Raw genomic sequence first — 445,293 nt, forward strand, 5'->3', positions numbered from 1 at the left:
CCTTTTTCCAAAACTGGAACTCAGGGCGGCCCTATCTTGCGTCCCCACCAATTGCGCTTGCGAGGGTGTTGGGGCTGAGAGAAGGGCCTCTCTTGAGGATCTCAATGCCCGGGCAGGCTCATATGGGGAGATACAGTCTGACAAATAGCCTGGACCTGGGCCGTATAGAGCTTTATAGGTCAAAACCAGCACTTTGAATTGTGAGCGGAAACAAACTGGCAGCCAGTGGAGCTGTCGTAACAAGGGGGTTGTATGGTCCCTGTAACCAGCTCCAGTTAGCACTCTGGCTGCAGCTCTTTGCACCAGTTTAAGTTTCCAAACAGTCTTCAAAGGCAGCCCCACATAGAGCACGTTACAGTAATCTAAACGGGATGTAACTAAGGCATGCATCACTGTAGTCAAATCAGGCGTCTCCAGTAACGGATGCAGCTGGCGCACCAGTCTTAACTGGGCAAAAGCACTCCTGGCCACTGCAGAGACCTGGGCCTCCAAGTTCAAAGCTGAGTCCAGGAGCACACCCAAACTGCGAACCTGTGTCTTCAGGGGGAGTGTAACCCCATCCAGCACAGGCTGAATCCCTATTCCCTGATTTGCCTTTCGACTAACCAGGAGTACCTCTGTCTTGTCTGGATTTAATTTCAATTTGTTCACCCTCATCCAGTCCATCACTGATGCCAGGCACCGGTTCAGGACCAGGACAGCTTCCTTGGCTTAAGGTGGAAAGGAGAAATAGAGTTGGGTGTCATCCGCATACTGATGACGCCGAACCCCAAACCCCCGGACAACCTCACCCAGCGGTTTCATGTAGATGTTAAATAACATGGGGGACAAAACTGAGCCCTGAGGGACCCCATATGTCAATGGCCAAGGAGTCGAACAGGAATCCCCCAGCACCACCTTCTGGGTTCGTCCCTCCAGGAAGGAGCCGAGCCACCGCGACACAGTACCCTCAAGTCCCATCCCAGCAAGGCGGCCCAGAAGGATACCGTGGTCGATGGTATCGAAAGCCGCTGAGTGGTCCAGTAGAACCAACAGGGACACACTCCCCCTGTCCAGCTCTCTGTGTAGGTCATCCACCAAGGCGACCAAAGCCGTCTCTGTCCCGTAGCCGGGCCTGAAACCAGACTGAAATGGGTCAAGATAATCCGTTTCATCCAAGAATCTCTGGAGCTGGGCAGCCACCACACGCTCTATTACCTTACCCAGAAATGGAATGTGTGTATGTATGTATATATATATATATATGTATATAAATGTAATTGTGATTAACCAAACAGGTTTTTATTATATTAACAAAACGTTTCGGCTTCCGCCTTCATCAGCTGCCAACATACAAATGCTGTTGCCAAGGTGGCAGTTACAGAGCTTTGAGGATGGAATGCTCAGAGGGGCTTCATTTGCAGAAGCTAAGTAGTGGTGGTACTGTCCTCCAGGTTCAGGCCATGCGCTGCCAATGTGTCCAGAGTAAATCCAAAATTCTCCATTTAGTCAATGCTGCTGGATCTGTTGGCATCTCTATAGCTGTAATGGAAAAGTCCAACAGGCTGTGACCCTCGATGTTAAAATGTTTTGCAACTGGTTGCTCCACTTTTTTTGTCAAGATTGCCGACTTGTGGTTCCTGAAGCGCGTGCGTAGGTCAGTTGTGGTCTTTCCTACATATTGGATATGGCATCCTGGTCTTTTGCAGTCGATGATGTAAACTATATTGCAGGACCTGCAGGTGATGTTCTGTTTGATGTAATATGTCCTGCCTGTCCTAGTGCTTGTAAAAGTGGCTGTCTCCCTGAGGTACACACAGGTGATACAGCGTTTGGAGTGTGGTAGCTCTCCCTGATTGCTCGGTGATAGTTAGGAGATGCTGGATGGAAATCTACCACAAACGGAATCCGTTGCTCTCTGCTCTTTGACACCTCAGTATGATGGAGGAGGTTTTCTCTGGACAGAATGGAGGCTCAGTGGATGTTGCAATCGATAATATGTGGAGGATATCCTCTCAGAAGAAGGTATTCTTTAAGTTCACTGATCCTTCTCTGGTATTTATCTTCAGTGTTGCAAATAAGTTTGATTCTCAGAGCTAAGCTATACACAATGTTCTTCTTTATATGCCTAGGATGGCAGGATTTCCAGTTTAAATAGGTGTGGGCATCAGTGGGTTTGCTGTAGAGATCAGTGGCTATTTTGTTGTTTTCAATGGTGAGAAGGACATCCAGAAAAGGTATGTGCGGGTTGTCATTTGTGCTATTAAATGTAAACTTAATAGAGGGATGGATAGAGTTGATGTAATTTTTAAATTGTTCCAAACTCTCTTTACCATTCGTCCAGACCATAAAGATGTCGTCAGTGTATCACCACCATATAAGTGGTTTGTTGGTGGCCTTTTTGAGGATCTCCTGTTCAAGTTTACCCATAAAGAGATTCGCATATGATGGAGCCATGCGAGTCCCCATAGCTGTGCCTTGTAGTTGCAGGTAGTGTTCTCCATTGAATGTAAAGTTGTTACAAGTCAGGACTAGCGTAGCTAAAGTTGTGAGAACCTCTGTTGGAGGATTGTTCAAGATAAGATCCTCCGTGGCGCAGAGAGGTACGCGGTGGTAACGCAGCCGAAGCTCTGCTCATGGCCGGAGTTCGATTCCAATGGAAGGAGGAAGTCGAATCTCCGGTAAAAGGGGTCAAGGTCCACTCAGCCTTCCATCCATCCGTGGTTGGTAAAATGAGTACCCGGCGTATGCTGGGGGGTAAAGAAAGACCGGGGAAGGAACTGGCAAACCCACCCCACATATACGGTCTGCCTAGTAAACGTCTCAAGACGTCACCCTAAGAGTTGGAAACGACACGCACTATAAGTGCAGGGACACCTTTACCTTTGTGTGTGTGTGTGTGTGTGTGTGTGGGTGGGTGGGTGGGTGGGTGGATGGATGGATGGATTCCATTTCTGACTATATGTCTTCTTTCACTTCAGAGTTGTTTTTCTTTCTTTTTTGCAGTACAGTAATACCTCAGTTAACGAAGTACATGGGTTCCTGGACATTACTACTTTAACAGAAACTTTGGTACCAGAGGCAGGAATAACATGGAAAGAATAGGGATAGGTTCCTACACCACAAAAAAGCATTTCAGCAAATTTTTTATTCAAAACTAACAATACACATGTCTGAAATGAAACAACCAGTTCAGGTAAGCCTTGAATACAGACCACTTGAAAGCTTCTTCCAAAATACATCCAGAGACGCCTGCCTTGTCTTTTTTCTTTTATCATGTTGTATCTTGCTGTAGCAGTCTAAAGCTTTGAACACCGTTCTGTCCGTACACTCAGGCAGGCAAGCAAGGGGCAGCTGCCGCCACCACCACCCTGGTGCCTGCCCCACCTGGCAAGGAGTGCCATTCCAGCCACATGTGAGGGAGTTTCCTGCAGCAGCTGCTATCCAGTAGACGAGCCACATTCTGAGTGTCAGAGTGTGCATTCCCTCACACACCCTCACCCCAAAAAGACTTTGTTAAAAGGATCTTCTTTCCTGAAGGATTTGTTAACTGAGGTATTACTGTAATTAGTGGTGAGTAACCACTCATCTTGTAGCTATTCAGCATGCTATAGGCCATTTACCATTGGTTGTATGCTCTTATTTGGCTCTGATGGTGTCTAAAGGTTCTAGTGATACATAAGTTATATTTGGTTGCTTATTTACAAATGTTGAAAATAATCCTGTTTTCTTCCCTATCGATAGTGAATATCAATGTAATATAAACAGCTGACATCACATCATTTTCTTTGGTTTATATTCTCCCTCTTTTTAAGTATGAAAGGCTTAAAGCACTAAGACTAAGTACAAAAACTAGAGGTCAAAAGCCAATTACATTTCCATGTGTGCAGACCTCCATTCAGACTCAGTGACTGTACTTTAGTCTAGAGCTAACAGACAAGCAGTAGGAATTAAATCCGGCAATTCCAGTTCAAATGGGTCCATATCCACATTGATATGGGTCCATATTGATGGTGTTCATTGATGGTTTCTTATTTAGGTCATTTCTGCAGTTTCCCATTTTATCTTATTTTGTAAGGGGAGGGATGATTTAACCACTGTTTGTGGCTGTGTGAAGGTGCAGTTTTCCAGAGTGGGAGTCAGTTTTTGATGAGAATGTTTGAAAAATGCATTTAGGGTTGGTACTAAATTGGTACTCTTACTTCAGCCACCAAAGGCTTTGATTTGACAGTGAAGGCAGTAAGAGGAGAGCCACATTTCCAGCCAATCAGGGTGGAAATAAGGGGGTGCAGTTGTATTGAATCAATCTAGGGATCTCTGCTGTTGCAGGGGTAAGAAGCAGGTGATACTTCCATTATTCTGTAAAATTTGTTGAGATTCTAAAATGTCCTTCATAATTGAGTTGCCATTTAAAATACTTTTTATGTTATTGAATATTCTGTATTGCTTTCCTGGAAAGTTCAAATCCATTTCAGTTAAAAAAAAATTGATTTCGTACCAACAATATAAAACAACTCAGCATCCTAGAAAACAATATTGCCAGTCCAAAGTGAGATATGCCCTACACCTTTTCCAGAAAACCATTAAAGAGAACGTTTCTCACCAGTTCAGGAAGGAGGCTCCACAAATTCAGGGCAGTTATAGGAAAAGGCCAATTTCTGGCTGCCACCATGTAAACCTGCTCCAAAGTTGGCATGGACAGCTCACTAGTTCTCAACTGACTAGTGGGGGAGTGACAGTCCTCTATGGCAGGCCCATCCCATTTAAACATTTTGCCAAAAAGATAAATTATTTTTAAGAACGTATCAGCAATTTTCAGAGCAGCATTGGCCAATTAGTAAGGTTCATAATAATCCAAAACTCAGAGCAGGAAAGAAAAAAAACCACTTTGCAGAAAAGCTGCTATTGTATGCATGATGTCGATGCAGCAGGTATTTAAATACAGAGATGAAGGGAAATTGGGGCTCTTGCGTAGCTGAAGAAAAGTTTCTGTGTTTTGGTTTGGGGCTTTTTGTTTGTGTTGGGTTTTTCCGCTTTTGCCCTTCTTAATAGCTTTGTTTCTGCCAATATTCTGGCAACATCTAGACAAGTTTTGTGATGATTGTCATGAATTACCATGAATGAGGCTGAGATACCAGAAAAAGGTGCAGTGAATTCCATGCTCCCTTGGGGCTTCTGGGCGTGTGTCTCTTGAAACCTGTTCACCATGCCATATGGCATGTTGCCTTTGACACTAAGGGGAATGAATGCAGAGTAAACCGAAAAATTCAAAAACATGGCTTGTGCCTAAGCAAGTCCCTGGGAACAGGAAAAGTATCTTCCGCTGGATCTCAACGTCAATATTTTGTGCGCTGTGTTAAATTTTATAATCTCAGTCAATTACTTTTTTTTAGTGGGGGGGAATGTTCAATTCTTCACAAATAGCATAAAAAATCACTGTTACTCAGCGTTAATGAACAACTTGTTGCATAGCATGCTTCATATTCAAGTACAAAGGGGCCATCTGTTCAGTAGCTGTATGAATTAGTATCTGCTTTTGAGTCACTCACTTAGAACTTGCTTTTGTGTGTCAGGAAGATATGCAAAAGCATCTTCACAAGGTTTTCTGCTGTATTTAAAACCAGAAATTCAGATTCAGAACTTTAAGATTCACCAGTTGTTGATGAAAAACAGATAAGACCTTTTGAGAGTTCATACTTCCCACCTCTCTCCTGAAGTCGTTCCCAAACTTTTCCCCCACAAACCACTTGAAAATTGCTGTGGGTCTTGGCAGACCACTCTGATTTTTATGCCGTCGAAATTGTAATGTGCTATACTAGATGCTGTATGATTGTAATTGTATTTTCATTCCTTCTTTTATTTCTTACATATTGTATTTCATTGCGTTACTATTTGAATTCATAGAATTCCATAGAAATTGTAATGCAATCAAATACAATATAATAAATAAAAGAAGCAATACAAATGCAATTAAAACTCAATATCAATGTTTAATGCAATGGTTGTGCCGTCTGTCATCTTCAGTCACAAATCCCCAGGTCACCTGATCTGTGGACCACAATTTGGGAACCCTTATGCTCTCTAAGGCTTTTCAAGAACTTTACAGCATTCTGTGGCATCTGCTCATAAAATCTACTGTCTGGTTCATCTTGGTTTGTCTTTTGACTTCTCTAAGGGTCATGCCAATTGTTCCCAAATAGCGGCTGATCTTTTCTAGGGCTAGATTTAATTACCTTCATTCTGCCGTACTAGATGCCCATTTGAGGGATATTCCATATAATGCACAGCTCTGCCCCTGCAGGGATGGAGCAATAGAGACATTTTTCTGTTTTTGTATTTACTGTGTTTTATTTTTGTACGCAACTTTTACAGAGGTAAGTGAAATAGATTATTTACTCCCATCCTGTCTAACCACCCAGGAACGACTTTTGAATGGTATTTGGCCTACTTATCGGCCGATACAAAAAAAGTAATAAGAGAAGCAGTTGCTAGATTTCTCCTTTCTGCTACAAAGATTTGTAAAGGGATTTTGTTAAATTAATCGTATCTTTGTTTGTTCTTGTGCTTAGTTTATATAAGTAAACTAATACTTTGTTTTTATTGGGTTTGTGACTGTATATTGTATTCTTCACTCACCTCAGTAACTTTGGTATAGATGTTTTACCCCACACACACTCATTTCATTACACATGCTTATTTTTTCCCAGATGGTGATTTGGTCCTTTTAAAAAGTTGTTAGGGTTGCCTTTGACCCTTTATGTTAGGGTGGGTGAAGACATATATACAGTGGCATGCAAGCTGTCTGCGGAGTGTATGTCATAGGCTCTATGTCATTGCAAACTTGCACTTGGGTTGGGATGTGCTAGGGTTCAAATTATCTGAAGAACTATTTAATGAACTAGGGCTACTACAGAAGCAAATATGAAGAGTTCACCATGTACCTAGGGTTTATCGGCGTGCATCGTGTTCTAGCCTGCTGTTCGCTTTAGACTTCAATAATATCAGTGTTTTAGGAACTATGTCACATCTGAATTTGGGGAGGCACATCTTGAAATGAAACTTCTTATTATAGAAGGAGTTCACAGCTGTATATCATTTTGCAATGAGCATCCTTAGAGATATATAGAATGAGGGAGAGACCAATTTTATCTTTCTGAGCTGTTTTATAATTCATTGTACTATCCAAGTCTACAGGCAATGAAAGTCTACCATTTTCTTACAGCTGTTGTAGACTATGACCTTAAATGCTTAATCAATTAACATTGTTAGGCATAAAACCATTTTATTATGGATATTAATTGAGTTGTTATAGCTGATGCATAATTTAACGATATAGTTGGCAAGCTGCATTTTGCTAAGCTATGGCTGTTCTACAGACTAACCTCAAACGTAATATTATAATTCTTTGTACTTTTTTGCTAGATGCCATTAGGTCAAAATGAGTGTTGTATTAAACAGCCTGATACATTCTCTTCTAAAGCCAGTTAATATGCTGGGTTGTTTATTTTGGCCAGACTTGAAAGCAATGCATATAGTGGCCCACTATGGCATGAGAGCATTTCAGCTCCCCCCTTCCAGCAGCAGCATCTGCATTTCTTCCTCAAAGGTCAGAGAGCCCTCTGAAGCAACGTATAGGAAATTGCCTTATATTGAGTTACAGTGGCGTCACTAGGGTTGGTGTCACCTGGTGCGGTAACTCATGGTGTCACCCCCATGGACCTCCTCCCGTACCAGACCATACAGAATCCTTAGTAATGTTTTTTGTACTAATGTTACTCATAAATCGTAATTCCCGTATATTACTGAATGTAATGGCAATAGTAGTGACATAAACAACTAGCAAATACACATATGACAAGATTTTTAACCATATAACTAATTTCAGGGCTTGAAAACTAATATTTCTGCTTCCAGTTTCTTCTCTTTGGTACATGGCAACATCCCATTAATTTGGGGATGCTATGATGTACAAATAAAATACAGCAATTCAGGTGCACATATTCATACTCAGAAATACAAGAAAAATGGGAGGGGGGTCACTTTTTATACAGAGTTACATTGCATCTTGCCCTCTGTAAAACAGTGATATCCTTACTGTGCTCCACTGTTATGGTATTTCATCATAATTTTCCATACAGCATACTACTGGGAGACAGTAGGGGGGGAAACAACAGTTGACTTTATCACAGTCACAAAATGAGGAATGGTTCACACATGTGCCCATCCTTAGATTTATGTTCTACAAAGCCTTGAAGCACTAGAGGTAGAAAAACTTTGGCCCTCCAGATGATGTTGGACTCCATCTTGCATCTTTCCCAGCCTATATAGCAAATGGTCAGGAGGGATGGCAGTTGTAGCCCAACAGTATCCGGAGGGCCACAAGTTCCCCATCCTGCACTATAGGCTAGAGTCAATCATACTAAATAGGAGACTAGGCCCTCCATCAATTATGGGGCAAATCCATAAGAATAATGCATTTTGAGCCATTCCACATGGCAGCAACAGAGGAAGAAATAGGAAGCAGGGCCTACTCCGTTGGCTCTTCTGAAAGACCAGCTCCAAGGAGCCAGTATTTTTCCATATGCGTTGTGTCTTTTAGGTTGTAAGCCTGAGGGTAGGAACTGTCATGTTTGTTATTATCTTATGTAAGCCATTCTGGAAACCTTTTCAGCTGAAGAGTGGGGTTAAAAAAATTGGCATAAATAAATAAAATGTATATATAGTTCTTCTACATGCTTCATATATATTATCTCAGTGAACTTTACACATAGATCAAGATTGGGGGCTAAATTTGGCTCACAGGAATTCCAGGTGCCCCTTTAGTTGCCAATACAGAGAAATGAAGCATGGGCTTACAACAGTCGAATCCAAGATCAATCCTCTCTAGAATCAAGAAAGGATGCATTGGTGAGGAAGAGCTCTGTTGAACTAAAAGCTCACACCCTTCTGATCCCAAGAAGAAGCCCATTTATCCCAGTTTTCTAATTTGGCACTCCTTGTTGAGGATCTCCCCATCAATAATGGATGTGACCCCCCTCCCTTTTTCTCCCCCAGGAAAGGATCAGAAGCAGCTGTAGGAAGGATGCTGTTAAGCCAGGCTCTTTTGTCTCCCCTTTGAAAAGGGAGGAGTAATCATTAGGGGCAGACACAGAGCCCCCCCCGCTCCCTCCTTCCGTCCCACTGGCTGCGTCTTTGGGTGGCTCTCAGGTCACCTTGTCAATCACAGCTGCCCAGGAGCCGCAGGGTTGTGCCACGCTCTCACAGCCACCCAACAGGTTGGAAAGTCATTAATTACTTACTCGACCATGCAGGTTTGCGCTCTTGCCGTGCTAAGGTAAGGGGGCAGGCGGCTAACGCGGGGACCGCGGGAAGCATTAGCCATCGCCGGCTTTTAGCACCAACACGCTCTCGCAATTTCTGTGCCCTCCCTCTTGGGATTCCCTAACAGTGGTTTTGCAGTCTGCTTTGGCTTGCGTTGCCAGCTCACTCCCCGCAAATGCATCCTGCCCCACTTCCTGGTGCCTAGGGGTGGCTATGGGTGTCACCCCCTCTGCTGGTGTCACCCAGTGCAGTCTGCACCCCCCGCACCCCCCCAGTGATACCGCTGTTGAGTTAAGCCAGAGGTTTCCAGACCTCTGGAAGGTTGGTGGGCTCTCCAGTGCTGGAGGCATTCAAGAGGCAGCTGTACAGCCACCTGTCAGGTATGCTTTACGTTGCAGGAAGGGCTTGAACTTGATGGCCTTTTAGGCCCCTTCCAACTCTGCAGTTCAGTAATTTTCAAGTGGTCCATTGGGGGGAAAGGTCTAGGAACAAATGAGTTAGGCAGTTAGCTGGCAGTGTCTCTCTAGGGCAGCCTTTCCCAACCAGTGTGCCTCCAGATGTTGTTGGACCACAACTCCCATCAGCCTCAGCCAGCATTGCCAATGGTCAAGAAAGATGGGAATTGTAGTCCAGCACACCGGTTGGGAAAGGCTGCTCTAGGGTTTCAGACAATAATCTTTTCCAGCCCTACCTGGAGATGCCAGGGATTGAACTTGAGACCTTTTGCATGCCAAGCATGTGCTGTACCACTGAACCCTCCTCCAGGTCTCCCCTCAGAGGGAGAGGACCTTTGCAGTTGTGGCTCCCTATTTGTGGAACACTGTCCCCTGTGAGGTCCACTTGGCAACTTTTGCTGACATCTTGAAGGTGGCAAGTAAAGACTTTGCCTTTCTTCCCAGGCTTTTGATGGGCTGAGATGCTGCTGTTTTACTATTTGTGTGCTGCCAACACTTCCTGTGGTTATTATGGGGTGACTGTGGTATATGTGTGTGTCAGCTAGCATTTGTGCCTAAATAAATATATTTTAAGGTGACTAGCATCCCAGAAGTTCCTGTTGGCAATAAAAAGTGAAAGGGTAACGTTCCCTTTGTGAAGATAAAGTACATAAAATAGGGAAACACAAGCTTGAGATGTTCAAAGTTTCATGTCTCCCTGCACAATCTAATGTAGTGACTATGATATCATTCCATCTTTTATATGTACAGACAGGCTGATATGGGGGGAATTTCAAACGCAGATGTACATTTTAACATTTTTTCTTTAAAGTAAAAAAAGCTGTCAGTTACTGCAGCACACGGTCAGATCTAAAATTTCTCTCCCCTCCCTCCTGCCCCCACTCCCATATAGGAGGACTTCCGAACTAAAGTTGAAGATTACATTAAACGCTATGCAAGATGATGAAGGGAGATGTCAGGACCATGGATTGCATATGCAATGTTGACTTGACAATTTGGTAAAACAACAAAAAACCTGGAATGTACTTGTCCTGTGTCCATGTTGTTCTGAAGAAGAAAGCAAGCTTCATAATAGTCCATGTGAAACAGAGAGTTTGCCATCAGTACAACAAGAAAACTGTGTACGTTGGTTGGGGGGGAGTTGTTTGCTTAATTCTTAACAATGTTTTCTTTTCTGAAATTGTACTGTATATCAGAATTGAGATATGCTTGAGACATAAAAGAATTACTATTAAGATTATTTACACTTTTTACAGCAAGACTAGTAAAAATTAATGGTATGTTTACTGGAACACTTAAAAATTGGCAATAAAATTGGTCTCCAAAAGACACTTAAGACACAGCAATGTTTGCCTTTGCTGGAACTGAAAAAAGAAACATGTCCTGCACTGAGCAAAGGAAACCACATAAAGGCAGTTTATACCTACTGTTGAAGTTCTTATATTTAATTTAAAGAAATTTTAATTGCTGCTTTCTCTTCCTGTTTCACCTACAGTGTTTTTGGTTTGCATTTATTGTGCAATGCACTTACTGAAACCAAGGCTGATTCTATAGCCTACTTATAAATGCAGTATATTACTTTTAAAAACCCAACATCTTACATGGAGGTGCAATGAAAGGGAAAGTTTTTTTTAAAAAAATATCTTTTTAACTTTTAGATTTTGCTGTGGAGAGTTGATATTTCAGACTGTTACTTTATTACATAACATGAAGTTCAAAATAATAACTTGGGAGAACTTACCCAAACCTCTAGCACCTAATCCATGAGAGCAACTTAATGCATGTTGCAATCTCATAACACCCTTCGAAGCCAGCGCTTTTGGGATAAAGATACGGTTTGTGAAGAGTGATTCTGAAGCCTCCTTAGCTAGCTAGCTCTATATCAAAGAATGTATATATCAGACTGCAGCATCCCTTCTGGGCGGGAGTGTGCATCCACCTCAGGAACTAGTTCAAAGCAAACGCCATGCACAATGTGTGTTTTATTATTTACCCTACTTCCTGATATATGTTGATCACAACTGATGCCCAATATTGATACTGTCACTGGCCTGGGCCTCAATAGAAAAAGAGTGCCATAGTCATCAAACAATTTTATTTAGGGTTCATAACAGCAAAACTGAAATTTGTTTTGGGTTACTACCAAAGCCAGAAAAGAATAAATGTTTGCGTAGTTACCATATTTGTGCATAACATTTGCTGCCTCGACAATTACCTCTGCCATATGAAATAATCCATTTAATTCATCAGGCACTTGTGATTTGCAGTTAGTGTAACATTTTCAACTTTGATAATGAAAGCACTGAAATTGCACCGTGGTATTGATGGAGTTCATCAGTATATAACCAATTGGCTCTGTAACAGGTGCAATCTGGCCAAAGTTGTAGGTCCCACTGATTTGAATGGGAAAGGTTTAAACATATTATTAACTTTGCTATTGCAGGCAGTCATACTTAAAAGTGCTTAACTTTTGGCTGGATTGTACCTAGCATGTCACAAAGGTTTGTTGCAAAACATATAATGTTCCTTAAACTTGCAAGATACTGAAAACACAGATGACCTCCAGATACTGATTTGGTTTGCAGAGTTGAGCCTCTGAGAAATTATTATTCACAAATGTTCCTCTAAGCATATTACATACTTTTATTGCAAAGTATGAAGGATATTCACCTCTGTAATCAGTTACATGAACATAGCTGGAAGGACCATTTCCCCTATTAAAAATGTATAACATGGAAATACATTTCTTTTGTTCGAATTAAAGTTGTTCATAGTTTTGCCATCTGTTTATTTGTCCAATAATTGACCATCAGATCATGTATCTGGGAGGAGGTTTTCACCTGTTTATAAAAAACTGTAGAAGATATCCTACTATCGGTACACAATAATTCATATACTTTGATAATGGGTTGGTGCCAGATACCAGTTTTGTGGGAAAAGACTAAAACAAAAACTCCCAAGTCCTGTGGCAGAACCCATTGGATACAGCCAGTGCTTTTACTAGCTTTATAATGCTAGTCCCTTGGAGCTTACCTACCATGCCCTACCCAGCACAGTCTCTTAAGGGCTTCTTCCCACATTACAGTGTGCAGTGTGGGAGCTACTTCCAGTGCTACAAAGGATCTGTTAGAAGCACCAGGCCAAATGGGAAGAGCCACAGTGTGGACTCCTCCCCTTTGACCTGGAGTTTCTGACACTACCTCTGGGATATGGAAAGAAGATGCTCTGCAGCAGTTCCCAAACTGCAAACGTAATGTGGAACAGGCCACTAAGCTTGAAACAAATGCTGTTTTTTTTTTTAAGTAAGCTATTGCACTCACAATGCAGAGCACTAGTTAAAAGATGGTGTGAGCAGAGCTCTGAGTCTTGACACATAGCTTCCTGACTCTTAAAGGGAAAGTTGGGGACAGTTGAGCAAAGGGTAAAGATAAAACATGGTGTTTTATCAATGAAGTTGCCCAGTTCATGCAAGGATTTCAGTTTACACCAAGAAACTTCCCCTCCCTTTCACCATCTGCTTCACAGTGCTGGGGAAAACCCCAGAACAGATTGGGGCAGGCACGTGGGGGAAGGAGAGGGACGTAAAATTCTGTTACACAAGTGGAGGTCCTTGCACGAACATTGTGACTTTATTAGATAAAACTCATGGTTTGTGGGGTGTTTTGGTCAAAATAAACTCTGGTCCTTCATGAGATTTTTAGTTTGCATTTGTATTTAGCCTTGTTAAAGTCATGTGTCGATATGTCACTAGGAGCTGATCAGCTACACAGTGCATATTGTTAATAAAAGTGTGCAAAGTGAAGCCCGGTATCATTAAAGAAAGGAATGAAACTGGATAAGTAGTTATGGGGAGAAAGCAAAAAAAATAAGGGAGAGAACTTGTTTAAGGAATTTCAGATTTTTTTTAATGTATGCAATATTTTCCAGAGAGGAGTGAAATATTTTAAGGTAATGTTTTAAAATAATACTCTTCAGCTGAATTACACTGCTGAATTCCTAGATCCAAAATGCAATAATAGAATTGCTACTGCATTTGTCTGGGCTGCTAAAGAAAAGTCACTTTGGAGTTGATGTTTGAAAACATACTTTCAAAATGTGTAGAATTTAGATCATATTTTGGTATTTAGGCCAAACCAGGAATCTGCCACATGTGTTTGTGCTGAAACATGGTGGCAATACTTTTGTACAACACAGCATCCAATTCCTTTTCCTTTTTAGACTTCTAAATCTTCTGCATCATGAAATAAATTGATAATTTGAAAATACATACATACAGTCAAGGAATGTACTAAAATATGAAAACAAGGCTTTCAATTAATGCAAACCTTTCATTGTTTGAAGTCTATGAAGCTCAAAGTGAAAATTTGGAACCAAAATCAGATTCTGATTAGAAAAATTTTAATGTTTGCATTTTCAACGATATGTTATTTGTGAAGATTGAGCAGGATAAGATAAACACTGGTTCCCTAATTTTTGCACCTGTTACTATAGACTATTAGACTGCTGTTGTGCATGTTTACCCAGAAGCAAATCCCATGGAGCTCCAGGGGACCCCCAGTACAAAGGATTGCTGCCTTACTGTGCTTAACAATGATTTACTATCATAAAGTATGTTGTCATTCTTTAATTATATCATTTTCCGGGCTTTTTCTCCAAAAATATGAGTTTATGCATGATAATGCTGAGGTCTGCATATTGTTTCTAAGCTCAGATAATAAAACCTTCATTTATTTACTGCAGTGTTGCTTGTTTCAATGTTCAGTGTTTTTCTTCTGTTTTCTCCTTCCCCAAACAAAAACCTCAAATACTTAAATGCCTAATGGTACAGCAGCTTGCAGTTCCATTTATAATCCTTCATATATTTGTAATTAAGTGTTCGAATAAAACCAAGGCATTTATAATTTGGAAATTCCATAATATGTCAAACAGTGCAATTTTATGTACCAAGTTATGCACGATACACTTCATGTTCTTACAGTACTGAAATAAGTTTAGGTTCAATAGGAAAGTAATAGATGTGCACTGCATATACAGTACCGTATATTCCGGCGTATAAAACGACTTTTTAACCCAGGAAAATCTTCACAAAAGTTGGGGGTCGTCTTATACGCCGTGTGTCGTCTTATACGCCGGAATATAGTACCCGTATTTCTCCTGCTTGCAGCCTGGCCCGGCGTCCCCTCCCCTGAGGGGAATCCCCATTGCTCCTCTGTCCCCGCCATCTCCTGCGCGGCCTCCTCCGCCGCAAAATGGCGGCCGGGGTGGGGAGCAGCAGCAGCCTCCCCGCGTCCTTCTCCTCCGTGGCGGCCTCGCCTGCGAGGCCTCCCGCCGCTGCTGCTGCTCCTCCGCCCGCGGCTGCTCAGGTGAGCGACGGGGCCGCGGCGGCGGCGGCTGCTCCTCCTCGGGCGGCCAACGGCGGGCCGCTTTCGCTGCTCTCACCGCCGCAGGCCGCACCGGCGCCTCCGCTGACGCACAACCACCGGGCGGTGGCAGCAGCAGCCTCCCCGCGTCCTCCGTGGCGGCCTCGCCTGCGCCGCCTCCCGCCGCTGCTGCTGCTCCTCCGCCCGCGGCTGCTCAGGCGAGCGACGGGGCTGCGGCGGCGGCGGCTGCTCCTCCTTGGGCGGCCAACGGCGGGCCGCTTTTGCTGGTCTCGCCGCCGCAGGCCGCGCCGGCACCTCCGCTGATGCACAACCACCGGGCGGCGGCAGCAGCAGCAGCAGCAGGAGGCGGCGGAGGCGGGAACCCGCTGCCGACAGCTGCCCCTGCGGCCTCCTCCTCGGTGCCCTCTGCCGCCACCGCCGCCTCTGGCCTGCTGGCACCGCGGGAGCCGGCCTACAACTGGCAGGCAACGAAGCCGACGGTGCAGGAGCGCTTCGCCTTCCTCTTCAAGAACGAGGTGCTCAGCGACATCCACTTCTTGGTGGGCAAAGGTCGGTGCGGGCTATGGGGCGAGGGGGCACTGGCCACGCAGGGAAGAAAGGGGAGAGGGACGCTGGCTTTTTAAACGGGGATCAGGGTCTTTCTTGTGGCTGGGGGTGAGTTGCTATGGGGGCAAGCGGGTTGAAGAGTTGTGGCTGTGGTTGGGGGGCTGTTATTCCGGCGTATAAGATGACTTTTTAACCCAGGAAAATATTCTCAAAAGTTGGGGGTCGTCTTATACGCCCAGTCGTCTTATACGCCAGAATATACGGTACTTAGATTTTTCTCAAAATGTCTGGATGGTTTCCAAGGTGTGAGGAAAATACGGTTTACTGTGGCTTCAAAATTCCCAGAAACATTATATATCCAAAAAGGGAAATTTGTGTTTGCTTTGAAGCAGAAATCACTATTGTGCACATAGGGAATTTTTGTTTTGTTTAATTTAAACAATTTTTGTTCTGTGCTATTTCGAAGGTAGGGATGAAGAAGCAGAACAGTTACTCTTCTGTTCTCAGTATAGTGTGGGTGGAATGGAAGTTTAATACTTTCTTTCACCTGTGCTTCTCTTAGGTCTTTCTATTGCTGTTTGGAAATTTCTTTTCATAGCAAAGTTTCATGTTTCCCTCACTTATCCAGCTGAAATGTTATTTTGTTATCATCCCTCTTAGGACAACACTTTGGAAAGAAGTGTTAATTTAATCTAGCGCTTAATGCTGTAACCCTGTACACACTTACCTGGGAGTAAGTCCATTTTGAAATCAGTAAGGCTTACTTTTTAGTAAACATACATAGGATTATGCTGTAAGAGAATTTTCACAGCTGATGTAATCTGTTGGGTCAAAGCCAAAGTAATATTGAATAGTAAGAATTGATACTGCTTTTACCATGACTTGCAGAGAACAAATCAATCAGAAATCTGAAGAAAAAAACCTTTATTTTAAAGTAAAGAGTGGCATTTCTTTTTAAAGAAAAGATGCATTGTTCAGTCTTGTGCTGGTAGCAAAACTGTTTATTTCTAAGTTTCCTGTTTTCTAGACATAAAACATTGTATGGTCTAGTGCAGGTGTGTAATACTGGTTCCCTACAGTCCCAGTTTTTCATGTCTGGAATCAACCTTGGGAAAGCATCCCTCCTCGTTCACCACCATCCTCCTTCTCTGGCACAAATTCCTCCCACCCCTTGTCACCCTGAATGATAATTTTGCTTTACACTTTTGCACCCATACTAACCAGAGTTAACCAGTAGTGGCGTGCATTAGCTCTGTTTATACCTGGAATTGCAAGGAAGGTTCAGGGAATGTTTTTACATTTCCACGTCTGATTGTGCTGTTAAGAAGGTTATTTCTGAGAAACAAATAAAAAGCTGACTGGGGAAACACCCAGATTTTAAAGACGGAAAGGGTGGAAAGGTGGTGGTTTTTTTTGGCAAGCAGGTTAAAATACCTTTTAATTATAGTCAATTATTTTTGGAGGACACTCTAATCACAGTGATTTTGGGGAGAGATTTAAAACTTCCATGTGGGTCAGTGCCTTCCCTCTATGCAAGCTATAGAGAGAGCTTCATTGCGTCTCCAATGTTCGGGGGGGAAGACCACCCCCCACCAATGACCCTTAGGATAATAGGATCCTTCCTGGGAAGTGTGTGAGAGAGACTTTCCCCACTCCAGTTTTTCTAAGTAATTTATGCCATTTTTCTCCACCGCTTTCCTTTACACAAGTCAATGAAGAGATGTCTGTATCCCCCCACAAATCCGTTGGGGGGGGACAGAGGCACACATCTTTGACCTGTGGAATACAGCTCCTTGGGGGGGGGGATGAGATTTTCCCCATCCTATCTTTCCTGGGGATCAATTTTTTCCCAACACCCCCTCCCTTGTGCTTTCTATTGTACCCTCCTGAAAATGAAAAAGCCTGGTCTTGTGAGGAACCACTGCAGCAATCATTCTGAAATTTGTCGCACTTCATTCCTTTGAAGAGGTGGCCATGTCTCCAAATCAATGAAATGATGTTAATGAGTCTGTGAAAAGGGGGGGGAAGTTATAGCTGTGTTTAGATTCACATTACAGTAAATGTACAGCTTTGTTCTTAATGGATCAAATTCAGTCCCAAATAATGAACCAAATTCAAAAGACACAGAGAAGCTTTGAGGTTTCCAAAGCTTCGGCTAAAAGCCACATCTTGTGGCCAGTGCATGCCCCTGCTAACCGTGCCCCTATCTGAATGTAATTTGGAGTAGCTATGCAAAACAGTTCACTGAGACATTTTGTCTTACCCTGAACAGAGAAAAGCATTAATATGTGGCTGTAAACAAACGGTGACTTGGTCCAAGACCACAAAGGCTGAAAACACAAATACAAGGGAAATAATGGGGCATAAATTGATGACCAACATCTTGATAGTTATTAAGGAATTAAGATGGGGAGATCTGGTTTCAAAGAAGAGGAAATTACAAGGAAGATGCTCCTGAAGTCCTCCTGTAAAGAGTAAGATGCACTTATAAAAGCTGTGCCAAAGGGAGATGCAATCAACCAACACACAGAAACAGCAATATGTGTCTTGGAACAGTTTCATATCCTGTGGAGCTGATTCATCATCTGTAAATAGCCAAGTACAGCTTTAGAGCTATAATTCCTTCAAATAGTGTACTAATAAATTGCATGTACAACCTGATCCTATGCATGTTTGCTCAAAAGTAAATATCCACTCCATTCGATGGGCTTTCTCTAAAGTTTGTGTGAATAGCATCAAAGCCTTAATCTGTTTTAGTGCTTGTGAATCCTCATGGTATGTAATGTGCAGGTAGCATAAAATATCAATTATTATAATCTATATCAACCTGTACAATTTGAAACCAATAAAATTAACTTATAATTATGGTTACAATTGGAACTTACAAAAATGTAAATTTACAGTAGACTCCATAGAGGAAAACCACACACTTACTAGTCCCTAGCTGTGCAATGCACCTAAATATACAAACCTCTTGTGTTCTATAGACTTGGAGGGCAGAGGAATTCTGAAGTGAAGTTCTTTTCACCCACTGGCTATAGCACAGATAAAGACTGAAAAATATTTATTTGTTTATTTATTTATTTATTACATTTCTATACCGCCCCATAGCCGAAGCTCTCTGGGCGGTTTACAGCAAGTAAAAACATTAAAAACAAATATATAAATTTTAAAACACAAAAAAACAATTTAAAAACACAATTTAAGGACAGATTACGCATATTAAAGATGCATACATGCAGATTTGCACAGTCCACATCACTGAATTTGGGAAGGGGTGTATTTGTTGGAGGGGTGCAAAACAAATTTCTGTTCTGCCCTTCCACACCAAGATTGTCCTTCCAGGCAGCTTACAATTCATTTTGAACAATACAAAAGGAAATTCCATTAAAACAGTATAAGCAAGCAGTTTTAGCCTAGCACTGAAAAGATAATATTGCTGACATCAGACAAATATACCTCAAAAGGAAGCTGCACAATCAGGGTACCACCGCTGAAGAGTCTGATATACATGTATTGTTTAAGTTGCAAATTCATATCCTGCCTTTCATACAAAGTAATTACAAAGTAATAAGCAATAAAACGTAAAGCTACCAGAACCACAATAGAATAGTAATCAAAACAACAAAATAAGATTTTGGGGTGCTTCCAAACTCTTGCTATTTTGGGGTGGGATTCAATCAGTTAGTGGCAAATTCTGTTTCAGTAGTTAAAACTTTATTGGGACATTTTGTGCAACAAACTCACCCAACAAACTGGACTTTTTGCAGTAAGGAAAGTGACAGAAAAATCTGGAAAGTGTGGGATAACACTTGCTTTAAACACATGAGGAAAGGTACAAGTCTTTGCCTGGTGCTGAGGAGGCATCAAAGTTGGCAACAGGCAACTCACAACCAAGAAGACGTTCTCCTTAATCTTATCCTGTGGTGGGGCCATCTGATGAAGGGCCTCCTATGCCAATCTTTGTGCATGGGCAGGTTCATATGTTCTCTGTCAGGGATTCTGAGCTCTGTCTTATCTCTCAAGTCACAAGGCCAAGAGGCTTCAAGGGCACTTCCAGACGACCTGTTTACTGAACATTCATCCTGATTTGTTTGCAGGGAGGCGAGATTATAGTTGCATCAATGCAAGTGTTATCCCACATTTTCCAGTGCATTTTCCTATCACTTTCCTTACTGCCAAAATTTTATTTTAATTTTTATTTTGGGGAAGCGGGTCTGCTGTGCAAGATCTCCAAATCATCCACAACTGTACAACCTGAACCTGCAGCTATGTGATCAAATCCCACCTGAAAATAGACACAGTATGGAAGTGCTTGAATTATTACAGGGAGCAAAAACAGTTTGAATTACCAAACAACCATCATTATGTTATGACTGTTATGACCTTGTTGCATGACAGTAATACTATTTCTGAAACAGTAATTACTCTGTGGTTCTTAAACAAAGACCTTAACTAGTTAAGGTAGTCACAGTTCAGTGCATTGTGTCCCTTTTGAATCACATGACCATAATGTTGAAAGCCTATTAAAACCTGGGTGTTTCTATTTTTTTTAAAAAGCACAATGTAAGTGGCCAAACGTGGTCTGTGCAAGCCATACAGGCCTCCAGTTTGTCTGTCATCTATGTGAACCCCTTCTGAACATTGGAATGTTTGCCTGCACTGCTTCCACACCCGGTGTTTACTGTGGAACAGCTCTGCATTGTTCACTCTCCCCCCATTGTGTATCATCATTATTACCCTTACAAAAGTGTTATGTTTACTTACCATCCGACATTCTTTTTTTATATACCAAAAGAAGTGCTATATTCCAAAATACAGATATCATAGGTTATTGACAGATTTCTGATTTACAAAAATTGGAACTAAACACCATCACATTTCCTCAAAACAAGATTCCATTCTTGGAAATAATACATGCTGGGTTGTATCCAACTCCTGTCATTCAATGAACCTAAGTTAGTCAAGTCCATGGATTTCAATGGGTCTATTGTGAGTATGACTTACTTTAGGGGGCTCTTTTCAACTAAGTCATGCTCAGCGTAATCTATTGAAATCAATGAATTTAACTAACTAAAATTATTTTTCTGTCTAGTTTGTGGATTGATTTAAAGTTGAGATTTTGTTTTGTATGCTTGTGATTGATTCAAACACATTTTTGTTCCATCTGTATGTTGCACTGTTACCTATTCATTACCAACATACACGTTTAATTTAAGATGGTGTTTCTCATCTATAACATAGTCCCTGTTCTCTTCATCTTGTTACCAGGAGCCTTTAAAAATTCTGAATGGAGATTAGATAAGTCCTGTATTTCTTTGTGGTTTTATTTGCATTTTTACCTTGATACTCAAAAACTTTACAAAAATATTCCTGGGAATTTTCTGCCTTTGAGCATACATTATAGGGCTCCTAAAAGCAGTTTCTCTGCCCATCACACACTATCTATTTTCTCCAATTTTTAACATTCTCATGCTTCTGTATTTTAATTTGTAATTCAAAACTAAATCATTTTACAGCTTCCATTAATGAGCTTATCTTCTCATCTTTTTTATCTTTCTAATTTTCCAACATTTCCTTACTTTGTTTCAATTTTTCTTCTAAGATTATTTTCTATAGCCTTTTCTTTCAATCCTAACCTTTCCTCAAATATTTTCAGCATTGGAAAATATAGCTCTTACTCCTCCCACTGACAAATCCTGGGAGACAGAAGCTGTACTATTTCCCTCTTCCTTATCTTTTTCTTCCTGTTTGTTTGGCCCATAACAGGAAATTTTGCCTGCTGAAGGACTTGAGTCGATACACTACAATCAAACCAATGGGTGATATCCAATTGTGTCATACTTAGATTCAGACTAACAGCAAGATCAATTCAAAGACAAATTCAGTTTGAGAGAAAGAGAATTAATTCAAGCTCTGTTGTACTAATTTCACTTAATTGACAACTAAGCTCAGTTCAGTAGGCTCAAAGTGATGTGGAGCTCCTCTAAGTCAACCTGTTAATGAGCATTCATCCTGATTTGCTTGCACAAAGCTTATGTACAGGCTAAGCTATGTCTGATCTTTATTGGGCATTTGTTCTGACACCTTTCTGAGAAGGCTATATGACAATGAGCATTCATTATGATCTGCTTATGTGGTAGTTATATGTCTTCCCATTAAAACATTTGTTCATCCCACATTTTTCAGTGCATTTCCCCTCACTTTCTTAACTGCAAATAGTATGGGGTGTTTTTTGTTTAAAAGTGGATTTATGGCGCTAGGACAGACTGCTTTAGTCTACTTTAATTGTGCAAAACTACAATTTTAACATGTGCTTTAATCACTCCCACAAAAAACTGATAGTCTAGAAGCAACCAAAGTCCGAATCAAAGAGCAGCCTCCTGGTGATTTTGGTTTACCCCTTTCTGCACCTTTTCTAGTTCCAATTTAGATGGGTCCAGAACTGCACACATTCTTTCAAGTGAGGCTGCACCATAGATTTGCAGAAGAGTATTATGATACTGGCAGTTTTATTTTCAGTCCCTTTTCTAATAATTCCTAGCACGGAATGTATTCTTTCACAACTGTTGCACCCTGGATCAATATTTTGATTGAGCTATCTATCAGGATCCCAAGATTTTTTACCTTGTTAGCCACTCTCAGTTCAGATTCCCATCAGTGTATATGTGGATTTTTTTTGGCCACAACGTGCATTACTTTATACTTATATTGAATCATATTTGCAAATTGTTGCCCAATTTGGAGAGATCAGCCCTCCTGAGCTTTTGTCATCCTAAATAATTTGGTATCCAATCACTGCTTGCCCCTAACTCCAGATCATTACTGATGATCTGGGGTTTACCAACTTTAAAAGTGCTAGTCCCAATACAAATCCTTCAGGGACCCCAATTATTACTTCCCTTCATTTTGAGAACAAATTATTCCCACCTACTGCTCCAAATTCTTAAAGTTCTGAAGCCCTAGAGTTTCATCTTTTGTCTCCTGTTGGATTCAGTTCTTCCAACTCTCTTCCTGAAAAGCATGAGTTCAGGCATGGCTATCCATGCATGCTACATCTTCTAAAATGAAAACGCACAAAGAATTCAACCTCTCAGCAATGTTTCTCCTGTAGCATATCTTGACTTCCACTCACTTTCATGCCTTTGTCATGTAATAGTCCAACCAGCTCCCTGGCTGCTTCTGCTGTATTTTTTTAATTGATGGTTGGTCTTTGTGTTTCAGCAGTATGTTTCTCACGTTATTATTTCTTTTGCTGTTTTGCCAAATTACATTTGTTTTGCTAGAGTTTGCATTCCTCTTTGTTCACCTCATTTGAGCAAGACATTTTCTGAAGGAAACCTCCTTCTCTTGTATAGCTTCCTAGAATCTCTCCAAAAAGATCTCTCCAAACTGAGTGAATGGGCGGAAAAATGGCAAATGCAATTCAATATAAACAAGTGTAAAATTATGCATATTGGAGCAAAAAATCTTAATTTCACATATACGCTCATGGGGTCTGAACTGGCGGTGACCGACCAGGAGAGAGACCTCGGGGTTGTAGTGGACAGCACAATGAAAATGTCGACCCAGTGTGCGGCAGCTGTGAAAAAGGCAAATTCCATGCTAGCGATAATTAGGAAAGGTATTGAAAATAAAACAGCCGATATCATAATGCCGTTGTATAAATCTATGGTGCGGCCGCATTTGGAATACTGTGTACAGTTCTGGTCGCCTCATCTCAAAAAGGATATTATAGAGTTGGAAAAGGTTCAGAAGAGGGCAACCAGAAGGATCAAGGGGATGGAGCGACTCCCTTACGAGGAAAGGTTGCAGCATTTGGGGCTTTTTAGTTTAGAGAAAAGGCGGGTCAGAGGAGACATGATAGAAGTGTATAAAATTATGCATGGCATTGAGAAAGTGGATAGAGAAAAGTTCTTCTCCCTCTCTCATAATACTAGAACTCGTGGACATTCAAAGAAGCTGAATGTTGGAAGATTCAGGACAGACAAAAGGAAGTACTTCTTTACTCAGCACATAGTTAAACTATGGAATTTGCTCCCACAAGATGCAGTAATGGCCACCAGCTTGGACGGCTTTAAAAGAAGATTAGACAAATTCATGGAGGACAGGGCTATCAATGGCTACTAGCCATGATGGCTGTGCTCTGCCACCCTAGTCAGAGGCAGCATGCTTCTGAAAACCAGTTGCCGGAAGCCTCAGGAGGGGAGAGTGTTCTTGCACTCGGGTCCTGCTTGTGGGCTTCCCCCAGGCACCTGGTTGGCCACTGTGAGAACAGGATGCTGGACTAGATGGGCCACTGGCCTGATCCAGCAGGCTCTTCTTATGTTCTTTTTTTTTTTACAATAATTTTTATTCAAATTTTCATAAAACATACAAAACAAAATCATAAAACATTCAAAGACAAAAAACAAAACAAAACAAAAATAATTGAACAAAAAAAATAAAATGTTGACTTCCCATTTGTCACAGATCAAATCAGTTATAGGTCTACAATATATAACAATCCTGTCTCTTAAATCATATTATAAAATCACTTTCCTCCAGTAGTTATCTTAATTAATCATCAAATCTCATAAACATTACTTTATTCTTTCCACAAAAAGTCAAAGAGAGGTTTCAATTCTTTAAGAAATATATCTATCCATTTTTCTCCAAATAAACATGTCGATTAATCCATCTCGTTAATAATTATAATAATCTTATTGTCATAACCATAGTCCAAATAAACATTTCGATTAATCCATCTCATCAAAATCTGTTAGGTTCAATAATTTCAATAGCCATTATTCCATTATCCCTATTAGTTCCATCTTCCATCTCCAATAGTCCTGTTAAGTCCAGTAATTTCAGTGCCCAATCTTCCATTATCAGTATTCCATAATAATCTTGCTGTCGTAGCCATAGTCATATAATAAGAGTCTGATGGGAATTTCCTCTATCCCAAATATTTTCTTGCCATCCATTCTGAATAAGTTGCTGAAATACTGTTGTAAAGTCATATCTCTGTTCTTCTTTTTTACAAAATGCACTGGCTCATCTCTTGAGAGTTTTTCCATTGTCACATGGCTGCAGTTAATTCCATAGATTTTCTCTTTATCAAACTCCATCACGTCATTCCAGTCCAAAAGATTATCCAAGCCATTGATAACTTTATCTCTAATATCTTCATTAATTTCTTCAGAGATAACGTTAAATTCCAAACAGTAGATTTTATTTCTAAAATCTTAATTTTAGATCTTTTTCCAATTCCACATTTGTTCCAATCTCCAGGGCTTGTATCTTCCCTTTATTTTTTCTTTTCTCATCTCTGATCTCATTCTCCTCTCTCACAGGATCCCCTATTTCTTTAAGCTCCTGCGTCATTTTGCTCAGTTCAATTTTCAGCTCCTTACTACCCTGTCGCAGGGTTTGTTTCATTATCTCAATCTCATCCATTATTTTCTGAAACATAGTTACTTCCAGATTCTCAGCCACTTTCTTGATTGCCATTTTTAAAACCACGAAAACAAAGCAAAACAAAAATAAAGAAGAACCACTTCTTATTTCAGCAACAATTGGGTTAATATTCCAGGCTTGATGACATCACAGTATAAACAGAGCAGCCTGCCTTATCTCTCTATGTTCAAGAATGCAAAACAAATTTAGTTCCCAGCATCAAAACAGTTAGTGGCGTCGTAAAGAAGCAGATTCGTCAAAATAAAATAGACCAAAAAGAGAATAGTCCCAGACAATATAATATTCCTCGGAATAGAATTCAGGAATAGAAATCCCTCTTCTGTTTATATCTTTAGAATGCACTTCCAGGACAGCTTTTTGCGACAGAAACAGAGATAAGCTGTTAATTTCGTGAATAACAGAGAAGAGTTATAGCTCACCCAGAAGTTGTCCAAAGCCGATCAATCTGACAAATCTCCTTTTGCTGCAACAATTTAAACCAAGTAAAAAAATAATAGAAAGAAGGGTGCTTGCCTGTTAGTCCGTTCTCTCTTTAAAGAAAAGATAAACGTATCGCTTAAACAGATAGAGCTTGTTCGGAAGTCCGTCCGGCATTGTTGGCTGGACCTTATCTCATAAATTAATGAAATCCAGTCCTCCCAACAAAAACAGGCTTTTGAGGTTGATCTCTACGTTTCTCCCTGCCCGGGAGAAATTTCATCAGTCAAAAAAAAATGTTCTGACTGATTTATATCTGGATAAGCTTCTTTTGAGGCGGGAGCCCGTCCCAAAAGCAGGCACAAGCGAAGTCACCCTTCCCGGAAGTCCAGGCTCTTCTTATGTTCTTATGTTAATTTGTTCAGTTACTATATTGGCATCATTTCCTAGACTGTGTACACTACAGGTTTATGGGCTGGGCAGAGCAATCCTCAACCTGCTTATTCAAAAGTAAATCCCACTGAGTTCAGTGGGATTTGCTCCCCAGTAAGTATATATAGGATTGCAACCAAAATAAATCTTAGTTTGGGGAGAGATTTGATCCTCTTGACTCTGCCTTTCAACTTTTTATTGATTATTATCCTCATTTTTGAGCAGTTTTCTGAAGTTAAAAAAACCCACTCTCCATAGCAATTTGCTGCTGCAACTTAAGCAGGGCTAGATCATCTGGGTCACCTCTGTGATATCTTAAAATGCCTGGCAGATTCTCATGGACCTCACATCCATTGTGCAAGTCGAGAGAACTTCATACAATTATATTCTTTCATGGTTCTAGGTTCCAATGATTCCAATGGTTAGCCAAGAGAGTTTTCTCATATCTGTCAGTTCTGAGTAAACTGTGAAAGTATCTGGAGGAATTAGGAATTATCACAGAGGCCATTCCCAAACTACAGAGTTAGTTGCAGGCTTATGATATATAGCCAGATGAAAAACATATGGACACAATCCAGCCAAAGTTAAGTACATTTAAGTGCTATTGTTTTTCAGTGTGAGCGATTCAAGCACATACTTCACTTGCTCATTGAAAACTCCTGAAATGTGCTTACGTTTTTCTTCCCCAAGACAATTAGATTTCATATGTGCATTCCTTCAATTTAAAGAGTGGCAACTTCAGATGATGTTAATTTTTGTGCCTTGAAACTAATATTTAAAACAACCAAACAATATTGGGAGAAATTCTGATAGACATTCTAATTGGAAAGGGGGATTTTTTGGACAGGACTGTCAAAACAGCAGAACCAGGAGTACCTTCTCACCCACCCAAACAACCTTACCCATCATAAATCACAAGTACACTTGTTGGTGGGAGGGGGGCTTACCCATTAATCTGAATGGCACAATGTAGTTTCATCCATCTCTTGTCAACTGTATGCTGTTCAGATAATGTTATTCTGTTATGAAAAAAATCAAAACTTAAATAAATCACTAATTCAAAAATGAAGTTGAAATGCTGTAATTCTAAACACACATACTATAGATTTTGTCCAACTAACTTGGGCCCAGCTTGTAAAGAAACATCCTCAGCTCACAAGGTAAGTTACTGAGCTTCATTTTTTTCAGTGCAAGAATTTAATATCTAGCCATTAACTTGTAAAACCCTTTCTTTCTTTAAATATGATAGATGGCATTACCTTCCGACTTGTACTGTCATATTAGTCTTTGCTTGATGTTCAATTTTAGGTGTTTTCTAAAAAAACCACAACCCCACCATCTCACCTCAGGATGGAATAACTCCAGTCTGTTTTGTCTTGGTCATGTAAGCCTAGGTCAGTGTGAGATTCTAACCTATACAACCTAAACTTGCAACCTCTAACAGGAAAGATTTGATTGAGCCTCTTGTTATTCAAGAGATGTTTTGCACACCACAGGATTACAGTGGACACAGTGTTGTATATGCCTAGTTTTCTACCAGAGTTTTTTTCACTTGCCTTTCAGAGTTTCTGCACTCACAAGCAGTGGTGTACCAAGGAAAAAGCGGTGGGAGCGGTCCGCCCCGGGTGCAGGCGATACGGGGGTGCAAGAAAAAAGGGATTGCCCAGAGAATGACTGGGCGGGGGGAGCCGGGATAAGAACCCTCAGAAGAGCCACCAGGGAGCTGTGAAAAAGTCCCCCCGGCCGGGAGAGAGAGCCCCACCAGCTCCCACTAAGACTGGACCACCGGCTGCCACCTCCGCCTCCTCGGTGGCAGCAGGGCTTCCTCCACGCTGGCTTCCACTGCGCTTGGGAGGGGTGGGGTGGGGAGAGGAGACCCCGATGTCCTTCAGAGCGCCATAGGGTAATTAAGTGTGGCGGGGGAGGGGGTTGCGGAGAGCAAGAGCGATTGTAAGCGGAGGAGGAGGGAGCAGAGCAGGCGGGAGGGGGATAGAAGAGGTTTTCTGTCACACACCTGTGACAAAGCTCGTGGGGGCAAACTTATTGTGGGGGGAAGAGAGAGAAAGACTTTTCTTCCCCAGAGGAAAGGCAGGCACTGGAAGGAGGCAGGTACCCTCCCCATAAAAAAGGGGCTTTTGCCTTTGGGGGGTAGAGGTGGGGGGCTTCCCTCCCCCCAAAACTCCCTTGCAAGAGGTTTGCTGCTATATATCCACTTTCTCCATGCACCAGGCATCATTTTATACACGTCTTTCATGTCACCTCTAGTCCAGCATCCTGTTCTCATAGTGGAAAACCAGATGTGCATTATGGGAAGCCCACAAGCTGGACCTGAGTACAAGAGCACGCTCCCCTCCCAGCAACAGGTATTCAGAAGCATGCTGCCTCTGACCCTGGAAGCAGAGCATAGCCACCGTGACTAGTAGCCAGTTATAGCCTTATGATCCTCCATCAATTTGTCTAATCCTTTGTTGAAGCCATCCAAGTTGGTGGCCATCACTGCCTCCAGTGGGAATGAGTTCCACAGTTTATATACGTGCTGCATGATGAAGTACTTTCTTCTGTCTGTCCTGAATCTTCCAACATGCAGCTTCATTAGCGTTATGCAAGAGGGAGAACCACCTTTCTGTATCAACATGGAGAGGAATGTTCATCATAATAAAATTTAGGGCCACCCAACAAGGTGGAATGTAAGAAGATTTAGGACAGACAAAAGGTAGAACTTTTTCACATGGCATGTAACTCATTTACGATCGCTGCCGTGGTTGCTTTTAAATGGTTTTTTTAAATGTGATGTCACTTATGTGTTTTTATTCCCGCATTCATTGTATTATAATATATTTATTGTTTTGTGATTCCAAATTGTGGTAAGCTGCTCTGAGAGGTTCTTCATGGGTGGGCTAGACCTTTTCATAAGGATTAAATAATTCATGTAGCCTGCTTCCCAAGATGTGATGAGGACTACTAGCTCAAATGGCTTTAAAAAAGAGTCAGGCAATGCCTTGAGGAGGGCGGCTGGTGGCTCCAGTGTCAGTGGGGCACTGGAATCCGCTCCAAGTTTTAATCCAGACTTTTGAGGAGCTGTCCCAGGTACTGAAACCAAGGCCCAAAATAGGTTCAGTGCCTTGGCCAGCTCCTTGAAAGTTCAGATGAAAAGCTAGAGGGGATTCCACTGCCCCACGGACATGGAGCCACCACTGGGGGAGGGAGGAGGTGCCTGCCAGTCATAAAGGCTTTATGGAACCTCCAGTTTTAGAGGTAGTCTACCACTAAATATCAGCTGCAGCAATGGGGAGGGGGGTGTTGCCTTCCTGCCCTCGTTGTGGGTCTTCTCGCTTTCCAGCATGGAAGACAGAATGCCAGACTTTGGTCAGCCAGTTCTGGTCAGACTCCAAAGAGCAGAGGGGAAAGGCAAATGGTTCTCCGCAGAACACCGCCTAAAGAAATCCATCATGTTTTGGGCAGCCAGTTTTTTGTATTAATCCATTACTTTTTTCCTTTTTTGTACTGTAATATTTTATTTATTTATTTATTTATTTTACTGGCATGATTATATATACGAAGCGCAATAAAAGAAAATTTTCACTTTCTGTGTTTCTTTTCTGGCCATTATTATTCGTTTCATTTCATGATTATTACTGAAAATAATTTTGTCGTATAGAGGAGGGGGGTGTTAAAAAAATGATCTGCTCTGGGTGTCAAATACGCTAGGTACGCCACTGCCTCTTACATAAATGCATCTAAAATCCAGACTGTGGATTCAAAATAACTGTTCATATTGGTAATATATTATACAGCCACGAGAGTGGCTGTATACTATAGTCAGCGGGGATTTTTCACATTCCGCAATGTTAAATGGAAAATATCCCCCCATGCCATTCTGAGGCTTCCCATAAGCTCATTTCAAAACAAAACCTTACAAAACTTATAGTTCTGAACTCAGAAATGCTTGCTTAACAACCCTGTCAATTTTCATGGCGATACACAAAACAGTCAGAGAGAATCGAGAGTTCAAAGTCTAAAAAGAGAGAAAAAACCTCAGAGCCCTTTTGGACTTTTTTCTGCGAGTTCTCATAATCTGTTGAAATTCATTAAAAATCAGCCATGTTCACAGAGCACCTGTAATCCTAATACTGACCTTGCCACATACTCTGACCTTCATCTACTGCAGTTTAAAAGTTAAAAAAAATGCCTTGTTGATTTTTAATTAATTTAAGAAATTTTGGCTGGAAGCCTATTATAACACAGGGCATGCTCAGTAAGGACCAACTGTCAGTGTTCTAAAAGCCTCACAGCTGCTGGGCTTGGCTAATAAGAGGGCCACACCCACAGCAGATTTGAATTCACTTGAGACAGTCATGGCTTCCCTCAAAGAATCCTGGGAAGTGTAGTTTGTGAAGGGTGCTGAGAGGAGACTCCTATTCCCCTGAGAGAATGGTTAACAGTCAGCCACTCTGATTAAAGGTCTGTGAGAGAAACAGGGCGTCTCCTAGCAACTCTCAGCACCCTTCACTAACTACACTTCCCAGGATTCTTTGAGAGAAGCCATCATTGGCTTTGAGCCATGGCTTTGAGAGAAGCCATGATAAATTGTTTCAAATTGTTTTTAAAAGATGTGTTTTTAAATTTGTATATTTGTTTTTAATGTTTTTAGTTATTGTAAACCACCCAGAGAGCTTCGGCTATGGGGCCGTATATAAATACAGTAAATAAATAGATAAATAAATAATGAGTGTCCAAAGTGTAATAGAGGCCTGGTGTGGATGTGGCGAGGGACAGCTTTGTTTTAAATTTGGGTGGGAGGTAGGGTTGCCAGGTTCAGGGCCTGAGACTGATCCTGTATCTTTAGGAGAAGAGAGTCAGCCAAGTGCAGGTGTTCTTGCAACATTGTAATGGGAAAAACCACAAGGTGGAATTCTCCCTTCCCCCAGCACAACTTTGAAAGATACAGAAGACATCTTGGTTGCCAGGCCCAGCCTGGTCAGTTTTACCTATCCTAATCATGATTGCATAGGAGTATATCCGATTTAACTCAATAATCATACAAATGATCAGACCTGCCTTTTCCCTCCTTCCCCTTTCCTCTCCCTTTCTCCTCCCCTCTTCCTTCTTCCACCTTCCTTGCCCACTCCAGCCCTCCGTCCCTCCCCCCCAGTCAGTTTTACCTATCCTAAGCATGATTGCACGGGAGTAAATCCCACTGAACTCAATAAACATGCAAATGACCACATCTGTCCTTCTCCTCCCCTCCCCCTCCTGCCTGCTCCCATCCCAGTCCTCCCCTCTGCCTTTCCACCCCTTCCACCTCCCCCTCCTCCCTTCCCCATCCCGTGTGGTCAGTTTCACCTATCCTAAGCATGATTGGCATGTGTGTGTGTGTAAATCCCACTTAACTCAATAAGCATTCAAATGATCAATCCATTCTCAGCAAACTTGCACAGGATCCCATTTCTTACCTTCCGGATTAAAAAGCAGGGAAATTCACAAATAGGCAAAAAACTTTGCGGTTTAAGAATGTACCTATAGCCCACAGATATTTCTACCAAACTTTAAAAGGCAGGGAAATTGGGCAGCTATAGTGAATGCACCAGGGGAGCAGGAGACCTGAACTGAGATATTGTACTGCCCTACAAAGTTGTAAAAAAGCAAACACCATTTGGGTTGGTATTTCACAGTCCAATCCACTTGCTGTGTAGCTTGGAAGAATTTGGTAACATGTGCCTCTGAGCATATGGTGAGTGGTGGCAACACCTGTAATCAGCCCAAATAATAGAAAGAAGATATGTTCTGTGCTGATCTTGTTTTAGCCAGGAGGAAGCAACATTATTAAGACAGTTGATATAGTTCAGATGGTCACTTTAAATATGTCTGATTTACTTTGCAATTTTAGTGACGTTTTCTATAGGAAATCATTTTCTTTTGCTTTTGTTTCTATGAATATGTGAAGTACAGCAACACTTTGCAAAATTTATACTAAAAAAACTCCAAAAAATATTGTGGAATAATGGCACTGACTTCTGCAAAATAGTCTCCAGTGGACCTCTGAAGTGTCTCAATTTGCACAAGATAAAACAGTGGGAGGTGAAATATATTCTAGCAAAACTCTAGGTGTGCTCTATGTTTTTAATTGATCGTGAACACCTTGCCTTAAATAAAGTGGTTTAAACATAGCAGGCTGAAAACATGCATCCTCTTTTTTCCAACAACTAGAGTCATTGCTAAAGTAGCAGCATATTGTAATCAGTCTGATTTTACATTAAACTGCAGTTTCAGGTCCAACTGTTAATGCACCCAAAATAGAAATAGACCATAACCTCCAGTTTGAAACAAAAAAGGCTATCTTCACCATCATATGACATTGACCAATAAAAAGGCTTTGAAATTAATAAAAATAAATTTGACACAGATTTCTAGGATGAATAATGAGGGAAATAAAATTTTCTAGTTTAGATTCTCTGTAGAAACATTAGTAACACAGGAAAGAAACAAAGTAAGAAGAACACCAAGAAACATACAGAAATATAATTCTCTATCTTTGGAGATGGCAGGTGTTGCCACCACTCACCATATGCTCAGAGGCACATGTTACCAAATTCTTCCAAGCTACACAGCAAGTGGATTGGACTGTGAAAGACCAACCCAAATGGTGTTTGCATTTTGACAACTTTGTAGGGCAGTCCAATATCTCAGAGAGGAGTTCAGGTCTCCTGCTTCCCTGGTGCATTCACTATAGCTGCCCAATTTCCCTGCTTTTTAAAGTTTGGTAGAAATATCTGTGGGCTATAGGAATGTTCTTAAACCACAAGGTTTTTTGCCTATTAGTGAATATACATAAGCAGCAGTTCTTGCCAATAGACTGCGGGCAGGCAGGGGTGGGAATGTAGGGGGTTCAATCTACATAGAATGTACTGGGCCCAGGAAATCCTGTTGGCACCTGTGGGTGTAAAAGAAGCCAAGATTACTGGGAGCAAGTCACTTTGGCACTTTGCAAATACTAGCTTCAGAGCAGGGATTTCTCTCAGAACTGTAGCAGGCAAGGGAAGGCTAAATTCCTTTTCCATGCCTGATCTGATCCCTTCCATTATTACACAAGCACCCAGCTGATGCAATTTGCCTTTTTTTAAACAACTGTAGGTTAGATGCAAAGATACATCAAATCCTATGTATTTTCATTCAGAAATCTCACTGGGTGGTGTATTAAGGCTTATTCCTTAGCATATATAGGATTGCAGCCTTAAAGTCCTCTCTCAGGGTACCTGTGGCATGAAAATAAATCTATTTTAAGGTATGATTCCATGTAAGTCTCTCTTAAATTATTTAAACAAATCATAAGTAGGATAATGAAAAGGACACTTTTCATGAGGTGTCTGGCAGATAGGCATCAGTCTTCTGTTATGCTAATTTTCACATTAACATTCCAACTCCCCTGCATTCATAACATTCCATTCTTTGTCACTAGAATTTAAAAGGTTCCATAAATAGAAGGTTCTGCAGTAAAATTTCTATTGCCTGCACTTTTTATCAGAATTTAATAACTGTTGTCCAGCTCTTCAGCTAGATAGGCTGTTTCAGTATGTCCTCTGTCTTTGTCTTTCTGTCTTTCTGCAACAACGTATAGGACGCCTACATAATTTGCAGGTACCTTACTTGGTACTGGTTTCACAATTACTCCCGCCACTATTGCTTTATAGCTGGAATCCTATGCACAGGTACATGAGAGTAAGCCTTACTGGCCATCAAGGGACTCTCTTATGAGTAAACACACAGAATTGCACCCAGAAAACATGCCAATTAAAGACTCCTGCTCCAAATAAACGGGAGGCGATGTAGTACACATGCTTACTCTGCCTAAGGTCCCATGTGCAATCTCCAGTCAGAGGTAATTCAGGCAACAAGGCTAGGAAAGACCTCTGCTCAAGACTTTGGAAAGATGCTGCCAGGCAGCTTAGACAATATCGGAGTAGATCAGGGGAGGCTCACCAGCATGACCCATGGTCAAGGATGGGTGGTGGGAGTTGGAGTTCAACAGCATCTGGAGGGAGACAGGTTCCCCACCCCTTTGCTACATGGTTTATTCAGCTCATGATATCCTTGACACCCTGTTGCAGGAGACTGCAAGGGAGACGCTATCTTTCATTATCAAGCGATGGGACTCCGCTTGCTTTTCCTCTTATAGATGTATTGGAGTTTGTGCCCCATGCTCATCTCTGCATTGCTTTTCAAGTATATAGAACAGGTATACGGCCCTGCTGGACAGTTTAGTTCAAACCACAGTGTGTGAAATTCAGCTTTCCTACTTCCTTTGCTCCCCACACCCAATCTTCAAAGCTTCGTACATTAAGAATGTAGAAAGCTGTGAGTCAGATCTTTGGTCCACGTAGCTTGCTGTTTTTCAAACTTTGGTCCCCAGATGCTGTTGAACTACAACTCCCATCATCCTAAGGCAGCATGGTTAATGGTCAGGGATGATGGGAGTTATAGTCCATCAACAGCTGGGGACCCAAAGTTGAAGAACACTGATCTAGACTAGCATTGTCAACACTGACAGGCAGTGGCTCGCCAGGATTTCTGACCACAGTCTATTCCAGCCCTACCTGGAGATGCCGGGATTGGCCCTGGGACCTTTTGCATGTGAAGCATGTGCTGTACCGCTGCCCAACCTTCCCTGTCCAACCCTTTGCTACTACATATCTCAAGATTTTCCTATTTTAGTATGACTTACGTGCGATTTGGTCTAGCCCCATTGTCTCTTTGGTTCCTCATTTTGTGACCTCCATGGGCCTGGTTTTCCTCCACCTTTCCACCCTTCCACACAAGAGTAGGACATTCTAAACAAGGAGGAAAAAAGAAGCACAAATCAGTTGAACATTCTTTTCCTGGACTTGTGTACAACATGTGGAGGCAAAACCTCTGCTTGCCTGCACTTCTGGAGCCAAAGCATCCACTCTTTCAGCCAGCCACCCTTTTGAGAGACATTAGCACCAGCTGGGATATGTCCCAGGAGGATGTAACTAAAAGAGAAATTAAATCTGCCCATGGCCTGGATGTTTTACTGCTGAAAGTTTCATTTTCAGCTTTTATTATTTAAAACATTTGTATTGTGCTCCAAGCAGTTCACACATTATAAAAACATAGATTACGAAAATTTCAAAAGTGTAAATATCTGAAGGTCAAGAAATATAGGGCTTTAGAATTCAGAATTCAGACATGAATTTAATTGTAAGAAAACACCCCAGCCTGCTGTTTCAAGTAACAGTATGGTGCAGAAGCATCATTGACAAATTCCGTTTGCAAGTATGTTCCACAGTCTGCCAAACTTAGTCTTTATTTTTCACCAAAGCTATTTGGTCACAAATGTCTTGCTGAGAGATTCAACCTGAGCAACCAATGTTTTTGTAGCAGCGGCTCAACCAATGGCTATGTGGAACCAGTAGTCTAACATCTGATTTGCACCAGGGTGATGGAAAAGTTCCTGTCCCAATGGAACACAGAAAATTAAGATGGGGCAGAAGGTATAGCTGAGCTTCCTTTACCAACATGCACTTTTTGTTGTAAAAATTAGACACTCTAACCACCACCCCATCATTTCTAGTTTGTCCCACCTTTTTAATTGCACAGTTTGCCAATATTTAGTTTCTGAGTGACAGCTGAAAGTCTGTTCTCAAGATAAAATACTGTTACAGAAATGGCTTTGGAGTCTGTGACTGAGCAAGCTCGTGACCTTGACAGAGCAGCTCTTGTGGGCTCTTGATGTTCAGCAACTGACCAGCACATTCAGTCATGCCGCTGAGCCAAGAGACCTTGTTATGCCTATGGCCACAGGAATCAGCAGGATTTCTAAAATTAAACAGTGTATCAGTCTCTGGCTAGGCAGCAAACCGTGAGCAGCAAAACCCAGGCACTGCAAAACATTGCACTAAATCTTACTAACGTTCAGGTAGGATCTTTATTTATCTGCCCACAATCCTGCTCATTATGGCATTGACTAGCTTTACATAAAGAAATCCTTCAGTGGCTTTGGATACCAGCATTGCTCTCCATCACATAGAATCAGTGAGATACTCTAAGCTATTGCAGTATTGCATAAGCTTCATAAGGCAGCTAGCTGCAGACTTTGTTGTAAATAACATTGCCCAAGCGTTGCTTGATGAAATGGTGTTACTTTACCCACCACCCCACCCACACCCCACCCAGGCCCCACAGCATTGGTCACTGCTGATGAGAGCAGGGGATGTGTGCCATGACATCAGGACATGGTAAGTTTCCTGAGATATAATTAAAATGTTCAGCAAATTCCATGCATGCTCAATGTAATGTATGGTTTCAACTTAAACTGTATATATAGACAGTAAGGGTTAAACGTTGTGCACCATGTCTACCCAAATCTATTATGTACTCCATTCCTAAACAATGTGCCCAAAATGTGCCTTGTACTACATGAGGCTGATTACTATCCAGTTGGTTGATCTGATGGTGCAGGTTTAAAGTACCTCAGTGAGGAGATAAACCTGTGTTGGAGTGAACTACTTCAGGCTGCAGACTAAAGGGGGCTGACATAACTGAATGCTCCTCCATAGCATTAAAAAAGATCCCTGCACATAGAAATCTAGGGTGTTCAAGCACAACTAGACATGATGCTGGGATATCCGTGGTTAGATCGAATGCTATTTTTAAAAGTTTGATAACAGCTGTGGGGGGAAGAGAATGTGATTACAACTTTGGCATTGAGAAAGGGAGTTTATCCCCCTTGAAATCTTCTTTCCTCAAAGTTGCTGTTTGCCTCATGGCAACTGGGTAGATTGAAATTAGGAATTCAAACAAGGCCCAGTCTATACGTGCAACAAAATGAGATAGAAATGTGGTGATGAATGTTTGAAGTGGTAGTAAGGACTTTAGCAGCACAGGGAGTGAGGTTGGCTAGAATCTTTCTCCCTGATGTGCTAGCTGTTTGCTTGCACAGGAAGAATGGGGGAACATTCAAAGAATGGCAGTATCTACCTGCAGTCTGAGGTGATACCATCCATGCTACCACCTCTGGATTCTGCCATCTCACTCTGCTGCATGGGAAGATAAGGACGTCAAAATTCACCAGATAGTGATCTGACCATGACACGGGGGTAAAAGAAATAGACCCCAACTTCAGAACACTTCCTACCGCTCCCAGGACAAATACAAGGTCGAGAGCATGACTGGCTACATGGGTGGGCTCAGTGTTATTAAGGTACAGTTCCCAGGAAGCCATGGTTTCCAGGAAATCCCGAGGGGCTCCAATGAGAGTGGCCTCAGCGTGCACGTTGAAATCCCCCAGTACTAAAAGCTCTGGGGTCAATGCTCGTACATCCGAGACCACCTCGAGCACCTCGGCCAGGGAGTCTGCCGTGCAGCGGGGCGGGCGGTACACGAGCAAGATCCCCAAACTGCCCTTCGGGCCCAACCTCCAGTACATGCAATCAACAACCTTGGTCCTTGGGAGCGGAGGCCTGGTGAAAATCAAGGACTCCCGGTAGATGACTGCCACTCCCCCTCCCCGCTTACCTACCCTCGGTTGCTGTGCATAATAGAAACCTGGCGGACACATGGCCTTAAGGATGGGAGCTGAGGCCTCGTCCAGCCAGGTCTCCGTGATACACACCAGGTCTGCGCACTCATCCAATATCATGTCATGGATGATAGATGTTTTTTGTGTCACAGACCTGGCATTACACATCAGCAATCGAAGGTCGGTAGGAATCCTGCTTCCCCCAGTTAACTTCTGGTTTGGGGCAGACCTGGAACATGGGATGGGTATTACGCATCTATCCCGTGTTCCTCTAAATTGACATGGTCTGCCCCTAGCATCAATCCGGCACCTGCCGCCCAAACTTGGTATAGCTTGGCCCCCCTCCTTCTCTGTTCCATCCCTCCTTGGTTTACACATGCCCCTATCCCTATTTGCCTGCTGGATAGGCCTATCTTAAACAATAAAACAAATAAAAATAAAAACCCACCCCTTACACCCCGGGGGCTGCCAGTCACTTCTTGAAAACAATATACAACCAACATACATACAACAACATATATATAGAACAAACATACAACACATAATATACGACATACAACATACAATACACAACTTACACCCTACATACAACATACACTTAATTGTAATCACACTATACAATTCAACCTGCTAAGCCAACATCGTCCAACACTATGTAAGTAGATGAAACCTTCCTTCTTCTCACCAAACGCCGCCAGGCAGATGATAATGATGGTAAGGGCAAAAGCCCCAGTTTGAAGCGCAAACCGCGGCGGCGGCCCCGGCCACACCCCACAACCACAGATCAGGCACAGAGCAGGGACAGCCACAGTAGCCACAGCCACAGCAACGGAGAGAGAAGCAGGCCGTCCAACGGCCAGCCGCACCCCCCGCAATCCAGCCGCAGCAACAACAAGAGCCCCCAACACGTCCCGGCCAGACCAGCCGCAGCAGGGGAAGGAAAGCCCGCAGAAACGGCAGCGCAGAACACAACGACGGCAACAGCAGAAGCGGCGACAACGACAACGAAGGACCCAGCCTAGCAGCGACAGGGACGACCAAAGACGACGCCAGCGCGCGACAGCAGACAGGGCCTCCAGACAAGCCCGGACCCACACACGCCGCGGCAGAAGACCCGGCCGCCCCAGAAACAAGCGGCAAGACGCAGGCTGAAACAGGAACACAGCACAACGCAGCAGAGTCCACAGCAGAAGGTAAGGCCTCGTCCCCGGCGTCGATTTCTCCGTCTCCGTCTCCCAGCCTCCTAATTCCGTCCACGGTCCGCCGCTCCTGTAGCTCCCAGTCCACCGTCAACCGGGCAAAAAGAGTGGGTGGTATCAAAAACATTCGCTCACTCACCCATCACTCAATCACTTGTCCATGCACTCCCTAAAAACCCTGCAAGTTGGTTTAATTTAGCAGGAATTAAGATGTCAAAAAGGTGTTAAAATAAATGGTCAGCAGGAGCATCCAACATTATTATTATTATTATTATTATTATTATTATTATTATTATCTTTATTTATACCCCGCCATTTTTCCAAAACTGGAACTCATGGCGGCTTCCAGATAAAAAATACATATAATTAAAAACATACAGAGTCTACATTAAAATAAGATTAAATTATTTCCAATATTAAAACCATACACACATATAGCTAAAAAAGTTCAAACTAGTTTAAAAATGTTATAATAGACATTAGTAATGCAGCACCCTTCACGCCCTATCGTTAGCCTTCAATTCCAAAGGCTTGTTGGAATAGGAAGGTCTTTGCTTGTCGGCGGAAGGACTGCAAAGAGGGGGTCATTCTTCCCTCCCTAGGAAGGGAATTCCAAAGCCTAGGGGCAGCCACCGAGAAGGCCCTCTAACGCGTCCCCATCAGTCGTACTTGAGAAGATGTGGGTATTGAGAGAAGGGCCTCTCCTGAGGATCTCAGGGCCCGGGCAGGCTCATACAAGGAGATACGGTCTGATAAATAGCCTGGACCTAAGCCGTATAGGGCTTTATAGGTCATCACCAGCACTTTGAATTGTGTCCGGAAACAGACTGGCAACCAGTGGAGCTTTTTTAACAGGGGGGCAGTATGGTCCCTGTAACCAGCCCCAGTTAACATTCTGGCTGCAGCACGTTGTACCAACTGAAGTTTCCAAACAGTCTTCAGAGGCAGCCCCACGTAGAGCGCGTTACAGTAATCTAAACAGGATGTAACTAAGGCATGTGTCACCGTGGCCAGATCAGACAGCTCAAGGAACGGGCGCAGTTGGCGCACTAATCTTAATTGTGCAAAAGCACTCCTGGCCACTGCAGAAACCTGGGACTCCAAATTTAACGCTGAGTCCAGGAGCACACCCAAACTGCGAACCTGTGTCTTCAGGGGGAGTGTAACCCCATCCAGCACAGGCTGTATCCCTACTCCCTGATTCGCCTTACGACTGACCAGCAGCACCTCTGTCTTGTCTGGATTAAGCTTCAATTTGTTCACCCTCATCCAGTCCACCACTGACGCCAGACACTGGTTTAAAACCGAGACAGCTTCCTTGGAATTAGGTGGAAAGGAGACATAGAGTTGGGTGTCATCAGCATACTGATGGCACCGAACCCCAAACCCCCGGACAACCTCTCCCAGCGGTTTCATGTAGATGTTAAATAGCATAGGGGATAAAACTGAGCCCTGAGGGACCCCACAGGCCAAGGGGTTGAACAGGAATCCCCCAGCACCACCTTCTGGGTTCGTCCCTCCAGGAAGGAATGGAGCCACTGCAAAACAGTGCCCCCAAGTCCCATCCCAGCAAGGCGGCCCAGAAGAATACCATGGTCAATGGTATCAAAAGCCGCTGAGAGGTCCAGCAGAACCAACAGGGATACACTCCCCCTGTCCAGTTCTCTGCGTAGGTCATCCACCAAGGTGACCAAAGCCGTCTCCGTCCCATAACCAGGCCTGAAACCAGATTGAAATGGATCCAGATAATCTGTTTCATCCAAGAATCCCTGGAGCTGGGAGGCCACCACACGCTCTATTACTTTACCCAAAAATGGAATATTGGACACTGGCCGGTAATGATCCATTATGGAGGGGTCCAGGGAGGGCTTTTTTAACAAAGGCCTTACAACTGCCTCCTTTAGGCAACCTGGAACTCTGCCTTGATGTAAGGAGGCATTAACCACTCCCCCCCCACCCACTCAGCCAGTCCCTCTCTGGCACTTTTTATAAGCCAGGAAGGGCAAGGGTCTAGCAGACATGTGGTGGCTCTCACCTCTCCAAGGATCTTGTCCACATCCTCGGGCTGTACAAATTGAAAAGAATCCATCTTTATTGGACAGACAGGAGCCAAAGTTACATCCCCTGAGACTGTATCAATTATAGCGTCTAAGTCGGAACGAATCTGAGCGACTTTATCTGCAAAGTGCTGTGCAAACTCTTGACAGCGGGCTGTTGAGTGATCTATATTACCCTCTCGGGGGCCAGAATATAAAAGACCCCTGACCACTCGAAACAGCTCCACTGGGCGGCTCCCCACAGATGCAATGGTTGCAGAAAAGAATGGTTTCTTTGCTGCCCGCACTGCCATGGAGTAGGCCTTCAAGGAGGCTCTAGCCCATGTTCGGTCAGACTCGCTCCGAGTCTTCCGCCAACGTCGCTCTAGTCTCCGTCTCATTCGTTTCATCACCGCCATCTCCTTGGTAAACCAAGGGGCTGGTTTGGCTCCACTTCATGAGAGGGGACGCTCAGGAGCGATCATGTCCACCGACCTGGCCATTTCCCCATTCCAGAGGTCAACCAGAACTTCGACAGAATCGCCTGCCAAGGTGGCAGGAAAATCCCCAAGAGCCATCAGGATACCATCCGGATCCATCAGCCTCCTGGGGCGGACCATCCTAATCGGCCCCCCACCCCTGCAGAGGTTCCGAGTCCCAGTGAGTCTAAACCCCACTAGGTAGTGATCTGTCCATGACAAAGGAACTACAGAAAGTTCCTCCACACCAAGATCACCATCATCCCCCTCCACACAGAAAATAAGGTCCAGGGTGTGGCCAGCAACATGAGTGGGGCCAGATACTACTTGGGACAGACCCATGGTTGTCATGGAGGCCATGAAGTCCTGAGCCACTCCCGACAGGGCGGCTTCGGCATGGATGTTGAAGTCCCCCAGCACCACAAGCCGAGGGGACTCCAACATCAGCCCCAAGACCACCCCGGCTAGCTCAGGAAGGGAGACTGTTGAGCAGTGGGGTGGGCGGTACACCGACAGAATCCCTAATCTGTCCCGACCACCCAACTTCAAATACACACACTCACACCCTGGGCACTGTGGGGTAGGGCACCTGGTCAGGGAGATAGTATCCCGATAGACCACTGCGACTCCACCTCCCCGCCCCCCAGGTCTTGCCTGCTGCTGCACAGAGAAACCTGGTGGGCAAAGCTGAGAGAGATTAACCCCCCCAGCTTCATCCAACCAGGTCTCAGTAATACAAGCCAGGTCGGCATGCTCATCCAGGATCAAGTCCTGAATGGCCGTTGTTTTACCATTCACCGACCTGGCATTCACAAGCAACAATTTCAGCCCGGGGGGAATGTCACCACGGCTATCCAGGCTATTTAAACAGGGAGACAGTTTGGGGGCAACCAGCACTCTGTTGCATACCCCTCTCCCCTGATAACATAACTGCCTCCCTACTCCGTATCTCCCTCTGCCCTCTACAACACTAATGGTAGCCCCCTGGATCCCCCTCCCTCCCCTCTTGTAGTGAAGACACATCCTACCGCTATAAGACAGACAAAAGCGTTGTTCTTGAGCAAACACACTACTAGCAAGCCAGTATAAACACGTAGAAAACTGCTGGAGTGAGTCACCAAAACTGCTGAGTCAGGGCCTAGCTCTTAATCCTGAGTCAGGCCTTAGTCGTAGTCCTACAAGAGCCGGAATCCCAGAGGCGAGGCCGGGGACCAAGGCAGCCGAAGTCCAAGACAGACAGAGTCCAAAGTCTCACTCTTGGTAGGCTTCCTCTTTTATGGTGATGGCTGATGTTATTAATATTGTTATTATTACTGTAGTTATTAGATACTCCCATGTGACTGGCTTTTGATACTTGGATTCCAATTGTATCTGTGGGCTCATCCACATGGTGATTTAGTGTGTGTGTGGCGCTACTTGCATCCCTTTGTAATTCACATGGGTCACATGACGTTGCAGGCAAGCAGAAGCCTTAACACAGTTTTTCCCTTTAAATCCTTTGCTGAAGCAGAGCCAGCATGGCTTCTGCAAGGGAAAGTCCTGTCTCAGTAACCTATTAGAATTCTTTGAGAGTGTCAACAAGAATATTGATAGAGGTGATCCAGTGGACATAGTGTACTTAGACTTTCAAAAAGCGTTTGACAAGGTACCTCACCAAAGGCTTCTGAGGAAGCTTAGCAGTCATGGAATAAGAGGAGAGGTCCTCTTGTGGATAAGGAATTGGTTAAGAAGCAGAAAGCAGAGAGTAGGAATAAACGGACAGTTCTCCCAATGGAGGGCTGTAGAAAGTGGAGTCCCTCAAGGATCGGTATTGGGACCTGTACTTTTCAACTTGTTCATTAATGACCTAGAATTAGGAGTGAGCAGTGAAGTGGCCAAGTTTGCTGACGACACTAAATTGTTCAGGGTTGTTAAAACAAAAAGGGATTGCGAAGAACTCCAAAAAGACCTCTCCAAACTGAGTGAATGGGCGGGAAAATGGCCAATGCAATTCAATATAAACAAGTGTAAACTTATGCATATTGGAGCAAAAAATCTTAATTTCGCATATACGCTCATGGGGTCTGAACTGGCGGTGACCGACCAGGAGAGAGACCTCGGGGTTGTAGTGGACAGCACGATGAAAATGTCGACCCAGTGTGCAGCAGCTGTGAAAAAGGCAAATTCCATGCTAGCGATAATTAGGAAAGGTATTGAAAATAAAACAGCCAATATCATAATGCCGTTGTATAAATCTATGGTGCGGCCACATTTGGAATACTGTGTACAGTTATGGTCGCCTCATCTCAAAAAGGATATTATAGAGTTGGAAAAGGTTCAGAAGAGGGCAACCAGAATGATCAAGGGGATGGAGCAACTCCCTTACGAGGAAAGGTTGCAGCATTTGGGGCTTTTTAGTTTAGAGAAAAGACGGGTCAGAGGAGACATGATAGAAGTGTATAAAATTATGCATGGCATTGAGAAAGTGGATAGAGAAAAGTTCTTCTCCCTCTCTCATAATACTAGAACTCGTGGACATTCAAAGAAGCTGAATGTTGGAAGATTCAGGACAGACAAAAGGAAGTACTTCTTTACTCAGCGCATAGTTAAACTATGGAATTTGCTCCCACAAGATGCAGTAATGTCCACCAGCTTGGACGGCTTTAAAAGAAGATTAGACAAATTCATGGAGGACAGGGCTATCAATGGCTACTAGCCATGATGGCTGTGCTCTGCCACCCTAGTCAGAGGCAGCATGCTTCTGAAAACCAGTTGCCAGAAGCCTCAGGAGGGGAGAGTGTTCTTGCACTCGGGTCCTGCTTGCGGGCTTCCCCCAGGCACCTGGTTGGCCACTGTGAGAACAGGATGCTGGACTAGATGGGCCACTGGCCTGATCCAGCAGGCTCTTCTTATGTTCTTATGTTATGTTGCATGTTAACCCAATCCAATTATAATGTGAAAAGGAAAGGAAAAACCCTCTCAGCTGTGCTGCGCTCCTCCTTGTAGGTGCTTTGCTTCAATTTTTTTTTTAGTGGATGGGCTCTCTTATGCCCATTGCCCTCTCCCTTTATCTCTGCTGCCCACAAAAGCTGCAGCAGCTGCTGCCTACTTTGCCTTTCACTCACCCCCCCCCCACCTTTCACTCAGGCTTGGACAATGAAGAAGGAGAGTCTAGTCAGTTTTATATTTTCTTGTCAATTTCGCACCGAGGGACTCTCCCAGCTTCAGCCTTGAACCAGAGGGAGTAAACATGTAGAATTAGAGGGCAGGGCCACAAGGAAACAGCAACACTAATCCTTCCCAGAGCAGCACCTACTTGTGTGAATGGAAAACAGCGGATTGAAAGCTACCATTGAGCAAGAAGTGTGAACCTTGAAAATCTGTTACGACTGTAAAGCAGCATCTTTAGTATGAAGTTACGCTCCCATGTGGATAAGCCCTCAGAGCTGCAATGGCCAGGATTAAGCCTCGAGCACCACAGACCCAATGAACATTGTGCTCCCCAGCTACTATTTGCTCAGGAGGGAAGCAATTTTGGGGGAAGGTGTGTTCATTGGGATCATGGTAGGGAGCGAAAGGATTACATTTTCAATCTTCCATTGAACACCCCTCCCCTCAAACAGCTGCCGTTTAAAATTACAAAAAGAAAGATGAAAGCAACTTCAGATTACTTTGACCTTTAGCCATAGATTCACTGTGTAACTCTATGGATATTTAGAGTATTAATAAAATAAACTCTACACACTGATTCTCTCTCTTCCGGGCAGTTCTATGTGCTTTTTAAATGCGTTATTCTTGTAGCTTTTGAACCTATTAACTTGACAACCTTTTTTTAATGATATCATTATGAAAACTGCCATAGCCAGTTGTCCAGGAGGGGAGGGAGAGGGATGGCAGTCCTAAATCTGACCTGGAATAAAATCACAAATGCAATTGTCATGCTTTTTTGAAGCCAGAGGCATTTGTCTTGCTCCAGCGTGAAGGCTGAAATCATAACCTTCCTTATCGTTCCAGCAGAAGCCAACTCTATTTGTATACGGATGGATGTCCAGCCAGGGACGGAAGTATTCTAAGAACAGCACTTGAACACCAAGTGAAAGATGTCAGCAGTTTAGCCCAGGAAAAAATAGCTACAGTAAATAGAGCAACAGCATGGTATCTGGAGAGTATCTTAGGAAGCAGTCCTAGGCAGTGAAATATGGTCATATTTCTTCCAGACAGGCTTTTACAGTGTGGATTGCTAGCCATTAAGTATGAGCTCCTCATCATTTACTACCAGCACGAAGAGGAAATCTATTCTGTTTCCAGGGGAGAAGTTCTGTGGTTCAGAGTAGTAGTATTTGTTTTCAAATACCTGAGAGTCATTTAAACCAGTCATCTCCTCATATATCGGTTATCAGTCAATCTCAAGCCTCTTCCATCTTGCATTAAATTTCTGAATTAAATTATGAAGGTCTGTGCTCTCTTTCATTTTCCCAGATCTTTGTGTGTTTTCAGTGCTTTATGCCAAACATTCCTAGAGAGAAGAAGCGAATGCTTAGTTACCCATTTCTTTCATTCCCTACAGAGAGAATGGTAACTGTGCTTACGTACCACAGATTAATGGACTCATAAGAACACAGGAAAAAAACATAAGAGCCCTGCTGGATCAGGCCAATGGTCCATCTAGTCCAGCATCCTGGTCTCACAGTGGCCAACCAGATGCCCATGGGAAGCCCATAAGCAGGACCCGAGTGCAAGAGCTACTGGCAATTGGTTTTCAAAAGCATGCTGCCTCTGACTATGGTGACAGAGCACAGCCATCATGGCTGGTAGCCAGTGATAGCCTTACCTGCCATGAATTTGTCTAATCTTCTTTTAAAGCCATCCAAGTTGGTGGCCATCACTGCCTCTTGTGGGAGTAATTCCACAGTTTAACTAAGCTCTGGGTGAAGAAGTACTTTCTTTTGTCTGCCCTGAATCTTCCAACATTCAGCTTCATTGGATGTCCATGAGTTCTAGTGTTATGAGAGAGGGAGAAAAACTTTTCACTATCTACTTTCTCCATGCCATGCATTGTTTTATACACATCTATCATGTCACCTCTTATTCACCTTTACTCTAAACTAAAAGGCCCCAAATGCTGCAACCTTTCTTCATAGGGGAGTTGCTCCATCCCCTTGATAATTTTGGTTGCCCTTTTATGAACCTTTTCCAGCTCTACAATTTCTCTTTTGAGGTAAGGCATCCAGAACAGTACACAGTATTCCAAGTGTGGTCGTACTATAATGTAAAATTATATAGAGGCATTATGATATTGGTAGTCGTATATTCAATTTCTTTCCTAATGATCCCTAGCATGGACTTTGCCTTTTTCACAGCTGCCATACACTGGGCCGACATCTTCATGGAGCTATCTGCTATGACCCCAAGGCCTCGTTCCTGATCAGTCACCACCTGTTCAGACCAACAGATAAATCCTATGTGTAATGCACCGATCTGATATGCAGTACTACCATAAAATGAAAACTCTTCCTTTGACACATTAAGGCAGCAACACTATGTTTGTTTATGCATACACCTGTATACTCTTAGTTAATTGAATTTATATCCTACCCACCCATTGTACCTTTTTCATTGTACCTTTTTGTAAATTAATTGTAAGCTGCTTTGTGAACCAATCTAAGATAAACATACGTATATATTAAATTTTTATTTATTCAACAAAACTTATATACCACTTAATTGTAAAACAAAACCTCTAAACAGTTTACAAAAAATCCTTTAAATTATAAATAAAACCAGTTCAAAACAATAATTAAAACATTTTAAAACAATTTAAACAGTAACGAACTAAAAATATTAACACACATCAACATCCGTGTGTCTGGATAGGTTTACCTAAACAGAAATGTTTCAAGCAGGTGGCAAAAACGATACAACAAAGACACCTATCTGATGTCAATAGGCAGGGAGTTCCACAGCGTAGGTGCTGCCACACTAAAAGAACTATTTCGTACATGTGAGGAATGAGTATTATGTGGCATTTGTGACAGTGTCAGTTCTGCAGATTGAAGGAGTCAAGTGGGCACATATGGGGAAAGGTAGTCCTGTAAGCAAATAAGCAAATAGTTGGAATAAACAGTGCTAAGCCAAACGGATCAATGATCTGCCTCTATATAAGGCAATTTCATACATCCACAAAATTACCATAAAGGCTAAGTGTGTGTGTGTGTGCATGCGTGTGCATGTATTTAGTGCACCTTGGTCCTGAGCCAGTTGACTACACACGAAATATTGGTTCCTTCTAAACCACTAGCCAGGTCATTAAGATTCCCTAGGAGCAATCTGAACATGAGAGTGCTGTTCCCAGCCAGAAACTGCATAAACAGTTTTAAGGTTGTTGCTCTTTTCCTAGTTTTGTTAATGGGGGGGGGGGGCGACAACACAATGTGTCCCCTCTGCTAATTAGCTATACAGCTTCTGAAGTGTTCCTAAATGTCATCTAGGCTTGTCATAAAACTAAATGCTTAATTAAAAAGGGTCTAAATGTCAGAAGCTGTTAACAGAGAATTATTTCATCAAGCAGGACTGCAATATATTGAGCCAAACCAGTGGCCCATCTAGCCCTGAAAGAACAAGGGAAGAACATAAGAAGAGGCTTGCTGGATCAGGCCCATCTAGTCCAGCATCTTGTTTCTCAGTGGCCAACCAGATGCCTACAGGACTCTCCCCCCACTTGTGCTCCCAACCAACCAATAGTCAAAGGCTTCTGAAGCGGAACAGCACTGAGTCTTCCTGGATATTGTTCTGAGGTACCTAGTTTTAGCTATATTTTATGCCACTTTGATCGTATGTATTTCCAAAAGAGAAATAGTAATAAATGGAAATAAGATGGGACAAGAACTGGAAGGCGAAATCTGCAAAACTGAAAACCAGTCAGTTTTCATAAGTGAAAGTGAGTAAAGCATGGCATGATGAGTCTTCCCATACATTAGTGGCTCATTGAAGGGTTGAGAAGAATAATCTCAGAAAGGTCACAAAATGGAGGAGGCACTGTGGAAGGATCGTGTCACTAACAGCATCACAGGCACTAACAAATAGGTGCCAAATACATTTGTGGCTAATCACAGGAGGTCAATCAGGTTACTCCAGTTGCAAATGACAGGCTATGGGAGGGGGAAACATTTCATTTTCCTGGGATAAACACTGCAATTTGTGTGCTATGAAAATGTGCTGTGCTCCTGATAGGTACATATTCAATGCACAGGAAACTGTCTGGATAATTTGCAAGCAATAAGTAACAACTGCAAGTGATTACACTCCTAAAAATAGAAAATCTTGAAAGGTGTTCCCAGTGCCGCTTGCAAAAATAACCTCACAGCAAAACTCCTTGATTCATCTTCATGCAGAACCTTTCTCACCAACTGAGAAATTTTTCAGCTGAAAAAAAGGTTTTGTTTTGTTTTCAGAGCATCAGGATCTAATTTGTGACCCACAATTTGGCAGCTAAACGTTATTAATCAAGACCTGACATAAAATGAATGAACTGTGACCATCCAATTATCTAGAGAGAATAGCTCATTGCATGGGAAGGGAATGTCTGAGCTACGAAGAGAAGGTGGAGGGAGTTTTATTTTGGGAAAGAAAAGTAATTAAATGTCCCCCTTTTATATATTTGCTTATGGGAGAGGGATTTGGATTACCCTCAAGAAAGAACTTTGGGAATACAGAGCTCTGGGTTGTATTTAACTAAGTCCTACTCAGAGTAGACCCATTGTAATTAATTAACTTAAGTTAGTCACAGCTGTTAACTTCATTGGGTCTACTCTGAGTAGGACTAGCATTGACTACCACCCACTCTTCTCTAGATTGGTACCACCACCATCCTTTCTGGTAATTCTTTCTTGACTCCCTTGGAGAAATGAGCTCGGCCCCAAATGTTTAACCTTAACGTTCCAGGAGGTGTTATGGTCAAGAACAAACTGTTAGTACTTGAGAGCCTACTTGCTTCTTTCAAGAGGTGCCAGACTGGCACGGAAACACCCAGGGCAAAGCATTTTGTTCACTGCTGCTTTCTTCCTCTTGATGGTAGATTGCAAAATTAGGTGGCCTTTAAATCTTTTCCAGTCCTGTGTAGCTATGATTTCATGAACTGATCAGGTCTTTTGAAAACAAAAGCTGAGACTTAGGAAGTGCTGCCCGAGGGATGAGGATACCTATGGCCACTTCAGGTATTGTTGGACTCCAGCTCCCCTCATCCTGTGACCATTGGCCACGCTGCCTGGAGCTGATGGGAGCTGGCGTCATCCAACAACATCTATAGGGCCCACAGGCTCCCCATCCCTTTACACAACTACCAAATTCTGCATCAAAACATATTCAAAGTACTGAAGACAACAAACCAACTATCTATACTAGAGCACACATTTGGTTTGGGAATGGTTAAGTATTTTTGAAATGCAGATATTAAATATATCTTCTCTTCTCCAATACACAGGTGACAAAAGAGACAGGACATATATTTACTACATGTTTATTTCCTTTGGTGACACAGACACTCTTACTCTCCATCCCAATTAAGAGAAAACCACTGCAAGCTGTTTAAAAAATGGTCCACATTCTCAGTGGGATTTCTTCCACTCCACCCCATTCTCTCAGGTGATCATTCTTTCCTAGTGGCTCTTTTCTATACATAGTAGATAGGAAAGGCAGCACCACCATTTTTACATTAAAGTCTCTAGCTCGATATGTTAAGTGGGATGCATCCTATCCCTTCAAGAAGGGATTAAAATTTCTCTAGCAGTAAAACAGCTCTTTTACCAGGAGAATACCAGGACCAAAGGAGAACTATTAGAGCAGGGGTAGGGAATTTCAAAATTTCTGCCTGGCAGATGGCATTTCACCTCTCCAGCTGTGTTCCTGGAAGAGACTGTCCCTGGGAACATCTGCCTCAGGAACATGGCTGGTACCGAAGAGGGCAGTTTGTTTCTTTGCACACTTTTGCATTATCAGAGTAGAGGCTATGAAATCAGTCTGGAAATTCTGAGTATGTGATCTAGAATGGAGGCAAAACATTTGGGTTTCTTGCCTTGCTAATTACCCCAAAGCTCCTCTTCTGCCATTTTGTCTCACCTCCATCTAAAGGACCACGGCCATACAGATGTCTCGTGTAAAGAATTACCTGTGAGAACCAGGGGCTTTCTGCCTTATGCCTAGTGACACAATCGCTAACACCCATCTCTTAGCAGCAGTTATAATCTGTTCGCTCTTGGCAACAGCAAGCCAAAATAGTGTTGACTTTAACAGATCTTTAGCTTGATGATTGGCTTTATTGATCTGCTACAAGCCAATAAGTTAGCAATGCAATCACCTTTATCAGGAATAATTAAAAGTTCAAGTCTTACTCTTAACTGTATCCAGGCAATGAAACAAATTGCTCCAATTTCCCAGTGTTCACTCAGCTAGCATTAAACCAGAATAAAAAATTCATTTGTCACTGATGTTGACTTTCCCACATGTATGGAAACCATTTAGAAAATAACTTGGTGACCATGAACTATTATTTTGGCAGCAAGAAAACTGACATGGCGCTGATAGTGTGGCAATAGTTTAGGGTACATTTGCTGCACAGAATACAAAGAGTTCCTTATATATGCTAATATTGAGTGACATGAGTGTTTGATCTGGGCAACATCCTTCTCTTTGGAAATTTGATCTGGTAAATCTACCACACCCTTTTGAAACTGTCTTCAGTTAGGTGTACCTACAAGGCATTCTATGGTTGTCTTCAAATCTAGGAAATCCCTTGAGCCTTTTGTAACATATGGCTGGAGCTCAACCTGGGGAAGGCCTTTATGTTGCTCTCCAGCTTTGTCTCACCCCACCCCACCCCCTACTTTGGAGGTGGTTAAAATAGACTCCAAGTCCTTCTCCAAAAGGTAAAGGGGAATGTTGCATCAGACCAGGATATTACCCTCCTCCAGATGATGAGATGGTCTGGTGTTCGGATGATAAAATGAGTAGCAGGATTATTTGTAGCTGCTTTGCTACAGTTTGTGAATTGCAGGTAGGAAGAGATTGAGTATGATGTTTTAATTTCAGATAAGAGATTTATAATTTTATTTAAGAGCTACGATTTCCAGAGTGGTTTAACAATCAATCCCTCTTTCCAGGGAACTCCGAGAGGGGAATTGGGATCTTCTCTCACCACCCTTAACAAGCTACAGTTCATAGGATTCTATGGGGAAGCCAAGGCTGTTTGAAATGGAATAATACTTCTTCAAATGTAAGATGTAGACGGGGCCTCGATTCTGTGGTGGTCAAGAACAATGACCATCTAGACACGACAGGGGCAGCCACATAGCATTATAGAATAGTAAAGTGAAGTGTGGGATATAAAGCAATGTTAAGTAAATTGACTTTGGTGCTATAAGTATTTCACAATAGCAGCCTTTCTGAGTCTTGAGTGCACGTTTTTCATACTCATACAGAACATGACAATTGGCAACCCTTCGCAGCTCTTAGATGTTGGAATGTATGAGGTTCAACTCCAACTTGTGGGTTGAGGCTGCATGGGGTTAAAAAGGGTAGCTAGAGAGGAGACCTCTTGGTTGCTAGACTATAGCTGTCCTTTGATCTCCTGCTGTCTCTTCCTTCCTGCTAGACTGATATGCAGAGGATGTTGATCCCAGTTCCTTCCCTCCTTCCCAGTCTTCTTCTTTCTCGAGAGGGGAGCAGACATCTTTCCTTTGTCTCTCCCTCTCCACCAGCATGAGAGCCAGTACTGGGGTCAGTGCTCGTTGCTTCAACTTAGCTAGTTAGCTGGATATAGGACTCTTTCCTTTTTTTCCTCCACCAACAAAAGAGTTAATATTCCAGGCCTGTTATTATAGTCCAGCCAGCACAATTCTTATCTACGTCCAGGAATGCAAAACAATTCTGGTTCACAACACCAAGCAATAAGTAACATACACGAACAGCAGATTCATCCAAAAAGAAGTAATCCAAGGAAAAAAAATAGTCCCAAATATATTTCCATCAAATAATCAAGTTGCCTGTCATCCGTTTTAATCTTTATAAATCCAGATTCAGGCCAGCTTTTTGTCATAAAAAATATATATAAGTTGTTTACATTTTCTTTCTTCCTTAATTTTATTTAAAAGAGAAAAAGTATGACTCACCCAGGTTTCTCAATTGCTGATTCGTAAACAAATCCCTTTTATTGTAGTAATTTAAGCCAAATGATAAGATTTAGACAGAAGGAGGCTCGCTGGTTATAGAACGTTTTTAAGAAGAAGAAAAAAGTCTCACTTTTTTTCAGTACAGCTTGTTGGAAGTCCTGACTTCGTCTTCAGCCGATCGGTATGCCTTCTTATCTCAGGGAATTCCTGATCAATTCCAGCCGCTGACAGCTCAACGAAGTCCTGTGGATAATCTGTTCGGTTCACCTTTGCCTTGGAGAACATTTAAGCCAGTCAAAGTTTCCTCTTGACTGGTTTTTAAACTGAAAAAAGCTTCCTCTGAGACATAGATCTCTCAGAGACAGCCACCAGCTGAGCACTCACTTCCGGGAAGCCCAGGATCGATATAGGACTCTTTCCTATCAAACATGTATTTCCAGAATAAAGTAGTTATTTCTTATTTTAAAGCTTAAAGTCTCTGACTAATTTGCAGGGAAGGTAGAATCTTAGCAAAGATTCAAACACACACACACAAGCTCGCTCAATACTCTCTGTTCCGCTACGCAACTCTGCAGGGTCCTACAGGACATTGGGCCCAGCCTCCTATATTAGATGCATCATCAGGATGTAGTTTACGTTGCTGTGTTTCCACTGTGTGCTCCCTACCTCGTTTCAGAAGTGTTTCTGTTCTGTTTTTGCTTCATGCCCTAGTGTACTGAAACAATTATTATTGCCTTGAGATTGTTTTTAAAAAAACTTGTTCCTAAAAAAGAAAGGCCATAGCCCAGGAGCTCAGCATTAGCCTTGCATGCAGAAGGTCTCAGGTGCAATCTGTGACATTTCCAAGTAGGACTGGGAGAGACTCCCTGCCTGAAACTCTAGAGAGTCACTGCCAGTCAGTGTACACAATACAGAGCGAGACAGACCAATGGTCTGACTCGAAATAAGGCAACTTCCTATATTTCTATTTTCCTAACAAAGCCACTAGCCTTCTGACTGGCACTGTAAACACATCAAGCTAAATAATTGCTGATCCCTCCCTCCCAAGAGGCACATGTTTAGATGTGGCCATATAAAGCTTTGAGTCCCTTCTTGCCAATAGCATCAGCTCAAAACATCTGTTTACTGAGCTCTGTAAGCCATCAACCTCCTTAACCTCACCAAAGGCCCAGTTAAAATTGGGTAAATCCAAGCAGCAGCAACAGCGACTATGTTTTAAACAGCATTGTTAGGCATGCATCATTCTGACTTCACCAAGGAGACAGACAACGAGGTCAGAGTGATGCATGTTTAACAGTGCTGATTTTGAGATAAAGCTTCCACCATCACCTGCTTGGATCTGTCCATTTGGTGAGGTTAGAGAGATTGGTGGCTTTACAGAGCTCCATTTTTTGAAGATATTTAATCTGTTCACTTGCTTATATTTCAATTAGCTAAATAGGTTTATAGTTAGATTAGTTACTCATATTTACAATTACATTTCTTCATTATTTAAGTTGTTAAAAGTTAATATTGTAGGTAAGGTATGTTACATTTAACTCCGTTAGTTCAATAGGTTGGCAACTCCGTTTACCAGGTAGAACACTGCGTAGCATTATATTTTGTAGCATCTTTGTGTGGAAATGCATCTTTGAAAGATATTTGTGGAGCCTCTCAAGCTTGTAATAAGCCAACTGCCTGATGGACCTGGCCAAGCTTCCCTTCAGATCAATGGAAAGAAGAATTAGGAAAGTAACTTGGTCTTTACAAAGCAAGTACCCTTCTGTGAATTTTGATGGTAAGTATTCTAAAATGCTAATGAGCGGTCCGAGACTCAGTATATTGGGCCCATGACTTCCAAAAATTAATATATGCCTGCAAAGACCTTCCTTTCCTTAACAGGGAAGGGGAGTTACCTTCACTCAAACTGGTTTATCGGGGGGGGGGGTTCCCCAGCATGCTGCAAGATTTGGTCACTAGAAAGAGGTTCTGCATCCCCTCCACATGCTCAATGCTTTCCTCTTTTCAATTTTGTGTGACAGGCGCTTGTCCCCAGGACACAGGAGCAGGAGAGACGTGAGACATGGAACCCTGAGTAGCCAGAGGTTTGGCATCCTCCTGCTTTAGGGATCTGAGGATGGGGATTCTCTGAAATCCAGACAGTCGAGGTGAAGGAGGATTCTGCATTTTGAGCTGAGCAGAGATTTTGGATCAGGCCAGGATCAGTGCAGAGGTGGCTCTGACCTCCTGCCCAATATAATAGGCGGTGCAGGTGAACGGATCATCTGGGATTATGCTGATCATACTGAGGGCATCTGATGAAGTTGAACAGTGTGAGATTCAAGAGCCCCAATCAGGGAAACCAGCCGCCTGTTGTCTCTGGAGATGATGGAGTTGTGAGTCCTGAAAAGCTGCTCCTTGATGCAAGCACAGCAGTAAGGCGGCTCATGGAGGGGAAGACAAGACTAGTCCAGCCAGATCTTCCCCATCTCATTCTTTGGAGCCAAGAAAATCCCAGTCATTTAGAAGCAGCAGCCGCTGTTTCTGTCACGTTTTTTCTTGTATTTAGTTATGGTATTTTATTTCTTCTACAAATAGTGATAGCATAAATGAGCAGATTAATAAAATTAATAAAAAATATCCAGTTTCTATCTTGTTTTTTTGTGGTTTCTTCACAGGTCATATATCATTTATGATTTTTGCCTGGGTATCACACCTTTATCAGGCCCTGCAATCCTATGCTCTCTGAAAGGGTATCCCGGGGCCATAGCAAGGATCCACTCTCCCTTTCCATGGTTGGTCTGACTCTGTATAAAGCAGCTTTCTATATTTCTGTGTTCCTGATACAGCCACTAGCCTGCTGACTGACACTATAAAGTGGAAACATATTTAAATATATAGTGCCTTGCAAAATATTCAGACTCCTGACCAATGTTCTCATATTATTGAATTACAAATGGTACATTGTAATTTTGTTCTGTATGCTCTTTTATTTTGAAACACTGAAACTCAAAATCAATTATTGTAAGGTGACACTGGTTTTATGTTGGGAAATGTTTCTAAGAAACAAAAAAATGAAACATATTCGTCGCAGACGTATTCACACACACCCTTAATATTTGGTAGGGCCACCTTTCGCTGCAATAACAGCTTTAGGACTTTTGGGGTAGGTATGTGCCAGCTTTGCACTTTCTACTCATGATAGTTCCCTCCTGGTTCAAACATAGTATAGTATGCCTCTGAATTATCAGCAGGAGAGGGCTACTGCCCTCATGTCCTGCTTTGTGAGCTTCCTGAGGATATCTGGTTGGCCACTGTGGTAAACAGAATTCTGGACCAGGTAGGCCTTTGGTACAATGCAGCTGTTGAACTCTACTTGGGTTCTTATGTGTGCTTTTAATCTTTTCATGTCTAATGGTCATCTTTATGCCTCATCAGGAGCCTCTGTCCAGCTCCCAATACCAGAGCTTGGAAGTAATTCATTACAAATTTATTTCTTTTTTGAGTAACGAGTGGGTAATTTCATTACATTTTGCTTGTAACAGAACAAGTGGTCATTTCATTACTTTGCAGCTGCAACTGTTACTTTTGGACATTTCTTGGGGGGAGCAGGGGAAGTCTTCTGCTCCTGTGATTGGTGGATGAAAGACATTTGCCTCACACTGGGCTTCTGCGCAGCATTGCTCTTCCCTCGTGCTCTGTGTTAGGAGACCACGTGGGAGAAGGTGGAGAGCCAGACGGTCGTGGAGCGGAGAGAGAGAATAAGAAATTTCTTCAAAAATGGATGGTGGTGGTGAAGAAAGGAGGGGAGGGAGAAAGCCAGAGGGCAAGGATGAAAGAGGAGAAAGGCATCAGCAGAATGGAGATGAAGAGCTGTGGAGGTGAGTGATGATGATGATTGTGTGTGTGAATTAGGGTTACCAGTCCTTTCTGGCTTTCAGGGGTGAACTCCGGATGGTGGATCTCTGCTCGCTTGCCATCCCACCCTCCCCCTACCCGCTCAGTCACTCACTCACCCTACCGCCTCCCCACCCCCGCTCTCTTGCTCCCCACTCTGTCACTCCCACACTCACCCTATCGCCTCTACCCCTACTTGCTTGCATCCCAGCCTGCTTGCTTGGCACCCTGCACTTGCTCAGTCCCTCACTTGCCCTACCACCCCCACCCCCGCTCTCTCACCCCACCTTCTTGCTCTCCTCCTGCTCGCTCACTCCCTCATTCACCCTATCAACCCCCACCTGCTTGCTCATCCCCACTTGCTCACTCTGTCACTTGCTCTCTTGCCCTGCACCCCTGCTTTCTTGCCCTCACCTGCTTGCTCACCCCAGTTTGCTCACTCCCTCACTAGCCCTACCACTCCCCCCACTTGCCCCCCTGCCTGCTCGCTCACCCCCGCTTGCTCACTCCCTCACTCACCTTACTGCTTCCCCTGCTCTCACCCCCGCCTACTCACTCGCCCTCTGCTTGCTCACTTCCTCACTCCCCCCACACTCCTGCTCTCTCACCCCCCTGCCTGCTCGCTCGCCCCCCTCCCTCCCACACATAGACACAAAGTGGTACAGAAGCAAGGAACCTTCAAAAGCAAGCAATAAGAAACATTTTTCAAATGAAGGTTGAGAACGCTAGAGGCCTATTAGCTCAGATGTTACTGGTATTTTCTTAACTATTCTGTTAGGGCCAAACTGCATGTCAATCACAGGGATCACCCTGGAGTGAACAATGTTTCTTTTAAAAATAGCCAGTGTGAGGATCTCATCTAGATTAGGACCCTGGCATTGGGGTAGGGGAGCTTAGGCCTTTGCAACCTGATCCAGACTGGGCATCACAAACATTATTTAATTTTCATTGCCAGCTGAAAACCTTCTTCTTCCTCCAGGCCTTTGGTGGAGGTTTATATGTTAAGTCACCTGACTTATTGTAGTAAGCAGATTAAGCAGCTGTAGAGTTTGTTGGGTTTTCATATGATTTAATGTTTTATGGAGTGATTTTATTGTGTACCAGTTTCCAGGTCTTCCTTTATCACACAAATGTTTGAAACAGAGCTAAGTTTTTTAACATAATGGAACTGACATTTATATGCTCCTGCACCTCAGAATAAGCATTGGTCTGCCCACAGTTTATTTTTTGTAATTGTCATCTGAATCATCAGGCTTTAATGAGCACTGTGGGAAAAGACCAGGTTTAATTGTTGAGAATTTTGTGTGTGTGTGTGTGCGTGTGTGTGTGAGAGAGAGCGAGAGAGAGAGATTGACCAGGGCCCTCACAACATGAAACATGTACGATGTGGAAGCTGGAGATGAGATCATCTCCCATGAGAGGAGAGAAATAATGAGTTTGCATCTAGATTGAAACCTTACCCCCCTTCCTTAAATTCTGCACCTCAAGGTAAAACATATTCTGGGCTTATACACCAGTTTGATAGGCTAGAGTTGAGTTGAGATATGTGCCTTTTATAATTCTTTGTCTGTGTTGTGGCTGTACAACTTTTTCATATTAACTGAGAGTAAGCTTAAACTTGTTCCCCCATGGAATTCAAGTTTCAAATTGCCTGTTTGGTTTCCTGTTTTAAAAGGATGTTACACTTGCAACTGCAAACTGGGCAGCCAAAGACTCAGACTCAGGTGAGTAAGTCGATGTCCATTTATCAGGTCACCAGAGTCACCTGAGCACAAAGAAAGGTTTTGGTGCCAGGAGATCTATGATCAGATCTCTCACGGCTTTCAAAAAAGTTAAAAACAGTGCCATGAGAATCTCTTTCAGATTATTGCCACAGCAATTTCCCCGATCTAGCCCCTCCCCTGAGCTGCTATTGGCCTCACTGGATAAAATATACATATAAACAATGGTTAACATCCTACCCACTTACAAGTGGCTGCATTTAGCCTTGTTTAAAAATGCATGATAGAGCCAGGCACAGATTGCCCATCATCCCATTTTATAACCATGTATTAAGAACTCTTCCCCTTAAGAATTTATGTTTATGTTTCACTCCTTCCTCCCATTCCTTTATGCTCATGTGCCATTTCTTTTTAGGCTGTGAAACGTGGCAGGGACCATCTTCAAACTGATTTTTCTAAGCCATGCTGAGAGCCTTGTTGGCTAATGGGTGGTGCCTGAATGTCTTACATACATAAATAATTTTAAAAATAAATAAATCCCAGTAGCATTCCAACACATAGAGTGCAAACTGTGGCAGAGGTCCTACCCATCCCTGGAGAGCAGTGTCTGCTATTAAAAAGAAGGCTAACAAGAGTAATATTTCTCATGGTCATTCTAATGCAGTTGCTTTGCTTTTATAATGTTGGCAAGCAAACTTTCAGCTTGATTCAATTATTTCCAGGGTGAACTGGTATGAACCTATCTATGCCTTAATACCAATTTCATTTGTGAGCTGCATTTCCATAGGTATTTAGTGTGTGGATTAGTATGGCATGTGAATTACATAGATTCTCAATTAATCTGAGAATAAAATTGACCTGCGCTTGTAAGGTACAACAGTACTGAGTGGTGTATAGAGTCAACTTACTTCTTATTTGCATTTTTTATAGATTGTTATAGATTTCAGAGCTTGGAAAAGTTACTTTTTTGAACTACAAGTCCCATCAGCCCAATCCAGTGGCCATGCTGGCTGGGGCTGATGGGAGTTGTAGTTCAAAAAAGTAACTTTTCCAAGCTCTGATTCTAATCATATTGTTTTGAGAAAAAAAGCTGTCAAGGAGACTAAATAATTGCTTTTCAGGGCTGCCAATGGACGGGGGTGGGGAGCCTCCTGGGTTGCTTTTGTGCTTTTAATAGCACAGAGATAAGCAGGATCATATCCAACCCTGTTGTTAAACACACAGGAAATTTCCCCCCTTCATAACTTTGCCCCACTATGGAAGTTCTAGTGCATGTTCCCACATTAATCAAATCTGTTTTAATGCCAAATCACATCATGGATACACAGTAGGGGCATTTCCCTTGATACTTGCAATGCTGAGTATATGGTCAACTGCCAGCACAACAACCACCACATAAGCCGGTTCTTGTCTTGCAAGTTACCCTGGCTGAGTCAATGCATCACATTTGCCAAGGAAATTCAGATTTGATCATTTATGGGTAGCAGCGAAAACAGCTTTGCTTTTAACGCTAGATTGTCTTGCCGATTAACAGCATAGAATATAATCAAACTGTCAACAAAATAGCACACAGTAGCCTATTTTCAGCTAAGCTTCTTTCAATGTCCCCCCCTCCTCAAATGTGCTTTAATGCCTCGTTCAGGTGTAGATGGCAGCTGTAAATTAAAATGCCCATCATGCTAGAAAAATGGACTTTTAATCAATAACAGAGGAACTTCTCAACTGGGAGTTCAAAGCCTGGGAGATGCAACTGTCAAAACCAGAATTCTGTTCCAGTGTGCAAGCTTCTTTTTATGAGAACACACACAGAACACACACACACACACACACACAGAGAGAGAGAGAGAGAGAGAGACTGATACCTTTAGTATACTTTTAAAAGCAGCTGCATCTAAAACAGGGTTCCAGGGCCTTTTCAGAGTTTCCAGGGGAATAAATAAATTATGAGGTTGAAGAGACAGAATCAAGGAGGCAAGCTATTTTCTGATTGGGCTGGTAAGAGATTCTGTCATTTGCTCATCTCCCTGTCCGTCAGGTTCCTCCCCTATGGTGTCAGCCGCAGGCAGACTTTTTACGTGACCTACCTATGTGTCAGTAGGCCCTTGATATATCAGGATCCACTCACTGATGTATCACTACATGAGTGTTTGCAGGGATTTTTCCAGGTGGGAGGTGAGCAAGGTAAAACACTGAAAGGGGGGGAGGAGCAGGTTCGTTTCTCACAAAAAACAAACTGCCTATGCATTTTGCCTCTTATCTCAAGTTCTACAAATGCCAGAAAAACAACTCCTTTAAAAAGAATAAAAAGCTGTAAACTGGATTACAGTTCATCCAAAGGAGGGGCTGCCCTACTCCACACCATAGATGCCCATATGCTAGTACTACGTCCTTAGTTCCCAGGCTGTGTTCCCTCCCTATGCCTTCTCAGGGATGGGAACCTGTGGCCCTCTAGATCAGCCTTTTTCAACCAGTGTGCCTCCAGATGTTGTTGGACCACAACTCCCATCCAGAGCTTGGAAAAGTTACTTTTTAAAACTACAGCTCCCATAAGCCCCAGCCAGCATTGCCAATGGCCAGGATAGATGGGAGTTGTGGTCCAACAACATCTGGAGGCACACTGGTTGGGAAAGGCTGCTCTAGATGTTATTGGACTCCAACTCCTATCAGTCCCAGCTAGCACACCCAATGGTCACATGCTTTCTCTGCTGCAGCCACTATTTTGGCAGCAGCGCCACTCACTACCCTCCACCAGGCCCCCAGACACACTTCAGTGATAAATAGGGGGGGAGCGCTTTTGAATAAAAATGAAGTTTGGCTCCCATTTGGGGTGGCCACACATCATCTTAAGTTACCCCAAATGCAACACCCTACCCAGGCTTTAGATTTATAAATTCATAGCTCTATGGACTGAGTCACATTCAAAAATGGCTCCAACCACTGGTGACCTAGCAGGGAGGGCAATGAATAGTGGGTGGCCCAGCTGTGTTGGGCTGATGAGTGGCCTTTCTAAGTCACTGGGGGCCCATCAGGCCTGAAGATGTGCTGCTGAGTTCCCTACATTGGTGCTGAAACATTCATCTAGGGACTACTGAGCAGCAGAAGAACCTGGCATCATCTGCAGTGAGTGGTCTCTGGCTTTCCTAACCTCTGCAGATTCAGAGTGCTCTCTGCTTCAGGGGGAAGAAATCTCCATTTCTCAAGACATGATGGCTTGCTTCCTCTGCCAGACATGACTGCGCTAAGGTTCTCACTAGGTTGTCTACATTTTATATGTTTATTTCTTGTGGGAAAACCTGTGTAACACTGCAAAAGATACAGAAGACTGAAAAAGGATTACAGCCTTTTATATGTACTGGCATATTGGCGTTTCAGGCTGTAGTCCTAGGCACACTTGAACTCTATGGGACTTACTTCCAAGCAGAGATGGAATGATCTGTCAATTTTGGTTCCCTCAGTTTCTAATTTTTCTAATCTTAAATTCGGTTCTCCACATTCCTGCAGCAACTTTCGATTTTTAAAAAATCCTCATGAAAATTCTTCAGCATTTTAGTGCAAATTTCTCCTAAGCACGTTTTTGTATGCAGTTTTGACTAATATACAGTTTTGCAATGAATTTATCCTAATATAACACATTTTTGTATGTTATTTTCACCAATATATTCATTTTGTGCACGCTTTCCCCTAATATTTGCATTTTTATAAACATTCCTTGGTTGGGGAACTTCATCGCAAAATTCGGATAAGTGTGAATTTCAAAGAATGGCTGTGTTTCAGTTCTCATATTATTTGGAAAATGTGAATTTGATAGATTCAGTTTTAAAAGTGAACTGAATCAAATTCCTCCCCCCTCCCTACTTCCAAGCGAACACAAAGAGGGTTGTTCTTCCTCCGAACCATTGTGTGAAGGGACGTAACTCTGGGCTCCTGCTGGAAGGGCGGGATAGCAATCAATCAATCAAAACTCAATATATCTGTGCCTAGGTGAAGTTAATATGTGCTCCCTTCCCTTCAAAGATGGCAACTGCAATACTAGAGTACTGCAGTTTGGTTCTTCTCTTCTGTATCTGGACTGTACAACATTTTGAAAGTCATACTGTTTGAATCCGTACGAAGTGATGGTGTGGTGGGAATTCAGGCAGTACCTCCCTCCCGCCTCTTCTCACAGTCAGAGGGGTCTCCTTATAGAGAATTCTTCCAAAATCAATCAGCTGTTAGTGGGGTTTTCCCCCAACCAATATTAGATTGCAAAGTGACCAATAATTTCTTGACTAATTAACGGCAGGAGTTCAGAAACATTCAAATCCAAACTTCTCAAAGTTCTAAGGTATATTTTAATTTCTATAGAGTAGTACTTCACAGAATATACTATGCAGCTGATTACTGGCAAAATATATAAATAATAATTTGCTAGAGCTCCCCCCCCCTCTAAATCAGTAAACAAAATGTGGTGTATGCCTCCACGAGCTGTTTTGTGATTTGTGGAGTGATCTGTCAATTTTGGTTCCCTCAGTTTCTCATTTTTCTGATCTTAAATTCAGTTCTCTACATTTCTGCAGCAATCTGTGGTTTTTTTTTTAAATCCTCCTGAAAATCTGTTAACATTTTAGTGCTAATTTCGCCTAATAAATACATTTTTGTATGCAGTTTTGACTAACGCGCACATTTTGTGCAAGCAATTTTTTCATATATAATGCATTTTATATGCTACTTTCACTAATATATTTGTAATGACACTTTCCCTAACATATCTATTTTTGTAAACATTGCTTGGTTGGAGAAGTGCAAATTTCAAAGGATGGCTGTGCTTTGTTCTCATATTGTTTCAGAAAGTGCAAATTTGATAAATTTGGCTTTAAATGCAAACTGAATCAAGTTTCTCCCCCATCCCTATCTATAAGTATCCTACAGTATCCTAATTAGTACCCCATCTTTATCCAGAGCTTGGAAAAGTTACTTTTTTGAACTACAACTCCCATCAGCCCAATCCAGTGGACATGCTAGCTGGGGCTGATGGGAGCTGTAGTTTAAAAAATGTAACTTTTCCAGGCTCTGTCTTTATCCCCAAAATGTGAAAGTTCATACTTCATTCATGCTGCCCTAGCCTTCATATTATGTAACAGTTGTATGTATGCTTGTTTGGGCAAATATCCTGCAAGTTTGTCATTCTGGCCACTGCTCTGCTGCTGTCCTAGTCTTGATACCTTTTCTTCCTTTTAAACATTTCCACCTTTGTAAAGCAAAAAGCAACTGTTCTGATATTACACGGCCCCAGTCACCTCTCAATCCCAGAGATGGAGGTGCTCCTCCTATTTGCTCTCCACGTGAGGGTGTCCACATGAGTAGGCAGGCTCCTAAGGGTGCACAGTTGCCTATGTGGTTCCCACCCTGCAAATTACCTCACCCAAAGAACAGCCCACAATCTCAAAGGAAGTATATATAGATAGGCGTTGAGAGAAACCCAGATAACCCAAAGGAAAAAGAAAGGAGGTACTGGTGCAGACATGCCCTTAACATGCCAAATCATGGATACAAGAAAGGATTTGGCGACTGAGGGAAGTGGTTTAGTCCTTGGTGCGCTTTCTTGGCTTTAGCAAAATGCTTGTTATTTAGAGAATGTGGATAGTTATAACGTTTTTCTCTGGGTGAAATACTTTCTCTTTTTTGTGTGTCTGTATTTCCACAGAAGGAGTAGCAAAACTGTTCCTCAGTGCAGCTTGCTTGGTGTCCAATTTCAATCCTTTATCAGGGTTCCCTGACTCTGAGGGCTGGAGACTTTGGGTTCTGAAGAACTTTAGACAATGCCTTCACTGCGTTTGCTCCGCCACACGACCAGTGCCGTCATGAGTAGCGTGATAAAAATGGGTACCACAATGAATGGGCACAAAATGGTGTTAGGAGGGTCTCTCAAAGACCTTCCTGACACAGGGCAGTTTTTGAAGTAGTGCTTGTGAATCGCTATGAAGAACTCGTCCACAAGTTGGTTTGGCCAGTAACAATCCAGTTTCGCAGCAATCAGGAAGGTACAATTGGTAAGCTCCCCATACCAGCTGAAAAAGAGAAAAGGACACTTGTTAGAAGAAGTTTGCCATTAAGGGTCATTTCACAATTTACATAGAGGCAAAGCTGGAATTGCCACCAAGTGTACATCAACAGAGTTGCAGCCAATCACAGCTTCCTGATGAGTATACTTGTATGATGCATAAATTGTGCTTGTCAATTAAAATACTGTAGTCGTGCACCTAAAAATGTGACATGTTAAGTGGCCCTAAGAGTAAATCAGCAACAAAACCTGTGGGACCAAATATTGGTGCTGAACATTCAGAACTGGGACTGGGAGACTGGGCGAAGGGATCAAGGCAGTGGTAAATGCGTCCTTAGAAGAGGGTGCAATGCCATTAGCCCTCAAGGAGGCAGTAATAAAGCCCATCTTAAAAAAGTCCTCCTTGGATCCCCAAGAATTGAACAACTTCCGTCCAGTTTCTAATCTACCATTCTTGGGCAAGGTGATTGAGCGAGTGGTGGCCAAACAGTTACAGACACACTTGGATGAAGCAGATTATTTAGATCCTTTCCAATTGGGCTTCGGGACTGGACACGGAACTGAAACAGCCTTGGTCGCTCTGGTGGATGATATGAGGAGGGCATTGGATAGGGGAGAACATACATTCCTTGTCCTCCTCGATCTCTCAGCGGCTTTCGATACCGTCGACCAGGGTATCCTTTTAAACCGCCTGGAGGGATTGGGAATAGGGGGCACTGTTTTACAGTGGTTCCGTTCCTATCTCTCCGGCAGGTGTCAACGGGTAGCATTGGGGGAGGAGGTTTCAGACCCTTGGCCTCTCAATTGTGGTGTGCCACAGGGTTCTATCCTCTCCCCCATGCTATTCAACATCTATATGAAACCGCTGGGAGCTATCATCAGGAGTTTTGGGCTGCAGTGTCACCAATATGCGGATGACACTCAGCTCTATCTCTCATTTAAGTCCTCACCAGAGGCGGCTGTGAATACCTTGTCCAAATGCTTGGAGTCCATAAGTGGATGGATGGGACAGAACAGGCTGAAGCTGAACCCGGACAAGACCGAGGTATTGCTTGTGGGTGATAAGAGAAGGTTGGGAGACTTAGACTTGGTACTTAATGGGGTGAGATTACCCCTGAAAGACCAGGTCCGTAGCCTAGGGGTCATTCTTGACTCCCAGCTGTCCATGGAGGCTCAGGTTTCGGCAGTGAGCTGGGCAGCTTGGTATCAATTACATCTGATACAGAGGCTGCGACCCTACCTTCCTGTACATCTGCTCCCACAAGTGATACATGCCCTGGTCTCCTCTCGCTTAGACTACTGTAATGCGCTCTATGTGGGGTTACCCTTGAAAACGGTCCGGAAATTGCAGCTGGTACAAAATGCGGCGGCACGCTTGATAAAGCACAGCCGTCGCCGGGATCATATCACCCCAGTGTTGATCGATCTACACTGGCTACCAGTTGTTTAACCGGGCCCAATTCAAGGTGTTGGTATTGACCTTTAAAACCCTATACAGTTTTGGCCCAGTTTATCTGAAGGACCGCCTCCAGTATCACCAATCATGCCGCCTAACGAGATCAGCCTCGCAAGACCTTCTCTCGGTCTCACCGGTGAAAACAGCTAGGCTGGTGCGGACCAGAGAGAGGGCATTTTCGATCATGGCCCCCACCCTCTGGAACTCGCTTCCTTTTGACCTCCGTCATGCCCCCTCCCTGATGAGTTTTCGCCGAGCCTTAAAGACCTGGCTATTCAGGCAGGCCTGTCAGATTTCTGAGGGGGATTAGTTTTAATAGTATTTATTGAAGATGGTTTTAGTTGAATTGATGCTGATGTTGTGTTTTGTTGATTATGTATTATTTTATACTGTACTGAATTGTTGTATTGTATTGTTGTACGTCGCCCAGAGTGTCCGTTTACTCGGACAGATGGGCGACTAATAAATAAAATTTTATTTTATTTATTATTACTAGCTTTGTCTGGTACGTCAGCTATAGCCGTATTTGGATAAGGATAACTTGGCCACTGTAGTCCATGCACTGGTAACCTTGAGACTTGATTACTGCAATGTGCTCTATATGGGGCTGCCCTTGGGCCTGGTCCAGAAGCTCTAGATCAGCCTTGTCCAACCTTTGGGCCACAGATGTTGCTGGACTGCAACTCCCATCAGCCCCAGCCAGCATGGCCAATGGTCAGGAATTATGGGAACTGTAGTCCAGCAACATCTGTGGCCCAAAGGTTGGACAAGGCTGATCTAGATGGTACAGAGTATAATCGTTAGATTGCTAAAACATCTGCACAGGTTGTGCATATCCTATCAGGCCAGGTTCAAGGCTTTTGTGTTGATATACAAAGCCCTGGACAACTTGGTCCAGGATACTTTAAAGACTGCTTGAGCCCTTACACCCCAGTACAATTACTGAGATAATCTGAAGGAACACTATTAGTTGTTCCCTGTGCTACAGAGGCCCAAATGGCCTCTACCAGTAGTCAGGCATTTAGTGTTGCTGGTCCCATGCTGTGGCACATTCTTCTGTGAGAGATTCAGCAGGCATCTTCGCTTTTGACTTTAAGACATCTCTTAAAGACTTTAATCCCAGCAGGCATATGCAGCTGTTCAAAATGGCGTTCCCGCCTTGTGTGGGGGCATGTTTGCCGCCACCCCATTGTTGAGAAGGCTCAGGAAGGTTCCCGAAGGTTTTTAATTGGTCAGGTGGGGTAATTTGACCAATTAGGTGAGGGATTGAGCAGCTATAAATAGTCTGCTCCTCCCTAAAAACTTGCCTTTTTTGCCTTGCGGCACCCACCGTCCCTCCCTTGTCAGTATGGGCTCTGCTAGTCGCCAAATGGGGCTGAGTAGGAATTTTTTTTTTTTGAGATCCTGATTTCAGAATCTCTTTGGTTTTGCCTACTCCATACTGCTTGGTTGATTCAATTGGCTTGCCTTGGGGGGGTTGTGGTGATTCCAGTTTGGCTGGCATGGAATTCGGGCAGGTGAGGTAATTGGGGTAAAAATTGAGGCGGCTGAGGCATTCTGGTAAAGGACACTCCCTAGGGAACCATCAGGGCATTATGTCTGGCATGGATCTGGGGAGTGTCCACGTGGGACTGGCTTGCGCATCATGGTGAACGCCTGTACAGCGGGGCCAGGATGTGGAGGTTGGAACCACATACCTGACTCCAATAGCAAGGAGGGATGAGTTTTCCCACATCCTTGACTGGGGAGTTACAGTCCGATGTGACTGACTTGCCTTCTGATTTGGAGGGTCTATACCCTCACAGATAGGTTGAGCCTCACCTGCCCGAAGTATTTGATATACAATTAATTGGATTATTTGAATCTGATTGATTATGTGTTATATTTTAATAAATATAACATTACTCCATATATGCGTCATGAGTCTTCTTTGGTGTGGTGGCAAAAACTCTTGAGTAGCCAGTCATTTTAATGGTTGTTTTGTATTGCTTTTAAATATTTTTTATGTTGCTGTACACTGCCCTGATGTTTTGCGAGAGGACAGTATACCAATAAAGAAATAACCACCAGAATAATTTGTCTTTAGTATTTCTAAAAGGTCATAATGAGTAAACACAACTGGGATAATTTTTATCTGAAAGACAAAAGCCCTGTTCAATGACCTGCATGGGGATGGGGATCATGATCACAGCAGCAAGTTCCAGCTCTCCATATGCCCAGTGTCTCTGTGTTGATCATGTGTGCATAGGTTCCAACAGCATGATCTGTATGCCAGAAAATTGCAATGTACAGACTATGCCCATTGGGATCTATGCGCACAATCCCCTATGCAGATATTATGATCCATATGTGGACATCAAACACATGGGGGGCACGGCTAGTCATTGCATTAGTGATTCATTCTCCATGCATTCATTAAGCATATACACAGCGCTAGGAAAGCAATATAAAATAGTGGTTGAAAAGTTAATTAAGGTTTGTTTTACCTGAGAATGAATGACCAATGCCACAACATAATTATTTTTTACACCCAGAAGTGACTGATATTTACAATATGCAGTGATCTTGGAGTGATCCAACATCAAGAGCATGTGGTTAACATATCCTAGTATTCTTGCATAAATAAATAATAGGAGTATTGGAGTTGGCAGCCCCCCCCCCCATCAACCAGCAATGGTGTCCTTGATCATGTAAACAAGCTCACAGTAGCGGCAAAAGCAAGGGAAAAAGCAGAGGCTACTGTGCCAGCCATACAGTATGAAAGAGTTGAAAAGTGTCCAGGGACTCAATTTACATAGTAATTAAAGCAAATCAAGGGTAGTCAGCAGCAAGAAACATTGGCAACAGGAGCACTCATTGAAATATCCCACAATGAGAAGCATCCATTACAGATCATGCAGAATTCAGGAGAAAGGAGTGAGCCATTATACATGTACAAAATGCAGAAGGAAGGGTAAGTCATTCACACACCCTCTTCATCTCTTTTACTTACTGTTCAGCACAGGCCACAATTGCAGAACACACACACACCATGGAGCCCAAGGAAGAAACAAGACCAAGCAGAACTTTAAGACTTTGAGGAGAGTAACAGGCAAAGGATCCAATTCTGAGTCCAATTCCACATGCTAAAGCCTCCTTTAACTTCGCATAGTAATGCAGCCCAAAACACCAAAAGGCAGAAGAGGAATTCTCAGAAGCGGAAGTCTTTTAAAAAAAAATAACATTGGCACAGCACATTCCCATTTTTAATGTGCTTCAGAAGCATGAATTTGTTAAAACTCTTACAGCAGCTCCGTAAGCTAGGTGAGCATTATTGTCCCCATTTTAAGGATGGGAAGTCTGAGGCTAAGACAGAATGATTTGTCTACGGACATCTGACTGAGTTCAGGGCAGAAGTGAGATTTCTAATTTGAAATTGTAACTCAATCTCTTAGTCACTTTGCTACACCAGTCTTGCCAATATAATATCTCTCTATTGTTTCCATAGTTTATGAACGGCAACTAGGGCTATCAACCAGTTAGAGGTCATTGTTTGTTTTTAAATTTAAAATTGTCTCACCTCTGTTTTTTAAACAATGAATTGTTAGCTACATTTTAAATAAGGATACTTATTGCAGAGTAGGATTCCTTTGGAGAATTCTGGGAAGAAAGGGTAAAATTCTCTTAAGCATAAAATAAACTTACCATTTCATAAACAAAAGCTATTGCTTACAGGAAAGCCAGCTTTAATATTTTCTTGACCAAGTTTGGGAACAAAACGGTTTTCTGGGTCAGTGGTTCGCAAACTTGTTTTTCCATGGAGCACTTAACAATTGTTGAGGGTTTTGGGAGATCACTACGAATACTTAATGTAATGGATGTGCCATCTCCTGTCTTCAACCACAGATTCACAGACAAACTATGGACCACCTGAATGAAGCTCATGGGCCACAGTTTGGGAAATCCCGTCCTAGGTGAAATAACCAGTGCCGACTGGTAATAAAAGGAAAGGGACTTTCCCACTCTGACCTTCAGTAGTGTAGTGGTAAATTCAGAAGTGCAGGGTCCCTTCATAATAGTTACAGGCACGTCCCCTCACAGCCACACACACCTTCTTCTAGGACAATCTGGCCAGGCTTGAATACTGCTTTCTGCTTCTCTATCACTATCACCACCTGGCTATCCTTTCTCACTGTCAAAGATATTGCGTGAATTACTGAGTTACTGATCTCCTGCTGGTACCAAACTACTTGGTTATATAGATAGGATGATATCACCAGGAGTCACTGTCTCTTCTTCTGTGATTACAGACTTCTCACTCTCCACAACTTGGCTTTTTGAAGGAGGAACTAATAGGAACTCCTTTCTTTCTGATTGGTTCCAGTCAGCAGGAAGCAACAAGGACGCAGGTTAGAAGACTCTTCTCATGCTGATTGGCGCATAGGACGCTGGAGACACAGGGACCCTGCTGGAACCTGGCTCCCAAAAGAGTTATGGGTGTAAGACCCCCTGAGCCCCTGGACGACTACACTCCTGCTTACCTTTCAGTGCCAGGAGGTAGCAGCAAATGTGAGGAATGCCACAGCTAGCAGCATGCACGTACACAGCTGCTGAGAGGATAGGCTACTGGTGTCAACAGAAGTGATTTTCTATCCTGGAACCATGTGCTGCCATGGTGCTGACTGTGGTGTCCCCTCACATCCCTAAAGAAATTCCCTCCTCCCTCTAATGCTGCACACAGAAGCCATTGTTGGTTCCAGCTAATGAACCAACTCAGCAGTGCTGCTGATAGCAACACTTCACAGTTGCTTCTTAAAGCATGTCAGTTTTGCTCTCTCCAGACATAAAAGATGAATTCACACTGATTTTACCTGGTGTCCTTAATGGTTCAAAGGAAAACTACCGAAGTTTCACCCTGATAAGCAAGCCATGTGCAAAGCCATTTGCAATAAACTTGTCTATCCTATTGTCTTTCCTGGAATGTGTAATGAAACCATCAGATCATGGAACACACTCTTTGGCATGTATCTTACAACAATTGTCCCCAATCTAGTGCCCTCCAGATGTTTTGGACTGCAACTCCCATCACTCCCAGCTATCATAGCTAATGGTCTGCAGGGTTGGCCAAATAATGAGGTGGAATTAAACAATTGTCTCAGGTGACAGGTATGGGGGTGGTAAATTCTCTCTCTCTCTCTCTCTCTCTCTCTCTCACACACACACACACACACACACACACACACACACTCATGCACACACACACTCCAGCCCCCACTTGCCTCATTATAACCTTGGGCAGCTGGTCTGGCCGGCCAGCCAGCCACCAGGTAAGCCAAAACCCTTCACACACCCCTCCACCTGAGCCACCGTTCTGATTTTCTGCAGCAGCTAGAAATTGGCATTTTAAACCTTGAATTGAAAACACTCTTTCTAACTACTGCGGCAAACCACACTAGTTGCGCACCTTGCCCAGAAGGTCTCACTCTGAAGGAGCCCCTTGACCATTTCACAGAGCGAGGCGAGGCAGGGAGGAGACGGAGGGAGCAGCAGAGAAACTGGCCATGCTGGAGACATTAAAAAATACATTTTAAAAATGTAAGGGGATGGAGGGCAGCGGCAGAGAAGAGGATGGTGCCAGCAGCAGCACTGGCATTATGAAGAAGAGGTGGGCAGTGCCAAGGGGAGGAGGTGCCAACTGCATCAGACAACACAATCCCTTGTGCCATCCTGACGGTCAGGGATGATGCAGGTCACCAGCTTGGGGATGGCTGTCCTACCTCACAGTAGAACAGTGGTCTCAGATCACTGAGTAAAGTAATACTACACCCAATCTCTGGTCCCTGCTCATGTGGGCTCTCAGTTAAAGTGCTCCATTAATGTGTAATCTTCCCACCTGAAAAAAAGTATAGGTCTGGCTTTACTCCAGCTGCTGAAGGCACACACAGCGATTGACACACTGATGAATGCATGCCTATGAGTCTGAGGGCTATGATAAATTCTGTGTTTTCTGTTGCCTGGTAACCACTTTCTTTCCTTTGTTAGCCCTGGTGCTTAATGGCTGACATATGCAGAGTGTGGCTACAATAAAATGAACTGGGAAATATCTTAAACTGGAAGCGGCCTTTCATACAAAGAATCTTCAAATTATCTTCCTGCATGTTATTAGTCACTGGAGATAATGAGGTTGTGGTTAAAGCACGCTATGCTTAGATCAGCAGCTGAGGCCTGCATTTATGGCTCCTCTTTGTTGCAGTTAGAACAAGACAGACACGGAGCAGGACTTTTAGGGATTTGGCATCCTCCTATGGATACTCAACTGCCCCAGAAAGTCTGCCAGGCTCCATCTCCGTACTCTTTGCACGACACTGGCCTCCCCCACAACCTGGTGCTCTCCAGATGTTTCGGACTACAGCTTCCATTAGCCCCAGCATCATATGGCCGTGCTGGCTGGGGTGGGCAGAGGTTGTGGTCCAAAACAAGTGGAGGGTACCAGGCACTAAATCATTTTTATTCAGAGACTTTTTTAAAAAAGCATAGTTGAATGGATGACTGCAGCTTGATTTCAAACAGGTGCTTTGTGGAGGCTGGGACAACTGTTAACTATTCTTTCATTTTTAGCATACATGGTTTATTTATTTATTTATTTATTTATTAAATTTATATCCCACCCTTCCTCCCAGTAGGAGCCCAGGTTGGCAAACAAAAACATTAAAAACACTCTAAAACATCATAAAAATAGACTTTAAAATATATTAAAACAAAAATACTTTTAAAAACATAATAAAACAAAACACCTTGAAAAGCATCTTTTAAAAAAGCTTTTTAAATCCTTTTTTATTGTTTGACGCTTCAGTAATTTTACAGAGGGGCATGCCTGAATGTGTTTTCCAGGCAGCCCTAAATAATTCCTGGCGGAACAATAAAGACATACAAACCATCGCAGTCATAATAACACTGACCCAATACACTACAATTTTCTTATTTTATATTACATATCATGCCCCTTATTGCGGAACATCATGGCAGACCATCATGGTGATGCCGTGAATCTATTCCCTGATTTACTTCAGCATAACTCAGCTTCCCTAGGGAACTCAAAAAATGAGCATCTGCAGTGGACACAGGCAATCTTATGTACTATTCCTAAATCAATAAAAATCAAGTTATTTAAACAATTAACACAAAATTTACCCTCCTTATAAAATGCTATACTGAGTTGTAAATTTAACATGTTTTAGTAATCAGATTCGAACCATTGTTAAGAAATATTTGAAGAATTTTAAGTGACAAATTTGATTTAAATCAAGGGTTTCTGTTGGTGATTTAAATCATTCCACTCTGCTTAATTTTAAGGAATCCACAGACTTATGAAGAAAAACAGAAACTATTTTTGGAGGTTGCTCTTATCTGTAAGAGTTAAAACTATGTTCTTTGGAATATTTAATATCAATTCACTAATAGGAAAAAATCTTGTGGTTTAAGAACATTCCTATAGCCCACAGATATTTCTATCAAACTTTAAAAAGCAGGGAAATTGGGCAGCTATAGTGAATGCACCAGGGGAGCAGGAGATCTGACCTCCTGTCTGAGATATTGGACCGCCTTACAAATTTGTCAAAATGCAAACACAATTTGGGTTGGTCTTTCACAGTCCAATCCACTTCCTGTGTAGCTTGGAAGAATTTGGTAACATGTGCCTCTGAGCATATGGTGAGTGGTGGCAACACCTGCCATCTCCAAAGATGGAGAATTATATTTTTGTATGTTTCTTGGTGTTCTTCTTACTTTGCTTCTTTCCTGTTACTAATGTTTCTACAGAGAATCTAATCTAGAAAATTTTATTTCCCTCATTATTCATCCTAGAAATCTGTGTCAAATTTATTTTTATTAATTTCAAAGCTTTTTTATTGGTCAGTGTCATATGATGGTGAAGACAGCCTTTTTTGTTTCAAATTGGAGGTTATGGTCTATTTCTATTTTGGGTGCATTAACAGTTGAATCTGAAACTGCAGTTTGATGTAAAATCAGACTGACCACAATATGTTGCTACTTCAGCAATGACTCTAGCTGTTGGAAAAAAGAGGATGCATGTTTTCAGCCTGCTCAGTTTAAACCACTTCATTTAAGGCAAGGTGGGCATGGTCAATTAAAAACATAAAGCTCACCTAGAGTTTTGCTAGAATATATTTCACCTCCCACTGTTTTATCTTGTGCAAACTGAGACACTCCTGATGTCCACTGGAAACTATTCTGCAGAAGTCAGTGCCATTATTCCACAATTATTTTTGGAGATTTTTAGTATAAATTTTGCAAAGTGTTGCTGTACTTACATATTCACAGAAATAGAAACAAAAGAAAACGATTTCCTATAGGAAACTTCACTAAAATTGCAAAGTAAATCAGATATATTTAAAGTGACCATCTGAACTATATCAGCTGTGTTAAAAATGTTGCTTCCTTCCTGCTAAAACAAGATCAGCACAGCACATGCCTTGTTTCTGTTATTTGAGCTTATTGCAGGTGTTGCCGCCACTCACCATATGATCAGAGGCACATGTTACCAAATTTTTCCAAGCTACACAGGAAGTGGATTGGACTGTGAAAGACCAACCCAAATTGTGTTTGCATTTTGACAAATTTGTAGGGCAGTAGGGACAATATCTCAAAGAGGAGGTCAGGTCTCCTGCTCCCCTGGTGCATTCACTATAGCTGCCCAATTTCCCAGCTTTTTAAAGTTTGATAGAAATATCTGTGGGCTATAGGTATGTTCTTAAACTGCAAGATTTTTTGCCTATTAGTGAATTTTGCTGAACTTACAAGATCTGAACAGGGTGGTTCATGACAGATGCTCTTGGAGGTCGCTGATTCATAGGGTCACCATAAGTCATAGTCGACTTGGAGGCACATAACAACAAGTGAATTTCACTGCCTTTTAATCAGGGAGGTAAGAAATGGGATCCTGTGCATGTTTGCTGAGGATGGATTGATCATTTGAATGCTTATTGAGTTCAGTGGAATTTACTCCCCTGCAATCATGCTTAGAATAGGTGAAACTGACCACAGGGGATGGGGAGGAGAGGAGGAGGAGGGAGGGGAGGAAGGGCAGAGGGCAGGAGGGGGATAGGAGCAGGCAGGAGGGGAGGGGAGAAGGACAGGTTTGATCATTTGCATATTTATTGAGTTCAGTGCAATCATGCTTAGGATAGGTAAAACTGATTGGGGGGGACGGAGGGAGGGAGTGGGCAGGGGAGGAGAAAGAAGGAAGAGGGGAGTGGGAGAATGGAAAAGGCAGGTCTGATCATTTGCGCACTTACTGAGTTTAATGGGATTTACTCCTATACAATCATGGTTAGGATAGGTAAAACTGACCATGGGGAAGGTGGAGGTGGAGGTGGGAGGGGAAGGAGCAGATTGGAGAGGGACAAAGGAAGGGGAAGGGCAGGATCGATCATTTGGATGCTTATAGAGTTCAATGCTATTTACTCCTGTGCAATCATGCTTACGATAGATAAAACTGACCATGGGGAGGAGGAAGGGGAGGGGGAAGGGGAAGGAGGGGATTGGAAAGGGAGGGGGAGGGAAGAGGGGCAAAGGAAGGGGGAGGGAAGGGGCGGGAGGGAAGGGGCAAGAGGGAGGGGATAGGAGGGAGGAAAAGGGAGTGTGGGATTGATCATTTGAATACTTTTTGAGTTCAATGGGATCTATTTCTGTGCAATCATGTTTGAAAATGGAAATGGACTGCCTTCAAGTCGATCCCAACTTATGGCAACCCTATGAATAGGGTTTTCATGGTAAACGGTTTTACCATTGCCTTCCTCTGAGGCTGAGAGGCAGTGACTGGCCCAAGGTAATTCAGTGGCAATTCAAACCCTGGTCTCCCAGGTTGTAGTCCAACACTGACCCAGGGGAGGGGCAGGGAAGGGAGGAGGGAGGGGAGGGGAGGAGATTGGGTGGGTCGGCACTGGGCAGAAGGGAAGCCCCTTTCCTTTCCAAAAGGAATACATTGTGAACAGTATCATTGTTTTTCAGTTTCCCCCATCTTTTTATTGTACAGCAGGCACGTGTAGCCTCCCACCCAAATTTAAACCAAAGCTGTCCCTGGCCACATCCACATCAGGCCTTTATTTCACTTTGGACAGTCATGGCTTCTCTCAAAGAATTCTGGGAAGTGTAGTTACTGAAGGGTGCTGAGAGTTGCTAGAAGACGTCCCGTTCCCCTCACAGACCTTCAGTCAGAGTGGCTCACTGTTAAACCACTCTGGGCACTGGAGCTCTGTCAGGGGAATAGGAGTCTCCTCTCAGCACAAACTACACTTCCCAGGGTTCTTTGGGGGAAGCCATGACTGTCTCAAGTGAACTCAAAGTCTGTTGTGGGTGTGGCCCCCTGATTAGCCAAGCCCAACAGCTGTGAGTCTGGCTTTTAGAATACTGACAGTTGGTTCTTACTGAGCATGCCCAGCCTTATCATTCAGTTCAATGCATAATTTCTTAAATTAATTAAAAATCAGCCAGGGATTTTCTTAACTTTTAAACTGCAGAAGTTGAAGGTCAGAGTATGGGGCAAGGTCAGTAATAGGATTACAGGTACTCTGTGAACATGGCTGATTTTTAATGAATTTCAACAGATTATGAGAACTCTGACAGAAAGAAGTCCAAAAGGGCTCTTGGGGTTTTCTCTCTCTCTCTTTAGACTTTGAACTCTCTATTCTCTCTGACTCTTTTGTGTATCGCCATGAAAATTTAGAGGGTTGTTAAGCAAACATTTCTGAGTTCATGACTATACGTTTTGTAAGGTTATATTTTGAAATGAGCTTATGGGAAGCATCAGAATGGCATGGGGGTATTTTCAATTTAACATTGCGGAATGTGATAAATCCACGCTGGCTATAGTATACCGCCAGTCTCGTCACTGTATAATTTTAAATAATTGGCACTGCCGCTATTAAAAATAGAAGCCCTTTTTATTTATGAAGGTTGCTCCTATATGTAAGAGTTAAAACTATGTTCTTTGGAATATTTAATATCAACTTTAAATAATTGGCACTGCCACTATAGAAGTCCTTTAGCACAATCTGCAGTCATTAAGAGTATTTGGTGGTGCTGAGCAAGCCTTGATGAATGACTGCAGTCGCTAATGCTGTTATTCAGTACCAGCTTAATCAACTGTGAGTTAGAAATAAGAACAGATTTTTGTAGAAGGCTTCATGCACCCCCAAGTTGGTGAGGCTTATCAACGTGCAACTGAGCCTTTAGTGTCAATGATTCAGCCCTGTGGAATGCTCTTCCCACAGAGATTCAGCAGGTATATTCTATATTGACCTTTAAAGTTTGCTGAAAACTTTTGCCACCAAACTTATATTGTATATATAATTGCTGTATTTTATGTATGCATTTTATGAAACTGCAGGATATAAGTATTTTTATAAATAAATGCAGAAACATAATATGAATATTATTGAAGCACTATCTTGAAGACTGAGCTTTCTTTTTGGGGTGTTTTTGTGACTGTATTATTAAGAAAAATACAACGCACCAATTTAAACACATATTCTATATCTATAACCATACATATCTTTATCTTTGCCTATCCTCCCCGACCTACTGGAGCCCTCTGTGCCATATCCAATATTGTTCAAGACGGTCCTCAGTCCTCAGGAGCAGCTTTTCAGGGGATACAAGAGGCAGCACCAGTTTGGGAAGATTGTCAGAAATTGAGTGTCTTGCCTTGAGCAAGTGGATCCACTTTCTACTAGTGCAAAGCCACTCCTGGATACAAGCCATACATTTTAAAAACAAAGGGGTCAGGTGCCAATTATAAATTGCAATATATAATAACTTGCTCTGATATATTGATCAAGGTATTCACATTGCTTTTCTACAGCTAAAATCATTAATGTTGCAAAATCAGATCAGCTAAATCCTTTTTCTATATAAATTCAAGTCCTGAGTTTGTTGTCTAGCTTCAGTAACAATTCCTAGAATCTCCTGCCAAAATTAGATTATGTTTCTGTCTGTTCCTAAATAATTCCATACTTTCAGATAAGAGGTGTTAACTCTATTTCTTATTTTGAGATATTGAAATAGATGTGGCCTTCCCCTTCCCCTATTAGATCAATTACTTCTTGATAAGATCTTTTACCTGTTATCACAATTCCCCAAGAGTATATTCTCAGAGACATGGAAAGAAAAAGCAACAGAATTTAGCAGATAGCTGTGTTTGGGCAAGTTCTAGGTCATACAGCAGCTAGGAAAGAATCAACATGTCCCCAGTTTTTAACTCAGAGTAATGTTTTTCTCTACTCAAAATACTGGCACAGCTTTCTGAAGCAACTCCTATTGAAGCTGTGATAATCAGAGCATTCCTTTCTCAAAGCCCTATCTGCCTCTGTGGGCAAGAACAGTAGGCAGTTGGTACAAACAGAAAAAAGGAACTCCTCTGGGAGCTTCCTAGCATTTATATTTCAACAATTATTCCAAAATATATACTACATACATATCCTGCCCTAGGGATATTGCTATAGTTCTGATGGAGGAGTGAGGCAGTTGTAGGCCCAGTGCTTAATCTCTTGCCATCTTAATCCCTTCCACTATTGGACAATGGCAATGGCCGTTTCCCGGGTGTGAACAATCCCCTGCCTCTTCCAACACCACTTAAGTCCCTTTCCAATACGGTCCCCTTGCATTCCTACCAAAATAAAACATCCAAGTCTTGGTTTCTGCTAGCCAAAGACTACCACCGCCGCCACCACCACCACTACCACCTTATTCCATATCCTTCCTCTCTTGATTACAAATATTGACAAACTCCACTCTCTCCATATACTTTGACCTACATTGCTAATTTAAATGGAATTGGGAAGAGACTGAGTCTAAAGCATGCAGTAGCCACCACTGATAGAGCAGATTGATTCCCAGCTCTGAAATTAGTAAGAGATCATAACTGACTGAGAGGTGGCAGGAGCAGTAGGGTGTGGTGGGGGTTCCAGTATTTCTTCAATAAAACCAGAGTGCAAATCCAAAAAATATCTTCTGTGTGAATCACGGTCTGTGTACACACAATTGTTAGGAAGTAGTTTAAGTGTGATTTGTCTTTCTGGCTGTGTTAATCTCCAACTACACATATGAAATCTCTCTAGCACATGTGTTACAAAGGGTTTCCTGAAGCTATCATGTAACACACAGAAAAACAATATAAATGTTATTAACCTGTCAGGCATATAAGTCATTCCAAAAATTGGCTGGCTGGCACCTCAGTGTATTACAAATGTAAGTTTTCTGCATTAGCATTTGAACTGACTTTGCTTGTCATCAGATTAATCTATTTTACATTGTGTGAAAGTTTAAAAACCTAAGCCTGATCTATCTGAGGTTTAATTACTTTATCATTGGGTTGCTTTGTGTTATGACAGTTAACAGCTCCATTGGAACAATGCATTGTAATGACTGTGAACTGGACAAAACAGACCTCAGTAGACTGTCCCCTAAGGAGACCTGCTTTGGTGGGGCCTTGGTGTCACAGTCCTGACTCTGCTGTGATGTCACAGAAGATCTTGTGAGCCTTGGCTAGATATCTTAACAGATAATGAAGAATTCTTTGATTCCCAATTCTGAGACTGGCAGACAATTTATGCCACAGAGTCTTGAATGACACCTTGCATGTACAGATCCATTGGGTGGTCTCAGAGCTCTTTACCTTGCTTATTGAAAAAGAAGTCCTCAGGGTTTTTTTTTAAAATACAGGATTCTTAGCTTTGGTTTTTGGCAATTCTAACATTTAAGATGTTTCCGTAGAAAAGAAATTTATATTTTAATGCCACTAAATTTGACTTGCTTTCTGACTCACATGCAAAGAGTTATACAGACCTTTAAAATAACCCTTGAGCAAGACATAAATTAAGACGCTTCTTAAAATGAAACTATTCTAGTGATTTATTCAAGCTACTTGAACTTTACTCTTGTGGTTTGTTAATGTCACTGCAACCTAAAAATAAGGCTTCATCAGTCATTGTAGGGGTTGGCTATGCACTTTATTCTTCCTGTATATTTATTCTCTGTTGACAGCTGAAAGGTTTAATGTGATTTCAAAATACGTAGTAAAAAAAAAGTTACCAATCTGAAAAGGTAAAAACAAAAAAGGCCACTGACTTCTGCAGGAGCCACAGAACTTAGTGCTGTATTAAAATAAATTCCTCACTGTTGGGTTACTTTTCCTCTAGGTAGAAGAAACCTATTTAGACTGCCTTACAAGTCGACAAAACTAAAAAGCCGACGTTTTCAAGAAACAGGTGGTGAGGTGCTTACTTTGCACCTCAGTCAGAACTAATTGTCACCTTCAATCAACTCAGACCAGAAGTTCCAGAGAGTGATCAGCTCCTAATGAAAACTTTCAGAAAAGCATCACCTTCCTGTTGCAATGGTCACAGCAGTTCCTTTGGTCTTGCACAACAAAAATCCACTTGCAGCTCAATGCTATCCATATACTCAGAAGTAAATCCTACTAAGTTCTCACTCCCTAGTATACTTATTTAGGATTCCAGCCTTAAATTCATCCAACTCCCAGGTTATAAAAATTGAACAACTGGTCTCATTCCTATTTCATTGTTATTGATTAAACTACTTTGATGCTTAAATCCAAATTTACAATAATTGTAAATCAACATTATCTCTCAGCCACTTGCCTTTCAAAATTGGAGGTCAAAAATACTAATAAAGCCCCTCTTCCGTGTTGTAGTGGTTAAAGTGTTGTACTATGACCTGGGAGACTAGGGTTCGAATCCCCACACATAATGGACTGCCTTCAAGTTGATCCCGACGTATGGCTACCCTATGAATAGGGTTTTCATGGTAAACGGTATTCGGAGGGGGTTTACCATTGCCTCCCTCTGAGGCTAGTCCTCCCCAGCTGGCCAGGGCCTGCTCAGCTTGCCACAGCTGCACAAGCCAGCCCCTTCCTTGTCCGCAACTGCCACCTGGGGGCAACTGGGCTCCTTGGGACTATACAGCTTGCCCACGGCTGCACAGGTGGCAGGGCATGTAACTCCTGAGCCATTCGCTGTGGGGGTGATCTTCAGCTGGCCCTTGACATCCAGGAGACACAAGTGGGGATTTGAACTCACAGACTCTGGACTCCCAGCTAGGCTCTTCTCCCCACTTTGCCATGAAGCTCACTGGGTGACCTTGGGCCAGTCACTGCCTCTCAGCTTCAGAGGAAGGCAATGGAAAACCCCCTCTGAATACCGCTTACCATGAAAACCCTGTTCATAGGGTCGCCTTAAGTCGGAATCGACTTGGAAGGTAGTCCATTTCCATTCCCCCCCAAAACCAATTAGTAACAAAACATAATCCTTTAATGATACTTTACATTTGTAAAACATCTTGAAAATACTGAATTTGAGTCAAAGTTCTTGATGTATGTAGCACAAGAGTAGCACACAGGGATGCTAACAATCTTTTAAACCATTAAGAGGGAGCTTATTTGTTTATTTTAAATTATACCCCATCTTTTAATATTTCTACTCTCAGGACAGCATATTTTAACACAGACATGTTAAAATAGCTAAAACAATAAAAGCAACAGAGCAAACAGAATAAAAACAATTTGGATTATATTTGTCAAAGCCTAGGAAAGTAGAAAGATCTTCACCTAGTGCCCCAAAGACCTAAGAGTAAGCAGCACATGAAGAAAGTCTCCCTGGGGAGAATGTTCTAAAGATGGAGCACCACAGATGAAAAGGCCCTCTTTTTGGTTGCCACTCGGTTGACCCTGGCAGACAGAGGCAGTCGCAGAAGATGATCTCAGAATACAACCAGGCTCACATGGGAGATACAGACAGTCTCAAAATCAGATATACAGGAAACTACACACACACACACCCCGCTGAGAAGGCCCCAGCAACTTACAGAGCAATCCAAATCATGGGGGGCTGGTGGAGGAGGAGCTGGTGGAAAGCTCTACGGCATCCACTCCCTGTTCGAGAGCTGAGGGGCCAACTAAACGCTGGGTCAGTTGGGAGCTGCGCATGAGGGCTGGAAAAGCAGAAGGCAGCTTCTGTGAATACCCCTACCAGGAAGTTATTAATTTTTTTATTTATTAGATTTATTAGTCGCCCATCTGGTGAGTAAGCGCTCCCCATTGACCAACATGGAAATAATTTTGCTCCGCTGGCCTATTTGGCGGCAGAAATCTTATCTGAATTAGGACCCATGGAAGTACTTCAAACACAAGGAGGATGCTATAGAAATCCCCCCTGCCTCCTTCTCCACCACACCCCATTTTCAGGCCTTCTGCCTGTTTTTGCTGGCTCTCTGTCCACCGGGCTGGGATTCTCCAGTGGACCCTGGGCTGAGCTGACAGGGTCCCAGTGGTGCCATGGCTCAGCCGGGATGAGGGGCTTCTGCTCGCGGCGCCAGTGGCACTGGGAGCCTACTGGCTCAGCAGGCTTCCACCACATCCAACTCCCCCCAGCCCAATGCAAATACAAGTTGGATTGTGCCCGTATGCATCACTTTTGGTAATGCATATGCGGCCAACCTAAAGAGAACCCTTCGTATGTTGTAGAATTGCAGAGGAACAAATGTTGGTACTACAGCCATTCCCATTCACTATTTTTCTGGAGTTCATAAAATTCTGTTTTGTTATGACAAGAGCTCTTTACAAGTTAAGCACTACACTTTTATATTTCTGTTTTTTGAGGGATTTGCCCTAAAAGATACATTTTCCACAACAGTGTTATTTCTATGAATACAAGTTAGAAAGAAACCAAATGGCAGGCCGAAGCTTTTTGACACTCTTAAAAGTAGGAAATGCAGACCTGCCTGAGTGTTCCTCCTTAGGGAAATCACTTCAGAATAAAACTTGGCAGAGAATAATATATCCTACAGAACAAAGATTTTCATGCACACCGCTGCATTGTGCTACGGATATATTAAAAAGGGAACAGAGGCAACTAAATACTCCAACCTTCCCCACAGACCAAGATAATGAAACGCTCAAAGCAAGCCACAAATAAAATACTTTTATGAAGGGAGCTTATTATGGTGCAGAGAAGAAACTGCTTCAGAAACTGTTTCAAGGAATCCTAACAATGTTTTATGACTCCAGTCAGTCTACATCTTCACATTAAATAGAGAATCCATAAAAGCTGTAATATTATACTTAGATCTTATTGTGTTACTCTTCTGACAAATGCTACAAATAGCCAAGAACATCTGATTGAACTTGTGTAGGTAAAGAAACACCAACTATTATGAGTACCCTTCAAGTAGGACAACTTTTGGATCCATGCATTCAGCATTTCACACAAGTGAAAACACAGGGTTCCAGGAGGACTCTGAAGACCTAGATGGGATTATGGGGGAAAACAGGATTGCTGTGTCTTTGTACTGCCTTCAAGTCGATTCTGACTTATGGCAACCCTATGAATAGGGTTTTCATGGTAAGCGGTATGCAGAGGTGGTTTACCATTGCCTTCCTCTGTTAAAAGTATATCAGAAAATTAAGACAGAAGTGCTTGGGATATATATATATTAAAAAAAAACAACCTATGCCAGATATGTATTTCAGACTCATCTTGCTCTGAGAGTTTCCAGAAAAAGGTTGTAATGGAAGGATGGGCTGACCAGTCATGTGGTTCTTACTATTTTTAAAAATCAGAATCTCCATTATCACCCAGTGGGTGCTAAATGTGCAAATTAAGAGTGGTTATCAGGATCTCACGACAGACGTATTAGAATAAATTATCCTGAATGTGCACTTTTGCCGAAAAACTGTGTTTGCTGGATCAGATCTTTGCAAGAATCCCAACAAGCAGCAGATACAGGGAGTTTCACAAAAACTGGCCAGTACGGGCCAATGCATTATTTATCTAGTTCATAGATTTATATCCCGCCTCTTCAAAATTGTAAAGTGTAATAATAGATTAAAAAGTGTAATAATAGATTAAAAACAAAACTTCACAAAAGCAAAAACAGAGGAGTAGACAAAAAACACAGTTACAATCCCATTTAAACTAAAATAACAGAAGTATTACAGTTACAACCACTAGGTGAATAGAAAGTTTTACCTGAGTCATCAATGATGGCACTAGGTAAACCAGCCTACAGTGGGCATTCCATAGACAAGGTGCCATCACAGAAAAGACCCTTCCTTGTTTGCCACCCACCTAGCCTTAGCAAGCAGAGAAACCTGGAGAAGGACCCTCTCCAGATCATAGAATAGTAGGAAGGGGCTTATAAAGCCATCAAGTCCAACCCTGTGTTCAATGCAGGAATCCAACAGGTGGCTTTCCAGCTGCCTCTTTTAACATCTGCAGTGTTGGAGAGCCTACCACTGCCCTAGGCAATTGGTTCCATTGTCGTACGGCTCTAACAGTTAGGAAGTTTTTACTGATGTTCAGCCAAAATCTGGTTTCCTGTAACTTGAGCCCATTATTCCATCTCCTGCACTCTGCGTAATCTTATCCAGATAAGGTAGGCTTGCAGATGGTCCTTGAGATCAATAGCCTGGTCCCAAGCAATAAAGCTTTAAAGGTTATCACCAGTATCTTGAACTGCTCACAAAAACACACAAAGAGCTAGCGGAGCTTTTCAACAGTGGCAAGTTGGAATCCATGCCAGTCAACAGCTTAGGTACTGAATTTTGAACCGGTCAAAGTTTGCAAAGCTAACTGTGGCCAGGCAACCTTTGTCCAGATAGAGGTCACAGCTTAAGTTTCTGTTCAGACTTCTTGAACAGGACCACTTTAGGGCTTGTTCACACAATTGAGGCTGCTTCTCACACACAAAAATTGTGCTTTAAAAGTGTTAACTAAAGAGAAACAATTCAGAGAAGCTTTTGACTAAAGTATAACAATAAAATTGTAATTTGTGTTCTTGCAATTTCTTAACACAGAATTATTATTATTATTATTATTATTATTATTTATTAGACTTATATACCGCCCGACTAGCAATAGCTCTCTGGGCGGTGAACACAAAGAATACAATAAAATACACAATATAATACAATAAAAACATATAAAATAAGAACAATCTAAAATCAATACAACAAATATGAAAATCAGGTTAATTTAAATTAAAATGCTTTGGAAAAGAGGAAGGTTTTAACCTGGCGCCGAAAGGATATCAGTGTCGGCGCCAGGCACCAGGCGCACCTCCTCGGGGAGACTGTTCCAGAATTGCTGTAACACCTGCACTTATCTGTGGGAGTTTGGGTGTCACCAATACTTCGTGTTATCCCTTGGCTGTGATGGTACTAGAGGAAGTGTGATAAAATGGGGGGAGTTACAAAAAATAGACATGCTCTGAAAAATACACACAGAATTAGTATGCATATCATTGAACTACATTGTTACAGAGTATTTGGAACTGTACTTTACTGCACTTTTGAAAGACAACTCTAGAAATAATCATCTTGATAGCTGTCACCTGGGGCTTTGTTAATTACTCCTATTGTGGAATCACTTCAGAAGCGTTCACCTTTTACAGGCAGAAGAACTGCTCTGGGTCTTGTAATGGAAACAAGTGTCAACGACTGTTCCTGTTGCACACCATCTTTGGCAAAAGCCAAAGCGACAGAACGTTCCAGTCTAAAGTAACATAATGGGTGTAGAACATCTGTGTATAATTTCAACTAACTCTGACAAATTGGTTTAGGTTAGGAGCAATTAAATAGACATTGACAGGCATGACTCAAGGAACAGCAGGCCCAGTTAACATTGCAATCTCTTGTTATGTAGGCAGCATGATCTCTTTGGAGATGTTCTGATGCCATTCTCCTTGCCTTTGTTTAGTACTGTTTCTTTTGCTTAATCTAGAAAAATCTGCTATAATCAGCATGTGCTCAACATAAGAAACAGAACAGCTGTGTGCTTTATCTTCCCAGTGGTTTGTATAAAAGAATGTAACGCAGTGTCATTAACAGGACTCTGATTTGGGGTGAGGCCGGATGAAGAACTTGGGACTGCTATAGCCATTTGTCCTTAATCTGAGGCAGAGCTGCTTATCCTCAGAACATCGTTTTAATGCCAGAGCGTAGTCCTGCAAAAGAATTACAAGCTGATTGCCTGTCAGGCCCAGCATGTGACTCAGGAACCAGACCAACGGCTGTAGTTAATTCGTGTTTTATTAGGGTAATGTCCAAACAAAGACTGCGTTTTCTCATGAAGCAATACAGGGATACAGGTCCTGCGGCATTGGGAGAAAGTTGACAGAGCAAGGGACTTCTTCCCGCCTGTTCTTTAAGAAGAGGCCAAACGGGCGCGCAATCTTTCGCTCCTCCTTAACTGCCCCTCAGGTACTGCCCGCCTTCCCCCCCTTCTCTCCTGTCTTTTCAGCTGTCTGCGTGTGCGCGGTGAGGGGGGAAGCATCACCCCCTCCTCTTCTGAAGTTTCCGATTCCAGGATGGGGGATAGGGGAGGAGCTGATGGTAAACTGCCTCCCCGCTTTTCGGCTGTGAGCAGCCCTCCCTCTTCCCCCTCTTGCTCTGAGCCTGAAAGAGGGGGAGGCGTGAGAATGTCCAGGGAGGGCTCAGGCTCCCCGTTGCTAAGTGACCTTATCACTGGCAGTTCCTCTGTTTCGTCTTCGCTCCAAAGGGGGGAAGTTCCTCCCCCTTCCCTCTGCCATCCATCCGAATACTCTTCTCCCAACTCTCCGGGATCCAGCTCCCCGGGATTGGGACCCCAGCTCTGCCTTCCGACACCATCCCCCCTCCCAGGCTGTGCCCCCCTCCCCTTGTCTGGCTTGGGACGGTGGGGAAAACGTTGATGGAAAAGTTTTACCAATTCTGGAGCATGCACATCAGCTGCATCTTCCCATGATCTGTCAGCCACCCCATAGCCTTTCCAGTGAATCAAGTACTGCAGCTTGTGGCGTCTGATCCTGGAATCTAAGATCTCCTCAACTTCAAACTCAAGCTGCTCATTTACCAGGAGTGGAGCTCCGGGAGGTTCCTCCGGCCGTAACTCACTGGGAGGGGCGGCTTTCGTTAAGAGGGATCGATGGAACACAGGATGTATTTTAAACATGTCAGGCAGCTTCAGTCGGTACGCCACAGGATTGATTTGAGTTTCTATTTCGAAAGGACCCACCCTCTTGTCTTGTAATTTTCTACATTTGCCCGGCATCTGGAGGAAGCGGGTGGACAGCCATACCTGGTCTCCCGGTTGAAGGGGGGGGGCCTCCTTCCTGTGCAGGTCAGCAACTCGCTTGTACTCCGTTTTGGCTTCGTTTAACTGCTGTTTCAGTGTCTGTTGCGCCGCTTGCAATTCCTTAAGGAAGTTCTCAGCTGCCGGTACCAGCATTCCTTCTGAGCTGCTTGGAAAGACTTTAGGATGGAATCCATAATTAGCGAAGAATGGGGTTTGTTGAGTGCTGGAGTGCAGAGAATTGTTGTAGGCGAACTCTGCAAAATGCAAATATGATACCCAGTCAGTCTGTTGATAGGACACATAACTTCGTAAATATCTTTCCAAAACGGCGTTCAAGCGTTCCGTCTGCCCATCTGTCTGGGGGTGATGGGCGGAGGAGAGTTTTAATTCCGTCTGCAACTGTTTCCACATTGCTCTCCAAAATTTGGCTGTGAACTGAGTTCCTCGGTCTGAGACTACGCTGTTTGGCAATCCATGCAGCCGGTAGACTTCTTTTATGAATAACTTGGCCGTTTCTTTAGCCTCTAAGGCCCCTGCACAAGGAAGAAAGTGTGCCATTTTGGTAAGTAGATCCACCACTACTAAGATGGCTGTCATTCCTTGGGACTTGGGTAGATCAGTTATAAAATCCATGGAGAGGTCCTTCCAGGGTTCGTGTGGGACAGGCAACGGTTGTAACAGTCCTGCTGGTGTCCCTGTTTGTGTTTTTGTCCGCAGACAGACAGAGCAGGACTTTACATAACTCTCAATATCCCGACGCATTTTAGGCCACCAGAAGTCCTTGGCCACGTTCTGAATGGTCTTGTAAATCCCAAAGTGTCCCGCTGTGATGGAATCATGACACTGGCGTAGGATTCTGAGCCTTAATTCCCCTTCTGGCACATATCTGGCGGTTTTGAACCATAACATTTCTCCAGTGAAAGGTTACTTCTGAGTCTTGACCTTGTCCCGTCTCCTGCTGAAATTTTAGCATGTCTGCATCTTCTTGTTGTGCCTTTTTGAGTTCCTCTTCCCATGAAGGCTGGCATACTCCCAACGTTAATTTCTCTGGCGGGATTACGTACTGAGGCTGGTCCTCGGATTCACTTTCTTTGTATTGTGGCTGTCTGGATAAGGCATCCGCTCTCTGGTTTTTGGCTTGGGCATGGTAAGTAATCTGGAAGTTAAACCTAGTGAAGACCTGGGACCATTTTATCTGTCTCTGGTTCAGCTTTCTGGCGGTTTGGAGGCTTTCAAGATTCTTGTGGTCGGAGCGCACTTCAATTCGATGAGAAGTCCCCTCTAGGTATTGTCTCCAGTTTTCAAAAGAGTCCTTGATGGCCAGCAGCTCCTTCTCCCAAACTGTGTAGTTCTTCTCTGCAGGCTTTAACTTCCGAGAGAAGTACGCACAGGGGTGCAGCTCCTTCCCTTCTTGGTCTAATTGTAGCAGGACCCCCCCCGATGGCAAAATCTGAAGCATCTGCTTCCACTACGAAAGGGCGGTTCGGATCAGCAAAGCGCAGAATGGGCTCAGTAGCAAACCTTCTCTTCAGCTCCTCAAAGGCCTCGGTGGCGTTCTCTGTCCATTGAAACTTCTTCCCCCTTAAACAGTCAGTCAGAGGAGCTGTTAATTTGGAAAACCCTGGAATGAACTTTCTGTAATAATTGGCAAACCCCAAAAACCGTTGTACATCCTTTTTGGTGACAGGTTGGCCCCAGTCCAATATGCAGCTTACTTTCCCTGGGTCCATCTCCACGCCTTCCGCTGAGATTCAATATCCAAGGAAGTCTAGAGACTTCAGGTCAAATCCACATTTCTCTAATTTAGCATACAGGTGATTTTCTCTCAGTCTCTTCAACACCGTCTTCACATGCTGGTCGTGGTCTTCCTGGTTCTTTGAGAACACCAGGATATCATCTAAGTAACAGATTACATACGTGTCCAACAAGTCTCTAAACACGTCGTTCATGAATTTTTGAAAAATTCCTGGACTTCCACAAAGCCCAAACAGCATGACCAGGTATTCATACTGTCCGTAAGCGGACAAGAATCCTGTTTTCCATTCATCTCCCTCCTTCATTCTGATCAGATTGTACGCTCCTCTCAAATCCAACTTCGTGAAGATTTTTGCAGAGCGCAGTCGGTCCAGCAACTCTGAGATCAGGGGCAGCGGGTAGCTGTTGGGGATGGTGATCTGGTTCAATGCGCGATAGTCGTTACAGGGTCTGAGTTCCCCCCCTTCTTTTTCACAAACAATAGTGGCGCTCCAGCAGGGGATTGTGAGGGGCGTATGAATCCTTGCCTCAGGTTTTTATCCAGGAATTCCTTCAGGGCCTCCCTCTCATTCTCTGTGAGAGAGTAGATTCTCCCTGATGGGATGCTGGCTCCTGGCACTAGATCAATCGCACAGTCGTAAGGGCGGTGGGGGGGTAAAGTCTCTGCCTCTTTTTCATCAAACACATCTTTGAATTCTTCATACTTTGGCGGCAGGGTCACTTGCTCGATCTCTTGCACTGCCCCCGCTAAGGTGTTCTTGATTCCTTCAGGTTGACAGTTCTCCTGGCAATACTGTGAGGTGAACCACACCACCGCCTCCTTCCAACTTATTTTGGGTTCATGCTTTGCTAGCCAGGGCATTCCCAGAATCACCTCAAAGTTCAAGAGATCTGACACGTATAGCGAAATGAACTCTTCGTGCCCAGGGATTTGAAGTTTCACTTCCTCCGTGGCTTGTGTCACCCCTCCTGACTTCAGGGGTCTCCCATCGATAGTCTCCACAGCTAGGGGAGCGTCCAGTTTCCACCAGGAAATTCCATGACGCTTGACTAACTTTGCATCAATAAAATTTGTGGAGGCTCCACTGTCAATTAAGGCAGTGGAATTAAACACCACTCCTCTGGAAGTTGTAATCCGAATAGGCAAGACCAACACCCCCTTTGAGGGAGGTTGGATCGTTGGGGGGCCTTTATACAATGCTGCCCCCAGTCCACCGGCCTGCACGTGGACTGGGTGTTCTAGTTTCCCGACAGCTCGGCTTTCCCCCCTTTCAGTCCACAGTCTCTGGCCACATGGCCCAGCTTTGAACAATAAAAGCATAAATGTTCCCGGCGTCGTCTTTCCTTTTCTTCTTCCGACAGTCTTGGCCTAGCCCCTCCCTGTCCCTCAGTTGCATTACCTGCCATCCCTGTAGTGGGAAGGGTCTTGTTGCGGGATGCCGAGGCTGAGTATCTCGGGACCTCCTGCTTCCTTTCCAGGGACCTTCCTTCCATCCGGTGATCTATCTGTAGGCATAGCCGGATGAGCCCTGGTAGGTCAGCGGGGGGGGGGGAGGTCCTGGCCAACTCATCCAGGATTTCAGCATTTAATCCACTCCGGTACATAAACATCAGGGCGGCGTCATTGTAACCAGTTTCCTGGGACAGAATTTTAAAAGCATTAGTGTACTCGGAAACAGTCCCTTTAGCTTGCTTCAGAGCGCCTAGTTGCCGCGCTACTGTTTCAGCCCTTTGCGGGTCTTGAAACATCTCGGTCATCTCCTGTATAAATCCTCTGTACCTTCCTAAGACAGTATCCTTTCTCACGAGATACGGAGTCACCCATTTTGCAGCTTCTCCCTCCAGGAGGCTAATCACGAAAGCTACTTTAGCCCCATCGTCTGGAAATTCCGTGTGCCTGACATCCAGATATAACTCACATTGAGCCACGAAGGTTGCCAACTGATCACTTTGTCCCGCGTATTTTGGGGGCAATCCAATGGGAACCTTTACTACGGCAGCTGAAGGGGCTGTTCGCATCTGGTCTATCGTGGCCTTCAAGGTTTGATTATCCGTCTTCAGCGCCTTGACTGCTGCTAGCAGGGCTTGAACATCCGTCTGCAAATCAGCTACCTTAGTCCTCAGGAGTTCCACTTCTTCCGTCTCAGAAGTGGGGTTCGTCCCCCCCACTGCTCCCTTTGACATCTTGTCCCAGTCAAGTGAAGAGAGCGTTGAGGGTGATTTAGGTAGCTCTGTCAAGCTGTCAGGCCCAGGATGTCACTCAGGAACCAGACCAACGATTGTAGTTAATTCGTGTTTTATTAGGGTAATGTCCAAACAAAGACTGCGTTTTCTCATGAAGCAATACAGGGATACAGGTCCTGCGGCATTGGGAGAAAGTTGACGGAGCAAGGGACTTCTTCCTGCCTGTTCTTTAAGAAGGGGCCAAACGGGCACGCAATCTTTCGCTCCTCCTTAACTGCCCCTCAGGTACTGCCCGCCTTCCCCCCCTTCTCTCCTGTCTTTTCAGCTGTCTGCGTGTGCGCGGTGAGGGGGGAAGCATCACCCCCTCCTCTTCTGAAGTTTCCAATTCCAGGATGGGGGATAGGGGAGGAGCTGATGGTAAACTACCTCCCCGCTTTTCGGCTGTGAGCAGCCCTCCCTCTTTCCCCTCTTGCTCTGAGCCTGAAAGAGGGGGAGGCGTGAGAATGTCCAGGGAGGGCTCAGGCTCCCCGTTGCTAAGCGACCTTATCACTGGCAGTTCCTCTGTTTCGTCTTCGCTCCAAAGGGGGGAAGTTCCTCCCCCTTCCCTCTGCCATCCATCCGAATACTCTTCTCCCAACTCTCTGGGATCCAGCTCCCCGGGATTGGGACCCCAGCTCTGCCTTCCGACATTGCCTAAACAACAAAGAGCATCTGGCTTGTCACTATTGGATATAAGATACTACACTAGCACTGAAATTACATTAAACAAACAGATCTTTGATGTGATCTTGCAAGGCAGTTTTTATTTCCCTTATCACTGAATGCAAGTTCAGAGAAAGAACCAGGACAGGGTCACTGGCAAAGGAAGGTGTTGGAGTGTAGATGTTTCACCACCTGAGCACTAGATGCTCCAGGCAGATCAATTTCAGAGCCTTTCATCTCCTGCTACACATGTTTCAAAATGTTGTTTCTCAAGCAGCCATGTGGGCTCTAGCAGGATTACATGGTGCCAATATATAAGCACTAGTTCCAAAATACTCTTTAGCCAGAGTCAACCCTTTTCTGTTTATCTCTCTCACTCTAGCAAAAAGCTCTTCACATTTGTTCTACTGAGACATGATACTTTGATGAAAAGACGATTTATGAGCAGATGCATTTCAGATTGAATGTCATCTTCTGTGCGCGCACACATACACACACCTGTTTTCACCCAAAATACCTTCAGAAATCATCTGCACCAAGCAATTGTCTCTATTTAAGGAAAACAATCTTATTCTAAGTTTTAAGTCTGATATTTTTATTCAGCTGCCATTTCCTCCCATAATGAATGTGCAGTTTGTCTCAAGCCAGTTTCCACATGTTAAAGTGCAATATTAAACACACTTATCTGGGAATATTTATTTCTGAGTAGACATCTATAGGATTGTGCTGTAACTCTGTAACCCTAAAACACTTACTAGATTCTAGTAAATAGAGAGAGTAAACCCCACTTCAGACAAGAGCAACTTCTAACATACACACCATTCCTTTAAAGCATATCCCCCTCATAAGAATTCTGGGAACTGTAGTTTACCCCTCACACAGCAACAATTCCCAGTACCCATAACAAATCCAGTTCCTAGGATTTGGGAGGCAGGGGATGTGCTTTGAAGGTATAGTGTGTACATGGAAAATTATGTGGAACTCCCTCCTAGCTGAGGGTGGGCAGGCCTCTTCCCTGTTGAATTTCAAGTGCTTGATGAAGACACCATCATCATCATCACCACCACCACTATTATTATTATTATTAGTAGTAGTAGTAGTAATAGTATTGCAGGCATTTTCAGTACGTTTTTCTGATATTATGGTTAATTTTAACCAATGTTATTGTTTGTATCTCTTTTGTAACCACATTGTACACCACTTAGAACTACAGTGTTAAATGATGGAATAAATAAAATTAACAGACATCTGTAAGACTGCAGGATGTCCTAGCTCTAGGAGAAAGGGTTTGGGTGCCATGTCCCTTGGAGACAAGAGGCCAGTGTTGCTGACTCAGCACCAGATTTCCTCTTTAGGAAAGAACAAACACCTGGTCAGTCCTAAAATCAAAGATTTCAGATATTATAAGAAAAGCTTCCTAGGTTTTATGCATACATTTTTACATCAGAGGAAGACAATGCACATTTCCCTGTATTTCTAATAACAGCTTTTATACTGGTTTGGAACTCATGACTCAGTTTTTAGGTAACCTATTAAAATTACATAGGCAGAAAACAAGCAATCAGCTCAAGAAACAAAGGTTAGTAAATATTAGTACTCTTGACAAGTTAGCATACTCTCAACCAAGAAATACACACATCACACATACCATAACCCTATCTGGGCATCCAGTTTTTACATGCAATGAAAATTGCGTGTGTAAGAGAGGGAGGGCATATTGCATTTTCAGCCCTCCACAATTTGGACGGCAAACATCTGAAGCAAAAAACCTCTTGTTATCCTGGAGATTCCCCACAGGATTTAGAACCCTGCAGAATCAAAATTCTAAATCTTGTGGGGAGTCCCCACTTTGTAAGTTCTCCCACCAAGACAAGGAGAGTTGAAAGGCAGGAGAAAGGATTGTAGGACTTGGCAGTGCATCCCATTCTCCCATGCACAATTTTCACCATGGGTAAAAAATCCTGAAAGGGGCTCAAAGTCACAGGATGACTTCCTAGCCAACTATGGCCCTTTCCAAACTAGGGCTCTTTATTGCTGTTGGAATATTGCTCTTCTGCAAATCCACTTTGGCAGGAAATGGCAACAATGGACTCACCCTGTACTTAATATAACCTTATATTTCCCATAACAATCCCACAATGTCTGACCCCATTGGCAAGATCCTGAATAAGCTTATTTAGAAATGTCCCATTTGATTCTATGGGACTTATTTCCTAGAATAGGAATGGTGCAGTCTTCCATCAGCAAATGTCTCCTCTTTCGGCATATCTTAAAGTGGCCTTTGCTTCTTTTTATTACTAGCCCTTTAATTAATAGTTTCTTGAATTTGTTCTCTTCTGGCTTCATTGTGAGCAACCTCGACATACTAAACAATGTGGCCTTTTAATTAGCTGGTTCCTGCACATGTTCTACCCTTCAGAATTACTGAATTGACCTTAATTTTCTTAATTTTTTTATTAGTGCAATTGTGCTTTATCAAAAACCAAAATTAAACAAAAAAAACTTTTATTTATCCACTAGTACTCGGTGCACAGTGGGATTTTTTTTTAAAAAGGCAGAATTCCAACGATGGGCAAAGTGACATAGCAGTGAAAATACAGGACAAGCAATACAGAAAAGCAGGGAATGACCACCCATCTCACCAACGGCCTCATGGAACTTTCCTCTTGTTGGATGCATCAATTATACTTTGCCAGTCCACATTGGCCAGGCTGGCACTGCAACTGCATTCAAACTTAGAAAAATTGCCACAATCCAGATCTTTAAAAAGATGAAAGGAGAACAGAGAAAAATATTATAATGGAATGGAGCATGGCTGGCAGCAACATTGTCTGGATTCCCTGTAACAACAGTGAATGAATGGCAAGTCTAGAGAAAATGGCTAGTGCAGAAACAAGCAACAACTCCAAATTGTAAACTTTTATTAAAACAGGCATTGGGTTTTTGACAGAAACAACAGCCTACAAGCCTTTTGCAGGCTTTTAATATCAAATTCTGTATGAAAATATGACAAAGGAATATAAATCCAAGTTCACATTCTTATAAGCTCAGTTTATAAATTAAGGAGCTAATCACCACACACCACAATTTGGAAATTAGGAATGCCTCTAACTGGATCACATGCACTTCCCCCTCCGTTCCTCTCTCCTTATACTCATGTGCTCCTTTCCCTTCCCTCTCCCTTTCCATGTTGGAAATAATTGTAGTTTACCAAGAAATCTGAATCATACAAACTGTAATTACACACCACTAGGGTTGCCAGGTTCCTGGCCTGATCCTGATCCTGTATCTTTATGAGAAGAGAAAGTCAGCCAAGTGCAGGTGTTCTTGCAACACTGTAATGAGAAAAACCACAAGGTGGAATTCTCCCTTCCCCCTGCACAACCTTTAAAGATACAGAAGACCTCTTGGTTGCCAGGCCCAGCCTCCACGAGGTCTTCTTCAGCCTCAGGTCAGGAACCTGGCAACCCTACACACCACCCATATAGTTTGCCTCTGAACCAGGAACTGAAATCACAATTTGAAATGGGTTTCAGTCCCTAGTTTGGAAGCAGTTAACAGTAACCACAGTTGCCTGATTCATTTATTACAGAAAACCAGAATTATTCCTTAACATGAAAAGGCAAGGGATAGAGTTCACAAGCCCAAGCCAGGAGGGGTGCAGAGCATGCAAGCCCACACTGTGCTCAGCTCCGTGATGTTTGAATTGTCTTCCTCAAGCATGCCATCTTCCTCCTTTAAGAGATTAGAACACCGTCATCTTGGCTACATCTGAAAATCTTGGCTCAATTTTTTTCTTCAAAAAACCAGGGGTGGCTAGCCTGTGGCCCTCCAGATATTATTGGATTCCAACTCCCATTATCCCTGACCATTGGGCATCCTGGCTGGGACATATGGGAGCTGCAGCCCAACAACATCTGGAGGGCCACTCCCGCTTTAAAGTTTGGGTGTATGTGTGTTTTTAAAGGAAGCACAACTAAACAGGGCTTTTACAATATGTCTAAAAAAAATCTGAAACAACCCCTTTCCTTAACACTCAGTCATGGCAGATTTCAGTTCCCTTTAAATTATTAAACAGCAGTAGCAAGAAAAATTCCCAGGATGCAATGACAGCGGAGTGATTTATACCAATATGCATCTCCCTTTGCTTTACCAAGTTTCATATGGAGCCCTCCCAGAGAGAGACACCTTAGATGGGCAGATGAAAAACCTCTTCCCACAGAAACAAATTCTACTATTCCAAAAAATGTTTTGTGTGTTGTTGTTATACTCTCAACACAAGTCAATTTGAAAAAATATTCCAAACATTCTGATCAATTTACATTTTGACAGAGGCAGTAAAAAAAAAAACACAGCAGAGAAACAGAATTTGCTTTTGGCACATCCAAGAAAGGCCTTTGTTGTCTGCCAGCTCTCAAACCTGTGAGTGCGGCTGCTTTATTAGGAAGTTTCTTCCCCCACTGTACCCACAGTGACTTAGCAAACATGTTTAAGATTGGGCTGCCATTGTAAACAGTTTTAACTTAGATGCATATCCTTCCATATCTACCTCAGTTGGACTTGGACATATTTGGCTTTGAGCTTAAAGATTGTATTACTTTCACCCTTGCCCACAGAGAAATTACCTTTGATTCCATTCCTATAGTTAATACTTCGTTTATATTTTGTCCATTCATAGTAATTCCAATTTTCAACCATATCTCCTTTTCCCAGCCTTCACAGAATGATAATTCCACACTTTTGTAATGAGTTTATGCCGTCAAATCTGAATTTTGATAAATTTAATATGCATTTATTTTTTATTTTAATATTTTTTATCCTGCCTATTTTTCCAAAGAAACTCAAGGTGGCTAACAAACAACAACAAGGCTAACATATTCCCTAAACGCCCCCAATATGCACTGAAATCCATAATTTAACAATACCCACTCTGTTTTAACAAGATCACCCATGCCACCTCTAGTTAGTCCCTGTCTTCCAACTTTTTGCCTGGTCCCCTGTCTATCTGTGTCTTTCTTTCTTTCTGGAGTTTTTAGTATGTGTATTTTACTGAGTTGTGTTTTGGGGCATGGTTTTTTTATAACACGATAAGCTACCTTGGGTTCCTCATACCAAAGCATTGGGGGAGAAGAAACACCAACCAAGACTCTGAGCAATACTGAGCGAGAGAGGGGGAAGGGCTTTTGTTCCCAAGCATGAATGCTGCAACAGTCATACTAATCATCAAAGCAGAATGTATTTTCTCCCTGTGATTTTCCCAAGGGTGATGACAAAATCCTGGGGTGGAGATCATGTTCTCTTCTTTTAAGATGTCCATGGGAAGACTTGAAACTCCAGCAAAGTTTCATGATGCCAAAGGTGGCCAAAGCACTCTCTAAATGACTGTCATTGTCTTGAGTCAAATCACAAAATGTGACTAAAAGCTGGGGTGTAAGGACTAAATTGTATCCACATGCCCCTCCAACACTGCCTATTAGTAAGTGTGACTCACAGCAGCTCAGCAGAAGGAGATGTCAAGAACAAAAATAAAAGATGGGAAATCACTATAAATTTGGCAGACATCTTGACTAAAATTCACAGAAGAAAATTAACACTGAAATGGGAAAGGGCTTAATTGTTTTAGCAGAGCCTCTCTCATTCCCATCTACTCTTGTTTTAAACATCTGCCAGTGATAATTTGCCTTGCCCCTTGTTTCAGTTCATATCATTCAGTTATGCTAACTACCTTGTCCTTGCTTTGGGATAAAACATACTAATCTATTCAGTTCTGCCCAGCCTCTTTCCATGGCATTTGATTGTGCACCATTTTAAGTACCATATATTGGTGACTCATGGCCAGGACAAAGTTTGCAAGATTTTACTGGAAAATTTAAAGAGGACAAAACAATTTCATTCAAAATGCAATGGCAAAGGCCATAATGTTCCCTTCTCATTTTTTTACTGGAATCTGCATAATGAAAGCTGAAAAGAAAGCATTTCAAGCAGAATAAATGCTTAAATCTACTTTCAAAGCTACAAATGCACTGAAATCCCAAAGCTTTGTAGAAGATTACTTTAATCCCAATATGATGTTCATTATTTTTCCCATTAAAGCTTCTTTGATCACCAAACAGTCTAGACAGCAAATATTATAGGTACACTGCCACAGAATTTGTTATGATGGTGTTCCATAGTTATATGAATAAGATATTATACAAGTGGCATGGTTAATTAAAATTAGGAGATGTAATAACAGTTGATTAGGAGGCAACAGACATTAACAATTGAGAAGATTTCTTTTTAAAAAATCATTAATGCTTTGGACTTTTTAAAAAGACTTTGAATTTCAGCCAAAAATCTAGGCGGACTCTATCTACTCCTGTTTGTCAATGTGAGTCTTCCAGGACCGGGGGGGGGGGAGGACAGTTCCCTTGAACCTGAACACAGACCTTCCTAATGGACAGAAGCTGTTACTCAAAAACCAGGAATAGAAAAGGGATGGTATCTCAGTACCTTCCAGTACCCCTGCGGCTAGGCTATCCATTTTGAAGGACAGATTGGTACCAACTGAAGTCATACCATGCCCACCTGCCCCACAAGACAGAACAAAAACAAAACTTCACCATGAGGACTTCTAAAACCTCTCTGGGCCTCCTTAGGAAAGCCTGCAAGATGCATCTCAGTCAGATCACCAACTGTAGACCAGATGCAGAAAATCCAGGTGCAAAGTGAAGTTGAGCCCAAAGTTGAGCTGAAAGCTGGGAGGGTCTGTAAGCTCAGTGGCAGAGCACCTGCTTTGCATGCAGAAGGTCGCAGGTTCAATCCCTGGAAGCACCTCCAGTTAAAAAGGGGCATAGTGATGGGGAAGACCTTTTTCTGGCTGAGCCTGCAGAGCAACAGCACTGTTGTCAGAACAGACAACGCTGGCAAGATGCAGCAATAGAGAGAAGGGGAGGGGAGAGTGCTTTGACTAAGGCTATGGACACACTTGCAGTGGAACCAGTTTCAGGGCATCTCCATTTCTATATTGTGAATCCAGGGTCACATAAGGTCAGTCAAACTCCGCCCCTTTTTACTCAAAAATCTTTTTGAGATCCAATATGTTTTCTTTTTAAGGCAGCTTCACACAGACTTCAAAACTGATTGGTCATCACCTGCTCCACTCACTGGTGTATACACAGAGTCAATATGATCAAAAATGAATCAAACAATAAAGATGTGTACAGCTGGGTGAAGATTCATTTCAAACCATCCCTAGACAAAATGGTCTCGTTGCTTTTTAAGAAGCTAGTGTGAACGTAGCCTAAGATGGTGTTTCTTTGCTTCCCACCCAAAGATTTTTAAAAAAACTGTATTAAAACAAATTAACCATTTTAACCAAACAAAGGTTTTTTATGGATTCATCTAATTGATTGATTAAAGTTAAAGAGGAAAGCACAAAAGCAGGACTACAGCTGAACGTCAAGAAGACTAAAGTAATGACAACAGAAGTTTTATGTAATTTTAAAGCTGACAATGAGGACACTGAACTTGTCAATGATTATCAATACCTCGGCACAGTCATTAACCAAAATGGAGACAATAGTCAAGAAATCAGAAGAAGGCTAGGACTCGGGAGGGCAGCTATCAGAAAACTAGAAAAGGTCCTCAAATGCAAAGATGTATCACTGAACACCAAAGTCAGGATCATTCACACCATGGTATTCCTGATCTCTATGTACGGATGTGAAAGTTGGACAGAGTCAAAAGCGGATAAGAGAAAAATCAACTCATTTGAAATGTGGTGTTGGAGGAGAGCTTTGCGCATACCATGGACTGCAAAAAAGACAAATAATTGGGTGTTAGAACAAATTAAACCAGAACTATCACTAGAAGCTAAAATGATGAAACTGAGGTTATCATACTTGGGACACATAATGGGAAGACATGATTCACTAGAATAGACAATCATGCTGGAAAAACAGCAGGGGGTAGAAAAAGAGGAAGGCCAAACAAGAGACAGATTGATTCCATAAAGGAAGTCACAGACCTGAACTTACAAGATCTGAACAGGGTGGTTTATAACAGATGCTACTGGAGGTCACTGATTGATAGCGTCACCATAAGTTGTAATCGTCTTGAAGGCATATAGTAACAACTAATTGATTGAGACTGCAATCCTTACCCCATTTACCTCACAGTAAATCCCATGTGATTAAGTAGGACTTACTTCTGAGTCAACATTTATTTATTTATTTATTATTTATATCCCGCCCTTCATCCCAGCAGGAGCCCAGGGCGGCAATCATAACATGGTTACGATGACTGTGCTGTAAATGTTGTAGCCTTAATTTTTAAGATTTCACCACCACCATCGCCCTAGTAAGCTGCAATGATGGACTCAAATGCTCATTTATCCTAAGAAAGCCCCGTGACTACTGGGTTTAACAGTAACAGATATATGGCTTACAAATTATGTAACAGCTCTGCCTTGGAATCAATAAAGGGCACCAATCAAGGCAATTTTTAAATTATTATTATTATTATTTATTACTTGTAACATTGAAGTTTCAGTGGGAATACATTTTTGCAAATAGCATGGAAGCGGCATTTGCGTTTCAAATGGGTCTGTGCCTGAAGTAAAATGTTATTCGGATAAACTCCTATTTATAAACATAGCTAAGCAGTGATATAGCTTATTTTCCCTATGTATCCAGGATTCAGCCCAGAAAAACAAATGTTGCTGGGCAGGAATGTATCAGAATGTTGCTGTGCTTTAGAAACGGCACTGTGATTTCCATATTTAGTATGATAGCATTTGGCATAAAATGTGCTTAGCTAAAGATAATCCTCTCCCCAGCTACGGCCCTTATACATCAGGGCTGGGGAATGACAGTCAGATGCACTAACAGTCCAGATGAGGGCCAATAAACTGCAGATCAGTTCTGATAAAATGGAAACACTGTTGGTGGGTGGGTCATCTGTCCACAGAGGTGATGTTCACTCAGTTCTAGATGGGGTTGTGCTTCCCCCTAATTTTAAGAATCAGGTTCATAGTCTGAGGATGCTCATACACCCAGCTTTGTCTCTGGAGACCCAAGTGGTCTCCGTGACATGGATCACCTTTCACCAACTGAGGCTGGTGTGCCAGCTGTGATCCTTCCTGGACAGACTTAGTCTGGCCACAGCTATCTATATTCCAGGTAATCTCTAGACTAAACTACTGCAATAAATTGTATGCATGGCTGCCTTCAAAGACTGCTCAGAAACTACAATTAGTACAAAACATCACTATTAGGTTGCTTTTTTTTTCATCTTTATTTTGAATATGTACAATATCTATGGTATCAACTGTTGCGAACCCTTGCTAACTCAGCTGGGTAAAGGGATTACCCTGGGATTACAAAACTGCAATGTCTCTCTGTCTGTTTCCAAGCACAATTCAAAGTGCTGAAGCTTATCTTTAAAAGACCTCAAAAAGACCAAGATACCTTTCCCCCGCATCAGCTTGCTTGAGTGTTGCAATCCGCTTTAGAGGCCCTCTTTAGGCTTCCCCCCTCGAGGGCCTTCTTTGTGGTGGCACCCTCTCTCCCCTGTGAGGCTTGCCTGTGTTATCTTTTCACCCAGTGAAAACTTTTTTATTTTTCCATTTTTTAACATCTGGAATCTTAATACTTGATATTGGTATTCTGTTTGTTTGTTTAATACTTAGTCACCTAACATAGGGCAGTCTCTAGGCGACTTAAAACCAAGTTTAAAAACATAACAAAATTGTTAAAAACTGCCACCAACATTTAACAAATACATAAAAACCCAGCCTCCACAGAAAGCAAGCAAGCAAACAAAATTATCAGCCCCTCAGGCATAAAGTCTTGACACAACATATCAGGTTCCATCCAATGCCTTCTGTTGCTCTTCTCCATTGTATAAACAGCTGATGTTTTCATGTGGTTTTTTATTATACGTTTTTAGGGATCAGCTGTTATTCTGAACTGCCCTAATACGTTTCTGTTGAAGAACGGTATATATTTGTATTATAAAAAAAGGGGCATATGAATGTATGAATCTGTTTCATTATGAGCCAGACCACTGGTCCATCCATATCATCCCACCTAAAAATCCTAATTTTATCAATGCACTCAGGCCTGAAATGGCGACTGCTTAGGAAAGAATGGATACTTGGTAGCCCCTCCCTGCACAAAGACACCCCATTTCAGGGGCTTATGCTGGTGGTAATTTTGATGGTAATTAGCTGGTGCTAATTTTTTTCTGGCACCCCCTAAACATTTTACAAAAAAAAACCAATTACATTTATTACAGACATTTTTCTGCCCCCTCCTTTTTCTGGTGCCCCCACCCAGAACCATGGGCACTTTCTGCCCATGGTTTTGGTGGCTGCAGCATGGCCCTTCATATGGGTGAAGCACCACCACCAAAGTTCAGTAGAGCTGAGCAGAGCTCTACCTCTACCATTTCCCAGACCCCTACAACATGACAGATCAGGGTTTGTATCGCTCTATAAGAGGAAGTAATGTCATTTCGGGCAAAATAATGTTTGCTACTATTTGTTCCAACTGCTTCATATTAATTTTTACCCTGTAATAGTATTCATAAAAATAATTTAATTTGTTCTGTTAAGAAATGCCCTTCATGGATGGCCCTTAGCTTCACAGGTCGCATTTAATGGTTGGTTTGCAGTGGTAGAGCACATGCAAAATGTCCCAAAGTCAACTTCCTGGCATCTCCAGGTAGCACTGGGAATGCTCTTGCCTGAAATTCTGGACAGTTGCTGCCAGTCAGTGTTGACAATACCAAGGTAGATGGACCAGTGGTCTGACTTGGTATAAGGCAGGTTCCTGTGTTGCTATATAGATAACAGCTCCCTGAAAAATTTCCCATATTTTGTGAGCCAGTCAGATATTATGGATATTCATTCTGAACACCTCAAAGTCAGCAATAAAATTGCTGGTGTCTACAACAATAGCATGAGAAATATTTACAACACAAAAGGTAGCCTGGGGCATGTTGGGATAAGCAAGATCACATGCTTTTAATAGGGAGATATCCGTTCTAGCCAGAATTTGGGTACACCTCTATGCTTGTTTACTGTGATGTAACTTCCTATTGATAGGTGTTATTTCCCCTTCTTCTTTCTCTTCTTTGTGAAGAGATGCCGTTCTCTTATTAGCATAATTCATTAAGCCACAGGAGAGAGAAGCCTCTGCAGGCTTCTCTGCCAGATGGTCCCAATCATGACTAAATCTACTACCTACTTCTCCCTTTTTCTCTCCAAGCTAGAGCCTACGTTTCCTGATCATATGAAAGGTTGTGAGTAAACATTCTCAATACTTTTTACCAAAGACGACGGTCTCTGTCGTTTTTATTCAGCTAGTCTGCATGAGGGGAAGGTGGGCTGGTTGACTCTCATTCTGCTTTGCAAAATATATACTTTGCTAAGAAATAGAACTACTGTACTGTTTCTATTTCATTTTAAACCAAATAGGGCACGCCTGAAGCAAATTCATAATGAGACGTCTCCCAAGTTAGGCAAAAGAGTGAATAGGGTACACAGAACAGAACTAGGAAAGCAATGTTTCCAATTTAAGCCAACAGATTAAAGTAAAAATTGGAGCAACTAACTGAGCAGCTGCACAAAAACATTTAGTGATCCTTGTTCGAGGGTCCAGTTTGACCAGATATCACAGCATGATACAATCAACAAATACATTTATAGCAGGAAATGATGGCTCTATAATACTGCCTCCAGGTCAAAAACCTATTGTCTATATGAAGCTTGCCTTAGGCCGCAACTCAGTGGGACTTATTTCTGAGTGGACATGTACAGGGTTGCACTACTATACGGCAATCCTATGTGCACCTACTCAGAAGTAAGTCCCGGCGAATTCAGGATAAAAAGAGGACTGCAGCTATAGTTCCCTTTGCTGCTGCTGCTGCTGATGTACTGCCTTCAAGTTGATCCCGACTTATGGCAACCCTGTGAATAGGGTTTTCATGGTAAGCGGTATTCAGAGGGGGTTTACCGTTGCCTTCCTCTGAGGCTGAGAGGCAGTAACTGGCTGGCCCAAGGTCACCCAGTGAGCTTCATGGCTGTGTGGGGATTCGAACCCTGGTCTCCCAGGTTGCAGTCCAACACCTTAACCACTACACCACACTGGCTCTCTCTTTGCTAGCCAACTTTAAATACTCATAGCCAGGTCTTTTTATTGTCTCTTTCTAACCTTGCAGGTAGGTGTGACCACACATATACTGCAAGGGAGTTCTGGATAAAGGGAAACCTAATTGCCCACTGGTGCCTCACCAGTGACCAAACGAAGCCTAAACAGCAGGGACGCTTTCAGTAATGGAACAGAATGGCTCGCATCTCCATTGAGTGGCCACTTTCTGCTAACTGCAACCTTTTAAGTGTTGGGGATTTCTCCTGAAATAGCTTCCCAGAAACCACTGCACGTCCTCTTCCATATTAATCATATTGATCCATTTTAAGTGGAGTCTAAATAGCCATGCTGAAATAATTATTCAGCTAAGCTCCCTTTTTCAACAGCTGTCAGGCTGTCACAAAAACAAACATAATGAATCAGCTCATTTCAATGGGTTATGCTGCTACTGAACACATACATATGAAAAAGTGCATTTGCAAATGCTACCTCATGAATAACTGAAAATACGTGCAGCCTGCAAAATAGAGATAGCCAATAGTTCAAAATGGATTTGGCAAGGCAATGCCGGCTTTATAGGAGGAAAAACTGCAAAGGGTACAACCCTGAGGCAGGACAGGAAATGTCCTGATCCGGCAACTACGCACACAGTACACAGAATCAGGTTTCTCCACTCACATCCTATGCTGGATTGGTTACAGGGAGAGAGGGAGGGCTGATGCCAAGAGGCAGCATTGGTGAGCACCTCCTGAGGCCCACACTCCTGCAGGTACCCCACTACTGGCCCTTGAAGCCTCCTGGCCATTCCTACTCCATTTAGCTGCCACTGCTTGCTCACTTGCCTCTCTGAGCATGCAGGCAGCGACAAGCATGCAGAGATGGAACAACGTCCTCCACTTGCCTTTGCTTTCCCACTGGATGGTTGTGCAAACTGGCCCCAGGCATTTTGCTGTCAAAGGTGAAGGGCAAGATGGCGCTCCTTCCAATTCAATACACAGAAGCCAGCCAGACCGGGAGCTGAATCTTCCTTCAACATGGGCAAGAGGAAGCATCCTGCACCACGTCTGAAGGCCACGCGTGGCACATACACCTCTGTCTCCTTGCCACCACTACCCACTCATCAGCATCTTCCACCTGAGGCAGCCACCTCACTCTGTTTAGTGGTAGAGTCAGTCCTCGGCCCATAGGGAGAGGGCAGCTAAATGAGCAATGGTGACAGTGGCAAGGTAGCAGGGGAGGTGTCCCCTGACAGATCTTGTCCAAAGTCCCCCCCCCTCAAAGACCTGGAGCTGGCATTGATGGAGGGAGAAAATGTGAAGTGCAAGGCTTAAAATAAACTACAGTAGTATTTTGTGCAGGGCAAATTAATTTCAGATTAGTTACTCCTGAATGGAACGTAGCTGCCTATTCATCAGGTTGGACAAAGAATGGCAGAAGGATAGATTTTCCTCATTGTTTTCATGTAAGTTTGTGTCTGAAGTAATGATTCAAGATTGCTAATGACTGTGGAGTGGTAATTACTTCCTGAACAACAGTAATATACTAAGTATAGCTTTAATTATACTACCAAGCATTTATGGGTTCATTTATGTCTTGATGTCAGCAGGTTCCACTCCTCTCCAGATGTGTGTGGAGGGGGGGCAAACACTCTCATATCTGCTAGTTATTTGGCAGAAAGACAATTTCTGACAGACCATAATACAAAAAAGATATGGGATTATTGATCAGTAAATTGGATATTTGATTATAGCAATCTTTCTTCAGCCTCAACAAAAACAATCAGCTTACCTTCCGGTTGCATTCTAATTACCATTTGAAAAATACTGTCCTGCTGTTCCTTAGTCCCTGCTGACCTTGGTGTTCCTATTTATGAATTGCAGCAGCTTAAGTCCCTAAGAGAAAAAGTATTTGAAGGTGAATCCTAAGGAAAGAGGTGGGAGCAGTCCACCGTGGATGGGCTGAAAGCTTCTAGGCCTTTCTTCCCCCTGGGGGTGAGAGTGTCTCGTGTTTGGGGGATGAGAAGGAGAGTGGAATGCTTGAACCATCCTGGGTTGGAAAAACAGGATTGTATTAGAAGGCCTCAAACCTCCAGAGATGCCCACATCCACCTTCAGAAGCATGGCCATTTTGCATTGCCATACCTCTCCACACCATTGCTACATCTTTGCATATATTTGTTTAAGTTTTATATTGCTGTTGGCAAAACACAAGGAGAAAAACAACAGCTAGGTGATACAAACAAACCATTAAACCAGTTTGAAATAAGCCCAAAGGCACCACATATGATTGTTAGGATAAAACAGCTACTGGCCACAGGCTCATGCTTCTAGATGCTGGTATTATTCATTCATTTTCCAGTAATGGTAAGCTGCCCTATAATTGAGCTCTCAGTATGGCTTACAATAGGGCAAGCTTCCTCAACCTGGTGCCCTATTGGTTGAACTCCAGCTCCCATCAGCTCCAGTCAGCATGGCCAGTGGTCCGAGATGATGGGAGTTGTAGTTCAGCAACTTCTGGAGGGCATGGCAAAGCCTGCAATAGAGTGTCCATTTGAGAAAACAGGCTACACACAAATAATCACAAAAAACTTCTAATGGGCAATGTTTTAAAAGCTGAAATAAGGGGGGAAATATAATGCAAACATTTCTCTTCTGCTAGGTATTTGTATTTTTCCTTGGAATTGGTGATCATATCAGATATAGTGAGGTAGTTGCTTTCTTTTTAGATGGTTTTTTGGGCTGGAAGAAGGAGAGGGAATACTCCAGCTTATACATTCTCATCAAAAACGTAGGTTGCTCTTCAATGCTTGCTTGCAGTGTGCCATGCATGATCTGCTTACTTTCTTTCCCATCAGTGCTGAGAAGAAACAAACATCAACAAGAGCCCCACAGGTCTCTGCTGAATTGCAATGGCGAAAAGATATGTGGGCCATTACGCACAGCCTTACTAGGCACATGGAGGATATTTTATCCTTGTTCAGTTGGAACAGCTGCACACTGAGTTAGAGTGATGTGGGTTGAGCAGCATGATGCAATCACCCAAGGCTATGCCAGTGTGAGCCAGTCTGACCAAGGCTGCATCTAAGCTGGGTTCTAGGTGAAAGCACCTCATGTAGTCACTGCCATCTATTGCATATCTAAAGAGAGTGAGGCAGGCCTGGACAAAAAGTTCAGCTTCTCATGGAGAAGTAAGCCACAAAGGATTAGACACAGCAGAAAAAGAAGAAAAATATCCAAAAGTGATGTTTGGATGGTGCCTGTCATCTGCCAAAATTAGCACGATCCCAACAGCTATCAGCCTAAATACTCCCCCCAGTCAAAGGATGCTGCTACATAAGCTCATGTCCTAGTACTCTAGAGCAGCCTTTCTCAACCAGTGTGCCTCCAGCTGTTGGACCACAACTCCCATCTTTCTTGACCATTGGCAATGCTGGCTGAGGCTGATGGGAGTTGTGGTCCAACAACATCTGGAGGCACACTGGTTGGGAAAGGCTGCTCTAGAGTTAACAACTTGCAAGCACTACAGTTTTTGCGTATTCATTGTTGGATCAGCAATAAACTAACTGTTACTCAAAGAGCTCATCAGTACATCTGTCACAAAAGAGCAAATAAACAAACAGAAACCCCTAACTAGTTACTTTTGATTAAGGCGACCCTGAGCTATAAACTGGGGATGGGGAAACTGTGGCCCTCCAGATGTTTCTGAACTATAACTACCATACTCCTTTATTATTGCCATGTTGGCTGGGGCTGATGGGAATTGGAGTCCAATAACGTCTGGAGAGCCACAGATTGCCCACCCGTTAATCTAGGAGCGCTCTCTAGGGCTGATGAGCATACTTTGGACAGGCCAAAGAGACAAACATTGTGGGCCATTGGAGCACCCTGGTACTGCCAAGCAACATGTGGCAATTCACTCCAGTTAATATACAGCAAAAATTGCTGGGGCCTGAACAAATCCTAGTTGAGTGGCTGAAGTGACATGCACAGTAAGTTATTGACCTGAACTTCAAAAGAGATCTTAACTAAAAGATCCAGAAGCATGGTTCAGGTGTAATCATTAAATATTCCTTGCTCCTCCTGGCTCATTAAAAAAGCCAGGTGGGGATTGGTCGAGTGGGTAAAGGGAGTGGTTAATGCCTCTCTACAGCAAGGCAGGGTCCCAACATGCCTAAGGGAGGCAGTTGTAAGACTCCTATTGAAAAAGCCTTCCCTGAATTGCACTTGTATTGGATAATTATCGGCCGATCTCCAGTATTCAATTTCTGGGTAAGGAACTGGAGCTTGTGGCAGTGTCTCAGCTCCAGAGGGTTCTGTATGAGACGGATTATCTACATCCATTTCAATCTGGCTTCAGGCCAGGTTATGGGACTGAGACAGCTTTGGTCACCTTGGTGGACAACCTATGGTGGGAATGGGACAGGGGAAATGTGTTCTTTTGGTTCTGCTGGACCTCTCAGCGGCTTTTGATGTCATCGACCATGGTATCCTTCTGGGCCATCTCAATGGGATGGGACTTGGGGGCACAGTTTTACAACAGCTCCATTCCTTTTTGGAGGGGCAAGTCTAGAAGGTGGTGTTGGGGGATTCCTGTTTGATTCCTTGGCCATTGGCTTGTGGAGTCTCAGGGTTCTGTTTGGTCCCCCATGCTATTTAACATATACATGAAACTGCTGGGAGAAATTGTCCGGAGCTATGGGATCTGATGCCACCATATGCAGATGACACTCGACTCTATTTCTCCTTTCCACCGAAGTTCAAGGAAGCTGTTTCAGTTCTAAAACAGTAACTATTATCAGTAATAGATTGAATGAGGACAAACAAATTGAAGCTTAATCCAGACAACACAGAGGTGCTTCTGGTCACTTGGAAGGCAGATCAGGGAAAAGATTCATCCTGTTTTGGATGGGGTCATGCTCCACCTGAAGACACAGATTCGCAGTTTGCATTCCTGGATTCAGGCCTGAGCCTGGATACTCTAGTTTCAGCGGTGGCCAGGAGTGCATTTGCACAGTTAAAACTAGTATGCCAACTGCACCTATTCCTGGAGATGTCTGATCCGGTCACGGTGATACATGCCTTAGTCATATCCCATTTGGATTAGTGTAATGCACTCTTCATGGGGCTGCCTTTGAAAAATGTTTGGAAGCTTAAGCTGGTCCAAAGAGCTGCAGCCAGATTGTTAAATGGGGCTGGTTACAGAGAGGACACAACTCCCTTGTTACAACAACTCTACTGGCTACCAGTCTACTTCCAAGCACAATTCAAAGTGCTGGTTATGGCCTATAAAGCCCTATACAGTTCATGTCCAGGCTATTTGTTGTACACCGCCCTGACAGCTTTCTGCTATAGGGCGGTCTAGAATTGTAATTAAATAAATAAAATAAATATTGGAAGGACCATATCTCCCTATCTGAGGCTGTCCAAGCCCTGAGATTACCAGGGGAGGCCTTTCTCTCGGTCCCACCACCTCACAGGCACTTCTGGTGAGAACATGGGAAACAGCCTTCTTGGTGGCTGCCCCAGGCTCCAGGACTCCCTTCCTAGGGAGCTTAGACTGGCTCCCTCTCTGCTGTCTGCATTGGCAGGTGAAGACTTTTCTGTTCCAACAGGCTTTGGGGTACTGACTGCAAGAGCTAGGAAATAGGGTGCTGTTTTTACTGATTTGTATTTTGTGCGTTTTTGTCCCGTTCAGAGTGGGATCCACGAGGCTGAGACGCAGGTGTAATTAATTCATGTTTTATTAGAGTAATGGATACATCAAAAGCAGTATGTTTCATAGAGAGCACTAAACTGACTTACTAGAATTCTAGACATGCTCTGCGACGTATAAAGAAAGTTGACTCAGCAGCTCCTCCCCTGGAGCCGCAGGTTTAAGTAGGGGAAGTCCTTGATCTTAATCTTAATCTCTGACTCCTTCTCAAGTTCTGCTTCTGACCCGTCCGTTTCTCGCGACGACGAGCGCGGGGTGACGGGGGGCAGGTGTCCAATGGCTCGTCCGAAAGGGCCTCGGCAACAGGCTCGATGTCAGGGGGAGGTTGCTCTCCTGGCGCCTCCCGAGAACCGCTAGGCAGAGGGGGAGGGAGCGCACCCTCCGGAGCAACTTCCAACGGCTCCTCGTCTTGGTCTGGGAGTGGGGCACGCTCTTCTTCAGAGAGCGCACCATCCGTGGGAACTGACCCTGGCTCCAACTCACTCCCACATCCCCTATCCTGTGGAGACTCAACAACTCCTGGATCTACTGCTGCTTCTGACAGCTGGGGACCCTGAAACTCATGCCTTCCCCCTTCCTGGCCCCCACGGAGGAGCTGAGGCCCAACAGTTTTTAAAATCACTATGTTTTAAATGGTTAGTTTAATTACATTTTAATTAAATATGTTTTATTTATATGTTTTTAACTGTAGTTTTAATTTTTGTAAGCCGCCTTGAATCCCTTTTTCTGGGAAAAAGGTGGGATATAAATGAATAAAATAATAACAACACTAAACAGATACTAATACTGCCATACAATTCAACATATGCTGTGGAAGAAGAGCGGGACCGGAATCTGGTAAGTAATGGACATATATTTTTTAAATTATAGTATTCTATTCTGACCATGTGACAGTTGTCAGAATTTTTTTTTAGCTCATAGCAGGAGCAAACTTTAAATGCCATAATTAAAACATACATCAGAGAAAATGCAAAACCAGGCCTTCCCTTAGGTGTAGCAGGTTGCCAACAACCCAGAGGCAAAAAACCCAGCTTGTCCTTTATTTCACACTCCAGTGCTGTACATGCGAGATCAGAGTCAGACACCTGAGACATGAGCACTAGCCCCTTGATGTCATGGTACAAGATGCCATCTCTATTTCTCTAGTGTTTTAAAACAGGTTTCCCCTGTAAAACATCCAGTTCAGTGCACAGAGTTGAAGAACTACAGGCATATCTTCACGTTCCATTTCCCCCGGCTCTCATCTGGGCTGAAATAAATCTTTCCTCAAACTCTCAAGAGATGCCCAAATCTCACTCTCACCCTTATGAGGAAAGCCTCAGCACTGCACACAAAGCAGAACCTTACATTTATATTGCAATCTGAGATTTCACATTCCAGGCATGATCCTGTACCTATTGAGAGCCAGCAAAGCACAGACCAGAGCTTGGAAGTAACTCGTTATTTTTAACAAGTTACTTGTAATTCGTTACAATTTTAAATAACGAGTGGGTAATTCCATTACATTTGGCAAGTAATGGAACGACTAGTAATTTCCCTACTTTTCAGCTGCAACTTTAACGTTTCCACGTTAGGTTGCACGTTACTTGGGGGTGGGAACAAGGGGAAGACAGCTCCTGGCTGTGATTGGTTAACACAAGACATGTGCCTCACACTGATTGGACCTCTGCACAGACTCTCTCTTACCTCGTGATCTGTGTTAGGATGCACGAGGGAAGAGGTGAATAGGCAGGGTCTGCTAGTGTCTGAGAGGACAAAATGGACGCCGGAGGAAAAAGCCAGGGCAAGGACAACGGAGAAGGCAGCAGCAGAATGGCGAAGAGCTGTGGAGGTGAGTGATCGTGCGTGCGTGCGTGCGTGCGTGCGTGCGTGCGTGCGTGCGTGCGTGCGTGCGTGCGTGCGTGCGTGCGTGCGTGCGTGCGTGCGTGCGTGCGTGCGTGTCCCCACGGCACCGTTCTGCCCCCCCGCCCCCCTGCGGCACCGTTCTGCCCCCCCACTGCCTCTCCTTGCCTCTGCCACCCCCTCCATCAATCACAAGGCACTTCCAAAACTACTTCTCTTCCTTCCCCCCTTTTTGAACTCTCCCCCTTGTTCCCATGCATACCTGTGTGCTGTATTTATCCAGACAGAGCACTCCTGCCTTTTAAAAAATGCCAGCTAGCTTTTTATTGTATATTTATTTGAACTCCATCTTTTTATTTGTATTTTTGTCCTGTTTAATCACAAGACTGAATTGTATGTGGGACAAAAACTGTCTCAGTAATAATAATAATAATAATAATAATAAAAATCATTAGGCGTATAATAAATGGCTTAAGGCTGATTTTTTTGTTCTTGGCAGAGATGAGGTGAGAAGTAGGGTCCTTGCAGCTCCTCCTCTCAGTTCCCCAGCTCTCAAACTCATGTTCTGTGAGAAAGAGAGAGATTCCCAGTCCCAGAGAGAGATAGACTGTTGACAATCTCTGCTAATATCTATACAAATGTACATAACATGCAGCACCTGAACTCGCATGATCTAGAGTTACCTTAGATCTTGCAAGATTTGCAAATGAGAAGCAATAGGGTTTTATATTAGTTCTGATTGTCTATTGGGCTATCATAGGTTATTTTTTTTTTCATTTTCTATGGCAAAAACTCCAACTTCAGTGGAATTTATGTGATGTGTTCTAATCATTTGAATTTGGCTAATGAATGCTTTATTCTTTCATCAGAACTTTAGCAGTAGTACTAAAATATTAATGAAAAAGAAAAGGGAAAGAAAAAATACTTTACATACATCATTCAGCTGTATTGCTAATTATAGATATAGATATAAAAGATAAACGGCATTTTGTCAAAAGTATTTTTGTTTACATTTTATACCTCATCCTTGGTTTTCCAAGCTTGGCATGGAATGCTTCTCATATAGAATTAATTTGAAATGCTGCATGTTTGTTATCATAATCATCATATTCAAAATAAAAAATATATGTACCGCCTTCAAGTTGATTCCAACTTATGGTGACCCTATGAATAGGGTTTTCATGAGGCTGAGAGGCAGTGACTGGCCCAAGGTCACCCAGTGAGCTTCATGGCTATGTGGGGATTTGAACCCTAGTCTCATTTTGTTCTCACAACAACCCTGTGAGATAGTAGGTTAGACTGGCCCAGGCAGGGTTATTCAGTGAGCAAAAATGATGCAAATAGGATCTCTTTTAATTGTGCTATCGACCTGCTTACTTCCACTCTGACTGGGGGATCTTGCAGCATGGGGAAGAGATGGGGGCACATCACAGCTGAAGTTCACCCATATAGGAGCATTATCTCTTGTTTATTACAGAGACGCCTGTTGCAGGTTTTGCTGCTGAGAGCAGCAGTCAGTTAGTGCGGCCACTTGAGTCACAGCTTGTTGATCCTGAGGAGGCAAAACTAGAAAGTGAGGTTCAGAAAGGAGGCCCTGTGCATGAGGAGGAGGAGGGCATGAAGCAGTGCCAGTTGCCCACAGCCACATCTGCAGAACAGCAAGTACCATGGTTTGGCTTTGAGAAAGCTTGTACATTTGTGAGCCAGAGTGGGGAAAATGTTGTTGTTCGATGCAATTACTGCCTTCCAAGGATCAAAAATCTGAGATCAGCTGTTTCCTCCTCATCCAATGTGAAGAAACATTTTGAGGTAAGCCTTTGTCATGCTGGTCCTCAAAGAGTGTCCATTGTCTATTTATGTTTAAATTGTGAAGTTGCTCTTCCATTTTTTCTTGGATTCATGCTTTGTTCTTCTTCCTCAGAGGCACACCCTGAGAAGCTGAGAGCAATTGAAGAAGCAATAAAGGCAAGGAGACGTGGCCTTCCTGAACCAATGCATGACACCCCTCCTCCCAAAATGCTGAAGCAGCAGCAGACAACCCTTGAGAGGTGGGGATCTGACAGGGAGCCTGTCACCCAGAGCAATCTCGACAGGAGAATCATTGATTTCATTGTAGAGGAGACATTACCACTTCAGACTGTGGACAAACCATCATTCATTAATCTGGTTCGCACTGGACTCCCCAAAGATCTCACCACCATATGTGCCAAGACTCTGAGAGACAGAATTGAGAAGAGAGCATGCCACATGAGAGAAACTCTTGCAAACCGAATGGGTGCTGTGACATATATAGCAACCACTGCAGATTGTTGGACCAATGGCAAAAAGAGTTACTTTGGGGTAACAGCCCACTGGATCAACCCAACTACCCTGAAACGTGACGTCGGGGCCTTGGCTTGTAAGCGTCTGAAGGGGCGCCATACATACGATGTCCTTTCAAAAGCACTGCATGATGTACATGTGCAGTACAGGATCCACAACAAAGTTATGTGCACTACTACAGACAATGGCTCCAACTTTGTGAAAGCGTTCAGAGTTTTCATGGCCAAAGAACCAGTGGAAGCTGCAGGCACCAGTGAAGATGATGGTGATAACCAGGAGGAGGAGGAGGAGGCTGAGGTGGAGTTTGTGCCTATCTGTGAGATCCTGGACACAGGACCTGAGGCAGAGGAAGAAGCTGCAGACTCAGGAGAGGATTTTGTTTTACCACCACACCAGAGATGTGCTAGCCACACCCTCAACCTTGTGGCAACACAAGACATAGAGGCCATGCTTTCTGACTCCTCCAAAAGTAGTGTGCTTGGTCCTTTCAAGAAACAGTTTCGTTCCTTGATGGGAAAGTGCAGCAAGTTGTGGTCCAAGCAGAACCAGTCAGCCCAGATTGCTGAGTATATCCGTGCGCAATGTGGTGTGTATCTGAAGGTACCGAATAAGACCAGGTGGAATTCCACCTTTGATGCGTTGAAGCAACTACATGAGCTCCTGTCAACTGTGCCACTAAAAATGCACACCATAATGGACCGCTGCTCCTTGTCCAGGATCACAGCTGCTGAGATTGAAGTGGTACAGGAATACACAGAGATTATGGAGCCACTAGCCCAGTCCCTAGATATCCTGCAACGGGAGAACAGCATGTTCATGGGGTATTTGCTACCAACGCTCTGCAATCTGGACCGCAAGTTAGAAGGACTGGAAAACAAACCTGAGAGGTACACATACTGTTTTCAGCTGCTGAGAGGTGTGCGCGAAGCCCTAAGAAAGCGGTTTGCAGCTATCTGGGAGGACAAGAGGCTTCTTCTGGCAGCCTGCCTACACCCTCGCTTCAAACTAGATTGGCTGGAATCGTGTCAGGCCGCCACCCATACCAACAAGTAAGAACATTAGGGAAGCCCTTTGGGTGGATTACTCCAAGGGAAATGTTGTCTCAAGGGAGGCATCAGAGGGCTTAAGGTGGTAGGCAGGGGCTGGGCCTTTTCTTCCTGGGGCTCCTCATCACAACCTTGGGTTGCTGCAGGTAATCCTTAAGGGTCTGCTGTGCTGCCCCATGAGTGTGGTGACTTGGTCACCTTCCTACCTTCCATGTCATCATCCACAGGCTCAGGCTGGACCCTGAACCAGGGGACATGACAAGCATCAGGAAATGAAGAGCAGATGATGGTTTCCTAACATATATGTGTTAACATATCCTCTCTCTTTCTTAGATACACAATGGAAGCCTTGTTGAAAGCTGAAATAAAGATGGGTGTACTTAATGAGGACAGTGATCAGTCTTCAGATAAAGACCAGGAAGGAGATGACTTAGCAGATGACTTCTTTAACTTTCTGCCCCAGGGCAAGAAGTCAGCAGTGGACACTGCTGAGGAGGAACTGGTGAGGTACCTGAGATCTCCCAGCAGGGAAGTGTCATCACTCCATGGCTTTCCACGTCTGCTGCGGTGTTTTTTGCAGCACAACACAGGCATGCCTTCAAGCGCCGCAGTAGAACGCCTGTTCAGTACTGGTGGCAACGTAATGACTGTAAAAAGACATTCCTTGTCTGACATGCTCTTTGAGCATCTTGTTCTTTTGAGACATAACAGAAACATATTATAAAAGCATTTCAAGTGTAAAATTTGATTTCAAGAGTTGTGGTATCTTCATTGCTTGGGGGGATGTGAGATTCTGTTATGCCATTATTTTAATCTTATGGATAATTTGTTTTATTCTACTACCCCCTGCGTGTGTGTGTTTATTTTTAATATTGTTTTAGGCTTCTTAGATGTGCAGCAGCCAAGGCCAGCACCTTGTAGGAGTTTTTTTAAAAAAGTAACTGAAATGTAATTGTAGTGATTACTTTTGAGAAAAAGTAAAGTAATCAGTTACTTTCAGAGCAATTGTAATTGTAACGGTAATTACTACTTTTTTGGGCCAAGTAATTGTAACTGTAATTTATTACTTTTTAAAAGCAATCTTCCAAGCTCTGGCACAGACTAGCCCTGGCTTATAAGGTCCCTTATAGAAAGGCTTCTTTATTTGGACTATGCATATTTGAAAGCAAATCACATGCATCAGTGTTTCTGCAGGATCAGACAAGTAGTCCTCCATTACTGAAGAAACATAGCCTACATGGAAACTGGTGCAGTTACATAAGCATTTCACAATCAGTTCGGAAATTATAATCTTTGCCAGGAAAGTAGTTCAGAACTCAAATTAGATTCTTTAAGTGGGCTCCTATAACAACCATTCTTTTACTTGACATCATGTCTGGGAGGCCCAAAGAAGAGTGTCAGAGGTCCGGTGGTCAACTATACTGCATCTGGGGATACCTTGCTAAGGAATGCTTCAGCATTCCCCTTTAGAGTTGCCGAGGGGTGGACTCCAAGAGGTCAAGGGTGGGTTCTGCTGGAGCTGGTGGGATTTTGCCCATGTGTTTTCAACATGTATTTATGATGTCTGACTTGCTATCTACCTCTCAGTCATGCTTTCCCACAGAAAAATAGAAAAAGCTATTGAGCCAGAAAGAACATTCTGGAAAATGGCTAGCTGCCTATTTGCTACCGGGCCAAGTTCAAGGTTCTAGTTTTGGTGTACAAAGCCCTATACAGCTTGGGACCAGGATACCTGAAAGACCGTCTTACCCCTTATATACCCAGTCGATCACTGCGCTCTGCAGGTGAGGGCCTCCTGCAGATACCATCTTATCAGGAGGTTCGTTCTGCACAATATAGAAAACGGACCTTTAGTGTGGCAGCACCTACCCTGTGGAATTCCCTCCCCTTGAATATTAGGCAGGTGGCATCTCTGTTATCTTTTCGGCGCCTATTGAAGACTTTCCTCTTTCAACAAGCCTTTTAGGTTGAGACCTATCCCAGTCTGCGTCTGTGTTAGAATTGCTTAGAATTGCTTAATATGTTTTTAAATAATGTTTTTAACCCTTTTTTAAAGTTTTTTTTAAATGTTTTTAATGCTGTTTTGTTTTAATGTATTTTAAGATCTGTTTTTACGATGTTTTAAAGTGTTTTTAGCGCTGTGTTTGCCGCCCTGGGCTCCTTCTGGGAGGAAGGGCGGGATACAAATTAAACAATAAATAAACAAACAAACAAACAAATAAATAAAAGGGGAGAGGGCCTATCATGAGGCTGAGGATAGGAATGAGTCCTCTGAAAAATAGCTCATCCCTTTGCTTCTTCATTCTGAGATTAATTCCTTCTTCTGGAGATTCTAAAATGGAGGCTAAACCCCTGAAACATTGGTTCAAGCTCTGACACCTGGCAACCCTTGTCATCTTATATCACTGCATATCCTGCAACTGTATCTACTGATTAATGCACCATTTTTCTCACTTTCCTTACCAGCTACTGAATTCAGTTGTAAAACTGCAGAATATCATCCCAATGCTTATTTGTAAAATCATTTCTATAACACCTTTGGACCCTAAAAAAGGGACCCCCAAGGCAGCTTACAACAATAAAACCTTAGAACAATTAAAAAACAAGGACCATTAAGAACCAAAGTCAAAGCAAGTAAAAAAGTCTATAGCTAGCAATATTAAAATACATTTAAAGCCTAGCAGATTAAAAAATGTCATAGGCTGAAACGAGATACCCTCTTACGTGTGAATCATCTCCACTTAACAGGACTTCTTTCTAAGCAGACATGCATAGAATTGCATTGTTAACTGTCTGCCTAAAAGACATCAACGAATTCAACCAAATCCATCTATATGGTTGCTGTATAACAGTTTCTCTGGCTGCATGCAGGATCTTGTCATTATTTTAATTTATACTGAATGGAGACATACATGGCATTTGGGAAACTGAGCTGCAGAACAAGTTGAAAAATATGTAGATTTGTAGCATGTGACTGTAAACAAACAGCTGCTTAGTAAGTTCACAAGGAAATGTACATGTAAAAATTAACATGTTCCAACACACTATCTGCCGTGTGTTCTTGCTGCTAAACCATTTTGAGGAGCTTTTATCTCGAAAATCCCACAAACCATACCCAACAACAAAATGCTGCTTCTCACTTCCTGTAATTCTGTGGGGACATCTGTACACATGTGAAGGGGAGATGCATATCCCCAGACAGCTGTGCTGAGAACCACAGTATGTGAATATATAAAGCTGCCTTATCAGCCAGGTCAGGGCCTAGTAGCCCATGACTATCCACCCTGATGAACAGGCTCTCCAGGCCTTGAGGGAGAGGGCGTTCTGGAAATGCTAGAGATTCAACCAGGGACTTACCTACGAGCTACCTAGGATGGCCAGCATAGATCTTGAACCCATGGCCTTGACACCATGCTTTGATCTTCTGAGGGAGCTGATCATGATTCCTAGGTGCATGTCTACTGGATATTTGGAGGGATATGTCTCCTTTTCACACACTGCATTTACTGCATCAAATACCATTGTACTCATAAAGCCATGTAAAGTGTTTGTAAAGGAATGTTGATTACAGGGTCCTAAGGACCCGCACTGCCAATGTAGGCTGCTTGACAGCAGGTGTATGAAAACATGTCATCTCACTGTTCCTTGGTAGAATAGTCACATGGTGTTGTAATTGTTTTTAACTATATTCATATGCATAGAGAATGGCTTTAGTTGTTAATATGAACCCCCCAAAGACACAGTGTGGACGGTATGTAATGAAAAAGAAGAACACAGAACCCTGAAGCAACATCCCCATGTTACATGGGTCTTATACAGGCGCCACAATTACCACACAATTGTGGTAAGATGTTGATATGTGGCTACTAACTGCAGGCATAATTGTGCAGTTCTTAGAGTGAGTTACTCCCTTACATTGCCAGGTTTATGCTTAAATGAACTGTTCCTGAATACTAAGATTTCTTAATAGCTTGGTTTAGTGGATTATATATGACAATGAACTCCTTGAAAGTAATTCGTCAACAAACAAGGCACTGAGGCCTAGTGGATGCTTAGGTGAAATGCTGGTATCTAATTCTGCAAGACAACTGATACCAGGCAAATCCTATGCCAGAAACATATGGCTACACAAGCTCACATTCCAAGCTGTGTGGATTGTTACCATGTCATAATCTATGAACTTCAACTCTAAAATGGCCTTATAAGGCTGAACTCCCAGAAATGGCAAAAAAGTGACACGGACAATATAATATATATTGCTTTTAGGAAGCAAGCCAGTGCCAGAGGCAATGTGTTTCTTCATATCAGAGGAGAATCCGAACTTCCTCTTTTGGGGAGTGTATGTGACCCTGATTATGATCCAACTTTAATTTATATGAGCACAAAGGGAATGCATTTGAGAATCACATCCTGATTCTTTCCAATCAATGCTGCCTTTCTCTTATGAGGTCTGATCACATTAACTGTTCACACTGGGAAACTATCTCCCTTAGTAAGACGCGCACCAGCTTCCAGATCAAGTAAAGATGAGTTCATAAAGGGAAACTTTGTTGTCAAGAGGTCTCAGGATACATTTTATCAAGTGGACCATGACCACAGCCAAGAATGCAGGAGTATCATTAAGCATGGGCCGGTGGGGGGGAGGGGGGAAGAGAGAGAGAATGTGTGCCATGGGAGGGCTGCAGCTGCAGCAAGAGCTATGAGGCTTTTTCTTCAAATATGCACAGCCTGGCCAATAAGTAAAAGAACAAAGATAAACAGCTACCTACCAAGCACCTCATCTCATAGTAACCGCCCCCCCAAGAACCAGGTTGAAATAATACCAACTGGAAAACAAGGCAGCACACACAGTTTGCCACTTGGAGAAAAACCTGGACAAAAAAGAGACAAGTGGGTTCTTGTGTAGTAGTAGTAGTAGTAGTAGCAGCAGTAACCCCCACTGGGATATGGTAGCAGTCGATACTATGGAGCTGAGAGCAGCTAGTGCTCTCAGGTCATTCCTTGTCGTTTGCTGTGGCATAGATTGTTTGACTTTAGGGTGGTTCTTTTTCTGTGTGTTTTGCTTGTTATCATTGAAATCATTTTTGAAGAACAAGCCACACAAGCTGTTTTGTGTGGATCACTCCTGGAAAGGGGTGGTGTTCTGATGACAGCCAAAGCGCATGCAGGAAAAGGCTGATTTTTCAAGACTCAAATTCAACTGAACAGAGAGGCACCCGGCGGACAGCAAAGAGCAAAGGAAGGAGGAAGCGAAGAGTCACCAGCAATGTTTTATGACCTCATGGACAAAAAGGGTGTAACCCTGGAGGTGCAGTTTGTGAAGGGGTGGTGGTGGGGAAGAAAAAAAATATATAGGGCAATCTATGACACCGTCTTTGCTGGCTGTTTGAAAAGCAACCCTGTCACGAGGAAAAGTCAGACGAAGCAATATATAGATTTAAAAAAACCCAAGCCCTAGTGGGATCATATTTTAATATCGCTTTATTTTTACTACTAATTTAGAATTCCCTATGCGAGAAGTTTGTGGTTGCTTGAAAGGAAGAATGGCAAGGAATATTAAAAGGAGGAAATGGAGTGCACGGCATTAGCACTGCAGGGAACTGGTGCTTTAGTTCTATGTGACATAATTAGATCCCCTCAAAGCATTCAAGATTTGGACTCTCAGGTTGCCTGCATTGGGGAGTGGACTTCAAGAGCAGAGAAGCAGTAATTGCACAGAAGGAGCTCTTAAAAAAACCATAAGATTTCTGCCTGCCAGTCTTTCCTAATTTTTATCCCCCCTTTATAGTAATGGGTGCAGGGGGCACTCTTGTCTGGACACCTGATTTATTTTTGAATCCTATTTATTTTGAATTTAATTTAATTTGGAGATGTGATGGCTGATGACTGGGGGAAATTAACTGAAAGGTGTTGATTTTGGAGCAGGATCTCAGTGAGAAATTAATTGGGAGTATAAATTAATTGAAGAAGAACTGGTTTGGGGTGTGGCTAGGATGCAAATTAAGTGAATAATTTATTTAAGGGTGATTTGGATGAAATTTAAATCGCATGCTTATTTTTAGTGGCACAGATGTTCTTTCTTGGTGATGCATAAGTGGTCACAGACTGGTTTAATGTTTGGGACTGACACACACACACTCACACACACACACACAACCTTATGTGTACTGTATTTGGTGGCTTTGGGCAATTCACTTTCTCCTCTAGTCTGATGTCCTGTTTCTAACAGTTTTCAGGTAAATGTGGGCTAGTGCTTAGGATCAGCCAAGGCCTGGGGAGCTTTCAGATCACATCCATGCTCATCCATGAAACTTACTATGTGATAGTGGGCCAGCCACACCCTTGCAGCCTAACCCACCTCACAGGATTGTTGTGAGGAGGATAAAATGGTCATAAAAGAGGATTGTGAAAACTACCTGAACGCTTTGATAAAATGTAATAAACAAAGTGTCATTGGGAAGTGGGATATGAGGGTCTGGCAGTGCCTCCTGCACCTGTCACCTGAGCCAGGGGTTGTGAGCGACATCAGTGGCACCCTGGTGAGGAAGCACTGACCTATGAGGGACTAACCTCTGGTCCCTTCATTCCAGCCCAGGAGACTCAGCTGCAGAGTGGCACTTGCTGGTACATCAGAGAACTAGGGGAGAAACTTATATACACCTTTGTCCCACTCAAGTAACTACTATATCATTGTGTTTTTAATGTATTGTAAGTTGCTCCGAGAACTTTGAGTGACAGCCAAAGTATAAATACTTCAAAATAAGCAAGGAAGCATTTCTCTGTGGTTTGCCCTCACCATCTGGAATTCAAAAAAAGAGAAGGCTTTTTATGCTAACCTCTCTCAAGCTTGCGCTTCTTTCAGTCTCCAAAATGGACACATGTTTTATAGGAAGTCTTCTGCTTGTTGAATTCCTTGATGATACAATGCATGTTATGCGTGGTATCTTCAATCTCTTGAGCTTTCTGCTCTGCACCTAGGGCATATTCCTATTTCCCATTAGTGACACAGATTGTGGTGATCCGTGGTTGCTGGATACTGGCTGTGGCAGGGGACTTCTGTGAGTGCATGCAACAGATGGATGGGGCAAGGGAGGAGCAATGTGTGTGTCTCAGTGTGGGTTTGCAAGAGATATACATAAGCAACAGTTCTTGCCAATAGATTGCAAACGGGGCAGAGGGCCCAATCTACATACAGTGTACTAGGCACAGAAAATCCTGTTGGCACCATGTGGCCCAGAGATTACATTGTCAGACAGGGTTTTCCTCTGAAATTTGGCCTATATACATATAAGTAAGCACATGCACATTTCATCCACATGTGTATCATATGGGCTGGTGTCCCGAGTCTTTTAAGTACCTAGCAAAACACCTGCAAGAATTGTTAAATGCTGTTGGCAAAAAAGAAGCGATCATTGGTATCACCAGAACAAAATAACCAAAAATATACAACAAAAGGGCTCAAACTGAAACCAAAGCAGACTTTTCCAACCTTTGGGTCCCCAGATGTTGCTGAACTACAACTCCCATCAGCCCCAGCCAGCATAGCCAATGGTCAGGAATGATGAGAATTGTAATGCACCAGAGCATTACTTGAAGCAGATCATTCATGATGCTTGTGCACATGATAAATGAACTTCTGGAAGGAAGATCTGCAATGCAAAGGACGAGGCAGAATTACTAGCTGTATTGTGGACATATAACTTATTTTTATGAGGCTCCCATTTTTCTACAAAATGTAAACAAGGGCTTAGGAATTATTCATGGTTTACTTCTGAACGCTGAGGAGTTATGACAACAGCAATTAGAGAAGTTTGTCAAAACAAAACTGTTTCTTCTGGACACTGATAAAATCAAGTTTCTCTACACAAGGAAGAACAACAAAATCCGAAGAAGGAAGAGGTACTGAAAGTAGACATGGGTATCAGGAAAAGGGGCAAGTTACACCTATATACATCACCACACTCTAGTGAAAAGGAGAACTGAATTTAGGACATAAAGATGGATTATCAGAACTGTTAGCTTCAAAACTGATTAAGATTACAGTGCCTCTATACAGACAACATGGGCAAAGCTTGAGAAATTTTGTTCAAGAAATCTAAACCGCATGCCATACTCCCTACAAGTGGTGCTATGTGGTTTCACATTAAGAAACATCTGTGCTCAAATGGGTGGACAGCAGATATGAAACATTGCTGTCGTCCAACCCAGTAGGTACTGGTACTGGTACCAATCTTCACATCTCTCCCACTTGAGCCAGAAGCAAGATCCACTTACCCAGATTATTCCTTTGAAAGGAGGTCACTTTGCCAAAGGTTTATAGCTTTGTGTAATATTTGAGTTTATTTACAAATCTGCAGGTGGAAACTCAACTTAAACTCTCCAACAAACAAACCATCTTCATGAGTTACTCGTGTAAAGGGGGCAGCATGGTGAAAGAGGCTGGTGCCCATTGGTGGCTGGTGCCCCTTGGGACTTCTAGAGCAGATGTCGGGAAGATCCAGTAGTAGGTGGAGCCAAATTCAATGACAGGCGGAGCCATCTAATTCTAGCTTTGTCCCCATCCTCCTCCCAACCAAGTTCTACAAGGGCACACTTGAGACTAAGGAGGATTAGGAAGATGACAGCCATTGTCACCCTGGTCTGGCTGTCATTAAGAAGACAGGTAGGTGGGGGCTTGAGGAGAACAGGCTGAGGCTGGTGGGCCAGTGCCCCATTCACCTTAACTGATCTGCCTCCACTGGCTGCTGCAGGGCCACGTGTTTATCCCCATGCCCCAAATTGTGTGATTCCTTCCACCCCTGGGTTGGGGCTTAACCTCTGGAATGGGGACATTGTGTGGAGGCCCTCTGCAAGATTTAGGACCCTGGGCGAACAGGGTTCTAAGTTGCATGGGGAACCTACATGCACACAGAGAAACCTCCCTGGTTCAAAAGTTACGCCGCACAACTTCAGAAGTGGGGCTGAATGTGCAACCTCACTGTTTCTTTCATGTGAATAATGCCTGAAGAGGGCTATAGCCAAAGTCCACTGGAGGCAGCCAACATCCCAAAATGCTGGTAGCTGACAAAGCCCAAATGCAGCTCTCCGTCTCTCATTCCAGCTCAAATAGCACTCTGTTGTTTGTTTGGTTCACACAGACATCTCTGGATTACAGCATCTCCAGCCAGGCCTGGGGGGGAAGGTGAGGCATGTCCATTTGCCAATATGGCTCTCACTGATTGGGTTCACCTGTAGTTTCCAGAATAACAGATACGCCTGTCAACTTGGCCTGTGGATCATTAAGAAACTGTTGCAGTCATCCCGGCTTCATTTGCCCCTTCTTTAATCTTACTGGCCTATTACACTGGGGGGTTATGTAAGAGGTTTACGTGTTTTAAGATCATTTCCAGCAGTACATTACATTAACTTTGTTTTGGTATTTTATTCACTGCAAATGTATACTGCCATTCTGTGGGGCTTTGGTGGGGGCGGGTGAGGAAGGGTAACTTTCAGGGAGAAGAAGCTGAAATGCTGCCTGGCATGCAGTGGATTCAGATTCAGGTTGAATAAAGCCTATAAAATGTTTGCCCACTTCTACTAAGAGAAAATGCTTCTAGAAACAGCAATTCTCAGTTAAATAGCCAATCTGTTTATGACATCTAGAGACAAAAGCACATGTGCATAGTATCTGGAAAATTTATATAGTGAAAAAAATCTTTTAAAAATTATTTGGCATGCATCCACTAGATCAGATGAAATCATTATAATACCATGCATACAAAATGTAAGCGTTCAGTCTGTAAGCACCTTGAAAACAATGAAGTGATGACTAGAAGCCAACATGGATTTATCAAGAACAACTCCTGCCAGACTAATCTTACCTAATTTTTTTTGTAAACAATTTTCATTATTTTAAAGTATTTATCTTCCATTCATAACCATCAGAACATCACTGTGGATGAATAAGAAGAAATAGATAAACATATAACATTAACAAAAATGAACAACAACCAAACTTTTGGTCGACTGTGGGAATGCTGTGGACATAATATATCTTGACTTCAGCAAAGCTTTTGACAAAGTGCCCCATGATACTCTGATTAGCAAGCTAGCTAAATGTGGGCTGGACGGAACAGTTATCAGGTGGATCCACAGTTGGCTACAGAATCGTACTCAAAGAGTGCTTATCAATGCTTCCTTCTCAAACTGCAGGGAGGTAACAATGGGAGTACTGCAGGGCTCAGTCCCAGGCCCAATGCTCTTTGGCATTTTCATTAATGACTTGGATGAGCAGGTGCAGGGGATGTTATCAGATTTGCAGATGATACAAAATTGGGAGGGATAGCGAACACCCTGGAGAACAAAAACAAAATTTAAAGGGATCTTGATAGGCATTGGGGTAAAAACAACAGAATGAAACTTAACTAGTATAAGCACAAAGTTCTACATCTGGGAAAAAGAAACCAAGTGCACAGTTATAAGATGGGGGATACTTGGCTCAGCAATACTACATGTGAGAAGGATCTTGGGATTGTCGTTGATCACAAGCTGAATATGAGCCAACAGTGCTATGTGGCTGCAAAAAAAGACAAATGCTATTTTAGGCTGCATTAACAGAAGTATAGTTTCCAAATCGTGTGAAGTACTAGTTCTCCTCTATTTGGCACTGGCTAGGCATCATCTTGAGTACTGCACCCAGTTCTGGACATTGCACTTCAAGAAGGATGCAGACAAACTGGAACAGGTTCAGAGGAGGGCAACAAGGATGATCAGAGGACTGGAAACAAAGCCCTATGAGGAGAGACTGAAAGAACTGGGTATGTTTAGCCTTGAGAAGACTGAGGAGAGATATGATAGCACTCTTCCAAGGACTTGAAAGATTGTCACATAGCAGAGGGCCAGGATCTCTTCTCGATCATCCCAGAGTGCAGGGCATGGAATAATAGGCTCAAGTTACAGGAAGCCAGATTTCAGCTGAACATGAGGAAAAACTTCCTAACTGTTAGAGCGGTATGACAATGGAACCAATTACTTAGGGAGGCATTCAAGAGGCAGCGAACAGCCACCTGTCGGGTACGCTTGAATTTGGATTCCTGCATTGAGCAGCAGGTTGGAGTCGATGGCCTAATAGGCCCCTTCCAACTCTACTATTCTATGATTCTATTTTACTCTGTAAAATGCTGGAAGCTGTGCTAGACTATGGAGCAGAACTAGAAGGAAAGGGGCAGGGTGTGTGTGGAGGAACCAAGCCATAATTTGTTATAAGACTGCTCAGGTTATCTGTCATGATCTTGAAAATATTCTAGGTCAATTATGCAGGCTCCATTTGACCGACTGGAGCAAAGGTGTATGCACAGCTTCTCTTCCAGGAGACAAACAAGTAGAAAAGGGCTCTAGACATTGACGCAGACAGGCTATGAGTTACACTCCAGAATTTTTGAAGTCCAGCATGCATTTTCTTAGACATTTACATAGCCTTTCTATTCCCATTGGACAAACCAATTTTGGCTTATTTGACACTTACCCCAAAGTCTTATCCCAGTCACACCACAGCGTCGTCCTGAGAGTTTCCATATCAGATTTAAACTTGCTGAGGCAAAATTCCTGGATGAGCTGCCCATAGGCGGCATCATGGCATGCAGTGACTGCAATGAAGTGATGGGCTGAAATGGAAGGGCAGAGAGCGAAAGACAAAAAAAGAAAGCAAGATAAAGGACAGGGTTGGGTTGCTTGATTCATTTTAACACATTTCCAACGTTCCCAGTGGAAGAGATTCTAGATTCTCTTCCCTCAACAGCATCTCCAACCACCTTTCCTCACTCCTGGGCTAAGCAACCATTAGTGGGCATGAAACATTAATAGGCAGCACTCTGTAGTTCCAAGACTTTTAGGTAGATATAATAAGTATATATTACATTACACCCCCCTGGTTTGCATAAACTAATCAAGACTTAGCTGCAAAATCATTGTTTTATTTTATTCATGTAATTATTTAGGCCTAAAATCAGAGGCCAAGGGATTTAATACTTTACTCAACGAAGTAGTAAAATATACAAAAAGGCCAGATATATGGAAACATATATAGTACAAAATGCAATGGCAACATAAAATGCAACATAAGCATAAAAAATAAGTACATGTGTTACTTTATGGAACAAAGAGTGACTGTTAAGAATCTAAGCTCAAGCAAAATAATTAAAATGGCCTGTAATGCTGACTAACAGACAGGTGGGATACAAATGTGCTGAACAAAAACAAAATAATTTTTTTTATAAACTTCTCTGGAAACAGAGGAAAATGGGTTCTAGCAGCAGCAGTCGCATTACTGAATGGCAAAGAAGAAGCCACAAAATGGTCATTTATAGGGAAGGCGAAAGATATTTTTAAAATGTTCTGTAAAGAAACACCAGCTTTAATAAAAACATGCAGAAACACTGAAGATGTATTAAGTAATCACTACTTAATATACACAACACATTTATCATGTTAATATATTCTGAGATTAATCATGAAAATGTGTATTATGTATTTGAATACTAAGTGAACATGAGGTATTTTGGAGATACAGTTAGAATGTGCATTTTGCTATTTAAAAAAATAGCAAAAAAGTTTAAATTTCAAAGGCAAAAAGTTAATTAATGTGTAACTTCTAATCTAGCAGCATTTATACCTGCTAGGCCTTGTGCTTTGGAACCCTGATGCAAATAAGGAGATTCACTTCCTGAATCGGAAATTGCAGCCACAAATCAGATTTGCATCAAGGGCCTAGATGTTACAAAATGCAAAGTTGGTTTAAAAAAAGATGCAGAATTAAGTGAGCGTTACAAAATTAGATAGCTTTATTTAAAGCTCCACCAGCACCCACTCTTTCTCATGACTCTTCACTGTTATAAGCATGCCTGCTCATATTCACACTCTCTCCCTATTCCAGATTCTGCAGTAAGGGTCGGTTCTGAAAGAAGGTGATTTCTGCCACAGCCAGGGCCTGCCCTACCATTGGTCAGAGTAAGGCAATCGTTTCAAGCAGAAGCCCCCCAGCCGTCCCTCCAGAGCCTCCTAGCCACCCATTCCCTTCTGTTAGAGGATCAGAGCTGTTGGCCACGAATAAGAAAAGCCTGCTGGATCAGGTCAATGGCCCACCTAATCCAGCATCCTGTTCTGAGAGTGGCCAACCAGATGCCCATGGGAAGCCTGCAAGCAGGACCAGAGCACATACAGAACTCTCCCCTCCTGTGGTTTCCAGCAACTGGTATGCAGCAGTATACTGCCTCTGGCCATGGAGGCAGAGCGTAGCCGTCATTGGTCGCCTTCTCCTCCATGTATTTGTCTGATCCTCTTTCAAAGCCATCCAAGTTGGTGGCTGTCACTGCCTCTTGTGGGAGCGAATTCCATAGTTTAACTATGCGCTGTTGTGTGAAGAAGTACTTCCTTTTATGTGTCCCGAATCTCCCAACATTCAGCTTCATTGGATGCCCACAAGTTCTAGTGTTATGAGAGAGGAAGACTTTTTTTCTAGCCACTTTCTCCATGGCATGCATAATTTTATATACTTCTGTTCTGTCATACACTCCCCAAACAAGCCTTTTGCCTTCAGATGTACTGGTGGAGGATGCTATCCCATTGCCAGTGTTGAAGACAGATTCAACTGCCCATCCAGTCAGCTTCTGGAGATTGTCCTTTGCCTCAGGCATCAAAATATCTTCTGCCAGCCCTGACCACAGTGGAGTAACATGAAAAGTATTACTTCATATAGCGAACTGTAAGGGTAGAAACACACTATTATGCGGGTTCCGTTGCGTCTCTACGACTCTTTTCTCAAAACAGGGGCACACAATGTTAGTCAAACTTTGCCTCTTTTTACTCTTGAGACCTCGTGGATTAGCTCCAGTGTTGTTGCTTTTTAATTCAGCTTCAGGGAGGTTTCACAACTGATTGGTAGATCAACTCCTTTGTCTTCTAGGTGTAGCCAATGGCAACACTTTGCTGCAGGCTCAGGCAGAGAGAGTGACTGGCCCAATGCTTTGCTGTGGGTGGTCCTGCAAGGTCTGAAAGCAGCAGTGGGGATGGGAGGTGTGGCCAGCAGAGGGCAGTGCCACTTCAAAACTAAGACAGAAAAACCATTCTGGCTGCTTTTGAAGCGACTAGTGTGCCCACAGCCTAATTGTCTGAGCTTGGGATTTCCCCCCCCTTCACAGCATGTACAGATTTTGCGTCCCTGTCCAGTTTTTTGCCATTCGTTACTCCCCAAAAAGAAACATTAAAACTGGCCCTAAGAGAATCCAAATTCTGTACCTAGAAACTTCAACTCCTCTAGAAACTTCAACTCCTCCGCTAAAATAAGCTGCACCTTATTTAAAACCATTAAAATGCTGCATGATTGTTGAGTGTAAAATAAAATAGCACAACTGTATAATTTAGAATTTATCCTGAAGTATCCAGAATTTGAGAAAGACAGACTAGTAGGGGGACAGATGGATAAGTACGGGAAAAGTGACATTTCACCAGTAAAAATAAGGGCACCTGTATGTATTTTTAACACAGTGGCTCTCATGCCAAGATTATGGCTGCAGCTCAGCATATAGTATCTGCATGGGCATTTATGAAGGGACAGGTATAAAATGGCAGGTAGGATATTCTGGTGCACACACTTAAAAAAAATCTATTTGAAAGTCATCTCTTAGATCTCCCAGAATGGTGACAATATTTTACCAGGGACAGGTGGCATAAAATTAAGGTCTGTCCCTCATAAATAGGAAAAGCAATATACAGAGGAAATTCACTGAAAGCCACAGTGGACCATACAGGAACTTCACTCTCTAAAAACTGGAAACTTTCTCAGATTGTGCCTGAACAATTCCACCCCACAACAGCAGGTATTTTGGGGGATCCTGTTTGAGAAGCCCAATTCTGCACAAAACACCTTGGGTGCCACAAGGTCAAACTAGATACGACATTATTCATGACTTTGTCCCGGAGTGTCTGATTTAAAAACACACACAAATAGCTGGTACAGGGGCCTTCAAGCCAGATCAGGACTATAGCGGGGGGGGGGCAGCTTTAACCCTTTGTTCATCCCCTGCCAGTTTTTTTTAAAATCAGCCATGAAAGGGCTAAAGATGTGAATAACATCACATCTCATTTGACCCACAGAAGGCAAAGAGACTCAAATATACTTCTTGGCTATCTTACTCAATCATGTCAATTAGAAGATATGAGTCTGACATTCATGACAAAGTTCCACATATGCATACAATACTATTTGCTAGTCATTAACAGCACTCCTGACCCAGGCACAGAATGTTGGCAGGCATGCTTTTCCTCCAGGGACATCCTGGATATAAAAACAGCCTGTGAAGTCCATGAAGACACACGATAGTCCTTCAACCAAAATAGATCAACAGCCTATCTAGGCTGACAGAGCACACTAACTTATTGCTTTTAAATATGATACATGTATAATCCAGTCCCCTATCCAATGCACGCAGTTGTACAAATCTACAACAGTAGTACACCTTTCTTTCCAAAGCCAGGCAGAGTTCTAAAACAAGAATATTGATTATAACTAAATTAAAGCAAGAGATGCTGGAGTGTCTTAACAGTTTGAACTCAAGCATGCGTACTGGAAAGCAAACGCTACTGAGGTCTTACCCAGCCAATATTTTCACCCAGGGATCAAAATAAGAAGCCCTACTCTCTTCATAAGACTAATTTTATCAATAGCTGTACGATTTTGCACTCTCATGCTCAACGGAATTTATACATCTGACATACGACAGTTCATTAAAAAATATTTTTAAGCCATTCACTAGTAGGGATACTTGATAAATGTGATCTTTACAAATTCCAATACACACTGACTTGGTCTACACTGCCTGGCCTCACATGCAGATCAAAATGTAGCTATCCACCACTTCGAGATTTATTTCCACCACTTTGAATGTTGTTGTAAAAATTATGTGGCTTATAAATGTTTCTAAATAAAGATTTAGCACTTTTTGCACAGCGATGCAGTGCCTCAAAAGGATATAAAAAAGCATGCAACTTTTGAGAGAGACAAATGTTGAGAAATATGTATTTAATGCGGATTTTTAGAAAACATTGCAGAACAGAACAAATTTATGAGTAAACTATCCACTATGTCATCTTTTTCCTCTTTGGGCAGTGCTGAAAAAGAAGCCAGCAGTTAAGAGCTCAATCTGATCACCAGAAGCAGGTGGAAGAGGAGACACACACGAAAGTGACACAGATCCATCTTTACTTCATAGAACGTCCTACTAGTCATAAACTGGTGGTACTACCTTGGCCAGGTTCTCAGAGTTACTGTAATGGCCTTGCTTTCTGCCATCAAAAAGAGACGAGCTATGGACTTTGGTGAAAAGCACAGTGGCATAAAGGATCCTAGGCTGCTCCTCCATTCATGAGAGAAAGGGGGTGATTTCTGCCAAAGGCAGCCCCCGCTGCGCACCATATTTCACTCCACCATTCCAAACCAAGGGTTCTCTAGCCATCACCAAGAGCAGACTTGGGGGGGGCACAGGAGACCAGCAAGGGAAGGGAGAGGAGTGGAATGGTCCCATTTTGTGAATATGAGCTCCACTCCATGCACAGAAGGGAAGTTAGGATCCAAATATTCTGCTAAGAAAAATATTTTGTTTACTTTTGTTAGCAATAGAACAACATTTTCATACCCTTCCAAATAAAAGTATGGCTTCCGTTCCAACCTGTTTGGGAAATCTAAGAGCAAAGCAAGGTGCTAAGGAACTAGTCAGCAAAGAGTTTTTTAATAGAAACTTTACAAACAAACACGGATCCAACATAGCAACAAACATAGATCATCCAATGTAATCAGGTTACTGGCTCACTTTATACACTTCAGTTCCTTATAACCTTCCAGAGTTGCAACCCCTCCCCCCCCCGCATAGCATAAAGGCAATGCACTGCCAGAATTAAAAGTATTCACAGCTTCAGGCTACTGACATATTAGTCCTCAGCGGCTTCTCCCACAGCAACGGTAGGATTGCACGAAATGCTTATGATGAAATCTAAAACCTAGAGATGCTCACCTGTTTTTCTACTTTACTGCAGATCCTAGATCTGCTTGATGATGTCTCAAAGCCTCGATGCAGGAGTTTGACCAAACCCTATCAATGTCAAGACCTTCCCAGCTGTCAGAAGCTGGGGGTGAGCCCAAAGCTAACAGCTGGGCAGGGTGGGTAGTTTATAGCTGGTGTCTATTTCTGTGGAGAGGCAGGCAATGACCATGCCTCTCATGGATTATTTTTTTCCCCCTTTGCCTTTTTTCCATTCCAAAATGTTATACCTTTTGATCATACTGTTAATTGCCATGTTAAGTAGTACGCCATATCCTCAGGTGGATTTGCTTCGATTGCAAGAATGACTGGAAGATATTCAAGTACGAAAAAGATTACAGAACCCTTTCCATTTTGAACTGGTCAATATAAACATTCCCAGATTTTGAAAGGTATTGCATATGTGTGTAGGTATCAGAAGTGAATACCATGGGGCCAATTAATACCACATCAGCTCACATACTGACTACTCACCACAAGTGGCTCACAACATAGTACACTGACAAAAAGAAATGGCAAAACTAAAAAAAGATAACAGACGCAAACACATGCTGGCAAGGGTTACCTCTTCACCTGAACAAACCCCACAGGTACATATTTAGTTTCATGAAGGAAACTAAAACGGGTTTGCATTTTTCCTGTTGCACCTTCTCTGCTTAAACACAAAACATTTGCAGCTAAACCTGTTTTAGAATGACTTATTTCCAGTAACACCAAACACCCCTACTGCAGAGACATTTTCAAAACAGCCAATTTCAGCAAAACTCTCTCCTCCCACTGTGCACAGATTTCCCAGGATGAGCTGAGATTTTCTTTGTTCTGGGTCTGAGAATTCCATGTCTGTAGGGATTCCTTTTCTTGGCAAGGGATCTCAAGGCACATTTCCATGGAGATCAAAGGACAGTTTACATAAAAATGTATCTCAGTGACATGGGGGGGGAAAGAGTGGCACTCTTTCTTCCTCTTGAAATGGAAATGGAGTACCCCGACTTATGGCTACCCTATGAATAAGGATATCATGGTAAGTGGTATTCAGAGGGGGTTTACCATTGCCTCCCTCTGAGGCTAGTCCTCCCCAGCTGGCTAGGGCTTGCTCAGCTTGCCACAGCTGCACAAGCCAGCCCCTTCCTTGTGCGCAACTGCCACCTGGGGGGCAAGTGGGCTCCTTGGGACTATGCAACTTGCCCACGGCTGCACAGGTGGCAGGGCACGTAACCCCTGAGCCACTCACTGTGGGGGTGATCTTTAGCTGGCCCTTGACACCCAAGAGACACGAGCGGAGATTTGAACTCATGGACTCTGGCCACCCAGCCAGGCTCTCCTCCCCAACTGGTTCCCTGGCCAATCTCGCTCATGCCTTGGTTGAAGCTACAGGTCTAAGGCCTGCTGCCAGTCTTTATCTATAGCAGCTTAATTCAGGCCATTGGCCTGAACGTCCCTTTTCTGTCTATGATCCCAGACCCTCATACAGGGCAGATTATTCCCACTCTTCTGCATTTGGAAGGCTCATCAGGACACAGACGGTACAGAACTCCATAAAGGTTTTCTCCTCATCCATGTCCCCATGTTTCTTGATAAATCTGCATACCACTTTCCCACCAAATGCTGCTCAAGACAGGTAACATTTTAAATATAATTAAACAGAATAAAATACAACAAATATTTAAAATGGCCTTCTGGTGACTGGCCTGGCCTGAGGGCACTTAAACCCTTCTTGCCTGAAGCAAGTAGGCTAGATTAGATGTTCCCTACCTGGGCTCCCTAAGCAGGTGAGAAGGAATGTCCAACCATAGCATGAAATCAGATACTTACCAGGACATAGTATGAAGAAATATTAATATAAGCATAACTGTCAAAGATGTTTATTATTTATACAACCTGTAAAGATATTTATAGTGCAATCCTATGTTTGTTTACTCAGAAGCAATGTATTCAATGGGGCTTACTCAGACAGGAAAGCATGCACAGGACTGGAATTCAATGATAAGGAACTTCACTCACTCAGTCCAAAATTCAGAATCATGCCACTTTAAGCTGTTTTGCAACTGTTGTATATTTGTTTTATGGTTTGTTGTTGTTATGTGCCTTCAACTCGATCACAACTTATGGTGACCCTATGAATCAACGACCTTCAGTAGCATCTGTCGTGAACCACCCTGTTCAGATCTTGTAAGTTCAGGTCTGTGACTTCCTTTATGGAATGAAACTGTCTCTTGTTTGGCCTTCCTCTTTTTCTACTCCTATTTTCCCCAGCATATTGTCTTTTCTAGTGAATCCTGTCTTCTCATTATGTGTCCAAAGTATGATAACCTCAGTTTCATCATTTTAGCTTCTAGTGACAGTTCTGGTTTAATTTGTTCCAACACCCAATTATTTGTCTTTTTCACAGTCCATTGTATGTGCAAAGCTCTCCTCCAACACATTTCAAATGAGTTGATTTTTCTCTTATCCGCTTTTTTCACTGTCCAACTTTCACATCCATACATAGAGATCGGGAGTACCATGGTCTGAATGATCCTGACTTTGGTGTTCAGTGATACATCTTTGCATTTGAGGACCTTTTCTAGTTTTCTCACAGCTGCCCTCCCCAGTCATAGCTTTCTTCTGATTTCTTGACTATTGTCTCCATTTTGGTTAATGACTGTGCCGACATATTGATAATCATTGACAAGTTCAATGTCCTCGTTATCAACTTTAAAGTTACATAATTCTTCTTTTGCCATTACTTTAGTCTTCTTGACGTTCAGCTGTAGTGCTGCTTTTGTGCTTTCCTCTTTCACTTTCATCAGCATGGTTCTCTTTGTCCCTATGTACTAGTTGCTGTGTTGTTGCATTTAGGGTTCTAACCGTGTTTCTGTCTCCTTTTGCTTTTGCTTTCCTTCTCTCTTTAACCATTTTAAGAGTTTCTTCAGTCACCCATTGAGGTCTTTCTCTCTTTTTAATGAGAAGTATTGTCTTTCTGCATTCTTTCCCAGATAATGTCTCTGACCATTCCATAGTTCTTCTGGTTCTTTGTCAACTAAGTTTAAAGGCTCAAATCTGTTCTTTATTTGATCTTTATATTCTTCTGGAATGTTATTTGAATTGTATTTTGGCACTATGATTGCTTTGTTGTTGTTCTTTAGCTTTACTCTGATTTTTGTATGACCAGTTCATGATCTGTACCACAGTCTGCTCCTGGCCTTGTTTTCACAGGAAGTATTGAACTTCTCCATCTTCTGCCACCAATTATATAATAAATTTGATTCCTATATTGACCATTTGGTGATGTCCATGTGTACAGTCATCATTTCATGGTTATTGGATTTTAAATGGCTTTATTTCTTGTTGTGAGCTGGCTTGGTTTCCAACCCTACCACACAGACACACACAGACACAGACACAGACACACACACACACACGAGTGGAGATGTAAAAATACATACACCCCATATAATAGTTTATTGTCAAAACCAGTTGGCCACTGCAGAACATTTTTTTTTAAAGTATTAATTTCCTTCCAAATAAAAGCAGTGACACTTAAGTAAGCCATGCCTAACTGCTTGGGGGAGGGGGGAAGGATCGAAGGGGGAAAGAAAGATTTACAACACAATCCTTTCTATGTTCACTCAAAAGTCCCACTGATTTTCAGCACAATCCTTACCATGTCTACTCAAAAGTAAGTCCTACTGAATTCAGTTGGGTTAACTCCCAGGTATGTGGAATTAGCATTGCAGCTTTACTCCCAGAAAAAAAACATATTGGGCAGGTTTTCAAAACAGGTTATTAATAAGACAAATAAGCTGCTCTCTTCCACAGTCCAGTAAAATTTAAACTTGTTTGACTCCTTAATTAGAAGTATAACACTGCAGTATGTACACTTTTAAAAACTTCTGTTCAAAAATTATTTGAAAGATAAAAAGTATAATATACCATTTTTGCAAGTAATTAAAAAACCCTGCATGTACACTTTTATGCCTCCCAAGATCCTGCTGTGATCTTCTGTTGTAGTGCAATCCTATGCATGTTTACTCAGAAGCAAATCCCAATCCTGTACAGAGAAAGTACTCTTTATGCTGCTGAAAGCTATATATTTACTGAATTCCTGATTTATTTATTTATTTGATTTATATGCCACTTATATTTCAACAGAAATCTCTAAGTGGTTTACATACCCCAATAAAAAGAATCAATCTAGGAAATACAATACAAACATACAATACAATATGTTCAAAACCAACCAATACTACTGTTTCCTATTGCTGTTAATTCCACATTTTAAATAACATAATTAAGCATTAAATATCTCTGAACAACAATTTGACTGACTTGCTGCTACATTTTTTTATTCTGAAAACCTAATCATAATTATATCGGAAATCATAATTTAGTTCATTTAAAAATGCACAAGTTAATTCTAACATTTACGTGGAATCTAAAAAAGTATACAATATTTTTTAGTTATATGAAAATATTTTCCGAACAAATATGCTGACGGGATAATGCCATGTGAGGGAGAGAAGAGAAAAGATGTTCAACCATTCTGCAAGGATAAGATGTGAGACAAGCAGGAAAAGGAAACTGTTCTCAGAACCTGAAAGGAGGTTTAGCTATTGCTATTGTCAATCATGATTCATTAGAAAAGACAATAATGCTGGGAAAAACAGAAGGGAGTAGAAAAAGAGGAAGGCCAAATAAGAGATGGATTGATTCCATAAAGGAAGCCACAGACCTGAACTTACAAGATCTGAACAGGGTGGTTCATGACAGATGCTCTTGGAGGTCGCTGATTCATAGGGTCGCCATAAGTCGTAATTGACTTGAAGGCACATAACAACAACAACAAATTGTCAATCACAAGCCTGACTTCACTTATTGGCTAAAAACCTGAAAGGGCAGTGATTAGAGCAGTCGGTACTAACAGAAGTTGCTGGGGAGGGGTGGCGGCTGATATTTTGTTTTATATCTTTTGAACCAGACCACCTAGAAAGTTAATTTTTTTTTAATGAAAGCTAGGAGTCCAGATATTAAGGTGAGTCACCCGAGACCCAGAGAGGACCCCCAAAAACCGGAGTCTCCAGGTGAAAACCAGACACTTGGCAATCCTATGCACACCCCTAGTACATATACTACACCACATCTGTGGTTTGTGCTGTGTGTTCATTTTGTTACAGGCATGCTCCCTGAGTAACACATTATACCTGTAGAAAATGTGGACCTTAATCACCAGTGCCCAAGTCAAAACCAAATGCTAACTGCACATTCAATTTATAGCAGGTGTTGCTTGTCTTTTGGGGTCAAGTCATAATCCAACAGTGGCACAATTATAAGTAGAGAATGTTTCTTTGGATGCTGCACATTTTGACTGCTAGCCTCTGTAGGTGAACTTAAGCCAAAATGATAATGACCATGGTGAAAGAAAAGTGAGCCCAGTCCATATTTTATGCCGTTCCAACTGAAAACAAAGCCAAGATTCATTTCCAAAGTTATCTGAAGGTCTGACCTGAGATTCTATCCAGGTTAATAAAACCAAGTTAGATAACATTCAACCACATATTATTAGAATCCTCTCATAATTAATGTTATTTTAATCATTTTATATATAATTGTTTTTATACATGCAATTGTTTTAACTATTTTTATATATGTGAGTGTTTTACATGTGTTTTTATTGTAAATTGCTTCAAGCTGCCTCATAGGAAGTGATTTATAAACAGAGTAAGTAAAGATGGGACTTGCATAATTAGAAACATTTTTCCAACCTACATATGATCAACTTTTTATTGCACAATAAAAGTACCTGTTAAACCAAGGAAGGCCTGACTTGTGCTGTCTTTTGTTTCCTAGTGAAGAGTTACAAACGAAACAGTAGTAAATAGTTAATTATGTTGTACAGATAAGACCATTATATATAGCACAACCCAATGCATTATTCACTAGAGTCGTTCTGCAAAGGAAAGTGCCTGAAAGTAACAAGAGAAAAGGAAATTGACCTTTCTTCAGCAATCCTGCAATTTTGAATTTCATTGTCAGCATAGTAACGGAAACAACATATCAAGAAGCCTGAAAGCATATCTAATTTTATTTTAACAGTAATGAAAATATTTGATGTTTTCAATACTTGCCTCATACTTTGAAGGGCAGAGAGGAAGGACGTTGTTGTGAACTACATTATGGCAATAGACGTGACAAGGACTTTGGACAACACTTGTTATTGGAAGATTTTCATCTTTAACAAAATGGTGCCAGTGTAAAACAATTTAAAATAAAACCCAATATTGGCTTAATCAAAGTGAACCAGTGTGATGTAGTCAGGGTTGCCATATTGCCCGGTTAGCTGGGTTTTACCCAGATTCTTTGTATGCCACCCAGTGCCCGGTTAGCCCCTTAGGTGGCCCGGATTCTCAGCTTTAATTAAAAAAATTAAGTTTCTAGGTGGTCCGGTTCTCAGGATATACATAAAAACGTCAGCCGACCCCCAACTATTAAATATTTCTTTAAACAGTACTGTATAGCACTTTGTAGCTTTAACCCTGCCCATTCAGGATTGCAGCCAATCAGTGAAGCCAAGGTTGTGTTTCAGTTTGATTGACCTGAGGCAGCGTCTAGAAAACATCATTGCAATTCCAGAAAATGGTGGTTTCCCCCCGTTTATCTGAAAAGCTCATAAATTGGGTAAGTATATACATTTCAGGTTTTTTCCCTCTTGTGTGCAGGAGTCAGATCCTGGGCAGTGTTTTGAAAACCTTCCCAATACTTGCTTTTGTAAAAGCAATGTTAATCCCATATGCCCAGAGTAAATCCCATTGAATTCAATAGGACTTACTTTTGAGTAGACATGGTTATGAATGTGCTGAAAATCAATGGGACTTTGGAGTGAATGTAAAAAAGAATTGTGTTTGTGTTCTAACTTTTTCTGTCCCCCTCTCCAGTTGTATTTTAAAGCAAGTAGGCAGGGCTTACTTAGGTATTACAGTTTTTATTCTGTAGAAAACTAATACTGATTTTTTAAAAACTAATACTGATTTTTCTGCAATGACCAACTGGTTTAACAATAAACCATTATATGGACTGTATGTATTTATACATCTGCAGTGTGTGCATGTGCGTGTGCCTGTATGGAGTGTTTCCAACAACCCTGTGAGGTAGGGTTGGAAACCAAAGCAGCTCACAACAAGAAATAAAGCCATTCAAAATCCAATAACCATAAAAACAAGTATAAACAGTTGCAAAACAGCGTAAAGTGGCATGATTCAGAATTTTGGGTTGTGTGAATGAAGTTGCTTATCACTTGAGGTTGCATTTCTGTCCCTGTTTGAGTAAGCCCCACTGAATACACTGGGACTTGCTTCTGAATAAATAAACCTAGGATTGTACTATAAATATCTTTACAGTTTGTGTAAATAATAAATATATTTGATAGTCATGCTTATATAAATATTTCTTCATTTATCATATTTTTGGTTTTTGGTTAGGAATCCTGACTGGTTGTGAGATGCTTAGTTTTCTGCCTTACTCATAGGAACCTTGTTGTGGTTGGTATGGTGTTGCATTTAAGAAATCATGGTATGAAATGGCCTGAATCAGTATAAGGCAGATTCCTTGGTTCCTAAAAGTGGGAAGAGACTCAAGGGCCACAGTGACTCCAACATTTATTTATGTATTTTTATTTACAACATTTATAAACCGCTTTATTGTAAAAAATCTCAAAGCGGTTTACAGAAAGAATTAAAACAATAAAATTATTGGCAAAAGCATTAAGGACAGATACCTAAAAACATTCAAAATCATAAAACCAACAATGAGTTAAAAACAGATTTAAAAACACAATAGCTTCCACATGCCTGGAGAGGCTTGCCTCAAGAAAACTGATTTTAGCAGGTGCTGAAAAGAGGCATCTGCCTAATGTCAATAGGCAAGGAGTTCCAAAGCGTAGGTGCTGCTACTTTACAGAACTGATTTCTTACAAGAGCAGAACAAGTACTATGTGGCACCCATAATATGAAAAGCACAGCTTGAACTTGGCCTGGTAGCAAATCAGCAACCAATGCAGATTTCAGAGCAGAGGTATTATGTGCTGATAGGATCTCATTCGTGTCAGCAATTGTGCGGCAGCATTCTGCATTAACTGCAGTCCCCAGGTCAGGCTGTGCTGCATGGGGATTTCTGTGACCTTGACTGACTGGCTGCTAGGATTTTTTTAGTTTGGGTTTTTGGTTATGAATCCTGACTGGTTGTGGGATGCTGAATTTTCTGCCTTACTCATAGGAATCTTGTTGTGGTTGGTATGGTATTACATTTAGGAAAGTGTTACTGCCTTTTGTGTTGTTTTCCTATTTGCATTTCACTTATCTTTAACCTCACTCCGTTCCAGCCATAGAAGCAACAACAGCATATGCAAGATAATTAACTCCCATTAGCGATAAGAGCAAGAATTTATAATTATTATTTTCATTAAAACAAGAGGCTTATCAGTACTTTGAAGAGGACCAGATATTTATTTTCTTTCTGAGCCCAGAACTGGGTCTTTCATGATGCCCGGGGGGGGGGGGGAGAGCAGGAGAGTATGTTGATAAGACAGACATCCTGGCATTGGTAATCTAATTAGCAAGGTATGTGTGGGGTTGTTGCACACTTCCAGGCCCAGTTTCATTTTGAGTATGGAGGTGGAACCTGTGTAGATGTGGTTGATCAAAGGGAGAAAAAAATTTGAGTTAAGCAAAGCTCTGCTTTTATAAAACCTAAGAAACATACAGATACTTTTAATGTCTGATTGCCTGCACCAATGGAATACTGGAAGAACTTGTAAAACTTGCTGCAACAGTATTTAGAACTGAACATGTGGTGTGAAAGACTCCTTTTCCTAACATTTTGGCTTCTTGTTTTCCTCTACCCACCACATCTCTGAAATATATCGTATATGTAATGGTTAACCGTACTGCTGCCCTGGCTTACTTTATGTTTGTTGCTATTTTGTGTTTTTATTATGTTTTTATATTGATTGTGTATTTTTATTTTTTTTATTATATTTGTAAGCTGTCCTGAGCTCTCTTTTTAACAGCAGAAGGGCAGGATATAAATCCTCTTAATCAATCAATAAATATTCCATAGTGTTGGAAACTAGTCTAGGCATTTAAGGCTGAAAATGTTGCTTTTAAAAAAAAGATTTCTCACATCTTCCCCAAGTTTTTGGTGGTAATTCCTAGGCACAAAAAGAAAACTGGGCAATCCAAATATTAATATGCAAATAATATGCAAAATATGCAAATAATATGCAAATTAGCCTGCCGGATTTGTGGAACTGGAATATGGCAACCCTAGATGTAGTGATTAGAGTGTTAGACTGGGACTGAGACCCTCCAGGTTTAAATCTCTTCTTCACCATGAAACTTACTATAAGTCTAATCCACCTCGTTGTGAGGATAAAATAGGGGGATCCATGTATACAACCTTCAATTCCTTGGAGGAATTTGTTACTCCACAAAATACCATACTGTCATTAAAATAATAATAATAATAAGGTATTATCACCTTTTACAATTGTCTTGATGTACAATTAAAGCAGCAAAAAAACAGTTAAAACACATGAGACAGCAGATATATTTTAAACAGAACACCCATTTGTCCAACTGGAAAAGCCTATCGGAACAAAAATGCCATCATTTTTTCCAGGGAAGTTAAGATGGTGGGTGCCTGTCATATCTCGACAGGAAGGCTGTCCCACAAATTAGGGGCAGCCACACTAAAAGCCCTGCTCTGAGTTACTATAGAGCAGACTTCTGCTATCAGCACTACATACATATAACAGAAGGAAAGGAGAGTAGGCAGTGGATGTAAGGTGAATGGAAAGGGCTCCACAGTTCAGATCCTTCCCCCAAATCACTACCCAGAGTTTAGCAGACAACAAGGGCAGCAGCAAACAGGCCCTGTGTCAAGCACCGGGCCAGTATGGAAGAAAGGTGGGTGGAAGGCCTCAGCGTCACTACCGTGAGGCATCCCTTTCCGCCCGGCCATGTGGTGTTGGTAGAGGGCAGGTAGGCAGGACAGCGAGTGAATGGGCAGTGGCTGCCGCCTGGGTGAGCCACAGAGCTGGCTCCTTGGGGACCTTGGCATCACTACTTCAAGGCCTCCCTTTCCTCCAGGCTGTGTGGTAATAGCAGGGGAGGGCAGGCAGGTGCAAGCAAATGGACAGTGGCAGCCTGGGTGAGAGCTGGAGCTGGCAGTGGGAGGTCCTGCCATTGCTACAGTGAGGCCTCCCCTTTCTCCAGGCCATGGTGGGCGCCTGTCTGAGGTGTGACATCACAATTATCTCATGTGATTGACATGTGGGTTGCCCCATTCACCTGTCAAAGTTGACCCACAGGGTGAGAGCAAAGAAGGTTGCCCACCCCTGGTTTAACAAGTTAGTCTGGGGTGTTGGCAAGGTTTAAGGATAGCAGGATTTGTAGACAGGATTGGTGAGCAAAACGAGCAGGTGCTGAGCCCTAGTTTTAAAAAAATTATAGCCAGGGTGGCCAGCTAGGCTTGTACATGATTACAGTTGCTTGTTTTCTTATATTTCTTATACCCAGAATATATACTGCACTCTGCAGGTGAGGGCCTCCTGCAGATGTCCTTATTTATTTATTAGAGTTATATCCCGCCCTTTCTCCCAGTAGGAGCCCAGGGCGGCAAACAAAAGCACTAAAAACACTATAAAACATCATAAAAACAGACTGTAAAATATATTTCAACAAAACATCTTTAAAAACATATTAAACCAAAGCATCTTTAAAAATAATATTTAAGAAAGCTTTTTTTAAAAAAGCTTTAAAAACATATTAAATAGCAATTCTAACAAAGACAATTCCAACCATCTCATCAGGAGGTCCATTCCACCCAACATAGGAAGTGGCCCTTTAGTGTAGTGGCACCTGCCCTTTGGCATTCCCTCCCCTTAAATATTAGATAGGTGCCAGCTCTGTTGTCTTTTCTGCACCAACTGAAGACCTTCCTCTTTCAACAAGCCTTTTAAGTAGAGACCTTATCCCAATCTTCCTCTGTGTTAGAATTGTTTTTAAATATGTTTTTAAAATGTCTTGTTTTTACAGATGTTTTATAGATATTTTGAGTGTTTTATCGTCTGTCACCCCGGACTCCTTCTGAGAGGATGGGCAGGATATAAGCTTAATGAATATTAATATAAATAATATTTATTTTAAATATATATTATACTTTTCTATGACAAAGTGGTACTTATTCCCAAAAAACAATTTGCTTGCATTGCTTGACAGTGTCAAGAGCAACAGAAGCAAACTCCATTTAAATCCTATGGTAATGATTGTGCTCAGGATTATTCTCTCCCTTTGTTAAAATCAAGTTTGGCAAACTGTTTTTAATCTAACATAGCAGGAACATGGAAGCAATTATAGAGCACAGAATGGGGGAGAGGGGAGAATAAGAGAAATGTTAATTGTGTGCTTGTGAAGCAATACACATCGCCCTTTAAAGACCCACCCACACAGAAACACACATACTTCCTGTAAGACCATTAAGTCTAGGATCTAAAATTCACCCAGCAGCACCACTGCCTGGTATAACAAGCCTGCGTACTCAGGATCCACTCTGAAGCAGTCAATTTACTTTCATGTGTCACTGAAGAAGATCCCATGGTCAAAATGGGTTTGGTAACTAAAACTGTTGTTGATTTGTAACAGGCTCTTTAGTCATTTGTTCTTCTGCCTTTCCATACATGTTGCATCTTGTTACTATGTTTAGAACCTATTTTATCTCACTGTCCGGCAACTGAGGGGTCTGTTTGAATAAGGATGCCAAGCTGCACTTATTTGTGTTTTAAAATATATATTGTACTTTATCACTGTACCCAGAAATTGTTATATTATTTTTTTATGAGTAATTTACATATTGTGTAAAATGCACATGTTTCTTGGTTGCTTTGACTATTTATAAACTGTGTTAGTGCTGAGTGGTCAGAAATTATTCTTCATTTGACTCAACTCACTACATAAATACATAAAAATAGTCAGACAAACACTGTCAATGTCAATTGCACTTTCACACTGTCCTTCCAAAATAGATAAAGTATAAAGAAAACAATGGATAGTGTCTGAGCATCCATTTATAGTGCACTGATAAAAGATTTCTTGGGCTCGCTTCAGGTTCACGAGCACAAAGGCCATATACTTTTACCCTCCACTGCAAGGTGGGGCCATCTATTCCACTAGTGTGACGTTATTAGAATAGCAAATTGTGATTCCAAAGGTGACCAAATGTTTTTACAGCACCACATGCAACAGGAAACGCAGCGGTGTAAACCTGCTTCTCATGGCATAGCCTTCTCAGGGCAGTTGAGCCATACATTGAAAATAACCTGCACAGCCAACATGTTCAGTGACAATGTGGGAGAAAGCAAGTATTGCAAGTCAGGAGCAAGCTCCTGTGATTAGAATGTGGCCATGCTTGTCTCACCAGGCAGCACCAATGTTTCTTTTCTGCAGATACCCTATCGTTTAAGCAGCCGCTTCTGTTAGACCTTTGCTTTTGTATGTTTCCAGTACAATTTGTCATGAGTAAATTTTCTTCCATTTTAAACAACTCTCAGGAAAGGTGAAAAGTTGGCATAGTTTAACGTGCAAAGTTTAAGCTGAGAAACAAGAAGGAGAAACTGTTTAGTTGATCATTGATGTAATTGTGGTGTCAGGTGATTGACAGGTAAACAAAGGGTGTGTGGAGGAAATAAGGATCTGGTCTACCGGACAGATCTGGATCTTCACTCCTGATTTTTAGCATATTTGTAAACATACAAGCAACAGTTCTTCTCTTAGTTTCTTGAAAGCACATGGCACATTCCCCTCACTATTGGTTTCTCCATAGATACACTGAAAGAAATTATCCATAATACAATCAAACCATGAAAGGAGACTATGTTGAAGGGCTGCCAGCAAAGTCTGAGCAGAGACAGATGCATTTACAAAGGTGGCACTAAAAAGTTTAAAAAATTATAGCACTTAATTTATATCCAGTTGATCACTGGAAGGCTCAAGGCTACAAGGAAACCATCACACTAGTAGTGAAAGACCTGTCCCTTATTCCCACATGTCCTTTAGGTATGGAAATGTATTATGTACATGCCCACAACAGGGAAAACTCTTCTTGTTCTGGCATTGAGAAAGTCCTACCACAAGCTTTTAGACACTTTTTAGATGCATGCTCAAAATGTATGAATGTAGAATGTAAAGATCCTCCATGGCGGAGTGGTAAGCAGCGGTAACGCAGCCGAAAGCTCTGCTCACCACCGGAGTTCGATTCCAAAGGAAGGAGGAAGTCGAATCTCCGGTAAAAGGGGTCAAGGTCCACTTAGCCTTCCATCCATCCGTGGTCGGTAAAATGAGTACCCGGCATATGCTGGGGGGTAAAGAAAGGCCAGGGAAGGAACTGTCAATCCCACCCCATATATACGGTCTGCCTAGGAAACGTCGCAAGACGTCACCCTAAGAGTTGGAAACGACTTGCACTACAAGTGCGGGGACACCTTTACCTTTTTTAAGTGTTGGAAAACATATATATAAGTCCGCTTGTTGAAGAGTGGCTGTCAGATCTACAGCTGGTGGCACACTTGAGTTATAAATTTTGGTTTATGTTATGTTATTTCTTAAAACAATAAAAATATATTTCGTTAAAAACCTAGGCTTGTTGTGTGTAATGTGTAAAAGAGCACATAATGTTGGTGAGCCTCCATTCAAATTCAGCCCTACAGCTGGCTCAAACTTGTTTCCAACAGCCTCCTCCCAAATACTCGAGGTTGCCTTGGGATGCCGTCTGTCCCAGTTCTACTAACTCGGTGACTCTCACTGACTTTGAGGGTTAACAGAAATCTCTCATCTACCCTCCGGCGTGCGGGCAAACCAATAAAACAGAAACTAGATACAAATTCAACTGAAAGGGCAGATTTTGTACAACCAAACCACCTAAGGAAACAAAAATAGTAATGCCTTCATAAGTATAAGTAAGGTATAAGTATTTGGGGGAAGTGAAATCAAAGCCAGCAAACAAAGCAGCTCCTTTGTAGTGGGAAATCTAGAGATTACATTACATTGAAGTGCCCTAGAGGGACACTGGGTCACAGCAGTTCAAAGGGACCTGTGTTTATTATTATTATTATTATTATTATTATTATTATTATTATTATTAGCTGAAAACCTATTGACGCTATTGCAGGTCGCCCCCCCCCGTTTCAATATCTTCATATATCACTACGAAATGTGAACAATCGCCTTTGTCCTGTCTACCCATTGTTCAAAGTCTCCCGCACCGGCACAAAGCAACACTCACCCAAAATAAGCCACAAGAAACGCCTAAGTAGGACGCCCAGCCCCAAAGCCATGGCTTGGGCAAAGCATCGAAGCCTGCCGACTACCGAGGACTTTATTTCAAGCTGGCAAACGAACCATCCCAAGGAAGGCTGTCCTGGAGGATTTTGGAGAGAGAACGGCGCACCGAAAGGCCCCCACTGCGTGAGGCGTCAACAGTTCCCTTTTGCCAGGCTCCTGCGGGCGAGTCGAGCTGGGATCGTCCTTTTACAGAGCTCTTTGAAGCACGATCAGCTGCCGAAAGGGGCACGTGGGAGGAAAAGCTCTGATTGGATCTCCTCGTGGATCGCTCAGCAAGAGCTGCTGAAAGAGATCCTCTCTTTCCCCCGCTCCGGGAGAAGTTGCTGGTTGCTAAGGAGGGCGCAATCCCCTGCAAAGTGAAGCCGCATATGCACACCCTCGCCGGGCGCAAGCAACGTGCGTAAAGAGACCAGCGAGGAAGAAGCCTGAAATTACGGTTTTTAAAAAATAAACCCAGCGATGCCAGCAGGGCGACTGGCGCTCTTTGGCTTCCTGTTGAAAGACTCAGACGTCAGTTCTTCTTTCCTAAGAAATTCAAAGCTACAGTAAGGTGGATTAAAGTAAGAAAGCCAGAAAGTAGTAATTTTCGAGCTCTTCAGAATTCTTTTTCAGAGTGAACATTAAGGGGGAAAGGAGCGGGGAGGGGACGAGGGGAAGACCCCATTAAAACTGAAGTTCCTAACAAATGTAACTGTTCCGGAGCGAGATTCTAAAGATGGGGGAAGAAGTCCTTCAACCATGTGGCTCCCGGTGGCTGTTTCATTGAATCATAGTATAGTAGAGTTGGAAGGGATTTATAAGGCCATCGAGTCAGTCCAGTGCAGGAATCCAAGTTAAGGTTTGCTGGAGCATCATCTCCTAAAACTTATTGCTAATGTAAGGAAGTTTTGTATCACTTCTGCTCTCTGCTTCACAAGGGTCCAGAGTAGGCTTGCCAGGTTCAATCCCTGAGACTGATCCTGTATCTTTAGGAGAAAAGAAAGTCAGCCAAGTGCAGGTGTTCTTGCAACTCTGTAATGGGAAAAACTACAAGGTGGAATTCTCCCTCCCCCCTGCAGAACTTTTAAAGATACACAAGACCTCTTGGAGGCTGGGCCTGGCAACCAAAAGGTCTTTTGTATCTTTAAAAGTTGTGCAAGGGGGAGAATTCCACTTTGTGGTTTTTCCTATTATAGTGTTGCCAGAACACCTGCACTTGGCTGATTTTCTCTTCTCCTAAAGATACAGGATCAATCTCAGGGCAACCCTAGTCCAGAGTGTTCTGCTCAATCAACGGTGGAGACAGATCCCAGTCGCTTCTGGCTTTGATACTGTCAAAGGAAGACAACTATTGTTTGTCCCAATAGACCTGGGCGCAACCTGAAATGCTTTGCACATAGCACTCCAATTCCAGCTGAAATCGCATGCATACTTAATCAGGAATAAGCAACATCGAAAACATTTGATCTTCCCTAAGTAAACACATATAGGCTAGGGCTGCAAGTATGCATTACACCTTCTAAACACCCAAGTAAGTCCGATGCAAACTTCGGTCTTTGCTTTTTCCCATAGCTCTCCCCCCCCCCTGTTCTTTTGCCTAATTCGGAGCCTGGAGGACAGTTCCTGAGACCTCAAAAGCTTTTTTTTTTTGTGGTCCTGATAAAGGTTCTATGCTCCAATTACATTTAACTATTTTTAGTGGACCAGCTATTTATGCCAGTTCAGGAAGATGCTCTGATGTGTATGTACTGCTTGCACCTTGAGAATCCAAAAGAGTCTAGGGCGGGTCTCACAAGTCAGAGGGTGAAGCCTATCAGACTCAGGGCATGGCAGATGCTACTGGGTTAAAGCCTGGCTATGGCTTCAGGGATGGAGGCTGATTAACATGGAGGCGTGGCTAATAGCAACTCAAATTTTGAACCAAAAAAGTTTTGAAAATCAATGAGATACTTCTGAGAATGAATGCATACACAGGCAATTGACAGCCATGTCTAGTGTTTTGTACTGCTGATCAGTGAATAGTTTTTTTTCTAGGGATTATCTTTCTATTTTATTCTTCAGAAATTCACATATATGGCATTAAGGTGAATGACACAGCATTTTAGCAACTGGGCACCTGCTCTCTAAACATTAAAACTCAGGGCCCCATTTGAAGGTACAAATTATCACCTAAGCAACTTTCTAATGCAACCATGGAATGACACAATCCTTGTCAATAACTGTTGGTGGCCTTGCTTTCATTTTCTCTGCTGAACCTCTTTTCAGAAGAAATTAAGCCACTCAAGTTTGAAACCAAAGTTCTTTCACCCAATATTTAAGTAATAAACATGTTTCCTTTAATTCAGTTCTAGGTCCATAAAACAATCTGATTTGGAACAAGTTTATAGGTGTGAAACTGAATGGTAACTGCTCTCACAGACAGAATACAGGCTCATAATTATACTGTTTTTCAACTACTCAATTCAGGATTGATTTAATTATCTACTTAGCCAGCAAGATGTTTTCTCTAGTGCCATCTGGTGTATTCTATACAGAATTATATTAAAACACTTCATAGAAGAATTGTATAATCAGATACCAGATTTCAGAAAAAAAATTAGAAGGCAGGAAATAGGAAAGGTTTTTTTTAACAATTTTTCTCCAACAGAAGTCTTGCTCTGTACAGAAAGTGACAGGTGGAACAATCCAACTCGGTGGAAGGGGTACTGGTAGGAGGGTCTGCAGCATCCAATTGCCATTTGGAAGCCTCTGGGCCAGCTGAACACAGGCTCAGCCAGTAAAGTAAAAACCAGCTCTTACAAATACCCTCCAATTATTTTCTCAGTCCTACCTTTTTCCTGGCATGACTTTCGCCTGAATTGGGACCTGCAGGAACACTCCAAACAAAAGTTGGATATAGCCCAAGTCCTCTCCCTGCAGCCCCACTGCCAGAACACCTTGTTTTGGGGCCACACCCCAGCTTCTCTTTTGCCAGGCTGGGCTTCCCTGGTAGACCCCTGGCTCAGCCAGGATCCTGCCAGATGTAACTCCCCCTCAGCCTGGCATAAATAGCAGTTGGATTGCACCCTTAAAGTTTAATAATGGAAAAATATTTCAACTCACCAACTTAAAATACTACTAGGTGGGAATAGTCAATGTGATGCCCCCCATCTGCTGTTAGACTTCAGCTCCTATCAGCCTCAGCTAGCATAGCCAATGGTCAAGGATAATGGGAATTCTAGTCCAACAACAGTTGGAAGGCACCACATTGGCTACCCCAAACTGCAACAATCCCTTTCAAGCAGGAGACTGCTCTTGCTTCATTCATACACAATCCCACTCCATCTGCCCACCCCAATTTGCAGAGATTCCTGGTAAGTAGAGGCTGGATATTTCATGTTGGTAGTTCAAAAGCATTCTACCAATCACTTGTGCTACATACAGTCTGAAGATAAGGGCTTGCTCTCCAGTGAAATGATAGCTTTGGAGTAATGGCTAGATTGTGGATTCCTATCAATAGGGTGTGGCTTATTCCTTACTCATATTACCAAACATGGAACATCTGACTTGGTTAATAGGAACTCTGAATCTAATAGTATAAAGTCATGCATAGTAGGGCATGACCCAGCCAATGAAAATGAAAATGCACGGTTAAAACTCCTACTGCAACCCATAGTAATTAAAAATGCTTAATTTTGTTTGGATAGTTCCATGTGTAGAACTACATAAAGTGATAAAAATCAAAGATGTTTAACTGGTGTATTAGCAGCCTTTTAAAAAACATTAGAAACGCTTAATCTTCAACACTTCAAATAGATAAGAATATTGTCAATTAAAATATAAACATTTTAAACTTTTCTATAACCAGTTTATTGAAACTGCTATTACAAACTTCAGTCATGTTAGATTCTTACAAGATATTTTCTAAAGTTGTGTCACATTACAGTAGCTGACAAATGCAAAATATGAAACTTTATGCTTTATATTTAAGGCAAGAATTTTTGGACTTTGCAGACTAACAGATCAGACCATCAGTTCCTTTCAAACTTGTATGCTCTCAGTTAACAAAAACATGAATGCAAATATTTGAAAACTGAAATATCTTCCAACCAAGTCACAAATTTCCCTAAACATTTTGTTCCTCTTTAAAGCCACATGCTCTGTGGTTTTCAGCAGCTCTTCAACTCCATGTGTATTTTCTTCCAGGTCTGCAAACATGGCTTCTCTTTTCAGTCATGTCAGTGATAAACATAAACAGAAATATTGTAGAATACGAAGATGTTCATCAATTGGTTGCAAAGTCACTACATAAAGAAAATTTAAAAAAAATCCATCTAGCAATTTTTTAAACAATTAAAACATCAGAATTTTTTAAGAAAGTAAATCTGTATTTTCTATATTCCTGTATTCTGCTGTGAAGAAGCACTTGTTTGATTTCCGTGGCGCAGAGTGGTAAGCAGCGGTAACGCAGCTGAAGCTCTGCTCACGGCCGGAGTTCGATTCCAACGGAAGGAGGAAGTCGAATCTCCGGTAAAAGGGGTTGAGGTCCACTCAGCCTTCCATCCATCCGTGGTTGGTAAAATGAGTACCTGGCATATGCTGGGGGGTTAAGAAAGGCCGGGGAAGGAACTGGCAATCCCACCCCATATATACGGTCTGCCTAGGAAACGTCGCAAGACATCACCCTAAGAGTCGGAAATGACTTGCACTACAAATGCGGGGACACCTTTTTATATGGAAGTATAAACACACCAACACACCTAGGTTGCTTGCTATAAACCCCGCTTAGCTCAGACGGAGTTAAGTGGCACATGTTACCAAATTCTTCCAAGCTACACAGGAAGTGGATTGAACTGTGAAAGACCAACCCAAATTGTGTTTGCATTTTGACAAACTTGCAGGGAGTACAGTGAGAGCTGCTAGGAGACGTCCTTTTCCCCTCACACACTTTCAATCAGAGTGGCTGACCATTAAACCACTCTGGCCCCTGGAGCTCTGTCAGGGGAATAGGAGACTCCTCTCAACACCCTTCACAAACTACACTTCCCAGAATTCTTTGGGGGAAGCCATGACTGTCTCAAGTGAAATGAAGGTCTGGCATTGGAGTGGCCCCCTGATTAGCCAAGCAAAGCAGCTGTGAGTCTGGCTTTCAGAACACTGACAGTTGGTTCTTACTGAACATGCCTGGTCTTATCATTGAATTAAATGCTAAATTTCTTAATTAAAAATCAACCAGGCATTTTTTAAACTTTTAAACTGCAGAAGATGAAAGTCTGAGTATGGGGCAAGGTCAATAATAGGATTACAGTTACTCTGTGAACATGGCTGATTTTTAATGAATTTCAACAAATTATGAGAACTCTGACAGAAAAAACCCAACAGGGATGTTTTCTCTCTCTCTCTTTACACTTTGAACTCTCAATTCTCTGTTTTGTGCATCACCATGCAAATTTAGAGGGTTGTTAAGCACGCAATTCTGAGTTCAGGGCTATAGGTTTTGTAAGGTTTTGTTTTGAAATGAGCTCATGGGAAGCATCAGAATGGCATGGGGGGTATTTTCAATTTAACATTGCAGAATGCAAAAAATCCATACTGACAGTCGTATACAGCCACTCTTGTGGCTGTATAATAATGCAACAACAGAGGCAATGGCCCAGCAGTGGTAATGGATCAGAAGAATTCAACATCGAAGGCATCATTTATAAAAAGATGTTGAAAGGGCAAGGAAACGTTTAAATCCCAAGAGTTGCATTTATTCATCTGAAGCCTCCAGGGGCTATATGCCAGTAGCAGGTGGAGCCAGAGGCAATAGTTAGTGGAGTGAACATATGCAACTCTCTTACCTTTTCACAGTAATACATTCCAGCCATGCAAAAGTCAGAGGTTTCTACATGCTTCATCCAGGTAAGCAACCACAATTGAAAGACACATTCCAGCCAGGCAAAGGCACTTCAGGGAGATGTGGAGCAACACCACTGAGGAGAGTGGCCGGGGAGAGTCCTGAAGACTGGAATAGAGGCCTTAGGGGCCACTTCAGTCCCTGGACCTGACATTCCCCAACCCTATGTTAAGGGAACTGCAACCCTATTTTCAGTGTTAGTTCAGGTAGTTATGCTCATTGCTCCTTTTCAGACCACTTTGACAGTAGTAAGCAGGAGCACAGTATACAAACCTGAGTCTGACTTTTGATGCTTAAGGATTGCCCTGTTTAGTAGGATCTAGGGATGGAAAGATCCATCTATTTCAGTTCTCTCACTTTCTCATTTTTCCAACCTTAAATTCAGTTCTCCACATTTCTGCAGTAATTTGTAATCTTTTTTAAAAAAAAATTCTCATGAAAGTTCTCCAGCATTTTAGTGCAAATATCTACTAATATACACAGTTTTGTAGGGAGTTTTGACTAAGGTACACATTTTTGCAAACAATTTCTCATAACAGAAATGCATTTTGTATGTTATTTTCATTCATATATTCATTTTTATCCACACTTTCCCCTAACAAATGTATTTTTGTAAAAATTGGTTGAAGTTTGAATTTGGAAGGATGTCTGTTTTAATTCTTATTATACAGCCACAAGAGTGGCTGTATACTATAGCCAGTAGGGATTTTTCGTGTTCTACCACGTTAAATGAAAATACCTCCCCACACAAACACACCTTTCTGGTGCTTTGTATAATCCCAATTCAAAACAAACACAAGTCTTATACTGTTGGATTTAGAATCGCTTGCTCTACAACTCTGAAAGTTTTCTTGGTGATACACAACCCCCCCCCATGGAGAATACACAGGTTAAAGTTAAAAACAGTAGAGAGAAAAACAAGAAGCCGTTTGGACTTTTTTCTTGAGAAGTTCTCATAATCTGTTGTCGTTCATTAAAACTCAGAGATGACTGTAAAGTATCTCTAAACAAATCCCTGAGCTTGCCCCAAACTCAGAGCTTCATCTTCAGTAGGTTTAAAGTAAAAAAAAGGCATAGTTTGTTTTTAATTAATAGATTAAAAAATGCATTACTGTGGGTGATGATGATAATAATAATAATAATAATAATAAAATTTAATTTTTGTGTCGCCTATCTGGCCGAAGCCACTCTAGGCAACGTACAAACTAAAATTCAGTAAAATACAATACAATACAGATAAAATACAATGAAGTCATTAACACAGCAGCATGAGATCAGTTAGGGCAATCAATAGATAATAAGTATCCCAAAAAAGTTAGAACTCCCTGGAAATCCTAAAGGCCTGTCCAAAGAGCCAAGTTTTTAAGGCTCGGCGGAATGTATCCAGGGAAGGGGCATGGCGAAGATCGAATGGGAGGGAGTTCCAGAGAGTGGGGGCCACCACTGAAAATGCCCTCTCTCTAGTCCCCACCAACCTAGTTGTTTTCGTTGGTGGGACTGAGAGAAGGCCCTGTGTGGCTGATCTGGTTGGGCGGCTTAATTTGTGGTACTGGAGGCACTCCTTCAGGTAAACTGGGCCGAGACCGTATAGGGATTTAAAGGTTAATACCAACACCTTGAATTGGGCCCGGAAAACAACTGGAAGCCAATGTAGGTGAAATAATACTGGCGTGATGTGATCACGGCGGCGGCTGTTTGTAAGCAACCGCGCCGCCGCATTCTGCACCAGTTGTAGTTTCCGGACCGTTTTCAAGGGTAACCCCACGTAGAGCGCATTGCAGTAGTCTAATCGAGAGGTGACCAGGGCGTGTACCACCAGTGGGAGCTGATGAATAGGGAGGTAGGGTTGCAGCCTCCGTATGAGATGTAATTGGTACCAAGCTGCCCGGCTCACTGCCAAAATCTGAGCCTCCATGGACAGCCTGGAATCAAGAACCACCCCGAGGCTGCGGACCTGATTTTTCAGGGGTAAACTTACCCCATTAAACTGTAGGTCAACAGCACCCAACCTCCCCCTGTCACCCACAAGTAGCACCTCGGTCTTATCAGGATTGAGCTTCAGTCTGTTCCTTCCCATCCACCCACTCACAGATTCCAGGCACTTGGACAAGGTCTCCACAGCCATCTCTGGTGAAGATTTAAAGGATAGAGCTGCGTGTCATCAGCATATTGGTGACATCGCAGCCCAAAACTCCTGATGATAGCTCCCAGCGGTTTTACATAGATGTTAAATAGCATGGGAGAGAGGATAGAGCCCTGTGGCACTCCACATGTGAGGGACCAAGGGTCTGAAACCTCATCCCCCAATGCTACCTGTTGATGCCTGCCAGAGAGAAAGGAACGGAACCACTGCAAAACAGTGCCTCCTATTCCCAATCCCTCCAGGCGATCTAACAAGATATCGTGGTCGACGGTATCAAAAGCCGCCGAGAGATCCAGGAGGACAAGAAAGGTGAATTCTCCCCTATCTAATGCCCTCCTCATATCATCCACCAGAGCGACCAAGGCTGTTTCAGTACCATGTCCAGTCCTGAAACCCGATTGGTATGGATCCAAATAATCCGTTTCATCCAAGTGTGCTGACAACTGGCCAGCCACCACTCGCTCAATGATCTTCCCCAAAAATGGCAAATTTGAAACGGGGCGAAAGTTGTTCAAGACTTGGGGATCCAAGGAGGCCTTTTTTAAAATAGGTTTTATAATTGCCTCGAGGGCTGGTGGCAATGCACCCTCCTTCAAGGATGCATTTACCACCGCCCTGATCCCTTCGCCTAATTTCTCCCTACATTTCATAAGAAACCATGATGGGCAAGGATCAATCAGACAGGTGGTAGGCTTTACCGTTGAAAGCACCTTGTCCACATCCTCAGAAGGAAGAGGCTGGAACCGATCCCACTGAACCGGACTGCAATTGGTCAACTCTGGATCCTCCACTGCACACAGCGTACGGAATCGAGTTCTTCAGGTGCTCGACTTTATCAGCAAAGTGCTTTGCCAATTTGTCACAGGAAGCCTTAGAGTGTTCCAAGGGTTCCTGAGCAGCTGGACCAACCAGGCTTTGGACCACTTGGAACAGATAGCGTCACACAGGCGCAGTAGAAACCAGGAGTTCTTTCGTTTCACTCCCCCTCCCTCCTCCCCTTCCAGTTACTTGGAGGAAGCAGGGGAAGTCTTCTGCTCCTGTGATTGGTGGGCAACAGACATGTGACTCACATTGGCCTTCTGGTGAGCTTGCTCTTCCCTCGTGCTCTGTGAGGAAGTACGAGAGAAAAAAATGGCCGGTGGAGGGGGAAAGCCAGAGGACAAGGATGACAGAGAAGGCAGCAGCAGAATGGAGGTGAGTGACGGTGATGTGTGTGCGTGTTCCCACCCCCGCTGTCTCCCACAGCCTGCTCTTTCCGCTGGCTCAATCGCCCTGCCACCCCCCACCCTTAAATGGGTTTATAAATGACAAAAGCTCAAATACTTTTTGTTTGCAGTGTGTGTGGCTGTTTGACCTGTGCTCATAACATTGTTGTAGTTATTTTGAGATTGTATGAGACTCTTTGTTTGTAACACTTTAATCCTGAATTTAGCTCTTGGTTCTTAAATCTCTCTCTCTCTCTCTCACACACACACACACACACACAATCATTAGTATATGCATAGTGCAGCAGTGGGGAGGGGTGGATATAGTGCTGGATAGGTTACAGCAGCCCTGCAAAGTAGCCTAGTGTGGCTGTACAGATATTGGGGGGGAGGGGCTGAGAGGGAGTTGTGTATGACATCCCTGAAGTGTAGTCCAGTGTTGTTCAGTCTCTTGGTTTTGCGTTTTTTCTTTTTCGAAAAGAACTTTTAAATTGACTCTAGCAGCAGCATTTATTTCTTTAATTTATTAAATTTATATCCCAACATTCCTCCCAGAAGGAGCTCAGGGTGGCAATGGGTGGAGGGATCACTGCTTTCCCACTCATGGGAGAAAAATAGAGGCTTCTTGTGTTTGGGTTGATGCTGGTGGTATAAATCCTTAAATGGGTTTATAAATGACAAACGCTCAAATACTTTTTGTTTGAAGTGTGTGTGGCTGTTTGACCTGTGCTCATAGCATTGCTGTAGTTATTTTGAGATTTGATGCGACTCTTTATTTTTAACACTTTAATCTTGAATTTAGCTCTTGGTTGTTTATTTATTTTATTATTTATTTATTTTATTACATTTTTAGACCGCCCTATGGCAACAAGCTCTCAGGGCGGTGTACAACAGAGTAAAAACAGATTAAAATACATGTGGGTATGAGTACAATACAATAGAAAACATTTTTAAAAACAAAATTAAGACAAAAGATTAAAATTAAAATAAATGAAAATTAAATTTAAAATGCCTGGGCAAAGAGGTAGGTCTTTACCTGGCACCGAAAAGATAACAAAGAAGGCGCCAGGTGTATCTCGTCAGGGAGGGCGTTCCATAATTCAGGGGCCACCACTGAGAAGTCCCTAGCTCTAGTTATTGCTCTCCGGGCCTCCCTATGCGTTGGAACCCGGAGAAGGGCCTTCGACGTCGAGCGCAGTGACCAGGTAAGTACATAGCGGGAGAGGCGTTCCGCCAGGTATTGCGGTCCGATGCCGTTAAGGGCTTTATAGGTAAGAACCAACACTTTAAATCTGGCCCGGAAACATATTGGTAGCCAGTGCAGCTGGGCCAGGACAGGTGTTATATGATCAGATTTTTTAGTCCAAGTAAGAAATCTTAAATCTCTTTCACTCACTCACTCTCTGAAATTAGTCCTGTGTTGAAGCCCTCATCTGAAATTAGTGCTGTGTTGGCCACTGCCTCCCACTTTTGTGAAAGCCTTTGCTGTATAGGGAAGAGGCATTTGCAGAGAACAGAAGGTTTTCATCAAACATTTGCAGTTAGTGTAATACCATATTACACTAATGAGGTGGCCAAGTGGTTTTTTTGTTTGTGACCAGTAGTGCAGTAGCAAATTAAAAAGTGCAGGGTCTCTTCATGATAGCCACAGCCATGCCCCTCCTTTTTTTGTTGCTGGGTTGAGAATAAGATCCTTTTAATGCCTTCTCCTATAACAATAGCTCAGTACTGACTGACAAGGTTTCAGATAAGGATCTCTCCCAGCCCTAATTGGAGATGCTGGGTATTGAATGTGGGGACTTTTGCATGCAAAGCTTGTTCTCTGCCACTAAGCCATGACCCTCTTGTAAAACTAAAGGTATTCTTGATGGTAATATAACATTTAAAATACACTGCTGAACTATTTCTGTTACTGCTGGTGCTAACTTGCACAGGATCCCATCTCACAGTTGGACTGTGAAAGACCAACCCAAATGGTGTTTGCATTTCTATAAATCTGTAGGACAGTACAGGGTTCAGGTCTCCTGCTCCCCTGGTGCATTCACTATAGCTGCCCAATTTCCCTGCTTTTTAAAGTTTGATAGAAATAGCTGTGGGCTATAGGTACATTCTTAAACTGCAAGGTTTTTTGCCTATTAGTGAATATTGTTTCAGAAAGTGTGAATTTGATAAGATTCAAATTGAAATGCAAGATGAATTGAATTTCTTGCCCATCCTTAGTAGGACAACATTCAATGATGTTAGCAGAACACACAACAGTGTTGAGTGAAATTTTAAGCAGGATTCAACATTTACACACCTCTGAGTGGTGTTGCCCTTTGAATGTGAGTAACCAGCCTTCTCACACTTTGAAGCTGCAGAGGTAGCCAGGGATCATCCCAGAAGTTATGTGGCAATCCTCACTCCTTCCCCCAGATGTAGGGTTGAGAGGAAGGCAGCTGTGTTGTGAATGCTCCTGGGGCACTTTGGCCATGCAGGACCCAAACAGGCTCCCTCCTTTACTGCATGGAGAGGCACTGTTCCTCAGTTGAATGCTCTGTATGGCACAACCCAGCATTAGCTGAGGTCAGCACATTTCCCACATGTCTTTCCCACAAGAAAGGCTAAAAGGGCTTCCTCGGCTATTGCTAGGTGGAGGCACAAGGCAGGAGGGAGGGAGGTACATGACGACAAGTTTTTGGAATGGCTAGTAAGACCATCCAAAATTGTAGATCCTTGTGTGTGGGGTATATAATCTACCAGTTACAAGTTAGGACTGAGCTAGGCAGGAGTCCTATTTGGCTTTATCTCCTTTAACAGGACACCATGCTAACTATGTCTATCATGACTCAGTCTTAGACCAGAAGAACCCTACATACCTTCCTCTTATTAAAAAAATGTCATGGGGAGTATAAGAGAACCAACTGAACCTGAATACAGACAGCCATTGCGGAAATAACAAGAGTTTTTCTCCTGCTCTCATAATACCAGAACCCTGGGGCCATCTAATGAAGCTGAATGATTAAGACCAAAAAAAGTACTTCTTCACACAGCACATATTTAAAACTATGGAATTAACTACTAAAAGATGTAGGATGGCTTTAAAAAGGGGTTTAGACAAATTTATGGAGGATGAGACTACCAATGCCTTTATGGTACTTTCAGTATTAGAGGTGGTATGCCTCTGAACACTTCTTGCTAGGGAGCAACAATAACAGCACAGTGAGAGAGTGCTATTCCATGAGCTCTCCATAGACATCTGCCTAGCCAATGCAGGAAACAGGATGTTTTGATCAAGCAGAGTTCTTCTTATGTTCATATTTGGCCTGCCAGGCCTCACCATTTGGCCTGTGAGGCGGTTTTCCCAAAACCACATGCACCTGTCCCACACCTAACACTATATATGACACCAGCTGTAAGGCAGGTGGCTGGATCAGCTGCTCACACAACTGATCCCAGCAAAAAGCAGGACTGAACTCCCTGCACGTCAGCTGATGGCCACGGAGCTCAATCCTGCCTGGAATTTCAGGGCAAACCATCAGTGATAGGTGATGGGGTGCACTTTCCTCCAGAAGCGAGAAGCATTTTCCACTGCAACTGCTGTTAAAATGGAGGAAAGAAACACATGTTTTAGCAGTGCTTTCTAGGGAAATCACATTTCCTTCCAGGAGCAAGGCAATTCCCCACACCCATCAGAAAGCAGGCTTTATCTTCCCAGCCCATCAGCTGGTGGGTGGGAGAACCAAGCTTGCTTTGAAACTTCAAAGCATCAAATCATCTGATGTTATGTCATGTGACTGACAGGTGGATGGCTCTGCTGACCTGTTAAATTTGACCCACGAAGACTATCTTGACAGTGGTCTGGCCCAGGGAGCCAGAAAGGTTGCCTACCCCCATCTTAAGACATATGCTGCAGAACCACCAAAATTTTTAACTAATTGCCCAACAAAAAAGTTGAGATCCTTACGAATATGGACCACCATTTATGCTTTTGCAACCATGAGTCATTCTAAAACAAAATGCAAAATGGAAAGGATGATAAATAGGAGGAACAAACAGAGACTTTGAAAAGGGGATTGGACCAACTTGAACAAGGAGCAGAACAAGGACATGGGGAACGAGAGGGGAAGTGGGGACCATGCTCCTTTAAGCATGCACAGAAGGTGGGGGCAGACTTCCTACTCAGATGCCAGCCTGGCTCTAGAAATTTCTGAATTTTGCTCTGTGCAGGTGCAGAACCCCATATGTGATGTTGCACAAAAACAAAAGAAAGAAAGAAATATAACTCTCCCTGTCTCTAGTATGCTAGAGTAGACAAATCCTCAGAAGGACAGTGCAAATCAGAACAACATTCCAAGAAGCATGTACTAGATGCTGTTTGCATTTGAAAACTGCTGTGCATTCTGCATAGTTGTCTGCACAGGTCCTGCAATCAGATTTAATTTTTATAAAAAATAACCTACAGCACTGCTTTCATCAGTGACTATTGGCAGCAATCTTAGGGCCAAACTACACATTATTTTAAGCACTGTTTTCAAAAGCATGCTTAGCACTGGCCACTTTCTTTTTCTCAAATCCACACTACGGCAATGCCTTTATTAGGTCATCTTGTGGGAGCACCTCAGCCAGATCAAGACAATGGCACATTTTCACAACAAGGTTACCCCATCAAGGTTCATCCTCCCTCAAATGCCATTTAATGCAGATAGCACTTTTTGGGGGTGGGTGAGGGTGGGGATGAGAGAGAAGACTTCTACTTTTGGGTAGAAGAATGGTGCAAGGAAGAAAGTGTTTAAAACTCTTCCCACAGCCCTGATCCACATAAGAATCTTGTGTAGCTATTTAAGATCAAACAAAGTGGCTGGTACTAAAAGCATATTTTAAAAAATGTGTTTAAATATAACATCTGGCTCATGAGTAGAAGTTACATAAAAACAGTGGCACACAAAACTAATTGTGTCCAAGGCTAGCCTTACACCCTGATGCTAAATCACTTTCAAAGCATTAAGTTGCACTGAATTCAATGGGATTTGCTTCCAAGTATATTTCATTTTAAGGTGCAATTTAAAATGCAGTAGGCCTAAACATTAAAAATTCATTATTATTCAGAGGAAGATATTTGCCAAATTATACAGCCACAAGAGTGGCTGTATTAAGATATACACAGTGTTATAATTTCAAGGTAGTTTAGGTGCTCACCGGTTTATTTCTCAGATTATTTTGCTTTTCCTCAAACTTGCATCCAAATCTCTTCTTCAGAAGTGATGAGGTCATTTGCACAATAGTGCTAAGGGGTAAGCCACTAAGCAAACCCTTATTTTCTTTTATCTCTACCAAAGCATCCAAAATATTGTCTCTAAAAAGAGAGAGAGAGATGAGAGCCTCCAAGAGAAGTTCAGTACATATATTCCTCTGAATTCCGCCTTTGAATAATATACTTGCCTGTGAACTTCTGGATGTAGTTCTTCCAACTTCTTCACCACTTTACGGAAGCTTCTCAAGTTTAATGTGTTTGGTGGTATAAAGGTAGTGGATGGATTTGGAGTAAACTGTACGGAGCCCAATGGCAAGAGGCCATCTGCAATATCCTGAGTAGACATTATCAACTACTTAACAGACAAAGCAAGGGGGCAAAATCTAATTGCACTTGTATTCAAGAACTATTCTATCTACAGAAAGCTAAAATGGAAACAAATGTCTAATACCATGTTAAGGAACAGTCTGCACATGCTTCCCACTGCATGTGCAGAACTTTGCAGACACAGGAGTGGAAGCCTCTACTCACACATAATCTCATGCAGAATTGCTGAAAGAGGGCCTTTACACACAAGTGCTGTTCAAAAAGCAGCAGTCTCAACTATTTAAGCATGGATAGGTGGTCAGGAGGCATCTATCCCTCCCCAATTCTATGCTTTCTGAAGAGCAAATTATGCCCACCAGGTCTAATCATGGTAACTGTACATTGGCACCAATGTTAACTGCAGTTAAGAGCTAACCAAGTCTCTTTTAATCTTGGATGTGAAACCAACTGTCAGAATTGTGCTCCTTAAGGTCCCCAGGCTATATTTTCCTGTCAGGAGTGCCTGATGGTGTATCCTTCACTACTTGGACACAGGTACCCTTCTCATTCCAGGACCCATAAGCTAGCCTATTTTCCATAGTGCAACATTCCCTACCTACAGCCGCAAAGGTTTTCTGTACTGTAGTAGTTCCCTTCCCATCTCTCGCCACTGGGCTTACTAACCCAGACCTCTTTTCTTACCCTTCCCTGTGCCTTTCTCTCTCCTTGTAATCTGACTCCTATCTATTTTCTCTAGTTCATTTCCCCTGCTCTACAGCCTGTAAATCCTTCAATTTCCATCCATTCTCTCTTTTTCTATATACTGGGACCTCTCTCTGCTGTTGCAGCATTTTGCCTTTTATGCAGACACAGGGAGTGTCTGGCGAGCTTTCCAGCATCACTACACTCTCATCACTTCTGGCCCGCCCATGGTCAGGTTGGGAATGAAGAGACATGGAAGGCACCAGCAACCCCTGCATCCTCCTGATACCAACCTTAACAGTGTGGTTAATGGTGGTGCTGGAATAAGTTAACCACTGGTTAGGTCCAGCAGGGGAAAGTTTGCTCCAGAACAGTGCGCACAATATAGCTTGCATTGGATCTAAGTACTGAGTTAAGCACTGACCCTTACAAAAAAATGTATTCATAATGCTTTAAAATGTGTTTTGACATGCAAAACGTTACCTCTTGATCAATTTCAATGTCTGTATCTTTTGGCGACAGTTTAGAGGATTTGACATCAGGGTTGGGTAGTTTGCAGGGAGCTGGAGCACAAAGGGACATCTTTGAAGAGTCCAAGACAGGCCTAGGAACACTTGCCAAAGCCAAAACAGGGAAAGATGACTTGGAAGAACCTTTGGAGAGATTGGGCCCTTTTGAACAGAAAGGAACACCAGAAGACACTTTGCGAGTAGCTGAGGCAGAAGCAGGTGCTTTAAACATCACATCACCATTCTTTCTATATTCAATATTGTTTTCATTATTATAATGTGGTCTTTGGTTTTCATGTTGTTTCACATAACTCTGATAATCGGGGACTGTGTTTTCATCTGCAGCCTTTACAAGCTGGATCTTTATTGCTTTTCCCTTTATTTCTCTCTCATTCATTTCTTTCACTGCCAGCTTTGCATCACTGGCTGTTTTAAAACTAAGGAAAGCGTATCTGGAATAAAAAAGATGCATCAAAATTAAGAAAAATTGAAAAATTTTGACGTATCCAACTCGGAACTAATTCCTGCCAGAAAGTTTGGGTCGTGATCCAGTGTCCTATATACAAAGATCAACTAAGTCATTTTCCTTGCTTGCTCTCACATCAGGCCCTTGGCAACTTTGACAAGCATTATCTGCACTCAAAAGATCTATGTACAGCTCCTATATGTAGTCTAGCCATCTTTTTCTTCTATTAAGGGCATGTACATACGGCTTGAGCTCTGAGTAGGAGCAGACTGTGCACATGGTCCATATATTATATAATCATGTTTATTTTGTTTAATGATGCATGCACATAAAGGGTTTCACACTGTTTTTCAATGAGAAATTTAGAGCTTTAAAAAATTATATTTTGCAGTACATAACAAGAACATTTGGTGTGATTTATGTCAGTTTTTAGTATGATGAGTTGAAGTTTTCATTCCATGCATGATTTTTTTCATGAATTTCTCTGTTGTAATTAATGCCTATGCTTATATCTATCTGCATTATTTATTTATTTATTTATTTAGACTTAGTTCTAATGTTTGTTCTCTGAGTGCCCCCTAGAAAGACTGTAACCAACCAAAGTTCACTGGGAATGTTATGGTTTTATTAGGGCTGTTTTTATATGATAAAGAGTTTTTTAGTACTACTTTGAGGCTTTGCCTCTACTTTTGCTTCCTTTGGATTGGCAAATGGAAAGCATCCACCAGCATACCAGACCAGGTAATAGCTGTGCCTTGTTGTTAGAATCATAGGAAGCTACCTTATACCAAGTCAGATCATTGGTCCATCTAGTTCAGTATTGTGTACACTGACTGGCAGCAGCTCTCCAGGATTTCAGGTAGGGAATCTCTCTCAGCTCTATCTGGAGATGCTAGGATTGAGCCTGAGACCTTCTGCATGCAAAACAGACACTCTACCACTGAGCTACAGCCCTTATTGTGCTCATAATAGGCCAAAGGCTAGTAGGAAAAGAGGCTTGTCTGAGCCTTATGGTGACAGATTGTGCCCTAGGATTCTACAAATAATCAATTCATAGTGAAAGTATTTCCTTAAACATACTTCTGTTATAAAATCACACAAGTTAAAAAAAGGCAGTACATTATACCTACCTGCAATTGGCAGAATACTCACAAATGGAAATCTCAGAAACATTATACTTCTGGAAATGAAGCCATAGATCAACCTGAAATAGACAAAAAGACTTTCATTATAACATGTTGAAAGTAGGACCAAATGAAATAAATTGTTATATTTAATCATGTCAACTTACTTCTGACACTAAGGGACCTAAACTGGCAATATACACACGATAGTTCTTTTTGGTGTCTTTTATAGTGTGTGTTTCTAGAAGAGTAGAAAAAAGAACGTGTAAATGAGCACTTTGTAAAAAGAACAAATATCATCTACATAAAGCATCAATACTGAGGACAGAAAAGGCATTCAGAAACCATTAAGAATAACATCCCTTCTAGAATTATTTTTATGGTAATACACTAGGTAAGTTTCACAGAATATTAAGGACTCATCACCAAGACTTTAACAATATTCCTTTGCCCTATTTTTACAGTTCAAATCTAAGCTCCTGCAATAAGACTAAAAAGCAGGATCAGAACACACATTAGAATATTAGACAGAATTCTTAAACCATTTTCTCTTTTAAAAAATTGATGTATTTTCTGTATTGATGTAGGGCTGGACACTAGAACCAGTTAGAAAAAAAATTAAAAAATTGACAACATAACATTTATTACAGGGAACAATAATCATGGTCTGCTAGGTACAAGGTATATTTATAATTTAAAAAAAGCATTGAGATGTTTTAAACTTCAACATAAAAATGAAAAGTGTTTGATCCTCATGCAGACCCAGGAAAAAAATAACACTGGCTAACTTTGGGATATATTTGGACCCCAATGAGATTTCCAATGGAAGGATGGGGTCACTTTGTTCCCAAGAGACCCCCTCCCCTTTTTCGGTCACCACAAGTGTGCGTGACACTACCAAAGCACCTTGAGCAAAAAAACCCCACTTATTCAGAGGCGGCAGAATTTTTCTAAGCAGTATACGTTGGCCCCTTCTACATGCATACTGAGTAAACACAATTTCTGATGTAGTTTTGGACCCCAGTGCTGGTTTTTTCTGTTTTCAGAAGGAAAATGGTAAGTGGTAACTGGCTGAAATTTTGGGATGTTGTATGTGTTTATAACAATCACCTAGAAGGTAAAGCCTGTAGGTCTACTCATGTGTAACTTACATAATACAAGGCAGATATTTGCCCCAGGGCTTCTAGGACATTTTTGGACTCCAGTGGTGTTTGTTTCCAGAAGGAAAATGGTAAGCGGTAATTGGCTGAAATTTGAGGACATTGTAGATTAAAATTTGTTACAATCCCCGTAGGTCTAAGTATGTCTAAATTACACAATGAAAAGTGCACCAGGGCCAAAAAGTGCCCCATAGTCTATGTGAGGGTTAAAAACTTCTGAACTGTTTAGTATCACTGTTTGTTTCAATGGAACATCAAGGAGTATCCAGTTTTAAAGAAAAACATGGAAGGCTTAGAAATTCACAGGGCTAAGAGTTTTGGAAAAGCCTGTTGCCAAAGAGAGGCTACACATGCCCCTGAGAACACACCGGAACTCAACAGTGATATTTACTGTGAAGGTTTCTTTTTATTGGGTGTAAGGAGATATGCAAGTAGGTTATAATTCCTCCTGCTATTTCATGCAACTTAAGTAGGAAGCTGATGTAACTCCACTTCCCCTACTAGAGCCTCAGTTCCATTCTGTGGCTGAACTGTTCAAGAGCCCTTAAACAGACAGAAGGACAGACTCTGGAGGCTGATAAGAACACAGATGGAAAACAAAAGGATTCAAGATGCTGAGCCCCATATCAGCCCCCAGGAGGGCTGTGGAGAAATGTGTCTACAGAACCACTAGGAACCACTGCTAGGGTGAGTTTTGGAGTAAAACTCCAATCAGCCCTAACTAGTATGTTCCATGTTCATAGATGATGTAGTTCAGTGATATTAGAGAGCATTAGATTCTGTAAAGCTGGCAGCCTATCTCCAGGGTTTCAAACAGGCCTGCCTGGAGATGCCAAGGATTAAACCTGAGAACTTTGGGATGCAAAGCAGTTCCTCTACTACCTAGTGATATCCCTTTCTCAGGCATCTGAAGTACCTTTGGAGTACACAGGAAGTAGCCTGATCCTACTGCTGTTCCCCTGGAAGGAACTTGCTACTGGCTGAGCCAGTTTGCAGTAGTGTTTGTTATGCCACTGATATGTTCCACCATCAGGGAGAGAAGATGGGATTCTGCCCAGGACAAGAAAGAGGCAGTGACCTGGTTGATGTGGTTTTGTAATTGTGTGTGCAAATGAAGATGCAGGTGCAATAAATCAGGGGAGCAAAAGCCCAGAGGGCACAGTTCACGTGTAGCTATAGCCCACTGATGCTGCGCTTCACTTCTGGGACTGACCACATGCCCTAAACCACCTGGTCATCTTAACACAGCATCAGGCTGCCATCCACAGTGGTGAGGGTTGGCACTCCTTGGATTAGCTTGAATGATATATTCCACCAGGGGAAGAACTGTTTCAGGTAGTCAGATGATGGATGTGGTGATGAAGTCATAGAATCATAGAATAGTAGAGTTGGAAGGGGCCTACAAGGCCATTGAGTCCAACCCTGCTCAATGCAGGAATCCAAATCAAAGCATTCCCGACAGATGGCTGTCCAGCTGAGAGCCCACTACCTCTCTAGGTAATTGGTTCCATTGTCGTATGGCTCTAACAGTTAGGAAGTTTTTCCTGATGTCCAGTCGAAATCTGGCTTCCTGCAACTTGAGCCCATTATTCCATGTCCTGCACTCTGGGACGACCGAGAAGAGATCCCGGCTCTCCTCTATGTGACAACCTTTCATGTACTTGAAAAGTGCTATCATATCTCCCCTCAGTCTTCTCTTCTCCAGGCTAAACATGCCCAGTTCTTTCAGTCTCTCCTCATAGGGCTTTGTTTCCTGTCCCATGATCATCCTTGTTGCCCTCCTCTGAACCTGTTCCAGTTTGTCTGCATCTTTCTTGAAGTGCGGTGACCAGAACTGGACGCAGTACTCAAGATGAGGCCTAACCAGTGCTGAATAGAGGGAAACTAATACTTCACAAGATTTGGAAACTATACTTATGTTAGTGCAGCCTAATATAGCATTTGCCTTTTTTGCAGCCACATCACACTGTTGGCTCATATTCAGCTTGTGATCAACGACAATTCCAAGATCCTTCTCACATGTCGTACTGCTGAGCCAAGTATCCCCCATCTTATAACTGTGCATTTGGTTACTTTTTCCTAAGTGTAGAACTTTACATTTATCCCTGTTGAATTTCATTCTGTTATTTTCAGCCCAATGCTCCAGCCTATCAAGGTCCCTTTGAATTTTGTTTCTGTCTTCCACAGTATTAGCTATGCCCCAATTTTGTATCATCTGCAAATTTGATAAGCATGCTTTGTACCTCCTCATCCAAGTCTTTAATAAAAATGTTAAAGAGCACTGGGCCCAGGACCAAGCCCTGTGGTACCCCACTCATTCCTTCTGCCCAGTTTGAGAAGGAACCATTGATAAGCACTCTTTGAGTTTGATTCTGGAGCCAACTGTGGATCCATCTAATAGTTATTCCATCCAGCCCACATTTAGCTAGCTTGCTAATCAGAATATCATGGGGCACTTTGTCAAAAGCTTTGCTGAAGTCGATATATATTATGTCCACAGCATTCCCACGGTCTACAAGGGAGGTTACCTGATCAAAAAATGAGATAAGATTAGTTTGGCAGGATTTGTTCTTCATAAATCCATGTTGGCTCCTAGTAATCACTGCACTGCTTTCAAGGTGCTTACAGATTGACTGCTTTATAATCTGCTCCAGAGTTTTTCCAGGGATTGATGTTAGGCTGACTGGTCTGTAGTTTCCCGGTTCTTCCTGCTTGCCCTTTTTGAAGACAGGGACAACATTAGCTCTCCTCCAGTCATCTGGCACTTCACCGGTCCTCCATGATTTCGCAAATATAATAGAGAGCAGTTCTGAGAGTTCTTCAGCCAGTTCCTTCAATACTCTAGGATGCAGTTTATCGGGCCCTGGAGATTTGAACTCATTCAAAGTGATTAGGTATTCCTTGACCGTTTGTCTATTGATCTCAAGGTCCAATCCTGACCCTTCCACTTCATGTTTCCCGGGAGGGTCATAGACCCTTGTTTGGGAGAAGACTGAGCCAAAGTAGGAATTGAGCACTTCTGCCTTTTCTTTGTCATCTGTTATCATTTTGCCATCCTCATTGAGTAGCTGTGCCACCATTTCTTTTCTCTGTCTTTTACTATGGATGTACCTGAAGAAAGCTTTTTTGTTGCTTTTAGCATCCCTCGCTAGCCTCAACTCATTTTCAGCTTTAGCTTTCCTGACACCATCCCGGCAATTCCGTGATACCTGCCTATACTCCTCCTTTGTGGCCTGGCCTTCTTTCCACTTCCTGTATGTGTCCTTTTTTGTTTTCAGGTCATCTCGAAGCTTTTTGTGAAGCCACATTGGCTTCTTCTGCTGTCCCCCCCCCCTTTTTTTTCCTTGTTGGAATTGCTTGCCATTGTGCTTTTAGAATTTCCTTTTTTAGAAACTCTGACCCATCTTCGACTCCTTTTCTCATTAGGGTGGCTTGCCATGGAACTGTACTTACAATTGTTCTGAGTTTATTAAAATCAGCTTTCCTGAAGTCCAGGGTGCGCATATGGCTACTCTCAGCTTTTACTTCTGTTAAAATCAAGAATTCAAGTATGGTGTGGTCACTTCCCTCCAGAGTTCCCGTAACTGCCACTTCATCCACCAAATCATCTCTATTGGTTAGAATCAAGTCCAGGATAGCTGATCCTCTGGTTGCTTCCTCCACTTTCTGTCGGAGGAAGTTACCTGCAACACAAGTCAGAAATTTATTGGAGTGGCAGCGTTTGGCAGAATTTGTCTCCCAACAGATATCGGGATAATTGAAATCCCCCATTACTACTACATCATGCCTCCTCGAAACATTGGCAATTTGCTTTTCAAAAGTTACATTCTCATCTTCTCCTTGAGAAGCCTGTGCACTATATCCTGATAGCGGTAGGAGGGCCTGGAGTGATGTCGGCCTATACAGAAAATCATCATCCCATACGCCTATGCCAGCATCATGATGTCTGATGACCTACTGGATGCTAGAGATTGCATGATGTACCAGATCTTCTCTATCCCTTCTAGGCAAGGGAAATGGTGCCCCTTGAGGTGTTTTATTAGGGCTCATCGGGGCTGCAACTGGTAGGATAGTTGAATGTGGCTCTTCACATAATTGATGAGGGAGCCATAGTCCTTCAGGCATGCTGATGTTTTAGTGGCTTACTGGAGGGATTTCGACCAGATGAGGGCATCCAAATATGGATAAACATGGGGGGTATTGTTGTTTTATGGTATATTTCCTTTGTTGTTAACAATGTTGTAAGTCACTGGGAGACATTTGGGTAACAAGCAATAATTCTAATTGGCATGTGGAGATAAGCCTCCATGAGACATACTAATATGAGGATGTTCTGAGGATGCAAGGCTTCTGGAATGGAGGAAAGAGTCTCCATCTTGAACTTCTGGTATTTGAGGTGCTTGCTAAAGTGTTTCTGGTCTATGATTGCCTGCAGCTTCTGTCCTTTGAGGATGATGAAAAAGATGAAGTACTGTCCACTTTCTCCTGGATTGAGAAGAAACCTTTCTTGGGGCATGTGCTACAGCAATATCCAGCAGCTGTAGCTTACAGTCTAGGGAGCCCAGTAGTACAGCTTGGCATGGTACAAGAATTGCTGCCGTCTCTAGTCTGGGAGGACCATGGCTTGATGGTGACGGGTTGTCCCTTGGCTTGTTCCAGGATAGTCTCTGCTCTAGAAAAGAATCTGTGGGTCCAAAGGAAATGGTATGAATGAAAGTATTGTCTGGGCTGACATCTGTCCTTCCTTTTAAAAACAGATGGCATTGTTTTGTATTTGTCCTTTGATTCTATTAAGGCTTTTTAAGGATTTCATCTTTGAAAATTTGGTACTGGAAAAAGGAACCAAGGCTAGGTTGGCTCTGGAGACTGAATTGCCATCCCAGCATCTGAGTCAGATGCTCTGTGAATGGAATATTCTAGCAATGAGGTGGGGGGAGGTTCCCAACACCTATAGTATGCCTTTGAATACCAGTTGCGGGGAATTGAAATTGGGGAGAATACAATTGCATTCAGGTTCAGCTTGTGGGCTTTCCATGGACATCTGAGGTGGTAAAACCCAAAGTGTTAGAGTCAAAACAAAAGGCAGACACACATCAAGATTCTACTATTGCAGGCCAGCAAGTATGGTGGTAACCAAAGCAGGCACAGCATGAGGATTCCAGCACCACAGGTGCAAACCAATGCAAATAATACAACCACAGATGGCACAGAGGTAAATGTACACACAGGTGGGACTGTAGGTGCCATGATCATATCTGAAGACAGTCATTCATTGGCGATCACTCGTGGCTGAGTGTGATTGTCTTCCAAGATAAGGTCTTTAACAGTGGGTCAGTAAGTAACTGTGGAGGCCAGTTCTGGACCCACACAGCCTCCCACAGTGAAGACATAGGTTTCCAGACGGAAGATGGTTGAGATGAGGATTTGTTTGACATGCCTTCCGCTTGGCTCATTTGTCCCGTTCGCCCTGTATTCGTGCTTCTTCGAGTCCACAGCACCTTTGATAATAGCCGACCTCCATTTGGGACGTTCATGGGCCAAGACTTCCCAGTTCTTGATGTTCATGTTACATTTTTTTAGATTCGCTTTAAGAACATCTTTAAACCTCTTTTGCTGTCCACCAATATTCCATTTTCCATCCTAATGTTGGGAGTAAAGTAGCTGCTTTGGAAAACGGTGATCAGGCATTCGAACAACATGGACAGTCCAGCGAAGTTGATGTTGAAGGATCATTGTTTCAACACTGGTAGTCTTTGCTTCTTCCAAAACACTAATATTAGTGCGTCTGTCTTCCCAAGTAATTTGCAGAATTTTCCGGAGGCAGCGTTGGTGGAATCATTCAAGAAGTTGGGAGTGGCATTTATAGATGGTCCATGTTTCACAGGCGGTTGGTAAGGTTGGCAGTACAATGGCTTTGTAAATAAGCATTTTGGTCTCCCTGTGAATATCCCGATCCTCAAACACTCTATGCTTCATTCGGGAGAATGTGGCACTCTCAGAGCTCAGACGATGTTGAATTTCAGCAGCGATGTCAGCTTTTACACAGACATGGCTGCCAAGATACGGGAATTGATCAACGTTCTCCAGCGTCACACCATTAAGCTGGATTGATGGTGCTACAGAGGGACTAGTTCACACCTGTTGATGAAGCACTTTGGTTTTTTTAATATTAAGTGAGAGTCTAAGCTTTCCATATGCTTCTGCAAAGACATTTAGGATACTTTGAAGATCTTTCTCTGAATGTGCGGAGACCACATTATCATCGGCATATTGAAGTTCTACGACAGAGGTTGACATTAATTACTTTTTGCTTTCAGCCTACTGAGATTAAAAAGCTTTCCATCTGTTCGATATATTATTTCCACACCAGTAGAAAGTTTCCCCTCAATAAGGTGTAGAATCACAGCAATGAAGATAGCAAATAAAGTAGGAGCAATGACACATTCCTGTTTTACGCCTGATCCGACTCTGAATGGATCACTCTGAAAGTTAGGTTTTATTATTCTGATTTGAGATTTTAAATATTTTAATGTAAATGTATTTGCATGTTTTATTTTGTACGTCGCCCAGAGTGGCTGGATAACCAGCCAGATGGGCGACTAATAAATTCAATAAATAAATAAATAATGAAGCCATTGTTATCCAAAACTGTTGCTGTCATGAAGGAGTTGCAAAATATTCACAAATTTAGCAGGGCATCCAGTTTTCAGAAGGACGGTCCAGAGAGTGGTTCGATTCACAGTATCAAAGTCAGATCAATAAACGCCATATATAAAGGTCAATTCTTCTCCCGGCATTTTTCTTGAAGCTGTTGTGCAATGAAGATCATGTCCACTGTCCCCCTAGAAGGGCGGAAACCATTTTGAGATTCTGGGAGGACATCCTCTGAGATCAGTAAGAGGCGATTTGCGAGGATCCTTGCAAGGATTTTACCTGCAGTAGCAAGAAGAGAGATACCTTGATAGTTCCCACAATCTGTTCTATCACCCTTCTTAAAAAGGTGATAATTATGGCATCCCATAAGTCTTCCAGGATCTCCTCCCACATCCAGATTTTTTCAATGAGCTTATGTTGTTGTGTAAATTCAGGCCCACCTTCTTTAAAGACTTCAGCAGGAATCCCATCAGGTCCACTAGCTTTGTTGTTCTTCATTTGATTGATGGCTTTACCGACTTCATCCAAATTAGGGGATACTGCAACCTTGTCTCTAGTTTGTTGTTGTGAAATTTGCGAGAAGACCTCACCAGCCACAACAGAGTTACTATTAAGGAGGTCAGGGTAATACTCTTTCCAGCGCAGTGCGATAGACTTTTTATCCTTAAGAAGTTTGGTACTATCCACTGAACGTAACGGATTTGTACCATGATTTGTTGGTCTAGATGGCCTTTGTGGCATTAAAAAAGCCCCATGCATTGAGAGCATCTGCAAAGTGCTGCATTTCTTGAGCTTTCTTTATCCACCAGGCATTCTTAAGTTCTCTAGTTCTTCTTTGGACCTCAGCCTTTGCACTGGCATAGATTTTTTTCTTAGCAGCACAGTTAATGTCTTTTTGCCATATCTGGAAGGCTTTCCTTTTCTTTTCAATGATATGTTCAATCTCACTATCTTTCTCATCAAACCAATCCTGATGTTTCTTAGTTTGGTATCCATAGTTTGTTCACATGCTGCAATAATGGATGTCTTCAGTTTAATGCAGTATTCCTCAATGTTTTCAGGCAGTTCTGTCGGTAGATGTTTCTTGAGAGTTGTTTGAAAGCAGGCTCGCTTAATAGGATCTTGAAGGGCATGGATGTTCATATTACGCTTTGGTTTTCTTCCTTGGAGCCTACGTTGAGGAACAATATTAATGGCCATAGTGGATTGAATTAATTGGTGATCTGTCCAGCAGTCATCAGCACTCGTCATGGACCTAGTGAGGAGTACATCACGACGATCTCTGGCATGGACAATTGCGTAATCCAGGAGATGCCAGTGTTGCGACTGAGGGTGCTTCCATGATGTTTAAAATTTATTTTTCTGGTGAAAGAGTGTGTTTTTAATAACAAGATTATGCTCTGCACGTTTAGTCAGAACTAGAATACCATTCAGGTTGCTATTACCAACTCCTTCTTTCCCAATGGTTTCTGGCCATAAATCAAAACCATGCCCGACTCTTGCATTGAAATCGCCCAAGAGGATAATTTTATCTTCTTTAGGTATCCCTGATAAGATCGTGTCCAGCTGGTTATAAAAAAATTCCTTGTTGTCTTCAGCATCATGTTGGTGCATAAGCACTTACAATAGTTGCCTACTGGTTGTTGGCAAGTTTTAACCTGACAGTTGAGAGTCGTTCATTAATGCCAACAGGAACTTCTGACAAGAGCTTCACAAGATCATTTTTAATAGCAAAGCCTACTTCATGTATTCGTTGTTCTTGTTCTGGCAGTCCTTTCCAGAAGAAGGTGTAACTTTCTTTTTCTTCCTTCAGTTGTCCTTCTCCTGCTCTTCAAGTTTCTTGGAGTGCTGCTATGTCAATATTAGAATGTCTCAACTCCCTCTCGATGATGGCAGTCCTGTGTTCAGGACGTTCACTATCTGTATTGTCCAGCAATGTCCGTATATTCCATGTTCCAAAGTTTAATTGTCTTTTGCGACTGCTAAGTGGTGACCCCACTGGATGCGATAATCCAGTCAGGGAGAGAGATGAGGCAGATTATGTTTAGGACAACCTTTCTAGCCCCCTCCCCATATGGGGTGAGCAGAGTGGATCCTGAATAGGACTGCACAGTCGTGGATATAGCTGCCTCGGTCCTTGAGCCAGGAAGGCTGAGTCTGTATCCACTGCCCATGTGCCGGTCCATGACTAGGGGCTTCCGGATTTCACAGTCCTGCTCCCGTCGCCATTCGCCGATCACCATGGGACTTTTGGTTTGGTTTGGTTGGAAGACGCCTGTGAGTGAATGTTTTATGTGGAGAGATCGGTGCACGACGATCAACACACAATCTTGACAGAAAAAGGCTTTGATCCAATGGCATGAATACTACAACGATTGAAAGTCTTGTCTGCTGCAGCTTTCATCCGCCTTCACAGTTGTTGTAATGTACACATTGTTATCCTCCATCTATTCTGCCGTTGAGGACTTTCTTGGATCGTTCTTTGTCTGGTTCCTCTGATATTAGGGCCAAAACTCATGTGCCAGATCGTTTAAACAGGGGTGAGAGGCAGCTGTTCATCTGAGAAGAAAGTGGTGTCAATCTCACTTTTAGAAATGAAACCACAGAACAGCATGTCTGAGACCAAAACCTAATCCGGAGTTGTCTACAAGAGACCTGCGTCCTCTTGACAACAGATTCAAGTGGTGTGGAAGCTGAAGAGTGACTATTACACAGACACTGTCATTATAGAAGGATAGGCCAGCCTGGCCCCCTTTAGAATACACACCTTAACGTGGTGAGGGGGTTTGAGAGTGTTGAAGAAGCTGAGAGCAATGCCGTCAGGAGTCTAGACCAAAAGGCTAGACTCCTAGCAGGGGTCAAAGCTGAGACACCAGACTAAGATGCATCCAAACTCAGAGGAAGGCAATGGTAAACCACCTCTGAATACCTCTTACCACGAAAACCCTGTGAACAGAGTATCCAAAATGCAATACGAGATAGTGCTGGAAGATGAGACCCCCAAGTCAGAAGGCACTCAATGAGCTACTGGGGAAGAACAAAGGACAAGTATGAGTAGCGCTGTGACTAATGACGCAGCTGGGTCAAAGCCGACAGGAAGCCCAGAGGCTGACGCGCACAGATGCGAAAGGAGAGTCCGGAGTTGTACGACGCACACAGTAGGAACATGGAATGTGAGAAGCATGAACCAGGGAAAGTTAGAAATTGTCAAGCAAGAAATGGAGCGTATCAACATTACAATACTTGGTGTGAGTGAATTAAAATGGACGGGAATGGGACATTTTCAATCAGGCAACTACAAAATATTTTATGCAGGAAATGAGAAATCAAGAAGAAACGGGGTTGCTTTAATAGCAAGAAGTGATGTAGCAAAAGCAATTAGGAGCTACAATGCAAGGTCTGAGCAAGTGATATCAATGAGATTAAATGGGAAACCTATTAACATAACCATCATCCAAGTCTATGCTGCAACATCAAACGCAGAAGAAGAAGGATTGGAAAGATTTTACGCAGAAGTACAGGAGGAAATTGATCACACACCAAAACAAGATATGATGATAATCATGGGGGATTGGAATGCAAAAGTAGGGAACTGAGAAGAACTAGGAATTGTGGGGAAATGGGGCTTAGGTGACAGAAATGAAGCAGGAGAAAGACTTATTGAATTCTGTGAAGCCAATGATTTGTTTCTTGCCAACACAGTTTTTGATCAACCAAAAAGACGGTTGTACACGTGGACATCACCAGATGGTCAATATAGGAGTCAAATTGATTATATAATTGGAAACAGAAGATGGAGAAGTTCCATACTTTCTGCAAAAACAAGACCAGGAGCAGACTGCAGTACAGATCATGAACTGATCGTATCGAAAATCAGAGTAAAGCTAAAGAACAACAAAGCACTCATAATGCCAAAATACAATTTAAATAACATCCCAGAAGCATATAAAGATCAAATAAGGAACAGGTTTGAGGCTTTAAACTTAGTTGACAGAGAACCAGAAGAACTATGGAATAATGTCAGACTCATGATCAGGGAAGAATGCAAAAAGACAATACCTCTTGTTAAAAAGAGAGAAAGACCTCAATGGATGACTGAAGAAACTCTTAAAATGGTTACAGAGAGAAGGAAAGCAAAAGCAAAAGGAGATAGAAACACCGTCAGAACCCTAAATGCAACTATACAACAACTAATATGTAGGGACAAAGAAAACTATTACAATAGTTATAGTATAGAAATAGAAAAGAACAACAAAATGGGAAGAGCAAGAGCCCTATTCCAAAAGATTAGAGAAATGAAAGGGAAATTTAAACCACGAGTAGGGATGTTGAATAATCAACAGGGGAACACACAGACTGACAGAGATGAAATAAAAGGAAGATGGAAGCAATACACCGAAGAACTCTATAAAAGAGATGACAGGATGACTGATTCATTCATGGAGGAACCATATGATGAAAACCCAGAAATTTTAGAATGTGAGGTGAAAGCTGCTCTTAAAATTCTTGGAAGAAACAAATCACCAGGAATAGAAGGCATACCAATAGAGTTGCTACAAGCTACTGAGACTGAATCTGTCCAAAGATGGACAAAAATCTGTCAAGAAATATGGAAAACTAAACAATGGCCCACAGACTGGAAGCGTTCAATATATATCCCACTTCCAAAGAAAGGGGATCCCAGAGAATGCAGTAATTACCGAACTATTGCCTTAATATCCCATGCAAGTAAAGTAATGCTCAAGATTCTACAACAAAGGCTCTTACCATATATGGAGCGAGAAATGCCAGACGTCCAAGCTGGATTTAGAAAGGGAAGAGGCACCAGAGATCATATTGCAAACATACGTTTGATAATGGAACAGACCAAGGAATTTCAGAAGAAAATCACCCTGTGCTTTATAGATTACAGCAAAGCCTTTGACTGTGTAGATCATGAAAAACTATGGAATGCTTTAAAAGCAATGAGGGTGCCACAGCATCTGATTGTCCTGATGTGCAACCTATACTCTGGACAAGTGGCTACTGTAAGGACAGAATATGGAGAAACCGATTGGTTCCCCATTGGAAAGGGTGTGAGACAGGGGTGTATTTTATCACCCTATTTGTTTAACCTGTACTCAGAACATATCATACGGAAAGCGGGATTGGACCAAGATGAAGGAGGTGTGAAAATTGGAGGGAGAAACATCAATAATTTAAGAAATGCAGACGATACCATACTCTTAGCAGAAGCCAGTAATGATTTGAAACAAATGCTGATGAAAGTTCAAGAGGAAAGCACAAAAGCAGGACTACAGCTGAACGTCAAGAAAACTAAAGTAATGACAACAGAAGATTTATGTAACTTTACAGTTGACAATCAGGACATTGAACTTGTCAAGGATTATCAATACCTCGGCACAGTCATTAACCAAAATGGAGACAATAGTCAAGAAATCAGAAGAAGGCTAGGACTGGGTAGGGCAGCTGTGAGAGAATTAGAAAAGATCCTCAAATGCAAAGATGTATCACTGAACACCAAAGTCAGGATCATTCGGACCATGGTATTCCCGATCTCTATGTATGGATGTGAAAGTTGGACAGTGAAAAAGGTGGATAAGAGAAAAATCAACTCATTTGAAATGTCGTGCTGGAGGAGAGCTTTGCGCATACCATGGACTGCGAAAAAGACAAATAATTGGGTGTTAGATCAAATTAAACCAGAACTATCACTTGAAACTAAAATGTTGAAACTAAGGTTATCATACTTTGGACACATCATGAGAAGACATGATTCACTAGAAAAGATAATGCTTGGAAAAACAGAAGGGAGTAGAAAAAGAGGAAGGCCAAATAAGAGATGGATTGATTCTATAAAGGAAGCCACAGACCTGAACTTACAAGATCTGAGCAGGGTGGTTCATGACAGATGCTCTTGGAGGTCGCTGATTCATAGGGTCGCCATAAGTCGTAATCGACTTGAAGGCACATAACAACAACAACAAGGCCAGCCTGGACCCATTAGTGTCTAAAAGAGAGTGCTGTGTCAGGTTTGGAGACTCAGCCTTTTGTGGTAACAACCAGTCACCTGCTACCTTGACATCAAATAACGGAGCGTGGCTGTCATGCTTGTCATTTCCCCCAAAGCTGCATGTACTCCAGAGTTGGTGAACTGATGAGACCTGGAGGAGCCGCCCCAAGTCTACTGGAGCCATAATGGAGAACAGGATGATTGATGGTACTGCAGAACCTATCTAGCTGGCTAGGACAACACCTGAAGATCCTGGTGAGATAGCTACAACAGCCTTTTCCTACACTCAGGTGAAGAATCTGGGAGCAACTGTGGCATGTGTTTGGTAAACTTAAAGCAATGTGGACAAGTATCCATCTTATGCCTTTCTCCTAACAAGATAAGCCAGTGATTGTGTCTTTAAAGTTGACAGTTTATCCATTCACAAACAGCAACTTCTACAGGAGAGTAGGCTTACAGATAAAAAGAAGGATAAGAACAAGAAACCCAGATAGATAAAAGCCATCTTATTTATTGTTATTATTTATTGTTCCACACTATGATATTTGCAAAAGTTTGTAAGCTTCCAAACAGATAAAATACCCTAGAGAAATAACAAAGAGAAAAATAAAGGTGTGAAAAACACATGGATAACTTTCCCCTAGTTATGAATATAGAAGTTAGAGGATGATCACCCAGACTCTTAAAGTATGTACATAAACTAGAGATGACCTCCCCACCTTGAGCATAAGTTACCTACCTAGACCTCTAGACTGTTTCCAAAATGCAAACTGTGCAGGGGTAGATGTATGTGTGGCAACAAAGGTGAATAAAGCTCAAAAATAGTATCTGTGCTATTCCCTAACCAATACAAAGTCAAAGTTCACCTGTTGTACCACTTAGCTTTAACTGATCTGTTAGTGAGTGTGAAGAATCAGTTACTGTCAGGTTCTCTGTAGCATCAAACCAGCCTTCACTGATTTCTTGAGTATCTGAAGAACCTTAAAACAGTTGTAAATATTAAAAACACAGCACAGACAGGTAAACTGAGCACAAACATAGGTGAGGTAAGTAATCCTGGATTCATCCCCAGGGCCCTGTCTCTAACATTTGTTGCACCAGCATATATGAATAGCTACACCAATAGGATTGATACAATTTTTTTAAAAAAGTTAAGGTTTTTACATTACAGTAGGGCCCCACTTATACGGCGGGTTCTGTTCCGGACCCCTGCCGTAAAACAGAAAACACAGTAAAGCAGAACCCCATTGACTTTAATGGGGTGCATGCGAAAATGCCGCAAAAGCGGCTTTAAAATGGAAAACAAAAGCCGCCGCATTAGCAGAATGCCGGTAAGCGGAGCGCTGGTAAGCAGGGCCCTACTGTATATTTTTTTACTAATAAGCTTAAAAATTTTTTACTAATAAGCTTAAAAACCTGAATTTAACGCAAGAACCTACATTTATGCCTTCAAACTGAATCCATGAGATCCGAACACACATACACACACGTGTGTTAAAACTTGTTTCTTTTTGAGAAGAAATTGTATCTGACATTTAAGATAAAACATTATAAAATATGATTCAACAGGTCATGTATTATTGTTACAAAATTATGAATATGACTATGAACCAAACAGCATAGAAGAATACTGTTCTGCCCAGTAATTCCCAGTTTTTCTTCTGTATGGTGCTTGCATACATTTGCTATTTAAGGAAGATATTCTAAGGTTAAAAACAATAAGAGATCCATAAAACCCCAAGAAGAAATAATTGGGCTTCTCCTTGTGTGTATTGTCTCAAAGAGTTACAGAATATTCAGAACAATTGGGATGCTCTAGCTCTTAAATATTAGGACCCAATCTTCAAATGTTTAGATAAAGCAATGCCTATTCTAGTCAGACTCCCATAGTTGTTTATGTTCTAAGCCATAAACTTCCATGCCTTTTTTGACTGACTGATATTTTTAATGTAGTGTTATGCAGAGCTGCTCTTAAAGATCTCAAAATTTCAGCAGGTTCAGGATGTAACCACCGAAATGCTGACCTGTGTAAGGCAGTATGGTCATTTTACACCTAATCTAATTGGCTCCTATTTTGTTTTAAGGCCAAGATTTTGGCTTGACCTTTAAAGAGTCTGGGCTCTGTAAAAATAATATTTTCTGGTTTATGTTAACCTCTCTTATCCTGATTTTTACCCTTGAGGAGCTTCCAGAGTGGTTACCAATTAAAAGACTCAGTTGGTAAAATAAGCATTATCCACATCAAAACACTGAAAACAGCAGAACATTAACAGCTACAAGCAGATGTTCAAACCATATGAACCCAGTAAGATAAAATAACAAATAAGATAACCCCAAACCAGTAAGACAAAACACTTCTTAAAGGCAGCTAAAAGGCCTGGGCAAATATAAAGCAAGGTCAGCACCACGCAAGCATCTGTAGGGAGAACATTCCAAACAAAGCTGCCACTACCAAGAAAGCCCTGTTATGTACCACAACAAGGAATACCTCTTAAGAACATCTTAAGGATCTAAGGAGGTTTGCCTTTAAAGGCAGTACCCAGTACATCAGAAGCAGCACAGTTGTTAAGAAATTACCTAATCTCAGGGAGTGCCTTTTCCATTATGATTCCACCCTCTTATGCAGATTTAAGACCAGTACCGCTCCATCTTTTTTGTCAGTAAGGCTTTTTCATTGATAATCCCAGACCTGTGGAATGTCCCTTCCTGGGAGGCCTAATTGTTTATCTCACTTGACTCCTTTGGAAATTGGTGAAAATGTTTTTTTTTCCGTCAAGCCTCTGAGAAAAAAGACTTGAGAGTTGAAAAATGGTATCTAAGGTTTAACTGTACTTTAAATTGCTGATCACTTCTTCAAAACCTTACTTGTTCTTGTATGTTTAGCTTGTTCTTATAGTATTTTAATTCTTTTAACACTTTCAGTACTTAGAAAGCTATTTAAAAAAGGATAGGAAGGATGTGCAAGAAATTAGTCTGCAGTGTGATTGTTAATATTTTCAAGCTCATGTACTCTCCATACTCATGCCTTGTCCATTCATATTCCCTTTACCATGCACAGAAAGTAATGTTCAAATACTTGAGTCCTACAATTATTGGAACATAATGACCTAGTTCAGACAACATGTTGAACCACAGGGTGGTGTCAAAGTAGTTCTGCTAGCACAAGGATTTCCATTTCTGTAACTAAACTTCCCCTTGCTCTCTTCTTCAAATTTGCTCTGGAGAACAAATTTAGACTGTACACATGAAATGGAGAGGGAAGTTCATTGAGAAGCCAGAACTCCCTGTGCTAACGATACTGCTTTGTTAGATACTGCCCATTGTTTAGTGTGATGGGAACTAGCTGCAGGGAGCCATGGACTTACCTGCCCCCATGCCCTGTGGCTGTGAAGTGTTTGGAAGCTTTCTATTCTGGTTTAATTAACCACAGCTTATTACGTCATCTGAAACAAACCAACTTCAAACCATGGGTTATGACGCTCCTTTAAATAAGCCACAGATATCATTAACCACATTTTTAATTAACAGTAAATGGAAAATTACAGATTGTTCCTCATGGCTGTACCAGGGAAGGGGAGGGGTAGAGTGTACAATTGAGTGTACAATAGCTTAGCATGATAACGTGGGTCATTATCATCATGCTAAACTATGGTTCAGCCATTGTCTCCCTTAAGCAGAATAGGAAAGATCCCATATTCTAATAATCGTGCAAGTCCTATGGCTCTAATCAATAAGGATTCTCTCTCTATTCAATCATTCTCTCCCATCAAATACGCACACAAACAGCAACCACTGTATAAGACTGCAGATAAACCCACTGGCCATGCCCCCCACCTGTTGTTGTATTCCCATGTTTTGGGGTCTTCAGCTCTGTAGGACAGAAGCTGCTGTACTCTAGTAGGTCCCCCACATGATTTAGAACCCTGAAAGATTACAGCTCTAAATCACCCAGAGACCTTACTTTCTAGCAGGCTTCCTGCAACAGAAGTTCAGCCCCAAAGTATTGGGGGCTGCAGGAATGATGATGTGCACCAGGGAAATGACTGGATAGGACTGCAGTCTCCCAGTGGTGATAGGTGTGCTTTTTACAAGATGTGTTTCTGGAAGCATATGATGAAAGGGGAAGTACAATGATGGTAAACAAATACATTGGAAAAGCAGAGAGGAAGCCCAAAAGTCCAAGGTCTACTCCCAGATCTTACTGCAAATGACTATTTGATATTACATTAGATACCTAGCATCTAGAAGCAATTTTGCAAATACAGTAACAGAACTAGAAAATGTCAGAATTTTAAGTTCATATTTCACAGCTCCACTCCACAGCTATCATTTTAAAATAAATGGGATGCAAGGCACTGGTTCATTACAAAAAGAATGATTTAATAAGGCAGGGCTGGGAACCTTTGGCTCTTCAGATATTGTTGGACTACAATTCCCATCAGCCCATATCAGGACAGCCAACAGTGAGGGACAGACTTGTGTTCCAGCAACATCTGGAGGATCAAAGGTTCCCCAGCCCTATAATAAGGGGTGTAATTTTAATATAAATTAAATTTGCTATGTGTTAGTATTCTGTACCCATCCCTGGAACATTTTGATTAGAATTCTGAAAATTGTGAATGGATAGATTTAACTACTTTCATATTATATTTAATGTTTGGTAGTTACAGTTCAAATAGCAAGCAGTTACACTATAATAATATGACCCAATATTTTAAGAGGTTTAACTTACTATTTTCTACAAGTTCATATTTCTTCTTCTCAGAGTTTTTCTTGGAAAGGGATTGATCAGGGACACTGTTTTCATCAGCGTTCTCTTGATGTGTAACCTATTAAAAACCTGTATTCAGTTTTGCGTTTTTTTACACTGTACTGACAATTTAAATTTTTGCTCAACAGGGCCAACTTCTTCATACACCGATCAGTTTTAGACAAACTTATTTCCTAACTCACAATTCAGCAAAGCACCATCTGAGGAATACAGTTTTCCCTGAGAGACTGCAACTGGAACTTTAAATTGCTCTTTAAATTTCCAAAGCAGAAACGTTAGTCTGGGGATCCAGCTTTTTGATTACAATTTGATTAAAATCAGCATATATATACACCTGCATTCAAGAATGAGCAATCAACCCTGTGATATTTATCTTTGAGGCTTAGAACAATTCTATATTGGCATGGGCCCAATTAAGAGAGATGTGGTAGTATAAGATCTGCCTTCAAAATAAACCATTTTGAAAAATTCTCAAGTTAGTGAGGTAATTAAGCGTGTAAAAGACTTACTAACGGGAGTGAAGAAGCTTCCATATTCTGTGACACAGGCACCTGGGGTAGAGATTTTCCTGTCTGAAGAGTGGAACTGCAAAATAAGGAATTACTATTTTAATCAAACATGTATTATTCTTTCACTGAGTTTTTTCCCCCTTTGGCATATGAAGTACTTTCCAGCCAGTGCCTTGGTTCATCCTCACTTAATTTTTTATCAGAACAGCCTCCCTTTTCAATGGTGTTATCAGAAGAAATAATATTGTCTTTGGTATGATAGATGGGTTGTGTCCATTCCTGAAAGATCAAGTGAGTAGCAACCCTCAAAATCTCCCATAGGGAGGTGCTGTAGGGAGGTGCAGATATGCTGCAGTGAGACTGATCAATGAGAGAAAGTCACAGTGGCATATTGCCTCCCTTTGAAAGGCCAACATTTTCATCTAGAACGTGTAATATACAAGGTATTTCAGGTCCAAGAAAGATCTCCAAGTTCCCCCAAGTAACATCTCCTGAGCCAATATACACTCTATGCTCCATTCCCCACCAGATATGTAATGCCTTCCGCTGCTATGGCTGATTTCTGGACAGATCTGAAGACATATGATGAAAGAACCTTGCCCCTTGCCTGGGAAAAAATCTGTGAATACCCTCAGACAAGCATACTCAGCACCCACTGGTCTGAGGTGGATTTTTCTCAGGCCACAATGAAACCTGTAAGCCTTCTCCTACTGGTGGGCTGGGAAACCAAGAACCAGTTATAAGAGGAAAGCTGTGACTGAGAAATCAGGCTAATACCAGGCCAGTGCCTCCCTGGGCTTCTTTCGGGAAGAAAGGCAGGATGTAAATTTAACAAATAAATAAATACCAAGCCAGCTAATTTGTAGTCTTTGGGGCCAAAAGGTTGTCTGTATAAGCAAAACAAAGAAACCTCTCCTCCATTGACCCAGAGAGCTCTTCTTCTTATCCCTTCTGTGGGCAGACGGTATGGCTGCCTTTTTGTATTTCAGGGCTTCCTCAAACAGGCAGGAGCCCCTGAACAACATTGGAGCCTGAAGTGAAGTTCATCATCCAACGCTTCAGCCATTTTGCCCTTCTGGTGACCACATTTGCTGCTGAAGGACAGTGAACGCATAGGAGATGTGATTTTTTTTTTAAGTAAAAATAATCAGAGGAAAGGACCTGAAGAATAAAGAATATTTATTAGTAAAAAATCTAAGAGACTGAAAAGAGATTTTGCAGCAGAGAGTTGACAGGAATGTTCTATCTAGGAGTGGCAGGACAAGGAGGAGCTTCTTAGCAAATCACATGTCCCTGCTTCTCCAAGTCAGATGGTGGTGGGAGAGTCAACCCCTCTTGGATGACAAGGGAATTCCTTTTGTCTTTGTGTCCACCTACAGCTTGAAATCTGGTAAAGGGATTCTTCCTAGGGTTTAGACAGCAAAAGTGTTTAAAACAGTGATAATTCTACATTGAGCATATCCAAATTGTACCTTTAAAAAGTTTGGTAAAAATACTCAATTTTTTCAAAGCCTGGTTTATAACAGCCTCTTATATGCATGCTTGCATGTGTACTTCTGCCATGTAAATTAAGACACCTACAATTCTAACAAAACACCTGCTCAAGTCATGTCCTTTGCTCTCCTTTAAGGGCCAAACTACATGTTACATTATTCCAGCAACTGGTATTCAGAAGCATGCTGCCTGATTGTGGAGGCAGAGGAAAGCCGTAGCCATTGATAGCCTTATCCTACATGTATTTGTCTAATTCACTTTTAAAGCCATCCACGTTCATGGCCATCATTGCCTCCTGTGGGAGTGAGTTCCATAGTTTAACTATGCATTGTGTGGGGAAAGTCCTTTCTTTTGCCTGCTCTGAATCAGCTTTGAAAGAACATTCAGCTTCACTGGATGTTCATGAGTTCTAGTGTTATGAGAGAGGGAGAAAAACTTTCTCTTCCACTTTCTCCATGCCATTTTATACACTTCTATCACGTCACCTCTTACTTGCCTTTTCTCTAAACTAAAAAGTCCCAAATGCTGCAATCTTTCCTCATAGGGGAGTTGCTCCATCCCCTTGATCATTCTGGCTGTCCTTTTCTGACTTCCTTCAAAAGTAAATTTGTCTCATATTCTGGGCTTGGCCAAATATCAGAAATTTCTGGACTCAAATAGTGAATGAAATTAAAACAATCACTAGACATAATTGCCTTTGGACCCTCTAATCATTCTTTTAGGGTATGTAAAAGATGTCATTGCTCCTGATGACAGAGAAATTATCATACACTTATTGACAGCTGTTCAATTGTCCATTAGCTATAAATGGGAAAAGGTTAATCCAGAGGATTAATATAGAGGAGTGGCTCTTAAAGATTTGGAATCTTGCCTATATTGTCAAACCTGCCAATATTATAAGAACTAGGGAGGGTAGAATATATAATAATCCATTTATACAAAAGCAGAGCTTGTTTATCCAGTATTGGAATAAAATTAAAAATGAGATCCAGTGCATGATGTACTAGGAATAATCTAAGGACAGTCTTCTTTTCCTTCACACACCCCCATCTTAATTTATATGGATAATTTCATTCTTTTTATTTAGTATCTGGATGCATTTTGTTTTTAAAATTCTATGAATGAGTAATTCTGAACATGTAATATATTACACATATTATCACTATTTTGTTTATTAATACATGGAAAATTTGGAATACCAAAAATAAAAAATCATTAAAAAAAGATAATCATCAAAAGCTTGTGCTGAATGGGCTACTTTCACACTCCAGCTCTAAGTACTCCACACTTGGACCATGTTACCAAGGGTTTGCAACCTTCCCTCAGTTACAGGGGGGTCTTAAAGTGTCTATGAACACCCCACAAGTATTCTGGTTGAGCAGCTCTTTGTAGATAGGTTTCCTCCCAGCCACAGTATTTACAAATCCATTGGTAGCAGGTGCCTTCTTAGAATAGACATTCCTCCTTCTGTCACACACAAGAGAGTGGATGCCTTTTCTGAGATGGTGTCAGCTGTGGACGTATGTAAAAACAAAGAATACCTTTTCTTCCTTTGGAACTACTGATATTTTCCTGTGCAAATTGAATTGACAGAAAAAATAATACAATTAATCATGATTTCTTTAACTGAAAATCTTTTCAACTGACAGTCCTACATTCTAGGTAGACAATGATTTAGGCTGCAATCCAATTCAGGTCTACTCAGAAGTAAGCTTCATTGGGTTCAATGAAACTTACTCCCAGGTAAGTGTGTACTGGATTGCAGTCTTAGTTTGTGTGAGGGAAATATTACTTCAAGAAATATTTAGCTGAAAGGCGTGCTTCTACTTGTTCTCTAGGGTTCGAAGTTTATCCCACATTCAGTGGTGAACAAATCACTGCCAAAACTTAATTGAACCTTTGGGAAGCCTCTAACACAGCGGCACCAATTGCATTTGGAAAAAAACAAGCAAACACCAATATGAATACAGAAACAGACTCATGTCTGGAGCACCTTTGACTAGGGCCATGCACATAGGGCATAAAAGCAATGCAATCAAAATGGAAAGATGTTATACTACAGTAGGGCCCCACTTTCCGGCGCTTCTCAGCGCTTTGCTAATGCGGTGGTTTTGAATTATATCCATGTTCCATATGTTCGGCGCTTGTTCTGTTTTTGTGGCGATCTTGCGGCATGACACAAAGAGCTTGGGAAAGAGAGATGCTGAGCGCACAAATTGATGGCGTCTGACGCCCTAAGCGTGTCATCAGAGCTTGGAAACATTCCTTTTTTAAACTACAGTTGGGCTGATAGCAGCTATAGTTGAAACAAGGAACGTTTCCAAGCTCTGAGGACATGCTCAGCAGCTGAGTCCGAGAAGGGCGTCGAGTGCCATTTTATTGTTGGTGATTCAGTCTGATTCAGCATTTGTGCATTCAGCATCTCTCTGTATTCTGGCAATTTTCCAAATGTTCAATGGTTAAGGTTACTGTATTATATTATATTATACACTGTATATAAATACCTGTATATATAAAAATATAGTAATTTATAATATTTATAATATATAAATATAATTATATATTATATACAGTAATACTGTATAATATATATAAGACAATTTTGAAAGCAACAAACAGAACTTCACTCAAGCTTGCTCTGGATCACTATAAGGATTCCATTAATCACCTAAAATATATATAAACGTAATTGTGATTAACCAAACAGAGGTTTTTATTATATTAACAAAACGTTTCAGCTTCTGCCTTCATCAGCTGCCAACATACAAATGCTGTTACCAAGGTGGCAGTTATAGAGCTTTGAGGATGGAATGCTCAGAGGGGCTTCATTTGCAGAAGCTAAGTAGTGGTGGTACTGTCCTCCAGGTTCAGGCCATGTGCTGCCAATGTGTCCAGAGAGTATATCCAAAAGTTCTCCCTTTTGGTCAATGCTGCTGGATCTGCTGGCATCTCTATCGCTGTAATGGAAAAGTCCAACAGGCTGTGACCCTCGATGTTAAAATGATTTGCAACTGGTTGCTCCACTTTTTTTGTCAAAATTGTGGTTCCTGAAGCGCGTGCGTAGGTCAGTTGTGGTCTTTCCTACATATTGAATATGACATCCTGGTCTTTTGCACTCGATGATGTAAACTATATTGCAGGACCTGCAGGTGATGTTCTGTTTGATGTAATATGTCCTGCCTGTCCTAGTGCTTGTAAAAGTGGCTGTCTCCCTGAAGTACACACAGGTGATACAGCGTTTGGAGTGACAAGGATGAGACCCTGGATTGGTGATAGGTGGTTTAAGCACCGCTCTCACCAACAGTCTGCGCAAATTAGGAGGTTGGCGAAATGCTACAACAGGAGGCCTGCTGATGGCTCTAGCAAGATGTTCAGAGTTTGCCAGCAATGGGTAGCTCACCCTGATTGCTCGGTGATAGGAGATGCTGGATGGAAATCTACCACAAACAGAATCCGTTGCTGTCTGCTCTTTGACACCTCAGTATGATGGAGGAGGTTTTCTCTGGACAGAATGGAGGCTCGGTGGATGTTGCAATTCATAATATGTGGAGAATATCCTCTTCGAAGAAGGTGTTCTTTAAGTTCACTGATCCTTCTCTGGTATTTATCTTCAGAGTTGCAAATAAGTTTGATTCTCAGAGCTAAGCTATACACAATGTTCTTCTTTATACGCCTAGGATGGCAGGATTTCCAGTTTAAATAGGTGTGGACATAAGTGGGTTTGCTGTAGAGATCAGTGGCTATTTTGTTGTTTTCAATGGTGAGAAAGACATCCACAAAAGGGATGTGCGGATTGTCATTTGTACTATTAAATGTAAACTTAATAGAGGGATGGATAGAGTTGATGTAATTTTTAAATTGTTCCAAACTCTCTTTACCATTCGTCCAGACCATAAAGATGTCGTCAATGTATCGCCACCATATAAGTGGTTTGTTGAGTGCCTTTTTGAGGATCTCCTGTTTCAGTTTACCCATAAAGAGATTCGCATATGATGGAGCCATGCGAGTCCCCATAGCTGTGCCTTGTAGTTGCAGGTAGTGTTCTCCATTGAATGTAAAGTTGTTACAAGTCAGGACTAGCGTAGCTAAAGTTGTAAAGTAGCTGCCAAGTTAGAAATGATTAAACTAAGTGAGCAAGGCATGTCTATGCTGAGATAGGCCGTCAGCTAGGTTTGGCTCGCCAGTTAGTACAGTTGTGAACGCTAAGGAGAAAGTGAAGGAAATTAAAAGTGCCACACCAGCGAACACTAAAGTTATAAGAAAACATTATAGCCTTATTGCTGACATGGAAAAACTTTTACTGGTGTGGATTGAAGATCAAACCAGTCACAACGTGCCTTTAAACCGAGCCATCATCCAGGTCAAGGCCCTAAGTCTCTTCAATGCTATGAAGGCTGAGACAGGCGAGGAAGCTGCTGAGGATAAATTCAAAGCTAGCAGAGGCTGGTTTAATAGGTTTAAGGAAAGAAGCCATCTCCATAACATCAAAGCGCAGGGTGAAGCAGCTAGTGCTGATGCAGTAGCTGCAGAAAGTTATCCACGTGAGCTTGCAAAGATCATCGAAGATGGTGGATATACTAAGCAGCAGATTTTCAACGTGGACGAAACGGGCCTATACTGGAAGAAGATGCCGTCTAGGACTTTTATTGCTAAAGAGGAGAAGTCAACACCTGGCTTCAAAGCTGCAAAAGACAGGTTAACTCTCTTGTTAGGGGCTAACGCAGCTGGTGATTGCAAGTTAAAACCTATGATGATTTATCACTGAAAATCCTAGGGCCCTAAAGAACTATGCAAAAGCTAGCCTCCCTGTTTATTATAAATTCAATTCAAAAGCTTGGATAACTGGTGATCTTTTCTCAAATTGGTTCACAGACTATTTTAAGCCTACAGTTGAGGCTTACTGCAAGGAAAAGAATATTCCTTTTAAGATTTTATTTCTTACAGACAATGCCCCTGGCCATCCTAGAGCTCTAGGAGATACGTACGAGGAGATAAATGTTATTTTTCTACCTGCAAATACAACTTCATTGCTGCAGCCTATGGACCAAGGTGTAATTGCAGCGTTTTAAATCCTATTACCTAAGAAGAACTTTTGCTAAGGCTATAAATGCCTTAGACAGCGATACAGTAGCTGGGCAAAGTGAAAATAAATTAAAAGCATTTTGGAAAGGCTTCACGATTTTGGATAGTATAAAAACTATTAGAGATGCATGGGAGGAAGTTAAAGAAACAACATTGAAAGGTGTTTGGAAGAAGCTAATTCCCACACTTGTGGACGATTGTGAAGGCTTTGAGAATCCAGTGGAGAAAGTCACTACAAATGCTGTGGAAATGGCAAGGGAATTAGAATTGGAAGTCAAGCCTGAGGATGTGGCAGAATTGCTTGTCTCTCATGACGAGACCCTAACAGACGAAGAGCAAAGAAGGATGTTTCGCGAAGAGGAGTCCCATCCTAATGATAGTCCTGCTGGGCCTAGAGAAATGACAACCAAGGAATTGGAAGAAGCTATCAAATGTATAGAAATGGGGGTGGCAGCTTTTGAGAGGATTGATCCAAATTTCGAGAGAAGTTCTAAAGTGAATGCAAGCCTTCTAAATGATATTGCATGCTACGAAGAAATTCTAAGGGAAAGGAGACGGAAATTCATCAGGCAAAGGTCATTGCTTCCCTACTTTAAGAAAGTACCATCGCAACCTTTGACAGCAACAGCTACAGCTAGCCTTGAACAACCTTCAACGTCAACATCAACATCAACAGCTTCATCCAAGTCTCCACCATCAAAACAAATAAGATTCGTTGATGAGTCAGATGATGAAAATGTGCCAGCCCCAGGGGCAACGGCGAAGGCTCACCACGCAACAGAGAGTCAGCCGACCTCACAGCCCTAAAGGATGAAAGGGCGGACGATGCCAAGCACTTCTCTGCCCAGAAGCTGATCACCTGTGTGTGCGCAGGAATAACACCTGCATCAGCCCCAACCCGCTCCTCAGCGCTGTGCCAGGAGAACCAGCAAAGATAAAAGCGCTGCAGCCAACATTGTTAAGATTTTAAGGTAAGCAATGTGTGTGCACTGAGTGACGGAACGAGTGGGGGGGGCGGTGGAAGGGCAAACGGGCCGAGGGGGACAAGTGAGGGAGCAGGCAGGGGGGAGGGCGAGCAGGCGAGGACGAGCCATGGAGCCGGTTGTAGTGAGTGAGCGAGCAGGCAGGGAGGAGGGTGAGCAGGCGAGCACGAGCCAGGGAGCCAGTGGTAGCAAGCAGGCAGGGGGGAGGGCGAGCAGGTGAGGGGGCCAAGTGAGAGAGCCAGTGGGGGGCGAGCAAGCAAGCCAGTGGGCAAGGGGGGGCAAGCTGGGGGTGGGCGAGCAAGCCAGCAGGCAAGGGGGAGGGCAAGCAGAGGGATGAGTGAGGGACCCGGCGGAGGGCAAGTGAGCAGTTGCAGGCAGCTGCCTCCCTGCGATCCACGGCAGGGAGCCTGCCCCAGAAGGGAAGCATTACTCCCCTTGCATAACAAGGGTGAGTGAGCAAGTGAGTGGGGGGAGAGGGCGATGCACGGAAAAGTGGAACATCAATCAGCTGTTGAAGAGGGAGCTTCAGGGGCCAAGCGCTGTCAGCTGGAGTTCCCTGCGCTACAGCTGATCAATGTTCCACTTTTCGGGGTTTTTTTCTTTTCGGCGGGGGTCTGGTCCCTAACCTGCTGTATGAGTGGGGCCCTACTGTATATGCTTTCTTTTTTTTAGCATGGAGTATTCTGAAAATGTTTTTATTAGTAATGAACTGCCCTTAGCCAGTTAAAAGCCCATTCTTGTGCCTTCCATGCCAGAAACTATGTTATTCAAGAGGAATTTCACACATACTTGTTCACATATTCCTTTTCTTCCATAGGAGGGTTGCACGTTTGCCAGCAGTGCTGTTGATACAACTGATAGCGAAGTCTCAGAAGCTGCATTTCAGCTTTTATGGCTCTCTGCAATATTTCTTTACAGCAGTTTGGCAAATGATTGGTTATTTCTTGAGAAAGCTGCATTATCCTTTTAACAGAAATATTTTGAGTATTAACAAACGTGAATTAGGGGATGATAATGAAATTATACATTAAGAAAATAAAAAACGAACAACTGTGAATCCATTCCTATCAGCCTTTGCCTTAACCAGGGAAAAAAGTAATATTCCTTTTAAATGCAGTACTAAGAACAGCAACGTGACTAATTTCTAATTATATTACATTATTACTCAATTAGCCTTCAAATAAAAGCAGAATCTGCATAAACAGACTATTAGAACTGTGACTTTAAGAACTTGTGCATGAGCTGCGAGGCGCAGAAATTGAGGCTGGGGATGAGGACGGCCTCCTGCCTTCTTGGCCGTCTGTTGCGTCCCTACATCTCTGGCTGTCGCCGCCGTTCGCTGGTGCTGTGCGCCTCGCTGCAGCTGTTGCTGGCTCTGTGCTTGGATTTGTTGGTGGCTGGAGTCGTTTTGCTGCCGCTGTGGTCTATGCCTCTTTGGGCGGCGTGTGCGCTCTCCATCGGCGCTCTGTCACTGCCGCTGTTTTTCTTTTCGATGCTGCTCCCCGCTGCGGTCTGTGCTTCTTTCGTCGCTGTCGTGCGGCTGGGCGTGCGGTCTGTTCCGTTTGGCTGCTGCTGTGTTTTGCTTTCCCTTCGGAGCTTGTTCCAGTCGCCGTCGCTGTGGCCTTGTGCTTCGTCGCTGTGGATTCGTGTTCTCTTGCCGCTGTTCCAGCTTTGCGTTGCGGCTTGCGCTTCTTTGTCGCTGCCGTTGCCGGGCATCTTGGGTGTCTCCGGCTTTGCTTTTCGGATCAAGAGAGACACGAGTAGCTTTTGGGGGAGCCTGGTTCCTGATGATGGCGCTGCACCGAAGAGGTTAGCTGACACAGCTGATACATCTGACACACTCCAACCATCTTTAGTGTTGTCTGACGACGCGGCCCTCTCGTTCGAAGAAGAAGGGTTTTTGGCATCAGTACCTGCTGTACTGAGTGTGGGATTGTGTGGAGGCGCTTGATTGTGGATGATGTGTGAATGTCTATATATGTATGTTTGGTCCTTGTTATGTATATGTAAGTGCGTTTGATGTGTATGAGAGCGTGTGTGTGTATATTGTTTCATTTTATTGTTTTTAAGTTTTTGGGTATTTAAGTTCTATCATGTGCCTAGAAGAGAGGTTTTCTCGCCCATCGGGGGGACTGGAGGGGACCCCAATTAGTGTAGTGACGGGCAGAGGGAGGTATGGCGTTGGGAGAAGGACATGCCAGGTAAGGGGAACGCAGCCCAGACATGTAATGGCTGTGCCTTGTTCCGGTCCTTCTCACACCCGCAGGGTTGTCGGTTGTCCTATCAGCCAACTCTCGGATCTCCAGGTGCTGCTTTTAAATGCCAGGTCGGTACAAAATAAATCCTCCCTCGTCCATGATTTGATTGTGGATGAGGCAGCCGATCTGGCATGTATAACCCAGACCTGGGTGGGTGAGCAGGGAGGAGTTAGTTTCTCTCAGCTTTGCCCACCGGGGTACTTGGTTCAGCATCATGGTAGATCCGAGGGTCGGGGAGGTGGGGTCGCTGTGGTCTATAAGAGTTCCATCTCACTCATCAAGCACCATGTCCATGCAGTTACTGGTCTGGAGTGTTTGCACCTAGTGTTGGGTCAGAGGGACAGACTGGGAATCTTGCTGGTGTACCGCCCACCTTGCTGCCCAACAGCTTCCCTAACTGAGCTGACGGAAGTGGTCTCGGAGGTGCTGTTGAGATCCCCCAGACTATTGGTACTGGGAGATCTCAACATCCACACTGAGGCTACTTTATCTGGGGCGGCTCAGGACTTCATGGCTTCCATGACAACCATGGGGCTGTCTCAATATATCAGCGGCCCAACACATGTGTCGGGGCATACTCTAGATCTTGTCTTTGCAACTGGACATGGGGATGGTGATCTGGATGTGGGAAGTTTTACATCTCTCCCGTTGTCATGGACAGATCACCGCTTGCTGAAGTTTAGACTTACAGTGGCTTTTCCCCCTCTGCAAGGGTGGGGGACCTATTAAAATGGTCCGCCCCCGGAGACTAATGAATCCTGAAGGTTTTCAAAGGGCTCTGGGGGATTTTCCGGCTGATAAGACTGGCGCTCCTATCGAAGCCCTGGTTGAACTGTGGAATGCGGAGATGACTCGGGCTGTTGATACGATTGCTCCTGTGCGCCCTGTCCTGTGTAGAGCTCATACAGCTCCGTGGTATACCCCTGAGCTGAGAGCGATGAAACAGGATAGGAGACGGCTTGAGCGGAAGTGGAGACGAACTCCCGATGGATGCAATCATGTGCTGGTAAGTGTTTCCACTAAGCAGTATTTGGAAGTGGTGAGGGTGGCAAAAAAACAATATTTCGCTGCCACTGTTAAGGCATCTCTTTCCCGCCCAGTGGAGCTTTTCAGAGTCGTCCGAGGGTTACTCTATACTTGCCCTCAGGACACGGTAGGGTCATCAATGGTCCGCTGCAATGAGTTTGCTGGACACTTCCAGAATAAGGTCTTATGCATCCGCCAGGACTTAGACTCCCAGTTTATAGCAGATGATTCGAGTGAGGCGTCCGGAGCGCAGTCTTGTCATGTTTTACTGGATGAGTTTCAGTTGGTTCAGCTCGAGGACATGGACAAGGTGCTTGGACAGGTACGTGCAACCACTTCGGTACTAGATCCTTGCCCCTCTTGGCTAATAAAAGCTAGCAGGGATGGAACATCTGGTTGGGCCAGGGAAGTGATAAATGCCTCTTTACGAGAGGGAGTGGTCCCGGGCTGTCTGAAGGAGGCAGCAGTAAGACCACTCCTGAAAAAACCTTCCTTGGACCCGGAAAATTTCAACAGCTACAGACCAGTAGCAAATGTTCCATCCCTGGGCAAGATCTTGGAACGAGTGGTTGCTGGCCAGCTCCAGGCGCTATTGGATGAAACTGATTATCTAGATCCGTTTCAATCGGGGTTTCGGCCCGGTTTCGGCGCTGAGACAGCCTTGGTCGCCCTGTATGATGACCTATGTTGGGAGAGGGACGGAGGGAGTGTAACTCTGTTGATCCTCCTTGATCTCTCAGCGGCTTTTGATACCATCGACCATGGTATCCTTCTGGAGAGGCTTGCGGAGTTGGGAGTTGGAGGTACTGCTTGGCAGTGGTTCCGCTCCTACTTAGCGGGTCGTCTCCAGAGGGTTGTGCTTGGGGAACATCGCTCGACACCGTGGGCTCTGCAATGTGGAGTCCCGCAGGGTTCGGTTCTGTCTCCCATGCTTTTCAACATCTATATGAAGCCGTTGAGTGCAGTCATCAGGAGCTATGGAGTGCGTTGCCACCAGTACGCTGATGACACGCAGCTCTATTTCTCCTTTTCATCCTCCTCAGGTGAGGCTGTCGATGTGCTGAACCGTTGCCTGACTGCGATAATGGACTGGATGAGAGCTAACAAACTGAGGCTCAATCCAGACAAGACTGAGATGCTGCTGGTGAACGGTTTCCCGGATCGGATGATGGATATACACCCTGTCCTGGATGGGGTTACACTCCCCCTAAAGGACTGGGTTCATAGTCTGGGGGTTCTTTTAGATCCTTCCCTGTCACTTGAGGTCCAAGTGGCATCGGTGGCATGGAATGCTTTCTACCAGCTTCGGCTGGTAGCCCAGCTACGTCCCTATCTGAGCAGGGAGGACCTAACATCAGTCGTACATGCTCTGGTAACCTCACGACTGGACTACTGCAATGCGCTCTACGTAGGGCTGCCTTTGAAGACAGTTCAGAAACTACAGCTTGTCCAAAATGCGGCGGCCAGATTAATAACGGGGACCAGGCGGTTGGAACATATAACACCTGTTCTGGCTCGCTTGCACTGGCTGCCAATATGCTTCCGGGCTAGATTCAAAGTGGTGGTTTTGACCTATAAAGCCCTATACGGCACGGGACCACAATACCTATCGGAACGCCTCTCCCGATATGAACCTGCTCGTACACTACGCTCCACATTGAAGGCCCTCCTCCGAGTTCCGTCTCATAGGGAGGTCGGAGGACGGTGACAAGACCTAGGGCCTTCTCAGTGGTGGCCCCCGAACTGTGGAACAGTCTCCCCGAAGAGGTGCGTATGGCGCCGACATTGCTCTCCTTTCGGCGCCAGGTTAAGACTTGCCTCTTTGCTATGGAGTTTTAACATGTAATTCGTTTTAGTTTTGAATTTTGTTGTAATTGTTTTTGATTTCTTGTTTTATATATGTTTATGCTGTACTTATTATGAGATCTGAGATGTTTTGTATTTTTATATTCTGTTGTTCACCGCCCAGAAAGCTAATGCTAGTCGGGCGGTATATAAATCTAATAAAATAAATAAATAAATAAATAAAATTCTATTTTCCTGGCCTAGTTCTAGCCTTGCTATTTCTTATCAGCCTGCATTGACAGAGTATCTGCTCTTGGAAGGGAAGGGCTGACAATCCAAAGTAGAGGCTGCTACTCATAAAAAGAGAGGAGAGATGCAATTTTTACCATTTCTCCCGTTCTCTGGCACCTCCTGTGCTACCTTCCATGCTACAGCGAAGAGTCCTTCACCTCACTGGAGGGGAATTTTTTTTGGAGGGAGGGGAAGCCACAGGGACCTTTTGGTGAAGGGTGGTAATGCATTTAATAATAATAATAATAATAATACAAAACCTTCTCCCTCCTGACTCATGTAATCTTAGGAACCAATCAATGGAAGTTTAAGACTTTGAAAGAAAAGTAAGTTTTAAGCTGTTGTAAACAGCACTAGAAGTGCACATGAAATTTAAAAAGTATATCATACCTGTTTGGAATTTCATTTAAGTCTCTGCTAATGCTGTTTTTCCATTCCAACAGATCCTGCAAAAAGCAAGTTTAATAAGTTTTATCAACAAATTAAAATTGTAAATCAGATTTAGCTAGCAAGTCCTTAGTCTTGTAGAACATATTCCTTTACTGCTCCTTGTTTGAACAAGCGAATACAGAGTTCTGCATATCTAGCCATATTTTATCCAGAGAGATAAAATATGGGGTTTATAATTTCATACATTATAAACACCAACAGAAAAAGCACTATCCTACAGGAATAACCACACACTATATATTGTTCAGGCGAGTGCTGCGTGTGCTAGGGAGCTGTAGTTGGCTGTGGCTCTTTAGCATGTGTACCTTGTACCCCAGCATGAGATCTGATCTAGGAGGGAAAGAGCACTGTAGGACAGGGACTGCTCTTTATCAAGGGCAAGCCAGCAAAAACTGCCACTGATATCAGCTGTGACTTTAAGAACTGTAACCTTAAGAACTTTTGCTTCAGCTTGCTCTTCCCTCATCCCTTTCACACCTTTTCCCTCATATCTTTAGACTGTAAGCCTGAGGGCAGGGACTATCTTAGAATTGATTTTTGTAAGCTACCTAAGTGTTTCAAAGGAAATGTCCAGTGGTATGTTAGGCATTGTTCTAGGAGACATACAATCAAGGTCTACTTCTTACATAAGCTTGAGGCCCCTGACCCAACAGCATGCTCACTGCAGCACTTTCCTAAATTTAGCTCCTTTCAGAATAGCTGGTCACAGCAACTGCAACTTATAAAACATCCTATATACCCAAGTCCCTATATACCCAACTTTGTTTAGTAGATTGAACTGAATATATTGTATGCATATGAGCCACTTGCACATGCAATTGCCAACCCAGACAGGGGTATCAATGCATGCACAGAAGCATTTCCATACATCTATGTCCCCTAACTGCATTATGGTAACAATATGACCTTGATCTATAAAAAAGATGTAATTATGGACTCTCTTACAGAGTTGTTACAAAATATATAACACGGCTAGGAGGTCTCTAGTAATAAATTCACAAGCTCCCTAGTGTTTTTCAGTTACCTCAATTTTTGATTTGCATCCGTGTTTTGCCTTATCACTAGTCACACAGTTTTCCAACATATCACTCATTGGTATTTGTGAATTGGTCATCTCCACACTGTCAGATATGCATGACCAATCTGTATTGCAGGCAACACTTTTGAAGGAATTTGTCAGCCACTGCTTGGGTCTCTCTTTGTTCATCATTGTTATAACTGTATTTTGTGCTCTGGACACTACTGAAGCCTTGACGTTAGTTGCTCTACTTGTTGTAAAGCAAGCTCTAAAATCAGAACTTGCATCAACAGCTTGGTTAACTGTACTTTGATTTTTACTTGCTACATTATTTAAGTATGTGATGCAGTTTAACTCTAAGTTAGCAAAATTCTCTTCGCATCTTTTATGATGACTATACGAATTGTAGGTGCAATTTGCCTTGTCAGCATCAGCTACAACCGATTGTTGATAAATCCAAGAATCTGAAACTTCTGGATCACCACTAGGCATGTATGCATGTGGTAAAAATGTTCTTTCCTGCTGGACATGTCGATTTCCAGTTTTCAGGGATACATATTTAAGAGAATCTGTTTTTGTGTTTTCATCAATGCTCACTGAGAATAATTTTGGATTATTCCTTTCTTTATTAGTCTTAGCACTAACTGATTCTTCATTAACAATACTGCAGAACGTACTGATAGTCTCATCTCTTCCTTTATCATCAAAATTCAAACAATGGCCATGTGTACCACATTTGCTACCTTCATATTTCTGGGGAAATTCTGGTATTTCACTGTACTTGAAACAATCGCAAGTAATATTACAAACTGAAGTGGAAGACTCGTCTTTTGATTCGTTAAAAGGCAGCTGGCGATCTGCAAGCCCATCTTCATTAGACAGTTCCTTGTTCTGAAAAGTTTCTGAAGATTTTGTTTTTTGCCAGTATGAGGACGTTTGACCAACATAATCTTGTTCTTCAGCACTGTGATATTCTAGTTGTGAGTCATCATCTAAATCACTGCATTTGTAATCATTTTGATTGTCCCTGAAGTAGGAAAAGTCTGCATCAGTATCCAAGTTAGCATTTGTTTCACTTGCATCTTGCAGTGCAATGGACATTTTCTTTCCCTGTTTATGTGCAGATTCAAGTTTTTCATCAAATGTTGAACAAAAATAAGGTAAGTTTCCTTTTGATAAGTTTAATTCTGAGGCACTTACGTAACATGACTGGCTTAAAGTGGAGCAATTAGTGAACTTCAAGCAAGAGCCAGAGATATTATTAATCTCATTTTTTGCAGACTGTTCTGACTCAAGGGGTGCACTCAAGACTGTTGATTTATAAGCATCATTCTCAATATTACTCTCTCTCAGTTCCACAATACTAGCATCAGAATGGTCAGTACTAAGTTTAAGCACAGCTTCACTGAATCTATTTTTCTCAGAACTAGTTGATAGCTGACGGCATTTAACAGCTCTTTCACCTGTTTGAAGACAAAACACCATAAACATATTTAAATAGATTTTTTTTCTATATAGTGAAAAAGGCATATTGGTGGCAATTGTTAGATTTATAAAGAAGAAAAAGATATACAGAAAACAGAAAAAAGGCAGTGGACTACGAAGGATAGTCTGATCATTACTGATCAGAAAAAAATCTGGACTTTTTCTGAGCTTTTAACAGTTGTTTCTATTTTAAGATTTTTTGGGGAGCATGTTCTCCGTTGCACATAAACAAAAATTCCCAAGTTAGTCTGCCATTAGATAGAGCATATGCAAGTGAGAAAGGTAATTTAACTGGAGTTCTCGAAATGCTGATGATTAACACCTCAGTCTGTCCCCTCGACCCCCACAGAGCCAACTTAGACCATCTGCCGCATAGAAAGGAACATCTGCTAGTAGTTTTGGGTTTTGGGTCCCGTATGACCTTCGACATGCCCCTTCCCTGAATGTATTCCGCCAAGCTTTGAAGACCTGGCTCTTCAGACAGGCCTTTGGGACTTACGGGGAGGGTTAAATTTTTACGACCAATAGCCTACTACTCTGTACTGGAACTGTTTTATTGTTTTATTGTTATATTGTATTTTATGATGTATTTTATTATGATGTAATGTATTGTTGTTAAATTGTACGTCGCCTAGAGTGGTCATTGGCCAGATAGGCGACCCACAAATTAAATTATTATTATTATTATTTGAGCATATAGTTCTTGGTTATCTGTTGTATTTCATAAATGTTGTTAGCTTCTTTGAGGATTCAAAAGCAGGATATAATTCTACTAAATAAACACCTGAATCCTTCAAAGGAGGACTTCTTGAGTTCACAACTTTTAAGTAAGCACATTTCATATCCACACAAGAGATCAGTTTCAAACCTTTTTCTTTTTCTCAGAACTGCAGAAAAGAGAAATAAAGTATAATGATCTACTGGAATCATACCCATAAGTAATTTTTAATCCTCCTTCAACATATTCAGAGCCATTAATAACATGAAGATTAGAAAGCAGAAAGGAAAACTTCAACCTTGTCACTTTAAACAAGAACTTAGGATGCAATCCTATCTCTCCCCCCCCCATGTTGTTGGCTTGAAGCATTAGGATGGCATGGATTTGTCTTTCTGTATAAAGGAATGTTACTGGCTTGGGATGTGGGCTCCACTGTAGCAGTACAAAGCCAAGAAACGGGGGGTGGGGGTTTGGGGATGCCTGAGGCTTTTGGTCTACAAGATCCAAAGCCCCAGATGCCATGAAAGGCCTGATCCCCCTCTGATGTGCCTGCCCTAAACCTGGTACAACAACAAAAAAAGAAAAAAACCACCACTTTCTGACCTGTCTGGAAGGAGCTGGAAGGGCCTCAAATGTGGTGAAGGATCCACTACTCTGCGCCTCTCCAGTCCCAGTTAGGATTGGTCCAATAGTATACAGAGTATTATTAAAACTGCCTTCTCATATTTACCTTGCACCACAAAACGCATACAGGCCACCAACTTTGTAGTAAGCATATTTACCAAAGAAAACTAAAAGGAAATACTGGTTGTCCCAATTGCCCCCACACTTTTTAATGTATTCTACCTTCTGCTTAACTCCAAGCCCAGCACCAACCAATTCACAAAAGTATGCACAGATTCTTTCATCCAGCCACATACATGTAGCTTAACACCAGGAAGGGAAATAGAGTAAGTGACCTTCTAAAGCCACACACAGAAAAATACTACTGGAACAATGCAGTATTTCTACCCAAATCAAATCAGGATGGTGGGGCAAGTGAGTGAGTCACCTCTCTAGGAGATTATCCTCTTCACCTTTAAAGAGCATTCACTCCATCTATGTGTCTTAGAAGACAAGAGGAATTAGGCTCCATTTGCCTAAAGATACTATCTGTTCCTAGAGCTTTGTGCTGCCATTCCAGGTGTTTGGGACCCTAAGGGGAACCTGCCCCCCAGTTTGAGAACCACTGAAATTCTGAATCATCACATAACTCATGCTCCTCCCCTCAGTGGTTGAAAACATCATTTGGTTAACCAATACCACAGACAAATAATATTTTCGCTCCCCTAATACATCAGGTAGGAGAGCCAGTGTGCTGTAGTAGTAAAGGTGTTCGACTATGACCTGGGAGATCAGGGTTCGAATCCCCACATAGCCATGAAGCTCACTGGGTGACCTTGGGCCAGTCACTGCCTCTCAGCCTCATGAAAACCCTATTCATAGCCATATTGACTTGAAGGCAGTACATTTACATTTAATACATCAGGTAAGAATCGCAAGTACAGCACAGGAAGAATGGGTGCCAGTGAATCTTCCCAAAGTCCAAAACTACTTCTCTCCATAAGTAAACTAAATGAAGCACACAAACATAATAAAACAGCTTTTTATAACTTATGTATGAACAAGTTGTACAGGATTTCCTACCTCTACCATTTTCTTTTGTTAACAGTTAAAAGATGCCCCACAAACTAAATATAAACTATAATTTTTAATTAAGACTGTCCACAATACAAATTGTATTAGCAAAATTACGACCAAGAATTGACAATCTACTGAAAAGTAACTCACCTGAAAAGCTATGAATAGTATTTGGCTTCTCTAGAACTTGTACTCCCCTGGCATTCATTTCAGCAGTAGTGTATCTATAGTAACTGTTTCCCCATTGCCCATGATTAAGAATGACAGGTGAGAAAGAAGGCGCTACCACAAATAGATTGGATGTATCTATAGTCACAGGATTATAGATTTCAGGTGTGGCTACATGCACTCTTGGATGAAAATAGAAAGGCACCACTGATATGACGTGACCATAAAGTGGACAATCTCTCAGAAACCATGGGCTTGCACATAATAATGGCTGAATGTATGTTTTTTCATTAAAATAAGGTAGGCATGACATATTTTAGACATGTGTGACAGGGTGAGAGCATGCCAATTAAAATTCCTGGAAAGCAAGGAAAATAGACACATATATAAAAAAGAGGAATGGCCAACAACTAAAGCATTCTGCCATTAAATTTTCTAATCCAAAACAGTACATCTCTTATACATTCCAACTGCATAAATATGTGTAACTAAATCCTGGTCAGTCAACTCAACCTCTTAAATACTACTGTAACAGTGCAATTCTATACTTAACTCAATGGGGCTAACTCAAAGGTAAGTTTATATAGGATTGTACCGTACGCTTCTCTTTGTAAATAAAACCACTTTTGGCTATGATCTAAAGAGCTATTTCAGGTACACCCAAGGCTTTTGCATATCTAGCAGAATTTTGATCCACCCCTTTTAACAGCATACTTCCAAGACATTATCACAATCTAATGAAGGGAAATCCCCTCAGTTTCAGAACTAACTGGTTAGTAGCATAAGAAATTGCTATCTGAGAAATCCAGGTCTAAAATCCTCTTGGGCAGGTAGAACTAGGAATGCAGCCCTTTGGATCCCGACCACTGTCAATCAACATTAAGTATTAAATAATAATATACATCAAATGCTTTAATTTCAAATGAGTAGAGCCAATTTATTTTAATATTTGGCTATAGATTGCTTAAAGTTTTTAGTAAACATTTTAATTTATATCACAATATTCTCCAGTAAAGTTATTAACATTATAACAGTTCCTTTCTTATTATTATTTACATAGCATTTCCATTGCCACTCAGTGTAATTGTGCAAGGTGCATTTACTGCCTGACAGAGTTATGCTGAAGGCTGGGTAAGCTACATTTTCAAACAACTTCAGCCTATTCCACACTGGTGCAAATGACAGTCTGTAGTGAGCAATTCAACATCACTGCTCTAAATCAGTATGTTTAAGTTTTTTATTCTCAAAAATAATTTCTGCATTGATTTGTGTGTCCAGGAACTCCTGTACATATGCCACAGAAGTGGTGTGTTGCAGAAGCCATGCACATTATCCTTTCACATTGGAATTCAGTCAGGCCCATTTGCTTATACAAATGTAGCATGCAAAACATTCACCTGCAATCTTCTAGGAAGAAAAGAGTAATGGTATAAAAATTCTGTTATTACCGATCTTCACACAAAGGAAGGCCTGCTCAATTGCAGAAGTCAACTAGAAGACTAGGAATTTTATTGGTTTAAAATGCTATTAGCCATTTTAGGGAAATGCAAGACATAAATATTCTAAATAAATAAATAAAAATTGCACAGTTCAGTCTTCAGTGGTGCCGGTCTACTATACTATAGGCAGCCTCTGCACCAACACTTTAAACATGGCTGGTTTCATACATGAGACTATCTCAGAAGTCCCTATAACACCTTAGAGAACTTTAGGGAGTATTTTAGTTTAGCATTAGTTGATCTTAAAAGCTGGGGTACCCCAATGTGCAACAAAGGTCTACTTTTAATTACTATCTATACCCATACTTCTTCCATACACAGTCTTTTCTTTCTCCTCTTTTCTCACCCGCTACTCATTTTTCTCATCTGCTCGAAAGAGCCCCAAAGAAAATACCGGTGATCTTACTACTATGACTCAATTGTGGGACCAGCCTAGGAGCTGTTGTTACCTGTCTAGAGGAATGGGGAACCTTTGGTCCTCCACAAGCTGCTGAACTACTGTTCCCATCACTCCCAGCAAGTTGCAGTTAGACATCCCGAGGGCCAAAGGTTCCCCACACCTGATCAAGAGCACTGACAGATGAGGGCGAGAAGTTTGATTGGGTGAGACGGAGCGAAATTCCGCCTAGATGAGAGGCCGGTTTTATTCTCTCAAAACCAGTTTTTTGGCATATGGAGAAAACTCGCCACCCAGAGGGCAACATATTATATTTTACACAGAAGTGAGTTTTAGGCCATTTTTCTGAAGCGGAAATTGGGGCTGAATTCCAAAAATAAAAAACAGCACACCAACTAAAGGCAGCTAACATAACCCCGTTTGGGCGAGAAATGCCCATCCTCTTCTCCCGCGCAGCTCCGCTATCAGAGGGCGGCTCTTTACTTAGCTACGCTCCACTCTTAACACCTTCCCGTAACGCGGTGATAAGAGTTATTACCCCGCCCCGCTCAGGTGTTTTGGGATGAAGAAGTGTCGGGACCGCGACGAGGAAGGACTCACAAACGAAGCGCCTCTAACTCCGCCCCGACAACTAAGCCGCCTCCACAAAACCAAAGAAACCGCCACAAGCGAGCCTCCCGGGCAGCCCAGCAACTGAAGCCCACGTGCCACCGAGGCTCCTTTTATAGAGGGCATACCCCCCTCGAAGGAAATCGCCATTGGCTGACTGTAGGACGCCCTTCTCCTGTGGATTGGAGCAGAATGGGCTCGCGCGCTCACGGGAACCTGCGGCCTCTTCTGTATGGAGGGACGTTTCCAAGGCGTGGCGGAACGCGGGGTTTCGCTTTTTCCCCGGGACAGCGAGGGACGGTTGTCTCAGAATTTGGCCGCTGTCGCTGGGAGCAATCCCTGTTGAATTCAGTAGGACTTACTTTTGATTTAGACGAGATTAGGATTGCTTTGGAATGCTTCAGAAAGAAGTGGCCAAGCATCTGAATAGATGGCTGCATGGGGCTTTTTTTTAACCATGAGGAAAGGGGCTTGCGTTTGTTATAAAAAAAGCTCTCTCAAACGAGGCCAATGGTGCCTCCAGATGTTGTTTGACCACAACTCCCATCTTTCCTGACCATTGGCAATGCTGGCTGAGGCTGATGGTCCAACAACATCTGGAGGCACGCTGGTTGGGAAAGGCTCTATTTGCATGCATTTAAATCAACTTCTGTGGCTGAGGAGGTTGGTTGTAAGTGCAATACGAAGATGAGAATTAAACTTTGTGAGCTGATCGCCGCAGGTTTGTCTTTGAACAGAATTTACTAGAGCAAAATGTCTGGGCCTGGAGTGTTTTTGAAGAATGATACTGGAGTGAGCGGGACAGGAGTTTGGGGCAGACCTCCAGGCGTCCACTCAACACAAGGAAGAGAAAGCCACCCACCCCGCCCAAAGGCAGGGGCGACTGCTTTACCACATTTTGAAGTGAAGTAATACTCGTTCCCACTTTAAGGAGTTGGGAGTGTAACACCAGAGTCTAAAATTATCTAACTGCACAATAGCAGCAATACCCGGCAATTATATAGCATTTTCAAGTGTACAAAGCACGTCATAATTGGGTTGTAATCCTTAAATCAGGGGAGTATGTCATTATTTGTTATCCTCGTAATACTGGACCCAGGGGAAGCTCAGAGCCTGGCCCTGCTTGTTCAGTTGGAGGTGCTGAGAATGCCTATTAGCACCGGCTGTGAGGGTGTCACTAAAGAATGAGCTATGGCAGCCTAGTCTACACCTAATGCCAAATGAAGTTGGAGAAAGAAAGCTGAGAGCTACATTTTTAATCGATTTTCTAACACTTGACTTTACACCTTACCGTTGCATATTTTTTAAAAAGGTGTAAGTTGCCTCAACACTATTGTTAGTAGTCTGTGTCTAGAACATGTACTAAATAAATAAATATTAAATGAAGTGCTGTCATGGGCCTGAAGCAAAACCTTTTTGTTATCCCACCTTGGGCATTTTCCCTATAAAGACTGGATATATATTTATCTCTCAACAAATAAACCAAGTTAAACAATACGTAACAATTTTTTAAAAAAACATTAGTAGGAGAAAACGTTCTTATAGCAGATTGGAGAATGATGTTAGAGTTTCTTCCCTCCAACATTTATTTTTATTGATTAAACTATTGGCCCAGCTTACTTGATTCAATTTTGGAATTTTAGCTAAGACTTCCTCAACAGGCTCATCCTCATTTTTTTCCTCTTCGGGGCCTGTTCGTGTGCTGTGCTTCAAAGTTCACATGTACAAGAAGCAGTAAAGGAATTCCTTGCAAGTAAGCACTCTAGCATTGATGCATCAAGCCAAAAATACCTGCTCTCCTTCAGCCACACCACATTAGTCTCCCCTGCTGTGGTCTATTGGATGCAGTGCCGGACAGCTGATCACACACTATTTCATTTTATTTTTCACCCATTTTTCTCCATAGCAATGCACCCAAAGCAACGTACAATAAAAATTCAAATATAAAAAGCTATTGTCAGATGAAAATTCAATAAATTAATGTCTGCCTTAATGAAATTTTTTTACAGACCATCTAGAAAGGAGTTGGGGGAGGGAATATGCATTCCCAGGAGAGTATTCACCTTGGAGACCGCCCTGTCTCTGGTACCCATCAACTGCACCTCCAGTGGGGATTGGCCAAAGAACCTGACCCACGACTGTAAGATGCAGTATATACTGGGCAGCAGAATCTCCAGCTCAAAGATGGCTAACATGTTAGCAAGAGAGATCTATTACTGTGATTATACAATGAAAACACTGACGAGTCTCTTGTATATCAACTTGTTTGAGATGTAAGGTGATGAGAAATAAGGACACTGATTATAAGTTACAAAATAAAGCATAACTGTGGGAGCAGCTATATATTGGTGCAGGAACCTACATAGTTCACGTTCTTGGATGTTTTCTTGGAGATTATAAATTTAGCAAAGTTATACCACAGATTTATTTTCTATTTAAAAACCAAACCAATACATTTCAGCTTTTTGTTGCTATTGATTTCATTACTATAAGAAAGTTGCTTTTTGGACTGCATTTTTATTGCCATTGGCTGCTGATTATCTCTAACTAGTGCCCTAACAGACACAGATTTTGCTGTGCTATTCCATACCTCCAAGAAGAGAGAAGGGAGCTATTTTCAGAAAATGGCTGAAGGTTCAAGGCTTCTGCAGGCAGGCTGACAATGGATAACACACATTTGATACGTATTTAGTGGCTATAGTACAATAAAATGAGATACCGCTTTTTAAAACATGGGATTGCAGTTTTATTTTTATGCAACATTACATCCTTGAAAAGAAGTAATTTACTTAAATTCCAAATACAAGGATTAAATACAAATAAAAGCTGTAATTTTTTAAAGTGAAGCTATTGCCTATTGACCCTGAAATAAAATAGTCTTACGATTGAACAGGCGCAAAAATCCCTCCATAACCGTTTGTTTTTATTGGCAAAGTCATTTAAGGTCACTTTTGCTTCCAAGACCATCTTCTTCCATGATTTCCATTGAAGGAGTTTTGCTTCATAATGGCTTGTGGTTCCACAGTGTTTGTAAATGAAGACTGCTATGAAAACACTATCGCTGTTGCTACAGTTGCAGACGCTGCATAACAGCAAGTCTGAAAGTCTGTCCTCCTCCTCCACTAATTTCCAGAAATAAAGAAAATTCAAGTTCCAGTTTAATTCTTCTTATGTTCGGTACCATTTTCAGTCTGTCAAGAGCCAGCTGCTGTGCCTTGCAGGTTGAGCAGCTTACAGGATGCCCAGTGTGCTTGTTAAATAGCATACAGGTACTGTACTGCATGCGTTTCAAGAGTATAGCATAGAAGGGCATCTACAAGGACAGGCATTTAGAGCAGCTATTTTTATGCATATAATGCATCAGGTTTGAATTTGCGTAGGCGGAACCTCAATATGGTGGCACACGGCAAATGGCTTCATGTATTTGGATTTTTGTTGCTCTCAGAAGGCATGATACAAAGCATCCCAAACAGGTACAGACATAAGCCTCTGCTTATTTTTGTCAGTCAAGTAGTCTCTAACAAAAGCTGGCATCTATTGCTGAGAAAGTAAAGCACTCCGATTGGCTTTCATCTTCTCTAGCCGTTTAACTAGATGACCATTGCTTACTTCAAGCTCTTCTGTTTTGTCTAATGCTGAACGAAGCTGAAATAAAAGAGAAATTATACTGAAAGCTTGGTACAGGAGGTAGTAGAATTCACCCTGTAACCATTACTGATTCCAATTTTGTAGCTTGAGAAAGACAGCTTTTTTTATCTGTAACTGAGGTTCTCTGTGAGGTCTTCACACACATGGGATCTATGCCTGTGAGAGCAACATCTTGGAAACTTCTAGAGATGTCTTTTAAAGCTCTATAAATTTCTGACAGGTTACCTTGCACAGGTGCAGATCCTGTATATGTGTGACTATTGAGACTACAATGAACCAGTAACGTTGAAGACGCAGTAGTTTACTCAGGTCTATTTAGTAAATCCATGGTGAAGCCAAGGTCTTCCACATCCTAGTTCAATAGGTTGTCCACTGGACTATACCAATTTCTACACAAAAAAAGGAAAGTAAACAATAACTGAACATATATGAACACATGAAGCTACCTTCTATGGAGTCAAAGGATAGGTGCATCCTGTTCAGTATTGTTTACTCTGGCTGCCAGCAGCTCTTCAAGGCCTCAGGCAGAAAGAGGTCTTTCCAATCACCTGCAACATTATCCTTTTCTTTTAATCTGGAGATGCCAGGGATTGAACCTTAGACTTCCTTCATGCAAAGCATGTGCTCTACCACTGGCCTAGGATTCCTCCCCATGAAAAGTGCTTGTCTATTTAATGGATAAATTTGTTTGGAAGCCTTCCTTGAGCAGGAGGGACCAAACAGTCTTCAATTTCTTTCAAGAGCTACAATTTTAGTATGGAAACAAGCCACATACAAGTTTATTACCACTTGAAAACTCCCCCAGCAGATGCTGGAGCAGCATGGGGATCAGATTATACAGATACACTGTTTGTCACCATAGTGTAGTACTGCACAACTCAAATCAGCCTTAATCATTCAAACATTATAGATTATTTGCATTTAGTTTTTGGCTTAAAAGACAAAACTATGTCAGTTTGGAGATTTTATCCCTACATAAAAATGTTATAAAACTTATTTTCATTCTACTCAGGAATACAGATTAAACTTTCATCAATATTCCTGGTTCAAATTTTTGGTACTGAATATTTTACACAAAATGATTTAGTAGCATTGATTACCTCTCTTTGGAGTTTACGTTTCTCTGCTTTCAATTCGTCCTCTATTCTTTCAGCATTTTCTGCAGCTGTTTTATAACGAACAACTTGACCTTCCAGTCGTATTACCTAATATGAAAGAAATTAAGATAGTTAAGACAGATGTAAAACAAAATATTTCTGTTGATCTTATTTCCCTTTTGGCAGATCAATAGCCAATAGTCAGTTGAGGAATAGCCAGAAGAGGGAATGAATGACAGATGTCAGATCACTCTTATCCTTACCTGACTTATCCAAACCCATTAACATATCACCCCCTACCCAAAACCACTCTGATGGGAGCACCTCCCTCCCTTTCTAGGTTTAACAAATCATCCACGCACATATAATTACAACCACAAAGCAGGAGCATTAAACTAATATATATATAAAGGGCAATAACTTGGCAAGAACACTATTCACAAAAGAGAATTTCTAAAACTAAATTTTAGCCAGTTAGACAAACAATAAGTTGACCAAATCCCAACCTCCCAACTCTTACCCAGCTTCCCACTGAATCTTTATCTTCCTATTAAGAGAGGCACCAGGTGAAACCTCTTTTGCTTCTCTTTTAGTGCAAGTAAAAATGCAACAAGATGATAAATATGATTGCTGCCATGCAAAGAACAAGGGTATTAAAGAACAGAGGTTAAATGAGTAAAAACAGATCCCACCAGCTTCCCAGCCACAATGACTACATTTCAAGCAGCATATAGGACTAATTTGTTCAGTGTGGCTTGCCTGTAAATATTTTTCAGTTAATTTAACTCATAAAAAGATGGGCTACACAGCTTGTTCATGATGTCTTTATTTTTATTCATTGTTAAAATTTATACCCCACCCTTCCAAAATTCAGGGTTTCTTGCAGTAAAATATTAAGAACCCAATAAAATAACTAAAAATAAGCTAAAAGTGGCAAATCTATAAGAACAAGAAATATATTACAAGCCACAATCTTTTTTAAAAAATCAACCAAGTTTAAAAGTTAAAAGGAAAAATGTGTTAGTATTTGCCTATGGCCAGAAAAGCATCAGTGTGAACCCCAAGCAAGCATCACTGGGAAAGGGTTCCAAAGCTAGAGAACTATCATTGAAAAAGCACATTCCCCAGTAACCACCCGCTGCACTTCAGATGGTGTGGGAACCCAGGGAAGAGCATCCAATGATGATCTGAAAGTAAGGGCAGACACACAGAGAGGCAGATACCCTGGCTTCAAGGAGCGAATTACTTCAAAGATCAAAAGAAGCACTCTGAACTGGGCTTGGAAACAAACCAGGAACCAGTACAGTTGAAGAACTAGCACAATGTGTTCATAACAATCAGTCCCATAATTGGGAGAAAGTATTTTCCTCACATTGTTTTTTAAACATGTTTAGAGTCACTGAATAAGAAGGATCACAGGTTGCTTCTCTTTGCAAAACTGTATATATACATGTTTGATTTTAAGCTGCCAGAGCTAGTAATTTTTAAAAAGGAAATTATATGTCAAAAACTTACTATGAATACTCAAAACAAACTGTTCAATGCCAGCTAAATATTTACATGAGATATACTCTGAAGAAATACTTCTAGGGTTTTTGTGGGGGGTTTTGGAAGCAGTTTAAGACCATTATCCTGTCAATACCCTTCTGACTGAGAGGTTTGTTGCCCTTTTGCTCCTTATGCGCCACAAAAGTAATTGCCAGCAACATGGCAACCCACCACAAACTTTCAATTAATCTAGAGCAATTACACTCATTGGGCCAAATGTCAACTATTTCTCATTTTTATTTTTTTATTTATTATTTAATTTGTATCCTGCCCTTCCTCCCAGCAGGAGCCCAGGGCGGCAAAGCGCTAAAAACAATTTAAAACATCATAAAAACATCTTAAAATACATTAAAACAAAACAGCGTTAAAAACATTTTAAAAAACAACTTTTAAAAAGGGTTAAAAACATTATTAAAAACATATTAAGCTATTCTTATTCTTATTCCAAATGCTGTAGTTATTTCTAAACAAATATGTTTAGAACTGAAATATAAACAACTTCCACTCCACAGGAATTTGCTTTGAAGCACATGTGCTTAGGATCACAGCCTGGGTATCCCTCCCCAACATTTCTAGATAAGAAAGTACAAATATCTGCATGTAACTCCACACCTCAAGAGTGCTATAAACATGTCATAAACTCACATTCTGTTCCAATGCAGTAATTTCTTGTTCAGACTTTGCAAGCTTAAATTTGAGGTCACTGATTTGTCTATTTGTATCTCCTAAAGAAAATTGAAAAATAGTGTCAGCCATCAAAACAATTCTAGAAGAAGTTCTATCCCACATTATCAAGGATCATTTAAATATACTGCAATTTATTTACAGTGTAAAAAATGTATGGGTCTGTTCAGATGCCATTTTTCCAATGGTATATCTGATGTTCTCATATTCTGGTGGTTGATAAACCCACCCAGCAGAATGCACCAAATTACTTTTATCTCCATGAGATCTCTGGTAGCTTTAATTTTTTATCCTAGGAGCAAAACCTCCCTCAGCTGTCATCTACAGCAACCATTCCATCAGGCTGTAGGAGAGGGAGAAGGAGAGAAATGGGACTACAGGGCAACTTCATCTGTTTTGCTGACAGAGCAGAAAATTCTGACACCTCTTCTTGCAATCTCAGCTGGTCATTACAAGAATTCTGTAACTAAGAAACAGTGGGTAAGTTTGTTTCCCCCCCCCCATTACATTTGTAAGTCACTCTGGAAGCTTCTTGGGGGCTACAAAGTGGGATAAAAATGCTATAAATAAATAAACCGAGGCCTTTTTGTTGCACTGTAGTGAACACTCTTTGCTGATAGCCAAACCAAGTCCCCTTCCTAACTTCAGGGAGCCTGGGAAATAAACCCAATTTTCTTCCATCTTGGAAAGCATTCATACTGTCTCCAGTCCCTCTAATACTGACCAGCTTTGACCATACAGTGAGCAGAATTATTAGCTTGCAAAGAATACTCTTATATCTGTTGACATCAGAAGAAAGGTGAGAAGCCACTCATTCAATTCCATATTACACTAAGGGTCCCCCTTGGTTCAGCTTAAGAAACAAGAATTCAGAGTAACAGCTCAGAAGAATAGTAGTTGTACCTTTAAAGTATCCAGGGGAAAGCAAGTCAGAAAGCAACCAGCAACCTTAATAATCAAACCCATTTGATTCTGTTTAGTATAATCATTATCAGCGGCATCACTAGCGGAAGTGCAGGGGGTGTGGACCTCCAGTGCGTGCCCTCCCAGGGACATGGACGAGGTAGCTGGCCTTGTGTGCGTGCGCACGTGCGCGCGCACTTGAGGCCAGCCACCCCGTCCATGCCCCTGGGAGGGCGCGCGCCAGAGGGTCACCCACCCAGAGAAGGCCTGGGAACGCCGGCGCGCCTCCCTCACCCCGCCGACGCTGCTCCCGGTCTTGCCCGCCCACCCACCCACCCGCCTCCAAGGAGGAGTTGGAGCAGCCTTGCCGGGCAACGGCGCGGGGCAGCTCTGGGTGTCACTCCCCTCATGGTGACACCCGGGTGCGGGCCGCACCCTCCGCACCCCGGTAGTGACGCCCCTGATCATTATGTAAATAAAGTTAGGTATTGTCATTGAGAGTTAAACACAGAATCTTCAACCTGAGGATGAACCTTACTTTGGAGATCAGCCACATGCATCTCTGTGCCGTTTTCTATGACTCCATCTTCCCAATGTAAATTCTCCATTTTACTATTCTGCTTTTCTCCCAGTTGTGCTTTTAATTTTTTAATCTGAAAACCACAAATAATTTAATCAATTTACTAAGAGATAAACAAAATACAGTATATGTGAACAGAATAACTAGAACTAAAATATTCTGTATTTCTCCTTAAGCTTGCTCTGCTATCATTTTCTGAACCAATAATTGTGTTTCTATAGGATTTGAAATTCTTTTTGTAAGGAATGATGCGACAGCAGAAGGACAAAGTAAGGGATAGAAGAAGTTTATAGGTCATGCAGAAAATAGAAGCTGCAGACACTGCCAGCATTTTCCCAAACCACAGCAGCTAAACATTCTTCTCTTTTTAAAAATTAAAGCAGAAAGTTTTGGGAAGCCATATTACATTAGCTACCTAGATTGTGTTGTTATGATTACACAGAACACTTTTTTAAAAAAATGACAACTTGATACAGTGGACTGCATTGTGCAAAATGCTAAGGATAGGAGGGAGCAGCCGCCCCCCCCAAGAACATGTCAGTGAGGACACAGTGCTATACTAATGTATTTAATATTATTGTTCTGTACTGGAATTAAAGAATGAAAAGAAAAAGTTCACTTGGCAATTGCCAAATAATATGGTAGGGCTGCTTCATTCAGATATTTTTGTATGCAGGTATGAGTATACAGAATATACAAGCACTGCATCAGATGTGAAGCACGTAAATATTTTCCAGGGTTTATCCTTTTAAAGGGAGCCCAGTCCTTTTCTAATATCTGCTTACACATATTTTCTTTTAAGGAACAAGCACCTTTACGCACAAGAATTGTGCACACCATGTATATGCATTTACACTCCCTCACACCCAAGTGCAAAAATCTTTTATGTGAAATGGCCCACTGTCGTCTTCTATTTTGACTCTATGTAGGCATTTCATACTATTCAAATAATAACGTAATTCAATTGTAAACTGCCCAGAGAGCTTTGGCTATGGGGCGGTATACAAGTTTAATAAATAATAATAAATAGCGTGAGAAATGTGATCTTGTAAATCAGTTGTAGTTTGTAGAGGAACAACTGGCAACATCTAAAGAGACTAAAACAGAGGAAGTAAACTTTTGATTACCTGTTCAAGTAAAGATTCTCGTTCATCAACAAGGTTTTTCAATCTAATGTCTACAAGAAAAAAGAGAAATGAAGAACTCTGTGTTGATATTGTTAACTGAAAGATGTATTAAATTTGAAAAAGAGAACGATGAAGGTTAGTGGAACTAATGATAAAAGGTAGTTATGCACGTACCATGGTAAATGAGGTCACAAACAGGACTGGGAAGGGGTTTCAGCCAAGGGAGGTTATGTCAGTCTCACAAAACATGCTTGTCACTTCAGTAGAAGCACCCAGCTGCATGCAAAGCGGCTAATCTTCTACTGCAGGTTAGCATGCAAGAACTCTAGGGTCAAACACTGAAATACAAAAATCTCACAATCCTTACAGTTTAACAGCATTAGGAAGACATCAACATACTATTACAATGAGTTACAATTTTTTTTTTAAAAAAACTCTACTACTCTTTAATTTACAAAAAAAAGTTATATGGAATGGTTTTGGATTTTTCCAGGTTAAGAAATATTTCAGTGAGAAATATTTCAAGTCCAGGAGAAGAGATTTTCATTCCCAAAAAATTTGCTAGCGCCACCTTCCCCAACTTGATGCCCTGTGCAGCACTGGCTGGGGCTAATGGGGATTTTTAGCGCAAAACTTTCTGGAAAACATCTTAAAAGCTTAAGATGTGAAAACAAGCATGCGTTTTACTCTCCAGATTAAAAAAAATCATATTCTCAAAGATAATTTATGAAGTCATCCCATGATCATTATACTTCCTGTGCTTTAAACTGAATATAGACATTAGGATACTGTATCGCTACCTGCCCCATGCTCAGGCACTTCCACCACACTGCAAGTTACTTTTGAGAACTTTCAAGTGATATTTTATGGGATATTGAATGGGAAGGTTACTCTTTAGAAAGAAGTGATGCTGGGTGTACAGATATGGCAACACATTTCCCTAGAAACCAATAATTATGCTCAGAACAGAAGGGATATAAGCAGGGCTGGTTCTAAAGGGTGGCCAGGTGGGGCACCGACCTGAGGGCCCCTGGAGCTAGAGGGGCCCCTCCGCTCACCTTCTGGAATCCGCGGCAGTAGTCACGGATCGCAGGACAGGAGCTTTCGCCTGCCCGCCATTCCTTTGCCCCACCTACCTGTCTCCTGCCTTTTAGCATTGCCCTTAATGAAGATGGCGGCGGCCAAAGTTTCCCTAAGGTGCTGAAGTCCCTGCCGCCATCTTGGTTGATGGCAGAGATATGCGTGCATAGCATGCACACTTGCCATCAACCAAGATGGCGGTGGAGGCTTCATCCCCTTAGGGAAACCGTGGCCGCCATCTTGGTTAATGGCAATGCTAAAAGACAGGTGACAGGTAGGTGGGGGTGTGTGCGTGCGCACACACACAGAGACACACAGACACCAGGGCCCAGGGGAAGCTGATGTCCAAGGGACCCGGCATGCCTGGGGCTGGCCCTGGATATAAGCAGAAGCCTTACAATATAAGGAATCTCGTTCTAACAGAGCAATTGTATAGTTATGTGTTTCACTCTATGTATCTGATTACAGGGTATTCTTTCTTTTTATGGTACACATTATAAACTTTGAAGACAGAAGACCTGAGACCTTAACACTTTTATTTAGGACAAACATGACATTAATAGACCTTGAAATATCACATAAAATCTGTAACACAGAAAACCACAGCTCAAACAACTTAGGAGGCTAAACTGCAATTTCCATAAATTGGAATTAGTAAGTCCCCTGCAAAAAAAAAGTTAACTTGGGTGATAATCATTGTTGTAGACTTCAGGCTGTTTTTTTGACCCAGCATAATTGCCATATGAAATGAAAATGTATTACACACAGTCTAAAGACAATCAATAACAATTTCAATTTAAAAATTAGGAATGTAATACACTTGGATTTACACAGTTGCAGCTAGGTGGGAGTCACCTTTCTGTGATGACCCGTTGCAGCTGGGCACATTGTGTGAACAATACACCTATGTGAACAAGGCTGATTGTGTGCCGTTTTCCCCCCATGCAATCAGTCCCACCTTGGGCCTGAGTCCAGGTCTTTTGGGTTAGGCCCAAAGCTTCCTGTTGCTTCTATAAATAGTTTTTAAAAACCCTTTGTTTATAGGGTTGATGGGTGTGCTGCAAAGCACAACGCTGGTGAGATTCCAGCCACAAATTATCTTAATTTGCTTGAAGACCTAAGTTCTTATTACAAATAAATTAGCATATGCAAATTTGAGTCATGAGCTGACTCCACTTGGTTGTGTAAATCACACACAGACCCCATCCATGTGGGATCTTATTACAGAAAAGTGACTCCTGCATGAAAAACACCAAAGACTTTTGTGTTTTTATTATACCCACTGAGAGCTGAATTGCACAGTATCAGCTCATTAACTGCCTCCAAACCTTCTCGGTATTTTAAATTTATGTATGATCGTTGCCTCTTTAACATTAAAAAGAAATAACACAGATGATGAAAGAATGAGGAAGAATCAGAATGTTTCAGGAATGATACTCGGTGTACAGAGAGTGGAATAATCTTTGTAAAATACTTTGGGGGGGGGCATTAGCTGTACAATCTAAGATACCAGGCAAGATAGATTTGCTCATTATCACTCTAGTATGTTTCCCTATGCTATATATATATCTCTCCAAGGAAAACAAACTAGAGAAAACCAATTGCATAATGTGCTTTGTTGTTTTTAATAACAGAGGAAATGTCACTATCGTTTTCTTCCTCAGTTCTTCACTCTACTCCTGTCTGCCCCACATATCTCTTCCTTAATAGTTGGGAGAAGCCATAAATCAAGGCGTAGGGTAGCTATTTTATAGAAAGTGATCTCAGAGCAGCTGCAGCTATGAACACTATTTCACCAAACTATCCTTTAAATATGATTAATAAGGAAATCTTTAACTGGTTGAAATGAAAGTTATGAGAGGATTGGCACTCCAAAGCAAGCTCTCACATTAATAGCTGCGAATCAATTGTTAACATGACTCAAGTTTGATTCTGTAATGAATTCTTACAACTTCAGATTCATTTGTCCGTATGAAAGCTGAATAGGTGGGGAACCTCCAGCCTGCAGACCTAATCAAACCTGGTTCAGGTCCCAGTTTGCTCCATGAGGCCATTCCTAGCAAACCACACCCATCGGCCCCACATATGTGATGTCAGGTGTTGGGCCGGTATGGATCCAGCTAGGAAGGAACAATAGGAAGCCTGAAGTGCACTCCTGATTCTTTCTTTGCAAGAGGGCTCCCTGTAAACACCAGTCAGTTAATTGGTGCTTACAGGGAGCCCCACTGTGATCAGCTGGGAACCCCCAGTGCAGTCATACGGTTCACTTTCTTTGTTATTTAATTATTTATTTATATCCTGCCCTTCCAGCAGGAGCCCAGGGCGGCAAACAAAAGCACTACAAACACTTTAAAACATCATAAAAACAGACATTAAAACTCAATGTTGAGAAGAGGCAGTTTGCATTCAAGTCACTGCCTCCAAACAGGGCATTTTCTCCTCAGGAGAGGAATCAGTTTGGATCCATTCACATGTCAAATGGATGCAGGGGGTCAGGAATTAGTAATCTGGCTCACTGGGATCCAGTTTCCCACTACTACTGAATAGCTCTGGTTTTGTCTGGTGCCCAAGTGATCATCACTGTTTTCCCTAGAATTCAGGCATATTCTCAATTCAAGGACCAGGGCAGAATGGGAAGAAAAACAGAGAAGCTGTAGTTTTGTTGGTGAACAAAGAAGGAAAGGACACCATCCAGAAATGCGGCTATCAATGCTCAATGCTGTCATTTTTGTATAGTGATTTTGACGTCATCCTAGGCATTCACATCTGTGGATCATGACCACTATGTTTTCTAATATTGTTCCATGGCATGGGAAGCTTTTTCTCAGAGAAACCGATCTAATTATGTAAGTTAAAAGTTAGAGGACTGTAGCCAAAGGTGTTGCTCAGGTGAAGATAACGCTTCTGTCAGCAGAATGGGAAGCAATTTTCAGTTATTCCCTCTCCTAAAACTGGAGGGTCTCCAACCCTCTGGAGCAGATTTAGGGTGGGCCTGGGCACGGGGCTACACAGGGGAGGGGGAAGTGCAGAAAATTGCTTCCTTCCTTGGCTCCCTGATGTAGGCCTTACCGTCAGTTAAGCAACACTATTGGATACAACTCACTCATGTTAAATTCTTCTAATACTATTGGCATGGAACAGATGCTCTACTTTTGTTAAGGACTGACACATCTAAAAAACCAATAGAACAGATAAACCAGCTAAGTGCCAGCTAAATATATTTTTAAATAAATTTATAAAAGAAAAATTAAGAGCAGTATCAGTTTAATTGTAAGCACTTTACAAAAAGGGGACAAGAGTCATTTCACAGTATTAAAAGTTTATTTCTACTATATACAACTCAGTGTGTGATACACATTTTGTTCTTTATGCTTTATTACCTAAATACATTTATTATTATAGTGCTACAGCTCTACAAATATTTGATCCTACCTTATTTGTAACAGCCTAACACACACAGTTTCTTTATGCAATAAAAATACTCCTAGTTAGTACACATTTGGAAATAAGACACACACTGAAAAATTAGAAATTATCCATATTTATTTTAGCCATTATTCAAAAAACATTTCTAAGTTGATTTTTAAAGCAGTATGATAAATAGGAGTTATATGCATAAAACAGCAGTTGCCATTATCTTTGGTTTTGTGCTTTTAAATAGCAATTAAGGCATTCACAAAGTCATTCAAATTTGCCTACATTCCTGCAAAGAGGAAGAGGAAAAACTTCTAGATGCAAGACAATGTTTGTTTACAACTATTTCTTTCGGGGGAGAGGGAATAGAACATATGATATAAACACTTAAGAAAATAGATGTAATAATTTGCAGAAATTACTACTCAGAAAGGCTAAGCACAATACGAGTTGACACTTGCTTAAAAATTAATATTTGCTTAAAATTAATATCTGTTAAACCAAGTGGCTTCAATTCAGAGTGAGTCAACTCTGTTTAGATTCTGTTGAAATCAATGTGAAAAGTTTCTCATGAATAACTCAAGCACCATTGATTTTTACTGGATCTAAATGTGACTAACGTCCTCTGAATCCAACCTAGCAAAGGTTTGATTTGATACGAAAAGGCTAAAGTGTACACTTATTCCTATTAGCAAACCAATAGTTTTTCACTTGCAAGTTCTGTTCATTAATTCTATTACACAAAATTCCTGTATTGATCTATCTTTTGGCAATAGCAGTGACATACATTTGGAATGTGTGAATATGAAACCTGTATAAAGTGCAATTTTATCACCCTCTGGCAATGATCAACATTTGAAAGGGTAACGAAGCTACAGTGCTTTGTAACAAGCTGAATCACATAAAAAGGTGTCTGACAATTGTTAGATAACGTGGTCAGTTTCTAAATACGTTCAAATCTCAGCTTTCATTAAAATATTAGAGTGGGGGAGATCAAATACCATATTATACTGGTGGTGAAAATATTAAAGACACTTGATTAGGAATTAGTATGATTAATAGCTTTGTTTTACTATGATAAATAGCAATTAAAACCTGAGAGGTAAGAAAATCTTCATATGCATTAATTATTGATATAAATTGTATAAAATGTATTTAGAGTGTGAAACCAGTTCCATTGTTAAACTTTTCCTTTCAAATGAAGCAGAATGTTTTCTTTGACCTTTTGTTGGAAAGAACATTTTTACTCTGTAACTTATCAGATGGTTGGTATGTAACATGCAACAATGACCTAGCTTCTGTGGTTATGATAACATACAATCTTCCCGAGATTTACCTTTACCTTTCTTACCCATCTGGGTTTCCTCTTGGCTTTCATCCACAGCATTTTCTAGCTTTTCCAACTGCTCTGCAGTATATTCAGCAATTTGGGTTATACTGATTTCACCTAACATCTGTTTGCTTGCGCTTTCCAACATTTCACACTGTGCCTTTGAGGACTCTGAAACAGAGGGTTCAGGTTGAAAATGTTCAGCTTCTTCAAATTCTTTTCCTTGCTGCTGCAGGATATTTTCACTTTTGGTTACCACCTCATCTGCTGAGATTTGGTAGCTTTTATCCTTTTTATTTTCTTCAATAGCTCTTCCTTTATCTCTACATTCCTTTTCACAGTCTTCTTTGATTACATTTGGTGCTGCACTTTCTTTCATTTCTTCTCTCTCTTGTGTTTGGTGATTATTTTTCTCCAATTCATTATTCTGGTTATCACACCTTTCAATAGTTTCCACTTGTCCAAATGGAGACTCAGCAAAATCAAATGCTTCATGATATTCTTCCACAACTTCTTCTTCTTCTTCTTCACTGTCAAGCTTTCTCTCTTGACCACTGACTTCAGCCTTCTGTGAGGAGCAAGAAGCCTTCTCAATATCTGGCACAACATCAAGAACCTTTTCTTCTGTCTCTTTTTGATTCTTGTTCTCTTCATTTCTTTTGGGTACTTCAATGTCCTGCATTTTTATACTTGCAGTTCTGGCAGATTCCTGAATAGTTTCATCTTGTTTGTTTACACTGTGATCTTCTGTAGGCCAGTCATTAACTTGTGTTGGATTATAGTCTTCCTCATGACTGTCATCAGCAACTTCTTCATGGGTCATCTGGGTGTCTGACAGAATTTTGCCATCGTCTACGAATTCTGGTTTTATGTCCCTGCATTTCTTAGAATTATCCTCAAGGTCCAAGTTCCTTTCCTCAGGGGTTTGGCATTCACTGTAACTTACACCATCTACACCAGTTTCTTCTGTATGATCCTCTTTCACAATACTTTGCTCATTCTTTTTAACAGAATTTAAATGTGCATCCAGTGCTTCTAACAAAGCTTTCCTCTGATCAGTCTCTTCAGTAGGACTCTCTTCAGTATTCTTTTCACTGGCTTCCATCACTTGCTGCGTTTGTTCCCCTTCAAAAAATGTATCATCTTTTGAAGACAGGGGCTGAGTTTTTTCAATTTCAACTTGTTTTTGTGCCTCTACAAACTCATCTGATGTATGTCCACCAGTACATAACATTTCTGTTTGCTCTGCTGCTCCTTTGCACTCTGGCTGCAGAACTGCATTTTCCATCTCATTCTCTTCATTCATTCCACCAGTCACATTTTTATCCCACTCTGCTTTATCTGTTATTTCAGTACCCCCACCTTTGAGAAGCTGACTCTGCAGACCACTCTCAACAATCTTGTTTTCTGGCTGTTCATTATAAGGATCAATATTTGGCACTTTGGTAAGCATATCTTCTGCCAGTTCTGGTGATTCTAACTGACTAGAAATTGCCATCTGGCTGTTATTTACAAAATCCAAAGCTTCCTGAAATACTTCATTATTATCGCCTTCTGCCTCATCAACTACATTATCTGTTTGCTTTTCTTTATTTTGCTGTTGGGGAAGTATTTCTAAACCTGTGTCTATTTGCCGATTAGCCTCAGTAGCTGGACCTGCGATTTTATTTTGATTACCAGTTTTATTTACAACATTTGCATCAGATTCTTTCACTTCTATGGTATCACCATGTGACCCCCCTTCCCCCCTTGATTCAACTACACCACTGTTTTCAAGGGGACAAACAATTCCTGGAACATGCTCTGAATGACTTTTAGCTGGTTCCTCAAGTCCACTATTTAATAACAATGTTGATAAAACTTTGCCTTCAGTGATTTTCTCTGCCTCCGCATTTTCATCAGCATGCAACGTCTTTATCTCCGAACATTCCTGTACAATTGCCTGCTCCTTAGTCTCCTCTGTGTGTTCCTCATGCTCAGTATTCTGCAAGATTTCTCTTTTCCCCAAATTCTCCAAAATCTCATTTTTCATCTCCACTTCATTGGCTCTGCCTAAAAGATCATTAAGAAAGTTGAAGGGACCACAATAGGGAGACTACTTAACTGTGTTACATTTAACACTTACCTCCCCACTTAAAGCCCAGAAGAGAGAATGAATCAGAAGAACTGGTTAAGAAAGATCAGTTTTTGCCAATTATGTGAAGGCAAAGCAGCAGTTGAATTAGTTAGTGGTCTGGTCAGCAAAATGTGCTTCCTTCCCCTGGTATCAACTGCACTGCATTTGTAAATGTCATTAAAGCTATGAAGGTTTTCAAATGAAAATATCCACTTCAGCAGCTTCATTTAGTAATACATAACATAATGTAACATAACTGTCATCGCCAATTGGCACTCTAAATACATTTATATGAAAATTGGTCAAATCTATTTTAATCAAATATATTTAACAAAAGAATATACAAATTCAGAATGATGAAAAAAGGGGATTTTTGTTGTTATGTTGCTCATAAATAGAAGCTGAGCCATACACTGCCAGCAATGTTTGGTCTCCCTCTCATGTTGCATGTATTTTAATGTCTTAATTTCATTCATAAGAGTAAATGACTTCATAAATTGAGTATCTCATTTTGCCTTTCTGACTTGTTTGGAAGCTATAAATATTTTTTACCTAAAATTGTGTTCTACTGCCCTGAGATATATTAGGTGTCAAAAACTGCTCATTGTAAATGTGGTATTTAAAAAATTATCACTACAGTGCTAACAATAAAAATTGCTCTAACATATACAAGTCAATGAAAAAAGAAGAAAGTTGTAATTCCATGTAATTTCCCTAATCTTATAAAATGTCATGTGCTCCTAATCTAGTTTTCAAGTTTTCCCCATGTCCGGCAGGGAACCAAAGCAGCTTCAGAGTCACTCAGGACATTTATGATTGCCTGTTCAATATTTGTCTCAATAAAAGTGGTTACAGGCTTTGTATGCATGTTCTGTTATATATCTTAGATGTCTTTAAAGCATTTGTTTCCCTGGATTTAGGGAATAAAATGGAATTACTTTAATATCCCCTGTTAAAGGCAAAGATAAAATGCAATATGCTTGAAGTGATTGTTGGCATTAAGCACAAAATAAAATGTACAGAAGTGATTTTATAAGCAGCATGCTGGTGATTAGTTAGTTGTTCAGATTATAAAAGTTCAAGCAAAGTGATGAAAAATATTGACAGAAGGCAGACACTTACCTAGTGTATCTTCCCCAGCTATCTTAGGGACATGACTTGACCCTGGAACAATCTTGGAAGAACTTGTTAATCCATCGGTATTTATATCACCAGATGTTTCCCCATTGATTGTTACTTCTGAACTGGGGATTATTCCATGTTGCTGTGAGTGAAATAATAAAGTAACATTATAATACCATTACATTACCATGAGTACGAAATTTGTTTGCAAAGACACAAATCAGAGATGGCACATAGCATGTGTGTGATCATATGAAGGTATAATGAACATCTGATACATATAAAAATATCTTGACAGTATAGTAAGGGAGGCTGTATAGTATTTAGATTTAACTGACATCTTGATTTGTGCAAAAATAAAAAATCCTTGCCCTTGTGTAAGGAGTTCAGAGCATCATTTTATCATATTAGCTATCTCATGAAAAAGGTTTGGCTGACTTGACCAAACCCATCTAACAAATGAACTTAAATAGCCAAACAAGGATTTTAACTTTGTTTCCAAACTCAGCATGTCCACAATTCCACCACACTAGTTTCAAGGGTAACTTGGAACCCAGTCCACTACACATACTCTTTTGTGACTTTAATTTGTTTTAATGTGGTTTGAGCAGAAGATGTTCCTAACGAATCCTGCTACTGACCATAAGGGAAAACAGTTCACAATACTGTTTTGGTTTACACCACTGGCATGGCCTATGGCCTCTGTCAAAACAGCAGGAAATAGTTTACATGCTTTTATCCAAAGTTCACCCTTACCATGTCAAAATGTAGCAGTATACATTTGACAGAACAGTACAATTAGAGTATAAAACTAAATAAAAACAGAAAGATGCACTCACTTAATCAACACTTATTTAAACTATTAGCTCACCACTAATGCAAAGCCTTAGCCATTTTTTCTTGGTACACAGAAATGATTACTCAACCCCTTTACACTGCTTCTTTTGTTGTTTCTGCATACCTTCAATTGTTCCTTCAGCACAATCACCTCCTCTCTAAGATCATCTCGCTCACTTCTTACGGAATCAAAGAACTCTTTCTGCCTCTCTAATGCCTGAGTTTTCAAGGAATAAGCAGAAGATAAAGAGACGAGGAGAAAAGATGGGAGGAAAAGCAAAAAAAATAAAAAGGTAAGGAAATTAGCAATAAGGATAAGCAGGTCTCAGATATGCAGAGAATTATGGAATTTGCATGCAAGAAGAGAAAGGAATTTTATTTTAGTATTTGTGGGTGCCATGAAAGCTCTCTTGCCATTTGCAAGAATGGGCCATGTTTCAATAGTGTTCGAGTTGCACTTGAAATGTCACTATTATAGAGGCATGAAGGATGCGTAATACAAACAAGTTTGTTTTGTTAAATTTGTTAACAAGTTTGTTTTGTAAAACCTTGGACCTTATAAATGTTGTTTTCATACATACTCTAAGTCACTAGCCCATCGCCACTCATTATGGTTTTGTCCAGGTTTCCTGGTTTTCTCTTTTTATTCTTATGGCTTTATGGTAAATTTCTCCTTGATTAACACAACCATACAGAATTGTAATGGTGAGCTAATGTTTCTTTTGTTATCATTGTAAAATATTCTACCGTTAATTTAGTGGCAAACAAGTTTTCCCATTGTTACTACTGCCACAATATAGTTGGGAATAAAATGTATTGTGTTCAGTATTAAAGATACATTTGATTCTGTACTAAAACCATGAATACCAAGAAGTTTTATATCTGCTGGTCTACTATTGTACTAGGGAACATGCAAGATGAACTCTAGGACACAATCCTGAACTTCTTGTAGTATCCTACAAGATTTTTTTTTAAAAGGTCAAGTTTCTAGCTGCATTACTGTATGGAGTCCACTCTGGCAGTATCCGATGAAGGCTAACAGACATGTGCCTCTGTATTGTAGTTGCCAGATCACTTCTTTAAAATCCATCATGGGATCCTACCAACCAAAATTATTGACTTGTATCCAATCTATAACTTTTGAGCAAGGGTATAATTCAAAGTGCTGGTTTTGATCTTTTGTTTTTGATGCTCCTTGCCCATTCTGTTTCTTGTACTGACAACCATTGTTGTTTATTAAGATGCTGGTATAGCAAAGTGGGAGGAGAGCCTGGCTGGGAGTCCAGAGTCTGTGGGTTCAAATCCCCGCTCGTGTCTCCTGGGTGTCAAGGGCCAGCTAAAGATCACCCCCACAGTGAGTGGCTCAGGGGTTACGTGCCCTGCCACCTGTGCAGCCGTGGGCAAGCTGCATAGTCCCAAGGAGCCCAGTTGCCCCCCAGCAGGCAGTTGTGGACAGGAAGGAGCTGCCTTGTGCAGCTGTGGCAAGCTGAGCAGGCCCTAGCCAGCTGGCGAGGACTAGCCTCAAAGGGAGGCAATGGTAACCCCCTCTGAATACCGCTTACCGTGAAATCCCTATTCATAGGGCAGCCATAAGTCGGGATTGACTTGAAGGCAGTCCACTTTCATTTTAGAGCCAGTGTGGCTTAGTGGTTAAGGTGTTGGACTACAACCTGAGAGACCAGGGTTCGAATCCCCACATAGCTATGAAGCTCACTGGGTGACCTTGGGCCAGTCACTGCCTCTCAGCCTCATGAAAACCCTATTCATAGGATTGCCATAAGTCGGAATCGACTTGAAGGCAGTACATTTACATTTTTTTAAAGATTGCTTTAATGCTTTATTGATTTATTTTGTCTGTTATATTGATGTTTTTATTGTTTATTTTGTAAACTGCTATGAAAAATTAAAAAACAAACACCACCACTAGGATAAATGTGTTCAGTGACAGCTTTATACACATTCATGCTTTAAAATACGAAAAGGGGGACAGAATGATTGGTTTTTAAGTCGCACAAGTTTGTCTGCTAGCAGGGATGGCAAGTCATTGCTTAGCATGGCACACTGCTGAAGTTGCTTGCAGGCAAAATGACTCATCAGCAGGCAGAACAATGTGCTGTAGTAGTCATGAGACTTATTATAATATCTAAATATTGGCCACATTCAACAATCATAATAAGCAGAGATATGAATGAGCCTTTTGCATGCACACATAGCCCCTTCTCTCCTTCCTTCATGACATAAGCAATCAAACCAGGAAGTTTCTAATTAACCATAGTTCCCTGTTTTGTCCAAACTGAGAAACTATGCTTATCAGCTTTGGAACAAGTAATTATATTAAACCACAGGGGTTTTATTGCTTGGACCACAACGGAAGAAGTGAAGGGGCTGTATGTGCATGCAGAAGGCTCAATCATACCTCAGTTTACCAGGCCAAGACAAGATTATCCAACCTGGTCTAAAATGAAGGACATTAAGTTACCAGTCATTTAAATGAGTTGCGACATTTCTCTGGGATGAAACTCGGTAGCGAAGCTTTTTTTTTTTTTTTTTAATAGCCAGGTCATGGTGTAAAAATCAGCATTAGCTGTTTACAGCATGGTCTGGGAGTGGGATACATCCTCTGACAACAATATTAGTGCAGATATATCTTCAAAAACAGGGAAGAAGAGTTCAGCATGTACATACTTAAAATCTCCCATGTTTGTCCAAGGAACTCCAAACCATTCTCACTAAACATATGAAAACACAAGGCTTTGAATTTTATGTTATGTGGATAAAGAATGCAAATTAAATAAATTCACAGAAATTTGCATAATATCCCAATGGTCATGTTTCTGGCTTCTGAATTCTGTTTTAAAACTGCAATTTCAATTCCTAGTGCACACAGAATCCCCAGCTCCAAAATTATGTTGGTAGCTACTACTCAGTTTATCAGGTCACATCTTTTTCTCACAGAAAGGATGCATTTTGCAACACTATGAGGAGTTTAATTCTCAATTTAGCCATGGATAAGAGTGTAATGGAGTTTATTTTTGGATTAAAGCTACATGTCATTATAAGAAGTGCAGTTTAGTTTTGGAATAGACACTCTGATACAACCAGATTGAATACCAGCCTGTGTGTTTTAAAAAGCTGTGGGTTGAGATTTTGTCCATGCCCTCCAGCTTCCTACTGCAGGCCCTTGTGCTGCATAAAAAGCCACATGAAGAAGTTTCCAATGCAACACGTGCATCTGTTGTCAGATTGGGAAATCCAGCAAGCCCTAGTGTGCACACAGAAGCACTGCAGAAGACACAAGAAGCTCTTTGGGTCCTAGCCCGTGACATTAACAGGGATTAATTACTGCACTCATAACTCTGTCTAGTTTAAGAGAGAGCCCTGACAATCTGGACAAAGTTGCGAATCCTACCCCTATCTTTTTTTCTTTCCATTCTATTGTCTCCTGAAGATCAGACATTTCCCTGACATAGCTCTCTTGTTTCTGTTGTAGTTGTCGGATTTCCTGAGGTGCAGGAGCAAACAAGAAGACAGAAAGCAGACAAGATAATTAATGAGAAGAAAAACCTAGGGCTGCAATATTTAAAAAGAACCATGAAAAAAGTTATATGGACTAAGCCCAAGAAACCTACTCGTTTACACAAATTCCATGAATCTGCCCTGTAATCCCAGAGCTTTTCCCTCTGAAGATAAATACCACTTTATGTTACTTCTCGTACAGAACATGGAGGCCAGTTCACAGCATGTACAGAAGCAGGAGGGTCTATAGGCAAAGAGTCAGGCTACCACTCTCGCTTGTCTCACCAGCACTGAGCTGCTGCTTACCCCACAAAAGCAAAAACACCCCAAGGCACATGTGTCTGCGTGGGGGAAGAGATTAGTACATGCATTCTAATTCACACTTATCAATATGTTAACATTTGATGAGAGGCACCACATATTTCTTAGGACTTGACTTGTGACACACTTGCTGAAAAAGCTGGTTATCGCTGTCTTACTTTTAGGTTCAAAGCAGAGAGACCAATCTTGTGAAGCAATCCCAGATTTTCTCCTCCCCCCTTTTTAACATAGATGCAGGATAAGCAATTAGAGTTGTGGTTTCTCAGACTCAAGGTACCAGTGTGCTAACATTTGATTATAGGAGCAAGTTCTTTCTTTGCCCAAAGCTCTTATCTCCAGTCCCTGTTCCTCCAGCTGCGTTTTTCATTTAAGTAGTGGGGATTGGGCATCCTTTTCTTTTCCCACTTCTGTCCCACATTACAGTAGTCAACAGCAGCTTTCCAAGAAGAGGAAGTGAACCACATTAGGCAGCAGGAAGAATGTTTCCTGTGGCTTGGTAGGTGGGTAAGTAAATAGCTCTTTAATTCAGAACCATTCACTCAAAATTCAATTACAAATTTCTCTCCAGGTGTTTTGCTTCTCCAGCAGTAATTTAAAATATTTTTAAGAGGGAAACATATCAAAAGCTCTGTGATAAATTGTATATAGTTGGTACAGTAGGGCCCCGCTTCCCGGCGTTCCGCTAATGCGGCAGCTTTGATTCCCCGTTTTTAAAGCCAATTTTGCCCTTTTGCGGCATTTTGTGGCATTTTCACACGACGAGCCCCATTATATTCAATGGGGTTCTGCTTTACGGCGGGGGTCCAGAACGGAACCTGCCGTATAAGCGGGGCCCGCCTGTATTTTGTTTGGATAGCAGCAAATGAGAATATAACCTAGAACAGTGTAATTAGATGTTCTTGGGCTAGCCGCCATGGTAAGAAATACTTTCTTTGGAAAATCTGAGGCTAGAAAAAGGATTTTTTGTAGTCCATCGGCTAGCGTACAATATATTGATGCAAGTATTATTTAAGTAAAGAATTCACTTACTGCAAGTAGTTCTTCTCTTTGTTTCAAAGTCTCTTTGACTTCCATGAACTGAAATTTCAATATAGTGTGAGCATGTTTTTCCCTCTCAAAATCCTACCAAAAAAAGAGCATTCAATATTCAGTTTGTAAAATTCTTTACAAAAACAAACTTATTTTAGCAAAAGAAATGGTAGCAATGCACGTGTCTCAATATGCCAGATGCTCCTGTTTGCTGATATGTATCTTTCTTCCTTTTGCAGTTATTCAATATAAATTCTAATTTACATATCAACCCAACATGTATATTACACAGATGGAGGGTCATGGAGCAAACTTTGGGCTCAAGGGCTATCTTCCAGCAAGCATGAAGTCTTTAAATTGTAACCAGGACTAATGAGCACAAACGATTACATGAACAGGCTCCACCCATGCAAGTCATCTGCTGGGGGGTGGGGGAGGAAAAGAAGCCTACTAATTTGGGCATTTCCCTACATAGCTCCAATATATGTTCAAATTTTGATGGTGTAAGGCTCACTCCCACAGCATCCCACGTATGTAACATATATGCCTAGGCCATGTGTAAACCCATCGTGAATTAGCATCTGTTGAGAAAAAAGTCCCTTGAAAGAAACTTGCCTCGCATACCTAAAGCCATCATAGGAAATGCTATTTCAGAATGCTATATAAAAAAGAGTAACAAAATGCCTTGCTTTCATTCCATGTGACTGCTGAGAACACTATGTAAACAGCACAATCGTAAGACTTCTAACTTATTGTTGCTTACTTTGCTTTTCTCTTCATATTGTCTCTTAGATTCTGCAAGCTGTTCTTCCAGTTCCAACAATGCATCCTTTAGGGTGTCCACTTGATACATGAAATTGGTTTTCTCGTTATCTAATTGAGCATTTGACACCATAGCCTTCTTATATTTCTCTTCAACTTCAGCTAGAGAGTCCTAAAGACAAGAAATAACACGGTTAAGAAATACTCTTTTTATCAACCAAGTCCAAACCCTGTAAAACTTTTCAGCCTATGCTGAATCTAAAGAGTTGTTATATCGGTATCTGCAGCTAAGATCTCCAATTGTGTCAAGATACCCACTAGGTTTTTTTAAAAAAAAAATTACATTAAGAACATTAAGAATTACCTAGGTTTTAATCTACAAAAATGAGAGCTACTTTCCCTCTCAAAAATAGCAAAGGATGTTCAAGAGAAATGCTGTGCCTGTGCCTTTTGATGTTTTTTCTAGATTTTTGTGACTGTGTTAGGTTGAGAGGGGCTGCCCTGTGTGAGAGGCTGCCCTGTGTGAAAGTCTTACCAGAAGAAGCAGCCAAATGTACAACAGGAGTAGTTCTGGTTTCAGTAGCTGGAACAGTTTTTGAGTGAATTTGGCTGAGGTGGAGATTTAGGGAATATGGCCTGAGGTAAAAGCCACTTAGAGGCCGGTGTCGGCAAGTGTCCTTATCAAGCACACACAAGACCCCAAAATAAATATTAGTATGTCCTTAATGTACAAAATAAAAGTATTCTTTTAATAAACATTCTTAGTGAACAGTCCATTTGCTTTCCAGTGTTGGGTGTCACAATCTCACACTAAGCCTATTATAGCAAGCTACAAGGAGGTCTTAAACACATTATAAGGGAATGAGTGACAATGGGAAAAGATGACATTGAGTTACTGTGGCAAGGAGTTCCATAGATCCTGAAATATAAAAGTTAAAAGAAGCACAAATATCTAAACTCATGTATATGAAGAATGGGGCTCGAGAAAACTACTTCTCATAATCTGTTGAAATTCATTAAAAATCAGCCATATTCACAGAGTACCTGTAATCCTATTACTGACCTTCCCCCATACTCTGACCTTCATCTTCCGCAGTTTAAAAGTTAAAAAAATGCCTGGCTGATCTTTAATTAATTTAAGCAATTTAGCATTGAACTCAATGATAATGTCAGGCATGCTCAGTAAGAACCAACTGTCAGTGTTCTCAAAGCCAGACTCACAGCTGCTTGGCTAGGCTAAACAGATGGCCACACCCACACCAGATCTTTATTTCACTTTAGACAGTCATGGCTTCCCCCAAAGAATCCTGGGAAGTGTCGTTTGTGAAGGGTGCTGAGAGGAGATTCCTATTCCCTTGACAGAGCTCCAGTGGCCAGACTGGTTTAACAGTCAGCCACTCTGATTGTAGCTCTGTGAGGGGAACAGGGCCTCTCCTAGCAAAGCTCGGCACCCTTCACTAACTACATTTCCCAGGATTCTTTGGGAGAAGCCATGACTATCTAAAGGGAAATAAAGGTCTGGTGTGGATGTGGCCGGGGACAGCTTTGGTTTAAATTTGTGTGGGAGGCTACGTGTGCCTGTTGTAGAATAAAAACGTGGGGAAACCCTTGAAAAAGAATGATACTGTTCACAATGTTTTTCTTTTGGAAAGGAAAGGGGCTTCCTCTCTGCCCAGTGCCCACCCACCCATGCAATCTCCTCCCTTCCCCCTTCCTCCCTCCCCTTCCTGCCCTCCCCTCTCTGCCCCAGGTCAGATTCACCTATGCTAAGCACGATTGGAGAGTCAGTGTGGTGTAGTGGTTAAGGTTTTGGTCTACGACCTGGGAGACCAGGGTTTGAATCCCCATATAGCCATGGGTGACCTTAGGCCAGTCACTGCCTCTCAGCCTCATGAAAACCCTATTCAGAGGGTCGCCGTAAGTCGGAATCGACTTGAAGGCAGTATATTTTTTAAGCATGATATCAGCAGTAAATCCCACTGACCTCAAAAAGTATGCAAATGATCAAACCTGCCCTCCCCTTCTCCTATCCCCTCCCTCTTGCCCCTTCCTTCCCCCTCTCCCTTCCCCTTTCTCATCCTTTTCCAATCCCCTCCTTCCCCCTCCTCCTCCCCCTCCCCCTCCCCTCTGCCCTCCCCCTCCTCCTCCACAGAGCTTGGAAAAGTTACTTTTTTGAACTACAGCTCCCATCAGCCCCAGCTAGCATGGCCTAGATTTCTAGGATGAATGATGAGAGCAATATAATTTTCTAGGTTAGATTCTCAGTAGAAACCGTACTAACACAGAAAAGAAGCAAAGTAAGAAGAACACCAAGAAACATACAAAAATGTAATTCCCATCTTTGGAGATGGCAGGTGTTGCCACCACTCACCATATGCTCAGAGGCACATGTTAAAACCAATTTTTTCCAAGCTACACAGGAAGTGGATTGGACTGTGAAAGACAAACCCAAATGGTGTTGGCATTTTTACAAATTTGTAGGGCAGTACAATATCTCAGAGAGGAGGTCAGGTCTCCTGCTCCCCTGGTACATTCACTAGAGCAACTTAATTTCCCTGCTTTTTAAAGTTTGATAGAAATATCTGTTGGCTATAGGTACATTCTTAAACTGCAAGTTTTCTTTTCTATTAGTTAATCATTATCCAGATATCTGGAGCTTGTTGCTAATGTTATGGTGTTATTTACTTTAATGACTGTGGAGAAACTGAAAGTGAAAGGTGAGTAGCATGCCATGAAGAATGCCCATGGCCCCACAGAATATATGCTGAAGCTTTAAAAAACAACAACCCTGAAATTCTTTGGCACAGAATTTCAGAAGCAGCATACATGCCTGAATCTGATTTTAAAATTGTTCTCTAGTTTAGACTAGTCCTCATTTTACTGAAACCAACTCATTTTTAACTGTACAGCTTTTTAGAATATATGGTTTTATGAGAAAGACAGTCATCTAAAGCATGCAAAAGCAATTTTGCTATATTTGCTGAATCTATTAATGTGTTTTATACACTTACGTTATTCTGAAAAATTAGAATTAGAATTTATCAGGGCACAGCAAAATAGTCAACACATTCTATATTATAAGCTTAAGCATGCAGTTTCATAACTCTGAAAGAAAACATGCTTGTTAAATTACACTCTGCTCTTGCTTTCTTGCTGGATATTAAGCCAAGGTTAATCCCACAAGCTCACTCTACAGTAAACTTGTACCTTCATTTCCTTTAGTCCCTGCATGTATTTTCCTTCTACATCCTGAATCTGGTCCTTTAACTCATTGATATCCTGAAGAAAATTGTAAAACATGGTGTCAAGAAAACCACTGAGTAACCATTGAAAACCACCAAGCATTTTGAATCATTGAAGTAATCCATTATAAAAAGAGGGTTATCTATTCATTATTTTTAGAAGTCATTCATTGTGATGAAATATATATCCCTGTACCAATTATTTTGATTACTGTATGAGAGGACCCTCCCTGTGACCACCATTCTGTTGAAAGTTGAGCTCAGACCCTGCTTCTGTATGGCAAGGCATTTGTGACAGAAGCAAGTCATTTTATCAGCTTTCATCTGCCACAAGCAGCTTACCTTAATTTCTCTAATAGATGCTTCGGTATCAACTGAGATGGACGTATCTCCACTGCCTCGCCGGGAAGAAGTTCCACCTAGAGAGGCCAGCGTAGCTGCTGAAAGACTTGACACAGTACGAACTCCCTAGAATGTAGTTAAGTGGTGGTTTACAACAGAGGTAATTTAAATCTTCATCATAGAATCAGAGAGTTTGAAGGTAGCTCAAAAGGTCATTCAGTCCAACCCATTGCCAATGCTGGAAATCCACTACTACAGCAGCCCTGACAGGTAGCCATTCAGCCTCTTACAAAGGAGAGCCTACCACTTCCAAGTCAGTCTGTTCCACTGTCAAATAGCTCATACTATCAGGAAATTCTTCCTAATATTTAGATCAAACTCTTTTTCTTGCAATCTGAACACATTGTGCTCTTTAAAAAAAAAAGATAGACAGGACTGGACTCCACATTAACAGTTTGCATTGTTTTTAGTTTTCATCAGACTTCAATTCCAAAACACACTGGCTAGGTCTTTGTATTTAGAGGTTATTGTACTACCCAACAACCTATCAGAAAAGGGAAGAGAGGAGTATGAAAGAGGTAAGATGGAAAATATTGCTTCAATTATACATATTTATAAAAAAGATGCTTAATTCCAGGATATTGTTTAGTGCTTTTTCTTCCTTTTCATTAAGAAAAAAAGTCAAATAAATTGTAATATGTTCAGTAATAAGGGATCTACTAGTCATAAAACTGTTCTTCAAGTTTAAAGGAAAACAGGAAAGCTGTGCTAGGTTTGTGGGAACAGAAATGGCAGTGGGTAGGATCAGAGGCACTTAACACTCTCTCTCCCTCAGTCCTCTTTTTCCTACTGGGTAACCCTTCCTCTGCTGGTTAAATCTTCATGGAAGGATTATGTACACTTTCTCTATGAGGCCTAGTGAATGTGCACAATGGCTGGTTATTATATGCACATTACTCACTCAACTAACATTCCTCTTAACAGTGCATAGTTATCTTTCCATTCATACAACCATGCTATGCATTCTCTCTTACCTTCTCAAAGTCTTTTTCAGGTCTTTCTTCAACCTGAAGGAGGAAGAAGAAAGAAACTATAATTGAACTTCAAGGCAGCAAGACCAGATTCTTAAGGAGCCATTTTTCCACCATGAGATTCCCCTAAAATCTGTTCAGACACCACTGGCTGTCTTCAATCTTGGTGTAAGGCTTCTGTATTTACTACTCAGTCTGCATGAGAATCGATAAGCCACTATGCACTTGTAGATTAACAGAAGGTACTTTCTGGTAACTCTTGGAGTCTCTCGTTCTCTTTTGCTTCAGGAATTAAAAGGTGTCTGTAAAATCCAGTATGCCTTAAAAATTATCCTCTTTTAAGTAATTAGGTCAAGTTTTAATTAGGCCACTTTCTATCAGGCACTTGAATGGTGTTCAAATGCTTAAGTTAAAAAGCATTGAAAGATTAACATATGGACAGAAAAGACTGCGTGTACACCATAATGTTCTTCTCTTGCTTTAATGACACTGCTGAATTAACAGAAGGGTGTCATGTACACAGAAGGGTGGAAGAATAGTTATGAGCATACCTAACTCTGAAATTAGGATATTTTCTTGCAATCCTCTATGTAACGTTAATGTATAACCACGTCTGGAGATGCTTGACATGACTAAAATGCCAAAACACACAAAGGTGGGATCCTTTTCTCATTCAGTTATAATTTCCAAATAATTTCTTGTTCTCTAACAAGAAGCTATTTCTTATAGATATATATTTAAAATCTTTTAGGTAATATAGCCAATTTGGTTTGATTAACATTCCCCCCCACCCCCCAAAAAGGCGGTGAGCAACTGGTGTAAAATGTGGCAGCACGACTGCTCACTGGGGCAGGATACTGCCAACATGTCACCCTGCTGCTGAAAGAATTGCACTGACTGCCCATCAGCTGCTGGTCCAAGTTCAAGATGCTGGTTTTGGTGTACAGTCCTATACAGCTTGGCTCCAAGATACCCAAAAGAACATCATTCCCCTTGTATACCCAGTTGATCACTGCGCTCTGCAGGTGAGGGCCTCCTGCAGATACCATCTTATCAGGAGGTCCGTTCAGCACAACATAAGAAGCGGAACTTTAGTGTTGTGGCACCTATGTTTTGGAATTCCCTTGCCTTAAATGTTAGATAGGAGCCATCTCTATTACCTTTTCGGCACCTACTGAAGACCCTCCTCTTCCAACAAGCCTTTTAAGTAGAGTCCTTATCCTGCATCTGTTTTGGAATTGCTTTTTAAGATGTTCTTAATTTTTTTTAAAAAATGTTTTATTTTTAAGATGTTTTAAGAAGTTTTTAGCATTTCGTCCCTTGCTTGCCAACCAGCTTGCCAACCTTCTGAGAGGAAGGGCAGGATAATCATAATAATAATTTTAATAATAATTTAAATAATAATAATGAAGAAACTATAATTAAAACTAAAATGCAAACTAAAACCCATAAAAATAACAATATACAAACACATAAAAGCATATGAAAGAAAATAAAACAGATTTAGGGGATTCAAGCACATAAAACACATACATCCAATCTTGTCAATGGGAGGCCTGAGTGGCATCCATAATTTCTCATCAGGTGAGGCTGGTGTGCCATCTTCAATCCTTCCTGGATTGAAATAATCTGACCATAGTGATCCATGCCCTAATAACCTCCAGATGAGACCAATACAATATGTTATACATGGGATTCCTTCTGAAGAATTATTGGAAATGTAGTTACTTCACAATACATCTGCTAGGTTGCTAATTGGGACCAGCTGAATAAAACATATAGCTCCAGTTCTTAAAGAGCAGCACAGGCTGCCAGTCCATTTCTGGACACAATTCAAAGTGTTGGTAGTCACCTTTAAAGTACTGAGCGGTTTGAGACCCAGGGACTTGAAGAACTGCCTTCTACCATGAAAGCCAGTCCAAACATACTTAGAATAGATCCACTGAAATAATGGGATTTAAGCTGGTCATCATGACATCATAACTAACTTAAGTCCCACTGATAACAATGGGACTTCCCAAAATATGACTAAGTCTGGATTAAACCTATTATTATCATCAGCACCTGTAAACTAACCTGAGGATTTTAACCTAGTTTTGACATGCACATATAATAGTTAAATTTGTGTGGAAATGAAACTTGGTTTCAGATATTCTGCGTGCATGTGTGAAACTGAAATAAGATAAACGTTACAGTTCAAGGAGAGACTGCTGTGGCTGTAGGGGAAACGAATTAGTGCTGACACCTGGATCTCCAAACTTACATTTGTCCTGTGCTCTGCCCCACCTAAGTATTTAATGCAGGTGCCTTGCCCAAGGCATGAGCACTTTGGCGGGAAACATGTGGCCTCCGTGGTGCAGCCGCTTGCATCCAAAAGCAGTCGCACCTCTCCTGTGCCGAAATGCAGTCATATATCTCCTACTCTCAAGTAGGCGCTGTTGCCACTGAGCTCTCATTGTGCCGATGGCACAGCCCTCTAGTGACCTACCCAACCTACCCTAAACTGAGGTTATGGGAGAGGGGAGAATAAACAGAGGAGAAAAAAGGAGAAGAAAGGTGAGGTTAAAATTTAAAGTAAGGAAGCAGAAGGGGCTCAGCTCTTAAGGAGCTCAGCCAGACCCGACCATCCTCAGAACAAGGCAGGGTCAGTCTGGAGACCGGAATGGCCCCTCTCCCTTGGGAGAGGTCATCTGAAGTAGACCCTGCCTGCACAGCTAGAGGGAGGAGTCATCCCAAGTATCAGGACTGCCCCCAGCAGGAACCTCTGGAGAAAGTTGTATAATCTTAGAAGGGGATGTGGCTAAGGGGGCGTGGCATGAAGGGACGCTGCACTTCTGAATTTGCCACTATACTACTGTGTACCAGACTAGATTCTCCACGTGCATGCATTCAAAGTTGTTTCATGGCTCAAAAGTATCAACAGGCATTTTTTGTTGTTGCCATATTGATTTTATCTGTTATGTCCAGCAATGGTTGATTGCTTGATTTAGTATAGGAATTTCTGTACTGTACTTCACCAGAAATTCCTAAAATGATTTACATAAAAGGAAGACAAACACACAAATCACAAAATTACTGATAACAATAATAAAACACAGACAATATATATATATATAAAAATTGTCAAATCTTGAATAATAGATCTGTTTATGGTTGATAATACTGGAATATGGAAAATCTTTTCTGAGATGACTGAAATCTACAAGAAAAGGATGCATTTTTGTGCAATGCTAGTTAGGTTTAAACAATGATAAATCTAGATTCACTTCACAGCTCGGGGCTCAGGCCCAGAGTGGGACAGAATCAGCCTTGGTCACACTGATGGATGACCTTTATTGGGAGAGAGACAGGGGACTGCAAGCCTGCTTCTTCTACTTGATATCTCTGTGGCTTTTGATCCCGTTGACCATGGTATCCTGTTAGACCAGCTCTGCAGGGTTGTGTCCAGAGAGTAGCACTGGGAGACTGCTCTTCAGACCCATGGCAGTTTTGCTATGAGATCCCACAGGCCACTATTTTGTCCCCAGTGCTATTCAACATCTATATGAAGTTTGGGGGCAAGGTGTCATCAGTATGATGATACCCAGCTCTATTTCTCCATTACATCTGTGAAAAACCTGGACTGATGCAGTGCCTGGACACGCTATGGACTGGATGAGGGCCAATAAATTGAGTCTGAATCCTGGAAGATGAAGGCTTTGTGGATGGGTAGTTCCTGGATATGGGTGAAAGGCCAGTTGCCTGCCCTAGATATAGTTGCACTCCTTCTGAAGGAGCAAGTACATAGTTTAGGAGTTCTGAAACCATTCTTGTCACCTGAGACACAGGTGCCCTCTGCAGTTAAAGTGCCTTTTATCATCTTCAGCTGATAAGCCAGCTATGGCCATTCCTCAATAGGGACAACCTGATTACTGTGGTCCATGGATTGGTAACCTCAAGATTGGATTACTGTGTTGTGTGTGGGGATGTCCTTTTGTCTGGTACGGAAGCTTCAGCTAGCACAGAATGCTATGGCTAGACTGGTGGTGGGAGCATGTCACCAATGTTAAAAGACCTCTACTGGTTTCTCATCTGCTATTGGGTCAAGTTCAAGATTCTTGTAGTAGTGTACAAACCCTTGAACAACTTAGACCCTGGATACATTAAGGGCTGCGTTAACCCATCTGTCCCAAGCCAATCACTGAAATCATCTGGCAGAGCAGTATTATTAGTCCCCCTTGGACCAGAGGTACTACTCATGTCAATGAGGAGTTGTGTCTTCAGAGTAGTGGGCCCAACTTTATGGAACTCCCTCCCAGTAGAAATAAGGCAGGCACCATCCTTACCAAGTTTCAGACACCTACTTAAACTGTTTTATTCCAGGAGGCCTTCTCTGATGTTTAATTTATGTTTTAAATTTTGTATATTGTATGTTTTACTTTGTAGGCCGCTTTGCGACCCAGATGGCAAAAAAATAGAATGTACATTTTAAAAATAAAGCCTAGCTGTGACTCCATTGCCTGAAGCAAGCTGAAAAACAGCCCTTTCCTATATTGTGAAATTCTCTTGCTTGAACTAAAAAGCAGCCACTTACGTAAAAACGCTATCCAGGCAACGTTTTCCAATGCATCTTGTCACAAAATACTTTTCACCCACTCCAAAATTCAGACAATATAGAGAAACAAATGTCAACTGAATTAGCTTTAGCAGAATCTTGTAGGAAAATGGATTGGAAAAAGTTAATAAATTTTTACAAGTATCTAGTCTAAGAATACGTTTTTCTGGGTCAAAGCTTTCAGAATCATCCTATATATCTTGAACTCCTTCTCTACGTGGAGATCCATATATACCTAAAACAGCACAATCAATGCAGAAGAGGTATGCTTGAGGGAACCCAAAAGTTTGCAGAAGTGGAAAGAACCTCTAGTAGTAACAAAACAAATAAACAAAACTCCACAACCATCACCCCAAAAACCAGCCCAATGAAGGCTGAGCAGGCTCAGCAGCCACAGAATGCTAAGCATCTGTTTGTGGTTGGGTACAGAAAACGGTTAGGGGAGTATCTTAGAATGATGTATTTTGAAAAAGGCATGATTGCCTGCTAGATACAGCAAGTGAGACTAGCTAACCCTTTTGTCAACAACTAGTTGGACCCTCCGTGGCGCAGAGAGGTAAGCGGTGGTAACGCAGCTGAAGCTCTGCTCACGGCCGGAGTTTGATTCCAACAGAAGGAAGAAGTCGAATCTCCGGTAAAAGGGGTCGAGGTCCACTCAGCCTTCCATCCGTGGTCAGTAAAATGAGTACCCGGCATATGCTGGGGGGTAAAGAAAGGCCGGGGAAGGAACTGGCAATACCACCCCATATATACGGTCTGCCTGGTAAACGTCGCAAGACGTCACCCTAAGAGTCGGAAACGACTCGCACTACAAGTGCGAGGACACCTTTACCTTTAGTTGGCATAACTAGCAACTTAACCAGGTGTGCTCCCCTGGTGGTTCTGGTGGCAATCTCTATCTCAGACCTACCAATAAACAGAACACCTTAAATGGTGTTCTGGCAGCTGCTTAAAATGTTTTCAATGTTAATTATTCTCTCTGAGCGTTTGGCTGTCTTCTCAGACATGTTATCTTTCAGTACTCTGCCACAAAACTTTCGTAGAGACTCATTGCTTTACACTGAAAGGGGGCAAATAAACCTTTTCAAAAAATGTATTGCAGTCTAGCAATATGCATACTATAAAATAAGCAGACTATACAAGTGATTACAGCAATAATAGGCACATTTTGAGCCTATATGGGGCAGGGCCCATTACAGCACAAACCTTGCAGGTCACCACCAATGGAATGTCCTTTCTTTCCATAGTCTCTGTTATCTTTTGTGCCTGCCTTTCTACTTGTATTGGAATGGCCTGTGCTTTGTCCAGTCTTTCTTGAGGGTTAACAGGAGAGCCCCACTGGTATGTGGTGCACACTACAATATTTTTTATTGTTGTTGTTGTAGGGACCTCCACCTTGACTTCCCCTGCAAGTCTCATTTGTAAAATGTTATTTTTCAACTGCACACTGAAGCTTAATTCAAGCCAATATGTTACATTTCTGCTTCTAGTCCTTCATTTAGGATACTCTCACCGTGCCAATACTTTATGTTAATGTAGAGAGCAAAAAAAATGTATTTTATTTTATTTATTTAATTTGATTTCTTATCCACCCTCCAGCCATGAGGTCTCAGGGTCCTTGCTTCCTATCTTGTTGCTGCTAATCCACATAAAGCTCCATTTCCAGCATGGCAATCACTGTCTCCTCATTTCTCAGTACTCTAATATGAAAAATCAGGGTCACTAGAAAGTAAAGGAAGTTGCCTTGCAGCAGTTGCTATCAAAGACCCGTCATGATGGGCCCAGGGAGAGTGGGATAGTAAATGAGGTCTGTTCTGTTATATCCTTTTACAGTTAACATATCCAAAAATGATAGGGAAGGCCCATTTTTCTCACACATTATTTTATGTCTAATGTACCCTTTGATGTGGGAAGGTATCACAAATAACAGAAAGTTGGACTTACCATGAAATGTTTTTCTACTCAGCAGAGAGTGGAGCATACAAACAAGGGTTAACTCCTCTTCTGGAAGGCAATTTTATTTATAAAAAAACTTATAGTGGCCAGACAGAACAGGAGGAAACCTTCCTCCATTTTCCAGATTTGACCATACCCGTAACAAATATAGAACAAACATGAACAACTATTGCTCTCTAAAAACTTTAAGGGAAAAAAATTAATCCTAAACTGTAATATGAATAGAATAAAGAAAGGAATCAACTCTGGAGTGGATAAGACAAGAAGGGTGTCATAGGAATTCTTCCCTACACTAATTGGGTGACCGCAAAAGCACAATTTGCAGATGATCCTCATCCCAGCAGCCAGGTTCAACCTGAGGGTAGGGTTGTATGCTTCATTCTCTGCTGACCAGAACACTTCATGGTAAGCCCAACTTTCCATTCCTAGTCAGCAGAGGACTGGAGCATACAATTAAGGTATATGGCATTGCAGTATACCAATCCAAGAAGGCAGGACAAACACTAGAATTACAGGACCTACAGGAGCACTGTCCTATCAAAGACTGCATCCATTGAGGCAAACCTGTCCACATTATAATGTCTGATGTTGGTAAATGATGTGCCCAAGTTGCCACCCTATTAATGTTCCTCTAGAAGGTATCTCTATATAGAGTTCCCATGGTTGCTGCCCCCTGTTGGAGTGGGCTGTAATTGCCATAGGTGGACTCAGCCTCAATACACCTGGGCAATGCACTCCTGAAGCCACTGACTAATGGTGGATCGAGTCATCTTAATGTCTTGGGCTTCCTATCTATAGGAAACAAACGAGGACTTTGATTTCTTGATGGGTGCAGTGTATGTCAAATAAGCTCTGGCTGTTCTCCTTGATATCAAGCTTGTGCCTCTTCTTTTCCAGCCAGTGTGTGGACAGAAATCCAGCAGGACAATCTCTTGCGTTCTATAAAAGGTCAAGATACCTCTGACATAAAACAGAGATAGGTTAGACAATAATTCTATCTGAGCAGATGATGCAGTATTCCTTCCTTACCGACAACGCCCTGAGTCCCCCCACCCTCCTGGTTGAAATAATCACCACTGGGGACACAGTTTTCAGAGTTAGATCTCTGAGAAGAATGGAATCTGATCAAGAACATCCTGTAGGAACTCCAGGACTCCCATGGTGCAACCTTCCAAGGGACAGAGTTGCCAACACTTGCACCATCTCTGAAAGACCTTCCATGTCATCTCATAAGTCTGACTGGTTGAGAAACTCCTGGACCTAGAATAGTGTGAAAGATCTTATCCAAGAAACCTTCCACCCTCAGGGAGTTTTGCTCAATTTCCATGTATGGATCTGAAGCCAGTCTGGGTCTGGTTAGGGACCAGCCCTTAAGGAAGCAGGTCCGGGTGACTCAAAATGTGCCAAGGGCAGTTGTTCTAAGGTTCTGGAGAAACCCTGGAAGAAGAGGGGGAGAAGGGAAGGCATAGAGGAGCCCCTGAAGCCAGTGAGCCAATTAGACATCAACTACCTGAGCCCTGATATCCCAAAATCTGGACATAGATTTATTTTCCTGTTGTGCTTGTTTATGAAGAGGCTGATGCATGGGATGCCCTGCTTCTGCATGATGGTCTGGAAGACCTCGGGATGGAGCTTTCATTCCCCCTGGCCTCTATTCCTGTCTCCACCAGTCTGCCTACATATTGTGAATCCCCCTCATGTGCTCTTTCCAGATGGATAGAAGCTGCCTCTCTACCCACTGGAACAACCGGGGGCCCAACAGTGTCCTCACTTGTCAGGTGACTTGGGCTATGGCTGTGATATTGTCCAACCACATAAGGATGCAAGACTGCTCCACCAGGTTTGGGGATTCCATGAGAGCCAATCAGATGGCTCTGAGCTCCAACCAGGAAATTGGATGTTTCAACTCATGCACGCACCATCAATTTCCCCAAGCTAGGCTACCCAAACAAGTTGCTCCCCAACTGAAAAGACTGGCATCGTGGTGACTTGAATGCATGACATTTCCCTCAGAGGGACTCCCTTGAGAAAGTTGGTGTGAGAGAGCCACCAGAGAAAGCTTTAAATTATGTCCTTGGGAACTGGTAGAACACAGGTTGACTTGCTAGTGATCTGTTCTTTAGGGGCAACAGGAATCACTGAAGTGTTTTCACATGGAACCATGCCCAGAGAACCAAGTTGATGGCCATGATCATGGATCCCTGGTGATGAGTCAGACTCATCAGCAGGACCTGTGGGGCTGCCAGTGTTACTCTTGTCTCTTCCAGGAGCTTGGATGCCCATTCCTGGATAATCTAGAGTTGTGTCTATAACCACCTCTAGGTGTTGGATCCATTGAGTTAAAACTAAAAAGTTCTTGGACTGGCCGACAACCAAACCATGTTCATCCCTGCTGGGAGGAAGGACGGGATATAAATAAAATAATAAAGAAAGAAAATAAAGAAAAGATGTAGTGGTATGACACCCTTCACCACCCTCTCTCAGGATCAACAAGTAATCTAAGTATGAGTAGATATGTATCCCCTTAGTTAGTAGATGTGCTACCTGTGCCACCATGATTTTGTAGAATACCCTGAGGGGCAGATGATAGCTGAATGGCATTACACTGTACTGGAACTATCTGTCTTCAGAGGAAGCAGTGATTAAATGGATGGATGGAGAAAAGACTCTGAGAAGTCCACCAACATCATGAAGTCCCCCGGCTGAATGGCCTCCACAATGAACTGGAGTACTTGCATTTTGAATTTCTTCTGCTTGGTGAAGCAATTAAGAAACTTCAGGTCTAAGATTGCTCAAAAACTTCATTACTTTTGGGCATGATAAAACAATATGGAGAAGACCCCAGAGAACTGTGACTCTTGCAGCCAGGCTCTATGGCCCCTATATCTAAGATGCTGAATGCTCTCTGATGCTTCCCCAGATTACTTGACACTTGAAATAGTCAACATTTGTTTCTGGGAGTTATTACGAACTCAAGGAAGTGGCCCAGGTGAATAGTCTTTAGGACTCAGTGCTCTCAGGAGGACCAGGAGGACCTCCAGGTGCCCGGATTCTGGTGGGACTTCTGGGTGAAGGCCTCAGGACCAGCGGACTGCAGCCCAAGACATATGGATTTGGCCACTGCTGGTCTGATGGCTAAGGCTGTAGCTTTGTGTAAGCACCTGAGAACAGCATCACTCTTCCTGTCACTTTGATCTGAAAGAATTTCCCCCTCCTCTCCAGAGACCAAAGATTTTAATGAAAGAGCTGCAACCAGGTCATCAACTGCAGGCATCCTAAGGCTCTATGACTGGAGCAGAGAGGGAATAAAGTCTCTTTATGAGGGAATGGGATGCCCAGTAGCAGTCAGCCAGGCGATGAAGACATTGCATACCTGGCTTCAGGATGCCAAGGGTCTCTGCTGCTTACCAAGAAGAAGAGGGGGAGGAACAATGCATAGGAACCCATGTGTGATGCAGGTATGGCACCAATGCCAATCTGCCACTCGTGCTACTGCAGCCCCACACCTGGCCCCTCCCCTTCTTGGTAAGTGGCAATGACTCTCGGACTCCAGGAGCCACGTACATAACACTGCAATGCCTTCACCACCCCACCAACAGCTACTGGGGGTGCCCTAGCTTTGACTAAATCCAATTCCTCTGCCAAAAGGTTTCTGAAGAACTGAGAGAGAGGAACCACCAGGTCTTGTGCATCTAATCTGGAAAACACATCTGAGAATCCTTGTGCCTCCTCTAATGTTCCTTCTAGCTGTGTTAGAGCCTCTTCAGTAGATTCCAATGGAAAAGTCTTCATAGCCTCACTGAGCATGACAAGATATTTATCTACATGAAAGAGGCATTTTGGAGCAGGAAGCCAGAAAGTTTCTCCTCCTCCCTCCTGACACAACTCCTATCAATTTCAGAATGGTTGGGAGAACTGCTCATCCTACTGCCCTCTGCAGAGTGCGTGAGTGAATGAATGCTGGAGAATGTGTGTGTGTAAAAGCCTGTGGATTGAAAGGCATGATCTGGCAGAGCAAGGGAGCCAGGTGAGTCCAGAGGCAACATGTGGGAGTCTCCACATGACTTGGATTGGTGGTTGTTCCACTCCTCAGTGCTCTTAGTATGGCTGGAGTAGTGGCCCCACTGCTGAGTTATCACTGGAGGTGGTGGAGGACTCCCTGTCTTCAATTGCTTCCTGGTGTTGGCTCTGGAGAAATATTTAGCAAAGGTGGCTGCAGTCTTCCACACCACCTCCTGATTTATCCATGAAAAGACTGCAGGTGGCAAGATTTGGCTTTCTACTGCCCCCCTTTTCCAAGCCCTCCCCTGTGTTTCTGAGAAAGTCAAGGGTCCCAAGGAACCTTCCAGCCCTGCCCCCCTGATCTGGCACCTGCCTCTTTGGGGGGTATCAAACATGGTTCCAGCCACCAATGAGCATGTCTCCAGCACTTTTACCACATGTGGGCTTTTCCCTTTACCCTCAGAAAGTGAAACTGAAAGCAATCAAGCTGTCCCCAAAATGTAGCTGTTAGCCCTCAAGGCACTGGCATCCCCCAAACCCAGCAAATGGAGGGGGAAAGCCTTTAGAGGTAGAACCCTAAGGAATGCCTCCACTGTTCCCCAATAACTACTCCATTACTGTGGTTGATGAGCACTTTCCCCTCTTGCTGCCAGGAAAAAAGGAGATGTGTGGAGTCAAGTTTGTTCATACAGTATAACCTCAGTAATTATTATTAATACTTTGGAACTCTGAAACCCCCCCCAAACTTCAGAGAGTGGTAGAGCTACCAAGAAGCCCCCCTTTGTTGGTAGCAGGGGGCCCACACAGCTCAGATATAGATCCTGGTTCCCCCCCCCAACTGCCCAAGGCACCCCCTCATTTACCACTGTTCAGAGTGTTGGTGGTGATCTGGGAGCCACTGGAAGGCTTGGAAGAGTCCTAGGTACCTTTAGCACGCAGGTGTGAAGGCAGCTTGACTGAGCTTCCATGGAAGTCCTTTGAGCCCTTGGTCCAAGCGGTATGGGGGGTGAGCTTTGGCTAGCCTTTCATAGCTACTCACTTAGAAAAGAAAACCCCTAAGGAAACTGAGAATACAGGGTTTTATTTCAGCTGTAGAGGACTTCTACACTCTCAGTACTGTTATGGAAATATGTATGCAGAGATCCTCAGTGGTCTGAGCTGCATGTGTGCCAGTATGTGCCTAAGTGGCAGGATTTTACCCTACATTTAGATCACTGAGACTTAAGACTTAGTAAAATAAGAAAAGCTATTTTATTTATAGAAATCCATAGTAGATAGGAAAGGCATACCGAGTTCTAACTAAGTTAGAGGTGCAATGCCCAGACATGGCTATTGCCCTCATGGCTCACAAGAGAGAGCAAACACAAAGATGCCTCCTCTCTCCTCGGTCAGTCAAAGAAAAAGACAAAAGAAGGAGGGGCAGATAAGCTTCCCTGAGCATATCAGTTTGCAGCAGAAGGAAGTTAGGTAGAGAAGAGCATAGGTAAAGGCAGGCAAGCCTAACCAGCTGGAGGACCCTAACTCTATCTTCCTTCCGGAATACAAATCAAAGAACCCAAACAGGAGTTGCTCTTGCCCCACTTCCAACAAGTAGCACCATTCAGGAGCAAAAATCAACTCTTCTCTCCTAGTTACTCAAATTGTAAATTGGAGGAAGGTTCCTTCCCCTTTCAGATGGCCACTAGAAATTTTTTTATATTAAAAAAAGGTTTGACCCTGCATTCCAGAAGAGGAGTTAACCCTTGCCTGTATGCTCCACTCCTCAATTAACTGACGATGCTACAAGAACAGGATAGCAAACAACAGCTGGACAGATCACTTATCTGATCAGAATTCCCCTTTCCTTAGCATATGATAATAACCCTACATTAGAAACAGAGCCTCACACATTAGGAGAAGCAATCAGGGATAAGAGACCCTGTTACAGTACAAACAACCCATGACTATTAACTTCAGTGAGCCTACTCTGAGTACAACTAACAGTGAACACCACCCCTAGAGGTCTATTAAACTAGTTTAAAAGGTGGTCAAACATCTTTCAACTCTGTGATTTAATCTGAACCTATATATGGCATCCTTCTTCCTACAGTAGAAGTAGCTTTAAGAACATAAGAAGAGCCTGCTGGATCACGCCAGTGGCCCAGCTAGTCCAGCATCCTGTTCTCACAGTGGCCAACCAGGTGCCTGGGGGAAGCCCGCAAGCAGGACCCGAGTGCAAGAACACTCTCCTCTCCTGAGGCTTCCAGCAACTGGTTTTCAGAAGCCTGCTGCCTCTGACTAGGGTGGCACAGCACAGCCATCATGGCTAGTAGCAATTGATAGCCCTGTCCTCCATGAATTTGTCTAATCTTCTTTTAAAGCCATCCAAGCTGGTGGCCATTACTGCATCTTGTGGGAGCAAATTCCATAGTTTAACTATGCGCTGAGTAAAGAAGTACTTCCTTTTGTCTGTCCTGAATCTTCCAACATTCAGCTTCTTTGAATGTCCACGAGTTCTAGTATTATGAGAGAGGGAGAAAAACTTTTCTCTATCCACTTTCTCAATGCCATGCATAATTTTATACACTTCTATCATGTCTCCTTTGACCCGCCTTTTCTCTAAACTAAAAAGCCCCAAATGCTGCAACCTTTCCTCATAAGGGAGTCAACTCCATCCCCTTCATCATTCTGATTGCCCTCTCCTGAACCTTTTCCAACTCTATAATATCCTTGGGAAACAGAGAAATAAAGCAATTCAATCTGGTAATGAGAAGCAGAAAGGTATGCTCACCACAGGACTTGCACGAGCAGAGCTTGCTCTAGAAGAAGCTCGAGATCCTGAGCCAAGATAGCAACTGTATTCCGAAGGCTGCCCACATGTACCCAAAAGAATGCATCAGACAGAGAAAAAAGGAGAATTAGGACAGTAGAGATCAGATAGATTTGACAGCATTTCTTGTAAGTTAAGAACAGAATAACATATAGCTACAGAAAGCTTAAGTAGATATCGCCATGCTGCAACGTTAACAAACTTAAGACATAAAGATTCACACACACAAAAAGAAAAGAAGCAAAATGCTTCAGAACAATTGCACACTACCAGTCCAGTTCCATGAGCCATTGTCCCCGTAGTCTTGTGGCAGGTATGCATACAGACATATGACAATTGTTGCACTCATACCAGAGTTAAGGTAAGACTCCAATCTAGACTCATAATCACTGGAAAATTTTGCATATTTTATCTGGAGAATGTCCAGAACTATGAAGTTCAGAAACTACCTTTAAGACTGTGTGCTGATATTAAATCTGCTTCAGATACCAAATTCTGCTCACGTTAGCTTTCAGGTGGACAACAAAGATGCAAATTAGAGCCGTCAAATTTATCAATGTTTTAGCTAATGTATTGCCAGTCACCGGAAGATTATCTAGATGTACATCGAGGAGATTAGAAATGGCACGTGAATGCCTGTTCCCTAATTTGTGCCCCAAACCCTTGATTTATGGGGGTGCTAATTGCTTTTGCACTCTGTTACTGCTTAGAATTGGAGTCTGGGAAGCTCAAAATGCAGGCTCCCTGACACAATCATAGCATTTGGGAAGTTTCCCCATGCCTCTGAGCTCAAAACAACACAGAGTCTGGGAAGTTTTTTGCTCAGTAACCAAAAGAATGCAGCTTGTCCCATGCTTCTGCTCTGTCAGGTGGAATTGTTTATAGTATTCCCAAGCTTGAAGAGGTGATGAGTTAATTGGCTTACAAATGTTCTCACTTGGCTAATGTAAACAAGTAGCCTGATAATCAAAACAAAGCAAGCAACCTTGAGAATGCAGCTGCATTCTTAAGCCCAAGATGTCACGAGGACAGGATCAGGAGACATCACCTGAGGGGGAAAACCAGCTACCTGAATGATGGGAAGATAATGATCTAATAGATGTAAGGTGCCCCCTTCCAGGGGGTCTTTGAAGGATAAATAGGACCCTTAGATCAGGGAGATTAAGCCTCCAGGGGGCTGATATAGCCTCGAAGTACCATCAAGAAGCAACATCAAGAAGCAACATCAAGAAGATTGAAGACTCAACCCCTCCCAGGCAAGATTTGTCATTGTGCTGTTAGGACAGCCTTTCCCAACCAGTGTACCTCCAGATGTTGTTGGACCACAACTCCCATCTTTCTTGACCACTGGCAATGCTGGATGAGGCAGATGGGAATTGTGGTCCAACAAGATCTGGAGGCACACTGGTTGGGAAAGGCTGTGTTAGGAGGTTTCCAGCATGCAGGGGGACAGACGTGAGATAAGAGCACTTAGAGACAAGGGGGGGAGTGGTAGCATGTTAGCTACTTGGTTTCATTTTAGCTGTTTGTAATCCTGCTCTGACGGCTATTTGGCTCCATTTTAGCTGTTTGTATCTCTTTGCTATAATAAAGCCTTCAATTTCTCTGCTGCCAGCTGTGTTCATGGTCCTCCTGAAATCTCGAACTCAATAGTCTTGTGCTTGGCAAAGGCTAGTCATTTGGCGTTACAGCTGGTTAACTTTTGCCATGAGCTCCAGGACGCAAGAGTTATTTGGCATAAGCCCAAGGCTTTGTGTGTGCCAAGTGGGATTTGTCACTCTGAACAGTTCCCCACCACCCTAGTATCTTATTACAAACTGTCCTGAAACTGCTTTAAAGAATATTTTACTAACTGGCATATGGGAAGTCAGTATCTGTACTAACATTTAATAAAATGTTATTTATTTGGGATTTATTTATTTGTTGCATTTTTATCCTGCCCTTGCTCCCAAGAGTTCATGACAGCATACATGTGATCCCCTTTTATTCTCACCTCAACCCTGAGAGGAGATTAGGCTGAATAAGAGTAACTGGCCTATGATAAACTAGCAAGGTTTGTAGATAAGCAGGGATAGTTCTCAATCCTCTCTCATAAAAAGCATGTACACTCCCCAAACATATAACAAAATAAGAACTGGCATCCACAATATGGGAAGCAGAGCAGAATTGTGCAGATCTACCACAAAAGCAATTACAGATTATGACCTGGAGAACCAGGATGAGAGCATTCACAGATACACTTAAAGATCATCCTTGTCTGAACCCCATGCATAATCATCAGTAGCACTGACTGAATTTATTCACCTGACTGAGTAAACGAAATTTAAAAATGGGATTTCTTAAACACAACCCCCCCTTTAAAAAAGCTATTTGTCCCTGAGTACAAATTAGTAATAAAGGTCACTTTAAAAAGGAAGCCCTTTGTGGGATCATAATATTATGACTGAAAGCAGTTGCCAAAAACATTAACACACAGCATATACATTACATTCCCTATGAATCGTGTGGTACACATTTCTGAGGGTAGTTAAACTAAAATATCCCTCCCATCCTGAAACCAACTATGAATTTCAGATTTATACACATAAGACATGCTTAAGGACTCTATTCCATTATGAAACTGACTCAGAAATCTTGCTCATCTTCAAAAAGCATTTAATACAATCTAATGACTAGAAGCTATTCACAGACTGCCTAGGACAGCCTTTCCCAACTAGTGGGTCACCAGATGTTATTGGACCACAATTCCCATCTTTCCTGACCATTGGCAATGCTGGCTGAAGCTGATGGGAGTTGTGGTCCAACAACACCTGGTGGCCCACTAGTTAGGAAAGGCTGGCCTAGGATGAGACAAGTCCAACAACCTTCAGCTAGAATCCAGTTGACCACACTGACATTCTCTCGACAATCTTCCACAACTTTGCATACAATGAAAAAGTTAACTCAGAAAATGAGAGATCATTTGAACAGTATTTCATTTTAAATTACCATTTTAAGATCAAAAACTCAAGCGTAAGAGAAATTAGCATTGGAAAGTCTACATTTTCCACTAATTATTAGCAGAAAGTGTGAGAAAGTAAGTTTTTACATTCCACCAAGCGCAGTACTGAAAAGAGGTCTGGCCATTTAAGCATTGCTCCCCAAACTGATTTGTACTTCCACACATATGCTGCATAGAAGGGCCTAATCTGGTCTTGATCAGTATTTCAAATAATGTTATGTGTATTTGAAGATAATAAACGGCAAGACAGATTTAAAGAAAACATTTCAGATTGGCTGAATTCAGTTGATTCTCCAAAATTCACACATGGGGGCTTAATTCACTATTTCCTGCTTCCATCAAACCAGACTTTGCTGTTATAGCCAAACTGGCAAACTGTCGTTTAAGCGAGTCCCCCAAACCAGTATTGCAAACCACAATTTAATTCTGATTTGCCATTCTGGTTCAAAGCACTCACTCAAATGACAGTTTCTAGTTCAGACACAACAGCAAACTCTGGATGAACCAAATGGGAAGTAATTACTAAAGGACCACATGTGAAGGGAAGAGGGAGCATGCAAGGACACTGCTTTTACATGATCCACTAAAACCAGTACAGCCAAATTTCACATAGCCCACAGGGTGCAGTGCATGCTCCTGCACTACTCCACTTGGCAAAAACCAAGGAGAATTGTACACTGTTGGGCATTGCTTACCAAAGGCACTCTATGCACCTTTGGAAAACAGTATATGCATGCCTCCACTTGGCTTTACTCTGAGAAAAGAATGGGTGGAATGAGGGGAGCGCTGGGTACTTTCTCCATATTGGCACTGGGATGTCTTTCTCCAGAAGTGAGATCAGGGGATGGCACTGCCTACCATCAGCTACAGATCTTGGTTGATTTTTCCTGTGGATCAACAGTCCCCCATGTTAAAAAAAAAACCCACAAAACCCACAAATATTGCTTGAAGGATTATCTGAATGTAGCTGTACCAGTTTAGATGAAAGAATCCTCACCAGAAACTAGCATAAAGCCCATGTACTCCTCCCTCCACTTGCCTCTTCTTTTTGCATGCCGGGTTATAATCCCCACACAGTCATGAAGCTCACTGGGTGACCTCGGGCCAGTCACTGCCTCTCAGCCTCAGAGGAAGGCAATGTAAACCACCTCTGAATACAGATTACCATGAAAACCCTATTCATAGGGTTGCCATAAATCGGAATCGACTTGAAGGCAGTCCATTTCCATTTTTTCAATAATTCAATCCTGGTCTGTTTAAACCAGACTTCCCTGTTATGTCCAAAAATAGGAAACACTGGTTTAAAAAGACAAAGATTTGGGCAGTATCAAATTTCTTTTGGAAAACTGTTTATGTGTCTTGTTTTTATTGTTGTGCACTGCAGTGACATTTTCTAATGCTTAGCAAAAGATGGAGGTAAGGTGAAGAGGAAGAGAGGAGCATGCAAGTCAAGCACTCATTCTTGGCTTGCTGAACCATGGTTTAGTAAGCCAGGACTGTTACATTTGAAAGGGCCCAATCACTAGCACCGTCTGACACGCACTGGAATTCTAAACAGAAGCATTCATTATTTCAGGTCGCCACCAAAAGTGATCTCTCCAGAAAACATTACGGTAAAGCAGTATTATAGAAGCCGCTACAACAGACCATGTGAGACAGAAATGAGGCCAGCACAAAAATGTGGAAATCATCTTACAGGACGCGAACTAGAGGCACTATATCGACGATTCCCACTGTTACAGTTTTCATCATATAGAGATGCCTACAATTAAAAAACAGAGTCAGAACAGTATTGATAGACTTTATCCAGAGGTTCAAAATACAGCAAGATGCAGAATAAAAGAAGTGACACAAGAAATGAAAAGGAAAAACAAAACAGAGTCATTATCTCCTATAGTGTAACGCAAACTGCATGCAAGGCAAGGATGAAAAAAATCCTGCTCTTGCATACTGTGAAATTAGTCGGAATGCATGCAGAATTAAAATGAGGGATTCCATTCTTTGCGTCAGGAGTGTTGCTAGGCACCTTGTGCTCTAGCATCTATTTTAAACTCAGTACCATGGATCTTTTGCATAATAACTCCTGAATGAATGGAAATCTTTTCACACATTTCTAAGTTTGAAACAGTTGCAAAGGGAAAGAATCAGGACTGCTTGACTCACTGACCATGCTTCCTACATAGAACCGATAGAAGCTGAGGTCAGGTTGGAGACAGCGCAAAGATAACAGGCCAGAAAAGGTAACAGGAGGGGGCATAGAAACAGGAATATAGTCTGAATGAAGCTTGAATTTAGAACCGTACACTGAGTGGTAACTAGCGTATTAGGGTTGACATCTTAACATTTGCAGACTGGCCTCTTTCTATTCATATATTTAAGTCAGGATCATTGCTAATCAGGAATATTTATTTTAACTGATTTAAAGCCTAAGGGTTTTGCGTTGGCAGTAACATGTTAAACTATGCTTATGTACCTATCAGTTTAACTCTTTATTTACTCCAAAAAACTGCCTTGTACGCTCGTGCGCTGTGGTGACAGCAAATTAAAAATGTGGAAATTACGAACTCCACTTCTGGAGAAAAAAATGCACAGTGGCAGATAAGCTTTAGGCAAGGTAGAGCAAATGACGAAATAAATAATAAAATAACACCGCCCTATGAGCAGTAAATGCATTACAAATTGGGGAGCTCAGCTTTCTTGGCCGAGTGTCTAGTGATCAGTTTCTGTAGCAATCAAACAGTAGCAACTTTCTAGGACCAGGGCCATTGAATTAAACACAGCTTTGTAGAAGGCTCAGAGATCTGTTAAGGCCTATGTAGAAGACTATTTTTCACAGCTTCCAGTCCCTTGATTTCAGTCCCAGCATCCTGATCCATCAGATTTCTAACTGCTGTTTTTCCACTACTGCTCAATTTTGCAACTAGCTTGGACAGCAAAGTATCGAAAGTAGAGCTGTTACCTGGTTAAAATAAATCTTACCATGTATGACCTTAGTTAATTCCATATGGGTAAAAACAATAGTTCTGAAGCAAAAAAGTATACTCTCTTTAAAAGTTGCATGTGTGAGTCCTAGCAGACATTACATTAGAGGAGTCGTTTTCTTTTGTCTGTGTGACATTAGTAGGAATGACTTTTGTAAGATGAAACCTGCCTGGTGCTCAATTAGTTGCGGACATTTTTAGTTAATCAAAAAGGGTGTTGAGTCACCATCTAATTACTTAAATGTTGTGGTCCTAGTTAAGTGTTATTTCTGCTAAAGATGGCTAAGCATAAATCTCATTTAATTAATAAAACAGCTTGCCCGTTTAAGCTTCTTTTGTAGTATATTTTGCACAATTTTGTAGTAAATTTTACACAATTACAGGTTATGATTTGCCTTTAGCATAAATTTACACACCATATCAACAGAGTGAGCCAAGCTCACTGCTGTCATAATTCCTTCACTGTTTGCTGATTTTGTGCCAAGAAAGCTTGGTATTATATCTGTGTTTTGACCTGAAAATACACAGGAGTTATCCTGAGGCACTTCGAAGCATCAGGATATATAAAGGGATAATGTCATTAAAATGGCTGATAATTCATAACACAGAAATTCTAAGAGCAAAACTGTGAAGTATAGATGTTCTCCACTATGTACTGAACTGTGTATTTGTTTTAAAGGGTTTTTTTGTTCATGACTTGGCAAGCAAATTTTTAGGTTTTTCATTGTTTCATCCAGGAGACTTCTAGCACAAGAGAAAAAGCTACACTTTTCAAAGAGAAAAACATGACAGCAGCAGGTGCTTGATGAGGCCTGCTCCAAATCTTAACCGTACCTAGCAACACCCCTGTTACATTCATTCACACCCCTGTTACACTCATTCACACCTCTGTTATATTCATTATTGTTCCTAAATAATCAAATCTACCCATTTAAATTAGCTATAAAAAGTGACATCAAAATCTATCTTAAATTTTAGCAGGGAAATTAAAATGTTGTTTGTACATATTAAAAATAACCAAAGAAAAATATATTCCTGGCCAACCAAATTTACTATAGCCATTGTAATTAGTGTGAATGTACAGAAAATTACAGTTTGGTGTGACGGTGCTTTACATTCAAAACATTAAACTTACGAAACTCTTTTTTTTTTGCTACTTTCCTATTATAGGTGAATATATATGACAACTAAACTATGTACAAAGAAACAGTGGAAGTTTAGGGCAGCAGACAGGTACTTTTTGGAGGGTATATATATAGACACACACACACACTGTAGTACTGAAGTGTTAGGAAGCAGGGAAAGTTTAACAATTTTTTAAAAAATAAAAAGTTCTGATGTTCTCTCTCTCTCTCTCTCTCTCTCTCTCTCTCTCTCTCTCACACACACACACACACTTCATTGTAATACATTAATGTGTTATCCAACAGATAGAAGACAAGCACAACTTATTCTAACTAGCAGATTGCAATGCTGTTCCACCAGCAACAAGTGCAGAATTCTAGAGGGAGACAAAGGCAGGGCTAGCAGAACAGAGCTGACAGACACACCAAAGGCAAATGTGCATTCCATTCATAGAGATCACGTACTAAATGACATAGTGTAAGTGAAATGAACTGGACCAACAAGATATTCTTAAGGCATGACAGAGCACGGACAACATATGTGATGTGTGAAACAGATTCCACACATGTGGAAAAAGGGAGATAGAGAACCAACCCTGTAACTTCTGGCTGGTAGAGTATCACTGTACAATAAGGAGGGCTGAGAAAGACAAGGAGCACAATCTGTTTTTAATACATTTAGAAAATGGAGGCAGAAGGAAAATCTAAAGCTTGTTTGTTGTGGAATTCCTTATGCTGGTTAGACTGAGTGCAGGTTACTACAATATATATATATATATATATATATATATATATATATATATATATATATATATATATATATATATATATATATATATACTGTACGGCAGGCCATTTAAGAAGGCAGCCACTTCTGCTTAAGCTAAAAGCCAAAGCCAAGTAGAGAATCAGACAGCAAGGATAGCAAGCCTATGCATATTTCCTACAGGAAGGGAGGATACCATTGCAAAAGCAAAACAGAACAATTGAGATGCAGACATTAATCACAGAGCATGATTTCAGAACATCTAGGTGCAGGAGACAACAGCTATGATATTTCTGCTTCAGTCACAGCCACCATACTGGCAAAGGAAGATACCTAGACAACATATATAACAGGACAGCATGACAACTTATTAGGAACAGCTTCAAAAATAATGGAGCAGTTGTAAGTAATGCAAATCTATGTTTCTGCTAATAACTGTTAGGAATGAAACTTCAGAAAGCAGACTAACAAATCTAGTTATAAATCACAATGCAATAGGAGCTAGATTAGAAAATTAGAGGCAACATTTTAAGAGCATATGTTTATAGAAGGCAAACATACAGAAGTTTCTGACAGAACTTATAAAATTGCAGGGAGGGTGAGGGACACACATATTAACACACTACATCCCAAAGGGAAAAACAATCAGAACTGTGATCAGACTAAACACATGTTACTTTCTGCATGCAAACAGAGCAAATTCAACCTCAGTGAAGGTTGGAAGGCTTTTAAATCAGTGATTCTCTATGAGTATTACAGGAGTCATTTGATCTGTTCTAGAAAGGCAATTGTAAACCACCTCTGAATACCACTTACCATGAAAACCCTATGAATATATCCAAAAAAAGATTCATAGGGTCGCCATAAGTCGTAATTGAAGGCATAAACAACAACAAATACAGTGTACAATGGAAGATCAAAGTGCAATCTATTGACTGCTGACAAAATACAGATACAATTATAACAACTACTTCTTCAGATTTTTAGAATTGCTAAGGCAAACATGATGTGAGCAAAAAGCTGAATGAATTGTAGATTCAGGACAGATGTACTCCAGAAACTTCACCAGTGTGAAAAGCAGAATTTTATTGTACCTCTCTCAAACAGAAGCGAATATAAAGATTTAAAATAAAAACTAAGAAATCACTAATCTGGAGAATCTTGGAGGTCAACAAAAATATAGGGAATCACTCATTTATTAAAGCTTCTTACAGTAACAAACTAAGGTTGTGCTGCCCAGATGTAACTAAAATGTTCAACAAAAATGGCAGGGAGGAAAACTGACAGACCCGATTTCCATTTTGGGAAGAAGGTTGGGATTTGGAAGGAAAGCCACTGCAATGAGGACTAAGGTCAGAGTAGCAGGAAGCCTGCATAAATATAAACAAATTTTAAAAATAAAAAGGGAGAAAGATGGCATTTATTCCAAATCAGAGTCCTTCGTGAATATACTATTTGACATTTTCAGACTGTGGGAATGGAAAGATCTCAAGCATCATCTTGTCCAGTAATAAATATGTCTGAATTCTAAGATGTTCAACCAGCCTCATCCAGAGAAGGGGATTTCTGGGAGAAATTTCTTCCAGAGAGAACCAAACTAGTATTTGAATAACGAAACAAAGATATTGTATAAAACAGAAGAAAAATAACCATCTTCTATTCTTGTGGAGTGAGTAACTATCATTCTCTCTGGTAAATGGTGTCTATTCCATAAACAAAAGTTTCCTATGTTTTGAATGCTTTTCCACGTTAAAGAATTGTAAAACATTTTTGCGGAACATCTATACTGCAGTTTTCAATATAGGAAACACCTATAAATTACTTTATTATCCTCTCTCTCTCTCAAGCGCCTAGTTCACTTCAAGATGCAATTCTGATATAGTATACAGAAAGACATACAAACAATATTCACCTATTGCTTATTAGGAAGTTATTTCTATTTAGGTCAAAACCATGTAACCATTAACTCAATAATATAGGCATGGTGAGTACTTACCAATTTTCCTCTAAAAAAATTGTCTTGCCTTTTCCAGGCATTGAGTCGTCCCTATCTTTTTAGCTATGAGACAGAACTAGACTGGTAAAGGAAGAGGCTTGCCTCCACTATCTGAACACTCCTTTAAGTGGGAAGGCCAAACCAGAATATTAAGATGAATGACACACCCACACACAGCTGAGAGAAGAAAACCAAGTCATCACAGCCTTGCTTAAAGACTAGGCATCCATCTTTTTCCAGTTTTCTTTTAAGCAGCATTATACTGAAGGCAAAATGGATCCCAAAAGATTAGGTTGACAGGATAAACAATTAATTAATTATCTGAGAAACCTCCACAGTTACATTATACTCACTTTTGCCTAAAAAGCATGCTTGTTTCTTCCATTATTCCACAGAAACAATGGTATTCTCCCTTTCTGTTCTATAGAAAGGATGCCCTGCTCACATCCAATGATGGATTCATTCATATGAAAAGCTATAAGAGTTTGTATAAAAAGTTGTAAAATTTAACACATTTGTTCCTGCTCTAGGAATTAAAATTTTTAAAAGCAGGCTATAAATGTATTTTTTAAAATCACCTTCGCATACTGCATCGAGTGTTTAACATAGTCTTCAGGCTCTTAGAGTACGATCTTATGAATGTCTCACTGTATTCACTCTCTATGCTAGAGTATGTTTACTTAGGATTGCATAGTCCGAAACACATGAGCTCAAGCGCTGAACAGAGATACTGGAAATAGATTGTCTTCTGTACTGAGGAAGCTTGGAGTTACTTTTTTAATCTAGGACTTCTTTCATTATACTTGCTTGGTGTAAAGCAGTTTTACCCATGCTGGTGCCCTCCAGATGATGTAGACTCCAACTGCCATCATCCCCAGAAAGCATGGCCAATGGTCAGGGAAGATGGGAGTTGGAGGAAACAAAACATCTGGAGGAACCCAAGTTGGAGCATGGTGGTACATGATAGAGATTTTGGAGGTCATGATTCAGAACTGTCTGCCTAGAACACTATTTCAGAACATTCTTCTTCTGAGGGAAATATAACATGATTGAAGGGTACAAACCATTTATTTCTACTAAACTTCTTTCCAAGCTAACTTATATTGCTGCTTGGTTTCTATTTTCTGACAAATGGTTATAATAATTGCCCTCACTCTAGATTAAGAGGCGTATACCTGTAAAGGAAGCTTCAAAGCAAATACAACAATTGTAGGCTATTGCTACAACTATTGTTATCTGTATGACATCATAAGTGTACTTGGGCCTAGGTAGATAAACTTCAGTAAAAAGCCATTCACATCAAATCACAAAAACTCTGGTAGGCCTAGTCAACAAAAGTAGATGTGATCGATCTTACATCTCAAAAGGCTTGGCGATTTTACGGCAGAGGATAGCATTAAATATCCCATTATCATTTATCTCAGCTTTGAAGATAAATTTTATCCTTGTCCCCAGAATATGTACCCATGAGTTTCACACTGATCACATGGTGCCAACTGGTTTTTTGCCAGTAAGTAACTGTTAGTTGCCCCTTTGAGAGGCCAACTACAAGGCATTTTAATATATATTGCTTTCACAAGAGGGATCTCATGAAGAGGATGAAAAACACAAGCCGTTTTTCACATCTGACTTGTCCTTATGATACTTTTCTTCCTCACTGTAGAATATCTCCTCCTTAGCTATAAGGAATTTTTTTAATATTGCATGGTGCAAAGCCAACAAACAAGTAATGCAAGATCAACAAAGCCTGTTTTGCTTCTACAAAACCAGCTCAACTACACTGCACATTCCAGCTGAAGTATACACCTTCTCAAAGTCAGAGTCGTCATTAACAGCAACAATCTCAATGCTTCCTTATGTATTGTTAGCTGCATGCAAAACAGAGATTTATAATCTTCTGCTCTTTGAACCATCCCAAAGATTACTGATTACTACTAGTCAGATCTTACATTTGTTTTATTGGATTTTGTATTCATTGGTACCCCCCCAAAGTACTGTGCTCCCCATAGCTATTTATTGCATCGTATAATCTTTCTTTTTTCTTCTCTCTCTCTCTCTCTCTCTCTCTCTCTCTCTCTCTCAAACACACACACACACACACACAATTTGGTTGACCACTTCATGCATCTGACAAAGTAGGCTTTGACACATGAAAGCTTTTCCCACCATACATCTGTTGTACCTTAAAGACTAACAAGACTTTGGGCACAATCCCAACTTACCTTTCCACACAGCTGGGGGGAGCTGGATGCAGCGGACCCCCGGCTGCGCTGGCAGACTCCCAGTGCCAGTGGGCTCTGCTGGCAGCAGCCCTCTGCCACAGTTGAGCTGCAATGCTGCCAGGAGCCTCCTAGTGCCACCAGAGGTTCAATGGGGATGGCCAGCTCAGCAGACAGAGGGCCAGCAGAAGCCCCCAAAATGGGGTGTTCTAGGGGCATGGTGGGGGTGGAGCCATTGGGGGGGACTTGTGCAAGGTTCTCCTCACGTTTGGAGCCCTCCCCCAGGTCCCAATCGACCAGGAAACTCCGCTGGCCAAAAGGCCAGCACAGTAAAAAGATTACCATGGAGGCCTATGGGGAGCACTTACTTCCTGGGAGGTGCGGCTCCTAATGGAGCTGGCATTCAGCTGGGGCAGCAGCTCCTGAGCAGGAGGAGGATCCTGCAGGGTTTTCCGCCAGCTCCTCCTCTGCCGGCCCCCCAGCATTTGGACTCCTCTGTTTATTGTAATATTCTTTGTACAGACTATTAATAAAGAGCAAGTCCGGGTACTTTGAGAAACCTGCCAAATTATTATTTTTATCACAAACAAAATGTCTTAAGGATTAAAAAAATGTACTAACCCTACTAGATTTTCTACTCTGGGACGAACCATACATGTCTTCTTCGTAACCGTTTGTCTGTTATGAGAGGGAGCGGGGAGGGAAGGGGAGGGAGAAAGAGAGAAAGAGGGGAGGAAAGAACTACACCAACCATCAAAAAGTCTCATGACAGTCATTTTTTTAATAGCATGCTGGAATTTGTCTATAGGAACACCAAAGCAAAATTGAGGAAGGAGATCCAGCATTCAGAAGCTCAGAATCAGAGCTCACAAGGAGACCTTGAAAACAGATTACAGTTTTGCATTCTTGGAATTCCTATAAATTGGATAAAGTAGTTAGGAATGCATGTATTTTAACAAAGGCAATATAATAGCAAAGAATATAGAAAAGTATCAATCTCGTGTTTTGTTCAGTAGGGAAAATAGATTGCCCAGAAAGATTAAAAGATGGGGTTACACTCCCCTTGAAGGAACAGGTTCGTAGTCTTGGGGTTCTTTTCGATCCTTCCTTGTCTCTGGAGGCACAAGTGGCCACGGAGGCAAGGAATGCATTCTACCACCTTCGGTTGGTAGCCCAGCTACGCCCCTATCTGGACAGGGATGACCTCGCCTCAGTTGTTCATGCTCTGGTAACTTCTAGGTTGGATTACTGTAATGCGCTCTACGTAGGGCTGCCCTTGAAGACAGTTCGGAAGCTTCAGCTAGTGCAAAACGCAGCAGCCAGACTGCTGACGAGGACCAGCCGGTCAGCGCATATAACACCTGTTCTGGCCCGTTTGCACTGGCTACCTATTTGCTTCCGAGCCAGATTCAAGGTGCTGGTTTTGACCTATAAAGCCTTACACGGCGTGGGACCGCAGTATCTTGTGGAACGCCTCTCCCGCTATGAACCGACCCGGTCACTTCGCTCAGCGTCTAAGGCCCTCCTCCGGGTACCAACCCATTAGGAAGCCCGGAGGACAGTTACTCGATCTAGGGCCTTTCCTGTAGTGGCCCCCGAATTGTGGAATAGCCTCCCCGAAGAAATACGCCTGGCCCTCCCTCTGCTGCAGTGTGATTCATTTGGTCGCTACGGGGCCGACTAGGAATTTTTGGCCTGCCTGCCTCGCTTTGCTGGCAGGTTTCTTTTGCCTACTCCACACTGTGGTTGGGGGGACGGGTCAAGGGTTAGCATGGGTGCCTTTGGGGTTAATAGGCTGATTGGTCTGTTTCTAGCTTTAATATGTCAATGGTCACTTGTCGCAAAGAAGTGCGGGAAAAGGTTTAAAGGGAAAGGGAAGCTAGGTGACACCTTTAGGCACCTTTGGGGGCAATTGGCGGTCCGGGGGCCTGCAGCTCAGGGCTATACGGCCCAGGGGGCAGAACACGGGCTGCCTTTGGGGCCAACGTGCCTCATCCGCTCGGAGTTTCACGGCTCCGGGGGGCGGTGATGCGGGTTGGACCCCCTACACATCTTCAGGGTGTGGCTTGAGCTGGGGTGTGGCACAGGGCAGCCCCGGGCTCAGGCAAGGTTTAGTCGCCCTATGGCTGCAAGCAGGCTTTGCCTGGATCATCAGAATGCTCCCGCACTTGATTTCCCCTCTGCAGGTTCATTATTCTAATTGATTCCGTTTAATAAAGTGGCCCATGATTTAACCCAATGAATGGTGTTTGTGTTTTATTTCGGCAATAGGCCACAAACATTATCTGCACCTCAAACATGTTACTATCATGTAATATGCAGCCACTTTTCGAGTTCTCTTTTAAACTTTCCTGTGTTTGCATGTTACTGTTCCCAGAGGAAGGTAGAACCTTTAAATACATACTGTTTTGAAGTTCATCCTTTGGGTCCTGTCTTTCTCCAATCCAGCCTGGAGCAAGAGGAAGAATGCAGGATAAAAAGGCTAGCAGTCCCTCAGAATCCCACAAGTGAAATACAAGTTTGGTGCTCAATATGTACATGCTCAAAGGATTCAGGAACAATATAACTGAATAGATCTGCCCTTTTGAAAAGCCAACCTTTCAAAATACAAAAATGAGGGGAATGTCCTCAAAAACTAGCTGGTAAAATTCAATTATTCTTGCCTACAGGGTTAATCAAACAATCTGATCAAACAACTGCAGCTACGAAGTAAGCTTTGAGTATTTTCTCCTTATAGCATGCCAGACAAATTGTTCAAGCCGCTCAATAATCAATGCATACCAGTAGATCACCTTATTATTGTATCAAGACTTTCAGTTCTTTAACCACTTCCATTCTTTAACCACTCACAATTCTTAAAAATAAATTTAATATGGTTTTGTATTCCTCTGCAAGGCTAATACATTATAAGCACACATAATTTCATATAGGAAAATGGCTCTGGTCTAAACATGGCAATTATAAAGGGTAGAAGAGAGGGTGTGTAAAATTATGCCAACATGATACCCTCCAGATGTTAGACTACAACTCTCATCAGCCTAAGTGGCCAGAGGTAGGTGATGACAGGAGTTGTAACCCAGAAACTTCTGGAAGGAACCACACTGACTACTTATGGATCCTTTCAGAAGCAATGCAAGACTTCTGTTTTAAGACTTAACAGCTGGGATTATGCAGCTGTGGGTTTTTTACAATTATTTTATGTATTTATATTCTGGCTTTTAGAAGACCCTTTCAACAAAACTGCTTACAAAAGACGTAAAAATCAGTACAAATAAAGCAATAAAATCCAATTAAAACAGCATTGTTAAAAATGATAAAAACAAGTCAGCATGCTCAGGTTTAAAATAATAATACAAGTACAACTGTAATTCTATATCTACAATAAATAGGTTTATTGTTTTAATTACATTTGTTTCTTAATTTTTGTTAACTGCTTTGAGAAAATGTGGGGTACAAAGACATCATATAGACATCCATTGTATTCATGATTAACTCTGGGCTCTCTGTAGTGGTTGGCAGAAGAGAGGGACTGTGTTGGTGGGACTGAAATTGCCATATCGAGGTGAAACGCTGTTTTGCCATGTTGTGCTATGTCTGTGTGTTGTTTTAACACACCAACTGCACTCCTGTTGAACTTTCAACTCAGTCCAAATCTAGTGTTTCACTGAAGGGCAACATTTACCAAAAAGAAAAAAGAGACAGAGAAAAGGAACTTATAAATATTTTGGAAGATCAAGATAGGACACTCTGAAAATACTTTCAAGTAGCTGTACGATAGTAAAACTTTTGGCCTTTTTTTCTAATGGATCAACACAACTACTACTTATTTATTTATGTATATTTCAGTCAGTCAACTTTATTGCATTTAGCCATAGGCCTTTGCACAGTACACTGTTTGTCAGTTCAAATTAAACAACAAACCATGGTTAAAGAAAAGCAATAGTTTCTAAACTCCTCCTAACTCATCCCAGCTTCTTCACATTGTACTAAACCAGCCTTTCCCAACTAGTGGGCCACCAGATGTTGTTGGACCACAATTCCCATCTTTCCTGACCATTGGCAATGCTGGCTGAGGCTGATGGGAGTTGTGGTCCAACAACATCTGGTGGCCCACTAAACTATGGCTTTGCATGACATCCAAACACAATCTTTTTCTGTGATGGTTCACGTATTATATCAAGTGTTAAATTCCAACAGTCCAAAAAACACTATTGCATTGAACAGTCTATCCTCACCACTGCATAGGTGCTGGCATAATCCAAGTCACTCTGTTGGGGGACAGAGGAAACAAACTCTGTGAGAACACAAATAGCCAGACCAAAAAGATATCAAGAAAATACCAATTCCTTGTGTGCAGGAACTATGGAAGGACAAATGATCACAAATCCTTTATTTCACATCAATGCATGATATAAAGCCTAATTCAGTATATATTGCCCTCACTTCTTGATGGCAGTACAATTTATTGGGTTAGATTAAGAACCTGAATCTGCTGCAAATTTCCTAAGGTAGAGCAGCACAGTATACAGTTTGATTCTCACATAGCATTGTACTAGATCAATTGCATGTCATGCACGTGGAAAGAGGGAGAGCTGTGGAAGCTATTAAGAACTTATAATCTCTTATGTGATGGAGGTTCTCTCACACAGGGATGTATCGTAATGAACCACATCACCAGGATCACTCTTGACTCCAATCAACACGATACCTGGGACTGAGCCACAAGGGAATTGTTCTCATGGTGTAGCAGCGTAATGAATACAGTCTGGGTTGGCAACAAGAAAGGGAGGAGATGGAACCCCACCAGGGACAGAAGTGAAGTTACTAATCATTACTTTAGCATGTGAGGTTGTAGTTCTAAGTTCCAAAGATCTGAGCTCCTTCAGCCTCAGCTAAAAGCAGAGAAAAATTTCTCAGCAGAATTTGAAACTGATGACTCTCAAAATCAGGGTTTGATGAATATGCTAACCCAGTGTGTGGAAGCTGTGAAAAAGGCAAATTCCATGCTAGAGATCATTAGGAAAGGAACTGAAAATAAAACTGCCGATATCATAATGCCATTATACAAATCTATGGTGTGGTGGCATTTGGAATATTGTGTACAGTTCTGGTCGCCTCACCTCAAAAAGGATTATTATAGAGTTGGAAAAGGTTCCGGAAAGGGCAATCAAAATGATCAGCGGAATGAGCGACTTCCCTATGGGGAAAGGTGGCAGCATTGGGGGCCTTTTAAGTTTAGAGAAAAGGTGAGTAAGAGGTGATAGAAGTGTATAAAATTATGCATGGCATGGAGAAATTGGATAGAGAAAAGTTTTTCTCCCTTTTGCATAACACTAGAACTCATGGACATCCAATGAAGCTGAATGTTGGAAAATTCAGGATAGACAAAAGAAAGGACTTTTCATGCAATGCTTAGCTAAACTATGGAATCAATTTCCACAGGAGGCAGTGATAGCCACCAATTTGGATGGCTTTAAAAGACAATTATGCAAGTTCATGGAGAATAAGGCTAACAATGGCTACTAGCTAATGATGGCTATGCTCTGCCTCCATAGTTGGAGGAAGGATGCTTCGGAATACCAATTGCAGTACACTGCAGGAGGCAAGAGTGCTCTCGCGTTCAGGTCCTGCTTGTGAGCATCCCATGGGGATCTGGTTAGCTACTGTGAGAACAGGATAATGGACTAGATGGGCCATTGGCCTGTTCCAGCAAGCTCTTCTTATGATTTTATGATTAATGACTGAAAAAATATGAATGGTATTCAATGCTAGTCCTACTCAGAGTACACCCATTGTATTTAATAAGCACGACTAAAAGATTCATAATTTCAATGGGTCTACTGTGAGTAAGACTGACTTGAATACAACCCTATATGAGAAGGCAAGTAGTTTTCCAAGACATATCCTTGTGTTAAATCATTAGCCTCTAAGTATTTTATATACAGATACACACACCTGTGCATAGTCACCACTGTGACCTGACCATTCTAAGGTAACCAGTGGGACAAACCACGTCTTACATGTGGTTGGAATTAGCCAGAGACAGTGCTTACCATCTCATTTGTTTCAAGTCTCAATATGAAATCAACTGTACTAGATCGAATTGCTGAAGCATATATTCATTGCCCACTTTGATAGCTGTACAAATGCTCAAAAACAAAATCACTCAGTTTCTCCCTTTTACTATGAACGGTGTTAGATTCTCCCTGCTTGTTTGCATTGCTGTCAATAGTATTATGGTGAACAGGGCTCTCAAAACTGCTTCTAGATCCTATTTGATACTATTGAAAAGTCAGTCCACTTTGCCTTTAATGTTGGTCTCGAAAGGAAGTCTATTATAGCCACCTAATCCACCTGCCAGATACAAAATGGCTTGGAGGCTAGAACAGTTGAAGAGGAGATATGCACATCTTGTGTACTTTGTTGCTGCCTCATGTATAAACATTGCAAAAAGAGATGACCCATTGTAATAACATTTCAGATTTTCCTGGTACACTTGGTGAACAACGAGGGCTTTGGGACTGAGACATTGCTCATCTAATCCAATTACAAGCCATACAGTTTGAGCAATTTTGTAAGGAAAACAAAAAAAATCCGAAAGATTTATGCTGACATTCTTTTGCTATGTAAAAGTTTCAATCTAAAATAGGAGAGGGACTCACTCCCTGAACCTACACACGAAAAGCTATGCATTTTTGGTACACTGTAATGTCAAGCAGATACAAATAATAATAGACAATGTATCAAGTTTCTTAATTATGATACAATCAGCTAGGTAAAGGTTGGTTACACAAGACAAGCTGCTATATAAAAACAAGAAAATGCTAAATGGTTCAAAATATAGGCTGTTACACATACCTAAGATCACATTGAAATATAATTGCTCACCATACTTACAAAGCCTGATAGGCCACCACGGCTCTCCTTGAATAAAAAAGGCTGGCTTTAATGCAAGGCTTAAGCTGACAAAAAGCTCACAGCCCAAAATAGGGAAACTTGGGGGACTATGGGAAGAAGGCAACTGATCAAGCAACAGGGACTGGGGGTAACAGAAATGGGAAGGGGCACAACAGTTTTGGTAACGGCAGAAATGGCTACATGTGCTTATCACTTATTACTAACCCTTCGGCTTCCACGGCTACCCACTGATATGCACTCATCTTCATCCGACGCCTATGGAGAAGCAAGTGAAGAGGACACCAGAGACCATTTTAAAAGATGCAAAAATCATACTGAGTAAACAATCTAGGAAAAAGCTTTTCAGATGAAATACAAAAAAACTCCCCAGACTATCACAGAACTTAACATATGTGACGCATCAGCAATAAAGGGAACCATAAAAGAAATAAACACCAGAAAGATTAAATCCGAAAAAGAGAAACATCTAAAGTATTATTAGCTTTTTACGCAAGCTTCTAAAATATTTCGGGTTATATGCAGTAAATAAATAGAAGTTATACTTATTTGTGGCTTCTGGAAGTGCTATGGTGCCAAGCAGAGCCATCACGTTTAGCCATGGCTGGGAGAATCAGGACTGCATGCTCTTGCAGGATCACATGTTCTCTCTTTCGCATAAATCCTCCCCACCCTTAACCATTATTCATCATTATGCATACACCTTCCAACAATAACTGTGTTTAATGCTAGCCTGGTGCATTTATAACCCTGGATTTCTTTTACTACTGATAGCATTAAGCACAGTTAAGGGCAGTGCAAACATAGCCATGGTTAAGATGAAGAATTGAGGGGCTTATGTGTGAGAGAGGAATGGTAATCCCATGATCCATGTGGGTGATCCCATCCTATCCCCAATTCTTTACATTTAAAAATAATTGATGTGGGATTTTGTTTGTTAAATTTGCAGAGATGCCCCATAAATCTTTCACAAAAAAGATGATTAACTTTTCTCCTTTAATATTATTACTTTGAAAATTAAAGCTGGATAACACAAAGTGCAAACGATACTGACCGAGGCATTTCTTCTGGGTTTACGAGTGTAACGCTCACTGTCTTCCTATCAAGGCAGCGGGGAAAAGATAGAAGAATGAAATGTTGGAAGGAAAAGCACTATTACAAAACTAAAAGCAAAAGTTAGAGTTGAGAACACAGTGGCATTTAGCAAGTTTGCACATGATGAGGAAAAGAAGATATTCAAAGATAAATGGGGGGGAAAATAGTAATAGATGTTTCACAATATCTGAAATTCTTTATTGTTCCAGAATCAGTAAACTTATGTGTATATCCCATGACATCATTACTCCCTTCCCAAAGCCATTTCTATTCCTTGAAGTGCAACTATAAATGAAGGAATTCTACAAACACACATTCCAATTGCTCTCATTTCATGGACTAAGAAGTTTATTTTGGTACTCCTGTTTCCTACAGTCTACATATGTAGGATACACTTCAACCTGTGCTAGCTTATTGTTTTCTGCATGGGCAACAGTTTATGCTGCCTGCACTATTAACTCCCCACATTAAGCACAATGACGTCCCAGGAGTAAATGTTTAATGACAGCTGCGGAAAAGTAAGAGCAAAACGACTGTTAAAATTTCTGTTCCTTTCTGTTTATGTTCACTAGCATACTTCCTCAAACAACCATCATACAACTGAAGCTGTTTTTCAAATAGAGGGAAGCTGGAAAACAGTTTAGAGGATAGACTAGAGTGCTTGGGATTTAAACACCTACTGCTCCTGTATGTCTGACACCTGCAACAGAGCCCACTTCAAGTGAATGCTGTACAGGCTTACACAGTACCTGGAGGCTGCTCCACAGGTGTGAAGGAAGCACACAGGAAATTTTTTTACAGCTTTGGGGAAAAAAGGGGGGGAGCTAAACATCTATGAAGTGCCTTTTCTGCTGCCAAGAGAATCTTCACTAGGATTTTTTACATTCCGATAGTACCATGATAAAACACAGATACTTTTATTTTGAAGTAGCTGGAGTAGCTACAGCATACCTTGTTCCCTAATATTTTGTTTATAGGTATACCATAGAATTTAAAACCACACTGAGCTATAAGCATGTGGGCTCTTTCAGCCTAACAGTTTGTTTACTTTTGATTAAATGAGACAAAACCCTGATGAATGGGTTATAGTGGAAAGCCAATTATTTGGCTACATACATAGTGGCTACAACGTGCATATATTGCTACATACATTTGACACTGGTGTATTTTCAGCTCCACAAAGTCTTAATTTTCTTCACTCTTAACTTTATAAACAGTCCAGTTAGCAGTGAAATAACCTCTGACAAATAGAATTTTCTAACCCAAGTTATCCTTCGGCCACCCATGAGGAGGTATTCCTTGATGAGCTACATCCTTAATGAGTAACTTGACAAGCTTCTCAATGAATAGTCTACTGTTAGTCTAATATGGTTCTTAGCACAGATATTCTACACTACCGCAATATTAACACAACATCCCAGAGAATTTGTGTTAGTTTGTAAAAAGGCATGGGTCAATATACCATCCTACGTCAGTCTTTCAGCTATGAAAAATGTATTAATAACTGGACTTCAGGAATGCAACCACACATCTTCAAGTGTTGATAACAGCTATTCTACATCGTTTATGCAAGACGTTAGCCTTTCAGACAAGAGTTGGATTCTTAGACAAAGCCTACCATCCACTGCTCGATGTCTCCAAACTTTGTATCCAGACCATAATATTTCTATAGATGGAAGAATGGGAAAAAGAACTTAGGATGAAAAAGTACAGACTACAAAAGTTGTAAGGCATGCCTACATGCTTTAATTAAGGAAATGTGTTGCTTTGGTTTTAATAAACCACCACTACCGCCTTGGAGCTCAACTTAGCCTGATGTGGCTGCAGTGCAGATATACCAAGACTGCAGAAGTCTCTAAAATTAAGCTGAATCTGCAAATAGCCACTGGCATTAATATGCGCTGCCTTCCAACTAAGGCAGGAGGGGAGACCGGGGTGAAGTATTCTAACACTTAAAAAGGATCGTTTCACTTTATTGTGAAGTTCAGAATATTGTCTGACAAACTAATCTGGCAACTAAAGTAGAAGTAAAATGGCCTCAGCCTCCTCTGTAGTGTAGGCATGCCCTTTAAAAAAATAGTGCAGGGGGGAGCAACTTATTCAGTACCAAGAGCCTCAAAAGACATGCAGCATGAGCTGAAACATGGAAGTTAAAGCATGCGCTGTATTCGCCCCTCCCTCACAAGCTACAGTTGTACCTACTCTAAGCCAGGGCCTTTAAAAGTATTTAAATCCTTCAGGGACCCATAAATTGTGGAACACGTAGTGAACCTCTTTCTCCTACTAAGGCAGGATCAGATCAAGTTATTCTGTTATGTCTCTGACTCAAGTGTGCAGAAAAAGTACACCATACAGTGAAAACAATGTGCAGTATATCAAACACTTAAAAGAACTGGTCCTGTATAAATGTTATTATAATACAGAAAAATCCACATCCACAGAAACATCCCAAATCAGAGAAGATCCAAGGATAATAGAAAGTGGAGGATCAGGGAAAATGAAGAAAGGAAGCATCAAGTCCAAAGAAGGAGAAGCCATTGGGGGGACGGGACGTTTTGATCAATGTGAATGTCTCACACACAACACACATACAGAAAAAAAACACAGTCCAGATATCATGGAGGGCAGAACGCTAACAGTTGAGTGCTGCAATTAAAAAAAAAGTATGAGAAAAGAATGAAGACAACAAGGTTTAGTTCAGAACCTGTAAAGCAAAAAAGAGGATTATAGAGAGATGAGGGGGCACAAAGCATATTGCAAATAGCTAGCTTTCCACATTAAAGGAGACATTTGAAGGGAGCTTCCGGACAGCCTGAAGAAGCACAAGCCCAACAAATAATTGCTGCACTCTTTTTCTGCACATTTGAATCATCTAGGGAAGAGAACTTAAAAAAAAGAAAGAAAAAGGAGAGAAGGCAGCTTCCCTGTCTCTTGAATACTCCTCCCACCAAAAAACAGCTCAGAAGCTCCATGTCACCTTGCTTGCAAGCTGTATGTTGCCCACTCCTGCATTTCTACAGCACTACAAAAACAAAGGATCAGGCAAACATGCTCATGCAAAACTGCAAGCCATAGCATATCTTCAATATCCTTCTGAAGCCAGTGAGGAGAAAATGGCTTTTCACAAGCAAGCTTCTCTGAGCAGAACAGCTGCACTGTTTAACAGTGGATCTAATAGAAACGGTCTGCTGAGCATTTTTAGTAGGGCATATTACACCATACAGAACGAAATGGAGAATGGTGCAACAGGTATGAATTTCTGACTCAATTCAGTCAAGATTTCTTATACAGGACTGTTTGAGAATAAACAGTGGCTTCGCATTGTGGTTGACTGAAGTGTTAGGGCCAGAAATAGACTGAAGACCTATTGGGATTCTTACACATGAAGGGAACCACCTGTTTAAAATTCCTCTCTCTTGAAGGTGGACAGGTGTCAGGAATAATAACCGTTCTATCTTGCTGAGTGTAAGACAAGGAATACCATGATAGGCACAGCAACACTAGTGCTCTAATATTTAATATGCAGCTGCGGAGAAGAGACACTTCCTAGCACACGAACTCTAGTGCAGATATCAAAACAGGTACTTATGTCTTAAGTAGGTGAGCAGTTCCTACTTCCTCCTAAAACACTACTTAACAAGAAGCTCTGTTGGTTTGCTGAAATGTGATATTAAATGTCTGGCTGTCACTTTGTAATTAGCTACTAAACTAGAGTGTTGTGGCCACATTTAAAATGTATTTGTTATTTTGAACAACTGCCCCTGATTACTCACTTTATACTTCTTACTTGGGTGAAATCAGCTAGGAATATAACAATGGAATAGTGTATTTTAACCAATACATAAAGTTCAAATTCTGTAAAAATACTGGATGAGATCCAAAGTAACGTTAGCAGAAAAGGTTGGAGAGTGCACAGTACTGCACAAGCGGCTGTGCAGGCAGTAACACACAAAGCTCAACTGTCACTGAATAAAAGAACAGCAATTGTGCCAGGGGCTGTGGCAACATCCTTAATAGGTGGAAGGCGTCCATTGGATGCAGCTGTTGTGCTACTCAACAGGGCTTCCATTAGCAGAATGGCTGTTGCACGAGTGGGCTGCCACAATTGAACATATCCTAAAATGTTGTTGCACGAGTGGGCTGCCACAATTGAATATATCCTAAAATGTTGTTGCACGAGTGGGCTGCCACAATTGAACATATCCTAAAATGTTGTTGCACGAGTGGGCTGCCACAATTGAACATATCCTAAAATGTTGTTGCACGAGTGGGCTGCCACAATTGAACATATCCTAAAATGTTGTTGCACGAGTGGGCTGCCACAATTGAACATATCCTAAAATGTTGTTGCACGAGTGGGCTGCCACAATTGAACATATCCTAAAATGTTGTTGCACGAGTGGGCTGCCACAATTGAATATATCCTAAAATGTTGTTGCACGAGTGGGCTGCCACAATTGAACATATCCTAAAATGTTGTTGCACGAGTGGGCTGCCACAATTGAACATATCCTAAAATGTTGTTGCACGAGTGGGCTGCCACAATTGAATATATCCTAAAATGCTGTTGCACGAGTGGGCTGCCACAATTGAATATATCCTAAAATGTTGTTGCACGAGTGGGCTGCCACAATTGAACATATCCTAAAATGTTGTTGCACGAGTGGGCTGCCACAATTGAATATATCCTAAAATGTTGTTGCACGAGTGGGCTGCCACAATTGAATATATCCTAAAATGTTGTTGCACGAGTGGGCTGCCACAATTGAACATATCCTAAAATGTTGTTGCACGAGTGGGCTGCCACAATTGAACATATCCTAAAATGTTGTTGCACGAGTGGGCTGCCACAATTGAATATATCCTAAAATGTTGTTGCACGAGTGGGCTGCCACAATTGAATATATCCTAAAATGTTGTTGCACGAGTGGGCTGCCACAATTGAACATATCCTAAAATGTTGTTGCACGAGTGGGCTGCCACAATTGAATATATCCTAAAATGTTGTTGCACGAGTGGGCTGCCACAATTGAACATATCCTAAAATGTTGTTGCACGAGTGGGCTGCCACAATTGAACATATCCTAAAATGTTGTTGCACGAGTGGGCTGCCACAATTGAACATATCCTAAAATGTTGTTGCACGAGTGGGCTGCCACAATTGAATATATCCTAAAATGTTGTTGCACGAGTGGGCTGCCACAATTGAACATATCCTAAAATGTGTAAACAGGCCACAGAGAATGTAGTTCATATCGATAGCTTTTAAACAACCCACTACTGGGATCCAGGTGGCACTAATTTACTATTTAAATACTTTTATTTTCTTAGTTTTTCAAAAAGATTGATCGGAGAAACAACATATTTCTTATTTCATTCCCAATTCTTTACATATATCCTTGATTCATAATCAGCCACAAAAAAACAAGCAAAGAATTAACAATGATAAGAAAAAGAATTACAGGATAAGGCTCTGTATCTTTAAACAAACAGTAGGAAATTATGTGTCACGGGCTGCAGCTTCTGTGGCACTTTCCTAGCTGGCAAAGATTGAAGTATATAAATGGAAACACGTATTTGTTAGACATTTCCCAAACCACCATTAATATTTGTTTTCAAAAATAATACTAACAATGTGCAAATAATTGTATCCTGTTTGTTTTATATTATATCTTTTATGGCTCTGTTAATTCAGTATTTTATTAAAATTATTATTATTGCGACATTCTGCCATTAGGGCATCACATTTGATAGCTGTCAAATCAAATCACAGTCAATAAGCTTTTGTGTTAATGGGCTCCTTCTATATGTGAGGACGTCCTTTACTCTTACGAAGAAGAAAGTGAAAATAGGTGTCTTCTGATCTGAGATAAGAAGACAATCAATTCAACTGACTACATTATCCCCTGCCCCATGGTGACTCTATGGTTGCGTATAGACAATCATGCCCGTAAAGTAACCAACTCACCCACAGAGCTACCATGGTGCTTGTCAGGATCTAGCACCACTCAACTGATAACAGTACAAGCACAATGGGGGAGGGCAACTCTTGTTTTGTTTCATAATTTCCAATTGCAAAGTTTCCTATAATTTCATCCAAGTCAAGAGAGTAGTGAAACTGGCTAGCCCAGAAGGCAGGTAGCCATAAATTGTTCTTGAATTCTGGGATATGAGTGCATGCTATTTAATGAAAAACTTTTTCATTAAAAAAATGTAGGAAAACTAAAGTTTTACACTAATTTTCTTCCTTTTAAAAACATCTAATCTGGATACATAAAAGAATGCACTACACATCTTTCACCAATCCCACCAATTTTTAAAGGAAAAACTTTAAAAATAACTCTGGACACAGGAGAAGGGCTAGCGGGGAAGGATGTTACTGGTCACCAGTCATGGAATGAGCACTATCTAATACACCCCTGGGACAACTATGCACATGTCTTTTGCAGCAGTGCTCACTACATTGCTAGGAATGGACTTCCGTTCCCCACACACCCCTCCTGCAGGCGCTGACCAAAGCATTAGAGGTCTGCAGGGCTGGGTTGGATCAGAGACCATAGTGAGACAAAAAAATGAACGTGCATAGTGCAGGCATTAGCAGCTCCAAGCCTCTGAAAAGGTATCTCCTATACACACCAAGACTAATCAAGCAAGCAAGGATGGCATTTCAGAAGCAGCTTCATTTGCACTGCTAGTCAAGAAGCACTAGTAAGCGTAGTTATCTAGGTGAAAACATGCAAAGGAAAGTACAAGTCACCAAAGCAAAAGGAGCCTGATTGTCAGAAACCCTGTGAAAGTCATGAGTAAATAGCAGCAGGTTTACCAATGAAGACATTTTGTGATGTAGTCTTCTTTTTTATTAAAATTGCATATCTTGAAATTTATTGAAAACTTCAACATGGACTGTCACACAATACACCAATAAAACCATCAGGATCCCCAAATAGAGTATTTTGGTTTTCCCATGTATTAAAAGTAGTCACTAAAATTTTTGAAGCTATTGCCTGCAACAGTCACCCTAGTTCAATGCTCTGCTGTCCTAGTGCACAATAAGTTAGAACCCCAGCCATACACTACAGCTAAAAACACCACCACAATGTAGTAATTTTGAACTATCTGCTTGGCAAGGCACCTTCCCATATCTAATTACTTGCTGGAAATCTTCTTTGGACTATAGCAATCAATTATGAGAGAATGCAAAGTAATTAAGACTCTAAAAACAAAGAGCCAAACTGAGCATTACACTGGTATTGCATGGCAGGTGCTATTCAAGCAATTGATGCAGAGTCCATCCAGATGGTGAGTTCTTGGACAAGACACACAAAGGCTTTTCAGATGCCCATATTGATGCCTGAATATTCAAATGGCATTTCTAGAGACTGGTAAAAATCAGCACAGTTAAAAAGTGCAAGTGTTGTGAACAAATCGTGCACTGTTACACAGTGCTGCTTCCTTGAGAGATGTTTCCCTCAATTTCTTGTTTAGTGCTATATCAGTAAATTAGCCATGGGAGAGGCTGCTAACTGAGTGACCCATAAGGAGATGAAGTTCAGTCTTGATGGCTGAGGTTAAGCTAGCAGCAGAATTTTACAGGGCTTAGAAAGAAGCAAAAGAGCCTTAAAGATAATTTTTAAGTAAGACCTGCTGCATAAATTTAAATGGATTTAATTCTCAAGTGCTATCAAGACTCCTGATGCAAGAGAAAAAGTACATGCAATCACACAAGAGGCTAAGCAAACCCTACCTTTTGAACTTGATAGATCTACAGGAGGAAAGGAAAGGAAAGAAAGGAGACACATATAAGGGCGATAGTTTTCAGTAGGTATAGCTTACAAATTGCTCCGCTTTCACATACACCAGTAAATGAGAATAAAGAAACAAATCACACTTCAAGGCCCATTATTTTTATTCATCAAGAATGCAAAACCTATTTCAGAGTTGGAGGAAAATTGCACAGGAACCCCGATTATAGACAGAGATCCATGCAAAAGTCATGTAATTGCTCTTGGATTGTTAAAATCTAGCAGTGAGCTAGCTCTCTTCCAATTGTTTAGGTATTGGCCTTGTAATGTGGGCTGCGACTCCAGAACTGCATGGGTGTAGCTGTGCAGATCTGGTGGACCAAGTAGAAGCTTTGGCAATGCATGAACACACAGCTTCCTACCCAACCTTCACTGCAATTCATTAACGTAGTCATGTCCTGAGAACTATTATTAGTTGCTATCATATTAAACTTCAAGTTCAAGTTCACTAGGAAGTGCAATAAAAAACAGTATATTTTAAAGTTCTTACATACAATATTAGTGATCACGGTAGGCACAGCAGAATCTCCCATAATAGAAGATAACCTAAGAATTTATATTCTACCAAGGTCTTCACAGTGATTATACGTTGTTGATCCCCAGCACATACAACAACCAAGACTTTTATGAAATATTATGGGGCTTTTTCTTTAACACACATGATGTAATTTTCACTTCTTCAGAGGTTTCTAGCACAACTGGGGGGAAAAAATTCCCCTCCACACACCCAAGCTTCCTACTTATGCACACTAAATTAAACAAAAGGCATTTTGCCAGTCTAAGCAAGCTCCTCTAGCTATAGTATAATTATATCCAAAGCATACTATCCTTACCTCAGGGTAAATCATACTGATAACTCAGAGCTTGGAAAAGTTACTTTTTTGAACTACAGCTCCCATCAGCCTAATCCAGTGGCCATGTTGCCTAGGGCTGATGGGAGTTGTAGTTCAAAAAAGTAACTTTTCCAAGCTCTGTCATATCATGCTGCAAATTCACACTTTTGAGTCCAGGCTTTCTACTTCAAATAGCTAACCATGAATCCTGAGAGTATACATTCAAGAATATCTTTATGGAGAATTGCTTCAGTAAATAAAGACTCTGAATGAGCAAATGTTTATTTATTTGATTTTGTTTAAATAAAAACATTTAAATAAACAAATACAAAAGTAACAACAGATCAACAAAACTATCATGGCTGTACTCGGGTTCCATTTGGTTTTTTTATATATATTGCAATACGATGGAACAGGTTTACGTGTAACAGTCACACACAGTTGTCGTTTCTTCTGCGTTGTCTTATTTGCTTTTGAATAAAGATTTTTGAAATAAAAACCTATCATAGCTGACAAAGGTGTTACAAAAGAGAAAGAAAAAAGGAATAATAAAATGTAAAAATATGTTCAATTATATAATATAAAGAATATTTCAAATTTCTAGTAGGTACATCAGGATTTTTTACACATTTGGTTAACAAATATTTTATGGTCAATATGGGAAAAATAGTCATAAAGTTTGTGACATCTATTCAACATCTGTCCAAAGATCTTAGAAGAATTAATATTATCACAAACCATATTGTTCCAGTACATTATATATAAACACCATTTCCATATAAGAGAGTCCTATGATTGTCTTCCTTCCCTCATTCTAACTACACTGGCGAATTTTACAAGATTGACTATATCCTATACTTTGATAATCCATTCATGAATTGTTGGAATAATTTATTTTCCCCAGTTTCTGGTTATTATCAGTCTGGCTGTCCTTAGTTTATCATCATTTTTCTGTCATCTGACAGAATAGGATCTTTAAGATAACCAAAAAGTAAGATTACAGAATCCATAAGAAGATCATACCCAGTTATATATTTTATCTGAATGGCAGCCTCTTCCCAAAATATTTTGATGTTAGGGAAGGACCACAGAATATAATCCTGCATCGCTAGTTTTTCATCTCCAGTAAACATCCAATGTAGAGTTATAAATATGATGATTTACACCAATTGTGGAATGTGGTACATATCTTCCATGTTTCTGAAGAGATCTGATAACCCATCTCTCTCACACATTTAGTCTGGTATACACTGGATCTTAATTCAGTACAAAGGAGAATCTTAACATTTTATTTAGCACTTTTGTGGTTTTATGAATAGATATTATAAGGTCAAACTTAGGATTTCTTAGGGTGCCATATTTGTCCTGCAACTTATAAATATTCCAGATACCAGTTTTTCAACTTGATCAAGTTGATTTCTTTTCCATAAATCAATGTCCCCAAAAACAAGATAGTTGTGCATTTCTTTGTTATAGATCAAAGCTGTTAATGGGGATAAATTCGGATTTAGTTTGGTTCTAAATTTAATGTCTCTGACACAGGTGTTAGATTTTAAAAGATCCTTATCAGCTCGAGGAGTATATCATGGCATTTTTTTCAAATCTACAGAAAGTATTTCTTCTTCCAATACTTCTAAGCAATCAGAATAAAATCAAATATTTAAGCATAATGCTCCAGACAGTGGTGCAAGCCACCCCTTAACATTCAACCAGAGCTTGGAAAAGTTACTTTTTTGATCTACAACTCCCATCAGCCCCAGCCAGCATGGCCACTGGATTGGGCTGATGGGAGTTGTAGTTCAAAAAAGTAACTTTTCCAAGCTCTGCATTCAACACAGGACAGCCACTCAATCCCCTAAGATAAAACATCCCTATAAGAAAACATCTTTAGATTAATTACAGTAGTGTTCTAAACTTATAAATGACAGTTTAGGGGCCAAATCCAGTCCCTCAAGGGATCTCCTCAGCTGTCTCCAGTGATCATCACCACTCACTCTTTCCACCCTCAGCATGTGGTGGAGCTATGGAAGTGGGAAACAAAGAGTGATGGCAAGGGAGTGTGAAGTTGACCAGCAAATGCCCAGTGCCATTGCCAAGGATTTTAGGGTGGATTCTCACTTTTTGTGGGGCAGCCAAGGGGTCAGAAGGGTGCTCAACACCTGCTACTTTTTATCCGGCCTGGTGGTGCTGCTGCCATTCATAAAGTTGGAATCACTCTTTGTAGATGACAGTGGCAACTGTCAGAACAAAAGCAGTATACAAATGTCACTTCCAATCCAGCCAGTTGGCCCATGCAATGCACCTCAGAGTCCTCTAAAATACTACTGTTTTAACTGAAATAGCCAGCCCTGCAACTTGGTGTGTACTTGGGTTTTTTTTAAAAAAAAAAACCTATTACACAATCTTATTGCTAAATACCTCTTTGGAGAAAGGGGGGGGGGCAACAAGTTACATCCTCAAAGGCCTCTTCCAAAGCAATGCGGTTGTATTCAGCTAAGTCCTACTCAGAGCAGACACATTGAAATTATGAACTTAAATTAGTCATGTCTATTAACGTCAGTGGGTCTACTCTCAGCAGGACTTGCATCAAATACTACCCAATGTGTAGCCTAGCCTTTGCCAACCTTTGGGTCCCCAGATGTTGTTGGACTATAGTTCCCATCATTCCTGACTGGGGAATTTCAGGCTGGCTGGGGCCAATGGGAGTTGTAGTCCAGCAACATCTGGGGATCCAAAGGTTGGCAAAGGCTGATGTAAGCAATTTCCTGACAATTGTAGCCAATTAGACTGATGTCCTTCAAAGACTCCCCCACCTTCTACTGTAGATGGCTGTTCAGGAACATTCTATTTACACTTCATTGGTTGGCTCAACAGGTTATAATGAATGGCCTGAAGGTACCCAGAGGAAAGAAAATTGTACTGATGTCCATTTTTGTCATCAACATGTGCATATCTTTCTGCTACATCAGGATCTGTGCAGACTTTCATATACACAGACACTGAGAATTACCACCTTGAGCTATTGAAAAAAATATACACTGAAGCAGTATATGCCAGGAAAGGAAAGTAAAATAGCAAAATGCCCTTAACTAGAGAGCCAACTATGTACTTTGTGGCAGTCTGTAGAAAAGTGTCAAATAGCAGCAAGTAATTCTAATCTCTCCTCAGCAAATCAGCTAATCTTATAGTTTAGCAGTAGTCTCCTCTCTGACCCTGAGGTAGTCAGCTATGGGCAGATAACTCTGAAGCATACAGCCTCTGCGATGTCCACTAACATGGAAGGATTTTCTACAGGGGATTGCATGCCAGTTTTCATTTCATTTGATATTATTGTCCTCTCTTTTGAACACTGCTACAGAATATTGTGTTCTTAAGCATAAACTGCTTTCGCTGTTGCCCTCCCTGTTAGGAGTAGAGAGCTGTCAGCCCATCCCTGGAGGAAGACTTATTCCCTAGCTGATTTGCAGCAGCTGGCTTCAAGGCCAAGATAAATGTCCAGACTGCTTTTCAGCCCCCAGCAGCAACAGGAGAAGCGCAATAGCCGGTACACCTGCACAGCAACCTTCTTGCCACCTGCTCTACATATTGCTACTGCCCTCTATGAAACGAGAGGAGAGCGATCAGCCCATCCCTGGAGGAAGACTCACTCCCGCACTGACTGCAGCAGTTGGCTTCAAGGCCAAGACTCCTGGGTGGGAAATTCTCAGAATAACACACCTGATCTTGGGCTGGTGGGTGTGTGTGTTTATGTTTTACTTTATTTTATTTTTATCTGCTGGAGGGTCGGTGAGGATTTTATTTTATTTTTTATTTTTATTTGGCTTTGGCAGCCAGGATTAGTGTGCTGCCAAAACTTTCTGTGGCTGCATGAGGGTGGTTATTGCTTTGTTTTATGTATGATATATTATTTTGGCTTTTAATTATGTTGCAAGTTGCTTGGAGAGCTTCGGGCAGGAAGTGACTAATAAATCAACACAAATAAATAAACTAATTTCCAAATGATGTCAGTAATCATGATTTGTAGATTCAGAAACACTCTTGAGAAAAAGGCTGTACTTAAAAGATACCAACTTTACAAAAACAAATAAAAAACCTTAATACAACATCAGAGAAATGAACAACAAAAAGTAAATGGATGACATTAGGTTAGATTGAATCTATGTATATTTGATTTTAACCAACCTCTCAGCCCAGAAACAGACCCTCAACACAGCCTGTACCAGCCACTTTCAGACATATACATCCGGTGCCTGAATCCTGCCCCTCCCATTTTTTAAAAAAATAAACAAGTTTTGTTTTGTTTTGTTTTGTTTTGTTAAATGTGTTTTGATTGCTAGGTTGGGAACGGCTGACTTTTATTTCCTGTTTTCTTGTCTATCTTTTTTGTTTGTTGGGGGAGGGATGTAGTGTTTTGCCTGTTTTAGAGTTCTTAACGTTGCCAGTTTTTCTTCCATGAAATGGGTATTTTACAGTGTTCATACTAGATTCTTAGATTTCCAAATGTGCCCTGAGGTCCTGTTAGGCTGAGGACCCCTTGCCTATGCAACAACAATTCCGTGTTAAAAACATTAACTTAAAAGGCAAATTAAAAAGATCATGCAAACTAACAATTAAAATTGCTGAAAGCAATAATTATCCAACACACATTTTCAAAATTAAAAATAGTTTGGCCAGAGAACAGGATTACTTTGAAATAAAAAAAGTTGTAACTACCTCTCCCTCAGTAATAAATTCCACAGGAAGGGTGCCAAGGTACACACACACACACACACACACACACACACACACACACACACACACACACACACACACACACACACACACACACACACACACACACACACACACACACACACACACACACACACACACACACACACACACACACACACACACACACACACACACACACACACACACACACACACACACACACACACACACACACACACACACACACACACACACACACACACACACACACACACACACACACACACACACACACACACACACACACACACACACACACACACGTAATGTTTTCAGGGGTGTGTCAGGGCCTAGAGGCCTCCAAACTTGCTGTGTGCCTCTCATCACATGAGCATTGTATGCCTCATATAAAGATTCAGAGGGGCTCAATTAATTGACATTTAGCTTTATGCAGTTAATACGTGCTGCATATCAACACACATACCAGGAACAGCTTGGCAATTTATAAAAGAACACTCAGTGTACAGACCACTCATTAATTAAAACAATTTTAGTCCAAGACAGTACTCTCTCCTCAAAGATCTTTCTACCATGCATAGGTAGACTAATTGTTGCCTAAAGCAGACATTTCAGAATAGCTATACTTGGTTTCAACCAAAAATTGAAGAATAAGTGGTCAGATGTGAGAGAGCCACCTGGATGATTGTCTGCTTAGAGAATAGTCTGGTTCACACACAATGTTAAATCACAATTGGAAATAAATTACAGATAATGTGAATAAGCAAGTGCTAGCTTAGTGTTATGTGTGAACCAGCACTTGTTGGTTGTTTTCCTCAAGCAAGCCTCAAGTGATAACCCAAAAACAAACCTTTGCTTCCAATTGTGATTTGGAGAAAAACAAACTATGAGCTCTGTTTCGCACATAAGCTAGCACTCTGATTTGTTTTAGGTATTAATCCACCTAAACTTTCAAGATGTGAATGAATGGGATGTTTCACCAATGCCCATAGAACACAAGGAGTACCATATATTGGTCAAGCCCAGGATCCAGTTAGGAATTTACAAAAGCAAACAAACGTTTTAGGATAGGATTCTATCTTGTGTGAAGGACCTGGACGGGCCTAGGGACAGTAGCACCTTCAGTCTGTGCTTGGAAAGGAGGGCACAGGGCACTTAGGGTGCATAAGCAGGATGGGTGCTGCTGCCAGGGACTATGAGGCAGCCAATTGGGGTGGAGGAAAGAAATTGGGGGGAGAGGGTTTATTAGTCCTACTGGGATGTTACTCAACAGAGCCAGCATATCAGGCAACTAAGAGGAAGTGGTGCGGGGCCAGGGGGGAGAGATAAGCACAAAGGACTGATTTGGCTTTGTACGAAAGAGGCTATTGGTTCATGCAGCACTCCTCCTAGTTGTATAGGTGTGCCAGTAGAGGGCTCTTCCTCCCTCCCCTTTCCCAGTGCCATGCCAGATTTTTTTTAAAAAACACTAACAACAGGTTGGGATACTTGAGGCTAAAAATACACTTAGAACTTGGGAGATCCCATTTACCCAAATGCTTGTGCAGCAAATCATATGCTTTCATTATATCCATTTCTTAGCCAGGGTCATGATATTTATTTACAGTGGTTTGTTCTAATGCTGTTTAGGAAATCCTATTACTCAGGACTGGCACAGCAGGGGGATATAAATATTCTTGACAGACATGTAAACCTCCTGGCTGAGTTTACAAAGGAGAATTCTACTCAGATAGAAGCAACAGTTGTAACAGTTGTAGTGGAAAGACTCTTCAACAAGCCACTTATTATTTCTATCTGAGAAACTAGTCTTAAAAGAGCGTCCTTTCAAGATACTGCCCATTGACGAAATACAAGCTACGGACAGGCACTACTGCAGCCACTGTCAGGGCTGACCTAGAAGCTGTGCCAATTCTGTTCACATGCCCAACAGATGCTTCTCTAGCTTTCATTTCCCAAGCAAGCATACACATATTGACCCTGAACTCATCAAAGAGAGGAAGAGCCTGACAAATGAAAGTAATAATAGCTCTCCAGTCATCAAGCATGGAAGACTAGAACCGTTCCACTTCTAGGTTACAAATGCTGCTTTTATTTAATTTCAGTTTACTTACGGATGATCAAGTCACAATAGTCAAACCAAAGAAGGTGCTTTCCTAGGTTCCCCCTCCCCATCGTAAGGAACAAGAAGTTCTTTCTACTGCATGACATTACAAGAAACAATAATAGTTGTTCTATTGTATGTTATAAAAAAAGAATTATTGCCACACATTTCATCTATTTGTCTGATCTTCAGACAATTTTTTTACAATCACCACCAACTGTGGCTCCCAAAGGACTGTTCATGCATTTCATTCAAAAGTTTAAAAAGTAATCCTTGGACTGCAGAGAAAAACCAACACAAGGCTAAATATCTTTAACATACCTCTTTTTGCTGCCTCTCAAGTTCCTTCATTCGGATTTCTCGAGCTTCAGCTCGTGCTGCACGTTTCGCTGCAAGCCTCGCTTCAGCCTACCAAAAGCAAAAGAAAAAAAGAAAGCTACATTTCATATAGTTTAAACTTGCAGAACATTCCTTAGCCAGAGGGGGAATACATACAGGCAGACAACAGGCTTTCACACAAAATGCTCACTATCGGTCACTGGTAGTATTCAGTACTTGTTCTGTCACCTAATCAAATACCTGTAGCCTGCTCCAGGATTTACAGACATAAACATCATAAGCAAAGTAGGTCACATCACCAGTACATTATAACATAAGGGCATTTCCCCAAGGTTGTAGTGATTGCCCCTTAGCCTGAAATGAGTCACTTGTAATTACTAATACAAAATAGAAAGCAAAAGAGAATTATGTGAAAACTCAAATACATAGTCTAGCTAGCCAATATAGATGTTAAACTTTAATTACAGGTGTGGGAATGGCAACAACTCCCTACTCTTGTCCAATTTTTTTAAAAAAGGGAAAACAGCCAAAACATTTTAAACTTCAAATGAACAACATACTTCAGACTTTGCACAAAATGAGTGAGTATTACAAATGCTATTTTGGACTTCCGGGAAGGGTGACTTAGCCTGTGCCTGCTTTTGAGACGGGCTCCTGCCTCAAAAGAAGCTTATTCAGATATATCAGTCAGTTTTTTCTTTTTTTTTTGACTGATTAAACTTCTCCCGGGTAGGGAGAAACGAAGAGATTAACCTCAAAGCCTATTTTTGTTGGGACGACCAGATCTCATTAATTTATGGGACGAGGTCCAGCCGACGAAGGTGGGACGGATTTTTAACAGCAAGCTCTATCTGATAAAGCGAACGTTCACCTTATCTTCTAAGAGAGAACGCACTAACAGGCAAGCACCCTTCTTTCTATATTTTTCTTTTACTTGACTTAAATTGTTGCTGTTTAAAAGAGATTTGCCAGATTGATCAGTTTTTGACATCTCACTGGGGAGCCATAACTTCTCTCTGCTACGCACTAATTAATAGCTTATCTCTGTTTTTGTTGCAAAAAGCTGTCCTGGATTTGCATTCTAAAGATATACACAGAAGAGGGATTTCTATTCCAGATTTTTATTTTGAAAAATATTATACTGTTTTGAGACTACTCTCTTTTTGGTCTATTTTATTTTGACGAATCTGTTTCTTGACGATTGCCATTAATTGTTTCGATCCTGGGAACTGCATTTTGTTTACTTAACTATTGGAGAGATAAGGCTGTCTGCTCTGTTTATACTGTGATGTCACCAAGTTTGGAGTATTAACCCAATTGTTGCTGAAATAAGAAGTGGTTTTCCTATATTTTTCTTTTAAAATGGCAATTAAGAAAGTGGCTGAAAATCTGGAAATAACTATGTTTCAGAAAATAATGGATGAGATTGAGATAATGAAAATTGAATTGAGTAAAATGAAGCAGGAGATTAAAGATATAAGGGTCCCTGTGAGAGAGGTGACCCTGGAAGGGGTCCCTGTGAGAGAGGAGACCCCGGAGATTGGAACAGGGGTCCCTGTGAGAGAGGTGACCCTGGAGACTGGAATAGGGGTCCCTGTGAGAGAGGAGATCCCGGAGATTGGAACCAACGTGGAACAGGAACAAGATTTGGAGTCTATGGACTTTAGAAATAAAATCTATTGTTTGGAACTCAATGTTATCTCTGAAGAAATGAATGAAGATTCTAGAGATAAAGTTATCAATGGCATGGATAATCTTCTGGACTGGAATGATGTGATGGAGCCCAATATAGAGAAAATCTATGGAATTAACTGCAGCCATGTGACAATGGAAAAACTTTTAAGAGATGACCCAGTGTATTTTGAAAAAAAGAACAGAGATATGATTTTACAGCAGTATTTCAGCAACCTATTCAGAATGGATGGCAAGAAAATATTTGGGATAGAGGTAATCCCCATCAGACTCTTACTATATGACTATGGCTTTGACAGCAAGATTATTATGGAATACTGATAATGGAAGATTGGATATTGAAATTACTGGACTTAACAAGACTACTGAAGATGGAAGATGGAAAATGGAACTAATAGAGATAATAGAACAATGGCTACTGAAATTATTGAACCTAACAGATTCTGATGTGATGGATTAATTGAAATGTTTATTTTGACTATGGTTATGACAATAAGATTATCATAATTAGTAATGAGATGGATTAATCGATATGCTTATCTGGAAAAAAAAATTGATAGATATATTTCTTAAAGAATTGAAACCTCTCTTTGACTTTTTGTGGAAAGAATAAAGTAATGTTTATGAGATTTGATGATTAAGTAAGATAACTACTGGAGGAAAGTGATTTTATAATATGACTTAAGAGACAGGATTGTTATATATTATAGACTTATAACTGATTTGATCTTTGACAAATGGGAAGTCAATATTTTACTCTTTATTTTTTATTTTTGTTTTTTTTTTTCTTTTTTTCTTTTTGTTTAACTATTTTTGATTTTGTTTTTTGTCTTTGAATGTTTTATGATTTTGTCTTGTATGTTTTATGAAAATCTGAATAAAAATTATTGAAAAAAAAAAAAAAACAAATGCTATTTTGGACTGTTTTGTTTTGTCCACTAAGTTTAGCCCCAGCCAAAACAAATGGAATGAACAAGCAGCTGTCTCGCCCCCCTTCAGTAACATCGACGCTTCTAGCTGGCTGCGCCTCCAAGTCCCACTTGCACACAATAGATATATGGCCATGCCAAAAGAGGACACAACTAATGAAAAAACACTAAACGCTTTACTTTCTTTCTGCTTAAATATATGCTGTAACAACCAATGGGGCTGCATGGGTGGGGCTGCATTGTGCCCTCCAAGCTTCCCAACACCTCATGCCTCTGCTCTTTACCAAGGGCAGGGCAGGCCCGAGATGCAGAGAGCGCAGCACAGTGGCAGAGCCAATGGGACATTCGTGCTGCCAAATGCTGCACTACAAGCTCCCTGCACCTCCCTCTCTTGGTAGGCAGCCAAGACTTGTGGTGTTGGAAAGCCGGGAGGGCAACACAGCCCTGTCAGCCGCTACTGAATTTACAAGAGAAAGTGAAGTGCTTGCTCTTCTGGTTCAGAGTTCTGTCATACTTACACCCCAAATAAGATTTCACCTAAATTCAAATACCAAAAGCTTGCGTGGCTGAGAGTCTATTTGAAATTCCTGATTTTAAAATCCCCTGAGTTCACCATTTTTGGATTTCAAAGGGAAAATCACACTAAAATAAATTTATTTTTCATTTTAATTTTTGAACTTTTGGAAATGTCTAATGTTCCTGTTCCCAGAGTATGCCTGGTTCTAGACAAATATTACCAAATAAATAATTTCACTAATTTACTCTGCCTCACTTTTGGTACCCAATTACTCCTCAACGAGTTCATGTAAAGCAAGCTTGGTTTTATTAATTTATTACATGTAGGCATTCTCATCTAGGGCAGGAGTTCCCAACTGTGGTCCATGAGCTTCATTCAGGTGGTCCGTGGCATGTCAGCATTAAATATGTATATTGATTTTTGACTGTATTTTTATTATGTTTTATATTTTATTGTATTATATTACAATGTGAATTCTATGGAATGCAAATTGTAATATAATAAAATACAATATAAGAAATAAAAGAAGCGATAAAAATACACTTAAAATACAATTTAAAATTATGCAGCTTCTAGCACAGCACATTACAATTGCTACAAGCAGCAGAAAAATCGTTCAGTAATCCGGCAAAACCATCAGCAATTTTCAACAGGTCCTTGAGGAAAAAAGTTTGGGAACCACTGATCTAGGGGCCTTCATAAATTCATGTGAATGTATGTGTCCAGAAAGACTGGCTTCTGACCAAGACTCCTTTGGCGAAATAAATACCTTTTTATTAAACTAGTGCCAAAGAACAGATAATATTTTAGACATCCTTGTCAATGACCGTGGTTTTAAAAATCAGGTCTTCGGATACAGTATCTAAATTTAAATTACACATAGCTTTGCATTTTCTAGAATATTCTTATATTATATTCTTATATACTGGCTTCACAATAGTACGGACAACGCTATCTTGATAGCATGTTCAGATTCTTCCATCATTTTCAGATATTTCAACATATACCGTATGTCCAGGATAGTATGTTTCATGCTTTAATATTTTTTGTGAAGACAACAGAATTAGGGCAAGTGCAGCTTCTCCATCAAGGTGGATAAATCAGCAGCACCTTGCCACCATTTTCCTTTCTATATACATAGTGGTTATATTTTCAGAAGGGAGTTATGACTTCTTCTATGTCCAAAAATTTGTTTTGCACGTAGTAAAATCTAATCAAATTAAATATGTATAAGAGACCCTCCCTGGACCCAGCAAATCTTAATAACTATAGGCCGGTGGCAAGTGTTCCATTCCTGGGCAAGGTCCCAGAGTGGGAACCACGAGGCTGAGACACAGGTGTAATTAATTCTTGTTTTATTAAAGTAATGGACACATCAAAAGCAGTGCGTTTCATAGAGAACACTAAACTAACTCACTGGAATTCCCTAGCTGCACTCTAGACATGCTCTGCAACATAGAAAGAAAGTTGACTCAGCAGCTCCTCCCCTGGAGCCGTAGGCTTAAGTAGGGAAAGTTTGTGATCTTAATCTCTGACTCCTTCTCAAGTCCTGCCTCTGACCGGTCCATTTGTTGCGATGCAGAGCGCGGGATGACGGGGGGGGGCATGCGTCCAATGGCTCATCCGAAAGGGCCTCGGCAACAGGCTCGAGGTCAGGGGGAGGAGGCTCTCCTGGCGCATCCTGTGAACCGCTGGGCAGAGGGGAAGGGAGCGCGCCCTCCTGAGTAGCTTCCAATGGCTCTGCGTCTTGGTCTGGGGGTGGGACACACCCCTCTTCGGAGAGAGCGCCATCCATGGGAACTGACCTTGGCTCAGACTCACTCCCACGTCCCAAGTCCTGCAGAGACGCAACAACTCCTGGATCTACCGCTCTTTCTGACAGCTGGGGAACTTGAACTTCATGCCTTCCCCCTCCCTCGCCCTCACGGAGGAGCTGAGGCTCAACACTGAATGTGTAGTTGCAGGCCACCTCCAGACACTCTTCCACCTCCAGACACTCTTGGATGAGACTGATTATCTGGATCCATTTCAGTTGGGTTTCAGGCCTGGTTTTGGCACGGAAACAGCCTTGGTTGCCCTGTATGATGACCTCTGTCAGGAGAGAGGCAGGGACAGTGTGACTCTGTTGATTTTCCTTGATTTCTCAGCAGCGTTTGATACCATTGACCATGGTATCCTTCTGGGAAGACTGGCTGAGTGGGGAGTGGGAGGGACTGCATGGCAGTGGTTCCGCTCCTATTTGGCGGGTCGGCTTCAGAAGGTGGTGCTCGGGGAACATTGCTCGGCCCTGTGGATTCTCCAGTATGGGGTTCCACAGGGGTCAGTTCTGTCCCCCACGCTGTTCAACATCTACATGAAACCACTGGGTGCGGTCATCCAGAGCTTTGGAATGCATTGCCATCAGTATGCTGATGACACACAGCTCTATTTCTCTGTCCCGTCCAGAGCCGAAAGAATGAGGCTGGAGTGTGTGTGCAAGTAAATCTAGTTTTATTAGAGTAATGGATACATCAAAGGCATTGCGCTTCATAGGAAACCCTACGCTAACTCATTAGAGTCCCTAACTATACTCTAGACATGCTCTGCAGCGTGTGAAGGAAGTTGACTCAACAACCCCCCACTGGGAGCGGCAGGCTTATATAGGAAATGTTTTCGAACGTAATCTCTGACTCCTTCGTAATTCCTGTCTTTGCCCTGTCCGTTTTTCGCGGCGACGGGAACGAGGAGACAGGGGACGCGCATCCAACGGCTCATCTGAAGACACCTGCTCCCGAGCAACGGGCTCGAGGTCAGGGGGTGGTGCCACACTGGAATCCTCCTGGGAACTGCTTGGCAAGGGAGGAGCTGGCACTGTCTCTGAAGCTTCCCCCCACAAGTCCTCTGCATCAGCTGGGGGCGGTGTGCTCGGCTCCTTGGAAAGGGCGTTACTCGTGGGAACTGGCTGGAGAGCAGGCTGCCCCCCTCCCGCATGATCCTGCTCAAACACAACAATCCCCAACTCTGCTTCTTCTGGCTGCGGAGGCGCCTGAAACTCATGCCTCCCCCCTTCCTGTCCCTTCTGAGTTGGCTGCAGCGCAACATTCTTCTTCTCATCCTCTTCAGGTGAGGCTGTCAATGTGCTGAACCGGTGCCTGCCTGCAACAATGGACTGGATGAGGGCTAATAAACTGAGGCTCAATCCAGACAAGACTGAGATCCTGCTAATGGGTGGTTCTTCTGACTGGATGGTGGATGTCCAACCTGTCCTGGATGAGGTCGCACTCCCCCTAAAGAAGCAGGTTCGTAGCTTGGGGGTTCTCCTAGAACCATCTCTGTCATTTGAGGCTCAGGTAGCCTCGGTGGCACGGAGTGCCTTCTACCAACTTCGGTTGGTGGTCCAGCTATGCCCCTATCTGGACAGGGATAACCTGGCTTCCGTCGTCCATGCTCTGGTAACCTCCAAGTTAGATTACTGCAATGTGCTCTACATGGGCTGCCTTTGAAGATGGTTCAGAAACTGCAGCTTGTGCAAAATGCAATGGTCAGACTGGTAACAGGGACCAGACAGTTCAAACATATAAAACTGATTCTGTCCCGCTTGCATTGGCTGCCTGTATGTTTCCGAGCTCGATTCAAGGTGCTGGTTTTAACCTATAAAGCCGTATACGACTTGGGACCACAATACCTGATGGAACGCCTCTCCCGACACGAACCCACCCGTATACTACATTCAACATCAAAGGCCCTCCTCCGGGTGCCTACTCCGAGGGAAGCTCCGAGGGCTGGCAACAAAGGAGTTGGCCTTCTCAGTGGTGGCCCCCAAATTATGGAATGATCCCGTGGAAGAGGTGCGCCTGGCGCCAACACTGTTGTCTTCTCAGCGCCAGGTCAAGATTTTCCTCTTCTCCCAAGCATTTTTTAACAGCATTTGAATAGCATGTGTTTTAACTTTCCTATCAGTTTTTATGGGTTTTAATTTGGTATGGTTTAAATTTGTATACTTCTTTTTAATGTTTTTAATTGTTGTAAACTGCCCAGAGATCTTCAGCTATGAGGCGGTATATAAATCCAATAAATAAATAAATAATAAATAACACCTCCTGTTACAAAGTGTTAAAACTTGATGCTTTCAATGATACCCCAAAACATTTCTCTCTCTCTCCGCCACCTCCTCCTTTTCCTCTTCTCATTTTTTAACTGAATGTCTGGCCTGAAGAATTCCCGAGAACGCAAAACCTTGCTTACTACTTTGCAACAAAGTAGATTTAGTTGGTCCTAATACAACATGCTATACTATTGTTGCTTGGGGACTTTTTTCTGATAGACCAGCATGGCTACCTATACTTTTTGTCTACGAAGCATTTAAGAGAGATAATTCTTCCATACCTAGCTGGGGAACTGACAATTATAAAGCTAGTTTTACCTTTCCCTTACATAAAGTGCCTAAGTAACACACAAGAAAAGGCCAACAGGAAAAACAGGTTTCCTTCAGCAACTACATCTATAAATAAATGCACTGATTCAACTCACTCAACATACATCCATGTGTCAAAAATAGACCACACATAAATATGCTACATGTTTCCACGAAAGCCTTTTGGGTACACCATAGTAATTATTAACCATCTTGGAATGCCTGCTTCAGTTTTATTGTGCAACAGTGGACATTATCTGCTTACATGCTAAATAAAGTGTTCATGGGAAAGATGTTTTGCTTTTAATAATAAACCAAACTCTTGATCATTCATGGCAGTTATCTGTATCTCCCCTAAACAACTTAATACAGTTACAGTTTACTATATTAAAAGTTTAGTTTTTAATTTGAAAGTTAGCCTCAATGTCACAATTATATTGGCAAATATAATTGACTATTCAGGTACTACAAGCATGGAGGGTGCTGTGTTAGGATGGGTGGTTGTAAGCTACTCTAATACACCAATCTGTAGCACAAAAAAGGGGTTAATCAGACGGTGGAAATGGCCCTGGCCAGCAGAAGTCCTTGTTTCTGTGGGCAAATACAGACAACCAACTTACTACACAGAACAAGCTGGCTCATTTCTTCAAACAAAAGTGCTGCAATACAACCAACCACGACCGGTTTTGTACTATCCTGTGAAGGAGGTTCCTCTCCCTCCCCCACCTCCCCCGTTTACCTTTACTGTGGTTGTTGTAAGGTCTATCTATAACGCACTGCTACATTTTGTCACTATTTTTTGAGTTTACAGAGAGAGATGGTCTAATATTTTCTTGCTATGTTAAAAGCTAACTTGTTCTGATACTATTATTGTCTACATTTGTTTCCATTATATGTATTTAATTACTTAACAATATTTATATACTGCTTGAATGTAAGCAGTTTACAAAAATATGTATATGCAAACGTTTTCATCAAAACATTTTCCTGTTCAGGGAAATGGGAAGTCTTCTTAAAACATCTGGCTTTTTAAAAAGGTGTTCTGAAATAAATAGCACTGCCAGCAGACTGGTGAATGGTAGTTTAACATGGTCCATATTGTGATTATTACAGCTATGCATGTGTGTTTCCCTTAACAAATCTATTTGTTTTGATTTAATTTAGTGAGCACATGAGCACAAGCACACTAATCTTGTGATAATATTATAGCTGCTTTGTGAGGACTCTCCCCCCCTCCGAAAAGTGGGGTACAGTAGGGCCCCACTCATATGGCGGGTTACGTTCCAGACCCCCACCTAAAAGCGAAACCCGCTGAAAAGTGGAACTCATTCAATAGAATGGCACCTGATGCCTGAAAAACGCCGTAAAAGCAGAACAAGCGCCATATGAGTGGGGCCTTACTCTAATTGAAAGCTGCCGTATTAGCGGAATGCCGAAAAGCGGGGCCCTACTGTATAAACATTCTAAAATATACACACATCATTACTGAAGCCCGCAGTACACAACTTCAGAAATATTAAAGACTGGTTTCAGGGGCGAGGGGATCACTTACACATTTAAAATGTAAAAATAAAATGAAAATGCCTCATAAAAATCATAGGGATTTTAAATTATTTCAACAACAAAAAGAACATCTGGAAGTAGTGACATCTTAAATTCACAGAGAAAAAGCAAGGCAGGCAAGCAGTTCCTAAAAAGATTGCCATGCATCTCTTGCTTACCATGCAATTCAGGGAAATAGCTTTCACATTCGTGTCACCAGTCATGGCTTAGTAAACAATCCTACCATGTGGAAAATACGAAGCTGTTCTACTTAGTAAAGATCTCAAAATGCACCACACATGAGAATGTGTCATAATTGGGGGGGGGGGAGGATTACACAACATATGTAGTAATACAGATGACCAAGCAACAGCATGGTAGAAAACTCTGTCACATAGTAAACTACTCATCTATATTCACCCTGTGTTATCTTGAAACAGGGTGTCCAAATGAACACCAGTATACCATTTATTTCAGAAACCCAGTCAACTTGAGAATATCCAAGACAACAAATGTAGATAAATGGCTCAGGATTCCATGCCCATGTAAACAGGAAGTATTTGTATAGTATAATCCAAAAGAAAAATTCAGAGTAGCTCCAATCGTTTCTAATTCTAGTTGTAGAACACACAATTTTTTCTAAAGCTTTGCAAACCAACTGTTAATATCACATTTTTGATACAAAGTCCTAGCTCAACTTAAAAAGCATGGGTGTTTTATCATAAAGCTTGCAACAGAAGACTGGTTCAGGTCCGAGCGTATTTCGATACTTCCTACTTCCACATATTTGATCACATTGGAGAAAATGGAAATTAACCAAGCTTCACATTTACCTTTTCACCATAAGGAAGACTACCATAAAAGAAATGGATCATGGAGGCAGGTTCATCATGAATTATTCATGAGTTTTGTTGTCAGAAGCAGGGAAGCTATTTTGAAATTTATTTAACGTGTAGCTTTTAGGTATGTGGGGAAAAAAAACACTATAGCACAAAAAAGGTCCTCTACTGTCAATTTGCAAGCACAGGTAAGACAGCATATATTGTTCTGTTTTAGAGTTATCCTGTGCTTCTTCACATATTCATTGCAAGTAATAGCATCCAAAAGCTTTTTCTTACAAACCAAGGTATGTTTGCCATCTAAAAACTAAAGCACCAAAGCCCTCTCTCTAAATTCCAGCTTAACCCTAGTCACTCAAGTTAGCAGAAGCAGAAAGGGCTTATTTATTTTATTTATTTATTATTTCAATTTATATACCGCCCTTAGCGAAATAGCTCTCAGGGCGGTGAACAAACAAAATAAAATACAATATATCATAATAAAAATACAAAAACATATACAAACAACGAAAAGCACAGCAAAAACAAAATAAATACTACAAAAATTAAAATACAGATTAAAAGATTAAAAAAGTTAAGAAGTTAAGAAGATTAAAATTGCACGATGTTCAGAAAATTCATGGGATCGGATTCTTGCAAGTCTCCATAGTTGTAATGCAACAGCTATGCAGAGACAAGACTCCAAGTCAGTCAAATGCAGGATGAAAATGTATTACAAACACCTCTAACTTCCCCAATACAAGGTACGAAATACAATCTTTACTATTATTTATCATTTTCTTACATTTATATTCCACTTTTGTTCCGTTATGAAACTCAAAGCAACATGAGGTTCCCAGGAAGCCACCCGTCCAGGCACTGACCAGACGCAGACCTGCATACTTCTTTCCCAGGCATTTCCCCTTAAATGTTGTTTTGCTGGATTGGAATTAATGTTGCTAAGGTAAAGAATCCCACAGCTAGACCTTTGTACGTTCACTCCATGTTAAGATTTTAAAATGTTTACTTCTGGGAAGCCTTTTGGCTATTTTAAGATACTATAGCAGCAAATAGCAATGTTGAACTTGCACAAAGTCCCAACAATGTTCACATACTCTTATTAGTCAAGTGGGTGCTCTGTGTTGAGCAAGCCTCTCAATAGAGATCAGTAAGCAATGCACAAACAGCAACACTTAGGTGGATGGAAAAGATTTATGCTTAAGAGCAGCTTATCTCTTCGGCGCAGGAAAAGGAGGAATTAGGCAAGGTGCACCATAAGTTCTGCTACCATCACCCAAATTTGACCGCCTTCCCAAAGGATTTTTTAAATTATGAGGGAGACTGTCCCTCTGTAGGAGTGACCTCAGAAGACAAAATTATGTCCCTCCCACCTGCATCATCACCATTTGGCCACAGGGAGGAAAGAAGCACAATGCACCACCACTTGGCCTTGATACCATTGACTACTTTGAGCTCAGCAAAAGGATTGCTTTGCTGTTTTCAGCTTCTGACCCCACCCTCAGGCAAGCCCCCTGTAATGGCTGCAGGGCTGTAAGGAAACAGTACACCCTCACAGCAATGCTTCTCGTCCTATAGCCACTGCAGGCACCGGTCAGCTGCAGTTTCTCTTTGGGATCAGGTGCTCCCCAGAGTCAGCTTCAAATGGCCAATTCTGTGGACCCTTCTCACACAGCCTCTGCTTGTGCTGAATACTCCCTAACTCAAGCAGAGAGACCCTAATGTCTGTCTCGAGGGCTGGTTCCATGGAGATGGTCACTCCAATGAAATCCTATGCTTGCTGATTCACTTACTAGATCCCAAATAATGAGTAGATTAATTATGCATCCAAACACACATCTGAATGGAAGGGTGCTGCACTTCTTTCCATGGGACATGTATACAGATGCCTATCTCCATTTTGGATATGATATCCGAGTTTGACAGTGCTGACTTGCTGTGTATAAAGCAAAATGATTAATATCTATCATATTAATCAACAAGTTCTCTATTGCACAAAATTACCCCAAGAACAATTTAAAAGAGCAGTTTATCCTTTGTACAGCTTAAAAGTTTGTGCATCTGGTTTAAATGAACCAAATAGGAAGCCACAACTAACCCAACCATAAAATACCAAAAAGATTAGACAAATACATTTTGCTTGATTGGAAGACGGAAGGGAAGCCATGCATTTCCCCCCTCCTTATCAGTATCTGAGCATCTAGACTCAGGCACTCTGCTTCTAATATGGCTTCAAAAATAGTTGTGCAGGATCTCTCTCAGAGCACCATACAAAAAAAAGAAACACTATAGGTCCACAGATACCAACCAGAAAAATAAACACCCAGAAATTTCACATCAAGCTTTTACTCTCTCTTTAAAATCCTCCTATTTTTGTTAAATAAAAACAGAACCTGCTTTGCTGAGAATGCAGCTTGTGGAGGTGGCCGACAGATACAGGAAAGGGTTTGCTGTGCGCTTACGGAAAACACCTTTGCACCAACTCTGGTGCTGCTAGGTATTTTTCCTGACAACTTTTGAAGGACATGTAGGACAGCAGATAAGCACTCTCAAAAAGCTTTTGGTCTCACTCTGGCACTTCCTCCTAGCCTCCACACCTGCCCTTCACAGCTCCTCAGCCGAATGTCTGCGGGAAAGGGAGGGCAGTGATCATTTATGATGCTATGCCTGCTGGGAGCTGCAGGTTCTGACTCAGCAGGCAATCATCTAGCTCAGAAGGTGCACAAATGCTAGCAACCTGATTTTCCTTTTTACAGAGACAAAGAATACAAACTTAGCAGCAACACTTGGGGTTTCTGCTAGCCCAAAATGAAAATATATTAATATCCTCATAGCCTTTTGCTCAGAGGCTATGAGAAAGTCAGACAGGAGACATTTACTAAAACTATGTTATCTACTTCTTAAGGAATCTGCAGCAACACCCATCACCAGCAGAGATCCTTTCTCCTGGACCCCATTAGCAAACTGTTTACTAGATTTTAAGTGTTTCAGAAAAACCTGACCTGAATCAGGCAAATCAACACCTATCAAACTGAGACCAAGACTGGTCCAGAAAGAATCTGGGCTGCAGCAGGCACACTGATCAGGCCCCTTCTCTATCATATGTCATGGTCTAGAGTAACCAGACTGTTCTGTATCTTCCCCTCCGCTGCTGCACCCCAAATGGGTATAATAGGATGCCCTAAACACACTATACATGTATTGGAGGGTACAGGTCTCTATGAAGCTTGCAAGCTTCACACCATGAACCAAGTCCTCCCAGCTATTTCAGGCATCCAGTATACCTGCTCAGACAATTAGGTTGAAATGTGCTATTTCCAATTTAGGTCCAGGGGAACAAGATAGCCATTGATTTTACACTTTTAAGAGATCAGAGATAAGAAAGCTGCTCTTAAAATTCTTGGAAGAAACAAATCACCAGGAACAGATGGCATACCAATAGAGTTGCTACAAGCTACTGAGACTGAATCTGTCCAAAGATAGACAAAAATCTGTCAAGAAATATGGAAAACTAAACAATGGCCCACAGACTGGAAGCGCTCAATATATATCCCAATTCCAAAGAAAGGGGATCCCAGAGAATGGAGCAATTATCGAACTATTGCCTTAATATCCCATGCAAGTAAAGTAATGCTCAAGATTCTACAACAAAGGCTCTTACCATATATGGAGCGAGAAATGCCAGACGTCCAAGCTGGATTTAGAAAGAGAAGAGGCACCAGAGATCATATTGCAAACATACATTGGATAATGGAACGGACCAAGGAATTTCAGAAGAAAATCATGCTGTGCTTTATAGATTACAGCAAAGCCTTTGACTGTGTAGATCATGAAAAAGTATGGAATGATTTAAAAGAAATGGGGGTGCCACAGCATCTGATTGTCCTGATGCTCAACCTATACTCTGCACAAGAGGCTACTGTAAGGACACAATATAGAGAAACCGATTGGTTCCCCATTGGAAAGGGTGTGAGACAGGGGTGTATTTTATCACCCTATTTATTTAATCTGTACGCAGAACATATACGGAAAGCAGGATTGGATCAAGATGAAGGAGGTGAATTGAAGGGAGAAATATCAATAATTTAAGATATGCAGATGATACCATACTCTTAGCAGAAACCAGTCATGATTTGAAACGAATGCTGATGAAAGTTAAAGAGGAAAGCACAAAAGCAGGACTACAGCTGAATGTCAAAAAGACTGAAGTAATGACAACAGAAGAATTATGTAACTTTAAAGTTGACAATGAGGACATTGAATTTGTCAAGGATTACCAATACCTCGGCACAGTCATTAAGCAAACTGGAGACAATAGTCAGGAAATCAGAAGGCGGCTAGGACTGGGGAGGGCAGCTGTGAGAGAATTAAAAATGGTCCTCAAATGCAATGATGTATCACTGAACACCAAAGTCAGGATCATTCAGACCATGGTATTTCTGATCTCTCTCTCTCTTTTTTTTTTTACAATAATTTTTATTCAAATTTTCATAAAACAAACAAAACAAAATCATAAAACATTCAAAGACATAAAACAAAACAAAACAAAAATGATTAAACAAAAAAAAAATAAAATGTTGACTTCCCATTTGTCGCAGATCAGTTATAGGTCTACAATATATAACAATCCTGTCTCTTAAATTATATTATAAAATCACTTTCCTCCAGTAGTTATCTTAATTAATCATCAAATCTCATAAACATTACTTTATTCTTTCCACAAAAAGTCAAAGAGAGGTTTCAATTCTTTAAGAAATATATCTATCAATTTTTCTCCAAATAAACATGTCGATTAATCCATCTCGTTAATAATAATAATAATCTTATTGTCATAACCATAGTCCAAATAAACATATCGATTAATCCATCTCATCAAAATCTGTTAGGTCCAATAATTTCAATAGCCATTATTCCATTATCCATATTAATTCCATCTTCCATCTTCAATAGTCCTGTTAAGTCCAGTAATTTCAGTGTCCAATCTTCCATTATCAGTATTCCATAATAATCTTGCTGTCATAGCCATAGTCATATAATAAGAGTCTGATGGGAATTTCCTCTATCCCAAATATTTTCTTGCCATCCATTCTGAATAAGTTGCTGAAATATTGTTGTAAAGTCATATCTCTGTTCTTCTTTTTTACAAAATGCACTGGCTCATCTCTTGAGAGTTTTTCCATTGTCACATGGCTGCAGTTAATTCCATAGATTTTCTCTATATCAAACTCCATCATGTCATTCCAGTCCAGAAAATTATCCAAGCCATTGATAACTTTATCTCTAATATCTTCATTAATTTCTTCAGAGATAACGTTAAATTCCAAACAGTAGATTTTATTTCTAATATCCATAAACTCCAGATCTTTTTCCAATTCCACATTTGTTCCAATCTCCAGGGCTTGTATCTTCCCTTTATTTTTTCTTTTCTCATCTCTGATCTCATTCTCCTCTCTCACAGGATCCCCTATTTCTTTAAACTCCTGCGTCATTTTGCTCAGTTCAGTTTTCAGCTCCTTACTGCCCTGTCGCAGGGTTTGTTTCGTTATCTCAATCTCATCCATTATTTTCTGAAACATAATTACTTCCAGATTCTCAGCCACTTTCTTGATTGCCATTTTTAAAACCACCAAAACAAAACAAAACAAAAATAAAGAAGAACCACTTCTTATTTCAGCAACAATTGGGTTAATATTCCAGGCTTGATGACATCACAGTATAAACAGAGCAGCCTGCCTTATCTCTCTATGTTCAAGAATACAAAACAAATTTAGTTCCCAGCATCAAAACAGTTAGTGGCGTCGTGAAGAAGCAGATTCGTCAAAATAAAATAGACCAAAAAGAGAATAGTCCCAGACAATATAATGTTCCAAAGTTCATATTTTTTATTTTTTTCTCCTCGGAATAGAAATCCCTCTTCTGTTTATATCTTTAGAATGCACTTCCAGGACAGCTTTTTGTAATAGAAGCAGAGATAAGCTGTTAATTTCGTGAATAACAGAGAAGAGTTATAGCTCACCCAGAAGTTCTTTAAAGCTGATTCATTTGACAAATCTCTTTTTGCTGCAACAATTTAAACCAAGTAAAAAAAATAGATAGAAAGAAGGGTGCTTGCCTGTTAGTCCGTTTTCTCTTTGAAGAAAAGATAAACGTGTCGCATTAATCAGATAGAGCTTGTTCGGAAGTCCGTCCGGCATTGCTGGCTGGACCTTTTCTCATAAATTAATGAAATCCAGTCCTCCCAACAAAAACAGGCTTTTGAGGTTGATCTCTACGTTTCTCCCTGCCCGGGAGAAATTTCATCAGTCAAAAAAAAAAATGTTCTGACTGATTTATATCTGAAAAAGCTTCTTCTGAGGCGGGAGCCCGTCTCAAAAGCAGGCACAAGCGAAGTCACCCTTCCCGGAAGTCACCTAATCGGTATTTCTGATCTCTATGTATGGATGTGAAAGTTGGACAGTGAAAAAAGCGGATGAGAGAAAAATAAACTCATGTGGTGTTGGAGGAGAGCTTTGCGCATACCATGGACTGCAAAAAAGACCAATAATTGGGTGTTAGAACAAATTAAACCAGAAATGTCACTAGAAGCTAAAATGATGAAACTGAGGTTATCATACTTTGGACACATCATGAGAAGACATGATTCACTAGAAAAGACAATAATGCTGGGAAAAACAGCAGGGAGTAGAAAAAGAGGAATACCAAACAAGAGATGGATTGATTCCATAAAGGAAGCCACAGACCTGAACTTACAAGACCTGAACAGGGTGGTTCATGACAGATGCTCTTGGAGGTCACTGATTCATAGGGTCGCCATAAGTCGTAATCGACTTGAAGGCACATAACAACAACAACTACAAGATATCATGCTGTAGGTTATTTAAGTGTAATACAGTGATACAGAAAGGAGGAGATGCAAAAACAGTAATTTGTAGCCCTCGAATCCTAAAAGAAAAATAGTTATCTTTTAGTTAGTGAAATTCTGCTTGCATTAACAGTGCCATCATGGCACTATTACTTATGTTGCCTAGACAAGCAAGATGCTGCCAGCAACCAACTGTCTTGTGTTCCTCACTGACTGGGAAAGGGGGGTAAAAAACACAAAGGGGGGGGACACAAAAACTTGAGCAGCTTTGGGCTGGCCCCATCCAGCAACTGTATTCAGGTTTCCCATGGATTTCCCAAACTACTGCACAAAGAACTCATGTACTTCAGACTGACAAACTTTCCACTCCATCATATCTTCCATAACTGACAAACTGCACTTGTTTTTAAGCATACTGCAGTATTTTAAGAAACTAGACGGTAAAAGGAGGAACACCAGATTATAGAACCCACAACTTCCACTACAACTTCATCTGGTGCAACCCCATCCTGCAAGGGTGCATAAGAGTGTACAAGTAGGACCAATCTCATTGGTTTTTTCTGCTTGGTTGGCACTTCCAATCCCAACAGCATGCCAAACACTTCAGAGAGATCCAAGCAATTGTTTCCACGCTCATGTTACGTATGCACACATACAGGCGGCATGGGGTTGACCATATGGAAGCAGCTCCCATGCAACTGGGAATGCATGCAAAGGGAGCCTAATGGATCCATTCTACGATTTCTCATTCTACTCAACCAATACACTGTGATTACAGCAAGTGGGTTGTTGTAAGGGTCACAGTGCTGCTGCAGTGGTCTCACAGAACAGGAGACTACAACTTCTCTCATCTATCGACCTGCTGCATCTTCTAAAGGGGATTTAATCAATCAACAATGACTTGCTGTGGTTGGTATTAATCATCATGATGTGTTGACATATTCAGTAATCCATAACTTGCTTTGTTGTTTTCATAAGCTACTGAGGTCAATGAACTCTACTTAATAGACATAGATAATATACATAATATGCACATCTTCTTTATAGTAAAATCCAAAGCTTCTTAGAAATTTTCACAGTCTGGAGATGTTACAAAAGTAGCAGACCATTTTCCTTGCTCTATTAAACAGCTCAAAACTAGAAGCTCTTGATCAAAAGAAAAAGGGGGAAATGCTCAAATGATTATGTCAGTAATACTAAAGGATACTCTCTTATCTCTAATGCTATTTGGCATCTATATGAAGCAATTGGGAATAGTCATTGGGAGATTTGGGGCAAGGAGTCAGCAGTATGCAGATGATGCTAAACTCTATTTTCTCTGTAACATCTGAATTGGGAAAGGCCATGCAAGCCCTGGACCAGTGCCTGGACTTGGTGGTGAGTGGATGAGGGCCATCAAACTGAATCCTGGCAAGATTGAGGCACTGTGAGTGGGTGGCTTCACAGTCCAGGTAATGGATCAGTTGCCTGCTTTGGATAGGATTGCACTCCCCCTGAAAGAGCAGAAGTGTGAGTGTGCTCCTGGATCTATCTTTGTCACTAGAGGTCCTCAGTGGTTCGGTGTGCCTTTTATCAGCTTCAGCTAGTAAGACAGCTGTGGCCATTTCTGGGAAGCTGCAGCTGGTGCAAAATGTGGTGGTGCGACTGCTCACTGGGGCAGGATATTGCCAGCATGTTACACTGCTGCTGAAAGAATTGCACTGGCTGCCAATTAGCTGTTGGTCTAAATCCAAGGTGCTGGTTTTGGTATATAAAGCCCTATACAGCTTAGCACCAGGATACTTGAAAGATTGTCTCACCCCTTATATACCTAGTTGATCACTTTGCTCTGCTGGTGAGGGCCTCCTGAAGATACCATCCCATGAGGAGGTCTGCTTCGCACAACATAGGAAGCTGATCTTTACTGTTGTGGCACCTACCGTTTGGAATTCACTCCTCTTAAATATTAGGTGCTGTCTTGGTTGTCTTTTTGGCACCTACTAAAGACCCTTCTGTTCCAACAAGTCTTTTAAGTAGAGACCTTTATCTGAGTCAGGGCTGGCGCCAAAGGGCAGCCAGGTTGGGCCCTGACCGAGGGCGGCCAGGTTGGGCCCTGACCGAGGGCCCCTCGTTAGGGTGGGGGAGTACTGCTCCCCTTCCGCGATCTGCAGCAGAGTCCCTGCAGCAGATCGCAGGGAGGGAACTGCCCACTCACCCTCCCACCTACATGAGTGCAGCAGGCTCTGTGCTGTAGATCTTCTCCTCCAGCATGTGGAAGATGGCAAGGTTGCACAATGGGGTGGGAGGGGAGGGGAGGGGAGCCTCACTGTAGGAGGACAGGAGTTAGTGAATAGGGTTATTGTCTTCCTTTTGCTTTGTAAGTAGCTTGCTAATTGAAGGCTTGTTTAATTAGAATACATACAGACTGAGATAGGGATTTGCTTTTCTTCCTTCTGTTATACAGTGCCTTGCAGAAGAAATCATACCCCTGATCAATGCTCTCATATTACTGAATTACAAGTGGTACGTTGTAATTTTATTCTGTATGAATTTTATTTTGAAACACTGAAACTCAAAATCAATTATTTAAGGTGACATTGGTTTTATGTTGGGAAATGTTTGTAAGAAACATAAAAAACTGAAACATGTTGCTTGCATAAGTATTCAACCCCCATACAATATTATTTGGTAGAGCCACTTTTCACTGCAATAACAACTTTTAAGTCTTTTGGGGTAGGTATGTACCAGCTTCGCACCCTGTGTTGGAGGAATTTTGGCCCATTCTTCTTGGCAGGTTTGCTCCAGGTTGTTCGGACATTGCTTGTGGACCGCAATTTTCAGATAGTGCCACAGATTCTCAATGGGACTGAGATCAGGCCTTTGACTGGGCCGCTGTAGGCCATTCACCGTTTTGTTCTTGAGCCACTCTAATGTTGCTTTAGCCTTGTGCTTGAGATCATTGTCCTGCTGAAACGTGAATTTCCTCCCAAGCTTCAGTTTTTGAGTGGACTGAAGCAGGTTCTCTTGCAGTATTTCCCTGTATTTTGCTCCATCCATTCTTCCTTTGATTTTAACAAGATGCTCAGTCCCTGCTGATGAGAAGCTTCCCCACAGCATGATGCTGCCACCACCATACTTCACTGTAGGGATGGTTTGTCTTGAGGCATGGGGAGTGTTAGGTTTGTGCCACTCTTTGAGTTTTGGCCAAAAAGCGCTAGCTTGGTCTCATCTGACCACAAAACCTTTTCCCACATTGCAGCTGGGGCACTCTCATGCTCCAGACATGCTTTCAGATGGTACTTTTTGAGTAAGGGCTTCTTTCCTGCCACCCTCCCGTACGGGCCAGTGTTATGCAGAGCTCTTGATATGGTTGATTGGTGCACCATTACTCCACTCCCAGCCACTGAACTCTGTAGCTCCTTCAAAGTGATTGTTGGCCTCTCTGTGTCTTCTCTCACAAGTCTCCTTCTTGTTCGAGCGCTGAGTTTTGAGGGACAGCCTTTTCTTGGCAATGCCTGGGCGGTGCGAGGCAGCTTCTGCTTCCTGTTTATTGATCCAACTGTGCTCACTGGGATGTCCAAACACTTGGATATTATTTTGTACCCTTTTCCTAATCTATGCATTTGTATTACATTATCTGTCACTTCTGTAGAATGCTCTTTGGTCTTCATTTTCCTTCAGATCCACAGCCTGACCCATGATCCTTCAACAGTGGGGGGTTTATCCTGACAATGTGACAGCAACTTTAATGGTTCACAGGTAAGGTAACTGTGTCCTCCATAGGGCAATTTCTTTCATCTGTGTAGACTGTGGGCTTCCACAGCACAGGGGTTGACTACTTATGTAAGCAACATGTTTCAGTTTTTTATGTTTCTTACAAACATTTTCCAACTTAAAACCAATGTCACCTTAGAATAACGATTTTGAGTTTCAGTGTTTCAAAATAAAATATCATACAGAATGAAATTATAATGTACCAAACAGTAGTTTTCCATCTTCCCTCTTTTAAGAGGAGTGGGATGAGGAGATGAACCAAAGCTATGAAAAGTGCAGCTGTCGCAGAGAAATCCCAATGTGTGCCAACAAATGTGTAAAGGTGGAATAAATGGGTAATCTAATAAATATAACGTTCCAAATTGACCTGCAATATGCAAGGCAGGATCTAACCTTGAGACAAAAATATTTTTCTTTCATTCTTTTTTTAAATGAAAGACCGACTGTCAGGCATTGTATTCTTTCTTCCTTGCGCTGCTTAGTACAGACTTCTGTTGGAGGGCCTATCTTTCTGCATGATTCCGAAGCCTGGACTGGAGACAGTCTTTCCTCACACACACCCCAAAATAGCTGCAAGTGCTATTACTGTCCCTTGTGTACATGTTAATTTCTTTTGCCTGCCAATTATTTTCAGTAATGTTTTACCTGACTTGTGTGTTCTACTTGTATTTTATTGCTGTTTTATTGTGTGTTTTATTTGTATTGATGTTAGTCTCTTCGAGCATCATTTGGCGGAAAGGTAGGATACAGATGCAACAATTTGGATAGGAATATGGCCCTTGCAGCCTTGCAGAGTAGCCCCTCCTTCACATGTCTATCTCTGGTAGATATGATATGCATATATATGATATGCTGTGAATGCTGGGGATCTGGAAGAGCCAACTCTTTCAGTTTATGAATATGTCCTTGCCTGGCAATCAATAGATTGCAGATTATCATAAAGTGAAAAGTCATTTGCAAGCCTGGCACCCTGCATTCCTAAACTTACATCTGCTATACTATTCAGAATTATGCATCCAAAGAGCCAGGTGGTCTTGCAATTCACCTACTGTAAAACAGGCTCCAAGCTGCAGAGGTGCAGTTTGTCTATGGCATGGGGTGAGGGGCAGTGCCTTTGGGTGAAGAGGAAAGCAGGATCCCTTTACAGTAGCTGTTGTGCTCTTTCCCAGTATTCAAGGAATGCTGCAGGGCCAGCAGACCTCTCCCTGATGCCAGAAGCTTGAAGGTGGCTTAGCTATCCTATCTCCATTTCTTAGCCCTTTAAAGGAAGGGTGTTGTGTAGTTCTTCTGTCTGCTTCTCCTGGCAGCAGGACTGTGGATAGCTCCTTAGTGCTTTTTTGTGGCTGGAAAGAATACACTGCAGCCAGGCTCTCCCTAACTGTTCGCATGGTGGTGTTTATTGAATTTTGGTGATGAAATATAAATATTGCTATGAGTGGCTTCTAAATCTAAATTGTATGAAGTTAATTGAATCTGCTAGCAGCAGGAATGAAGGAGGTTTTTTTAAAAAAAGATAAGAATACACTGAAGGTTTTTTTATCCTTTTGAAAATCAGCAACAATCTGTGTGATGAACTGTTTTTGTGTTAACTAATAAAATAAGGACCCTCCCGTGTAGTCAACAAGCGGGCAGATTAAGTTAGGTTGTTTTGCTTGGATGTGTACCAGAAAAGAGAATCATCCAGAGAACGGAGGTTTAAGGCTTTCAATGCACAATGAAGAATTGCTTGCATAGTATGCATGGAATCACTCGAAAAACTAATAATTAAGAGGTTGGCTTGCTTTTGAGCCAAGCCCGTCACTAGCAACCTTTCCCCCAGAAATTCTCATAGAATGTTGCCAGTAGAAACAGAGGGAAGACCTATTATTCTTAGGTTTTCTCTTTGGAAGAGACCCTTGTGTTTTAACATCTCAATAAATGGGAAGCTTGCTTCCTTTTGGTGAAGTTGAGAAATACTGGATGGATTTCAGCTATCCCCTTGTTCTTGCCATATGTCATACAATACATAAACAGTCAATACTAGCAGTGATGACAACAGGATAATTGTTTCCCGTGCCATAATTATTACTGTGTATGTTAAGAGAGTACATTTTGTTTGGTTAAAGCCTTACAAGGAGCCATTGTTATTGCTGGCAGCAAATCAGCGCGGGCACTGAACTTGCCGTGCTAGAAAGTGAAGAGGAAGCAGGAACAAAATAGGAGCCTGCCAAATCTCTAAATGTGAAGACTCTTACAACTGTAGCAGGGCTTACTAAGGCATGGTGGAGATGTTTGTCATTGCTATAAGGCCTAAGCAAGGTTCTGATCATTATTAGAACAGTTGGGGTACATGCTCAAACAATAGGTGAGTTACTGCAGAAACAAACTGATTTAGTGCTGATACCAATAGCTAAGGAAGTAACCAATAGGTTGAAAATATAAAGAACCTCCAAATGTACAAAGTGCTAGAACAGTGCGTACATTAAAAGCCATTTTCCTGGATTCTGTTGCATTTCAGTGCATCTCACTAATATGACCAATAAATGGGACCCTGAACACAGCAGAAACAGGCTTGATTCTAAATGCCACAGCAAAGCACTTGGATAGCACCATTGAAGAAGCTACCCCACGTTGCCCCTGCCAGTGGGTGGGGTAGTCTACATGGAGAGTGCCCATATGGATGGGTATAATCTGTTCCTGCACAGCAATGCAATGTGTGCTTTAAGGATCAATGTAATCTCCAGTCCCCTTTTTGCCACCTCTCATCCTGGCAAGACTAAGCTTTAGGGTCTGTTTTCAGTGCCATCTTGCGAACCCTACAAAGAGCCTATAAGCATCTTCAGAGCACTATTGCTCTTTCTCCACTATGTCACCAAAACAAATGTCTATAGATGCAGTGTCAGAATGCCCAGGTTCTGCAGGTACAGTTATGAGACAATCTGGACAAAGGTTTGAAAACATTTAGAAATTATTTTTCAGCAAGCAAGCTGGCTAAAGGAGATTTGCACTGTAAGTCTTAAGAGCAAGAGAAGCACCAGAATGACTTAGCATAACACTGGTCAACGCAAATTTTATTGCCAATGATGTTTGATCGATTTTGGGGTAACTTTGTGTCACTGATTCCGAATATGGCATCGGTTTTGCTAGATTGGCTCTAATTTTTGAGATAATGGATGCCCCCATTGAAAAACAACAAATTCAAAAAATTTAATGGTCAGGCATAGCCTACCCACAAATGACATGGAAACTGTCTCAAATCATACAAAAGTAAACACATGAAATACCTAATGGCATTGTATTCAGTACAATAACATTAAAACAAAGTAAGCCGATTCAGATAATCACAATTAATGCATAGAAAAACGCTGTCTGTACGATTTTCTTTTATGTGGGGCATCAGGACAATCACGCTGGAGGCTCCAGCAGTAGTCTGCCATCATGTGTCTGTCCCATCTGCCTTGATACCTTTCCTCCATCACCTTTACATCCTGATGGAACCTCTCCCCTTGTTCCTCACTAAAATCACCAAGATTATCCGGAAATCTGTCTAAGTGGCTATGGAGATAGTGTACCTTTATGCTCATATTAGTACCCAAATGTTTAAAGTTAGCGAGCATGTTTTGCACCAATTCTTCATAATTGTCTGCTTTGTGGCTACCCAAGAAGTTCTTGACAACTGAGACATAACTGCACCAGGCAGAAGCTTCAACATCATTCATAAATTTAGTGAAATTCAAATCATTGATGAGTTTATGAATTTTAGGAACATAAAAGATTCCTGCTTTTAGTTTTTCCATAGTCAGTCCAAGGAACGATCTACAAATGTATTTGAAGCAATCACCATCTTTGTCCAAGACCTTAACAAGTTGCTTCATCGGTCCAAGCTTGATATGGAGTGGTGGGAGAATGATTTTTTCTCTGACAACCAATGGCTTGTTAATGATGTTCACTGCACCTACAGTCATGTGTTCCCTTGAAGGCCATGTCACTTTTTTCCAATGATCTCGCTTTGCCCTACTATCCCACAAGCAGATGAAACAAGGGTACTTCGTGTATCCACTTTGCTGCCCAAGCAAGAAGTTCACCATCTTTAGATCAACACAAATAGACCACTGGTGCTCATGATAGCAGAGCTTCTGCAAGACCATTTTGATATTTTCATATTCTTCTTTAAGTTTTGTTGAGTGAGCAATTGCAAGAGATGCATAACGGTTACCACTGTGCAATAAAACACATTTCAAGCTTCTGGTGGAGCTGTCTATAAAAAGCCACCAATCTTCTGGTCGATGTTCCGGTAGTCCCATTTGGAGAAGAAGTCCAGGAAGGTTATTGCAGTATACAAGTTCTTCATCTTGGCTGAAGTATGGAAAAAGTCCCTCCTCTCTTGTCCGATAAGCTGTTATGTTAGCTTCCGGCTGTAGACAGTTCTTTTCCATTAGCCTGGATGCTAAAAGTTCAGATGCTTGCTTTGACAGACTGAGGTCTCGTATCAGATCATTGAGTTCTTTTTGGGAGAACTGCTCAGGTGTTGAAAAGCTTTCTTCATATCCACTTCCAGGGCTACCACCTGTGCTACACTCCACGTCCAGCATTTCTTCAACATCTGACAATGGAAGGTCAGGCAGTGAGGTAAACACTGGTATGGGAACGTCTTCGCTGTGTGGCACAGGTCGCCTTGCTGAGTCCAAATCAGGATACTCCCCACTTATGTTTCTTGTAGCGATTGAAGCCTTTCACATTCACAACACAAAAATAACAATCATCGTGATGGTTTTGCGGCTCTCTCCACACCGTAGGCACACCAAAGTTTAAACATTTCCTTTCTCCATTTTTCCACTGTCGTAGGCACTCTACACAGGTTTTGCAAACCTTATGGGGAGCCCAAGACTTATCTTGATCTCCAAGCTTCACTCCAAAATAAGCAAGATATGCTTGTTTTACAAAGTCAGTGATGTTTTTTCTTTGTTTTTGCAGAGTGTATTAGCCACCAGGGCCAGCTCCAGGAATGTGGGGACCCTTGGGCATTAGCCTGCCCTGGGCCCCTCTGCTTCCCTTCTGCGATCCCGCAGATCACAAGACAAGCTTCCAAACCACCCACCATCCCCCACCATCCCCAGCGCTTCACCTACCTTTCTCTGCTGTTTGTGCAGGGTTGCCATCAATAAAGATGGCGGCCGAGGTTTCCGTAAGGGACTGAAGCCTTTACCGCCATCTTGGTTGATTTTATGACTTCTATGTTAAATTTTACCTTTGTAGTCCCTTTAGTACCAATCCCTCTGTGTGTGTGTGTATGTGTGTGTGTATTTTATGTATTTTAATTTATTTTAATGTTTTTGTGATTTTTACTGCTTACAATTTTATTATGTTCATGTCTGATTTTATTTTTGTAAGCCGCCCTGAGTGCCCTATTATAGGGTAGAAGGGCAGGATAGAAATATTTTAAATAAATAAAAATAAATAAATAATGGTATAATGAGATTTTTGTTCAGGCACTTACTAACCAATGAGCTTTGGTTCACTCATCAGCAAACAGGAAGCTTCCTCTTTAAGTGAGACACAAATACTTTCTCCAATCAGATTGTATTCCAGAGAGTCAATCAGTGGCTCAATTTCCTAAAATTTGCTAAAATACATCTATTCAAAGTATTTTGAAAAGACAGACATATTATTAGGTGTAAGCATTTGAAAAAGCTTTCTTGCTAAATTTTACTCCTTCTCAAGCGTTCAGTCTGGAGTTCAATTGTTCTTAAGAAAAATTGTAAGACTACGACCTGAGAGATCAGGGTTCAAATCCCCACATAGCCATGAAGCTCACTGGGTGACCTTGGGCCAGTCACTGCCTCTCAGACTCAGAGGAAGGCAGTGGTAAACCCCCTCTGAATACCACTTACCATGAAAACCCTATTCATAGGGTCGCCATAAGTCGGAATTGACTTGAAGGCAGTCCATTTCCACTTCAGTTGAGATGCTAGGAAAAACTGTTTTCCTCTGTATTTGTGGCAGGGAAGCCCTCAAACACTGACTGGCTGTGCTGGTGCAATGGTCTGGAACATTTCCACCTACTCAGGAGACAGAGCTGTCAGCAAAGAAAAAGAGCAGCTGTCTGTCTGCTGGGACGGAAACCTCGTGCAAACCCTAAGGAAGGCAATAGTGGCCTGGTTCATATGTCAGACTAAACCATGGCTCAGGAGACAAGACTGCTGCCACTTCACTTCTCCCAGTCATGTTGCTGCTGTGCCACAGTGAATTAAGCCATGGCTTGGCTTAGCATAGGGGTGGGAAACCTGTGGCTTTCCAGATGTTGTTGGACTTTAATTCTCATGACCCCCAGCCAGCATGGCTGATGGTCAGAAATTATGGAAGTTGCGGTCTAGCAGCATTGGAGGGCCACAGGTTTCCCACCCCTGGGTTAGCCTGTCATCTGAACCCAGGCTTGTGGCTTATTGGAACCCAGGGTTTAGCTCTCTCCAGACTAGCTACGAGCTGTACCCAGGGTTTGTTTATGATGGTATGTGACTCTTGGTTTGTCTGGGACAGCTAAACCAAACGCCCAGGTTCAGACAACACGCTAAGCTAAGCCATGGCTCAGTGCTGCACAGCCAGGGAGGATCGCAGCAGCCACAATCTCCTCTCTGGTTTGGCTTAGCATGGTGTCGGAACCAGGTTACTGCATAGGGCATTGCGACTGGAAAGCTGACCAGGAGGAGCTGTCAGAAGGCACTGGCAGAGAACCTAACGTTTGCCAAGTGCCTACAGGCAAGGCAGCTAGAGAAAAGAGCCAGAGCAAGCAGTGAGACGATACACAACAGTCTGAAGGAAAGTCAGATGCAGGAATCTCAGCCTGATGAAGCAGTAAGACTTGGCAGTCTAAGGCGACATTGAGGGAGTAGTGAGGTGGGATACTGAACTTTGTTCATTTGAATTTCATTAACCTGAACCAACCAGCCAATTCTTGGATTGCAGGCTTCTAGTTATTTTAGAAAGCACACCTACTTAAAGCCCAATCATAAAATTCCTTGCTGTAAAAAGGATGAATCTAAGTAATTCTATTAAAAGCCCTGAACACGCAGTTACCAGAATGCCATTCCAAATTCATTCAACTCTTTTGCTTCTTTCTATTGGGGTGACCTTCCTATGCTCATGCCGGAGCAAACCAGAGATTAGCCACCTCTGGTAATCCACAAACCAGAAATGCTGGTACAGTGAACTTCCCAACCCCATTCATTCCTTTCCAGTCTGGCCTTCCCAGGAGGACGGCATATGCTTAACCCAGTTTTAAAATGCCTCCTCCCTCCTCACACACCACACATGTGTACGATTCTTGTTCTTGCATTGTAACAGCCTCATGCTGGATGGATGACTTCCTCACCAAGGAGAACAGGGGAACATTTAAAGCTTTTCAGGGTATCTATGCCCAAACTGCTGGGGGAGTGGGAGATAAAAACTAGTTTACAAGTGATATAAAAGATGTCAAGTGTGTTAAATGGAGTCAGTCACCAGCACCTACTCTAAGAGCAGATAAGATCAGCAACTCTGAAAGGAAGCAGCTCAACATCGCACAGCTTAAACCATACAGTCTAAGCTCTTTACGCATACTTTTTCATTTGACAACCAGAGAGATTTCCGTCTAAGCTGTGCCAGTTGGGAACATGTATTAAGGTTTTCCATGCACATGACACAGTATACTGTAATGCTTTTGGAATAACACTAATGTCATTGTTAACTGTTGCCGTTCCACAAATGCACAAAAAGCATTTTAAAACTCTGTGTACAAAACAGCAGGTTTTGTTTATTTCGGAACAATGGACATTTTGAAAACTTTTGACACATCTATAAGTGTGCAGTTCTCATGCATTTTGTTACTGTTGCCATTCTTAAGTCCTAGAGAAGCTTCTTAACAGAGGAACAACATAGCAGGCCCTTATTTGTGCTATACTGGAATATGTATGATTCAAACAATATATATGTTTTAAAAAATAACCCTGATTAGTGCTCTTTAAAATTATCCTTCTCTACTCATAGTTAGAATGGCAAAACAGTAGGTTTCCCCCCACTCTTTTAATGCATGCTTATGATATGGCATTTCCAATAGGCAGCGGAGACTGTTAACTGCAGATCAAGGTGCATTAGTACAGAACAGCATGGGCCAATCTTGTACAGCATGGGTGTTTATTCTGAGCAGGTGTAGGGAAGTTGACTTAAAAGAGAGCTGCGATATAATATAGATTTGGGTATTTGCTGAACACCTCCAGCATGTTTTTTGCACACAATTAACAATTTCCATTAATGCTAATGGCGGGTTCCACTTTACCTACTAAAATGACAGTTAACCCAAAGCACAAGAAAGCATCTGAAATTTATTAACATGGGCTGAGCAAAAATTGGGAAGGAAAAATAAGTATAGGGTCCTCATTTGTCTAATTAACAAGACTCTGCTTTTATATTTTCCATTTTATTTTCCACCCAGATGTTATACATTGCTTTTTGAAATGGAAATATTACATTTCCACAACTTAGGCAAAAACATTTTGCTCTGACAAGTAATTCGGGCAGTAAAAAAAACCCTGCTCAATCAAGACAGACTTCCTACAAGACATGTTTTCTGAGGACAACTGCCATGTGACACCAATTTCCCAAGTATATTCTGACTGGCATTCCAACATGACACCCACACAGTCTGAAAAACCTAGCAATCTTCTCACTTGACAGTTTGGATGCAACTGGGGGGTCAGACAATTTGGTGCCGATATAGCCTAGGCTGAATGTTCCACGCCTGTGTCTGAGTGTTGCTTTCCCAATTCACACAGCAGCTGAAGGGGCGGGGGCATAATTTTCCTCAGGACTGTAGCATGCATCATAGTCCCAATCCTGCTCCTGGGGGTACAGAGCAAGTGCTCTTGGTGCCCCCCTGCCCCCTGTAACTTCCCTGCCTATCCACAATTTCAAGCCCATGCCTGAACTCACCAGCACTGCCATGATAATTATGCCAGCCCTTTCCTCAAAGGGCTTATGCAGGGGTCAGGCATAATTATTCTGGTGGTGCCAGTGAGTTCAGGCATGCAAGCCAGAGCTCAGCTCAACACTGCTAACCGGTCATTCCCCCAGTCAGTGCTATTTGCCTGGTGACAGCAGTAATTATTATTATTATTATTATTTTAGTTAGTTAGTTTGTGAGTCGCCTCATACCCAATAGTCTCTAGGTGACTTACAACACATTTTTAAAACATATGATATAAAATGAGTTTAAAAACATACAATATATAAAATTTAAAATGCCAACAACAAGGACTAAGACAGCACATCAAAGGCCTAAGTGAAAAGGAAGATCTTTGCCTGCCCCCTAAAGATGCATGGAGAAGGTGCCAGGTGTGCCTTCCTGGGGAGAGCATTCCACAGCCAGGGAGGCCACCACTGAAAAGGACCGTTCTCATGTTGCCACCCTCTGAGCCTCCGGCAGAGGGGTCACATAAAGAAAGGCCTCAGATGCTGAATGCAGGGTCTGGTTAGTTCATATGGGGAGAGGCAATCCTTGAGATACTGAGATCATGAGCCACGTAAGGCTTTATAAGTCAAAACTAGCACTTTGAATTGATGCCAGAAACTAATCGGTAGCCAGTCCACCTGTGCCAGAATTGGTGATGTACGTATGGACCAACCTACCAGAGTCAGCAATCTGGCCACTGAGTTCTATGCTAGCTGGAGTTGTCTTCAAAGGCAGCCCCACATATAATACACTGCAGTAGTCTAACCTAGAGGTTACCAGAAAGTAGATAACAGAAGTTAGGCTATCCCTGTCAACATATGGTTGCAGCTGGGCCAACAGTCAAAGCTTGTAGAAGGCACTCCACACCACTGAGGCCACTTGCGCCTCAAGCAATAGTAATGGATCCAGGAGTACCCTCAGGGTACATACCTGCTCCTTCAGAGGGAGTGTAATCCCATCCAGAGCAGACCACAACCAATCCATCTGGTCTAGAGAGCCACCCACCAACAGCGTCTCAGTTTTGTCTAGCTTAAGCTTCAGTAACCGTGCTGGCCCAGCAATGGCACTGAGCAGAACTCCAGTCCCATATGACTCACCAGTGTCACCAGTCCTGCCCTGAAATAAGCATGTCAGGGGAGAGGCTGACATAATCAACATGGGGGCACTCGTGGGTTCAGGCGTGGGTTGGGAGACTCCATTCACTGTCATGCTCCTGGCAACTCATCCCCCAGTCCCTCCCATTGCTATAGACAGGCAGCCACTGGCTGCCTACCAGCTGCTCACTATAACAACAGTAAGCGTTGTGGTGGCAAGAGCAGCAACCCAGCAACAGTGGGCCCAAGTATCATTTATTTACAAGCATGTATATGTAAAAATCTCTACGCGGTGTACAATCTTTCTATGAGATGTGTGAGGAGCTGGCTGCAGTAATTCAGAAATGAAGGAAAGGCTCAAAGGCATCCATCCTTATGTTCCAAGGCAGCAGCCTAGCACTGAGAATGGTTTCTAAGGAAAAGATGAGGTGAACCCTGGCTCTAAACTCTGGCACCTGCTGTTTGATTGGTTCCTGCATATTCTCACTTTTAAGAGATTATCAAATAACTTTGTGCTTTAGAGCTCAAGGGCTGAAATCCTATGCATACTGGTGAACACAGTGAGATTTACTTCTGAGTAAACATGTGTAGTATTGAACTGCATGTCACTTAGCCAGCAGAGTTTTTCTCATATTTTTGTAGTTACAGCCCATTCACAACATTGCACTAAAGAGGAAAGAATGCATACCCTATTCGATTCCCTGTGGGCTAGCAGGTCCTTTAGCTGGTATCATTTTAAATGTATTAGGAATTACCCAGCTAACAAAAGCCCTTGCGTTCAGACAGATGGGGGACCTCTGCCTGTGGACCAATCATGGCCTCCAGGTTTCCCCATTTGGCCCTTTAGGATGTTTGGGGCAAGCCACACCCCTCCACCCTATACCTGACATCATACGGGTAAAAGCGGGGCTTGGAAAAAACCCCTTGTGCCGCTTCCAAAGCGCCCGACAACCAGCTGATTGTTGAGTGCCTTTGAAGAGCTGTGCAAAGCAGGAACCCAACAGCAAGCAGGATTGCCCTTCCTGCACACCATAAGAAGTGCCTGCTTAATCAGGCTAGTAGACCATCTAGTCCTCCTGATTGCACAGTAGCCACCCAGACACCTATGGGAAGCCCACAAGAGGATCTAAGAGCAACACCAGTCTCCCTCCTGAGGTTTCCAGCAAGAGCATAGCCATCATGGCTAGTAGCTACCTCCCTACTTGTGACCAACCTGGACTTTGTGACAGCCTGTGGCAAGCCAGGCCTCAGACCGACTATAAATGCTATTCATACTTCCCTGGGAATAAGTCCAATTCAAGTCAATGGGGTTTACATCTGAATACTTCATGCACAGAACTGCATGAAGACTCTTGTATTTTCATTAGGAATAGATGTCTAAAGAAAAACAAAATGGAAGAGAATGCGTATTCCTGACTCAAAAGATGCAAGAGTTCAAATTATGACAGATCTTTGCTCATGAAATAAATCGAATGAAAGAAATTTCCCTGTTGTCTTCCGTTCTAAAGTAATACTGATGTGACCTACCGTGAGCACAGGCTCATAGAGCACTGATAGAAAGAAAAAGCATTAGAAAACATACATATGTTTTGCTAAATTTTTGAGGGTTTCCTCCCACCCTTTAAGTAAAAACCCTTCAATCATAGGAGGGGAAACAGAGAGCTGTTAATAGATTACTTACCAGAAAGAAATCTTAATCCTTAAGAATCTTAGGTTGTTACACACCCTTCTCTCAGGAAGTATGTTCTGATCCAAATTTGAACATAATGGCCCAGTCCAGACATTATGATCTTGGGCCAATAAACCACGTTTAACAGCCCAAGAATGAGCAACATGCCCTTCCTCTATTCATGTACCTAGATTTTGTACTTCTGCTCTGGCTTCACCATAATTTTTGGTGATGTCCAAACTGGTTCAATCACTGCTTTACAAGCCAGGATATGAATTTAAGATGACGTCAATCATATCTTCATAGTCTGGACATCACAGGAAACTGTGGTTTAAAAAGCCAGTATAGAAACACCACAGCCACAGTTTCACCCCTATTAGTAGAATCTGGACAGGCCCAGAGTTTGTTTCCTTTAAGTTTAATTGGACATAATTATATTTGTATTTTTAAAATATAAGTTTAATTGTAAGTTTTTGTTCTAAAAACTTTTTAAAATAGGGCAAGCACCACATTAACTAAGGTCTTGTGTAACACACATGAACTAGGACAAGTGAATGGCTCTCAAAGACAACACCACACCCATTAATTGTTACTGTTATAAATGATAAATGAAATGTTTCAGTCCAATCTCAAATACAACTCATTCAGCTATAATTTAGCTCAAGGAACTAGCTGGGTTTGGAATTGCCAAAATTTTGCCTATTCCTGCTTCCAAACTCGATGAACATCAGACTAACAGCAGCAAAAACATATTTAGAGCTTCTAATGAACTGCAAAACTTCATGTTGAATAGTCACATACCTTCCCCCAGTGCCACCCACCCCCCTTTAGTTTTGCCTTCTTTGGATGCCAAGTCACATTCCTAAAGCAATTTAAATGAATCAGAAATAGCTCAAAGAGCAGGTAGGAAATCCAGCATGCAGGAAAAAAGAAAACATCTACATTGCAGCAAGACCAGTCTGCAGTCTGGAAACTGTTCATAAAGCAATTCAGGTCATGCCTTTCATCTTTTCAGATTCTATCCTGCTAGCCTCACCAATACACTTTTAGCCAGGTAACTGATATTGCAGGAAGGCTAAGAAATTTCTATTAAATTGTACCCTAATAGCATGATGCCCTCTAGTCAGAAAGACACCACACAAATGTCACTCTTTTAAAGGTGTCCTGGCAGCTGGGACTATAATTATTTAAGCTGCACTCAATAAAATGAATAATGTTCAAAGCTACTCCAGGCCACCTTCCTTCTTTAGCTGTCCACCTCAATGGTCAGAGAGAGAACACTTGGTTCTATCAAGAGAAGCCAAGTACTGGGTAAAGGTAATTTTCAAAGAGGAGATGAAGTAGAGTGCAGTCTTTTGCAATACGCTCAAACTGCCATCTTCTCTCTGGGGAGAATGATTACAGTAAATGAATGCTTGTTTTAAACTAAAAGGGATAATTTTATGTATGCTATTGTGCTCTGAAAGCCCCCAGGAAACAGAGAAAAGATATAGAGAAGAAATACGGGGTCTATATATACATCTCTGATGGTCAAAAATGTCAAAAAGCTGCCTTTAGACATGATAGGTAGCAACCAAGACCACTTCGTTCAGTATCTAAGGCCCTCCTCCGGGTACCAACTCATCAAGATGCCCAGAGGATTACTACTAGATCTAGGGCCTTTTCTGTGGTGGCCCCCGAATTGTGGAACAGCTTACCAGAGGAAATACACCTGGCGCCTACGGTATTTTCTTTTAGGCGCCAGGTTAAGACCTGGCTATACTCCCAGGCATTTTAATGTTTTAATGTTTAATGTTAATTGTTCATCTTAATGTTTTAAATTTTCCTGTTATTTGAATCGGATTTTATTGTGACATGGTATTTTAACTCTGTTTTGTACACCGCCCAGAGAGCTACTAGCTATGGGCGGTTTAAAAATGAAATGAAATAAATAAATAAATAAGACAAATGTATGTATTTTGTATTATTGAACATTCTGAAAAGCACATTGTTATAAATTAGGACTGAGATAAACTTTCCCTTAATTTGGATTTTGGAGCAAGCTGTGAAATTTCAAATAGCAAAAACAAAACAAAAAATACCACATACCTGCATTTCAGAATGTTTTTAAACACTGTTTACAGGTTTCTTGCTGAGTGGGGTGGGGTGTGTGAATCTGCCAGACATACACCTGCTAGCACCAGTCTCTTGTAATCCAGCCACATTTTAAAAATGTGGGCAACAACAGTCACTGCACACACGCCTTACACATTTGACGGACAAGCATTTTAACAAGGGGGAGGCTGTCAAGGAAGAAGGTGGCCTATATCGTATCACACTTACTGCCTTCCAATATAGCCAAGAGGCAGACATTTTCAAACGTGAGTAAGAAAGAGTGGATGTGAAGGCAAAGAAGCCACCACAGCCTGCTCTAGCTGGGCTACCCTTTACTTCCCTGCCTGCCCACCCATGGCCAGCTGCCTGAGGGAAGCATCCCAGAAGAACAAGGGAGGCAGGAAAAGATGATACCACCACCAGCTCCTGTTCCCACTGAGTTGTCCCGTTCTCTCACAGGCCCATCTACCTGTGGGAAAGGTCTTTATGACTTTACTTTATCAACAATATTGTTTAGTATCTTGTGTTTTAAAATGTGCATTGATGTTATTTGTAAGCATTTTTATCCTGAACAGCAAGATATATGTAAGTGTAATAAATAAATAAAATGTGCACAATGCAAACTAATCTTTTTGAAGTTTTGCATGTAGTCATGTCTCAGCATGCTGCAATTTTTTTTAATGCTTGGCACCTGACAGTTGTATGTTGGCGGGGCTTTAGATCACTTCCCCAGATTTATGCTTCAATCCTATGCCAACTTACTAGGGAGTAAGTCCCATTGAATTAATGACGCTTACCCAAATAGAACTGCAGTCTAAGAGATCCAATTACTTTCTTCTTTTTTTAAGATCAATGGCAACATAAAAGGAACACAGCATTTGACATTAAAGAAACTATGTATTTGCAAAGCACATCTCCAGGTTTTGTTCCTATTTTTTAACAAAATACCAAAAACTTAAATCCATACAAAGGATGAATTACTCATTTGTATCAAACCTTGGTTTCCTTGTTTACTTCAGTAAGTGCCTTTAACCTTACATCTACTACTGCAAACGCATACTGAGAAACCCAATATACTAACCCAGGTAGTGTACTTCTCCAATACTGCTGTTCATTTAACTGCAGCCACTCATTTATACAAACCTGATGCTCTATTGTTCAACTTTACTCTCTAAAAGGCAAGAAAAACAACAGGGATGGCAAAACATATCAGCAGAAGCAAATTAGGTGCAAATGCATTAAATCAGCCTTTCCCAACCTTGGGTTCCCAGATGATGCTGGACTACAATTCCCATCATTCCTGACCATTGGCCATGCTGGCTGGGGCTGATGGGAGGAGTCCAACAACTTCTGAGGACCCAAGGTTGGGAAAAGCTGCATTACATCACTAGTCTGAAGATAGTTGCTACTTGCCCAGGGGAGCAGGCATGATCTCAATAGGAAAAATTATTTGAGAGACTAAGCACATACTATAGAAGGCACATAATATGTCAGACAGTGAAGCCAAGCCATCAGAATGAACATTTCAAATGCCTTTAAAACTACAAGCAGCCATTTGCTGGCCTAGCCCTTTTGAGCTGAGCTATATGGTAGAAATAGCAATGTCACCTTGAGTTCCTTAGTTCCTTACCTGGACACAAATGAGAGTAGTATGGTTTTACCTTCCTAGCATCACACACAGAGCACAACAAGAAAGAGAAACAAGGAACCCCTGTGATTTTGTGATTTCCAAAGACCAAATCTTCAAAACCAGCACTTGCTTGCCTGTTTCCAAGCTACATCTGATATGAGCTGTGTAAACTCTCCCAAAACACCAGCAAACAATGCTGGCTTTGGCTGCCCCTGTCACCTGCTTCCAGATAAGGTTTCCAAATCAGACACCACGACTGCTCCCTCTTTCTCTCTCCCACCTCCATTCCAGCTTATAAACAATGTTCCTTCTTTTCGTTCTGCCCAAATGATTCCCAAGCCTGACCCAGCTTGTGCCAGACCTTCTTTCACCCTGACCTCCCAGTTCTTTAAAATTAAGCCCCTGAGGAATTGAGGCACATAGTGGTAAAAACAGACATTTCTAGACCTTACTGACAAAAATGAACAAATTGCTGGATCCAGATGACATCCATCTGGCAGCATTAAAAAGCTAAAATGTGAAATTACTTATTTTCTAATGAAAATATGTACAGTGCTATGAAAAACGATTTGTCCCGTCTGATTTTCTGTGTTGTTGCATATTTTTGGCATTGAATGTTGTCAGATCTTGAACCAAACCCTAATATTAGAGAAAAGGGAAGCTGAGTGAACAAACACAAAATTTTGATACTTATTTCATTTATTTATTTGTCCCCAAGATCAGCTTCTATTCCTGAAGATTGGAAAGTGACCCATGGATAAGTCTTGCTGAAGAACAACCAGCACGGCTTCCACAATGGTAAGCTATCCAACTAACCTTTTAGAGTTATTTATCGTCAATCAGTGCGTGGATAGTGACAATCCAGTAGACATTATGCATCTGGACTTTAAAAGCTTTTTGATAAAAAGGGTACCTAGAGAGGAGACCTCCTGACTGCTAGGCTAATACCTATCCTTTGATCTCCTGCTGTCTCTCCGTTCCTGCTAGACTGATATGCAGAGGATGTTGACCACATCTCCTTCCTCCTTCCTTCTTCTTCTTTCTCTTCAGAGGGAGAGCAGACCTTTTTTTTGTCTTTCCCTCTCCTCCAAGCATGAGGGCAAACACTAGGCTTAGTGTTTGTATCTCCAACTTAGCTAGTTAGCTAGATGTTGAATTCTTTCCCATCAAGTACGTACTTCCAGAATAAAGTAGTTATTTCTTATTTTAAAGCTTAAAGTCTCTGTCTGACTAATTCGCAGGGAAGGTGTAATCTAGTCTAGCAGGAAGGAAGAGACCCTTTTTAACTCCATGCAGCCTCAACCCACAAGTTGGAGGTGAACCACATATTCCAACACTTATAATACTAGAACTCTAGGCCATCCAATGAAGCTGAATGTTAGAAGATTCAGAACACACAACAGAAAGCCCTGGGCTCCTACTGGGAGGAAGGGTGGGATATAAATCAAATAATAAATAAAAAAGTACTTCTTCACTACCGCATAGTTAAACTAAAACCTTCGCTCCCACAAGATGTAGCAATGGTTACCAACTTGGGTGGCTTTAAAATAGGGTTAGACAAATTTATGAAGGATGATGGTATCAATGGCTACTAGCCATCATGGGTAGGTTCCCTTTCACAGCCCATATGCCAATTACTGGGAACATGAGTGGAGACAGTGCTGTTGCACTCATGTTCTGCTTGCAGACTTCCCACAGGCATCTGGTTGGTCACTGTGAGGATGCTGGTCTAGATACGCCTTTGGTCCAATGCAGCAGGGCTCTTATGTTCTTATGAGAAATGCCTCAATTTGATCAACTTATTCAGTATATAGGCAGTAATGTGAACAAAGCTGCACACACAGCTCCAGATGCAACTAGGGTTGTTTTTTTCCTTTGAAAGCAACAGCAAAATGCACTAGGCCAGGTAACAATGTGGTGCTCTTCAGATCTTATTGGACTACAACTCCCATCATCCATCTGGCTAGATCTGATGAGAGTTGGAGCCCAACACCTGGAGGGAAGAATGTTGGCTGCCCATGCATAACACAAGCAACTTTGGAAGGGTGTCCAAATAATATACAGAAATTCAATAGTGAGACACATAATCATTTAATCGGGGGATGGGGACCCTGTGGCCCTCCAAATGTTGCTAGACTACAACTCCCATAATTCCTCAGCATTGGCCATGATGGCTAGGGCTGATGACAGCTCTAATCCAAAAGCATCTGGAGGGCCACAGTTTCCCAATCCATGATTTAATCCCCAATATAAAAGTTGGTGATGGACATGTTGTTGTTAAGTGCCTCCAAGTCAACTACGACTTATGGTGACCCTATGAACCAGTGACCTCCAAGAGCGTCTGTCATGAACCACCCCGTTCAGATCTTGTAAGTTCAGATCTGTGGCTTACTTTGTGGAGTCAATCCATCTCTTGTTTGGTCTTCCTCTTTTTCTACTCCCTTCTGTTTTTCCCAGCATTATTATCTTTTCTAATGAATCATGTCTTCTCATGATGTGTCCAAAGTATGATAACCTCAGTTTCATCATTTTAGCTTCTAGTGACATTTCTGGTTTAATTTGTTCTAACACCCAATTATTGGTCTTTTTTGCAGTCCATGGTATCCACAAACCTCTTGTCCAACACCACACTTCAAATGAGTTTATTTTTCTCTTATCAGCTTTTTTCACTGTCCAACTTTCACATCCATACATAGAGATTGGAAATACCATGGTCTGAATGATCCTGACTTTAGTGTTCAGTGATACATCTTTACATTTGAGGACCTTTTCTAGTTCTCTCACAGCTGCCCTCTCCAGTCCTAGCCTTCTTCTGATTTCTTGACTATTGTCTCCAGTTTGGTTAATGATTGTGCCAAGATATTGATAATCCTTGACAAGTTCAATGTCCTCATTGTCAACTTTAAAGTTGCATAAATCTTCTGTTGTCATTTCTTCAGTCTTTTTGACATTCAGCTGTAGTCCTGCTTTTGTGCTTTCCTCTTTAACTTTCATCAGCATTCGTTTCAAATCATGACTGGTTTCTGCTAGTAGTATGGTATCATCTGCATATCTTAAATTATTGATATTTCTCCCTCCAATTTTCACACCTCCTTCACCTTGGTCCAGTCCTGCTTTCCGTATGATATGTTCTGCGTACAGATTAAATAAATAGGGTGATAAAATACACCCGTCTCACACCCTTTCCGATGGGGAACCAATCGGTTTCTCCATATTCTCTCCTTACAGTAGCCTCTTGTGCAGAGTATAGGTTGTGCATCAGGACAATCAGACATTTCTTTTAAAGCATTCCATCGTTTTTCATGGTCTACACAGTCAAAGGCTTTGCTGTAATCTATAAAGCACAGGTTGATTTTCTTCTGAAATTCCTTGGTCCGTTCCATTATCCAACTTATATTTGCGATACGATCTCTGGTACCTCTTCCCTTTCTAAATCCAGCTTGGACGTCTGGCATTTCTCGCTCCATATATGGTAAGAGCCTTTGTTGTAGAATCTTGAGCATTACTTTACTTGCATGGGATATTAAGGCAATAGTTCGATAATTGCTCCATTCTCTGGGATCCCCTTTCTTTGGAATTGGGATACATATTGAACGCTTCCAGTTTGTGGGCCATTGTTTAGTTTTCCATATTTCTTGACAGATTTTTGTCAAAATTTGGACAGATTCAGTCTCAGTAGCTTGTAGCAACTCTATTGGTATGCCATCTGTTCCTTGTGATTTGTTTCTTCCAAGTATTTTAAGAGCAGCTTTCACCTCACATTCTAAAATTTCTGGTCCTTCATCATATGGTTCCTCCGTGAATGAATCTATCATCCTTGCATCTCTTTTATAGAGTTATTCAGCCAGTCAGTGTGTTCCCCTGTTGTTTATTCAACATCCCTACTCTTGGTTTAAATTTCCCTTTCATTTCTCTAATATTTTGGAATAGGGCTCTTGTTCTACCCTTTTTGTTGTCCTCTTCTATTTCTATACAGTAACTATTGTAATAGTTCTCTTTGTCCCTACGTACTAGTCGCTATATTGTTGCATTTAGGGTTCTGACCGTGTTTCTATCTCCTTTTGCTTTTGCTTTCCTTCTCTCTGTAACCATTTTAAGAGTTTCTTCAGTCATCCATTGAGGTCTTTCTCTCTTTTTAACTAGAAGTATTGTCTTTTTTCATTCTTCTCTGGTAACGTCTCTGACTTCATTCCATAGTTCTTCTGGTTCTCTGTCAACTAAGTTTAAAGCCTCAAATCTGTTCCTTGTTTGATCTTTATATGCTTCTGGGATGTTATTTAAATTGTATTTTGGCATTATGAGTGCTTTGTTGGTCTTCTTTAGCTTTACTCTGATTTTTGATACAACCAGTTCATGATCTGTACTGCAGTCTGCTCCTGGTCTTGTTTTCGCAGAAAGTATGGAACTTCTCCATCTTCTGCTACCAATTATATAATCAATTTGATTCCTATATTGACCATTTGGTGATGTCCACGTGTACAGTCGTCTTTTCGGTTGTTCATAATATGTGTTCGCAAGAAACAAATTATTGGCTTCACAGAATTCAATAAGTCTTTCTCCTGCTTCGTTTCTGTCTCCTAGGCCCCATTTCCCCACAATTCCTAATTCTTCTCTGTTCCCTACTTTTGCATTCCAATCCCCCATGATTATCAGCACATCTTGTTTTGGTGTGTGATCAATTTCTTCCTGTACTTCTGCGTAAAATCTCTCCAATTCCTCTTCTTCTGCATTTACCGTCGGAGCATTTCCCATTTAATCTCACTGATATCACTCGCTCAGACCCTGCATTGTGTAGCTCCTAATTGCTCTTGCTACATCACTTCTCACTATTAAAGCAACCCCATTTCTTCTTAATTTCTCATTTCCTGCATAAAATATTTTGTAGTTGCCTGATTGGAAATGTCCCATTCCTGTCCATTTTAGTTCGCTCACACCAAGTATTGTAATGTTGATGCATTCCATTTCTTGCTTGACAATTTCTAACTTTCCCTGGTTCATGCTTCTCACATTCCATGTTCCTATTGTGTGCATCGTACAACTCCGGACTCTCCTTTCGCATCTGTGCGCATCAGCCTCTGGGCTTCCTTTCGGCTTTGACCCGGCTGCGTCATTAGTCACAGTGCTACTCGTACATAATTGGACATAATTGTCATCAAAGTCAAGATCAGTAAATGCATACATACATCAGTAAATACATACAATTGTAACAAATGGAAGTGAACCTAGGGATGCTCAGATTTATAACCCCCATCATCTCTGGGAGTAATAAACAGAATGGGCTGCAAAACAATCAACAAATTTACATTTTTTCTCCTTAATTCCTTAAAGAAATGTTAGTTTTAAAACATCACCCTCCCTGTAGCATGTTACCTAATACTGTGAAGTTGAGATGCATAACAAAAACATTAACATATTAGGTTAATTAAAGCAGTCAAGAAAGTTTATGTTATATTAAGAATGCAGACGTTCCATTCATATCCCTCCGCTCTCATTTTTTTTTAGTTAAAAAGGTAACCACAAATATTCCTTCATTTGAACCATACACATACATTGCCTGTACTTTAGAGGCACAGATTTACACTGCCTGCAGTATATCAACACTTGAAGATGCAATAAAATGTTTATAATAGCAATGTTAAATGGAACAACTAGTTACAAAACTTGGCCTGTCACTCTGCAGATACCAACCACGATGATCTAATGCTTACCATCTGATGTGCACCATTTAATCATGTTATATCCTGTCTTTTCACCTGAACCAGATCCTGGGGGAGAAGCAAGATGGCCCCAGCACCTTTCATTGAACCATGGGGAGGGGAGGGAACAAGTGGGGAGGGACTTCAGAGGGTGGCTGCAGTGCTTGCTGAGTAGATCCTAAGCTGTGTTCCACCCAAACCTTGGCTGCCACATTCCTGCCTCCACAAAGGCTGCCCTGAGTCTTCAATTTCTTATCCTTCCTCTGCTCACCAGGAGAGAGAGAGAGATTCTGGCTCCACTCACCATCAGTTCTGGCTCTTGACAGAATTTTCTTGTGGGTCCAGCAGCCCATAGCTGTGCGTTTTCACCCAGCTGCTGGCTTACCATCCCTGGATTACAAGCCGAAGCTTTTAAAAAGACCCCTTTACTTCCAATATTAGATCATTCACAATTCTTGAAAATATGTATGTACGTGTAGACAGGCACCCTTAAGACAATCCAGCTTCAGATATTTTCCTACATCTCATCTCTGATCAGCTCTTGGCAGCTAAAAGGCCTCTCTAGTCTGTCACCTGAGATCAGTGGCATGCAAGCTGAGGCAGGCATGAAAGAATGTCTGTACTAAGCAGCTTCCTTGCAAGTGCTGAATGTGCACACACTCGTGGATCCTTCTCAGGCAATCTTTCAGCCAAGCCAAAAGTGCCTACTTTGAGATATGCAGCAGTAGGTCAGAGGGAGAGGGAATCGAAAGAAACATTCCCTACGTTGCTGAGAATGGAATCCTCTTAATCCAACTAAGCAACAGCATCTGTGCAGTGTATGTCAGTCCTTCCAGGTAAGGAACAAGATCTTTTTTTAAAAAAAAGACATTCCCTACAGACCTGCTCTTCATTCACCAACAAGTTATACAGCATCAGAATATTTTGGAATATCTTTCTGCACTAGACAAAACTATACCACTTTAGCCCTGTTTGGGCAGTCTGCACATGTGTAAAACCTAAACGCAAGCAGGAAGAGCAGTCATGAATGTGTTAAGCTCCACCTCCCATTATCCTCTCGACTCACGGAGGGCAAAAGATCTGAAGCAGGGAGTCTTGTCTACTCACAGAGGCTCCCCTTGTGGTTTAAAAGCCTGCGCAACTGGCATTCAAAACCATGCAAGAAGCCTTCACAAGTATTTGTTTGTTTATTTGATTTGTTTATTTATTATTTGATTTATATCCCACCCTTCCTCCCAGCAGGAGCCCAGGGCGGCTCTCCAAGTAGGAGGTGGCTCTCCATTTCAGACCTTTTGCCCTCTGAGTTGGGAGGGTGAGAAGGTTGAGCTTAACACATTCATCAGTGCTTGCCCTGTTTGTGTGTAAAATTTACACACAAGTAGAATGCCCAAATAGGGCTCATGAGGTGAGATAATCAGCACAATGACACCAATACTGCTTCTTCATTTTAACTAGTTAAGAGGTTGCTCCCCTTGCAGGAGTGTAGACATACTGGGATGGTATGCCCTGGAAGACATGGATCCAGATGGTTTTCCAAAAGCCCTTGGGGAGTTTCCAACTGGCATGCTGGCTCTCCTGGTGAAGTTCTAGTCATTCTGCAGGATACAGAAATGACACAATCACACCTGAGCATGCTTTCTTACTGAACAGAGCCCATCCAGACCCCTTGTTTACCAGGGAGATGGAGGCAATCTGGCATTTGAGATGACAAAAGTCTAAACGTAAGTTGTTGAAGATTTAAAATGAATCTAACCAAACCTAAGTAATAGCTCATTTTAAAGCCTGCTGTGCATCAGTGGAGCAGTGGCATCCAATGAAGACTTTCCAGGTAGTATGGACCCTTCTCCAGCTTGCCCACCAAGTGATTTAAAGAACATTCATAGGCTCACTTTGAGTTGTTTGCAAAGCACTTAAGATAAAAATCACTCAACATCTGCTTTATCTTGGATGCCACTCGTTCTTTAGTGAAATTTTAGCCAAGATAGTTGGAATAACGCAGCCCATCACCCATTTGCTCAATGCTTCTCTGACCTTGTTTACATCATCTAAGAAGAGAGGGTTGACCAGCTGAATCCTGAAAGTGGTTTTGCCTCCATGTGACAAGGGATGCTCCTGACTGCCCCAAAAGGCTGTCTTTCCATTCAGAAGATCCCAGCTTCAATCTCCAACATCCCCAGGTAGGGTTGGGAATGCCTCATTTGAAACTCTGGAGAGCCACTGCCGGTCAATGTGGCCAATATTAAGCTAGATGGACTAACGGTCTGAAGGAAGGAAGCTTCCTATGTTCTCAAGAAGCTTAACCCTGGCTCTAGAACACTGTTCTAGCCATTGATCAGCTGCAAATATTGCCTTTTGTAACTAGGTTCTTAAGCAGGTGGTTGCCATGCAACTCTAGGAATTCTTGGATGACACTGATAATCTGGATCTATTTCAGCCCAAAGACCCAAGGCCTGAAATTGGTACCAAAACAGCCCGTGGTCACCTTGGATAACCTATGCTGGGATCGTGTCCCAACTAGTTCTCCTAACCCTCTTGGTGGCTTTCAATGGTGGCTGCTCATCTATCACTGAGCCAGGTTAAAGATTCTTGTATTAATTTACAAAGCCCTGAGCAGATCCAGGGTATCTTAGGGATCACCTGAACCCTTATGTCCCAGCTCAGTCACTGAGATCCTCTGCAGGAGCATTGTTGGTCATCAGCTGAGTTGGCAAGGCTCATTTGACAACAAGAGGGGCCCAGTCCTGTGGAATGCACTGCCACTCGAGATTCAGCAGGCACCTTCTGTTGTGACTTAAACTCCTGCTGAAAACTTTTCTGTCACTTGGGTAATGCAGGCAGTTGAGAAGGTATCTTTCAGCAGCAGCTCATTATTTCTTATTTTAAATTTTATATTTTTAACTTGAATTTATATATCATGTAAACCGCTTTGTTTTAATGAATAGTGATATCAATATTTTAATAACTAATACCAACAACCATGGTGGCCTTCTAGATCAGCCTTTCCCAACCAGTGTGCCTCCAGATGTTGTTGGACCACAATTCCCATCTTTCCTGACCATTGGCAATGCTGGCTGAGGCTGATGGGAGTTGTGGTCCAACAACATCTGGAGGCACACTGGTTGGGAAAGGCTGTTCTAGATAGATAGCCCAGGATGGGAATTAAGAGCAGCGGCTCTGTTCCCACCTTACAATGCTCATTTCCAGGAGGAAGTGCTTTGATATTATTGCTCTGCCCCAAGGCACTGGTGCTATGGTATTCCACAGTGCTCTATTCCACCTCCCATATGCTTCAGCATCTATATGAAACCATGGAGTGGAGTTTTGGGGTGATGTGTCACTGGTTTGCTGAAGACACCCAGCGCTATTTCTTTTTTAAATATTCAAGCAAGGCTGTGGAAATCCTGAACCACTGTCTGGGACTGATATCAGTAATGGAGCTATCTCTGTTTATTTATCAGCCTGATACACAGAGCAGAGCATACCATCCTTGATGTAGTCTTTATCACAAAGTGCGAGAAGGATTATCTGAAAATGAGCAGGGACACAGAGACAATCCTGTTGTCATGATCAGACCATTTCCTGGTGAGCTTTGGCCTTACAGCATTACTCCCCCACTGGAAGGTAAAGATGGCCTGTCCTGAGGAGTTTCTGGTAGCTAGAACAAGTGATCCTGTCAAGGCCTTGGTCTCACTGTGGAACAGCAAGATGAACTGGGCTATCCACATGATTACTCATGAGCACACTCATGCCAAAGGAATTAGTCCCTTTAGGTTTCACATGAAATCACAAATATGAGCAGCCCAAGTAGAATGCAAATTCTAGTCATTATTTCTCTGACCCAGGTTTCAGTATACGTGATGAAAAGTAATGAAGACTTCAACATGATCTTCAAGGTAAATTCTCTTTACCATCCTGTTGCAACTAACCACCATTTTCTCAAAAGTGGTTTAAGAGAAAATAGATAGCAGCTGCTATTTCAGAGAAGCTATTTTAAGGTTCTGTTACCATGTCCATCTACCACAGATTATATACTGTGCCTGGCAGCCTGCTGCTCTACCTCTGGCAGAGACAAGTGCTCCTTTTTTCTTTTTCTTTTCTTGTAGACTGAAGAGAGAGGCATCTGTGTTTGATTTATGTTCCAAGAATAAATTTTATTTTAAAAAGTTGTATAAAGCATAACCAATTCATATTTTTAATCTCACAGATAAATCTATACAGTACAAAAGATTTCTGACTGGATTGTGGGCAAAAGAAAAACACCACAATCAATATCAACTTGCTCTTTAACTTCATTAGCTCGATATATGTCTGAGAACACTCGCAGCAAGGAAGTCCCAGTGTTCTGAAGCCAAAGCTTATCAGCTAAGACAGGTTAATATTTGAAGGGGAAAAGATTTAATGTTGATGTTTGGAAATAGTACATGGTTACAGCGCTGTACATTATGACAATATATTTCTGAGATACCATTCATGCTTTAAAACAGTTCCTTTTATATTGTATACACTGTTCTACCTGCAATTATATTACATAATAATAACAAATCTCTCTGCAACCCTGGAAGAAGCAGTACTGTTCTGCCAGTATGATTTCATTCTTCCAAGCTACATAATTAAAGCCAAAGTACATCAAGCTGTATCTACTGGTGCTTGGGAATTCAATAATTAAGTCCCAATTTTAACATGATATCTGGTGTGAGAGCCCATAGAGATGTACAGGTGTTTGGGGTCACATTTAAGTTGGATCATTAGCCCCTGCACATGTGAGAAATCTACCATTCAGGTGCACACTATGCTAGCGTGCTAACATCAGGATTTCCTACTAGACCCAGAGACTGCCCTGTCAGATGACTATGGTAATTGGAGGCCTATGATATTAAACCGCTGTCACAACTATTGAGAGCCAGTGTGGTGTAGTGGTTAGAGTGTTGGATTATGACATGGGAGACCAGGGTTTGAATCCCCACACAGCCACAAACCTCACTGGGTGCCCTTGGGGCAGTCACTGCCTCTCAGCCTCAGAGGAAGGCAATGGTAAACCCCCTCTGAATACCGCTTACCATGAAAACCCTATTCATAGGGTCGCCCATAAGTCGGAATTGACTTGAAGGTAGTCCATGTCATGTCACAACTATTAGCCCAAACAATCTCCAGTGAAGGATGATGTCTGTCTCCTCAATAACTGTTTTGTGGAAATGATGGCAAAGCATTTAAGATATACAATTACATGAGGAAACAAAATGATTTGTGGAACAATAATAATTCCTACTGAAATTGAACCTTTGGACAGATTTAAAATGCCTCATCTTACACTTCCAAACTAATATTTCTAATTAGTATATATATTTGTAACAAACTATTTGTTGTGTGCCACTGGGTGTATACCACAATTTTAATTAGCCAAGTGACACCCCAAAAGCTGCCACTTTAGAATAACATTGGAGATTATACAGAGGTATCAGAGAAGAGGTTCTGCATGCCCACTCCCATGGCCAGATGTCTTACATAAAGAACAGAGGACATTAAAGGCAAGGTTAATTGTGTCCATAAGATGTTCAGACAGAGCTGGAGGACTGTATCCAAGAATACATTTTCACAGTGGCACACTATGCTGAACAAGAGACTCATAAGAAATCCTTACTGCAGAAGGACCCAAGGTCTATGCTTCGAAGTGCAGAACGCTGAAACGTTTTAAGGCCTGGTCTACATACAGAGTAGAATGAGATGGCAGAATGGATAATACCACTTCAGATTACAGGTAGGATGCCACTTGTGAAAATACATCAACTCCCTGCAGAAAGAAAAACCACATCAGGGAGAAAGTTTCTAGAACCAGTTTTTTGTCTGCAGTGCCAATTTTCTAGCTGCAAAGATTATTTGGGGAGCATTCAAAGTATGATACCATCTGCATTCTCAAAAGTGGTGCAGTCCATTCTACCAACTCAGGCTTGGGAAATCCAAGCCTATCTGAGAGCTTTAGGATTATCCATCACCCAACTCTGAATCCTATCTCAGGAGTGAAAAGATGCCTGTCTGCCCTAGTACTTGAAGACAAAGAGCTCCAACTTCTCCAAGAACCACTGCTTTGGCAGTTGCATCTCTTCAATGGATAGAATGTGGTCTTCAAGCAAGCAGAGAATGCTGAAAACCCATTACCTAACTACATGGCACCCACTCTTCCACGCAGAGCAAATGTGAGTTGTACTTCTGTACAAAAGTACAAGACCAGGCCTCAAAAACCAAAGATGTTGGGGATGTGCTCCAATGCTGAGCTTGAGCCCCTTCCCAATAAGGATGATCTCTGGTTTGCAACAAGTATGAAAATAGAAAAGCCCAACACTAACCAGCTATTTAACAACTATTTAAACCTAAAAAATCTAAAGGTGCTTGTTTTATTCACAGCAAAATACAAAATAAAAATTATTAAACATTTGAAAAACATAGTATACAGAATAAAATTTAGCTAGAACAGGCCAGAAAAATAAGTAAAACTGAAATTGTGCATTTACAAAGGCCTAGCTAAATAAATACGTTTGCAAAGAGACACTGAAATATAGGTGCCTGCCTGCATATGTTTAGGAGAAAGATGATTCCACATAGAAGGGTGCGATCAAAACACATGCCCCCTAGTGGCCATCCATCACATTATATTGGCTGCGACACCATAAGGAGGGTCTTGACAGATGATCATATTGGGCAATAAGGGAGAAGGTGATCCCATCCATGCCCTGGTCCCAAGGTGTTTAGGGGTGTGCAGGTCAATACCAAAATCTTAACTCTGACTCAGTAGCTTATTGGCAGTCAGTGCAATTCTTTTAAAATTAGTGTAACATGGTGTGGGAAAATGCTGTATATGTGTTTATGTTTGTCTGAAGTAAAAATATATTCTGTGATCTTCATGAGGCCTTGTATTTTATGTTGTTACAAGCCTGATTAGCAGTGGCTGCTTGGTGACAGGTTCTGAGAGGAAAGGGACACAATCACGTTGAGATTTTATTAGATGGGGCCTGGATCCGATTGCTCAGGGTGATAGCAAGCTCTGATTGGCTGGAGGCTCCAGTCCGTTGGGAGTTAACTGTCAGTGAGAGGGTCAGTTGGTGGTGGTCAGTTAAGGCAGTCAGCTGGAAAGCTGATTGGTTTATGAGGGCAAGTGTGAGGAATAAGTCCAGAGAATAGCTAATGGAAAAACTAAGGCCTGTATATTAATTCACGAATATGCAAGAAACCTTGCAGTTTAAGAATGTACCTATATCCCACATAAATTTCTATCAAACTTTAAAAAGGAGGGAAATTGGGCAGCTATAGTGAATGCATCAGGGGAGCAGGAGACCTGACCTCCTCTCTGAGATATTGTACTGCCCTACAAAGTTGTCAAAATGCAAACACCATTTGGGTTGGTCTTTCACAGTCCAATCCACTTCCTGTGTAGCTTGGAAGAATTTGGTATTGTGTATCAGCATGAAAATTGAGAGGGTTGTTAAGCAAGTGTTTCTGAGTTCAGGACTATAAGTTTTGTAAGGTTTTGTTTTGAAATGAGCTTATGGGAAGCATCAGAATGGCATGCGGGTATTTTCAATTTAACACTGCGGAATGTGTAAAATCCACGCTGGCTATACTATACAGCCACTCTCGTGACTGTATAATATCCAGACAAGTTAATGTCTGTCCAGGGAAGATTGGGATAAGGGAGCCAGTGACTGATTTGGTCTAAGAGGCTGCCCTGAGAACAAGTCCTACCAGAGGAAGGTGACACACGCAGATTTATGAAGTTGGCTAAACTACCCAATTTAACTAGAGGAGCTTTGAGATACAGAAGCAGATTGTCCTCAGTAGCTGGACTAGGTTGTGGGAATATTTGGCTGGGGTGGAGGTTTAGGGAAAATGGCTTGATGTAAAAGTCACTTGGAGGCTGGTGTCAGCAACAGTGTCTCTTGAGTCGTCAGAAACTGTCAGCAAGCATCTAAAAATTGATACAGTCTCTGAGGATGTAACTTCGCGCCTGTTTGTCCAATTAAAATGGATTCTTTTCAACTTGTTCTACCCAAGGATGTGGACAAGATCCTTGGAGCGGCGCGTGCCACCACGTGTGTACTGGACCCTTGCCCTTCCTGGCTCATTAGAAGTACCAGAGGGGGACTGGTCGATTGGGTCAGGGGAGTAGTTAATGCCTCTCTACAACAAGGCAGAATTCTGTCATGCTTAAAGGAGGCAGTTATAAGACCACTGCTGAAAAAGCCCTCCCTGGATCCCTCTTTACTAGGTAACTACCGGCCAGTCTCCAATATTCCATTTTTAAGCAAGATAATAGAGCGTGTGGTTGTCGCCCAACTCCAGAGATTCCTGGATGATATGGATTATCTGGATCCATTTCAATCTGGTTTCAGGCCTGGCTATGGGACAGAGACGGCTTTGGTCGCCTTGGTGGATGACCTACGCAGAGAACTGGACAGGGGGAGTGTGTCTCTGCTAGTACTACTGGACCTCTCAGCGGCTTTTGATACCATCGATCATGGTATCCTTCTGGGCCGCCTTGCCGAGATGGGACTTGGGGGCACTGTTTTACAGTGGCTCCAATCCTTCCTGGAGGACCGAACCCAGAAGGTGGTACTGGGGGACTCCTGCTCGACCCCTTGGCCATTGACTTATGGGGTTCCTCAGGGTTCCGTTTTGTCCCCCATGTTATTCAACATCTACATGAAACCACTGGGAGAGGTTGTCCAGGGTTTTGGGGTTCGGTGCCATCAGTATGCTGATGACACTCAACTCTATTTCTCTTTTCCACCTGAAGCCAAGGAAGCCGTACAGGCCCTAAACCAGTGATGGACTGGATGAGGGCAAACAAGTTGAGATTAAATCCTGACAAAACAGAGGTACTCCTGGTCAGTCGGAGGGCAGATCAGGGAATAGGGATTCAACTGGTGCTGGATGGGGTCACACTCCCCCTAAAGTCTCAGGTTCGCAGTTTGGGTGTACTCCTGGACTCAGCTTTGAATTTGGAGGCCCAGATTGCTGCTGTATCCAGGAGCGCATTTGCCCAATTAAAACTGGTGCGCCAGCTGCGCCCGTTCCTGGAGCTACCTGATCTGACTAGGGTGATGCATGCCTTGGTTACATCCTGCTTAGACTACTGTAACGCACTCTACGTGGGGCTGCCTTTGAAGACTGTTCGGAAACTTAAATTGGTACAAAGAGCTGCAGCCAGAGTGCTAACCGGGGCTGGTTACAGGGACCATACAACTCCCCTGTTACAACAGCTCCACTGGCTGCCAATTTGTTTCCGGTCACAATTCAAAGTGCTGGTTTTGACCTACAAAGCCCTATACGGCTCAGGTCCAGACTATTTGACAGATCGTATCTCCCTACATGAACCTGTCCAGGATTTGAGATCTTCAGGTGAGGCCCTTCTTGTGTTCCCCACACCTTCGCAAGCACATATGACGCGGACACGAGATAGGGCCTTTTCGGTGGCCGCCCCAGGCTGTGGAACTCCCTTCCGAGTGAGGTGCGATCAGCTCCCTCCTTGCCGTCTTTCCGGCGACAAGTAAAGACTGTTTTATTTCAATGGGCATTTGGGATAGAGAACGACCAGGATTAAGTGTCATAGGTTTGGTGATTACATTATATGATTTTATTATTTTAAATTGTCCGCTGTTTTTAACCTATATTTTATGGTTTTAATTTTTCTCATAGTTTAATTCTTTTTTAATAATATACTCTGTATGTTTTAATGGTGTTGTTTTTAGTTGTAAGCCGCTCTGAGTCCTATTGGAAAAAGGGTGGGGTAGAAATAAAGTTTATTATTATTATTATTATTATTATTTTAAGACCCCAATATATCAGTATCCCCTTTTGTGAATAGTATGTCTTCTATAAACAAAAATCTTAGTTTAAGGTTCATTCCATCTCTACTGTTGGTCTCTATCTGACACCTAAAGCATACTATACACGCTACTAGGAGGTTTTAGAAGTATTCTGACTAAATTAGTGGCAGTGGAAAATTAAGGAAGCCTATGTTTACATAAAGTGAAGCTGAGGGAATCAAAGTACCCCTGACACATGGGCACAGTAAGGCACTCCTATGAGTAGCCTAGCTGCCACATTTTACACCAGTTGGAGCTTTCAAGCTAACCTCATGGGCAGCCCCATTAAGTCCACATTAAAGAAGCTGAGTCTAGAGGTTACGCATGTGCAAATTACTGTGGCAATGCTATCCCTGATCAGGAATAGTCACAGCTGGTGCATCAGCCAAAAATGATAAAAGGCACTCCACATGGGCTTTCAATGGCAAAGATGGATTCAGGTGTAGTTCCACACTGTGCACCTAGTCCTTCAGGAGGAGGCAACCTCATCCAGAACAGGCATATTACCCAATTCCTTGACCCAGGAACCACTCACCCACAAAACTTCCATCTTGCCAGGATTCAGTTTCTGCTTATTAGCCCTCATCCAGAATGTCACTGCGTCCACACACCAGTTCAGAACACAAATGGCTTCACCCAATTCAGATGTAACATAGAAACAGAGCTGAGGATCATCAGATATTTTGCTCCAGATCTCCTAACAGCTCCCAACAGCTTCATATAAACATTAAATAGCACAGGAGATAGATGGCTCCCTGCAGCACCCCACAGTACCAAGGAGCCATGGTATAGTCACCCAGTGCTCTAGAACCAACTCCCCAGGTAGGAGCAGAAAATATAAAACAGTATCCCCCATTCCCATCCCATGTAGTCGGTCCAGGGAGATAGCATGGTCAGCAGCATCAAAAGCCACTGAGAAATTCCGTGTATGAGAAATTCAGTAAGAGTAACAGGGTTTTACTCCCCCCCCCCTCGATAAAGGTCAACCAAGGTCAGTTCTGTCCCCAAACCAGGCCTGAACATAGACTGAAATGGGCCTAGATAATCCATTTATTTGCAGTATGCTGTTGTGATGCCACCAAGTGTTAAAAGTTGGAATGATGAACAGCACAAACACAAATCTTCCTGTCAGGTACCTTTTGGTATCCATTAATTACCAAAAGCTAAACAATTGTTTTCCTGTGCTAGAATGCTGCAAGAGTCAAGAAGCAAGCAACCACAATTTCATCTGTTTTCTATGAACTTTAATGCAACATTAGTGCTCAAAAAATTGCCCTAAATAACTGGTGGTATGTTCACATAGACACACCAAGAATGCTCAAAAAACAAAGATGATAATTTGTGGTCCTGTACTCTCAAAGCCAAATGCCTCCATTTATACCTCCAAAAGGCTTTCAGATTTTGTCTACTCTTTTACAAAGTAATACAAAAATAATTTCCTCACTAAATGCAATTTTATTATTGTGTTAGAACTTGAGACTGTAAGAATTTATGCAACATGAGTAATTTATACCGTTTCCTCTTATTTTTCACAGTTATTTCCTTTTAAAGATTGCTCTCACATCCTGTAGATGCAAGACATACCATGTTCATAAGTACACAAACTCTATCTGAAATTTCTTGGCCACTTAAAAAATTGCATCTATTTACAAAGTACACAAATATGAAAAATCTGATTTTTATTCACTATATTTAACATGCATGATTTGTTCAAAGGAAAACCCTATAAGGAAGTAACACAACCCAAGCTTCAGTGCTAAAGCATTTAATACAGACTTAGATCAGTACTAGTGTGTCCTGTCAAAGCCATCAGCGTTCTCTAAACACAGCCACTCTAACGGCTTTTAGAATTTTAAGTCTACAAAGTTTCAGAACAAGCTAAGATAAACAATTGAAAGAATGGAAATTGTTCACATAACATAAACACTCTAGATGTTATAAACCTCTCAGATTTGGTGACAAACCTAGGAAAGGAAAGAGAACTTTTGCAATGCTATGAGCCTTATAACTTTAGTTAAAAATCAACCATCTGTTGTATATTTTAGTATACAATAAAGTATGTAATACAAATGTCACATAACAGTAACAACTGCAACATGCAATTTATGTGTGGATAACCTGCCCCAGTCTTTTCAACACATGAGAATAAATGTAAACTGTTTGTGGTAACAGGGGGTGTGGAGGTTCTATATATATAAAAAAACAATCTTGAAGAATCATTTTTTTTAGCCAAGTTCTTTAGTGTATACACAACACAAAACTGTAAGTGACTGATGGAATATTTTGATCCTTTGGCCTATTTTTAATCTATTTTACAAAAAAATTATATTTACACAAAACTTTTGTTTCTTTTGCTTCTACTCTGGTCCTTAGACATTAGCAACAGGGTATCCGGCATTTCTATAGAGCAAAGAAAATATTGGGAAGCTCATGCATGAGCTTTGCTGTTACGTTTGGGAAGGCTAGTTGTCACATTAGAGCTGGGGTGGTATTTTTCACCTTGTCTGATAAGGGGGTGATCTTTGGCAGTGCAAGAGTGTGTGTGTGTGTGCCCTTGTGTTTACCTCTTTTATAAGGACAGCATGGCTTACTTTCATGCCACATTTGAATGCAGCATACAAATTTTATTACATGTCACACTAACATACATTAATATACTAAAATAACATCACTTGTTACAGAGGTTAGTGTTTAAATTATTTGCTACATGTGTATCTGCACTTGGGACAAGTTTCATCACGTTATCTCATTTTACCCTAACTACCATCATGCGAGGTTAACTGAGGCTGAGTGATCTGCCCAACATCAGCTAGTGAGCTTTGAAGATAAACAGGGATTTGAACTCAGATCTGTCCCGCCCAAGTTGAATATCCTTAATTAATTCACTCTAAAAGCCACCAGTTAATGTGCAACACAGAATATTCAGAGGTTCACTTAGAAGAAAACAAGCGATTTTAGATCAGCGATTCCCAACGTGGGCGGTAGCGCCCCCCTGGGGGCGTTACAGCCTTTCAGGGGGGCGTTGGCGTGACTACAAACTTTAGGGGGGTGTTTGGGTTCATTAGGGGGGCATTGACATTTGGCGGTCTGATGCGACAGTTGAAGCATTTAAGTTTAGTTTTATTTAATACACAAATCATTAATTTTTAAACTTTGTCCCCAGTTAGAATGTATTTAATAGTCTCAATTCATGGAAATAACACTATAAATAGTGTGTGCTCTTTAGTAAAGAAATTCTGAATACTGGCCAGTGTCATATCAAGGAATGGGGATATTAGCCACACCCCGGCACTAGGTAATGTTCCAATGCTGTCTTGAGGGATGTTGGAACCAATCACAAGAGAGTGTTTGATAAGCTGGGTGTATTGGTGGAGGGCGCATTCTTCCAACGGATGAGTGCCGTGTGCAAACGGGTGACGCCGACAGTCAGTTATTCGCTGGTTTTCTTCAGGAATGGGACACACTCGCTACCCGTTGTTTCTGTGATGTTTACTTTTCTATAACTATGTATGTATATTAATAAATCATATTAAGAATTCAATGTGTAATCTAAGTGCAATAAAAAGGCATGATAAAAACGATCAGTAATAATCATTGAAAATACCTTTTATGCATTACTCATATTTTAAGGAAAGAATAGGAAGCATTGACATATACTTAATCTGAGGGAGATTTTGTTGGGCACAAAAAGATTTTGCAAAGGGGTGTTGGGTCGAAAAAGGTTGGGTAACGCTGTTTTAGATAAACTGTTGTTTGTTTCACCTAATGTTGGTTTGTTGTGTCTTTGCTTCTGGTGTGAATATCCAGTTATTATATGGAAGCCCTTTGTGGCAGCCAGCACCCCCTGTCCCACCACTAGCCGGCTGCAGAAACAGGGTGGAGAACAAAATCTCATCTTGGGAGATCTGCTGCTGCTCTCCATATACCTCTATGCAAAAAACAAAAAAAGTGCTAAAGCATTTTTTCACCGCCAATGGCCACAAAGGTTTGTTATCCTATTAACCCTTTCTCTTTGATCCTCGACAAGGTCTTCCCACTGCAGCCACACTTTTAATAAAAGTCAGGTGTTTTTACAGTATTCAATCTTTACTATTTATTTCATTCATTCATGAATCACTTCCCATGAGGCATCCCGAAGCAATTTACAATATAACACAGAAAAACTGTTAAAACAACTGCATATACAAAAGCAGATTTAATAAACCACTGTAACAACAAAAACAGTTTAAAACAGCACATACACAAATTCAGTGAAAATCCAAGACAGACACCAACTGAGATAAAGGATTTTAGAAGGCTTGTTGAAACAGGAACATCTTTAGTAGACACCAATAAGAGACTAGGTGCCTGTCTGATATGCAATGGGAGGGAGTTCCAAAGGATAGGTGCCACCACACTAAAGGCCTGATTCTGACATTGTGCAGATCACCTGATAGAATGGTATCTACAGGAAGCCCTCTTCTGCAGAACACAGTGATCTGTTAGATATGTAGGGGATAAGGCAAACTTTTAGGAAGAGATCATTTAGTGGCCATGCAGAAGAACAGGTGTTAGCAATAACTTCCATCAGATATAAAACTATATGGGAGTGTGTAGAAACAGAGTTAAGCAGGGTTGTGGTTTGAATACATTTTCAGATCAAGCTGTGCAACTGCATCTGGTAACACCATTATCGTTTATATTGAAGTGAACTTATTTCCTGAGTACTTATCCTTTCATAGCCAAGACAGTACAATCCAGATACAAGAGGGTGGTAGCAGGCTTGGGGGAACCTCCAGGTTTGCAGAAATATAAGAAAACTTTTTAAAAACCTGAAGGGGCAAAAAAACCTAAAGGAGGGGGACTACAAAAACATCTTCATGAGGATTGAGCAAGTAGTCATTTAAACATATCTTCTGTGAGAAAAGGAGCCTGTGCTCCTTTTAATCTTTTTCTCCTTTCAAGGCTGTGCAGAGCTAGGCAGCCAAAACGGAGAGGGACATCTTCTCAGTGAGATGAGTGGAGAAAGAAACCTTTTGCCAGGCAGAGTGAGGAAGGATGGGGAGGTATGTGAAAGTGCAAACTCTTTGCCGTGTGAGCCATTTTGTTCTCATGTCTCTGTAGCCAGACAGAAAGCAACAGTAGAGCAATAAAACAAACTAGATTCAGCCAGGATATCAAATTTGGACATAATGAAAAACCACAGTTAGTTCAAACTAAGTTTGACAAGTCAACTTCAAACTATTGCTTACTTTGACCAAACAAGCCATACTTAGAGTTCAGACAAACAAACAAAACAAGACTAACCAAACCATGATTTAGCTTTATATCATTATTTTATTACATTTATACCCCATATTTCTTTTCATGATAGAAACCCAAGGAGGTTTACATATGGTTCCCAGACAGTCTCCCATCCAGGCACTGACCAGACCTGACGCTGCTTAGCTTCAGCAGGGTGCTGGCCTCATGTGCCTTTAAACCTTAGCTTTATGGTCACATACAAACTGGACTGATACACATAAGCTTCTATACAGCTCAATTATGGCCTGGTTCAGATACAATGCAAAGCTATGAACCTGCTTTCCCCTCCTCATCCTCCAGCATACCACAAAGAAGAGCATTGGAAGCATCTACTTCTGTTTTCAACCAAATGCAGTTTCTTGTTTTGACTATTAGTTGTTACTATTAGTTTTAAGTATGGTTTATCTGAGCAAGCCAGGATCATACGTCACAGTCTTGGCTTGTTCAGACAAATCATTGTTAAAACTAACTACAGCCTTTCCCAGTTTGGATGAAAAACCAGTTTTAGTTGAAAACTGATGCCTCCACTTTCCTTCTCACAGCAGACAAAATTGAGGCCATTTTATGCAGCACTAAGTCAGGGGTAGTCAACATGGTGCCCTCCAAGTGTTAATAGCCTGCCACTCCCATCATCCCTGGCCATGCTAACTGGGGCTGATGTGAGGTGTATCCCAAAGCATCTGATGTGCACAAGATTGGGAAAGGTTTCGTGTTTTGTCCAAACACAACTGTTGAGAGGACAGCATTCATATGGTAATAACCTAGGCGTACTTACCGAGAAATAATTTCTAGCACTCCTCCTAGTGGCAAGTGAAATCAGTTTTATTCAGTTGAGCATTTCAAGAAGGGGCAATATAAAACAGTATTTTAATTACCACTTCATGATTGTTTTACTTGGTGTTTTATTAAAAGTATTAACACATTTTATTGTTTGAAGCTTTTTGTTAGCTGCATTAGATTCTATTTGTTGAAAGACGGGTTATAAATATTTTAATTAAGAAAATACTTCTAGATAAAAAATATGAGCATTTTGAATGGTGGACTTTTTAATAACTTCTGAAATACTAACATTTGAGGTCACATCCACATGTTAGAGTGTATTAGTACTATCTAAACTTTCACCATCCCACAGAGGGCAGCTAAGTTTGGGAACAATGCATTCAGATCATCCCTGTCTTGTCACAGCTACTATTACACTTGGAAATTGGAAACTTGTCCTCTCCCAGGGGAGTAACAACACCCATAAGTGGGGGAGAGAAATATCTAACTGTGTATCCTTAATCAGTCATTTGTTAATGACATAATAGGGTAAAAAACCCCACATACTTTCACCTTGTTGAGGCACCTGCACACAATTCAAACCTGTTCAGTATCGTTAAAAAAAGTCCCCACTGGCAACAGCTAGTGAAACCATTGTGTGATAGTTTATATTTTAAGTAGCCTCAAGCTTTTGTGCTCCTTTTTTGTCCACATACATGGAGCTTTTATTTCCAATTTGTATCAAACTGATTCTGCATATTGGTTCATAGGCAATGTTTGCAGGCAAACTTAGTTTAAAGTTTAAACTAAGGTTTATATTGCTATGCTTTTAGCAATACAAAAATAGAAACGTACAGTAATCAGATCTGTACCTTAACCATACACTTTAGTTATAACGCCTCAATATACAAGTCAGATTGGATAGTTAATAAAATCTGTACAGATACACAAAAGCTGCTTTTGCTTCTATAGTTTTCACCTGCATGCCCACAACACATATCACTAATGTCTTTTGCCCTTCCTTCATTAAGGAAACTCCAATACCCCCAAAACATTAAAAACTACCATCTGCACATAAGCGAAACAGGTGTCAAAAGAATAAAACAAGAAAAAGTTACAGGCAATGGCATACAACAGCAAAGTTACATACAATTATTCCCCTGCACAGAATGTTACAATATCTTTAGAGATGCAATAGTAGGAGAAAGACAGAAATCAAGCTGCCCAGTAAGTGTGGGCTGGGAGTATTTTACAAGGATGTGGGTTTTACCATCTTTGGGAACAGATCAGAAAGGGAAGTTTCCCCTCCTTCATAAAGCAACAGTATGTATGAAGAAGATGGGTGGGGAGGAGTGAAGAACAATCACCAGGGTTGAGCACACAACACCTAAACCATCTCTTCTGGAGACTTGGTTCTTGAGATTTTTAAATTAAAAAACACAAGCAATCTCACCACAAACAGTACAGATAGATACTGACCTCCTCATTTCCAACTTCCCTCTTGGGGTTACTAACCCACCAAAAAGGCAACAACACACACTTGCTCCTTAAGAAGTTCGATATACAGAAAACAACAAAGTGTTGCGTAGTACAGAGCTAAACATGATCACCTGCTACATGCTGCAGATCAAACTCTGTTAAAGGGGCAGCCAAAAGTTCAAAAGCTGGCAACCTTGCTCTCACCTCTTTCCTGATCTTTAGTACATCAGTTAAAACCAAGAGAAATAATATATAGTATATACAACAAAGAGTCTTGTAAAATTTTAAAGACTAACAGGTTTGTTGTAGAATAGCTGTTTGTAGACTACAACCTACTTTGTTAGATGCTCAAAATCTTATCAGTTGGTAGGTTAAATATGAACACTACAACCAGGTACAGGCAAGAAAGAAAGTGTAAATAGCAGAGCCAAAAGGCCATTAAACGTAAGCAGCAGCACAGATCTGCAGAAGCCAAATATATAAAATATAAGAATAATCTACAACAGTAATTAGCGATTCTACAAATGTGTGTGTGTGCTGTACATGAAAATATACCCCACCACTAGGGTTGCCAGGTCCCTGGCCTGAGGCTGATCCTGTGTATTTAGGAGAAGAGAAAGCTAGCCAAGTGCAGGTGTTCTTGCAACATTGTAATGGGAAAAACCACAAGGTGGAATTCTCCCTTCCCCCTGCACAACTGTTAAAGATACAGAAGACCTCTTGGAGGCTGGGCCTGGCAACGAAGAGGTCTTCTGTATCTTTAAAAGTTGTGCAAGGGGAAGGGAGAATTCCACCTTGTGGTTTTTCCCATTACAGAGTTGGCAAGAACACCTGCACTTGGCTGACTTTCTCTTCTCCTAAAGATACAGGATCAGCCTCAGGCCAGGAACCTGGCAACCCTACCCACCACACACACAGGCAAGGATCCAACCAAAGCGGATCGCTCCTACGTCCCGCTGGGTTTAACTCTCTGCCATTAAAACTAATAGGAGGTGAAAGTGCTTAACCCTTCCCCACCCGCACAAACTGTGCGACTGCCCCCCGGAAGTCGATACGGAAAGGAGGGAGAGAGACGGTGGGGCGAAAGGGGAAACTAGGAGGAAGGGCGGCGGCGGCACCTGACAGCTTCTACCGCTAGAGAAGAAAGGGAAGGAGGGGATCGGCGGAGGGGCGGAGAAGTGGATGAGGTGACAGCTGGGCGTCGGGGACAGCAAAGGCCACAGCTCCGAGCTCTCCCCCGTCCGCCCGCCCGCCAACCACAGGCGCCCTTGGTCAGGGAGCCCCGCAGCGGAAAGAACGGAGGGAGGCAGCGGCTGAGGGAGGCAGCGGCTGAGGGAGGCAGAGGGGCAGGCACACGCACACACACCGGCCCCGCCCACCGTCGCCTGCCTCACCTCGCGAGCGATCTGGTTCAGGGCATCGTCCTCGGCCGTGGGCCTCTCGCGGTTGGGCAGCCTCTTCCTGCCGGCGGGCCCCTGTTGCTGCGTCCCCACGATCTCCATCGCCCGCTGCCCTCCCAGGCTGACCTCGCCGCCGCAGCTCGCAGGCTCCTCCGGCGCGAGGAGCAGGACAGGGAAAGGCGCAGGCGCGCCAGGGGAGGAGGAAGGAACTGCACGAGGGAGGGGCTGGGTTGAGCGGGGAGAGGGAGGGGCCTGGATGATGGAACTCCGCAAGAGGCGGGGCCAAGAGGAGGGGTAGCTTCACCTTGCGAAAGGGATGAGGAAAGGAGGGAAAGAAGCAATAATGCTTTGAGGGACGGGCACGTCCTTCTTCCCCTTCTCTCTCGGTACGTTGCAATGAACAATTTCACAAAGAGATTTCTCAGCACATAACTAATTTATTTTCGATGAACAGGCATCCTAAGAATGCAGACTTCATATAACGAGTGCCGTCAGGTCTGCCCCAGTGGGAATTCAATGAAGGCTTAGAAAATAAGAACAAAGAGTTTTATTTCCTCACTCAGTCTTCATCTTATTTCACCGTCTGTACAACAAATAATAAAGAGCTTCCTCCAAAGGCATTACTCACTCACCATTTGAAAACTCCCAATAATTTACTAGATAAACAACAAATACAGTTTAGTTTGTGCCTAGTATGGTAAAGTCTTCAAATGATGCTCCTTACACATTTATTTCAGACTATTTAATACTTCAACATATTTTCCCCCTCCTAGTTTTGTCTCCACTCTCCATAAAAGGTTTGGGAGCCAAAATCCAAAAATATCTGTGAACAGAGACAAAATGTTTGTCTTAATCTTGTTCTAAGAAAATATTTTCCTCTATCACAGAACCACTAAATAGCTTGGCACAGTGAGTCAGCACAGGATTAGAATACCAGAGTCATGCCATGCCAGGTCATGAACACAGTTTGTTGACCAAACTGTGTATTAAATAAATTGATTCATTTTAGAAAGAGAAACCACAGAGAAGATCAATAAACGTTACTGCTGGAAACCTACTTTAATAAAATTATTCTATAATAGGTTATAAGATTAATGAATGTTTCTAGCCTTATTTCAGCCTCTAGGGGACATAGAAATCACAACATCCCTTGGCAGTTTAGCTCAACGCTTCTTGGCCAAGAATCCTATTTATGGTACTTGAAGTATGCAAGGGTAAATCTTTGCACTGGCTGTGTACGTAAATTGTTTTACATTCCAGTCTTAAACCCATTTATTTGGAAGCCCAGTTGATTTTAGTGGAACATAAACATGTTTCATCATACTGTTTGTATGTAATTGCAAAAGCATTTGTCTGCTGTTCCATTTGTATTAGCTGTAAGTGATCCAGAAAACAGACTCTATACCAAGTAAAACCAATAATGTATTTTGTGGCACCTTCAAGACTTTTACTGTGGATTCAAGTCCATAAACATAAATTCTCACTTCATCAGATACATGGAGTATTTGTGTGTGTGTGTGCATGTGTGCGCACACATGCGTAATATATAATATACAAGTACAGAGGGGGGGAATATAAACAGTGGGGCACAAAGACCACAAAAGTAAGAAGCAGAGCAAGTATGTGACATTTCTATGCAAAGCTCAAATGCATACAAGATAACAGTAACCATTCACAACAACAGTAACTGGTAATAATACAGTCTTCTTAGTGTTGCTGTATGAACTTAACACCTTGGGTGGGAAGAGAAACCATTGCCCAAACAAAAAAAGTCTAAACAAATCAAACTTGCTGATAGATTCTGGTCCAGCAATTTTCTGCTAGAGTCTCCCACTAGAGTTCCTTTGTTGACTTTTAGATCAGTGGCAAAGTGCCCCGGGGGGATTTAAATGTTCTCTTACACTTTTCCGAATGTTGCCATTCTTAATGTCAGTTTAATCTGCTTATTTTTCATAGAGCCTGACCTGTTTGTCATTTGCAGCTGATGATGGCATACATCACTCTGAAGGATGAACAGCTGAATGAGCCCCTAATGGCATGACTAATATGAACATAAGAAGAACCTGCCGGACCAGGCCAGTTACCTATCTAGTCCAGCATCCTGTTCTCACAGTGGCCAACCAGATCCCTATGGGAAGCCAGCGAGCAAGACCACTCTCCTCTCCTGCAGTTTCCAGCAACTGGTATTCAGACGCATACTTCCTCTGACCATGCTGTTGCCTGAACTGATAAAGAAAGAGTGTGAGTGAAAGAGAAAAACTGTACTATACCATATGTATTATACGTGCATTTCCCAATATGCCCCAGTTTTAATATCCTGGTCTGGAATTACCCTTCCAGATCCACTGAGAGATCTCACCAACACCATCCCTGTTTCCACAGCAATTTCTTGGGCTTTTAGCTCATATCCAAGTATGTAGTTCAAGGCTGGGCCCAAAAGATTTTGGTGCTAGGAATGGAAAAGTAAAATGGCACTCATGCTCCTTATTAATGAGGCAACCATTTATCAGTAATTTCTGCTGCATAAGCCTTATGACAGTGCTCTTGATCAGCTCATGTCCATTTCAATAGGGCTATTGTAGACTGTCTATCTCCCACTCTACCACCTTTAATGTACTCAAAATCTGGTTGTTGCCAGATTTTGGGTACACCTTTGGACTCTGGTTACCAAAAGCTCTTACTTGCTTCCCACTAAACTTCACTGCATCTGGTAACTTTTTTAAATAGCAGCCTTCCCCAGCTTGTGCTCTCCAGATAAGTAAAAATCTGGGGCAAATAAGAGTTGTAGTTCAAAACATTTGGAAGGCACCAGGATGGGGCAGGCTTATCAAGGGTAAGGCACTAGTAGATATTTTTCACTCTGTCTCATTTATGATCCTTCAGCTGTTCAGCAAGAGGAACTATCCTCAAAAATATTACATGATGGTCTAATCTTCCTTAGTCAATGACATCATTACACTATATTTTAAGAAATAGAAATATGATGCAAATACCAAAGGCAGTTATATTTGTATATAAAAGCACACAATAGAGTTGCATGCTGCTGTTCCTGCAGTGCCAGACAATGTGATGGTCACATAAACTTTCACAAAAGTGATTCTGGTGGTGCATGTGTAAGAATTTTAAGATATTATCCAAGAAAAATCAGGCATTTTAGAGTCCCACTGATTTAGTGAGAAATATTTAAGCACACACATAATTCTTCCTTTGACATCAGCATGACTTGGAAGTATTTAACTTTAGTTGGATTGTGCTTTCTGTATTCAAACCTTGTACAAAATGTATAAAATATATGGTGATATCCAACATTAGTCATGTACAGAGTACATCCACTGTAATGGATCTACTCCAAGTATGACTAACATTACATGTCACTCATAGGATTAACCAAGACCTACAAACATATGCTTAAACATGTATATCACTGTCTATACTAGATGTTTCTACCACTTAATAGACTTGTGAAGAACTTACAGAAAGCAGAAGTCTAAATAAAGAACTGTTGAGGACCGGTGAACATTTTAAAATACAAATCTCTGATAGTCTAATCTTATCCACGCATGTACTTCTAAGTCTATCAGGCCCTATAGCTTATTTTACTACAACTCTTATTTCTAATAATGCAATAAACTGAAGACAACCAAAATCTACACTATATATTTCAAAATATTATAACTTTTTCCTAAATATATGTGTCTGCATGACAAAATTTGCACCTTGCAAAAAATGAAGATTAAATACAAAAATGATTTTTATTTCTTTAAAAGAAAATGAAACCATGCCTTATGCTTTCAAAACCAAAACTATTTATTTTGTTTCACTTACAATAACATTAAGCCACAATAGCCCAGCAAAGATGAGAGTAACTCATGCCACCTCTAAAGTAGTCTATGTAGAGAGCATAATATGCAGAGCAGACAATTTTATGTTCAGCAACAGCATGTTTTGTTTGTATTGGTTTTAAAACCAGCTGCTGTAAAATAGTACTGTGCCTTTATCAGAACATGCAATTATTCAGTCTGTTGGGGAAATGATGTTGCAAAAGCAAACAAACAAAAAGTGTGGGTGGGGAGAGGAAGGTACATATGAATACTGATAACTTGCATTGCCATCATACTTTTAAAAGTTACATGTCTGGTATTTTCCATGGTATTTTTCTAGGGCAATTTTTATTTGACCACCACATAGTTGTTGTTGTTATTATACTAACAGTTTTACCTCCAAACTCCAGATGAGTTTTAGCAATTAGAATCAACACAACAGCTCAGTTCAGTCAACATGCTTTGTCCGTTTCCATGCTAAGAAAAGTTGGATTTTGGTTTTGACAAGGAAGGAGATGTCCAACTTCTCCTGCCATTTGTGTTCTTCTTATTTCTGTCCTTGGTAATCTGCACATGAACAGAATATTAGACAAAACAGAACAGCTTCTGTGCTCCTAGCTATGCAAAGATCAAATGACAGCCTCCTGATAAGTATACCTACCATGGCCAGTCTTCTTGACACATGTTTTCTTGACAAATAAACTGCCTTCTTCAACAGCCCTGAAAAATATAAAGTTGTTTGACTCCTTATAATTAGAAAAGTATAGCACATTGTCATGGCATCATAAGATGCATGTACACTTAAAAAAAATCTGATCAATATTATTTCAAAAATAAAATGTATAATATGCTACTTTTGCAAGTAATTAAAAAACCTTGCATGTATACTTTTATTATAATCATAACTGAAATTGTGTACTGTGTATGCCTACCAAGATCCTGCTGTGATCTTCTGTTCTAGATCTTTTGCTCAATTGTTCAATATATGCACACAGAGAAAAATGCACTCTTGCTGCTGCTGCAAGCTATAAACTTATTCAACCTGTGATGTGCAGATAAGCATGAAAAGGAAGCTATTGTCAGGACTGGCAATGGGTTCTAGCTATGGTCTGGAGGTCAACAAACCCACCCCCTCATCAGTCAAAACCCTGACTTCACTTATTGGCTAAAAATCTGAAAGAGTGTGGATTTGAACAGCCAGCTATTAGCTCATTTAACAGAAGTTGCACGGGGTGGGTGGTGGCTCACATTTTGGTGTATATCTTTTGAACCAGACCACCTAGAAAAAAATTTTTTTAAATGAATGCTTAGAATCCGGACATTGGGGTGACTCACCCAGAGACCCGAAGAGTACCCCCCAAAAACAATCTCCAGATGAAAACCAGAGACCTGGCAACCCTAATTCTCCCTTCGGGATGCAGGTAGGAGGTTACATGGTTGAATGCTCCTCCATCACTCACCCACCACAAACAAACAAAACCTTGTCTTCAAGGAATGTGTGTGTGTGTGTGTGTGTGAGTGAGTGAGTGAGATTTGTTTGCCTTTCTCAAACCAGTTTCCAGCAGTCAGGCTCTGCTGCCTCAACTCCTTTGCAACCACCATTCTCTGTCAGCCACAATACCAACTAACTGAGCTCTTTTAACAGTTTGGGCTGTAGTACCTGTCTTGTCACAGTATTCCATTAGCAGAGTGCAAGGACTAGTCCCTGTTCACTAGGCCTTACAAGTCCTCAGAGCAATTTGTTTCCGCAAACAAAATATTATGCTACTTGGCTCTGGTCCCTCTGACTGGAGCTGCGGACATATTATTAGCTTAAAATGTAGTCACCCCTGTTTTCTGAATCCAGGTACACACAACGTTACCTACAATCACCCACAATCCACCGGTTTCTTCTGAAATACTGCATTTTGATGTGGTACAAACAAAACAGCTTCGCTCTGACTTTAAAACTGTCTTAGTGGTGAATCCCAGGTGTACACAGTGGAAACATTTCCTGGGGGTAGTCCTACATACCTGAAGTCAGCAGGGGAAGTGTAACCACTGAGGAGCATCCCATTTCCCTCACTCCTTCCCACCCACCCGCTACAATCGTACCCTTAGGGGTTATCCACATGGCAATTTAGTGTGTGTCTGGTGCTACTTGCATCTCCTTGTAATTCACATGGTTCCTATGGTGTTGCAGGCAAGCAGAAGCTATTATGCAGTTGTCCCCTTTGGTGTTAACCCAATCCAATTATAATGCGAAAAGGAAAGGAAAAACTGTCTCGGCTGCGCTGCGTTGCTTCTTGTAGGCGCTTTGCTTCAATTGTTTTAGTGAACAAGCTCTCTTATGCCCCACTGCCCACTCCCTCTCTCTCTGCCACCAGCAAAAGCTGCCGCAGCCACTGCCAACTTTGACTTTCACTCGCTTCCCTCACCATCTGCCTTTCACTCAGGCTTGGACAATGGAGAAGGGGGAGGTCTAGTCAGTTTCATTTTTTCTTGTCAATTTTACACTGAGGTGCTCTCCCAGCTTCAGCCTTGAACTGGAGGGAGTAAGCATGTACAAGTAGAGGGCTGGGCCATAAGGAAACAGCGACACTAATCCTTCCCAGTGGAAAGCCTACTTCTGTGAATGGAAAACAGAGGATTGGAAGCTACCAAGTGTGGATCTTGCAAAGCTATCACAACAGTAAAAGCGGTATCTTTAGTACGAAGGTATGCTCCCGTGTGGATAAGCCTTTATTTCCTGGTAAACGTGTTAGGATGGCCAGTCTTGTTCATTTTAAAAACTAGGAGTGGAGGGAAGAGATCCATACTCATCTCTGCCCATCATTCTCTGTAAACAAGGGGAGAGAATCTGTCTCCTCTCGCTCATTTGATAATTTAAAGTGACAACACCAGGAGAAACAAGAAGATGATTTCCTGTGCAGGGGGAGGGGAATTGGAGGGATGAAAGCTCCACCAATAGGAGCTGGAGTGGGTGGAGGACTGGAGAAACCAGGTACAGACAGCAGGCAGCTAGAAACACCAGGATTTGCAAAATCAAATTGAAATGCAGCTTGAAGAAACAGCCCTGCTGTATTTTAAGCCTGTAATATATCCCAACCCTGACACTCACTCTCCATGTAAGTTTTACCCACGCTTAGCAAATAATAGCCATAGGCAGAGACATAATTAAAAGGTGGCGAGGAGGTCACGTACATAGAGAGGTAGTGAGAAGGTGGGCCAGGCTGGACCTGTCAAGGGGTTCCTTGCCATTACTCCATCTGACAATTTGCTCAGATTAAGAAATTCAGCTTGGAGCAAGAACCAGATAGTCCCCCTTTTGGTTCATCAAATCTCATGGTCCTGGTTGCATTTCTAGGTTCAGCCATGGCTACCTTATGGGTGGTAGCCTAAGGCAGTATAGCTGACTCTAGACTGGTAATTTCCTCAGTTTGAGAGATCTCTTGGTGGTATAAGGAACAAGGCAGTTATTCTGTGCTGCCCAACTCCTTGGTGCAGCCTAAAAACAGGTTTACCATCTAAATGAGGACTAGGCCTAAACTAACTTTGTTTTCATGTCACATGATTCACAAGGAAGTGACATTGCCAACATCTTGTTTCCATGCCTTTTTACCACATATTGTGGGGCCTGCCTGCTTATGCTGATGATTCAGACTGGATTCCAGAAGGTAAGGTAAAGTTTGCATTTCCTAGGTTCATAGAATATTAAAATAGATGTGGGGGGTCTGGATTTGACAGCAAGTTTGTGTGTGCGCACGCATGTACATACATGTATGTTGAGAGCAGCAGGCTTAAGTTCCCTGAGCCTTGGAATCAGTGCTGGCTGCTTGGCCTTTCACCCCTGTCCTAGAAAGAGCTGTAGTTAATGGAACTTTTCTGAGTGGCCTCTTCCCCACCCTCTCTGAGTAATGGCTGTGACTTTCAGAATACTCAGAAGCACAGGAAACCGGTATGATGGGTGGGGAGTTTGGAGACAAATGCCAACACTTAACATTTTCCAAAAGCTTAAGACTGTTCCATGACAACACCCCAGAAAACAAAACCCTCTGCAAGAGAGAGAGAGAGAAGCAGTTACTCTGCAAGGGTCATTTAGCATAACTTAAATGACTTGGGAAATCTTAGCATATGCTAAGTCTAATGCTATCAGTCTTTAGCATAAGGTAAAAAGCAGAGCTTGGCAAAGTTACTTTTTTAAACTACAACTCCCATCAGCCCCAGCCAACATGGCCACTGGATTGGGCTGATGGGAATTGTAGTTCAAAAAAGTAACTTTTCCAAGCTCTGCTCTGGATAATAATTTACTTTTGTCTATATGAAGAAGGATTGAATTAGTGTCCAGTTGGCTAGACCTCAAGTGAATTCAGTCAAATATATTCAGCTAAGACTAGTAACGTTTAAAAATCACAGACATGACAAGATATAAGGAAGTGGCTTGAGACAATCAGTGGCAACTGCTAACCTTCTCAGAACTGTTGGACGGAGGCTGCTGATTCTTGTATCATCTCTCATGCAAACTTCAGTCACCTTGCCAGACCCCGCTTTGCCACGAAGCAGAAACAAGAAACAGAGTTCATTGGTCCAAGGTTGTGGAGGAATCTCCATCTGGAAGTATGCAGTTCCCCCTCTCTGTGGGCTTTTCAAAGGGGGTATAAAGCACACCTCTTCCATTTCACTTTTGGTGTGGCTGGTTAGTCTTACTTTTGGGCACTATTTCAGTGCTGTAGTATTGATCTGTTTCTATTCCTATATGCAAGCTGCCTTGAACCTTAGAATGGCAGCTAACAAATGCTTCAAAAAATTAAATGAATGAATAATGCAGATATTAATTAAGGCCTGACTTTGTATATATATGCAACTAATACATCCAAATATGATCAGGGACTACTCATGTCAGTTCAGGAAATGGTTCTTTAAACATGATGTTTCATGCTGAAATTGGGAGAGTAATGGTTTAATAGAGGTTCAAAAGAGTAATGGTTTAATGGGGAAAAAAGCTATTCTTCACTTCTATACAACATTTAGCTGTAATACCAGTTAGGGTTCAATCATATGCACACATATATGGGAGTAAGTCCCACTGAATAAGGTGGGTGTTTTGAATAAACGTGCATAGGATTGCACTGCACATGACACTTTATAACTGTTGCCTATATCTTGACTGTAAGGTCTTTGCATTTAAAAAATATGTGTACCTCTGATTGAACTTTTATTTGTGCTACTTTAGCACACTTGGATCTTCTGTAAAAAGTCAGTGTGATTACTTCATTAAATAAAAGGAACGGGTGATTAGTTGGCCATAATGCATAATAATATGTTAATAGGAAATGAATTGAGAAACCTCAAAAGTCTTTATTGCCTCTATTTTTAACTTAACCTGCTTTATTAATTAATTAATTATATTTTGTAAGGTTTTAATTGGCTATGTTAACTCCCTGTAGACAATTCAGCATGTGAAGCAGCAGCATTCCAACTTCTTGTTCTCCTTTATTGCCCTATTAGGTCAAGGTAAGCTTTGGTCAAAAACAGCTACGTGGTATGAGTCAACAGGGTGGACCGAACATGTACACTTGCTATTTTCTACATTCCTGTCAGAGAAAATAATAATCTGAGCAATTTCAAGTCCATGTTTAGAGAGACTCATGCCCATAACAAACAGGGTTGGAGTTGTACAGCTGCAAGGACATGTGTGGTGTTCTTCCATTGCCAAAACCAGAGCTGAATCTACACTGAGCATGCCGCAGCTAGTCAAGTGGCATCTTAGATAGCTTTCTAGTAGGCAGGTTAGCCCGGAAGGAAACATATGTGATGCCCCTGTAAATATAATACTGTAAATATGGTAAGTACAGGTTTATTAGAGTATATGTTGTAAGTAGACTGAGTGAGAGGGGGGAGTACCTGGGTTGGAATGTTGAGTTGAATTGAATTGAAACTTTATTTTTACCCCGACCTTTTTCCAAACTGGAACTCAGGGCAGCTTACAGATAGAACTACATGTAGTTAAAAAAGAATGTTGAAGAATGTTGTATGATGATTGGCTGAGCGTCTGGGTGTCTGAAGGTATAAATGTGAGGATGACAGTTGTGGGGGGAGGGAGAGCTGAGGGACAGCGTTGTTGATTGGTTCTGGGTTTTGGAGAAGGTGGATTGGATTTATGCAGAGCTTGGAAAAGTTATTTTTTTGAACTACAACTCCTGTCAGCCCAATCCAGTGGCCATGCTGGCTGGGGCTGATGGGAGTTGTAGTTCAAAAAAGTAACTTTTCCAAGCTCTGGATTTAGGAGTGTAGTGAGGTAGGTTATTTATGACTAAGAAATAAAGAGTAACCCATGAAACCACACACATGTTGACTGAACCTTTAAGTAATCTTGTTATTCCCTGTGCAAATAAATAAATAAATAAATAGTTCTTGGTTTACCAAAATACCTAATCCTTGGCTGGGTTTCACAGACCAGAAGGGTGGGCAGGGCATATACCAAGGTTGGGAAACAGTATCAGTGGTGGCAGCGGTGAAGTTAGTGTAACATCATCAGGTATCCCAAACAACCCAGGGCTGTAATCTTTATAGGCACAAAGGTACGGGGGGTTGTGGCCTGTAAGTGCACCCGGACACAACGTAGCAATAGGCCAGGAGGAGACCAAGGCACAGTCTCAAGGCAATATTGTTTACAGGGAGTGTCTGGTGGTGCTGCCTAGCAGTGGGTTCTTGAGAGATCTGTGCTAGGGCCGGTGAGAGAACTGTTAAGAGACAAGGACCCTGAGGTGGGACCGTGACAGGGTGGTGACCACAGGGGGGGGGTCCTGACAACATATCTATGGCACATCATAGATAACTCATGTCCCAACTAGTGTAACAGAGAAATCAATAAAAGCTACTCTAGAGTTGGCAACTATGACTCAGCAGGTAGTAACCAAACTTTCCTTTATTAGGCAGATTGTTCATCAATAGCGCAGAATGGTTGGCTGATGTGACACAATGAATAGGAAACAACTGAGATGCTATCTGTCTGCTGTGTATACTCCTCAGAACTGGGAAAAAGCGGCTAAGGAAACTGCAAATTTCTCAGGGTATAAGTGGGCAAAGCAGCACCTTACATTTTGGAAGAGACAAAAGCTGAAAGAGTGCTGTGGATTGGCTGAAGACATCCTGGTGTGAGTGGAGAGGGAAAGCCTCTTTGATCTCATCAGGAGCAGTAGATCTGCTGTGTTGTAAAAGAGGGCTAGCTATTTGCCTCCACTTATGTTCTGTCAGTATGTTTGTAAATAAGCATTACAAAAGTACCACAAGTCTTCAGGGTTCTCATCCAAAGGAAACCAACCCCCAAAAGGCACTACCTCAGAAACATCTTGCTATTGCCTCGGAAACTTCCCTCTCAGGAAGTGGAGAGCATGCTACAGTGTTTTAAAGTTACACTTCATGTAGCGATAAGAGTATTCCAGTGGGTAAAGTAGGTAAGTGCTGGGCCTTTAATGAAGTATTAACAATAAATGATGATGAAGGTGAGTTCAAATAATTGGGGATATGAAGTAGGACTAGCTGCACGTTTGAAGGGGCCTATCAATAAAATACCCTCTGGAGTGGGCCCTATTCCATCATGTCATGGTTGCTTTACCTGGTTATGGACAGCAGTGTTGTGAGTACCACCAGATGGCTAGGTCCAGCTCCTATTTGAATTTCTCACAATGCCCGGAACAATGCTATCTCAGAGGCATTGTGGGAAATTAAAATGGAAACTAAACTTAAAGGCATCACCAATAGGCCCCATGAGAGCTCTGAGGCCTCATCAACTGGCTGTGGGTGTTGTAACTGGACCTGCTAGAAAGGACTTTTTCTCCAGAACAGATTGTCCAAGGAACCTGGTTTTTTCTCTGTCTTTCATCTAGCCTTGCTAGATGAAACCTTTCATCATGGCTTGCTCAGCAGGGGGTTGGACTCAATAGCCTTATACGCCCCTTCCAACTCTACTATTCTATCATTCTAAACACAAACCACAGATTTATTATTTTGGTTATTTAACTGATACGTTAATCCCAAACTCTGTTTTCCTGACTAAATTACAGGGCCCAGAAGGTTATTAGTCTCTTGGGGGTGGCAAGTTGAGATGCAACAAGTTTCCATAATTTCCAGTGTCAACATGTTTCTTGGCTAAGGCTGCAATTCTACAGACACTTAAGTGGGAGTAAGTTCTAGTTAATTCAGTGGGGCTTACTTCTGAATAGACATGTATAGGATTAGGATTACAGTGTTATTGGCTTGAAGTCCATTACATTGGCTTGAAGTCCATTACATGCAGGATAAAACTGTCGGTTAGAGCACCTACCTCTGGAGGGGTTTTGCCCCAATGTTATGTATATCTAGGAATATAGTTTTTCTATAGCTTATCATTGATTAGAGTGGCTTACTGTCAATACCCCAGTCCAAAACAGAGTTACAATAGCTCACAATTCCTCTGATTTTTATTCTTTCTTGCATATTTATAAGCATAATAGGAATCACAAACCTTACTGTAATGTCATAGGCTCCAATAACCTAAGGGATGTTTTTACAGTGCTCAAGTTTTAAACACTGCCTTTTCTAAGCAATTACCTTCAGATAAGTGTTCCCATGTACTGCTCTGAACTGGCACAACACTCAACATGTCTGAAATGGAACTGAATGAAGATTATGCTTCTCTTACCTCCTCACATGAAACATTTTTATGCTTCACTTTTTGTCCTGACTTAAATATAGGAATATTTGCTTTCATCTATGAATGTACATAAGGTCAGATTCTGTTCTTTGTGGATTTGGTTTAGATGGGTTTTGATCCCACAAGCCATCATGTTAATTTATGCATGATTATTGTCTCCTGTACATACTCCTCTACCTTTATGTTAAAGAGGTGGGTCCCGCTGCCTCCATTTACATACCAAGTCAATCTTTATAGCCAGAAAAAGGCTAAGAGCATACAGTGGTTAGTGGCTTGTTTCCAAAGACTGGAGTACCACAAACTCTGGTTCCTTTTCAACCAGCCATTTCAAATATTCTCTACATTTAAACAAGACCATTTCTCAATGTATCTGAGCAACCAGCACTCCCATTATAGCTAGTAAGAAGTAAGCACTCTTCCATATACCTTCCAAACTGGTAGATATTCTTCACACTTATAAAGATGCAGAGACAGTCATTATTATATTTGGAACAAATTAAACAATAAACAGATGTTCTCAATCTCATTAATCACTAATTTCTTTTGTGTGTTTTTTGTGGACAACTTCCACAGGGGTAGCTGTGTTAGTCTATTGTCACAGAAGCAACAAAGTGTCTTATAACAACTTGAAGGCTAATGATTTTATTATGACGTATGAACTCTTGTGGACTGAAGTCCATTTCATCAGATACATACAGTGGTGCTGTCAGCTCAGGACTTTGGGACAGAAGTCCAGGGCCTCCCTCAGCGGAATGAACAGGAGGGCTCCTTTCAGACATATTTTTTTAAGTAAGTGAAGTAATACATAGTGTCATCTAAAAAGAGCCTCCCATAAAGCCACTTGAAGTAATATATATATATATTACTACAGTAATATTATGAAGTTACATAATTCTTGTACAAATTTATATGTAAGGATGTTTTATTATAGAAACTGTTTGATTTGAGAATAGTGAACTGAGGGTAAAAGATCAGCAGTGTGCTGAATGAGGCCTGGAAGATTCAGTGTGCAAGTGGTCTTCAGCTGACAGCTTATCAATAAACTGCTTTGCTGATACTATTATTAAAGAGATGGCTTGTGAGGTTTTCTGTTATGTCAGTTAACATTAGAAACCATTGTTTTTACAGAGGTCAATTAAATTTTGAAAATCAAACTGATAGGTCCTTCAGCAGACATTCCATTTGAAACTCATTGGTCCATAGTTTTTTTTTTTTAAAAAAAAAACACCACCAATGTTGGATTGTTAAAGTGTAACTTTTGATTAGTTAAAAGGATTCCTGCTGAAGAGAATAAAAAGGCAGACACAGCACTGTAATAGTTTGAACTTAGGACCTGAAGAGGAAGCAGCATTGAGAGCTGAAAAGTGTAGTGGTAATAGATAGTGGCTGTCTAAGGAAGTCATAGTAGCAGTAATCAGGATACCAGGGCTGAACTAATAAGAGGCTGAAGCAGAGAAGGTCTGAAGAGCTGAAGTCTATCAGTAGGTGGTAGGTGTCTAAAAGGAGGTAAGAGCTGTTCTCTTAGAAGGAAACAGCTAAATCTTTAAAGCAACAGTAACCTTTTGCAGCAAGCTTCAAGTATAATTTAACACCTAACCTGGAAATAATCCTTTGATGTGATAAATATGCTTTTATATATATTCGTTTTGTTTCTATAGCTGGCTACTGTGCTAATAATGAAGGATTATTTAGATATAGAACAAAATGGTGGCAGTGGAGATTAAAGGAATACACACTGGTGTGTATATACACACATGCAAATGCGCACATACATATACTTGCACACATGGGCGCACACATTCAAACACGTGTACTCATGCACATTCACACATATATGCATACACAAATAAACATAAATATGTCTACAAGCGCCCACACTTAACTACTCTGACATATGCATGAACACATATATGTATGTATATATGTATGTATATAGAGATGCCAGCAGATCCAGCGACATTGACTAAAAGGGAGAACTTTTGGATTTACTCTGGACACATTGGCACCACATGGCCTGAACCTGGAGGACAGTACCACCACTACTTAGCTTCTGCAAATGAAGCCCCTCTGAGCATTCCATCCTCAAAGCTCTATAACTGCCACCTTGGCAACAGCATTTGTATGTTAGCAGCTGATGAAGGCGGAAGCTGAAATGTTTTGTTAATACAATAAAAACCTCTGTTAATCACAATTATGTTCATATATATATATATTTATATGTACACACATTATGCATCCTCTGTACACATGTGCATGTGCACATGCAAATATATATGCATGAAAACATATATGGGCACACACACAGTCAAATGTGCACACACAAATACAAATGTTCCCATGCAACTGAATGTCTGCACAGGCATGCACACATAATATATACACACACACATGTGCTCATGCCGACACAGATATATCCAGACAGAACGGTGTATAGGGAGAAATATAATCAGTGAGGGCAGAGGGAATGAAATACAGAAGGTACAGATAGTTGACAATAAACTTAAATTGTATGTAAAATTGTTATGTGGTCATTTACAAAGAACAGCAGATAACACAAATATTCTCAGAGTAATTAGCCGCTTTAGTGAGATCAAAATCTTTTTTCTCAGTTCAGGTCATAGGTGATAGAACTGACCTTCTCTAAGTTGTAAGTCAGTGGTTTCAACTGGAGTTTCCCTCTGAAATAGTTTGTTCAAGAATTGTCACTTTAAGGTCAGTTATAGAGTACTCTGAGAGGTAGAAATGTGTTGTTACTGATTTCTGGATATTGGCCTTTCTGATGGGAGGTTTTTGTCGATTTATTCTTTTGTGACAAGACTGACTTGTTTGTCCTATGTAAAATGCTGAAGGACATTGCTGGCAGATGATAGCATATATCATTTTGGAAGATGAACAGGTGAATGAACTCTTGATGTTGTAGATATTATTAGGTCCTGCAGTTGTGTTGTCTGAGTAGATATCGAAATCAAAATCGAATAAATAAAAATAGATATGTCTCAGGGTTGGCACCTGCGTTAGTTGTAGCCTAGTCTCTATGTTTGTGCCTTTTTAATGTCATCTATCTGAAGCAGACTCTAGTCCAGCCTTTCCCAACCAGTGTGCCTCCAGATGTTGCTGGACTACAATCCTCATCTTTCCTGACCATTGGCAATGCTGGCTGAGGCTGATGGGCGTTGTGGTCCAACAACATCTGGAGGCACACTGGTTGGGAAAGGCTGATCTAGTCCATGAAAAATGTATGTTAGTGGGTGTAGTACCTTCTAGATGTTGCTGGGCTACAACTGCCATCATCCCTGACCATTGACCATGCTTTCTGGGGCTGATGGAAGCTGTAATTCAACATAACTGGAGGGTATCACCCTGGTTACTCATGGCTTAATTGTGATATCATGCTATAATATTGTTTGTCCTGTGCCTTTAAAATGTCATGCATCTGAGGTAGACCTTAGTCACAAGATTCTTGGTTATTCCTATGCTAACACTTACCCTCACAGAATCTAACTTGGGCTGAGTAATCCTAAATGGGGAAAACTTCCAGGAGATAGCTATGATGGCAATCATTGCCAAACAAATTCCTCTGAATCCTAAATCCAGCTGGCCATTGATGGGAGGGGACACTGACAGGAAAAGGAAAGCAGATGGAGCATAGATATGTCCAGGACATTAATAACAATTCCACCCATAACAGCCAATCTGGACAAAGTTCCCAGCATGCCCAGCTACACTGCCCACCATGTACACAGCCAATCAGGTACTGAAATACACATTCCGCAGCAGAGCGGGGTGTACTGGGAGGAAGGATGGGATGTAAATCAATCAATCAATCAATTAATTAACTAACTCTGCTATCTCCTCCATGAGAGAGACCAGGTCACAATGCACATTATTTATTTATTTTTTATTTATTATTTCAATTTATATACCGCCCTTAGCGAAAGGGCGGTGAACAAACAAAATAAAATACAATATATCATAATAAAAATACAAAAACATATACAAACAAACAACGAAAAGCACAGCAAAAACAAAATAAATACTACAAAAATTAAAATACAGATTAAAAGATTAAAAAAGTTAAGAAGATTAAAATGCCTGGGAGCATAAAAAGGTCTTTACCTGGCGCCGAAAAGATGGAAGTGTAGGCGCCAGGCGTACCTCTTCGGGGAGGCTGTTCCACAACTCAGGGGCCACCACAGAAAAGGCCCTCTATCTCGCAACCACCCTCCAGGCTTCCCGATGGGTTGGTACCCGGAGGAGGGCCTTAGATTCTGAACGAAGTGAACGGGTAGGTTCATAGCGAGAGAGGCGTTCCACAAGGTATTGAGATCCCACGCCGTGTAAGGCTTTATAGGTCAAAACCAGCACCTTGAATCTCGCCCGGAAGCAAATAGGAAGCCAGTGCAGACGCTCCAGGACAGGTGTTATATGCGAAGACCGACTGGTCCTCGTCAATAATCTGGCAGCTGCGTTCTGCACCAGCTGAAGCTTCCGAACTGTCTTCAAGGGCACCCCTACGTAGAGCGCATTACAGTAATCCAATCTTGAAGTTACCAGAGCGTGGACAACGGAGGCGAGGTCGTCCCTGTCCAGATAGGGGCGTAGTTGGGCTACCAGACGAAGATGGTAAAACGCATTCCGTGCCACCGAGGCCACTTGGGCCTCGAGAGACAAGGAAGAGTCGAGAAGAACCCCCAAACTACGTACCTGTTCTTTCAGGGGGAGTGTAACCCCATCCAGAACAGGGTAAGCATCCACCATCTGAGCAGGAAAGGCGTTCACCAACAATGTCTCGGTCTTGTCTGGATTGAGTCTCAGTTTATTAGCTCTCATCCAGTCCATTATCGCGGTCAGGCAACGGTTCAGCACATCAACAGACTCACCTGAGGAAGATGAAAAGGAGAAATAGAGCTGCGTGTCATCAGCGTACTGATGGCAACGCACTCCAAAACTCCTGATGACCGCACCCAGCGGCTGCATGTAGATGTTGAAAAGCATGGGGGACAAGACCGATCCCTGGGGGACTCCACAATGGAGAGTCCATGGTGTCGAGTGATGTTCCCCAAGCACTACCTTCTGGTGACGATCCGCGAAGTAGGAGCGGAACCACTGCCAAGCAGTGCCCCCGACACCCAACTCCGCGAGTCTCCCCAGAAGGATACCATGGTCGATGGTATCAAACGCCGCTGAGAGATCAAGGAGAATCAACAGAGTCACACTCCCCCTGTCCCTCTCCCGACAAAGGTCATCATACAGGGTGACCAAGGCTGTTTCGGTGCCAAAACCGGGCCTGAAACCGGATTGAAACGGATCTAGATAATCAGTTTCATCCAAGAGCGCCTGGAGTTGGCTGGCAACCACCCGCTCCAAAACCTTGCCCAAAAAAGGGACATTCGCCACCGGTCTATAGTTATTCAGATTATCTGGGTCCAAGGAGGGTTTCTTTAAAAGAGGTCTCACTACTGCCTCCTTGAGGCTACCAGGGACTACTCCCTCCCTCAAGGAGGCGTTAACCACTTCCTTGGCCCAACCGGTGGTCCCAGCCCTGCTAGCTTTCACTAGCCAAGATGGGCAAGGATCCAGAACAGACGTGGTTGCCCGAACCATTCCAAGCACCTTGTCCACTTCCTCGAGCTGCACCAACTGAAACTCATCCAATAAAGAAGGACAAGGCCGTGCTCCGGACACTTCAATGGATTCATCTGTCACAACATCAGAATCAAGGTCCCTGCGGATACATGCGATGTTATCTTGAAAGTGTCCAACAATTTCGTTGCAGCGGGTCTCAGATGTTTCCATAGTATCGTGGGGGCCAGAGTATAAGAGCCCTCGCACGACTTTAAAAAGCTCCGCTGGGCGGCATAAAGATGATCTGATAGAGGCAGCAAAATAGAGCTTCTTTGCTGTCCTTACCGCTTTTGTATACAACTTATTGGTGGCACTTACCAAAGCATAGTTGTATCCACTGGGAGTTTTCCTCCATCTGCACTCCAGCCTCCTCCTCTCTTGTTTCATCGCTCTCAGCTCCGGAGTATACCACGGAGCGGTATGAGCTCTACACCGGAGGGGGCGCACGGGAGCGATCATGTCAATAGCCCGGGTCATTTCCGTATTCCACAGTGCAACCAGGGCCTCGACAGGAGCACCGGTCCTATCAGCCGGAAAATCTCCCAGAGCCCTCTGAAAACCTACGGGATCCATCCGGCTCTGGGAGCAGATCAACTTAATAGATCCTCCACCTTTGCAGAGGGAAAGAGCCGCTGTGAGTCTAAATCTCAACAAGCGGTGATCTGTCCATGACAATGGGGTAGATGAAAAACACCCCACCACCAGATCACCATCTCCATGTCCAGTGGCGAAGATCAGATCAAGAGTATGTCCCGACACATGCGTTGGGCCAGTAGAAAATTGAGACAGCCCCATTGTTGTCATGGAGGCAATGAAGTCCTGAGCTGCACCAGATAAGACAGCCTCGGCATGGACGTTGAAATCCCCCAGTACCAAAAGTCTAGGGGATCTCAACAGCACCTCCGAGACTATCTCTGTCAGCTCAGCTAGGGAAGCTGTTGGGCAGCAAGGTGGACGGTACACCAACAGTATTCCTAGTCTGTCTCCCTGGCCCAATACAAGGTGGAGACATTCCAGACCAATGTCACAATGCACATTTCCCAACATTCTTAAATCTAACACATAACATCCAAGAATGTGGCTATCAAAGCAGACTTTCTCCAGCATTTTAGAAGGCTAGTAAATACTGCCAAGCAATATTGGTGTATATCCCTTTATTGATAATGATTGGTATTTCCTCCTTAACATCTTTCATATTTGCTTCTGACACTGTCATGGTTCTGTCATTTGTTTTTGATCCACCTTGATATATTATTGAAAGATCAAAGGCCTTGTTGGTTCAAGATCAGAGTTAAGGCTGTACCTTCTTGCTCAAGTGCCATAAAGCTGAGAAACAGGAAGCTAAGGCTGTTGCCTTAACAGATGTGGCCTGTGATCAGCAGTGCTATGTAATATCACAAATTGTGCTTGCTCACAACTTACTCGCCTTTCCTTGGTCTTTCAGGCCCAAATCCATGTGAAAAGGATGATGTGCCTGGACTGTCCTGTTCATATGTTACCTCATGAAGCTTCTGAACCTTACTGTATTGCTAGAGGAATCATCCTTGAGTTGACCTATGTCTGTCTGATGCTTATATGAGTAACTGGCACACAAAAAAGAAAGAAAAAAGGAGAATACTTGACAGGACTGGGAGAATGGAGAGGGGGGTACAGATGTTGTAGAGGGCGCTGGAGAAAGTATGGGGGAAATGCTTCCAGAAACCTCTGGCAAGTTCCATGCCTAATGATGCCCATAACCCCCCTTTGCCTATGATGGAGGGAGAGAAATCCTCCCTGGCACCTAGCCCAGACTTGGCTTTCAAACAGACAGACTCTAAGAAATCGGATGGACTCTTCTAGAAATATAAGGATGAGAATAACTTTTTAGAGCCAGAAATAACTTTCTCCAAGATCACATAGGCTGGAGAAGAGAATGCTTCAAAAATCCTTATCTCTTCACAGATGATGCTTCAAAGTAAAACAGCTCACTTATCATCTCAGTAAAAGGAAATTTAAAGAATATTGTCTCCCCCCCCTACCCCAGCTATTGTTGTAGGAACATCTCAGAACTTGCCTGTGTGGTGGGTACTTACATTTTGGAAGGTGCATTAATCAGGTTCAACTAACCCTATTCTGGAAGGTGCATTAATCAGGTTCAACTAACCCTATTCTAACCCATCTTTGATATTCTAGATGGTGGGATTTCATGAAGCAGAGAATAGAAATGGCCAGTGAAAGTGATTGCTCCATTCACAGACTAGAAAACTATAGCTTCACAGGCATAGGAAGAAGGTAATAGTCCATGTATTGAGAGAGTGCTCCTCCCTATGGCTTAGAGTGGAAGTGGAGCAATATATTTGGCACTGCAAAATATCACACCAATCCATTTTTCTAAATGTACCAGAGAGTTGAAGCTAACAAAATGTGTGTTGACTTTTAACCGTATTCGAACATTGATTTTCTCATGCCATCCCAAGTTGTGAATCTTACCTTCACAACATGGATAAGTCCCCCCCCCATAGTTCTGTATGGGGTCAACATTTGTGACCTGATGCTGCTATTCTCTCTCATTGACACCATCCCTTTCAGCTAACAGTCTTTTCTATGTTTCTGCAGTAATGATGCCTGAGAGGGAAGCAGTGAAAAATCTAGCACTGCTTTTTTGAAAATCAAAGGACACAGAGAATCGACCTCTTTTGTTTGCCTGGCAATACTCAGACATATATACCCATTTGTTCTATTGTGCCTGTTATAGCTGCACGGTCAGAGCCACTGTTCACAGAGAGCGAGCTGATTCTGTGGAAAAGGTATATGTGATCAGCCCCACCCATGCTGTTGCCAGCCTTTAAACCAAGGATGGGGAATCTTTGAATGTTGTTGGTCTACAGCCCCATCATCCCTGACAATTGACCATGTTGGCTGGCCTGGGGCTGATAGGAGATGTCCAACGTCTGATTTGGAGGCACTGTTTTACAGTGGTTCCGATCCTATCTCCAAGGTCGTTCTCAGAGAATAGCATTGGGTGACTGTCTTTCGGCCCCCTGGCAGCTGTGCTGTGGAGTGCCACAGGGTACCATCATGTCCTGCATGCTGTTTAACATCTATATGAAGCCCTTGGGAGTGGTCATCAGGAGATTTGAGGCAAGGTGTCAGCAGTATGCTGACGATACCCAGCTCTGTTTCTCCATAACATCTGAATCAGGAGAAGCTGTTCAAGCCCTGGACTGCTGCCTGGACTCGGTGGTGGGCTGGATGAGGGCCAATAAATTGAGTCTGAATCCTAGCAAGATGGAGGCACTGTGGGTTGTTGGTTCCCAAGTTCGGATAATTGGTCAGTTGCCTGCTTTGGATGGGGCCTTACTCCCTCTGAAAGAGCAGATTCATAGTCTGGGGGTGTTCCTGGATCTATCTTTGTCACTAGAGGCCCAGGTGACCTCAGTGGCTAGGAGTGCCTGTGATGATCCTGTATTAGTGTAAATAGGGTAAGTGCTGTTTGTTTAGAAGATACATGGTAAGTGGAGTGAAAGAGGAGGGGGAGTGAATGGGCAGTAGAATGCTGGATGATTGGCTGAGTGTTTAAAATGGCTGACAGTATAAAAAGGAAGGATGACAGGTAAATCTGGGTGGACGTTGGTGGACGTTGGTGGACTTGAGAGGGTTGTTTTGGTGGATGTGAGGATAGTGTGGAGTTTGGATTAATACTAAGACCAGTACCTCAGGAATAGATGTAACCATATGCTTAAGTGCCTTTTAAAGAAATCTTGTTATCTCTGTTATATTCAATAAATACTTTTGGTTTACCAAAGGCCTGATCCTTGGCTGGGGTTTCACAGACCAGAAGGGAGGGTAAGGTAAATACCAAGGCTGAAGGATAACAAATGGTGGCAGCGGGGAAGGGTAGAATAACACCACAAGCAGTCTGAGTAAATCAAAGGGATTGGGACAGCTTTAGCACTCAGTCACAGAGGTAACCAGATAGAGAGACTCAGGCAGAGTCTCTGGGACTACTGGTTATAGGATGTGACTGGTGGTGCTGCCTAGCAGGGGGATCTGTTGAGATCTGTGCTAGAATGGGGAGAGAAACCATAAGAAAGGACAGTCCAGACTGGTGGAGTCCCTGGTGGTGCCTAGAGACAGGCAGTAACCACGAGCAGGTAGGAACCTGACAGGGAGAGCCAGGGAAGGGCGTCACAGTGCCTTTTACCAGCTTCGGCTGGTAAGACAGCTGCAGCCATTTCTGGACTGGGATAGCCTGACCACTGGCCATGCACTAGTAACCTCCAGGCTGGATTACTATAATGCACTCTATGTGGGGCTGCCTTTGAGGTCGGTCCAGAAGTTGCAGCTGGTACAAAATGCTGCGGTGAGACTGCTCACTGGGGCAGTGTATCACCAACATGTCACCTGGCTGCTGAAAGAATTGCACTGGCTGCCCATTTGCTACCAGGCCAAGTTCAAGGTTCAAGGACCAGGATACCTGAAAAACCATCTTATCCCTTATATACCCAGTCGATCACTGCGCTGTGCAGGTGAGGGCCTCCTGCAGATACCATCTTATCAGGAGGTCCGTTCCACACAACATAGGAAACGGACTTTTAGTGTGGCAGCACCTACCCTGTGGAATCCCCTCCTCTTAAATATTAGGCAGGCGCCATCTCTGTTATCTTTTCGGCGCCTATTGAAGACTTTCCTCTTTCAACAAGCCTTTTAAGTTGAGACCTATCCCAGTCTGCATCTGTGTTGGAATTGCTTTTTAATATGTTAAACTTTCTTTTTTTAAATGTTTTGAATCTTAGAAGATTTTTCATACATTTTTTTAAGTAACGTTTTTGAAGATGTTTTGTTTTAATGTTTTGTAAAGTTTGTTTTTATGAGGTTTTAATGTTTTTAGTGCTTTTGTTTGCTGCCCTGGGGTCCTGTTGGGAGGAAGGGCAGGATATAAATCTAATAACAATAATAATAACATAAGCCTGCTGGGTCAGGCCAATGGCCCACCTAGTCCAGCATCCTGTTCTCACAGTAGCTAACCAGATCCCTATGGGAAGCCCAAAAGCAGGACCTGAGCACAAGAGCATTCTCCCCTCCTGCAATTTCCAGCAACTGGTATTCAGAAGCATACTGTCTCCGACTGGAAAGGCATAGCATCGCCATTATGGCTAGTACCCATTTCACAGACTTATCCTCAATGTATTTGTCTAATCCTCTTTTAAAGCCATGCAAGTTGTTGGCCATCAACGCCTCCCGAGGAAGCAAATTCCATAGTTAACTATGTGCTGCTTTCTTTTGTCTGTCCTGAATAATACCTAGAGGGGCACAGATTTTTCAGTGTTCTAAATGTTATTGCAACCCCAAGGGACATGTTGCCTCCCCCAATGCTACTATAACATATAAATAAATTGGAATATTTTGTGCGTTGTGTCTTTGGAATGTACCTTCTTGATGCAAACATATAAATATAGCCTTGCTTAGTTTTTAATGTAATCACATATATAGATAAAATTTAAAAACCCTTTAATTCTGCAGATGAAAATAAACATTGTTGTGTTAAAAAAAAATGTCATCACCAGTCATTGATGCTCTTTTAAAGCGAAAGCTACAAGCACCAGAAATTCACATTTGCTACAGATGGACGGTAACTAAATATGTTTAAGAACTAGACAAACTTATTCAATCTAAATAAAAGTTATGTTGCATTTTTTTATTTAACAGAATTTGTATATTGCTTAATTGTAAATAAAACCTCTAAGCTCCTTACAAAGAATTTAAAAAGCACATTAAAATTATAAATAAAAGTCAAAGGTAAAAACAAGCAAAATAAATCAGAAAATAAATAAAAACAGTTAACTACCTTAAAAGTACAGATTACAATACATGTCAACTTTACATGTCTGAGTAGGCTTGCCTAAACAGGAAAGCTTTTAGCAGGTGCTGAAAAGAGTACAGCAAAGGCATCTGCCTCATGTCAATGGACACGGAGTTCCGGAATGTAGGAGCTGCCACACTAAAAATTCAATTTGTAACAAGTATAACATTATGTGGCGTATGTAAAAGTGCCAATTCCATAGACTGAACCATTCAAGTGGGCATACATGGGATAAGACGATCCTTCGGGTAAACTGGTCCCAGCCTGCTAAAGGCTTTATATGCTGATATAATAATACCTTGAATTTGGGCTAGTAATAAACTGGCAACCAGTGTGGATCTCTGAGCAGGGAAGTTATATGCTGATAGGGTCTCACTCCTGCCAGCGACCGTATTGCTTCATTCTGTGCTAACTGCAGTTTCCGGGCCAACCACAAGAGAAACCCCACATGGGGCACATTGCAGTAATCCAACCTTTTTTAAATTAGTTTTTTAAAGCAGTAATCCAATCTTGAAGTCACCAATGCCTGAACTACTGTGGTCAAGTTTTCTCAATCTAGGAACAACTGCAGCTGTCACACCTGTCAAACCTTGATAAAAGACACTCCTAGCCATCAAGGCCACCTGGGCTTCCAGTGACAAAGCTGGATCCAGAAGCACCCCCAGAACGCATACCTGCTCCTTCAGGAGAGTGCAACCCAGTCCAGAGCAGGCAATTGACCAGTTTCTCAGACATGAGAACCAATCCCCTACAGTGCCTCCATCTTGAGGGGATTCAGGCCCATCTTATTTCTCTTCATCCATCCTACCACTGCATCCAGGCACAAGTCCAGGGCCCACGTGGCCTCTCCTGATTCAGATGTTATGGAAAAATGGAGCATACTGATGGCATCTTTTCCCACATCTGCTAATAACTGCTCCCTGTGGCTTCCTTTAACTATTAAATAGCATTGGGGATGAAATAGTGCCCTGCAGCATCCTATAATATAACTGCCAGGAGGCTGAAATGGACTCTCCTATTGCTGTTCTCTAGACTGGGTCCTGTAGATAGGACTGGAACAACTGTGCCCCCAATTCCCATCCCATGGAGCTGGGCTAGGACGATATCATGCAATATCAAGAAGCAGGAGCAAGGCTGCACTCCCCGTTTCCACTTCTAGTAAAGGCCATCCCTTAGGGTGACCAAGGCCAGCTTGGCCCCATGGCCAGGCCTCAACCCAGGTTGGAATGGGTTTAAATAACCTTTGTCATCCAAGAATGTCTGCACTGCAGGTGCCCCACCATTCCCATATCCTCCATCTTCCCTAGGAAGGAGATATTTGCAACTGGTCAGTAGTTAATCCAAGCCAAGGGATCCAGGGCTGGTGTCTTCAGGAGTGGCTGTACTATTGTCTCTTTCAAGGCAACAGGGACTACCCCTCACCCCATGAGGCATTAGCCACACTCTGGACATCATCTGAAGTTGAACTCCCCCAATAAAAAAGACATATTTGATTGGATAAAGATACAGGCCTGAAATAATGACTACATCTTGGTTAATTATGCTAGTGTAGCATCTGTATGAAGCAGTTGGCCCACCTCATTTATGCTAATATTATGGATTAATCATGGTAATATTGCATTTCTGAAGAAATTTATAAACGTCTATGTACAAACAGTAGGTAAGCAATAATTCTGCATCAGTATACTGTTAGCCCAGTGCAATAATGCACTATAGATGTTTGTTGAACAGGCTTTCTGCCATGCCTCCTTACCCTGGCTCTCACCTAGGAGATTGTGCCTACCCTTCTGGTACTACAGAATATCAAAATATAAGGGATATTGTCTTTGTTCTAACAACTGACATCCAGAAAAGTCCTTTTGGAAAAGTCATTTGATGGTCCTACTTCAAGTAGGACTTGGGACATAATTATTTAAATGTATCTGTGGGATGACAATCTGCCCATTCTTGCAGATTTCTCTTGTGTCTCTCTTAATGTCTATATCTATTCAGTCACTGTAGCTTAACTTTCAAAGAAAAACATGGTCTTTCATAATTGCAGGTAATAAAACAAAGCCGACTGCTTCCACCCAAACTAGGTAACGTACCTCATTTTAGTTCGGACTAGAACAAGTCTGTGCCAGCTTCAGGATTTGGGGAGCCCTCAACAAACATTCCAAGTGGTTTCTTCCGATCTGCAAGAGGTCAGGTGGGTCAACTCAGAATTCTTTCATGCAATCTTGGACTTTCTTCAATGAAAACGTGGAGGGCCAGTTCTAAAGGGGTTGCAAGTGCAACACTTTGCCCCTTTTTGAACCAGTCCTTGAACAAATTCTTGCCTTGCCTGCAGGCAGAGGATAACAACTACAGCTGTTTACAAGTAAGAAGAGAAAGTAACTATGGATAAACTGCTCAGTGGATTGTTCTGCTGTGACATGAAGAGAATCATCTGACAAATTGATAATGTGGACCTGAAGAAGGAAGGGCACGAAGGGTTTGCTCGGAATGGACTTCGTTCATGTGCAGACAGTAGTATTGACTGCCATATGTGGAATTACGAAGGATTCTTTTTTCTCCAGGGCTGATTGGCCACAGACCCTGGAGGTTTTCAGCCTTCCTTTAGGCATCTGGCAGGGATAATAAAGTTTGAATCAAAGCTATCGTCTCTGATGCATGTTTAATTGGCACAATATGGATCACAAGGTTATAAATTCCTCTCCAACCCTCAGCAGTGCAGGAGCTAGCATTCCCCTTGGCCTTATTTTTCCTCTCTGCTCTGCAGAACTTCTTTATTGTCTTATTTATTAATTTCAATAATATATATTCTGTTATTTGTTATTTAATTTTATTTGTTATTATAATGTTATTTGTTATTTAATTTAATTTTTGTAAATTGTATTGCTTTTATTGTATTTTTATACCTGTGTTTATTTTTCTTTGTAAGCCGCCTTGACAGCCTTTGGCTGAAAGGCGGGGTATAAATAATAATAATAATTAATAATAATATATTCTACCTCTCTGCAGAAACTACTCAAGACAAGGTAGCGTACCATTTATAAAACAAAACAACAAAATTTGCAAATGTAAAAAATAACGATTAAAATAACAGCTGTTTCAAAGACTATGAAGGAGCCACAGGCAACATATTTTAAAATGTGCTGGAATAAACACCAGTGCCCATCCACAGATGAGCAGTGACAGGAGCGGATGCGCTTACCAGGGGAGGCTGTTCCATAACCAGGTGCCAAGTCCCTCTCTCTTGTGCACACCACCACACCTTAGACAGCAAAAGGGCATAGAGGAGAGCCTCCAAAGTGGGGTGGGGTTTGGGGGCTGGTTCATATGGGAGGAGGGGGTTCCAGAGGCTCCCTGATCCCTGGCTGGTTAGAACTTTAAGGCTGTAATCTGAAACATACTTACTGGGGAGTAAACATGCATAGAATTGTACTAGAAAAATAAAAGTCTGCACTTTGAATTGTGCTTAGAAACAAACTGTTAAACCAGTGAAGGCTGCGGGGAACATAATTTCATGAATATCATGGATATCTGTTGAATAGTGTCTATGATACCACCACTGACGAGAATCCTTTCCCTCTCAAAATGCCTATACTACTTTAAAAAAAAAAAAACCTCCAGAAACTGAGTGCTTCTGCAGTGGACCATTCAAACAATGGACTGACTCAAACAGAATTCTGGGGGGAAATTTCCCCTACACACTGACAAGACAATATGGGAGTTCAGAAAACAACAAAGCAATTTTTATAATTTGGAGAAAATTGCCTGCTGCTGACGATACTGTACAGCAAATGATGATTTTCTGCATCTTTTTAATTGAGGACGTTCTTATTGGAGTTTGGGATGGATGGATGGATAGATCGATACATGACAGCTGAGTGCAGAAATGAATAGTCTGGTAAAACTAGTGGTTGCAAGAATAAAGAAACTTAAGGTTTATTGTTCCTTGGAAATAAAGCTTATTCTAAGTACAGACATACATATATCACTTGAATTTAAAGACCTTTAAGCTGTTTATAAAAAAATTACAATTAATAAAACAGTTAAAAGCAAGTAATTAAAAAGTTATGAGGTTAACCCTAACACTACAAGAAGAAGGAAGGGAAGCCTGAGAAAAACAATCTATATATCATCATAAAGTAGTTACTAAAGAAGGAATTAGCAAGGGAAGAATTGGTTGCCTTTCTGTCTAGGCAGTCTATACTTGTTACAAGTGTTGGTGCTTTACTCTTAACAGTTCTTTCACATTGCCGTGGAAGTTACTGAAAGTTCATCTTCCCTTTCACCTTTTGCACATATAATGAAATATCTGGATATCTCTTGCTTTCAGTCCTCTCCATAGCGTGGTAATAGAGGACTGTTCAAATGCTTACCAGTAGGTACGGGGTTGGTTTCACCTCCACTTCTCTGTAACTAGAGCTCAGCATCTGCATGGCTTTATTTATTTATCCCATCACCAGTTTCAATTTGGTTTACCTGTCAGCACCTAGCTAGAGGGGAAGAGTGGTGGTGATGCATGTAATAAATATGCTCCTCCAATAGGCCAGCACCACCCCCTTTTTTTTGAGGCTAAAGTTTAACTAGCCCTGTGTATTATAGTGGATACAATGATTAGCTTGTATGTGGACATCCAGGTTTGTTTTGGTTTTTTGGTGACAGTACTAACCAGTATGAAGTACCATCACCCCTTTTTTTTCCTTTTCTTTTTTCCCCCTGCCCATGGCAATTATTTTGTGCTGGCACCCACAGCATTTTATCAAGTTATGAGTACCAGCACCTAATTTTTACCAAAACAAAAAACAAACAAAAACCCACTATGGAGATCCATCTCTATTCTAGTCACTGAAACTAACCCTAAGTTACCACAAAGAGTTGACAGGAAACTAACCTGCACAACTGAAATTTTCCAACCTGCTTGATTTCTGTAGGATTAAGGCTTGAGAGAAATATCCATTATGGTGCTTTGCTTTTGATGAACTACATGCCCTTCTCAGGACATCTCCACACATGCAGCAGGGAGACATGGTGGAGGCTGGAGGTGTTGCAATGAGGGGCTGCAGATGTGGGGATTGCATGGTTGGATGCTCCCCAAATACAAAATGTAAATGTATGGCCTTCAAGTTGATTCCGACTTATGGTGACCCTATGAATAGGGTTTTCATGAGGCTGAGAGGCAGTGACTGGCCCAAGGTCACCCAGTGAGCTTCATGGCTGTTGTAGTCCAACACCTTAACCACTACACCACTCCAAATACAAAACTCCCATAAATTAGAAAACCAGCATAGCAGGGAACGGACTGAACTATAACCTTTCTCCCAGATCTGCCATCTTAAAAACCATCCGAAAATTATATCCCTGTAGCTTGAGTGAGTGCACTTCACTGAACCACCTCAGGATTTTACTATCTCATTCCACCACATGTGGCTACAGCAAAATAGGTAATACTTTGGGGTTTTTTTGCTGATTCTTTTCAGAGCAGGACTCTGCTTAGGCCAGTTTTAATTCTCCCTGTTTGTCTTTGCTGCGTCGCTTGATGGCAGCACTGCTACACTTTGGTCCAGGAAAGCTCACTTTCCAGCTCTGTGTATACCCTAATGCCGCCGAAGGCATTTAATCTGCTTTGTGGCATTTGTATGCTGCTGTGAAGGAGTCTACTCCAGAGACTATATCCTACTTCCTATATTCTTCCTACTTTCCTGTGTGCTGCTCCCTGGTGCATCTCTGCCTACATTCAAGTAAGAATTCTTGTAAGAAATAAATACTTTATTACACAAATACTACACATATTACACAAACTAGCAAAATATGCAGCTCTATTAACAAGCAGTACATATAGGTAATGAGGGCTTATATATTACAAGGCTCAGTAGGGGAGGGAAACACATGGCACCCCTGAAGGATTCTGTCACTTAGGACTGAGCCGCTAGTGGCAGTTGCAGGGAGACCAGCTTTGTCCTCACCATAACAACAAGGCAATATTTAAAATGTCCTCCATGTGAGTGAATGTTACCAATTTATTTATATGGGAGACTCCATTACATGTAGTCCTTTCAGGGAAATATTAAAGAATTAGGCAGCTGTGATATTTCTGTGCTTCACGATTGCATTTTTGAATGTTTGGATCTTGCATGACAACATTTTATCCTTTTTAGTTTTGTGTGTAGGTGTAGAAGGCACTAGGAATTTTTTTAAAAAAATATTAGGGCCACTAGATCAAACCCAGAGACTCTGATTGTCACTGTCTAAGAGATGAGTTAGGCTTGCTTCTACAGGTAGGAGAAAAGAATGAATAAAAGGGATATTGAAACAGTAGGCAAGGAGGCATCACTGCTGCATTTCATCTTACTGTTGTTGAGCTCTTACTGCGATGATGAGCAAGATCTCCAGGTTGGAATCTGGCAATTCTATTTTACACCTAGGCTTCTTGTATTTACCTGCTGTTTTTAATACCTTGCATTTAAAACAGTGAAACTCCAAACTTAAAATGGGGCATGCAGCTAGGGTTACCAATTGTACTCTTTTAAGAGTACATGTACTCTTTTTGAGATGGTGCAACAGCATACTCGTACTTTTCACTTATCGAAGCCAAACATACTCTTTTTGAAATGACAAAATGATGGTAACCCTACATGCAGCAGGTTTCTTTCCAGGCATGTGAACAAAACCTGAAGTCATACTTTGGAGCAAGGAAAAACATGGCATGCACAGCCCTGATGGAGGATAATATTGACCCCAAAATGGTGTGTAAAGCTTCTGGATCTCTAAACCAGGGAGTGATTATAAACTGGAGGCCCATGGATGGAAAAGCTAATCAGCTGAAGGAAATAGACATGATCTAGCTGAAGAATAGACCACTGCTATTAAGATACGAAAGCACAACATTTCAGATATGTCTACTAAGCTAAAGGAAATAGTGGGAACAGCAAATGAAACAGTGGAGTTTAGCTTTAATCACCAGAAGAAAATCCACACCTTATCTAGGTGCATGCTAGATTTAAGGTCATAGCTGGAGGATTTGGAGAACCACACATAACAGTTAAATCTCCAAACCCATGGCACTCCATAGTGGTGGAGGATCAGGACACGGTCTGCTTCCTAGAAGGCTGGTTTTCAAATATCATAACTGATCCACATATTATAGCATCTGATTTTGAGTCGGCGCAGACAGTCCTTAACATCTGGAGCAGGGCCCCGAAATACAATATTCAGGTCCTAGTAGTCATATATAGGATGAGGCAATCTTTCAGGAAACCTGATTCCAAATCACTTAGAGCTCTGTAAGTTAAAACCAGCACTTTAAAGTAGGGCCAGAAACAGGCTGGGAACCAGTGCACCTGATAAAACACTGGCATAATATGATTAAAATGTTCAGTCTCAGTTACAGTCTACAGATTTGCTCTTAAAGGCAGCCCCATATACACACAATAAATTGCAATCATCTAAGTGGAAGGTTGCCAGATAGCTTGTGGATAAACTACCTCCATCCTGGTATGGCTGCAGCTGGTGTATCAACTGATGCTGATAACAGGAACTTTGAGCCACAGAAGCTACTTAGGTTTGTGATAAACAATGATAAATCCAAAAGAATCTCCAAACTGTGAAACATCCTTTAGGGGGAGTGCAACACTTTCCAGAACAGGTTGAATGCCATTCACCTACTCACCAACAGTAGCTCTTTCTTGTCTGGACTGAGTCTGTTCGTTCACCCTCAGGACCATGCCTCAGTTCATGATGTCCACAGCCTCACCTCAGGGGTGTCAACAGGATTTCCTAGGCCTGGTATGCTCTGTGTAGATTGGGCCCCCTACATTCTCACCCCCCAACTCCCTGCAATCTATTAGCAAGAACTGATGCATATTTACATATATTACCAATATAAACAGTTATTTTGAATCCACAGTCTTGATTTAAGATGTATTCATTTAATAGATTTTAAACCTGCTTTTCAGAGTTTTTGCCCTCACAAGGCATTTTACAACAGTTATAAATAGTTCAAATATCATAATCATACAATTATTAAATAACATTTAAAAATTAAAATAACTTTAAAAAGCTAGGAACTGCTAAAAAAACTTGTGCAGTTGACTGAACCAACTCTCAGCTTTACCTACCTGACAGGGTTGTTGCAAAGAGAAAAGAGAAAAGGACGACCCAGGAAGAAAAGTGAAGTGCAAATATATCATGTTGATTTCGCAAGGGGAATAAGCATCCACAAAGGCAGCCCCTAGGGTTGCCAGGCTCAGGGCCTGAGACTGATCCTGCATCTTTAGGAGAAGAGAAAGTCAGCCAAGTGCAGGTGTTCTTGCAATACTGTAATGGGAAAAACCACAAGGTGGAATTCTCCCTTCCCTCTGCACAACTTTTAAAGATACAGAATACCTCTTGGTTGCCAGGCCCGGCCTCCAACTTGGTGGGGCAGGACCTGGTCATATGCTTCACCTTCCTGCAATATAGACATAACCCCTCCTTATGCCTCTTCTCCTTCTCCTCCTCTGTTAGGCAAGGTCACACACACCCCAATTTGCATGGGCTCCACCCCAGATTGCAACTAAGGTCCCATGCTGAGTGGATTGCAGATGCTGGGGAGTGGTAAGGGGGGCAGAGATCTAGCCGTCTCAGCCCTGCATTCCTGGCGGTGACTTTCAAGCTGACTGTCAATCTGTAGACATAGTTGCACCAGTTCAGGGAAAGTGCTTGGGGGTGGGCTCGAGCCAACTCATCCAATACCTCTGGATTGAGCCCTTGGCGGTATAGGAACATCTGTTCAAAGTAATTAAATTCTGTCTCTTGAGACAGGATGTAGAAGGAGTTGGTATAAGTTCCAACTGAGTTTTTCCCTTGCCTTAGGCACTCCAATTGCCTGGACACCATTTCCTTACGCTGGGGATCCTGGAAGATCTCGGCCATGGCATTAACAAAGGCAGTATACTGGGTCAAGACAGGATAGTTTCTGAGCAGCAATGAGTTGGCCCAATGGGCCATCTCTCCCTCCAGAAGGCTGATGATGAATGCCACCATCACATCATCTTTGTGAAATTCTGACTGATGCACATGCATGTAGAGTTTACATTGGGCAAGGAACATGGAGAATTGTTTGACCTTTCCCCCATAGTGGGCTGGCATTCCCACCGGGGGCTTGCTTTGGGATGCTGGCTGGGGCTGGGCGCCTCTCTGCACCTGTTGCATGCGGAGTCCCTGAGTAACCAGCTGAGTCATCTGGAGGCACAAGGCTTGGTTCTTGGCTTGAGGAGACTGGTTTCAGTTCAATGGCTCTGAATTTCGGTTAGCATGGCTTGCATGGCTTGGTGAAGGTCCTCCCCTGCTCCACCACTCATTTTAATCCTTTTGGTCATGGTGGTGTTGAAAGAGGAAGGTTGTAGCTGTGTCAAACTGTACTGTCCAAAGCCAGTACAATCCAGGCACACTTGGTTCTATGAGTTTTTCTCCTTTTATTAAAGTTACAACAACTTCAAAAGCCTTGCGACTCATTCATCTATCTATGCTTTCTAGGAACTACTTTCCCTTACTATGACTAAGTGTGTCTTCGCAGCCACAGACACAGCAAGAACACCCCACCCCCCACGCTTCCTTAACAAGGCTTGACTTTCGCGCAAAGCCTCTGGCTCCTCCTTAACGCCAGCCATTGCTCTTCATTCCTCAGAAGCCTTCAAGAATGGGGTGAAGGGAGTTGGATCTCAGCTTCCCCTCTGACTGGTGGGGACTAGCGGTCTGTTCTGGCATAAGAAGTTGTTGGGCACCATGCTGGGGATCAGCGGTCACGTCAGATGTGGGCAAAGGGGGGGCAAAAGAAGCAATCTCTGACTGCTCGAGCTGCCCAACCATGGGGGGCCAAGTGACTGAGCATGCTGCCCACTCTCCTCTCTCAGCTCATCGACCCAGTCCTCAAAGTCTGTGCCCCCCTCCTCCAAGCGACCCCCACTAGCCTGGGACACAATGTTCACAGAAATTGCTGGGACACTCACATTTTGGTCTATAATGTTTGTTTCCAGAGCATTTCCCTCCCCAAATAATTACACTTTTTTTAAAAAAAATGAAAGCTAAGAATCTAGGCCACCTACTGGCCCTGGCCTGGTTGAAATGAACCCTTTCTACCCATCTGTTGCCAGCCCTACCTCATCTGTGTCTTTTGAAAAAGAAAACAAGAGGTGAGTGTCAACTGCATACTGCTGACATCACCACCTAAATGTATGGATGAACTCTCTCAGTTGTTTCATGTACATGTTAAATAAGCATGGGGAAAATAATCGATCCAAAGCATAACTGCCAAGCAGCTGAGCAAAACTCCTTCACCCCCTGCCTTCTGGAATCTGCCTCCCAAATAAGAACAGAATCAAAGCCAAGCACTGCCTCCGACACCTAACTTGGAGAACCTATCCATATGGTCAATGATACTGAAAGCCAATGAGAGGTCCAGAAGAATCAATAGGGTTTCTCCCAGGAAATATTATCTAACTTCAGTGAAATAAGCGTCATTACAAAATTAAATTAGAGTGAGACAGGCATTGCAATTCACTACCAAACTTAAGGAGGATCATCATAAATCTGGTAATAAAAATATGTATAGGGAATTGTTAAGGAGGCAGAGTGAATTGCAAATAGGGAGAATTACCATGGCTATGCAATATCTTAAGCAAAAATATTATGAATATGGGAACTGAAATCCAAAATGACTAACAAACAGTTACTTCAAATATAATTATATCCATGAAAATTATAAGGGGATAAAGTTTCACAAGACTGGGTTGCAATTTTGCTGAGTGTTACTCGGCTCTCTACACGTCAGATAACCTTAGAGGTTTACGTAGATAAAGCTGGAATATTGGCTGTAGATAATACACACTAAGAACTATTAAATTGGAAAGTATATGTAAATCAAGCAGGTACTGAAAAGGGCCAGAGCTTGACGGCTTCCAGGGTTTTTTAAATAAGAAATTTGCAGATATTGTTGGTAGGCCTCTTTGAGTTCTTAGGTGGTGGCCCGGTACCAGACTCCTGGCATTCTTCTAGTAAAACAATTGTCCCCAAACAAGAAAAGAATGCAGAGTGGGCACATTCATACTATCCCATAAGCAAGATGCAAGCAATAATACAACTCTACTGGATGTGCTGGCAACAGCCTCAATTAAATCTGAGGAGGTTGGCTTCATCCAAAGCAGACAACTCTCATTTTGGTAATGTTATTGAACAGTCACTCTCAATACTGTCTGTGGATGTCTGTAAGGCCTTTGACAGGTTGGAATGGGCCTTCCTTGTGAAATTGAAAGAGATTATGAGAACTGGCAATCAATTAGTGGAAGTGATATTCTAGATACACCAAACTTCTGAGGTCTTGATTAGAATCAATGGATTTGATTCCTCTGTGATCCAAAGTGGGAGACATGCTAAACAGGGCTGTCTCCTCTCCTGTCAGCTTCTGAAAAATGCATTGATGAATAATCCAAGTATTGAGGACCTAAAATTAAATGGAGTCTAGCATGCAGTTAGCTGTTTGCAGATGACATTGTCCTACCGTTAAAAAATCTGAAGACATCTGTTCTGGAAGTGATGCCTGTAACAACAGAATATGGGCTACTGAATCAATTATATGAAATCAGATTTGCTGTATCTCATAGTGAACTTGGAAGCTCAGCAGTGTTTAAAGAGACTCCCTGGACTATTCAGACCCTCTAACTCTCTGAAACATCTTGGAGTACATATCCCCCAAAACTTAGAAAGTGTAGGAGAATAAATTTTAAACCACTAAGGAGATAGGTCAAGCCAGAATTGTGGCAATGGTCTAAAGTTAATCTGTCATGGTTTGGCCAAATAGTTGTCATCTTACTAGGGGGCTTTATATATGCTGTTAATCTGTCAGTCTCATATGCAAAATGGGGATGATGAATGTATGAATTATGCTGGCCTGTCTTACAAGATTGTTGTAAGGGTTACTGTGACTATTGGGCTACTTTGAACATTTGGACAGTGTTATATTAATGTGCTAATTGTATTTGATTATTGTGATTTTATTGTGCAATTTAATTAAAAAAAATATTGTAAGCTATCTTTGGGATCTTTGTTGAAAGGTGGGATATGATTTTTAAATAAATAAATGAAAAGTATTACTATTACATGAAATGCATCTGATATAAAGACATTTTCTTAGGCTAAGTGGTGGGCGTTTTAAACTAGATTTTAAAATTAAAACAGTGTTCCTGCAGCAGATACTCCCCAGGCCAAGCTCACTCTGTAAAGAGTCCAGTTTAACCTGGGGTGGGCAACCTGGACAGGTTCTTTCTGCTCTCATTGTGCACTTGAAATTGCATAATGTAGTAGATAACTATGAAGCAAAAAAATAAAACTGAAGAAACATGTCCATCTGGCAGCAAATAGTGGCCAAGAAACATATATGACAAATCTTTTCAAGCTGAGTGGTATAAATGATTTGGCTTGCTGGAGTATTTATCTGACTGAGATGCAGAATTCTGTTTTGCTTCTTGCATATTTTATCTTCATCATTTGCAAAAGACATATTTTACAAACATGGGCTTTCAAAATTAGAAAAGAGCTTTGGGAGATAAAGGAAAGATCTCCAGAATGTGTCACTGCCTGTACATATACATATGTACAATGGACTCCACAAATGTGTTTCGTTTGATACGAGCCATGTTCAAGAGAGATTTTGGGTGCCAACAGCATCACTGTTCAGTTTATTGCTGTAAATGAACTTACATCTGATCATCATGACTGAGAAAGGTTCATTTATCAAGTACTACAGTTTTAGCTTGGGCAGAGACATCCAAATTGTAGCAATAAATAAATAAATAAATGCTAAAATGAGCATATGATGCTAGAATGATTAATACACAAACTGAGCCAAAATGTTACATGTTTGTTCCGAGCAATTGAAAATAGGGTACTTTTAAGATGACAGATAAGTGGCTAGATGGCAACACTTCTGAAAAAGGTTTAGGGATTATAATGGATAAGAAAAGAAACAAGCCAGCTATGTAATACTATAACATGAAAATATAATGTTGTAAACTATGGCAAATGATCTGCATTTCTTTCCAGCTTGGTACATTTCCAGTCTGTCTGTTAATGGATCAGTTTGCCTGCTCCTGGCTTAAGATCAGATAAGATAGCCTTTTGTTACTGAGGCACTCATATCAGATGGCACTCTCCCCATGCCCTAGAATTATGTGATTCCTTTAGCTTTGGTCAACAAGTGACTGTGCAATTAATTCAGACTCTTTAACTGCACAGCATAGAAAGTAACCCTTGCCATAGACTGGATGCCCACACTGAAAACAGATTGCTAAGGGAAGACCAAGAACTTTGGATGTATGCTAATACCTAATTATGTATCTGATAATTTCCCAGCTGCCAACACAAACATGAAATTCTATTTGGTCTACATTAGCCCTGATAAGAACAGACACCTTCCAACGGGCACTGTCCTATTAGTAACTTAATAAATAAATAGCAATTTGAATCTCCTAAGGTTAACTCCTCTTCATCTTCATTTCCCACATGGGATACACCTGTCATTCAAGTCCAAATGTAGTATGGACTAGTGTCACTTTGTCCCAATTGGCTCTTGCCCCTCACCTTTGCCCCCAGGACTGCCCAATCAGTCTAAGAAACTTGTATTGTTGTACCTGCAATGACTCAGCAAATTCACGATTGTTTCGGAATAGCCCCTTCATCCAGCCTCAGCCACAACCTATTTTTTTTGTCTCAGGTATCCTCTCCCATCAGGAAATCCAGTCTTTACCTCCCCATGTGACCATTTTGTTCAATCTGTTTCATCCAAGCTGTTTCATGCTTCAGTCTTGGGGGACCTCTCCTCACTCAGACTGCTCCACACTTTTGCTTAAGCCTCTCAACCTTGTGGTGCCTCCATGGGAGTGGGGAACTGCAACTATAGCTGTCTCCCTTCCCTTGCTTCCTCTACCCCTGTTACCTTGCATTCTTGCTGTGTTTGCTAGGACCCTTGAGGGAACCCTAGCCTCATGTCCACACTTAAGGAAAACTGATCTACTTTTGAACCATGTGGGGGGAGGGTCCTGAGGAACCCAGTTTGCTTGCTTGGACACTGCATGTTGTGGGGCTCAAGGGTGGCTTCTGAAGGCCGACCTAGCTTTGGTTCCTTCCGCCAATCCTTCCTGGTGTCCAGGATGAGCCACTGACTGCCTCTTAAGGTTTTCAGACTGTGACATACATCCACAAGACTTGTGCCTAGCCATTTCCAGTACTCCATTATACAGTTGCAACCTCATACCTTTGGGTCGTGGTTAAACTCAGAAAACTTTCCCTCCTTGGAACACATATTAATTGGCATTTTAGTCTTTCCTTTTCTTAGTATCTCTTCCATTTCTTATATCTTACTATCTTTTTGCCCTCACATGATCCATACCTATCAGTGCTTTTGTGGTTAAAAACAATAAAAATGATGTGCCAGTAGTACTCGTATCTTGTTAGAAGTGCTGTGGCTGCCAGCATTAAACGGCTACCATGGTTAGCAAAAAAAAGGTGTCACCAAAAAAGCCCTGCCTGTGGTCATTTTGCATTTGAGCATTCTTCTTTATATAATCTGTGTTAATTTCTATTTGAATTAACCATTTTACTTTTCCATTTGATGTACTATGGACCGCCATTTGAGTACGTACATAAATAAACCAATTTATTTGAACCCAAATTGTGACTCATTGGTTTTTGGCTTATTTCCCTAAACCATGAAATTGAGTTAAGGGATTGTAGTGTGGAGATTAAACTGTGGTATCACACTTTGAGTAAATGATAATATGTGGGAGCTTGGTACCATTCTTGTATCTCTAACCAAATGCATCCTGAAACAGAGTTCTTTACTATTTTGTTGAAAGGTTGAGGAAACAGGGCAGTACAAAGAGTGATTCTTACACTCTGTCTCCTCATTCATACTTCACAAACTATCCCTGGCATTGAGGTTGTATCATGTTTGTCTGACGACATGCCTTCGTCAGCCTTCTTTGATTTATTGCAGTTGGCTTTGTTCCCATAACTGTATGAAAGCAGAGAACACTTTTCCTCCCAGAAAAGATATTTGTCAGCCTTTAACATTAGGCATCATGCCCATGCCTGAGGAAAAGCATCTTCATAAATCTATACAAAGCCAACCTTGCTGTGAAATGAAGCAAACTTTGCCAATGTTTCTACTAGCCTAGAAATGGGGGGGGGGGATGGGGAGGAGGATACTCAGATGCTCACCTTGCTTCTGACCACGTGTTCCCTAAGAGCACCTATATTTCTGGCTAAAAAGGCATAAAAAGTAATTGCAAATACACATTGGGGAAATTTTTAATGTGGAATATATCTAAGAGTAGACGTTTGATCCTTGGTTGTTAATCTTGTCCTTCTCACTGAAGTCTTTGTTTTTCTTCAACAATAAAACGTAAAAGTGGGTTGGAAACAGATAAATGGCAACTTCTCTGGGATCTACTGCCCAAAGCAGGCTGTTAAACATAATATGGTGTTTTTGTCTGACATCATGCAAGAAGCTCTTTGTTCCTTGATGTGGTTTGATTTTCCTTTCTCTTTTATTAGAAGATAAGAACCTCTAGTCCAGCATCCTGCTCTTACAATGGCCAACCAGATGCCTGTAACTCTTCCTTTCAGGTGGGATATGTACACTTACATACTTATGCAGATCGGTTATTATGTGGGTGCCACTGCTCAACTTTGGACTTGTAAAAGAGCTTGAAATTAACTGCCTAAAATAAATGCTTGCTGTTATGGGATGAGCTAAGTCAAATAGCATGATATTCATTTTTAGTGACCTGGTTTTTTTAAAAAACATATTATTAGTATTAGTATTTTTATTACTACTACTACTATCATCTTCTGCTGCAAATTAACTGCATGGGGTTGGGTTTTTTTTTTTTTTTAGCGATTTCACTGAAATCTCTCAACCTTACCCCCAAACCCCATATTGTTTCTTGCTCTGGCAGTTTTTAGTAAGTTGTCTTGATTCTTTTATGTCTGCCTGGGAAAAAGAGCTAATTGGTAAAATGATTATAGTTGGTTTATCCCCTTCCTAACTCTTGTCCTTGGACCCAGTGCAAGCTAAATCCATTGTTAGAGAATAAAAGAGATGGATAACCAAGTGCGATATGCCTCAGCCAATGGGCCTTGTTCACCATGCTCACTGGGCCTGACTTTGTCTGCCTCTAATCAATGTATGCCATACCTACACTTTTTACCAATACCAAGTATAGAAGACCTGTTATCTGTTGGTCAGTGACGCAGGCTGTGAGACTCACAGACAAGGTTTTTTGCAGAGAGAGAGAAACCTGAAGCAGAAGGGTTAAGCTGTGAGAACAGAGTGCCAGACTATCAAGGTCAGTGGCTGGCTGAGAGTGTGATAAGGTGGGAAACTGGCAGGAACTCAGAGTGGGGGAAGAAATGTCAATGGAGAGAGCTGTGTCTAATGCCTTTGCCTAGTAAAGACTCTTACAAGAAACTTGCCTGGCCTGTCTTATTCCTGTTCTATACGGCGCTTGAATTCAAACCACGTTTGATCTATTCACGCACACTCGCCAACAGGGGTTATGGGCCCAGCTTATCAGGCGTGGTAGCGGGTTCAAGAGCCGGTGAAGTGGTGTTGTTGCAGAGAGAAACAAAGCGCAAGTGAGAGGCAAGTAAGAGTGGGCAACATGGCTGTAAATCTGTCTTCCGGGATGCCGATGGAGAGGCTGAATGCTGTAAATTACTCCAGCTGGAAGTGGAGGATGAGAGCAGTTCTGATTAAAGAGGATTTGAATGATGTCGTGGAAAAACCCCCTCCGGCAGCTCCTTCAGCAGCGTGGCTGAAGAAAGACGAGAAAGCGAAGGCTTTTATTACTCTGGGGCTATCAGATTCACAACTGTTGCTGGTGAGTAATGAGCCGACAGCTAATCAGATGTGGGAAAAGTTAAGAGCCGCGCATGTACAGCAAACTGCGGGAAGCAGGCTGTGTTTAGCACGGAAGCTATATCAGATGCGTTTTACAGATGAAGTGACTATGGAAGAGCATTTGGCTGAATTTCGTAGCTTAAATGCTGAGCTCCAAGATCGAGGCGTGCATCATAATGACTTACAGATGGTTTATCTCCTGTTATCTTCATTGGATCAAAAATGGGAAGTGCTGGTCTCTACCTGGAAACCCAACCTGACGGGAATCTGACTTTGGACTTTGTGGAACAGAAACTTCAACAAGAGTGGAATAGGAGACAAGAGAACAAGAAAATAGAATTAAAAGAGACTGAGACTGTGTCTGTACAACACCGAAATCAAAGAAGCAAGCAAGAGACTAAAACATGTTATTTTTGTGGATCACGTGGGCATATACAGAGACATTGTTTAAAGAAGAGGAATAACAGAAACTTTGAAAGTCAGAGAGCAAGCGTGAACTTTGTTTCTAAGGAGAGCAATAAACTCATTAACTCTAAATGGCTTCTTGACAGTGGAGCGTCTAATTGCCTAATCACAGACTCTAGTTTATTTTACACTTCAAAGCCGACGCAGGAGAAGCTTTATCTGGCTGACGGATCGACTCAGGACGCGACTGCGAGAGGAACGCTGAAGATGGGTAATTTGGGAATTTTAACAGATGTATTATTGATTTCTGGTTTAAAATATAACATTCTATCAGTGAGAAAATTGGCTCAAATAGGTTGCAAAGTTACATTTGAAGGGGATAGATGTTTTGTGAGAAAAGATGGTGAAATATGCATGCAAGGGAAATTACAGAATCAAATGTTTATGGTTGAGTGCAAGCTTGATAAACACATGTGTGCTTGGATAGCAGTAAATAAAGAGAAACATGATAATTGTGTTCATGAATGGCACAGAAAACTGGCACACGCACATTTCCAAAAGATAATAAACACCCCAAAGCATAGTCAAGATTTGAAATTAACACACTGTGAGCATGTGGATGAGTGTGAGGTATGCTATAAAACAAAAATGACAGTAAATCCAGTAAATAAGAGATGTGAAAGCACGACTTCTGAACCCTATCAGCTCATACATGTGGATTTAGCTGGACCTTTTCAGTGCTCAAAAGGTGGAGCAAGGTTTTATTTAGTGATTGTGGATGATTTCTCCAGATTTACACATGTGTTCTTATTGAAAAAGAAAAGTGATGCAGAAGAGAAATTAAAGGCATTCATACAGAGAACAGAAACACAACATGGGGTTGTTATCAAAAATATCAGATCAGATAGAGGTGGTGAATTTACCAGTAATTCATTTCAAACATATTTGGAAAAGAAGGGGATAATTCAAAGTCTCAGTGCTCCCTTCAGCCCATCCTCCAACGGAACGGCAGAGAGGAGGAACCGGTCATTGCAGGATTCATTGAGAGCAATGCTAGCAGATGCTGATATGAATAACACTTATTGGGGTGAATGTATTCTGTACACTGTTTATATTCAGAACCGCCTTATGCACAGAACAATAGGCATGTCTCCCTATGAGAAATTGACTGGAAGAAAACCCAGGGTGAAACACATAGAACGCTTTGGGGCAAAATGCTGGGTACATGTTGCAAAACAGTCAAAAGCTCAGGCAGGACGCATTTTGGGATTTCAGAATTCATATTATAGAGTTTGGTTGCCTGAGAAACAACAAGCGGTGTTAAGCAGAAACATAAAGGTGATAGATAAACCTTGGAGAGACAGTCAAACAGTGATCCTAGATAGTGAAAGCAAACAGGAAACAGCTGATGTTCCTTTTGGACAACAAATTCCATTAAAAACTGCATTAACAGATTTAATACACAGTGGCAAATGTACTGTTAAAAGGCTGAGAAGTGAAGACATGGCAACACATGATACAGAAATGCAAAGTACTAGTGGTGCAGGTCCGAATAAAATTGAAAGTGAAGAAGAAATGGAAATAGATAATGTCAGGAAATCAGAGAGAAAAACGAAAGGTCAACCTCCTCAGAGATTTGCATTTAATGTTACACAACAGAATAATGAAAGATGAAATTCCAGTAGAATGGGAAAAAGAAGGACCAATAGATAAAGAAACAATGGATCTAATGTGGAAGTTTTGTGTTGAGGAATGAAATAAATGTATTATCAAATGAAAGTGAACAAAAATGAATCTATGAAACTTGTGTAAATAAAGAATAAAGAGAAACTGAACTGAACTGAAAATGTAAATGTAAACTGTAAGAAATCAAACCATGTACTGATATGTATTGTAATGAAAAGTTAATGTTGTAGAAATGTAATAATTGTAACATGAAGTTTTGTAGTCTGTAAGTCTCAGGTGGGGGCTGTTGGTCAGTGACGCAGGCTGTGAGACTCACAGACAAGGTTTTTTGCAGAGAGAGAGAAACCTGAAGCAGAAGGGTTAAGCTGTGAGAACAGAGTGCCAGACTATCAAGGTCAGTGGCTGGCTGAGAGTGTGATAAGGTGGGAAACTGGCAGGAACTCAGAGTGGGGGAAGAAATGTCAATGGAGAGAGCTGTGTCTAATGTCTTTGCCTAGTAAAGACTCTTACAAGAAACTTGCCTGGCCTGTCTTATTCCTGTTCTATACGGCGCTTGAATTCAAACCACGTTTGATCTATTCACGCACACTCGCCAACATTCTCCTGGCACATTTTAACACTTTACCTTCAAAGATGTATTTTACTGTAGATTTTAACAAGAGGTCAGACAATATATAATCTACCCCCTTATGAGGCAGTTTCCCAGTAAATCCTTAGCAACTCTTCCAAGTATTGTCCTTGGGGCGGGGGTGTCCAATATATTCATTACTGAACATAGCAATATTTCTCAATGTAGTAATATCTCTTCGACATTCAGTGACAGCTCTTAATCTTCACATTTGCTCTTCTGATTTTGTGACTATGTATTTATACAGTACCTATTCTTTAATGGTTGGTTGACTACAATAAAAAATGTTGTTGTAGTAAGTTGTAATTATTTTCTGAATCTAGGATATGTGAAGTGTATGTTCCATTATTTATTGCTGCTACAAGTGAAACAAAGCAATGAAAAAAGAGGTAGAGAAACTACTAAGTGGCATATGTTGAAAAAATGAATTAATTGAAATATTGTTTTCAAATTATTAAAAACATCAAGGCTCTCCTTTATAAAAACCAGAGAACAGGGAAAATATGATATAGGAAAGTTAACTCCTATTTTCATGAGATTCACTCAAACAGACTTTCTAATATCCAGCTAATGGAAACTGTCCTTCCATTGCAAATACCTGGCTCAGGGGCCCCTGAGTTGGATCAGGACTCAAGGGGGGGCAAGGGGGGGACATAAGAACAGCTCTGCTGAATTAAACCCCAATCTGGTATAGTCCTCCATTCTGCTCTTAGCCACAGTGGACAACCAAACACCTATGGGAAGCCAAAAGAGGACGTGAGGTCAATAGCCCACTCCTTTTTTAATAGAGAGAGAGAGAGAGAGAGAGAGATTTTATATTTATTTATTTATTTATTATTTATTTATTGCATTTATATACCACCCCATAGCCGAAGCTCTCTGGGCTGTTTACAACAATTAAAAACATTAAAAACAAATATACAAATTTTAAAAAACACATTTTTGAAAAGCAATTTAAAAACACATGCTAAAATGCCTAGGAGAAGAGGAAAATCTGGACCTGGCGCTGAAAATATGTGTTGGCACCAGATGCACCTCGTCAGGTACATAATTCCATAATTTGGGGGCCACCACTGAGAAGGCCTTCTCCCTTGTTGCCAGCATCCCAGCTTCCCTCTGAGTAGGCACCCGGAGGAGGGCCTTTGATGCTGAGCGTAGTGTATGGGTGGGTTTGTGTCGGGAGAGGCGTTCCATCAGGTATTGTGGTCCCAAGCCATGTAAGGCTTTATAGGTTAAAACCAGCATCTTAAATTGAGCTCGGAAACATACAGGCAGCCAATGCAAGTGGGCCAGAATCAGTTTTATATGTTCGAACCATCTGGTCCCTGTTACCAATCTGGACGCTGCATTTTACACAAGCTGCAGTCTGTGAACCTTCTTCACAGGCAGCCCCATGTAGAGCGCATTGCAGTAATCTAACTTGGAGGTTACCAGAGCATGGACGACTGAAGCCAGATTATCTCCGTTCAGATAGGGGCGTAGCTGGGCCACCAACTGGAGTTGGTAGAAGGCACTCCGTGCCACCGAGACTACCTGAGCCTCAAGTGACAGAGATGGTTCTAGGAGAACCCCCAAGCTATGAACCTGCTCCTTCAGGGGGAGAGCGACCCAATCCAGGACAGGTTGGACATCCACCATCCAGTTAGAAAAACCACCCACTAGCAGCATCTCAGTCTTGTCTGGATTGAGCCTCCATTTATTAGCCCTCATCCAGTCCATTGTCGCAGCCAGGCACTGGTTCAGCACATTGACAGCCTCACCTGAAGAAGATGAAAAGGAGAAATAGAGCTGCGCGTCATCATCATACTGATGGCAACGCACTCCAAAGCTCTGCATGACTGCACCCAACTGTTTCATGTAGATGTTGAACAGCATGGGGGACAGAACTGACCCCTGAAGAACCCCATACTGGAGAGTCCAGGGTGCCGAGCAATGTTCCCAAGCACCACCTTCTGGAGCCGACCGGCTAAGTAGGAGCGGAACCACCGCCATGCAGTCCCTCCCACTCCCAACTCAGCCAGTCTTCCCAGAAGGATACCATGGTCGATGGTATCGAAAGCTGCTGAGAGATCAAGGAGAACCAAGAGTCACACTCTCCCTGCCTCTCTCCCGACAGAGGTCATCATACAGGGTGACCAAGGCTGTTTCCGTGCCAAAACCAGGTCTGAAACTCGACTGAAATGAATTATACACATATTTGCACCATAAACAAACATAACTAGAAGAGAATCAAGTGTACATAGTCTGGAGGAATAATAGTATATTGAATTGTCCAAGTCCAATTTAGGGTTAGGCCATATACAGTTTCATTATCCAGGTACAGTCTTCCACAAATTTTCATGGGTAGATAGTGGATTACATGTATTTTCTTTGGAGGATGCATATTCAATAAACTTGTACCATACAGTATGGATTTTGTCTTCCTTTTCTTAATGCTCTAATCCTGTAGGTAAGTTGTTCCATTAATGCTCTTTTCCAAATCTCTTTGTACCGTAGATCTAGTAAATTGAGATGGGTAGTTTTGCCCACTTCTCACCATGGTCCTGATCCTGGTCCCTCCTGCCACAATGCCAGCTTTTTTTTTTTTAAGCAAACAGATAATGCACATGAGGGCTAAGGGTGTGAATAAACACATCTAGTTTGGCTCCATCAAATCTCAGAGCAAATCAGCAGCAGCAAGGTTAAGCAAATCAGCAGCAGTGAACAGCAGAGGCTGTATAATCTGAGCTGGAGTGACAGACTATTTTAATGTATTTCCTCCCCCTCTCCCACTCCTGGAACATCAGTTCTGCTGAGGACCAGCAGCACTTTAAGTGCATTGGGAACTTTTTTGGCTATGCAAGAGTGCAGGTGAAAGGAGATGATGCTAACCTTGATTTCCAGACTGGGAACACCTGAGCCAACTCTGGGCGCTTCCTTGGGAGGGCTCTGGCTGGTATTTGGGTCAGGGATTAATGGAGGTGCTGCTGTGAACCCTTTGTTGGCAGTAACAGCAACCAGCAGAGGCTGTAACACCTGTTTACTTGCAAACTGTTTTCTTGCATTTTTGTATTTGAAAGTTTATTATGTTTGCCATTATTTATTTATTATAATTCACTATTTATTATTTTGCATTGGAATGTTTATTATGTTTGTCAGTTAAGTTTTAATTGATAGTTTTATGTTGGTGCAATCAAATTGTGCTTCGTGTTGGATTGTTATGTTTTGAAATGATTTGGTATTTGATTGTTATTGATGCAGTGATTTACATTTTTGTTCTGGTGTAAGCTGCTTTGAGCATAGTTATGTGAAAAAGTGGCATAAACTTTAAATAATAATAAAATAAAAAAGAACAGAGCAAACAATCAATGATCTGCCAGCCGAGGCCCGTCTCAAGAACAAAGGGGGAGAGTGCTTGTATAGGTGACTCTTGGGATGAACACAGTCTAAGCAGGTGACTATGTGGTTAATGTGTGGAGTGGACGTTTCTCCACTTCTTAAATGTGCACTGAAGTGTCGTGAAGTGCAGCAAAACAGATGACAGTGGCTGGATTTGTCTTAATTTGTGGTAGCTTTAGCTCCACCCTTAGTTACATGTTTTGTTATGGGATGAATACCCGATCCCTTCGTGCATTTCTTCAGCATTGTTTTCTCACTAAGTCCTGGTTCTTTTTTTTAGGGAAAAGTTTATTCATCCTGATAATGGTGTTGTTTCAAAACAGTAAATAAAACATTTTCCTGTCTCTTTGGAGTTGTGTTTTTCTCTTTGAAGAAAACAAAACAAAGCGCTGCTGTTTGAACAGAAGATTGTGCTGCTTTTAGCCTGTGAAGCCATCCATTTTGTGTAATTCATTCACACATCAAAATTAAAGTTAATCTCACAAACACCTCCCTCATCCAGACTACTTTTCACAAAACACACAAATGAAACTTCAGATATACGACTACATTGTCTCAATAATAATAACAAACCCTCAAATATAGTGTAGTAATTGGACAATTATGAGTTTAAATTTAGTTCTTATAATGATGATGATGATGGATTGGAGCAAACCTCTCCGCTGCTTCTTTTCTCTCTCAGTTTCTGCCCAGTGTTTTACAACAATGAACAATCAGTTTTCTTAGTCTGCATTAAAGTGAATGAGTTTTATTTATATATTGAAAAGTGTTCCTATAAAAATACATCAACATTTAAGTGAGTATTAAAAAGTATGTCACCAAAACTGCAAATATTTAAGTCTTTAAGTCTGTTTATTTATTTATTTATTTGATTTATATCCTGCCCTACCTCCCAGAAGAAGCCCAGGGCAGCAAACAAAACACTAAAAACACTCTAAAACATCTTAAAATCAGACTTTAAAACATATTAAAACAAAACATCTTTAAAAACATATTAAAGCAAAACATTTTTAAAAAAAAAAACATGTTAAAAACAACTTGAAAAGCAATTCCAGCACATACACATACTGGGATATTCTACTTAAAAGGCTTGTTGAAAGAGGAAGGTCTTCAAAAGGCACTGAAAAACAACAGAGATCGTGCCTGTCTAATATTTAAGGAGAGGGAATTCCAAAGTGGTGGCATAACACTAAAGGTCCGCTTCCTATGTTGTATGGAATAGATTTCCTGATAAGATGGTATCTGCAGGAGGCCCTCACCTGCAGAGCGCAGTGATTGACTGGGTATATAAGGGGTAAGACGGTCTTTCAGGTATCCTGGTCCCGAGCTGTATAGGGCTTTGTATACCAAAACTAGAACCTTGAACTTGGCCTGGTAGCAAATGGGCAGCCAGTGCAATTCTTTCAGCAGCAGGGTGACATGTTGGCGATACCCTGCCCCAGTGAGCAGTCTCGCTGCTGCATTTTGCACCAGCTGCAGCTTCTAGACCAACCTCAAGGGCAGCCCCACATAGAGTGCATTATAGTAATCCAGCCTGGAGGTTACCATTGCATGGACAACAGTGGTCAGGCTATCCCGGTCCAGAAACAGCCACAGCTGTCTTACCAGCTGAAGCTGGTAAAAGGCACTCCTAGCCACTGAGGTCACCTGGGCCTCTAGTGACAAAGATGGATCCAGGAACACCCCCAGACCTGCTCTTTCAGAGGGAGTAAGGCCCCATCCAAAGCAGATAAATGACCAATTATCCGAACTTGGGAACCACCAACCCACAGTGCCTCTGTCTTGCTAGGATTCAGACTCAGTTTATTGGCCCTCATCCAGCCCACCACCGAGTCCAGGCAGCGGTCCAGGGCTTGAACAGCTTCTCCTGATTCAGATGTTATGGAGAAACAGAGCTGGGTTTCATCACCATACTGCTGACCCCTTGCCCCAAATCTCCTGATGACTGCCCCAAGGGCTTCATATAGATGTTAAGCATCATGGGGGACAAGATGGTACCCTGCAGCAGCCCACAGCACAACTGCCAGGGGGCTAAAGGACAATCACCCAATGCTATTCTCTGAGAATGACCCAGGAGATAGGATCGGAACCACTTTAAAACAATGCCTCCAAAAGCCCCATCCAAAGCAGGCAACTGACCAATTATCCAACCTTGGGAACCACCAACCCACAGCTCCTCCATCTTGCTAGGATTCAGACTCAGCTTATTGGCCCTCATTGAGCCCACCACCAGGTCCAGGCACTGGTCCAGGTTTGCTTGGCCTCTCCCAATTCAGCTCTTACAGAAAAATAGAGTTTAGGTATCATCAATGTAGTGTTGACACCTCACCCCATATCGCCTGATCACCACTTCTATGGGCCTAATATAGATGTTAAACAGTATTTTAAAACACATATACACTTGCATTAGGAATCTTAAGCTTAAATCAGAAAACCATGAAGAAAAAGCAGAGAAGACAAGCTGTTCCTTAAAAGAGCCGTGAAAATATGTGGCACAGAAAAGCACCTTTTCCACTTCATGTCACCTAACCTAGATTGCTGTTGCACCCCAGGCGCAAGAGGAGCTAGCTCAGGGAGAGAAGTCAGATGAGGATGAGGTCCCTGGGAGTGTTTAAGGAAGGGGGAGCACTGTCAGCCTGCAGACTTCCCCAGCCAGCCCCCCCATTGAGGCGGTTCCTGCGCCGCCTGCAAGTTCCTCGCCTGAGCCATGGGGAAGCCACCTCTCGCGTGCATCAACCCCACCCCCACAGGAATCCCCACCTGGCACTTCAAACGCTTCCCTGCCAACCAGCTCCCCGCTCCCTGAAGCTGAGCCATCACCTAGCGAAGCCCCACTGTTGGATGGACCACCAGAGGCTCGCCCCCCCTCACCCCATGTGAGACGGTGCAAGAAGAGGGACTTTCAGAGGGTGGAACTTCAGAGGAGCCGTCATTTACGAGTGAAGACCTTCCCTACTTAAGCAGATGCCCACCCAGACTCTAGTGCTGAGTCAACTGTCCCCACATGCTGCAGAGACTGCTTAGGTAGCTTAGCTAGGGAAAGTAGTGAGCTAGGGTAGACAGGTTTATGAAGTGCACTGCTTTGGATGTAACCATCACACTAATAAAATGAGAATTGAACCAAGCCTCGCCTCCATCTCTTGCCTCGGGCTCTGGGCAGGACAGCTTGACTGAGCCATCACCTCCCTTCACTCATGACTGACACCATGGAGTCTAGCGCCACCACCGAAGGGGGACTTCAGGGAACCATCCAAGCCTTGTATGCCGAAGTCCAGAATCTCCAGGCAGTAACTCAGAACCTCCAACTTAAGAATCAAAACCTTTGAGCCCTGATTGCCCAAGGAGGTGAGGTGCTGGCGGCCATGCCACCCATCAAAGTCAAGGCGCCAGTGGGACTTCCTCCTCGCTATGGTGGCCAGAGCGACCAGTTCACCACGTTCCTTACCCAGTGTGAACTATACATATGAGTACGTCAAGCCGAGTTTCCGAATGATGATGTGGTGGTGTTTATCATCAGCCTCTTGGAAGGAGAAGCAGCCAAGTGGGCTATCCTGTATCTCATTAGATTTTTTTTTTTTTATAATAATTTTTATTCAAATTTTTCCAAAAACAAACAAAACAAAGTCAAAAAAACATAACAATACATCAACAAAAAATGAAAATAAAATAGTTGACTTCCGATTTGTCGCAGATCAGCTATAAGTATATAATATACATCAAACCTGTCCCTTAATGTATACATACAGAGTCCCTTTTCTCCGTAGGCTGTCTTAATTAATCGTCAAATCCCAGTATCATTATTTTATTTTGATCTTTCAACAAAAAGTCTAAAAGAGGCTTCCATTCCTTAAGAAATGTATCTGTCGATTTTTCTCTAAGTAAACATGTCAATTTGTCCATTTCTACTAAATCCATTAATTTCAATAGCCATTCTTCCATTGTTGGTGTTGATTCCATTTTCCACTTTTGTGCATATAATAATGTTGCTGCCGTAATCATATATAATATTATTCTTCCATATTTCTTTTCTATTTGTTTATCCATAAAACCCAATAAAAAAAATTCTGGTTTTGACTGAATATTTATCTTTAGAATTTTTTGCATCTTCCTACCTATCTGTGCCCAAAATGATTTTGCCTTTTTACATAACCACCACATATGATAAAATGATCCTTCTTGTTGTTTACATTTCCAACAAACATTAGAAACATTACTATACATTTTTGACAACTTTTCTGGAGTCATGTACCAACGGTACATCATTTTATAAAAAATTTCTTTAAGATTATAGCATAGTGTAAATTTCAAACCTTTTTTCCACATATTTTCCCATTGATCCATTTGTATGTTATGACCAAAATTTTTTGCCCACTTTACCATACACTCTTTTACTTGTTCTTCCTCCATATCCATTTTCAATAAGAGTTTATACATTTTCGCAATTATATTTTCATCATTTGTACACAATCCTATTTCAAAATCAGATTTACTTATTTCAAACCCATACATTTTCTTGTCCATTTTATATCTTTCTAACAATTGTAAATAGGCAAACCATTGAAAACTATATCCTTCCTTTGTCAGTTGTTCTCTCTCTTTCATTGTATATTCTCCATGTACATTTTCTAATAGTTCTTGATAAGTTAACCATTTCTCTTTTCCAGCCATTTCTCTTCTATAAAACGCTTCTTGACTTGAGACACATAATGGTATTTTCGAATAAAACCTTGGTTTATATCTATTCCATATTTTCAACAGAGGACGTCTTATAAAATGATTGTTAAAGTCTACATTTACTTTTACTTTGTCATACCATAAATATCCATGCCATCCCCACTTCAAATTATGGCCCTCCAAATCCAATAGTCTTTTATTCCTCAATAAAATCCATTCCTTTATCCAGACTAAACAGCAGGCAGCAAAATAAAGTCTCAGATTTGGTAATCCCAGTCCTCCTCTTTCTTTGGCATCTTGTAGTAGTTTAAATTTAACTCTTGGTTTTTTTCCTTGCCATACAAATTTAGAGATATCTTTTTGCCATTGTTTAAAAGGTAAATCAGAGGATATTACAGGTATTGTTTGAAACAAAAACATCATTCTCGGTAATACATTCATTTTTATCACAGATATTCTACCCATTAATGACAGTTGTAGTTTATCCCATCTTAGCAAGTCTTTCTTAATCTCTGTCCATAATTTTTCATAATTATTATGAAACAACTTTGAATTTTTATTTGTCATAATGATACCTAAATATTTCAACTTTTTCTCTATTGTAAAATCTGTCTTGTCCATTAACTCTTTCTGTTCCCTTAAAGTTAAATTTTTCACCAACATCTTTGTTTTTTGATTGTTGATCTTAAATCCTGCTAACGGTCCAAATTCTTTTAATTTGTCCATCAATACATTAATTCCTTCCAAAGGATTTTCTAGTACAATTATCAAATCATCAGCAAATGCTCTCAATTTATATTCTTCTTTTTTTATCTTTAATCCCGAAATTCTTTTATCTTGCCTTATATCTCTAAGCAGCACTTCTAAGACCAGAATAAATAAAAGGGGAGATAAAGGACATCCCTGTCTTGTACCCTTTTGTATTTCACATGAATCCGTTAAATCTCCATTAACAATTATCTGAGCCTTCTGAGATGTATAAATCGATCTAATCCATTTTATAAAATTGTCTCCAAAATCCATTTGCTCCAAAACCTGGAACATAAATTTCCAATTCAAATTATCAAATGCTTTTTCAGCATCTAAAAAAATCAAGGCTGCTTGTTTATCATTTCGTTGTTCTATATATTCCAAGACATTCAAGACATTCCTGACGTTGTCACATAATTGTCTTTTAGGTAAAAACCCTGATTGATCTTCCTGAATAAATTGTTGCAATATTATTTTCAATCTTTCTGCCAAGATCATTGTAAAAATTTTATAGTCATTATTCAATAGAGATATTGGTCGATAATTTTTTGTTTTAGTTAAATCTTGCTCCTCTTTAGGTATTAATGTTATATTAGCATTTTTCCAACTATCCGGTATCTTTCCCTCTTGCAGAATAAGATTCATTGTAGACTGTAAAGGTAGTAAGAGTTCTTCCTCCAAACATTTATAATACATTGCAGATAACCCATCTGGTCCTGGTGCCTTTCCTAATTTAATTTTATTTATAGCTTCAGATATCTCTCTTGACGTAATAGGACCATTAATAGCTTGTCTCTGAAAGTCTGTAATTTTAGGCAAATTCTGTTTAGATATATACTCTTCTATTTTTTCAGATGGAATTTCCTGACATTTGTACAATGTTGAATAATATTGATGAAAAATCTTTTTAATTTTTACATTATCTGTCAACGTCTCATCTCCTTCTTGTATCTTTAAAATGATATTTTTTTGACGTTCTTTTCTTAATTTATATGCTAACCATTTCCCAGGTTTATTTGCAAATTCAAAAGTCCTTTGTTTAGCAAAATTTAGTTTTCTTTCAATTTCTCTAACTGTCAGCATTGATACTTGCTTCTGTAACATTTTGATTTGATTTACAATAGAAACTTTAGTTGGATTCTTTTTCAATTCTTCCTCTTTTTGTTTTATTTCTTCCAAAATTAATTGCATTTTCTGTTGTTTCTTTTTTTTTAATTCAGAGTTACATTTAATAAGATATCCCCTCATAAATGCCTTACTTGTATCCCAAACGATATTTTCGCTTGCTCCTTTATGTAAATTATGTTCAAAAAACTCTTTTAATTTCTTCTTACATTCTTGTACTACTTTGTCATTCTGTAATAAAGATTCATTTAATCTCCATCTAAATCCAAGATTTTTCTTTTTTAAAGTTAATATCACAGGGTTATGATCCGAAAAAGTTTTTGGTAATATATCCATTTTAAAAGTGTCCTTCACTAAAATTTTAGACATCCAAATCATATCAATCCTCGAGAATGTTTTGTGTCTTTCTGAAAAATAAGTAAATTCCTTTGCATTAACATTTATATATCTCCAGGTATCCACCAATTCTAAATGTTCCATCAGTTCAAAGCAAATCTTCGGTAATTTACCCTGTGTCTCTTTGATATTTTTTTCAGAAAGCCTATCAATTTTTGGTGAGATTACCCCATTCCAATCACCCATAACGCACCAATGGTCATATGAAAACTCTGACAATTTTTCCATAAGTCCTGTGTAAAACCTTGTTTTATCTTCATTGGGGGCATAAATACCCACTATCAAAATGTTTGTACCCTGTAGAGTAATTTCGACCCCCACAAATCTACCACTATCATCCAATAATACCAATTTAGGAAGCAATTGTGGGTTAATGTAGAGAACAACTCCATTTTTTTTTTTTGGTCCAGCCGAAATAAATTCTTCACCCAAATTTTTACAAATCAAATATTTGGAATCTTTCTTCTTAATATGAGTTTCTTGTAAACAAATTATATCCAATTTTAATCTTTTCAAATAATGAAACACTTTCTTTCTCTTCTGCGCTGTATTGGCTCCATTTATATTCCAAGTTAGATATTTGTAATCCATCTTTAAGCGTGTATTTTAAAGTGTGCCTGATGCTCCTTTTAATCCCTCATCTTCCTTCCCTTCCTCCGCATATCTTGTTGACTTTGTTCCCCAGGAATTATATCCATATCTTTGAGTTCATCTTCATCCATATCTTTTGAAGCTTTTCTCAAGAAGTCCCTTGCTTTTTGAACAGTATTCAATCTATATTTCTGTTGTCTGAATGTAAAGATCACTCCTTCTGGAACATCCCATCTAAATTGAATTTTGCGTTGCTTAAGTTTCTCTGTAAGGAAAGCATATTCTTTTCTCTTACGTAAAAGTCTAATAGGAATTTCTTTCATCACCAGTATTTCCTTACCATCAATTTTAAAGGTATTTTTAAAGTGTTGCTGTAATACCATATCTCTGGTCATCTTCTTTATAAAATGAACAAGCACATCTCTTGGAATTTTATTCATTGTTGCATATCTGGAATTAATTCTATACACTTTGTCTATTTCAAATTCCATCCGATCTTCATTCAAATCCAGAAATTTTGCTAAAGCATTAACAATTTTATCTCTGATGTCTTCACCTGTTTCCTCAGGAATTGCACGGAATCTCAAACAATGTTCTTTATTTCTCATTTCCGTCACAGCCATATAATCCAAATTTTTTTCTAATTCCAGATTTAATATATCTGTTCTATTCTCCAAGATTTGTACCTTTTCTTTAGTGTTTTTTGCATCCTCCTTTATTTGCCCAATTGTCCCTTTAATCTCATCCACTTGTGTTTTAATATATTTTTTTATATCTGTCAATTCAGTTTTCATATTCTGTTTTATATCATTAATCCCTTCCATTATTATTTGAAACATATCTGGGGGTATAGCCCCTTCCCGTGGATCAGTAGAACCTCTTTGCTCCCGGGCCTTAGTTGCTTTTTTAGTTGTCATTTTCAAGAGAAGCCTTTAATTTCTGATATTAATCACTGTTCCAAAACCTAGAGGCAGTCTATTTCTTTTTTTTTTCCTCCACCAACAAAAAAGTTAATATTCCAGGCCTGTTATTGAAATCCAGCCAGCACAGCACAGTTCTTATCTACATCCAAGAATGCAAAACAATTCTGGTTCCCAACACCAAGCAATTAGTAACATATACGAGCAGCAGATTCGTCCAAGAAGAAATAGTCCAAAGAGAAAAATAGTCCAAAATATAATAATTACCTCTCATCCGTTTTTAAACTTTAAGTCTCCAAATTCAGGCCAGCTTTTTGTCGTAAAAAAAGTATATAAGTTGTTTACATTTTCTTTCTTCCTTAATTATATTTAAAAGAGAAAAAGTATGACTCACCCAGGTTTCTCAGTTGCTGATTCGTAAACAAATCTCTTTTATTGTAGTAATTTAAGCCGAATGATAAGATTTAGACAGAAGTAGGCTCGCTGGTTAAGAACGTTTTTTTTAAGAAGAAAAAAAAGAACGCTTCGCTTTTTTCCAGTACAGCTTGCGTGGAAATCCTGACTCCATCTTCAGCCGATCGGCATGCCTTCTTATCTCAGGGATTTCCTGATCAATTCCAGCCGCCGACAGCTCAACGAAGTCTTGTGGAAAATCTGATCGGTTCTCCTATACCTTGGAGAACATTTAAGCCAGTCCAAGATTCCTCTTGGCTGGCTTTTAACCTGAAAAAAGCTTCCTCTGAGGCAGAGCTCCCTCAGAGACAACCACCAGCCAGCACTCCTTCCGGGAAGTCCCCCTGTATCTCATTAGAAACGACCCTGTCCTGGGTCAATATACCACCTTCATCACAGCCATGACCAAGATGTGTCGTGACCCTCAGCGTAAGGAGACTGTTGCCCGCCAACTAGGAACCCTGAAGCAGGGGAAGGGCTCCGTGGCAACCTATAAGAACACGTTTCGCATACTAGCCCAGAAGGTGGAGTACAGTGACCCACCTCACCTCTGTCTCTTGCCTCGGGCCCTGGGCAGGACAATTGCTGATACAGACAACCAACTTCACCAAGTGGCTAACATGGGAAATAACTATCCATACTGGAAAGTGAACCTGATGGATTACCATGCCCATCCTTTAGGGTAATTACTGGGACCCCATGTTTATCCTATGTATCTCTTCTGCCTTACACATAAATTTTAAGCCTAGATCACATACAGTACATGGGACTACTTTGAAGAGTATAAAAGGCTACAGCTGGATCACTAAGGAAGAAAAGACAGGAAGTTTCAATGATTGCATAAAGTTGCCAAATTATGGGAGTTTTTGGCTTGGACAGAGACACAAATTTCAACCCCCAAATAATCATGAACGCAGGAAAAAAAGGAATGTGTTAAAATACACTCTAGAAAAGTGGTAAGGCACTTTGGGTGAACTGGGCTGATCATCTTTTTGGCATTCATGGTTATGAATTGCTCTATCTGGCTCACCTAGCAAAATTATATTTATTGATTTTGTATCTCCAGGAGTTCAAGGCAGTATATGAGAAGGAATATTTTATACTCACACTAAACTTCACTATGAGATAGGTTAGGCTGAGAGAATGATTTACTCAAGCATCTATGTTTCCTACATGCAAGCTCAATGCTCACCCTTTTCTGCCATACAAACCATACTAAAAATGCAGTTTCCAGAGTGGTAGCTTCATTTGTCCATTCATTAAAAGCAACAAATAAGAGACCTGTAGCACTTTAAAACTAATAGGTTTATTATGGTCTAAGCTTTTCTTTCTTTCTTTTGACAATGTATACACTGCTTAATTACAATAGTCTTGGTTTACATATAACTCAACAACAGATTGAATACTAAAGTATTATGTTGACTAGAATCTATTTCATCAGATGCATGAAATGTTATTATTCAGTTGGCAGGTACACACACATACAAACTGGAAACAGTGAAAATGGTCTTGAAATGAGAAAAAGTACAATTAACATAAGGATTAAAAAACAGAAGGGAGTAGAAAAAGAGGAAGACCAAACAAGAGATGGATTGATTCCATAAAGGAAGCCACAGACCTGAACTTACAAGATCTGAACAGGGTAGTTCACGACAGATGCTCCTGGAGGTCCCTGATTCATAGGGTCACCATAAGTCGAAATCGGCTTGAAGGCACATAACAACAACAACAAGAGAACCACAGTGACGAAACACACCAGCAACATCCACCAATGAGTTGTAAGAACCCAGCCCCTTCTCTCTTTTCCGCCACATAAACCCACAGACAGAACCATTGGTGGACCCCCCCCTTTTGCTTCAATATTGCCTCCTCTCTTTTAATCACAATGATCTGAATTATCTCAGTCATCATTCCACTGCCTGTAAAGTAGATTAGTTGCATTCTTGTACTGGAGGAGAAAGGAAGAGATTTGAACGATTACGTCACAGCTAATTGTCCAAGGATAAATAAAGCCACAACAAACTTATTTTAAATTATACACAGAGAAAATGAAATCTGCCCCATGCATAAGTTGCTTTAAAGATAGATAGTTAAGGGACCCAGGCTTAACTTCCACATCAAGTATGCAATTTGTCTTAATTTGCAATTTCCATGCTTTGTGGAATAGAAATGAATTTGTAAGTGGCTTACTCTTAACTTGAAGGCTTTTAAATATGTTATACAAGACAGGCATGGTGACCATTCATCACAATGCTGTAACTAGAACAAGAGAGTCAGGAGCTACAACAATTGGCTGATGCATTTTGTGTTAACTTTAGGTATATTTCTGAGGGCAGGAATACCACTTCCTCAAGCAAAAATCAGTTTTGAATACCAACCATTCCATTGGCCTTCTTGGGACCTAGTTCACTTAGCGTTCCAGAAGAAGGTTTCCAGAAGAAGGCATCAGACTTTTATAGCATGTCTAGTTAAGATACGCAAATGCTTGCCTGTAGGAGAGTAGAGCCACCATTACAAAGGTGTCTTATCAGGAGTTTTGGGACATTTGTTTTTTAAGATAGTGTGATATCACACATGCTTAATGTTTTACTGGTTTTGTTCCAAGCAAAATAAATGTGCAGCTACTCTCTCTTTAGTTTTGCAAGAGCTCTGTCTGTGCAACCAGGAATGGGTTTCCTTGGCAATCCCAACCCTGCTAAAGCTCTTTGAAATCTTCCAACATTATGAAGCCAGTAATTACCTCCTCCTTTTTCTGATTCATTTTTGTCAGCAGACACCCTGTGGTGCTTTAAAAAAAAAAGAATGTGGTATCAGAGCTGCTTAGTTAACAAATATCCTTTATTTTCTTTACTATTTAAATGCCCCCCTTACTCAAAATTGGCAGATTTTACCCCCTGCTGTCCCAGTAAAGTGAATACATGCCATTTTACAGGCAGAAGAAGTAGTTCCCCCCAAACAACTCATTCGCCACCCCCGCATCTTAAAAGATGTTATTTGGCTCTACCTGCGCTTCCTCCACATATCTCTCCCTCTTTCCTTATATGCAGATTGACTGCCTTATCTTGATAAAGCTCTGGGATCAAAGTTTGTGTGATATCCTTTTCCACAAATGATACATACCTCTACTTAATGAGATGCAGTGCATTGTTTTTCTGTCTCAATCCAGAGAATTAGAAATATTAAAGAGGCTGACAAAAACAACTGTCTTCCTTGTAAAATGACAATTGGCTTTATGAATATTCAAAACAGAGTTTGAGGACCTGGTCTCCACATGTCAGAGTACTGTCCAGTTGACAATTTATTCAGAAAAGTGCATGAGAAAACTGGGCATCTACAGAGAAAAGAGCAACTTCTCACCATGGAGAAGTCAAATCCCATACTATGTATTTTAGCTATAGTTGTTCTCAGATGTGACAGCCTGACTCCTGCATGAGTTGCTGAGATCCTGAGGTGCTTTGGTATTTACATGTTCTCTGGGCATGTTCAAGGGGCTGGTATTCCTCTGAATGCCAGCCCTTCTTGGGAAACAACCTGCTTGTGAGCAATTCCTGGAGGCACTTGGTTGGCTACTGTAGGTAACAGGATTAGATAAGTCCGATCTAGTGGGGCTCTTCTTACATTCTTCTCTAAGGTACAGTTTCTCCTTCCCCTCTGGTGAGCCTAGCCAGGATTCAAACGGCTGCTGGAATAGGCTGTATGGTGCTTGCCAGCTCCCTTCACCAGACATGTTGTGAGATGTAATGCCTGTGTTGGCTCCCAGCATTTGGAGGGGGTGGTGGAATTTGAACCCTTGGCTCCTAGGGATGTAATCTAAGCGTGAACAACTGACACAACTAAGCCACTGAGCTACAATAGCTGATCAATCAATATTTTTGATTATGGTGTACATGTTTTAAATTGTTTCTTGCCCTGACTTCCGGGAAGGGTGACTTCGCTTGTGCCTGCTTTTGGGACGGGCTCCCGCCTCAAAAGAAGCTTATTCAGATATAAATCAGTCAGAACATTTTTTTTTTTTTTGACTGATGAAATTTCTCCCGGGCAGGGAGAAACGTAGAGATCAACCTCAAAAGCCTGTTTTTGTTGGGAGGACTGGATTTCATTAATTTATGAGATAAGGTCCAGCCAACAATGCCGGACGGACTTCCTAACAAGCTCTATCTGCTTAAGCGATACGTTTATCTTTTCTTTAAAGAGAGAACGGACTAACAGGCAAGCACCCTTCTTTCTATTATTTTTTTTACTTGGTTTAAATTGTTGCAGCAAAAGGAGATTTGTCAGATTGATCGGCTTTGGACAACTTCTGGGTGAGATATAGCTCTTCTCTGTTATTCACGAAATTAACAGCTTATCTCTGTTTCTGTCGCAAAAAGCTGTCCTGGAAGTGCATTCTAAAGATAATAAACAGAAGAGGGATTTCTATTCCTGATTTCTATTCCGAGGAATATTATATTGTCTGGGACTATTCTCTTTTTGGTCTATTTTATTTTGACGAATCTGCTTCTTCACGACGCCACTAACTGTTTTGATGCTGGGAACTAAATTTGTTTTGCATTCTTGAACATAGAGAGATAAGGCAGGTTGCTCTGTTTATACTGTGATGTCATCAAGCCTGGAATATTAACCCAATTGTTGCTGAAATAAGAAGTGGTTCTTCTTTATTTTTGTTTTGCTTTGTTTTCGTGGTTTTAAAAATGGCAATCAAGAAAGTGGCTGAGAATCTGGAAGTAATTATGTTTCAGAAAATAATGGATGAGATTGAGATAACGAAACAAACCCTGCGACAGGGTAGTAAGGAGCTGAAAATTGAACTGAGCAAAATGACGCAGGAGCTTAAAGAATTAGGGGATCCTGTGAGAGAGGAGAATGAGATCAGAGATGAGAAAAGAAAAAATAAAGGGAAGATACAAGTCCTGGAGATTGGAACAAATGTGGAATTGGAAAAAGATCTGGAGTTTATGGATTTTAGAAATAAAATCTACTGTTTGGAATTTAACGTTATCTCGGAAGAAATTAATGAAGATATTAGATATAAAGTTATCAATGGCTTGGATAATCTTCTGGATTGGAATGATGTGATGGAGCTTGATATAGAGAAAATCTATGGAATTAACTGCAGCCATGTGACAATGGAAAAACTCTTAAGAGATGAGCCAGTGCATTTTGTAAAAAAGAAGAACACAGATATGACTTTACAACAGTATTTCAGCAACTTATTCAGAATGGATGGCAAGAAAATATTTGGGATAGAGGAAATTCCCATCAGACTCTTATTATATGACTATGGCTACAACAGCAAGATTATTATGGAATACTGATAATGGAAGATTGGACACTGAAATTACTGGACTTAACAGGACTATTGAAGATGGAAGATGGAACTAATAGGGATAATGGAATAATGGCTATTGAAATTATTGGACCTAACAGATTTTGATGAGATGGATTAATCGAAATGTTTATTTGGACTATGGTTATGACAATAAGATTATTATAATTATTAACGAGATGGATTAATTGACATGTTTATTTGGAGAAAAATGGATAGATATATTTCTTAAAGAATTGAAACCTCTCTTTGACTTTTTGTGGAAAGAATAAAGTAATGTTTATGAGATTTGATGATTAATTAAGATAACTACTGGAGGAAAGTGATTTTATAATATGATTTAAGAGACAGGATTGTTATATATTGTAGACCTATAACTGATTTGATATGTGACAAATGGGAAGTCAACATTTTATTTTTTTTTGTTTAATCATTTTTGTTTTGTTTTGTTTTTTGTCTTTGAATGTTTTATGATTTTGTTTTCTATGTTTTATGAAAATTTGAATAAAAATTATTGTAAAAAAAATAAAAATAAAAATAAATTGTTTCTTGCCCTGAGCTGGGACAGATTAAATAATACATTAATTAATATTCAGTCTAACACAGCAATCATATGATTGTCACTTAACTTCTGCAAATGAAGTCCCTCTGAGCATTCCGTCCTCAAAGCTCGATAACTGCCACCTTGGCAACAGCATTTGTATGTTAGCAGCTGATGAAGGCGGAAGCTGAAACGTTTTGCTAGTAAAATAAAACCTCTGTTTTGTTCATCACAATTGTTTGTTTGTGTGTGTGTGTGTGTGTGTGTAGATATATATATATATATAATTTATACACCACTTAATTACAGTTGTCTCTAAGTGGTGTAAGGACACTCAATACAATGAAACTAAAAATGAGTTAAAACTATAAAATCAGTTTTTTCTTGTTTTTTAATCCTCCCTTTTTCTCCTCTGTTTCCCTCTTTCCCCCCCTTTTTTCATTAATAAATGTGCATTAAAATTAATAAAAATAAAAATAAAATCAGAATTCAGTTAAAAGTTTACTGGAATAAAATATATGAATGTCAGAACTCAATGGGGCTTACTTTCCTGGTAAGCAAGCATAAGATTGCAGCCTTGAAAACATTGGCAGTTACTAAAACTGAACTTTTTAGATAGGAATTTTTCATGTTTTAGAACATGAATTTCCCCCCAACCAATGGAGTATTTATTGATGCCTTTTTGTTGTTGTTTTTAATGATGATTTTATTGGTTTTAAAATTGTATCTTTGTATGTTGCATGCTGCCTTGGTGTAATTGCATGAAAAGTGCGGCTTAAAATACTTTAATAAATAAAGAAATAAAAATAAAAGTTGAGCCCAGGCTACCTGTCACCTCCCCATTAAGCACTTACTGTCAAATAATACAGATAAAAGGGAACTAGATGTTCTGCACAGTCACAGGAGCTACACATTGTGACCAGAAAAATAAGTTCCAGTCAGTGCCATCCATCACAGAGGTGCCTTTGGCTAGCAAGCAGCAAAGCAAAACATAGATAAATAATCTCTCAATTGATTTATGGGGAAAGGAATCAAATGAAGAGAGTTTTGCCATTAATTACTCAGATGTCCTGAGGGGACGTTTTAACTTAATGTAAAGTCATATACTTCTCTCACATGCATTCAGAAGGTGATTCAGGGTAATAAAAAAAAGAATTAAATGCCTTGAAGAACAGCATGATACTGGGACTTTGACTTGGCTTGTTCATATTATTAGCATTTTATATTTATTGCTATTTAATAAAGCTGTTGAGGCTAATTGACTTCTATGAGAAGCATCTTTCTGGACTAGTATTTGTATTCATCTGATACCGCTCTTCTTGTCCTTTCTCAGCTTGTGACGTGAGATTTCTCCCAGTGTCTGTTGCTGCCCTACGACTTTTAATGCACTCTTTGGTGTTGTACTAATAATGCCACCTTCCCACTCAAGCCCACAACTCGCAAGACACTTTACACAATCAGTCAGAAGAATCAAGTGGTACAGCTTTTGCAGAACTGTACCAACTTCAGTCTGCAAATGCAGGTTACATCCTGGGGGAAGGGGCTTCTGGAGATGGCTACACTGACATGCTGTTATTCTGTGTATCTGAAGGGTTTGTTCATGCCCTCCCCCCGCCCCATGAGCTGGAGTAGTATAGCCCAAAGAAACTTTTGCTACTTAATTTGGTTGTTACATAAAGTCAGAGTGAAATTCTAAGTCTTGCGGCCCTGCAGCAAGCAACCATTTCAACTTTCCAATAAATAACATAGCAACTCTGGCATGCTGGGATTATTACAGGTAAATAGATTGGTCCCTGATTGTTAAACCTAAAGTAGAAAGACTTGCAAAACAAAACCCCTTTCGCTTCATTCACTAAGATTATAATCACAAAAACACTGATAGTGTGAGACAGGTGGAATAATATATGCTTCAGTTAAAATAATCTCCTTTCTTAATAATGCATAACCCTCTTCTAGGAGGCTTTTAAGTAAAGACTTTTCAAAAAGCTTGTCCATGTCTTCTCAGCAATACCTGCTGTTTGGCTGATATCTTCATTTAAAAATAAAAACAAAGCAATTATAATAATTATGATCTATAATTTCTATGGCATCTTTCTCTGTATAAAGGGTTTTCCAGTTTGTATCCATTTATTGATGACTTACAGTGAACACTGATATTTTGCCCTCCCCTGTGAGGTAAGATCAGCCCCCTCTCTTTCCAGTTTTGGGTGGCTGCTGAAAACCCATCTTTTTATACAAGCATTTGGCTAAATTTCCACCCCTGTGTTTTGATGACTTGTTGATGTATGGTTTCTTTGTATGTTTTTGTATTTTAAAATGTCTATGTTTTTTGCAATTTTAGACCTTTGTCATCTGCCTCAGGACCCACATTCCGAGTGAGAGGCAGACAATAAAAATAAAATTATCATCATCATCATCATTATTATTTAGGGGTTCCCCATAGAATGGATTTAAGAACTGTAGTCTTCCTAACACTAAGCTTGATTGAGACCTGATCAATAAGTTGGATGGGAATCATTTGGGAGTCTCATAAAAGAGCACGATAGACATAAATATTTCAAAAGTCAGAACTGAGGGCTATTTCTCTAATAGGAAAATAAACCAAAATAAAATAAAATAATTATTTTTTAAAATTATACAACAGTGGGTCGCAGATCACTGTTTGCAGGAAACAAGTATAGACCTGCAAAAATGTTCATATTTGGTGTAGAAGTGCACATCAAATACACATCCCAATGTAGATAGACCATCAGTGTAAGTGTTGTTGAACTGATTCGGAACAGTGACTGTAGTGCTATCATATTCGACATATATGTAAGTGGACAATTGCCAAGAAGCACAGTCACATTAAACTTCAAAAGAGGAAACTTGCCAAAAATGAAGCAATCAGTAAATAGGCAGTTGAAAGGGAAAGTCAAGAAGCTCAAATTTCCCCAGAATGCTTGGGAATTGTTCAAAACCACAATAACAGAAGCTCAACTAGAATGTACACTACAAATCAAGAAAAGCATCCCCAGGGCCAAGAAGATGCCAGTGTGGTTAATAAGCAGAGTCAAGAATGATATGGGGGCAGACCATGTCAACGGAGAGGAACAAGGGATAGATACATAATAGCCATCCCTTGTTCCAGGTCTGTCCAGAACCAGAAGGAAGCTGGGGGACGCAGGATTCCTACTGACCTTCGGCTGCTGATGTGTAATGCCAGGTCTGTAGCACAAAAAACATCTACCATCCATGATCTGATCCTGGATGAATGTGCAGACCTGGCATGTATTACGGAGACCTGGTTGGATGCAGCCTCAGCTCCTATTCTTGAGGCTGTGTGCCCACCGGGTTTCCGTTACGCACAGCAGCCGAGGGTCGGAAGGCGGGGAGTGGGAGTGGCAGTTATTTACCGAGAGTCGCTGCTCTTTGCCAGACCTCCCCTTCGTGGGACTAGCTTTGTTGATTGTATGTACTGGAGGCTGGGCTCGAAGGGCAGTTTAGGGATTCTGCTCGTGTACCGCCCGCCCCGCTGCACGGCAGACTCCCTGGCCGAGGTGCTTGAGGTGATCTCAGACGTGCGAATGTTGTCCCCGGAGCTGTTAGTCCTGGGTGATTTTAACATACACGCTGAGACCACTCTCACCGGAGCTCCTCGGGATTTCCTGGAAACCATGGCTTCCTGGGAACTGTGCCTTAGTAATACTGAGCCCACCCATGTAGCCGATCATACTCTTGTATTTGTCCCGGGGGGGAGGGTAGTGTGCTGAAGTTAGGGGCTAATTCTTTTACCCCTGTGTCATGGTCAGACCACTATCTGGTAAAGATGGATTTCTCGATGCCGCATGCCCTCCGCAGGGGTAAAGGTCCTATTAGAATGGTCCGCCCCAGGTGCCTGATGGATCCAGATGGTTTCCTGACAGCGCTTGGGGAATTGGAACCTGCTGAAGGTCGCCCAGTCGATGCCCTGGTGATGGAGTGGAATGAGAGGATCGCCGGGGCGTTAGACCGAGTGGCTCCGAAACGTCCTCTCCCCCTGAATAGAACTCAAGTAGCACCATGGTACACACCACGGTTGTGTACTTTGAGACAGGAGGTGAGACGACTAGAGCGCCGGTGGCAGAAGTCGTGCTCTGAAGATGCTCGGACACAGGTTAGAGCAGCAATAGCTGCCTACCAAGTGGCGGTAGGGGCAGCAAAGAGGGAATTCTTTGCTGCCTCTATTGCATCAGCTGAGTGCTGTCCCAGGAGGTTGTTCCAGGTGGTCTGAAGCCTGGTCGGTCCAGTTGCTCAGGAACCCTTGGAACAGTCTAAGGCCTCCTGTGACAAATTGGCAAAGCACTTTGCTGATAAAATTGAACACCTGAGGAGCTCGATTCTGTGCGCCGTGGATACAGTGAGTGAGCTAGAGTTAACCGGTTGCAAACCGGTCAAATGGGATCGATTCCGGCCTCTTCCTGCTGAGGATGTGGACAAGGTGCTCTCATCTGTAAAGCCTACCACTTGTCTAAATGACCCTTGCCCATCGTGGCTCCTTAGGAGCTGCAAAGAGAGATTGGGTGAGGGGATCAAGGCAATGGTTAATGCATCCTTGCAAGAGGGTGTTATGCCACTAGCCCTCAAGGAGGCTATTATTAAACCCATCTTAAAGAAGTCCTCCTTGGATCCCCAGATTTTAAACAACTTCCGCCCAATTTCAAACTTACCATTCTTGGGCAAGGTCATTGAGAGAGTGGTGGCAAATCAGTTGCAGACACACTTGGATGAAACGGATTATCTAGATCCATACCAATCGGGTTTCAGGACTGGACATGGAACTGAAACAGCCTTGGTCGCTCTGGTAGATGATATGAGGAGGGCACTGGATAGGGGTGAATTCACCTTCCTTGTCCTCCTGGATCTCTCAGCGGCTTTTGATACGGTCGACCACGGTATCCTTTTAGATCACCTGGAGAGTTTGGGATTGGGAGGCACGGTTTTACGGTGGTTCCAGTCCTTTCTCTCTGATAGGCGCCAACAGGTAGCATTGGGTGACGAGGTTTCAGACCCTTGGCCTCTCAATTGTGGTGTGCCACAGGGTTCTATCCTCTCTCCCATGCTATTTAACATCTATGTAAAGCCGCTGGGAGAGATCATCAGGAGATTTGGGCTGCAGTGTCACCAATATGCGGATGACACTCAGCTCTATCTCTCATTTAAATCTTCACCAGAGAGGGCTGTGGAGACCATGTCCAAGTGCCTGGAATCCGTGAGTGGATGGATGGGCAGGAACAGGTTGAAGTTGAACCCTGATAAGACCGAGGTACTACTTGTGGGAGACAAGGGAGGGTTAGGAGATGTTGACCTGGTGTTTGGTGGGGTGAAGTTGCCCCTACAGGACCAGGTCCGCAGCCTCGGGGTTGTTCTTGATTCCAAGCTGTCCATGGAGGCTCAGATTTCGGCTGTGAGCCGGGCAGCTTGGTATCAATTACACCTTATACGTAGGCTGCAATCCTACCTCCCTGTTCAACAGCTCCCGCTCGTGGTGCATGCCCTGGTCACCTCTCGATTGGACTACTGTAATGCGCTCTACGTGGGGTTACCCTTGAAAACGACCCGGAAATTACAGCTTATACAGAATGCGGCGGCGTGCTTACTTACCAACAGCCGCCGATGGGATCACATCATGTCAGTGTTGTTTGACCTACACTGGCTGCCGGTTGTTTTCCGGGCCCGATTCAAGGTGTTGGTTTTAACCTTTAAAACCCTGTACGGTTTCGGCCCAGCTTACCTGAAAGAGCGCCTTCACCGCCACCAATTATGCCGCCCAGCTAGATCAGCCACACAAGGCCTTCTCTCAATCCCTCCAACCAAAACAGCTAGGTTGGTGGGTACTAGGGAGAAGGCCTTTTCTGTGGTGGCCCCCACTCTCTGGAACTCCCTCCCATATTATCTTTGACATGCCCCTTCCCTAGATGTATTCCGTAAGGCCCTGAAGACGTGGCTATTCCATCAAGCCTTTCAGGTCATTGGGTAAATCACCATGATTCTGTCATTTATCGTATGTTGTTATTATAATTGCTTTTATATGTATTGATGACTGTCCAGTATTTTACCTATTGTTATTAATGTGATTACATCTGTTATTGTATTTTATCTCTTTTAATGTACGTCGCCTAGAGTGGCTAATTGCCAGATTAGGCGACAAACAAATTTATTATTATTATTATTATTATTATTATTATTATTATTATATGAGAGGCAAGAAGGCTTCTTTCAGAAAATGGAAATGTTGTCCAAACAAAAAGAAACAAACTTTGGCAAGAGAAATGCATGCAGACAATAAGGGATGCAAAATAAATAAAATTGAGGAGCATGTAGCTAACACATGAAGACCACTAACAAAAATATTTAAATACAATAGTACCAGGAGGTTGGCTAGGATGACTGTTGGACTTTTGGACAACACAGGAATCAAAAGTGTGTTAAAGAAGGAAAAGTAGATTGCAGAGAAGCTGAATTAATTATCTGCACCTGTCCTCACAACAGAAGATATATGTTTTGCCAAAGTTTTTTTCCCTTCCCTGAAGCAAGAAAGTTCGGGATCTGAATGACCATGAAACACACTGATGAGGAAAGAAAATTTAGTCCTTTATTGAAACAAAAGCTATTGGTTGTGACAAGCAGGCACTTACACTTACTGAGCACAGCGTTTATCTCATGTTTTCCGTTTTCCCTGCTGGAAGCCCCCAGACAGCAGACAGGAGAGATCCCTTTATGGCCCTGTTTGGATTATACCACGCTGCCCTTCCCTGCAGGCCGGAGTTGAGGCTTATCTGCCCAGATTGAGGGCCCTTTATTTATACCCAAAAAGACCTTCTGGGAGGGGGCACATATACCTGTGAGCTTTTTATCTTTCCCAGGGGCAAGTGTCTTTAGACCTCACACTTTTGACTTTTGTTCATCTCACAGTAGCCTTGAAATTGCTACAGGCTGGCATGAGAATGCAGTTGTGAAGCTTTCCCCTGCCCTCTCAGAGTGTGTGAAAGATTTCTTTCTAATAAACTGTTTGTTTGTTTAATTGCCTTGCCTTGGCTTCTGCTGTCAGCATCGGCAGAGACAAACAAACTTCTTAAAGAAGATTTCCCAGCTTTTTATCCTAAACAGTGTCAGAAAGCTTGCACTTTGAACTGTTCTGCTCTAAACAGAACTTTTCAGACTCCAGTACTATGCAAGCAGTTTGCAAAAGCAATAGGCACCCCATAAATCAGGGGTATGAGACAAGGATTATGGGACAGGGGGAATGGGTCTTGCGGAATTATTTGCCCCTACAATATAGAACAGATCCCTGAGCCTGAACAAAGTTTATCGAAAAGGGAGTCTGAAGAAATGAGGCAAATAGTGGTGACAAGAAATGAAGTTCTAGGCCTTGGTGACAAATTAAAAACTGATAAATCACTGTGTCTAGATGGCATCCATTGGAGAATTCTGCAGGAACTCAAATGTGAAAATGCTGATCTTGTAACAAAAATATGTAACCCTAACAGGGCCGGCACCAGGCATGACTGGGCCCTTGGGTGCCAAACTGCCCTGGGCCTGGGTCATCATGCTCCCCAACCTCCCCTCATGCAGGTGCTGCAGGCTTAAGTAGGCCTACCCGCCCCATCTCCTGCATTGTCACATCAGCGCACTATGTGCACTCGCCTGGCATCACCCAAGATGGCAGCAGTGGCATCAACTTTAGGGATGCCCCCCCCATCTTGGGTAACATTAGGTGGGTGTGCACAGTGCACTGATGTGGCAATGTAGGAAGTGGGTGGGGCAGGCCAGCCTATTTAAGCCTGCGCCACCTCCATTGGAGGGATGTTGCCTGCGAGGGTAGAGCTCCTGCTCTGTCCTCTGCAGCAGCTTCATGTTGATGGGCGGGATTTGTCCATCACCCAACGATGGCACAGATAGCAGAATGGTAGCTCCACTGTCCCAGCATAAGGAGGGGCCCTTCTGGGTCTCAGGAGCCCTCAGCCAGTGCCTAACATGGCTGCCCACTGGCACAAGGCATAAACCCTAAGATCAGCCTCCATACCTGGGTACGAAAGTAGCCAACAAAACACATTTTTTAAAAAAAAGGATCCAGAGGGGATCAGGGAAATTATAGTCTGGCAGTGGCATCACGAGGGGGGTGCAGGGGTGAGGACCGCACCAGGTGACACCATCAGAGGGGGGTGATTCTGAGCTTTAATTTAAAAAAATATATTAAGTTTCTAGGTGGTCCGGTTCTCGAGATATACATAAAAACGTCAGCTGCCCCCGTTAAACTTTTTTTTAAACTACTGTATAGCACTTTGTAGCTTTAACCCCGCCCGTTCAGGATTGCAGCCAATCAGTGAAGTGTTTGTTTGACCTGTGGCAGTGTCTAGTAAACCTCATTGCAAGGCCAGAAAATGGTGGTTTCCCCCCCTGTTTATCTGAACATCTCATAAATTGGGTAAGTATATACATTTCAGTTTTTTCCCCTCTTGTGTGTAGGAGTCAGATCCTGGGCTGTGTTTTGAAAACCTTCCCAATACTTGCTTTTGTGGGAATAAAAGCATTGCTAATCCCATATCTCCAGAGTAAATCCCATTGAATTCAATAGGATTTACTTTTGAGTAGACATGGTCATGAATGTGCTGAAAATCAATGGGACTTTGGAGTGAATGTAAAAAAGAATTGTGTTTGTGTTCTCTTTCTGTCCCCCCCCCTCCAGTCCTATTTTAAAGCAAGTAGGCAGGGCTTACTTAGGTATTACAGTTTTTATTCTGTAGGAAACTAATACTGATTTTTTTAAAACTAATACTGATTTTTCTGCAATGACCAACTGGTTTGACAATAAACTATTATATGGGCTGTATGTATTTATACATCTGCAGTGTGTGTGTGTGTGTAGTCTTTCCAACAACCCTGTGAGGTAGGGTTGGAAACCAAGGCAGCTCACAACAAGAAATAAAGCCCTTTAAAATCCAATAACCATAAAGCAAGAATAATCAGTTGGAAAACAGCCTAAAGAGGCATGATTCTGAATTTTGGGTTGGGTGAATGAAGTTTATTTATTTATAATTTGATTTATATTCCGCCCTTCCTCCCAGTAGGAGCCCAGGGTGGCAAACAAAAGCACTAAAAGCACTTTAAAACATCATAAAAACAGACTTTAAAATATATTAAAACATCTTTGAAAATATTTTTTAAAAGCTTTAAAAAAACAATTTTTTTAAAAAAAGAAAAGGCTTAAAAAGATATTAAAAAGCAATTCCAACACAGACTCAGACTGGGATAAGGTCTCAACTTAAAAGAACAAGTTGAAAGAACAAGTTCCTTATCTCTTGAGGCTGTAGTTCTCTGCACACTTCCCAGTTTGAGTAAGCCCCGTTGAATACATTGGGACTTGCTTCTGAGTAAACAAACATCGGATTGCACTATAAATATATTTACAGATTGTGTAATTCATAAACATATTTAATTGTCATGTTTATATAAATATTTCTTCATACTGTGTCCCAATAAGTATTTGATTTCACACTATGGTTGTAGATGATTTTTTCCTCTACATTTTAAGTGTGCCCTCCTTGCTGGGGGTGGTCATGGTTCTCCATTGTTTTCATCCTTTGGGGAGGATAGGCTGAGAGATGGTGAGTAGCACATTTAAGGTCTCTTCACCTCCCCCCCTTTTTAATTTGTATTTATTTTATATTTCTCTAATATCTTCCCCTGGCTGTTTTTATGTATTTTAAATAAATAGGAGATCATAATTGTGAACCTCCCTAAAAGCAATTTACCTATCCTTATGTTTTGGCAAAGTGATGGTGTGAAGGCATGCTGGTAGAACAAGAGACCATGTCTGAGGCATGTTATAAGGTGTTTGAGGACTTTGTCACACATTACTTTTTGAGACCTGTAGATTCATGTTGGAAAGAACATGTGCACGTATTGAATGGTGGCTTGGGTGTTGTTTTTTCAGTCTACGCTGCATGCGTAGGGAAGGTGATACATCATCTGGCAGCTAGCTTCATAACGTGAGAATGAAAAACATTTGGATCACCATTCATTTGTTTACTTTTCTCACTATTGAGACCACTTCATATATTACTTTTTCATACACAGAAATTTAATCTTTGTATAGGAAAAAGTATTTTGTAAAATATGAAGGACAGTGGCTGCCCCGTCAGTATAACCACTGTACAAGATCTACTCAGCCACTGTAATTACCTTTTTGTTTTGAGTGCCCTTTTGTCTGGGTCTTGGTTCAGGTGTGTATCCAACTTTGATGTGCTTATGGAAGGGGTGTGCAAGTAGTGCTCCCGCAAGTGTGGAGGCTTGGACAAACATTGTGTTATGGAAAACCAAAGTCTCTGTGAAAGTACATATTTGGGAATGCCATCAGTGTAATCCTAAACACATGTAATAAATAATATCGAACTTGCACATCACAAAATATATTACAGTCATGTCCATAAGCACCAGGAGGGTAGTCGCCCAGGGGATCTTAGTCCCTCTGCTTTTTTGGGAGCAGGGTCCCTATGTCTCCAAGCATCCTACAGTCAGCATAAAAAGGGAGTGTGTTAGTCACTGAGAAGAGTCTTCTAATAGGCTTCCTTGCCTTTCCTGCTGATTGGAGCCAATCAGAGTGAAAGGAGGTGAGTCAGCCACTGAGAAGACTCTTCTCAATTGCTAACACTCTCCACTTACATGCTGATTGGCTCCTAGATATGTTTGTTGTTGTGAGAGAATGCATTAACAAAGATCTCATTCTTAATCCAGGAGTAAAAAAGGGTGTATGTGGCTGCAACTATCATGAAGGGACTCTGCACTTCTGAATTTTCTACTAAACAACTGATAAATACCTATGTAACTTTGTGTCTGTAGACTTATTATTAAGAATCACTTTCCATAACTGTAAGGAGGTATGTCCATACGCATGCATCCCAGGCACCTAAATGAGGGGTGAGAGCAGCATAGGGACATAAGCAGGTGTCTTATACCAGGGGTTCCCAAACTTTTCTTCCACATAGACCACTTGAAAATTGCTGAGGGTCTGAAAGTATCTGAAAATTTACTATGGGCATATGCAAGATAATTAACTTCCATTAGTGATAAGAGCAAGAATTTGGGCTGTGCATATGATATTGTAATTTAAAGGTGTAATTTTAATTTTGCTAGTTGTTTATGTCACTACTATTGCCATTACATTCAGTGATATACGGGAATTACGATTTACGAGTAACATTAGTACAAAAAACATTACTAAGGATTCTGTATGGTCTGGTATGGGAGGAGGTCCATGGGGGTGACACCATGAGTTACCACACCAGGTGACACCAACCCTAGTGATGCCACTGTAGTCTGGATAGATTAATGATAGAATTACCAAACATAGAAGAACTTGCTGAACAAGACTTGCTGAAAGAGAACTAGCATTGCTTCTGCAAGGGTAAGTCCTGTCTCATTAACCTTTTAGAGTTCTTTGAAAGTGTCAATACACACAGACACACAGAGAGAGAGAGAGAGAGAGAGAGAGAGAGAGAGAGCACCAGTGTGGTATAATGTACTGCCTTCAAGTCAATTCCGACTTACGGCGACCCTGTGAATAGGGTTTTCATGAGGCTGAGAGGCAGTGACTGGCCCAAGGTCACCCAGTGAGCTTCATGGCTATGTGGGGATTTGAACCCTGGTCTCCCAGGTCATAGTCCAACACCTTTACCACTACACCACACTGGCTCTTGTGGTTAGAGTGTTGGACTAGGACCTGGAAGCCCTGGATTCAAATCCCCACCCAGCCATGAAGCTCACTTGGTGATCTTGGGCCAGTCACTGCCTCTCTGCCTAACTTACTTCACAGGGTTATTGCGGTGATTAAAGGAGGAGGGGAAAAACCATGTACGCCACTTTGAATTCCTGGGAGATAAGGTGGGATATAACTGCAATAAAGATAGATAGATAGATAGATAGATAGATAGATAGATAGATAGATAGATAGATAGATAGATAGATAGATAGATAGATAGATAGATAGATAGATAGATAGCGGTGATCCATTTGACACTGTGAACTTAGGCTTTCAAAAATGTTTGACAAAGTACCTCACTAAAGGCTCTTGAGTAAGTTTAACAAACATGGAATAAGAGGAGAAAAGAGGCACTCTTATGGATCAGCAACTGGTTAAGAATTGGAAGCAAAGAGGAGGCAGTTCTCCCAACAAAGGAAGTTAGATAATGGAATTGCCCAAGGATTAGTATTGAGACGTGTGCTTTTTAACTTGTTCATTAATGATCTAGAGTTTGGGGTGAGCAGTGAGATGACCAAGTTTGCTCATGAGACCAAATTGTTCAGGGTGGTTAAAGCAAAATGTGATTACAAAGAGCTCCAAAAGGACCTCTCCAAACTGACTGAATGGGCAGTAAAATGGCAAATGCAATTCAAGGTAAGCATGTATAAAGTGATGTACATCAGGGCAAAAAATCCTAATTTCACATATTTGCTAATGGGGTCTGAACTGTTGGTGACTGACTACTAATGAAACCAAGGGGTTGTTTTGGATAGCTTGATTATAGTGTCGACCTAGTGTGCAGCAGCTGTGAGAAAGGTGAATTCCATGTTAGGGACAATTAGAAATGAAAATAAATCTGCCATATATCTGTTGATGAGACCAAACATGGAATACTGTGAACAGTCCTAATTGCCTTGCCTTAGAACTAGTATTGTACAGCAGGAAAAGGTTCAGAAAAGGGCAACCAAAATAATCAAGGGGTTGCAGCAACTCTCTCATGAGGAAAGGTTACAACATTTTGGGCTTTTTAGTTTTGAGAAAAGGTGAGCAAGAGGGAACACAATAGAGGGGTACAAGATTTGCATGATGTGGAGAAAGTGGATAGCGAGAAGTATTTCTTCCTGTCTCATAAGACTAGAACTCATGGACATCCAATGAAGCTGAATTTTGGAAGGTTTAGAGCAGAGAAAAGAAAGTCCTTCAAACAGCACATAGTTAAACTGTGGGATTTGCTCCCATAAGAGATGATGATGGCTACCAACTTGAATGGCTTTAAAAGGGGATTAGATAAATTGAAGGAGGAGAAGATTATCAGTGGCTATTAGCCATGATGGCTATGTACTGTCTCCACTGTTGGAGGCAGTATATCTCGAGTGTCAGTTGCTGGGAACCACAAGTGGAGAGAGCGCTGATGCACTTGGGTCCTGCTTGCGGGCTTCCCATAGCTATCTTAGTGGCCACCGAGAGATAAGGATTCTGGACTAGATCTTTGGCCTGATTCAGCAAAGCTCCTCTTATGTTTTTATGATGCATTCCTAAGCACAAGTTCTTTTAACCCCTTGGGTTCTATCTAAATCTATTTCAGGATCATTGCAGGTCCCCCCCCCCCCCATACACACACAATTTGCTTTGATCAGTTGTTCTGGAATGAAAAGAACTACTATAAGTATGCATAGGAAACATTCTGTCCAATAGCTATTTTGGAGTTAGGCTGAAGCCCTGCAAGCCCTGGGACTCAGATGAACCAGGAGTACCATTAGTCCTATTAGAGGAGGAACACACTGAGAGAAAGGGGCACAAGGTGCTTCATAGAGTTGCCAGATGCAAAACGAGACAGGGCTCCTTCACTTTTGTGTAGATGAGGGAATTTCAGCAGGTGCAGCTCCTGTCATGCAGAAAATATGTAGGGTCCATCCCAATGGGGTTATCACAAGGTTTTTGATAATCCAGATCCTGAAATGCATGTTATACTTGGGGCTGCCCAAGTCAGGAATACTGTGGTTCAGAACACAGTACCTAGGCTGGGGGCAGGGGCGGGGTTCACCATTCTCAGCATAATATAGCAGAACCGTACGCTCCCAGTTTATCTCCAGACACGATTCAAGGTGCTGATCATGAACTATAACAACCAAAATGCTCTGGGGCTGGAGCACCTATTGCGCTCTTGTGAGTCTGCCTGGCAGTTAAGAACTTCAGGGAAGGCCCTCCTCTGGAGGATGCCCCACCTGCAGATATCAGGCAGGTGGGTACCAGGGAGAGGGCCTCTTCTGTAGTTGTGCCAGGAATGTGGAAATCTGTTTTAAAGGAGATCTGCTTTGTGCCTTCCTTTTTTATTTACTCTTCAGTAGCACGCAAAGTCTCTGTGTTTCTCCAGGCCTTTGGTACATAATTTGGTTTCTTTAGTTAATTAATGTAGACTGGCTTATGTTGTGTGAGTGACTGAACTACTGCTGTTATTGCTTTGTTTTCGTACTGTGGTGTTTTAGTCTGGTTGCTGGTATTTTGTAATTTTATATTTTATTATATTCGTATTTATGCTTTATTATTTGCCAGCCATCCTCAGTGCTAACTGCAGAAAGGTTGCATAAAAATGAAGAATAAAATGAATTAATTATCCAAGGGGTAATGACGAGATGCCAGTTAATCTCCATGAAACTACTTCTAGGTAGTCCTTGTCTTACATTCTTGTCTCTTCTCTGAATTGGAGGCCAGGGAGGGACGGGGGAGGGGGGCGAACCTGCCTACTACTCCAACACAAACCTTCATACACTACAAGTTGTTTGACAGTTTTTCTAACTTTAAAGTTTTTCTGTTGGTGTGTTAACTGGTTTCAGTTTTTTCTTGCTCACAAAACCATGCTTAAGACTGGACTCGATCATAATGACATTTAAGCACAAATTGAGAACAAATGGTAAATCAAACATAATGCGAGTCACAAAGGAAACAAGAGGTTCTCAAGGATTACAACACATTTTTCAGTTCAAGGCCATGCTTTTGTAATTTTGGTCATGGTCACAGACTTTATTCTTTCAGTTTTTTGAAGTCTTTTGAAGTTCATTGTCCCTGTCCAGCTAACTTTGCTTTGCTGATCTCAATCAGTTCACGATCATTAATTTAAGCTTTCTTCTACCACTATATAATTCTCAGCTATTTCCTGCCTGCTGGATAGAATCTGATCTCAAACGGTATGCCCCATCTTTAAGACCTCTAATTTCTGAAAGAGAAATTCTTCCTCTGTCCTGGTGAAGGCCCTTACATTCTAATCTTCTGACATATAGATTTTTGTAGTGATGCTCTTGATACATGATAGAAAATGCCTTTTGTAGTCAAGCATTTAGCAATTTTCATTCAAACCCAAATAGAAGAGACTGCTCTTTCCCTGAGCATTCCAATTGCTTATCCTCAGAAAGCAACAATAGATTTATTACAACAGGGATGCCCCCTCACTAAATGTTCTCTAAACCACATATAAAAGATCACATTCTTATACAATATGCTACATAATCCAAATACACATACTCTTTTGGCTTCATACTTAAATGAACCATGCAAATTATAATTCCCACTTCACACATAAATCAGGAGGGGGAAAGCAGCGTAGAGCACGATCAGCATCATGGCCAATGGTCAGGGATGATGGGAGATGCAGCCCCAAAACATGTGAAGGGCACAATGTTAGTTACCCCCAGTGTAGACATCACTGAGCTAAATTAATCATTGGTTTGGCTTGGTATAAGGCAGCTTCCTATGTTTCTATTTAGAAATATACTCCTGTACATTGTTAGGCACTGATAGGCTAATGTTCCCTGAATTTGTCTTATATATATATATTTTAAACTCGTAGCCCTCATTACCTCTTGGGCTAGTGAGTTCCACAAGTTAATTACGTATCATATGTGTTAGTCCCGAATCTACTGCCAATCAGCTTCACTGTGAATCTAAGTCCCAGTATTATGAGGAGAAACCTCCTTCTCCAAAACCATTCATAATTTTGTAAACCTCTGTTGTAACCTCTTTAATACTAAACTTAAAGATGTTTTGTTTTAATATGATTTAAGGTTGTTTTGTTGTAATATATTTTAAAGTCTGTTTTTATGATGTTTTAGAGTGTTTTTAGTGCTTTTGTTTCCCGCTCTGGGCTCCTGCTGGGAGGAAGGGCGGGATATAAATCAAATAAATAAAGAAATAAAAGCCACAGCTTTTCCTGTGTTGCAATGCTCTGCTATACTAAGCATATTATATTTTGAATGTATTTTGTAATTGCTTTTAAAGCCTGACCACTCCCCAGTGCTGGAGTTCCTAGTCATCCAGGGTTTTTTTTTTCCTTTTAAAGGGTGATAGCAGTATCACTATTCCCTTCCCTATGGTCACATGTATACTTGACAATGCCATATTTGGATGGAGACTTGCTTAAAGGCTATGATGCATTTGGGGTGCACATTCAGTCATCATCTGGACAAACCATTTGCTTGGCAAATGCATTTGATGTCACTACAGTGGCAGCTTCAGTATCATCTGAAAAATGTCTTTAACATCTCTCTGGTTTTCTTTTTCTTTTACTTAATGGCAAGAATTCAGCAAACACGCACAAACATCTGTAAAATGTTTGCGTGATCTTCTTTTTGAATGCTTGACAAATTAAGTCCTCTGAAAGCTGATAATGCGGCGCAATGAATGACATTTTAATAATCACAGAAAATAAGCCTGATGTTAAGTAGAATGTTTAGCGGCATCTTCTCCCTGGTTATTAAACATCTATTTAAGTAGCCGAATTATACATCTGTCAACAATGTTTAGAACAAGAATAAAACTTTCTTCCATGGCAAAAGGTTATTTGAAACAAAATACACAGTATAATAAGTAGTTTTAGTTTTGAAGGTTTGGGGACAGCCTCTCTTATTCACTGCTCCGTGCTCCTTGGCAGCAGTGCCCATGGCAACGCTCACTGGTACAAGCAAGATTGCAACAATACTGCAGCTGTTCCTATCAGAAGAAAGAGGGAGAAGGAACTGAATCAGGAGTGCAGGGCTTTCTCAAGGCTGCCATTCTCTCTGAGCAAGACTCAGGAGTGTCGCTGGCAAACATCCAATCCGGATGAAGTACGAGACACTTTGTCCACAAAAGTAACTGAATGAGTGCAACACCGTGACTGACTGATGGCAGATCTACAAACCTTTGGTTTTGCTAGAAGCGTTCCTGTGTGACTGAATTCCCGTGGGCTGGGGTTGAATGAATGGAATCAGATGCTTTAATTTTTACTGTCAGGAGAAATGGTAATGCGAATGAGGAGGAGGAATATTAATTATGCTTGGAAGACCTTCTTCAAACTTTTTATTTTAAATGCACACACACAAAATAGCACAAAGAAGGAATCCAAGGAGCTGATATGTGGTGGAACCTTTTGTACTGGAGTCATATTAGAAAACAGGTGGGTAAAGGGGAATCATATGTCATTCATAGTTTACCTGTTTCCTAATTTTATTTTTGCCTTTTTAAAAACAACACACCCTATACCCAAAGGTACTGACATTTAAAAACAGCAGAACAGAATTTAAAAGGTTAGTCTTTAAAAACATTTAAAAGGCCAAAGCATATATTGAAAACTAAACAAAACATTGTACTAAAAACAACAACCTCCATCGCTTTCATCTGGTCTCTTTCTGTCTGGTCAAATAAACCCTTGACCAAATAAAAAGTGGTGCTTTATGTTAGGAAGATGGCGAGGCCAGGGCTTGGGTTGATCCTCTTCTTGAAGGGCATTACAAACTGGGGAGCAGTAATCCTGGCATGCCTTTCAGTGCGCCCTCCCTGTTTACATGTGGTTGATAGAAAGCCATTCTCAGAGGGATACAAGAGGCAGGTGAGCAGAAACAGTTTTAAGTGTCAGCTGGGACATCTATGAACAGGGAGTTGCATCTCAGACTTTAACATCTAGCCCTGTTCCTGCTACTTGGGGGTGTGTGTGTGTGTGTGTGGGAGATCACCCACACTAAGCCAGCCCATAGCCCAGGGAAGTGCCACGGAGACCTTTGGCCCAAGGGAGAACACCCCGCCTTCTTCCACAAACTGAAACACTGGCTACAACGACTCTGCCCCTCACAGTTACTTCCTGGGGTGGGGGGATAACACCCAGCCTCAATGTAGGCTCCACCAGCACAGCACAGGAAGTTTGAGCAGTAGCCAGAGCAGCTAGGAGCAGGGAGGCCACTTATGCCAAAAAGAGGGCAAAAGAGGGCACACATCTGCATAATATATGCATGTGCTAATTTAATATGTTCAGATGTAAATACAGAATAATTACTGTAATTTAAATAGAAGTATAATGCATCACACCACAGTGGGGAGGGCTGTGAGCAGATGACCTGTGTGCCTGCTCAGTATGTTTCCTCCAGGTACTAACTGTTGATGGGGAACTTGAAGGCCCCTCCTGTGCGCCCTTCGTACAGTTCCTTACCTTTAAACCTCACTTGGACAGAACAGGCCTTCCAATAGAGGACTCCTTCAAACTCAAGAGTATTCTTTGCAAGGTAGGGCACATAGCCACTATAGAAGGAAGAGGCGCTTTGGACATCTAACCCTCCAGTCCTCTATGGCTACCACTCTGGGAGAACCCCATTTATTAATTTCAATGTAGTGTTTTGTGGCTGCTCTGAGTATGTTGCATTTATCACTGTGGTATATTACAGGATGGTTATGTTAGTGAGATGTGATATTTTGTTAGTTAAATACTGATATGTTATTACAATCTTTTAGATTGCCTTATTTGTCATTATGAATTTGATATCATATTGAACTCTTATAATATACCTGCTGTTGTTATATGCCTTCAAGTCAATTTTGATTTATGGCGACCCTATGAATCAGTGACCTCCAAGAGTATCTGTCATGGACCACCCTGTTCAGATCTTGTAAGTTCAGGTCTGTGGCTTTCTTTATGGAATCAATCCATCTCTTGTTGGGTCTTCCTCTTTTTCTACTCCTTTCTGTTTTTCCCAGCATTATTGTCTTTTCTAGTGAATCATTTCTTCTCATGATGTGTCCAAAGTATGACAACCTCAATTTCATCATTATAGCTTCTAGTGATAGTTCTGGTTTAATTTGTTCTAACACCCAATTATGTGTCTTTTTCGCGGTCCATGGTATGCGCAAAGCTCTCCTCCAACACCACATTTCAAAGGAGCTGATTTTTCTCTTATCCGCTTTTTTCATTGTTCAGCTTTCACATCCATACACAGAGATCGGGAATACCATGGTCTGCATGATCCTGACTTTAGTGTTCAGTGATACACTGCCTACACTGATTTTGATGTTTTGTATTTGATTGTTTGGGGCTTATTGGGATGTATCCAGCAGTGGCTTTGTCTTAGCAGAAAACACTTCTATTTGTGCAAAGCAGGGCACCTGCCAGTCACTCCTGTAAACTTAAGGCCCTTGCCCTGCCCCTGAAAAGTCACTCTTGAGGCTGGAGGGGGCGTGTTGTGGAATAGTACAGGATATGGTGCAGAGGGTTGCAGTAGGTAGGGTGGATTAGTGGCAATTGGATATCCTGCCTTGTGTGAGCAGAAGTTCTTTTTACTAAGACAAAACCACCTGTGGATACAATCCATTGTCAGCCACTTTGGGCTTCCTAATGGAAGAAAACATTGGCTAATATATTAAATGGAATGCAATGACATAAACGGGCAGGGTCTCTTAAGTCATTCAGTCTGTGAAAGACTTTATAGGTCAAAACCAGCACCTTAACTGTGCCCCCCAAACAACCCTCCTATGAGTCATGTTGACCCATGTGGCTCAGATAGTAGATTGGGAAGGCAGGCAGATTGTGCACCTTCCACCCACTGCCTGCAGGTCTTGCCACCCACTGCGGCAGACCTGTTGGCCAGCACTGCCACTCCCTCCCACCTTCCCCAACAGCTGCTGTCCACCCCCCTCCCTCCCACCTGTCTGACCGCCTCGTTGCTGCTGACAAAGTAGTGGCATGTAGGCGCTCCATTCCTCCCACTTAGGAAGTGGTCCTTCCTGAGAATGAGGCCTAGTGAGTGAGCTTGTCCAGCCATCACCTCATTGCCATTATGGTGTCAAACGACTGTTTCAAATAACCTTAAATGCATCACAGAAAACAGCAGGGATGCAGGTGCCCCTTGCCCACAATAACATGTTCTGCGGAACCTCGGAAGGGGTGAGGAATGGGGCAGCTGTTTGCAAGTGGGAGAATAGGCGAGAGCAGCTGTAGTTCAGAGGTTGGGGCAGCAGGAGGGCAGGGCAGGGCTGCCCATCTCTGGAGGCGCAATGTCTACCGGTCAGTCATTTGTATCCTGTCATTCCTCCAAGAAGCTTGGAGTAGTGTAGAAAGGATTGTGTCCAATTTTAAGAGCAACAGTTGTGCAGATGAGGGAGACTAAGCCTGCTGCTTGTCTCCCAGCAGCACATCCTGTTAAGTGGAGGTCACCTGGTATCTGAGGACCAAAATGCTTGAGTCCCAAAGCTTTGTGATAGAGCACCTGCTTTGCATGTAAAGCATCCAGTTTTCAACATCTGCAGATAAAAGGATCTTGGTCTGAAGAGCTGGGAATGACCCTTGCTTGTGACCCTGCACAGCCACTGGCAGTCGGTGTAAAAAATACTAAGCAGGGCTTTTAAATTTATTTATTTATTTATTTATTGTTTTATTTATATCCCGCCCTTCCTCCCAGCAAGAGCCCAGGGTGGCAAGCAAAAGCACTAAAAACACTTTAAAACGTCATAAAAACAGACATTAAAATACATTAAAACAAAATATCGTTAAAAACATTAATAATAAAGCTTTGAAGACAGCTAAAAAGAAAAAAAAGTTAAAAAAACATATTAAAAAGCAATTCCAATACAGACACAGACTGGGACAAGGTCTCAACTTAAAAGGCTTGTTGAAAGAGGAAGGTCTTCAGTAGGCACCAAAAAGATAACAGAGATGGTGCCTGTCTAATATTTAAGGGTAGAGAGTTCCACAGGGTGGGTGCCACCACACTAAAGGTTCGTTCCCATGTTGTGCAGAACAGACCTCCTGATAAGATGATATCTGCAGGAGGCCCTCACCTGCAGAGCACAGTGATCAACTGGATATATAAGGAGTAAGATGGTCTTTCAGGTATCCTGGTCCCAAGCTATATAGGGCTTTGTACACCAAAACTAGAACCTTGAACTTGGCCTGGTAGCAAATGGTCAGCCAGTGCAGTTCTTTCAGCAGCAGGGTGACATGTTGGTGATACACTGCCCCAGTGAGCAGTCTCGCCGCTGCAGTTTGCACCAGCTGCAGCTTCTGGACCAACCTCAAGGGCAGCCCCACATAGAGTGCATTACAGTAATCCAGCCTGGAGGTTACCAGTGCGTGGACAACAGTGGTCAGGCTATCTCAGTCTAAAACGGCCACAGCTGTCTTACCTGCCGAAGCTGATAAAAGGCACTCCTAGCCACTGAGGTCACCTGGGCCTCTACCGACTAAGATGCATCCAGGAGCACCCCCAGACTACAAACCTGCTGTTTCAGAGGGAGTACGACCCCATCCAAAGTAGGCAACTGACCAATTATCTGAACTCGAGAACCAGCAACCTACAGCACCTCTGTCTTGCTACGATTCATACTCAGTTTATTGGCCCTCATTCAGCCCATCACCAAGTCCAGGCAGCGGTCCAGGGCTTGCACGGCTTCTCCCAATTCAGATGTTACAGAGAAATAGAGCTGGCTATCATCAGTGTACTGCTGACCCCTCGCCCCAATCTCCTGATGACAGCTTCAAAGGGCTTCAAATAGATGTTAAACAGCATGGGGGACAAGATGGTACCCTGCGGAACCCCACAGCACAACTGACAGGGGGCCAAAAGACAATCACCCAATGCTATTCTCTGAAAATGACCTTGGAGATAGGATCAGAACCACTGTAAAACAGTGCCTCCAATACCCATCTCACCAAGTCGGCCCAGAAGCATACCATGGTCAATGGTATCAAAAGCTGCTGAGAGATCAAGTAAGAGTAACAGGGTCACACTCCCCCTGTCCTTCTCCCGATAAATGTCGTCCATCAGGGCGACCAAGGACAATTCAGTCCCATAATCAGGCCTTAACCCAGGAACTGGTCAAGATAATCTGTTTAATCCAAGAGTACTCGCAATTGCTGCGCCACAACCCTCTCAATCACCTTCCCTAAGAAGGGGGTATTTGTGACTGGTCGGTAATTGTCGAAGACGAATGGGTCCAGGGTGGGCTTTTTCAGATGTCAGATCACCGCCTCTGTCAGGGCGGCTGGAACCACTCCCTCCCACAATGATGCGTTGACCACACCCTGGATCCACTCGGTCAAACCCCTCAGCAAACTTTAATAAGCCAAGAAGGGCAAAGGTCGAGAGGACGCAATGCTGGCTGCATCATCGCAAGCACCTTGTCTATGTCATCAGGCCACATCAATTGAAACAGTTCCTAAGAAGTTGCAGCAGATGTTGCACTGGACACCTCATTGGGGACTACAGTAGATGTGGATGGGGCATCAAGATTGCTACGGAGGTGAGCAACTTTACCCTCAAAGTGCCTTCCAAACAATTCACAGTGGGCCTTCAAAGGGTCTAAAACTTCATTTCCTGGAGTTGATGTCAACAGACCCCTGACAATACGGAAAAGCTCCACTGGATGGCTATTTGAGAATGCGATGGAGGCAGAGAAGTGGGCCTTCTTCGCCGCCCTCACCTCCACACAGTAGGCATGGTTATGATGTTTCACTCGTGCCCCATCAGCCTCACAGCACATCTCTCGCCACTTGCACTGTAGCCGTCGTCCAGCCTGTTTCATTGCCCTTATCTCACTGATGCAAACCAAGCTCCACAGTGCTGGAGAGGGCGCTCGGGGGCAACCGTGTGAAGAGCCCGACGTGCCTCGCTGCTCCACAGCATGACAAGGGCTTCAACAGGGTCACCTGCTCTGTCTACTGGGAACTCCCCCAGGGCATTCAGGAATCCTGTGGATTCCATTAGTCTCCAGGGGTGGACCATTTAAATTTGTCCACCACCACTGCAGGGGAGGATCAAAGCCATAAGTCAAAACTTCACCAGGAAGTGGTCTGACCATGACAGTGTGGTGACATCCACCACCCCATCTCCAGACCACCCCTTCCTCCATCTGGAGCAAAACCGAAGTCAAGGGTGTGCTCTGCCCTATGCGTCGGGCCAGTGACAACTTGAGACAGCCCCATGGTCATCATGGAAGCCATGAAGTCCCGAGCCAGAACACTAAAGGCAGCCTCAGCATGGACATTGAAATCACACAGGACTATCGTTCTGGGCTCCTCCAATACCACAGCCGAGATGGCCTCCACCAGCTCAGTCTGAGAAGCTGTCAGGCAGCAGGGTGGACGGTACACCAGCAGCAACCCTAGTTTCCTGTCTCCTCGGCCTGACACCAGGTGCAGGCCCTCACAGCCAGCTCCAAGACAGAGTGGTTTCCTGGTGACAGAGATGGATGTTCTGTAGACCACAGCAACTCCTCCCCCCCCCATCCCTGCAGCCTGTGCTGGTGTTGCACTGAGCATCCAGGTGGGCAAAGCTGGGTCAGATCAACTCCTCCCAGCTCACCCACACAGGTCTCAGTAATGCACATCAAATCTGCACCTGCATCCATGATCAAATCATGGATGACTGTGGACGTATTGTGTATTGATCTGACGTTAAACACACATAGGCCAGTGGGCACAGCAGATGAGCAATGAGGAACCCATCCATGAGAGGAGTTGGAGTGAGGAACCAGGCGTAGATAGCCTTTTGGTAACAGTATTTACCAATTTTTTTGGTAACAGGATTTACCAATTCAGAGTACCATCACCCCCCCCTTTTTTTTTGCTGCACATGGCAGTCATTTTTTTGCTGGCACTCATAGCACTTTTATCAATATATGAGTACTGGCACCTCCTTTTTATCAAAACTAGCACAGTGATACTAAGAAATACTGTAGGCCAGGGCTCTGACTTGGTGTAAGACATGTTCATACATTTCTGTTCTTGCTTGAGGGAGGTAGGGTACAGATGGGGGAAGTATGAGTTTCAAGCTACGTGCATAGTGGTTGTTTCAAAAGCCATGAGACCATATTGTCTGGTTTTGGGGCAAACGTTTTTGCCCATGGCTGGACATATCTCCCTTCCCTGCTGCTGATTAGGACAGCCCATAGCAAAGCATTGGGCCAATCACTGTGTCTGCTGAGCCTACAGAAAAGTGTTTGTATTGGGCATACCTGGAGTGGCAACGGGGTTGATGGCCAATCAGTTTTGAAGTCTATATGAAGCTGACTTCAAGGTAAATCACTCTGGAGCTGCAATTTCCAATTTGGAGTAAAAAAGGAGTGGAGTTTGCCTAGCATCATGTGCCCCCACTTCCAGAAAACAGAGGTAGAGGTGCACTGAACCCAGCAAAACTACAAGTATGTCTCTTTACTTAGTGTTTTAGAAAAGTGTCCCCCCCATGTGACTAGGGGAAATTCTGTGTTTAAATATTTGAAACTGCTACAGCTATCACATCTAACTTGGCCTTTAGCCTCACAAGGTGGGTTAAGCAGAGAGAGCATCTCTTGTTCAGGGCGACCCAGTTGAGTAAGAATTTGAACCTGGGCTTCCCAAATCGAAACTCAACCTCCTAGCCGCTAGACCGCATTGTAATGCGATAAACTGCTGAATCCTGTGCCAGTTGCAACCTCTGAATGAGCTACCCTCTTTGAGGGGATAAACCTGACCTACTAGATAGGATTGTTGGAAGGATTAGAGCAAGATAATTTATGTGAAGTGCTTTGAGCACTATAAAGCACTATACAAATGTAAACTATTATTGCCAGTATTCTGACTTTATTTGGCAGAAGAGGAAAAAACAGGCAGTTTTGAATGTAGACAGAGGGTGTGGGGTAGGGTGGGGAGAAGAGAATCCCTCAGTTTTTGCTGGCTGACAAGAAACAGCCTTGGAGAGTTGCTAGAGTGTGCCTATTTTCTCAGGAAGCAATGCCGCTTCAAAGACAAGTACTGCCCATCAGGGGTGTAGTCGTCCAGTGTCACTGGGTGTCATAGACACATTAGTTTTTGGGAAGCAGGGTCCCAGTCAGGTCCCTATGTATGAGCCAATCAGCATAAAAAGGGAGCATGTTAACCACTGAGAAGAGTCCTTGTCCTTTCATGCTGATTGGAGGCAATCAAAGTGAAACGAAGTGAGTCAGTCACTGAGAAAACTCTTCTCAGTAGCTAACACACAGCCTTCCCTTCCATGCTGATTGCCTACTAGGAATGTCTGTTGTAGTGGAGTGCGGACTCACAAGTTGACAGGGAGAGCAAGGGATGAGGAAAAGTGGGGAAAAGGTCTTGGTTGTGAGGGAGGGTGGCATGACTATCATGAAGGGACCCTGCACTTGTGAATTTGCCACTACGCTACTGCTGCCCATTGTGGGGAACTGCCTGCCCTTTACTGGTCAACTTGCATATTTGTAAATTAATAATAAGTAAAAAAGCACCAGAAGGCCAAGGTGGATATGATGCCAGGGCCCCATGCTGAATCTCCAGCTCTCTTCAGAAACTGAGATGCAGTGACAGGGTGGGGTGGGGTCAATTTTGATTGGAGCAGTGATGTGGTGGGAATTGGGAACATAACCCTTTCCTGGTGGGCTGTTTTTCAAATTAACCTCCCCTCCCCCGCAATTCTACGACCTGGGAGACCAGGGTTCGAATCCCCACACAGCCATGAAGCTCACTGACCTTGGGCCAGTCACTGCCTCTCAGCCTCAGAAGAAGGCAATGGTAAACCACCTCTGAATACCGCTTACCATTAAAACCCTATTCATAGGGTCACCATAAGTTGGAATCGACTTGAAGGCAGTCCGTGAGTAGGTTTGCCAGGTTCAGGGCCTGAGACTGATCCTGTATTGTTAGGAGAAGAGAAAGTCAGCCACGTGTGGGTGTTCTTGCAACACTGTAATGGGAAAAACCACAAGGTGGAATTCTCCCTTCCCCCACACAACTTTTAAAGATACAAAAGACCTCCTGGAGGCCATGCCTGGCAACGAAAAGGTCTTCTGTATCTTTAAAAGTTGTGTAGGGGGAAGGGAGAATTCCACGTTGTGGTTTTTCCCATTACAGAGTTGCAAGAACACCTGCCCTTGGCTGACTTTCTCTTCTCCTAAAGATACAGGATCAGTCTCAGGCCCTGAGCCTGGCGACCCTACATATGGGAGGTCCATATTGGTTGATGAGAGTGAGGTGGACGTGTTGTACATGTTGCAGGAGGATGTTCCATGCATAATGATGTCATCCTATTATTGACTTAACTGCAACACTCAAGTTTCTTCAAGTTCTCTATGGTAGCCCATATCCAAGTCAAAGAATTGTCTATTGGCATCTTTAAAGAAGCTACCTTAAATGCAGTTTCCTTACTTTCTTAAAATGAAATCCCCTGCTGGATCAGACAAAAGGTCTATTTGGTCCCATATCCTGCTCTCAAAGTAGCCTCCGAGAAGCCTACAAGCAGGCTAGGAAGGTAATAACTCCTCTTCAATTCTTATTGATTAGCAAACAGCTTCTGAGCATGGAGGTGTTGTATAACAATGTATTTTAACTTTAATTGTAAGCCACTTTGATTAGATTGGGTTGAAAAATGAGGTATAAATACTAAAAATATAGCCATCATGACTCTTCCCTCTCTTTGATATAAATCATCTAAAGGTAAAGGTGTCCCCGCACTTGTAGTGCGAGTAGTTTCTGACTCTTAGGGTGACGTCTTGCGACGTTTACTAGGCAGACCGTATATATGGGGTGGGATTGCCAGTTCCTTCCCCGGCCTTTCCTTACCCCCCCCAGCATATGCCGGGTACTCATTTTACCGACCACGGATGGATGGAAGGCTGAGTGGACCTCGACCTCTTTTACCGGAGATTCGACTTCCTCCTTCCGTTGGAATCGAACTCCGGCCGTGAGCAGAGCTTCGGCTGCATTACCGCCGCTTACCACTCTGCACCACGGAGGATCTTATAAATCATCTAGTGACTATTTAATTCATTTGGGGTTTAGCAGTCAGCTCTTTTTTTGAAGTAGTCTCCTACTTTCCCAGTTACATATACTCCAATTACCTGCATGTTTACTAAGAATTTCTCTGTGTTCTGTGGGACTGAAGCAGGTATGGCTAGAACTGCAGCCTTTGTGCTTTTCGTTCATCCAGCACATCCTGAGGAATAGAAATGCTTTATTTCTTTTTAGGCTATATTCTTATATTTTAGCAGACTCTCCCAGATATTTGGGGGGCTCAGTGCATTGTCTAGACAGGTAACCATTCTAGTGGACTACTGAAGAATAAACAAGATGTAGACTGCAGCCAAAGCCCAACCTGGCACAGAGGATCAGAGAGACAATGAAATGAGACAGTGAGCATACAATACACTGCCAATTTCAAGGGCAATACTTAAACACACATACATAATAATTTAATGACAGGGGCATGGATTTACAAATAGAATACAAATTTCAGATACTGTTAAATTAACAGCACAGAGCTAAGGCACAGCATGAGCATCAGATACAAGCATTCCACTGAGTGTATACATTCTTGTGAAATTTATTTTCATGAAGTTCGGTAGTCTACAGCCTCTTCATTCAGTTTTGAATAATGGCTCAATTGAGCTGTAAAAGCTTCTAAAGTTGGAAGTCTTTTGACAAGTTAATTTCAGCCACGCATGGTAAAAATCCTCCTCCACCTCCCAGATAGATAAAAGCTTCCATATCATGAATGTAGCAGTCATTCCGAGGAATTTAAAAAACAACAAAAGTGACATCAACCCTATTTTGCCAGTCAAAAAAACACATAAAGTGGTATCCTTTATGGAGAAAGTAGATTACACTAAAACACAGCCATTCCAAAGAACTAAAAGAAAGACAAACCCACCCTTATCTTATGTGGGGAGACGGGGGGACATAAAGTGGCATAGCTTATAAAGAATGTGAATTACACAAAATAACAAACTATTAAGCTTCTGTAATCATCATATAGTAAAAATAAACACTTCTAGTACCTGAAATAATATATTTTAGTGCCTATTTTTCCAGAAAAGTCTCCACTGTCATTGACTTTACTATATTTACTATACATTCACTGTTCCCAATTCTCTGAGAGGCCTACTGGGATAACTGGTTTAGGTAGGTTTTGTTGGTGGGCTCTTGTTGGGTCCATATCAGGTGTTTAGGAGGAGTCTTAGTAAGGAGGAACATGGGTGATGCCACCCCAATTTCAGTGATCATGGGTGGAGGGAGATATAGCCATGGGAAGGTGGTGAACGGGCAAGGCTATCTACGCCTGGTTCCTCACTCCAACTCCTCTCATACACTGGTTCCTCGTTGCTCATCTGCTGTGCCCACTGGCCTATGTGTGTTGTTGTTTAACGTCAGATCGGTACACAATAAGACCACAGTCATCCATGATTTGATCGTGGATGCAGGTGCAGATTTGATGTGCATTACTGAGACCTGTGTGGGTGAGCTGAGAGAAGTTGATCTGACCCAGCTTTGCGCACCTGGATGCTCAGTGCAACACCAGCACAGGCTGCAGGGATGGGGGGGGGGGAGGAGTTGCTGTGGTCTACAGAACGTCCATCTTTGTCACCAGGAAACCACTCTGTCTTGGAGCTGGCTGTGAGGGCCTGCACCTGGTGTCAGGCCGAGGAGACAGGAAACTAGGGTTGCTGCTGGTGTACCATCCACCCTGCTGCCCAACAGCTTCTGTGACTGAGCTGGCAGAGGCCATCTCGGCTGTGGTATTGGAGGAGCCCAGAACGATAGTCCTGTGTGATTTCAATGTCTATGCTGAGGCTGCCTTTAGTGTTCTGGCTCGGGACTTCATGGCTTCCATGATGACCATGGGGCTGTCTCAAGTTTGTCACTGGCCTGACACATGGGGCAGGGCATACCCTCAACTTGGTTTTTCCTCTAGTTGGAGGAAGAGATGTTCACCCCGCTGCTGAAGGAATTGCACTGGCTACCTATTAGCTAGTGGGCTAAACTCAAGGTTTTGGTTTTGGTGTACAAAGCCCAATACAGCTTGGGACCAGGATACTTGAAAGACAGTCTTACCCCTTATATACCCAATCGACCATTGCACTGTGCAGGTGAGGGCCTCCTGCAGATACCATCGTATCAGGAATTCTGTTCTGCACAACATAGGAAATGGACCTTTAGTGTAGTGGCACCTACCCTTTGGAATTCCCTCCCCTTAAATATTAGACAGGTGCCATCTCTGTTATCTTTTCAGTGCCTGCTGAAGAACTTCCTCTTTCAACAAGCATTTTAAATTGAGACCTTATATCCATCTGCATCTGTGTTGGAATTGCTTTTTAATATGTTTGTAAATCTTTTTTTAAAAAATATATATGTTTTTAAACCTTTTTCTTAAGGATGTTTTTAAAGCTTTTTAAAAATGTTTTTAAAGATGTTTTGTTTTAATATATGTTAAAGTCTGTTTTTATGTTTTAAAGTGTTTTTAGTGCTTTTGTTTGCTGCCCTGGGCTCCTGCTGGGAGGAAGGGCTGGATATAAATCAAATAAATAAATGCTGCTGCAGGGAGGGGAGACCTGTGGTCCTACAGATGTTGTTGGATTTCAACTCCCATAAGCCCCAGCCAGAAAGGCCAATGGTCAGGGATGATGGGACTTGTAGTCCAACAACACCTGAAAGACACCAGGTTCTGCATTCCTGTGTCACAGGATATATTTATAAAAGACACACAACAAAAAATAATTCAGTAGTTTCCCCTCCACACATTATGCTCAGGGCTCTGCCAAACACTGCAGATTTAACATAATATATATATATTTTAATGGAAGTATTTCTTCAGTTAAAGAGTTAATCAGCAAAGTGTGACAAGGTATTACAGACTTTATTGAAGGTCTAGTTTCACAAGAGGAGAGCCAGTGTGGTGTAGTGGTTAAGGAGTTGGACTACGACCTGGGAGACCAGGTTCAAATCCCCACATAGCCATGAAGCTCACTGGGTGACCTTGGGCCAGTCACTGCCTCTCAGCCTCATGAAAACCCTATTCATAGCGTTGCCATAAGTCGGAATCGACTTGAAGGCAGTACATTTACATTTTAGTTTCACAAGGGAGCCTGGATAAGGCAACAAGATGCAAAAGAGCTCCTTTGCCTTCAACAGTTGCAGAGAAAAAGAGGATTTCTGTAGGTATGGCACATCAAATAGGGATGGGAAAAGCTACATCCCTGGAAACTTCCTCTTTTCCTTTTTTATTCACCTATACAGGAGCACTGACTTCCTTTGCAGCTGGATACCCTAAGCTAATCCAGAGTGTGCAGCCCTCTGGGTTTTGAGTGGAGGAGTGTGTTGTTGTTAACACCAAGATTTTTTCACATCTCTCTATGCAGGAACTTTCCTGGCCTTTTTTTTTTCTGGTTGTCCCTCCTAGTATGTCTCATGTAGGAGATCCACTTTGAAAACAGAAGGTGATAAATATATTAATTAATCGCAGGTAACTCTGGTATGATGCACTTTACTATATTGCATTACTTTTTTTCACCACACTTGGGTGGATGCTTGGGTACTGGTGTACGTCTTTGTCCTCTTGAAATTAGTGATTCTTACCTAGCCTCAGAGGGAGGCAATGGTAAACCCCCTCTGAATGCCGCTTACCATGAAAACCCTATTCATAGGGAACCATAAGTCGGGATCCACTTGAAGGCAGGCCATTTCCATTTCAATTGAACATGGCTGGAGTAAATCATTTCCCACATTTACTGCTGCCCTGGGCTCCTGCTGGGAGGAAAGGTGGGATATAAAATAAATAAATAAACAAACAAATTTACTATCACAGGCTATAATCCTGGACAGGTATATGTTTAAATCCATTTGAAATTAATTATCCTTAAGTTAATACAACTGTGTATTGATTATAATTAAACGTTATTGCTAACGTAACAGTGGAAAAACAATGTACATTATAAACACTTGTTAATTCAAGTTGTGTAGAGTCATACTCCTCAGCACAAATATGTAGAGCCAATAACAGCAGCAGCAACAAAATCCCAGTATGGAGCTCTGCATACATTGCTTATGCATTAATTGACAGTCCTATCTGTGAGTTATGTTTCCCGGACAAGGATCCCTCCTAAATCCCCTTGGCTAGCAAAGCATAAGGACAAAAAAGTTTGACAGAAATATCTGTTGGTTATAGATATGCTCTTATACTGCAAGGGTTTTTTGCCTAATACTGAATAGTGAACTCAGGTGGTCAGAGTTGACCAAAATGGGACCACTGAGAAATGAGGGTGCAGGGAAGGATCAGCTTGATTTGTGTGTGTGTGTTATTCCTTCAAGTGGATTATGACTTATGGTGACCCTACGACTCAGCGACCTCCAATAGCATTTGAACCACCCTGTTCAGATCTTGTAAGTTCAGGTCTGTGGCTTCCTTTAAGGAGTCAATCCATCTCTTGTTTGGTCTTCCTCTTTTTCTACTCCCTTCTGTTTTCCCCAGCATTATTGTATTTTCTAGTGAATCCTGTCCAATGTATGTGTCCAAAGTATGATAACCTCAGTTTCATCATTTTAGCTTCTAATGATATTTCTGGATTAATTTGTTCTAACACCCAATTATTTGTCTTTTTCACAGCCCATGGTATCTGCAAAGCTCTCCTCCAACACCACATTTCAAATGAGTTGATTCTCCTCTTATCCACTTTTTTCACTGTCCAACTTTCACATGTGTACATAAGGTTTACAGAAGCACATACACACAAAAAGCTTAAAATGAAGAAGAAAAAATGCTAAAGGGGCAAGAAAACCTCACAACCCTACCAAAATAGGGCTGAGCCTGCTCAATAGTGATGCAGTGTTCAGTGTCAGTTGGTAGGCAGAAAATGGGAAGGGAATAGAATGGAGTATCATCCTGGAGGAGAGTTGGGGCATAAGCTTAACCAGGTCTACTCAGAAGCAGTAAGTCCTATGGAATTCAGTGGGACTTGCTCCCAGTTAAGTGGAGTTAGGATTGCAGCCTAAGGCTGGCTGACTGCTTGGAAACCTCAACTCCTATTTGGAAGTGAGGATCCTCTGCAAGATTTTGCAGTGGGCCCCACTTGTTATGAGTCATAGCCGGTGACAGGTCTGTCTTCCCTACATTTGTCAAATCTCCTTTTAAAGTCACCTAAGCCAAGTGGCTATCATCCCATCTTGGGGCCATGAATTCCACAAACTAATGATGTGTTGTGTGAAGAAGTACTTTCTTTTTTACCTTTCCCAAATTTACTGTCAGTTTCCTTGCAGGTCCTTGAGTTCTAGTATGGTGAGAGAAGGAGAAATATTGATCTCTATCCTCTTTTTCCACACTGCATAATGTATACATTATATTTTTTCTAAACTGAAAAGGCCTGAATGCTTTAGCCTTTTCCTCCAACAGGGATCCCTCCCGCTCTGTGTGGCCAGGGGTGATCTCCACTCCAGTCTTGTTGAGAGAGGAAAGACGAGTTAAGCCTCTTTTTCTCACACGCTGCCTTCACAGTGAGAATCCGCCTTCTTTGTCCCTGCCATTCGTTAAGGAAAAAACAATACCTAACTTTCTCCTATGTATTTTAAGTGCACATCTGCTTTGGTCCTGACTTCACCATTGGCAGTGGGACAGTGCACCTGAGGACAGCAGGCTCACTTAGGGGGTGCAGGGCAGTCTGTGTGAAACACACATCTGTGTCCTCCAGCACCTCACTGATGCTCTCTGCTTCCCAGCATCTGCTGCCTGAGGCAGCCAGCTGCCTCTTCCAAATGGTAGGAGCTAGCCCTGCTTCCTATAGAGGCCAGCTGTGCACAGGGCCATGAGTTCTTGGTTCTAGCCACAGCAGCTCCTGACACTACTTTGCTCTCTTGTAGACATGTGGAATGCTATTTAACCTGAGGTCATCCATGGACACCCTTCTCTGAATGCCCCTGCCAACTGAGATATGGTGGGTGACTGCAAGATAATGGGCCTTCTCAGGGGTGTCCCCATGTCTATGGAATGTCCTCCGGAGAGAGGCCCATATAGCACCTGTTTTTATGTATTTTCAGCATCAGCCAAATCCCCTTTTCTTTTCTCAGGCTTTAAGAACCTGCTGCTTTTAAATTTCCTTTTTTAAACATTCTGTATTTTTTTAAAAAAGAAATGTTTATTGCATGTTTACAGAAAAAGTATTTACATGTAACAATGTTTACATATAGAAAAGGAAAAGAAGGAGATGCAAAGTTATATACAATTCAATAATGGCTGCAAATTAAATAGTTAAATAAAATCTGAAAGTTCACAGATATTTATACTCTTTTTAAACCTTATGTTTAAAAAGGAAAATAAATAGTTATATTTCATCTCTATGGGATTCATTAATCAAATAATTATGTAGCTATATTTCCTAATATTCTAATGTTTCTCATTATTATATTGGATTGAGTAAAACATATGGCTGAGCTCCATCCTCTGTTTTATTAATCAGTACATAATAAATAAAGACAATTTTTCCACAAAAGAGTTATCTACAGCCCTTTCTTCTCTCTCTAATTAGATTGGTTAGCTCAACCATACTAACTATATCCCAGATTTTGAAAAGCCAGTCATCAGTTTTAGATCATACCTTTCCCCAATAACCAGAGATTGTTATTATAGCAGCAGTGAGCAGATGGATTACCATTTTCTGGGCATCCAGCAGAACCAAGGAATTTTCAATGGAATCCCATTTGTGGAATGCCCTCCCCAGTGAGGTATGTCTGTCTCAATCCCTATTAACTTTCAGGAGGAATTTAAAAACATTCCTGTTTACCCAGGCATTTGATAACTGAAGAAGATCGCTGATGATTGAATGTTTTACCTGTGTTTCAGAATATTGTTAACTGGGTTTTAGAATGTTTTAAATTGTAATTGTGTTTTGGAATTTTTTAACTGTTTTAGTATGTTTTTCTTTTTGCTGTTAAATTGTTTTATGTTTGCCTCCTTGGATTCTCTCGGGAGGAAGGGCGGGATATAAATTCAATAAATACTACTACCCTCTAATAATAATAATTAACAAAACCAAGTAATAGAATAAATAATGTTATATATGTGGGATAACCATGCTGGAGTCAAGTACCAGCAAAATAGATTTTTTTAAAAAAATCTTTCAACTTTACACTATAAGCTAATTAAGATATATTATGCCAAATCTATTTCCATACATATGGTGTTATTTGCTGACCTAATCCTTGTTCCCATTTGCTCTGAGATACGTATTAATTTATAGATCTAGGTTGATCAGTACAGTATTTTCTTAACATTTTGAGTTAATGAAAATTCAATTATGGTCTTCTACCTTAATGGACCGTGGTTCTCTGTAAGTTTTAATGCTGTAGTTTTATGCTGTAGATACTATAGAAAAGACGGCTGTGTCTGCTGCATTTCATTTTTAATTTCAATAAAAGTTTTAAACCTTACTTCATTAATCTGTGAATTTCTATCAAATCGTATTTTTTCAAAGTGAAAGATCTCCTAATAATGATTCATCCTCAAACTCCTCATAATAGGTAATTGCAGTTAAAGGTGAACATTCTAGACACAGTCTCCTCTTGAATTTAGTCCAATTATTAAATGAATTGATTTTCGATGGTTTGACTTTAAGTAGATTCTTCTCAAGATGATTATGATGCCAAAGCAGATTTTTAGTTCTGTATAACTTTGCCTGGATAGAACCAAACTGTCAAATGAATAAGCATTGCAGCTTTGTGATATGTTTTTGTACAAGAAAACAACATCCCAGTGAATGTAGTAGATTTGATTAAAGTCTTCTGTGAGAACATTGGTTTTTTTCCCCTCCAAGACAAAGCTCATAAAAATGTCTTGCCAACCCTTGATCCTCCGTGGCGCAGAGTGGCAAGCAGCGGTAACGCAGTCGAAGCTCTGCTCATGGACGGAGTTCGATTCCAACGGAAGGAGGAAGTTGAATCTCCAGTAAAAGGGGTTGAGGTCCACTCAGCCTTCCATCCATCTGTGGTCGGTAAAATGAGTACCCTGCATATGCTGGGTGGGTAAAGAAAGGCCGGGGATGGAACTGGCAATCCCACCCCATATATATATATACGGTCTGCCTTGTAAACGTCGCAAGACATCACCCTAAGAGTCGGAAACGACTCGTACTATAAGTGTGGGGACACCTTTACCTTTAACCCTTGATTGCCTTTTATGATAGTTTTAGAGAGAGATTAAAAAAAAGAATGGCAAAACCATCATTTTCAGAATGGAAATCTGGCCCATTCAAGAAATTTTCTGTTGCTTCCACTTGCTCAAATCAGCTTTCATTTCTTCATTTAATTTACCATGATTATACTCAGCTAAGATCTCTAAATTTGATGTGAGCTTTATACATAAGTATTCTAATGGTCCATCTTTCCATAGACCTTTATAATTCTTTGCAATATCACTTTTTATAGTGATATCCATATTAAAGCCCAGCCATTTGGATTTAGTAAAGTTGATTTTATACCCTGACACTTGACTATATTGTTGTATAAGATCTATCAAGGTAGCGAAAGTATTCACAGGGTCATGCCATATAATTGCAATATCATCCATGTATAAGTTAATCTTAAATTGTTCCCTGCCTACTTGAATGTCTTTTATAAAGTTGTTTGACCTTTTGGCTTCAGCTAATGGTTCAAATGACACAGCAAATAATAGAGGGGAGAGAGGACATCCTTGTCTTCTGCCCATTTTAAGATTTACCACATCTGATTCTATACCATTAGCTGCTGTTCAAACATTAGGATTGGTGTAAATCATTTTAATCCACTGTAAACATTGGTTACCAAGTCTGATTTCCCCTAAAGTTTGAAATAAAAAATGCCATTCTATGCAATCGAAAGCTTTTTCAGCATCTAGAAATACAAGGGCATATGGCAGTTTAGATTAATTATTATTATTTATTTATTATTACATTTGTATACCGCCTCATAGCTGAAGCTCTCTGGGCGGTTTACAACAATTAAAAACATTAAAAACAAATATACAAATTTAAAAACACATTTTTTAAAAAACAATTTAAAAATTGTTTTTAATAATATTAATTTATTAATATTGTGTGTTAAGACCCTCCGTGGCGCAGAGTGGTAAGTGGTGGTAATGCAGCCAAAGCTCTGCTCACGGCCGGAGTTCGATTCCAACGGAAGGAGGAAGTCGAATCTCTGGTAAAAGGGGTCGAGGTGCACTCAGCCTTCCATCCATCCGTGGTCGGTTAAATGAGTACCCGGCATATGCTGGGGGGGGGGGGTAAAGAAAGGTCGGGGAAGGAACTGGCAATCCCACCCCATATATACGGTCTGCCTAGTAAACGTCGCAAGACGTCACCCTAAGAGTCGGAAATGACTCGAACTATAAGTGCGGGGACACCTTTACCTTAACCTTTAATATTGTCTGCTACGTTGAAAATCTACCTTATATTCATAGATAGTCAACGATACTTAGTTAAGCCTGTTTGATCCTCTGCTATGTAATTTAGTGTTATTGTATTTAGCCTATTATTCTATATCTGTCTTGGCCAATCCCGTTGGATTCAGTCAGACTCACTGGTGTATTTTTCTCAGTTATGTTTAATGTGAAATCTCAGCTTAGAGCGTTTCCTAAATCAGCTTACAGATTATACAGGACTCTGCATCTCTACACAACATAACTAGGCATGTCTATTCAAACATTGTCACAGCAATTAGACACATCCTTTGAGACCTTTTAAATAGGCTCAGAGCAGGTTTTCTATTTGCATGTGGAAGATTTTTCTGAATGGGACTGCATGAGCAACTGAGCACTCCTATAAACAGGTTTAAAAGCTGGAGCTATCTGTTGGTGCCTCTGCATCAGCCAGCGTGTCCTTGGTGAGGGCGGCACTTCTCTAGATCCTCCTCTAATTCTGCCTCTGGTTGAGCCTCCGATTCCTCCTCTGATTCCTTTCATGCACACCATTGATATGTACCTCTCTCTCTGCCAAAAAAATGATGCAAAATCTGCTTGCACTATCTACTTGACAAAAGAACAAAGGTTTACCACAAGCTACATCCTTTTACCACAAGCTACATCCTTGACTGAAGAATGTCAAGAAGAAGGAGGGGTAGAATCTGAAGTGTCATTTTGACGGCTGGTAATATTGCAAGGGGGAGAAGGAAGTAATGTGGCTGAGCTATCTCCAAGTCCACTTTCAGTAAGAAAAGTCTTGGGTCCAAATTCTCCTTATTGAACAATGTTTTATATAGGCAAATCTCATATTCTCTCTCTTCAAGAGGAACATTCATGATAATACTTGCTTTATACATTCCTTTGGATACACACTAGGGTTGCCAGGTTCTTGGCCTGAGACTGATCCTGTATCTTTAGGAGAAGAGAAAGTCAGCCAAGTGCAGGTGTTTTTGCCATGCTGTAATGAGAAAAACCACAAGGTGGAATTCTTTCTTCCCCCTACTCAACTTTTAAAGATACAGAAGACCTCTTGGTTGCCAGGCCCAGCCTCCAAGAGGTCTTCTGTATCTTTAAAAGTTGTGGAGTGGGGAGGGAGAATTCCAACTTGTGGTTTTTTCCCATTACAGAGTTGCAAGAACACCTGCACTTGGCTGACATTCTCTTCTCCTAAAGATACAGGATCAGTCTCAGGCCATGGACCTGGCAACCCTAGTGGATATGGCTGGGGGGAAATGACCTGGAGGGCCAAGTTAGACCCAAGGGCTGGAGGTTCCCCATCTGTTTTAGATGTTGAGCCTGAGGGCAGGGACTGTCTTAGTACTGATTTTTGTAAGCCACTCTGAGACCCCTTTTGGCTGAAGGGCAGCTAATTAATCAATCAATCAATCAATCAATCAATAAAATCTGCATATTATGAAATGCAAGATAGCAAAATATGCTTCATAGAAATCATCCATTTAAAATTCTAATAGAACTGTTGAAAGCAAAGTGAGGGGATTTGTCTGTGTAAGGCAAGGCATATGGATGCTCAAAATTCAGAAAATAAAATTGGGCAGACTATTATGTGCTTTTTAAAACAAGCGAAACAGTACATTTTAGAAAGATTTTAAGTGGTTCTTCAACAAATGGTTTAATAATATATAATGTACTGTATGGAGGATATTTAGCTTTATCAGGTCTGACTAGAGCCAGGCTATCAGTTAAAGAAAGAAGTAATGATTTAGTAGCACTGTGAAGAGCGAGTTCTCCCAGATGTCCCTTTCTTTGAACATTTGCAAAACTCTTCACTGCTATGGAAATGATCTGAATAATATAACTATCACTTAAGAAAAGCTTTGAAGTTCTGAGCAATTAAGTTTTGTGAGTTTAATGAGTACTATGCCAATATGTAAGTTTCTGAGCTACACTTTTCACTAAAAGCATTAGTACCACCCCCAAAAAAGTCTTTAAATACATCAGAAGCAGCTAGGGAGATGGTTGGTTCTCTGGACAACAGGAAAGTTAAGGGTGTCCTAAAGGAAGATAAGGTGATTGAGGAGAAGTTGATCGAATTATTTCCATCTGTCTTCACTGCAGAAGAAGTAGGGCAGATATTGGTACCTGAACTGACATGATCAGAAACAAAATCTGAAGAAATGAGACAAACAGTGGTGACAAGAGATGAAGTTCTAGACCAGTGGTTCCCCAGGAGGGTCATGAAGTCATCCCGGGAGGGTCGCAAAGAGCTAAGAGAAGAATTTTTTTTTTTTTAAAGGGCTGTTTAATGGAAGCAGCCAGAAAAAAAGAAAGACAATTCCTTGGTGGCAGTGTGACGTTAACAAGAAAGAGGAGTTGTTTTGGGTGGTTTGCTTGCCTCCCTAGTTTCTCACAGCTTGCCATCCATCACAGACTCTGAATATCAGTATCTGGGGAATAGCAGTGGGGAGTGCTATTGCATAAGAACGTAAGAAAAGCCTGCTGCATTAGGCCAGTGGCTCATCTAGTCCAGCATCCTGTTCTCACAGTGGCCAACCAGATGCCTATGAGAAGCCTGCATGCAGGACCTGAGTGCAAGAGCACTCATGTTCACTTGCAGTCTTCCTATAGTTATCTAGTTGGCCACTGTGGAAATGAAATGCAGGGCTAGAGGCATTTGGTCTGATCCAACAGGATTTATGGGCTCATCAGGGAAAAGTCATAATACAGATATGTGAAACCCAATCATCTACTGTATTAGTCCCACTGAATTCAACAAGGTTTACTTCTAAGTATGTGCGCATAGGATTCCAGCTCTACTGGTTGAGATCAAAAGGTATAAGCTGAAGGTCTCTGGTTGTGGTTAATTTCAGCCATGAGCTTATTGTCTGGGCTGATGCAACCACTATCTCTCAGCTTCAGCCACCTTTTGTAACATAATAATAGTGAAGAATGTGGCTCATTGACTGCATAATAAAATTTGATTTGATTTGAATAATAGTGAAGGCACATAACAACAACAACAACACACTTAGAGGGCTGTTTTAAGTGTGATTAAGATAATGTATGTGAAGAGCTTTTGGCACTTAGCATTTAGTAGTTATATAACTTTTTGAAGTATTATAAATGTAATGAATTTTAAATATATGTCCTACTTCATCATTAATGCGCAGAATGGGTAAGAACATTCATCCATGTTTTTAACAAGGTATTAACATGTCAGGACTACTTACACTGTAATCATTTTGATCACAGGAGTGTACTGGTTTACAGATCAAACAAGGGAATGCTGAGAAACCTGATGTGATCTGCAAGTAGATAAAATAGATTCAGAATGACACCATGTTAAAGGAGATTTGGGTGCACTCCATTGAGTAAAAAAAGCAAATAACGGTGGAGGGGACTTATGCTAATATGTTGTCCATTTGCTAACAAATGCTGGGCTGAAACCTGTTTGACACTAAACTCACAAGTGGTTTGATGACAAGTCATTCTCCAAAGTGCAGTTCTATAAATGTAAATTTTGAATAATAATGACCTGTTTTTGTGTGGATAAATGAAACAAGGATCACAGAGCCCTGCACAGCTAAATGGTTATATTATATATGCATTGTTTTCATGAGTCCAGCATGTGGTCACTTACTCCCAAGGTTTAGAGACCTAGTGGGGTTGAAATCTAAATAATTCTCTTAGGGCTTGTCCTAAGACATCTTATACCTAAGATGTAAGGTAGAAAACCCAGATCCTGCTCTATCTATCTCTACAGTGGCACATAATAATTTATATAGCAGCCCCAATGTACTTGCTGGTTTACAGAGTTATAAAGAAATGTAAGTCTGTGTCCACTGGAGCTCACAATCTAAAATTATAAATTCAATAACTGATAATGGGTTGCCCTTTAATTTTGCTGCATTCGAATTGTGGCCAATCCTGAATTTAGTAACTGATTAACAGTGCAATCATGTACATGTCTACTCAGAAGTAAACTCTACTTTGTTTCCAGTTAAGGATACATAGCACTCCTTTTCACACTTTCCCAGGAGTAAGTAAACATGCACAGGAGTGCTTTACAAATCAAAATATAATCTGCAGCAAAGGAGACTGATTTCCCCCTACTAACGTGCTTTGAAATGGTAAATTTATATGTTATCAAATTTAAGAAACCAAGCAGCATTGTTAGCCTGTGACAATAAAAAAAAGGATGTTACTAGCCGAGGGATGAACTGGTTTATCATAGCATGAAGAACTACAGAACCCACAATATTTTAGTTGGATCAATTAAAAAAGGAGAGAGGAGTAGGACTGGGAAGAGATAAAATATGTTTCTGGACATGATGAAAGCCCATGATTGTAATTGAAGGTTTTTAAACCGGAATTTAAGGTATTTGCAGACTGCAGCCAATATTCTGCATGCTTACTCGTAAGCAAGTCCCACTGCGTTCGATTGGCCTGTCTAAGGGCAAATGTAGTCCTATGCACACTTGCCCGGGCGTAAGCGCTATTTAGTGGGATTTGTTTCGGAGCTAAAAAACGGCACTATTAGATTGGACGGTGCTTGATGCAACACGATTGCTCGAGTGGC

The 445,293-nt window shown here is 41.7% G+C and overlaps 4 protein-coding genes and 2 long non-coding RNA genes across 45 annotated transcripts in view; 2 read left to right on the top strand and 4 right to left on the bottom strand.

Annotated features, from left to right (window-relative positions):
* Positions 1 to 12,535, top strand: part of UBE2F (ubiquitin conjugating enzyme E2 F (putative)) — a 52,526-nt gene extending 39,991 nt beyond the window's left edge. For 2 of the 4 annotated variants that reach the window (XM_061607722.1, XM_061607720.1), the window contains one exon: positions 10,648 to 12,535. In XM_061607722.1, coding sequence (XP_061463706.1) covers positions 10,648 to 10,698 — 51 coding nt within the window. In that variant the 3' untranslated portion in view covers positions 10,699 to 12,535. Of the gene's footprint in view, positions 1 to 9,033; positions 9,420 to 10,647 lie in introns of those variants that run through there. The other 2 variants (XM_061607721.1, XM_061607719.1) reach the window with 2 other exon arrangements.
* Positions 12,536 to 62,286: 49,751 nt separating this feature from the next.
* Positions 62,287 to 146,554, bottom strand: RAMP1 (receptor activity modifying protein 1). 2 transcript variants are annotated; one of them, XM_061607723.1, is made up of 3 exons: positions 145,676 to 146,554; positions 125,800 to 125,938; positions 62,287 to 64,025 (listed from the first exon to the last, which is right to left on the bottom strand). In XM_061607723.1, exons 1-3 carry the CDS (start codon positions 145,725 to 145,727, stop codon positions 63,770 to 63,772), a joined length of 447 nt encoding a protein of 148 aa, XP_061463707.1. In that variant the 5' UTR covers positions 145,728 to 146,554; the 3' UTR covers positions 62,287 to 63,769. The 2 variants fall into 2 exon arrangements, 1 of the variants encoding a protein (XP_061463707.1); XR_009760419.1 differs by lacking the exons at positions 62,287 to 64,025; positions 145,676 to 146,554 and adding exons at positions 122,044 to 123,564; positions 124,157 to 124,227 and having other exon boundaries at positions 125,800 to 125,890.
* A 2,984-nt stretch (positions 146,555 to 149,538) lies between these two features.
* RBM44 (RNA binding motif protein 44) lies at positions 149,539 to 203,436 on the bottom strand. Of its 8 annotated transcripts, none has more exons than XM_061607729.1 (14): positions 203,259 to 203,435; positions 199,043 to 199,145; positions 196,780 to 198,236; positions 195,696 to 195,751; positions 190,735 to 190,908; positions 182,387 to 182,462; positions 181,839 to 181,935; positions 177,973 to 178,086; positions 163,447 to 163,520; positions 163,286 to 163,359; positions 161,664 to 162,141; positions 160,361 to 160,506; positions 160,118 to 160,274; positions 149,539 to 149,917 (listed from the first exon to the last, which is right to left on the bottom strand). In XM_061607729.1, exons 2-14 carry the CDS (start codon positions 199,098 to 199,100, stop codon positions 149,873 to 149,875), a joined length of 3,006 nt encoding a protein of 1,001 aa, XP_061463713.1. In that variant the 5' UTR covers positions 199,101 to 199,145; positions 203,259 to 203,435; the 3' UTR covers positions 149,539 to 149,872. The 8 variants fall into 8 exon arrangements, with proteins under 8 accessions (XP_061463713.1, XP_061463708.1, XP_061463710.1 ...); XM_061607724.1 differs by lacking the exon at positions 199,043 to 199,145 and adding an exon at positions 200,807 to 201,182; XM_061607726.1 differs by lacking the exon at positions 199,043 to 199,145 and adding an exon at positions 200,807 to 201,182 and having other exon boundaries at positions 149,539 to 149,996.
* A 2,615-nt stretch (positions 203,437 to 206,051) lies between these two features.
* LRRFIP1 (LRR binding FLII interacting protein 1) lies at positions 206,052 to 343,017 on the bottom strand. 27 transcript variants are annotated; one of them, XM_061607755.1, is made up of 27 exons: positions 342,764 to 343,016; positions 282,305 to 282,391; positions 274,261 to 274,278; positions 268,135 to 268,182; positions 266,476 to 266,520; positions 265,629 to 265,679; positions 262,742 to 262,774; positions 260,911 to 260,955; positions 259,128 to 259,184; positions 255,581 to 255,661; positions 254,121 to 254,165; positions 251,117 to 251,182; positions 246,381 to 246,458; positions 233,062 to 233,094; positions 232,028 to 232,153; positions 231,651 to 231,722; positions 228,445 to 228,615; positions 227,682 to 227,774; positions 226,225 to 226,317; positions 222,940 to 223,032; positions 221,979 to 222,120; positions 220,607 to 220,792; positions 212,917 to 212,966; positions 211,748 to 211,862; positions 210,268 to 210,347; positions 208,078 to 208,182; positions 206,052 to 206,974 (listed from the first exon to the last, which is right to left on the bottom strand). In XM_061607755.1, the coding sequence occupies exons 1-27, from the start codon at positions 342,869 to 342,871 to the stop codon at positions 206,864 to 206,866; spliced, it is 2,232 nt and encodes a 743-aa protein (XP_061463739.1). In that variant the 5' UTR covers positions 342,872 to 343,016; the 3' UTR covers positions 206,052 to 206,863. The 27 variants fall into 27 exon arrangements, with proteins under 27 accessions (XP_061463739.1, XP_061463741.1, XP_061463742.1 ...); XM_061607756.1 differs by lacking the exon at positions 206,052 to 206,974 and adding an exon at positions 207,015 to 207,366; XM_061607757.1 differs by lacking the exon at positions 220,607 to 220,792 and having other exon boundaries at positions 342,764 to 343,017.
* Positions 343,018 to 346,610: 3,593 nt separating this feature from the next.
* LOC133378069 (uncharacterized) lies at positions 346,611 to 348,556 on the bottom strand. 2 transcript variants are annotated; one of them, XR_009760837.1, is made up of 3 exons: positions 348,457 to 348,556; positions 347,252 to 347,310; positions 346,611 to 347,157 (listed from the first exon to the last, which is right to left on the bottom strand). It is a non-coding gene; the product is annotated as an uncharacterized LOC133378069 (long non-coding RNA). The 2 variants fall into 2 exon arrangements; XR_009760836.1 differs by having other exon boundaries at positions 348,453 to 348,556.
* Positions 348,557 to 349,564: 1,008 nt separating this feature from the next.
* LOC133378068 (uncharacterized) lies at positions 349,565 to 369,428 on the top strand. 2 transcript variants are annotated; one of them, XR_009760835.1, is made up of 5 exons: positions 349,565 to 349,697; positions 350,152 to 350,246; positions 352,017 to 352,083; positions 368,773 to 368,919; positions 369,061 to 369,428. It is a non-coding gene; the product is annotated as an uncharacterized LOC133378068 (long non-coding RNA). The 2 variants fall into 2 exon arrangements; XR_009760834.1 differs by having other exon boundaries at positions 349,565 to 350,246.
* Positions 369,429 to 445,293: the final 75,865 nt, after the last annotated feature.

The sequence above is a fragment of the Rhineura floridana genome, chromosome 2, assembly GCF_030035675.1.
Source record: "Rhineura floridana isolate rRhiFlo1 chromosome 2, rRhiFlo1.hap2, whole genome shotgun sequence".
Lineage (NCBI taxonomy): Eukaryota > Metazoa > Chordata > Lepidosauria > Squamata > Rhineuridae > Rhineura > Rhineura floridana.

Bases quoted from the DNA above. Each gene is read 5' to 3' on its own strand.
- RAMP1 (XM_061607723.1), bottom strand. From the start codon at position 145,727: ATGGCTTTGGGGCTGGGCGTCCTACTTAGGCGTTTCTTGTGGCTTATT. The intron at 125,939-145,675 runs GTGAGTGTTGCT...CTTCCATTTCAG, and splicing joins TTTCTTGTGGCTTATTTTGG to CCCATCACTTCATTGCAGTC. The intron at 64,026-125,799 runs GTAAGTGTCAAA...TCTCTTTTTCAG, and splicing joins GACTGGGATAAGACTTTGGG to CTGGTATGGGGAGCTTACCA.
- RBM44 (XM_061607724.1), bottom strand. From the start codon at position 201,137: ATGTCATGCCTACCTTATTTTAATGAAAAAACATACATTCAGCCATTA. The intron at 190,909-195,695 runs GTATGATATACT...TTCTGTTAAAAG, and splicing joins TTAAATGAAATTCCAAACAG to GATAATGCAGCTTTCTCAAG. The intron at 160,507-161,663 runs GTAACGTTTTGC...ATGTCTACTCAG, and splicing joins ACATTGAAATTGATCAAGAG to GATATTGCAGATGGCCTCTT.
- LRRFIP1 (XM_061607732.1), bottom strand. From the start codon at position 342,871: ATGGAGATCGTGGGGACGCAGCAACAGGGGCCCGCCGGCAGGAAGAGG. The intron at 228,616-231,650 runs GTACAAGTTTAC...TCTTGTCTTTAG, and splicing joins AGGGACTAAAGGAAATGAAG to GACTCTCTAGCTGAAGTTGA. The intron at 226,318-227,681 runs GTAAGTGAATTC...CCTGCACCTCAG, and splicing joins AAAGAGAAGAACTACTTGCA to GAAATCCGACAACTACAACA.